The sequence below is a fragment of the Phodopus roborovskii genome, unplaced genomic scaffold (assembly GCF_943737965.1).
Source record: "Phodopus roborovskii unplaced genomic scaffold, PHOROB, whole genome shotgun sequence".
NCBI classification, from domain to species: domain Eukaryota; kingdom Metazoa; phylum Chordata; class Mammalia; order Rodentia; family Cricetidae; genus Phodopus; species Phodopus roborovskii.
Window position 1 is genome coordinate 14,082,586 of NW_026125281.1, and position 576,716 is coordinate 14,659,301.

Below are 576,716 nucleotides of genomic sequence, written 5' to 3' on the forward strand. Positions count from 1 at the left end.
CACAGCCTAGACCTTGAGTCATAGCTTCAAGAATAGGGCAAAGGCCCCAAACTCCCCCCCCCCCGCAAAAAAAAACCCTGTTGCTTTGTGCTGTCAAATGCTTTCTCCAATTTCATCCCTACCAGGAGTCATCTCTAAATTCCATTTGGCTTGCTCTCATCCTGAGACACATCCACAGTGGGTGTGACATGTTTGAAAAGAGAAGTTGATTTAAAACCATGTGTGGACACTTAGCTGGCCCTCAGCTCTGATGTGATCATCTACATGCTTTCCCCAGTTCCAGACATACACTGTCCTTCATAGCTGCCACTGACTACATGTGGCTAGTGAGCTCTAGAAAGATGTCTGGGATAAATGGAGGCATACATGCCCTAAATACACATTAGCATAACATTCACCATGAAAAAACAAAACAAAAAAGTGGAACTCAATAATCTGTACACCGAGACCAACTTTAAATAAAATGTGTATATATATATGTATGTATGTATGTATATATATATATATATATATATATATATATATAGTGATATATGATACAAAAAATATCCGCACCTTTCTTATATTTGACACATGGCATTTCTTTAAAACCGCACTGTTTCAGATGCAAAGCAGTGTGTTTCATAGTCTGCCCCTGTTCCACCAGTGTTAGGGGCAGAGGAGTGATTACTATAGCAAATGAAGGTCACCCACTCCAACCCAACCCTTCGGAAACACACCCAAGGGGATGACACCTCAGATTAAGTATTTTTTTTTCTTTTTGTATTAATATTTTTTACTTAAATTTGAAACAAGCTTGTTTTACATATCAAACCCAGTTCCCTCTCCCTCTATTGCTCCCCTGTTCCCTCCACCAACCCCCACCCCATCCCTTTCCTGCTCAGGGAGCAGACTTCCATGGTGAATCTTCAAAATCTGTCATATCATTTGGAGCAGGACTTAGGCCCTCCCCCGTGTGTCTAGGCTGAGAGAGTATCTATCCCTCTATGTGGAATGGGCTCCCAAAGTCCATTCGTATTCTAGAGATAAGTACTGATCCATTACCTGAGGCCCCATAAATTACATAGACCTCCTAATCTACATCCACATTCAGGGAATCTGGGTCAGTCCTATGCTGGTTTCCCAGCTGTCAGACTAGAGTCCATGAGCTCCTGCTTGCTCTGGTCAGCAGTTTCTGTGGGTTTCTCCAGCCTGGTCTTGACCCCTTTGCTCATCACTCCTTCCTCTCTGCAAGTAGATTCCAAGTAGATTCTGTGTTCATCTGTGGGTGTCTGCTTCTGCTTCTGTCAGATACTAAATGAAGGCTCTAGGATGGCATATAAGGAAGTCATCAATCTTGGTATCCAGGGAAGGCATTTAAGGTAGCATTTCCATTATTACTTAGATTGTTAGCTGGGGTCATCCTTGTAGATCTCTGGACATTTCCCTAGTGCCAGATTTCTCTTTAAAACAGTAATGGCTCCCTCTATTATGGTATCTCTCTTTTTTTTTTTCTTCTGTCCTCTATTCTTTCCATGACTCATCTTCTCACTCCCACATGCCTACCTCACCTCTTTCTCCTAACTCCCTCTCCCCTCCCAGCATGCCCTCAATTAGCTTGGGAGATCTTGTACTATCACGGTAAATAAGGAGCAGGATAAACAAATAGGCCAAATTGATGTTTATTCAGGGAGAAATAACTTACAACCTAGACAGATGAACACCAGGAAATTCAACCCGATCCTCTCCTGTCCGAGTCATGCCAGAAAGAGAGCGCCTTACTTGGCCCCCTAAGTTTCCTAAGAAACTGCCATATTGATTTTCAAAGTGGCTGTATGAGTTTGCACTCCCATCAGCAGTGAAGGAGTGTACCCCTTTCTCCACATCCTCTACAGCATAAACTGTCTTCAATGTTTTTGATTTTAGCCTTTCTGATAGGAGTAAGATGGTATCTTAGAGTTGTTTTGATTTGCATTTCCATCATTGCTATGGATGTTGAGCACATTCTTAAGTGTCTTTCATCAATTTTAGATTCCTCTATTGAGAATTCTCTATTTAGTTCTGTACCCTACTTTCTAATTGAATTACTTGGTGTTTTGGTAACTAGCTTCTTGAGTACTTTGTATATTTTAGAAATCAGCCCTCTGTCAGATGTGGGGGTGGGGAGGATCTTTCCCAATCTGTGGGCTGCCATTATGTTTTGTTGACTGTGTCCTTTGCCTTACAGAAGCTTCTCAGTTTCAGGAGGTCCATTTATTAATTGTTGATCTCAATGTCTGTGCTAATGGAGTTATGTTCAGTAAGTGATTTCCTGTACCAATTTGTTCAAGGGTCCCTCCCACTTTCTCTTCTAAGATGTTCTAGCCATGTTTTTTTGTTGTTGTTGGGAGACATTTAATGATTCCATTTAACTAGGGGATATATGACTATTTAAGTTATTTATCTGTCCTTGATTTAATTTTAGTAGGTGATATCGATCCAAAAAATGTCAATTTCCATTAAATTTTCAAATTTGGGGGTACAGGCTTTTAAAGTATTACCTGAAGATTCTCTGGATTTCCTCAATGTCTGTTTTTATGTCCCCCTTTTCATTTTTGATTTTGTTAATTTGCATATTCTATCTCTGCCTTTGGGTTAGTTTGGATAAAGGTTGATCTATCTTGTTTATTTTCTCGAAGAACTAACTCTTTGTTAAATTGATTTTTGTATTGTTTTCCTAGTTTCTACTTTATTGATTTCAGCACTCAATTTGATTATTTCCTGATGCCTACTCCTCCAGCCTGAGTTTGCTTGGTTTTGTTCTAGAGCTTTCAGATGTGCTGTGAATTCTCTAATGTAAATATTGTCATGTTTCTTCATGTGGGCACTTAGTGCTATGTACTTTCCTCTTACTACTGTTTTCAAGCGTCCCATAAGTTTGGGTATGTTGTATCTTCATTAAAATTGAATTCTAGGAAGTCCTTTCTTCCTTGACCCAGAGATGCTACAATAGTGCATTTTTCAATTTCCATGAGTTTATAAGGTTTCTGCAATTTGTGTCGTTATTGAATTCTAACTTTAAAGCATGGTAATCTGATAAGATACAGGGAGTTATTCCATTTTTTTCTTTTTTGTACCTATTGATGTTTGCTACATTGCTGAGTATGTGATAAATTTTAGAGAAAGTTCCATGTGGCACAAAGAAAAAGGTTTATACTTTTGTGTTTGGATGGAATGTTCTATAAATGCCTGTTAAACACAATTGGGTCAAAGATTCTGTTAGTTCCTTTGTTTCTTTGTTAAGTTTCTATCTGGTAGACCTGTCTAGTGTTGAGAGTGTGGTGTTGAAACCTCCCACTATAAGTGTGTGAGATTTTATGTGAGATTTCAGTAATGTTTCTTTTAAGAATGTGGGCACCTTTGTATTTGAGGTAGAGATATTCAGAACTGAGACTTCATCTTGATGGATTTCTCCTGTGATGAATAAGAAAATACCTTCATCATTTCTTTTGATTGATTTTAGTTTAAAGTACAATTCGTTAGATATTAGGATTGCTATACCTGCTTGTTTCTTGGATCCATTTGATTGGAAAATCTTTTCCCAGCCCTTAACTCTGAGGTACATCTGTCTTTGAAATTGAGGTGTGTTTCTTGTATACAGCAGAAGGATGGATTCTGTCCTCATATCCATTATCTTAGCCTGTGTTTTCTTATAGGCAAGTTAAGACCATTAATTTTGAGGGATATTAATGACCACTGATTGTTAACTCTTGTTTGTTTTGGATTTGTTGTTATTGGTGGTATTATGTGTGGATTTTCCTTCATTTTTCTTTTGGCTGTTGATAAAGTGGGATTATCTATTGCCTATGTTTTCTGAGTGTATGGGTTGGAGTTTTACTTCCAGAACTTTCTGTAAGGCTTGTTTAAATTCTGTAAGTATTGTTTAAATCTGATTTTGTCAGGGAATATCTTGGTTTCTCCATTTATAGTGATTGAAAGCTTTGTTGGATATAGTAGTCTGGGCTGGCATCTGTGGTCTCTTACTGTTGGTAGTATATCTACCTAGGACCTTCTGGCCTTCAGAGTTTTCATGTAGAAGTCAGGTAATTCTGATATGTTTTCCTTTATATATTACTGGGCCCTTTTACGTTGCTGCTCTTAATATTCTTTCTTAATTCTGTATGTTAGGTGTTTTGATTATTATGTGGTGAGGAGACTTTTTGTGGTCCACTCTATTTGGTGTTCTGTATGTTTCTTGTACTTTCATTTGCATGTCTTTCTTTAAGCTAGGAAAGTTTTCTTCTAAGATTTTGTTGAATATATTTTCTGCTACTCTGAGTTGGGTTTCTTCACTTTCTTCTATACCTATTATTCTTAGGTTTGGCTTTTTTCACTGTGTCCCATATTTCCTGGATATTTTATGGTAGGGATTTGTTGGACTTAAGATATTCTTTGGTCAATGAATCTATTTCTCCTAGTGTATCTTCAATGCCTAAGATTCTCTCTCCCATCCCTTGTATTCTGTTTGTTATACTTGAATCTGTAGTTCCTGATTATTTACACAGCTTTTCTATTTCCAGCATTTCCTCAGACTGTTTTTTTTTCTTTTTGTCTCTATTTCAGCTTTCAAACCTTACACTGTTCAAATTGTTTCTGGCAATGCTTGGTTTGTCTTCCCTTACATTTCTTTAAAGGATTTTCTCATTTTGGGTCTCTATCATCTTCATGAAGTTGTTTTTAGGATCCTTCTCTTCTTCTTCATCTGTGTTGGAATGTTCAGGACTTACTGGTGTGGAGTCCCTAGACTCTGGGGGCCTCATATTGACTTTTCTGTTATTGACTGTGTTTGTATACTGTTGTCTAGCCGTCCCTTCTTCCAGTGGGTACAGGTGGGGTCTCTCCCTCTCCTGGTGGGTACTAGTCTTAGGTTCTCTCTGGCAGGTACAAGTAGGTCCAAGACTCTGATGGCTCTCCTCTTCCAGTAGGTGGAGTTGGGAGTAGGGCACTGGCAGACTCTGGATGGGCTGGTCTGCTGGGGTGGTTTACTCCTGCATAGTCCCTAGTCTTCAGGAGGCTCTGAACAGGGCACCGGAATGCAGGCCTGAAATAGGCCCATGCTTGCCCCCTCCTGTTAGTGGAGGTGGGACTAGGACAGATGCTGCCAGATTCTGGATAGGTCAGTACATGGTGATGGGCTCCCCTGCATGCAGTCCCCAGTCCTCAGGATGCTCTGAGCAGGGCACTGGAATGCAGCTCGGATTAAGTATTTTAAGGTGGTCCTGTAAAATTGTTCTACCAACCTGTCTCTATAAACTGTCTGTGTTCTCCTTGGAAAGGCAAATAATAATAATAATAATAATAATAATAATAATAATAATAATATGTACTTCCACATTTACTGTGAGATTTATATTAAGCCATGTAGACCAAATTGCACCCCTTTTATACCAAGAGTCAATAAGGCCAATAAGGGCTCAGTGATAAAGTTATGGGCAGCCAAGCCTAAAGGCCTGAGTTCAATCAATAGAACCTTCACTGGAGAAGGAAAAATATACATCCTGCAAGTTATCCTCTGACCTTCACATGTCCCTCTGGAACATTTATGCATAGCTCCTGGCCCCCCATAGACATAGATAGATAGATGGATGGATGGATGGGTGGATGGATAGATAGATGATAGATAGGTAATACATAGGTAGAGATAGATAACACATATACAGAATAGAGATAGATGATAGATGAGAAAGTATTTAAAAATTTAAAAAAAAAAAAAGCCAAGTTCTATCACTTTATCAATTTTCCCTCAAAGCTAAAACCATGCTTTAAGTCTCATAACATTGCTCTAAACTGGGTTTCATTTGTTTAAAGTCATTGCTGGGTTAGCAGCAATGTGTTCCATGCCTTACTGCTTGAATGGAACATTGTAGTTAAAAGCATCACTGAATGGTTCTGCACTGCATTTCACTCAGTCACATTGATGTGAGTCTCACAGTTCAACTCACTCTTCATCTGAAATCAATTACCAGAATTTTAGGCAAGTCCCTGGATAAAACCGCCTCTGAAAAATGTAACCTTGCAAATTAAAAACAGCAACAAACATAATAGGACATTTGAAGGAACACAAATCTGCTTGTACATTTCAAAAAATGCAATAGCATCCAAAATCTAAATTAAGTCTCATTTCCCTGAATCTCAATGGAAATATAACGCCCATATGTCACACATCTTTCCTCTGCAATCCAGATCTGGGGCAGAATGGTGGTATTGCATTGAGCAAAATGGCACGACTCGGGACAATATGAAACATAGACACAAGGCCAAGAGGAAAATAGGATTTTACTGAGGGAAAATATGCAGTGTGGGCCAGAAACACAGAGGGTTTGGTATAGGGTCACAAGGCAATGGGAAGGTGGAGAAAGGTGGGCCGATTCCTGTTTGTCTTTCACAGATACTGTGAATGTTTGATCAGTATTTCAAAAGTTGATTAATTGCATGTGCCTACCAGATTTCAGATTTCTTCTACCTCCAGGTACTCAGAGATTTCCCAGAACCTTGCTGCTAAAGCAATCCTGTCTGATTAGATTCCATTATACACACTCTGATTATACGCTTTCAGAAGTGTGAACTAACTCTGTCTGCCAAGTTGGCTATATATGGCCCTTATTGTTTCTTGTGGCATCCATTATAATCACCGCAGTTCATTTCACTGTGTATACCCTGGATGTCATATGCACCCACTGTCTCCCCTGGAATCTGAGTGTGGTCCAGTGCCACTGTCCTCACCACACCATTTCTTCATGGACCACTGTCACTTCTTTCCTATAGTATGATACCCTCAAGACTGCAAATGCCACCATCATGTGTCTGCCTTTTATTCACAATCAGAACCTGTTCTGTAAACCCTTGAACATATAGTTAAGTATCCAGAAATGTATACACAAACATCATTTCACCGTTGTTATCCCAGGCAGCTATTACAATGATTGGAAAACAGAAATAGACAAAAATAAATTCATCCAATGAAAGAATGAAGGGTAAAGGGGAGAATTGTCTGGGTAATTTGAGTACTAGAAAATGTACCTAAAAAAAGTAAAAGAAAGGGGCCCAAGTTACAATAGATTGGTTAAAGATCATCAAATAACTAACAAATGGGTAAAAAGCCCCCTTGAATTACATTGACATAAGACAAGGAAAGTAAAAAACTAGAGAGCTAGATAGGCGATGGTTTTGAGATGAAGCAGGTCACCACTATCACTTCTTTCCAAAAAGACGAGCTGGAAGGCTCGTCAAATGAATTGATCTTTGTGGTGGTATATTGTTTATGATCTAATAAAGCTGGCCTGCAGATCAGAATGCAAAGCAGCCACAGCCATAGAGTCTGGACAGAGGTGGCACATACCTTTAATCCCAGGACTCAGGAATACAGGCAAATGGATCTCTGTGAGTGCAAGGCCACACAGGACTACATGAGAGTGAATCAGTTTAAAAGAGAAACAAAGTTAATACCTCTAATCCCAGCACAAGAGAATACAAGGAGCTCGATATGGTCTGAGATTTGGTGGGGAGCAATATAGTCTTGGGATGCAATCTATCTGAGCATGGATAGGGGTAAGAGCTCTCTGGTGGCTTAGCTGCTTTGCTTCTCTGATCTTCAGCTGCCTCTGGGTTTGTATTATTTGTACTACAGATCTTCTTATATGTATATACATTATAAACATTGAGGTAAAGGCACAAGTCTGGTGACTAAGTGAATCCCCATATTTATTGCAAAATTACTCACAAAAGCCAAATGATGGAAACAACCCAAGTGTTCGATCAGCGGTTGCTTAAGAGGGATTTGCTTAAAAACACAAATGTGCAGAGAAAGAAGAGACAGTGGTTATTCGGGCAGAGGATGGACTTTGATGGAAAGACATAGTTCAAAAGATGTAAAGTTGCAGACACGTGACACAAGCAAACCTAGGATGCTAACATGCTAACAAGAGGGTGATAGTTACCGCTATCATGTTATATGCAATACTTTCTCTAAATAGACATAGCTTCTCTGGCATCAAGAAATAAAAGACTATAACTGTAAAATGGACACAGCAATTGGTTTCCATATGCTTACATTTCTACTATCTTATTAGATCCCAATGTATGGTGCACATGTTAGGCATACACAATAAAATTTATTTAATTTTAATTGTCTAATCAGTAGACAAATGTCATGACACTTAGGAGCCTTGGAGGTGCTCACCCTGCTGGCCACAGGATTGAAGGTGGAGAACAAGGGTGATTCTTTTCAGCTGACATGTGGATAATGTGTTTAAAATCTGCATATTGTGAAAGGCAACATAAAACGATACATCATAAACCCAAACTGTTCCTGAGGATAGCTACGATTGACTGAATGTCAAAGAACACCAACTAATTTATTAAATAAATGATACATAAGTTTATTAGATATTTGGGAGTATTTAACAATTTCTTGAAGTCAGAAGAATAGATAAAATCTTAGTGTATTAGCTTGAAATCTATAAATTCCAGGAATTACATTCTGCAGGATTTAAAAATATTGATTCTTCATAAGGCACATTTTCAGCTTTGAGGTTGGTTTGCTTGCGTGCTTGCTGCAAGGTCTCACTGTGTAGTCTACTTTGGCCTAACACTCACAATCTACCTACCTTAACTTACAGGGTGCTATTCCAACTATATTAGCTTCTGCCACCATACCATGCCTGACTTATAAGTCACACTTTAATCATACCTTTATTTTTATATTATTGTTATTATTATTATTATTATTATTATTATTATTTATTGCCTCTTTGATTGCACTGGGATGTGGACCATTTTGCTTTCACAATCAGTTTGTCCTGCACTATGTCCAATAATCTAACATGAGGTGAATGAAAGCCAATGGGCACTCACATCTACAGGTTAAAATGTGGCAAAGAGGAGGCAGGAAGGTGCAGGACTTAGTGGGGGCAGGAGGATGAAGGATGTAGGAGAATGCAGAGGTTTGGGGGAGTTTACAGGTCTGTGTCTCCTCACAGCAGCCTGACTCTGGTGTAGTACCTCACATCCTGGGTGAGTTCCCCATGGGCTTCTGAGATTCATGTGGTGGCACGCTATGGAGAAAAGGCTACTTCTGTGCTTGTCCTGGCACCTTGCACGGCAGGGCATAGGTAAGAGGCAGACAGACATATGGAAATGTTCAGAAGTCATTATAATTGGGTCCTCAAATAGATGGAAAGTGTTACTAACAAGAATGCAGTACAGCCCGAAGCCACGAGTTCCAAAAGGAGAGCAGTTGGGGCTTCCAAAAGGCCCGGGAAAAGTAGCGAAACTGATTATTGAGAGCAGCTGGTTCTACAAAGTAGCTTCAGTGGAACAACTGCCCGTCCCTGAGGGCCAGCTGCCACATGGGGGGGGGGTCTCTGGGGATAAGACAAGTCTGGGGGGCAGGAAAGCACAATGGGAGATGTCAAGTAGTACTCAAGAGTGTGGCTTGAGGACACACTAGTTAATAAGAGCAGGGGTCTGTGGAGATGGCACAGAGGTTAAGCGCATTGGGTGTTCTTCCAGAGGTCCTGAGTTAATTCTCAGCACCCACATGGTGACTCACAACCATCTGTAGTGAGATCTGGTGCCCTCTTCTGGCGTGAAGTTGTACATGCAGACAGAACACTATACATAATAAATTTAAAAAAAAAAAATCTTAAAAAAAAAAAAAAAAAAAAAAAGAGTGTGGCTTGAGAAGAACCTGGAAGAACCAATAAACTGCTGTCTCATTAGAGACAGAAGCAAATCACGGCCATTGTGTTTTCATTCCAAAATGTGGGAGAATAAGAGGATTCATTCATTCCTTCGTTTGTTTGTTTCCTTCCCTTAGTCCTCTAGAGCAGCCCATGCATTTCAGCTTGATGTTGTTCAGTGACAAAATAAAGCAAGACTGAAATAAAATTAATGAGTTTTTCTTTTCTAACTTTAGCCAGGGAGGTTTTGAAAGAATTCATGAAATTCAATCCAGTGTGTGTTTGTTACAGCTCTTGGGTGATACATTCTAGAAGAGTAAATATTTTCTCAAAATCACAGATGACAAGGCAGATTTAACACAGAAAAATATTTACGAGTCACTAACAAACAGCCTTTAAAGTCGTTTTAGAGTCTGCCTCTGCCGGAATATACAGTAATTATGTACTCTCAAGCACATACAGATATTTATATTTCTACATACATGTTCCTTCTCACTAAATTGTTTCCTTTTAGTACTGTTGTAGTATACTCACTCAAAGAGAGGGAAATAAAGGAAGAAACAGAAAGACAAATCATAGTCTAGGATACAAAAAGAAGCCTACAAGCTCCTCTGACCTGCTTTAAACACATCCAAGCATCTTATGAAACTATGCATGGCAAGCAGTATTTCCCCTGATAGTCACAGTTTTGAACAGCATGTGTTTGCTCATAAATATTTAAAATAAGCCAGAAATGATGGATTAAACCTTTAATCCCGGAACGGGGGAGGCAGAGGCAGACAGATCTCTGTGAGGAGGCCAATCTGGTCTATATGGGGAGTTCCAGACCAGCCAGGTCTGCATAATGAAACCCTTTCTCAAAAATATATTTTAGTAGATAAAAAATTAAAAAATTGTATGATTCCCCTTAATGAGCTGTGGGCTAATCAAATTGTAAGGGAGAGTGTTTCCAGATGTTTCTCTGTGCAGGGTGGCTTAACCCTTTTCCTGAAGGATACTCTCATGGCTGAGAGGTCTGAAAACTACAAACAGAAAGAAAACCTTTTTGCACAGCAAGGTCGAAGTTTATTTTCTGTGCAGTCCTCACACTGGGGAATATGCGTGTGTACAAGTATCTGTAGCTTCACTTAACCATGGGGGTCACAATTGTCATAACTGGTCTCTCATATGCTCCTGAAGCTCAATAGGTATTTTAGAATATTTGCTTTTAATAAAGATCTAGTGCTGTATGGGTTCTAATTAGCATCTGAAAAGTAACCAATTTCACAGAGCCTAAAATCACACTAAAAATACTTTTTGGGTCTTCCTTTTCTTGGCAGCCTAGAATGACTACAAAATATTTGGTATGACACAACATATTGTCCCAAATAACAGTAAACATGGACATATTTCATTAACTAATAACAGACTCTAATGCATGTTATCAGCCAACTGTGGTCTTCTATTTTCTTCACATCCAATGGAAGAAATGGGATCTGGGCTTTCTCATGGCCAGCTACCAGTGCTGGTAGAAAGTTCTGGACAGTTGCAAGTAGAAAGATCATATGCAGCGGCTATTTCAAAAACAACAATGGAAAGAGGTGCTGTGTGCACCATGCACTTGTGTATGTCCACATGTGTGTGAGAGCTCATTTCTTAAGCATGCCCTGTTGAAGATTCCTGTTCTCAGGATGAAGTAAGATGAACAGAGAAGAAGAAAAGGAAGAGGTTTGTGACACATGGGCATGGCTGTCAGGTGTGACCTTTTCCTGCCACTCCCGTTTGGGGAAGGCAGGCCACCCTCTGGCCGTCTGGGTCCAGAAGAAGGCCACACTTGTACATACTTGGTGCTTCAGTTCCTGTAGTCTTATTAGTAAATTATGCAGAACCCTGGACTTAGTGTTCAAAGACCTGTCTTCCTGTCTCTCATTTGGGCACAAATAGCTACTTTCTATGGCTGGCTTTGGGGGGGGGAGGATTTGTAAAATGCAGTTCCACAATAAAGAAAGATTATCATCATCTGTTTGGTCACAAACACAAATGTTAGGGTGGCATGTTCTAAAAGGACTTGTACAATACTGAGGGACACAGAAGTGTAGCTGCATGGTCTTGAAAACACGTTGAAGAATATAGGGTTTTGAACAAAATTGACACCTAGCTCTTCACCTTGAAAGAAAGGGGAAAAAAACAGAGAGATGGGGAATCAGAAGTTGTATCATTTATGATAAGTTACAATAGGTCAAATCTTGTGGTTGACAGACATTCCCATATAAGTTACAAATATTGTCAGGCACTGGTCCATGCTATTTCATATATAACATGGTATGGCTTCTGCTGAGGAGGCCCAAATTTCAGTCATTACCATATGTGGTACCTTAATAGCTCACAGAATCATCCAGCTTTAGGTTGGAGTGTGACAGCTCTCATATAACTTGAAGCTGTGAACTTGGCAGAATTGGAAATGTGGTCACTCCTTGGAACAGGTTGTAAATGTTAATGAGTGATTTTTTTTTCTACTGGGTTTTATGTTTCAGAGTTTTTTAGACAATAACATGCTCAATATGAAATCATTTTGTCATTAAGAACACTTCAAATGACCAAAACCAAAACCAAAACCAAACCTCCCCAAATTGACTTTAGGATACAAAACATAAGGCACCATCACTGAAGAAAGAAAACTCAAAGGCCAAATTGGCTTCAGGGAAATGTGAGTTCAGCTCAGATATTGTGACCAGGTCCCAGTCCTCTTAATATCGCCAATGCATAATGAGTTCATTATCAATAAGGGTTTCTGTCAAGGGCACACTTTTCTATTTTATCATTGCTGTGTGCATTTCCATACCCATTTTCAATGGAAATAAACAAAAGTATCTTCTACACAAGGCAGAGCCAAAATTTCCAGTTTTCACCAACAAATCACCTATCACACACAGGTGGACAACTGGCAGGCAAGATCCTTGAATCCATAGTCTTTGAAAAAAGCTAAAGGAAAATGCTAATACATTCAGTCACACACACACACACACACAGAGAGAGAGAGAGAGTGAGAGAGAGTGAGAGAGAGAGAGAGAGAGAGAGAGAGAGAACAGACAGATGGGATCATGCTGTATAATTCAAGCTGTCCTGGAACTCACACTATATGATGTAGTCCATATCAGCCTCATATACTTCATCTTCCTGCCTTTGCTTCCTGGATTTCAAGCCCTCTTTGTAGTAGCTTGAATAATAATGGCCCCCATATTCTCAAATTTGAAAAATTAGTCACCAGGTATTGGCATTCTTTAAGTAGGTGTGGCCTTTTTAGAGGAAGTACCCCAATTGGGATGGGTTTTGAGGTTTCAAAAGCCCAAGTCTCCTTCTCTGTCTATAGATAAGGATGCCGTTCTCATCTACTGCTCCACCATCTACCTTCTTGACACCATGCTCCCCACCATGATGATAATGGATTAACCTCTGAAATTGCAAGCAAACTCCCAATTAAATACTTCCTTTTATAAGAATTGCTTTGGCCATGATGTCTACAGAAAATAGAACAGTGACTAAGACAGTCTCCAACAGTAAGTCTTTCACTTTCCTCCTGAAATTTAGAGATCACTATCACTGAGATACCATCGTCAGCAAGTAGGACTGCGTGTTATCAGAATTACGGAGACGAGGTGCAGGAGATGGCTTGGTAAATAAGATCAGCTACTGCGCCAGCATGAGGATCTGAGTTCAAGTTCACATAATGTGCATAAAGGAAGACACTGGCCACCCCAGTACTAGGTTTGAGGGTCAAGGGAAGAAGGTTCCTGAGGCTTGCAGACTAATAGTCTAACTCCAGGTTCAGTGAGAGGCAAGGGAATCACACAGAAAATTACAGGACATCCCAAGTCTTCCTCTGACCACATCATGACACACACATGAAAAAGATTAAAAAAAAATGAATGTATTGTCTTGAAGAAGTATGATTCAGAACCAGAAAAGAAGTCATTATGAAGTGTTTTCTAGGGAAGATGTAAATATTCCAATGATTTGTTCCCAGAAAAGGTGTTTCAGACTCATTTTTATATTTGCCATAACATCTGATCCCCAAATGTCTTCCAATTAAATCAACACTAGAAGTCAACACAATGATCAAGGCTTCATTTCTTTATTGAAACAAATTTCAGGATTTTAATCTCCCATTCCATACTATGTCTCAAGTGGTCCACATTTTGCAAACACTGGTTGGATGCATTCACTAGAAGGGAAAAAATAATTGGCTTGTGTAAACACAGTTGAGAGTTAAAATGTAAGAAATCTTCCCAAAGCATGTCATGCCAACCTCCCTGTTTGGTGAGGCAATTGCTAATTGATGGAATTTTTTCAGGTGTTATTGTAAACAATTCAATGTCTGTGAGGTGGGAAACAGTCATTAGATGTATACCTGACTTTTGTAACTGGATTATATAACACAGCCCAATTTAAATTAGAAAACACTGATGGGAGGGACATTTTGGAGATTATACACTTCTGTCTGTACATCTTGCAACCCAAACACTGCTTCAAAACAAACAGCATCACAGATCTCTACCTCATGTCAGCTCTGTTCCAGCTCTGGATTCTGTGTATCTTATTGGAACCTTCTCTTCAAAGTAGCCTCACAGCTTAGCCCATCTGCAAGGGTGGAGACTATTCCTTGGTTATTTCATCCTCCATTCTTCTTCTAGAAAGTAAGAGCCACCTCTCATGACTCTGCTTAGGTGGCCAAGTCCATGGAAAATAGTTCTTTCCTTATTACCTCAGCAATTCTTAAAAACCTTAAATGTGTACTGTAGTATGCTAATTTTGTTATGTGAGACAAAAATCCTGAAAAGGTACATGATAAACAGTATGTACTTATATTTCACTATATAGAGTTTATCTATATCTTCGTAGAAATATAAGCCTCAGTATAATTGATACATTTGACTATCAGAATCCATTAAGTCAAGGAGAACATAATAGAGAATCCCAAGTTGGCTATGTCCTCATTAGAGTATAGTAGGTCTTCATTTAAAAGTCATGCTCAGCAGGGCATGGTAGCCCTTGCGTTTAATACCAACACTGGAGAGGCAGAGGCAAGCAGTTATCCTGAGTTTGAGGCCACCCTGGTCTATAGAGTGAATTCCAGGACAGCCAGGGTCACATAAAGAATCCCTGTATCGAATCAAAAAACTTAAAAACAAAAATCATGCTCATTATTTTGAACACAGTATACAACAGTAATATTTGATAGCCACATAATTCTATACAGATCCAGCTTACAAGTTCACTATATATATATATATATATTTAATATTATATATATATTTAATATTATGCTATACACATAAAATCTCTTTTCAAATCTTTCTATGTTTGAAGAAGGTTTTCAAGAATCAAGTTATAATGTCATGTGGCACAGTTATAATTCTGTGTAATTTACCTGATTAGATTCTAAAGTAAAATTTATGAGAGAAAAATTAGTATGTTTTTGTTTCACCTAAAAATACTATTTCCCCAAGATGTAAGAAATAGGTTGGAAATAAAGAATAGCCGTTGGCTGAGTTGGGTTGGGCTTGGCATGCCTTCTATTTCATTTTCTCTCACAGTAGACCTGACTCAGCACTTTACACCTACAGGGCCAGGGATCAACTGAGTGACAATCAAGTGAGGTGTGGGAGACAGCCTCCAAGTAATGCAGATATGTACTGTCATTTCTCCATGACTCCAGCAAATAGCAATTGGAGGAGTGTCATCATCTCCTGCTACCAGATGAGTTGTCACTTCACAGTGTACAAAGCAAGAGAGGAGACCAGACCAAGGGGAGGGAACAGAGTGCTGAAGGATGTTCAGAAGACCTTGGAGCTCCTGTGAGGAATGTGATGCTTCATTGTCAAATGAAATTACACAGAGATCCTTGGTTTTGAGCTCTACTTCTCCAGAAATTATCAACAAAGTACTAAAATTCATCCACACAAGGAATGTTGATGAGCACTTGTGATGCTATTTAATCTCTGAGGGTAGAGCAGGGAAACAACAGAAAGAAAGTCTTTACATTCACATGGCTCTTGTTCTGGTGAAGATTCTAGGAAACAAAATATACAACAGGCAATGAACACAAGGGGTAAGAAGGGCCTAGGCAGAAGACTCAGTGTGACTGAGTGACAGAGGAGCATCGCGTGCCTTTAGGGGGGAAAATGAGTGTAAGGAGATGGGTTACAAAGGAATCGGGAATATTTCTGAGTGATTCCCCATCCTTCTGATGGTGCTTCTGCTCCTGCAGAGATGTCTCTGTCCATATGGAAATACACACATTTGAGTAGTTTGAAGTCCTCTAATTCTATTTTTAGTTATCCCTGAGTCAACCATAGAAATATGGTTTTATGCTCTATGCTCGATGTAATATTAATTCTGTCTAGTACTTATTTAAGTGATTAATATATAAGATATACTTTAAACTTTTGATTCTTAAACTTTATATCATTATACTAGTTTTTTTCCAAACATATTACAATCTCTAAATTAAAATTTATGCATTTAAATTTTAAGTATATATTACATTATTATGTGATCTATATAGTATATTATTTATAAGACATTGAATTTTCACACAGTATATTAATATATAATACATTACAGAATTAAGACTTAAAATATATACTTCTAATATAGATATCTTAATAGTGAATGTGAAATATTGATAATAAATATTAATTTTAATTAATATAAATTATTTTAAACAATATAGTGTATAAAGCTATCTAAAAGGCAGAAATTCAAAAGAGTGAAGTTAATAGCACTAAGTAACAGGTACTAAGAATTTGGACTTTGACTGCACTATATAACTCTTCTCTGTGGTCTGCAAGGAAGGCAGCCTGACATTTGTGACTTACCCTGAAGTCTTGAGATTGAAAACTCATAGGAAAGGTTCTCCACCTTTGGCCATGGTGGTTTTGACCCAGCAGACCCTGAAGCTTCCCACCAGGAAATTACCTGGGTCTCTGTTCCTGAACTTTCCATCATACCATGAGAGTGGGTAATCACAATCTTCATCCTCTCCAAACCCAGTGGGCACATTTGTTTCTTGCCAGACAACTGTGTACACAGATCAATTTGAAAGGTGCATGGGATGAAAGAATGATCTCATTTGTGTTAATGCAAATGACATTTTTAGTTTTTGTCATGAAATAATATCTAATTCCGCCAATATATCCACCAATATATACATGTATCACTGAAGGTACATTTTTAAAGATTTTATATATATAAGGTTAATTCATCATGTCCTAAAAATTTAAGTCACTAAAAATAATTTAATTGTGGCCTTTTTTTATTTCAGTATTTGTGGATTTCTAATGAACATTTTGAGTTTTATTTTTTTGTTTAGATTCAAATTTCTGGTGATTTTATTTATTTATTTATTTACTTATTTTAATTTTTAAAGCCATACTCTGTCTTTTGTATAACAATAAATATTGCATATTAACAACAAATTAATAGAATGACTTAATATAGTTCTATCTGGAATTAAATGGGGTAAATATTTCAGGATCCAGAATTCCTTTACTCAGGACATTTTAAAACAATCACTTTTCTTAGTGGGTCAGTACAACAAATGGATTTAGTGACTATGTCCAGTCATGTCTAATACATATTGTGGAATTTACAATAGAAAAAGGAGAGAGGAAAAAGAAAAACTTCACAACCACTGCTTTCAAGGAATAACACATGCCAAACTAGCTCTGGTCACAAGAAATATTCTTCATTGTTTATCTGTCTGTTTCTGAGATGCAATGGAGCTTTTTCATTTTTGAGTCTTAGTGTTTTAATTCTCACATTTTGACAAGTGAGTGAGAAGTAAAGAAAATAGATGGGATCCAGAAATTCCATTCATTTGTATAGAACATTAATCCTCAGCACACCTACAGGGAAGAGAATAAGAGGCCAAGGCAGAAGGATTGCTTGTATCTTCAAGGCCGGCCAGGGAAGCCTACACTAGAGTGAGTCCATGTCTCAGAAAGAGAAAAGATAAAAGAAATAAGGAAATAAAATGGAGGTGGGAATAACAAAGTAAGAATGTCAACCTGCAGTGTCTCTACAAACCCAAAATCAGCCAAACTAATGAAGTCTAACAAAATGGTCAACAGTGAGTATAAAACACATGTTTGTTGTTTGCGTTCCTTGCATGTTCCTTAGAGAAGGGATTCACCAAGCAAAGCTTCATTCTTCTTAACAATAGACTAGATTAGGAAATCATTGGTTGTTTGATTTTCTGTGGGAATTTTACCTAAAACACCATATAGCCTGTTTACATGCACTTTATAAAGTGGTTGAGAAAGTCAATTAAATATTAAATAGGTTTCTAAAAATATGTCCCACAGCCGCAAAAAGATGGTAAAAGTATTTGTTTATAAACATGTTCTAAGTGCCATCTCTAAAGTATGATTGACAGCTTCTCTGGAGATAGAGGACCCCAGGCTTGCTCATGAGTTAGCAAAGTGTTTGGAATCATGTGCAATAAATACAAATATAGTTAACTAGCTACTAGATAGGTCAGAATGCAAAAATCCAATTAGTGAATTAATATAGTATAAATTAATACTACATGATATCAAATCATACACTTGCCTGAACCATTATCAATCCCATCCATTTAGAGGCACTTGGGAACATTACCAGTATCTACACACTGTTTTCCACTTTAAGTGGTGGTGGGGCTTGCAAGGGTGGAGCCTATAAAGGAAGTAAAATGAAGTCTCATGCAATAGCATCTTAATTCAGAGCCTAAGAATTTATACTCTTGAGTTTTAAAAAGAGTCACGTGGGTAAAATGTATAATCACAAGGACAAGCCACAGTTTGTGGGCAAGCCACAGTTTGTGGGCAAGCCACACATGGTAAAAACATGTTTTCCCATAGATGCATATAAACAATTGGCAATAACAAGTTGTAATGAATAATCTAGAGTAAACACTCTCCTATCCACTACACCTAGGAAGAACAGGAAAGCATATCCCAAGAACAATTCTGTTTTTGAAGACACTTGTCTTTTTTTTTTTTTTTTCTTGGAAGTTTCCTCACAAGCACTCAGAAGTCCCCCACCCCACTCCATTCTTGGACTATGCTCTGACATGTGTTGAGAACATTTGTGTGCTAGAGCTGAAGTTAAGTAGTAGAGCTTTTACCGCTCATGAATGATACCCTAGGTTTAATACCCAGTTGAGGGTTTATAACCCATTGTGTCACAGTTGAAACAACCTAAACATATTGGTGTACACGTTCATGCTCTTTCTGATAGTGCCATGAGTTTCTCAGCACCCCTAGAAAGTAAACACATGACCACTAAGTCACAGACGCCTATGGAAGTGTAATGCCCACAGCAGAGACAGGGGAAAGAGTCACAGAGAAACTGAAATCCAAAAGCAGTGAGGGAAGTTTGGACCCACAAAACAACAGCAAGAGCATGCCCAAAGGTAGACATGAAATACTTCATAGCCAAAGGGTTACTGTCGGCACCTATCTTGTGGATAAAGAGCTAGGGATGATGGGAAGAGTGTAATTTGCAGAGTTTAGAAGCACGTGTATAGGAGTGAAAACTATACTAAAAACAGCAGGGTGAGAGTTACTGAGTTATTGAGTAAGGAATTCCTATTTTTACTGTGGCTTATTACTTGGGCAGCAATCTGACTAACACAATGTGTATGGAAGGAAAATCCTTCACTGGTACTAGGGAAAAGGCAAAAGAAACAAAACATTAATTCCTAAAAGCACGTGAAAGATAAATGATAGACAGACCAAATGATAGACTGATAGAGAGATTATAAATAGATAGAAAAATCTGTCTGCTTGTAGCCATCTATAATGCACCGGCAGCCAGATGTCAAGCATGGTTATGAACAATAGTGAAACAAAGCCTCAGGCCAAGGACATAGTAACAAAAGTGTCTAACTAGAAGGAAGTCCTGCCCTGAGAGTCTAGTGTGGGATTTTCCGACCAAGCTGGGGAAGACCTCATCACACTCACAGAGGGAAAGGGAAAACCAACAGCAATTTAGGTCTCAGAGTAGAGAGTGAAGAGAGAGGCCAACCAAAAGTGGAAATGTTACAGATTGGCGTGCATATGACTGTAAAATTAGACTTTGAGACCTGATTAGACTGTCAAATGTTTACAGTTGAAAATAGACAGCAAACTGATAACTCTTTCAAAAACTATGTATATTTATTTTCAACCATGCTTTCTTGTCCTTTGCTTGAAACCACGCCCACCCCATGTTCTCATAGCCTGCTGGAATATTCCATGTTTTGACGTCCCCACAAGTAGCTACAGGTGCATTGTTGAGACACATACAGAGCTGTACTGAGAAGCATGACACCTGCAGGACTTGGGGCACATCTGGGAGAAAAGAGGCATCGAGTACGTTATCTGGATCCTGCGAGTATCCTGCCAGTACAAAAGCAATGTAGCTATGGACAAAGAATGTCTCAACAGTTTCTCAAATGTATGCCCCTCCTTGCTGAAGAGGCTCACCATCCAGCCTACAAGAACACATGCACTAAATCCTGTCACCGAGAAGATATTGACATGGTGAGTATGCTTTGTGTTTTGCTACAGCTAGATGGGGACACTTACTCTAGAATAGACCATTATAGGGACATATTTCATATTGGACTTGCTCCATAAATTGTCACTATGCACATGTATGTGTTGAAATGAGAAGTCTTACTTAGTCTTACTTGACTCTTAAGTCTTACCTAGCACCTTCTTAATACCTATCATGTGAAAATAAAATTTAACAGAAACATTTAGAATACAAGGGTTTAAGAAATGCTTCCAAAAGTACAGTGTGTGTGTTTGTGATGGTATCCAGCAGTTTCCAAGGTAGCCAGGAAGAGAACACAGGGGAGAAAAGTTTCTCTTTTACACCATGTTTTCTCTCCATGGCTCCCAAAGCATGCTGTCAGAAGAGAAGGGAAGAGAGTAAATTCACTGCCTGGTGATATACTGCTCCTCCTCTTGCTCTCTGCTGGACCAGACTCATAATCATTGTATTCCCGGTCACTGATAGTAACTACTGTTCTGTGCTGCTCTCCAAAAAGAGCCTAGATAAGTGTCTATACCACCCCCCAAAAAAACCATAGTCAGTAGAAGATATCTGTTATGATGCTAGAGGGCCTGTTCCTGTATACCTCAGAAGAATTTTTCATATGCAAGCAGTCTATTTCCAAGGAAGCTTCTCCATCGAGAGAGAGAGTTTCTCTCTCAGTCTGTAGCCTAGTATAATACAGACTGCCTTCTGAGCAACTGGGGTGGTTAGTAGTGAGTTTTTAAGGGAGACTAAGTCATGTTTGCTACAGCTGTGAACCTATGTTACATCACACCTGCTATCATACTTAACCGGGCACTTCCTTGTCCCTTCAATTAATCTGTAAGTGCAATATGGTAGAATAGGAGATGGAGGCGTTAAACAAACGGCAAAGCAGATGACTGGAGCCATGGCAGATCAAGTGCTCAACAATAATGCATATTTCATATGAGATTTCACAAAGGGAAAATTAATTTGCATGCTTCCAATATTCCATTTTGCAATGAGACACTAATTTTTGACCCTAGAAGAAGGGGTTTCCAGAAAATGAAATTAAAACAAGACTCACTATGCCTCCTTTTTCTCCCTGTCTGATATTTTCCTCTTCTTTTCACTTTCCACTCTTCAACAAAACAAGAAAAACAATCAGTATCTGGCTTCTGGCAGCACAGCCAGAGAAATGTGAGATTGGCCCTTAGGGGAATTTTCATTCTCAAGTGGATGTAAATGTATTCATCAATTCAAAGAAATGCATAGTGTGTTATATACACAATACATTAATAAATAGCCAGGCATTAAAAAATAATGAGGTTCTCTACCAAACAACATCCTGTGGTGTGTAGGGTCATAAAAAAGATACTAAAAGAGGGAGAAAAGATTATGTGTAAAATCTGATTAAAATACAGAAACGCCATCATATATGTAAGATGTAATAAATATTTTATTAGTTAACTATAAACAAAAGAACAAATGCAGTAAAATGTAATTAAAAATGTAAAAGTGAAGGATGTGATTTATTTCATGCCGATAATATTAATATTACAAATGGTATGTAAATGGTATTGAGACTGTATTGTAGAGAGTGGAAAGCAGCCATTCATTTCTTATAATGAGATTTCATCTCTCTTTTTTTTTATTTCCATTTGTTTAAATATTTCAAATAGTGAATGAATAATGTTTCTCTTAAGCCTTCCACAGCTTAGCAAGCTCTCAGATTTCCATCAGCACCAGGAGGAGATTTGCATGCTGGCAGGCCGTTTCCAGGCAGAGCTACTAATTGTGAAAATAGAAGAAAAGTGACTGGCTGAAACCAAGGGTATTTTTAGTGATGTTGGCTGAATGACTTTGGCTTTGAGTAGTCACCACTACTGGTGAATGTGCTGGAACCCAAAATAGCCCCAAATAGTTCCCCAATTAGCAGAGGTAAAAAGAGAGACATGGGACATTAACCAACTATCATTGGCTTGTAGACTTAGAGTCTGAAAGTGCGAAGATTATGTGAGCTGACTTTTCAGCCACAGGCTTCATGAAATAAAAAAAACCAGGGAAACAATGTTCATGACCCAAGCACACAGGAGGCCTTCAATTAGATGCCTTGTCCTACAGTAGAAGTTGCCCATCCCATCTACCTGAAATCAGGGCAGGGCCTGGTGGCCAGAGCCACAGTCCCAGCCACTTCAGAGGCCAAGGCAAGAGGATCTGCAGCTCTGCTTAGCCTTCACCATGGAGAGAACAAGGCTAGCCCAGGAAACTTAGGATGACACTGTGTCACGGTAAAAGAAAAGGGGACTGGCTTTCAGCATTAGCAGAGCACTTGTAGCATCTCCCAGGACTGTCAGCAAGTCAGTAAGGAAGGAGAATTCTCTTCCACATTTTTGTAGAGTAGGTAGTATGACAAGTATCCCCAGGTCAAATTATAATTTCATATCAATAAATGCTGTTCACTTCTCACTATTTTCCACTTGAATATTAATTCCTGTTTCTCTTGAGGTATATGCCATACAAAAGGCAATAGTCATGCATTACAAAACATGGGGAAAGCTAAACTTTGGAATGAACATGAACTGGGCAGGCTATTCAACTAGGAGCCTGCAGAGAGTTCTGAGGCCAACCTCAGCCTTCCATTTTTCTGTTCTGCCTTGGGTTCCATGAAATTCCTTGTCCTCTAGAGCTTCCCTTTTACCCTACTACATCGCTGTGCAGCAGCCTGCTGCATTTTGTCAACTAAACCCATAATTCTCTGACCTGAAATGAACTGGGTTTCCTGTTTCCATCTCTCAGAAGTCACTTGTGGATGTGTCTGTCTGTCCCCTGTACTAGCTGTCTGCCACCTTCTCTATCATCACAGCCTATAAGGAACCACAGAACACAGCCAGAGCAACACCACACCAGGGAAATCTGAGAATTTCTTCTCTTGAGCAACCCAGATCATTTCTCCTGTTCTGAAGATGACCATGCCTCCTTACAACTGAAGCTCTTCAGAAACAACCAAAGAGCAAGTTCTGTTTCTCTGGTCTTTTGAGACATAAACTAGGAATATTCTTATTAATGAAGTAGAAGGACATCTATTCACATGGTTTATACCAGTGTGAGGTTACTAAAAGGCAACATGTACCAAAGCAGATGGTTCCTTTTTTTTCCTTCAAAAGAAGACTTCTACAACCCATCCACCATCTAGCCATTCTTTACAAGGAAAATAAAATAACAAAATATTTTCCAGAAACACATGTATGATTCCTGCCTCCTACATCATAAGCCCAACACTAACTAGGCGCTGGCTACAAAAAAGCTGCAAATAGCAGTTGGGTTAACAACCAATGAGTGCCTGCCATAGTCACTGGAACAGAGTGACTGTCTGTCTCACCATGCAAATATCGTCCAAATGCTCATCCTCTCAGCCAATAAACAGGCTAATGTGAGAGGCCTTCATGTGCAAGTCACCATATAGAAATAAACCAAGAACAAGCATTTCTTGAACAATTACAAGGTATAAGGTTCCTCTCCTTGACTAACTTCAAATATAAGCAGAAATATATGGCATCGAGCTTAGGAAAAGCCAGAGCTTGAGAACCTAGCAAGCAGAAGAACAGACTGTATAGTTAGGTACAGCCCTGATGCAGTATGAGATGAACATAAAATGTAATAGGAGAGTCAGAATCCAAAATGTTTATGTAAGAAGTAATGGGGAGATCATGCCTAAAGGAAAAATGATCTGGTCTAAACAGTTTTTCCAAAGTGACTATGGCCAGGTGAACATGTCAATAAAAAGTATTTGACATGTATATCAGTCAATTATTTAGAGTATATATGTATCATGATGCGTGAGATTTTTTATACATATGAACACAGCACACACAGAGTTGAAAGAGATGTATCAGCAAGTACAAACAAGGTTTCCAATGGAAAGACTGGCAGCCTCCACCTTACACAAATAATCCAAGTTAACATTAGCATTAGTGAGATTATCAGTGCCATGTGACTTCTGATAAGATGCTCAAAGAAGAGGCCAATGTCCCTTATACTCTATTCCTGCTTAAACTAGAAGCCCTGCCAGAATCAGATGGAATGATGCAGAAACAGTTCTTAATGGTCCTGTAGACCATTCTTCCTTTTTTTTCTTGGATGTTCAAGACTGTGTAACAGTCCTGGCTGTCCTGAAACCCACTCTGTAGACCAGACTGGCCTTGAACTCATAGAGATCCTTCTTCTGCCTATCCAGTGCTGGGATTAAATGTGTGCACACCCACCCCCAGCTAGAGATCATTCTGAAAAATACCAGGGCTAATATTATTGATAGTCATTGAGAGGAACTGGTGCGTATACCAATGGTAGAGTGTGTGTTTAACACACTCTGTGCACCAGGTTCAACTCAGTACAGTAAGTAAATAAACAAATAAGCATACACAGTAGCTTAGTGAAAGGTATAGATCTAGCATCAACTCCTTTCCAGATTAGACACAAAAAAGTTTCTAAATGCAATGCAGGGCTTCTGGAGTGGATTCTTGGCCAGGAAGAGGAAGCCAGTGGGAAATTTGAAACACTTGTGCACAATCTTAAACTGAGTTCCAAGTACTGTGTTCTCTCTGTCTTGGCCTGTATAAATAGCATTTAAGCATTACCCTGCCTGGTAAACAGCATTTAAGACACTGGGTATTTGTAATTATTTTTCAAATGGAGTGAATAAACACCCAAAAGTATAAAATGCTCAAGATGTGAAAACAATACCTCATGCCCTCCGGGTCTTGTCTGTTGCCTGGATCCATACTCAGAAACCTGTGACAGGCACAGAAGCAGCTAGGCAGAGATATGTCAGCCACTTTTAGGTGATAAAGATATTAGGGACACTGACTGGGTACCAGGTTGTAAAGAAATGTGTTATTTAACAGAGAAATTCCACTCCTAGAAACTTACCTATAACTCAGTATTAGATGAGTCTGAAGGTCAATAAAGCTTTCCTTGAATTAGTCTCATAAGACTGAGGAACTGAAATAAATTTTAAGATCATATAGTAACAAGGGTAGTTAATCTTATAGTAAATCCTTATACCTGAACACTTTGTAACCTCTCCAATTATGTCCCAAGCTGCTTAATAATATAGAAGAGTGCTTTAATCAGGCATTGGATCATAGTAATTGGAAATGTAACTAATAGTACATTTTATTTTATTATTTATTATTTTATTAGTAGTCCTTGCACTTACAACACAAAAATACAAGCAAACAAACAAAAACTGTGTAGCCCATTTAGAAAAGAAGAAACTGTATATCTATTTGTACTTGCAGACTATTTGAGACTGGGTGCATCCAGTTGAAATGTGCCCAATGGTTGGGTCAATCAACTCAGGACAAGTATAGGAATATACTAGCTAAATCTCTTTGAGCCTTCTGTAAAATGTTAGGAACAAACACTCTAAAAGAGGACATCAGGTGTGCCTCCATAGAAATGAAGTGAGGCGAGGGATGATGAGCACTGGGATGCCGGGCAGCATGAAGTTCATCCATCACTGAAGGGCTTGGTAAGCTTGTGTTTTCCTCCTTACTTTGTCATCCTTCCTAACCTCCCCACAGTGGTCCACAATCCAAACCTACATGCACAAATGGCATGTGCTATTCTTTGTCGTCAGAAAAGGAATTGTAAGTTGGATAGAGTTGGGTTGGAGATGGAGGTCACTTCCAGTTTGGGGGGGTCTAAAACAAAGTTACTCTGAATTTTCACTTTCAAGCATCTGCACAGACATGCTTTTTATTTCTCCAGCAAAACATCAGAGCCTAGAATAGCTAAAATGCTTGCAAATGTATTTTCTGTTTAGCCTTTTAAGAAGTACCAAACATATTAATCACTTTCTCGTTGCCATGACAAAATACTCCAACAAAACTAACTTAAGCAAAGATGGGTTTACTGTGGCTCACAGTTTGAGGATGTCCATCACGGAGGGGAGGTGTAGTGGCAGGAAAAAGAGGCAAAAGGCCAAATTGCACAGTTTGGAAGCAGCATATTCATACTCAACTCCCATTCTCCTTTTAATTTCTAAGATTATTTTGATTTAATTAAAATTATTTTAATTATTTCATTAATTATCCTTTTAACTTAAGCCCCAGACTCTAGCCCATGAAATACAGCTACTTATATTTATAATGGTTCTTCCTACATCAATTAGACAATCTAGAAACTCTCTCATAGACAAATAAAAGGAAAGAAAAAGAAGTCAAGCTGGATAGGGACTGTTAAGTAGGTAACAAGATTGCAAGAAATTAGAGGCCTGGCTTTGAGTTCTGTACCTACCCTCCCTTCCTCTGCAGAGCATTCTGGTGTTATTACATCAACAGTCAGTGTCAATGATCTGCATAGAACCCTTACAACCAAGGTGTTTGCTTTAGAAGCCTGGGAAGAAAAAAAATGAAAGCTTTGTATTGCATGATAAATAAGAATCTGGGAAATGATAGGCTGAAGGTGTTTATTCAGGGAGAAATCACTTACACCAGAAACTGATGACCACCATAGGGTCCCTTCCCAAGGATGCTTCCGGATGCTCTCTGTCTCCAACCAGGAAGCAAGAGAGTGAGTTAGGGCCCTGGACCCCAGTCCTAGTCCCCCCCAGGTCAGGCCCTCACCTGTTCCCACACCCCAATGGGCGTGGTCAGTGCAACAGGTACAGGCAGGGTGGATATCTCACTACAGCTTTGGGTCCTTTCTCAGGTAGTGTAACTCAGCAGGTGCTTCATACAACCGTGGAGAGAAGCCCTGGGCACCTAAGGAGAAAAGAATGGTATGTAGTTGACCTCCAATTTCCCACAGCTACTCAGACACACTTGTTACTGCAAAGGATCAGTCAGACATCGCATTAAGGTCTACCATAAGATAGACTCTGCTGCTGTTGAGTGGCAGTTACCTCTGAGATCAAAACTTCCATCTTGAAGGGAAGCTTCCTATGACCAAGAATAGGAAGGAGGTGAGAAAACAGGATGTTCTAAACAGAGAGGACACATTCCATACTGCAGACAAGCACTTTAAACTCGGGAAATAAACAACTCAACAGCTTCAGGAAGTCATTGAAACTAACTAACCAGATTCACTAGACCCCCCCCCCCCACTGAACATATAAAAACAGGAAGGACTCACACAGAAAGAAGCTGAGCTGCCTAGAAAAGCTTCATACAAACTGAGCTATCTGGAAATGGTACTCTCCAACCTGGGAGCTACCAGTAGGGCTCAGCAGTACAATCCACATCTCCACCCTTATGAATCACCCATGTTGGGGTGGCTTTGGTGAGTAATTTCTGCTCCTCTGTCCACACTCCTGTAAGTAATCCCAATAAAACCCACTGGTTCACCAAGTTGTGTTTGGTGGATACTTCCTCTGTTCTGTCATCAGTTTCCTATCTGGGGTGAGTAGACATTGTTTTCATGTCTCTCTAGGCATAGTGTGACGTGACAGGTGCTTATTGAAGACCATTGAGCAGGGAGTAATTTTGGGCAGAAAGAGCTCGTCGCCTTCTGAGAAGAGGGGTCTCTGACCTGGAGACTAAGCAAAAGAGGAATGTGTGCAACAGCCTTCAGAGCAAGGCCTTTTCCATGCTCAGCAGGTGAATCATACCACTGCATCACAGTGCCAACAATGCACATTTCCACTATGTGCACACCTGCCACTTTACTCTGGAACCTTGGGAAATGAATTCGGTGGGGGCACCATCTGAGTTTGCGCAGATAGGACTGTGTAGCAATGCAACACATGTAAGAGTTTCTGTTCATTAGGTTCAGTGGCAAAAGCAACAGAAAGATGAGTTTAGTGACATTTAACCTGAAGAGGGAATGTCTACTACATACAAGAAAGAGATAAAAGACAAAGATGAAATGATTAGGAATAATAGGTAAATTTGGAGTTTACAAGGAAAATGAGCTGTGTCTTTACTAATGTCAGTACATCATAGAAAGTGGCTAATAAGAAAAGAAAACCAATCACACTATGACCCACTGGAGACCAATTGCTACCTTACATATCACGTTACATGCTGTCACCAGGAACATTCTCTAGAGCAAGTAAGTGTGGTCAACACGCAGTTGACTTCAGGCATCCTGTGTATTCAGCATGCAAGGATGTGGTAGGAAAATGAGAGGGAAGTAAAAGCTGAATTACCAGCTCGTCTCCTTCCTTCTCTTTTACTATTAGTAGTAGTAGTATGCATGAAGAAAATTTGGGGAACTCACTTAACACTATTTAACTTTATGTGGGCTCCAGGAATTGAACTCACAGGGCAAGCAAATATTTTTTGCTTGATACTCAAGATCCTCTTGTCTTTGCCTCCTAAGAGCACTATGAATATACCACCATTTCTAACCTTCATTTTATCATTGAATTGGAGTTTTACATGTATGTAACATACATGCAAAATTTCAAATGAATCAAAACATTAATAGATTTAGTTGACAAAGACTTGGGAAGTGGAAGTCAGGGCTAGGTAGGAAAGACAGACTGGACCTCCCTGGCTAGTTTCCACTTCAAAAGTAATAATAAATGTGGCCAAAATTTCTGTTTTCCTGAACAAATTACAAGATGAGTATAATCTTACTTAAATAAGAATCACTGTAGTCTACTATGGAAGCAAATAATAATCTTATTTCACACAAAATTTTCACTCTTCCATAGGGAAGAACCCCTGATTCTCCTAAATTAGAATTCAAGAGCTCATATGAAGATTCTGACAGGAGTCAGCTCATTGGAAGTTTTAGGAAACAGAACTGCCTATGGCAAGAAACACAGTACTTACAAGTCAGAGCACCCATGAGGGGTTAGGACATCATACTACTCAATGTCAACTTGATATACCTTCACCATTACCTCTCAGGCAATTCCTACACTGCACACCTACCCCACTGTTCCCAATCATGTAGTACAGAGCATGGTCTGTATTTTAATCTAAGAAAAGATAAGCTTACTCAAATGCTTAGGGAAAAAAAAAACTGTTCCAAATCTCAAACCCAACCCAGTGAGGGGCCCTGGATCTGATCCACAGTGTCAAAAATAGTAATAATTGTAATTATCCCAACACTTTTATGATTCTATATGAGGACACATACACACATAAATGTACATAGGCCAACCCCACAAGCATCATGTGGTAGCTATTAGCCTTAATTGAGTACCATGGTACCTTAGGACGATTTACACAAGAAGCAATGGGACTTTCCTGACTGGCAGACCAGCATCCCAGCATCCCAGCATCATCAGCTCTTCAGATTTGTCCAGATATGCATGCAAGTGTGCTGCTTTTATCTGCCTTCCACTGATAACAGTACCCTAGAGGCCATGCCTCCTCAGGTCTTCTTCCCTTCAAGATGGATGCCAAATGCATAGGGCATTGTGGCAACCTTCACCCTCCATCATCTTAGCATCTCTCTCCCTTATCTGACAGGAAGCCCCCCTACCCCTCACTCATTGTTAAAAGAGGAAAGACTTACCAGGGAACAAGATAAAGAAACAGTTCCCTCCGTGGTTTCCTGTATTCCGAGGTTGACCACATCTTTTTCTGGTACTCAGTCCTTCTGCCTCTAGAAGACAGCAGAACAATTTTACACTTTTACCTTAAAGAGATATCACAACACCTTTCAAATCTGCAGCTATATAGAGTTTACTCCCCACCCCAGAACTGAAAGTAACAGTTATTAAAAGCAGCCTGGTTGGTTCACTCAGTTTGCTTTAGCAGCCTTGGCTCTACCCTTGTGTCCTCTTAGGGAGCTTCTAGACTTTTCTGTTCTCAGTTGGCTACAGGCTGAGATCATATGCCTGCCTCAGCACATGCCACATGTCAGAGGATATGTATCTTCTGGACTTTCAAACTTCTCTTTTGTCCAACCAGAAAGCATGCTAGGTGACATCCATAATCAGGGCCGGCCTCCAAATTGTCATGTTAAAATATTGGCAGTTGTCAATCTAGTCAATTTCTCTTCTTTGTTTGTGACAACAGAAATGGGAGCAGTGTGGCTCATAAGGAACTGTGAATACAAAACCCCTGGGGCTTTAAATTATCAGGGGCTCGTGAGCAGACAGTGAGTAATCTACTGCAGACCCTCTGAGAAGTATTGCTGCAGATTTAAGATATGCACTATATGCCCTTTGCCATATAGGTGACATTTACATATATATCTCCTAGATATATATGTGGCCCAAGTGGCTATCCAAAGGGAGATGAAAATATCTGTGCACCTTCACAAAAACAAAAGGAACATGCAATGCGAGTTATGTACAGCTATCACCCACAATTATGATGTCAGTGTGAAATTCAGTTTATTTGAGGGTTTTCAGAAAACAGAAATCCATGAAATAATTGCGCATGACAGAGGAAGTTTTGAGTGTGATGAAAATAAATTTCTAACAGTAAGAACTAACAAAGGTTAAGATGAATTTCCTAGAAGCATATATCATTCACCATTATCCACCATGTATACAAAAGCAGTCTACAGCCAGTGACCACAAGTCATGTCACACAAGTTTGATTATTGTGTATCCCATTTCCCAGACACATCAAGAATTATATTTGGAGAGGGTCACTCTCCACTACCTTGTTCAGAAAACGAATCATTTCTTTAAATTGAAAAAGGTAGGCAGGGGTTGAAAATATATCTGTTTTCTTTGCTATGAAGGACTGATAACTAATATTTCTGTCTGAAGAGAAATAGCAGGCCACTTATTTTATAGGCCATTCCAAATTCGGTAAGTTCCCAGCCGCATGTGAAAAACGCCCTGCCTTTCTCTCCTGAAGCATCTTGACTGTGGTCTTTATTACTAAGCCTTTTCTTTTGTCTTTGCTGTTTTGTTTTTCCATCATTGTTCCCTGAAATGGCATTATCAGTATAAGAAAATAATGATCCTCCAAACACAAAAACTGACCAGGCATGGTGATAAATGACAGTAGTTCTGGAACTTGGGAAGCTGCAGCCTGAAGATCATCAGTTTGAGGCCAACCTGAGCTAAGTAGGGAGACCCTGCATCTATAACAAATTAACTTATGCTACGAAACTACCCTGTGGACCACAGTCTTTGACACTGCGTTTTGAAAGTAATCTGTGAGATTGTGGAAAAACAAAGGTCAACTTGAACATTTACATCCTTAGCCAAAAAAATTAATCAACTTGTAGCAACAACAACAACAAAAAAAGATATTCTCCACCCATTCACACCAAAGGCGGGGGAGTTGGCTCAGTTAGAAAGTGCTTGCCATACAAGCATCCAGATCCCTGGAACTCATGTACAAAGTCTGGTGTGTTGTTTGTTGTTTATCTTTACTCCTTTTTACTCCTTTGCTCTTTTGGCTATTTTTACTGGGGGGGGGGGGTGCCACCCAGCTCACAAACAAATCATACATGGAGGCTTATTCTTACTTATAAATGCCTGGCCTTAGACTGTCTGGTTTCTTGATAGCTTTTCTTATCTTAGATTGTCCATACTCCCTTTTCCCACTTCTGTCTATCTGCTTTCATTCCTACCCTGTGGCTAGCTGGTGGCTTCCCCCTGGGTGGCTGCCTCCTTCCCCTGTTCTATCTTGCTCCTTCCTCTCAGGTTTTCCTCCTGTTTATTTTCTCTGCCTGCCAGCTCTGCACATTCTTTCTCCTACCTAGCTATTAGCCACTTACCTCTTTATTAAACCATCAGGGGCTTTAGGCAGGCAAAATAGCACAGCTTCACAGAGTTAAACAGATGCAGCATAGACAAAAGCAACACATCTTTCCATTGTTAAGCAAATGTTCCAGAGAATAAACAAGTGTAACACACCTTAAAATCATATTCTAAACACTTCAACACTAGACTGGAAAGACTTCAGCTGATGACTGAAGAAGGCACTTTTCATTTCCCTGTTACTGAGCAGCCCCTATCTGAGCTTAGTTGGGGAGCATGCCTGCTGGAGAAGATACAATCCCTAACCAAATCTTACATCAGGCTTCAGGGAGGTATTAACTCTGGGGATTGTTTCCCACACCTCCAGTTCAAAGAGACTTTAAACAAGAGAAAACATTCTTTAAAAGTTGTATTAGCACAGCATCCCAACTTAAGGTTCCTCAAGGAAAGCTATCTGAATGAACTAGAACAGTCCTCTTAGGATACTTTGTGTCAGTTGCTCTATGTGGCAAATATGGCATTTTGGCTTCCTTGGCTTCTCTAGCCACAGTCCCTCAAACCAAGGTATCTCAATTAGGGTGGCTTTGGTCTCCTTTGAAGCTACTTTGCAGCTCATACCCTAGCACATGAATGACAGCCAGGACACACGATTCCAAACAAGAACAGACTTACCTTCTTGTAGCTGAAGAGCCTTGTCAGTTCTTTGAAGATGTTCCAGGTGGCTGGGGCTTGGGTGCTATGTGGTGTGCTTGCATTTTTAATAATCTGGCCATTGGAGTTCTCAAGCTCTTTTGTAGAGTCCTGGGTTATCCTAATGGGAACAGAAAGCTATTGGTGAGAAAAGCCCTTCCAAAAGTCCAAAATCCCAACGGAATGCCAAAATTAGCCATGAATGTTTCCTCTCAGAGTAGTAGCCACTGCCTACCAGCATTTCCCAGTGGAGTTTCCCTGTGCCCACTCTGAAATGACTGACTAAAAGCACTGTGTGGGCTTCTAGCTTGCTGGCAGTTCTCCCTGGAAAGGTCCTCATTTGGATTGGTGCTTTCTGTGAGCCTTTGGAGACTGATAACATAGATGTAACACATCAGTTACAAATAAGTCCAGTGAGCTACACTTCCATTCAGTGCTGGGAAAGAATAACATGCCGTCCTTTCTCTAGAGGAGCCAAGATCCTAGCCAAAGTCCTAGCCAGAGAACTTTCTTCTCAGCCCGGCTTGGTGATGAAGTGCTGTAAACCCAACATCTGGGAGCTGGATCAAGACATTCAAAAGCCAGTCACAGAAGAGCAAGTTCTAGGCTATTAGGATAGGCTACAGGAGACTGGGGGGGGGGGGAGGGAAACATGAAAAGAAACACAAATTCTTCTCTTCCTGCAGCCTGAGAATTTTTATCTAAATGAGGCAGGAACCCTCTGGAGAGAACTTCTGTCTATCTGCTTTCATTCTTACTCTGTGGCTAGCTGGGTGGCTTCCCCCTGGTTGGCTGCCTCCTTCCTCTGTCCTGTCTTGCTCCTTCCTCCCTGTTTATTTTCTCTGCCTGGAATGATCGAAAGTTCAGTATGAAAAATGTGCTGTTCTCTAGTAGACCTGCACCCTTAGAATTATTTATCTTTAATCTTAAATCTTTGTCTACAGAAGTTTAGAGGTCACAGACACCCTTGATTATTCTCTAGAGCAGGAACATACAATTGTGACAAAGTTACAATAAGAGTATAAAATGTCAGACCAAGAAGTCATTATATATATTATATATATATATATATATATATATATATACACACACACACATATATATATATGATTTGAAAATCCATAAATACAAGTATTTATATATGACAATACAAAAGTATAAATATACTATATAGCATTCATTTTTTTCCTTCTCTTTTTGCAAACTTTATAGTTCTATGTCAAAGAATCCCCAAGCACGGCTAGTATCACAGAACCCTAGGGTCTCCCCTGTAGTTGGAAATATGAAATATACATGAAATATTTAGGTATACAAATTATCAACTTAGAGTACTTGGGGGAAAGATTTTTTTCTTTTATTGTTTGGCTACTTTTATTCCAGCAGATGCAGAGCAATCTTGAAATATTACTTAATTTTCTAATTACATCATTATTTTAGTAATGACATTTAAGTGTCCTGTATTGAATTCTTTTAAATTCACTTTAAAGTTGAGAGGCTTAATTTAACTCCTTGCAACTCATTTTTAAATAAAATACCCAAATAAGCTTCATTTGACAATATTTAAGCATATTAAGTTTAAGATTTTACTCTAGGCAGAATCTAAGAAAATTTTAGATCATTTTTTCATTTGTGGTCACAGGAGAAAACAATTAAATCTCTGCATGTTGTAGTTTTTAATGACCTACTTCCTACTTAACAGGTATTCAGAAGCACATCCTGTGATCTACATAATAAAGAGAGGTTCACAGTTTGATATTCTGAGGCAATGTAGGTACAAAAAAAAGTCCTGTTTAACTCCATGTGGTAGTTAATCTGCAGATCGATTTCACCAGACCTTTAGGAAAAGCCACCCACCTTTCTGTAATTGAGACAAGCGGATACCTTGGGTGGTCACTTAAATGTTGATTCTTTGCACATATTTCTCACCGTTCCTTTTGATTTTTTTTCCCCTGGTCTCAGTTCTGCTCCCCAGCAGCACCCCATGAGGTGACTTCAGCATGATTATGAAAAGAAAGGCTAAAGTGGGCATTATTTTCATTCCCATTGCAATCATCGGCCCATGAATAGATTCTTGATCTGACACTTTCTATTCTTATTGCAATCTTTGTCACAAGAATAAGTTTTTTTTTTCTTTAAAAAAAAAAAAAATGTTTCATCCATGCTGTGAATTCTGGCAGCAAGGGCTATGCCTTTGACCTTTCTAATGTCCCTCCACCTGATTGGGCAGTCATTTCTCTCTCTTCTTTTAACTGCATGGGGAACTTAGGAGAAAACTAGAATAGCCAGTCAATCAAAATGAGTCTATAAAAGGTTAAAGCAGAATAGTTTACTGTCTTTCATAGATAACACTAGCCATTGAGTTTCCCATATCCTGTTCTTGGAACAAAAAAAAAAAAAAAAAAAAAAAATAAAGTGGCAAAGAGACAGAAAAAGGCACAACATGAATCCATTCTCTTGACAACAATTGAGCAAGAATGGACACTAGTACAAATAGCCAATTTCTCTTCTAATCTGAAACATGGAACCTTGCAATGCCACGGCTATAGCTCCAGCTGCTTTCAGGGCACTGCAGCAATTCCTTTTCAATTAATAAATTAACTCAAATGCATCCCATCATGGGAAAGCACCAGCCACAGGTGAACCACAATCCACAATGAATTCATTGCCACTCATTACTACACAATGCCTCTGCATTCTCACAACAGGAAATACTCCCAGTGTACTAAATCTGCCAGTAATAAACCACTTCGGATTGTTGAATAGCTCATTTTTATAATCTCAAAAAACAAATGAGAATAAAACCTTTAACAGAATATCACTGAGGTTGAATCAGTTATTTATTTATTTTATTTTATTTTTACTAATTGGCCTAAATTGTTGGTGTCCATGTAATAAGGTAGAATGTAGCATTTTGTTGACTGGTTTCGGTGCCATGCTACTCAGCAGTGCTGATGCTGATTCTGAGAGACCATGAAGCCTGGATGGTCCACACTGACATTCTAAGATACCAAAAGGATCATCGATGCTAAATTGAATATAATAGAGTAAGCCTGTAATCCCAGCACTCAGAACAGGAGAGGAAGAGGCCATCCTGAGCTATAGAACAAGACCACGTTTTTTTTTTTTTTTTCATAAATAAATAATAAATATAGCAACTCAGCTTGATTTTAAAAAAAATATGCTTCTATTTCAAAAGTAATGCAAAGCTATACTTTTAAAAATCAAACTAAACCAAGATTTTAACCAAACGTATGTTATGAGTAAGATTTTTTTTCCACCTGCCTGGACCCACAACTGCGCCATCCACAAATAACATGCAGAGGCGCTGTATTTGAATAAAGCTGTAGGCCAGTTACTAGCTTCTTATTGACTAGCTCTGTCTTAAATATTAACCCATTCTATTAATCTAAGTATTTTCACGTCTTACCAGAGAGAGAGCCCGGCATACTGCCTTGTAGGTCCTCAGTCTTGAATCTCCTCGGTACTACTTCCTCTTTCCTCCTTGTTTCCTAGTCCCACCTATCCTGCTTTCCTATTGGCCAACCGTGCTTTATTCATTAACCAATACCAGAAACATATTTACAGAATGCAGTTTTTCTTATCTGAATCTGTCTTTACTGTAAATCTTTATCTTTTTCTGGCCACCGACTCTTTATCTGGTAAACAACAACATTGCTAAAATGAAAGCCACAGTTGTTTCAGCTGTGGTCTATCAAAGATGGCGGAGGGTAATTTTACCACCAGAACTGAAAGCTGTGCTCACTGCCTTGGTCTACGCTGCCATCCAGCAGCATGTTGCCAGCTTGGAGATGTGGTCACTGCCAATGCCAGCTCTGGTACACACCATTCAGTTGTTAGCAGAGCTCTTTAAAAGCCATGCTATTTTTTGCTGTTTATTTTTTGCTGAGTCAGGAAACCTCCCTTAAAGGAGCCGCGCAAATCTCCGCTTATCTCTTGCAAAACAGATTCCAACCGAAAAAAAAAAAAAAAAAAAAAAAAAAAATGCTGTTACCAAGAAGTCTTGCTTGTCTTTATTCTTTTGTTTCTAAAATCCTTTCTTAAGCTTTTGTTAAGTTTTAAGTGAAAGTTCTCAGCCCCTCATTTGGCGCCATTTCGTTAACTATGTTTTTCCTGCAGGTCTGGTCCCAGAGCTGCGCCACCCCCAAATAACACACAGAGATGCTGTGTTACATATAATGCTGTTGGCCAGTTACTAGTGTTTCTTATTGGCTAGCTCTGTCTTAAATATTAACCCATTTCTATTAATCTAAGTATTTCCACGTGGTCTCATCTTACCAGAGAGAGGGCCCAGACCTCTGTTTTCTCCAGTCTCTACATCTTCACTCTTCCCTACTTCTTCCTCTCTCCTCCTAGTCTCCTAGTCCCGCCTATCTTGCTTTCCTATTGGCCATGCTCTATTCATTAACCAATAAGAGAAATGTATTTACAGAATGACATCTCCCATTAAAGTTGTGTGTTTGTTTTCTCAATGAAACTCATAGAAGTTCATAGGGAGATGATTTATAATGAACATTTTTTCCCAGTCCTCTGGGATGGACTTATTAGGAGGAGATTAGGATGATTAACTACCCTAGCATTTAGTTAAAGCAAGTGATGACTGGATCTAGCCTGCAAAACTCTCTTAAACACATTAACAATATTTTGGCTAAGTATATTTATAGCAGAGCCAATACTTGGCCCCTGGTGGTCTTTTAAATAAACCACCAAACTTTCTTTTCCCTCATGGTAGAAACTCTTAACTAGGAAAAATGTGAGCCAGTGAGAAGGACATAAATATGTCATTCTGTGGTCCTTGTTTTAGGGGCCATGTAGGACTTGATTTCTATTAGGAATATAAATTTTGTTCAAGAATTTGCCTCAAATATACTATGCCATAGGCACTTCAGGGCAGAGTTAAGAATACCTTATGGAGATCATCAGTAGTAAGGTCAAAGCTCTAGGTATCACTGGACACACCAGAAACAGGAGATCTCCTCTGAAATTGACAGAGGTCAGGTCAAAGCTCAACAAATATTGTGTAATCACTGGAGGAGAGCGGTTATTTTCAAAGGCCACAATAAAATTAGTCATTTATTGTAGTTGACTGGTGTCACAGTTAATATCCTTTAGAAATTATAAGATCTATGTCCCGGGTTGTTTCAGACTATTATTTTCTTGTTCCTTTGAAGTACTCTTTCCTGTTATAGTTTGAATATTCCATGTTGACTATTTTAGTATTCTTAATATAAAGAGATTCATTACTTATAGCTTTTCTTCATTAAATTTAATAATGGACCGGCACAGAGAATTTTGCTTTTTTATTTGAAATTGTATTTTTAAAAGTAATAACAAAAATATAAAACTTCACTTTAATAAAACAAGTATGTATGGTTCATAGAAACACAAATTGAGGTTTGGTGGTTTCCTTTAAATTAAAAGGAGCAAACCCAGGCAAATAGTCACATTACTGTGACAAGAGCAGTAGGATTCTAGAAACAGAAGCCCTACTGTGTGCTGAATGAACCTCCTTAGGTATAAGATTAAGAGGTAGGTCTGCTCTTTTGATACAGCTTGATACAGAGGTGTTCATTTTGCAGGTGAAGCCTATATGTCATTTCAGGTGAAGCTACTATCAGTAGAGATTGGGTCTCCCAAAGCCAAAGTCACATTAGTGACCTGTCCCCCAACTAATAGCAGAGTGTGTGTATGCATGAGCATATGTAGACGTGCACACACACGCCAACTTCCACTTGTACTTGTTGTCGCGTCAGCTATGACTGGCTTCACAGAAAGAGCTACATCTTGGTTGGCCAGCGTCAGATATTCCTGGTGTGATATTTGGGTTGAACAATCTCATCTCAGACACCTTTGTGGTGAGACTTACATATTTGGGAATATAATCAGCTTCATGGTGGTGGGAAAATACAGAGACTGGAGAGAGATTTGAAGATTTTTTTTTTTTTTTTTTTTTTTTGCAGCATAGTTCCCAATGTGGTCTTCCATATGTTCTTTAGGTTAGGCCAATTTTTTTTCCACTTTTAAGTTAAAAAATAACCATGTTTTTGTCTCTACCTCAAATCTTAAGTAATTATCCTTTATAAAATTATATAACTTTCAAATTTTCCATGACACTGTCAGAGATCAAGTCTGCCTTTTACATGGGATACACCCTTTTAGACAAAGTACACAGAGATCTAAGCAGTCCCAGGAGGACAACAATGAGTGTATTCAGTGGTGATCATTAAAGGCTTCAGACTGATTACCTATCAACTGAGGCCCTAAGAGACAGATTCCTTGGTGACACCTACATCTGTAAGCTGTTTGCTTCCTGTTATCCCTGTATCCAATTCCTACATTACACTAAAAAGTGTTTAATGCACCGAAATGCTTGCAAAGCACTAAGAGTTTAAAATCTTCTTTTCTTTCTAAAGGTGTTCAGGGTGGCCTTTGCTACTTTACATAATTCAGTGTCTTCACAGTCTAAAGATGTGGAATGAGAAATGTTTATGTTATCAGTTTCCTAGGTCACTTCACTCAGCATGAGAAATAGTGAGTCTGGCATTTAATGAGAATATGATTGTTAAGTCTGACAGGAAGACTTCATATATACATACATACATATATATATATATATATATATATATATATCTGCATTTCTATACCAGCATAACATTATGCAACTAAGAAGCATTCTAAAGAATTATCTTCTGACATTTGTGGTAACTGAATTATGTTCACCCCATATTGGGTCTTTGGAGCCCTCGTCCCACTGACTACATTTAGAAATAGAACTCTTACAGAGTTAATTAAGATCAGATGATATTTACATGGGTCCTCCTGAATTTTTGGTGTATTGATAAAGAGTATTATGACATTGGGGGTAGGCTTGCATAGGAAGATGGCTTTTTACAAGCCATACAGAGGCCTTGGTGGAAACCAAACCCATCACCACTTTTGACTCTGAGATCTGTGAGCAAATTTGTTTTTATTAAGATACCTAGTCTTTGACCTGTCACTGGCAGTGCATGCATTTAATCCCAGAACCTAGGAAGCAGAGACAGGCAGATCTCTGTGAGTTTGAGGTCAGCCTGGTGTACAAAGTGAGTTCCAGGACAGCCAGAGCTGTATACACAGAGAAACCCTGTCTTGAAAAACAAAACAGAACAAACAAACAAAAAAAGATATCTAGTCTTAGTGCTTCCCTATAGCCATTCCCTCAAGCCAATATAGAATTCATAGTACAGAAAGAAACCAACAAAACACATCTTACTTGAGCATTGGGGATCTATTCCAAGTATACGTGTCTCTTCAATCAACACATATTAAGAACTATGTACAGTAGGAAGAGAGGAAAAATAAATGTTGCATGGGGTCTCCTCCCAACCACTGGAAACTTTGAAGGCTATGCAAAGTCAATATATATATATATATACATATATATATGTATATATATATATATATGCACACACACATATGTATGGATATATATATAATCCTTACAATAAAAATTTAAAATGTTCAGAGAAAGATGAACCCAGAAAGACAAGCTTATGTCACACAGAAAAGAACAATGTTCCCTGTACAGAGCCATTGTAAATTCTTTAGAATCTTCAGGAGTCTTATTTAACTCTATGATCAAAATCAACTACAGCCTGTTAAACAATTAGTATTTTGTTTATTCTGAGAAAAACCAACACAGTCTGTTTATTCTGATGATGTTTTCTTTATAGAATCTCAAATTCAAATTCCATATAATATTTATTTTATAAAATAGTTACTTCTTTTTTTGTTTGTTTGTTATTTTCAAGACAGGGCTTGCTCTGTAGGTTTTGGAGACTCTCCTGGATCTCTCTTTGAAGACCAGGCTGGCCTGGAACTCACTGAGATCTGCCTGCCTCTGCCTCCCAAATGCTGGGATTAAAGGCATGCACTACCACCACCCAACTAAATAGCTACTTATTTAGATAGACTTTTAATTGTTTTTATATGCTAACGCCAGTCTTATTGTCCAGGTAATACACAAACAGATAGCATGTCCCCCTTAGTTTCTCATTTCCTGGTATCTCATATACTGGGTTTGTATACTGTGTCAATGACCAGCGTTTTCTTCAGAATAATCTTGAAAAGCAAAGTGGAAACAATGAATAAAGTGATGCCAAGAGGAGCCAGGGCTGGTTATGCAGTGCCAGCAACTTGGGAGACTGAGGCAGGAAGCTAAGTTCAGTGCTTTCCCGGGCTGTCCAGTGAACTAGTTTCAGACTATTCTGAGCAATTTTCTGGGACTACCTAAATAAATAAAAGTTTAAAAAAGACAAGTGACCAGTGATCAGCTGTAGACTGAGTGCCTAGCACGCATGAGACACCCTGGGGTTGATCTACAGCACTACATACCAAGAGGAAGGATGAAGGGCTGAGATTGTCCTAGACCAACATGGACAGAGTGGCACAGGGCTGAGGAAAGCAGGCTTCTGATCTTAATCTCTTACACTCCGGGAAGACATTATCAGCACACCATCCCACCATCTCCTCTGCTTGACCAACTTTGCTCCAAAGTTCTACATTTTAGTATTTGGTTTGGCTGGTTGCTTGCTTGGCAGATTATAGTGGAGTATTGACCCACAGATGCTAACCGGAAGCACAGAATGCACTCCATGTCTTTTTCATGTTATCTGTCTGGCTTTGAATGACTTCCACTCTAAAGATGGGTTCCACCTAAGCTCCTCCAAGCCTCCTCGAACATGTGATTGCTCACTCACATCAAAGTGGAGGTTGTGCATGAGACACCAGAATAAGAAAGCTTCATTCTTGGAGAAATAAGTTTGTTGTAACTTCGGAAAGTAGTGTTGAAATGGAAAAAGGAAATAAACAGAGTACCACATTTGGTACCTAAGACTCCAGTGACCCACAGCATTGGGTACCAGGCTTACCCCATAGGACTGGATCATCCAGGCTAAAAAGGGGAAAGGCTGCTGTTATCATAAGCAGACTGAGCACTGTGGGTGGCAGCATAGCCCTTCACCAGGCAGCTACAAAAGGGCTAATGAAGCCACAGTTTGATTCCAAGTCTGCCATTGTACTTCCTTATTTGAGGTCCAGCCTTTTGGGTGGCTTTATATTCAGAACTTTCTTCTTGTTTCAGTGACTACCTCTAGCGATACTAAAATAATGATATGCTTTGAACATGCCTGAACAGAGGTACCTAAACAACACAGTTTATGAAGGGAAGAAAGGAAAAGTGTCCAAGTGTAAGAACCTATGTGTTAGGAGCCCTTGAAACCCCAGAGCCCAGAGCTGGCATTTTAAATGAAATTCCTTATGTTCAACCTTTAGTAAGCCAACAAATGAAAAGAAGAGAGATTGAAACACCAGAAAAAGATCTCATATACAAAGCATAATAGTTGATAGTATACAACAAAAGTAACAAACAAACAAACAAAAAAAACATGTAGACTGAGATAATTATGTGTATGAACAGAAGGGGGAAAAGTAACCCCAGGGGAGCAAAAGGCTAAGAATTCAAACAACTCAGCTTCTTGGGGTGATGCCTTCAATATGTTGTAAAAATGAGGTCTTTGATAACTTATGGACCGAACCAGCCTCTGCAGAAATCCTACTAGGCAAACATGTTAAAATTGTCAATATTTGGGACAGGCTTGTAACATGGGGTAGGGACTGTTAGCCAAGAAGTGAGTAGAGAGCACTCTTGTTTCTGTTAGAGCTAAGCCGTCATGATGGAGCAGAAAGACCACTCACTGGTGACTCTAAATGGAGTCTACATGCCATGGACTGCATACATTCTTGTACTTTAATCAAGATCTCTTTGCATTCTCTGCCTCTCATAGAAGGTCTTATGGGAAAATAGCAGAATGCAAGCCCAGAATATCTCATCAGCTGCTTTGTGCCAGACTGAATTTCTTCAGTTTATATTTAGAATACTTTGGTTGGCAAGAAGAACCAAGGGGGGGGGGAACAGATCCTTAAGTAGCTCTTGTATAAATTACAGTCCATCAGTGTCACGCAAATCACCAAAACTTAGAAATCCTAAGAATTTTATTTTATAAGCTATGTTTTTTTTTTTTTCAAATACAAAGTGAAAACACTGAGGAACACAGAAGAATTTTCATGGTTGTCATCTCCCTTCTCCGTATTGACAGGCTCGATTTTAGAGAGGCTCATTCCCTTCATCTTCACTAATTAAAAAACTAAAATGTGTTCATCTGTTTTCGCTGGATGGGCTTGATGACATCTCTTTTCAAAATTACTTTTCTAGACATAAAAATAAAAAGTACCTTTGTTTTCTAACTAGATGTATCACTCTCTACGACATTATTTTTCATCACGCTCTGTGAAAGGGGGATATCATAGTCGCCCTTATTTATTGGCAAATAGTCTTATATTTCATTTATGCTTTCAAGTGTTTCATTGGCAATCTGTGTCAAACTGTAAAATTTGCTGCCTCTCCCCAGAACAGCTTATGAAATCTGTCAGCTCGCTATGTAATTTACATGAACCTTAATTATGAATCGGTGTTACGTTATGAATAGAGGTGTTCAGCGCTAATGCCTTCAATACTCAGTAAACAATATAGCTCTCACAGAAAAATAAAAAACGTTATTTCTCCCCAGCTCTTACTTCTGGGTGACTACTCCTGTGGATAGACACACACAGACATTTCCCCTGATCTGATGGTCAAATTCTAAGGAAATGATGCATGAGCTATGGATGTTTTACATTGCAAATCGGCAAGGACATTTCCTACTGGAAAAATGAAAGCCTCCTGAGACCATTGCTGACTGACACTATATTTTATCTGCACCCTGAAACAACACACTTATCAAATGAAAGAGAAGAAGAAAAATTACAAGAGATTTGATCTCCTTTATGGCTTCTAATAGCAAAATACACTGTATGATTAATGAACCTGTCAGTTGTAATGGGAAGAATATGTAACAAGTAACTGTGTATTACTCGTTTGTGATTTTATCTTTTATAAATTCAACCATGTGTAGTGTGATAAGATAAACTCTAAGGTAATGTTATAAAGTAAGCTGAAAACCCAGTCTGTTCTGTTTTTGCCTCTGTGTCCATTGATAATGTGACTTTTAAGAACACATTTCCTTCAATCGATAATTACTCAATTAGCACTTATTAAGTTTAAATGTCAATAAATTTCATTACCAGGTGTTTGCAGGAGGGAAAAAAAATACCCTGGCACTCCTGGTGCATGTGATATGTCTATAAAGAAATTTATTTTTTAAATGTGTTCTTTACTGGATTTATTATCCCATATAATATTCATAGAATTCAAGCCTAGACATGCAGCCACCATTACTCAGAAATGTATGCAAGGCTTAAGTTGGGGAGCACAGGATACTGAAAACATCATTTTAATGTTAGATATATTATATGGACAGAAAAGGGAATGGACAGGGAAGGAACGGAAGGGTGCCAAGCAGGCAGAAAGCAAGCAGCAAAAGAGGGCAGAAGCAGAAAGGAAGGACAGAAGGCAGTAGCTGTGACAAGGACGATAAGCAGCAGAGCCTGTAGGGAGAGCTTGGAGAGAAGAGTCAGTGGTCGCCAAGCTGAGGTTCGGAGCAGGCAGAAAACTTACTCATGATTTGAGAGCCAGCATTTTATACTGATACAGTCTAGATTTGAGCAGACTATGCTAGCTTTCAGCCATAATTTGCAAAATGAGATCCCAAAGAAGTGTGGTTTTCACAAAGAGAGATCACCTGCCTGCAGGACTGGGGTATGGGGTAGTGGGGAGGAAGAATGGATATTCCACTTGCCAAACAACAGGACACAGAAGGGCGGGTGGGAAGGTGAATGTAGACAGGAAGGGCACTGAGCTGTTTTAGAAAGACCTCACTTACTTTCCATTGGACACATTGGCCTTCTACACAAAATTGCAGTTCATGATCTGCCCCATCCATCATGGAAAATCTATTCTGTAATTTTTCAAGAGGGTAACAACATATTGGAAAGGCATGTGGGCATACGGAAAATATCTGAGTTATGTCCTGGAGGGGCTTGTATGGTTGATGTTTTAGGCTAGGCCCTTGACCATTGCCAGATCTATGCATAGCTGGGGCTCTGTCTCTTACAGAATGTGACTCCTCTGACCTTCACTTTCATAGATGCAGGAAAGGGAATGAAATGTCTCTCTCAAGGGATCTGTAAGAAAGGAAACTATTACATCTGGCAGAGAATTTCCAGTGCCTCCATTCTGAGTGTTGAAATAAGCATGTTTAAGTTCAGCTCAACTTTTAATTTAACCACCTATGAAATGGAGAGATATAGATGTATATCTATGTTAAAATGTATGATTTATTCCTATATGGTTTGATACATCCCAACCTATAATTTGATATGTATAAATTATACACTATTAAATAGATTGTCCCACAATCATGAGGGGAAAATAGATTGTTGTTTTTGTTGGCTAGTTGGTTGGTTGGTTTTTGTCAAGTACTTTTGGAAAGAGTCACTCAGTGGTAGAACAAGGGAAAACTGCTAGGTATGAGATACAAGTGTTTGAGTGTGGGCAGGCTTGCATGGGGTAAGAGCTACAAGGTTGAAAGAGGTATATTTGTTTGTTTTGAGGTTTTATTGTTATTTTGGTTTGTTTGTGACAGCGTCTACTGTCATCCATATTGCAATCTTTATCCTCCTACCTCCTGCTCTGAGAGCAGGGATTACAGGAATACACAGTCATTCCTTCTTGGTTCATTTGGTGATGGAAATCAACCCCAGGGCTCTATGCATGCCACCTGAGGACACTGACAAATAACCTGACTCTTAGGACTAGAAATATTTTAAAGGCCATGATCAGTTTGAATAGCAATGATTTCAATAGTGAAAACCTATAGGAAATGAAGAGTACCTAACTGGAAAGACATAAAACCCAGACTTCATGAAAGAACCTTCTAGCCCAGAATGTGAAAGTTCTTGTCAGTCTTAGCACTGCAGATCATTATCTTCACTGTGGTCATAATTTCAAGAAGTTGCTCAAAACACACTATACCATTTAGAAAACAAAGAAAGAAAGAAAAAAAAAAAAAACATGATCCATTGAATTCTCTATATTTTTAGGTATGAGTGCCTATATCTACCATTGATCTTATACATCAACTCACTATGATATCCAAAAAGTAAAAATTTTTCTCTACTAAAATAAAGTGATATGCACAAACAATGATAACAAAACTGTAATTTAACATAGAGATTACAAGGAACAGACGACCAGCAAGCCAAAGAATACACATGGCAAATATTTATGTATTTGTGTATAGAGATAATTGTTCTGTACTGAGATTCATTATTTCTTCCTGTATGGCACCCCCTGATCCTTGGGAGTTTGTACTTAGACATGCTGAGAGCCTAACTTGCGCTAGCCTAAAATCTTCCCCCACAAAGTAACTGTGCTTGGAGTTTTAGTTGCTGCCTAATGAGTAACACATGGGATGCATATGGTGTCTTCTTACCATCTACTACCAAAGCAAAAATCAATCCACAGTTAGACACAGACTCCCCTTCTATTAAACCCCAAGTGTTTTCAATTTGAGGTTGAACTTCCCTTTAGGACAATGATAGAGTCAAGTTTCTTTGGGTATATTTCCTACACCAACCCCATCCCCATTTTCATACCCCATGGCCAAAGAGCCCATTTTATGGTTTCATTTACCCTCATTCATTTTGGATATAAATGAAGGAAATGAGTGTCTTAAATATCCATTAGTGGAAAATAGTTTTCCCTTAGTTATAAAAATATATAACTTGACTAAAACAGTTACATTCAATAAAACTAACAGTAAAATTTACTCTCCCATGATTTCTAAGCACTATAGTTTTTGTTTTTTAGCAATTAGCCATCTTTTAAGAATTTTTTAACCCCTGGATTTTCTTCAGTTTTAAGATTAAAGATAGTAATAGTAGATTTGCAATTAGGTAAGTCAATTTCTCAGTCACTCAAGAAATTGTGTGTGTGTGTGTGTGTGTGTGTGTGTGTGTATGTACTTGTGTGTGTATGTCTATTTATTAAAACTTTCTTCTCAATAATGTTGATTAACTATTGTATATCAACTATAAACTTGATTTTTTTTGTCTGTTTATAATTAGAATCTTTGGATGCTATTCAAATTTGGTTCAAAAATGAATCACAGGAAATCAGAATTCTAATATTAGTCACTAGGAAGTTCTTTTTGCATCTGAGAAAAGTATACCCCATGGTATAAACCACTCAAACAATTGACTCTATGTTTCTCTAAATTGACTGAATTGTCAAAATAAAATAACACAAATAAGTAGGAGTTTTTTCTCACCCACTTCCAAGATCTTCACAGAATACAATGGCAATGACTCATTCATTTACTGCTTGGAGTGGCACACTCAGACAATGGAATAGCACATTATTTAAGTTTTTTTTTTTTTTTAAGCAATACAGACAATCTCTTGTTTTCTACCAAAATCCTAGAGACAGACATGCCCACATGACGGCTTGTGATTTCGTACCCTTTCAGCTTAGTGCATATAGTCCTCATTGAAGAAAAATCATAATTTGGGGGCTCATATCTGTCTGTTTTATGCTACTATGATAAAGAATCAAAGACTTGCTAGGTAATTTTAATAAACTGGCATATATATGGTGATATCCTGTTTATGATTTATTAAAGCTACTGGAAAGCAAAATAACAAAACAGCCATCAAGCCAGGTATACACCTTTAATCTCAGGACTCAGGATTTAAGAGGTAGACAGATCTCTGAGTCCAAGACCACCCCGGGAGTGCATCAAAGCTCATGCCTTGCATCCAGGATTTGAGAAGTATAAAAGATAGAGGAATCCAGTCTGAAAATTAGTTGTCTCTAGTCACAATGAGTAGAGCATAGCAGTCTGGGATTGCAATCTGTGATTTGGTGGAGTCAAGATCACCATTTCAGCTGGGTAGAAGTAAGAGCTTGTGGCTTGGATGCTTTGCTTCTCTGATCTTCAGCTTGAAGCTTGAACACAACTATCTGTCTCTGAGTATTTTATTTATTGTGCTACATAGGAGGCTATAATGTACAAGAAAGAGCATGGCATGGTGTGTGTGAGGGCCTTTCCATTGTAGTAACCCATGGTGGACAGCAGCGACTGCTAGAGGGGGCATGTGAAGAAGAGATTGAACTTGTCTATGCGATAAACTTTCAATAACCTATAGGGCTACAATGATGACACTAATCCATCCATGAGGGCAAAGGAATCATCACAGAATTGCCTTTCTTGGAGCCTACCTTCCAGTGTAGGCATTCATTTTCATTTGAGGAAAACATTCAAACCAGAGTAAAACTAAGTCTCCTCTTACACTGTTAATGCTACCAACTGTCGCTAGACTTTTCCAATATTAACTCGCTTTTGAACTGCACCAGAGAATCTAAGAATTATCCGAGACTTTTTTTTCTCTTTGAATTTCCTCCTCTTCTGAAGTATGAGTTACAAGTTTCATTTTATATTTTAAAGAAGACATCAAGAATTCTATAATTGCTTACAGGTATATACAGAACTATTCTTGCCTTAACATCTTCTATCATGTGTATTCTACAAAGCCATTTCCTTCATGGACCTCTCACATGCAAGCACTGTACCACTGAGCTGCTTCTCCAGCCCTCTTTTAATTGATTAATTTTCAGATGTTACCTGGTTGTAGGCATTTAATGAGTATTAAATAAATGAGTGTGAGTAGATGAATTAGGAAGCCACACCAAATCCCACAGAAGATCAGCTGTGATGATGTTTTAAGCTCTATAGCAGAAGACCTAGAGTACCATAAATGCCTACCATTTAATCAATACCTCTGTCACCTTAGACAGGAGCTGCTGTCTGTTCTGTTTGTCATGGGGGACTTGGCATGCATCACTTCATTCAAGGAAAACGTATCATTAAGTTCCCTCACATCCGGAGTTCTGCTACAAACCCTGTATATAGCTTCTTCTATAGGAACAGCATAATCAAAACAAGGCATCAGGAAAACAGTAGATCTCAACAAATGCTGCTGACTAAGAAACCACACTGGATAAATGTCCAGAATATGTGGGTTTAATTCCCAGCACCTATATATTGTCTCAAAACTATCTATAATTATACTTTCAGGGATTCAAATTCCTCTTCCAGCCTCTGAGATAAGGACATGTATACAGACAAAATGTGAAGGCAAAATACCAATACATACCAATACATAAAAGTAAAGAAATGAGAAGGGTAGATCTAAGACTTTCATAGCTGGAAATTAGGTCATAAAAAAGTAAAAAAAGAAACAATTGCCCAAACAAAGCTACTATCATCCACTTTCAGAACCTTCTTGCAAGAGTCATATTGCTTTATTTTTCTCTAGTAATGTTTCTCATTTTTCCCTTATACTTTTGAGACTGCAGTTGATGGTATGTGTGCATGCATGTGTGCGTGTGTGTGTGTGTGTGTGTGTGTGTGTGAGTGAGTGTGTGTGTGTGTAAGAAGGCAGGAAGAATATGATCTACCCTAGTATGCAATCCAACTTCCCCATCTTTATCTAAGGTTAAGACTATATAGAGTACTTCAAAATGCCTATTAAGTACCAGAGCCAGTCATCCATCCACAAAAAAAGGAGGCAGGGAGAAAACTGGTAAGGAAAAGGAAACATGCTAGAACTAACTTGAGCATAGAATTCTCAGCTGCAAGGGTAGAAACTGGGCAAAATTTCAAAGCATCTCTATTTGATTAAGAAAGCACTGGATGTCCTTCCCAAGAAAATCTAGACATGAGGTTAGTGAGCATCATTTGGAAACAACAATATTTTTACCACTTTCCTAAGATTATTTTTGTGTTTTTCAAGTAGATACTTCCAACTTTAATCTTAAATTTGGTCATCTTATTTGTGTTATTTAGTGATTATTTGCTCAGGCTTGGGGGTCTCTAAAATGTATTTCCAAAGGACACTTTAATGTTTTCAGGTCCAGGATTATGTTCCACTTGTAAAACATAGCTTTTATGCAATTGTTTTCTTCTATATTTCACCTATGATTTCTCCTTTTTCTATTAACTAAATTTTCCCACTTTTTTTCTGAAGTGAGAAGTACGCATAAGAGGAATTCTTTATTTGGTGTGTTACTTCACAATATAGGATTTAAGAAACAAAAGTCTATATGGTGTATTTTAAATCAATTATTTTTAATAAACCAAAAAAGTGACAGATTAACCCAGAAATGCTTGCACTGTAGCCTTAGTATGCTATAATGCAGGCACAAGTAACACTTGTGTGTGTTGGCAATTGTTTTATGTAATTACTTCTGTTGTGTGAATGTGCCCCAGAACATCCATCTAATTAAGATTTTGACAACTCATTGCTTTGGTTGTTGAGATTCTATTGAACAAAGTCAAGTGGTTAATTTTTAGACTAAGTTCTAACTTGAATAAAATACCCCCCAAAAAACCACTTGCATTTAAACCAAGAGTCTAGTTTCCCAAACAACTCTAGTTTCTATTTACAAGAAAGAAAATAAGACATTTAGCAGGGAGAAAGGCATTATTACTATTTAGACTGGTACATAATTGATACATAAATGGAGTATTAAGTAAGCAAAGGCTGAGGACCACTAGACAGGTCTTTCTTTCCAAAAGATCTGTCCCTGGGACTACAATATTGGAAGTCAAATCACACCAAATCAAATATTTCTAATATTTCAGAGTGCTTTTGAGTCTTTAGCACTTATGTTAAATCTTTGCATTGTTGGAAAGGGTGGTCCCTAATGGTCTCAGCATCTGCTCCATATGGAAATCAGTAACATATAGCAAAGTGAGGTCCTTAGAAAGGGGATTCACAGAAGTATTGGGCTGGGACATCACTAGGAGGGGCAGAATCCCAAACCCAAATGTGGACACTGCCAACTACTAAACACAGCTCTTTTGGGTCAGATGACATATAAACATGCTTCTGAAAGGGATCCTATGGTACTGCAGATAGAGGAAACAGATACCAGCATCTCATCATTTAATACACACAGCACTTTGGTTTCAGAATTTTTATATGCACCAGAAGATAATAGTAATACAAATTTGTGTTCACAAAGATAATGTCAAATAAATAAATGCCAATCAACTTACTGCTCTTATTTGTTTTTTTCTCTATAGAGAATCCATATAAAAAATAAATGTGGAGAACGAATTGGAGATATGTATGCTGAATTAGAAATTGGACATGTTGAACTAAATGAGGTAAATGGATGGCAGCTGGCATCTCACTAATGGAGTGAGAATCTTTAGATAGTAGAGAAGCTAGAATTACCCATATCATGATAGATTAAAATTGAAGAAGTCAGTAAACAATTGTATTGGCCTAATATAGGTAACAAATGGTCATATATGGATATATTTACAAGTATATGTATACATACTTTCACATATTCACATGTTTATCCTTGCCTGTCAGCTGAGAACTAGGGAACAATGGTCCTCCAAAGTCAAGGAGAACACCAAGAATCAGGACCAAGAATACCATTCCTGAATAAACAAACTCCTTGGAGAAATTGCTTTTTCTAGACCTAGAACAGAAAATAGATGAAGTGAGCCTGGAGTATTTTGTAGTACCAGCAAGTGGGACAATTGAAAATAAGCAAATAAATAAACGAGATATCTTGAGATCAAGCATGACTTTTGTACCTCCACAACCTCAAAGTTTAATAAATAACCACAATAATCCTGAAGAGCATTGGAATGAATTCCAGTGCATCTGTCTGTACTATTTCCTGGAGTTCCTGTGGTATAATTCTAGAAGTACAGTATAGCTGGAAAAAACATAGGAATTTAAATAATAAAGGCAGGGAGTTGAAAGCAGCAAACATGTTAACCAATACAGCTAAAATAATCTTATTTTTCACAAATTTGTCAGAGATATTCCAAGGACCACCATTTCAAGGTGCCATTAGAAATTCACATAATGCAGTATAAAGTCTAAATGTTAGATATGTTATTCTCATATCTCAGGTTATTTACAGACACTCAAATAAGATTTTATGGATTCCTTTGTTGTTATGCTTCTTAATCCAAAATTAAATATGTGATCACATTGAAGTCACTTAATTACTTTGCTTCTACTCAACATACCTCTGGTCCCTAACCTTACAAGTGGTTTAGTAATGAACTTCCCCAAAATGGAATTCTATTGACTTTAATTAGTGTTGCATGCTTAATTTCATTGCAACTAAATACTATACAACATTAAAAGGACTACAGTATAAAAATATGCAAAGGCACTGTTTTGCTTTGCAGGCACTACCACACATGATGAGCCGCACAGAAATCCATAATATTAGTGTTACTGGCCCAATTTAACCCATAGCAGATGCATATGGTATACAGCTGGGTATTTTGGGGGCACAGTTTATTTCCCAGTAATTCCTTTTATATTTCATTTGTTTGTTCTTTTATGTGGGAGGGCAACACCTGGGTACATGTGTGAAGAGAGGACAAACTGGATGAGTCTGTTCTCCCCACCATGTAGGTTCTGATAATTGAATCCAGATTCCCCAGGATTAACAGCTAATCTGCCGAACTACCCTGCCATCCCCATGTTTCACTTTTATACTGGACAAAGCAGGGAAATACTTGTTTTCAGAGCAGATGGTATCAGCATCACATAGAGATGCTATTTGCTGTCACTAGCTTCTTTAAGAAGCTTTGTAGAACCCTAGATGTTTACATTTTGCTCTCTGCAGTGGGGATGGCGCTCAGTAGGAAAGCCGTCCTCAGCATGTTCCCAGGCATGTGTGCAATCACGATTTCTTAAGTATTTTTTTCTGAAGTCCCATTCTCCAAGAGAGGCTGTCAAAGGTCAATTTCCTAGACGTGAGACAGCAGAAGTATCTAGCTTTAATAATACCTATCTACAACAGAAGAGAAAGGTTGGCATCATGGCCTTAGCAGAGACACTAAATGCTGAAAAATAGACCTTTTCTCCTTAGAGTTGACTTCCTCAGATTGTATTTGTTCTGGTGTGTCTGGATTTAATTTAACATTATACTGCAACAGTGTATTTGGAAGAAGTCAGTAGAAAGTACCATCTTATCTTGGTATTTCTTCATTCTTTATTTGTTATGTGTCTTTTCTGCTTGGTACTCATTGAAGTCTAGGACTACATCATCATTTTTATCAGAAATTTTCTCAATACTAATGGTAAGTTCTGTACATTGATGATTTATTCTTTATTCTTTAATAGAGGTTCTTGCCATGTTGCCCAGGTTGAACTTAGATGAAACAATCCTCCTGCCTCAGAATCCCAACACTGTGCCTAGCTATTTAATTTTTATTGAATATTTCCCTCAAGTTGTCATGATGACCTAGTCTCAAACTCTAGCTACCAAACTTGTGCAGCCTGTAGGCCAGTATTGCTTCTAGAGAGCACCCGCTTGGTGCTCAGAGGGGTGTGTAAGTGCAGGGAAAATCTCTTTAATTTCCAGGCTGTCTGTGTGTGGTGTTGGAGCCCTCAACTTCACAGATACAGGGAACAGAAGCATTCTGAAGTGAAGTAGCAATAAGCACCATTAGACCTGAAAAGTGGAGAATGTAGCCTGTGATCACAGCCATTCATCTTATTTGATCAGTTTCTCACATTACTCATATACTATTTTCATAGTTCTATTATGATGTTATCGTCAAATTCTCACTTTACTATCATGATATACCATTACTGCTGTGATTTGCTATTTTCATAGTTCTATCATAGTATTATCATTAAATTCTCACTTTACTCGTGTGATATACTATTTTCATAGTTCTGTCATAGTATTATCAATGTTATAGGACACAGAGCATAGAGAGATACCAGATAATTCTGCTTGAATTGTAATCCTAGCCCTGCCAGTAGCCTCCCTCTGCCTCAGTTTGCCCACCATTCATATTAGAACAATGTATTCATAGAATTGAATAAAGATTATTCCAGGTAAAACAGTTGAACAAGAAAGAAAAACATTTTAAACTGTCCCTGACATAAAATAATAATTACACTATGTTACATAATGTCTGCATTGCAGAAAACTATTAATGAGTAGTTACAGATGTGGAAATTGCACGTCAGTAGAAGGAAGGTGAGACAGACTGGGGTATGCATATTTTTACCTGGGATTCTGGGCAAATGCTAAATACTGTTGGAAGCATGTTAAATAGTGATAAGACTATGTATGCTGATAGTATTTTCATATTAGTAATATTTCTCTTGATGTCTGATTTCCTATAAATAAGCAAAATATTGGGAGATGGAGCAATATGACTCTCTGGTCAACAGCTGCTGGAATTTTCCCTGGTGGTCTTCTCAGTCACACATTCAGCAATACCATACTGTGTCGGCACCAGATGTTGTGACCATTTCACGAATGCCTTGATGAAGCTACATGACAATTGCAGCTGCTTGCTGCAGCACTGAACCCATGTGCTTCTAATAATGTACACTGAATATTCCCTCAAACATTTTTTATTCAAGCCCTACCAATGGGGCTTTACAACCTAGGCCATGCAGTGATTGGTGTAAAAAACAGTACTTTGTAATGAGATCTGCTGTGATTGGTGCAAGTATCCCTTTGCTGGATAATCCGGTTGCTCTTTTCCTTTGTGATCCTGCTGGGAGGATTCCTTCTGTGCTGTCTCCCCAGTATGGCAATATTGGACTAAAAACAGACTTCCCTCGAGTAGCCGTATCTTCTCAGTTTTGATGTCTATTATTAGGGCTGAGCTGATATTACAAAGAAGAGGTAACGGTGGTGGCCGAGGAACAGTCACAGACACTAAAGCAACTGGCAGTTAGGCTACAGCAGAGGTGGGGCCAGATAGTGTAGAGCTTTGATCACTGCAGAAGGGCTGAGACGCAGGAGCTGAAAGCAGCTTTATCTTGCAGGAGAGTGATACCAACACAGAAGAGATCGCAGCCACAGTGGTAGGAGCCAACCACTGCAGTAGTAGAAATAGTGGCTATAACGTGGGCAAATAGACTAAGGACCTTAGATGGAGTATAATTCTAACTGTGTCAAGGGTTGGAGTCATAATTTCCCAGGCCTTGACACAAGCTGGAATAGCCATTATTGTAGTATTAAAAAATCTTTTCCACCTTCACCCGTATTCCGTACCTAGGGCATGACCTGTTACAGATGCTCCCAGCTGCCTACTGCTGCTCACTGCCACAAGGCTGGAGGGTACAAAGACTAGCAAAGACCAGCAGTCTCTACACCACCCATCTGTCCAGTAGAGCAACTGGACCTGCTGATTGCTAAAAGAGAGTTTTGGTAAAGCCCACAGTTAACACTCAAATGTTGTGCTGATAGTTCTCCATCTATTGTGACAGAAAACAAAGTCAGCAACAATAGGAATCTACACAGCTCCATTATTTTCTTCTCTTAGCGTTTTCCTATCGGCGTGTACTCTGAGTTGCCAAAACAATTTTGAGCAAAAAAGACAAAATTGAAGGCATCACATCTCCAGATATTGAAAAATATTATTTAAGATATTATAATCAAAGCAGCTGGTGTGAGCATGAAAAATGTCATGCTGCTAAATATAGCACAAAAGAAAGCCCAGAAGAAATGTAAAGCCTTTCAAAAATTGTTATAATAGAGAATCAAAGTGGTTTAAAAAGTAACTACAAAAACATGACAACAGCAATTATTCGACATGCCAAACTATTTTGTTCTTTCCCCATTCTCTTTACATGTGTTAATTTTCAGCTGTGAATAAAGGACCACATACCTCCTGATGACTTTCTTGCTGACCTCTTAAATAATTATTGCTTTCATGAAGTGTAGGTTAAAATGAGTGGGCAGAGTAAATCCGCCATGTACATGACCTGAGTGAGAAGAATCAGTATTTTCTTTAAAATTTAAATCTTCATGTTAACTTCCTCACTAATTACTCAGCACCACTTTCCTCCTGGGTAATGAAAGCTTTCCTGTTGTGGATGAGAAATAGCTGCATATGAGTTACTTATCTTCTGCTTAGTATGTAATGGAGCCTCTAATCTAGGCCACCCAATAGTAATAGAAAAGTCACTCAAGGGAAAAAGGCTTTTCAAATACTATTCAGGTATGTGTTCAGAAGCTAAGTACTAGAAAAATCAAAGTAGTTCTTTCACACAATGTAATCTAGATACTGGAAAACACACAGAAAGTTTTAATCCATTAGTAAAAATCCCAGTGGCATTTAGGTTAATCAACTTACAGGAAAAGGAAGGTCAGAAATGGAGTTGGGAAAACACAGACGCTCAGTATTAAAAAAAAAAATAAAATAAAATAAAAAAAAAACAAGAAGAAAAATTCAAATTCAAGGAGTGAGAGAAAGCAGAAAAGAAAAAAATTTCTCTTGATGCTTTTCTCTTAATACTTGACATAGAATAAAAATAAACCTAAAACTGAAAGTCTTGACCAGAAAAAAAAAAAAAGCGACAAAAAATAATATCTAAATGAATAGATCTAATGGAAAAGTTTTATCTAAATCAATGAGTTAAGCTAGGTTTATTAGTTCTTAGTTCTTGAATGAAAACAAATAAACACCATTAATTTAATTAAAAAGTTCTTATTGTAAAGAACATGAGGATTTTACTCTGCTTGGGTTCCAATTTTGGTATTTTTTTTTCAAGGCAATAAATTAGCAGTTTGAGCAAAAGTCATTTTGCTATTTGATAAAAACATTATTTTACAGATAATCCAAAACAATTAAAATGTATAGAAAGACTTCTGACTTGCCTAAGTATGCATTCCTAAATAGATCAGTTTGTTAGCACCCTGAGAACTTTACCCCACAACACCTTCCTCATTAATCAGTGTGCCACAGTGTTAGCCCAGGAAGAAATTACACACCTGATTGTTGGCCATGCAAATTTGAAACAATAAAAAAATCAAATATGAAAAAATTTGTAGTTTACTTACTTTGATGGGCCTTCTTGGTGGCCCATCTTTACAAGAAAAACGTTGTATTTGTGTACATCTTTAGAAAGAGTCATACCAGTAAATATATGGAGCATCTGGATCTCTTCTGTAAGAGAAGTGAGTGATGAAATCAAGTTTGTTTATCATACAGTAATTTTATAACCAAGGTAGTAGAATCTATGGTCCTCATGTTATCTTAAACATATGTCAAGTGATACCAGGTTGTCAATCCTGGTACCATTAATGTTTATTTATTTGCTATGAAATGGGATGGTTTATACTGGAGAATGTCTCTTCATGCACACAGAATTCCCATTGAAGTGAAGAGCCCTTCTGTTTACCATGGAAGGTTATCACCATTCTGCTTATCATAATGGAGTCAATGGGAGCTCTGTGCATTCAGAAGAAGGCAGCCAGAAAAATCAAGCCCTAAATATTAGAAACCTGGAGAAAAGCCAAAGAAGAAATGCATGAAAATGGAATTACTGTCTTTCCTTTACAGCTGGTCTCTTCAAATAGAATGGGAGACTTCCAGAAGATGCATTGAAAAAAAAAAAAATGATACCACTGGGTAAGAGGAGGATGGGAGGTGCACAGCTGTCAGTCTGCTTCTAGAGCCAGGGTCCAATTTTATCAACCTTTTATGAAATTAGTTAATGTATGGAAAAATAAAGTGAGCTAAAGTTATCATGGAACTATAGACATGCATCTTGTGAAGAAAAGGGTAAGTTCAGTAATTCAAAAGGAAATGGGCTAGAGAGATGATCGTAGCCACATTGCATCACGAGGTTCCTCCAACCCACCCACACCCACCACAAACACTCGTTTTGTGAAGGGCAAGATTGTCTCAAGGTCTTATCTGAACTAACTGCATTATCAAGGCATAGAGAATACAATCAGATCTCTCCCCTTCGTAATGTAGATGTTGTCTTTTTAAAGCAAGCTTGATTATATTCTGAATAGGTCAGTCTGTGTGCCTGACATTTCTCCTCAGTTTCCTGTGACCTTTTAATAAGAATGACTTGGTCTTGCACTGCAGAAAATGGAACTGTCCCTTTTCAGTCAGTGACTATGAAGAGCACATTTTGAACATATCTCATTTTCTGTAGCAATTTATTACACACGCAAAAACAAAGTCAATGGAATTCTTCTTTGAAAAAACATGGGTCTTATTTGGCTTTAATTTTATCTTATTCTTCTTCTCACACACCTACATTTTGTAAATATTTAACTGAATGTGCAGTCACATTTGCTCAGGAAAAGTAACAAATTAATATAGTATCTGAAAGCAAATCTGACTTTTATAATGTATGCTTAAACAGATGTCATCATTGAATAGGATTGTAGAGAATTATTAACATGGACCTCCTGTGGTTAAAGGAGTACAATTATCAACAGCAATCCAGTTTCTGAAATGCAGAAATATGCCTCTCTATTAGGTTTCAGTGACAGAGCATTCAACTATGCAGATCACTAGTGCTCAGATAAACATGCTAGCCTCAGGCCTCTGTGAATGGTTTAAAGGCTAGCCTACAGATCTGGAATACTTAACAATAGGTGCCCATCAAAGCCACTCTAGAGAAATACTTCCTTGGGTGAATCCACTTGTACTAGAAGAGTATGATACAGATGTTATGCCAATAATAAACCTTGGTTCCTAATGTACAAAGCACCCATGACTAATTAAACATAGGAATGCCACTCACCTAGAGTGTCCTTAGCAGAGAATAGTTGGCTTAAAGTCATCTCTGAGACACTGAAACATAGAGTTAACTGTGGATATATATGGAAAACTTAGGTTAGTAAGACTATGTGTCAGGCTCTTAATTGACGAAGCACCCTTCATGAATGTCCCTGTTCCTGTGGATATGAGAGGAGAGGTTAGCCAGCAAGGAGAAGAGACTACTGAGAATATGATGGGTGTAAGGAGTATGTTTTTTTCCACCCGCTGCTGGTCTTGTCCGACCGCCGCCAGCCCCCAATAATGCACAGAGACTCTGTATTTGATATAACGCTGTTGGCCAGGTACTAGTTTCTTATCAGCTAGCTCTGTCTTAAGTATTAACCCATTTCTGCTGATCTATGTATTTTCACATGGTCTTCTCTTACCGGGGAGCCAGCAGGCATTCTGCTTTCTCCAGACACTCCATGCTGACTCCCCTTACTACTTCCTCTTTTCTTCTTCTCTCCTAGCCCCTCCTATCTTCCTTTCCTGGCCAACAGTATTTTATTCATTAACCAGTATGAGAAACATATTTACAGAATGACATCTCCCATCAGGTGTGTGTGTGTGTGTGTGTGTGTGTGTGTGTGTGTGTGTGTGTGTGTGTGTACACAAGTGACTGCATGTGATTTCAGCCAAACATGCTATTTGTGCACCTGTATATGCCAAAGGACAACCTTGGGTATTGGTCTTGCTATTCATCCTGTTTGAATCTCTGCTGATTTTGTGCTGTGTATGCCATGCTAACTGGCCCCAAGCATCTCTACATAGTCCTGTCTGCCCTTCCCCTCTCCAATATGAGTCCTAGGATAATATACTCATGCTGGATAGCAAGCCTTTACATGGGTACTGAACATTCAAACTCAAGTCCACATGTTTGCACAGCAAGTATCTTTAACCAGGACACCATCTCTTCAACCCTGCATTTTTAAAATTCCTTTAAAAAAAACTCTCAAGAAAATAAGACAAAAGTCCAAACCAGTTTTGTAGGTCATAGATTTGCATGACTTTAATTACCAAGGAGACAGTAGAAGCAGAAAACAGTTCCTCTCCAAGACTCAACTTGGAAAGTTGAGGGCAGAGAAGATGGAGGTGTCCTATGGGGAGGGGGGGCAACTATTTTGAAAACAGAAAAAATAACCCACTACCAGAGAGCTTTGAACACATGAGAAAAAAAATCATCCAGTTTTTACTTAAAAGGCCATTTCCCCCTGCCCCATGAAGAAAAATTGTCAGGAATTGTGCCCAGAGCCTGCTGAGAAGGAATCAAGAGACCAAAACAGGCAAGACAGCATCAGGGTTGTGAGATGAAAGACAGGAGAGAGCTATCTGTTGCCAGGTTCTGTCAACTCTGTCAGTGTACTGAGCTAAACCACATAATCTATCTGGTGGCTCTACTGCTCTTCTGTTGGCTAAATACTGCTAAGAACTCAGTTGGGGATTCATGATTCACCTTTTCTAATACCTCTGCTCAAGTCTCCATTATTTGTACAGGTACAAATGTCTACATAGATATACTTACTGGATATTCATGTCAAACAGTTTAGGGCAGGTTGATGCCCTCCAGTCCCTCGTGCCTGCCCCCTTTCTTCTGGAAAGGGGAATCAACTTGATTAGACAGGCCTGGACAGAGGGCAAGCAGAAATCAAAGTTCCACTGACTGTAGGATGTGACTCCTACATTTTGTGCCATGCCTAGAGGACTCTGTGAGCTCTGCCAAGGTTGCCCCTCCTACAAAAGTGAACTCAAACCTCAACTTCTCCATGAAGCCTTTCCAGGAGGAACAGAGCCCTAACCTGTACTGATGGAACAACTGACAATAGATATACACCTGGCTTTTGGAATCCAATGAGCTCCGTTGCCATTCTCCATCCCAGTTCTCAGCCACATACATTCACTTATCCCAGGATGACACTGGTGCTCAGGTGCTGCTTACAAATGGCCTGTCCAGTGTGATACTCAGCAGTCATCCTTATGAACACACACTCTCCAAGTACGATCCGTTGCAATAAATTCAAATAGAGAGCCACTGCAGAGTATTTCCCCTGCTTGCCCCTTAAAGGCTTAGGAAATCCCCGCTGCTTCTTTAGGTTAAGCTGGCAAGATTCGTAGTTTCTTGTACAGAACACCATTCCCCTTAAAGGCTTTTACTAAGTGAACAAAAGCAGTTAGGTGTGGCCAGCTGTCTCCATGGGCATCTTGAGCTCTAACTTTCTCCTCTGGAAAAGAAGAGAGCAGATTAACACATTAAAGAACACAACCTTGTTAGAGGGCATTTGGCTGCTTCCACAGTTCCTTGATGACAAGGTTTGTGTTTCTAACAGGAACTAGCTCCCGAGAGCACTGGGAGAATGGCAGTAAGAGAACCAAATATTGCCAGCAGTGGGCTGATGTACCTCGGGCTGCTTATGGGAGAAAACATCCATTATTAGATGTGGCATATCTGTGGCAACTCCAAGACAGATTAGTCCCTCATGAAAAAAAATAATAATAAAATAACATAAAAGAATAAAAGAGCAACTTGAGATTGGGAATGGAGGAAGAAAAGCAAGGAGGCCTTCCTTAGGAAGAACCAAAAGGCAGGGATGAGTTGAAGAAGCCTCGTGCTCTGCACTCAACAGAGTCTAAAGGAGGACAATGGATCACTAACCAGAAGAAACCAAGAAGAGAGATCACACACCCACATGAGGATGTCTCTGGTGCCTGGGCATTGTTAGACTGTTAGTGGGCTGCACATCACAATGGCAAGATGTGCTCATGCCAGATTCTGTGTCTTGGAGTGGGAATCTGCTGAACCCTTATCTCATGCATGTTGGCTCAACTTCCTGGCCTCTTTACTAGATGTAATTTTCTTGTATGCTATTTTCTTCAGCTATGAAATAGGACCAATGTGTAGGTGTTAAAGGTATAAAGGAAAGGCTGCCGACAGGGCTTGGTGGATAAGAGTGTGTGCTGCTCTTCCAGGAGGCTTTAATTTAGTTCCTACTGCCCTACTTTCTTTCCTCCATCCCCAACTCCAAGTTACCTTTTTGTGCAAGGAATTAATTGGATGTGGAATGGAATGCCCATAGGTCACATATTAGACAGTTTACAGCTGCCTGTAACTCCATCTCTGAGGTATCTGATGTCAGTTCTGGCCTCTACATGTACCTGCATGCACACATGACCACACACACACACACACACACACACACACACACGAAAATAAAAGTGTAAAAAATCTGATTTTCTTAAATAATTACTAACTTATGCAAATGCATCATGAAAAAAAAACTTAGATAATAGTTTCCAAGTTGATCCTCAAATTTATGCTTAATCATCCTTTTCCATCTCAGAGTCACTTCTCTCATTCATGCCTGATATTATTATTACTGTTGTTGTTTTTATCATTTGTAGTGCTGGAGAACAGAATCCAGTGTCTTGTGGGTACTACATAAGCAGTTTGCAACAGAGGTACACCCCAGCCTCATGCAAATTTAAATCAAATATCAGCCTCCTTCAATTATATCTTGATCAAGACATACATTTTTCTGCTGTAACTTATTTTCCTAAAAACAGAACAATATCTGTCACATAATTCTTCAGAGTTAATGATACTTTCTGATGCAATTAAAGAAGATAAAGTCTGACTAAACAGCATGTGGATGAGTATTGACTTAATTACAAAATGTTTTATACATTTTGTCTACACAAAGTGTGTGGTTTCAACAAGAAATCTCCCCCACAGAATGCTTAGTGCCAAGCTTGCTACCTTGAGATGTTCTGAAAGTCTTGCTGCAGGATGAAGGTCAGTACAGGAAAGTGTCTGAAGTTACATAGAGTAGCTGGACCTCTCCTAGCTCTGTCTACTACATTATCCTGCCTCCATGATGCTGTGCTCAAGTACAAGGAGCCGGGTATCCATGACCCATCCCTCTGGAATGGTCAGCCAAGAGAAATCCTTTCTTCCCTTATGGAGTTAATGCCAAGCACTTGGTCACAACATTGCAAAAGTAATGGGCATAAGAATCTTTTCCCTACAGATCCCTCCAGTTCACTTTTGGTATTCCCTTGTATACTTATTGCATCAGGAAGAAAAGGAATTTTAGGTTGAGGATATGTTTTTTTTTGTTTGTTTGTTTTGTTTTTTGATTTCATCAAGTTAGATGTGAGGGAAATTCAGCCAATTTGTGCAATGAAGGGATGCAGAGCCTGATGGGCAGTCATCAGAATTGTACCGTTTCCCAAAACACTCGAAAGAATCAGCTGTGCTTACAGTCTGTAATTCTCACGGTGAAATGTTTTTGGCCCAGATAACACAGAATTTGCTACACAAAGGCAAATCAAAACACATCTACTCATGTGAAAGCCACTAAGAGAAGCAAATTGTGTGGAGGTGTTTTGTTCGTATATCTAACTCTAGGCAGCCTAAACTGAAAAGAATCTCATTATCTCAGACTACCATATGTGTATGCACATATAAGTAGAAAGAGAAGGAAAACAAACTCAAAATATGGCCTCAGCTAGAAGGACTGTTAGAGTGAGTCTCTGGTCTATAATTGGAATATTACATACCTACTATAATGCTTATGGCATGCCTATGTAAGACTTGCACGTCACTAGAAGAGCACGCAACTCATGTTTTATGCTCATAGTTTATATTTAATAAAATATAAACAAAGAATACTGTAATATGCCTGAACTCCCTGCACTGGCTGGGGTAGTGTGAACCTGTCTTAGAAAGATTTTCAAAGTGCAGTTGCCAAAGTTCTTGTACAGATTAAATACTTCTTGTTATTCTATTGGGTAACTATAGACACACGAGGTAACAATGAATAACAGTAATATAGAATGTAGGTTTTAAAGTTTGTAAGTATTTTGTATGTTTTGTCAAAAAGAAATATAGAGGCAAGTGGTTAAAAGGATAGCTGGTTTCCCTTTGCCTGATATTTACAGACATGTAAACATTATTGCATGGTATTAAAAAATTACACTTTATATTTATCAATCTTAAAAATGGAAAAGAAGCTAGAAATCAGTGTTGCTACTGTGTTAACAAGTTAACATTTGAACATAAAACCTTGCAATGTGATGGGCTTCCCATAGAATAGCTGCAAATAGATTTACTTACTACAAAGAGTGGCCTAGGAATGGAACAGAGCATACAATTATATGATTCAGAGTTTATTTCACTTGAGGCAGAATTCCTGTTCCATCATACTACAGCACCACTCAAAGACAACCCAAAACAGGCAAATATTAATGCCTGGTGCATGTGAGAGCTACGCAAATGCTCCCTTGTCATAATGTATTGGCTATGAGCCAGTCTTCCTGCTGAACCTTTCTGTATATTGATAAAGACAAAGACATTTAAGCACACAAAAAATTCACTTCATAACCAGAATTAATACCAGATGATATGATCTGTGCAACGTTACTTAATGACAAATAAGAAAACCAATGCTCAGAAAGACTTTACCGATTTGTACATAGATACATCAATTGTTCAGTTTAAACACAGGATTCACAATGTTTGAAATATGTTGTTGCACCTAATACATTATAACACCTGTTATTCCACCTAAATCATGTTATTCCATCTGTTAGATCTACACCCAAGATATAGAACAATTTAATATCACGAAAACTTTGAAAAAACATAATTGTGATTAACAAAAACCATACAGAATATAGTAGAATATTAATATTGAACAGGGAATATCCTATGTATAAGTCTCATATATATATATATATACATATGTATATGTATATATATGTGTGTGTATACATATACATATATATTATATACATACATATCATGTCATATATATATATATAAAACTATTAATGAGTTTTTCTAATCATAAAAACTAAATAAATTAAAGTAAAACAACTAGAAAAAGAGACATGCAATTTGTAGTAAATATCTGAGTTGTGTGTAAATAAAATAACAATATTTAACTTTGGCCAAGAATTAAAACACTGGAAAAGCACTTTTCTTCCTCATCTTATTGTTTTATGTAGCTAGACATTTTTTTCTGCATACACGGTTTTGTGGCTTTCACATCATAGAAAATGTTTCACATCATAGAAAAGGGCTCTTTGCCCTTACTAACAAACCTACTACACTGCAGATGAGTGACAGACTTTCTTGTAAATAGTTACAGACATTTTCCACAGAAATTAAGCAGAAACTTGCCATGATAAGAGGGGTGTTTCAGACATTATATAAAGCTTCATTCATTGGGATTTTCTCATGATAACAAAAATAGATAAAAATCTATTTAACATTAATGAACTTGAATTTGCCACTGTTCTCCTCTGCCTCTCTGTTACTGTGATATAACACAAATGAAAAGTAACCTGGTAAAGAAGTGTTTATTTCACCTTACAGCTTGTAGTCATCATGAAGGGAAGTCAGGGCAGGAATTCGAGACAGGAATCTGGAGATAGGAACTGAAGCAAAGACCATGTATGGGTTCAGCTTACTGGTTGCTTCCCTTGACTTGCTCAACCTTCTTTCTTGTACTACTCAGGACCACCTGCCCAGGGATAGCACAATCCGCAGAGGCCTGAGCCTTGCCACACCAATCATCAATCTATAAAATGCCCACATAGACATGCTCACAGGGCAATCTGACAGAGAGCATTCCTCAGATGAGGTCCCCTCTTCTTGAATAACTGTATTGTGGCAAATTGATAAATCTAACCAACACACCCCAAAATGGAACAACAGATAGAAGTGAATTCCTACTGGCAACAAGAAATAAAATGGAACAAATCATGTGAAGTAGTGTGTTGAAGACAGAAAACTCTGGTGGCAGATTCAGTGAGCCAGGAGGGATGGGAAAGGTGAGGAGAGCCAAATGATTACAAGCAGTACTTGTTTTCTGTCAACAGCACAGGGATAAAGGAACCAGATGACATGCAACAGCATCTACAAGTGGCAAAGACAGAGCCCATGCGGGGGAGCATATCATCATTTGAGTTTACAGCAGAAAGCTCAGGAAAGGGGAGACATCCCCAGAGAAAAGCGCAGGTCTCCTAATCTCCTGTCCAGTCATTTCCTCTTGGGTCCTGATCAGCCCATACATGTGATGACACACCTGAAACTTGGGTAACATATGCCTGGATGTAGTAGAGGGAAACATCATGCAGAAACACCAAACTAACACAGGGAATAGCACCTGTTTTTACTAACCATACCACATCATGCATAAGTCATGGACTGTGGGTAAAGTAAACAGGAAGTAATGAAAACGAATACTGTAATAGAAAATATTCTTCCTTAGTTTAAGTCCTGAACTGTACCTTCCTAGTGCTAAAGGCAAGGCCTGCAGGGTCTGCATACTTCGGTGTGCCATTCAGTGATGATTTAGTCAATGAACCAACAGGGATATAAATATTGGCCCATAAGATTGCACTGCCTGATGATGCATTACTTTTAGTTTATGCCCATAGGGCATCCACACAGTAAACATCTAATGATACACTTTAGGGAAAGGATCCCATGGTTAAGGACTAAGAAGCTATATCCAACAAGTATAACGTTGGCTGAAAACTAATCATAGAATGCTTATAAAAAGTCCAAATTTTTCAGTGCCCCAAAATGTAAAATACACAGTGTCCAATATCCCAATGAAAAATTGACACATGTGCACACAGAAAAAAAATGTAACCTGTAATAAAGAGAAAAAAATAATTGCAAACAGTCCAACATGGCATAAGTGTTAGAATTGGAAAATGAGTATACTAAATAATATAACTGAATTGTATATGGGCAGAACAACGGGCAGATATGGAAAAGAATGAATTTAAAAAATGAATTGAACAAGTATAAATTACATGAACCAAAGATTATATTTGAAAGTATTAAAGTCATACAAAGTACTTTCCTAAACCTTACCCACAAAGGAATTAAACTAAAAGAAACTGGCAGAAAAAAAAATTTCAAAAAAAAAAAAAAATCTCAAAGTTATTTGAGTTAACGTTTATAAATAGCCCATGCATCAAAGAAAAACAGACAAGCAAACAAAGGTGAAAAACAAAATATCATAAGCTGGACAAAAATGAAAGCATGCTGTCTGTAAATCTGTGAAATACTGTTACTGAAGACTTACGTTTAAATACAAAGGTAACTGAAACTGATTATTTCAATGTGCACCTTAAGAAATGAAGGGGGATGGAGAATACCAGAGCCAGCAAGAAAGGGAAAGGGGTGAAGATGAAAATAATGCAGTAAAGAGAATTTAAATTACTAAAAAGTGTCAAAAAATGCTACACCTGTGTTTGGAGAGCCCCAATCAGCAGTTTCTGTGATTGGTGTCTATAGAGAGGCATGGACACTCAGGACATCTTCTTGATGACTAGCTCACAACTTAGATGAAGTGGACCACCCTGACAGGAGTGGGTCCACACTATAATACTGGAGAAATTACCTTTCTTCTCAGAAACCAATGTACACAGAAGATGCAAATGGACTACACAGTGGATTCTACTAAAATGTTAAAGAAGAGGTAATGCCAAATTTACACAAATCATTCCATCGTCAGTCCCTGTCCCTTCGGTGAAGGTAGTTTTACAAAAAGAAATGCCTAAGCGAAGAATACAGGCCATCATCCTTCTGAAGCATTATGTAACTTTTTATAACGGTTTTTAGCACAATGACTCCAAAAGTACATAGGAAATGATATCTGATAATGAGTGTATGAGTGTGATCGAGCTCAGAAGTACAGGGCTTCCTCATGTCTTCAGTGAGATGTCTTGTGAAAGGCCATTTATTCTTATTGTCAGTAATCATCTTTAGAATTCATCACCAGTATCTGATACACTCTTTTTCAAAAACAGAAATAAAACTGCTCTTTGTACATTGTTCTTTTATCCTGAAACCTTGCTAACACCACTGGTTATTTTAGAAGTTTGGTGGTGGTGGTGGTGGTGGTGGTGGTGTGTGTGTGTGTGCGTGCGCGCACACACACACACATTCTGGTGGCAGTTGTTTGTTTTATGCAAACCTTCATGTCATCACACAGACAACAGGGCTTCTTCTTTTCCAATCTGGATGCTCCTCATCTTTCTGTCTTGCCTTGCGGTAACCTCACCCCATAATTAGTATAATATCATTTCTAATATAAGGAAAATCATTTACTCTTCAGCTGCTAAATACCCTGCTAGTTTAGTGCATTGTCAATCTTATTTATAAGGTTGAGAACTGTTTCTCTATTCCTACTGTGCCAAGAATTTTTATAAGGATGTGGGGATCTTCTCAAATGCTTTTTCTATATCAATTGTTACTACTTTCAATAGACACACAAAAAAACCCATTTACTAGCACATAAAAAAAATAAACATCAAGTCTACAAAAGATATGCAAGACCTGTATAGTCAAAGCATTACTGGTGAAATAATGGAGACAGATATAAATGGAGAACTCCCTATTTTGCTGGAATAGAATTTCTCCGAGCATTTGGGCATGGTGGTGGTTAACAGGAACAACAGAACCTGGGGGTTAAGAAGATAATCATAAATTCAAGGCTTTCTTCATCTGCATCATGAGTCCTTGTCTCAAAAACCAGAAAGCTGGGCTATATATAGCTTGGTGGTAGACCACTTACATAATAAACACAAAGCTGTGGGTTCCATTTCCAGTACCACAAAAGAAGAACATGAAACAACAACAACAACAATAACAACAAAAAAAAATCCCTGTAGCTCAATTATAAGAAAACTGAGTGGTAATAAAAAGAAGCAAACAAACAAACAAACAAACAAACTGAAAAGCTCTGGCTTCCACCCAAGAGGAACAGCTGGAAAGCAAACACCAAGAGGAAGAAATATGCTGTGTTTAAGGAAAAAGGAGATGACCATTTCAGGTGGAGTACCAAAACCAAAAGAAATAATTGGAATGAAATTAGAAATTAGTTAAGAGCGCTGGCAGAGGAGGCTGGGGAGGACAGCCTAGAGCCCATTGGAGCTAAACAAGTAAGTGTTGCAATACATTTTGTTTGGTTTCTAGATCACAGCTAAGCAGTAGAGAAACATGAGACTTTCATAACACCAATGAAATAACACAGAGAAAGGAGGCAGTGCAAACTAGACTTGTAGAAGAGGAAGTCTAGAGAAATGGCTGGATTCAGAACACACAGTAAGTAAGGCTGGTGTGATTTGCTGGAGGACTGGTTGTACTGAGAAGTGTGAGGAAAATGGGAGAGACAGGGCGGCAGTTTGCCCTCGAGGTCCCAGAGAGATGGATGGCTGTTTGCTCAAATCAGATTTGGGGAAGAGTGGAATGGAGGGGAAGCTAACCTTGGAATCGCTGAAGGTAATAATCCTAAAATAAAATCCAGCTGGAAACCAGATACTGGCATTCAGGAAGGCAGCAGACCGGTTAGAGTTAACAATTTGACGTTCGCAGCCCTGAAAAAGATGAGTTGACAAAGTAAATGAGTGAGTCCTGGACTGTCTTGGTGACCAGTTGTGGGAAAAGCAAACAAGTATTGAAAGATATGAAGGGGGCAGCCACATAGGTGGAGAAGTTGAGGGTGGCAGTGTCCGGGGAGCTAGAGAATGCAGGAAGATTTTTTAAGGGTAAGTCAATAGATTTAGAACCTGTGTGTTTACCTCTGACTCGGACCCCAACAGGCCTGATGTGGCTGGCCCAATGAGGGAACGAGACACAGGATTTTCACAGAGAAGTCCTTCTATGGGCTGTTTTGTTATTGCTGCTGTTATTGTTGTTGTTTGTTTATTTTTTTTGGCAAGGAAGAACAAAGAAATGGGTCAATAACTGAAGAGGGCTATCAGTTAAGGAAGAATTATAAATCAAAGTTTGCTTTTGGATGTTGGAATTACAAGAGAGTAGGGGCTGTCTACCAGCTTTCTTTATTTTTCCCTTGTTTGTATTTTCCAAATTCCTAAAATGATTATATTTATTTTTACTTTCAAAAACAACATAGTAGTTCAAAGTAGTTCATAGTAGTTCAAAACCAGTGTGAACAAATTCTCCCTTTTAATCATCAGTATTCCCAGTATATGTGGATAGTATCTGTTAGGGAGATGATTATACAAAAACATGAGCCATCTATTTTCATCATTAATGCTTAATTTTGCAGTGCTGGAGATTCTAAGCTACAACATCAAGAGACTAGCACTAAAGTTGCCACAGTGTGGGTGGAAATCCGGGTATCTGGCTCAGCCATCCTATGCCCCAGGCAGAGGAGGTGCGGCTGCCACCCATGAAGCAACTTCAAAATCTGGAAGCCTTTCAGTTCAGTGGCCATCTGTTGCAATGATTCAGGGCACTTACCATTATGTTTGAATGTAAAATGACTTCAATACCTAGTAATTTTAATTTTGTTCTATGTATTAGGAATCCATGGCCTTGCATTCTTTACTTTTCTGATTAATTCTGTAGTTTTTATTACCCACACTAATCCAAGGAATTAGGTCCAGGTAGGTATCAACAAACTATGAAGGGAAGGGAATCCTTCAGCAACTTGTAGCTTTCCCTGAATCTAGGCAGTTGTACACACTGTGTTGTCATATTTTGTAGAGAAACAAAGGAAAGTTTTAAAGCCATTTTAAAATTTGGTTTACTGCTCTTTAAACATATAAGATTTGGTTCTTGTGTCTTCTAAAATTGTAAAATATGTGTTTGATGTTTATCTTCTTTCCTAGAACACAAATCCTAAAACAGTGTCTTTTGTCTTTTGATACTAGAGGTCCAGAAAGTTCCAGATGTAGGCTGGAAAGTGCTATGCAGGGTTTGAGACTTGAAATTTTTAGCTCGCCTCTCAACATTTTTTTTTATTTAAAAACTTTATTTTTCATTTTACACAGCAACCCAGTTCCCTCTCCCTCTCCTTCTCTCACCACCCCCTCAGGATCCCCCTTTCCACCCTTCATCCAATCTTCAGATAGGGTAAGGCCTTCCTTGGAGAGTCAACAAATTCTGGCATACCAAGATGAGGCAGGACCAAATCTCTCCGCCTTGTATCAAGGCTAAGAAAAGTATCCCTCCATAGGGATTGACTCCAAAAAACTAGTTCATGAACCCAGGATGAGTCCTGGTCCCTTGGCCAGCCCCCCCCCCAAACCAATCAAGCCACATTATTGTCACCAAAATTCAGAGGGTCTTGTTCAGTACCATGCAGGTCCCTCAGGTGTCAGTCCAGAGTCCATGAGCTCCCTCTAGCTCAGGTCAGCAGTCTCTGTAGTTTTCCCCATCATGATCTTGACTCCCACCCCCTGTTCAAGAAACAACCTAGATGCTCCTCAATTGAAGAATAGATAAAGAAAATGTGGCACATTTATTTACATAATGGAGTACTACTCAGTTGTTAAAAAACAATGACATCTTGAAATTTGCTTCAAATGAATGGAACTAGAAAAAAAATTAAAAAAAAAACATCATGAGTGAGGTAACCCAGAGTCTGAAAGACAAACATGGTAAGTATTCACTGGTAAGTGGATATTAAACATAACGCAAAGGATAACCAGCCTACAATCCACAACTCCAGAGAAGCCACTTAAGATTTCCTGGGTAACCTGGGGCGGGGGATAGAAGGGAAGAAATGGAGGATGGGAACATGAGGAATCAAGACAACCAAGTCAGGGGAGTGACGGGACAGCAAGAATGAAAGAGAATTCTTGATAGAGGGAGCCACCATGAGGTTATGGAGAAGCCTGGTACTAGAGAAATTCTGAGAAATCCACAAGGATGACATCAGCTAAAACTCCTAGCAATAGTGGAGAGGGTATCTGAATGGACCTTCCCCTTTAATCAGATTAGAGACTACCCTAATTGTTATCATAGAACCTACATCCAGTAACTGATGGAAGCAGATGCAGTGACCCACAGCTAAGCACTAACTGAGCTCCTGGAGTTCAGTTGAAAAGAGGGGAGGACGGATACCCTCTCAAGTTCTGTACAAGATGAAGGAATGAAAGCTTAAGATTACTACCCAATGATCCATGAATTTAACCAGCATGGTTAGAATACCACCATAAAACCTTAGAGAAACAGAGTTTGAAGAGGTTTTTGGATAGACCAACAAATGGGGATTTCTAGAACATAGTGCACTCCCTCCTCCTCAAGCTCATCCTGCATGTATCTTCAATTGTGTCCCTTAATCAGTGGGTGGCAACTTCAATCACTTTTTACCGTATTCTTTGAGTTAAGGTATCTCACTAAACCTAGGGCTCATTATTTATTCAACTAGACCATATGGTCAATGCCCTACAAGGTTCTGCCTGTCTTGTTAACAATTATCCTCCAACACTTTCCACTAGTACAGGGATTATGGGTCTATGGGTGTGGGCTTTGACAAAGATACTAAGGAACCTGCCCTCAGGTCCTCATGCTTATGTAGCCAATACTCTACCATATTCTACCAACTGAGCCATCCCTTCTTCCCTAAGCATTTTATAATAATGTCAAGTCTATAAAGAAAATGCCTGTTGATAGACTTACATATGCATATACAAGTGCCTCTAAGGAATGCTGATATTAATCTAGGTATCTTGAATGAAGTCAATGTCAAAGAGGAAAAAAGTAAAAAAAAAAAAAAAAAAAAAAAAAAAAAAAAAAGGAAATGTGTTTGTTGTTGACATGACGGAGACTGCACCTGATACATGGCCAGTTTGCAAGGGCTGCAGGTCCATTCCAAGTGTAAGCCAGTTTGAGTTTCATTTTGTTGATGGAACTGAAACAATCCATGGCCAAAAACATGTCCCAGTGGCAGGTAATTCTAACAGCTGTGACCAAACATCCTGCATCTAAGTTTTAGAGGTGAGACTGAGGTGATAGTTACCTATTTGCTATTTAGACTAAATTGACAAAAAATTTCAGTTTGACCATGATCCAGAAAATTCAGAACATTTTGGAATGGGTTCCTGGGACTTCAACAGAAATACACTATTTGACCCCAAACAATTAAGTCAATAAAGGAAGTGATTTGTAAAAGCATGTCGGAAGGCTCACCTCTTCTATGAGACTTGTTTCTCTTCTCAGAAAGTAGCATCCCTTTTATATCTCCTTTCTTTGAATTCAGACTAACTGTGAACTGTTTTGACAAAGGGCATGATGGTGTGATGCTACTGCTACTCTGAGATCAGATCTTTAGACTTAATTGCCTCTTGATTATTTTCTTTGAGATAGTTAGGTAAGAAAAGTCCTTCCAACTTGGTGTGGTGCTACATATTAGGACAGTTAGGATGAGTTCCATGTCAGCCTGGGCAACAAGTGAGACCTTTATTTAAAAAAAAAAAACTGAAGAAATGGGTAGTGTATTGGGTGATTTTTGTGTGTCAACTTGACACAAGTTAGAATCATCAGAGGAAAAAGCCCCAGTTGAGGAAATATCTCCTTGAGACCCAGCTGTAAGGCATTTTTCATTTTGTGATCAGTGTGGGAGGTCCTAGCCCATGGTGGGTGGTCCTGGGTCCTATCAGAAGGTGGGCTGAGCAAGCCAGGTGAAACAAGCTGGTAAACATCTCCCCACCATGGCCTCTGCATCAGCTTCAGCCTCCAGGGTCCTGCCCTGTTTGAGTCACTGTCCTGACTTCCTTCAGTGTCGAACAAATGAAGTGTAAGCCAAATAAACCCTTTCCATCATGTTTCATTGCAGCTATTGAAACCCCAAGACAGGTAGGAACAGGGGAGGAGAAAAGAAAGAGGGGGGAAGAAGAGCAGAAGCATTCTAACCAGCTGGGGGTTGAGAGGCTTTGTGGGGGCAATCAGGAAGCCTAGCCAAGGTCAGTACCCACTGTTCAAGCTGTACATTAAGTCATTTCACCCCTTTCTGCCCATCCAGTCTTACAGCTGTATGCTGCCATACACATGGCTCAAGGGAAGCCAGTAAATGACCCATCCGAGAACCCTAGAGGCTCCTAATGATTGAGGAAGTGCTGTTGTTTCAGTCTACAGAATTCTGGTCTGACTTGATTCATAGCTAATTATGACTGTTGCAAAGAAGTCTAAAGAAAATATATTGGGGAGAACTTAAAGAATTCTGCAGGATGTCATGGAACTTGCCATAAACTGAGAAGTGCTCTGTACTTAGCAGGGAATGAAGGTTATCAGGCTCGAAGCAGGAAAGATTCCACCAGAAAGCCTCAGGAAGAGGTAGAACATGAAAACAGACAGAATCTTGTATTATCCACTCAAGGGCCACGCAACACATTTTTAAAATAGGCTAGAATATGAGAAATTATGAGTGGCATGACAGTTACATCTATTTCAGGGATTCCCTCTTCCTTTTGTCACATGTCTGAGGTGCAGAGCACAGACTCACATGTGCTTGCGTACACGTGGGGAAAGCAGGACACTAATCACAGACTCCAACTTATCTGCCACCACATGGTTACTCACTCACGCTACTTGGTAACAAGTGCACTTGCAATACACTTTCCCAGTAAAACTTCAACAAACTCCATAACACAATATTGTCAACTCTAACACTGCATTTACTCTTGGATTCAATTGTGCTCTGTATTTTCAGCTCTTCACACTTTATATGTACCGCCATTTTCACATATGCCACCTCCCCTGGTTACCATGGTTTCCTGCCCTAATTGTCTGTAGTTAACTCTCTTTTTCCCATTTCCTATGCTAATCGGATATCATTTTTATGTACTCATTTTTGTCTTTGTAGCCAAAGATTCTATAGAGGTAACTAAAAGATCCTTCCCTAAGCCAAGGTCACTGGCTTTCTTCCATTCTTGAAGAATGTCTCCATTTGAGTCTTACCAGGAAATCCTTTATGTAATGTGAGTTGATTTTTTGTGAATGACATCTGATAAAAGAGCAATATTGTTCTTTTGCATAGGGATATTGTATCCTCAGAACTATTTATTCAAAAAACGCCCTTAAGGCTCGAAAGATGACTGGGTAGTTAAGAGCACTTGCTACTCTGACAGAGGACCCAGCACTCACATAGCATTTCACAACCATCTGTAACTCTAGTTTCAGTGAATCATACTCCCTTTTCTAATCTTCATGAGTACTGGGCACATACATGGTGTACATTCATATGATGCACACATGCAGGGGAACAATCATATGCATAAAGTAAAATACATTTTAAATTAATGTAAAAAACAGGCTTTCCTTGTTATGCCTTCATAGAGTCACTTTTGAAAATAAGTGAGCCATATATGTTCAGGTTTATTGTTATGCTTTTTAATATGTTCTATTGGTCTAAACCCCTGGTTTTAGTTTCCTTTTATTGAAAATGGATTATTTGCCACATAATATACCCTGATTACAGGATAATATACCCTTCCTGCTACTCCTCTCAGTTCCTCCCCGCCTTCCCTCCCATCCTGACACACTCTCTTTTGTCTCTCATTAGAAAACAAACAGGCTTCTAAGGAAGAATGGTAACATAGAATATAATAAGATCAAGTAAAATTTAACACATTAGAATAGGACACAGCAAACAATCAGAAACAAAAGAGCCCTAAAGAAGCCACAGGAAATGGAGACTGTTCGAACACTCAAGAGTCCCATAAAAACACTAAACTGGAAGCCATACTATGAACACACAGAGGACCTGGTGCAGGCTCAAGCAGTCCCTGCACATGCTGCCTCAGTCTCCATGAGTTTATTCCAGTCCTGTTCATTTAGAGGGCTTTGCTTTCCTGGTGTCCTCCATCCCCTCTTGTTCTTTTATTTGTTTCCATTCTTTTTTAACTTCATTCTACATTGCAACCACAGTTCTCCCTCCCACCTCTCCTCCTGCCCCTTACCTCCTCCTATACCCCTTCACCTCCCTCCCAGCCCACCCCCAATTTCCTCCTTCTCAAGCTTAAGGGCGCATGGCATCCCAACATGGGGAGTGGGCTCTAACAAGCTCGCTCATGCACCTGGATTATATCACAGTCCTACTACCAGGGGCCTCCTAGCTAGTTCAAGTTTCACAACTGTCTCCCACATATGTAGGGCCTAGTTGAGTCCCATGGAGTCTCCACAGGTGTAGGTCTAGAGTTCATGAGTTTCCACAAGCTTGGTTTAGCTGTCCCTGTAGATTTCCCCATCATTATCTTGAACCCCCTTGGTTATATATTCTCTCCTCCCTCTTTTCAACCAGATTCCCAAAGCTCAGCCTAGGTCTTGGTTGTGAATCTCTGCATCTGGTTCCAATAATTACTTGATGAGGGCCCTACAATGATAGATGAATCAATCTAAATATGGGGGTAGGCCAGTTCAGGCATCCTCTTTGCTATTGCTACAAGTCTTAGCTGGGTCCTCCTTTGGATTCTTGGGAGTTCCCCTAGCATCAGTTTTCTTCCTAAGCCCATACTGGCTCTCTCTTTTAATATATCTCTTTCATGGCTCCTCCACTGCGTCCCTCTCCACATTGGCCATTTCATCCCCTCCTTTTCTTATCTTCCCTTCTCTCCTCCTTGCAAAGCACTATGTAATTCCCAAGAGCCCTGAGCATGGATTAAATAGTGTAAGTAGAAATGTAGATAAGTCAGAACATGTTTTCTGTAGCTAAATTAAATGAAGCTCTGAAGCAGAAGGGAACACCTGCGTTGGTGTTGGGGCAGACGATGAGGAGGTTTCTATTGGCTTACGGGAGCTGGACTTTCATGAGAAGAGTCATTGCAAAAGATGACCCCCATAATGAGTAAGACTTTCCGTTTTCCATCTACAACCTGTAGTCAGAATGGCCCATTTGTTAGTGTCTGTTTTTTAAACACTGTGGTGAAACATGTTATATTAATTGCTGAAGTTCAGCAGTGAGCAAGAGTGTGAGTAGTTCTCAGAGATATTTGAACCTAAAACCATAAACCCAAAGAAGGGCCAATCCTTCAAGATATTTTTTCATAGAGTCATAGCAACAAATGCATGGAATTTTATTTTCTATGAAATGAGAAGCCACCATCTAATTTTAAGCAAGGAAATGGAAGGACCTTGTTTCTATTGTTGGAGAACTCTTTTGATTTCTGGGGGTGGGGGAAGAAGGAAATGTTGGCAGTCTCAGTAGAAACAGACTAGATGGGGGAGCTGTGGAAGTCAGTTTCTTATCAGTGTGGCAAAATGCCTAAGACAATCAACTTATAAGAAGCAAAAGTTTCTTCTGGTCCAAGGCTTCAGAGTTCTCAGCAAAGGTTTGTGTGGTGTCATTGTTCTTGTACCCAGATGACCTAGTTTCCTTCCACTAAACCCCATCTCCTAAAGGTTCCATCACCTCCCAAGAGGGTACATGCCTGGTAATATGGCCTTTAGCACAAGGGACTTTGAGAAACACTACAGATATAAACCAGAACAGAGATGATTTCAGGACTCTGTAGCATGAGAAATGTAAGGAAACTCAGCAGACCTTAGGAATCAAGGACAAGGCGTGTGGCCGTCAGCCACTTGATCAACCTGTGTCTTTCTTTCCTTGTTTTTAAGGCAGCAATAATGACAGTGTTCATTTTGTAGATTGTCTGGGAGGACACTGACATGTCATAGTGCTTGAGACATGTTTAGTTTTGTAGTGTCTTGGGCCTCAGGTGGGGCTCTACCCATGAAGATAAATCTACATAGCTGCAGGGAGAGAGTCATTAGGCATTCTTGCATTCTTATTAGCCTACTGTATTTGCTTAATGACACTTTTATAGCTTGTTAAGGTTCTTTTTGGATGAGAGAGGAGTCATGGAACAGCCATATTGATAAGCCATTTGAACTGAATTTAAAACTGCATAGGTAACTCAAAAGGAACCCTGTCCAGCACTTTCTGAAAGGGTTTCACAGGCCCTTTGGTGGGGAATGTTTACAACTGGAGGAGTCATCTCATTACAAACCCATTTGACAGTGCCTTTCTTAATTAGATATTTTTGTTAAATATAGCATTCTTTTAAATATGACAGAAATATTAAAAGGAAATAAATGTCACTATGTCTGCTTGCAGATCTTCTAAGCATTTTCAATTGAATTACTCCTTTATGTCCAGTATTTTGCACATCATAGTAACCACAGTGAAGTGAGATGTTGGGCATCTCTGTTCTCCAGTCTGCTGTCCATCATGCTGCCATGGGAGTTGTTGAACTGTTTTTTGTTAAACTCCACTCTTCAGCAAGGGCTCACAGCTGTCTTCTCTTTAACTTCCTCCAATAGTCTGAAATAACCATTTCTTATGTAAATGAGTGCAGCTCTTTGTCTTCTATCACCCTTTCCTCTAGACTCCCATCTCTTTTCTGTATCTAAAATTACACATAAAAAATGTTAACATATAGATATTCATTTTTAAAGAGATAATTAAATTGCCAGTATGTAAACAGAGAGAGAGAGAGAGAGAGAGAGAGAGAGAGAGAGAGAGAGAGAGAGAGATCAATCTTTTGTATCTCTGGTCTATTGGGAGTAGATGAGAACAAATCTAACTAAAATCTAGGGTTAGCTTCCAAGGCAGAGATGACATATAATGAAACCATATCATCCATCATGTGGTGACAACCTCAGTTACTGCCTAAGTCCACATTAAATCTGACGCTCTCTGGCTGATCATGCTGACACGTGACTACCACTGTCAGCCAACAAGAGATGGTTCTTGTGTTGGGTGACAAGCAGTAAGACAGCCAGAACTGAAGTGCATCCTGCTCTTGGCTCAAGGTATTAGAGAACCAAGCAGAAGTCAGAACAGGGAACCATCTTCTGTGCTCTGAAATAGTGACAGAGGGAGGGAGACTGGACTCCAGGACAGGGGATCATCCTCTGTGCCCTGGTACAGTGATGAGGTGGAGTAGTATGGGTACTAAAAGATATTCTGAAATGGTCTTCTTTGTTGAGAATTATGTTAATTACTGAAATAGTCATCTCTGAATGTGAATTGGACCTGGATATTCATGTAGTCAGTTACTGACAGGTTTGCTGGGCACTCTGTGGAAGGTTCAATCCAAATGCTTTAAAGAGTCTATGTGTGTTCAAAAGGTGAGGGGATAGCTGCTTCACAGTAGCTTTGAGTTAACTAAAGGACTAAGCAGGCATATGGAATGCCAAGTTCTTTGTGCCCAACAAGAGATCGATTTCTTGCAATGATCTACTATTCCTTGTAGAGATCTACTACTATTCTAGTGTTTCAAGATCTAAACTCTCATGGGTAAATTGTTCATACCTGAGGAATCTAACCTGTGCCTTCCTATCTGTCACCAGTGTACAATGCTTTAAAAATAGCCTAGGATATAGGCAGTGATAACAAAGGCTGGCTCATCTTCTGTCTGCCATGCTTGTTAGGCTATTAATATCTAAGAACCTATGAGTTCATAATGTTTGGAATATTTCTGTTGATAGTATATAAATTCACAAGGGTAAGAAAACGTGTGAATTGTATATCTTTCTTCAAAATGTAGAAAGAAAGGTGGAAAAGGCAGGCGCAGTGGTGTCAAACTGCATCCCCTTTGTGTTCTGCTTCCTGAGACTAAGTCTTGCCTTAGGACCACACCAGTGGTGAACACAAAGCTGAAGGATGGCAAACGATAGTTCAGCATCATGGTGCATCATTATTATCCCAGAACTTTGGAGTTGGAGGAAAGAGGATCTCAAACAAGAAAAATAAAATAATGAAGGAAAAAAGAACAAAAGGGGAGTTAAAGAAAAGAAAGAAACAGAAAAGAAACATGACCATGGAAGAGAAGGTTTGTGTGGAGGGAGGCATAGAGAATGTGTCCATCAGGACCCACCACCACAAGATGATGCAGTTTTCATGGAGAGTTAAATCAAATAGGCAGCATTCATATGAAATATAGCCACATTTGAATGAATTAGGAAAACAGAAAAGAAACAAAAATAAGTCATAATTCTAGCCCTTACAGCAAGTAGAATAAGTAGACCATAGATGTTTCATTCTTAATAAATTATTGAAGTATTCCCACTTTTATTTGTCTGTATTTGTCATAAGTTGCTTTCATCCAATTTACTGAAAACTGTTAGCTGTCCTATCGTTTGACCAACAATGGTAAAACCACTAACATGATATTTTCTCCTTTTTCATTTATTTGGTCACAGAAATTTATGACTTGGCCTAAAAGTTGGCTCAGAGGGTAAAGACATCTGTCTCCAAACTTGATGACTTGAGATGCATGTACACATGTGTACACCCACTCACTCACAGATACACACACACATACACACACACACACACAATCAATCATCAAGCTCAAACAAATTCATTGTTACATTTATCACAGGTATGACTTTTTTAAAAATTTGTGAATTTGCATCTAGTGCATTACATAAGCAAGGTGGCCTCATTCTGTTTTTGTTGTTTCCCCTAGAATTACTCTCAGCCCGGTTTTTGTTTTCATGGAAGGAGCTATCCACACTGTGAAATGCCTAAGGAATTATTCAATCAATAAATACAAATATTCATCATTAATGAAAATGTTTTCCTCATAAGTTGCATATTGCCTGAAATACCCCTTTGATGTTATTTTATAATGGTTGTCATATGGTACATGGTGATTTTAGTCAAACATTTTCTAAGAAAGAAAATTTGTGCTAACACATCATCTCAGTCTGTCTACTCTATGGGTTACTACTTAGCATGTCTTAAGAATTCAAACCAGGCCAGGCAGTGGTGGCACACACCTTTAATCCCAGCAGGCAGAGGCACACAGATCTCTCAGTTTGAGGTGAGTCTGATCTACAGAGTGTGTTCTAGGACAGCCAGAACTACACTGAGAAACTCTGTCTTTATACACAGACAAAAACAAACAAACAAACAAACAAACAAACAAGAATTGAAACCAAGGGTAGATGAGTTTTTCTGGAAATCTAAATGGAAAGCTGGAGAAGCTCAAGATTCTCTGTGTACAGCAAGCACATAGTCAGCACACATCCTGACCTCTGTGAACCTATCATGTTTAGGTTATTGGGAGAGAGTGATGGAAACAGGGAGAATGGAAATAATTAGGATGGTGCTAATAGATGCTGTATTGAAAGAATATCAACTCTTTTATTCCTTCTAAGACATTTAATGAAAAACACCTATGAGTAACTCCAGAACCTAGGCTCCTCCTGATCTGTTAAGTGTTCAACTGAAACTTCCATCTAAATCAATTGTCTAATAATGATACTGGCTTCCTCATTGGCAGAACAAATATCCTTCCCACCAAAATCCTATATTCATTAATGTACAACTTGTATTGATACAATAATATACACTAATGTACCCTGTAGGAAGAACAAAACTCGATGCTATCTATCTCCGGGAGAAAGATGCCATTCCATTGATTGTGCCTGGAAAGAATCAAGTGCTCTATGATCTAAATGGCTTTGAGCTTATAGAGTCATTTACAGGAAGCTAATGCTGTGTACTCAGTTGGAGATGAGAGCTAATCCTGTAACACTAGAGTGTTTTTTAAGATATCAGGAGGTTGACTCATTTTAAGATAAACCACAAGTCAAAGTAGCCCATGTAGCAAATGTTTCTTAAAAGGAAAGGTATTCCCAGCATCACATTAGAGTTGCTGCTGATGAGGCCAATTTAGAAAAAAAAAAAAAAACTGAAAAGGCAGGTAGTTCTTTCCAGTTCTTCAGCTGACTTTCCCGAGTTTCAAATCCGGACCAAGTACTCAGAGAAAAGGAAGCCAGCAGCTGAAGGTCATGGAGTCAGGGGCTCGAGTGCTTCTGCCAACTGCTCTCCTCTTCTCCTCAGCCCCCTTTCATCGTCTTCTTTGTGATTGCTGATCAAAACCTGCAGCTGGCAGAGATCACAGAGGACCACCTGCCACTGTGTATGAGGAACCTGATTTCTGGTGTGTTCTCTTCTGCATCTAAAGTCATTCTGATTAGAAACAAAGAAAAGCAGGAAGCAAGAAGCAAGAGAGAAAGGATGCTTTTAGCAAATAAAGATATCAAAAACAGCCAAGCCCTGACCAAATGGGAAAAGGCAAAGGCATTTATATTTGTACTTGTATTTATATATGAATGAAGTTTCAATTTTTTCAGTCATGGAACTAAGAAAAGGGAGGAGTGATAATTAAAAAACACTGTCAAATTATGTGTCAACTCTTCAAGTCAATCGAGTTTGAAATCTGCCATTTTCTTGAGAGCCTAGCTTTATACCACAAAATATTTTGTAACTGGTTTCCTTTTAACAATTAAAAAAATTCCTTATAATGGAGACATAGTGCCAACCAGGTCCCCTGTTACTATGGGCCTCTGGATCATATTTTTAAAGACCAGTTCCTGTTACACACACTCTTGGCCAGCCCTCCATTAGATTCTGGATCTGCTACCACTATAAGTCTCCAGTTTAAGTCCTTGACCCCTAATTCTGGCATTTTCTCTCTATGCATCCACTTGTATATTCAGACACAACAATATCTCTTTAAGGACAAGTGCCTAACATTTCCAAGATCACCCATAATCCTTACCACAGATCTTGGCATGAGAATAGTTATTGTAATGAAATAAATGCCATGATTTTCATGGACAATGCTAATTCAGCTATATATACATTAAGGAAATGGATAGTGAGGTAAAGCCACTCAATTATGCTTAAGTACTGGAATATAACATTCATCCTACCCATTTATTCAACTGGAACCCAGAAAGCGGAGGTACCTAATCTTTCTCACATCACAACATAAGTAGAAACTATTTTTAGGTGGCACACTGGGAAGCATGGGCTTCTGGTGGCTGGAGAAAACTGTCTTGGCCTGATGGAAATGTATTTCTTAGCATACCTATGGCCCATTCAGGGAAAGGAAACAAATCATGTGAATTTTAAGCAAGGCACATGACTATAATCTCATCACTTAGGAGGCTAAAGTAGTAGGATTGTGAGTTTGAAGCCAGCTTGGCTATATAGGTGACCCTACCTTTCTTTAGAAAACAAAACCAATTACAAACAACAAAGCTATGGTGACTTTGGAATTATTTCTCCTGCAAGGATCTATATGCTGTTCTCCTATGACTTGCATAAAAAAGTGAGTATAAGATCAAATAGGCTTGACCTTTGTCATTGAAAAGTAGAATGTGAATGCATACATAGTTATACACTAAGGCCAGGAAGGTGCACTGGCCAGTTAAGTGAAGATGTATTGTAATCAGAGAAGGGTTACAAGCCTTATCCAGCCTTGGTATGAGGATTTATGCCTAGTCTTATTGTAATTTGTTATGCCATGTTTGGTGAATATCCCTGGGAGTCATGTTCTTTTCTTAAGAGAAACAGAAGAGGGGTGGATCTGGGGAAGAGGGGAGGAGTTCAGAGGAGAATAGGGAGGGGAAACCATGGCTGGGATGTAATATAGGAGACAAGAATAAATAAACACACACGTAAATAAATAAATAGACCTACAGACAGATAGCATACAGTCTGAGAGCTATTGAGAAAGCTCAGCAGTCTGCACTGGGTGATGCGCAAGACCATGGCAATAATGTCCTGGCTCTGGAATAACTGGCTTTTGGGGCAGAGGAATCCATTCATAAGGACACTGCAGAAGACAGAAACATGGCCATGAGGCAAGACAGAATGTGTACAAGACTGGCAGGGCATAGTTGAGCTAGGCATTAAAGGAAAAAGTTGAATTTTAACCAGCAGAAATCCAGGGTGTGAGCAAAATCTTTGATCTACAGAAAGGCAGCAATCAAGAAAAAAGATGTGTTGTCATAGTTAGATAAAGCCCAAGAGATATGGGAGAATACTGACAGCAAATAGAGAGGCAAGCCAGTCTCATCCCTAGCATGAAGAGAGTAGAGCCCAAGGCACACCTTTGGGCTGATGGGAAGGACATGTGCACAAATGCTTATCAAAGCGGTGAAGAAGAGACATAGGGGAAGTTAGAGCCAGGGTTCCAGGGTCAGCCAGCAGATCTACAGGTTGCCCACTGTGTTTGACTTTTGGGTAAATAGTAGTTGCTAGTAGGAATCTGCCTCTTAAACATTTAGGTAATTTTAATACTTAGGAAAATCACTGTTCACCTGAAATTCCAGTCTCACTGGGTACCTTGTCTGGCACCAACAACTCAGTGAAAGAAATGAGACTCAGAGGCGATGGGAAAGAAAGCCTTGGCCCTTAGGCAACTTCTCAGTGACCCTGTGGCTGCTGAATGAGTTGTACTGCTCATAGGAGTGTGGACCCCTGGTCTCAAACCTGGGTAATCATCATCCTTATGGTCAACACAAACTCCCTCTATTTGAAGGTCTTCTCTGTGGCTTACTAAGATCTTAGGATCTCTTGCACTAAGCTTTTTTTCAAATACAAGAAATAAAGAAGCAAGTGAGATCAATCATGGAGCAAAAGGACAACATGCACAGCAGATGACCCAGGAGCCCAAGAAGCATAGGGAAGCAGAGTCAAGCTAGTAACTTGAAAAGAAACAAGATAATCACAGCATTTACTATAGATATTGAGAACAGCAGTTCTCAGCAAATGAGCATGGGCTATTGAGAGCTTGGCTCATCAAAATAACCTTATCAACTCTTGAATAACAAGAGCAGCAGTGAAGATCAGAATATGGGAATTCTTTGAAAATAAATAAATTACCAGTGTGCAGAAATAACGGGTAGTCCAAGGGATAAAACTCAGTGAATCAGGACTAGAGAAGGCTATGCTGAACTTAGGACTATAATGGGATGATGCTATGGCCATTGGTGCATATGACAGGGGCTGCTCAGCTCATGGCAGAGACGAAGCAAAGTGAGAGAGGAGCAGTGAGATGCTGCAACAAGGAAAAGCCCTCCAGGATGTGCCCTCCTTTATCTGCTTCCTCTAGTGAGACTGCCTCCTCAAGTTCTCAGAACCTCCCAAAAGACCAGCATCAGCTGGATACCACAACATTAGTGTATGGGTCATTTCAGAAGAGCACCCATGGAAATGACAATGAACATGGAAATTCAGAACCAAGGTTAGACATGCAGCAGACACAAAGAATAGTTTCTTATCATTCTGTCAGGTAAGATGTGCCCACTGGTACAACAGTGACATAGTTGTGGTCATCATCCTCTTTCTGATTAGATCTGAGCCCCATTCTACAGGAGGAAATACATACCTGCTACTGTAAATTTAGCCAAGCACTTATGGCTGGACTGGTCACAGGCTCTAGGAGAGAATTTCCTCCCAGTGTTTTGCTAAATGGGCATGTAACTCAAATGCCTTCTTCCGATGTCATCTCATGTCCATAGATAGTGCTGCCTCAGTCCTGATCCGAGTAGTTTCTTTTTTTGTAGAAGGTGACAAATAATTCAGAGACTGATAACTGCAAATTTCTGAGAATAAGTGGCTAAACATGACATCTATAACAACCCCTTCCAAGGGTCAGGGAACACCGTGGAAGAGGGTAGGGGAAAACTATAAGAGACCTGAAATTAGGGTGTGTGGGATGAGAAGTACTGTATTCTGGATATGACATTACCACTGTAATCATGAACACACAGTAGCAGTAACTACTACTGAGTGACAAAAAGACATTGACATGGGGGAGAGACTGGTTAGGAAGAAAGTACTCAATTGGAGGGAAAGGAGATTAACTGGGGTAATAGGGGTTGATTATAATCAAAGTAACGTGTATGAATGTATTAAACTACCGAAATCATCTTTTTTTTAATAAGGATGATTTCTCTAGAAGTAAATAAAATATAATTGTTAGTAAAGAAATAGATTCTTATTTGTAGAGTCACATTATGTCAGAGATGAATACATCAAAGGAAAGGCTAGTACTGATTGGGCTATGTAGATAGTTCCAGAAATGCTGAGGTAGGGGCTAGATTTATGAAAGGGTCATCAGGACACATGATTAATTTGAATAGAAGACCTGAAGTCATTGAAATTTTGATATTTTTTAAAGTGGGAAGTAAATCATAGATTCTAATGAATAAATAATTAGATTCTCACCTTTTGTGTAAGAATATTCCCCAAATGTCTCTGAAGGTTATGACAGTTAGCTCAGTCTGCATAATAGAAAAACAAAGTTAACCTTCTATTTACATCTTCCTTCTTCTCTTATGATGCAAATAAGTTTGTTTCCTATTGAAGAAAAGCAGCATTTTCTTTCCAATGATAAAGAGTCCTAGGTTATGGCAATCTGTGAAATACATTAAGTGAAATGAGATTTTTTTTTTTAGTTTTTTTTTCTCGCCTTTCATGAAAAAGTCCAATAGCTTCACATTATATGTGAACATTTTCTCACAACTTTCCTATTTAGAAGCTATTATAAAATAGTCAAATGGGAAGTAAATGTTCTCTGTATTTCAAAAACCACTTACAGAACAGCCCAAATATTCAGATAACAAATTCAAGAAAGTGTAAGATGAAATTCCAGGGATGGGCAAGACCAAAGTATTACTAATGAGCAGTCTCATGGAGATTTATGCCACGGCATTTAATCCCTCTTGAAATGTGCTTTGCAAGTCCACCTGACCATGGAAGTCATTATCTAGAGAACAAGTTAGTTCTCTTATCTCTTGTCATTATGACAGTAGAGGCCTTAAGATGCCTGATAGACTAATTAAAGAATGTAAGTTCTGTGGAGTGAAAGGCTTAGAATATTTCTGAGGAAACAGTTCTGATAAAAATCCAGTCTAAGGTGGAAGGAATACAACATTCACAGAAATGTTGATGGTGATAGTGCCCAAACCTGATGCATAGTGTAGAGTTAGTTTAGTTGTTCCATGCCAAGGTCAAGTTGCATGATAGAATTTTACTAAGAAGAATTTATTGTACCATAATTGCAATTTATGTTCCAACATCTGTTATTTGACTTGTATAACCATTAGATATAATATACATATATACATATACATATATATACAATATAATACAATATGACTTATGAAAAAAACACATGCTGGAATTATATTTGATAACATGGATACACACACACACACGTATATATACATACATATATACACACATATATAAATATATTAAGTAATTTAAAGAGATTCAAAACTGAATAATAAAACTGATGAGGTATACATATAAGCATATATGATGGTAAAGAAATTGGAAGCACCAAATGTAAAAACATTATATCTTCAATTTATAGCATTAGAGATAATTTTATTACATATTTCATTGTTTTCTAAGGGCTATGTAGTTAATACCTATTAATTATCCTTAACAACCAAGGCAATGTGGGAAAAATATTACATCTGAGCTTTTAAAGCTATACTTGTGGGTCTAGAAAGAATAAGGCCAGGTCAATCCCCCAATGCCCCATAACATAAACAAGCAAAAATCCATATTTGTGAAGCCCAAGTCAGTGGCTCAAAGAAAAGGAGGAGAAAATACTGCAAGAGCTAGAGGAACAGGAAATTTGCTATGAGATTGTCTTGTAGGAATGGAAGAAGCTATGCCCATGAAATCTCACCAACATGACTGCTTAAAATAAGCTAAAAAGGACAGCAATAGACATGCTGAAGTAGACAGGAGGAGGGATCAGGAGGCCTCAGCCCTACACAATAAAATAACTATGGGGACTAAGGAATTCTCAGAGCAAGAGACAGTCTTTCCCAGGGAAAGGCACACCAGTTATTCACTACAAAATGTGCAGTTCTGGACACATACAAACAAGTGACATTAGACAGACTGAGCAAATGGTACTTTGTATTTAGGAATGTGTGTGTGTGTGTGTGTGTGTGTGTGTGTGTGTGTGTGTGTGTGTGTGTGTGTGAACAATTAATGAAAAAAGAGAGGCCACAAATTTGAAAGAGAGCAAGGAGCAGGTAGATGGGTTGATTTTAAGGGAAGAAAGGGAAAGTGATGGAATTATATTACAATCTCAAAACAAATAAAAGAAATGTATACATTTTTTAATATTCACCAGATCATAGCCAGGAGGAGTTCATAACTAAAACAACTTACTGAAAGAGCAAAGTGATTGCCCAGGGTATACACATTTCTAATACCCACTCTTCGATTACGCATCCACTCATCCTAGCAAAACCCCCATTAAAATTGAATACAAATACCCAAGGAATGAATAATACAGTAAACATAAGACAAATAGATATACATCACACCCATAATAGGAATAATGTGTCCTGGAAAGATACTATAATTTAGTCAAAGAGCAGAATGCTTTTGCATCACACACAACCAGTTTTGAGTTCCAGCACCAGCCACACTAAAGATATCTGAGATGTCATTGACTTGAAACATATTTAGGGTAGGTCGAAGATTTTGTGTTGGACTCTTAAGGCAATAGCATGAAATAAACATTGGAAACTTGTTCTACTGTAGGTGTTTAAAAATCACGTTCTCCCCCCATACCATTCCAGTTTCCAAACATTACTGAAAGTACACAGATCCTCAAGGAGGCTCAAAATGAAAAATAGAGTTGACACACACACACTTTAATGATCATTCCTCCAAAATCAAACACAATAAGGTGAAGTTCTTAGCATTTCATAAAATATAAATTCACAGGCATATTCCTCACCATAGCAATTATGTCAGATCATGTTGGGAAATATTTAGAAATCTATACAGGTGGAAAACTTCACATGGGCTCACATGAGATAAACATGGAATATGTACTTTCAAAATATATTTCCATGATTGCTTAACCACATGCTCAGACAACGAAACCATATTTAAATTCAGTGGGACCCAAAACAAACAGGACAGAGGGAGGAGAGGAAAATAAGGAGGAGAGGAAAGAGGCCAAGGGCTTCCCTTTGTTGGGGGTGAGATGACATATGACAAAAATGCATTCTTTATCATTTGATATTCACATTGTATGATAAAGTCCAATAACAAAAGTCAAATCAAAAGTAATAAAGAATTGACTTTTTATATACAACATACTAATTTTATCTTTTTTCAGGAAGATACATTTCTATAAAAATTTTAAAATTTAAAAGATTACATAAGTTTTTAAAAATCCACACAGGACAGTGTATCATTGGAGACATTTTAATATGCTTACTAAGAATCAATACCAAACAGTGAGAGGTTTACTCTTTCATTATTTTAAATATCAGAGACTCATATCATATCCATGTCATATACTTTACTTCAAACCACTGGAAAAAATTAAGAGGCTTTCTTACTTATTCAATGAACAAAATATGACATGTATCTGAAACATAAGGATGTCAGAGTGATATCTATCTATGTAACTTTTCGAATTATCAATATAACAAAAATCAAGATACAAAACATTCAGGTTTTTACATTTTTCTTATTTACTGTTCTATTTTTAAGTGGTGGGGATTAAACCCCAGGACTTTTAAGTGTGAGCACTCTACAGCTAAGTGATACTCCAGTCTGTTCCAATCTTAAACACTAAGAAGAAGCACATTAAAATCTGTTAGTTTTAATGAATAATTGTTTGAAAATAAGTATTTCTGTAAGCTGGTGTTGGCAAGTGACACATGGGGAAATTTAAAATGTATATATTTTGAATCTTTATTCTTTTCTTAATATTGAATAGTTTCATTTTAACATGTTTTATTCTTTTAACTAATTTTTAAATCATTTCTGGTTTGTAATATATAAAATAATAAAAAGTTAGAAGTCACATAATTGCCCAGTAATAGGAGACTGACTAAAAAATAGAATAGTAGAATATAATAGAACATGAGTAAATATTTATAAAATCATCACATGGTAGTGGATATCTTTAAGCCTAGCTCTTGTTAGGCAGAGATGGAATAATCTCTGATATTGAGGTCAGCATGTTAAGCAAAGTGAGTTTCAGGACACTCAGGACTCTGCAGAGAAATCATGTCTTGAAAAAACAAAACAAAGGAGCTAAACATATGTATGCATACATACATATAACTATATTTGCATATATATACATATAACTATATATGTGTATACACATATGGAACTATATATGCTCATATACATATATAACTAGTTGTGTATAAACATATATAATTACATATACAAAGATATAGACATATAATCAGTAATAATTAGCAAGGTTAAATTACCCATTGCTTAAGAAGTTATTCATATGAAACTCCATAGTATAAGCATGTTATTTACTTACGCTTTGTAAAAAATTTTGACTCTTCATGTGTGCTGACAGAAAGAAGTCTGGAAAAATGTGCAATCAGAAGACCAATGATGGCATTGTGATGGGTTATATAGCACAGTCCCAGGACAGCCAGGGCTACACAAAGCAATTCTATCTGGGGAAATAAATAAATAAATAAATAAATAAATAAATAAATAGATAGATAGATAGAAACATTGATATGAAAAATTTTAAAAATTATATTTTGCTAAACTTTAAGATTTTATTCAAATTTTAATGAATTCTGTTCAATAAATGTTTTCATTAGTTCAGCAGCACCTTCCATTTGATCTCACACTTGCTCATCACTTAATGTGAACCAGTGCCATTTAAAAATGTGTGTGTGTGTGTATATTATATGTATACATGAATATATGTATATATCTAGGTATATATGTAGATATGATATATATGTGTGTGTGTATATTAAATGGCGTTAATTGGCACTAGTGAGACATCTTGCTTAAAATAAGACTGATGGGAATATTCATTCTAAGACAAATAATAGTTATGATTGTTGATACTCCATCAATCTTTTCTGTAGATTTACATTTGACAACTAGACTTATGACCTAAAATCAATACGTGTTATAGATAAAGTCTAATGGTCATTAACACCCCCCATGTATGTGTGGTCTGCATTGTATGTTCATGGATGAGTGATGGTGAGCACATACAAGCACAATGGAAATCACAAGAAAACACCAGCTGTCCTGCCATGTCATTCTCCACCTTACTCTTTAGTTTCAGGGTCTCTCCCTGACCCTAGAGCTGAGCTGAATTCGAACGTGGGTCCACCTGTATAGACTACAAGCACTCTTACTGACTGAACGATCTCCCCAGTCTAACTTTTTCTCATGTTTGTCTACAGAGAAGCTTTTATCTTATGGTAAGAAACATCTGTTTACTGGATATCAGATTCTAAATTCTCTCTCTCTCTCTCTCTCTCTCTCTCTCTCTGTGTGTGTGTGTGTGTGTGTGTGTGTGTGTGTGTGTGTGCTGGTGGTGGTGCATGCATGTATGCTCTGTGATTTGGATGTCTTCTGGCTCTTATAATCTCTATCATGCAGTCTTTTTTTGCAATTCTTTGCCTATGTTTATTTTTCTCTGTAATCCTTAATGTTTATCATTTGTGTGCAATCCCTTGGTACAATGCCCATGGTATTAGAAACTTGGGGATGTCTTGCTCTTACTTAATTTTCTCCTTAAATTCTCATTTTTTCCTGAAATTCTAATAGCAAATAAGTTAGATCACTTATATTGTTCATAGTTGATTATCTTTAATTTTCTTGCATTTAGGTTTTTCTCTTTTGCTTTGTTTTACTTTACAGAGTTTCTACACTGATGTCTTTGTGGTCATTTGCTTTGTTTCTAGTGTCTGCTATGTTATAAATCACATGTAGAAAAGTTCCCATTTCTGGTCCTAATTTTTAATTCCTCTCTGGTGTGGTGGTAGCTGTCTATAATACCTGCACTCTGGAGGATATGGCTTGATGAGCCCAAGCTAAGAAGCAGCCTGTCCAGGCATCAGTGATCTGTTTTAAATGAGAATCTACCATCACTCATGTCTTCACATTCACTTTTTGAATTCTTTGTCAATTAGCTGGATTTCAGTACACTCTCTTTAAGACATCTGCAATCCCATCATCTCTTCCTACCCAGAGCCTGTTCTTCTAGGCTAGTCTCTTTCTCATTTGTGGATTAAGTTCCTTTTCCTCATCATGGCTAATACATTTCAAATCAGATGCTCATATAGTATTACATATTACATACTTCAGTTCTGTTTTTTTATTTGTTTGTTTGTTTTAAGAGTGAAGGTGTTCTGGTATGTATTATTACTTGCAGCAAATCTTGTTCTACATAAGGCCCCTTCATCTTTGTTAGGGTAGGTCTAGAGTAGCCTTTGCCCTGAACATTGTTCAGAAAAAAGATGCTCAATGACAGCTGATGTGGAGCCCATTTTTCTGCTTTTTTCCATTTCTGGTTTCCTGAAATGTCTTTGCATGGCTTCATGAGTGTTCAACTCGGATTTCCAGGTTTAAGAAATCCAGTAGGCTCACGAATCATTTTCCCAATTTATTTTCTATATAGCACCACTGCTTTGGTACAACCCTTACCCTTCTCAGTCTTTCCAGACTCTAATCTCTGTTCCACTTGGCATTCTGCCATTGCATCATAAATGGGGATATGCCTTTGAGAAAAGCCAGAGAAATTCTAGAGTGTTTTCTACTGATTTTCCTCTTCTCTAATATGAGAGCTCTGCCTAGCCTGTCCTTTACTACAGATGGTATTGCCTGTCTTCTCAATGGTCACTCAACTCACAGTGTCAAGGAAAGTCTGTCTCATATCACTCTACTCTTAGAATGTAGGAATCTTTTAGAAGATTCAGAGAAATGATTCATTACAACTGAAGAAAATTTAACTAATTCTAATTATTCAATCTGTCTAGTAAGTTTTAAATATAATCAATATAAAATATATTTAAAATTACTTAATACCATTATACAACAATAAATCTACACTTAAATATTATTTATGTGAAATTTATAATCCCCAAGGAAATAGAAGCAGTCATTAAAATTCAACCAAAACAAAATGCCAAGAGTTAATGCCAATACTCCTGAAATTATTCCACAAAATAATAACAGAAGGAACATTGCAAAATTCATTTTGTAGGACCAGTCACCCTGATACCCAAACTGCACAAAGATTCAACAATAATTGTCTGTCTCTAAGAGAATTCCTCAAATATTTTCCTTACATTTATTTCATGAATTTTCCTTGTCAATTCATTTACTCTAAGAAGTTAAAATAATCAATGTAACAACATCAAAGGGAAGCTACAAATAATTTTTCTAAGATTATTAAGGAAATGATGTTAAGTACCAGCATAAACATCTTATTTTCAGTGTCCCTTATTCATGTGATAGTACTAAAAGTTTATTCCTTTGTAATTCTCATAGGAATTGTCACAGATTTTGAGTATCATGGAGGAGTATGGTCTTAGTTTTTTTCCATCAGGTATAGAAGTTCTGGTTTGAGTAGTATTCTAGTAATAATATATCATTTAAATAAAAATGTAGTTCATGATGAGGCTTGACCATCTGTGATATTGAAAGTTAGGAACTGTGATTATGTTTTAATGACCTGCCTGCCTTTTTGAATCAACAGAAGGTAAAAATTCATTAAATGGTGAAAACCAATTTGATACTTTAGAAACTCTACCTAATTCATATATAACCACCCACCGTAACAATTTCAATTACAAAAATTAACTCAAACATATGGATGCTGCAGTGATGTCATCAAAAGAGAAGAGCATTTGTTTGCCTATGCTGGGTGCAGAAATTGAAGATGAAGTGTGTGTGGAAGGCTGGGAAGAGATAAACTGGCTGTTGCTCCTTCCACCAAAGGCTGAATAACAAGAAAAGAAGATCATGTATGTAGATAGCCATGACCACTGTGCAGAAATGATCACCCAAATAAAGAAACTAAATCTGAAATAGGGTATCTTTTCAGAACAGCGATGTCAGAAAACATGGAGAGACTGCAATCTCTAGAATGGGTCAACAGTGAAGGCAGACAATTATTGCTAATTATCTGAGGCATGCTCTCCATTGGGTAAGTTCCTTTTTAAAGTTTCCAAGAACAGCAGCTTGTCACTCCAGGATACAAGTGCACTCCTTGTAGGAGAGTGCCTATGCCCTTTTCTATTTTCTGCCCAGAGCTGGACATGCAGGAGAGCTTCAAACACTTGTTCAACTCATTTTCTCAGCCTGCTGTTCTTTTCATTAAAGTTATTTGCTCCTGCATTTTGATCTCCTAGAGAGCCTTGTCTTTCTCATCCTTTCCCTATGGGAGAAAATGATCAAGAGAACTTGAATAGGTTTTATGACTCACCCCTTAAGAGAAAAGCTTAGTGAAAAGTTGGGGACTTTGTGCTCTGGCAGAAATGTGTTTGTTTCTGTTCATCTTTCATCACCTGCATATGGGAGCAGTAATGGAAGTGACTTGATTGCCTGCCCTGACCACAGGGAAGCGGGACTCATTCAACTGTTGTGGTTGCTCAGAACAGAAGCCAGCCCTTTATAATCCAGCCTCTGAATGACCCTTAAGGCAAGGACAGAGCTGACTACATTTTCTGACAAGATTAAAAATGAAATCTATTATCGGTAAGAGCAGTCTATCTATACTACATAGACTTGATGTCTCATCAAATAGTTAATAGTTGGGATTTACTGCTGATAGAATTAAGACCTGTTTTTCTTCCAGTGCTATTTATTGCAATAATAATAGCAATATGGGATATGAAAGTGGGAATTATTTTAAAGTTCTCCCTTCATTTAGAATAAACAGTTTGACACCTCAAATTTAAATATCGAGTATTTTAAAAAAAAAAACACTTCATCTTAAATCCTTCATTAGATGGCTCTGGAAACATCCTTTAAATGTATGTTTCTTCTGTATTGCTGTTGCTACAATTGACAATGTAAACACAATGCTGCCAATGTATGTGTTTCATCCACCTCAGTATGGAGAGTTTCAATTCATTTATGTATCCAATAATTGTCTTCTGATCATCTATCTCTATGGGGCAACCACTCTTCAAGGTATTAGGATTAGGATTTTGAGCAATGCAGGTTAGAGTCACCTCATACCACTTGCATGAGTAAGCAAACAATAATATTGTGGATACCACATAATATTCTAAATGTTATGGAAAGGGGAATGATAATAATATTATTATTGACTATGTGACCCACTCTCAATTAGATGCCACAAAAAAAAAAAAAAAACTCATGATAATGACCTGAGTCAGGCATAGGTTAGTCACAAAGAGGTTTCATGGGAAAGTGCCTGCAAGGATGCTCTACCATGGGAGTAGACTCAGGTGAGTCCAGGAATAGAAAGAAATCTTGTTCACAAAGGATGCAAGAGAGTGTGAATCTAGATCCTAAAGACCCTGGGATCTTCAACATGCTTGCATGTTGTGTGTGCTGCTGAGTTGACCTATGCCTGTCATGCACCAGCTTGCTTTCCAGAATGAAAGATGGCCACAGGAAGGAACAGAGAGTTCTGAGATGGGTGGAACAGTCAGCCCCACCCTCACTTTTAAGCATGGAGAGAAGAATTAGAAGGTAAAATGATCACCAGTGGCCAATAAGTTGGTTAGTCATACTTATGAAATGAAGCTTCTTGTAAAGATGCAAAATGACTGCACAATAGAACAGGACCTGTTGTCTGTTGACCAAACTCTTCTCCTTTCTCCCTCTGAGGTCTCTCCAGCCTCTGCTGTGCCATATTCTACTCTCACCTTATTCTGTGACATCAGTCTGTTCACATGAGAAGGGATCTATATGCTATCTATCTCTCTATGATTTATTTCACTTGGCATAATGACCCCTAGTTTCATTTATATTGTTGCAATGAAAGAATTCCATCTGTTTTAATGGCTTAATGGTATTTTACCCATCAGTTGGTTGACATCCAAGTGTTTCTTTGTCGTGTTTTTGCTGTTGTAAGACAGGTTCTTGTTATGTAGCTCAAGATGACTCAGACTCACGTGACTCCTCTCTTCTGCTACTCTTCGCTGGATTAGAGATTTATGCCTCCCAACTCAGGCTCTATTTCTTGACTATTGTATATAATCCTGAAGTGAAAATGGGAACTGTCTTTGGCTATAGATCTATTAATAAGAATGCTAGACTCTATGAAACTCTTACTTTTGTTTGTTTAGGTGAGCTCTACTGTTGTCCATGATGGCTGTAAGAATTTACACTCCTAAACATTTGCAAAGGTAAGTTTTTTTTCTATATTCTTTATCTTTCATCTTTCTAATAACAGCCATTCAAAGAGAATAATTATATCTCATGAGGTTTTGGTTTTCACTTCCCTGATGTTCAGTGTTGGAGAGAATTTTCACGTATATCCAAGGACTACTTTTATTTCTTCTTTGTAAGATCTGTCACATTCGCTTTTCATTCTGGTTACTTGGCACTTTTTTTCCTTTGGCTGTTAAAACGTTTGAACTCTGTTGTAGACAGCAAACTAGCTTCCTTGTTAGATATATGGTATGCACATATTTTCACTGACTTTGTAATTTGTCTCTTCGTTCTGTTGATTGTTTCCTGGGCTATGCAGAAGTTTTTTAGCTTTGGCAATTGGTCTTTTTCTTCTTCTTTTCTCTTTTGTTTACTGTATTGCTAGGGTTTTATACAAAATATTGTTGCCCATTCCAATATCCTGAAGACTTTTTCATGTTTTTAGTAGTTTCATACTTTAATGTGTTATATTTAAATTTTTAACTTGATGTGTTCATGAGCGTTTATGTGTGTATAGATGTACAAGTATGTAGGAGGTTGTGCATATGTGTGCATACATGTGGAGGTCAAAGGTTGAACTCAGATCATCCTTCCTTAGGAGCAGAACCCCTCTAGAATGAGAAGAGTCTCTCTAGTACTCTATACTAGTAAATAGATAGGCCAGATAGCTGGCAAGCCCCAGAGATATTTCTGCCTCCACTTCCTCAGCATCAGGATTACAGGAGCCATCACATGCACTCTTTTACATAGAGATGGTGATCAGACTCAGATCTTTGTGTTTCTCTGTCAGCTTTGATGACTGGACTGTTTCCTCTGACCACCTAGAACTTTTATTGATTTCGTATCTGTGTGCATTGCACACATGTGAGTCCCAGAAACAGAACTTATTTAATCTAGCTTGAAGGTAAGGGCCCATACTTGGTAAGCCATCTGCCCAGCTAGTCAATACATTTTGTGGTGGGATTTTTATGTGCTGTGTGAGAGAGATCTCATGTCAGCTCCTTAATGCAGACATCTAGTTGTCCTGGCAGCATATGTTGGGGACAGTGCTCTTCTGTGTAAACCTACCATCAGTGGCTTGACTGCAGGGCAGTGATTTATAGAAGTCACTCTTTAACCTGGCATCTCCACTCTGTTACATTGGTTCATGTATGTGTTCTTACAGGAATACCATGCTTTTTTGACTACTATAGCTTTGTAGTACCATAATAAGTAGTAAAATATTTCTTATTTTGCTGTTTCTGTTAAATATTTGTTTTATTAATTATATATACTAAATGTTAATAGAAATAAATATTACATATTTATTCTATTTAAAATTTTATATGAATTTTAGGATTATTCACTAATTTAAAGTGACAAGTATCTAAACAAGTGATAGGAAGCTTCTCCTTGCCAACATTCTCTCTGTTCCTTATGCTGTGGTACAGGATGAGTGTGATAGAGTTCAGAGAACAACCATCCCTTAGGTAACTTCTATGTTATTTGGGCCTTTTTCAGGCAGATCTCTGTCATATGAGGAGAAAAGGCTGACAAGCTATTAACTGACCTAAGAAAAAATATTATAGATCATTGCCACACGGTCTTTCTAATTTTAATCTTGGCTGAAATAGTTGGTAGATATTTTGGAAGTGGTGCAAAAAATAAAGTGCTCTAGATTGGAACCCAGCATTCAAGTCCCAGCTCTAAAAGGAGATATTGTTGAAATTTTCAAACAGATGAGTACCAGACTGGTCTGGCTTTATTATTGCAATTAGAGCTATTGTTACAAGGGAAATAAGCAATTACATAAATGACTTAGCCACTTTTTCTGCATTGCTATTCAATGATTTGTTTAGAAATAGCAAAAACAATAACAACAGTGTGATTTGTACATGTGAGTGATTATTAACATCTGCTGGGTTGATAGTAGGGTCTATAAGAGCTCTTAAAAGCAGCAAACATGATGGAAGTCAAACATAGCATATATTTCACATTGTATAGGAAGAACTGAACAGTGGGAAGGGCAGGGCTTGAGTGAGAACAGGAAGCTGGTACTGTGTTACAGCTCAGAGAAAGCTAACAAGTTGTTTCCCCATGAGTTTCTGTTCCAGTTACAGGAAGGGCTGTTTGCAGAAATAAATAAGGGTTATAAAAATGTCTGAGATATTTTGTAAATAAAAGTACTTGATTATCTCTCAGACAAGCAACTAGATGAAAACAAGTATTTTTGAGATGGCTACATAGAGATATAGTGAGACCAGAGGTACTAGACAATGGTGAGCCCATTGAATGCACACCCATAAAACACCACAGTCTGTTCTGGTACATAAAAAGGCACCTGAGGTCTAGTGTGGTGGCACACACCTTTAATCACAGTATTAGAGATGCAAAGGTAGCTGGAGATGTCTGCTTAGTTTAGAAGCAGAGGTATTAGTTCTCAGGATAACCTTGTCTACAGAGTGAGTTCCAGTCCAACCAGGGCTATATAATGAGACCCTTTCAAAAGAAGAAGGCTGAAGACAAGAAGGAGGAAGAAGAAGAGTAAGAAAGGTAGAGAGGAAGGAAGAAAGGAAAGAAGGGAGGTAGATAGATGACACCTGATGACAAGATTAAGAGTTTTCAGAATATGAAGTCAGTAGAAATTCCCAACAGTTTATAGTAGGGGTGGGGGGGAATCTAAAGGCATAATGAAATTAACGAGAACAAGTCTTGGAGCCAGGGACCATACCTGTAAGTTCAAGCTACTTGAGATATCTGTAAAATAAAATATGCAATGTGAAATACATCAAAGAGGTGATGACAGAAATGTTTCTGAACTGACGAAAGGTGCCAATTCTTGTGGAGGCCTCTGGACGACTCAGGGGACCTGTGCAAAGAATACCATTTGTCTTATTATCCCGAAAGTGCCAAGAAATGAAGGTGACTGTGAGAAAAGGCAGAGATAGGCAACCTATAGAGTCGAAGGAAAACAGTTAGTACTTTAAAGAAGGATTAAGACTTGGAAATGAGTTTTCCATAGGAACACAGAAGAAGGATGCTGTAAGGCATGACTATTGGGTCTAATAAGCAAAGAACAACACAGGGTTAATAATCCATCAGGGTGGAGAGATGGGTCAGTAGTTAAGAGGACCAGGGTTCAGTTCCCGGTACCCACCTCGAGTACCTCAAAACTTCCTGTAACTCCAAATCTGCAGGATCTAATACCTTTCTCCAAGGGCATTCCCACTCATATATACATATCCTCCACAAATAAATAATTTAAAATAAAATCATTTTAAAATAACTGGTTACCTAGAATTTTATAAACAACAAAAATATTCACCATAAGTAGAGGTGAAATAACAATAGTTTTCAAAAAATAATTGAAAAAAATATTAAGGAAATTAAGAATATTAAGAAAATTAAAAAAATACATTTTATGCTAATATAAAAGCATAATTTAATGTAGAATTTCTAGCAATAAAAATGAGGACTCTATAGTGCTGTGTTAATCAATGTAAAAATTATGATACTCTAAATATGTATGTGCTCAATGAAGGATAAAAATTTGATACATGCAAAGAGAATGGATACATTCATAACCTGAATGACAGTCTTTGCCACACACTCTAAGTAGCTGACAAAGCAGGATGAAAGAATATATCAATGAGCAGAACTTAATTAGCAAATGTAAGTTAGTTGATATACAGAAAACATGTCTTTCACCACTTGTAAAATACATAGTTTTCATGTATGTGCAGAACATTTACCAAAATTAGCCATATGCTTCTTCCTGCAGAAGCTTACAATTTCCTAAGGATTGCTTTCCCTCAGATCAGGCTCTGCCAGAGTTGAGTTAAAGCAAGACATTAATGAGGGAAAATAGCTAAAATAATCACCAACTGTTCACAACTAAGCAGCTAATTCCCACACAACACACTACTCAAAAAAGTGCAAGAAAGTAATTTTAACCAAATGATAATCAAGAGATTACACATTAACTCTTGTGGTATAGGAGTTTACTTCAGCTGTTGTTATTCATATGCCTCTATGGGAGAACATGTTTTTGCCACATGTGGCTTGGCCTTGTGACTGTGCATATTACTCATGTGACTCTTCTTACCTCTCGGGGTATAAATTGTCTGGTGCTCTGAATAAAGTTGGCTACTGCATGAGACTTGAATCTGCCTCAGTTTTAGGCCCTGGCTCTCCCAGGTTCACACTGCAAACTTGAGCAGTAAACAATCAATATTCTCTTTTTCCTTTACATTTACATATTATCAAGGCCCTGAATTAAATTTTTTAATTTTTAAATTCTTGTTTATTATACAAGTTAAAGTGTATGCATTTGTAATTTCATAAATAACACATCTTTCGGGTTAGGGCATCATATGTCTCACTGCAGGAAACTTTATGAAGATTTCTCCTCTTTGCACACACAATGGGTGAGTATACAAGGAAAACTCTGCATTGTACCATTGGATTTATCTGAAGTACAGCTACTAAAACTCAGCTGCGCCATGTTTGACTTGGTAAATGTTTTTCTCATGCAGAATAATTTACATTGATGCTATCTGAATCCATCCAGGAATATATCCATATCTATCCTAAGCCCTGCATAAAACTACCTTCATCCTAAGATCACAACCACCTAACACTGATTTCTGGGATTTTGATACTTCTCTACAAATTAAGATGCAAGGAAAAACAATGATGGTGTGTTTTCAAAAACAAGAGCTGGCTAATGAAAGAAAACAGGACCAGTCCAAAGGTAGCTAAAAAGGAGTCAAGCAATCAAAACATTGGAGTCACTTCTTCTCTGAGGAATGTACCATAACTGGAAAACTTGGTCTCTGTATGGCAACCTCAATAGGAAAAACCGGGGGCAGGGGGGAAGGACCAGAGGATTTCACAGAGCACTTCACAGGAAGAAAACTTACAATGCACAAGACACTTATACTTCATGACTGACCCAAAGTAAAGGCCCACCATCACACAACCACATAAGGTGTTGGCAATGGAGAAGGGTGGAGAAGAAAGATAAAAAAATCTGAGATGGTGCTTATAGAATTATAGCCCCGTTTCCAGTACCTGGATGATCATGGCCAACTCTAATCACCAACTGCTAACTGTCCCAGTATAATCAAAGACTCAGAAATGGTCTTCTGAATGAGGACATTTCATTCTTGTCTCCGTGGAACACTTTCCTTCAAAGATGTTTCAGGGATGACAATAAACAGTAATCTGTCACCAAAAAGAAAAAAAAAAGTGCTAAGAAACAAGGCCCAGAAAACCAAGCTGGTGCCTGGGTGATGATGGATGCAATGCATATTATTTAATTATACTAGATGAAGTTGTATGAAAACAGATAAATTTAATGTCTCCCAGATCCTGAATATAGTGAAAAGTGACATGTTTAAAAAAAAAGGGAAAAGTTCTAGTAAAAAATACTACAATGAGGGTGGTTATTTTACATGAAACTGAAGAGAGAATTTAAAAATTAGAATATATTTGCTAAAAGAAAAACAAAACAAACAAACAAAAGCAAAAAACCCAGCAGCAATACAATGGGGGCATGGAAAGAAGGTAGACTAAAAGCAAGCCTTGCATTCTATTTTTTACTTATTATTGAGCTAGAGCCAGAGAGCCTCTCACATCCTACACGTGGCTCTTCCTCTTACCGCTATTTTGTATTCATATGGCATATTTCTTGTTATTAATGAGCCCAAACTGGTATATTACTAGCAATTAAAGCCAATATGTGTGGGTTTTTTATTTCACTTTCCCCCAACCTCTCCTTTTTATTTCCAGGATCTCATACACCATGCCCCATTCCATTTAGCTGTCATATCTTTAAAGGTTTCTGTTGAACATGACAATTTCTGTGGCTTTTCTTTTCTTTCTTTCTTTCTTTTTATTTTTGGAGGGTGGGACCCTGAGGATTGATGATTCAAGACAGGGTTTCGCTGTGTAGCCCTGACCATCCCGGAACTAACCCTGTAGACCAGGGTGGCCTTGAATTCGGAGATCCACCTGTTTCTGCCTCCCAAATGCTGGGAATGAAGGTATACATCATCACACCCAGCTTTTTTTATTTTTAATGAATGATCATTTTGTGGAGTTCGGGTAGTGCATTTTTGTGCATTATTTTTTGAGTGAAATTTACAGGAATATGTGAATGGATGACTACTTATCCCAGATAAGTCACTGATGACACACAAAATACAGCATTCCCCACAAATGTAGCTTAGTGGATCAGTGAGTTTATGGGGTTAATATAGAAGCATAAATCTCTCAAAGATGGCTACATCACTGAAAAGCCTATCCTAGCCAGGTAATTACCCAAGAAAGCTACATCTGTGAGTTCCCTGAATGACTCGTTGGCAAATTAGAAGATTAGATAATCTCTTCTCCACAGCAAGTGCTGTTGTTTATATGACCTCAGAGAGAGACTTGTGAATCCTGTAAGTTTTAGGAGTTCCCTCAGACTTGTAATGCCTTACTTTTGAACCCTGTAAATTTTGTTTATTTTCTGAGTCTGCCTTCAGTAAGTCCCTCCAGGATGGAATGTTTCAATTCAGAGCAATGTTATGCACAGCTTCCTGTTAAGATATCTACAATTAGCTCATGGTTTTGTATACATTATGATTTTGAAGAGGAATATCACAGAGGTGAAAGGCCAGTTATTACATGACACATGTGTCAGGTGTATCCACTAACACAAAACAACATTGGCGATCCCTTCAACCTTCAGCAAGTGCTTGTCAGGATTTTACAATATAAAACTCTTTTATTCCAGGTGCTCTGGTTTGTGAGAAATAAGTCACTGTGGAAATCCCATGTTCCCCATCCTGAGGGTGGAGATCTATAAATTTCAGGGAGTACCTCCTCCACATGGGGTAGTTAGCTCTTCTCCCTCTACTTATCTACTCTATGAATTATTCTTTTAAATAAAGTTTGATTTGTTGAGGATTTGGTATTTGTACAATACATTTTGATTGTACCCATTCAATTCTCACACTAATATATTATGCATGTTCTGAAATACATACATCCCAGGGCTACTTTACTCCTCCAATTATTTCAGGGTTAGCAGTTGAGGGTTTTCTGTTGATTAATGTTGTTGTTTTGACACTTTCCTATTAACAGACATATATATGGCTGTGTATGTTTGCCTTAATTATTTTAATTATTTCTTGCTTTCTGACACATGATACTCTGAGCTTATATTTTTCCTGTCATAGCCCTAGAATACTTTATTTTCTACAAGGATTCCTTTATTAGAAAGATATATATATAAGAATCCAAATTCTGGGCACTAGATGTTCCTGGTATTAATGTGATGTTGTTGTGTCCAAGGTCTCAAATAACAGAGTAATGGAATATATGATATGCTAACATGTGTATGGTATCCACAAACACCATCTGAACACATATTACCCTAAACATGACTTCAAATGTCTCCAACACTAATTCCCTGGCAGTTGAATATATCTTTCCCATTCCCATTCCTTATCTGTAATTTTCTCTCTAATACTGAGAAAACTTGCTTCAATCTACTCACCTAATTGTTTATGTCAAGTACATAGAAAACCTTGGCATCAAAAATCTATCATTCCTAAAGAGCAATAAAGCCAATACATGTAGTACAAGTATGTGCATTGCTTGTACTTATGAATGGATATTTATTGACTTGGCTTATACCACAGGGGCTAGGTATCTATACAGTGGAAAGAGAGAGCCCAATAAAAGTTCAGTCCAAGAAGCTGGAAACCTTGTAAGAACATTGTGGATCACAATGGTACAGAATCAGTTGAGAGCTAAAACTCAAATAATGAGTTGTTTATTTTGAAAGAATGAAGAATCCAGAGTCTGGGGTGATGAGAAGAGCAATTGACACACACACAAGCAGAGCCTGAAGCCACAGGATGGCATCCCCCTTCCCTCTTCTCTCTGAGTCTTGCAGCCCTAGCCTACCTGACAGAGGTGTCTGCATTTGGGGAGACTTACACCCTCAGTTACTCTTCTTAACCTCAGATTCCAAAGGGCAAATTGTTGAGTTTTATTTGATATACATATTGTATCAAACTGTACCTTCGATTTTTGGTGATTTATCTATAAATATTTTGTCCAATTTAATTATGTTGTTAGCATTCTTGTTGATTTTAAAAGTTCTTTTAATACACAACATGCAAGTCTTTTACCACATATTTTATAAGTGGTTTCCCCAGCTTATAGGTTATCTCTAAACCATAATAACTACATTCTCAACTGAACATTTTAATTTAATAAGAATTAGTGAGTCAATTCCACATATCTAGCTACCACTAATCCTTGATCCAGGAGTCACTTAAAGTTTTTCCTTTCCCTAGATGTATTGTAGTTTTACACTTTACATTTAGTTGGCTTTTATGACAAGGATGAGATCTGCTTGTAGATTTATTGTTTTCATAGGTTACCTTGTAATTGTTCCAGTGCCACTGGAGAAGATGTGAAACATTTAACATTGCTGATTCATTCAAAAATATAACTAAATTCCTAAAAATAGATGACAGAACAGTACAGTAGGAATGTAAGAAAACATTAAAGCAATCATTTTAGAGGTGTAGTATGAGAAGTTCAAAATATTGACAGAAAGAACTAATTCAGAAATTATTTCCATACACTAACCCTGACAGAAAGGATGACAAAACTAATGGGTATTTGTTTTGCTGCTGTTGGGGGTGGTGATAGCAGAGTGTGTGCATGCCTGTGTGGGGGGGGGGTACTGAGAATTATGTGTAGCTGTGTGTAGTGTGTGCAAACAGTTGTGTATATACATGTCTGTCCGTGTGTGTGTGTGTATGTGTGTGTGTGTGTGTGTGTGTGTGTGTGTGTGTAGGAGAGAGAGAGAGAGAGAAAGAGAGAGAGAGAGAGAGAGAATAGTCTCGGTGAATTTTGCCTAAGGTCACAAGGATTAGTAAATTTGTTCATTATATATTCAGATTATACATTCCAGCAATTTCAATTTTGGAAACACCAGACTTTTAAGACCTTAATTCATTTTTTAGGGGAGGAAGGGTTTATTTTAGCTTACCATTCCAGGTTCCAGCCCATCATGGTGGAGAAGTCACAGTGGCAGGGGTTTGAGACAGCTGTGTTGTTGGTGGTTTTTTACTCTTTCTTTTGAGGACCACCATGCAGCTCCCAGGTCAACCCCACACGGAGGCTTATTCTTAATTATAAATGCCTGGCCATAGCTTGGCTTTTTTTTTTTTTTTTTTTTTTTTTTTGCCAGCTTTTTTTTTTTTTTTTTTTTTTTTTATCTTAAATTATCCAGTCTATCCTTTGCCTCCATGCTTTTTTCCTTTTCTGACTTCTGTGTATCTTAACTTGACTTTTACTTGGTAGCTTGCTGTGTAGCATGGTGGCTGGTCCCTGGCATCTTCTTCTTCTTGTTCTCTCTTGCTCCTTGTTCTATTTCCAGGTTTCTCCTCCTATTTATTCTCTCTGCCTGACAGCCCCGCCTATCCTTTCTCCTGCCTCACTATTGGCCATTCAATTTTTTATTAGACAATAAGGTGTTTTAGACAAGCAAAGTAATAGAGCTTTATAGGGTTAAACAACTGCAAAATAAAAGAATACAACACATCTTTGTATCATTAAAACAGATGTTCCAGAGCCTAAATGTAACACACCTTAAAATATTATTTTGGTCATATCACTTCACACAAGAGCAGAGAGAAATGGGCAAGCATATGCATGCCACTACTCAACTCCATTGCTATACAGTTCAAAACCAACCCCAGGAAATGGTGCTGCCCATTTCTGGCTTCGTCTCACCCCATAAACCTTCCCACAAACAACCTGATGTAGACAATCCCTCACTGAGTCCCTACTTTCAGAAGAGTCCAGATTGTGCCAAGTTAGCAAATACAGTTAAGCATTAATATGCCACCCCTTATCAACTTGATGCACAAACAGACCACTTTAAGATAATCTTCCAGCCTTGTGTTTATTTCATAATGTAAAGTGCAATCTAACTTTAAAAGTCACGAAATATTAAATAATTCCAACACTCTAAAGTTTCAAATTTGATTAACTGTGAGTTTCTATAAAATTAAAACCAAGTTACATACTTCAAACATATAAAGACACAGAATAAACATTTATTTGAAGTAGTGATTATGAAATGCAGGGACTCATGTTCAAGTAACCCTCAGCAGTATTCCCACTTCACACCGTTAACCTCTTAGGAAATGTTGCTTCCTGGAAAAGCAGAAGATAACATTATTCAGAAAGGAACTTACTGAATATAGGGTGTGGATGTAGTTGTTACTTACTATAAGTTCTTTTAACTATGTGATGAGAAAATTTCAAATAGTGCTCATTTGGTGTTTTCTATATGCAATTTTATGGTAGGTGTGTGACATATAAATTTAAATCCCTTGTGCCCATTTTCTCGGTGTGAACACATGCAGTCTACATCCTAACCCCTCCATGGATCTTAAGCTTCCCAGAGTCTGTGACATAGAGCAATTAGGCCTATAATAAAAGCAAATGCCTGCAGTACAGATCAGACCCCAAATGTAGACAGTGTTGACTGCGCCCCACCTCTTAGAAGCTAGTTATGCCCTATGGAAACCATCCCTCTGTGCTCATGGACAAACCGGAGCAGGAATCTTGAGCAAAATAATGGTTTCCAGAATCCTAGTTAACCTCCATCCAACAGCAGTCTGAACTATTAAGTGGAATATTCCATAAATAAACAACTCAATCATTTAAAATAAATAACTTTCAGTAAAGCATATTATTGCATTGTTCTAATTTATTGTTGCTTTGTGGTTAATCTCATAGAGTGCCTAGATTTATATATTAAAGTCTGTCACAGTATGTTAATATAAGATAGCATCATATATAATTTGGTGACATCTCAGGCATCTGAAGAAAATTGTGGACTGGAAGAAAATCATCTGGGAATGGTCAGGGGTAATGAACAGCAAAAATGTGAGGAACCAGGTTTGATTTCAGGAGGTTTGTTTTGTTTTGTTTTCCTCTATTTAGGAAAATATTTGTACCACAATGCTGTTCCATGTATAGGAAAATCAGAAGTATTAAAAACAAACCTCATTTCCACCCAGGCAATTGCTTTTCTAAATTACATGAATTATTATTTAAAACGAACTTAATCTTTTATCATCCATTTGAGATATTACCATTCATTTGAGAAGGCAGGAGTTATCACATATCTAAAGTGACATTTTTATCTTCAATAAATTCTAATTCAGTTCATACATTAACTGGAGAAACACAATTTTAGAGTGGTTAATCAAAATGCTTTATGGATTCCTCATTCCATACTACTACTAGAGTGATACTGTAACAAAAATAGTAATTAAAGGATTCTAATGGCATGATGAGGCTGCTCTCTCTATTCCATTTAAAGAAAAGTCTGTGAAAAGCAACAACCTTGTTTGGTAATTCATGGTCCCCAAAGGGACCATCAATTTCAATGTTTTAATTATTGTCCTAATTTCTTCTCTATTTAAGGATTTCTCTACAGGGATTTTTGGACAGTTTGATTTCAAATAGCTCAGAAACTAATAAGTCTTATAACTCACAAGTATACTTTTATGGTCAATCCTGTGAAAATCAGTTTTTTTTTTCTAACATCCAGTCAGTTTTACAATGACTGATATTGTGTGAGTGATTCCTCCAGCCTTACAACTTCCTGCACTGGAATAAAGGAGAGAACACACATTTCAACAACCATACTACCATCCTACATGGTACTTTCTGTATGAAACAAAATCATGTTTTATATATTCATATAATTCTTTTTTTTTTTGGACTGAAAATTAAAGTCATTTATAAAGAGCAACAGGCACACCATAGAAAGAAAATGATTAGTCAGCAGAAGTGAGTTTCCTGTTCCCTATTCACAGGAGGTTTCCACAGGATGAGACTGTGTTTATGTACTTTTTTTTTTGCATTTTTTATTTAATTTATTATTTTACATGTTGATCCCAGTTCCCTCTCCTTCCCTCCCTCCCTCCCTCCCTCACTTTTACCCTCTCTGCCCTCTCACATGCACCCTGACCACCCTCCCCTCCCATCCCCCCACCCCAATTCCACATGTAGGGCAATGACATCCAGGTGGGGTCATGTAGATCTGACAGGTCATGTGAAGTAGGGACTAGGACTTCTCTCTGTAGGTTAAGGCAGTTATCCCTCCATGGGGGATGTGTTCGCAAGGTCCTTTTGTGCACCAGGATCCACTGTCTGAGGTCCCTTAGACTGCTCAGTCCTTCTGGCTGAGACCCATATTCAGGTGGGCTTGAATCAGTCCCATGCTGGATTCTCAGCCATCAGTCTGGGGGCCCGTTATCTCCTCCTTGTTCAGGTCAGCTGTCTCTATGTGTTTCTGCAACCTGGTCTTGTCCTCTCCCTCTGCATCTGGGTTCTAGTTCGACTAAGTGTTTATGTATGGGTGTTTGCTCCTGTTTCCAACAGGTATTAGATGAGGGCTCCATAGATAAGTTAGTTGTTGATCTCGCTATCCGGGAAGGGCATTTATGGTAGCCTTTCCACAGAAGCTCAAATTTTTAGTTGGCGGCAGTCTTGTAGGTCTCTAGACTTATCTTTGGGTTCAATTTTCTCTTCAAACCAATATTGGCTCCCTCTTTTATGTTCTCTCTCTCTCTCTCTCTCAATCTCTCTCTCTCTTCTGTCTTTTATTCCTACCCTGATTCAATCTTCCTAGTCGCACATGTTTTCCTCTCCTCCCCTCTCTTTCTCCTACTTCTCTCTCCATTCACTGCCCCCCCCACTTCCCCTGTGCTCTGGGGGACTTGTCCCTTCCTGCTTCTGTGAGGGACTTTATATGAATCTCTTAGAATACACCTTGTATCCTAGTTCCTCTGGTGGTGTGAATTATAATTCTTCTATGTAACATTGATGCATAAGATTTATTTCCACTAATTCTTGTTAAATTCTTTCCACTAATATTGTTAAACCAAGATTTATAAACTTCTGAAGAGCGTTGACTTTGAAGTTAATGAACTTTCATTATGGTGTATTAATATTATTTTTGTTTGGTTTTTCAAGATAGGGTTTCTCTGTATTGCTGTGGAGCCTATCCTGGAACTAGCTCAGTAGACAAGGTTGGCCTCGAACTCACAGAGATCCACCTGCCTCTGCTTCCCACCCGAGTGGTGGGATTAAAGACATGTACCACCAACGCCCAGCTTGGCACATATTTTGTAAACTAATTTTTTGCCTAAATTTTCGATATCTTTAACTCACTGATCATATGGTCATTAAGAGGGAGTTGTCTAAGGATGATGCCCCTCATATCAAATTGTAAAAATTAATTAAATAGCTTTATTTACCAATGTGTGCCTACATGACTCAGCATTCTTACAGTCTCTCTGCACTGCCTAGAAGGCTGTCTTACTATTTCTGCTTTCTTTTGGAAACATTTTACTTAGTGAGTGGGACCACTCTTTAACGTGTTCTCCTAACAAAACAAAGATGAGGACCAGTCATTCTCTTCCCTTCCACAAAACAAATTCTTTAAGTAATCATTCAACCATCTGCAGTTAATCAAAATAAATCATTGAAGGAACTTGTTAAGGAAATTCATTCTTTCAAGTTAAAATTTTGGACAAAAACAAAGTAAGGAATGTACTGACAATTTTCCAAAAACCAGGTCAATGATATACTTTCCTTTTTAACTCTGAATATCATTTCACTATTAACATCATTTATAACTACAAATTAAACTTGAAAAAGGATATGTATAGTCATACCTTAAGGCAATTTGTCCTAGCATTTTCAAAGAGGACTTCAGGTTGCAGTGATGAAATATTTGTATTTAAAACATGTTTTGAATGTCCCTATCCAGAGGCATAAGCTTGATTTTGACAAATAATAACTCTTAAGTGAAGTAATTTCAGTGTCCATGTCTAGCATTTTTCTTCAGTTTATTAATGCTATTAGGACATCTGGGCTCAGTCATCTTTTAAACTTTAAATATAGGTTTAGTTTCTCTAAACCTGTTGCTTAAATCACTCACTTGAAGTGTTTTTAACAAGGAAAAAATCAGTGTAGAGTAAGAGAAGCTAAAAATCTATACATAGGTAAGAGAAACTTGACTGCATTTTGAGTAAATCTAGAGACATCCAGATATGTTAATTATAGGAGAAAATTGCAACGTGACAGGTCAGGAATGTTGGTTAGGGAAAGGAAGGAAGAATATTGAAAGCAAAGTGGTGTTTGCATTGCTTTTCATCTTTGTTTTATAACATTTCATAAAGCTCGGTTAGACTAAAATGTGAGGTTCTCACACAAACAATGCTATGCCTCAACTGCTTCACTCAAACCATTAGTTCTAAATAGCATCTGACATTTACCAATATGGAGTTATAATGAAGCCATCTACCTATTCCTTCTGAGTTGGACCACAGTCACCATGACAACGCTCTGCCATTGATCCCTTCCATCATGCTGTGATTTTGGCAGAGACTAGAAAGAAACTCAAGTTCATTAAACCTTTTTCATGCTTAAAATAGATTTCATTTGCACTTTTTAGAATAAGCAACCTCTCCCTCAGTCCACGACAGTACAATCATAAATGTTTCTCTCGTTGTATAAATTAAGAAAGTTAAAAAAATTAAATTCACATTTTTAATATTACGAAAAATCATGGTGAAATGTTAACTTACTTAACTCTAAGTCTGCATCTGATTTTCAGTGATGGCATGCAAGCTAAACAAATTTTTAAACCTCAATTACTTCTGTGCACAGTGAAAATAGAATTCTAGCCAATGACAAAATTTGAAATTAGAGAATGATAAAAAGCAAGAAATGCTGTGTTTGATTAGTTGCCGACTTGGGCATTCCTGAGAGAACACATTTGAGGAGTTACTATAATGAGCGAGTCTGCCTACTCTTCCAAAGGCATCAGCTTGCCTAATTAGGTTTTTGGACAATTTGCCATGAATAAGTTACAGGAAAAGTTTCTCAGTTTTATGAGCAATATATTTTCCTAATCATTACATTTCACTTAATTTGGCTTTTTCTCAAATCCCTCATTTATTTTGGATCATTTATAACTCTTTTGTTGATGATAGGACCATCCTTACATCCAAATAAATTGCCCATTGACTGCCACAAACAAACTCCTTCATATGGTTCTAGCTCCACGTGGATTTTCCTTTGTGGCTTCCTAGTACCCAGTAAACTTTAATTATGTTGGTCATTTTAATGACCCAAACCCAAAGAACCTGTGTTTTCATTAATGGCTGAAAAAAATTAATCAAAACTGTAGCAGAAAATGAGTGAAAGTTGTGCAATTTAACCTTACACCTTATTTAACTCAGTTTACAACATTCTTACAGCTTAATTTTACACTCTATAGCTTCAATATGTTTCCCAAATGGCCAAGAAGTTGCAAGCATATGGTGAGCTATAAACCCAAATTTGTCACTTTATTTTGACATTAAAGGTGTAAAATGTAAGCTTTGATGGAAATGAGCACTTGTGTATTCATGCTGAGTAGCCTTGGTAGACATTTGTTTTTCAGAGCCCAAGTTCTGATACTAAAACAGTTCCTCCTGGTCTACCTGAGGAAATGTTGAGTTTTGCTTTGTGCGTAATGAAAGGCAGTCTAGGGTCTGTTTTCATAGACTATATTTTATGTTTTATATGGTGTTCTTACAGTGTCTGCTGGTCCTATTTCTAAATAATAGTTCAAGCCTTTGCCGAGTGGTTTAATTTCTCACCCCTAGATGGACAGAAATCTGTCCCTGGAGAACCTCATCAGGAGCCACAAGCCTTTCTCAGCTGTCACGGCCCACAGCACTCTGGGTGCAGGGAAGGCATGGACTGCACCTCAAGTCAGCCATGAAGAGTGCATCCCAAAGGCTCTGTGGGCCTGGCTCCCCAGCAGCTTGTGAGGAAACCAAGAAGCTGCACAGATTATAACCATTGATGAGTGCTTCCAACCTGACTGCTGGCCCTCAGCAAAGCAGAGAGGCAGCTTTCCAAGCAGAGGCCCAGTCTGTGGCCATTGTATCATGTTCCATTTTGTTCTTTTTCTGTGCTGTGCAAGATAGGGGAAACATAAGCAAATTAAATAACTCCCTCTGTTCCCCTTCCTGACCGCTTCTCTTCCGCCTCCATCTCTCATATGCTTTCACTGAGTTAGGTTTCTTACAAGAAATGTAAGTAGATAATGCAATGACTCACGGAGAAAACTGCAAAATGGGGTTGCTTATTTGAAACCTAAAACCCCGTGATCTCCAGGTCTCTCCTGAAGGCCCTTTTCATGCATGCCTTCATTGTCTTCTCCAGGTTGTTGATTGATACAAGGCAACGGTGTGCGCCAATCCCCCCCACCCCCCAAACCCCCCACCCTGTGCAGGCCTTTGCTTCACCCACTTCTTGTGCAAGCCCTTTCTTCATTCTCCTGTCACATTAATACTTGCCCTGAAATCCTATCACTTTGCTGGAGGATTGATGTAAGTCTCCAGCAATTAACATAATTACAAGCCTGATTATCTTCTAATTGCATTATGAGTATTTGGTTATTCACTACACAAATTAGAGAAAATTAAAGAGGAGCAAGATCCTGGGGTGTGGGTGTTGAGCTTTCTAACACAGTTAAGAGAATTTGAATGCAAAGTCTTAACCCAGGTGAGGACTGTTCTCAATTCTATGGGCTAACCATTGGTACATTTGGGAGAACGCTTTCCTTTTCCATGCATTATCCTTGTTAATGACACAAAGTTCCCTCTGAATTATTTATAAATTCTATGCAAAATGCCAATGAGCATAAGATAAGCTGTAGCATGTCCACACTGGTCTATGTTGGTTCTTGTACGAATTTGTGATCAGAAAACATGAATAAATAAATAAATAATGGGAAATTACTAAGCAAATAATAAGTAGAAAATACTCCAAGTCACACAGGGGACTTGTAAATGAGAACATCAATAATATATAAAAGTAATTCTAACAAGAACTCCAGGATGGAATTCACTAGTATAAAGAAAGAAACGAGATGTTTGGGTCACAAATCTTTAATCGCACAGCTGTGCTGTGATATCAGACTAGGATCAAATTTCTCTCTAAATAGAGGGCAGAGCCAGCCACACTGGACAGGTTGTGGGACAAATGACTCTGCTCTTCCTTCACTGTTCCAAGGTGCTGCACACTCTCACTTGAATCTTCTGCTGTAGCTATCAGACTCAAAACCTTCAGAAAATGGTTGCATCAGTAAGTTTGGATCACACAGAAATGTCAATTATTGATCATCCAGATTAAGACTGATAAGAGACCCTAAAGACCCTGAAGATCTGAAAACACAAACCAAATCGAAGCAAAACTCCCAATGGCATGCTAGAATACGCCAAGCAAAGCAATAGGAGATGCACACGCAAACGCAAACATTTTTCTCAGCTATTCTTTTGACATTTGAAGTCAGTTGACATATAAAAGGGAAACTTTACTAGATAATTAGCTAGAACAAAATGAAAAATTTTCATATAGAAGGAAGAACATAAAAATAGCCAAAAGATGTACTCCCAAGTTGAAGAGAACTCTCTGAGCCCTGTGGAGAGCTTGCTGAACCTTTGGCTTGCTGCCAACATGTAAAAGTGCATGGTGCCATCAGAGCTTGGTAAACGCTAGATTTTATTCATTTAATAAAAACAGTGGTTGAGTTCCAGACAACAAAAAAGTATCAGCTTTTACACAACCTAGAATCTACTGGGGGTGCAAACTTAACCTGCTGTGACATCACGAACAGGTTATCTCAGATCACAGAGAAAAGAAACTAGAGTTAGATTTCTGCATCAAGGATGCTTTTTCCTAGTCCTGAAAACACAGGGGGCCAGAACAAAAGAATTGGTTAAAGTCAGGGTTTCTGGAGCTGCCTGGGCAGCCCAGACCTCCACCAATTATGAAGCATAAATGTTTTTTCCTGGTGAAGAAACAACTGGATTGTAGGATTTTGGAAGGAGTTCATAGACAAAGGAACCGGAAGAGTTATGTGGGGGAGGATATTTAGTAAAAGATGATAGTTTAGGTTGGCTGCAGAGGAGGCAGAGAGACAGAGACATGCAAAAGCTATGGAGCAAGCGGCATCCACTGAAGAGAAGGCGAGACTCTGAGATATGAAGCAATAGAGTGTGACATGGAAAACCCTGGTCTGCTGGAGTCTAATGCAAAGAAAAAGGAAGCTGGAAACTCAGAGCTAAGCTTCTCATTCGTTTAATCTCATGAAGCCTTCAGAGAAACCCAAGCAGAAAAGGTGGGGAAGTCCTTGAAAAACAAATTGGTTTGAGTCACACCAATCTTAATTAGTGATTATTTTTAAAAAGTTATGAATGGCGGAGTTGCAGGCCCTGAAGCAAAGAGAAGCCTAAGGGGATGCAGGACCCACAGAGAGAAAAGAAAGCAGAGTTAACGAGATGCCGAATTGGACATGGGAGCATGAAAAAGAGAATGGATAGCCACAGATTAGAGTGAATGGGCTTCTAAGGGTAGATTGGGAAAGGAGGAACAGCGAGGAGCAAGTGAGGTCTCAGTTCAGCTGAGTAGGTGAGAGAGACACACGGTTTACCTGAACTCAGGTTGTCCATGGAGACAGAAACTCTGGAGAATTTCAAAGATGCTTACTACAGAGAACTGTCAAAGCACAGGGTTAACCTGAAATCTGCTGTTTGCTAAGTTCAGTAACACAAGAAGAACAAGGGAAGTGATATGAATTCCTCTTTAAATGTTAGTGAAAACAAGGCCAAGAAAATGGCCCAGGGGGTAAAGATGGTTGATGTCAACCCAGCTGACCTGAGTTTGATTCACAGGACTCAGGAGAGAGAACTATCTAATGCTAGCTGTCCTCTGGCTTCCATTCACATGCATAACATACACACACATGCACATATGTATACACACAGCACATACACACATACAAATGCTCACACATATGCACATGAATGTCCACATACAACACAAGTACACATGCACACACAAATACACATGCTCACAAACACGTGCGTGCGCACACGTGTACACATACACACACACACACACAAGCATGCTTGCACACTCACCACATCCACACATTATAAAATAGAAAAATGTGACCAAACTTAACAGAAAAAACATGCTTAAAAACCCATGAAGAGCAGCTTCGGGGAGGTGGCAGAGCGCTCTTTTGACAGGAGAGCTGACATTTTGACTTGTGTCGCAATGGCTTGACTCCATCCCCTTATTGCCTCTGTCAATAGTTTAAGTCCTACAAACAGGAAACATGTGAGGCAAGATAACAGAATAGAACAAGGACGACGTACACAAGCTAGTAATTCACACCCAAGGGGAAGTAATAATAATTAAAATGGAATCTAACAGCGAAGATATAAGTTAAACCAATAATAACTTATTCATAGCAGAAATTTTAAGAAAGCAACAATATGCTTCTGCGGTTTTGCCCACATTAAAATGCATGTTTTACATCCCATTTTAAGAAAGAATACAGATGTTCACATTGAAGAAACAAATTCTAACTATAAAATGAAAATTATAAAATATAAATTATATCTCTCCTAAATACCCAGAAATATCAGTGGGCAGCATCTTCTATAATGTGATCCACAGCTAAACACGGAGCAGAACTCCTGGAATCCAGTTGCAGAGAGGGAGGAGTAATGAGCAAAGCTGCCAAGAACGGGCTGCAGAAACCAACAGAGACAGCTGACCTGAACAAGTGGGAGCTCATGGACCCCAGTCAGACAGTGGGGAAACCAGCATAGGACCGACCCAGATCCCCTGAATGTGGGTGTCAGTTAGGAGGCCTGAACAGTCTGTGGGACCTCTGACATTGGAACCAGTATTTATCCCTAGTACATGAATGGATATTGTGCGTCCATTCCCCATGGAGGGATACTCCCTCATCCTAGATACACAGGGGAGGGCCTAGGCCCTCCTCCAAATGATATGGCAGACTTTGATGATTCCCCATGGGAGGCCTCACCCTCCCTGGGGAGTGGATGGGGGGTCAGTGTGGGGAAGAGAGGATGGGAGGGAGAGAGAACTAAGATTGATATGTAAAATAACATTGTTTCATAATTAAATAAAAATATATAATAAAATGTGATCTTGTAATTTCAATATTAATCTATAAAATCATTCATAACTTTATGTCTGAGTAACATCTGAAATAGAGTAAAGGAAAGTCAAATGAAGCCTTGGAGACTGGAGAGAAGGCCCCACACTGAGGATTGTGCTGCGCTGGGAGATGGCCTGTAACTCCAGCTCCAGGGGATCCGAAACTCTCTTCTAGACTTCATGGGTGCCCGCATTCTCATGTGCTCATACACACCCACCCCGGTCCATACACATGTACATACATAATTCTAAAAATAAACCTTCAGAGAAAGGAATACTTTTATCCAGTATTTAAGATTGTAATTCATATGGTTGACTGCATGCATTGTTGAGTTTCAGCTTCCGTCTAGTCTATCTGGGCCTAACTTTCAGAGTTGTCTTTTGAAGCAAGAAGATTCGTTCAGTAGAGGTGTTTCTACCCTACAGCTTGCCAAATTTGACCGTTCTGGGTTTTTGCCTAGACTTCCTGACTACACCCTGCAGAATTGAAAAAGAGTGTAGATGTGCTGTGAAATGAGTCAACCCAGGCCCACCCAGGCCCAAAAGAGAAACAGCAGCTCAGCCTCATGTGGGGACAAACTCCTTCAGACGTCAATACCAGCTGTAGCATGAGGCCAGCTCCCAGTCCCTCACTGACCTTTTCTGAAACATAACTGGCATGAGATGAAGTGTTTCCAGGAAGGAACAGATACCTAAGGCAGTATACTTATGAAAAGAAAAGCATTTGTTGTTTTTCTCAGTTTGGCACATTTCAATCCACGTTGTTTTGGATCCCTGACAAGGCAGCCCGAGTTGGGGACAGCATTCTGGACTCATGGCCAGAACACATGGTCCCATCGAAACACTCATCAATGTCCTTACTCAGTGCCATCTCTTAAGGATCCCTCCACCTCTCAGTTGGGCCCACCAGGGCCTGAGACTTTCACCCTAGAGCCTTTGGGGAAGATCCAGATCTACACTAAGAAGGAAGCCACACCTCCTCTTGAGGCAGAGGTTCTAAAGGATCACATTGATGAGGGCCAAGGACAGTAGAATTCAGCAGTGAACGTTTCCAAGGACTTCAACTCGATATGGTCATTTTATCAAGCATGTCCACAACATCACTTTTTCTGCTCCTAAAATAAAACAAGATACACCACCCAGGGCTTCAAGGTCCACTCACATGTTCTCATTGTTACTTGTTAAGAGCTTAATTTTCACCACTTTCTCCAAAATTAATTGATATCATCTTTTACTTTGACTACTAACTTTAGTAACCTGTTCTAAGTCTATAAATAATTTCTCTGAAAATCCCTCCTGTCCTGCTTTACTCGTTAGTTGTGAATAATCTAAATGATTCGTTTTAATCTTAGAATTCCAGGAGTGGAGAGAAAGTTCAATGGGTAGGTAACAGCACTTGCTGCACTGGGGTGAGCGAGCCTGAGTTCCTGTCAGCTGTAGTGGGTGGGCGATCTCATATTCCTGGAAGCTCAGTGCTGTGGGGAAGGGAAAGAGAAGATTCTCTAGGGCTGCCCATCAGCTTAGCTCCAGTTTCACTGAGATCCTGCCACAAAGGCATAAGGCAGATAGAGAGGGTTCGCTGATGCTCTCCTCTGCCTTCACATAAGCACACACACATGCATAGCACACACATACATGCACACTCATTCAAAACTGAATGAAGCTAACTTTAAGGAGACATTGGTTGATAGGCTTTTATATTCAATTTTGTCTTTATTGTTGTACAAAATATGAAGTTAGTTACGAAAAATGTCATGAATTTGGAGTCTTTAGTCTGTCCCTGTTCTCAGAGTTATGGGGAAGAAATTAAATGTTCGTGTGTGTGTGTGTGTGTGTGTGTGTGTGTGTGTGTGAGAGAGAGAGAGAGAGAGAGAGAGAGAGAGAGAGAGAGAGAGAGAGAAAGAGAGAGAGAGATGCACAGATAGTGTGGCAAGCTGCCTAATGGAATGAAGCAATTAACAAGTTAGAGTTTTTAAGGCTCTGCATGTGTTAGAAATCTTAGTGCGGAATTTGGAGATTCTGAACAGTAAGACATTGTTTATGAAACAGACCAACTGTGTAATTAGTACCTCAAGAAGACCCTTGCTTACCTATACCACTTATTATAAAATGAAACCTATAATTTCTGGGAAAATAAAAGTCACATATTTTTCCATTGTAAGTAAAATGAGTATGTTCCGATACTAAGGATGTCAAGCAAAAGTACTTTGCTCATTAATTTTCCAGGGGAAGTGGTTTTATTTTATAATGCTTACAGGAAGGTATATCATAAGGTTACATGTGGCCTACCTAACTTTCTGTGTGTGGTACTGGGAATTGAACCCAGATTGCTCTCTCCCAGTAAAAATCTGATGATTTTTAATATTGTCTGTTGGTCCATAGTATAAGCATTAAAGTAGAAAAGCTCTTTAACAATTAAAAATAAATAGCAGTGATCAATACTTGCCTAGAAAGCTATTAACTAGGGACCACAGGTCCCACAGTCTAGAAATGCTGTATGAACAAAACTGATCATACCCAGACTCACTTGTGTGCCCTCTGTTGGCTTGGTAATGTCTCCTGTTGCTGTGATTTAAAACAAAATCTGTGACAAAAGAAACTCAAGGGGAAAGGGCTGCTTATAGACCATAGTCATGGGGAGAGTCTACCATAGTGGGGAAGTCAATGACACAAGAACTTGAAGCACCTGGACACCTTGTATATAACTCAGGAAACAGAGTAAGAAACACATAGGAGCTCCCAGCTTGCCTTCCCATTTTAACAGTGTGAGAACCCCTGCCCAGACAGTGGTTCTGCCCACAGTTACGTGGGTCTTTCCAAATCAATTACCCTAAAATAATCCCTCACTTACCTCCTCAGAAGTGAACTTTATTCCACAAAACCAGTAACAGCTATTCCCAGGAGCTTGTCTAGATGATTCTAGATTCTGGTCACAGTAACAATCACTATCCACCATTACACCTGTGTCCCACCAACAGGACTCTGCTCATGTCTTGTTTTATTTTTTTCTTTTTCCGTTTTTTAGGTGTGTGTGTGTGTCCATCTATTAAGAACACAGCAAGATAATCAACAGAATGTGTCAAAATTTGGATTAGGGTTTTTGTGTTTCAGTCTTTCATACGTTATTTATGGATAGGTCCTAAATAGAAATATTAAAATTAGATGAGCAGAGAAGCAGAGTCAGAGATGACTTTTCCTCAGATGGTAAAAAATAAAAAATTGCATATATATATATATATAGTACTATATATATATATACTATATATATATAGTATAATCTTATAAAAACACATATTATCACACACATCTCACTCCATCCTCCTGCCATGTTGAAAAATACATCTGGGGGGGCATTATTGGTCAAAAATATGATAAAATTACTAATATTTTTAAATATAGAAATGGTGACTATAGTTGGGTGAGATGATTTAATCTCAGCCCTTGAGAGGAAGAGGCAGGTGGATCTCTGTGAGATTGAGGCCAGCCTGTTCTACACAGACATTCCAAGTTTGCCAGGGCTACACAGATCCATCCTGTGTCAACAGCAATAGAAATGGAATTGAAGCCAGCAGCAGGAAACAAACACAGGAATGTTTACTCCATTCCATTCTTCCAGCAAATATCAAATACCAACCATGTGCCAATTCCACTGCTAACTTAAAAACATCTCTTGTTTAATAATACAAAACCCTGCCTTCCAAAGGGGCACCCTAGTACTCAAAGGCAGCAATGAGGCAGGTGATGGATGTCACACTTACTAATTACTAAGCTGTTTTTAATACAGGGGACCAGGAAGAAAGTCGCATACCAAGTAGGCTTATCCTGTCCCACACAAATTCTAATTCCACCGTGTATCAATGAACCCTTCGTTAGAAGTCTTTATGATAATCCAGTAGGAGCTTTAAGTCTTCTGTCATGCTAGTGGATCTAAGTTCAGTAACTCCAAGTCGCAAAGTGGAGGATGCCTTGAAGAACATGAAATAGGCGGGTAGAAAGAAAATACATAGTAGTTCACATGTAGGCCACTCTGTGACTTCACTGTCTATTTCCGGGAAAAATCTGTACCGAATACTTATGTTAAAAAAAGTTTCCGTGACAGTTGAGCCAAGGAAACTCTGGTGTCGTGTAGAAAGCTGCAGTTCTACCTGCAGCAAAAATGACCAAGAAGTTCTCACCTCATGCTAACACACCATCACATCATGATTTTATTGAATCATAGATTCAATAAAAAAGAGTTACTTAACTGGGATTCACATGTAAAACAAGCTTGTTTCAATTTAAATAATATTTAGAGAAAAGATTTATTTGGTTTCAGTTTCACCTAGCCAAAAAAAAAAGTTACTTTTACTGCTTTCTAAAGGCATGTGTGTAGTGGCATCTCCCCTTGCCAGTGAATCTGTGGGTGTGGTTTTGGGTGGGTGTGGTACCGAAAGGTGGAGAAGTGTGAAATGGGATCTGTCTCTCTGTCTCTGTCTCTCTCTGTCTCTCTCTCTTTTGTGTCGAGGGTCCTATTGGGAGGGAGAGACTGCATCTTCTGGAGCAGGAATGTTGTGGCAGTTCTTTAGTGTTATCTATGTGAGTTGTTCCCCAATAAAACACCCATTTATCCTTTATTCAGGGTCTAGTGAACTCATTGCTACCCTGCATTCACTTGTGTAAGTGCAACTGGCTTTTTTCCCTACGAGTGTGTAAAGGACACAATGAATTCTAGATCGATTTGACTCCACTGCCTTGGTTCAAACTCCAGCAACATTCACAACTGTGCTTGACCTCAGGGTTGCAACCATCAGCAAAGCACAAAGCCAGGGGCCCCCTGAAAGACCACCAGTAGCCCCCACAGACTCCTGCATCAGTGTATCTTACCCAGCTTCCCTTTCTCCTTCTTGGCCCCTCAGACTCTCTTCCTTTTTCTACTTCCTGGCCCTCCAAAATGCAGAGTTTCCACCACATTCCGCTGCAGTGTATCATTGAAGTGAGAGAGGGATAACAAAACTTGAGACTACCATTTTCATGCCCATCGAGATTGAGAGTCCAGGAGAAGAGGTATCCCTCACAAATCATAAGTAAATCTAGGAGTTTCTCTCTCATCTCATCTCATTCCTTCAGCAAGACCGCACCAAGTGCCCAAGGTGTACACACCTACTGAAACACGTGGAGCCATGCTTCACTGGTCTCTTCCAACAGCCGCCATCTGAATTCCCTGAAGTACTTGGTAAAGAGGTGGGAAGATGAGCTGCAGACTGGGAAAACAAATTTACACACTATGTACGCATCAAAGGACTAGTATCTAGAACACACAAAGAATTGTCAAAGCTCAATGGTTACAAACAGTGAAAACACAAATCAAAATGAGTCAAAACCAAACAGAGTTATTTCTCTGAGAAGTATGGAACAGTAAATTAAGGGCACAAAAATCTGTTCAGCTTCCGTCTAGGAAGAGAACAGGCATCTGAAATAGGAGTCTTTATGGTCACAGTTTATAAATATACTTCAGACAACCAAGCTGTCCACTTACAATGTTTTATTTCAATCATCTTTTCTTTCCCTCCCACAACACCTCACACATTCTTCCTACCTCTCTCCCTACCTAAAGGTATGTTCTTTCTCTTTTTCAAAATAACAACCTACAAAATGAAAATCAAAATAAACAAAAGACTAATAAGACAAAAAGTGCCAAAAATTAAACAAAAACGTTCCCACACACACACTCAAAACAGACATGGAGTTCATTTTCTGTTAGTGTGTTGTAGACTATTATTTTAAGGTGTGTGACTTTTGTTTATGCTGCATTTATTAAACTCTGTGAAGCTGTGATTCTTTGCCTGTCTAAAACACCTGATGGTCTAACAAAGAGCTGAATGGCCAATAGTGAGGCAGGAGCAAGAATAGGCGGGGCTAGAGGCAGAGATATAAATAGGAGAATGAGGGAAAACAGCAAGAGAACAAGGGGACGAAGATGTCAGGAAGAGCCACCCGGCCACTCAGGGAGTAAGAAGGAAAGCAAGATACACAGAAGTAAGAAAGGTAGAAACCCAGAGGGAAAGTGTACAAAGGTTACTTCTAGTTAAGAAACGCTGTCTACAAACAAGCCAGGCTAAGGCTGGGCACTCATAACTAAGAAAAAGCCTCTGTGTGTGATGTATTCGGGTCCTGGGTGGTAGACCCCTCAAAAGACCTGAAAGGCCAAAGAGTAAAACAATACACAACAATATCCAACTGTTCTTGGCATGGGGCCTGTCATGAAGCTTGGTGATTGATGTACCCCAACAACACTCCATTGGGTAGCAATGATTTTTCCTTTTGCTATATTACAAATATTATCTTGCTGAAAAAAAAATTTTAATTAAAATTTTAAACTCGGTTTCAGTGGGGAGTATGATGGTGCTACTGTGCCCATATGCAGATCAAAATACAACTGACTTTTAGGACCTGGCTCTTTCCTTTACCATGTGGGCCCTGGGGGTTGAGCTCAGATGACTAGCATTAGCTCCAAGTGCCTTTACCCTCTCTGAGCCATCTTGTTTTGTAACATTAAAACATTCTTTTTAAGACCTCACAATAGGTTGTAAGATCTAGTCATTTGTTCCTAAAGCATGTTAGGATACAGAATGCATATGGAGTAACTTAAGGAAGTGTATTTCTGAGTAAAACCCTTCAAGGCTAGTGTTTCTTGTCTTAGTTGAAGCCTACTTAACCTCCCTTGAGACTTGATCCTTCTGTACTACAGGTGAAAAGCAAATGCAAAGTGTTCCTTGCTTCATTACCTTATTAGAGGTTGACTCTGTGCCTAGCTGCCAAGAAAAATAATTTATTCCTCTGTAATTTTATTTATTCACCTGAAGCAAGGTAAACATAAAGTGCTACTTGTTATTTATTTAGCTTTTATAAGACAGCACAGGACCACATGTCCTATTAGGATGACACTGCCTTTCTTTAGGTAATAGTTATATAAAAATAATTATTTTTAACAAGAATTTTGACACATAAAATTTCATATAAAATTTCTAAGAAAGCTTATTTTCAAAACTTTAAAGAAAGCCTTGAATTCACAAAGATCCACCTACCCCTGCCTCCCAAGTGCTAGAATTAAAGACATTACAAGATGATACATTTAAAAAATAGTTAAAATTCATCTAAAAACTATGTAAGACCACAGAATGTTATAGAAGAAAGAGAGTGAAGAATAAACTAAATAAAAGAGATCAAACTCTGAACTCAGAGCTCAGTGGGTTAAATAAATTAACTACCATGAAAATCTAAATGGCCAAAGGACCTTGGCTCCTTTGTAAACTCCACAGGTTATATAATCCTGGGTTCCACACACACAGATTCAAACAAATGAAGGTCAAAACAGAGCATTTGTATGGAACATGTACAAACTTCTCTTTGCATCATTCCTTAAATAATGCAGTATAACAGCTATTCAAGAAGTATTCAAAGTATGTTAATAAGTCATCGAAGTAGCTTAAGTGTGTATGATTACTTTATGTAAAATGCTTGACCATTTGTGAATTTTGGAATAGTTGTAACTAACCTCCTCTGGGGATGACTATGTCTACTTACAAATGGTCAGTTCAGAGCAATGGCTATCAGCAGTTAAGGTAATTCTACAAGTTTAAAGGATGTTGGTACAACCTGAAAGCTTAGGCTGGGTAGGACAACCATGGTGCCATATCCTAAGGACAAGTTTAAAGAACAAAAGTTTTAATGGAGCGATAGCCAAGCAGTCTGGGATACAATACCAGAGACCAGGGCAGTCAGTAATCAGCAGAAACATCTCAAGAACTGCAATGAAAGGCAAGTCGAAAAGTGTGACCACAGCACAGAAATACACAGGATTACTTTCATGGTCCCACTACTACATATAGCCTCCAAATGCCAGCACAAGACACAGATGCAATTAATTCAACTTGCTTCTTATTTTATATACCAATCCCAGTTCCTTCTCCCTCCCATCCTTGCATGGTCCCCAATCCCCCCATCCCAACCCCCATCTACTCCCCTTGGAGGGTGAGGCCTCCCGTGGGGGAATCATCAAAATCTGTCACATTATTTAGGGCAGGAATGAGGCCCTTCCCCATGTATCTAGGCTGAGAGAATATCCCTCCACAGGGAATAATTCTTAACACACTGCCCAGATACAAGCCAGAGCCAAAGGAACAGGATCAGGACTCACCCTTGAAGAAAAAAAATTACAATAGGCATCAGTTAAGAAATCAATTATCCTTTCACGGCATTGCTTATGTCTGACCTTAATTATGTTTTTTACACAAGTGGAATTAATAGTTAAATAAAACAGCTTTTTTCTCAGTTAGAGGCTATAACTGAGAAAAATCATGATTATATTGTTGTATGAAAATATGATTAAGTTTAACACATGTTCATTTAATAAAATTCTTTAGTAAACTAGAAAGAAAATGTAGTTCTAGTGTGGTGAAAGCATATTGTAAGACAAACTATAGGAAACAGTGTAGTTAGTGATGAAATGTCAAAAACTTTCCTAAGACTGGGAAATAAATACAGAGTGGCCATTTCTATTTAACAAGTGGCAAAAGACTCTATTAGTGCAACAAATTAAGAAGACTTCTTAAAAACACAGTCAAAATATCAGAAGACACAGCTGTGTATGGACAAACACCTATAGACATTATTAGAATTAGAAAGGAAATTTAACAAAATTTTCATATTTAAAGTCTATTTTAAAAAAGGACATGACTTCCAAAAACAGTATTATTTGTAAGAGTATCAATCACTTAAGGAACAAAAATAAAGATGTGTGAAGTGGCCCCACTAACATGTATAAGATATTGCTAAAGGTATTAAAAATGTTTTCAAAACCTTACATAATTTTCATAGGTTACAAATCTATATTACAAATGTGACATCTCAACCCTAAATAGTAGACATCTCATAAAAATATGCATCCTGGGGAACTGTGGCAAAATGAGTGAAATTCACATGGAAACAGAGAGAGTTAAAATATCCAAAGTAATTTTGAAGAAAATGACTAAATTTTGTAGGCTGACTTAACAACATATTGAGAAGTATTGTGAACCTGTCTGTGTTAATTTACATAGGACAACACTGGCTCAGGACTATACAACAAATTGCAGGCTACAGTGGCTTCAAAACCTGCCTGGCTCATGGCAGGGTTGTTGCAGAGTAGAGCCAAATGTTGGATGGATTAGTTTTCTATAAAGACACATAAAATATAAGTGACAGATGACAAGCAAGTAGACACATGAGTAGCCAAGTACCGTGTATAGCTCTATTGAGTTATACAAATAACGTATAGATATAGTAAAGTTATACATAGCCTGTAGCCTGAGTCACACTACAACTCAAAGTTCATTCCAAACAGATTAAGACAAATACTAAAGAAATATTACAATTAATTGAGACAAAATTAAAAATACATACAAGAGTCTGAAAAATTAAAAGTAGAGAATGACCATATGACACATCAAATCTACTTCTTGATATATATTCCAAGGAATTGAGGTAGAATCTTGAAGAGAGATTTCTGGGGCTGGTGATGTAGCTCCTTGGTTAGGCACTGTTTGTAAGGGAGAAGTAACTATATCTATTTTCATTGCAACACCACAGACAATATCCAAGAAGTAAAGGGAATTTCAATATCCATGGATGAATAGGTAAGCTAAGTATGATGTGGCCTATAATACAATGGGATATTGTCTAGCCTTTAAATTGCTACAGAATGAATAAAGATTGCAAATACTTGATTGACTGCTAAGAAGTCTCAGAGTTCAGCTGGCTCATACCAACATCTAGAATATCCCTAGTCCATCTAGCACTGTAGAATCACTTTCCCTGGTTCTCCAGTTTTGTTCTATGCTCTCTCTGTCTATCCCCAGTAAACATTAGATCAATTAAGATTGTGTTCCAAAGTACGCAGCGGTTAAGAGAGCACATGAACCTTCACTCTCATGATGAAGCAATATTCTTATTTGGTCAGACATCTTGGGAAACACATAATTCTTATCCAGAAGCATTTAAAACCTCTGTTGTTCCTACTATTAAAATATTGCCCTCACAAGCCACACCATTTTCCTCAGAGCCTCTCTTCCCGCATCACTCAGCTTGTACTTTCTTGCCTTCCCACAGTATTTCATTTTAAATGCACAAGTGGACATTTGCAAGCAGGTCCTTCCTCAGAGGAAAAAAAGTAGATGTAGTATGCAGAGACAGGAAAGGCCTAAGGACTTTGCACACACTGGTTATTCTAACCATGATAACTGATAACTGCTCTATTACTAGAATCCAATGACTTTTCACCTGGGCTTAAGATCTTTTAAGACAAGGATTTTAGGATAATTTCATTCATTCGAGTGCTTCTCCATTTAATAAGTGATTGGTAAACTGAATTAATCAGATATATGGTGAGTCTAAGTTCACACCTTTAAAATACTGTGTCAGCACTGTGATAGTTTCATTGAGATATCTGATACTGAAAACATCATGCTTTGGTAAAAATATACTGTTGCAAGACAGACAAAAAGGTGCTGTTATGGAGGCTGACACTGAGTGGTCTCAAGCCCAAGTGTTGGCTACAGAGTGAGCTCCAAATTAGTTCAAGACTAGCCTAAGCAGCCTAGAAAGACCATTTTGAAAAATAAAATTAAAATAAAGGCTGGAATATAGTTCAGCAGTATAGTGTTAGTCTGGAATGTGGAAGTTCAACCCTGGGTACCATAAAATATTTTTTTAAATTTATTTAATTGAAAGTTTATCTGTGGAGAAATGTTCATCTTATGAAATGTCCTACACTATACATATTTTCTTGAGCAAACCGTTGTTATTAATTTTCTTCCATCTGAGGTACACAGAATATCACTCAACAAGACAGAGAATTTATATGTGAGGCAGGATGTTGCTTTGATCTTAGGACCCAACATAGTGCAGTCTGATGTGAACTCTATTCCAAATATGAAATCGCAAGTAGGAGTGTGCCTATTAGTTCAACACAGCTAGGGAAGGCTTCCCAGGCTTAACTGAGTATCTTGAAATGCTGGGGTGTGCAGATCTCCCAGATGAGTCTAAAGGCAGGGCATGAACTAAAGGATCATGGTGTGTTTCCACCACTGTAGTCACTTTTAGTGAGATGCTGGTGAAGACAACATTTGTCACAATATGGCATTTTAAGAATGTGTTCTCTTTGTTTCCCTTGGTCCTAGACACTTGGCTTAACATCTGTCCCATTCTGTAAAGTATGTCTTCCCTTGTGTTTTCAGTTTGGTTTCTGTAACAAATTCATGGATCACACCAATGTGGCTAAGCCATCCCACACTTTTGACTGGCTTTCTGCAGCTAACCAAGTATTGAGAAAGGGAGTTTTTATTATTATTATTCTCATGGTAAATCATCATGGGCTTGAAGCATGAAATATCGTTTTGTTTCATGGTAATCACAGTGTTTCCAGTTATGTCTCTGCTTTATAATAAAAAGATTTAGTGAAAATACTATGTTGCTTCATAATACTAGCATTCCTCTTTCAAACTAATATAAAGTTCCGTGGGATAGACAATAGTGGTTTTTGAGGTCACGCAGTGTGTCTGCACCTCTCTAAGAGGAGTTGAAGGAGGCCAACTCCTGTAAGTGACCCAGGTGTAGGCACTGAGCTTCTCTTTGCCCGAGTTGCTATGTTAACCATACATCAGAAGATAAAACAAGCACACTCTCTCTTTTATTTTTAGAACTGCTTATAAAGAAGAAGAGTAAAGAAATCAAGATGCTAACAGATTGCAGAAGGTTCTAGAATACAAAAATGTTATAGAAATATTTGAATTCAAGAAATCCAAAATATGTATTATCCCATAAATAGTCTCCAAAGCTTGGATTGGAAAGATCTGGAATCAGGGACACATGTAGAAAATTATTTGCAATTACGTACTTGATAAAGGGAAGAAACACAAAAGTCAAACAAATAAGATAATAATGCCACTTGCCCATGAGAAACACTGCCGTTCTTAGTTCCCTGAAATGCTTTGCCTATACACATTTCCACATTTCTCTTGGCATCATCGCCAAGAATACAACCTCCTGTAGAATGCCCCCATTCCTACATTGCTACCAACTATGTTTTTGTTCATTCATTAGATTTCTATATACTATATTACATATGTAGTCTAAAGAGATATGCCCATATATTAAGGAATCCTTTTCATTTTGTGCTTTGAATTGTCAATATCATGACTCAACAATAAAGATAATGAATAGGAAACCAGCCACCTTTCAAAGTGTACATTACAAATAAGTCTTGCTTTCTCAAACAGTAAAATTGCAGACAAGCTAAAAGGATTCTCTCTATTATTTAATTTTCAGAATTCATTAACTTTAATGAGATTTAGAAATGCTGAGTGACCACAGGATTGGGCCATTAATTCTTCTGAAACATGAATTGTCAAAATTAACATTTGACGAAGACATAATCAATATGGCACTGAAATCCTTGTTTTGAGCTCTTAGTTTGCTGAGGCAAAGCCTGACTTATTTTCAAAATATTATGAAGAAGAATGGGAAGGTTATCCATACGATTCACGGCTAATTAAAATTTTTAAATTGCATAATCTGAAAATTGGTCTTTGCAACAAAATCACCCACTCAACCTTGAGGATGGCATTCTGTGTGCTCAGCTGTAATGAGCTGTTCTGTGCGGGATGCAATCCTTGACATTTGTCATAATCCTCAGACCACCCAAATATAGCAATCTGCTATTTGGAAAAGACACCCTATGAACCTCTCCTTTTCTCTTCTTAAGGCCATATTTTTAAAGAGCTATCAGTCATCTGCTGAACTCCCTCATCATGCTAATAGCTTCTATAAATACCCTGACACGTCATCCTTCTCCACATTGCCTAGCTCGAAATGAGAGAAATGGTCCTCGGAGGCCGTGGCCAGGACCATGAGCTGCTCAAACGCAGGTGAACATGGCAAGCAAAGCAAATCAGGGCCCCAAGCTGAGTGATCTGTATGACTCTGCACAAATCGTGAACAGGAGAAGGCTTTTAAGATATGAGGCCATAGCAATTCTCCAGAATACTTTTAATTTTCACATCCTATTGTTTAATGATGGGCTATGTTAGATTTATCTTGAGTTTTTAAGAACTCCTTTTTGGGGAGAAATATGTCTATTTTAAAATCCTGTCTTAGCTCAGGCTGCTGCAAAAATATTCTTATAGTTTATAGGCGCTTAATTCTCAGCCTCTGCATTCTAAACACTAGAGACACTAACAAGACTGGAATGCCAGTATGGCTGGCTCTTGACTTACCATGGTTGTTTTAGTTTTGCTATTTGTTTGTTTTCAAGACTGGGCTTCTCTGTGTAGCTATGACTGTCCTGAAACTTACTCTGTAAATCCACCTTCCTCTGCCTCTGGAGTGCTGGGATTAAATGTGTGTGCCACCACCACTAGACTCACAGTTGTTATATAACTGTGTTCTCACATGTGGCCTTCTATCTCCTCCTAGTCTTATAAAGACACCAACCTCTTGGTGAAAATGACAACCCATGAAGTTGCTCAAAGCTAATTCCTTTCTAGTCCCCTTCTTCAGATACCATAACATTGGAGACCGGTGTGTGCTTCAGTGTTTGGGTATGGGTAGGGCACAAACCTTCACCTAATATGTCACCTTTGAATAAAATCAAGACTCTCTTCACCAGACATATTTCAACATGTATGCTTTTTATATTCACCATGAAAGGAAGAGCCGCAGTTACCAGTTAAAGTCTACATTCATCAGACAGAAGTGACATGACTCCTCAACTCCACATAATGATAATCTTCCAAACCATCAACAAGAAGTGGGAGGGTATGAAGCTGCATTTGGTGATGATTATTAAACGCAACCTATAATCTGTCATCCAAATTTCAGACACTGAAGGAAACTACAATTAATAATTACTATAGTCATTAATATAGGTCTAAGTACTTATTAATTTAATTATGGATAATTATTTTGAGCATAAATGGAATTGTATGCCTGATGGCCATACAAACACCATGCAGAAACTGTGGCAGTATGATTACTGAAATGTTTAACACTTGTGACAAAGCATCATTGTCCCTATTAGATGGATAAGAAAAAATAAGGCTCTGAAGAGTGCATAATTAGGTAAATCAAGGATATTATTTGAACACAACTTCTCATTTAGCCAAAAATCTGTGATTTCTTGCCATGTTGTTATTGTTATAAATAAGAAAAATTATAGTAATATTTTTCCTAAAAACTGACAAAGTAGTGAATATATATAAAATTTCTTTCTCTAAATATAATTTATTAGAAACAAACTACCTGGTCAGAGGTTAAGGAAAAGTGAATAAATCTGAAGTTTCACAAATGTTTGGAAACTGTGACAGTGTTTATTTCCAGCTGAGCATAAGCATACTGCATCCCTGTGGTAAAATTCTTCCTTCCAGAGCCAAAGCCTTAAGGCCAGAAGTACCCTAAGAAAGAGGAAAAGAAATCCAAACTTATACATTGGATACTAAGTAAGTGATATCATTTCAGTTTCTTGATTCTCAAACCCACTTATCTTGTATATGGAAGATATAAATACTGATTGACAATATTCACAATATTCATACACTCTGGAGAACCTTACATATAACCCCTCAAAGCATAGTCACTTAACTAACTGAGTTTTTTTTTTATATATTACCTGGATATCAAAAGTCAGTGTGTGTGTGTGTGTGTGTGTGTGTGTGTGTGTGTGTGTGTGTGGTTTAAAAGAAAATGTTCCAAAAGGAAGTATCACTAATGGAAGGTGGTGGTGGTCTTGTTGAAGGAAGTGTCACTGCGGAGGTGGGCTTTGAGATCCCATATATGCTCAAGCCATGCCAAGTGAGACAGTTCACTTCCTGCTGCATGTAAGATGTAGAACTCTCAGCTCCAGCACCATGTCTGCCTGAACACCTCCATGTCCTACCATGATGATGATAGACTGAAGCTCTACCTATGATCCAGTCACCACAGTTAAATGTTTTCCTTCATAAGAGTTGCCATAGTGTGTGTGTGTGTGTGTGTGTGTGTGTGTGTGTGTGTGTGCGTGCGTGCGTGCGTGCGTGCGTGTGTGTGTGTGTGTGTGATATGGACCAAAACAATGACTGGCCTGGCAAGATGTCCCTAAAGGTTTAATTGTGTCACTTTGATCTTAGGATAACCAACAACTGTCCCATTGTATTTAAGATCTGCTTGATATGGATATGGATGAGCCTCTTCATAGAACATCCAGTCCCAAGTAGTCAGCCCTGAATACATGTATTGTGAGCAAAGCTAAATGGACTCATCAAGTCAGATAGTCAGATACACACACACACACACACACACACACACATATATATATATATATAAAATTAAAGAAGCTGTCTTGAATTTGAGAGACAGAGATAGAGTTACAAGAGAGATGTTTGGTGTAAGAGAAGTGCAGATGCTGTAAATATAGTAACCATGCATGGGAGTCATTTCAAATAACCTTTAAAAATTATTTCACCATACTATCAAGCCAGTGCTTGAGTATTATGAGGAACCTAGTCAGACCAGTGAATACTAAAAGCACAGTTTCATTATTATATTTAATTTTCTGAAAAGAAATTTCTCATGGGTTTTTCACTGAATGAAATGTCTTAGTAGCTGATAGAGCATTCTATATATTCACCCATGATTTTTAATATTTTGTTACATAGTATTTATTTATGAGAGGCATGCATACCACAGAATTGGCATACATGTTAGATGGCAAATAGTGAGACTTGGTTCTCCCTTTCTACCATATGGATCTTGGAATAGAACTCAGGTTATCAGCTTAGAGGCAAGTGCCTTTATATGAGGACACATCTTACTGGCCAAATGAATGGTTTTGCTAATCATTGTGGTCATGGGAAAAAGGCCACATCTAATAAGAATCTATTCCAACAAGAGCAAAGTACTTCCCTTTCATGCTGGAAGGGGTCCAATGGGATCCATTTGCCATTAGGTTGCTCACTGTTTATCCGCATGGAATGATGTAAAATCAAGGACTCAGGGGTAACTTCTGCTGCTAGCCAGATCAGCTTTGATAAATGGAAGATGTTGTCGCTTAGCCCATGCATAACCTCCATCTCTGGACCAAAGTCACATTATTCATGAGCCCGAGGTGTAATGAAAGGTAACTCAGAGGTAGGCTGATTGATAAAGTCACGTTGCCTATTTCACTAATAAACTCTTCTTATGGTAGGCTGTTGGTCAATGAGCACTCCTGCAGAGTACACATGTCTTCATATAGGTTGGCAATTGGCAACATCTTCCCTACATGTCCTGCCCAGGCCTTGTAATCCAAATTCCTAGTTCTGAGTTAGTGAAAGGGGACCAGGTCCTTGTACATCACACATGATCATTAGTGATACAACTATGGGTATGGAAGACAACCAAAAAAGAGGAACTACTGGAGAGTCACCTTCCAGCATTCCTCCAAGAGGCCTAAGAAAGGAACTCATTATTGATAAAGAGGCCCCAACTAGTGCTTATTTGGACATCCCAGCATTAATGACATAGGTATATTCACTCTATTTCCTCTCTACTCATTGAGCATTGCAACACAAAAATTTGCCCCATAGTAAAGAAAAGGTTTTTAAGAGCAATATTAATAATAGGTCAATGTGACAGCACTACTGACATTAGCAATTTGCATTTTAATAAATGTAAATTCCAAGTACTACTTTGTCACTGAGTCCATATACAATACATACATTTCTGTTTGAGAGAGGTAGTTTCCCAAAGCAAAGCATCTTTGGTGTGCTGGTAAAGGGTTCCCATACATTGACTTGCTTTGTGCTCATTTATTTTTTAGCTTATCATCCATTATCTTAGTTACATCAAATATCAAATATCACCAATGAGATTGCTTTATGCAACTACAAATTGTTCTTCAATTTTTATGCAGTACATGTGTGGCTTATAATGTCATTTTCCATTTGAAGTTATATAACATTTAGAAGATGGCCATTATCATTTAGATAAAATCTTAGTATTAAATTGACTAGCTTGATCATGGTACCCAAAGCCCTAGTTCTACTACTTTGCTTATTGCTCTCATCTCATCTTTACAAAGGAGGAGAACTGCCCAATATAGAGTACAATGGAGCATCCGTCTGCCTGTGTCTGTTTATTTCACTTGTGGATGGGTGTTTTGTTGTGCATGTGTGTCTGTGTATTATATACATTACTGGTACCCACTGGGGCCAGAAAAGTAAGACACTCACCCCTGGAACTGAAGTTACAGATAATTATGATCTGCTAGGTATCTAACCTAGGCCTCTGGAAGAGCACCCTGTGCTTTTACTGATGAGCAGTTTCTGTAGCCCTATGCCAATTTTTTGATGTTCACTTTGCATGACTTGAGCTGCTATGGGTTGAACCCAATAGAACTAAATTAAATGTATATTAAGAAGCAATTTTGACAATTAACTAGGTTTAGAAAGTTTATTTTACAAATGGATGTCTAAGAGATTGTCCAAGAAGGAATCAATTATTGCCATAAGTCGTTACTATTTATATAATTAATCTTACACAAACCAAATGAAAAAAATTGTTGAAATGACTATATTTCCCTTATTCTAAAGTTCAGCTAGTGATGCTGTACGGACCAATAAAGAATGAACGTCCCCAGAATTTGTGGAATTACACTGGTCATTTATTTGTGCCTGTGTCCTAGCCTGCTTTCTGATGATCTAATAAAACACTGGCTACAATCAAGTCTGGAAAGAAAGGGTTTTTATAGCTTACAACTTACATCTCCCAAGTCACACTCAATCACTCAGGAAGTCTGGGCAGGAATTCAGTCAGGAGCTTGAAAGCAGGAACTCAAGCACAAATCATAAAGAAAAACTGCTCATTGTCTTTCTTTCCCTGGCTTACTCAACCTGCTGTCTTGTATGACCCAGGAAAACTCCCTCTGCTGGGGGGAGGGGTAGCCTAGCCACAGTGGGCTGGACCTCCTAAATCAATCATGAAATCAAGAAAGTGTCCTACAGACATGTTGCCTGGCCAATCTGATGGAGGCAATTCCTCAACTGAGGTTGCCTCTTCCTAGGAGACTCTAATTTGTGTCAAGCTGATAAAGCAGGCATAGTGTGTAAAACATAACTTTCTTTGGTTTTATTTTCTAAGCCAGAAAGAAAATGTGGGTATCTTAAGAGAAGAATACATCTGCTGTTAGGTGGCAGCAAAAGTCCAGGTCATTGTTCTAGATCCGGTATCTTCTGAAGTAGAGGTACATTTTCTACAGTCACTGTGTCTTTACAAACAGCAGGCTTTCTGCCAGGCACTGCATGGTGTGCCGTGAACAGTATCATTTATTTTCATTCCTGCATACTTGAGTGCATGTTTCTTGCATCCCACATTAAACCAGAAGGTAGGAAGCAGAGGTAATGAACTAAGCCGTGGCTGTCATGTGATGGACCATGCTCTGGCCTTGAAATTCAAGCTGTTAAAAACCAATGGAAGCCACTAGGCTAAAAAAAAAATGATTGTATCCATTGACGAATGAATACTGAGACCATAGAAACTATGAAGACTATAGACCAACGATGAAAAGGCTCCAACTGCCTATGCTCTCCAGCCACATAGGACAGAGCCACTCAGTAACATATGTCTAAGCAAGCATCTAGACAAACTTAGGTTTCATAATACAAAATACCACTGTACTCATTCAACATGTATGCGCCACTCTTAAACACTCTTTCTATATAAATTTCAGTCAAACTTGTTTTTGATGATCCCTCCTGGAATGCCTCACCCTCCCTGTGGAGTGGGTGGGGAATGGAATGGGAGGGGAGGGAGGAATGGGAGGATATTAGGAAGAGGGAACTGGGATCAATATGTAAAATAAGAAAAAATAATAAAAGTAAAAATGAGAGACATGATTAATGTCAACTGTGTATAATATATATATATATGTGTATATATATACATATATATATATATAATCACATCAATATAGTTATTTGCAGGCTCTTATACTGCATAATCAAAAGTCAATGAGCATTTTTCTATGCCCACAAATACCTGAGTATGTTACAGTTTTATAACTCCAAAATAAAGTTGCTTAATATTGAAACAAAACCTTTACCCCCCCACACTAAATATAACTGACATTTGTTGAGAATTTGTGGCCATCTTTTTCAGACAGCAAGCTCTTTTCTTACCCCTGCCCTTAAGCAACAACACATTATGCATTTTCAATGGTGTCACACACATTGTTAATCAGATAGCCTTTGGGATATGAAACTGAACACTGACTAGTAAAGATAAAGAAACAATTGCCACAGAAATGTGATTTCCAGGGGTAACTTGCTCTTGTGTTAGGAAAACTCATATTGTATGAATATGGGTTACTCAAGAAATTTAATTCAAATGTAGTTTAAAGAAATGGCAGGCAGGAGAGGAGCAAGAAACTCTAGTGTTGCTCCCTTTCCCTGAGTCATGAGTTCCCAGGCCCGTCTAGCTCTGCCCTGAATCTCGATTTCAGCATTAAAAGCATTCGATGTATTATTCCTCCCCTTCTCTTCATCCTTTTTGTTAAAGCTTCTATTCCTTCTCTACTTAGTATCTTTCAAACTCCAGCTGTTCTATCTGGACACTTATACCTAGCTTTATGTATATCAATCACACACCTGCAAACTCAGGCTCGGGCCCACAAAAAGCTATTGCTAAGCAATCATTTGTCAAGACATGAACTATACAAGTGTGGCCATTTATATGACACTGGAGCATGTTTTTAGTTGTGCCATAATCTCAAAAAACTTGAGACAGTCTTTGATTATAAGCTTCAAAGATCAAATGCATTTGGGACAATCTTTCTTCCTAATACATTTCATGATAAATTTAAACTCCCATGCAGTTGCTTAGTAGGGAACACTGTTCAGTTATATTTCCTTAACTTCACTGAACCCAGAGTTTGAAATTCTTATACGTATTTCTTTGAATACATCTGAAGGAATATTGGCTAAGAAGCTATAAGGATAAGCAATTTTTAGATAATAATTTACAAGCAATCAATAGCCACATTAATGAAACCATGGGGCTAATAAAGCAAATAAAAACAAATTGCAAAAATGATTTATGATGTTAATATGAATGGTGAATAGTAATGAGTGTTGAAAACAGTCTCAGGACCTGATTTGTTCATATTCTGCACTGTGGGTTCTAATTAGGCTGCAGTGCTGGCTTCTTCTTATGCCTGAGCACCAAGGGCCTTCTGTTGTTGGGAAAGTCCCTCGAATCAGGTTGGAAAACTAATGCCAGCTGTTTACATGTTTACTATTGGTCTACATATTTAGATGTTCAGTGAATCTTTCCATGATGTGTTAAATTACTTTTATTCAAATTAAAGAAATAACTGATTACTAACAATTTTAAAAGATCTCTTGTTCTGAGAAGAGATGCAAACAGTAGAAGAGAGGCAGAATGAGGGCCAGAGGGTGGGAAAGAAGAAGAATTGAGGGAGCAGAATCAACAACAAAAAAGTTTGAAAATGCCCCAATGAGGGGCTAGAGAGATAACTCAGCATTTAAGCATACCCTGCCCTTACAAAAGTTTCCAAGTTCAGTTCCCAGTGCATGCTAAGCAAATCACAACATCAACATCCTGTAACTCCAGCTCCAGGGAGAAGGAATGGCTCTGTCCTCCTTGGGCTCCTGCACACCTATGTTCACACATTCTCTCTCTCTCTCTCTCTCTCTCTCTCTCTCTCTCTCTCTCTCTCTCTCTCTCCCTCTCTCTCTCTCTCTCTGTCACTTTCTCTTTCAAACACACACACTCACACAGAGACAAACACACACACACACACACACACACACACACACACACACACACACAATTTTCAGACACCGTAATACAACATAATACTTTGTGTGCTGTTTAAAGTATAATTAAATAATTTTTAAAAGACAAATTATGCTTTCTGGTACATTTGATTGATTTTAATTATTTACTCATTAACTTAACAAATATATGTGTTAGCATGTTTGATATGCCATTACCTTGGGTGGCTTGAATGCACCCCTGAACAAAAAGACCAAGAATTCCTTCACTGTGTAACATCTATGCTAGCAGGAAGAGAAATGGTAGGTGCCCATCAATAATAAACACACTGAACGGGTTTGTTACATGATGTAGCAAGTGCAAGGACAAGGCAAAGAGAGACACATATAAGGAGTCAGATAAAGTCCTGTAGAAAAACATTAGCTAAGAAATTTAGTGTAGTACTAAGTGGGATAATCTAGCATAGGTCTCTTTGCAAGCTGACATGACTTAAAACTAGAGATAATGAAAGACATGACCTCAAAGGAACTGTTAGGTAGAAGAAAACCTGCCATTCCTCAGGAAGCAAAGAAGAAGTGGCTGGAGCAGAGGAGGCAAGAAATGAAGGCAGATATGTAACAGGAAGGGAAGACTGTTGGCCATTCAGTTTAAGGATTGTGGCCTTAAGTTTATACAATAAGTAACAACTTGAAAGATTTTTTTGGAAGAAAGTATGATTTCATCATAACTCGTGAGAAGAATGGACTACAGGGACTCAAGACACACAGTGTAAAAATTTAATTCTCCACAAAAATTAGTTCAAGCTGTATCACAGATCTAGATGTAGCCTATAAAACTGTAAGGAAAGTAACATAAGAAAAACTTTGAAACAGTGCTGATGGCAAAGGTGTAGCCCATGAAAAACAGAACTGATGTGTTGGATTTTAGTAAAATGAAAGTATTCAACTCGGCTAAAGATTTTCAAAAATAAAAGAGTTAAAACAACCAAGCCTCAGAAGTTACAGAAGGAGACAATATGTTTGTGAAAAAAATGTGTCTAAAAAAGGTTTTTAGTATTCCTTTAGAATATACAGTGAACAAGCAACCAACCAAGAAAGGGCTCAGCAAAAAAGGAAGCAAACAGTCTGTGCTAGCCATGAAGCTGACTTGACGGAAACTCACAAGAGAAGATGCACAGGGGACTAAATAACAACATGTCCTTTGTATCCTGTTATTACAATGTGACTTTTACCAAACACCTACAAGCACAGCCCAAATCTAGAGCACAGACAACACATATGTCTGAGGATGAAGATGGAAAAACTTCTCCCTCTTGCTGATAGTCATGCGAAATGCTACCTACGGCCACTAAGGATGGTGTTCTAGTCTCTTTTCCGTTGCTTTGATAAAAACACCAAGACCTAAAGCAACCAGGACAATCTTATACTTCCAAGTCCTAGTCCATCATGGAGGGAAATCAGGACAGGAATTCAAGACAGGACTGCTTGCTATTCCCACACCAAGCAACTCATTCAATCAAGAAATATATCAGGAACCAGGAGTGAATGCTGCTTCCCATATAGCTGGCAGGCTCTTGCTTAGATGGCTTCCTTATATAGCCTAGGGTAAAATTCTTAAGTAGATGCCACCTAAAATGGGCCCTTCTGTATTAATAAGCAAGACGATTTCCCCATAGACATGCCTACTGGCCACTGATCTAAACAATTCCTCCATTGAGGCTTTCATTTTAGATGACTCTAAGCTATGTCAAGTTGACAATTAAAGCTAATTAGGACAACAGCTTGATGGTTTCTTACAAAAATAAGCATTTAAAATAAAATACAGCAATTTGCATCCTAATATTATTTATTCAGAGGAGTTGGAAATGTATGTCCACAGCAAAACTTTAAATTGGTGTTTAATACCAACTGCATTTATAATTGCCCAAGCAAAGAGGCAACCAAAATGTCTTTCAATGGATGAATGGCTAGACTTTGATATTCTAAACAATGGAGTGCTATTTAGTATTGGGCAGAAGTGAGCTAGTAAGCCACACAGATACAAAAAATATATATGAAAATCACTAACGGAAAGAAACCAACATAAAAAGGCTACAATCCATATAATTCCAACTATATGATAATCTGTAAAAAGAGACTTTGAGTATTTCCAGGGTATCTGTGGTTGGGGGGTGAATGGGCAGAGCACCAAGAGTGTTAGTTGCAAAGAAAATGTTCTATGTGACACTATAATGGCAGATATATATCACTATGTGTAGACTAAATCCATAGAAGACGCAGCAGGAAGACACAACTTCAGTATAAATCATGGACTTTGGATGATGATAGATCCCTTTAGATTTTTCAGGGGTACTAACTGGATAGGAATGTTGTTAATGGAGAAGTACTCCATCCATGAGTCATGTAAGTGGGGCATATGGGAAATTTTTGTACTCAATTTTGCTATGAACCTAAAAGTACTCAAGAGTGACACCTTAATCAAGAAACAAAAAAATGTGTGAATATTAGTTTCTATGCTTGGAAACCAATCTTTTGGTAAAATTAATGAGCACAAATAGATATTAATGGCAATTTTTGAATTATTTGAGAAGGTAAGAACTACAGGAGTGTTCATTTTACTTGGATTTGGTGTATTATTTCTCTGTGTCATTAAAAATAAATAAACATAAGTTTAATGTATGTAGAGTTTACAAAAATTGTGAGAGAATAGGAAAACTTAATACTTCTCAAAATCATAGGTTATCTGTACAGAATGAAATTGCCTATAAGGATATTCATGAAGTAATAAAATCAAGCATTTGTCAGTGACAGTGTCTTAAAAGCTGATAGGAATAGTGATGGGCTATGTCATTCTGTAAATATGCTTTTCTTATTGGTTAGTGAATAAAACCCTGTTGGCTAATAGGAAAGCAAGATAGGTAGGACTAGGAGACAAGGGGGATTCTGGGAGAGGTTGTAGAAAGAAGTCAAGATCTAGGCCGTGAGAGGATAAGAGGTCCAGACTCTCTCTCTCTTTCTGGTAAGACCATGTGAAAACACTTAGATTGATACAAATGGGTTAGTATTTAAGACAGAGCTAGCCAGTAAGAAATGCTAGTAACAGGCCAACAGTTTCATAATTAATGCAGCGTCTCTGCTTGTTATTTGGGGCTGACACAGCTGTGGGACCAGGCTGGCAAGAAACTGCTTGTTGATGGGAGATGTCATTCTGTAAATATGTTTCTCATACTGGTTAATGAATAAAGCACTGTTGGCCAATAGGAAAACAAGACAGGCAGGACTAAGAGACAAGGAGGATTCAAGGAAGTAGTAGGGAGGAGTCAGCATGTAGAGACTGGAAAGTAAGATGAGACCACGTGGAAATACTTATATTAATAGAAATGAGTTAATATTTAAGACAGCTAGCAAACAAGAAACTAGTAACTGGCCTACAGCTTTATATCTAATACAGAGTCTGTGTGTGTTAATTGGGGCTGGCGTGGCGGTGGGAACAGACCAGCAGAAAAACCTTACTTGTAACAGCGCGAAACAAAATAGTATTGTTCAATATGATTCCATGAAGATCAGGAGACAGGTAATGTAATATGTGCTCAATTGTATCATCTGTTTGTCTACCATCTTTACCACAAAGTTCAAAGGTCACAGGTAGCTGGTGAGAACAGGGTGAAAGACATGAGAGATAGAGAGATTTCTTTCACTGCCCCAGTCTAGACATGCTACTTACAATTATGCTCAAACTCCATTGGCTGAAGCTATTCACATGCCTCATCTGAATGCTACACAGGTAATAAATAGTTAAAACAGCTTAATTACCTGCTTGGGGTAAAAAAAAAAAAATAACAGATTTGGTGAGTTCCTGTCATTTCCCACAAAACATACATAGTTTTATGCCTTCATATAAATTATTAGAACTAAATTTCTCACTTGGTTCACACACTAGAATACAGAGAAATCAATATTGGCTATCATTCTAATATTTAAATGTCCTGTAGCCACTGTATGGTTGGGACTCCACAGTCAATTGTGAAAATCCTACTCTCAATACATTGGTGATTCAGATACTGAAATCTGATTTTCCTGGATGGGAGAAACACTTCTCCATAGTGCTACTGTCACATGCAAGTACTGGGAAAGTTAGACATCAGAGAGAAAAGATGAGATGTTCTTTTAAAGACTGAAGAGGCATGTGGGGATGGATATTTAGATATAAGTATTAGGATGTAAGAAAATAGGGGTGAAAGCAGGTGTGGTAGAATGGAATCAGTCTTGAGATATGGGCTTCATCTGTATCACAAAAGGCTTTTTTATAAGGTTCTAAGAATTCAGTGTTTTGCCCTGCATTGGAACATAATTTCCAAACAAAGCAACAGACCAGTATAGTACAGAAGGTCTAGTTTGAAGCAATGCTAATCTTCAGATAAAACAACAAAAACCATGTCTTTATATGCAGACTGCCTCATCTCTTCCTTCTCACACAAAGACTAATCAGCAGCATTATAAGATTCAGCATTGCAAATAAAGAAATCATAGCCTGGCAGAATTTCACTTAATGAATTCTGTGCCTGGCCTCCTTTCTTGCAATCAATAAACTGACTTGGGAAGCTGGAGATCCAAGCAACTGTATCAAGGCTGTATGAGAAGAGCTGCAACAGTTGGCACACGGTAATCTTTGCTCTAAAGCACCCATCAATCTTCCGTTCCCTCTGTTCCAACAAAGCAATGATTGATGACACTTCCCTTTGTAAAAGAAACTTATCTGGAATAGAAGTGAGAGATGAGCAGCTTCCTGACAGCTCCTCACAACCCCCTTCATGACCTGAGATAAAGTCCCTTAAGCAGAAAGTGAATGGGATAGGAGAGTGCCAGTAGGTGATACCAAGGAAGCAGAGAGACACACTGGTACTGATGCAGCTAAAATCCTTGCTAGGGAAGATGTCCGTTCTGGACAAGATGGCATTGAACAGTCTGTCACTATACTTGGTGCTATGGACAACTATAGACTCTTGACATGGTTATAGGAGGCAGCAAAAGAAGAGTCGAAGCTGCAAGAAGCAGCAATGAGTTGATCCCATGGTTGCAAGAATGACCTTGCTTTCTTCCAAGAGATTTCTAGCATCAGATCTTTGGCAATTTGCTTAAATGACAATGTCAGGTACCATGTCCAAGTTCATGTTTTTGCATCTGGATATCTGTTTGTCCCAACATTAAAAAAATGCAAACAATAAAGAAGAAATAGATCATTTGGACTTCTTTCAAAGAAAACAAGAACAATGGCAACAACAAACCAGGTAACCTTTAGAAGCACCTATCAAGAGGGGGAAGATAACTTGCCAATGGAAGCAAGAATCTGCAAACCATTCATCTGTAGAGTACTTGTTTACGGGCTACATATCCAATACTTATAACCTGATAATAAACAGAAAGGCAGCCCAACACCAAAATGAGACAACAACTTGGATAAAAGTTTCTCCAAATATATGGATATGACCAATAAACACATGTAAATACACCCCAGGGTATTCATCAATTAGGGGAATGCAAATCAAACCCACAATGAAGTAGTATGTGCACTCACCATTTTAAATAAAAAAAATGATAAAACAATAATCCTAGACTAAAAAAGGAATGAAAAGACAGGCAACACGTGGTGAAAATGGGGGTAGTGGAGGTGCTGGTGGGACTGGAAATGCTGTAGTCAGTTACACACAGTGTTCATCACAGCATCGCTCTTCCACATAGCCACTCACCTGAAGATGGACACCAAAGAGAGACAGAAACACATCCATACAAAACCTGTATGTGAACACAAATGGGAGAAGTGACAGGAACAACTCAAAAATGTACTAGATGAAGAATGGGTAAACAAAACTGATATTGTCCATTGAATGAAATGTTATTTTTGTCATAAAAATGACCAAAGTACTGACAACATTCTATAGCCTAGAAAACTTCTAAAACATTTCACTAAGTGAGGGAAACCAGTCATAGAAGACCATATTTTACATGAGGCCATTTATACTGAATGTCTTCAAGGTAAGTCTATATAGGAGGTGTGGTTAAACTTATAAGAACCAGAGAGAGGAATTAAAGGTATGGGTTTTTTCTTGTGAGCAATAATTATGTTTTCAAATGTATTGTAATGATGACTACCCAACATTGAGGATTCATTCCGAATGGTATACTTTAAGTGAACTAGGCAACATGTGGCTTAAATTTCATGAAGTGTTACCAAAATAAACATGAGTAAATATATGAATATCCAATAAGATAGATTTCAGAACAAAGAAGAATCAACATAAAAACCATAATAGTTCTAAATATGCATGTTTCTAACATCAGGCCTTGGAGAGGTGGTAAGCAGAAATTCGGGAATCTGTAGTTCTACTTTGAGACTTCAAATAGCACAGAGCTGTTAATAAAACTAAGACTAAGACAGGGCCCCACAGGCACACAGAGTACCTATCTCCAGTGACATTCCTGAGCAGAAGTGTAGGGATACTCCAACAACAGCAAAATACATATCCCCCCCACCAGGAGCCCACAAGCATTCACCAAGACAGATCATGGGCTGCAGTGAACCTTAGGAAAGACAAATAATTTTGACGTCATCCAGAATGTACGTTCCAGCCACAGTTGAAAAAAATTAGAAATCAATAGCCACATTGACAACAGGAAAATACACAAACTTTTGTGACTTAAAGACACTTCCAAATACCTCACACTCAGTGTTGGAAATATGAAAACATTGTCTGCCAAAACATGGAAGATGCAGCATAAACAGCACTGAGGGGCAACTTTAGAGCAATAGCGTTTCCATTAGGAGAGAAGAAAAGTATCCGATCAATAATCCATCTTCCAGTTCAAGAACCTGGATAGCAGGAAGAGCCCCCCCCCCAATTCAATTCTGTTCAGCCATCCACAGGCCAGCCTAGATCCTCAAGGCCTGGGCTGACAGGAAGAAATCCACAGGCCTACCTAGCATCCTGTGGCAACAAGCAGGTGAGTCCCATTATAGTGAGCAAGTGTGTGTTAGGAGAATGGGAGAGAAAGAGAAGCAGAATGATCCATGTGATGCTGAAAAAGAAACAATGGAAGAAATGGCGGCAGTCAGGAGGAGGCTGATGTAGGAGGCCTCCTTGCCATCCCTACCCCAGCCATGGTGACATCCAGACCCAGGTTGCTGCCAAGGACCATGTCGGGGTCCATGGTCTCACCAAAACTCAGTTGCCATCTAGACCCACACTCTGGACCTTGGGTTGGCCCTCCTTAACATCTGACCTATCTTTTACCTGCTGGCATGTGTGAAGAGATGGGTCCTGTGGAAGGGTGTCTGCAAGGTCTCCTCCATGACTCCAGGCAGCAACAGGATAGCCTAGAGGAGTTGAGGTGAGGGTTCAGGGATGACCCTGTACCAGAATCCAGAGGCCGTGAACCAGACCAATGTCTCATTGCAATGAATATGCAGGTGGGGCTGACTGCACAAAATGGGTGCAGTGCAGGACACACTGCCTCTCCAGATGCTACTAGGATGATGAATGAAGAGGTGTTGGAAATATGGAGCAGCAAGGTAGGTTTCTTGTTTTATTTGTTTTGTTTTTAATTAATTTGGGGGTGGAGCATACTTCAGGGTGAGTAGCTCATATGGGAAGACTCTGAGGTGAGTGAATTTGGGGTGCCCGGTGTGAATTTTCCAATCAATAATGAATTATGTTTAAAATGGCAAAAAAATAAAAAATAAAAGCCTTTTTATAATTCAAAGTTTATTTACTATTACTGTTTTCGGGTAAGAGTTTTATGATGTTCACTTGTGTGACAGGACTGTCTAAATAAAATATATCTAACAAAATGACTTAAATATATCAACAAGCTGATATTCCATGGAGACTTGTGGTTAATAATAGTTTCAGGCCTTTTTAGTGTTGGTTATTGATGGAATCCTTATGCTTTTGACAGTACCAGTACATGACTCTGCAAGTTATCTGGCTTAAAAAGGCAGAACTGGAGGCTAGAAAGTTAGCTCAGTGTTGAAGAGTAGTGTGGTGTCCCCAGCACACGTGAGAAGGGCACACAACCACCTGTAAAGTCAGTTCTACATGACTTGGAGCCTTCTTCTGGCCTTATCCTGTGTGTGTGTGTGTTTGTGAGTGTGCATGCACACTGTATGTGTATGTGTGCATGCACATATACACAAAAAAATAAAAATCCTTTTCTTAAGGCAGTCTTCTTTAAAATATGCAAGTGCAATCTCACAGACCAGTGTTATGGTTTCTTTGCAGCTCAGAAACATGACTTTTCTGCTATTACCTAGAGTGGAAATCCTTTCTTGTCTCTGCTTCATTCTCTGTCCCATGTAGCATCTTCTAAGTCAATGAAGCTGAGCATTTGTAGCTAGTGTTTAAAAACATCAGCTTCTACTTTCTGTAAGTCCCTTAAATTGGTCAAAGTCATTGGCCTCCCCCAAAGCATGAGCAGGCTTGTTCATGCATTGTGAATTCTGTCAGTTTCTGTCCCTCTACCCATGAAGATGGAGGGTGACTTTTCTAAATGTGGATCAGAGTCCAAGGAACTGCTAAATGACATCATGAGTACATTTAAACACTGCCCTTACATTCTCTCTCAATCAGGCTGAAACCAGAAGAAAGTTAACTTCTATGTTGGAAGTTTTGATTAATAATTACACCAAAGCAAACTTGAATATTGATTTATTTTATTAACATATGTAAAGCAGTCTTCAAGCTGATTTTTCATTTTCAGATTTTCACTATGTCTAAAAGAAGATTCTGTTGAAAAATTCTCAACAACGAAGCTTTGTGTTCAACTGACACTGATAAGATACGACTGGGAACGAAGGAACATTTGGCTGTGTTTTATACACATATTGGCAATCTGGAATCATCTAATTAAATTTCCATTTCAAAAATAATATTAACTCTTGTATTCCCAGTGCACTCTAGTAGAGAAATAAATGAGAAATCCTTTCTATTATCCTTTATTCATTAATTTGATGTACATTTATCTGTATTTATTTGTCACAATATTATGTCAGTAGGACTGCAGGCACTGACTGAGTGTGTAGCGATGTATGAAGGAAGTAAAGTGCTGGTTTTGAGGGGCTGCTCTATATTGGAATCTGTCAACATCCAGAAACTCATATCATGTGCGAAAGCTCACACAGGTCTTAGACTCTGGTCTGCTCTGCTAGGGTCTGCTGAATGTCTGCCCAGAATTTTTTCCTGGCTGGCATGCACACGGGAGGGTAGAAGCTGCAGGGTATCTCCCTTCACCATGGCTATCTACAACCTGGTGACTGCCAGTCCTCATCTCAGCTGCCATAGCAGCTGTCCTTCAGAGCTGCCCCCAGACTTGTCAGCATGAGCCACTAGGAATGCCTGCTCTACTGCCTGCTGCTGCAGCTGGGCAAGACCATTCCTGCTGCACCAGATCTGTGCCTGACCATGGACGACAGGGCTTCAGATGATCCAGCCCCATCTATCCAAGAAGCCTTCTTGCTTCCAAAAATAGCAGTTTCTGCATTATTTTTAATATAAAATTCATTGCTTCTCATACAATATAGTTTAATCATGGTTCTCCCATGATTCTCCCATGCCTTATCCATTTCCCAAACCAAACAAATCCTCACAATTTCCGTCTCTCTGTCATTAGCAAACAAACAAGCAAAAACAACCAAACAGAATGGAACAAGACAAACAAAAATGAAAATGAGCCAAAGAAAAAGCATAAGAAACATGTAAATACAGAGATACATACATATTCCATTCACAGAAATCCCACAAAAATCACAAATCATATATATATATATATATATATATATATATATATATATATATCCTTTGCTTATATGTGATATATATATATATATACACACATATATATATACACACACACACACACACACACACACACACACATATATATATATATATATATATATATCCAACTCCAAAACTAAACTTAATTTTGTATTGACCACCCACTGGTATGCATGGGGCCTTTTCTTAAATGTGGTTTGTATATTCAGTAAGACACTACTAGAGAAAATATATTTTTCCTTTTGAGTGGTTATAAAAATTGGAGGGAGGTATCTTCTGAGTTAGGAATGGTGAGTTTTGTCTAGTTTATCTTTCATACCTAGAAGCCCCATCTGGCTTAGACATGGATAGACCCCTGCACTTGTGTTGCTGAGTTAATATGAGTCAGACCTGTTGTGTCTAGAAGGCATTATTTCCTTGGTGTCCTCAATCACTACTCACTTTTACAATCTTTCTGTGTCCTCTTCCACAGAGTTCCCTGAGGTCTGAGGGGAGGAATTCAATGGAGACATCCTGTTTAAGACTGTGTGTTCCAGGGTCTCTCAATCTCTGCACATTGTCCAGTTATGGGTCTCTGTATGTGTTTCCTTCTACTGCAGGAGGAAGTTTCTTCAAAGATAGCTGAGCAAGACACAGATCAATGAGTATAGAAGAATGTATTTAGGAGTCATGTTATTGCTATATTCCTTTAGCAGAAAACAGTGTTTGGTTTTCTCCTATGTCTATGGCCTATCTTGTCTCAGGTTCTTGGCTGAGCAATGTTGGGTATATGTTTTATATTATGGAATGAACTTTACATCTAAAAACATAGTGGTTGGCTACTCCCAGAATTTGTTCCAACATTGCCAGCATATCTTAGAGGCAAATCACCATTGTAGACCAAAGGTTTGTAGCTGAGTTGATGTTTACATTTTTCTTCTGGTTGTGTGCAGAGTAACTTTCAGTACCATGAACACTAGTTAGTGGGGGGAAATTATCTAGTTAGGTAACAACTCAATTCCTCCATGTCTATGAGTTATAAAGGTGTTGTCTTTAGCAATAAAGCCTTGCCATCAGTTTGTGGAGAGCAATCAACAGGCTAGGTTGTCTAGGGGTTTCCATGGGGTTCTTATGGCCAACAACTCAATCAGATGGAACCTATTCCTGGCACTAGAGATTTCACTGAGTGACAAGTGATGCCAGGTTTTGTGTTCTCAAATATATGGTGATCCCATTTATATTTCTTTCATATGTGTATAAATTTTAAGAAGCTTCTACTATAGTAGGCTTCCATATAATTCATCAAATGGAGCTTCATTTTAGATTTCCCTCCCCATATTCTTTCCCTTATTAGCTTCCATCGTCCCCATGAGATCTACCCCAGGAAATGTCTGAAATTATCACTGAGATGTTTTGCAGTATCTAATCACAGGTAAGACAAAATTTGATTGTGAATTAGGTATTCCAGGAATTAGATATGGTAAGTACAAATGAAATTTGTAACAATATGCTACATTAAAAGTTATATTTATATGATCTCTGCCTCAGTCCTATAAAGTAGGTAGAATATAAAGGGTAGATACACTATAAAGTGGAATAATTCACAGTTGTTCCAGGCAGAATAGAATGATTCCACATTACATTTTTCATCTGCTGTAGAGAATCATGTGAAACTAAAAACATAACTTGTTTATTTTTAGAATTTTCTATTAATTTTTTCATACTATGTTTGGCCTTATATAACTATACCATAGAAAAATAAAACTATAAGTCAGGCCTGATGATGTTTTTATAAATCCTCATAGGAGAATGAGCCAGAGAGATTGCAAGTTCAAAGCCAATCAGAATTATTTCATGAAACCCTATCCAAAGTACAGAAGGCAGAGAAAATGGGATAGAGGAAGGACATTGTTAACAGAGAGAATTATGGGAATCCCATCTCCACAGCCAGATTCATCCAGATTCATCACACACAGCTTCTTCACTTGCTTAAGCTTCCTGGCTTAGGGACAGCCAAAGTCCCAAGCCCTAGATGTCCCCCAACAATGACTGGAAAAGGGAAATGTGGTATATTTACACTATAGAATTTTATTCGGCCACTAAAATATAACATCATAAAAATTACAGGAAAATGGAAGGGAATGTTTAAAAAGTATCCAGAGCGAGGTATCACAGGCCCCAAAAGAAAGTATGATATGTACTCATTCATATGTGGATATTAGCTATGAAGTCAATACTAACCAAGCTGCAAGCCACAGACCCAAAAGAGCTAGGTAAAAAGGAGGGCCCAAAGGGAATATTTGGATCTCCCCGAAAAGGGAAAATAGATTTTCTTTGCTGTACTGGGGAAAGGTGGGGATGGGAACATGAGAGATCAGGTGGGAGTGGGGTGAGGGAGGAGAATACTGAAACAGTCACCTGGAAAGGGGGCATTGAGGGGTCAGGTAGAAACCTGATGCAACGACACTCCTAGGAATCTACAAGGATGATTGGACTCCTAGCCAGGACTCCTAGCAATAGCAGATGCATAGCCTGAACTGGTCATGTCCTGTGACCAGGCAAGACTTCCAGCGGAGGGATTGGGACACCAACCAAGCCACATTACCTTCAACCTACAGTCTGCCCTGGCTATGGGATGTGCTGGGGTAAGGATAGTGCAGAGATTGTGAGAGTAGCCAACCACTGACTGGTCCATCCTGAGACCCAAGCCACAAGAGTGACCCCACTCCATACACTGCCTGGAGAGCCAGGACCCAGAGGCTGGATGGCCCAGACACCTAGGATAAAACCAAACAGAACTGGGGAAAATGTTAATGTAATGATGTCTAATGATATTCTAGTATGTTCAGAGATTGGTGCCTAACCCAACTGTCATCAGAGAGGTTTCATCCAGCAACTGATGGGAACAGCTGCAGACCCACAGCCAAACATTAGGCTGAGCTCAGGAAATCCTGCTGAAGAGGGGAGAAATGAGTGTAGGAAGGAGCCAGAGGGGTTAAGGACAAAACAACAGACCCAGGGAATCGACTAACCTGGGCTCATAGGAGCTCACAGAGACTAAACAAACAACCAGGGAGCCTGCATGGCACTGACATAGGACCTACGCATATATATGACAGTTATGTAGCTTGGTCTTCCTATGGGACTTATAACAGTGGGAGCAGGGGCTGTCCCTGACTCATTTACAGGCTTTTGGAACCCTATTCCTTGTACTGGATCGCCTTACTCAGCCTTAATACAAGGAGGCACGCTTAGCCTTACTGCAACTTGATGTACGATATTTTGATGATATTCATGGAAGGGTTGTCCTTTTCTGAGTAGAAATGGAGGAGGAGAAGTGGATGGAGAGATGAGAAGTGGAAGTAGTGAGTGGGAGGACAGGAAGGACGGGAAACTGTGGTTAGGCTGTAAAATTAATTAATTAAGTAAGTAAGTAATGCTGCAGTCAACAATTTTTCAATAAGGTGAGAAGCCAGTACTTCACTGAATGTGGGAGTGAGAGAAAGGAGAATCCACTAACCTAAGTTGGTTTTGTAAGAGCTATGCTTTGAAATCCAAGGGCAACAGTGATTCCTGTGGGCAAAACCAAATTCCAAATTGTTACTGCAATCCCTCTTCACATATTGCTTACTGCCCTATTGAAAACGTGCAGTCTCTTGACTCACCAAGAGTCCTGCACAAGAAACAGGGATGCTTTGGTGAACCCAAAGGGGGAGGAACCCACAGTAAAGTCACTGTACCACAGGAAGCACCCTCTACAAATCCAGTGTGCAGGGGAGAAGGACAATGCTGTGCAGAAGTAAGCGGGAAAGAGCCTGTGACAAACATCTTAGACTTCACATGGCCAACAGACCAGAGACCCAGCCGGAATGAGACCAACAAGTTCCTTTTATAGAATGTATATAAGGATGACAAATTGTGTGCAGCAGAGATTTCTTCCTGGAGCAATTGGAAAATGAGTTTAGGAGCTGTTCATACCATTTGAGTAAACACAACTCAGAGCTACCTTTCCCAGTGTCTGTGCACATGACCTTGTGAAGCTCTCAGAACCCAGGAGTGGGGTTCAAGGGAACAAGATAAAATGAAGTGCTGGGAGTGAAACATGGAAGAGGTGCAATTGCCTTTGAAAAGCAAATGAAGTCAACAATGACAAGCAAACTAAATCAGTAGATATAGAAGCTATAGTCAAAGACCCACTTGAGGAAAACTGCAGGATAAACTTTGAAGATTACATGTAGTAACACAGTTTGGGACCTTCATGAGTACCCAATTAGGTCAGTACTTTTTAATTGAAAAGATTAAAAAAAAACCATGTCCATCTGGGGTGTTGGCTCAGTGCTTCCAAGCCCTTGTGGCTTTAACAAATAATTAAGTATAATTCCCAGCAAATGCACTAGGCTGTAATGACTGTCATCTTGAACTGTGATACCTATAATTCAACAGTATGGGCCATGACATCTTTATAGTTCATGGGCACCTGTCAGCACATGTGCATGCACACATCCCTGCCCATCCCTACCCCTACACACTATTTAAAATTAAAAATAAAAAACTAACACTGTTTATCTCCTTATAACAGGAGATAAGGAGTACCACCTGGCCATCGTCATTAACAAATAAGGCTTCTAGTATCAGGACTAGATTGCAGGATGCCCAGCAGCTGTTGCCATTTAACCCTGTGCCACCACCTCAGAGCCTCTTTCCATCCTCAGCACACAGGACACATGAAACTAACTGGGAAACGTCCCCACAGAGACGCACATCAGGATTGCCCTGGAACTGTTCTCTTCTTGCCCTCTTCAGCCTCCAAGAAATTATTTTCCTTTGTCAGAAACTCCATCATGCATTACAACCCTTTTGTTTGTATATTTTAGGAAATTGCTTTGTTTTTTTTTTTTAAGTTTGTGCTCTCGTTTTCTGTCTGTGTTTGCCCCCTATCTCTTTTATTTGTACACACACACGCATACACACCCATGAACATACACACACACACACACACACACACACACACACACACACGTTGAGAAATTTAAGTACTTGTCCCTTACAGCTCCCGTACTCCCCAACCAGCTGTAGAACTCTCAAGGTTGATCAAACACGGTTGTTCTCCTAACTCTCTCGTGTGCAGTGCCCATGCCTTGACCCCAGGTGTGGGTGGTGCATGATTTCCTCTTATGCTTAGCCCATCTCCTGGCTTGGGTATATAAGCCCGTTATAATAAAAGGCAGCAGCTTCCTCTTCATTTCTCATGGTGGTCTGTTAAGTGTTGCAATCCTGACACCCTCAGCCAGCTTGTTACCCTGGCCACACAGGCACAGGCACAGCACACACATACACACATACACACACCGAGTACAAAACTTACCTTGGATATTTCAGATTATCACTAAATGTTCTTCTAGTATGTGATTATTGTTGGCCTCACAACATTTAAGCATAGAAATGATGCATAATTTAGCTAACAATTCTATTGTCAAATTACTTCAAAAATATTAGTGTTTTGACAACTATTAATATTGTACAACAACCTTTAAGTCTCTAATTACTTCACATGCTGTTTTTGGTTGCAATATTATCCTAACAAATGGTGTGCAGTGAGATATTCACTTTATCCACACCTGTGTCGCAGACCACGCCCATTGTGGGGGGGCAGGGGTGGAAGTTACCTGGGGGAACTAAGGCTGAGGAGGGGGCTTGGAGAGCTCTCTTGCTTGCAGCACAGGGACAGGAGAGCATCCGGAGACATCCTTGGGACCAGGAACCTGCTGGTGTTCATCTGTCTATGTTGTAAGTTATTTCTCCCTGCATAAACATCTATTTGAGCCTATTTGTTTCTCCTGATCCTTATTAAACATCAAAAATGGTGTAAACTCTTGAACTTTCATGCATTTTCCAAATTTTTTTTAGAAAGGTGGTAGCCATTTCAAAACCATGGCATGCTGTGGTGGGTGGAAGTTGATGTACATCCGGGATTGGACCCTCATCTCCTGACAACTCAGGATGGTGAACATGAAGGCAGTATATGATATTTGACCCATTACCATGTAAGGGTGGTTGGTGGCTTTAGTCGTCCAGGTTTGGGCTCTGTTCACCATGTTGTTCACATTTGTGAATCTTTCTCTGTGTATAGCACTGTGTTAAAGAGAAGGATTAGCTCCTGAGTTCAGTATACTTTAATACCTGTGGACTAACTTTCATACAAGGGGACCATTATATAATTATTTGAGCAAATGTAGCAGCAAATGAAAGTTTCTGCTCAGAAAACACAGCACTGTACCAAATAAAAGATTTCCATTTCACCATTCTGAAGAATCACAATGAGCCTGAGTGTAATTCTGTGTTTTCTTTTGAAAAGAAAAATAACAAATTGAAATTTGATTTGAAATGGGAAATGGTTTCTAATTGTTCTTTGTGTATGTGTGTGTGTGTGTGTGTGTGTGTGTGTGTGTGTATGCTGTTAATATTGTTCTTCACTAGAGAGTGTTTGAGAACCATACAGCTCTTGTTATGTTGTGCAATAGGAAGGTATTCTACACCTTGCACGTTTCTGTTGTCTTTGGAAAAGGATGTGCTAATCATTGTTTGAAGAAATGCTGAGTGACTCTGTAATAACGGATCACAATTTACTATCACTGGCAAGCCGACGGATTTCCCTTAGTATAATTCACCACATACATAAGAATTCAGCCTTTTCCTTCAAAATAAAAATAAAAAAATAGAACAGTTTTCAATGTGCTGTACCCAGGGGACAGCCATTTATTCTTGTCTTACCATCATTGTCATACCTCTTCATAATACTTCTTCTTGTGGGAGGGCCATTCCTGTGAAAATGTGAAAATGTGGCCATCCCAATGAAACTGTCTGTGGTGATATCTATCATGCACAGACATCAGGGGTCAGAGACTGGAGCTTGCCACTAGCTAATCATAGAGGTCTGGAGGTCTATACAGACAGACAGGAAATGGGGTAGCTGGACAGAAACAGGATATAAGTAGGAAGAAAGAGGAAATTGTTCTCTCCTCTGCTGAGATGCTTAGGAGGTGAGGTGTATTGTGGCTCGCTCCTTCTCTCTGACCTTCAGCATTTAGCTCTATATCTGACTCCAGCCTTTTATTATCTGGAGCAATTAAGAACTCCTTTTACATTTGTTCTCTACTCCATATAGAGTTGTATGCTTTTCCATTTCTTTATAGCCAGGAAGAAAGGGTCAGTTGAGCACACATGCTGCAGACAAGGATAAAAACACATACACATAACTCATGTGTCTCTGTGAGCAGCACCAAAAGAAAACTTAAAATGCATATGTATATAAAATTTAATATGATACATGAGCTTACATTTTACATATCATGTTAATAGCATATTTAATATGTACTACATGTATATGCTTCTATTTCTACATACTTATATCTTTATATACATATATACCCTTAGACTTAAAACATAAGTACATGAGAAATTTAATGCAGGGGGAAAAGCAAACTACTCAAACCAGTTTTCTCTAGCTAATTGTTTTGTTTTATCATGGTAATTTTTACATTACTTTTGCCAGTATACTGACTCTATGAAGGGGTCTTTCATCTTAATAAGAAATATTTTTCCTAATCTCAACCAACACAGGACAATCTGATGGGCGATTGAAGTATTCGATACCGTTTATGAGGACTTTTAAGAAACATATTGTATTTATTGAATGAGAGAGGGAAGGGTTGAGCAGGAGTTTGCCTCAGGCGAGTGGCTCCCTGGGCCTAACTGCAGTGGAGGGTAAGAGAAGGAGGGGCATGAGGAAGACCAGGGAAGTGATCTAGAATCATCACGCGAAGAAATGCTGAGGGAAGAAGGAAGGCAGAGAGATGGGGAAGAGAAATGGGGAGAGAAGGGGGAGGGAGGAAAGAGGAGAGGAAGAGGAGGGGATGGGGAAGGGAGAGGAGGCAGGAGGAGGAAAGGGCAGAGATGGGGAGAAGAGATGGGTGGTAGGGTGGGAGAGGACGAGCAGAAGGGGGAAAGCGGAGACCGATGAGAGAAGGGAGGAGAGAGGAGGGGAGAGAAGAGGGGAGGGGAGAGAAGAGGAAAGGGGGAGAGGAGAGGAGAGGAGAGGGGAGGGGAGAGGACAGGAGAGGGGAGGGGAGAGGAGAGGGGGGAGAGGAGAGGAGAGGAGGAGAGAAGAGGAGAGGAGAGGGGGAGAGGGGAGAGGAGAGAGGGGAGAGAAGAGGAGAGCAGAGGAGAGGAGGGGAGAGGGGGGAGAGGAGAGGAGAGCAGAGGAGAGGAGGAAGGACAGGAAATGAGGGGGAAATGGGGAGGAAAAGCAGCAGAGGAGGCGCAAGAGGAGCGCAGGGGAGAGGCTGCAGTTGGTTGGGTGACTCACTAGCTTCCGGTAGGGCTGACTTGCTGGCTTGAGTACCAGTTGTCAGCGTTCTGGTTCTGTTCTTGCCTTGCCCGCCCACGGTGCCATCCTAAACTCGCCCCCTCTGACACTGCCATAGCTCAGAAAGAGAGGACGCTGTGTCCTAAGACAGTTGCATTTTTGCTTAGAACTCATGTACAATGTTTCCTTCCATTTTTCTGTTGTTCTATTAGTCCCTGTTTGCCTGTTCTAATCCAGACATGAGGAAAGGATTGTACTTCTGAGGCAAGAAACCAAAGTTGTATTGCAAGGGATTTGTATGAGAAAGTGAAGTACAATTTCGGCTATCTTAAAAATCTTGCTTAAAGTAATTATTTTGAATAAAGGTGTATGCTTTATTTTAAGTTTGTCTTAAATTCATTAGGATTTTTGCTTGTGACCTTAATAAAAAAATATTAATTGTGCTATAAATGTTTGTCTGCCCGCAGGTCTCCTGAACAAATTACTGTATAACCAGCATTCTTCCAGGTCAGTCAACAGAGAATTTCCTGCTTTTTTATAGCTCCATTGGCTTAATAACCCAATGGGCCATAATTTATTTGAATTCTTTCTTCTGTATGAAAATATACTTGACTTTTCTTCCTATTTCAATCCTGTGCTTAAAAGCTCAACTTGTGTATTCAAAACCTGTTGTTAAATATGTTTCTTTGAAGAATAACATCTATTTCAAAGGGTACACACATTTGTTTTATTTTTAACGAACATTTATAGATCGAACATTTCTAGATGTGTGATATATTTGGCACAGAAATGAATTCTAGTAATAGCCCTAGAGCCAAGTGGCCTAACACAAAAGGAGCTGACTGCAGGTTAGGTAACTGTGGCTAGCCTTGCCCCATGCAGTGACTCCACCAAGGCAACTTCTGACACCATTTTTCCATCATCTTGGGAGTGACTGTATCTCCTGAATTTAATAAACTGCCAAGAAAGGGGAAGAGGTGTGTGGAATCAAAAATACAGTAGAAGTTATTCTAAGGCCAAACATTGAAACAGCTTATTTTCTTTGACCCCTATCCTTTTAGCCCAAACTCAAGCAACCTCAATCTAAAGATAAGGCAAACTAGAAAATGTAGTTTTCTTGTGTGTTCAAGGAGAGGAGCATATAGTCATTTTCTGCTTCTGATGACTGTATGTTTTCTCAAGTAATACTTCTACTATGTTTGTTATGGTTTGAAAGATCCAGAATAACTCTAAAATGATCAAATTATAATTCCAGAGCTTTCAAGCTTATATAAACCCTAAAGGTCACTACAAGTAAGTTTTACCTATTTGTTTTGTTCATAAAAGACACATTAATTCATTGCTTATTTGGTTATTAATCTGTAGCCATTATCAATCACTTTTCTGAACTGAAGTAGATTTTTCAAAATGTCATATACAGACTTTCAAACCTAGAGCTCAGAATGGCACAAGTATCAACGCATAATTTTGATGAATGAGGTTCTTGGGTGTGTCATCATCCAAGGTAACATAAAGATATATTAGAATATGGTCTCACCCAAACAGAAGACCTTGTGAGAATCAATTTCAAGACAGAAAGGTTTCAGGGGAACCACACCAGCAGCAGCAGCACTACTGAATGGACTAAGTCCAGAATTGCAAAGGATAATGACAACTCACCAAGCCAGGGGCACTTTGTTATGAAAGCCCAAGGTAGCTAAACGATAGCATGATAATGCATAAAAGATGTTTTCTGACTGTTCTTAACCCTTCATGCTCTGCATTGCACATAAATCTTTCCACTTTACACTTTTTGTGTGTGGAGCCAAGGAGTGTCTAGGAGTAATTTTCTTTTAATATTTCACCTATGTTTAAAATTATGTGGGCAGTTTCACTTACTTTTTCCCCCCCTATCTATCACATATTTTTCTCACATTGTTTGCTATCTGGAAATTTTTGATAAATTGACTGTGCCCTTTGTTTTCAAAACAGTATTTGCTCTTTTATTGTCCATTTAAAAAAATTATCTATAAATTTTGGATCAGAATACATGATTGTGTAGGCTGAAAATATTTTTTGTTGCCTCAGTTTATTTTGGAATGGCTGCTAGGATGATTGACTTTGTATATGGCTTATGTTTTTCTACTTCTGAATGGACATCTACTGGTTAGCATTAGCGGGAGATGCCTTGAAAGGCAAGTCAGAATTCTTGTCCTGCAGATCAGTCCCTGCATTAGCTGGAACAGTCCCATGTGTGGATAATAATCCATGGTGTCATGGAAGACATCATAGCAGAAAAACTCTCTTCCATCTGGGTGAGGATGTGGAGAGAAAGAGCTGTGACAAAATGAGCAGGATTTAAGGGGGACCTAGGGTAGAGTACAAGTGTGGCATGTGCAAAGCCCTGGTTTCAATCACACAAACCACAAACAAACCCCTTGTGGTGTTTTGAATAGGAATGATCCCCATAGACTTTTGTTTGAATGTTTGGCCCATAGGAAGTGGCACTTTTAAGAAGTATGGCCTTGTTGGAGGAAGCGTATCACTGTGGAAGTGGGCTTTGAGGTTTCATATGATGAAACTACACCCAGTGTGGTGCAGTCTCCTCCTGCTGCCTGCAGATCCAGATGTAGAACTCTCAGTTCCTTCTCCAGTTCCATGTCCACCTGCATGTAGCCATGCTTCCCACCATATTGAAAATGGACTAAACCTCTGAAGCTGTAAGCCAGTCCCAATTAAATGCTTTCCTTTCTAAGAGTTGTGAGGGTCGGGTCATGTCTCTTCACAGCTACAGACTTTCTAATTAAGACACACCTAAATCTTTTTTTTTTCTTTATTTTCCTTTTAATGAAACTTTTCTCATACACCATACCATGATTACAGTTTCCTTTCCATCTACTCTTCCCAATTCCTTCCCATCTCCCTTCCATTCCAGACCCATAACCTTTCTGTCTCCCATTAAAAAAGAACAGGCTTCTAAGAGATAACAATCAAATATATAATATATAATAAGATCAAACAAACAAACAACAACAACAACTGAGGCTGAACAAGACAACCCAAGAGAAAGAAAAGAGCCAATAGGGCGGGAACAAGAATCAAAAATCTACTCATTCACACACTCAGCTGTCCCATAAAAATACTAAGCTTAAAGCTATAATCTACACACAGAGGACCTGATATAGAATTTGACATTCCATTCAGAGCTATGTAAGACAAGGACATAATGTCTGATTTCAGGTCTCTGCATCTGTTCCTTTCTGCGGCAGGATGAAGCTTCTCTGATGATGACTGGATAAGGCACTGATCTGTAAGTAGAGCAGAATATCATTAGGAGTTATTTTATTGATCCTTATTATTTTTAAGACCAATAACATTTGGTTTTACTCCGGGTCTCTTGTGGTATCTAGTCTCTGGTTCTCCATCAGCCAAGCAGTATGGGGTATGGGTTCCGTCTTGTGAAGTGGGCTCTAAGTCAAATCGGATATTGGCTGGGCACTCTCATAGTTTCCGTGTCACCATTACCATGGCATTTATCTTGCAGGCAGGACAAATTCTAGGTCAAAGGATTTGTGGCTGGGTTGTAGCCTGAAGAGTACCTTGCCACACCAAAGACTCTAGAACATAGAGGTGAAGGCTCCATGTAGGTACCAGCTTGACTGCTCCATGTTTAATGAGTTGTGTGGAATGTATTGTGCTTAGCAACACAGCATTGCTATCAGTTTGCAGAGAGAAACACACAGTCATAGTAGCATCCTGGTTTATTGGGAGATTTCCATGAAACTCCCATTGGCCAACAACTCGAATTGAATGCAACTCAGTTCTGGTATTGGAAGCCTCATTTGAGGCCAAGTAAAACCAGTTGAGACATTGTATCCACCATTATTATGAGACCTCATAGGAGAACCTTTATGTATTTTAGGAAGTTTCTACTGCACTAGGTTTTAATATCATCACTTAAATGCCCCTTGGCTCCAGCTCTATTTTCCCCTCCCAGAGAGATCCATGTGTCCTCCCTAGTTCCTTCTTCTATTTCTAACCTCTCTGAGTCTATGGATTGTTGATTAATTATCATTTATTTAATGGCTGATAACATATAAGTGAATACAAACCATATTTATCATTCTGTGTCTAGATTACCTCACTCACAGTGATTTTTTTCTAGGTCCATCCATTTTCCTACAAATTTCATGATGCCATTTTGAATCTTTATCCATTCTTCTGTTGAGGGACATCTAGGTTGTTTCTAGTTTCTGGCAATTATAAATAGAGCAGCAATGAACATGGCCGAGCAAGTGTCCTTGTCATAGGATGAAGAGTCCTTTGGGTATATAACCAAGAGTGGTATAGCTGGATCTTAAGATAGATCGATTCCCATCTTCCTGAAGAACCACCACACTGATTTCCATAGTAACTGTACAAGTTTGCACTTCCACCAGCAATAGATGAGGGCTTCTCTTATTCCATATCCTTGCCAGAATGAGCTGTCACTTGCTTTAATGATCTTAGCCATTTTGACAATTGAAAGATGATATTTCAAAGTAGTTTTGATTTGCATTTCCCAGATGGCTAAGGATGTTGAACATTTCTTTAAGTGTTTCTCAACCATTCAAGATTCTTCTATTGAGAATTCTGTTTAGATATGTTACCCATTTTTAAACTGGATTATTTGGGATTTTTATATCTAGTCTCTTGAATTCTTATTATATTTTAAATATTAGTTCTCTATAGAATGTGGAGTTGGTAAAAAGAATCTTTGCCCATTCTGTAGCTGCTGCTTTGTCCAATTAATGTTTTCCTTTGCCTTCCACAAACTTTCCCATTTTAGTGCCTGTGTTATAGGAGTTTTGTTCAGGACATTGTCTTCTGTGTTCCAGGAGATCCCACACCTCCTCTTCTATCAGGTTCGTTGTATCTGGTTTTATGTTGAGGTCTTTCAACCATTTGAAATTGAGCTTTGTATAGGGTGGGAAAGTTGTATCCACTTGCATTCTTCTACATGCTGATGTCTGATGTCCACTTTGACCAGCACCATTTATTGAAGATGCTGTCTTTTTTTTTTAGTATGAATTTCTGACTTCTTTATTAAAAATCAGGTGTTCAAAGGTGTGTAGGTTTATGTCTTATCTTCAATTAGATTCCAATGATCAACATGACTGCTTTTATGCCAATAACATGCTGTTATTATTACTATTGTGCTTTAGCACGACTTGAAATTGGAAATGGTGAGCCCTCCAGCAGTTCTTTTATTGTTCAGGATTGTTTTCTCTATCCTTGGCTTTTTGCTTTGTTTTTCGTATGAAGTTGAGAACTGTCCTTTCAAGGTCTGTGAATAATTGTGTTGGAATTTTGATAAAGATTTCATTGAATATATGGCTTGCTTTTGGTAGGATGGCCATTTTAGTCTTTTAATTGTACTGATCCATTAGCATGGAAGGTCTTTCCATTTTCTAATGTCTTCTTCAATTCCTCCTTTCTTCAAAGACTTGAATAAACCCTTAAATCTTTAGACCTGTTTATTAGACCTTTCATTGCAAAGGTACTAGGCAACAGTTTCAGGACCACTGCTTTAGTCATTTGACTGGTACTGATTAGTGTACACAACACTAAACAGGAAAAAGCTTGAAAAAAAACTTGATCTACTTTCCAATCTTTAGAGAATTAAAAAAAAAAAAAAGTAGGGGTTGCAAGGCCCAGCTCTAGCATCTGGGTTAGGTTTTATCCTCACACAGTCACCCTAAGCCTGATCAGATAGGCCAGGAACCTTGAGCTCATGATCCCATTGGACTTCCTGGGCAAGAGGTTGCAAGCAAAAGTATTCAGCACTGAGATACAAGTCTATGCATGCTAATGAACCAAGAGGAATTGGCTTTTAGAGGGACCAAGGAGAGGAACTTCCCTCTGAGAAGAGGCACCTCAGCTTTCTGGTGCTGAATATATCTCCCATCCTTATTTTCTATGAAATAGGAGTATGTAGCTCTGGGGCTAATTCTAAAACCACTTCATAGGATGAAGAACAACATCAGGTTTATACATGAGATGCTAAGACCAAACTCTGCAATCCTTGCTCAGTCTAGCTCCATAAACTTGCTCTAAACCAACAGCACCCTGCTCTTTCAGGAGAGTTAACAGGGTGAGGATGATTATTCCCAATTAAGCAAATACCTTGAACCTAATTTCCTTTCTAGCAATCAGATCATAAAGGGTAAACTTGCCTACTAAAGTAGCCTTGGTGTACTGAGTCTGAGACCCTAATCCAAGCAGAGCAGGAAGGACACCACATTTTCTCCAAACATGGATGAACCTCTGCATCACAGTGGCAATAGTGTACATATTTTACTTTCCTGTAGCAGCCTCTCTCTCTCTCTTTTTTTTTTTTTTCTGATGACATAGCAATACAAATATGCTAACCTGATTTGTAGTCTTCTGGTCCTACTAGGGCTTTGAATTCTCAAATTCTCTTAAAAATAAAATTGCATGCCAATTTGCAAAGTGAGACACTTTTTCAGTATCAGGCTTTGTGGCTGAAAGGGATTCTTTATTGAGCAGAGGAGATATGGACATCTGGACAAAGACCATGGAGAGGTAAAAATAAAAGCAAGTAGAAATAAAAAAACAGCAAAAAGACAATGCTGATGGGAAATTATGACAGGTTCACCCCATTCCTTGTCCTCCCCACCGGCCACACAGGAAAAATAGGTTCAGATGTACCCCAAACGCAGAAGGAGTAGCCAATGCTGCCCTTTCTTCAGTTCTTTCTCATGAGATTGCCTTGAGGGAGGAACAGGGGAAGAAACAACCGTTTTAGGATCAAAGCCATCTTATAGCAATGAAAGCTAGGTTCGTTCCTGTTTGTGATCAAACCTCTTTTCAAGGATTGGGCTATGCTCTACCTGTAACCTTAACTACAAATGGTTCTGTATTGCCTGTTCCAGGAAGTGGCAACCATGTCTTCATTTAATAAGTTGTTTATAACCATCTGGCAGCCCTACCTTTGTTTCAAAATGTTATACGACCATGTATGACTACTTTGTTACGGCTACATGTGTTATAGTCACCTTGTTATGCCCACTCTGAAACCATGGATTTGTTTCAGAAGGTTGTTAGGAATAACTTGTTATGGTTATAACTCTGCTTCTGTAACTTTGCCTACTTGCCCACCAAAACCCCCAACCCCTGAGCTATAAAGCCTTGTCTTCTTTACATCCAATTCTCACCATTCAAATCCCATGTTAGGGGGAGACAGCCTATACATACAAATAAAATCTTGATTTAATTACTGTTTGCTTTAATTACTTTGGTCATGATGATTTGGGTTGGTAGGTTTTTTTCCTCCCCTCCTTGGGATTAACATAGGAAATGTTAAGTTTTAGACCATAACACTGAATTTTCAAGGTCCAACACTGAGAGCGAGTTGGTTCACAGCCACCTATCTGTTGATCCCAAGGACCCCAGAAGCACTTGAGCTCTAAGCCAACTTAAGACAAAGCCTTGCACCCGTGACTCCACTCTCAGAATATTTACCAGCCATGCCAGAGAAGGAACTAATATACAGAAGTTACAAAGAATTGCAGATATTAGATACCAAGGAAATAAAACTGCCAGTTGATAAATGAGCAAAAAAAAAAAAAAAAAAAAAAAAATGAACAGGCATATTTTAATAAAAGAAACACAAATGGCCAATAACCATAGGATAAAACTACTGTGAGATACACTGGTTTTCATTAATGTTTCTATTGCTATGAAGAGACACTTTGACCATGACAACACTTATAATGGAAAATATTTAATTGGGGCTGGATTGTATTTCAGACGTTTTAGTCCATTTTCATCATGGTGGGAAGCTACAGACAGATATGATACTGGAGAGCTATCTGAAAGCAGCAAGAAGAATGAGCCACTAGCTTGAGCTTTTGAAACCTCAAAGCTACCCCCCCACACACACACCCATGACACACTTCCTACAAGGTGGCCACATCTACTCCAACAAGAACACATCTCGTAATAGTGCCCCTCCATATGAACCTATGGGACCATTTTCATTAAAACTACCACTTTCTACTACCTGGCCTCCATAGGCTTATACCTATATCATATTGAAAAAAAAAAAAAAACCTGCTCAATCCAACTTCAAAAGTCCCTATAGTCTATCACAGTAGCCAAACTGTTTAAAAGTTCAAAGTCTCTTCTGAGACTCATGAACTCACTTACTGTAATCCGCATAAAACTAAATGAAAAAGCAGATCACATAATTCCAACATATAATGGCACAGAATATACATTGCCTTTCCAAAATGGAGGGAAGGGAGCAGAATACTGAAATACTGGACCAAAGCAATACCAAAAAACCCATTTGGCAAGCTCCAAACTCTGCATCTCCTTGTCTGATGTCAAAACACTCTTCAGGTTTCCAACTCATTTCAGCATTGTTGACCGCAACACACTTCTTCCTCTTGGGCTGATTCCACTCCACATGAGCAGCTCTCCTTAGCAGGCATCTCATGGCTCTGACATCTCTAACATCTCGGGGTCTGCAAGGCAATCCAAGCTTCAACTTCACAGCTTCACACAATGGCCTCTCTAGGACTTTATGCAGGGACACCCTTGACACACGCCTGGACTCAGTGGCTTCCTTTAATCTTAGAGGCAGGCATATATATCCTTTCTTGTATCCTTGACTCTAAGCTCAGAACCAAGTGGTCAAAGCTGCCAAGTTCTGCCACTTGATGAGAATGGAACATGATTCCTTCCTTCAAATGCATTTTCACAAGCTTCCTGTTTTCAATGGTTTCCTTCACTGCCTAAGCATGGCTGTTCTAGCACTTGCTCTGTAGAACAGGCTGGCCTTAAACTCTGAAATCTGCCTGCCTCAGCCTCCTGAGAACTGGGATTAAAGGTATACCATCACACCTACTCTAAGCTTTCACAAATTGGAAGCTTAGCTGGGCAGGGTCTTGCTCTGAGTTCACCATTCCCTTTATTCCACTTATCAGCAGGTTTTTCCTTAATCGGTTTACACTTCCTGGTGATCCTTTCCTCCGCAAAGTGTGCATTTTGTATTTTTCCTTTCTCACTTTGCTCCTTTTCATTATAGATCTGCAAAAGACTGGCCGCTATTAGCCACACAACACAGCCAATGCTAAGTTGTTTGGAAATGTCCTCTGCCAAAAGTATTAATCCATAACTCTTAAATTTGCCTCAGGAAGATTTTTTTTAGACAAGGGCAGAAGAAAGCAGTCACATTCTTTACCAAAGTATCACAATAATGATCTCTAGGCCATATACTAATATTTTCTTCAGAAACTGCTTGATCAAATCAAATCAGTTCAAACCACCCTTAGTACCTCTATCTTACATGCTTCTACTAGTTAGTATGACCCATTAAGGTGCACTTAACGTATTGTTCTGTTTGTTTTCCTAACACAAAGTGCCCAAGTTCACATTCCTCCAAAAAAAACCCCAAAAAACAAAAACAACAACAACAACAAAACATGATCAAGATTACCACACCAATAACCCAATTGCTGGCACCAGCTATTGTCTTATTGCTAAGAAAAGACACTATGACCATAAAATCTCTTATAAAGGAAAGCATTTAGTTGGAGCTGGCTTAAAATGCAGAGATTTAGTCCATTATCATCATGGAAGGAGTCATAACAGAGCACAGGCAGTCATGGTATGGAAGAGGTTGCGGAGAGTTCTATATCTCAATCTGCAAAAAGAAAGAAGATAGAGTGAGCCATTAGGCCTAGCTTAATTTTTGAAAGCTCAAATCCTGCACCATGCCATACTTCCTCCAACAAGGCTGCACATACTCCAAGAACACACCCATTAATAGTGCCACTCTTTATGAGCCTATGGGTCCATTTTCATTCAAACCACCACACCACCTCACCCCAGTCAGAATGGCTATTATCAAGAGATCTAACAACAAATGTTGGAAATTATATGACTAGATAGGCACTCCTATTCACTGATGATGAGGGGTATAAATTAACATAATTGCATAGTCATTGTGGAAATCAGTTTGGAAATTTCTCAGAAAATAGAACTACATCTGACACAGCTAATTTATTCTGGGCACACAGAGATCTGTGTACCCAGATCTGTACCCCCAAGTTTATTGCTGCTTTATTTGCTATAAAAAAAGTTGAAATCAATCTATTTGTCCAATAGCAGAGAAAAATTGAAAATGAAAAGTATATATGAACACTATTCAGCTCTAGAGAAAAATGTAATCACAAAATTTTCAGGAAAAATGGCAGGACTTAGAATGTATAATATTAAATGAAGTCAAACAATGTCAGAAAGAAAAACTTCTGCATGCTTTCCCTCATATGCAGACCCTAACCAATAATATACATGTATATGTTTAACAAATGTACATAAGGGTTCAGGTTCAGTATGATATGTAGAATAGAGAACAAAAAAGTGTAAGAATTGGAGAATGAGGAGGGACTGAACACATGAAAGAGGATATAAAGCTAATTGTTTTTCTAGTTCTAACTCTGTTATGGAGGGTTTCTTTGTTTTGTGGTGGACAAGTGCATAAAAATATAATCAATAGTGAAAGTGAGAAATCCAATATGAAGCCACACACCTCTAGAATGGTTATTTTAACTATAAATCATTGAGATGTCCAGGATCTGGGTCTGGTTAGTTGCAGCCTGTAAAGGGTTATATTTATGAGTTTTTAATTATAATGTTTATTTTAAAAAGTAATTGAAATAGATAAGAGATAATAGAGTCTTAATAAATAAATTAATGTCACAAAACGAAAACATTTGGCAAACAGCTGGGGTTATAGTTCAGTGGTAAAATGCTAATCTAACAGATCCCAGGTTTGGTACTCAGCATCTTAAAATTCATACCTGCATACAAACATACACACACACACACACACACACACACACACACACACATATTGTATATATGTACCACATGTGTACATTAACCTGCAAAGATAAAAGGAGACATCAGATCCCCTGTAGTTACAGACTGTTGTGAGTCATCGTGTGCCTGGGAAATGAATCCACGTCCTTTGCAAAACAAAGAGTAATCTTAACTGCTGAACCATCTTTCAGCAGACACACACACGCTCACACACACACACACACACACAATTTTCACACAATCAGGGATATGTTAAGCTTTATTAGGGCAATCTTTGTATTTTTGCAACTACAGCCAATTTATATGACTGCACTAACAACTTTGCAATATATCTCGTCTGTTGCCAAGGCAACAACGTCCAGAGGTTCAAAGTGTAGTGAACTGTATGTGCCTGTATTCAAATTCTGTCTCTCCTGCTTACTATTGTTATGAGCTTGTTATAATTATTTTGTCAATACACAGCAAAAAGAAAGTGTTTTGACATTAACTTAGTTCAATTAAATGAATAATTATTAAAGACTTTCTGTATTTAAGAAACTGTGCCAGACATTACAAGAGCCTCAGAGATTTAACCGGACACCATGATACCTACTCCAAGGTTTTTCATCGAGCTAAAAGGGAGATAGGATAAGCACATGGAAGATGTTCCATTAAAGAGTCACCAAATATGCCCGGGAATGAGTGGACAAACAATTTAGGTTTCCTTGGACAGCCCAAGGAGACAATAGCACTGTGACAACAGCAGAGGGGAAGAGGCTGGTAATAGGGTGTACACAGCAAAGCAGGCAGACTGCCACAGACCAACAGTCTAGAAAAGCTCAGAGCAGTGAACAGAATGGGAGCCACTTGCTTTCTGAGCACAGCAGTTGATCAGAGTCGGAATTCCCAAGGAAAGGATGTTCAACTGAACTCCAAACATGGACAGCGTTCCTTTCCTCTGATATGTATCAAGCACCTCTGGAAACTTAGAAAGTGATTAAATACCATCTTGAGCTCTAGATGTGGAGATACTAAATCCATAGGCAGTAATTTTATGAGATTTCCTATTTGAAAATAGCAAGCTCAAACTTTGAATGGAAATTTATAAATTAATTTACAATTTTTAAGAATGCATTTGAACTTTATCACATTTGCCAAGCAGCAGCCTCTGTGAAAGGCCTCTTTGCAGGAATTGAAATAATTAAGTTGGAGATTCAGTGTACCTTTTCAATCATTCTATTAAAAAAAAAAAAAAAGGAAAGCTCATTCTGGTTTCTCTGAGGAAGAGATAAACCACAGTGAAGGAAGTGGCTGAGTCTTTTTACAGCATTGCATTCACCATAAAATATATGACACAGTCCCCAAAGAACACTATTTGCCTTTCTCAAAACTAGCTCTTTGTAGTTACTTTTATTCCAGATTTGGGTGGGACAGATGTGATGGAGATACAATCTTGAATGAAGAAGAGTTTATAAACAACTCATTGCAACACTATCAAGGGGAAATTCACTGCAAATGTGGAGGAGCAGCTGACAGGGCTGTTCTGAAGTTCTGTCTGATTTGGGTTTCAACGCAGTTTGAGTTGTCATGTAAATACAACGAGGGCATTCTTCCTAGACAGTGCAGCCAGTAGCTGCAATGTCTCTTGAGCATCCAGGCATTTGCAGGCCAAAAAAAAAAAAAAAAAATTGGCCTGTGTGCTTGGGATGAGGGTGAGTGCTGAGTGCTTAACTAAGGCAGTCTATGTGTTCCAAGGGTCTTTTAGACAGTCTGTTCAGTTTACACTAATGAGGAGACAGATGTTAATGCAGGCAAAGAGATACAATGAATGCTGGACCATAGCAATGGTTCAGATGAAAACTGATGGATTATGACGACTGTAATTAATGTCGTAGCTCGATGCCAAGTACCTACTATTGAATGAGATGTACATTCTAGGTGCATCTATGTATTGTATCTATCTTTGCAATTCATCTATGCATTATATTTATCAAATTATGTGTGCATAAACGAATGCTGAGTTTAGGACCTGCAGAAATACAACCAGATACAGTTGTAGGTAGTTGGAAGAGTGATCCCTGGAACCCAGAAAATAGAAAAGGGGCATGCATTTGGAAAGAATTGCAAAATAAACTGTACGTGGAACTTTGGGAAAGATGGCCATCAAAGGAAGAGTGTAGAAGATCATTAGAAAACTTGGAGACTCGCACTGTATCTGGCATACAGTGAACACCAGTGGGAGAATTGCTAAATGGATGGTGAACAGTATGAGGGATTAGACAAAGCCTACTCTCCTCTCCTGGAAATTATCCTCTGGAACTCCGTTGAGTTCCATGTGCTGTGTCTTAATGGGCAAATGACTTCCCCATCTCCTGGTTGTTTTCACTTGCGTGTCCCTCACTACGTATTTAGTAAGGGAAGTAAAGCTATGTCCCTTGGTTAGTAGGCTTGCTGTCTCATGGGGAATCACTTCCAAAGCTCTGGGAAGGTCGGATAATGGAATGAATAACGAGAGATTGAGAATTCCGGAAACAAGCAGCTGTAGATTCAGTAGAATGATTTTGATGGGAAATAATTTAAGAGCAATTCCAGATTGCTGAACATGTGAGGAAAAACTATGGCATTATTTCAAGAGGCATAGTAGCAATACGGTAAGAATGTATAGAGTGATACAAGGGAGCAACAATAACAAAAGCTTTTGTTGAGGAAGGGGAAGTTCTTCCAGTCAAGAGCTCAGTACAACAGGAAGCTTCATTCTAGCCCCAGTGTGCTGTTTGTCCTGGAAAACAGACATCCAAAGTGACCTGGAAACTAGTGTCCTGATGCTATGAGCTACACAGATGTCTACATAAAACGGTGCCAAGGCTGCCTGAGTGCACATCAGCTCTTCTTGGAATAAGAAAGGTGAGGACGAAAGCATAGGGAATAGTTTAGAGCCTGAGATTCCACTTGGCTTGGACTATACACATGTTCTTCTCTGAGCAATGCTTCTAAAAGCCTGTTAGCAACCTAGGACCCCCTACCTGCATAGAGCAGTACTATTCTTGTTTTATTTTTTTTTAATTTTCTTATTTTACATATTGACCTCAATTCCCTCTCTTTTTCTCCCTCCCTCTGTCTTACCCTTGTCTTACCCCCCACCCAACCCCCCCCCACTCCACAGGTAGGGTGATGCTTTCCAGGAGGGGGTCATCAAAATCTGTCAAGTCATTTGGAGTAGGGACTAGGTCTTCTCTCCTACCTCTAGGTTAAGGGAGTATCCCTCCATGGGGAATGTGTTTCCAAAGTCCTTTTGTGCACCAGGGATACATCCTGGTCCCACTGTCAAAGGTTCTTGAGACTGCCCAGGCCTTCTAACTGAGACCCATGTTCAGGGGGTCTGAGTCGGTCCATTGCTGGTTTCCCAGCTATCATTCAGGTTGCCCTTTAGCTCCTCCTTACTCAGGTCAGCTGTCTCTGTGGGTTTCTGTAGGGTGGTCTCGTCCTCCCTCTCTGCATCTTGATCCTAGTTTGGCTCAGTGTTTAGCGTGGGTGTCTGCCTCTGCTTCCATCAGCTACTAGATGAGGGTTCTATGATGTTGGATAAGTAAGTCATAAATCTCATTATCATAGAAGAGCATTTATGGTAGCTTTTCCACTGTTGCTCAAATTGTTAGTTGGGGTCAGCCTTGTAGGTCTCTGAACATTTCTATAGAGTCAGTTTTCTCTTCAAAACTATAGTGGCTCCCTCTTGTTTGCTATCTCTCTCTCTCTCTTTTTTTCTCTCTCATCTATTCCTCCCCCAACTCAATCTGCCTAGTCCCACGTGCTTTCCTCTCCTCCCCTTTTCTTTCTCCTAGCTCCCTCTCCACTCACTGCCCCCCACTCTCAATATGCTCAAGAGATCTTGTTCATTTCCCCTACTGTGAGGGACCTTGAATGAATCTCTTAGGGTCCTCCTTGTATCCTACTTTCTCTGTTGGTGTGAATTATAGGCTGGTGATCCTTTGCTCTATGTCTAAAATCCATATATGAGTAAGTACATACCATGATCCTCTTTTTTGTGACTGAGTTACCTCATTCAGGATGATTTCTTAAAATTCCATTCATTTTCCTGCAAATTTCAAGATTTCATTGTCTCCCCCCCTCCCCCCGCAGAGTAGTATTCCATGGTGTAGATGTGCCACATCTTCTTTATCCATTCTTCAATTCAGGGGCATCTAGGTTGCTTCCAGATTCTTGCTATTACAAATAATGTTGCTACAAACATAATTGAGCAGATGTCTTTGTTGCATGGATGTGAATCCTTTGGGTATATGCCTAAGAGTGGGATTGCCGGGTCCTGTGGTAGATTAATTCCCATTTTCATGAGGAACCACCATACTGATCTCCAAAATGGCTGTACGAGTTTGCACTCCCACCAGCAGTGGAGGAGTGTTCCCTTTTCTCCACATCCTCTCCAGCATAAGTTGTCATTGGTGTTTCTAATTTTAGCCATTAAGAGTTGTTTTGATTTGCATTTCCCTGATAGCTAAGGATGTTGAGCACTTTAAGTGTCTTTCAGCCATTTTGGATTCCTCTATTGAGAATTCTTGCTTAAGTTCTGTACCCCACTTTTTAATAATGTTATTTGGTGTTTTGGTGACTAGTTTCTTGAAGTCTTTGTATATTTTGGAGATCAGCCCTCTGTCAGATGTAGGGTATTTGAGATATATACACAGGCTAATATCACTTGATTTTTATTATTGTACCTTTAGAAAAGCATTAAACATCAGATAATTTAAGGCTTGCAATTATATCTGAGCTATTATAAGTGTTTTTATTTTCATAATTAAAGTAGATAAAAGATTATTCCCAGCAAAAGAGCTAGAATTGTGTTTGAAATTTCATTTACTCTATAGGTTATATGGGATAAAATGACATTTTAATTATTTTGAGGTTCCCCAGGCTGTATACAGAAGATGTTCTTTTCATTTTCTTGATCTTTTCTTCATTTCTATTAGTGTATATATCCCAAATACTTTATGGAACTCATATCTAAGTATTTCTCCTTTTTATATTATAGGCATTTTTCAGATACAGTTGTTATTAGTGTATACAAATGTACTTACCTTTGCAATATTCTATGTTAATTATAGACTTTCCTGGATACAGATATGTATTTCACAAAAGTAAGATGATAGAGGCTAGAGAGATGCCTCAGTGGTTGAAAGCATGTACTGTTCTTGCAGAGTACCCAAGTTCTACCTCCAACTCATCCCAGGCTTCTCACAACTGCCTGAAAGTCCAGTTCCAGGAATATGAGACGTCTGGCCTCTATATTCACCTGAACTGGCATGCATGTGCCTCATGATGGGTGCTATTTGTAGGCAGAAGTTTCTGTCCTGCCAGAAGCTCCCAAATAATCACTCAAAAACTTAATATTAATTTGTAAATGCTCAGTCTATCAGTTAAACTTATTACTAACTAGCTCTTACAACTTAAGAGCTATTTATGTACTGCCACATGGCTCCTGGCTTTACCTGTCTCCCAATACATCTTGCTCCTCCCCCTGTGTCAACTCGATTGACTCCGCCCCTCTTTATCACCGCATTCTCAGTTTGGCTGTCCTGCACGTACTTCCTACCTGGCTACCCGCCAGTCTTTTCTTTATTAACGAGAGTAATTCATATTCACAGTGCACAGAAGGATTATTCCAGAGCATACACCCACACAGAGACACAACCACATATACATAATTAAAAAAGAATAAAAATAAATGTTTACAAAATAACATTGACTACAACACCAGTTGACATGTCAATAATGATGGGGAAATCTCACAAGGCCCCACCTTAGATGAAAAGCTAGAGGTAGCTAATCACTCTGGAAATGGGGGAATCAGGCTTTTTTGGAGACAAGCTGAAATCCAAGAAATCAGTCCTAAACAAATGCATTTACAAGCACAAGAAGCGCTTTAAAGGAGCCCAGCTGTGTTCAGATGCTCTGTCCACTCAGTTTTATGAAAGACAGCATCTTTCAGGAGGAGAATGTAGGATACACAGGGTTACTTACAAACCTTCATGGGTTGCCAAAGTTTGCAAGCGATTCTGTGTAGAGCCCTGACTCCAAGATCGAAGGCAGCTGTGAGGCAGGAAGTTGTGGCCTGCACCTGTAGTGCCAACTCTGATAGAGTATCACGTGAAGACACACGGACAACACAGAGAGACTCTGTTCTCCAAACAAAACAAAAACAAAAGGCATGCTGGAACATTCTTTTCCTGTGTGCTGAGTCCTGGCAGTTCTCTGTGCCCCAGAGCTGCATCCTATTGTCCACAGAGGAAGTTCTTGGAGGTGTTGTCCCTTATTACTGCTAATCAAACCCTTGACGATCAGGGTTCTAAAGCATTACATTGTCTCTCCACCTAGGCTTCTCTAAATAGACCCTTTAATCTTTCTTAAAGATCTCATTTTCCAGTCCTTTAATCTTCTGGAAGAAAAAAATCAGCTCCCACCCCTCTTCATCTCCTCCTGGATGTGGGTATTGATGCTCCCACATTCTGTGGCTTCTGCTTTTTTACCCAGGTATGCTTTCTCTCTTTAAATGAAACTATTGCAGTTGACACATACCTTTATGAAAACCAACAATAACAAAGCATAGCTATGAAAACATTCCAAAGTATGATGTGCAATGCACCGATAAACCAAAAGTATATTTCCCTTGTATCCCCTAGTTCCATCAGGGGCCTCATTTCATGGGAAAATGTGATTCTTGATTATCCGTTTTCAGCAAAATAACATTTACTCAGCAGGAATATTAACTCAGGTAAGCAAAATGACTCTTGCTTTCATCTCCGAAATTCCACACCTACTCACCTTTCAATTGACTTTTAACAGAATTTTAGTTTGCATTTAAAAAAAAATCTCCTTAATTGCATTGGAAAAACACTTCACTGCCATGCTCTGGGCCCATACTATGTTGCAGCTGCTCCTATTTAAGGGATAATTGTAGTCTCACTCTTCTACAAGGAACTAATTCTGATTTTGAAAGGATTTGTCCTCATGGTTATTCTGATGAGATAGAACAGGATCATAGCAGTGTAAAAGAGCTGAATAGTCCTATTACCGTCATTATGCCTCAAATGTTGTATATGGTTGAAGATCAAAGTACTGTGCCACACTCAATGGTGAGATGTACATGCATGGCACACTTCCCATATTATGTAAGAAATACTACATTTTATGAGTCATTTAGTGCCATGTGAGGTATCTGTGCACCCAGTGGCATTTCCTTCAAACTTTTCTCAACATTCTGAAATCCTTTATTTTCTGGTTGAAAGACTTACACTCTAGTCATTTCTCACTCGTTTCCCCAGGAAATAAACTTCAGTGCTTTCTGTTCCTCCACTGTAAGATATTACTTATTGCACATCATTCTAGTTTACATTTAAATTACTTTAGGAAAAAAAATGTTAAAAACCCTGGACAGCAGTGAGTTCTAACCAATAAATTGAGAAAATGTAAAAGTTTCCATCAAAACCGTTAATGATGTTTTTGAAATCTTTAAAATGTGGAGGACTGAGTGTTGGGTCAGATTCTAATGAATGAAACAAACACTAAGTTTCTCCCACAATGCAAGTCTGTGCACACTCATCAACATTGTTTACAGTACAAGGGGCAGTATGAGGGGCCAGATCCAGGGCTTTTAAAGTGCCTGGGGCTACTGAGAAGATGCTGAAACATCCAGCCCCAGTCTCTTGTCCCAATAGCCAGAAGACGTCAGTAAGGAACTGAGTCCTGATTTAGTTATGCAATCCAGCTCAGTGGAAGTTGGGTTTTAATGCCTAGCTTTACACAGTCATTCCCTCTACGTGGTGGTTTATTCTGATAGTCTATCTACAGAGGACTTCTACCTTTGAAAAGAAACTACAAACTCCAAGAGAAAAGGCTCAACAGAAAACACTATTTTCTATTGAATGGTTTTTATAAAGCATTCATAAATCACAGATAGGATTTGCTGTCTAGGAGATATTTTCTCCAAAGTTGTACCTTCTTTGTATGTGATTTGGAGAAATTCCTGTAAGATTTAGGGCTTGCACACATAATAGAAAGGATCATTAAACATGAAACATGATCATTGCAAACATCTGCAAATTTGAAGACAACAATTTACGAAACTATAATTAAAATTAACATGGGTAACATGAGGCAGCAAAATCAAATGTTGGCTGTGTTTTGATTAGGCTTTCTAATAAAATTTATAAAATTATATAATTAAATGAGATTGTGAAACTAAACATAAAAATATTCAGATCTCATCTAAGACATAATAGGTGTTCTTACAAGTCTAGAGTATTGGTCTTAAGACACTGATATGAGCAAGGAGAGGCCTTGCTCATGGACACACATTTCCTCTGCGTCTGTTAAGTTCCTAGTCACAGTGGATGAACTGTAACCTAAAGAATGCACTGTAGTTCATGAATGTTCACTTGGAGAGACTGGGGAGTGGTGAAGTTCCATCTCCAAATGGGCTGGGCAAATGCAGGTGTCCTACAGTGGTGATGCTCAGTTAGTTAGATGTGCTGAGGACCAGCACAAAGGACAGCCTTGCACATCCCATAACACCCTGACTCTGCCTCTCTCCTTGTCTTTCCACTCTCCCTACTTTTCCGTTTTCCTGTCTCCTGTGTTCTGTTGCCATCTCAGCTTCCTCAACACTTCCTAAGTCCCATCCTCTCCTGGTTTCCTTTCTAGTTCCATAGTCTGTGCACATGCTTACTCTGACGTTTATACATACATGTGACTATTGTAAGCTAGGGTCTACATGACAGAAAATATGTGATTTTTGTCTTTTTGAGTTACTCACTATAATACTTTATAGTTCCATCTATTTTTCCTGAAAATTTCTTGATTTCATTTTCCCTTTACAGCTGCATAAAATGCACATGTGTATAAAGACATTTTCATTGTCTATTCACCTCTTGATGGGTGTCTAAGTAAGACAAATAAGTTTTCATTTGCTTGCTTTAAGTGGTGTTTTCTGTTGTTGTTGTTTTGTTTTGCTTTGCTTTGCTTTTTTCCTCCTCAAAGCCATATACAGCTTTGTATGGCTCTCTGTCTTTGCTTAGCTCTATACAAATAAATGACTGGAGAAATGAATGAGAAACTTAACATACTATGAAGAGAACTATTTCACTTTTCAAGTAATATTTACTTCAAGGTGTAGCTATTCAAATTTCCTTCCAGTGGAATGGAATATTACCATTCAGACCTTGGGTAGGATGTTATGAAGTTGCAGGTATTCTTAATTATTGTATTGAGATGACCATACTCTGCTGTTGAAGTATCTAGTGATTAAAGCTCTTTCCTCCCAATAGCTGCAATTCCTTACAGTGAAAAGCTCAAGCAACCCACTTAGACTCCATACACTTCCGGTGAAAGAAATCAGGTTGCTGATTGTTTGCAGTGGTGAGACACAGGTCCCTTGCATTGGGGGGTCTCCATAAAAGCAGTGGAAAGAAGTAGGTATGACACATCCATTATGTCTATGCTACTAGGACAGGTCAGTTTTTCTGGTGTTCACAGAACCAAACAGAAGTTGACTATGAATCCTAAGTTTATAAACCTCAAACTTTATATGATGCCATTTGTTGATAATAAATACCTGTTGTGTTGATGACAAAAAGTTAAGCTTAGATATGTTCCCTTGAAACCTAAGATCCTTTTTTATTACCCTGGAAGGACACACACAGATTTTAAAATCTACATATAATTTTTAAAGTTAATGTTATGAACCACAAAACTTCATGTAAATATTATTACAAAGACCTTTACTTCACAAGAAAGGCCACACTCTCTAGCTCTTATTTTGTGTCTCCAAGGTTTAAATGTAGAGTTAAACCCTTCCTGTCTTCTTTTTTCTCACTTCAGCTTCCACCACATTTGTCTGGGGGTAAGAAGCTGTGTTCTTACTACCTGGAAAAGGGAAGACAGTGGCTTAAGAGAAAGGGGCTGCCCAGGGTGGAAAGCAATGTCTGAGGACAGGTTCTCAAAGGTGTCTGCCTAGAGCAGAGGCTGGAGGATGCTAAGTCATCACCCTTAGTAGTTTTCCCAGGTCTTTGACTGGTGGTTATAATTATGGGGAGGGGAGGGGAGAGTTGTGGGGAGAAAGCAGTAGAGAGCTGGCTACTCACCATGTTCTAAAAGAGTATGGGAACAACAAGTCGGTTTCCATATATTCTTTAGCTCCAGAAACTTGTGGGAATGAGCTTTTGGCTTCTTTGCAGGGTATTAGGCACCTAAGGTGTGTGTGTCAGCAAGGAACTTACTCTAGAAAGGTAAACATTGCCCACTCCTACTTTGACTTCCTTCTGAGGACTTTCTCCAGGCAGGCAGTATAGGATGTCTGCTGGACAGTGACAAAGTACCCTAAAACTCTCCCAGATGCAGGGGACACGATATTGCAAGTTTGGGGGGTTAACGGAGTAAATTAAAATGTTGATTATATTCTTATGCCACTGACAGAGAGAAATGGAAAGGGGACTTCAGGTCCTGGAGGGTGGCGTGGGGATGGGGCCTCTGGGAGAACTATTGGGAGTCCAGCCATGAAAGAATTTCAAGAGGCAACTAATAAACCCAGAGTGTGCCTTGTAGCCCTTGGTGTGTTGATAACTGTTTCCTTGTTTACCCCTCCAAGCACCCCTGGGGTCTTTTTGTGAGTACCCAAGGCAGCAAACCCTCCTGCAGAGTACTAAGGCTTGGTGCAGAGCCCACTGAGCACCAACCCCAGGAACACTGGTCCTTGCCCTGAGATCAACTAGGGTCCTTTGGACGGCTGCCCACTCACATCGCGCAGAGGTCGTGCTCCAGGCGGAACCCGGAGCATCACCACGCAGCCCATTCCCCTCCACCTCCCGCGGGGAGTAGAGGATGTCAGTGCAGCTACTCGGGGCGGGAGTAAGTGGTGGAGGGGCTCAGAGAAAGGGGTGGAGCGGGGGGGGGGGGTCGGGGGGAGGGGCTGAGGGTTGCTGGGCGGGGTGCGCCACAGCGCCCCCTTGCTGCGCGCTCCCTGCGGTGCCCTAGTCCGCCGGTGCTCCGACTCTCCAGCCCCTTTGTGTGATTTTATCCACCTCCACTGCACCCATCCGGAGGTGCTGACTGGGCCACCGCGGACGCTGCCCCGGGGTCCCGCCACTACTGCTCGGGCAGCGCTCCCCTCCTCCGCACCCTGCGCTCCTCCCTCCCCGGGTCCCTGGCCCCCAGCAGCAGCCTTTGGGCCGTGTCCCGCCGCTGTCGGCACCCCGCCCGCCCCGGGGCGGCTAGTCCCCCCCCCACACCCCGGTCCCAATCTTCTCCTGGGTCCCCTCACTCCCTCATCCCAGGCCTCTACCGTGGAGAAAAACTAAAAGCAGAATAAGAGAGAGTCTCCAATAAAACGCCCAGTGCCTCCAGCCCGAGCGCGAGTGCCGGGCGGCGAGGGGCGCGGGAGGCGGGGATGGGGTGGCGGGCGGGGGGGACAATGAGCGCGTGAAGTTACCTGCCCGGCAGCGGCGGGGCCGAGAGCGCTGGGGCCCAGCGGACCAGGCAGGCTGCGCGCTCGGCGTGGATGGGTGCGCGCCGCGGCTTCGGGGGGGAGAGTTGAGCGCTTTTCCACCCTCTATTTTTTTTTTTCTTTTTCTTTTTCTTTTTTTTTTTTTTTTTTTTTTTTTTTCCTCCTCTTCTTAAACAAACCACAAACGGATGTGAGGGAAGGAAGGTGTTTCTTTTACTCCTGAGCCTAGACGCCTCTCTCTGTTCCGTCTAAGCTTGTTTTCTGCTGAGCACTTTTTTTTTTTTTTTTCAAAAAGGAAAAGAAAAGGAGTTGCTTGATGTGAGAGTGAAATGGACGTAAGATTTTATCCACCTCCAGCCCAGCCCGCTGCTGCTCCCGCCGCTCCCTGTCTGGGACCTTCTCCCTGCCTGGACCCCTACTATTGCAACAAGGTGAACGCTCTGCTTTTGTCTGCACCGATTCTGGCGGCTCGATCCCGGGAGGGGGGCGGCGGTGGCCGGGCCGCGCTGGGGCCGGCAGGGCGGACTGGGCCGGCTCCCGGAGGCCCGTCCCGGGCGCGCTCGGTCGCAACCCGCGGCGGCGCTGCGTGCGCTCGGGTAGTAAATATTGTGGAACAGCTCCGGGGGTTTGCCAAACAACGCGATTGTGCGGAAAGTGACACGATTTGCTCGGATTCTTTCCTTCCTGCTGTTCGCCACTAAGGATCCTTGCTTAGGTTTTCCGGGAGACATTTCAAAAAGAGCGAGCGATCGAGAGAGAACACACGGAATACTTTGGGGGTGTGTCTGGGGTCCGGGAACTGAGGCAGAGTAGGAGAATTCAGTTTATTATCTAGTTCCTTCTTTTCCTTCCCTTTCTTGGGCAGCGGGAGCTCATGGCATCGCTTCCTTGCTCCCGATCACTTGCCAGAGGAGCAGCCTGGAGTCGGGGTACCGGGACCCCTGAGGCTCAGGCGTTCCCTCACCGTGAAAATTATTCTATAACTCTTTTGTTTTCTGTTCCGGCAGCAGAGTCGGAGTTCCGACGCTGACCCTTGTGGCCCAGGGAGCAGTGGGCTAGTCGGATTATGATTTAGGGGAACAGCTCCCGTTTGCGGTGCGCGGAAATAACAAGTTTACTGAAAGCCAAGGTAGCGCGCTTTGCGTTCAAGTGTAGAGCTCTGATTCTGGTCCCCAGGCTGAAGCTGGGCTACACCATAGTTAGCTGATCACCAGTGCAAGGGCCACTCGGGACAGGAAAAAACCGTGGTGACCCAGAATGAGGACACTGGCCGAAGCTGCTCCGGAGCTCGGCTTGGCCCAAGGATAGGGTAGTTAGGGGTTTCTAAGGAGGTCATTACTCTCCTGGCTTCATGCATGCAAAGACCCAAGAGGTACAAGAAAGAATTAGCTCCCAGGAGCAGCCACAGGCCACAGCTGTCCTTGCCTGGGTCTTGTTGGAGGCATAAGTAGTCCTGGCTGACAGAGGTTTGTGGGTAGAGATCTCTGAAAAAAAACGTGGTGGGCCTTTTGGACTCTCGGTTCTTCCTTGATGTTACCCACCCCCGCCTCCCCCCAAGAGTCTCCTAGTCCCTTCAGGCACATCTCATTGACCTGTAGGTGAATTCCACTGGAAAAGTCTTGGTACTCCCAACATTTATTTCCTGAGGAGTCATCATTTTAACTTGTTATGTAGAGATGTTTAATGGGCAACACCCTCTCCCCCCCCCCCCCCGGCCCTGGGCTCCCTAACATGAGACACACTAGTAGTTCTCAGCACTCAGTTTTGATCATCACACACACACACACACACAGCGGGGAGGGGGGCGCTGTGAGGCATTACCCCCTGGAGGAGCAACTGGGGTACCTTGTTCACTTAGTAAAAGGGTTGTGTATGAAGGAGATTAGGAGTGAGGGAAGCGGGTGGGATGGAAAGATTCAAACACACAGAGAGTTCTTGAGCCAGAGACAAGTTGGAAGGTTGGAAGGGACTTCAGGAGACACAGAGGAGTATGTGTGATGAAGTTTTACTGTTTGCTGGTAAACAGAGTTCTTACAGTCTCAAATCGATGCTGACTTTAAAGCCCAGGGTTTTGTGCTTGTGGCTCTTTATTTTGCTTTATAACAAGAATACTGTTGCTTTTTTCTTTAAAGTTGCAGGTCTGTCTTGGAGATTAAAGACCTGTTTTGTAGTTGCTACCAGAATCAAAAACTCAGCACCATTTTTGGCAATAAAACTATACAAGCCTTATTACATTTACCAGTGAGTTTAGGCTCCAAAAAGAAGGTAATGACTTGAATACACATTTCACTCGTCATTCTTGTGAAAGTAGGGTCAGATTTAATTTAAAAGTTAAATGCTTTGGAAAATCAGGAATTACTTCAATATATTAAATCATTTCCCAATTAAGTGCCTTAAATAATTTTAGAGGGTTGTGCTGTGAGTTGAATAAATTAATTTTGAAAGTCTTCACCATTTCTTTACCAGCTCATTGAAGTTCCTTTTAAGTCACCCTGTGTGTAAGAAGCAACTGTTCTTTTTAAATGCAAATTAGCCATCCTTTCTATAGACTAGCTGCAAGTCTTCTATTTAACTTACACAGGGAATAATGGATTTTTAAAAATGCAAAGTCATAAGACTTGCTTCTTCCAGGAGAAAAAGACCTCATGGAAATGTTTCTCCAGGGACTCTTCTCCTGCCCAACCCTGTGTCACAGTCTATCAAATATATTTGTCACTGATCCCTGATTGCATTAAATGTACTGAGAAGGTTTGAAGGTCCCACAAAGCCCAGACACTTGTTTCCTACTCCATCGTGATTTGCATTGGTATAAAATTCCTGCCTCAACCCACTGTTTGAGTTGCTTGGGACTGAGTCAATTAGTGCTCATCTTGCAGTGATGTGCAGAGAGGTGGGAGAAGGGGAGAAGTTTGCAAAGGCTCTGTGTATGTTTAGCAAACCCCAACTTGGATCAGACTTCCTATAGAGACAAGATTACAGAATCTTCCAGTTCTCCTTCTGAGATGTAATGAATTGCAGCTTATTAGAAATAACAGTTACTTTGTTAAGTTTTTTTGTATTTAACAGGTTGATAAGATCATAAATTACTAATTATCTTTATTTTAAACCTGTCAACACTGTAGTGTTTAAAGTTGTTGAGCTAAGTCCCAGAGGAACCATAACTTTCTGTGCTTTGGTATCTCACAGCTGTTAATATAGTTTTCCAGTGGCATTTTTTTCTCAATGTCAGAAGAGACCCTAATTGAGAAAATGAATATCCTCTCGCTGAGCTTTTCTGAATTGAAATGTGGCTGTTTTACTTTGCCGACACTTCCCAGCCCCGCTGCTCTGTACCTTGCCAAAGCACTATTTAGATTTTCCAGTTAATAAACTCCGTAGGAGGCACATTTGGAAGCAGTTTAACCCAATGCTCTTTTGTGAGCATGGTGCATGATGAACATATCACAGTGCAATCTGGCCTTCATGTCCACACAGCCTATTGGGGGAACAAGGCAAATGATGTTGGTTACAGCAAGTGAGAGAGGTATCCCTTCCCTTATATAAACCGCAGAACGGTGGCGTGGTGCACACTCTATGTAGGTCAGCTTTTGAAAGAGCAATGAAGCTCAAGACTGGCCAGAAGCATGTAAGCTGAAGGAAACAGCCTCACTTCTTACAGCTGAAAGCATAGTTCTATTGTAGACACTGAAAGATGGGTACCGGGGCAGAGTTTCATCTAATTAGACTATTTTAAGTAACAGTGTATCCTTTAATTGAACTGAATGTTACCAAAAGAAATTAGATTAAATGAGCTCCCAATTGGAGTTCAGTAGCAAAATATAGTGCTATTTTTTGTTCTAGTTGAAGATGTCAAATCATCAGTTTGAACATATACCTACAGAGTAATAACAGCTTTCAGTTTCTTAGTGCAGTGTCATTTCTAAAGACTGTTTTCACTGATTTTATGCTAAAATGGGACAAAGGCATTGGTACTTTTTTCATTTTTGCAATGATGTGATACATTCAGTTATTGCTTAGTATCTGCCCACACATAAGGAGTATTAATACAATTATGTTATGGCTTGGCTAATGATAGGGATACTGACTTTGGCCAGCAGTGGGAGGGGAATCATAGGTCTACTGCTCACCGAAGCTGCTTTTATGGGCTCATTTCTGAGTCTTCCATTGGTGGATTTCAAAACTGGGAGCCCTACACAAGAACTCAGGCTTAGTACTAGTTACATATAAAGTAAAGAATGGTTGTCATTCAGAATTCTGTGCTTTTGATTGCAATGAGAATGAGGAGTGAATATTCTTTCCATGCAGATACAAGGGAGGGGTCATTTGTGGACAGATGTTACACCTGTGATAACTTTTAAGCAAAAACAATATTAATCATAGTGTCTTTGAAGTCTCTTTGGATTTATTTTCCTTCTTATATTGTATTATGCATTAACTTTAATGTGGCAGACAGCACCATGCCTAAAATACAGTACTTGCAAGCACACTGAAATGAAGCCATTATTCCTATCTTGATGGATAAATGTAAGAAAGCTGGAAGAAAGGGAAACAGGAGTAAAGAGGGAAGAAAAAGGGAAGAAGAGCATGGTTGTAGGCAGTTTAGAGCATCATAAATCATTGGCCTTGTCCATAACAACTACAACTTCTATCAATATGTATTTATACATAGTGATACTCTACACCATTTGTATAATCAAAGCTTCCTTGGGAGTTGTAGGCTGGAACCTTCTACAAGGTGATGAGTGTATAGACAAGAGAGAGCATAAACCAAGAAATCATATAGTTTGGGACATTAAATCTGATACCATCTTGACATTTGGGATATTTTAGTGACACCAATCCTAGTTTTGAAATGTGCCCAAAATTGTACTTATGATGTCTGCAGAGATGGTATTTTTAACATAGCATATGTGACTTAATGCTCTGAAATTTTATTGTGTATTTTAACAGTCACTGGATGATAATACTAAGGAGATTTGATAGTTTGCTTAGGTATAAAATCTAAAGTAATAGTTAATATCTACTTGAATATGTAGCGTAGAGTTGAAATTATTTTTGTGCTGTGCTTGCGAAGAGATTAAGAACAAGACAGCAGTAAAAATAAAATTGAAACCATAGGAAAGATGGAAATTGATGCCAGTTTGGTGTATGGGTTATTTGTAGTCTTTTCACACTATTTATACACTTGATGGGCTCAGGTCAGGAAGGATAGCCAGGACACTGGAGGAAAGGGATATGTGCTTTGGTTTCTGGGCATTTCATTACCCTCCCCTCTCCATTGCTTCATCCCTTGAACAACCTTGGCCTTGAACAACAACTGTGCTGCCCGCTGTCATCTGAGCACCCAAGAGTTGTGCTCCCCTCTCTCAGCCCTCCTCCTTTTCAGGCCTTTGAGTGATGGCCTTGGCTGCCTTGTTGTCCCCCTTCCTGTTAATATCATCATTACCATAATCATGCCAACCTATCTGATCGTCCTGAAGGACACCAGTTGTATTCTATGGCTAATTAGAACTTAGGCACTTATTTTTTAAAATCCCAAGGCCCAGCCCCAGTCCCTACTCATCCCAACACTGTAGTCATACTCTAATAGGCCATAGTCATACTCTAATAGGCCATAGTCATACTCTAATAGGCTGAGAAACCCAGACATGGTCTGTGGAGGAAAAGTAGCTGTGACTGGTTTTTCTAGGCCATCCTCTTCCTCCTACTACCCAATAAGCTTAGAGTGTCCATGCTCCTTGAAGCTCTTCCTCAGCAAAAACTCCAGAACAGTATAAATATGAGGCTGTGGCCAGGCAGTGATGGTGCTTGCTTTAAGTCCAGCACTGGGAGGCAGAGACAGGTGGTCTCCGAGTTGGAGGCCAGCCTGGTCTACACAACAAGTTCCAGGACAGCCAGGACTACACAGAGGAACACTGTCTTGAAAAGCAAAACAACAACAGAACAAAACAAAAGCTGAGACTGTGGCCCTCTGTTGTCACGTGCAGCAGGTTAAGTACGTTATTTTTCCAGAGAGATACTGCTTATCATTCCCATGAATTCCTATAAGAACACCCACGAAAAACTAAAACGTGAAGAGTTAGCCTTGCAGAGTTTATTGAACTAATCACATCACATTTGGATCATGTGATTACTCTGAATTTTAACTGTCTTAAGTTTTTCCAGGAACTCATAAGTAGGAGTTGTGTTTTCCATGTCTCAATAATCATGGATTGGTTAAGCCCTTTTGCTTAAAACAAAACTCACACAATCCAATCCTAAGTCTAAACTTGTAAGAAAGTAAGACTGCAGTCCACCGTAGCCATAGATACCGGTAGCCCCAACCATCCCAACCATAGTTCTTACCTCCAAGAAGCTTCCATTTGAAGTGTCTAGACATGGTACCTGTTTATTTTGTTTATTTAAACTGAATATTTAATCTTTACCAGTGTTAAGGGTGCCATGTTTTCCCTTGCATTTGCCTTCACTTTGAGTTGTTGACATCTTTTCAGTTCTCTGAGTGTGTGCTTTTTCTGAATTAGTATCCCGTGTCTGCTTTGCAAGATAGTGATTTGCTTTAGTGGAACCTGGAATGTCAAAATGATGCAGCTTACATCTGCTCTAATGAATCTGAGAGTTTTTGTTTTAATCCCTCTATGCCAAGCTTTATTCTGAAGAGCAGTTTCTCGTTAAAAACAGTTGAGTTATAGACTGCTTCGAATTGTGGTTTATAATGGAAGTGCCAACAGCCTGTTAATTATAGCAGTACTTCCTTCTATCATGCTTGTCGGTATGTAGTCCACATTAACCTTCATGAACTATTCTTGGTCTACCATGTATTGGGAGAACGTGTGTGTGTGTGTGTGTGTGTGTGTGTGTGTGTGTGTGTGTGTGCAGAATAGGCAGGAACAGAGTCCTCTCAGATAGCAGAATAGGCAAGAGTGAGGTCCACCCAGGTAGAAGCTTTTGTTCTTTCATGATGGAAGGACAGGATTTCCCCAGCCCTCCTCAGCTTGATCTCCTAAGAGTTTGCTTTGCTTGATGAAAAAGTTTGAAGATAACTTTTGAAGTCACTCTTCAGTTTCCATTTTACTCAGCAAAACTCATCACTGGTGTGTATTTGTGGTGCCAAATGGCACAACACCGGTGACATTATGAGCTAGTTTTTCTTGTCCATTTTTTTTTTTTAAGCTGAAGAGTTTTAAGTGGTTCTGCTTTAGCGAAGCAGTTAAACTGTGGCCTTTTCTAAAATCTATGTTCAAAGGAGTTTTAATGAAACAAAGGCATGGTTGGCTGGTACAACTTTTGTCGGTGGCCAGGAAAACACTTTTTGAGAAACCACATATATTTACAAGTTACATGTCTCTGACCCAAAGTAATGGTGAAATAAGCACCTAACTCAAATGTCCTTTGACTGAGGCCATGGATGCCACTGTCAGCATTCTCCTCTACAGAGAAATTGTGAGTGCATGGTATTTATGTAATAAATGTGTTTGGGTTTGTGAATGTGTTTCTGTGCTTGTTGTGGTCTTCAATATATTTCTGGTCATAACGCATGGGAGACTTTATCCTCACTGGCAGACTCCATCAATCAATGTGTACAAGAACAGCAATTAAGGAAATCATCACAGCTACTAGGAATCCCCAGTGGTCATGCTCTTTTAGGAAACGTAGCCATATTTCAGGGGAAAAGATACTTTTAAATGCCAGGGCTTTAATTGGACATATGTATTACCTAGTAGACTAGGGAACTAGGTCTTTCTGAGGAGAACTCCAGGCCTTTCTCAAGAAAAGGCTTCTTTTTGTTGATAGCTTGGGTGAGACCTCATAACTCTGTTTTGTTTACCTGTAGGTAAAATAAACTCAACCCCAAGAGGGTGGGGCTCCCTCCTGCTCTGCTTGTCATTGTCTGGGCACCCTATCTTTGTTCTGAGGCTAGATCAAAATTCCAATACTAAAACCTTGTGTCTCATTCTTCCATGTGTCCAGGAAAGAAAACAACTCACACTGGAATCCACAGAGCCTCGTGACAATTCAAAGCCAATATAAATGGATTACTTTGTGCCCCTTTGGTAAAGGAGATTCAGTGGTTCGTAGTAGCAAGACACTATGTTCTCCTGGGAGAACTGTTCTTAAAAGTTTCAGCCTAGTGAATCTTTTGATGTTAGTGAAAGAGATGAAATCTTTGGGAGGGCATGGCAAAAGAGAAAATGAGGAAGATGAGGTCTACAAAGGTGCGGTTTATGATCCCTTTCCTCAAATATTGGAAAGCTTTTCTCGGACACTTTTCTTTTTCTTCTCTGCAATCAGAGGCCTTGTACCTAAAGGGATAGGTGCTAGATATGGGGACAGGCGCCTGCTCTGTGGTGTCAGGAGGTAGGAGAAAGGTTTTAGAACAACTCATGAGGAAAGTTCCTGACTTCAGGCCCCTCTGCCCTTTCCTTTGATATACAAGTCAGATATTTACAATTTCATATAAATAATGAATTAGCAAATGGGTCAGTTGGGCCTTCAGAAACTGCAGTTGTATCAGAAGACTGTGTATTGCCTGATTTCCCTAAGTCTTTAACTCAATAAATGGTTGATATAGAGAATAGCGGGGAAGTTTAGCAGGCATTGGTATTTTGTCAGCATGGTAAATACCAGTTCTTTTGGAAGTCAGTACTCCTTAGTCTAAAATGCCAGTAACAATTGTATGAAGAGAAATGTTAATAATAAAGAGGCAAGATAACCTTTCGACAAAAGTATATTTTATCATTTGGCAGATGCAGTCATGAACATTAATCATAGAAACCTGGAGATAGTAAAAGCTTAATATCAAAGCTAATGATTTATTTTATGTTAATGACTTTCTGCTCCGGCATAAAAGACTGCTCATAATGGACTCTCAGAGCTATGTTCAGTTACTAAGGCTAATGGCATAATCTTTCCTCTCCCAAAATTAAGCTTTTGAAATAAATTATGCTGTTATTTTTCAAGGTAACTCTAAAAAATTTACTGCAAAACCAATCTTTTAAGAACTGCTTAAAGTAATAAAAGACTGTGTGTGGGGGGGTGGGGAGGGAATCCCAGCTTAGCTTTTCCAGTTTGTGAACAGTCTTCCTTAACTGGAGAAAAGAAAGTTATCATACATGCTAATAATATCATCGATCCTGTGGTACTAGATAATTTTTGAAGTCAGACTTTTGTAGTATACTCTGCCTTTTGGGGAGAGCATGTAATACCACAATTTGGAACATGTTTTTCTCCTCCATTACCAACCAATAATGAGCCAAGTGTTACTAAGACACTGGAATATTTCACTGAGACATTTTGAAAATCGTGTTTACAATTAGTTATAACCAACATTATATTTCAATAAGAGATAATTTGCCTGTTAAAGTTCACATAATGTGGTAATCATGTCTGGTGGTTAATAAAGGCCTCCTACTCACTCCCCTGATGGCTATAAAAGGCTATTATATTCGTGGTAGCAGTTCAGGTACAGCTGCTGCGTGTTAATAATGCATCATTGTCCCGCTAATCAACACAGCAAAGGTCAGCACCCCTAAGCACCTAAACCACCTAGACTCTTTCCAAAATATTTATTAAGACCTTCACAGTGTATCTGCTCATTTTTCCATAGCCTCTAGTCAGTTAATTCCACTCCAAGCTACTTGTGTGATAAAGCTGGGTAACTCAAGCTGGGTCATAGAAGAGATTAATATATGTTCATGCTAATCTTCTCCCATAAACATGTTTCCATCTCCACATTTGCTTACTGAATTAGTGTCCAATGGTAACAGCTATGAGCCCCTTTGTATTTAAGAATGTACACACCAAAGTGAGAAAGAGTCAAACTTCACATGCCATTTAAAAAGACATTTCAGAGTAAAACAGCTTCTGTGTAACCAGAATTGGTTCAAGTATTCAGAGTAAATTAGGCAAGGGGAGGAGAGAAATTAGTTAATGTTAGTCTATAGACCTGAAGAAGTAGTGAAATAATGTTTTCTTAATTGTTGTTTTAGAATAGAGTAAAAGCTTCCTAAGCCACATTTTCTATTTTCTGCATATAAGGGTTATGTGCACATGGGATTTTCATTTTGCTGGAAAATTGTGCAAATCAGTAAGCCAGCATTTATCTGCATTAAAATTAGTCATGGTGGTAGTCTAATTGTCTCCCTTTCCTCTGTTCATGTAAGGTAACTCTTGTTTTTGTGTGAGAGAAGACAAAGTGTTAAGTGAATAAGACCTCAGCTTCTCATAATGTATTATTGCTTTCTGGCTTTTGTTATTCATTTTGATAACCTTGAGTGTGAGTGAGTATGTATATGACAGGGGGACTTAAATATTTTCAGAGGAGAAATACAAAACCAAACCGTGTTCCCATCATCAAGCAGGCTAGTGGGAGGAGCTTTCATGAGGGAAACCTAATGTACAATGGTGCATTTGTCATGCTTTTAATATATAATGCCTAAAATCAAATATGTACAGGCACAGTTGTGATCTATGAAGTCCCTGGCTCAATGCCATTGTTTGTAGTCTCTACGGTTGTCATACATTGTTCTTTACACATCATACCCTTACAGCAGAATCTGACACAATTTCTAGCTTTCAGCCTGCACCATTTTCCTTGCACAGTATACATGAGTTTGACAGGGTGTGTTGAGGACAACCCTGGCAAGCAATTGATATTTTGAAGTGGCAGGCGTTTCAGCAGCTGCCTGCTTGTGAAAAGGGAATGATAAGATATACTGTATTGTTAGTTTCAGGGAAAGCATTAAGGTTTAAGCTCTGTAAAAATGTACACATTATTCGTCAGTGGTAGAGCAAGTCTTTTATGTTTGTAGAGCTTAGCTGCCTGGCTCATGTGAACTACAATGACATTGGTCAGTAAATGAATAGGAGTACTTTGAATTTGAACTGCTGCCAATTTTGCACCAACAAAAGGAACTGACAAAAGAAAGATTTTATGTGAAATGCAAAGCACACGCAATGTTTGTGGGGGTGGGAAAAAGAAAGCGAGAGAAAAGAAAACCCACACTAAAAATACTCTCTAACACATACTTGCAAGGAGGCCAAATAGTTAAGACACATCTATTTTTCACGGCTCATCAGCTCAAACCTAAGCTGTTTAAAAAACCTGTTGTATACACATAGGCTTTCAGAATACGATCATATGCAATGGAGAGTGTTTTTCTAAACACCTCACTGAGCCCTGGAGGCCTGTTGGCAGAGTATCAGAGTCACCCACTGCTGGAGCCCCCAGTCCTCTGTCTCTTCCTGGTAGTGGGAAATGGTACTTTAATCAGTTATGGCGCTTTCGGTGTGTAACGTTCATTAGCAAGGCAATCTGTCATGACTGTTAATGGTCAGGATGCAGGCGTTCTCTCACTTGCAGAGTCTGGGAAGTAACAAGACAAATATTTCAACATCGGATAGTATTAACTTGTTTCAAATTTGTAATCCAAGGTTAGTTGCTCATAAAAGACACAGCAGCAGACTAATAAGCACCCTGCATTCAATTTCCCTGCACCACGTTATGAATTTAGGGGTTTGAAGCACACTAATGCACTATTAGAAAGGGCACAGTCTTTGGTTCAGTGTTCAACAAAAGCCAACTTGTGAGTCGAGTTCCTTCGGTTCATCTGGAAAGAATTTATGTGTATAACATTTTCTGTAGAGCTCCATACATTGAGGGTTTTGATGGGTAGATATTTCTCACCTGCTACATGGTCTTCTCATGATTACAAAAGTCACTTCCCTATTGGTTGGTAAACGGATGGTCACTTTTCATGTGGATGTAGAGTCCCCATCTAGTTTGAAAATTTTAAAATTCAACTGCAAACCCTTGAGAATGGAGTAGAAATAGGAAAATGTTTCCTTAGCAGTCTGCTCTGTAAAGTCATTGCTCATAGTTCTAAGCAGGGGAAAGAGGTTTTAAAGATTCTCTTAGTTGCAAAAACTAGAATTTTTTTAAGCATAGTTTCTATTTTCTATATATGACATCAAATAGCTTTCCAGATGCAATCTTGTTGACATTTTCATTTTTAATGAAGAGTCTGGCTTTCAGAGCCTAATGATTTCTTAGAACAGAACCTGTTCTTGCTAGCAAGCAAAGCTGCTACTGTTTTAGTTCCTGTGGAACAGTCCACTGGTACGCTTCGCTGAACGTTGTCAGAGGGCTTCCGTCATGATTGACAAGCGGCAGGAATGTGAATGGAGATTTTAATTGCGTATCATGTGTGCATATCAGAGTGAGTGAATTCAGAACTGTGCTTAGCTCCATATCTCTGCAGGTCAGCTGTGCCAAAAAAGTGCTCTTTTATGTGCAATTTCTAAAAGAGAAAGGTGTGTGTGTGTGTGTGTGTGTGTGTGTGTGTGTGTGTGTGTGTGTGTTGAAATCATGCTTTATTCATTTCTGAAGTGAAAACACTTGGGTTCGCTTAGTTTCAGAGTTTGAAAGTAGAACAAAAATCTATTTAGAGATTTCTTTCTTTTACTTATACTTGGATGATGTAAATTCTTCATGGCTACAAGTTGGGGAAAATCTGCCAGAACATATTTTTCTTATGGCACTTGCTGTGCAAAGAGTTTCTCTCACCCTGCTCTCACTTGTCCTCCCTAACAGTACTTTGAAAAGAAAGAAAAACCCTAAGCCAAGTGGGGAAAATGTACGGAGGTCAATTATATGCTTATAACTTGCAGGTTTTTAGGACACAGTTTGTAGGGAATGAAGGTGGAGACAAGACAATGCATTTCTGAGATATAGAAGATTCATTCTGGCAAGGCGGTAGTGTTGCACACATTTAATCCCAGCACTCAGGAGGCAGAGGCAGGCAGATCTCTGTGAGTTAGTGGTTAGCCTGGTCTACAGAGCAAGTTCCAGGCTACACGAAGAAATCCTGTCTCAAACAAATGAAAGAAGATTCATACTGTATTTGAATGTATTTAGAAAGCACAAAAAAATCTTATTGTAATATGACATTAATAAACATTCAGTCTTAATTTAGAAAAAAATGTCATCCTTTTTGATGACATAAAGCTAGGGATATTTCTGATACCAACTCTATGTCGAAATGCAGTGGCAGACATATTCTATTTTGTTGAACTGTCTACAATGATGATATGTGATCTTAAAATGGGGTAAAAGTTTCTTTGTGTAACTTTAGCTACAATAATCACAAGTGAATCAAGGACTTAGTGATGTCGAAATATAAGAGAATTCATTCTTAATTTCTTGAGACAAGGTCTCACTATGTAGATCAAGCTGGCCTTGAACTCGCAGAGATCTGCCTGCCTCTGCCTCCCATGTACTGGGACACTTAAGGGGTGCACAGTCTGCACTTTTCACTTGATAGGATGTTGAAGTTTGGTACTTGGATAGTAGATTCAACACAAAGCTGCTTTTCCGTATGTCAGGGTCCCGTGTTTAGTATAAGGGCCGTGATAAGGAGTGGGGAGCTCAAAGGGTGGCGACCTCTAAGCCTGAGGATGCCTCAAGGGAATTTAACTTTGTTCTGGGCCCTGAAATGTTATGTCTACAGTTTTAGAGCATATAAAATGGCCACTGATAATTCAGCCTTCCTATGCTCCATTGTGTTGTAGATGATCCACGTTTTGTGCGGGGTGACACTTTTCTAATGTTCTGAAAGACCAATTCATACATGTCCCTGAGGACTTAGGCTAGGGTGTATATGAACTTCAGGGAGTAGCGACCATAGCAATAAAATGATTAAGGCCATTCCCATGTTGGCTGCTATATTTATACCCTGGTACCATTTCCATTATAAGCTCTAATGTTCAGGTTTGTCTGGCTCAGGCCCCATGCAGATGCTTGTACATATGTGAAATACGATATTTCAGTGTGAGTACACTTTTTATTTGGAGCCCACTTGTTCAATAGCTTTGGTCTTGGTAAAAAGCCATCCTTCTCTTGAATGAGCAAGGGGGAAGAAGAACGGCTGAGGCATGAGTAGGATCTGTCTCCAGCCCGATCTTAGCAGAACACAGATAACCATGACCAATTGCAGTGTAACTGCTGTGACATAGAACCTGAAGTCATACTGTGAGGGCCAGAAAAAGAGGCAAGACATTGAAGCTGGTAGACCTTCTATGACTTCTAGGAGGATCAGAACTTCAGCTGGCCTTAAAATTTGGGTGGCAAAGAAGAGGAGAGGTACTTCTGACTTCTTTGAACCATGTTTTAGACTTCCATTTTTCCAAATGACACAAGGAAACGTAAAAAAGAGAAAGAATGGAGATTGGGGATTCTGCTCATTGGTTGAGTTCAGAGACTGGGGGGTGGGTGTGGGGAGTGGATGCCACTCAATAGTTGGCTCGAGGTCAATCAAGTCTTTGCAGCCAAACAAAGCTAATCAAACCAACCAAACAACAACTCTGAAGAAACCAAGCAGAACAAGTTTTAGGGAATTAAGAACACATGGTGTCATAGCTAGGGAACAGAGGAAAACCTACCTCTTTTCTTTGCAACTACGTTCTACATCACTATTAATATTTAGCTTTTGCTCTGTCCTGGTGAGAAGAAAATGGAACTACACAGATAGTGACAAAACTCTGACCTTCTGAGAGATGCATTGGTGTTAATTATCCATGCATCAAAAGTTTTTCCCCAATAAAAATCTGTAGCAGGTCTAGCCAAAGCATGGAAAACATTGAAAATGAAGAAAGACATGGAGGTATGAGACCCTGAGTTGTGGAATGTAGGACATATGATGTGGTGGGCTAAACTACTAGAATGAGGTTATGGATTGAGACTTCTGGAGGGAGAACTGGGTCTAGCTAAAGAGAGGAGCTCCCTGGAATGAGATGCACTCACAGAAGTGGAACAGTCAGGGGCATATGGACCTATACAGAATGAGAGAGGGAAATTTGGGATGGAAATCAACTGCTTGCTGTCAGTGGACTCATGCTATGCCCTGTTTATCATGTACTTACCAAGAACAAAAGTGCACACCTGTATTCTCACCTTTGGGGATGTAAAGGCAAGACGATAATGTGTCCAAGGCCAACATGGGATGTAAAAAACAAAAGGACTCAATTCTTACTTCTTGAGAGTGGTCACATGCTAGATAATTGTGCCATGATCGAAGCTTTGATGACTTTTATAGCTATAGATGACTAATTTTAGAAGTTTTCTACTTTAGTTAAAAGGTAGAGTTATTTAATGTACTCTGCAGCACTGTCTTCTATGTGAGAGTGGTTTTGATTAAAAGTCCAGATGTTAGTGACAATAAGTGTGTCTGATATAGTGTTCATAGCATATCAAATGAGCAGGTTAATTATAATATCTCCTAATTATGATGTAATATTTACTGATGTTTCTTAGTTGCACATACTTGAAAGTTCTTGCTCAGTGATAACTATCAGTTCTTAATGTAAGTAAAAGTAGGCAACATATTAAATTGTTCAGAACTCTCAGTCAACATTTTTTTTTTTATCTCAGAATTTTCTGGTATCTACTTGGCATTCTTGAATTTTTTCACCTGTAGTAGCTTAATAGATGGGAGGGCATTTACATGTTAATGGAGTGGAGTGGGAAAAGACCAAGAAGAGCCTTCACCATTCATCTAGCTAACTTTGCATCTTCTGAGAAATGTGTGGGGTTGGGCCAGTGCTTGCATGTTGTTAGGTGGGAGAGCACTGGCCAAGAACTCCTGAGATCCCAGCACTGAAGAAAAAGTGGGTACCATGTTATACTCTGCAATACTTCCATGTCTAGGTGAAGTAAATTTATACTCAATGTCACTTAGAGTTCAGTTAACTACTCTAATCTAGGAAGCTGGCCCATTCATCAGCTAGTGTTTTGCTTTGAGAATGAGAAGCATAGGATGACATCTCTCTCTCTCTTTTTTATTTGTAGTTGTTATTAAAACAATTAGATTGAAGGAACTGTGTGACTTCTGTTAGGTTTTCTCTCCCAAGAAAAATGGAGGCTTTTACTCATCCTAGCTTTACTATCAAGAATACTATGATTTGAAGACAGGCAATTATGGAAAGGGAGGAAGTCAGATAGCTCAGTTGTAGTTAGGAGAATAAAATGCTGTTGTCAGAGAATGAATTTATGATGGTTGGTGATAGCTGAAGATCTTCAAGTATGCTCTTAAATTGTTAGGTACCAGCATAGGATCTAACATGCTAAGAATTTGGAAAGCTCAAAGGAGAGGAATGTGAAAAATTGAAGAGTAATAATGATGGTTTGGAGACAATGCTAGGTCACACTTCATCCTGATGGCAGAGATTTTGGCAACACACACACACACACACACACACACACACACGCCACAAACCAGGCTTCTTTTCACCTCTTGCTGATGTAATTTGTAACATGACTGTCATTACTTTCATGAGTCCTTTAAGTTACTGTTTAAATGTCTTTCCCTAGACTCTCTTCTACCTATTCTCTCCCTATTCTCTCTTCATCATAAGGATACACTTAGATAGACAGACCTTGCAGTACTGGGAAGACAGGTGCTCTTGCTTGATGGATGGCCCGGGTAGATTCCAGGGGTGTGCATGGAGGATTTCCCAAGTACTAATATTGCTATGTCTGGAATTTACCATGAAGTCAAAGTCCTCCCCTTTGGTCTTTTAAGCCCCTTTACCTCAATAGGCTCTGATCTATTTTTTGTATGAATTTCCATATATGACTAATGGAAATTCTCTCCTATGACATGAATGTTTTGTCCCCAACAATCATTTTAGATTTTCGCCTATGCCCAAATCAGAATAACTGTTTCATACTTAAAATATTTCAAACTTTTGTCTAAAATGATAAGCTTGAAGAATATACATTGAATATAGCTACTGGTTATGGAATCCATTCCTGAGTGCCCATTGAAATGGAACAAAACTGGATGACAGTGAGAAATAGATTCCATTTACCTGATTCTGGGATGTATTTGTGGCTTTGGGAGCTTGTCTTATAGGGTGGGGTGAATGCTGGTGAATGGGATGATATTTGTAGACATGACCAAGCTTCACCTAGTGATGGGGTGTGTTCTGAAAGTCATGTAGTCAGGAGATTTCATCTTTAATCATTTTGGTGTATAGTTAACATGGTTCCATCACTCAGTGATCATATCTTATGGGACGGTTATGTGGTGTGACCTGTCATTGACAGAACATGGCTATGTGTACATGTTTATTTATTCAGTAAATACCGTCTGATAAATTGTTATATGCTAAGAACTGTGCTGAAATGGCGAGGAAACTACTATACCCTTGTAGAAGTGATATGCTTAGATACTATAGACGATTCCACTGAAAGAACAAAGTGATCCAAAAATTGAACAGACAATTTTAATTTTAATTTCCCCCATGAGTGCTATGACCACTGAATGGGACATATCCCCATGTTCATCCATGCATTTCCTTTCTTGGCTCTGTTCGTTCCTGTGGTCTAGATTGGAGGACAGGGGGTGGAAACAGCAGTCCCAGGCTTTTCTAAAGACCTGCCTGCAAAGCACAGATGGGATACCGTGTCTTGGTAACATAAGCCAATAGTGATTGCTTATGAAGTAGCCAAGGGAATAAATTTTTAAAAATTGAAATTCTAGTCACACAAATATTTAAGTCTTTTGAAATTTGAACTAGGTATCATTCAAACATAAACAACAGGGTTTCTACTCAGTTTTTCCTTTGATGTTTCCATGGGCTGAAATCAGTTGCTAAACATTATCCAATGAAATTTTTTATATTGGAAGCCATTCACAAGTTCAAGATGTTTATAAAATGGTAACATAATCACCATTCATTTGTTCAGGTTCATCATAATAGATTTCAAAAAGTGCACACCACTGCCCCATTTAAAATTATTATTTCTGATGAAGTGTCTGAATTATGTGAGACGGGCATTGCAGGCTTATAAAATAATTCTGTGGATCTCATGTTTTCTTACCATCTCATTCCTTACCCTAATATGGTATGGAAGCAGACTGCAATTACACTTTCACAATTACTTTATTATACGGCTGAAATCTACTCCCGAAGCTCTTATTACCTTTTCCAAATACCATTTGCACAGACCTGCTGATGGCTGTCAGCAGTGCTTCCTAGGGACAATCAGCCATTCTTAGTGGGTTGTGTTTAAATTCAGAGCACCACAAATAAAAAGCACCCTTCTCTCTTTACTGATGAATTTTTAATGCTCAAGCATTTATAATAATTCAAAGGACTTCATTACAACAGCATGCAAAATCAGGCCCTTGTGTTTTAGGATGTTGGATCTTTATTTGTGATCTTTGTCAAAGAGGAAAAAAGGAAAACAACATAATATTAACACTGCACCTTTGTGTCTGTAGCAACCTGAGAATTACGACGTCACTAAGTTTGAGCACTTTCCCCCGAAACAGAGGTTGTTTTAAGACTTCCTACTTCACATAATTTGCTCAAAACCTCCTCCATTCCTCATAATTGCATTCTACCCAGGTCTTTAAATGGAAGCTGAAATACCATAGATTCTATTATGGAATGTACTAACATTTAATTACAAAAATGAAAACCTTTCTTTCATACTACAAAGAGATGGGTTTGCATGTGTTTTGGTTTGTTTGTTTTTGTTTTGTTTTGTATTTGTTCCCAGGTCTTCTGAAATTTTCCTAAAGGAGGTTTGGCTTACTTCAGAGCCATGTCATAGAGTCTTTTCATCTCTTCAATGATGTTTTCCCTTCACTCTTTTATTTCACTGCCAAACTCTATTTATATTAAAGTGCCTGTACATGAGAGCATCCTCCCATAAAATCATGGCACATAAAATATAAATAGAGGGAAATTACTACAATGTAGTCACCTTATATGAGTTTTCACTGTCTAATAGCAATGTTGCATTCTTTGAAAAACGAGAAAACTGGGCCAAATGCAAATATTCAAGTTGTGAATATTCTTGTAAGTCTAGAATGTTAAGTGTCCAAAATATGCGATTAATTATGGTCCTCAAGTTTTTCCAGACTGTTAATTATATGAATATCCTTTTAAAAAATCATAATTATGAGTTTATTTGTTCTCATGCTATTTGCTATCTTCCTGGCATCCTGGCATGATCCGTATCGTTCTGACCAATGTCGACAATATGACAGATCACCAAATTGTCACATTTGTATCTCCATGTGATAGAATTGGCAGTGGAATCATAGGGCCTGAGAACCAATGGTAGAACTTAAAAAAAAAAAAAAAGGTCAGGCTACTTAATTCTCATCTTCCTTTTCTCAAAAACATCAAGCGTGACCACCTCAGGATTGTTTAATAAAAAGCATGAGGGAATCTACTGCTTCATTAAAAGACTCCACAGTGCCCAGAGGTTCTGACATTAAAAAGCACCAAATTTAAACACCTAGCCTTGTCATTTAATCCATATTATAAGGAGAAGCTCCATTGCTTCTGTTGTTTTGGTATAATGAACAATAAGCAAAGCAAATTTTTATGGCATAGTGCTTTCTTAGCACGTGCTGACAGTGATCTCCACTGTTCCATCTAGCATTGCTAACAAACCAAACTGTCTGAGACTGGAATGTACCCAAACTAGGTGTGGCCAGAAGCAACTTGAGTTTATCGGTGGGAAATGGGAAGGCATTTCCTTAATGGATCATTGTAGTAAGAGGACAAGTTATGAGTTGGAAGTTGGAAAAGGAATTCCGGGACCAGAAAGCCAGAATGCTATGAGAGGGCACTTAATTTGAGGTCCAAAGAGTTGGGAAGGACCCAGGGATTTTACGAGACGTGAGAACAAGCTGAGAACAGATTGCTGCTTCCTTGGTAGAAGTACAGACACCATTACCACCATTGCCAGGGCTTTTATATTGTTGTCACAAATCCCAGCATTGCTGACTCTGCACATCAAGTGGAGGACATTGAGACTTTCAAACGCAACCTGCCTTCTGTCAACTCACTCTTCCTTTCACAGACAACAACATCAGGACTGGAAGAGGCAGAGTTCTTGACTTCAACAAGTTCTTGATTTGGAAAATAATTATGTTGGAAAACTTTAAAAAGTGCCGAGAGAAGAACATCTAAGAAAAAAAAGATCTTGTCCTACATGTTCAGTCAGTTCTTCAGCATTTTGGTTCACATCTAAGTGAATATCCTAGGAATTCCGATATGTTCTTGAAAAGAGTCATTATTTTAGCCACTTTATTGTGATAAAATGGAAAAGGAATCTTGCATAGTTTCTTGGGGCTTTCTCCACACTGTCCAAGTTGGTGACCCATTTCCTCAGGCTCTCATGGAGCTACATTTTTGAATGTTTCAACTCAGCTACCCTTTCTCACTCTAGCTCATTGTGACTCCTACACTTTTTTTTTTTTAACCTTAGTAGCATCAAGATCCCATCTCCTTCCCCTGATCAAGTAGTGCTAATTTTTAATTTAGCTGGTAAAGCAAAGACAAACTATTTATTTTGATCAAAATTAAAAAACACCCTCATGAAGGATGATCAATGCTTTGGCAGTCTGGTTCATCAGCAACCCATTTAGAGGAAACTTTTATGTGTAAGACACAGGAAATATAGTATTGCTAGATATTCACAACCCATCATGTTTATTATACATTCTGCAACTTTGAAAATAGTTGACTTTCAATCTCCCAATAAAGCATTGGAGATATCTTTACCATCCTTTCTAAACTATTTGGTTAAAATGCTGGGATTTATTATATCATCATAAGCATCCTAATAAATGGATGTTGTCTTTTGATTAAAATGATACACTAATTTTCTAGCAAACCTGGTACAATCCGTGACGTATGTAACAAAAGATGGTAAGCCTAAGGGGAATGGTGCATCACAGGGACTCCAGAGCCAGTTTGTGAAGGACATTCTGTTTGGGTACATGGGAGGAAAAAGAGAGAGAATAGTGGCTTCATGAGGCTTTGGCTGTGCTTCTCAGCAGCTACCTTGAGGTATTCTAAGGTCTGCAAGTTGATAAAATAGCTTGCCTATTGTACACCTTCACACCTCTAGCGACCTTTCATTTTCTCCAAGATTGCCGGAAACGATCTTTTAACCATTGTCGGTAAAGCAGGACTCACATCAGCTTTGTTGTGGATTTCTGGGTTGAGTTTCAGGCTCTAATCTAAATTATAGAGTCATAATTGATGTATGCCACAAGGCTTTAAGAACCCTTCTAAGACACTACAGTACAATCTGTTGCTAAAGGGAAAGGTGAACTGCCTTTCACCTTGGAGATGTGATAGACCCTGGCTCTACATGTCACTTTTAGCTTTGATTTGAGGTTAGTCAAAAGTAAACTGCCACATTACAAAGCTGAAATTGATGGGCAGCTCTTAATGTGTCAGAAATGGAGTCTGTGCTGTTCAAATTGCCGCTGATACTATTGGGAATGCTTGTGGGTGTTTAAAAATTAAACTAATTGTAGCCGTTTTTAAAGCATTTAGTCTGTTTTACCAGGTGATAATAAAAGTGTGAGAGATACATCACTATTTGCCTTGCACTATTTTAGTAATTTGATAATGAACAATTATCCTTTAATTGGCATCAGCCCCTTATATTTTCCAGTACATTGGTGCAAGTATTTGAAACACCATGACTAAAAGCAAGTTGGGAGAGAAAATGTTTATTTGGTTTACGCTGCTTCCACATCAGTTTATCATCAAAGGCAGAACAGGAGTTCAAACTGGGCAGGAACCTGGGGGCAAGAGCTGATACAGAGACCATGGACGGGGGCTGCTTACTGCCTTGCCCCCATGGCTTGCTCAGCCTGTGTATTTTATAGAATACAGGACCACTAGCCCAGGGTGGTACCACCCATAATGAACTGACTCCTCCCACATCAACCACTAATTAAGAATGTGCTCTACAGACTTGCTTACAAAGTAATCTTATGAAAACATTTTCTCAATTAAGAATCCCTCCTTTCTGAGGACTCTAGCTTGTGTCAAGTTGGCATAAAACTAGTCAGCTCAGTAATCTTGGGAGAATTGAATGCCTGTGCAATTAACATTGACAATATTTTTTTATGAAAGCTACTTAAGTGAATGAATGTTAGAAATCTTAGATTGTTTTTGTTATGTTCTGGAAGGTGGAGCTATATTGATCTAAATTTATTTACTTATTTATACTTGGAAAGCCACCAACACCAACACACAACATTTTAAGAAAGTATTTTCCTCGCGCGCGCGCGCACGTGCGTGCGTGCGTGCGTGCGTGCGTGCGTGCGTGCGTGCGTGTGTGTGTGTGTGTGTGTGTGTGTACTTTCAGGGTCAAATTATTACCTCTGTCTTTAATTCAATACAAAATAATACAACTACAGAAGGTGACTACTCAACATAGTACCTTCCCTCAGTGGACAAAGGAAACTTATATAATGATGCAATGATAGTTTAAATTAGTGGTAGGAGTGTCGAAAATGCAAATTGTAGTAAAATTTGAATAACAGTAGTCAGCATTCTACCTCATCTATGTATAATCCTGCAATGCCTCTAACTGTAGCTTTTGTTGCCTCTTGTAAATACTATGGCATCTGTAAGACAAATGACTGGTAAGAAATCCTTTCTGCAGAAACCAAAATGGAAAATGACTAGAATGTGTGTTTCCTCTAGGAAGCTGTCTGTGGAAATGTAAAGCTCCTTGGTGCTTAGATAACTTTAAGGAACTGGGTTCATTCTTCAGAAATGTCAAGGCTGGAAACTGAACCCCACCTCTAAAGTTCTTCTGTACAACTCAGGCCAACCATTGGCTTGCATTTCTTAAATTCCTTAAGACTAGGGACATAGTCCAGAGGTAGAGTGCTTGCCTAACAAGCCTCAAGACCCTGAGTTTGATCTCCAGCAGAGCAAATAAATAAACAGATAAATAAAATAGATATATAAAATAAATAAATAGAAAGCTTTTCTAAATTAAATACTAGTAATCATCATAATAATATAACAAAAGTCATAATGAAACCAGCTATGTAAAAGTTTCTAATCCAATAATTAAGAAATACTTAATATACTACTATAATAGCATACTATTATAACGTTAATGTGTAATATAGAATATTAGTAATATATTACTGTAGACAATTATCTCAATTCTTATAAGAGTATACTTTTATAATCTTATACTATAAACTAATTAGAAAATTATGATTTTGTAGTGCTTGTAATACTACACTGATAATATTTAACATTTTTAGAAGCATCCAAAGTTGTAACATTTTTACTTTTGTCTTTAATTCTACCTAGAGAAATGTCACCTATTATAAATTTAGTGCATATTGTCCTTTTTTTTACTATTTTAAAAATAAATATTTGTTATTATATATTCTTAATACCCACTTAGTATTACAAAGTATGTAAAACATGCAGTTTTAACCAAATTAGATCTTAATAGATTATGTTCTTTAGCATTTTAATTTTTGGTAAATAATAATTGAAAATCTTTTTTGTTTGCTGGATTACAGTTATACTACCATTACTTTTTAAATATTTTGATGTATTTATCTTGTTTAGCATGACAAGTCAATAGATACATCAAATGGCGTGATATTATCGATAGGAAACATTGTTATTGGTGCTTACTAACATGGAGATGAAACCCATTGATCCCTACTGGATTATTTTTAAAGGTTGGTATTACAGTTGTTCATGGTAGTACATACTTCTAATCTCACCATTTGAATAGAGGTGCTGAGGCAGAAGGATTCACATGTGCTGCTTACTTAACACAAGGCTTGCCAGCGCCTCATAGCAAGACTCTATCTCAAGTATAACCCTGAATTCTTAGTGGGGAGTCAGGGCTCATAGCCACATACTCCACCTACCAAGTAACTCCAGGATTTAGTTGTGACCATATATATGGAAGCAAGGTCTTGTATGAAAATCAATCGTGTTCTGGTGGGAAACCAAGCACAGCAGAAACCTCTTGTTAGGAGAACAAAAAGACTTCAGTCAAATTCTCTAAACAGATTCCTCCATAATGAAAATTTAAGTAATTGAATATTTATTTATTTGTTCTCATTTAAGAAGAATGTGTATTGAAGAATCAGTGTTCACCAGCATTGGACAAAGGCTTTCCTGGAAACTGAAATAGTTCAAATAAAAGTAATGAACTACTGCCTGATGTAGCTTCCCACTCCTAGGTGCATGCCTAAGGCAGCCCACACCATCACACAGCAGGGCACCTGCTCTCCCATGTTTACACCCTGCCATGATGAGTGCAGAAACAGCCACATTCCCGTAGGGCAGAGCAGATAGACATCTCAGCCATGTACAGGAAGAGCCACACTCTGTTAGGGCAGAGACACATAGACAGGTCATTGCTGTGCGTCATGGAGAAAGCAGGGCACCAGGTACTACGTGAAAGAGGCTCCTAACCAGCCTGGACTTTGGAGAGCACTTTCCATGGCAGAGAAGGGATAACACATGCATGTACTCAGTAGCTTTCATCGACTAGTCACAAATTAGAGTCACCTGGGAAGTAGGAGCCTGAACGGAGGAACTGTCTTTTCAGAGCAGCCCGTGAACATTTCCATGGGGGAATTTTTGTCCAGCCCATTGTGGGCAGTGCTGCCATCCTGAGGACTTAGGTGGATCTCAGCTATATATGAAAAGCAGCTGGGGAAGCCAGAGGGACTGGGGCCCTAAGCCCACATTCCTCCATGGCCTCTGCATCAGTTCCTGCCTCGGCTTTCTTTAATGATGGACTGTGGCATGAAGTATTAGCTAAATAATCTTTCCTTTCCCCCAGGTTCCTTTTGGTCAGAGTGTTTTATCATAGCGACAGAAAGGAAACTAGGACAACACTGAAGAATCTGAAATATTAGCCAGGTCAAGTCATAGACTTTAAATACCATGAATGTTTGTGGAATTTGCATGTTAGTTTGGCTAAATACAGAAAAGTAGGGCTAGGCGGAGTGAGGGCTTTTCTTCCTGAGTTGTTTTGAAGATGGGCATTTTTTTATGCCAATAAGAGACCATTTTAAAGTGTTAGTGAAGATGTGGGGTGTCAGATAATATACTGGGGGAGTGCTCTGATGTCCAGTGAGGGAAGAAGGAATATCAGTTAGGAATGTGACTGTTGATTTACCAACTTCATTGTACCTGTACCTGCATCTATATGTAGAAACCAAAACCATGTAGAGGCTTCGAGGAAACATGTCATCAACAGTGACTATTATAATAAGATAAAGATGTAGAAATGGCCACAGACTCTCTTAGCCTTCACTGTCAGCTTGGTGAAGCTAATAATCAAATGATGAGTTTTGAAGTTAGACTGAGGAGGACGAAGGAGTGAGAAGCAGAGACCGTGGAGAGCAGCAACTTGGACACCCTTCTAGATGCTTGTTTGAGGAGGTAAGGAAAAGAATGGAGTGGTTCTTAGATGAATTAGGACCTGGCATGCTGGTTTAGTGGTGGATAGGAAAGATCTGAAGGTCAGTGAGAGGACAAAACCTCTAGAAAGGAGTGGAGGAAAGCTCCTGGAGCCAAATGTGGGGAGACAAAGTCAGGACTCTGCAGCTGGAATGGGACCACCATCAGGGAATCAAACAACACTGAAGGTTTGCAAATGGAGGGAGCCAAGGGAATACAAAGGTGGAAGGTCACGTTGGCTTGAGGAGCCCCCTCAAGTCCATGTCTCTCAAAATTGTTGGAATCACTGGCTGAAAATTTTACCATAGGGTTGGCTAGCTGCTTTGAAGAGAGAGAAAACTGCCAACCAGGGACAGAATCAAGGTTCTGTGAGTGGTACTAAGGACCCATAGAGCCAAGGGGTTCTGAGTAGCTGGATTTCTTCCTGGAGAATTTCTTGACCTAAGGGAAAAGTATCTAATCTCTACATTGCATTCCTCTAGAGATATTTCTGTTAAAACCAGGTACTGACAGGCAAGTGGCACCCTCTGGTTTTCCTTTTCCGTGTGAGTGTGTGTGTGTGTGTGTGTGTGTGTGTGTGTGTGTGTGTGTGTGTGTAATCGGTGTGTGCATGAGCTGCAGGGCATGTGTGAAGATCTAAAGACAACTTGGCTAAATCATTTCTTTTTGTCCCATGTGGTTGTTAGGACTGACAGCAAGGGCCTTTACCTCTTGGGCCACCTTCTAAATTTAATTAGAAATGAAGGAAAGATAGATAACATACATAAATACATTAGATGTTGTCTGGTTTTAACTTCCATTGAGAATTGAGGAAATGAGTTCTAAGAAAGGTCCCTATATTTGAGCAAAACTTAGAGTCAAAGGATTTTACTTAGTGTGGGGGCAGTACAAGCCTGTGGTTGCAGCACTTGGGAGAAAGAAGCAGGAAGATGAAAATTTTGAGTCAGGGTTGCAAGAAGAAATACCTGCTTGAATTTAAAAGAAAAAATAACCTAGGACCACTGTTATACAGCTAATAAGTTTAAAAGTTATCAGCCTTAGGACTTTCTAGAGCTTGCTGAGAATGTGAGCACCTTGTGTTTAATAAGAACTGCTAATGAGATTGTATAGCAAATAAATGGAGTTTTGACTGAATTCAGTAAGCATCACTCAGGCTCTTGGAATCTTATGACATACTAGATTTACTAGGTGCGGGAAGGTCTTGCTGTCTATCCCTGGATGACCTGCTACTTGCTATGTAGCCTAGACTGGGCTTGAACTCATGACAATCTTCGTGCCTTAGCTTCCTGAGTGCTGGATGACAGGAATGTCCCACCACATCCAACAACATGCTAGCTCTAAGACACCTACAAGAATTCCATCAGGAATGTCGGTCCTTGAATGTTGTGTGATTCAACAGAGCAGGTTTAGGAAAAGTAATCTAGGTCATACTTACACTGACAGTATATGTTGATGGCTGACATGTTGATGGTTGGAACTCTGCTATGATGGACTGCTGTTAGAGAATGCTGATAAGGACTGGTTTAAGTTCTCAGAATGGAGTACAGTGTTAGTCCACAAAACTTCTGGTGCAGTGGTTTAGATGAAGTGGCCAGCAAATGGTGACTGAAATCCTCTAGCTGTCTCAGAATCTGAGAGGTAATTCCAATCTGACATCACTGTTAAATAAAATAAGGACTACACAAGGGACTTGCAGGAATTCTAACTGTGCCAGACAGTTACAGAGAGCATCGAGGTCAGTATGATGATCCTGCATCTAACTAAAGTCTCCTAAAGTGAGACATATACATCAGGAAGTGGCCAGAAGAGAATGGATGGAGCCATATGCCTAGGACATTCTCTGTTCTCTGCTTCTCTCTCGTGTACTCATATGCTTATCTGATAAACCCGTACACTATGCACTGAATTTGTAAGTTGGGCATACTTGTCAGATGCAGCTCTTTGGGCAGATTTTTTTTTTTACAAAGTTGAGTTCAAAGAACAAAGATTTAGCAGTTCCTTGAGCTTTTATTTATCACAGGGCTATTACACTTTTCTAGTTCTGTAGTTATTTTATCTTAAATAAACTTGGATGCCAGAAGCTGTTTCCCAAACCACTTAGGGTATAAGTACTGCATTTAATGGTTACTGTTAAACCAGCACTGGTTTTAGTTAATAAAATGTCATTAGTGTATTCTGTCACTTGTGGCCATGTCACTGCAAGGCTGCAGGAATAAGATCAGTTTGTTTGGATTTGCCAGCAGTGAGGCATTGTCTGAGAGTGCTTCAGCCTCCTTCCCACCACAGCCACCTCATTTGCCCAATATGGGCATGATCCTTTGTTCACGTTAATTGAAAATGACATCCTTATTCATCATATGCAATTTTTTTATCATTAAATTCTGCCCAACTAAGAGGAATGGCTGAGTAATACCCAGGGTTGGTTAATCTATTGTTATCTGCCTTCTGTTTATTCTATTGACAGGAACCAATACAGGAGCAATGGTGTCCCAACGTTGCCTTTGATTTGGTATCCACAGTGTCATGCTAGGGCAATGATATTGATGATCTGAGCACAGAATTTTTTGGTTTAACTGCTTCAGAAATTATCTAATTTGACATGGCAGTTCAGAGGCTTAGGCCTGATCATAGTCCCATTGTTGAAAATAGAATTTTTTTGTGACAAAATCTCCCTCGCATTTCTGTTTGTCATCATAGGGGTATACAATAGTGCAATTGATTAAGAGAGTGAGCCACAATGAGCTTGGGAGAGGGATAAAAGTGCCTTTAAAAATAAGTCTGTCTCTAGAATACTGATGACTGGCAGAATTCAGGTAGAGCCACTACAGGCTTTCTGCTTAATGTCTTATTCTTTTTTGTGTGACCTTCTGAAATGTGGTAAAAACACACATTAAAATAATTTATATTACATGTCAAGAATGTGTTTTTTATATGTAATAAAGGTTTCCATCCCTTTGATTAAATTTATGTTTACATTTGACACATTCTTGAGATACATAAATTCGCGTGACAGTCAAAGTCCATGCGCTCCCCAGTACCCAGGGCCAGGCTGAGCTGAATTTGGACACATGACATAAATAAAAGTGGTTTTATGTTTCACCTTCATCTGGTAGGTGAGCGCTCCACCTTTTCTTGTGAAACATAATCGGTTGTGACATGGCAAAATTAGATCCTGGCTATTTATTATCTTCTGAAATCAAACCCCATAACTGAGGAAGCATGTGGTAGGTCTGCAGGGGCAGGTTGCATGCTGAGAGAGAGGGAGGGCCCTTCAGGCATCTAAGCTCAAGGTGATTTTCCCCAACATCCCCGGCATTTTAATTAATTACCCTGAAAGATTGAGTAAATTATTATTTGAATACTTTATGGCATCCCATGTTAGCATCTCAAGGACAAAGTGCTGTACTTTGCTCAACAGTGCTTCCTCTGTCAGAATATATCTGGGAAATTTATGTACTTTGCAGTAGAGTAAAGGAGGACCAGAGCTGGGGTCCTGGGAATTATCAGTAGGCACCAGTGTCACACGTGCTGGTCTGGCCCACGGTTTAAAGAATATTTATCGGAGTCTTATCTTGAGTGAGAAATGAACAAAATCAAGGGGAAAATTGATTAGCCTCGTTTTCTCTGAACACGTGAAGCTGTTTAGTCTTCTTTTATGATGTCTCTTCTTTTGATGGTTCACTTTTAAACCTGGACAGAAGAACAGAATACACAAAGGCCTTTAAGTCAAAACAAAGTGCAATTCATTTAAACAGTCACTTCCTGTGTTAAAGGTGTCCAGCTTAGTTATCACCACCCTTAAAAATACATTTTCAAAGCATTCTTCCATGTGCAGAACATGCTACATGCTGGGTATGAGGATGCCTGTTTCAATGTAAACATGTCCAATGAGTCCTGGGCTATTTAGTTGATCTCTGTAATTACAAGCAGGATTCTTACTGCAGGAATAATCTTCCCTTCCCTGTCGGGGCACTCAACCTTTTACTAACTTCATCCTCATGTCAGTAGATTAGATTAAATCCCCTTTTACTGCTTCATATTAATATTTTCAGTGGCACACTAATCCAAGAAATAAATGTGTCAGTTTCTATGGCTACACTGTAATGGGCATGGCCATCAGATAGTGCCTTAAGGCCACATAAAAGACTTAATGTACAGATTGAATAGAAGCACATTATTTATTACGAGGCTATCAGGCTGAGAAATTTAGCAATCTCATTTTTTTAGATTTGCCCATTTGACCTGGGCCAATTTGCCTGACTGATAATATTGAATATTTAGTATCACAATGTTTTTGCAGTTTTAAGGATAGCGTTTCAGGCTAATTTGATTCAGAGAAGTTTGATGGATTGAGTACTTTTATGTTCCTGAAACCTTTAGCGATAACTTCTTTCTGAGTCTTAGTTAAAAGTTAAGTGAGGCCAAACAATGGGTTTTCTAATACAGATTTTGCCAAGCTCAGGATGGGGGGATCTGTTTTACAAAGCTGTGAAAAAGAAATAGCAGATTAGCAATGTGGCCTGATTCTGCCAAATGGGTATTGTCCTTTGGGCAGAGGAAGAGAATGGGGAAGAGGAGGGATGGGGAGGCAGTGCCCCTCATGGCATCATATCTCTCAAGAAACAAACACGGCTTTAAACTCTATGGTTTCAGTAGGATGGTTGGATCCAAGTCTATAAGAGAAAATCTTGAGGAAGAAAGAATGTGAAGAACGGCCTTTCCTTTTCCTTAGCCTGAGCCTCATCTCCCCAACCCCATTTCTTCCTTTAATAATAAGGAAAACAAGGGGACATCTAATTAAATTGACAAGAACAACTTTCAGCACAAAACCTGCTGATACCCTTTGGTGTGTTTGCATTAGAGGCAAAATGAAATTAAGAAAATATCTCAAATTGGTAATTTGAATTCTTACACCTAACTCCAAATCAACCAAATATGTTGGATGAGCTTTAGTGTTTTCTTAAGAGTGAATGCAGAGAACTGGATATTGAACCTAGTCATTAACAGCTGAATGTTATAGTGTTGAGATATGACTCATTATTGCAAATCACATAGAAAAAAAATGCTTTCCTTAAGGTGTGATAATAAACCATTTCTTAGGTCAAAAGCTTTTTGACCATTTCTAAGCATGGTGTCTATGAGACATGGACATTTTTTTCAGTCATTCACCTGGGGTCCCTTATGTAGTTTTGCTGTTGTTGTTGTTGTTGTTTTGTTTTGTTTTTTTGTTTTTATTTCTTTACTTGGTTTGTTGCCTTTCTATTTGGCACGAACTTACAAATGTGTATTTTTATTGATATACTTAAACCATGTATCATTTAGAAATAGTATTTTAGTCTGAGATTCGGGAAGGAATGTTTAAAACTTACAAATATTTTACAGTATTTTAGAAATCTGTTGAAAGACAAACTTATTTTCTAATGTTGCATCCCCTGCAAAACCTACTAACAACAATGTAAACTGGTCCATTGCTCAGAGCTGACATTTCTAGAAATTTGTTAGTAAAACTGCAGTGAGAAGGCAGGCAAGACTCAGCAAACACTTCGTGTCCCTACGCGATCCCTCCAAGTCTGCTGACTCCTTCAAAGCTTATGTTCTAGAAAAGTCCACTTCTACTAAGCCAGAATAACTGTCATGACAATATCTCATTAGCACTGAGGCGAAGGAGAAGTAAGGGACATTGATAGAGTCCAACTTAAAGTTGAAAATTGACAGGACACTGTGCAGGAAAATCAGTTGAAATAACTCATTCATGTGAACCAATACAGTCTGCTTTTATTTTTTCAGAATAGTACTTATTCTGCAGTTAAGAAGTGACTCATACAGACTTTGTGGCTATTTTTACCATGGTGTGAACATTAGCATCTGCCTATTTTTATAAGACATAAAAGTAAAAGACATAAGTAAAGAATGTTTGATCTTTATCTCTACAGCGTTTTGTTTCTAATTTGATAATTAAAAAATAAACACAGTGTAAAGTGTTCTTCCATGATTCAAACATAAACCCTTCAATATAGGTTCCCAATAAAAATATAGCATTTTAAAACTTTTTTAAACTTAAGAACAAACACCCAAAGGCCTATTTTAAAGCAGATGCATTTACAAACAGAATGAATGGAAGAAGTATTTTAGCAAGAATAGTCTGTGGTGTTTCCGTGTGGAAACTTACTTAAGCCATTGGTAAAGAAACAAAATGTTCCCACCATAAAAAATTAATAACCCAAGCATCATAAGCATTGCGTATATTGTGGTATTTAAAACTTTCTAGTATGGTAATATGATTATAAAATAACATCCATCTTGTAACAAGTGTCTGCCACTCTAACAGTGTTCAAGCTTGAAGGAAGAATGTGTGAAAGGGATTCTGTTCTGCTACTGTTATTCGTGAATTAGAAAGAAAAATGAAAATATGCTTTTGAAAAAAAAGTCAAGTGAAAGGAAATTTCAACAGCATTCTATCCCTTTGGTTTCTAAAGGAGTGAGTTATTGTTTCTGTCTCCTGTGGTCATTAATAATGACAGACGCACATGGTGCAGAGTTCACCTACATTATTGTCAGCAACAGGACTGGGAGAGAATATTTATTACAGAAGGAGGCGGGACAGAGACATGATGTTGAAACAGAAGACAAGAGCACAGTTCAATTGTTGTTGTTTTCCCCTCCGGAAATAAAACACAATCATTCTCCAAGCTTTCCTAATAACATGGATTTCCAAGCCCTCATATTGCCAATATATTTCATCTCCATAAATGTTCCTTGTAGTGTTGATTTAAAAACTGAAATGTCAGGGCACTTGTTCTGATTTTATTTTCCTAGTAAACCTGTCTAATAACCAAATATATTTGAATAACTCTTAAAATATCATTTGAATTGTTGATAGAAAAGAGACCCATTTGATTATTACCATCCCCTCGTCCTCGCTGTGTACAGAATCAAGGAGTATTTCAAACAGGGAGCTAGCATTTAGATAAGGATTTGAAATTTTCCTTAAGCCAATATTGCAATAAAGCGTGCTCTCCATGATGAAGAATTAGAAAGTTTACTGATGCTGCATCTCCGGAAACTCCCCCACTCTCCTCCCTTTTTGGTCTCCTGCCCTACCCCCTCTCTAATTTTAGCCCATTAAGACAACTAGACTGGGAATTCCTTTCCCTGGTTAGGCTGGTGATTGTCCGTCAAGGTACAAAGGCAAGTCTGTCCTTCTGTGGACTCAGCTTCCGCTGCCCCCAGCCCCATTCCAGCTCCATCTGTGGCAACAGATGCTCATAAATAGCCTCTTCAGTGGGAATACCTGACTCCCTGAATTCACTAAAATAAAAAGAAGGGAAGCAGTGAAGGGGCTAAGGGGGTGGAATGGACACTGGGTTCCTCTCTAATTACAGAAGAAAGGGAAGAAAGGGATGAGTCTTGTGGCTCTCATTCATTCATGGAGGAATCATGATTTCACCAGTGTGGAGATACACAGTAAAGATATATTAAAAGAAAAAGTAAGCAGTTTACTGATTAAAAAAAAAAATGGAACAAATTCACATTGTGCCTGAATAAGAGTTTGTAAAAGAAGTATATTCTGGGGTGTGCATGGCGAGTGGTATGGACAGTGACTTCTTTTCAGTCAAGAAAATCCCATGCCATGTCCATTTCCCTCAACATTTAGCATTGCGCACATCTTCAAGGAACTTAATAGACGCACATTTAAAGTGTGTGCAGAGGACGGAGATGTAAGGGCATATGAGCATCTGTTAATAGAACTGTGTCCACAGATACTTGTTAGGACAGTTATAGCTGTACTATCATACTGTTGGCCAAACTCTACCTCTTTACATCCCAAGTTGATTTCACAGTGCAAAAGAAAAGCATCCCCATCATGGCCTCAAAGCCAAAGCTTACGCAAAGTTTACTCCTCAGCCAGACTGACCACTGAAGAATGATCATTGACTCCCCAAGTCTTCCTAGAAGAAGAGTTTTAGTTACTCACTAATTTGGAGGGGAAAAGGAAAAATAGAATGTAAGTGTTTTCTGCAATAAAACTGAACAAGTTAACTTTTTAAATGTTAAGATATACAACTGAACTAATGTCCAAAGATCAGGAGTTAATTGACTTGCAGAGCAGCATCAAAACAGAGCAGGACAGGATTAAAACCACGGTGAAGTGTACAAAAATGATGCTCCCATTACCAAAAGGCACTTTCAGGATGGATTGATTACATTACTGCTTTAGTTGACAGGAACCCGAACCGATATTCAGACCAGAGAACCAAATGAAACAGACTTCTGAATATCGTGGCTCAAGGCAAAACACTTTTATCTTTCGTCGTCTTTCTAAATATTTGGTGGTCTAATTTAAGTTGTAGGAAAACAAAAGCACATGTACGCTTTAGGATAAGTATGGTATGCATGAAGGTACGGTATTGGAATAGCTGTGAAAGGTCTGCCACATAGTATTTTTCAAATAACTCTCCTTGTCAGTTACCCACAGCTTTTAAAAAAACAGGATGGGGTATCTGTTACTCCTTTGCCTTGATTTAGTCTTTTGCCTTTGAACATGGCGCCTTATAGTCACAGTGATTAGAGCTTTCACAAGTGGCATGCATGATCAATACCTTCAGAAGCATCTCATTCTGCTTTCTTAGATGTCAGGTAAGGATACCTTTTTAAAAGCTACTTTTCATAGATAATGAATGATGCTCCAAGCATGCCATCAAAATATGAGATTTGAAGTTGTCGTCAGTGCATGGAGCCCTCGCCTTTCACACTGTGACAGAACCCCTTAGTGCATGAAGCATGATCCTGAATTAACTTGAAGGCCTCCTTTCCATACAGGTTTAAATTGTTCTCATTAAGATCCCTCAATGAATACTATCAGACACAGCTATCGACTGTTGTGTGACAGTTACAGTTTCTGAAAGCCCACTGTTGAGGCTGTTGTGGCTGGATTATCTGAAGAGTGGTGACTGGCACTCACTTCTGTAGTCCTGCAAGGCTATTCACTGGCAAGCCATATGCTTGCGATATGTATTTGCACTAGCACCATGATCAGAGAGGTCCAGATGACTGTTGTGTCCCGGACTTGGGGCATCATACAAGTAGACTTAAACTTAACGAATGTTGGTGACATTGTTAATATTTTTCAGAACTTAAATCTGTTGGCACGATAATAGTTTTTGCTTATTTTCATTATTTTTAATCATTTCTTTGTTTGTTTGTAAAGTTGATTCATCTTCTCTGTGCTTTTGTGCATGCCTTCCAAACTCAAGCAAGCCTGCACAGTAAATGACTAATCTGTATTTACTATGTTTAACATTTGTCTTACCATGATTAAGAAATGAAGTGCATTCCATATATAGTGGTTTTTCAATTGCCTCTATTCTTTATAGTCCAATAAATACACTTCCCTTCTTTTAATAGCACATTTTCTACACCATAGCCTTCAGCAAACAAACATGAATCAATGAGTATCGAACTTCATTCAGTATTAACCATGTAAATAAAATGTCAGTTTTTTCAAGTACAGAGTGTGGAAAAGGCCTTACTCTTTTACCAAGTCTTTCTGGAACCTTTAGTTGTCACTAGATAGTAACAGCACAGGATCTCAAATTCCCCAGGGCCCAAGAATTAGAGCAAAGAAATTTCTTGATGAAAATCAGCTGAAGAAACCCTCTGACCTGATGTATGCCCACAAGAACATGACAAAATCTAGTACCGTTCATTCACACTTATAATGGCAGTACTTGAGGACCTGAGGCAGAAGGCTTGTTGTGGGTTTGAGGAAATGACACAAATTCTTTGTCATGTTTTCAGACCTGAGATACTAAAGCTAGGGAAGATGGTATCATGGTCTACGCAGATTTTCGTATCTTCACATTTATGTGGTGTGTACTTTTTGCAGCTCTGTAAGCAAGACAGTGAGCACTAAATCCTGGAGCTATTTACTGATGAGCAGCATAATATGTGTGTATCTTTCTTCCATGGCATATCCAGTGCTGGGGATGGAACTCATGCTCTACAAGTGAGTTGAAGCCTGAAGAGTCATCCTTTCTGTTGCTGTTTTTTTTTTTTTTTTTTTTTTTTTTTTTTTTGAGACTGTTTCTCTGTGTAACATCAATGGCTGTCTTGGAACTCTCTTTCTAGAACAAACTGGCCTCGAACTCACTGCCTCTGCCTTCCAGTGCCGTGATCAAAAGTGTGTACCACCACTACCTGGTAATTAAGTATCATCTTCTACAGGCCTTAATTCTTAGCTGGATCCCTTCCTGCCTTTTTTGATTGAAATTTTTGATCTACTAGAGTCCATCAGTGGCAAACCTCTATTGTATGCTTAGACATGAAAAAGAAACTCAGAGAGGCAATGTATGAACTGGCATCTGTCTAGTAACCTGATGCTTACTTGGAGGCTGGGTATAAAAGGAAGAATCTAAAAGCTCAGGGGGAAACTCTGGTTGCTAAATAAAATGAAAAGTTCAGTTGTTCTTTTACTTATTTATTCTCATTTTTAATCACATACAAAATTATTTGAGTATTGCATAGTATAAACCTCCATATGAAGGTGTTACATGAAAATTAAAAAGGGAAATGGAAGTTACAGAACAATTGGAATTTTCAATTGCTAAGTTGTCCAGGTTGGCCTTCTTAGTTCCTCACCACTGGACCCCAGCATGACAGAGTAAATGATTTGACTGAATTGATTAGTAGATCTACATCACTATCCAACTGATGCTTGGATGACAAGCCTCTGCATATTCAGCCACAGCCCACCCCCTAGATGCTTCATAGGTGACTGTTCATATGTACGTTCACTCTTGTTTCCCTACTTTAACATTTGCATGAATGTTTGGCTCTCTCCTATCAAGGGATTTTAGTCTTTGTCTCTAATCTTAATCCCTTGCTTTCCTATATATTCTAAACAGCTTTTTAATACCGTTCTTTCTTACAACTGCGGCATCTTTTCAATTAAAAGCATAGCTAAAGCCAGCTGCTATTGGAACTTGATAACTAAGCAATTAATTGAGAGCAGAGCATCCTCTCTCTGAGGAGGAAAGACATCTGACTGCAGTGTTTCACAGGAAGCTTAGCAAACTGTCCTGTTTGTAATACCTAAGCAGCTGACTTGTGTTTCAATGCACATGAACCTGAGGGAGTGTTTCCTCTCAAGAATGAACAGAGTATCAGCATTGAGACTAAAGTGGTTTGTTCCACTCTTCCCAGGGGATTAGACATTAAACTTACCTTACCTTTACCAGCCATCATCATGTCTGTGGACTTTCTTTCCCCATAATCATAGAAAAGAACAATGGTGTGTGTGTGTGTGTGTGTGTGTGTGTGTGTGTGTGTGTGTGTGCACATACATACAATACATCCATATATACACACATTTGTGTGCATCTAACAAACTGAAATTGGTAGGTAGTTGACAATGATTCCCACCTGTGGCTGTATCCCTGCCTGAGAGATTGGGAACGGCTTTCTATGTTGAAAAACATTCTAGCTTTACCCGCAATCAACTTTCACTTTAAAGTTTGAAAACATTTGCCTAATATACAGTTCTCTGACAATATTGACCACCTCTCCCAGTCTCTTCAAGATTAACTGCATATTTTTATCACTTTTCAAAATGTACTGCTCCCCTCACCTCATCATTTCCCAAGAAGGGCCCCAAACATGCTTCATGAAAAATAAAGTTCCTTTGTGAACAGCCCTGGCCTTATAGACACAACATCTCATCCTATCTGTCCACACCAGTGTTCGTCTTTTCCTAATGCTCTCCCATCTTAGGAAAAGGTGTCCTTCTGTGCTCGCCAGTCATTTGAAAAGAGGGAGCCTTGAGAAGATGACTCCACCAGGTTGCATGTAAGCAAGGCTGTGGAACTTGCTCTCTTCTGTTTCTATTTTCTTTTTCCAATTGCCTTCAAGTGTTGGCAATGTCGGGTGCTCATGGGACTATGCCTTCATTTGGTTGTCATTCTCAGAGGTCAGCAGTGATCTCCATGTCACCAAATGCACTGATACTGCCTTTGGAATCCTTCCCTGATGGGATTTAGGAATTTACCCACTGAGCCATGAAGTATGGGTGTGGCTTATATCTTTCTAGATTTTACTTCCTGGTTTTCTTAACTTTGGAGGACCTATTAGCTCAGTGACCCAATCCCATTTCACTCAAACCATTTCACTCAAAGTCAGGATCTATTCTGGATCTCCCTGAAGTGGACATATGCATAACTTGTAAACTGTGTGGTTCTTAACCATTGTTAGACAGTGTCAGCTTTTCCCATGGCTCACTTTAGGGTTACTTTTCTATAAGTGTGTTGCTTTCCATGTTGATGGATCCCAAACAAGTGGCTTTAGCTACAGTGTATATAACTAATGCCTCTAATATTCTTCCTACAATCTCATTTCTAAAGCTCCAAGTTCAAGAGGTATCTGCAATTGAATGTCTTGTATCTTAAAACCAAGGTTCAACTATAACACCTATCCTCAGCCCAGCTGATTTCTTCATGGTAATCTCTAATGTTGAGAATTATATTCATTTACATTAACTCAAGCTAGGCTCAAGGAGAGATTATAGTCACTCAACATTTAGTACTTCCTTAAGCCAATGGATTAGCAGGATATGATGCCAGAGACATGCAGTCCTAGTACTCAGAGGCTGAGACAGGAGGATCAAAGAGTTCAAAGCCGCCTTCAGCTCCATGGTGAGTTTGAGGCAACCCAGTCTCAAATTAATGAAAAAACAAAAAAAGTAAAACCAACCAACACACTTAGTAGATAATTAATGCCTCCATGTTCGTGAACAATTTTCCATCTTGCTTGACACTCATGATTGCTTTTTTAGTTATTTATTTTTATACCAACCCCAGTTCCCTCTCCCTCCCTTTCTCCCGTTTGTCCATCTCCCTCCTTCCCACCCTTCATCCACTCCTCAAGGGCATAAGGCCTGCCCTGGAGAGTCAAGAAAATCTGGCATACCTAGTTGAGGCAGGACCAAGACTCTGCCCACCATATCAGTGCTGAACAAGGTATCTCACCATAGGCAATGGGCTCCAAGAAGCTAGTTCATACAACTGGGATAGGTTATGGTGCCACTGCCAGCCCCTCCCCCAATAGATCAAGCCACATAACTGTCACCCACATTCAGAGGGCCTAGTTTGGTTTCATGCAGGTTCCATAGCTATTAGTCCATAGTCGGTGAGCTCCCACTAGCTCGAGTCTGCTGTATCTGTGGTTTTCGCCATAATTGTCTTAAGCCCCTTTATTCATATGATCCCTCCTCCCTCTCTTCTACTGAAGTCCAGAAGCTCATCCCAGGGCTTGGCTGTGGATCTCTGCAGCTATTTCCATCAGTTATTGGATAAAGGCTCTATAATGACACTTAATATGGTCACTGATCTGATTATAGGGGAAGACTGTTCAGGCACCCCCTCCACTATTGCTCAGAGTCTTAAATGGGGTCATCCTTGTGAATTATTGAGAATTTCTCTAGTGCCATGTTTCTCCCTAACCCCATAATGGCTCCCTCCATCAAGATATCTCTTTCATTGCTTTCACTCTCCATCCCTCCCCCCAACTCAGTATTCTTGATCCTTCATGTTCCCATCTGCCCTTCTATCCCTCTACCCTGGCTTACCCAGGAGATCCTAAATATTTTCCCTTCCTGGGGTTCTCCATGTGTGTCCCTCAAAGGGTTCCCCCTTTTGTTATCTAGCCTCTCTGAGGTTGTGGATTGCAGCCTGGTTATCCTTTGTTTTATATCTAATATTCACAAAAAGCATGTTTGTCTTTCTGAGTCTGGGTTACTTCACTCAGGATGGTTTTTAATAGTTCTATCCATTTGCCTGCAGATTTCAAGATGTCACTGCATTGCCCACCCCACCCCTATCCCTGCTGAGTAGTACTCCATTGTGTTAATGTACCACATTTTCTTTATCCATTCTAAGGTTGATGGATCTCTGCTAGGTTATTTTCAGGTTCTGGCTATTACAAATAATGCTGCTATGAACATAGTTGAACAAATGTCCATGTGATATGATTGTGCATTCTTTGGATATATGCTCAAGATTGGTGTTGCTGGGTCTTAAGGTAAATAGATTCCTAATTTTCTGAGAAACTGCCATACTGATTTCCAAAGCAACCATACAAGTTTGCACTTCCTCTAGCAATAGAGGAGTCTTCCCCTTACTCCACATCCTCTCCAGCATAAGCTGTCATCCAGCATTGCAGTCTACCCTGTTGTTTTTTACTAGGTCCTACAAATATACAGTCCTCTTGCTGTTGGCTCCATTCCCAGGTGGGCAGGCTCCCCTGGCCTGACCTCAGTTTCTCAAGGGCTCCTATAGCAGGAAGAATGCCTTGGAACCTTCATGTGTGAACTCACCCTCTAAATCTACACACACAACCCTCTTTGACTCAGATGTCTTTTCCATGCTCCACCTATATTATTCTCCTGAACACTTCCACATCCCTCCTTCCAAGAAGTTCATCCACCATGCCTTACAGACTCTACAGTGGCTTCATACACCTCCACTGGCTTCACAGACACCGTGTGAATCTCTTCATGGCAGGCAGTAGTGTAGTGTTGTGGCTGTAAGTCCATGTTTCACAGTCAATTTGGCTGGGCATGTGACTAAGTGCCAATATTTATATGATGGTAGAAAATTGTTGCACTTGCCCACACCTCTGAGCCTTCCTCTTTGAAAGGGAGATCTTTCCAAGATAGGGTTGTGTAAAGATTAAATGGACCAAAGCTGCAGCTGTCCAGTATGAAGTAGGTCTTACTAAAATTTTTCTTCCTATTCTTTGGCACTTCTTTTCCTGATCATCATCAGCAGCAGCATCCTTTCCTTTTCTACTCTTTTGCATTTATCCTTCTCATCCCCCTTTATTTCCTTGTTCCTCCTTTCCCTTTTTATCTCCATCCCTTCTTTTATAAAAGAGTCTCTTTCTTGAGAAAACTGTAAGAGTCTGGAGCCACCAATACTTTACTATGTTAGTTCTCAGTTCTGTGTAGACAGGTCTTTGTTGTTTGGCATGAGGGAATGAATTTGAACAAAGTATAATAACAGATGTGTGAAAATGATGCAAGTAAACCCATTACCTTGACTGTTAATTCAAAACGAAAGAGAAGCAAAACATTTAAGAAAAATTTGTGTTGCAGTTAGCATGATTCCTTGTAATGCTTATGAAAACAAAGATATTACAAGGGTATGGAGGTAGAGTTCCACAGTGAGTTTGCCTGAAATATATGCTTGATCTCTAGCACTCTATAAATAAACAATTAAATTAATTAAAGAAGAATTAAAGGTGTGTATGAATGCTAAATGTGAAAGAATGAAACATTTTATAATTTCATGATAAATAATGACACCTGTTTATTATTTATTAGTCAAAAGCCTTTAGAATCATGAATATGCTCCAATATTATGTAATATTCACAAGTGATTGATTAAATCCCATGATTAGATTACTTATTTTTCTATGTCATAATTACTGTAACCACACATTTTCTTACCAGAACTGATGTTTTATAATCTTGGAAAGTAAGGAAACATTATGACATTTTGATCAGAGAAAGAGGTATAAAAAATATAGAGGTGCAATTAATAGGAAATAAGGAATCTTTAAATAAATTCTTTTGTCCTGGTTCTAATCAGGAGAGAGCCTAGACTGTGGTGTGATGGCCTGTCTCAGCCATTTACCTGAACAGCTTTTGCCAGCTCACCTTTCTGAAACTGTTTGTGTCAAGTTTCCAGGACATTAAACAGGAGGGAATGGATTTAGAAACAGTCATGTACCATGCTTTTTATTATAGTGGTTTTTAAATTTTAATTTGTTTGTTCTGCTATGGAGGGGTCAAATTCAAGGCTTTGGCACAAAGTCATGGTAGGCAAGTGTTATCCCTGAGCCACACCCCAACCAATTGCTGGGTTTAAATTAGCTTATTATTAGGGTCTATCTTTGTTTTGTTTGTTTCATTTTTTTAATACAGATAGATGTAGTTCTAGAAAAATTTGTTTTTCTGTGTTTTCAGTTTATTTCAAAGTTAAAAGAGATAACATTACTTCTCCTCTGCCACCTCACATTTCTGGATTTGTAGTAGGATTAAAAGTCACAGGAGCTGCCTAGAAGACCTTGTATATTTTGGTGTGTACTCAATGTTTTCCAAAGCTCCTTTCTTCACCCCAATGTCTATTAATAACCCCAAGCACATTAGTGTTCTCTGGAATATGCTTCAGATAATATTGATATGTTCACTGCTTTGGGTTGGATCCTATGAAATGTTGAGCATTATTGTTTATTAAGGTTGGGTTTTGTTGCATTTAATCATAATAAGCATTTGTTCATAATGAGGTCGACCCTCCAGCTTGTAAGCTGAAAGTAACTGACAGTGAACAAGGAAATTAATTTGCAAATTAGACACTGAGGGAGAAGTTTTGTTTGCTTTTTTTCTTAGCAGTAGTTAAGTCCCTCTGAGTCTAAAGGGCCTTCATACCGTATTCAATTGAACATTACCCAGTGCAGCAAAAGCAAGAGGTTGGTACCAAAAGAATCTTGGGGAGTCATTTTGTGCAAAGAATCTGGGAAATATATTGAAAGTACTGTAAGACATACAAATAGTATAGATGAGAAAGCCCCTCTATACAAAGTAAAGCATCTCTTTGTGTTAGTCACGGTTGCAAATATTCAGCATTAGGATTCCACATATAATTGTTATTTGATTACTCGTGTGTGTGTGTGTGTGTGTGTGTGTGTGTGTGTGTGTGCGTGCGCGCGTTGTAACTAGTTAAGATTTCAAGAACATTTAATCTGTTATTAATCTGCTCTAAACAAGCAACTGTTGTTTGATGGTTTCACTCATTTGTGCTTGAATGTGACCTAATAATGGAGGAGGAAGCTAATGAAAGCTCAGCACTGTTCCTTTTGTACAGCTTGTCTAGGCTGCACCATGACGTATTTGTTCATTAAGTCCTCAGGCTGCACATGTATAAAACTATTGTAAGTCATTTCTGAATGATGAAAACTTTTTTTGGCACCAGTAGGTCATATGATGCTTTGCACTCTCCACAAGACTGCCATTCAGCCATATCCAAGAAGGAAGGGGTGTGTCTGTTTTCCTTGTGGTTTGGTATACTTTGCCTCTTCATTTAAATGTCCATCCTCTTTTCCTGTGTACCTTTCCTAATGGCTTCACCATTGGACTGGTTGCACAATCCTTTGTCTACCTGGAAGAATTCGGCATTCTCCAGTGGGTTTATTTTACTTGTGGAAAATTTTATAAATTCCCATTCAAGCTATCATTGGTAAATATTGGCTGCATTGTTCAGTCACTGGCTTCATCAATGGGTGAGACGTACCCTGATTTATCGGGTAGTCTTTGCCCTGGGAAAATGAATTTTGGCTCACATGTGAGCTTTCAGAAAGAGGCAGCGCGGGAAGAAGTAGAACAGGCCTGAAATGGACTTTCAGCTCTACCACAGTTCACATAGATGGTGCAGGGATTTTGTCGTTTTTCTTCTGGTGTCTGTGAGCTATGGCTGTTTCCACACTGCCAGAGTTGGGCAGTGGAAACTGCTCAGTTCCAGGAGAGGCTCTAACTAGCTAAATGACTAAGAACAAGGCATCTCACATTTCTGCATCTCAGTCTCCTAATTTGGAAAAGGAAGAGGTCAGGTCAAGTTGCTTTAATCTCACTGAAGATAATATCCTAGGACTAATATACCAGTAATAAAAATACAAGATATGAACTTGTTCTGTCACTTCCTGTAGAAAAGCACTAATAACAAAACTTGGTGCCTATTTGTATTAACTTTACTTAGCAACAGAGGATCATAATAGCCTCTGAATCACTGAAAACCGCTGAACTAATGTGCAATTGTAACCCAAATCAGTCACATTTATTCTTAACCATTATCTTACCCCTTTGCCCATTTTAAGCTACTGTGATTACTTTTTGCTAGCACTTTGGGGGGGAAATGACTTCTCGCATGTTTTTAATTATGAAAATGTTATTTTAGTAAATGTAATTTAATTGAAATGAGAATTTGTGCCAACTATTTTAAATAAACACTGTATTCTTCTGCTCATGTGAAAGGAGCTGCTATTTGCTGCCTCATTCCCTCACTAATACTGGCCTGTTTAGCTTCAACCTGAGCGTGCGCAAGTTATTCTTAACCAAAGCAGTTCCCTTTTCATGTAAGTAGGTTAAATGTGAATTGGACAGCCTCAGGGTGCTTTTTTGTTCACGTTTTATAAAGCCCCTCAAGTGGGCCCCTTTTTAAAAAAAACCCAGAATCATATGTTTGGAAGATTGATCTAAATTAACATCATAATGGCCCTTTCATTTTAAAAAAAAATTATACAGACTATTTAAAATACATTAAATTGACATTGGTTGAAATAAAACAGAATAGGAGAAATAGTGTTTCTTGTTTTATTTCACTTTGGAGATGAAAGAACTGAAATCAGAAAAGAAAATGTAGACTCTGCAGAGGTACAACTTCTGCCTCTGAAATAAGGGAGGGAATGTCTCTGTACAGAAGGTACAAATTAGTGTCATTTATTTTCTTGTGACTTTACGTGGTTTAGGATCACGTGAGCTGCTCAGTAGTCTTGTATGTTTTGACTTCTGAGAGACTTGTTTATTTGAGTTGAAAGAAGTGTTAACAGATTTCTAGAATTTTGTTTTAAATTATCAACTACTCAGCGATACTGGCATAGATGAAATACCTTAATATGTTTTTATACTTGCAAGTTTACAAAACTTTTGTAGACAATTAAGATGATATAAACATTTTCATTTGTTGTAGGGGGGAACTGAGCCATTAAATATAGGTGAAATTGCTTAAATTGGTTCTTTGAAATAAGCAGGAAAACTGGAAGACTGCAAATTATGCATTTGCCATAATTCAGGACTATACAATAACCCAGGTCCCCAAAGGTCTCCCAAGAATGACAGAGAAGCCATGATTTCCAGACAAGTGCATTATATATGCTAATAGCTTTGCAGCAAGAAAGGTTTCTATCCTTGTAAGAGAGGAAACATTCATTTTTAGCATCTCATACCATAGGGAACATAATAATTACAACAGCAGTGATATCTGGCTCCTTTTTTCCCCTGCCCTCACCTCCCCCATCCAAGCTCCCCAATGACCCCAATGGAATTAGTCAAAGGCATTGAAACCTCTATCATTTCCAGAGGCTTTTCCTCTCTAGTACAGTCAGCACAGTGTTGGCCCTCCAGGAATGGTGGTGCTGGCATGCATCTTCATTGCAGAAAGAATTAAGGATGGTTTGCTTCACTTAAATATGTCTGACATCTCCATGTGTGTGCCTTTTAGTTATGATGTTTAGAAATGCAAAATTGGAATGCTTTTCCGGAGTCAAAGTGGTCTAATGCCACACTGTTGGTAAATGATGTCACCTTAATCACATAATCTATTCTTTGTCAATAACATTTGGCCAGCAGTTGATGTTTTACGGTGGGATTAACTTGTAAATTTTGCTGCTATATGCGAATCACACAAATAATCAGTCCTTAGCAGTTAATTTGTTGGGTTTTAAATTTGTTATTTACCTTCATGCGGTCAGCTAATGAGCAAATCCTCTATTGTCTTAGTGCTTTATTGTTTGTCTAACTTGAAATTCTTACAGAATGCTTAGTTCATAGGTGGTTTAATGGGGGATGAGCTGGCTTCCAGTAGCTAGAGACCTGCAATTAATCTCAGCTAAAAATGTGCATCTTAATACCAAAAATGCCTTTCTCCAGAATTTGTGAAGCTTATTGTACTCAAACCAGTAGATATAAAAATAGGGTCTATAGTTCTAACTCTCCCACCTTTACCTTGAAGGCTGTACATAGTTTTGATTCATTTTAAAGGTTCTGCAACAAATTGATTAGGAAAGTTAACATGTGTTACCAGGAAAAAAAATTGACATAAAACTTGCTAGATCAGGTTGTTTTCCTTTATTCTATAACTTATATCTCTCTTTCAAATTGATCTTGTAATTGTTGGGGAAACATGAATATCTGATGTGGCTTTGACTTCCCTAGTCAAGAATGATAGACTAAGTGATTTGATTGTTTTAACCACTTAGCAATGATTAAACTACACCAATTCTTGATTTTTTTAAATGGAGATGGCCTGTCCACAATGACCCTCTAAACTCTGGATAGAACTACTAATAGTTACCTCCAAGAAAGCTTGAAGCAGAAGCCATCTCCTTTACTCTCATGCAGCCTCTGAAGTCAATCCACTTTGATTTATTAACCCCTAAATATGAAAGTATTTTGCTTCTTCTTCTTCTTTTTTTTTTCTTTCTTTTTGGACAGAGTTCCTGCTATCTAACCTTGACTGTCCCAGAATTCACTATGTAAACCAGGTGAACTTAAACTCACAACAGTCTACCTTCCTCTGCCACCAAAATGTTGGCATTAAAGATGCGCCTGCCCAGCCTTCCAAGTACTGGGATTAAAGGCTTGCACCACCAATGCCCAGCTCTTAACTTTAATTCTTAAGGAAGAATTTCTTGGTCTTATCTGAAATCTCCCAGTTTTCTCAAAACATTTGGTGAGAACATTTGCATCCATGGAAAATCAGAAAAGATCTATAGTGGAGTGAGCTGAAATAGACTGGGATGTGTGTGACTGAGCCAGAAGCAGGAAGAGGTGAATGAAACGCAATGTGACAGAGGCCAAAGGGTTACATTGAAACCATTGCTCCCACTTTCTCCTTGACTTAGATTTAAGTTTGGATTCTGTTCAAGGAAGATCCATTGGAAGCAGGACAGTTTTTTTGTTTTTTTTTTTGTTGTTGTTGTTGTTGTTGTTGTTTTGTTTTTTGTTTTTGTTTTTTCTGGGCTTGGAAGTATACTGGAGAATCCAAGGACAGTTTTTTTTTTTTTCTGGGCTTGGAAGTATACTGGAGAATCCAAAACGTTTTTACCCTAAGCTGTCCTACTAGACTGTTTAGGGAAATTATTCATCCAAGCAAGATTTTAAATTAATAAAACTGAAAGCAAATAATAAACCAAAATGTAAAAGAAACCTTAAATAAGAAAATAAAACCAGAGTCTGTGCAACATAAAAATAGATGAGCCCTTAGTTAATTGGGTGTTTAGCTGGGTTTCTTGAATCCCCATGCAAGGCACAGGTAGAAGATGGCCAGATGAGGGCCTTTTTCTCTCTAGTTCTATGCTTATCTTCCTTAGTGATGTTCAGAGGGCGCTAATCCCAGACCTTCTGAGTTCTTGTGGTCTAGGTTTGTATGACAACATATACAGTGTGAGATGGCTGGAAGCAAAGGCATGAGTTTCGTTCAAAGAGCTATTGTCCTCCTCCAGTCATTTGGCCTCGAACTATGAAAGTGAAGAAGAACACAGGCCAGGTGTGGTTTCACTAGTGGTGAAGGACTCTGAGGTAGGGGAAGGGAGGGGATTTTTGCCATAAACATTTTTAAATTTTTATTTAAATATTGGGGTAGAGGAAATTTCAGAAAGGGAGACCATCAAAGACAGGAAATGCCAGGTGATTACTAAACCATTACTGAACTTAATCTTTTAGAGATACAGCGTGGGTCTCTGTTCAGTCAGGCTAAATGAGCTGGCTGTGGGCACTGCTGTTCGTGAGGGCCGTTCATTAATTGCCTCCACCACAGCAAGCATTACCAATTGCTTTGATTGTATTTATCACCAGTGATCCTCACTGATTATTTAGAAGCAGAGGCACTCACACTCGCTATTGATAAGACCTCGAACCAGTCATTTCATAGCAAGTTTTTATGCACAGAGAGACACATTCACACTCCAACACAGATTTGGCTTGCAATTTTGAAAAGAAAAAAGCGTCTGTTTTCGTCTCCTATTTTTGCATTGTTGACAATTTATCGTTCTTACTGTATAATCTCTTGGCGATTTCCTGTAATCTTTGCTGACTCATTTCTCAGTAAATCCGAAATGATGCAGCTGTATGGGAGATTTTAAATAGATTCACAGAAGAGAACATGCAGCATAAAAAATCCTATCACGGTTTTCAATTAGATGCTTTTTCTCTTAACAGAAGAGATGATCTGTAGCTATTTGAATGAGTCTGAATATTTATATTTCTCATCATTAGTAACATAAAATAAGAGGAATGATAAGCAAGATACAATTGGCATCTCACTATTAATCCAGGGCCATGAGACTTAGTCTCCTTACTAATAACTAGGGATAGTGGAATTTTCTAAATGATGATGTTGCCAAGGAGATTGATGACATAGCATGCCAATTGCTTCAAACATGCTACTGGTCCTCAAAGATATTTTCTTTTTATATTGTCATCATCACACAAAGTGCTAATACCAAGAACAATAGAAGACTTGGAAGCTGGAGAGAGAGGAGCAGGAAAAAATTAGGACAAATAAGTGTGTGGAGCCTGGTCTGAGAACTCCATAGACAGAGACACAATTTTGCTTAGACCTTAGAATGAAACACTGCATTGCCGGTTATTATAAAAACAGTGATCATGCCACCTGAGAGAAACTTTTCAAGGCAATATGTCAAGAAAGTGGGCAGGAGCTACATGGATTTAGAGTTCTGTCAAAGTATAAATGTATGTTTACATTCACTGGCTTATGGGAAAGAAACAGAATTGTGGTGGACCAAGGGTAATCATAAAGAGTCAGACACGTGGACCCAGAACTCACTTGCTGCAAATACTAAATGATACTCCTTCTTAAAAGGTGTGATGTGGCAATGGGTGGAGACAAGAATTCAGGGTTCCCAACACTGATGTAAGCTTCTCTACTCACTTCTGGCCTCTGAGTGAAACAATGCCTCCAAGCAGCAGTAAATGCTCACCCTCCCATACTGCATGTAAGGGAAATCAAGAGGGAACAGCTTCACTAACTCTCTGCCAAGGTCAACTTTTCTGTTTTCCTAAGAGTAATGTGTTTTGCTTGACAAATAATGGAATCCTTCTGCAGTGAAATATGGGCAGGCTGATATGGAATTCTTTCTTGAATAATGATACAAACCCATGTTATCTTATTTGACAGTAGCTCTGTGTATGGACATTTAACAAACAATGTTAGCATTGATGTTGGAGGAGAGCGTGCGTTACTAGTTGTTTTCTTCATTTTCCATTCAGCATCTTTACTAAATATGTGGCCTTTCTCCATAATCTAATTTTAAAACAGGAAAAGGTTTCTTCTTTTCCCTTCAACTGAATGTTTGCTTCCCAACCCCGAGGCAGGGAGCACAAATGCTTTTTAGTTGAGCATTAAAGAGCTCTTCTTGCTTTGGCTTCTAGAAAGGAATTGTGTTTTATCATTGAAATACTGCAATGGGAAGCTATGATGTTTTCTGATACTTTGTTGTTGTTTGGGGAAATAATTTCTGTGTTGTTTTTGTTTCTGTGTGTGGGATCTAACTGGGGGCCTTACCTAGCTAGGCAGGTGCTATCACCAAGCGACATCCTCCACAAGGAAAGCAATTACTTCCACAGACACCTGGTCCCTACTTGTATTTTTATGGGTACCAGGTATTGGTTTCAAACACTGCTGGCCCTTCTGTAAAACTAATGTCAGAGGTGTCCTGTGACATACATACCAAGATGGATCCATGTCCTTCCTACTGCTGAAGAAGGCTTGGTTGCTTTGCTTTCTCATTCTCTAGAAAGTCCCAAGAAGTTGCTTAGACCTTGACCATCCAGGTGTGCTTGACCAGCAAGACTAAAGGACCGCACTAGTATCTCAGAGATACTCTGAGCTCTGTTAAAATTCTTTGGCAAGGGTTGGGCCAACAGTACAGCTGCTGAAGTGTTTGTCTTACAAGTATGAGGACCTGAGTTCAGTCCTAGGATCCAGGTAAGGAAAATGGATGCTGTAGTGTTCATCGCAATCTCAGTACTTTGGTGGCAGAGAAAAACAAATCCCTGGGGGTTTATAGGCAGCTATTATAGACTCATTGATGAGATCCAGACCAATAGGAGACCCTGTCTCTGTCTTGGAAAACAAGGAGAACAATGACCTGTGGCTTCCATACACATATGCACACACGCACCACACCTCACCCCGAACGCAAGAAAAACTTGCACTCTTTTAATGGACACCAAAGTAAAAAGGCTGGGCATTGTGGTGCAGAGCTATAATTACAGGCAGTTAGAAGGCAGGGTGGGGGAATCCTCGGTCCACAGAGTGGGTTCAAGGCCAGCCTGGAAAATGTAGTAAAACTCCCATCTGAAGGCAAAAGTTAAAAGGAAGGCTGGGGTTGCATGCTTGCCTGATTTTTGTTAATTGCAAACAGATAGACAAATATTTTCTGGTATAGGATGCTCTAGTCAGATGATAGCCACCCTAATAGCCACCCGGGCCAATTATAGTGGAGAGAATGGGGCCTCCTTATGGAAGAATTTCATAAAAAAAAATAAATAAAATTGAGTGGATTTTGGCTTGGGATTTCCAACAGAATTTCCAACAGTTTCTGAAGTAGACTTAAAGACACTTCTGCCATTTTGTGATACAGACAATGTAATTCCATTCTCAGCAGTGGAAATTATAAAATCAAAGTACTGATTTGTTCCCAAACCCATGGCCGATGCTTCACATCTCACAGTACCAAAAATTCAGAATGGGTTTGCTTTTATTTTTCCTGTGTGTGCTAGGGTTTTCTGTTTTTGTCAGTGTGTGCACATGTGCACTTGGGTATGCAGGAGTGTGCGTGAGTGTGGAAGCCAGAGGTCAATGCAAAGTTTCTTCCTTTCTCACTTTCTCACCCGCCTCTAATTTTTTTTTTTTTTTTTTTTTTTTTTGTTTTTGTTTTTGAGTGAACTTGGAGCTGAGCAGTTTGACCTGGCTGGCTAGTCACTGAGCTTCAGAAATTTACCTGCCTCTGCCCTCCCAGGTATGGGGTTATAGACATGAAACATTCAGTTCTCATGGCATGCTGGGGATCAGAACTCAGCAGACTTGTAACTGACTGAGCCATCTCCTCAGCTGGAGATTTAATTCTTAAAAAAAAAATACTTATTTTAAAGTAAGTGTGTGTGTGTGTGTGTGTGTGTGTGTGTGTGTGTGTGTGTGTGTGTGTGTTTATACAAAAGAAAGGAAAGGGTATTAGATCCTCTAGAGCTGGAATTACAGAAAATTGTGAGCCTTCCACTGTGGGTGCTAGAAACCAAACTCAGGTCCTCTCCATGCCCAGCATGAGCCTTTAATGACTGAGCCATCTCTCCAGCCTCCCGAGATTTAGCTCAGTGTAAAAGCAGTTCGGCACTCTCATCTCACTAGAAGGCAGGATTGTTTTCATCATTAATCAGCAGAACTTTGTGTACATTAATGGGTTGTTCTAAAGTAAATACGGGACTTCTTATCAGTAAATGTTTAACTTCTGTGCCTGGTTTATACCTTCATGTATTCGTGTTCACTCAAAGTGTCATTGGTAAAATTGTGCCATGTCTGAAAAGGAAATGGATACCTAAAGGTGATTTCTTCCCTAAGTTTGGCTCTCGGAAAACCACTGTAGATGGGCCTCCAGGAGATAGCTTCCCTGGTTTCCAAATGCCAGCGCCACGTTGAGCAGTTCTGGAACATTCTGTTCCTCTTAGCGGACCCACTGTGGGGTGAACGTCACTGACAGGAGATGATGTGCTCAGCTGCTCAGGCATGTGTTTCTGACGTGAAAAAAAAAAATGGGATCTGAGAACTCAAACATTATTTCCTGTGTAAAAATTAAGGTTTATTTTCTAGAAGCCCAGGGATGAAATGTTTCCTGGCATGTGTCATTCGTTCTCTGAAACACAGGCACACCATACACAAACCTGCATGCAGAGAAAGACTATAGCCTAGTCTTTCCATCCCCTAGAGTACTTTAGTGCGCATTCTAGGATATCTGTGGGCCTTTCCAATGACAGATCCCTTCTTCTGCCTTTGACTCACAGAAGGCGAAGTGTTGGGAGCATAGAGTGTGAAAGCTGTATCCATCAGGGTGACCCACAATACTGAAAAGAATCGTCAGCTCTGGTAATCATTCTTACCAAAAGGGACAGTGTTCACGTAAATGGTATAGCATTTCTGCCGGCTTCCAGTTCCATGATTTAAGCCTTGTACAGATCTTGGAGAAATAGCTGATTATTCAAGGAGTACATCACATTGCTTGCAGAAAATATGGAAACTGAAACCTTAAAAAAAAAAAGTAATTCTACCATCCAACCTACATTTGATTTCAGCATTTATATTTGTAATATTTCAGCATATGTCATTCATATACATATGTTATGCATGTGAGTACTGCATAGAGAAGTAAAGAGACAGGTGATAAAGACAGAGAGATTGAGGAGAGGAAAAGGTTGAGAAGTTATTGATTTTTATTGGATATAGGTTCTAGAGTTCCACAATTTTCTTCTTGACAATCTGTTCGATACGTAAACTTGCCTGTATGTTGTGGGCATTGAATGAAACACTGGGCATTAATACTTAATTCTGGTATGCCATCTACAACTTTTCATGTCCCTTCACACATTACTTCTTCTCCTTCTTACAGCCCACATGTACATTGTGTGCTATGAAGTATCTCCCCTTGTGTACGAGCTCACTGTAAGGCCAGATGCTAGGTGTCTGTATGGGCTTAAATTTACAAGAGAGCTGATTAGAAATATCAAGTTTTATGTGGTGGTTTTCATCTTATGCTTAATACTTCCTCTGAATTTTAAAAAAATATGAATTTATTGGTTAATATCTTCACTTATAAGTCGTAATACATTTTCCCTCTTATCCTTATGGGGTACCATTCAGACCCTATCCTTAGCCAAGGTTAGGTCTCTCCTTCAGATCGCTCAAGATTCTGCAGACAGGTGCAGACCTTCACAGCTCTCCTGAGATGGGCAGCTGGACTAGAGAGGTTTAATCTGCTGCCCAATAGGCAGCTGGCTCTCACCTTTTCCTAATTGCTCTTCACTGAGAATGCACAGTGGGCATGCATGTTTGTCTCCTTGTTCAGATACTTTTGAGAACCAGTAGAATGTGGCTTTCCTATTGATGCAGCAGGGTTGGGATTTCTGCACTGATGTGTAGGTCCTTCATACAATGTATGCTATATGCCAGGATATGTTTTCTTGGCTCTCCACAAAATACACGTTAGTTCTAAGTCAGGAAATAACGGAATTATCAGAGTTCACAAAGTGCATTTTTCTTGTCAGAGACACAAGCTGACAGTCACAGTTCTCGGACCCTGAAAAGCCAGCATAGAGAAACTTTAGTCTCAGACATTTTTCTCAGTATTCTCTTTATTGCTTCTGTGTAATTGTGTCAAGGTGGTTTTGGGGTGTTTAGTTCCTCCAAACTGCTATGTGATGTCTGGCAGGCAGGCAGGCAGGCAGGCTGCTGATGGGTTCAGGTTGCAACTCTGCAGTTACTTTAAGCTTCTTGAGGATTCTAAAGGCTGACCTGGATGTTTCTACTGGGGGGTTAGGAAGACACTGCCCCTGTACCCCTGGATGCTGCTTGCTTTAGGCTGGTTAGAGTTGCAGACTGATGATTAGAAAGCCCTTACGAAGCCACTGAGTGCTATTGTAAATGGAGACCCAGTATATGGCTTGGAGAAAGAAACCCAGCCCTGTAGCTGTGTGTTGTGCTTACAAAGGCTTTCCACACTGAGAAACTGAAGCACTTTCCACTGAAGTGACTTTAGAATATCTGACCCTTCAATGGATTTTATTTTGACTATGGTGTGAAGTAGGACTACTATATCCCACCCTACTCCCCACGCTGCTCTGGCCCCCGATGGCACCTTTATCCAGAGTCGAATTGCCCATTCGGAGGCAATTCTACTTTCTTTGGCCATGGGCTCAAAAACTCACTCACCCATCTTAGCTGAGCCGACATCCTCACCTTTTAGTCAGGATTGCCACCATGCTCATTAGCTGGAACTACATATTTGCAAGATGCCTACAGGCCCAGCAGTAGAGACAGTGAGCATTTGGGAAGCCTTGGCTCCTCCTTGTAAGCGCAGGCATGAGAAAGTGTTGCTTTTGCCGGACACACAGTAAAAAGCCTTCCTCAGGTCCTGGCAAGCTGGTAGGGAATCCAAGGGTGGGTTCCTGTTTGTGTATAAGAACTTGTCCCCTGGGGCCTGTTGGCAATGATCAGATCAGCCCTCTCTTTTCCATAGCATAGCCGGCCTGTTGTCCACTTCAGGTGCAGGATGGACTGCACAGTAAGATGGGCAACTGGGCACATCAGCTCTGAGACGAGAGGCTGGGGAAGTGCGAGCTGAAAAGGAAGGCAGCCAAATAAGTCTCCTCCCAGTTCCTTCCCAACCTCTTTCCTTCCTCTCTCTTTTCTTTCTATTTATTTTTTTCACTCTCTGTTTCTGCCTTTTTCTTTCTTTTTCTGTCTTGAGGTGTGGTGGCTAGCAGTACATGGCAGAGACCACTTCTGTAATTTATGAGAGAATGTACATTTAGAGGAATGTATTTGGTTTGTGGTGAGGAAACTTCCTTTTTCAAAGTTATAATGGGCTAGCCTTTAAGAGATTCTCAGAATTACCTTTTTTATTGTTCTTGGAAGTGCTGCTAAATATATTTCTGAAACCATGTATTTGTCTCAGTGAGAGTTTTAATACCAAACCCTAAACTTTTCTTCCCTTTTAATTATTGAACTCTGACAATTTTAATTTACATGAAACAAATCACAGTAGCAGCTTGCAGCACACTCTAAGTGAGATGCTCAAAGCAAAAGAAAGCAGGTCTGTCATGTCGAAAACTGGAAGAGGCTTTGAACTTGACCTGCAAGTAAAAAATGTTTTCATCCTGTCAGAGGAAGGAGGATGAGCCAAGATCAGGGTGAGCCCTGTATGCTAATGAACCCTGTCCTCATGACTATTCATGAATTGTTTATAGTAGACTTAATTATAGCATAAATTATTTACTGGCATTATAATATAATCATTTGGTTAATAATTAAGTATTTTTCTATTGTGTGTTGGTGGCGTTAACATGTGGTAGTTTATTACATGATTGAGCCATGTGTCTCTACACACTGAGCCATGAACACTGAGTGGAGATTTTCAAGTTGGCTCAAGGAGTGAAGCACTGTCCACCATTGTTTGAGCCCCCAACATGGTAAAATTAGTCCTCGGCTTCAAATGCAGATTCGGAAAGTGGTGCTTAATATGATTCTTCCCAGTCTTCTCTCCAAAAACACAAATTATACAGGCTCATTTTAAACCGTAGAGTCGTTTCAGTTTCTGTAGAGCATGCTTGGTTGGGGATCCTAAAATTCTAAGAAAAGTGTTATTAAAAAACATCATTAGGGAATCCTTTTATCTTTCCTTTCTATTGAATACATTGGAGCACTTGACTATCTCAAAGCTCAGGTCCAAAGCCTGAAGCACTGAGCACATGTTCTCACTACCATTTATACATTGCTCCACATTTTCCAGATTCCATCAGGAAGGCAGTGAGTCCTGGGCAGTAACTCTTCCCAGAACGCTGTTTGAAATCCATGACACTTACAGAAAAAACTGATATAAAAATGTCAGTATGGAACAGACAGCGCAGTAAAGACGGCGTTTCTGGATATCAGACAACTGAATTATTGGTCTTATAAAAGGAATGAAACAACAGTCAAGATGATGTTTTATGGGTTTTTTTTCTAGTTGAAGCGAAACCAATATATTTTTGAGACAAACCTACTGCAATTCTAGAGACAGTGCTATGCATGTGTGCATGTACTTGTGTGTGTATGTGTGTGTGCGTGTGTGCATGTGTGCATGCGTGCGTGTGTGTGCGCGTGTGTGCATGTGTGCGTGCATGTGTGTGCATGTGCGTGTGTGTGCGCGCGTGTGCATGTGTGTGTATGTGTGTGTGTGCATGCGTGCGGCGTGCATGTGTGTGTGTGTGTGTCTACGAGAGAGAAAGAAAGATAGAGACAGAGGCAGAGAGATGAGGCAGAGATATACACACAGAGACAGAGGGGAGAGACAGAGGACAGAGCAGGCTGGGCAAATGGAGTGTATTTTGTGTTAATCTATTTGCCAGGGATTGGAGATCGTTACAGTACAATGGGAGATAATAGTTTTTCATTAGAACCATTAAGAGATTGAAAGGGAGAGGGAAATCCTGAATTTTTTGAGCCAAAATATTTTGGTGTTTTGATTGTAATACCAAATAGCTTAGAAAATGTGAGAGGACATATTTGTACATTAAGTAAAGTAATAGTGAACAAACTTTTAATCACTTACCTAAACAGTGGTTGGTTTGATAGTATAAATAGTTCTTCTTTGTCTAATAATTGTTGACAGGCATCCTTTGGAAGTCATACTCATCATTAGTTTTAATACCATATGGATTTCAAAGAAATATTTTAGACATAAGCCCTGAGTCATTTAGAACTACATTTATCGTTATTTGGGCTTTGATTTTGCTCTCATAAAAAGTACAGAAATGGAGAGCACATTCAAAAATCATCATATTTTTCTTTGATGCTGAGAGTGGCCCTCAAGAGCTCATGCCTGGCAAGCAGTACTCTACCACTAAACCAGACCTCCAGCTCCCTGCATTCTTAGTTAAAAATTTCTATATGCCAGGCCTGTTTCTCAGAACTTTGCAGATATTAATACACTTCATCTCATGTTGCCTTAGTGAAGTGTAACCTAGATTGGTTCAGCCCTATAATGCCCAGGCTTGTCCAATCAAAAGACAAGGAGAGTAGTAGAGATGGTGGCTGGCCTGCCTTGCCTAGCACCTCCCACTTAGTAACTGCAGAAGTAGTTGTACTGAGGCAGATTACATTGCCTCTTTTAACAACGTGGGAATGCTATTAAAAGAAGATGATTGCCAGGGGGATCCCTTACAGCCTGTCAGCAAATGGTAAAATGGCAATTTTTGTTGAAGAATAGACAACTAAAATCAATGTCTGAATAGATTCTGAAAATTAAATCTCCAAAATTATTGATAATATGCTGCATCAGGTGTAGGCAGTCTAAAATTGAACAGGGAAGGTGTGAGTTAAATTAATGTAGCTTGTCTCCACTTCATATACTTAATTTGGATTATAATGATCTAGCTCAGAACCTGGTTGCTGCATGCATACCTGTCAAATATAACAGCACTACAAAGTGACTTCAGCAAATTACAAGTCAACATAGGAGAAGCCTTCTTGGCATAATTGTCCCATTCACTTGTAAGCAAACATTTATACATATAAAATAATGTTCTAATGATCCTAGGTGATATTCTTGTTACACAGTTAAAATGTAATATCCTCTTACTTCTGGAAGAGATGTTAAAGAGTCTAAAAGAATAAAACAAAAGTACTGCTGGAAAAGAAATGGGTTTAGGGCTTTTCAGACTTTCTCCTTGGATTTATTTATTTATTTATTTATTTATTTATTTATTTATTTATTCATTCATTCATTCATTGACTTGTGCTGATCAAAATCTCCAGTTCAGTTATAATAAAGGCAAACTTAAGTCCATGTAATGTGTTGATGAAAGTCCCACAACTGCATTGCCCCAAAATATGCATACAAACACTGAATTAATTTTAAAAAGAAGAAAAAAAACTCTTGGCTGAAGACTAGGGCTTCTTACTGGCTAGCTCTTTCTTAATTATTAACCCATTTCTATTAATCTAAGTATTGCCACATGGTGTTATTTTACTGAAGAAGGGTCCGGACCTGTTACTCCTTTGGTGGCCTACATGGCAACTTTCTGGCTGGCCCCCTCTGCCTATATTTACCAGAATTCTCCTCACCTCCTGATCTTGCCTATCTTCCTGCCTCATTGGCCAAACATATATGTAGAAGGACATTCCCCATCAGTGTTGAGACTTAAGTTAGTTAGTTAGTTAGTTAGTTAGTTAGTTAGTTAGTTAGTTAGTTAATTATTTTTTTCAAGGCAGGGTTCTCTGTAGCTTTGAAGCCTGTCCTAGAATTCACTCTGTAGATCAAGCTGACCTTGAATTCACCTGGCTCTGCCTCCCAAGTGCTACGATTAAAGACATGCACCACTATCACCCTGCAGAGACTTTACTTCTTCATCTACCAGTGGCACCATTTTCTTGTTTCTATGAGAAATCTGAAGACTTGACTTCATTCAACAAGTACTTTTGAAGCATCAGCTTGAATATTTAGGAATTTGGCCAAAGTTTTTAAAACTAAAACAAACAAACAAACCATGCTCTTTATTTGTTTGATAAGACTTGGGTTAGGGAACAAAGCAATGTTTACAAGTTTAGATGGTACAAATTTAACCTAACATGCAAATTGTTATTTTTATTTTTACTGTTGTCTGCTCTATTTGCATCTAGAACATGATTCATTCTCTGTAACTATCAGGAATTAACATAGTCCCAAATTTTTACATATTTCTTTAGACTCATTCATTTTTTTTAACAGACATTTCTTGTCCTCACCTACATTTCATACATTAAATAAATGAAATTTTATCATTATTGGATAGTGGAAATTTTTTTCTGTTACAAAGAGAACCAAATACATTTCTTTGTTTTTAGTTTAATATATGAGTAATTGATTTGAGAAGGTCTGTTTTCTAACTGTAGTTGCCATCTCTACACTGATGTTGAATGCTTGGGATGTAGTAACTATAGCCTTCCTCTGTTGCAGATATACCACCATCCTGATTCAGCAGCTACACAGATGCCATGAACCATGTGGGTGTGTGCTCAGCTTGTTTTCATGAGGTCCGCTTATAGAATATTCCCCTCTACAATAGGCTTCCATAAGCATTTGGCGATGAATAATTGATGTTTGAAGCAGGGAATGCTCTGGTGTTTTCATGTAAAGATTTGTGTGTCGTAGCACTGGATAGCTGCAGAAGGCAACCAAAGACTTTTTCTTAGGGTATTTCACATCCCAAACTCATTTCAACTCTTATTTGGCTCGTAATAGAGTTCATGTGTGGGCTTTTCCTGTTTCTGTGGATGCTGTAGATTTGATAATGCAGTTTTGATAAGCTAGTTTTGACATTATGGTACATAAAAATATCAACTAAACAACATGCAATTTTTAGTTTATTTTATTGACATGAGGACTTTAAAAGAAGTGGACCAAAAACATAAAAGTCCGGTTGCACTGGGTATCACCTGGGGGCTCCCACATTTTGGCAAATATTGTCCTACTGAACCCTATTCCTAGTCAGCTGTATTTAACACTGAAATGGTGGTGCCTGTGTGTGTTTCCTTACAGTATTTCATCTTCCATATTTGCGTTTCTGGCAACATTTTCACAATAGGGAGAAAATAAATACTTTGTATGTGTTTCAATAAGTCCAGCTCCCCTATACATTTCCTGGTTCCGCTATGTTCTCATGGATCAGTATGCTTAAGGTATCACAAACCTTCCAGTAGTACAAAAACAACAACGTAGTGTCAAAAAACCGAAACCCCAAAGTCTTCTATATTTAGTACAAGGCTAAATACCATAATAACATAGGCGACGCAAATCAAACTCACTTGAAATGCATCCAAGGATGGATACCAGGCTTCTGAAATCATCGATGTATTTTATCGTTTCCATTTGTGACTGTATAATACAAGAACATATACTTCTCTGATTTTAATTTTCAAAGCCTGCTTAGTATAGAAACCCCCAGCACTCCGGTCCTCTCTCCTTTGACTACCTTCCAAAGCAGAGACAACTTTCTAAATACTCGTATTTCAAACAGATTCACTCTCTTTGGGGACTATAAAGCACCCTGTGGTCCCAAGTAGAAGCTTCACGCAGGAGTTCAAGAAGGCACCCACAGCCAACAGTGATGTTCTTCTACCTGAGGGTTTGAAATCTATTGTTTGAAATTCTATTGAAATCTTTTTTCTAACAAGGGGTTTAAAATAATTTATAGATTTGAAAAATGGAGAGCTAGGGAGGCCCACCACACTGAGTGTTCAGCAGGGTGAATAATTGCCTAGCTATTGGCTCCCTTTAGGGATCTCATTCAGTCAAGGGACTCGTTTTCTAAATCTAGTTTCTAATAGTTACCACTTTGATGTATCCAGGATATGATCACTGAATTTCATCGTTATCATAAAGGAGAACATGATGTTGGATTTTCACATTGTTTCAGCTTAGTATATTGATAAAGATATATATTTTCTGTGGCTTGTTTTTGAAGAACTGTGTTACACTTTGGTCATTGTTTCTCATCGAGAAGGAAAGTCTATTGATCACCTACTTAATTGCCATTGATTCTCTGGATAACCACATAATTGCCAAGTGAAGTATGAGTCACATTTGTTAGTGATTGAGTAATTAATTAACTGTTCTTATAACTTCAAAGTCCATACTGTTTTTCTTTTTTAATTTACACTATAGGTTTAAATACAGGAGAAATTCTCAGTATGGTACACTCTTACATAACTCACTGTTTCTTCCCTTAAAAAGCCCCATTACCTGATCAAATAGTAATTGCTTGATACATTAATTTGCTTATACAGTCATTGAAAATGAATTCCCAACTCAGAATCTAAACCATCTTAGGATTGCTTATGATGTCCTTGGGTAAATTGAGAAATAATAAAAAAAATTAATTTCTTTGCAATCATTGTATTTCATATGTTAATGCCTCTGCTGATACAGAGGTTTACTTAAACATGAAAGTGAGGATTTTACTTAAATTTCTAAATAATGTCTCTGGGAAACAAATCAGAAAGTAGGGGTTTATCTTTTTCCCATGCGGCTCCGTTCGTGTTGTGTAAGAAAAAAAGAATCTTTCCACAAAATGCCTTCCTTTGCTCTGTGAGGAGGCATATGGACTTAACTCACATCAGACCAGAAGCTTCCCTGTGTGGCTTGCAGTTCTGTGTTTTTCTTAGTGTTTCTGTGTCTTCGTGGATGGTGGAACTGAGTGTACAGGATTGGGAAGTGCCCAAGGAGCCAATCAGGCAGCTCACTAGCCCAGCACCTTCCCAGTTACTATTGCAGAATGGTCAAGAGCAGGACTAGCCAGCTACCGGTTGAGCCCGGCTAATATGTAAAGACAATTTTTACACCAGGCACTGCAGTCTCTCCAAGTCTTAGCCTCTGTGAGGGCACTTTGTGTCTCAGGGGAGTTGAACACCCACCACAGGGGCACATCCTGCCACCATCTTGCTTTACCCCTTAAAATGTTTTCATTGAGCTGAAAGAGAGAGTTTGTAATGTGGGATGCTTTGAGGATTTTAATTTTTAAATCTGAGGTGTTGAATAGTTATACCTGACGTCATTAAGATCACATTCATCTTTATCTTGTGGGAAGAGACAATTAAGTCTTTCTTCTTTAGCAAAATAGCAATTATTCTCTTTAAGGAAAACTCCAGAAAATATTCTGAAGTTACATTACTGTATACACAATTAATGGCTGTTAATATCCTTCTGAGTATCATTGCAAATTAGGGATGGAATTTTAAAAGCCCTGTGAACCTAATCAAAAGTGCTTATATTGTAGCTTGCTGTTAAACGGAATACTCTTTTTTTTTCTTTTTATTTATAATGCAAAGTGAGAAATTTGAATCAATCTCTGCAGTTGCTTTTTCTGATGATTTGAATAGCATTATTTAGAGTCTCACTCAGTAATGTTTTGAGTAAAGTGGTTTAGGCGGTATCTCGTAGGCCCCTTCCAACTTTCCAACTTTAAAATTCTCTGTCTACCTCTAATTTTACTGGAAATACAATTCTGAGTCTAGTCTGGGGTTAGCTGTGAGGTGTTCAATGAAAACTGACCTGGCAGTTACTACTTTCTTTCCTGCAAGTACCTTCCAGGCCAGCCCATGCCCCAGTGCAGGGCATCACACCTATGAGCAGACATGGCCTGTGTCATCCTCTGTGTGCTTTGGAAAGGATGCTACTGAATATGGACAGAGGTCCAGTTTGCTGAGATCGCAAGCTCAGAATGTCCTTTTCCAACAAGCAGATGGTTTGGTTCCCCTTCTCGACTGTTTCTTAATTGTAAATTATGACCTTCCAGCAATTCTGAGCTTCATCAGCATTGTGTTATTATTTACTTCTCTGGCGTTGCAACTTACCCAGGAAAACCCCCCCAGGACTCACAGTGCTTCTCTAGATTGTGCGTTGGCAGAATTTGGTTATCTTGAGATTAAATAATAAATAACACAAGAAAATTAAACTAAATATTTAATTTACAAACATTTCGCTAATGTTATTACTGATTTTTGAATTAGTTTTTTTTTTCAATGTGGTATATTTAAGTAGAAAATGGTCTGGCATGTAGTAGGCTATCAATAAATATGATATTGTAGTGACAGTACTTCATGAATGATTAAGTGAGATTGTATAACAACAATGAGGGGAAGAAATTGTCAGCTAACATGAAGACAGGACAAAATCAAGATTGCCAGGAAAGCCCAATTAACCCTGGAATGCACTGGGTGGCTGTTGACCCCACTGCTGGAGACATGTTTTAGTTCTAACTTCCTGGTACAACCTTTGTGCACAAAGACAAATGAAGCCCTTTAAATATTTTGGTCCCATTCCAGGATAACATAAGGTACTCAGCCAGAAAAATGGGTGTTTTTGCGTCCTGTAAGGTAAACTTCTCTTAAATCATTACTTACTCTAGACATGACCACTTGCTTTCTCCGGGCAGGAAAGTAAGAGGGAACAGAGCACAGGACCCCAGGATTATGAGAATTTAGTAGAATGTTTTTGAATACTTACTGTGTTTAGGTTTTGTGTGGGCTGGGAATTGCCTTGAGAGTGGTTCATAGTGATCTTGTGACATTCTGTACCTAAAGACCATGCACCCAGTCCGTGCCACTGTCAAGGCAGGCTGAGTGTTGGAAGCAGAATTGTGGCTATTAAACATCAAGCATGGTTCCTTTGCATTCCACCAGCAAACTCATTTTTGCACCAATTACAAAGCTTGCCTGTAAAGTACTCAAAACATAAAACCTCGGGTTCCAAGACATTTTTGAAAACACTTTCATTACCATATTATATAAACATACAAAATAACATATGTGTCCTAGGGAGTTGAAAGTATTTTAAAGAAATATAACATACTAGATTCTAAATACAACTCATTGAAGTAATTAAGAAAACACATATCTGATGGGTAGTTGAAGAAGGAGAAATTAAAAAAGGCAAATCATAGAAAAGTAGGTAAAAACAAAGAAGCTAGAAAAAGAATGGAATTATGGATGAGAAAATTGAGGTGATGGTTTACACCCAACGACAAGAAAATAGTGAGTCTCATGCACTTTATTACCGGAATACAATTCAGTTCAAAAGTGAATGCACACCATGTCTTCTCAGAAGACGGATATGTGCAGGGCTAAAAGATCCTAAGGCCTAAATTAAAAAAATATATTGGAAAGCAAAACTATGGCTAGCCAGTTCTTCATGCAACTAGTTCGAGGCTCGTGTGAGTGTGAGTGTGTGTGTGTGTGTGTGTGTGTGTGTGTGTGTGTGGTGTTGGTAAGCAGTTGGTGTATGTTTTAAAGAAACATGATGACAGGCACCCTTATCTCCCAGCTCTACCTGGGTTTTTATGGTTGTGCAGAAGAGAACAATCTGCATTTTGAGAGAGTCCTGATATGGAATTTTAGGATTCTATATTACGGCTCAATAAAAAAGGTGTTTAGATTTACTTTTATCATCTGTTCTAGGTGAAAGAAGACTGTATATATCCAGGGAAATTATTTTAAAGTATAAAATGTTCTTTTAAAGGAAACTAGCTGAAATGCTTTGAATATCAAATGTGATCAATCTCCACTTATCTATTTTGCACCTGTCCCAGAGGCACTCAGACTTAGTCTATGCCAGTCTGGACAGAGAGTCAACATTCCTTGGTCAGCATCAGCCTGGACAGGAAGGAAACAGTGTCCTCGAAGAAGATTGCACGTGTAGGGTCACCTCTTACCTCTGCCCCATGTGGCATTTGTTTTAGCCACTCATACTTTCAGATCTGTGGATTAGTCATAGGTTTGGCAGCACTGCTCCTTCACACAGAGTTAGTCACTGTCACTGTCATCCACCAACACCCACACCCCCACGTGTCTAATGCCATAAAAAGGAAAATGACCTCCCCCCTCCCTCTGAAGATACAGCAATACCAGCGTAACCTTTCTACATGACAGCCACGCAGTTTTATCGTGGAATGAATGTTAACCTCTCAACATACTTCTGTGGTTTGTAAGTCCTTGGCCACCTCCAGCACAGGGAACTAGCTGTGAACTGAGAGGATCTGCTGGGCCCCCAAAGAAAAAAGGGAACAGAAAAAAGGAAGAGTCTATCTGGTGGTTGCAAGACTTATGGTTTAGGGCATCCCTTGGGGTTCAGTACCATGAACAGACAGGAAGTATCCAATCACAAGTCTCCGGCACTCTCTACTGTATTCGGTATCAGAATTTAAGTGAATTCAAGCCTGAATGCCAGCATCCATCAGTTTCACGTGATTGACCAAGACTCCATTCTTAATTACATGGTCCTTTCATGACCCAATGTCATAAGCAAATGAGAAGGAAGGAACAAGGGCTGTCCTCCTTGGTTAGAGAAGCAATGAGATTGTTCATGTGATAGTGGGAAGGAAGTGGGAAGTGATCAGTCCACACTATGGCCTACACCATTTCAGAGATTCTGGACTCCAAACAGTACAGCACAAGAGCCATAAAAGTATTGTCTTATTTGAAGCCACTGAGAATAGCTCTTCTGCAATTTTCTACAGAGAATGGATTTTTGAGCCAGAATGTATTAAAATATTAGCTTTGTTATTTAGTTTACAATATTTTGTGAGGTTGGTCTACTGTCCAATAAATTACCCATTCTATTAACTAGGTTTAGTTTTGAATGTTTTTTGTTTTGTTTTGTTTTTGCCTACAGCGCAACAATAGGAAAATATTCAAAGAAAAAAAACAGAGGAATAAGGTTTTTGTTTTTGTTTTAAGAAGCTATGGATTTTACCCTTATGAAATATTTCTGTATTATCATACATCTAATTACCGTTGGGGGGAGAGGGGCCTTTAAATTTAATACACCCTTAAAAAGTTTCACACACTTGAGAAAGTAATTCTGAAACAGGATTTGTTAGACAATTGAAGTCATCAAAATTGTCTCAAGAAACCTTTATTTTGAAAAGGCATGTCTATGGTTAAATTCTAGTATGTTTGTTTGGAAATGGCCATATTACTACAGAGTCATCCCCCATCCATGATTTAAGTCAAGTATTGGCTCTACTATCACTGTGTGTGTGTGTGTGTGTGTGTGTGTGTGTGTGTGTGTGTTTTGTAGATAACACACATCATTAAGCACATAGGCTTACTATAGGCCTCTGTCATAAAGAACAGGCATGTTCTGATGAAGTTGCTGAGCACCTATGTGTGGAACTTCTGATCATCCATGCCATTTCATCAGAGTGCAAATGCAAGTAGTAATTATAGAAAAGTCACTCAGTTTCAATCGCTCTTCCCTTTTCATATTATGGGTTACTAAAGCCAGTTGGCCAGGATATAACCAAGAAGGTTCACCTTAAAATATTGAAATTTCTTCTGACTCTAGGAATTCTTTGATTGAGTCACCTCTGAAAAGGTGGTATTACTCTATATTAGTGTCTCTGGGATGAGATAGCAAATGGCTTGTTTTGACTAACACCCTATACTTGCGAGCAACACTTTGAGCTCCTTGGTATTTTATATCATTGTCAGGAGTGACTGGAGAATAAGACAGTAGCAGTTGACACCCAAGTTTTTTGACTTTACCTAGTGCAAAAAGCCTACAGGTTTTTGAAAGCCTGGTGCCTACTGCTCACCTGGGTTTTCTGCCATCACAGAGGAGCAGGGGGAGTGGACTTTGAAAGGCCAAGGAAATGATAGGTTCCCCCAAGTTTCCTCGGAGAAGTGGCTTTCTTCTCAGGCCTATGGGTTCCAGAGACAAGGCGTTCTCGTTTGTTATCTCTCCCGAAAGACCTTGAGGTTTTGTCAAAGTAGGCTTTGTTTGCTTCACGCCTGTGGCAGGGAGCAGCTGAGTTTCTTAGCTGTCAGTAGTGTGTGGGGCATGAGTGTGAAGTTGATCCCTGTGTGAGCAGATTATGGTCTTGTTGACAGTTGTACACCCAAATGGATTGTTTATTTAACCAATGGTTACTGCCTTAGCACTGAATATTAGCACTCAAATTAGTGTTTGTTGAGCTTGACAAAACACTATCATTGGCAGGGTTGGAGGTTACTGCTCTGCCTCTGGGAGGTCTGGACTGAGGAGGCTCTGAGATGGCAGGCACCCCTGGGTTCTCCGAGAGGGAAGGAAATCAACACTTTCCAGAGACCAGTTTCCCCCCTTCACCTTGCTGAGTGCTTATAAACACTATATTCCCTTTGTGAGAAGAAGCACGTGAGAGGGTTCTAAAATGAACTGCCTCAGAAGCCTCTGAATGGGGTTTCTTGTTTAACACAGCTAGCAAAGCTGGGCTTTGGTGAAGCTTACATCCAGCCTCAACCCTGTTTTATAAGCCTACATTCCACAGCACTACTTAGCTCAAGATTCATGATGGAGAAAGAGGCCTGTAGTCGGTCCTGTCTGCAGAAGATGCATGAAGGCCTGAGCCTGTCTCCGGGCCCAGTGCTCAGGAGAAAAGTCACACTCCAGACACAGAAGCACATTCTTCTTATTAATTATTTTTCAAATAACTGTTGGAATTCTCTGTGAATCTCTAAAAAGATGAACTATCGAAACTGCTCACTTTTGTGAGCTGAGTGTTTTCTTTGTTTCTTTTTCATTTTTATTCCCACATTACTGGGGTGAAACCATGCCAGCAAACAGAATAAAATGCTAATTACAAAGCCCGACTCAATAAACAATGGTTGTCTCTTCTTTGAGAACACAATCTTTTAAAAATTTATATTTAAATTAATTTTTTTCTATGTGAGATCAAGTAGAAACACGTACAGGCTTTGTAAATTTTACTAAATGTTTTTTATGAAGAGAAAGAAACCGGACAGCGGCAGAGGGCAGGGAAATGTGTCATAGTCGAGGAACAGGGAAGTTGGAAACAAGATCCTAAGACCTTTATTTCTCTAGCCTAGGCATCTGCTTCATCAAGCAGGGAACATCGGCACTAATGGGTAATAAGGGCCCCCATGCCAGGGAAGGGACAAGTATGTGATGATCACTCTTTCCCCTCCATGAACGGTCTCTGAGATTCATTAGGAGACAATTCAGAAAACATTTGATAATCATTCCTTTCAGTCATAACAGGCACAGGAACAATACAATTACTGCAAATTCATACCCAGTCATTTGATTCGGGCTGGCTGAGTTTGACATGGTTTGCTTACTCAGGCTTGCTTACACATTTTAGATAAGTCCTCTAATGAATGGCTGATGCGACTTGACATTATGTAGGGTTACAAATCACTGCAGCCTTTAAGTGAGTTCTGGATATTTGGAGAATACTGTTTTAATTCTGAAACTGGGAAGGGAGGGCAGAGGTCTTTTAGCCCACCTGTCGTTTGATCAAGAGAGAAAACGTTGCTAAGACTCCAGGCTGCTCACGAGTGGGCTAAGGATTCTGGACAAGGATCTCTGGCAACAGTAGAGCCCTGTCTGTCGTTTATGGATGCTGTTTTACCAGTCACTTCAGATGTAGCTTTCCAGTGAACTCAACCAAAGAGAAATACATAAAAATAAAAAGAACCGGTCAGCATGGCCCATGAAAGGAGAAGCTAGTGGTGTCGAAGAGTGAAAGGAAGCTGGTAGCCCAAGAACCAGCATCCTGTCTCCAGGGTCCCTGCTAATCTGAGAGCTTGGGAGATAAGAAAATACTGACCCCTTTGGAGGAACCGTTTCTTCAGTTTCTGACAGGCCAAGGCCAATGCTGCCCAAACCAAGCTTCCTCCCTTATTTTACATTCAAATACAATGTCACTAGTACTGTGATAATCTTAACTTTCAATGACACTGTGGCTTCTGCTGTATCCAAGTGAGCAAAACTAAGTCCTGTAATCTGTCTGAAAGGGCTACTCTTGTTTTAGAATGATACTTTTGCCTCCATGTCTCAGATGGGCTGTGAGGAAGACATTGATAACTCAGCTTGTATGTAGGAGAGGAGATAACCAAAGCAAAGAACACATGTCCTTGTTAAATATGTTTTTGTTTAATTTTTATTACATTACATTTATTTGTGTGTGTGCACTTATGAGTGTGGATCTTCGAATATGTAGAGGTCAGAAGATAATACGGGTGAGTCAGTGAGAGTGATTATGATTAATCAAAATAAAAACTGGTAAAAAGGCAAAATGATTAATCAAATCTTAATGATTCAACAAAACAACATAAATTCTAATTCTGTTCTTTAATGTCTATCCTATTAGTTTTACCCAGACACTTCTTCCATTCTCCTGAAAGTTTAGGAACTCTTACCTTGCATACAGACTATGACAACTCATCAAAGGGGATTAAAATCTTCAGCAAAATGATGCACTCCACATGATGTGTTATGGCAGAGTTCAGTTATGAAGGTCAAACCTGCAGCCTTCCCGCCCTGAGTGACACTGTTGGTCCCTGGAGCTTTAATGTCTTAAAGACTTCAATGGAAACACTGCCTGAGTTCACAGTTATAATTACAGATATGCTTAAAACAAATGTACATATACATAATTCAAATTTACCTGTTAATCCTGTCAGAATTTGTTTTGTTTGTTTGCTAAGGGTAGGGACTCAACCTAAGGCCTCAACATTTTCCTGGCAAATACTTTATCCTCTGTAGCCAACTATAGGTACTTCCTGCCAAGCATTCCAGTAGCTCTCTGATGCTATTTAAAAATCATCCTTTTGTTTGTGGTAGTTCGAACTCAGGGCTTTTTTCTGGGCTTCACCCCCATCACAAATAATGATTGCTTTAGGCCTCTTTTTGTGGTGACAGTGGATGAAGGCTCGGGAAGGACACCCAGGGTACAAGGTCTTATCTTTTTGAGCCTGGCTTTCCAAGGACTATCCATCTCTCCCTCCAAAGGGTCCACGTACTGGTAAAGATAGTAAGATAGCTTGGCAGAAATGAAGCAATCTCTTTATTCTCCTCATTTGGCATTTTAAAAGTCATGTTTGATTAACTTTATCTTTGGTTTTAGTCACTGTACATGTTACTGCAGTTCAGTGGGATTTTGCAGCATGTTCTGATGAAAGCCAGCTTCCTGGTAAGTGGAGCCCTGGGCTTGTACCTCTCCTTGATGGCCAGTAGTCAATATTCACCTGCAGGGCATTGTTTCTTTAGTCTTCTACGGGATACAGAACTTCAGTTGCATTTCTCTGTGGTGAAGCAAGTGGCTCAACACCGGGTCTTATCACCACAAATAACAGCCAGTTCCTTCAGTGGTGAACACTGAAGGGTAGGCATATATATTTATATACACACCAGAACAAGGAAGCACAAATTCCAAATTATACTATTATTAAAACCAGTGACAAATAAGACAGTTTTATACTAAAAATACAGATATGTGCCACTTGAAAAAGTAGAATGCACTTTAGTTTTATTGGTCAGTATAATGTTTTCATTGACAATTTAGCAAAGAACTTAATTACTGGTCCAGAGGTGGCTGCTAGGTAGAGGTTTGGACACAGAGTATTTTCAGGACTTCCAAAAATTGTAATCTCCAAGAAGAGGGTCTTGAGATGATTAAAAATGGAAACAATTTTTTTTGCAGAACTCGAAATGAGATGCAGTAGAGAAACAGAGGCCCTAAGCCCAATGAACAAGTTGCTAGCCAGTACCCCCATGAGAAGACTAGTTCGCTGGGCTTCTCTCCATGTTTGTAGTGTAAGTACCAGGCCATTACTGGCAGTTTATGCTTTCCCAGAAGGCTCAGCCATTTCTGGACTTCATACTCTCAGAATGCCCCTCTTTGGAACATGCTGCACTGTAACCCTTTCACTAAATGGCTCATTTACACTTAAAATTTAACTCAGAGAACACCCCCTTATAGGAACTGCCCCAGTACTCACTTTGTCCAAATCTGATCTGTGTTCTGTTTCCCTGGCTTCCAAAGCATTCTGATTATGACTGATATGGGTAAACATAAAGTCAGCGCTGCAAACAAGGGCAGCTTGGCCCCTTGCCAGATGTGGCCAAGGCAAGTTGCATGACTGAGTTTTTACCTCCCTGAGCTAATTGTTCCTCTCTGAAGTATGCATAATGGCAGGCCACTGTAATAGTCAGGTTTCCATTATCACAACAAAGCCATGAGAAAGCTGGCTGGATGAGCAAAGGTTATTCTGGCTCTCACTGTCCATTATCACTTGGCTCTATCCCTTTACGGCTGGGTCAAGGCAGTACATCACAGTTGAGTGTGTGATAGAACAAAACCAGAGCCTTCGTGTGCAGGTAATAAAATAGCAAGAGGAAGGGACTGGGGTCTCACCTCACCTTCTTAGAGCCCAACAATGACCTTTGGAATTCCCACTTGGCCTCACCTCTTCAAAGTCCCCGCACTTCCCCATTGCAGTAAGTGTGGACCAAGCGTCTGATAAGGCCTTTGGGAGACATCTAAGAACCAAACCATAGAACAGCCTAAGGGTGATGTTACAGTGCCAGAGAGAATCCCAACAAGCAACAGGAACCATGCCTGATGGCTGGATGGCTACACAAGGCATTATTCCCATGGGTCAACGGTCCTCACGATCCTGTGTGAACAGCCATCCTTTCTTCACTATTGTTCCGAGTACTAGACATACTGCAATCATGGCTGATGACAGAAGAAAGATTTCAGGTCCTGTCAGTTTATATTCTCCAACAACAGGACCCTGAAAACTCTGCAGGCCACATTTTTCACTCAGCATTTTATTGAGGAAATGAATTAAGTGAAAGAAAAGCTAGGGAATGTCTGTAGGCTCCAAGGCATTATGTACCAGCCACGGAGTTCATGGCTCTTGTTTATTTGCTTAGGCAAATAAAACTATAGGAATAGACATAACCCAGAAAATACTGTTTTACTGAAGTCACCATAATTCACATTAAGTGACTGATTCCAGCTGAAAACACGTTTATGTTGCTTAGCAATAGAAATCTATCATTTTATAAGATGGAGTGTATGGGCTCATACTTTTAAGGATAGAACTAATATTTTAGTTTCTACTATAGACAGAACAACAGGAAGTGTGCTATGAGAGCCACATGTACAGAACATTCTATAATATATATTTAATTTAGCAAACACATGAGTATAATGAACATTCAGATATATGAGTTAAGGACACCAGGGACAATGTCCGTACAAGTTGACAGTTGAGAAATTATAGGTGTGTGTATGTGTGTGTGTGTTGTACATGCATTTACATGTGTTGTCATGCATGTAGGATGTAGGTACATGTATGTGGATATGTGTGAAGGCCAAATGTTGATATTGGATCACTCTTTTCTTTATTGAGACAGTGCCTTTTTCTAAACCCAGAGATCACCAATTCCAGCTAGCTTAGTTACCCATCTTGTCCAGGGAATCCCAGTTTCAGCCTTCTAAATGCTAGGGTTATAGGCAGCCACTCCCCTTGCCTGGCTTTTATATTGGTGTTGGGAATTTGAACTTATATAACTTATATCTTTATGCTTCTAGGCAAACATTTTATCTATTGTGCCATCTCCTGAGCCCCAGCATGTGCTTTTGCAGTACAGTAGTCTCCCATTATCTACAAGAGATATGTTTCCATAAATGCTGGAAACCGTGGACAGCACTGAGGACACACACACAATTATTTTCTCTGTACCCCGATATGAACTTATGTCTTAGTCACAGTAAGATATTTATAATAACAAATAGAAATAGTGCAAGCATATTAATATGTTGTAATAAAGAATCTTGGAAGCTTGTGAGCTGTTTACTTCTAGAATTTTTTAAAATATGGATGACTTTTGGTAACTAAATCTATAGAGAGTGACATTGTGGGGTGTATATTCTTTAGTGCATTGGAATCTTACATAGACTCATTAGTTGGCAAATATTTAAACTCTTGGTGGTAGATAGACTAACAGCCAATGGGCTGTATTGGCATGGCAGGCCTATCACTTATGCCTGCTGTATTTCTTGTTGGGGATTTGGAAGGATTAGATCCTTTCTATGATCTTTGCCACACTGAAAGTACTTCACTGATCATCAGCTTTGTGCCCAAACTTGCTCGCCTACAAAAGGGGGATTATAATTGTTCTCACCATGGAGGATATTTGGGTTTGGCACATGGATGAAATCAGCCCATACTCCAGCCCTCTGAGAAGTGTCCAATGTATGAAAGCTATGTATATGTGTATTGACTTTCTATTGTCTTTGCTTCTTGCTTTCAATTTCCTTGTTATGTTCTAACAGTCATTTGGAGACTGAGATGAGAGTGATGATGGATGCTGGTTATAAAGTCATCCATACATTCGCTTACATTGAAGGAACAGAGAGCTGCATGTCTCTCTTCCTTATGTCTCATGCCAAACACCAGGCTTGCACGCTTAGATGATGGGTCAGACTGAGCCAGGGAGTTTTCGTTCCCAGGGGGTGGGATATTGGAGAAAGTAGTTGGTTGCATGCATAATGCAATTTAACATTCTGCATTGCTCTGGGTTTGAATGAGATGGAAGAGGAGGAATAAGGACAGGAAGGGGGCAGGCATCAGCTGCTCACTACAGTGGATGAGAGTGGACCCATAGCCTCACCTTGTCTTGAGTCAGTTTGCATTTTGGCAGCAATTGGTATTAGTAATTATAGAAGAGATTACTTTAAAATAGGACTGGCCTAGATTTCAATCTTATCTAGTAACAGTTAACTTATTAATGATCTCTTTGGCCTGTTGGCAGCCATTCTGTCTTTAAACTCTGAGGAGATATCATCTCTCTGGCTGTGTGGGATGAGTAATTGAATGGGAGAGCTTGAAGAAGTCATGGGCATTGCAAGAAGTCAGCCCCTGTCACTCAGACAAGAGTAGCAGTTGTAGCACACCTATAAACACACAGACACACACACACACACACAACACACACACACACATATATATATACACATGATCCTTTACACATGATCTTTGCAAGAGTCAAAATCTTGATTGCTTTCAAATTTTTGTACATTTTCTTTCCTTTTGTTTCTCTAGAAAGTCTAACTTCTTTCCTATGAGAGGGCAAGAGATGTTAACAGGTGACTAAAGAAATCTCTGCTGGGGTGAGCTAGGGATCCTAGATTCTAAATTCTTCCTATAAGCTGCTCCTTGTTCAAACACCCTCTGCTACTTAGGAATCTTTGTAAGACCTTTGGCAACTCTCCTAACCATTCAAGGCTGTATTTGATGCACCTCCTTTTCTTCTCAGATATTGCTGGCCTAGCCTTGAACACGGATTGCCTACCTCACTGTAGAAGCTTCCCAACTTGACTTGAATTCCCTCTTCCTCCTCTTATATGTTCTTTATGCTTGGGAGAGCAGATGGAATTGCAGGATGGCTTTCAGGCCTCAGCTTCTTTACACTTGTGTCCAGGAATCAGCCCGTTTTCTTGAACTCAAGTCTGTGAACGTTGTAGCCCTCAGCTCTCTCTCCAATCTCCCTTTATGTCTCTCTGGCTGATTTATGCATTCATTTTTAACATAACTACATCCATCTTCTGGTTTCATCCAACTGCAGTCTCCCTGCCATAGCGCAACTACCCTTGAGGCTGGCTCCTTGACTTAACATCTTGGACAATGTCACTTCCTCAGAGAGACCTTCCTTGGCTCTCCGTTTCTGAGCCTTCCCTATTTAAAGCCCATCCTTACCCCAACTTTGGACTCCTTTTGAATCTGTGTGATTGGAAGGTTGCCCACAAATCTCATCGATTTGAATCAACAGTTGCTTCCCAATGGGATTGAAGGTCCTTGAGATAGGAGGCGAAGAGAGGAGGCTCTCTCTTTTGGGTTCACTAGTCCACGAGTTCATAGACAGTGCCCATAACAGGGCATGCACTGGAGTGTGGGATGAATGAAAATAAGGATCTTACTGAAACACATAATGGCTGTGGTGTTTGGTCTAGGTGAGTCATGCGCACTGCAGTGCATACACTGGGATGATAACCATTTGGAACTTGGTATAAAAGTTTCAGACTCAAAGACCTAGAACATTCAGTTTCTGTTTCTGTTTACTACTAAGACTGAAGAAATATTGTAACATTATTCATGGGTTTTATTTTCTGTAATGCCTCCACCGAGGCCCCTCACTCCAATCTAGCCAGTGACTGAGGGGGCAGTGCTTTTTTCCTTTTCTCCCATATCCATTAGCTCTCCTGACCTTCTTTTATTCTTTACTGGGAGGTGTTTTGCACTGTAGGGTGGCCAATAAGTAGAGTACTCCTAGTCCATCTTGTATATTGTGGATACATATTACACACTCAACTCATCCTTTTGTTGCAGAGTTTCTGATCTAAGGTATTTCTGTTTGGAGAGCAAAAAAAAAATTATGAAGAAAGATGAGGATTCACATGTTGAACACATGCAGGCATTGCCCGCCTTCCCATGTTCACAGAGGAAATCTTTGTGGCCTGTGTCAACATTGTAAAGGAGCAATCTGTTATTGACCCTCTTTTATTGCCGTTAGAGCACACTGAGTGCTTTGATAATGACTTGGGCAGCCAATGGCCTCACGAACCTGAACGTTACCAAGGAACTCCCAAACAACAGTGCAAAGCCTAAAACAGTGACCTTCAACCTGCCTGGAAGCAGATGGAACACTCTGGCAACAACTGGCCATGTGTAAACGTTCACCTGTTTACCTTGTGACGAGAAAAGTGAAGGACAGTGTGTGCTGTCTTTCCACTTCACAGAATGCCGGTGGCTTTTGTTCAGAAAAGTTCTCCAACTATTAAAGGGCACGCTGTGGAATATTAGAATCATTAGCCATGTACGGCTTGCAAGCACATAGCGCCTTTGCTTTAGCAAGAACTGTACAGCCGGCTTTTAAAAAGTAACATTAACCAACATTACTTATTTCTGTGATTGTCAACATTTAATTAAATAGGGCCCCTACATTTTAAGATGTCACTGTTTTGTATATGTGCAATAAAAGGTTCAAATTAAAATACTGTACAATTAGTTTGCCTAGAAAAATGACTTTTGCGGACCTCTCCAATAGACAGTTTAGAGAAATAAGCATTTTGTGTTTAAATTGTGCTCCTTAGTATTTTAAACAGATGGCAATGGCTTGCCTCTTGATTATAACTTTGAGGCATGCTTTACTAAATGGAATCAGCGGGGTTCATTAAGGTCCCATTTGATGTATCAGTATTATAAAAATACCATGTTAATTATCCTCAAACGTTGCAAGTTACCTCCATTTTCCTGCAATCAGAAGATGAGAGAAACCCTGTGAAGCAAATTAGTCCTAATTGAAAGAGGACTGATTAATATTTAAATAAGGCATTGTGTGAGGGATTCTGCCATGAGAAAAATAGGCTGAACATCTGAATTAATTGCATAGCAGGTTAAATTAAATTTCATATAATGGGTTGGAAGATGAGTTGGCACGGTGCTTTAGCAGTGTGCACAATGGCTGAAATACCAGTCTTTTCTCTCACTCTTGGCTGGATTCCATCGAGGTCCTTGTAGCCATTACCTCTTTGTTGTCTCCCTTTCAGTGCAAACAAAGGTACTAACAGAAAATTGCTACCACATTTTAAAAAATGTTAATCCTTTTTGGGAGACAGCACCTGTCTACATTTTCTCCATTTCTCTCTACCTTGGCTGTAAAATTGGGAAACATTAGTATCTTTTTCCTTGCCAGCTTTAATGAGGATTGATGTCATAAAATGCTAATGGTTGGAATATAGTTAGAACGTGCTATTAGTCAGTTATCACTGTCTGACATTTTCCCTGCTCGGGAGCATGCATGTGGAGCCTGTTTAAAGTGATTGGGTTACTTAAGGGTCCCTGTTAGGGATATTTAATCCAACATAAATTACTTATGCACTTTGTTAGTGTTCAAAGGAAGAGTGTCACGTTGTACATGCTGGCAGTTTTCCAGTCAAGAGCTGTTAATTACTGTACAGCAAGTGAATACATTTTGCAGCAATAGAAGTCATGGAGATGAGGGGGAGGGCGGAGACTGGATCTATATTCCATCCAACCAAAAATGAACAGATGAGAGTTTGGGGGAAATGGGCTGAAGTCATTCTTGTCCTCGGGAATTGGAGTGCTATTTGTTTTCATTTTGAAAATAAAAACAAATGACAGTACACTTCCCTCCAGGGGAAAGTACTCTAGTTAGAATATAGTCCTGGTCCCTCACGAGCAATTATCTATTTTATGCTGATGAAAACAAAGTAAAAATCTTAAAGCCTCAATTCACAATTTTACAACTTTGTGGATCTGCAGGCTTTCTAAGCTGCTGGCTGATCAAGAAGAAATTGAAAGCAACGATAAAAACTATCTGTCAAAGCTACTTTAGGGTTAGTATAATATTTCTAAAGTTAACTACTTCTAAACTTTCATAGAGCAGAAACTACTGTTTTCTTGGCTTGGTTTGGGAAGATGGAGTGGGCTTTGCTGAGAGGCACATTATGAACCCTGCTGTTGTTGTGGAAAGGTTTTAAAAGTCCTCTTTGCTTTGGACTGTTGCAGCCAAATGAAGGCACTGATCTGATCACTTTTCTAGATTGATTTGTACCTTTGACATCATTTCAAAAAGTGCCCATGTATACATATTAAATGCATTTCATGTACAATAAGTATACATGCAAATGCATGAATATATTAAATCTCTCCAATATTATTCATTTGCTAAAATAGCCTGAATTGTGTATGATAAATATTTTGTTTCAAATAATCTATTTTTGTGGATCCAAGAAGAAACAAAATAGATTTTCTAAGTCTTTGTTGAAAAAAAACTGAATTACGGAATTAAGCAAAAATCATCCTCATTGTAGCCATCAGTTTTAAATTAAGAGTTGTATACTTAGAAAGATATTTAAAAGTATTTTATGGAGAAATTACAAAGTAGGCCTAATTTATTTAAAAATAACAGAAACAAAAATATTTTGATTCTCACTATGAAAAGAAATTTGTTATTATGGGGCAGTCACTGATGTTAGTAAAATCTACTAACAAATACAAATCCATATGGTTAGTTCTAATGGGAAGTATATTATCTATTTATGAAGTCATGCTTCAAAAGATTTCAAAGATGTCTTACTTTGAACACAGAGTTGTAAGACCTGATGTTGGGAGATGATGCTTAATAATTCACATGGGATTGCCGTGAAATATGAAGCTGTCCTCCATCTATCTGACTGCAGCCCGTGAAAGAACAGGGGCTTCTATTACCCCATTCAGATGCATAGAAGTCTACATTCATCCCCTGATGAGGATCGTATGTGTGTGGTTCACCCCTCATAAGGCTGACATGAGATCCCCAGAAATAACCTTTTGTGCATTTCTGGACAAGGTACTAATTTCATGAGTGTATTGTGAGTGATGAGATGATTTTAGTGACGTCCATAGGAGTCAGATGGAGCAAAGGTAGTAATTCCTTCATAATTGGCTTAGTGGTGAGAGAGAACATGAAAAGATAAATCTATGCAACCGATCAAGAGTGTTTTAGAAAGGCGTGCTTAGACTCAACACAGCTGATGCTGCCAAACAGAAAGGCTGGTTTTAAACATTCCCGTATTTTAAAGCATCTCTTAAGTCATTGGAAAATTAAAAAGTGAAAAACTTGTCCATGTTTCATAAAGATGCAGGTCATGTATGCGACACGAAACAAAGACAGTGGGTTGCAAAAATGTATACAGATCACAAAGATGGCAGTTTTTGGTTGGAGTGTGATCGAAGGATTGATTTCATGGTGTGTAATTCTCAGGTCTCTTGGAGACCTCCCTCCTGGAGATGTGTATGTAGACATGGCATTTGGAGCCCCTCTCCCATGTGAAGTAGTGTTTTACTAACATAGTATCCAGGGTTCTAGGACTAGATGCCTGCTGCACCTCTGCAGTGCCAGTCATAAAGCAGAAGTGTCTCACTGGAAGATCACACTACGTCTGCTCCTGAGCAGGTTTGCTTTCTTGGTGAGATTGCATATAAAAACTGCAAAACATACGCTAGTCCCAGAATTTTCTAATCACAAAAGCATCCTGCATCCTTGCTCCTCCTCTTCCAGGCTGGCTCCCAAGCACACCCCCCATACCTCTGCTTGAAGTACAAGAGTATTTGTTTATTTTTCTGTCTGTTAGTTGTTGTTTTCATAGGAAATCTGTAGCTACATTTAATTTTCCGATGCTCACATGGAAATTTTGCATCTAAATATTTGATCCTCTTAAAGAAACAGAAGCAGAAGCCAACTTTTTTCACTTTGGACTTGAGTAAAGCATTCTTTCTTTTTTGTAACTTGAAACTTTGAGAAGTGAAATGATACCATCACTCAGTCTTAGGCCTGGTAGATATCTGAATGTCACTCAAACGGTAAGTGCTGTTAATCGTGTTTCTCACCATGTAAGGGTTATAGGCTTGCAGCACTGACAGGAACAGTGAATTCTAGATCTTGTAAGCTTCCTTATCCAAACCCCAATTGCTAAAGAAAAATAGCTCACTTATCAGATTGAAAGCCATGCTTGCAGAATCTCTAGAATGCCAGTGTGAAGTGTGCACATGTAGTTCAGGAAGGCTTCAGGAAGTGAGGCTTCTGCGCCCGTTGCTTGCTAAGTTCCACATTTCACTGATGTTCCCACATCATTTTCTCACTAGTCCCTGACTTGCTGATCTCTGAGTCTCCTCTCTAACATTGGTCAGCTCTGAACCAGGAGATAAGTCACCCATGACAGAGTCACAGTCTGTCCTCGTTAGGCATGATGGCATGTTCTTGCAGTCCTTGAGCCTTCAGAAGCCAAGGCATAAGGGTTGCTTGAGCTTGGAAATATGAGACCAACCTGGGAGACCCCACCTAAAGAAAATTCAGAGAGGGAAATGAGTCATGGTCTGAGCATCACAACACAGTGTGTTTAAGGACAGTATGAATTATCTTTTTTTCTTTGTGGTGTGTATGTGTGTCTGTATGTGTGTGGGGGGGTGTCTATGCATGTATGTGTCTGTGTGAGTATCTATATGTGTGTGTCTGTGTGTGTAATGTGTCTGTATGAGTGTTTATGTGTGTGTGTCTATGTGTGTCTCTCTGCGTGTGTGTGTATGTGTCTGTGTGAGTGTCTATGTGTGTGTCTCTGTGTGTCTATGTGTCTGTGTGTGTGTGTGCGTATGTGTGTGTATATGTGTCTCTGTGTCTCTGTGTGTGTCTGTCTGTGTGTGTATGTGTCTGTATGAGTGTCTATGTGTGTGTCTCTGTGAGTCTGTGTATGTCTATGTGTGTACGTGTGTGTGTGTGTGTGTGTGTGTGTGTGATGTCAAGGTATGTGTGTGGAGGTCAAAGGACAGCTTGCAGGAGTTAGTTCCCATGTGGACTGCAGCCAGGGATTGAACTCAGGTGTTCAGATTTGGCATCAGGCAACTATATCACCTCCCACCCCAGTATGGATTTACAATGACATGGGTGATATGGAGGAATGTGTAGCTCGTTGGATGAATATATAAACAAACTGTGTAAGAGCAAAGTTGTTGGGAGAGCGCAATGGGTGAAGCTGGTGTATGGAGTCTTTATCTTTACGTTTTTCACTCTTGAAATTTACCTTGATGGAGTTGTAGTGACTTCAGTCACTGTGGTGTGGATGAAGGGTGAAGAGGGCACAGTGAGTGAACCTCCCTCCCTGCAGAAGGACCTGTTTTTGGGAACTTGGCCTGAAGGAGTGGACCCTCAGTCCCCATGGAGGGGAACAGGGACTCTGGGAAGGATGCTATGAAGCAGGCAGAGAGACCAAGTCAAAATGGACTGGAGAGTCTCTGTCCGGAGCAATCAGGTTAGTATGCTTAAAACTGTGCAGTTACAGGGTTACCATGGCCACAGATTGGGTCAGAATGGAGGGTGACAGTGTGTTTAGGAGGGTCTTATGGGTTGCCCGGCTAGGAATGTGACTTTGCAACGTTGTGAGGAGAGGCTGGAGTCAGGCCCAGTTGTTTTCACTCTATGGGCTTCACTAAAATTTTCTGAATTATTACTAAGAATTGTCATATTGCTCACTTTTTTATGGCAACGAATATTTGTTTAAAAACACTGAGGAGGTCAGTGTCAATGGTAGAATCCTTTTGTGGTGCATGAAGCCTGGATTTGAACCCAAGAAGTGGCAAGATGGGGAGGGAGCATAGAAAGAAGATAAAGTACGGCCATGTTTTTGTGCCATTTCGGAAGCTAGAGGACTCTGGTAAGCTTGGTGGCATACTTTCTTAAGCCTAGAAGGGATTCCAGTAGCTACTTTCAGTTTCCACTGAGAGCGCTATTTAAGACACTCCAGAATGTACTGAATAGTACCACTTTGCCACATTGAACCAGCTTTGGAATTTTTATGTACTTAGATTTTTTTCCTTTTAAAACAAAGTACATCATTGGACACACTGCTCCATATTGTATGGAACACTAACACTTCTGTATCTCTAGATTCCAAGCTTATTCCCCCCCCCCCCACCTTTTAAGGGATCAATTCACAGAAATTAGTTTTTGGAAAGTGGCATCTGAAATGGAGAGAGCCCAGGTGCCTGACACTGTGTTTTACAGTCAGGCCATGTCAGTGAGGTTTCTTACACTACTACATTTAGATACAGCAGAATATAGAACCCTGCTGGCCACTACTGTTGGGCCTTTCATTAGTACACCGCAGAAATGTGACAGCCTGCCAAATTCACGGGCTCCTGAAAACCTGCTTTCAAATACTCACCTCTAAGAACTGCAGCGCGGGAGGTGTGGGGGCCTTTACTACACTGTTAGGTGCTCAGCAGCCCTGGAGACTACCATCTTATGTCAGGGCAGACTAACAGATGCTTCAACCAAAAGTGATGGAGATTTACCCCCACCCAATCATAAACTTTCTCAAGTGGCCATTATGTAATACATTTAGAAATGCAAAAAAAAAAAAAAAAAAAAAAAAAAAATGCATCTTTTTAGCATAGTTCAGGTACTTGGGAATTCCTGTTCTGTCTGACCTCCCTGTTTAAGTCAGTTTTCCAGAATGGTCTCCCAGTGTCAATGGGCACAAGCCACATGCTCTGCAGACTCTGTGTTCACAACTGGGAACACACTGACGAATAGTCATGTGTCCTGCCCTAAGCAGGTTATCACTGGCTGTGGTGGGGTAAGAGTAGGCAGGAGAAAAGCCTCAAAGCAAAGATGGTTTCATGTGAGACATGTTTTCTCCAGCAGGTGGCTCCTTTCTCAGGCATAGTCTGTGCTGGGGATTGAACCTAGAACCTTTTGTGTTAGACTAGTGCCCTCTTCCTGAGCCACACTCACTGTAAAACTAAACCCCTTCCTTCCTTATACCTAACTTGAATTTTCCTCTCAGCTTGTATTATGTCTTAACTGAGAAGCATGTAGAATTCATAGACTTCCTTTGTTGGGTTTTGTCTCTGTGACCAACAAAACTTTATTGGGGGTACAGAATCTATTTATTTGGCGCAACAGTGCTACACAGTATAATTAATATAGTTATTCCCATCTAACAGATGGAAATACCGAGCTCCACAGAAGAAAAAAACAGTCTACTTCAAAGCTATCACATTAGATTAGCAGTTAGCAATAAACTCCAAGATTAGAAAATAAGTCTTCTCCTGTGCTTGCTTTTTTGAAACAGAGTCTCGATATATAATGCACATTGACCTTGAGCTCAAAATGTAATGCAAGCTGACCTTGCACTCAACATCTTTCTGGCTCAGCCTCCTGGATGTTAGGATGCCAGGGTCCTGTCCTTGTAAACCGAATCTCAATGTTGACATTGTAACAATTAGACATTCTTGACTATGAAAAAACAATAATGTCCTTAGAAATCAGAAAGAGCTGTGGCCTGAGACTCCTAGGACATGCTTTCTTGTTAAAGCAACAGTGGTACTTTTAGCAAGTACCCTCCACTTCCCCATGTGGGTTATTGTAGTGCTAAGATTAGGGGGTTGATCAAACAAGACAGAATTATATGTATTACATGATTATCAAATATTGAAAACCAGAGTCAGAGAGGGCCTTTAAAAATGGTTTGTAATGAAAATTATCTAGTCAAACATGCCTCCAGTTCCTGAGAGTATGGAAGATCCGTATGTGACACCGTGTTAGGTTTATGTGCCAGCCACGGGCACAGGTAGGACCCTAACTACTGAGGCATGTTCATGAGTTACCCTCAGCAATGTACATGATACAGTGAACACATACTACCTCAGTTAGCTACAGGCTCAAAATTTCATGGGCATCTGCCTTCTCAGAAGATGGGCATGGCTAAGCAGGTTTGCTGAACGTTAGAGAGAACATCAGACTATGAGGCGTGGGTGTTTAGCTCAAAGGTACGACACTGTCTCATCTGCGGGAGACCCCAACTTCCATCTCCGGTGCAAGAAAAACGATGTACAGTAGAGGTCTCACTCATCACTGAGATTTTCATGAGGTAACATCACAGTGGGTGAGAAGATTCTCAGGTCGACTTGGTAGCTTGTGTGTGGCTGCCTCCACACTGGTGTGTGCTTTTTTTAGACATTTCGTGTATGTCTTCCTCCTCTGACTGGGTAGTCAAGGTTTCAGTTGCAAGCTTTACAAGCAGGGCTTTGTAGATATGGTCTGTTCAGGATCTTTCTCTTCCATACATAACCATGGTGCTCTACTTTGTTTCAATTTCATGAGTCATTGTGGATCACAAGCTTTAAATCCCATTTTCATGATCTCTTCCCATGTAGACATCATGTATGACCCTTCTCTTCGGGTGAGTTTACAGCACAGTTTCAGTATTTCATGGAACATAAAATTATTTAAAGGTCATTCTACCACCATGCCCAAATCCACATGAATGGAATGATGTGAAGTGGAGGAGAAAGCAACAATTGTGGGTTCAGGATGGATGTTGAATCTTGGCTTTATTGTTATTGGCTAGTGGAACCTAGCAAGATACAACCTCCCTTTTTTTCCTATTGAGGTCTAGAAAGGACCTTGAAGAATTATATGCAAATGGAGTGTTTAAACTCTAGAATAGTATACCTCAAGCCTTCTATATGGATCCTGTCTGTACTAATGACATAATGAGGATCAGTGTATTTAAAGACCAGGATGAAACTGATGGACCTCATGAACTTGATCACATTCAGTTTGGCTCTGTTTGTTTTCTACTTAGAGTTTCTAAATCATAGCTAAAATATTCAGCCTAATTTAAAGGCTCTTGATTGATATAATGATGGCTTCTCCATTGAAGCCTGGGTACAACTTAAAATTTCCTAATTAAAAATGTGGACACTTCCGAAGCTGGTAAGTGATCCTTCCATGAGGAATATGCATGTCTATAATAGGAGATAATCTGCTACATAAAGGATTTTAAAACCCTCTACTACAGATTGGCTGGATGATGGTGTGGGTGATATTTAACCTTTATCTTTCTTGATGGATCCACAAGGTAATATTGTGTCATTTTTTACATCATTAAATTTAATGGAAACTTTTAAGAAAAAGTTAATAAAAAGATAATATTAACACAGCTGTGATGGTTGGAATTTTGATCATATTTTTGGCGTTCTGCATATATCTGAAGGGAAATTTAAACAGTATATACCAGCCCATGTTAATTATTCAGAGGTGTGTGCACACAGTTACTTTGTTTTGGAGAGCTGGTTTGGAACATGGACATGTTTCTAATTGTATTCTCCATGGTCAACTCCCCTCCCTCCCAGGATGACCTGCTCAGTTAAGAAAAACTGTCAGATAGTTTTTTCTTCATTTGTAGAAAACCTGTTGCCTAGCAAAATTTAACAAGTGACCTTTTTTTCTGACAACAGATGGCAGTGTTTTCAGGGACAATAGCCATGTGTTTATTAGCTACCAAAGAATCTCTTTACTAAATTTCTCTCTCCACCCACACCCTCCCCACAGTCACAAGTACTTTACCTCCCACAATAAGCAGCTCATATACTTGGGGGAAGCAGAGTGGATTTCATAAAATATTTTTCTTAATAGATAAATATGGTCAGAATGAAGTATCCCTTTGTTAGGGAGTCTTAAATACATTTTGATGTAATATTTGTTCAAAACTTTACAATTTGACTCTTTTTTAGTAAAAAGAGGCGTTTCCTTTTTAAACAATTATAACCTTAATCCTGTTTTGCATTTTTAAAGTAAAGTGTTAATGAGTTCAATGTGTGTGTATAGTGGGGACCTGGGTTGTAGCATTGGTAAAACAAAGGTCTCTTTAGCTGTCACTGGCGGATGTCTTTTCCTACAAGCACTTGGCACCGAGGGCTTTGAAGGGAGCTGTATCTTAACTCCTCCATTCTATTCATTTAGTACAATGTAGCTGTGGCCATGGAAAACACTAACTTCCAGCTGGTATATAAAATAGAATTAAGTATTGAACCCACAGAGAGGATAAAAAGAGGCATCCTCAGTGGGAAGGTATCCTGAGGTGTAGGGACAAACAGACATGCCAATGACAGATACTTCAGTATCTCAAATGCAAGGAGAATGGGTTTGTTCCCGATCCTGAAGGCCCTTGTGTTACTTCACGGGCCAACAGTTTTCACATTACAAACAAAAGACATGTGTTCTTTTTAGAAATAAAACTTGAAAAGCTGGAAAGGGGGCTCAGCTGTTAAGGGTATTTGCCATTCATGCTCAGGACTTGAGTTCAGCTGCTAACACTGGAGTCAGGTAGCTTTAGTGTAACTGCAGTTCCAGGAGTATTACTCGCGTCTGGCCTCTGTAGTCATGCATGCTCATACACAGACGCACACTCACACACATAATTAAAAATGAAATTAAAGTGTAGGGCAAAATCTTTAGTGGAAGACTTGCTTTATACTGTTCTGAAACTACATCACTAGTTGCTTTTGAAAGCTAGTCCTGAAACCACCTGTAAAACTCTTGACCTAAACTAAATTGAGCATCAGTTACCCCCAAATGCTTCAGGACTAGAAATATTTTAGACAGCCGAATGTTTGTAGATCTTGCAGTATTTACATATTGGGACCCAAGTTGAAACATGACATTCTCTAATATTTTGTGTATTAATTTTATTACATAGATAGTTAGATTTTAACAGCATTTTTCATAAATTTATTGTGAAACAAGGTTTTCCTATACAAAATTTCTATTTGGCTCATATTGGAGCTCAAGACATTTCAGATTTTAGAGTATTTTGTGTTTGGATTTTGAGATTAGGAAAACAGCCTATTCAAATTTTTGAGCTGGGGTGAACATTACCATTGCAGAAATTACTCGTGATGCACATTTGCTTATTATTTTCACAAACAGCACCTACTGTGCACTCTTCAGTTATTTTATGTTTATCTACTTCACACTTGAGGGTTCATTACAGAGATACAGTCAAGTTTTATGAGAATAAAAGCTTTTGGATGAAAGCTTTTTAAATCTCCTAAATGTTAAGTACCCAAACTACAAGATATAGTAAATAAACTTACTGTTGAGTGAGGTAGTAATGCACAATGAAGAGAAAGCCATATTCCCATTGCGTTTGATATAGCCATTCCTCCATACCGTGTGCCTGTCCTAAGTGATTGTGTATCTGTAGGAAAAGGCACCTATGAAATGGTCATTTATTTCTGTTATACAGTTGAAACAAAACATAGGATTTCTTTTTTGGCTGGGCAGTCTTTCATTGTCTTGTAGTTTCAATAGTAGTTTGTGTCTGCTGTTGAAGGCGGAGTGGCTGTCCTATTTCTGTCTGTTTCCATTACAGTTCTCATTCTGGGCCACATTCTCTTTCTCTTTGTCCCTAGTGGGAACGTTAAAGGTTCGTAATTATTTTGATAAGATCAAGGCTGTGGACTTTTTGCTGTTGCTCCACTTACTTATTTGCTACTAACCCAGCTGTAGTGCTGGATACTAGCAAATTTCTTAACCAGGCATGTTGCATATGCAGAACTCTGAAGATTATTGTGGCTGTTAGTCTACAGTCTGTTGTCAGCTTTCTAACAGATCATGTAAATACCTCCCCATGTGAAGAAGTGTAATGTTCAAGTCCTTAATACTAAGAGAAGCAAATGAGTGCTCACTATTAAAATAAGCAAGGAATGTCAACCCTGATGAGACAATTAGTTGGGATTCAGCTAAGAAAAAAATTTGAAGTGTGATCATCCAGCTATATATTAAGGGACCAAAACAACTTAGTGATAGTGGTTTCGTGTGCTGTAAGGTTTGACAATATTAACAGATTTTGCAGGGGTCTTTGGAACTGTTTTAGTAAGTTAAATTAGCTAATTCAATCAACTCCAGGCAAACAAAACTTGATGACCCATTTCTTTCAAGAACAAAACAAAACAAAATAACTATTATGTAAAAAGTAATAAAATCACATATTAATTCCCAGTCCTGAGTGGTTATAGGATTATTGGCTATAATTCAGTGCCCATTAACAAGAAGGATATTAGTTATATGCACATTGTTCATATAAAACAATACTTTTGTATTCATAGTGTCAGAACTCAGCAGAGTGAGTATAGCCATAGTTAGCATTCGCTCTCCCTACAGTTCAGGAACCTGAGGGAGGGGAGAAGGCAAAGTCCAATATGTGTATCTGGAACTCCTGAGAAATGTTCATGTCCATGTACCTTGTCTTAACCTCTCAGACCCCAACCCAGTAATCCTGTTCAAACACAATTTATCCCACAGTGGAGCCCACCTGGAGAACTGCTATTCTAGAATCTTCATCCTAAAGTGAAGCATGGGGATCCTCCCTATTACTGAAACCAAGGGCTAGGGTCTAGTGTAGGGACAAAAATTGGGATCCTTCCAAAGCCTGCCCTGACTCCCCCTTCCTCCACAGACACTTCAGATTCTCCTCGCCTGGGCCTTTGTCTATGAGGCCTTCTCTGTCCATTTCTCTGCAGAACTGGCATTCCATGATCTGACCAAAAAAAAAAAAAAATAGCCATCCAGATTCCATAAGCATTGCACATTGTATGTTAGTGGATGTAACAACTTAACTTCCCTGCTTCCCTGGACCATGTGGCTTTCTGCGTTCACCTAGCCTTGGCTTGCAGGGGATCTTAGAGAACAAATGAAAAAAAAAAAAAATGGGTCACTTGAAAACTTTTCACAAGTGAAGCTTTTGAGCCACTAGGGAGTGCAAAACAGCAGAGTGTATTTACCCTTTACCTGTGGTTGTTGGCACACTCGAGAACACACACTCTCTCTTTCTCTTTTTGACTGGAACACATCAAGGAGAGCAGTTGAGAGAGACGGAAACCAACTGTTTTTCCATTCACCTTATTATTGAGCTGTGGTTCCACAGCTTCCGTTTTTCTTATCAGAAGATCTTAAGCGAAGCTTCAGTTATTCAGAGAGAAAGAGTTAACATCTAATTGTGTAGGAAAATAGCTTTGAACACCTGTTCCGAATTTGTAATGTAATATTCAGAATAATATGACCTGGTAAATTACAGTTTAAAACCAGTGTTAGAAGCATGTCTTATTATGTTGTCTGTCATGCATCTAATGCCATTGTTCTTGTTTATTTCTTTCACTTAACTTTTACAGGGTGTGTTTCAGTCATCTGAGAGATCTGGCCCTTAACAGGTGTTTAATAACAGCATGCTTCAATGAAAATTACCTCAAAGGCACCCTTAGCAAAAGAAAGCCAGTCATTAAATACTGGTTTAAGAATAATCTTGAAGCTTTACAGTTAGGGAAGCTCACTTGCTATGTTACTCTCCCCTGGGGGATGGTGTGGTGCCTGGGCTAGTGTGGTAGTGTTGGGAGAGACGTGGAAAAAGATGAAGATGCCAAAATTTCTCGGTGCTGGGTACCATCTAGAGTGAGAGAGAGAGATAGAGACAGACAGACAGAAACAAAGACAGAGATGCACAGAAGACAGAGAGAGTCATGGAGATACAAAGAGGGAAAGAGAGGAGGAGAAGGGAGGGGGAGGGGTGGAGGGAGAGAGAGGGATCAAAGCACAGGGTACATGGACTTGGCCTTTCCGACTTCATTTCTTTCTAAACAACATAGTAGTATGAGTTTCTCAGCATGCCAGTATGATAAGCAACATATGTGTGTTGCAGCTACTGCACAAGGCACTGACTTGTAGTGGAAAGGTACTGGTCCACAGAAGCCTGGTGGAGCCATCTCGCCTCCCAGAGGTGAAAAGTAGACCCTTTCAGGGAAGACGCCTGCTGTCCTCGTGGAAGTGTCTGCGGCTGTGAACAGTGAAGAAGCAATATAGACATCCTTAGCCAGTGTTTATTAGCCTTCATGATAGAGGAGGTGATAGGAAGGATTTGGATTAGGAGAGGCTCTGCTATGCTCACACTCTACTAAGCTGTGAAAGTTGTATGGAGAAGTCTTTTATTGAAAAGCCAGCACCTTAGGCAGGTAAAGCAAATAGAAAGGAATCACAGTAAAAGAAATAATTTATTCATATATACACAGCTTATTTTGTTGCACAAGCTTAAATTGCCTTTTCCTCAGCAGCTAGTTTGGATCCAATTGAATACAATAAATGTCTTGTGACAGTCCCTGCTTTTTTGCTTTGTGATTTCGAGAAAATGCAGAAAGATTACTGATGCATTCCTAGTCCAGAAATATGGTCCCTATTGATTGCACTGACATGATAAATAGCAGTTTTACATGTTAATATTTATTCAGAGATGCTATTGCATCTATTATGAGCACAAGTGCTTATAGAACCATTTATTGACATCCATTTTTAGTTGAGCCTAAGTTATCATTAGTGGTCTTTCTGTAAATAGGCATTTGACACTTGAATATATTTATAAAATGCACATGCTAATTGTATTTGCCTGGATTCACTAGTCATGTTTTTAAATGGGAAAAATTAAATTGATATTTTTAAGAAATGGATCATTTCAGCTTGGGAGAGAAGTTATGTAAATGAAGACATTTCACAAGTTCCATGGTTTATTTTGCCCTGGATAGTGAAAACCAAATAAAACAAAATCCAACCCTGTCATTATTGTTTTTAACTAGCAGTAATTGAATAATGCTTACTTTTAAATTGTGTTGTGTGCCAGCACCCAAAATAATTCTCTACATGCAGTAGGCATGTATAAATTAATTATAAAAAGCAATGTAATTTAAAGAAGAAAAGTCCAATTCAGTGACTAAATTCTACTAAAAATCAAAGAAATAAGTCTTGTAAATATGGATGCCTTTAAACTAATTTGTTATTGGGTCATCAATATTAAACAGTCTGAAAATGGTTTTTCAGAGATTAACATTTAAGAGAATAAAACTGAAAGTTGGGGATGGGACAAGATCAGTAGCACCCAAGTAAATTTCGTATTGTCTTTAACACCAGTGCACCAACAGAAATACCTCAGACAGCTGACCAAGAGTGTTCAGCTTCATCAAGACAAACAGGCATGTTTTGGTCTTTCCTTGAGACATGTGATCACTCTATGTGTTCCATCAAAAGAGCTGATTTTTAAAATTGTCTTCCTAGCTTTCAAATCTTTTGCAATCATGTTTATACTGTTTGTTTTTATTCCAGGGTTAGTCAGTTATTTATTTCATTAGTATCGAGTGAAACAAGCCAACAGATAAAGAACTGTGTTTTTTATCTATGTCTTTTATAATCATTTCTTTTTTAAATAATAAATTTACATTTTATAATCATAATCATGAAATTGCAAATGAAATCAGTTCTAGGAAGATTAATTTAGTCGTGCTCACAGCTGTGAAGATTGTGGAAATAAATATCATTTTGCAATAATGTATTCTTGACAAAGGGCATAACAAAAGAATGATTTCTATTCAGAGATAGTGGGGTATTTATTTTGCATGTTGGGGGAGGGGCATTCAGAGCCAGCTTTTCAACCCTGACCTAGTTTTGTAGCTGCTTATTATTCAGCTATATGTTTGAGAGATCCCTGTAATTTAATTTGGCATCCACTTCTGCATGTCTGCACCTAGCAGTAGGGGCTCATGATATTAGCAATGTCCCATGCTGAATTGTATTTATTTTTAAAACATCCGAACTCTCTCGGAACTCAGAAAGAAGGTGTTAATGTTACGAGGGAACTGCCTGATTGCAGCCAGGCTGTCCTGTCCCAGGCATTGCCATAATTAGTAACCACTGTTGACATTTAGATCCAAATTGAATTTCCTTCTAATTAAACCCAGAGGGGGTTGATCCTCTCAGATGTACAGGTTAATAAAATTAGTCAGAAACTGTTAAACAGTAAGCTGAATTCTCCAAGAGAGCTGTCCCAATGTATTGTTAAGAATTCTGTAATTAATATTAAAGGCATTCATTAAACTTAAATTGTCTTTTTTGCCTTGAGTTGCATATGGTTTTGGAGCAGCTATTTCTTTAATTAGGCTTGTTTCCTTTGATAACTGCAGTATTACTAATTTCGCTCCATGTTTGTAAATTTTGCATTATAAACACATAAAAACAATTCCTTCATGCTGTTCCTCTGTACATAATCACCCCACCATGATTGGAGATTTACTTAATGAATAATAATAAATACTAGACATAAATACAGTAGTGGAATAAGTTGAGGGTCTTCCATATGACATTTAACTGCTCTCTATTGATCACTGTCTTTGCTGCCAAGACACTAATGCTTTGGAGCAGGCTGTCACCATTTTTCACACTGGATATTACTATGTGGTCCTCACAAGTTTGGGTGTGGACTGTAGCTAGAATGGGGGTGGCTTCATCTGCAGAGGGAAGCCCCCCACCCCCACTTCAGCTGCTCTGTTAGTTCATTGTGTCAGGACAGGCATTCTTCTTTTCCCTTCGAGAGGGAGTGGTCAAGCAGATAGAACACGTACAATGTACAGTGTACATTCATCAATCAAAGTACATCCATCAGGAGAGACTACAATGTATATCCATCAGTCAGGAGAGAAAGGATGACTTTGGTCTTTTCACCAGGCAGCATCCCACTTTTAACTTGCTTTGGATGAGGAGGGACTTTGGGGAAGACTCAGCATGGACTCCTGTTGTCTTTGCATTTATTTGTGACCCCATTTATTAATGTATTATGTACTGTACATGGGAAGAGGATATTGTCAAGCTCTCGATCCTACAGGGCCTTGTTTTAATATGCTAATATTACCTTTAAATGTCTATTCTTTTGAGTTGTGTTTTACAAGTTACCAGGTTGAGATTCAACTATCATTATGTGTTTTGTATCTGTAGGCAATTACTCTACTATGATAACACCTTCAGAGGACAGAACTAGTCCCCTGTAGTATTTGTTAGGGGGGCTCTGATGTCCCATTCCTTGGTAGAGAGGTATGATTGTGCAAAATGTTCCCTAATTTCTACTCTCAAAGAAGGAAGAGGACAACTTCCTTTTCCTGCTTAAACCACTTAACTAAATTGAATTAAATAAAAATGTTTTGAGTTACAATTAAATTCAGATGGAGAAAATTGGAGGCAGACTAGGCCCACACATGAGTTGCTTAGCCAGTCATTAATGTTAAAAGCCTACAGTGTTTTAAACTGCAGAATTATTTTGTTTTGTTTTGAAATAGACTGGATGTATAGCCCAGGCTGGCCTGGAACTCATGATCTATCCTCCTCAGCCTCCCAAGTATAGGGATTGCATTCATAATGGCAGCATGCCAGGCTAAAATAATTTACTTCACACCTTTATGAATGGAGGGCATTATGTAACTGATAGAAGCCCTGTGTAAGAAAATCCCAAACAGCAAGTTCTTTCACGGTTCCCTTAGACTCAGGCTGGGTGGGGATGGCGCTCCAGAGTCCAGGGTGTGAAGAACAATAAAGAGCAGCCAGTCCCTCCAGTGGCCTGATGGAAATGCTAGAACTGAGGCAATGGTGGTCTGCTGATCGCTGTGTGGAAGAACATGAGACAAAGAGAAAACAGCCTGAACCCCTAGCACAGGAGAATTAGGGCTGTGAGTCTGCTGAGAGGAACCCTGGTGGATGCATGAGCCACGGGCCTGTGTGATTTGTCACCTGTGTTTCCTGAGCAGCTTATTTTGGGGTGCTTTTAACCTCTGAGACACATGTGGGTGGGGAAAGAATCCGGTGCCTGGGAACTGGAAGCTTCTGCCAGCCAGTTGCAAAGCCAGAGCCAGTCATTTCTCCCCACTTTGTTTCCTTTTCAAGGAAGGCGAGAGACAGTGAACTCTTCTGTCTTCCTCCGCCCCTTTTTATCAAAGGGAAAGTATGGTGTTTGCACGAAGACAATTCTTTCAAAATGTGCTATGCTCATGATCAATATTAATGAAAGATATCGTTATAGGATGAATATTAACTAACTTCCCAGCTAGGGTACCACACACTGTCAGTCCAAGATGCCATTCCCAGAGAGAAACCAATATCCTGATTCTGGCACGAAGACTGAGTGTTGTCCTATGAGGTCTGGTGGCTTTTGTCATCTGCCAGCCACAGCTAAGACAATGAAACAGGTCAAGTTGTCCTTGAGCATAGGTGGGTGCACAGTGTCCACTGCCCAGTTTAAGATACCCAGTGCCTTAGGCTCACGGGGCCCTGTTCTTCACATACCCCCAACATTCACAGGGTGTGCTAAGACCTTCGAGATGAAGCATCTGCATCCTGGGTGTGCCTCCCCCTTCCCCAAGCATCTTCTTTGGCTTGTTTTCTACACAAGAATCCCAGTTCCTGCAGTGTGTACTCCAAGTATCAGATGGCCGCCTGGCTCAGTGCACTGTGGCATTGTTCTTTATGTTGGATTCTAGGTCATTTGCGTATGTTCAGTGTGGCCCCTTTAGAGAGACAAACGGTTAGCCGCTTCTGTTTTGAGAGGAGAAAGGGAGTAGGTGACAGGAAGGCAGAGAGAACGCAATGACTCTTAGTGGCCTTGTGTGACTCCAGCATAAAGTCAGCTCCCGCCATGATGGACTTGGGAGGTTTTCTTGAAGCTCCGGCTTGTTTCTAACCTAGTTCCTCTGCGCATCCTGTTTACCTTCATCAAGTACAGAGCATATTGTCGTAAGGCATGGCATCAAGTCACATCTTGGGTAGTGACTGACAAACAGCAGGTGGTATGTGTGGCTTCTCTAGCACAGGAGCAGGGAGAGAAACTGAAAACATTTTGGAAAAGACAGCACTCAGCAACTTGAGGAGAGCTCTGTCTTGTCATCTCACCGGCGAGTGAAGCCAGAACGGTGCTAAGACCTTATTACTGTCATTCCCGTTGGACAAGTTAGGAAACCAAAAGGAAGGAGAGGTTGAAAGTCCTAACCTCGCAGCCCTAAGTGAAACATAACTTGAAGGATGTACTAAGCATCGGTAGGCATCACACTATCACACTTCAGGTTACCACAAAGAGCTCACTGAGGTTGGCCAATCCAGCTGTCCGTAGAAGTTCTGGTTTCTTTTCTTCTTATTTCAATAATTTTATGTGCATTGGTGTTGTGTCTGCATCCATGTCTGCATGAGGATGTTGGATCCCCTGGAACTGTAGTTACAGACAGTTGTGAGGTGCTGTGTGGGTGCTGGGAATTGAACCCCAGGTTCTCTGGGAGAGCATTAAGTGCTCTTAACCACTGAGGCAGCACTTCAGCCTGAGCTCTGCTTTTGTTCAGAATCAAACCTCCCCTTCCTATGGCTTTCCCTCCATGTCATTACACCTGGGCTGAGGTCCTTGTGAGATCTAACTGAGCTGCTGGCAGGCTGTTCTGGGGATCACAGCTGCTTTTTGGGGTGAATTCTGCACAGAAAATTTTCCCACTGTGCTTAGAAGATGGAATGAAATAAATAGGACCCCCTTCACCTAAAAGAAAGAGTTTTTGTTGGATTGAAATCATATTGATGGCTGACTAGTCCTAGGTCTCTTTATTACCTTGGCCTTTGTTACACTGTCCAGAGTCTGCCTGCATCTTTATGTACTTTAGATAAATCATGTGTGATTGTCAAGCCCAATGTGGTTCATGAGCCAAGTGAAAAGGGATCTAAAAATATAGCACATCTGAAATTAACTTGACTGTTTTCTCTGAGTTTTTCCAGAATCAAAGCAAACTTCTTTCTCCAGTGTCCTGGCTTTGTCTCAATTCCCAAAGCAAGGATGACAAATATTCTTTCTTGCTGTCTGGGGTATTCAGATGGTGAGGCCACTATGCAAATGGGTACATGTACCAGCGACCTGAACCATATCAGAGAGGCTAATGGAGTTGACATGTACCATGATCCTTTGTCAAAAACCCTGCCAGTCTTTTCAATTAGCTCCCATTTGTTTTTAATAGGAGTTGTGATGATAGGAGGGATATACATGTGTTCTCGTGGTGCAGAAACTGCAGATAATAGCACTTGACTCATTACAGAGCATTGTCAAACACATTATTAGAGCTGATCCTCTTGATAATGGTATGTGGTACATGTTATTATCCCAGTGTCTTTGAAGAGGGCTGTGAGGACTGCAACTCAGAGAGGTTAAATGGATTTCATGATCTCCTGCAATGAACAGGTGATGTGGCTGGGATCACAGCCCACAGAATCCACTAGAACAATGATGGCACTGTGGAAAATTTCATTTTTCAATTTGAATGGCCTCCTTACTATTTAAAATTGCTTGTAATGTTTTCATATTCTCTTGCCAGTGACTGTCCAACCTAAAATACTTCATCCTTGTCATCTGGTTTTTAAATTCTTTTTGTTACAGCCTTGTTATTAGAGGAATAATAATAATAACTGCCATCATAACTGCAACACTTATGACTGCTTAAGCATTAGAAATTTACTGTGCATTTTATTTGTGCTGTCTTCTTTAATATTTGCAATAATCTTTTGATTGAGTGGACCTTGCACATTCATTTTATTTTCAAAAATCATTGAGCTTCCAGATTTTCAGTATCTGAGCCAAGATTTTCCACTGATGTGATCTGATAAATCACCTACTGGCTGCTACTCATCAGATTTGTTCTAGCTGTGTTTAGACAGAAACGGAAGATCATTTTCAAATGTAGAGATAGTTCTAATGGAAACTCTATAACCCTCCAGTATTCTAAATCAACACCCTGTAAAGTTAAGGGAGCCAGCCCACTCTCCTTCCTCATGTATTCTAAAACTGGGTGACAGATAACTTAGAGCTGGTCCCATTTTCAACCACCTTATTCTGCTTGATTATGTATGTTTGCTACCTTGCTTGGCTGGCTATCTGGCTACCAGTGAAACTTCAGGTTAACACTAGGAACTAGTGATTTCTCCAGCAGTGATTGTTACAGGAGGTGTAAGTGGGGCCTCTGTATAGACAGTTCTGTCTTACAGCAATCTGAGAAGGAACCTATCACATGGCATCTGTCTTCCATAGGTCCGAGCCCCTGGTAGTGCACAAAACCGGCCAGCTACACAACAGCTCCTCCCCAGATGATATGGAACTGCTGTCTTCCTGCCTTTTTATAATGTAGACATGGTACCCGCATGCATGTTCGCGTGCATGTTCACGAGTGTCTGTATGCATGTGTGTGTGTGTGCGCGTGGATGAGTGTGTGTGTGTGTGTTTGTGTATACCATAGCGTTGGTGTAGATGTCAGTCCTCACCTTCCTGTCTGGTTCAGACAAAGTCTGCTCTTTGTGGTTGAAAACACTGAACTACGTGGCCTCTGAGCATCTAGGGATTTGCCTTTGTCTACCTCCCATTCTGCCACAGAAACCATGTGTTTGAAGACATGAATTACCATGGTGAGCTTTACAAAGGACCTGGGGATTCAAGTTCAGGTCCTCAAGTTTGTACAAGAAGTGCTTTGCCCACTGAGCTGTCCCCCCAGCCCACATGTTTCCTCTTTGTTGCTGGAAAACTGCATCAAATGCAATCTCCGCTGCTTCCCACTTCTCCCTGACCCATCGCTAACCTCGTCACACAGTAACTCAAGCCTCTACAGTTTCTTCAAGATGCTTCATTGGCCTCGGAATATGGACAGCTGAGACAACTTGTGCATTTTGATGTAGCTTAGCCCCTTTTACCCAAACGAAGGCCCAGGCAGTTCATCCAGTGCTGTACGGGTTAGCCCAAGGAGACAGAAAACAACTGCTCATTAAAGCTATTTTCACGCGCTGAAAGAAGCATCTGGTAAGAGTGTTGGGACATGATGGTGTGTAATCTCAGTGCTCAGAGGCAGGTGAGTGGGAAGTGAGTTCCAGCCCAGATTGAGATGTAATGGCAAGATCCTGTCTGTAAAAGCTAAAAGCAGTGGTCAAGAACAATTCTTGCTCTTCCAGAGAACTAAGTTTAGTTCTCTGTATCCATGTCTGGTGGCTCACTTATCTGTGATTATACCTCCAGGGGATCCGATGCCTTCTACCTCCACCTGTACCTGCATTCATGTGGCTAAAACTCATGCAAACACACGCATACATATGAATAAAAACAAAATTAAATCTTGAAAAGAAAACAAAAACATAGATATGAATTTTTAAAATTTCGGTTCATAACATAAACCAATGGTGTTTAATTTTAAATTCAGAAGACATATAATAACTAAAAGGATATGTCATGGGAAATTTGGAAGCAGGCAGAATTTATTTAAAGAAAGGAAATAGCTCATTTATTAGCTAATATCAGACCAAATTCATAGTGAGACTTTCTTAGAGTCCCTGGTTTACACTTGCCAGGTCAGAGTCTTTTAACTTTAGTAAATGCTATTAGCTCCATGAGCTTCCTAAACAACTACGCATACAGCCTTACACAAAAAGCTTCCAAGTTTAAACCTTTGTGTTTTAAGTGCCTTTCTCCCTTCCCCTCTCCCTAATGTGGACGTATTTTCAGTAGGTTAAAAGAATTTTTTAAGGAACTTACTTCACTGAATGAACTGTGACAAATGAGAATATAATACACAAAAGTCTGCATGGTGTATTACTTATTTTTGTACTGCTGTAATAAAACATTGTGACCAACCTCACTTAGAAAAGGAAAGGGTGATATGGGCTGACGGTTCTAGAAGGATAAGGATTCGTGGTGGAGTGCACGTGGCAGACATGGTGACCATCTTAACCACAAGCAGGAGGCAGAGAGAATGGCATGGATCCTGCCTTCAATGGCATAGTGCCTTCAATGGCAAGGTCAAGCTTCCTAAGCTCCCAAAACAGTGCCATCAACTGAGGACCAAAAATTCAAATGCCTAAAGCTATGGTGGCCATTTCTCATCCAGACCATCACAGTCACTGCAAGCAATGACGATGGCCCCGTATTTCTAGCCAAGCCGTGGCCACAGTGCCAGCATGAAGACATAGAGGGAACAGAGTTTCTTTTGTGGGCAAGAGAGAAAGCAACTCACTGTTACTAGGCACCACTGAACAGACTAGAAACTGCCAGCTATTCTTAGTGTCAGCAGCCCCAGACTTTACTTCCCAATTCCATCAACAACTGTGGACATAGTGCATTTCATGGTTGGCGTTATTTTTAGTGGTTTTATGGTTTGGGGGAAGGAGGAAGAACTCAACCCATGGCTTCCTAATACCACATTTTACCACAGAGCCACACTCAGACCCTTAACATTAGACTCCATGAAACTTCCACAACAGAGAATCTGTATCTCCAACAGTGAGGAAGCAGAGTGATCTAGTGCATTGGGTGAGCCAGCAGAAATTCTTGAATTTAAACCTTTTCTCTAAAACTTAGTTTTTGGTGTGGAGATCTATGCGTGAAAACTACCCAGTAATTCTAAATTTTGCCTCAGTTGTTACAATTAGGTTTAAATGTATACCTCCAGAATTACAGGCTAGGCTTTACCTCAGACCAAAGTTAATGACTGCTTAAAAGGAAGGTTGTAGGCATTGCTGTCTACAGCTAAATTTATATAGTGAATGTCAGCAGAGGATGAGAGGCATACTGGTCTTCTGTGAGCAATGTAAAGGACAAAAGAAATGAGACCGGTGTCCTTGACACACTTCTGACCTCTAGCAGTCTGACTACAGGTAGAGTTCTGGAACTTACGAGGACCAACACTGTGCCTGTACGCATCTAATTCGAACTCGTTCGTCTCCTGGTTCTGCCGTCTTAGCATGCCTCATGATGGTGCCCTTTCCTTCCTCCAAGGCAAAGGAATGAATCCATTACAGAACAGAGTCACAAAGAAATGTCAGGAACCTAGGAACTTCATGGAGCTGAAGCCCAACTTATTGTGAAAGTTGTTTTCCGTTACTCTTTCTCAGTGGTCACATAACATGTGTTCCTACACATATGTGTGTGTGTGCCAGGACTAGAGGCCTGGGAGTACATGTGGGAAAAGGAAGAGAGCACAAGACACAGTGGATCTAAAGCATGAATGTTTGGGACGTCCTGTTTCCTGAGGACTGAAAACGGCCCTGGCTCGAATTGCCATGCTGACTCAAACATTAGGCAGGATCTGTGCAAAATGGATCTGTGGCCATAATCATGTGATATTGATTCACTTGATCATTGTGCCTGCTTGCGACCCCCAAAAACATGGAAGGCAGCCAAGGGCTAGGCATGTTATAGAGTAACAAATGTGGACCCTAGACTCGGTGGTTTTATGCACAGAAAAAAAGCACATCACTATGAGTGAATGAATGGCCCTAGAGCCACCAGGATGGTGGTTCTCTTTCTAACTCAGCCCAGGAGACCAGCCTATGGCTTCACTGAGGTTGGTGGGAAAGACCTTATGTTTCGGTTAGGGTTCCATGACCAAGCCTACCTTCCTGAGCTAAGCTCATCAGAAGGTCTTTACTTGGATTCTGATTCATTAGATTAAAGGGGACTTTTACAAGTTGAAAGGCCAGTTGTGCTATTTATGTTGGATTGTACTAGACAGCCTCATAGCTTTGTTTCAGTGTCCAATTCTTTCAGAAAATAATTACGGAACAAATTCAACAATGTGGTCCTTGAAGTCATTATTCATCAGCATGGCATCCCAGCATAGGTACAGCATTTCAATGCCCATCTAAGAGCCAGACATTCACTTCTAGAAGGGACTGTCTTTTCAGATAAATTAAAGACCTAGTATATTTAAACAGATGCCAATTCTATTACATGCTTAATTATTTTCATTACAGAAAAAATTTTAAAACTACATATGATAATTTTCATGTTAAGGGTGCATGCAGTCATTTCTGAAAATAGTGAACTATAAGCATAATCAAATCAAAATATAGTCGTGCATTCCAGGCATAGGCTGGAGCTGGATTTCTTTGGGTGCTGGAAAAAGTGAACAGAGACTATTGTCTACTGGAAAGTCTTCTATCATGTTATATTAACAAGGTAACAGTAGAAAGTAACTCAGTATTAATGATAATAGCAACTGCTAAGTCAACTGTATTATCTACCAGGTACTGATCAGTGCATTGGGTCTCATAAAGCTGTCCTTGCAAGACAGAACATTTATCCAATTTTTGTTTTCAAATAACACCTCATCTCTCCGAAATTGTAAAAAATATCTTCTCAGATCTCTGTAGTTAGTTAACTGTGGAAGCCAAAAGACTCTTAAAGAAAAGCTGTATTCGTCCTGGCCTCTCATCCAGTCAACTAAAACATTCTTGATTGTAGATCTTTAATTTTATAGCGGATGTAAGCAGTAAAAACTGTATTTCATGAAATGTAAACGTGACATGGAGATTAGTACCATAATTTGATACTTGGAATCACAGTTAAAAGCTTGACAAACTGAGACAACCACAGATTGAGATAGTGTGTTGTGGGTAGTTCTAAAAGTCACCTCAGTGAGGGGAAAGATAAAGCCATAGAAAATCGCACTTGACTGGACTCAAACTACACCAGTTGTTCACAATTGATTGCGTGTTGTTCAACCACAAAGATAAATTAGAGCCCAGGATACTGCAACAGAAAAGTGGCTTAGATGTCATAGAGACTCAACTATTTTTATCTCTCAGTTGTAAACCATAGCTTACTGAGGCTAAAATGACATTGGACTGTTTTTCTCTATGATGATTTGTGGACTATGTAGTACATTTGTAAGAGCAGATGTCACATTTTATGTATTTGAAGGTGTCAGCTCTCTGACTTATATCTCAAGATTCTGCCCTTGAATCAATAGAATGTAGTGATTTCCATTTCTTAAAACTGATTTTTCCCACATCGTAAAAGACATGTAGTGAGTATTGGTGATTATCATGCTGCCCCTTAAACTCTTCTTCCGGTCCTTGATTTTTATATACATAGTGATGCTGATCATCACTTTGTAGAATCTGAAGTGAATGAAAAAGCTTCCAATGAGCTGACCACGTTTGCATTTAAACCCATTAAAAAATATTTGCCTCTCATCCTAGACCTGGCTGTCCAAAGTCTGAGATGGATTGGGCAAAAGAAAATACATCAGCGTTTCCAGAGTAAAATTTACTCTCAGAAAGTCCACATGTACGTTATTCATCCCATATTTCAAATTGATTTTCATTTTACCATTTAGGGTGCGTTACTGGCAGTCTCATCTTTTAAAAAGTCAAATTTGCATTTAAATGGAAACTGTTTCAGTCATTTAACATCTCAAAATCTAAACATTTTATTCATTCATCCTTCTTTTTTTTTCTTTCTTACCTTTCATTGTTGAAAAAAGATTTCAGCACTGTGCTTTTCCATAACTGCTGTGGATTCTCAACTCTATGGACTACTGTGCACTTCCTACTCACTCTAGAAAGCTGTCACTGGGCTCTCAGCCCGTGCACCAGGTCCAGATGAGAACAGTGTGATCTAGGATGGAGAACTTCACAGCTGACAAGTCCTGGGAGCTCAATGTTTCCTTCAATCCAATCCGAAAAAGAAAATTCAATTCTTATTCAGTTATAAATAAATCAGCAAATGGGAAAAGGACGTTGAAAGCTGTGGCATATAATTTGTTAGTTTCAAAGATGCTGAAATAATACAGCTGCGGGATTTTGCTACCCAGTAACAGTGTAATTACTTTGGAGTTTGTTCTGACTGTTGTTGATTTAGAACAAATCAGAAGTATTTCATTTTGGAGGAAGATGAACCCAAGGATCAATTTTTTAATTAAGGCTTCCAGTTAAAATATGCAAACACATTTAAACATCCATACAACATAAGCTTCAGTAGAATAAGCAACATCTTCCTCACTTGCGTTGTTAATATGAATATGTCCGTTTTCATTCCTATGGGACACTACTTCCAACCGTCAAACGCTGGCAAGGAAGGACACTAGCTGACTTGAACTGGGGTTTGGTTATTCTGCAACTAAATTACTTAACTTGTGACTAATTTATTCCCGCCGAAAAATGTGAATTCGTTTATCTTACTGGGTTTTGTAGCTTTTGAAATAAAAATATATAATTTTAATTACCAGATGCTATCATATACATACTAAATGACCAGGGGGTGTTTTTAAATGTTGATGTCTCATTGTATGCCTGCGTTTTAAAATAAAGTATGTTGATATTTTTAAATAGGGTGATTTTAAATTTCTTGACAGTGAAAAGCTATTTTCATGTACGAAAGAAACCTCACTTATTTATATATATGTTTCTCCTGTGAGAACTTTATCCCTTATTACTCCTAATCTCTTTCAGCTTGCTCTAGCATACCATTTTGTATCTTGCCCGGCATAGCTTTATATTGCTTCCTGAATATAATAACAGCTTCTAACAAAAAAAAAAAAAAATAAGTTCAGTTACCCAAAAGAATAGTATTCATAGTATTCTTAAAACTCATTTTCTTTTGGTCCATTAATGGTTCCATGTATTTAAATGTCTTTATTTCAACCAACAAAGTTAGGTCTATCCTTAAAGCCCACAGCTGCTTCCTGTTTGCCTCTGTGAGCTCCCAAGAAACAGTGTGAGGCACATACTCCCACGTATCTAGTCGTGATCAGCCTTTCAGTTGACGACTCATCCAAAGAAATCATTTTGGGTGGGGGGGGAGTGGCAGAGGGAACTGTGTATCAGATAGAAGTAAAGGAGACAAATATTCAATGTTACATAACTCAGTTAAGACTATTATGCATAAACCAAGTGAAGTCCTTAGTAAGCATATTGCTTGACATGAGCATAGCCTTGTCGAGGACCCCAATGCCTCTGGCCCTTGGGAATGATAAAGCTTTTGAAGCTCAGATGTGTGACAAAACCTTCTTTTGGTCCAATACCAGTGTTTATGAGCAGTTGGCCAGTGTGTGCTAAAACTATCAACCAGCAGCTACCTCTCCAGCATGGCTACAGTCTAGACTACTGCTCCACAGATATCCCCTACTGAGATTAGCTAAGCCTACCTCTCTGTCCAGCTGTAAAGCATTAGCCCTCCTCCTGAATTCATGCACAGAAAATAAAGGTGATGGGATTCTAGACAGCAGTTGGTACACAGCATCAGAATGAGCTCATCCCACCAGATTCCAGCCTTTCTGTCCATGTGTCTGTGTGTCTGGCCTTTCTTCATTCCCATATTGCTCCAGCCATGGCAATCCTGAGGCCATGCAGACAATGGCATTATTAACATATGATTAGGATAAGAAATGCCAAATAGCTGTTAGGTAACTTTGCTTGCTTCTTCGATATATTAGCATCATAGTCTGCATTGAAAAGATAACACCTTGATATTTTCCCTACCTGCCTTAGTGAGGATAAGCACTTTGAAGCTACATTGGAAATGGAAAAAGAAAAAAAAAATGAGGCTGAAGAAGAGAAACATTATCCGTGTAGATATTTAAATTTGCTGCTACCTTGAAGCTGTTGGGGAGGGGTTTTGGTTTTGGTATGTTTGCTTGTTTATTTTATGCAGAGACCACTATAATTGCAAAAGCTGGCTGCCATCTTTTTATTGTGAATCTATATTCTCTTTCTGGTCTAGACACTCCAAGTAGATGAGCACTAAAATGGGTAGGAAGATGGGCAAGCAGTGTAGATAACAAATCACCTTTCAATTTCATAACCAAAGTGCCGGCTTCGAATTTAATTTCTTGGATTGAAATCACCTTTCAATTTCATAAACAAAGTGCTGGCTTTGAGTTTAATTTCTTGGATTATTTCATATTTTCCTTAGTGATGTGAAATTTTACTCTCAGGGGGGAGATGTGTGACAAAGCCGGATTTCTTTGCTGCTTGGTCTGGAGCTCTTTCCTGTGTACATGTGATTACTGGTTACATAGAAGTCCAATATAACAGGCCCTCAGCTTTCTAGGTGGTAGCCCGGAAAGGGTTCATGAAAGTGCCGATCTGATGATGATTAACCCAATGCTACAGTGACCTGGCAAAATTATATAACAAAAGATCCTTAAGGCCAACAAAAGATTGTTACGTTGACCTGAAGCGTGTCTTTATGGAAAATTCTGGGGTGAGTTATAAATCCTCTGGACAGGAAAATGTGTGTCTTCAGCTTTGCATGGCACCCTGCTCATTTTCCCAATGAACTTTAAATAATATCCACGTAGCCTCTAGCACCTCCTTTCTATCCCACGGGGTCTTCACTGTAATTACTTTATTATTGCCAGAGTGTATAACCATAGACACAATTTTCCCTTCTTATCATTTTCCCCTTAGTATCATTCTCCCTCTCTGCCAATCAGTTTGATTTTGCTTTATTTTCTAACCCTTCAGCTTGTATGTATAAGGACTAAACATGTACACCGACTTTCTCATTCTCTCCCTACGCTTTCCCACTATTTAAACTGTGTATAGTTGATATCTGTAGAACGAATTCTTTTTCCTGTAAAGACAAAATTTGAAAAGAATACATAATTGTTATAGAAAAAGAAAAGAAACCTTTACTAGGATTCAGACTAAGAATCTATCAATTCCTATTTTACCTTCACTATATTCTCTCAAATTCTATACTTACAAAACTTCTAAGGAAATAATTTCTAAGGAGATAATTTTAAGTTGCCCTAAGTTTTTAAAATTAAGTTTACTTATTTATTTTATATCCTGGTCCCAGTTTCCCCTCCCTCCTCTCCTCCCAGTCTCTTCCCCACCCCACTATGTTCCCATCTCCCCAATCCACTCCTCCTCCATTTCTGTTCATACCTCCCATCAGTATCAACAAAACTTGGTATTTCAAATTTCAATATGGCTAAACACCTCCATGTATTAAGGCTGGGCAAGGTGACCCAGTGTGAGGAGTAGGGTACAAAAGGCCTGTAAAAGAATTGGAGACAGCCCCTGTTCCGACTGGTAGGTCTCCCACAAGTGGACCAAGCCATACAACTGTCACAAATATGCAGAGAGCCTAGGCCAGTCCAACACAGGCTCCTTGGTTTTGGTTCAGTCTCAGTGAAACCCTATGAGCCCAGGTTAGGTGATTCTGAGAGTTTTCTTGTCCTTGACCCCTCTGGATCCTACAATCCTTTTTTCCCACTCTTCTGCAAGATTCTGCAAACTCCGTCTAATGTTTGTCTGTGGATCTGCATCTGTTTCCATCAGTTGCTAGATGAAGCCTTTCTGATGACAGTTGGGCTAGGCACCAATCTGGTCACAGAAGATGGCCAATTCAGGCTATGTATCTACCATTACTAGGAGACAATTTTGAGTTTTAAAGTCAATCCAGCCTCACCTATGACTATGATATAACTTACTATATGGACATTACAAAATGATTCAGCAATGTCTAATTGCATTCAACATGTGATAACAATTTATTCTAATTTTAAAAAGTCTGGGTTTTCTCTATAAATCCTCAAAAGGCAGTTCTTTGTGCATTGAATGTGAAGACCCCCATACTGCTTCCTAAAGGAACTGTCATGGAGGGCACAGTCATTTCTGCTGATCTGCTTTTTCCACACACAGAGAGAGAGCACCTGTTACAGAAAGACCTGAATGTGTCTCGTCTCACTCAGCCTGTCTCCCATACCTTACCTCAAATGATGGAACTTCCTTTTGTTCCATCCAGACTATGTACTCAAGCAAGCCTTGCTATTCTATACCTGTGCCATCCCTTCAGAGTCTACAATTCTTTCACAATAGTCTGGACAATTCTTCTAACCCCTAGGTTTCAGCTCTCAGAACTTTTTCATTTCTTAGTTTCTTTAATTTTTCATTCTTACTAATAAATCTATAAGTGACTATGAATAATCAGTTGTGGTAACTCTACCTTCACACCAGCCATTATTACTCAACTGAACCTCCATGTGGAAATTGATGTCTATTTCAAGTCAGAGTGCTTAAAGTGTTTTTTTTTTTATTAATTTTCTTATTTAGATTTGAAAAAAGCTTGTTTTACATGTCAATCCCAGTTACTGCACCCTGCTGTCCTTCCCTGTCCCGACCAACCCCCATCTCATCCCCTTTCTGCTCCCCAGGGAGCAGACTTCCATGCAGGATCTTCAAAGTCTGTTATATCATTTGGAGCTGGGCTTAGCACCCCCCCCCATGTGTCTAGGCTGAGAGAGTATCCCTCTATGTGGAATGGGCTCCCAAAGTCCATTCATATACAAGGGATAAATACTGATCCACTACTAGAGGCCCATAGACTGCCCAGTCCTCCTAACTAGCACCACATTCAGGGTGTCTGGATCAGTCTTATGCTGGTTTCCCAGCTGTCAGACTGGGGTCCATGAACTCCCCCTTGTTCAGGTCAGTAGTTTCTGTGAGTTTCTCCAGCCTGGTCTTGACCCCTTTGCTCATCACTTAAACGCTTTTTGAGACAGGATCTCATTGTGTGTCTCTAATTGAACTGGAGCTGTCTATCAGAATAGGGTGTCATCCACTAACAGAAATCCTCTTGGCCCTGCCTCTTGAGCGCTGAGATTAAATGTGTGCACAACCAACACTCACTGGATGCTTTAAGTTTTTTCTCCTCCTTTGACCATGAGGAGTGTGTATATATACTATGTCCCAGAGATCAAAGAATTCACATTGCATGTGTCTTTAGGTTTCCTCTATCAGCTTGGATTTCAGTGAATCTGACATTCAGGTTGTTTTAAGATCAGTTATATTTTTCAGTCATGTCTGTAATCTCCAAAGCAAAAATACTTTGTTCCCTCTTGTGCTAAGGTGATCTCCCAGTGAGAAGAGAAAAGAAAGAACAAAAACCCACTGTAATAATTAGAATTTGGTCCTTACTCTCACTGGGAATTATAGCCACTCTTGGAAACTCCTGTCACCAACACAAATGTTTTCATTTTAAAGCAAACGTTTTGATTATAAACACATTGCCAAAGAAAACATTTGGTGGGTCTCAGAAGCAACAGATTGAATGGAATTAATAAGAGAATTAGTAGCTGATGCTTTTAGAGCTCTCTGGGAAGAACCCAGACATTCAGAAGATTGCCTCCTACTTGGTACCCAGGCTATCATTCTGCCAAAGATCCAGTTTAGTCTATAGACTTTCATATTCAAAATAGAAAGTCCTTTGAGTCAGTCCGGGCTAGCAGAGGCTGTTTGAGTGGTGAACCTCTACCACAGGTGTCTAATTTGAAGTAAACATGCCCTTCAGGCTGCTAGTGATTAATAACAGGATGTGTTGAAAAATCTCACCTTATTATTTCACTGAGGTGAGACTAATTCTCATTCCCATGTTCAATGAAGTATTTTTGTGTTAAATTAATTGTACATATTTACCCTTGATAATCTCATTAATATAATCAAAGCATTATATCTGGCATTATAGTCTGCTTATGTAATATTTACACCCCAGGAGGAAGTAATTTTGGAATTTATACTCTTACCAAAAATAATATGCAACCTTACAATGCACACTCTATGCAGGGAAGACAGTTCTTCAACTATCAGACTCACTTGACTTGCATCTCTGTCTGTGGTGCTGGGACTTGATGAGTCTTTAGCAGTTCTGAAGCCTGTTGTCTTAGCTCCAGAGCTTAAGCAAGGGATTTCATACATGCCACACATCTGTGTCCATGCATTAATTCCCCTTCTACTGGGCACCTGTGTGCCTCAGCCTGCCTCTGTTTAAAGATGCCAGGCAAGTATATTATTCGTCTGTCCCACTTAACATGTCATGTTTGCAGATGTCAGCTTGACAGAGTATATTTTTAAAAATAAAGATTCAAGCTGTGAATGTAGTTCTGAGGTAGAGCAGAGGACTAGTTTCCACAAGGCCCTGGGTTACATCTTTAGCACTACCAAATAGAACAAAGTTTCAGAACCACAGGTATTTGATCATCAAAATAATATTTCACAAGTGACTTCTTTGGGCCCTCCTATGAGTAATCTCTAGCCAGCCTTTGCCTTTGCTTAACCTGCTCTCCAAGCTGCATCTGTAACCACGGACACTGTCAGCCCTTCACCATGTGGCACAATTCCCACCAGACATCCTTCTGAACACCAGCAGGATGCAGCTTCACCCAGGGATCTTTGCTGGAGAGAGCTGTGTTCTTCACTGAGGATGATCAGGCCCAAGCCTTTGGAAAGGCTGGTTCTCCAGTGTCTGATGCAGGAACTCTGCCTCCTGCTGTGAAGATGCAACCCTCAGGCAGAAAGAAAGCTCTGTAGAGTCTGGAGGGACAGGGCAGGGAGGCTGAGGTAGAGGGGCAAGGAACAGTCTAAAGGTGGAAGCTGTAGGAACAGGCAGGGCAGAGAGGGTGAGCTAAAGCACAAGCAGCAGCCTCTGGCACTGGCTTCTGCTAATTCCAGGAACTATCACCGTGAAGGGCCATGATCTGCAGAAATCTGGCATGACCACTTTGGTGTTGTTTAAATACACAAAGATTGTTTTCTAAAAGAGGACAAACACGGGTGATATTTGCCTGTAAAATTTAGTTCATGCCATTATATGCTCATCTAAGTAAGACATATCTTATTTTTCCTTGGAGACAGGGTGTCCCTGTGTAGCCTTGGCTGCCCTTGAACTCCAAATTCTCTTCCCTCAGCCTCTAAAGTGCTTGGCTTAGAAGCAAAGCATCAGTCATATACGGCTCATCAGATACATTTTTAAAACTCACGAAAGTAAAAAAAAAAAAAAAAAAAAAAAAAAAAAAAAGTACTTTAAAAAGAAGTCAGATAACACTAGTGGCTCATTTATTTATTTATTTACTTACTTACTTATTTAAATTACTTGATTACCTTAGCTCGTTTTGTCAAATCTCCATTTTTCAACAAAGATTTCAAGAAAGACAAAACGGGTCTGGTTTGTAGTCTGATCATAAAGCAATCACCTGCCAATCATAAAAGAGCTCTGAGCTCTCCCTTAGCCCTGAGAGAGGGACCACTGAGGTGGCTGGGTGGGGACAGGAAGAGCCCATAGGAGGTAGAAGGAAGCGAGGACAAAGGTTACGCGATCTGTGTGCAGGATGGAATCTGGGTGACTCTGGCCTGGAAGGGTTTTGAGCTGGAGGCTGTTATGAAGTGAGACCCTGGGAGGAAGAACACTTCAAACTGGACTTCGAAATTGTGTTTGCACCCAGCCATAGCTGTTCCCGTCATTCCACAGCCTCCACCTCTGCTCACTCCTCTTGGAGTGGGAGGACTTGGGGAGGCCTTGAGTGGAAGGCAGCTAAGACACCCATAGACAATTTAAAGCAGGGAATGGGTGTTGCATGTGCAGAGCATTTTCAGGGAAGATTGTATTCCTTCGCATTCCTTACAGGAGGGGAAATAAGCTTGTCAGAGAGAGTAAAATTACAATGTTCAAACTGGACGAGGAATAGATTTCCATATTTATTGAGTAAGGGGAGAATGGCTTGGGAAGGAAGGGAATGCCAACCAGATGAAATGTGGCATCTGGGACAAGTAAATTAAAACACTCCCCAGTCCCAGGAAAAAAAACCCACTGCAAACAACTGCTTTTTACTCTATCCCATTACTGAGTGAGTCACCTCAGGTTTGAAATGGCACAGAATAATGGAAATGATATTTTACCTGTTGGTAAAGATTCGTTCAGGCAAGCGCATTCTTCACTGTTGTGCAAAATGCTAACATGTGGTGTGTGTGTGTGTGTGTGTGTGTGTGTGTGTGTGTGTGTGTGTGTGTGTGTATGTGATGGAAAAGATGACCAACACAGGAAGAGATGGGTCTGATTTCAGTCCTCCAATCCACCATGTTTTTACCACCTAAAATCAACTCATTCATTTTTCCATTTTGGACATAATCAGCTTGGTATGTGTCCATAGCTTTATTGTTTAAATCACATGCTTTGATCATCTGTGTCAAGCAAAAGGGTGTTGAAATCTTTACAAACAGAACATATGTGCTGCTTTTGTTTTGTTTTGGCTCTATTTGATATAAATAATATCACTTGTAATGACATTAAAACACAACAAAATGATTGTCACATATTATGTTCAGCCTGGCTTTTACAGGTTCCATTGTTCATCAGTTTGCTTTCTTTCTTAAACTTAAGTTTAGAAGATATTTGGTGTGTTAATCTTGGTTTTCTATTTGACAAATTGAAATAGAGATTTAATCTTTGGGAATTAAATCCCAGGCCCCTGTACTATTAGTGAAGATCTTGTTTGGCTCCAATCATTAATACTAAGAAGAAAAAAGAGAGAGATTAAGTAGGCACTTGTAAAAACAATGCCAAAAACTTGGACTTATATCTCTAATTATAATTATAGAGATGGCAATTATTTTGCTTGATCAATGAAGTGTCAGAGGATATTGGACATGATAAAAGATTTAAACAAATTTAAATAAACCTTGCTCATGGAGTTAAAGTATATAGATCTAAAAACATGTCCCCCACCATTGAAAAGCCAATAGTCTCTCAGGAGGTATGTTTTTGCATCTACTTATTGAATAGAAATAAGAGGGATAAGGTTATGTAGCATGGTACTATGCATGGGAGAAGGCAAGAAAGAGGATGATGATCATGACCTGGGAGTGGTGGGAGCCATCAACTCTTCTTTACCTCTGACCCACCTTCGGGGTATGGAGCTACCTGTGCAGGAGTAAGACCCATACAAAGAGGGGAAACGGACAGCTTCCTTCAAAGCAACCAGGTCTGGGGACCCCTCTGAGTATCAGGCAGTGCCTTAGGCGTTTTGGTGGTTATTTATGTCTACTTTAAGTTTCATGTCCTTACAGCTAAAACACAACCCATCACAACATTCCTGCCACTAATGTGCTTACAAATGAGCTAGGGAGTTAGCAGGCGAATCAGGGCAGAAACACTGACTTGTATACTGCAGAACCTTCTTCCCACAAAGGTGGAGTGTTCCAAATGGGGCTTAACAGAATTGAGTCTTTAATTAAAACAATGAAATGTGTGTGTGTGTGTGTGTGTGTGTGTGTGTGTGTGTGTGTGTGTAAGCACGTTGGTATCTGGAAAGTACAGTCTCCGAACTCTGGCTTCATGGAAACAAGTGTGTGCTCCTCTGCTGCCCATGTCCAAATGTGCAGATAGAATGGATTCTTCTGCACTCTCCCCCAACACTGTCTGTGATTCATATTCCAGAGCTGCAGTTTCCAAGAAGGATCTACACACCCCTGAAAAGATGATCATTTGGCTGTCTCCCTAGAGGGCTGACCACCAAGAAAGGCCTTTACCCAGTGTGCACGTTTGTGTTTCTGACTGTTCCAGTCTTGGTCAGGTCTCTGGAAATTTCTGATATGAGTTGGCAAGCAAACGTGGATCTAGGTTACTATAGGCTGCATTCTATTTTTGAAAACTCTTTCCATAGGTAGAACATTTTGTGAAATCTATACTTAGAGACTACTTTGCTACCATGGCAACTGATCACCCAACCAGGTCCAGAAGCCTCTTCTCTGTACTAAGAAGGAAGTGTGGTAAGATGCCTTCCCCTTAGGTCATCATAGACAATACCAGGCTTGTCAGATGCATTGTCATTATTGTCCTGAGGGTATAAGGTATATACAAGAGCACACTCAGGGTCTCAAGAGCAAAGGTTTGTGACCCTAAATTTAAAGCACTTCTCAAATTATCCTTCTGCCTTGCCCCTAACCCTGAACAGAGGATAAGATGGTACTGGCCCCACAACCCCATCTTCTCTCCCTCTGAGTGATATCCCTGTTATTGCATTCTCTCAGAAGAGACCTGGCCTCCACTTAGGCATTCTGTTTCTCTCCATGACTTCTCTGCTGTTCCTGCACCTTGCATGTGAGCAAAGCTTGCCCCCAGTCAATTTTTAGGCAGGGTTTTAAACATACTATGAGCACATGGTAGGCTCCTCTTACTGTTATTCCTGCTGGAACAATACAGCAACTGCTTCCTAGTATCCACTGAAGCCAGGGAGACTTTACAGCAATGGCTCATTTGTACCCACGGAAGCTGGGAATGCACACTTAAGATCCCAGACCTGGGATGCACAAACAGATCCTAAGTCTTCCTAACCATCCAATCTAGTTGGGTTGGCAAGCATCAGAGTTAGTGAAGGTTATCTTTTGAACATCACATACATGATTATACACACACAGGCATGAGGAAGCACAAATACACACAAAATATAAGTAGTATTTAATTCGAGATGTTTTCCCACCTGAGGAGCAAGCCTTTTATATATTAAGTAACTACAATTAGAAGTTTACGCTTATTTTTCTTGAGAAGAAATAACCACTATTCCCTAAAGAGACTATCACTGAATATTCTTAATATAAGTTCAGAATTTTATAGAGAGTAGGTAACCATGAGTCCGTTTTGGAGAAAAAATAAAGGCAGAGTTTGATACCAACTCCATCATATGATGTTTGCAGCTTAAGACATGCATGGGTTTTGTTTTGCTGCTATTGAGCTGGAGTTTGAATCTATAGTGAGTCTCAAGACATGCTGTAAGAGCCAGCTGTACCCACAAGCATATTTCTCTCTCTCTCTCTCTCTGTGTGCGTGTGTGTGTGTGTGTGTGTGTGTGTGTGTGTGTGTGTGTGTGTGTGTGTACTTCGGAAGAGAAAAAATGTACTTGGCTGTATCTGAATGGGGATATCCTGTCCACTAGAGAGACAGACGTTCCATGCCACTAGAAAAGAGAGAAAAAGGAATCAGCGCAATCCTTCCCACAGGAAATACCCAGAAAGTTCCTACTTGTAGCAACCATTTGTGTACAAAGACTGACCAAAACATCAAGAGAACCATCATATGGCTGCCTCCAGGCTGTCAGTCAATGCTAGAATTCCTGTGGGTTTAGGCATCTGTGTTGGGAGGTGGTTTGCTTTTTGTAGCCTCCAATTGCCACCCTTGGACTCGCTTTCATTACATTTCAGAAAACAACTATTTTTACATAAACTACAAAGTCGCAGCCGGCAGCACATGTAGCAGAGACAGATAGCCTGAGGTTGCTCAGGGACTTTTTCTTTAATCTTTGCCCAGAGCCAGCATGGCCTGCCAGGTACAACTGGTTTAACAGGGGAGCTGCAGCTTGAGCCCATTTCTGCCAGCCCTGCCATGCTCAGATCTGTGCCCGCTGCAGCAGCAGCTCTGCAGTGAGGGCTGCAGGGGGGATAACTCTGCAGCTCTGAAGGCCCGCAGCCTGCAAGAGCCTTAACCCTCTCTTAAGCCCCAAGATGCATTGGCTCCAGAAGCATCTGCTTGGGACATGACACAGGAGATTTTTCGGAGGAATTTATGTCTGGGAATGAAATGCCTGCAACAAAATAATGTGAGCATGCAGAACAGACCAGAGTGTCTCTTTGAAACTGTTTTCAACAGATCTTATTTGCTAATTATTGACAGGGCTGAGGGGGCTTGAAAACCATGTTTGTAGACTGAGTCCTGGGGAACATTTTTTAAAAGCCAATAGGAAAACATGGACTTTATAAATGAAAGATGCTTTTTAGCAAAATGAAGCTTTTATGGGGGTGTGGGTATGGGTATGGGGGTACGGTTCCAAAATCCCCCCAAGAAAAGATGTGGTGAGGAATAGCCCGACAGTGTGCATTTGCTGTAGGCTTTGTTTTTAGTTAGTGTACTCAGTGTCCCCCTAGGTTAAGTTCCCCTGTTGTCACCAGGATGAAACCCTTGAAACAAGTCAACTTAATGGATTTTGGCTCAGGGTCTCAGAGGTCTCAGCCACCATTTGCATGGTCCCATTACCTTTGGGCCTATAGTGGCATAGTGTTTTATGGCACGAACCATAGATAAATATCAACTCACCTCACAGTGGCTGGAAGCAGAAAGAGGAAGGGGCTGGCTCCCAACATGCTTTCAAAGATATGCTTCCCGCAACCTAACTTCCTCCACAAGGTCCATGTCTGGAAGATTCCACTACCCTCTAATGGCAGAATAAGGTAATGACAGAGTATTTGATGAAGGATTCTGGGAGGATTTTTGGACACTAACAAAACAGTCAGTGAAGGCATTGTTGGGTGTTCCTGAGAAAGTGTGACATTGCAGACAGAGATAGTCAGACTTGTCCTATTGCTTTGGGCAATGCTGGTAGGTCTGTCCTTTCTAGCTGGAAGGCCATGCTTACTTTTCTTATTGATTGGGTCCTGAGTTAGCAAACTTCCTTCAAAGTTACTAAAGAAGACAATTTGGACTTGCAACTGTGAAACATCTCTGTGGTTTGGGGATAGAACAGTGGGGTGGAGGTAATGCTCTCCATTTTATTTTTTAGCCCTTAATATATGCCATATTAAAACAAACAAGCCACTGGACAAAGGAACTATCATTGAGAAATTAAAAGGCATTGTTCTTCTAAAGGAATAGTCCGTGTGCATGTTCAGCTTTGCCATTGACCCCTCTGTGGACAGCAGAAACTGGGCAGATGTTAGGGTTAGGAGCCTTGCATCTGCTCAGTTGAAGACTAAACTACCGAATGGCTTGGAGATACTTTGGCAAGTTGTGAAAAGGGAGGAGCCATGGTCTATAGGATGCTCCTATGGGCCGTCTACAACCAGCCCAGTTGCGATTGGTTTAGCCTGTATTCTGTCTGCACGGCAGAGCAGCCGCGGTGAAGGTGACAGGGATGGGCTTCACTGTCTTTCACACACAGTCACAGACGGGGCCTCATTCGGAAAGAGATGAGTGCTTTCTTTTTTCTTTTCTTTTTTTTAATTAATTAATTTAATGTGTATCAATATCCTTAGCCATTAGGGAAATTCAAACCAAAAAACTACTTTGAGATTCCATCTTACACTGATCAGAATGGCTAAGATTAAAAAGAAAACACACACACACACACACACACACACACACACACACACACGTGATATGATAGAGAGAATGTGAAGAAAGGGGAACACTCCTCCATTGCTGGTGGGAGTGTAAACTTGTACAGCTGCTGTGGAAATCAGTAAGGAGGTTTCTCAGAAAATTGGGAATTGATCCACTTCAAGACCCAGCTATACCACTGTTGAGCATGTACCCAAAAGATGCTCCACCCTACCACAAGGATGCTGGCTCGGCTATGTTAATAGAGGCTTTCTTTGGTTCTTTCATCTCAGGGTCTAGAAAGCAACTGCAAATAATTCAAGCCAAAAAGAAAGTGCAGTGGGAGGGTCCCAGAGTAGTTCACAGATCCAGGAAATGAAACAACAATTCCTGGAAAGACCAGCAAACCCCGAGTTCACGACTGGGGAGTTAAGGCACAGAGCCTAGGTACAAATCCCACTGAGCTCTCAGCTCTTTATCTGCCTGGTATAGAACTCAGGTCTCTTCCCTTTTCTTTTCTTCCTTCATTTTACTTTCTATTGATATTGTATACGGAACCACAAGCCTTCTGGCTGGACCAGTACTTGACCACTGAGCCTACCAGCCCATCATTTCACATCTTATTTTGAGGCAGTGTTTCATGGGGTTCTGAAGCTGATCTTGAAATCATCCCATACCCAAGGCAGTTCCTGAACTTGCAGTTCTCCTGCCTCATATGCCAAGTAAGAGCAAGCCGCTGAGATTACAAGACTGTATTACTAGGCCTGGCTATAGGCCAGCTCTTTATATGTGCTCTGTCTCGGTTTCCCCATTTTGAAAAATTCAGATGAAACTAACGCCTATATTATAATGTCTTTATTAGGGTTTGAAACAGTATGGTGTATTAAGAGATGAATGTGGCATGGTTAGTTTAAACCATGGGTGCCAGTAAAAGACTCAGCCATTTCTGGAACTCTTTGCCAATGACTTTCTGTCTCTGAGGCAAATCTGATTGGGTAGGCATCTGCTTATTCGTGATTTGGAAGCAAGCTGATGCTATTGTCTTGAAGTACGGATAATATCCTTAAGGCTGACACAGCTCCTAGGGGATTCTGGTACCTTACTGGGGCTTTGGTCATGAGCCCGCTAGCCACAATGTACTTCCACCTTTCTGACTACAAATAGATGAATGGTTATAAGGCATTTCACTTGAAAACAGTTTATTTTAATAACTAACACATTGTCAAATACAGCTAATGGGAATACACTTAATGTTTTCTGTCTGCAGAAACACCAGAGCTCCTGAAGCTCTAATATTAGGAGGGCCTAATGAGATGCCAGTGCAAAAGCATATGTTCTTTTGTTAACCCTAGAGAAACAATGACTTGAGCTGACATTTAGTTCATAGTTAAGGGGAAGAAAACATTCAAGGTACGGTGTGCAAAGATGCAAAGAAAATAATACTAAATCTGGGCCACAGCCTTGCACAAAGGGGCTCTTCTCTCGGTGGCTACCCCACATCACAGCACCCACTTGGCCTCTGTGGATTCCCAGACTCTTCACCACACCACTCCATCAGCATATCTGAAGAGTTCCATTTTCTAAAGCTCCGTAATGGTTAATATTGTTGGTCCCCAGTTCTCACCGGCTCAAATTAATGCTTTGCTTCTCTTAAACAAACTGCATATTGTGTAGAGATTGGACTTGGACTTCAGGTTTTAAGTTCTGCTCCTTTTTCTTGTCTATCAGTCAAATTCTTGATACTGGAGAGAAGAACCTCAGCTCCAAGCCAGTCAGGTGCATACAAGCTGTATTCTGCTATGTTGTTTACAGAACTAAGATGTTCTGGAGGCCAGTTTCAGGAAGTGCAGGTTTCATCTTAAATGATGCTATTAGCTTAAGATGGACTGGCTGATCTCTGCATGGTTCTTGGAAAGAATTTGTTTTACTTCATGTTTAAGTAAAGAATCCAGTAATCAGGCAAAGATATTGGTGAATCTCAGGCCTGGCCCTTGGTTTGCATTCCAAATTTCTGTCTTATAAATTACTCATAGAGACCACAGAATGAGTTCTCAGTATGCAGTGTACGCAGATGAGTTGCAGGGTACTGAATCAATGATGGTCCTCACCTCCTCTTGAATATCCCTAGAGCATATCGGCAGACTGAAAATTTGGGAATCCTGGAGTAAACTCGATTTTAAAATGAGGATTATTCCCCAGCATCTTCTCAGCCTTTCCCAAATCCATTGGTGTATTGTATCCATCCTTACAAGATAATTCCTAATATGGAGAAGGCTTGGTTTTATGTGTCCCACTTCAAGAATAGTGCACCTCCATGAACAAGGTGACCAAAGTCACAACTTTGCAAGGGACCCAGCCTGATATGGCTGGAAAATCGGCGAACTTCCTGGAAAGTACAGGGTGGTATTTGTGCGAGCTCCACAGTAGCTCTACTGCCTTTCCTTAGCTCTGTGGCCCAAAGGAAACCTTGTGGGTGACAGAGTTGAAGATGCATAGCCGTGGTGGCATAAAATCTAAATCAGATCAGCAGTCGAAAACACAGGTGGCAGACCATATCCAGCTGGTGACAATAGTCTATGTGTTGCTGATTTAGATGAATTAATAGGCTGTGAATTGAACTTACTCTTTAGTCTAGGAGTATACAAAGCTCAGTATGGAGTATGTGTAGAGGAAGGGGCCATATGAACTTGTCATAGGGTGAAAGCATTTACGAGGGAAAACCACACTCACTAATGCTGACCTTCCAAAAGTCACGGCAGAGTAACAGTTCAGAGGTTGCGTCCATTTGGACAGCTGGGAACTGCAGCTCTGCTGCTGGAGCCCACGTTCAGCAGCCCAGCGTGATACACAGAGACACACAAATCCTCTAGTTTTATTGGTCAAACCTGTTTATCTCACAGGCTTTGAGCTGCTTCACTTCTGCCTTTGCAATGGTAGAATTGTTAGGGTAGTCTGGAGTTCCGATCACAGTTCATCCAACGGTGCTTACAGAGAGAACATCTGTAGTCATTTGCTTTCACCTGCCATTACTGCTTACACTGCACGATGGAATTGGATCAGCAAGGCTCTGGGTATTCCAAAGACCTGGCTCAGGTGGAATTTCTGAATTACTACCAAGGATGTGGGGAACCAAGTACTTTTTGAGTTTTCAAGGCCATCTATGTATAAGGACTCTTCAAGGAAGTAGTAGAGATTTCCATTAACATTCAGGAATGGGGAGATGCGAACTGCTTGATTTGCCTAATTTGAGAGAAGTAAATTCAACCTCATTTCCCCTGTCCTGGCTTCTGCTACTTCGCCCCTCCCTGTTCTTCTGCTCATATGAATGTAATGCTGAAGCTGGCCAGTATCCTAACAGTTAAAGGAATTTCCCAGCCAAGCATCCTGGTGTACACTGGTTATCCTAGCACTTGGCTGGTGGGAGCAGACGCAGCAGTTCAAGGCCCTGCTTGACTACAGAGTTGTCAGCTACATTGGTGTTTAAAACACGCCCGAACTGACTGAGACTCTGTCTTAAAACTCCAAAACAAATAGAACCAAAAGGGGGCAAAATTAGTGCTGGAGAAGATGGCTCAGAGGTTAAGAGCACTGGCTGCTCTTCCAGAGATCCTGAGTTCAATTCCCAGCAACCCTATGGTGGATCACAACCATCTATAATAGGGTCTGATGTCCTCTTCTGGCATAAACTTATACAGGTAGATAGAGCACTCATGCTCATGTACCTAAAATAAACAAATGTCTTTTTTTAAAGGGATGAAATTTACCAAGTGTCCCAGAGCAAGTTAATAAATATAAGTTGACCACTTTTACACCCACTTAGAGGCTGTGCTTTCAAAGATAATTGTCCCTCTGTGCCATTCCCTTTAACGGGGATTTAAAACTTACCTTGGGTTGTCCTTTCTTCCTCTATTTGTTTTTCCATCTCTTTTACTTACTTTTCCCCCTCTCCATTTTCTGCTGTGCTGGGGAATGAATACAGACATGGACAGGCTAGACCAAAGTTCTGTCATGGAATCTCTACTTGAGAGTCTCAAGCCTTCTACTGGCTGTCATCATAATTAGTTCAGCAATTAACTCTGTTCACTTTTCCACATCTGAAGAGTATCAGCTGACCCTCAAAATTGATGCTTTGGGTATTTGTATTTGTAGAAGAAATTAACTTTAAGAACACAAATTTAACTCCATTCAATATAAATGCAAAGCTCGGTGGGTGGGGTTCTGTCTGTCCTTACCCTTCCTCTGTGGTTCTGGGTGCCTGCACTGAGCTCCCTTTCCTCTGGGCTTTTCCCTCCCTAGTATTCAGGCAGGTCAGTGTGGCCTTGACTTTCTGCTACACTGTGCCCATGAGCAGGCTTCCAGCTCATTAGACTTTCACAGGAGAGAGGAACACTGCCTCACAAAGGTCATTGTCTACAATTATTTGAATGTTTCCATTTTCTGTCTGAGACCAACTTGAGAACTTGTCCACTTTCCCATGACTCTCCCAGCTCCTTACAGAAAGCAATGACTGGCACTGTATGGGCCTAGCCATCCCTCCCATTATCTACTCATGACTCTCCCGGCTCCCTGTAGAAGGCAATGACTATGGCTGTGAGCTTCTGGGAGAGCCCCCGCTCTCCTCACATTTAGCTCTTAGTTCTCCACAACAGGATAAGGCAGGAAGGACCCCTGAAGACTACAGACAAGTTTCAGGTACTCCTTTTCTCTCTTTGTCATTTAGCCCTTTTCCTGTCCTAATTCATCTTTTCTCGTAGTGCTCAGGGCTTCCAGTGAGGGTATCATTTATCGGCTAATAAGTTGTCTGACAAGATAGCCACTTTGTACCTAATTGTTTAGTTTATTTATGTATTATTGATGAGCCAGGACATGAACTCTGCTTCCCTCAGAGGCATTTTGATAAATCTCTTGATTGCCGCTAAAATGCTGAATTACCTTCAGGAACACAATGCACAGCATGGCTTTTACTCTATGTCCCTAAACGACCTTGGATATATAGTTCAATGTCTGTGATCAACAGGAAAAAAAAAATAGAACACAAAATTCAGATTGCTCTTTGAGCTGAATCTCTCTCTCTCTCTCTCTCTCTCTCTCTCTCTCTGTGTGTGTGTGTGTGTGTGTGTGTGTGTGTGTGTGTGAGTGTGTGTGTGTGTGTGTGTTTCCTCAAATCTCTTTCTGATTCCAGAGGTTCATGAAATCCACACTGCCCTGCATTATTTTGAACTGCATACATGAAGCAGCAAATTACATTCTCCTTTGCTTTTCTGTGGTCTCAATTGCAACCAATGGAGTCAAATGGCAGAAACTTAAGTTTGAGAATGTCTTTCTAAAGCTTGTTAGCTCTCAGGCCACACCTCGGTGACGTCACCAGTGCTTGGCTGAGCTCTAATCCTGGCGAGATCTTCCCCTTGTCCCAATGTTTTCTATGATTATTAGCAGAACAGTGAGTACTTGGCTGAAGTGCTGGGTCTGGCCAGACTGTTTCCCCATCAGGAAATTTACATGATGAACCTTAAGTACTATGTTTATAAAGACTGGGGAGAATTTATAAATGAGCTATTGAAGTGTGCTGAAACTGAAATACGACATTTATCATTATGAGGATTCATATTTGAGCAATAAGTAGAACCCATAAAATATGGACCAACAGCCAGTATTTGTCCCTTAAGAGATGCATTGCCTAGATGGATCATTGCAGAACCTGTTGTTCTCTCAGGAGAAGAAGTCCAAAGTTTTTGACTAGGAGAAGACCATTATGTGGACCTGATGTCTCTAATATCTGATACTCGGTTAAACCCAATTTAAAGAAACCAGCAAGGAAAGAGACTCTGGGGCCAACTGATCTCTACCATAAAGCCACACAACATGCCATTCAACTTTAAAAAATGGTTTTATAGTTTGTGCTTATGTGTGTTTGGCCTGCATGTGTGCCTGTGCACCATATGCATGAAGTGTCTTCAGAGTCCAGAAGAGGGTGTCATATCCACTGGGACTGGAGTACAGACAGTTGTGAGCTGCCACATAGATTGTGGGGTTCAAGCCTGGCTTCTCTATAAGAGCAGCAAGTGTTCTTATCCCTGAGCCATTAATAATTGGTTCATTAGACCCTTTTTTCAGCTATCAGCTCTCTTTTAAAATCATGGTAAAATGCACATAACAAAAATCTATCATCTTATTAATTGTCTAAAGATGTATTTATTTGTATGGACATTGGTGTTTTCCTGCATGTATATCTGTGTGAGGATGCCAGATCCCCTGGAACCGAACTTACAGACAGTTGTGAGCCACCATGTGGGTGTTGGGACTTGAACCCCAGTTCTCTGGAAGAGCAGCCAGTGCCCTTAACCACTGAGCTATCTCTCCAGCCCCTGCTTTATTCATTTTTAAAAGTGATGTCCAGTAATGCTCAGTACATTCACATTGTGCAACCAGAATTTAGACCTTGCTTGATTGACATTTCACTCTTTAAACAGTAAAACCATCCCCTCTTCCTCAGGCTCCTGATAACTGCCAAATATTTTTGTCCCTATAAATTTGGTTAGAAATGCCATATAAGTAGAACCACATAGCAGTTCAAGTTTTGTAACTGGCTTGCTTAACCTGGAAGAATGCTCCCAAGTTTCACTGCTGTTAGCATGTGTTAGAATTTCTTTCATTTCATGTGTGAGCAATATTTCCTTGCATTCCACATTTTGTGTATCTATCTGTCCATCAGCGAACATACGTATTGCCTCCTCTTTGGCTCTCATGCATATTGTTGGTATGACCATGGGTGCTTATATGTATATATTCTATATTATACCTGCAATTCTTTCTCTCTCTTTCATTTAGAAACATTTCTCTGTATATGGTGATAGTGTGTGTGTGTGTGTGTGTGTGTGTGTGTGTGTATGCGTGCACACGCGCGCACATGTGTGCATGCGTGTGTCCATGTACTTCTTGAAGAAGCAAAAGGAGGATGCCTACTGATTGGTTTTAGGCATCACTGGTTATGCTTTTGTTCATTTCTATTTCACTGATGGGAAAAGTCTTTAGTTTAAAATCATTCACTTGCTTTTTGTTATTGCTGAGTTGTTAGAACTCTTTTTACATCCTTCATATGAGTTCATTAATATTTCCTCTCAAATTATTGTATCCTTAAGAACAGACAAATTTATAGTGTGATGTTATCCAATTTATGATTTTTTTCCTTTATTACCTTCGAGTTTTGGATAAATCTACATAGTCATTGCCAAATCCAGTGCTGTGACATATAATTCTGTCATGATAGATTGTTTTTGAGTTGATTTTGATTTTTATGAATATTTTAAAAATACATTTATCTTAGTTGTTCAATTCTTTAGCACTCTCTTGAGTTTTTTTCTTATTACAAATTCAGTTCATCCTAGTATTGGCCATATTTAGGGAACACATATAGACGGAACCATATCACTCATTTATGGTGAAGACAGCCTTTCAAATGACAGACCAAATTGTCTTCATAGGCATTTTGTATACACAAAAGGAAATTCATGAAATCTATTGTTGTATCTGATTTTATCTAACACTTAAAAAAAAAAAAAAAAACAAAAAAAAAAAAAACAAAGATGCTTCAGTATAGGAGAAAAAAATGCAGGTGATTATTTCCCTGGAGAACCAAATCAAAAACATACCCTGGAGCAAGAAGAAAGGCACACAGAGAAATGTCAGTGAAGCAGATGTGACATTCCAATGTAGATGGCTTAATTATTTTTCTTCATCTGACATTTGATTATGTGGATTTCTACAAACTTTCAGTGACTGATTTCAGTAGCCACTGCTGATGTTTGTGGATATGGCAGTATTTTGGTTTTACTTTTTCTTAGAAGGAACTTGGCATAAAGAAAGCATGCCCACTTAACTGACATCCCATGCAGCTAAAAGATAGAAACTACACTTAACCCAGACACAGAACTCTTTGCCAGTGCCTTCAAGTGTGGCCCCTGGACCAGCAAGAGCTCCGCAGCCTGTAAACCTCCAAAGAATGGAAATTATCAGGCCCCCAATCCTGTCCTGCTGACTCAGACACAGAGGGGTGGTCTAGCCATCTGTGTTTGACTAGGCTCCCTGGGAGCTCTGCCATCTGTTCCTTTGCATAATGGCACATGCGCAGGCACCAATTTAGTGCTGAGTCCCATGGGCTGACCTACAAGCAAATAGTTAGAGTGAGACACACACATGCATGTGTAGGGAGACAGTGATGACAATGTCATAGAAATGTGGATATGTAATAATAACACCTTCTGGTTTTAGAAGAGACTTAAATATCCCTGTGGTCTGAGGACCAGGAAAGGATGCAGAAGAACGACAGCCAAATATGGGTATATTCAAATTAGTGAGCCAACATGAACAAATGCTGGTCCACGAGCAATGGTGACTTCATGGGGCATGTAGGACAACTTGGTTTGACAGTTGCACCAGCTTCACTAAGCAGGGAAGCAATGGCAAGAAACTTTGGAAACCAGAATGAGAAGAATTCATTTTTCTTCACTTGGCAGTGAGAAACCAGGCCGTACTTCTGATTGGGAAACAACGATCGAGGCTGAAATTTGAGGAAACTATTCTCGTGGTTAAGTTTGATAGATTAGAGAAGCTGGAAATGACTAGGGATTCAGATCAATAGGTGTGGATGTTTTTAGCATGTATGAGGCCCTGGGTTCAGTGCCTAGCATCGAGGTGAGGAATAGAGAGAGATGGGGATGAAGATACAAATGCAGACAGAGGAAAAAAATAGAGACAGAGAAAACAGGGATGGGGGACAGGCAGGGACATGGTTTTGCTGAAGATGGCAAATTCTAGATAATAGGTAGTAAAGAGTTAGGGACATTTGGCAGCTATCTGTTGCAAATCAGTATATATACATACATATCTATATATACATATGTATGATATACATATATATATATATATATATATGAGCTCAAAAGATATTTAAATATATTTAAGAGATTTAGGAGCAGGTGCTAGACTCAAAATACAAAGATCCAATATGTAAGGAAGAAGAAGGTTAAGATTCTATCTCATCTTTGCAAAGGAAGACAATGAAAATAGGAGTTGGCAAAGGTGTTGTTCCTCCAAAGATATCTCTGAAAGTCTTCTTAGTTAAGGGCCGGTGTCTCCTGAAAAGATTGTGTGGAAAGCCCTTGATGTGAGGGAAGCTAGGTGTAAGGACAAGGGGTGGTGGTGTAGCAGGACCAACAAGAGAGACCTCAGCAGGAAGGCTGGCTATGGGTTCTGGGTAAGAGAAAGGACAAGGAACAACTGTAAGGGGTAAAGGCACCAAAGCAAATCGTCAGGGAAGTGTGTTCTGCAGAGTCCTGAGGCAATACTGTGATGTTGGGAAGTAGAGAGATGACTGATGCAATAGTTACATGCAGGGATGAGCTGGTGATCTGTGCGTGAGAAAAAGAAGATCCCGGGGCTTTGGGGGCAGAGGATGTAAAGAAAGCTAAGCAACAACTGATTCGGCATGTCAATCGGGGAAGATAGGTAAGGGTGATGGAGGAATATTATTCTTAGAAGGAGAGAAAGGATGCATCCATGGAGCTAAAACTAGGGAGCAAGGAAAAAGACTTTGGGTTCAAACAAAATTGTGAGACTTTGAACAGAGTTGCCAGCTCGTTCAGGTAGAACTTCAGATGTCCTTAGAGGGGCCATCTAGACAAGGTTTTCAAAGATCGGAGGAAATTTGGAATAGACAAAGCGGAACATGGGGTGGCGGCTCAGTGGAAAAAGCGAACAGTGACATTTGAGCGGAGAGTGGAAAACATGACCGTGAGGAGGAATTAACCGGCCGAGCTTTTCGATTGCTTCTGCCTTGTGTCTCTGAAGCAGAGACTAAACATCAGAGTGATGTTAGGGATGGGAAGGATGCTGAGTGTGTTAGGGATGGGAAGGATGCTGAGTGATGTTATGGATGGGAAGGATGCTGAGTGATGTTAGGGATGGGAAAGATGCTGAGTGATGTTAGGGATGGGAAAGATGCTGAGTGTGTTAGGGATGGGAAAGATGCTGAGTGATGTTAGGGATGGGAAAGATGCTGAGTGATGTTATGGATGGGAAACATGCTGAGTGTGTTAGGGATGGGAAAGATGCTAGGGCAAGAAAGGAAAGAGAACAAGCCCGGAGGTCCAGGAAACAGAAGACAAATGCCAACCAAGGATGTTGAAAATGAACAAGCCATGCACAGTCAGTGACTTCGGGAGGAAGGAAAACCAGCTTTCTTTAAGACTATGGCCCCTGGTAGATTGATGATGCTCCAGTGTCCAGCCCCACACCCAGGGCTATGTGGGCAGCACAAACTGGGCCTGACTATAAAAACAAACAGAAAAGGAGGACAGGAAGTCGGGGGTGGGGTGTATCTGGGAAGAGTTAGGAGGAGGAATGGAGGGGGTGAATATGATCAGACACATTGTGTGAAATGATCAAAGAATCAAGAACACATTGTGTTGGAAATCGAAACAACAGTATCACAGAAGTTTCCTTGCGATGGCCAACTCTGACGTCTAGTTCACATGTCAGGCCAAGTGACAAAGACTAGGGAGAGGTGAGATTGAAGATAATGAAAGGGCAGATGGAAGACTCCCGTGTGGCTACGGAAGGGGAGGAGGAGGAAGGAAGGGAGTTCAATCCCAGGCAGGGACCTTTACAGCAGAGGCCCCTACCTCCACGTGTGCTTTTAGGAAGTCCACGCATGGCGCTAGTGTGGCAGCCACACAACGTGAGGCTACTTTTGAAAATGCCTGCAACAGAAATGTGACAGTCGAGAACAGAGGAGGGAAGAAGAGGTTCTTTTGTAGACAAGTAACAGCGTTAAGACATAATGCAGGATGAGCAGATGGTAACTATAGGACAGCGGAGAAGAGCAGTGGAACATTCCTCTGGGAGGAGTCAGTCTTCACCTCTCCCTGGGAACTCACACCTTGGAGGAGCAGGGGGATTGGCTATACTGAGATGGTCCTACGTACCTGGGGGAAGGGAGCGGTGTCTACTGCCTGGGTGAAACCCAGGTCCCGTGAAAATCTGGATCCCACTTCTGACACCAGATATTGAGGCTTAATAAGGGTCAGGAGAAACAAATAGGCTGAATAGATGTTTATTCAGGGAGAAATAACTTAAAACATAGACAGATGAACACCTGCAGGTTCCTGGTCCCAAGGATGCCTCTGGATGTGCTCCTGTCCCCGTGCTGCAAGCTAGAGAAACTTTCCGGGCCCCTTCCTCACACTTTGTTCCCCCAGGTAACTTCTGCCCCTGTCCCCACCCCCAGTGGGTGTGGTCTGCGCTACAGGTGTGGACAAAGTGAATATGTCACTACAGATGGGTTGGACCAAATAATTAGCTGTAAGACTTCAGAGCAAAGAGATTTAGTTATCTTTGTCGTTTTGATCTCTGTGTTCTAAGAATAGAAAAATGGGCTGGTGATAAAGTGTTGAATTAAGATGTAAACCATTGGATCGAATTTAAGCAGAAATTATCAGTCAGTGGATAGTGATAGTGAGGAAAAATGATGCCCAGGCTATTAATGGGTTGAGTTTAGTTCTCTTTCTTTTCTTTCTCTCTCTCTTTCTCTTCCCATTGCTGTTTTTTCCATACAGGGTTCCATGTGTTCTAGGTGGGCCTTAAGTTTCTGATATCCTCCCCTCTATCTCCAGAGTGCTATGATTACAGTCATGCGTCACCATGGCCAGTAGTGGGAGGTCCTGGAGACTGAACCCTGAGCTTTAAACATATTAGGCAACACACTCACCAGCTGGGTAGCATCTCCAGCTTATACCTGGTTTTTCCTTATTGTGACATAAAATAGGCACAGGCTAGTGTTGTCTCCATACTGACAGACACTGTGTAATGTTCGGGCCGGGTAGCATTTATATTTCCTCAATCAGTTTTTCTTTGTGGTAACAATCATCGGAGTTATTTCTTTAGGTTATACAGTACATTTGGTCACTCTACTGTGTAAGAGAATACCAGGACTCATTTCTGCCTTACTTTAATTTAGTTTGTTGGCCTGCCTTTTCCCCATCACTCTTGCCTTCATCTGTGATAAAGACAGTTTTGCTCTCATGTCTAAGGCCAGACTTGCAGGTGAGGTCATGCAGTGTTTGTCTTTCTAGCTCTGGCCTGCTTCAGTCACTCTGGTGTCCACCAGCTCGCAGTGTTCCCATAAATATCAAGGTTTGATCTCTTTATGGCTTCATAGTTTCCCATGTGAACCTTCTTCCCTTTATCTGTTCATCAGTTGATGGACACTTAATCCCATTTATTGGCTTCCATGACTAGTGCTACAATGAATACAAGAAAGACATCTCCCCAACATGCTGATTTCATTTTCTAAATTTAAGTGTGTATCCAGCATGTCGATTGCTGGATCATATGGTAAGCCTGTTCATTGCACCTGATCTTAAGGAACAGAAGGGGAGAAAACAGAAGGTTTAGGAGTAGTCTTGAGACATCCTAAATTGGCTACATTCTAGCCTTGTACTTAGACTTTTCGGTTGCATGTGCCAGCGCTGCAGAGATGACCTTTACCTCCTCACTAGATGTATGATCACAGGCTGTGAACCAATGCAGAGGTGAGATGCTCTGCAGGTACTCTCTGGATCCAACATTAGGAAGAACATCACAGAAGGGAGGACTGGGCAGGGAAGACATCCTAGTGCCATCTGTGGTCGTGTTTCCATCACAGATCTTACAGGCTTTATACTCCAGCAGCCCAAGGCTTTATTTACCATGAAATCCCCCTTCTCCACGCTAAGTAAACAGTTAACTCGTTTCATGTTAATTTTATGGTAATGTACCCATCATCAAAATTCAGTTTCAGAACAGTTTAATCATCTCAAGTTTTCTTCATAGCTTTGGTTAGTGTTGTTTTTCGTGTGTGTGTGTATGTGTGTGTGTGTGTGTGTGTGTGTGTGTGTGTGTGTGTAAGAGAGAGAAAGACAGAGAGACAGGGAGACAGAGAGAGACAGAGACAGAGGGACAGAGAAAGAGATGCATACACTGCAGTGCACATGTGGAGGATTCACTGTGAGTCCTGGCCTTCTACCTTGTTTAAAAGGAGGTCTCTTGTTTATCATGGCATAAGCCAGGCTACCCACCCCATGAACTCTTGGACATTCTCCTGTTTCCACACACATCTCTCCATAGGAACACTAGCATCACAGACAGGCACTATTACACCAGGCTTTATGTTGGTTATGGGGATCCAAACTCAGGTCCTCATGCCTGCGTGACAAGTGCTTTACCCACTGGGCCACCTCCCCAGACCAGCTCTGGTTAATTTCATTAATAAGTTTAGTATATGGAACATGGCTGTATTTGGGAGATTACTTCCAGGTAAGCTCCATTTAAAGCAGTGATTTATGCTGGCTCATTTGATCCTTATATCAACTCACAAATCAGCAGTATGGTTTCCTCACCATGCAAAGAGAAAGATTGACCACTGAACAAATTATAAAAGGCAGGCCAAGAGTTGCAATCCTGCTTTGAGGCTTCTGATCTCGGCTCCTGGGTTTGGCGGTGTTGCTTTCAATTCATGCCAACTACTTGAGTACAAAGAGAAAGTTCCTGTGATTATGTTTCTTCTTTCTATGCTTCACTTTACATTGTTAATACAGAGTTAGAGATGCAGCTTCACTGCTAAAATACTAAGGTATTTGCATAGTGCGTGCTGGAGATGCTGGAAATTTTAAATAATTTTCTATAGAACAGAATGAAATTAGAGTCTTGACAGTTATGTAGTTAACAAAAGGTCGGGGAGAACAAAAAGTATTATCTGGAGGTTTGAAGTATTAAGTCTGTTGTCCACATTCATCAGGTTAATAAGACAGTAGCCAGTTCTCTGCTTTGTTCGGTAACCACACAGAAGGAATTTTTTTTATATATAGTCATTTGTGAACATTTCTCACAGAATGATTATGAGGGACAATTGAAAATATTCCTGGGAATCCAGTGGAAATGTCAACAGCTCAAGAAGTGACTATTATAGGGTTGCCTCTGTGGGTCCACCCTCTACACATTAATCCATGTGAAGTCCTAGATGTAGTTATGTATTTCTAGAAAGGTATCGTGTCAAATGAACAGGTCATTAAAGGGGTGGCATGTCCTCCAGTTAATTTGTGGAAATTTCAGTGGGTGCTCGGAACCAGCAGGAGCTGTAGCATTGTATGCAGAGGGTTAGAGATCTTGTTTCTTTCTCAGCTCGTGGGCCTTCCAGAGGCAGAGCTGGAAGGGCCAACTGTGAAGAATTCACCTAGCGTAAGATGTGTAGACAAAAATACTTAAAGTGAAAATCACAGCCATACTTTTCCCCTATATGATGTGTGTTACTCTCCATGTCTCAGAACCCATAAGCTATGCAGCACCAGCTGAACCCCAGTGGAAACCGTGGGCTTAGAGTGACAAGAGCTACCCTTGGGGAAATGCTGTTAATGGGAATGTGATGGGTGTAGACACAGAGATGCATGGTCCTTGCTGTATGTAGTTCACTATTGCCATAAACAAATAATTGCTCTTTAAGTTTTTAAAGCTATTTTAAAAATAAAATATACATGAGGCATAGTGCTTAAGAACATTCAAGTACTCATAAACATTAAGTTGTGGGTGTCCTCTAAGATCACCAGGGTACTCTGCCAGCAAATCCGTGGTCATTTTAATGAAAACTCCCTAACCCTTTTTCAAAGATTGCCCCAGAAGCATAGAGAGTGCCTGAGAAGACATTAGCACAGATCAACCCCTCCCAGAATTCTTGGTGTCATCTTTTTCTTTGAGCATTCCCACCCAGTTAACCTTGTCCTTTGCTTAAACCATAGTGGCCTTGTGGTCCCATACTCACTTTTGGCTGTCCGCAAAGGGATCCTCTACTCAGCGATTTGCCCAAGGCCATCCCTCAGTAGCCATGGCTACCTACTGCTGAGGTTCCTTCTCTATCCACCAAACACATGAACAGAAGTCCACATCAATAATATCACCAACCATTTTAATCACAGCTGCAGACACAAAGGCACCGCCTAAAAATTGTAGAACATGATCCAAACGGCTCTTCTAAGAGACTCCTTCACTATAGATTCTACTTCCTTAGAAAACTAACTAGAGGAGACTCTATTTCTTTAAAATGGAATCTTCTCCCTCAGTATTTTATTACATATAAAATTTATATGTATTTTATATTCACAATATATAGTGTTTGTTTCATACATAATAAGACCATTTGGAAACTCCTGGATAGTATGAGTTTAATTTAACTGGCTTTGTTTGCTGTAAGGAATTGCCCATTTTCAATTTTTAACTGATAAACTTGTGTGCTGCCATATGATGTTTCTATATACCCAAACATTATGTCACATCTGGGTAAACACAGCTATTTCCCAAAGCAGTTATCATTATTCTATAGTGAAAATATTCAAAAGACCTTTTTGCAGCTTATTAAAAACACACAGAATGCTATCATTCTAAGTCACAAATACACAGTTGTATGTCAGAAGCTCATTTCTCCCAACTCTAGCTTCTAGTCCTTTAACGGATCTATCTCCTCCACTCCCCTGGATTCTTTGATGTTCATCATTCCATTCTCACGACCAATTTTCTTAGACTTTCCATATGAGGCACTTTTGTGTGTTATTTATCTCCAGTCCAGCCATGTTGTCACAAATGATGAGGTTTCATCCTTTTTATGACTAGATAATATTCCATAGTGTGCCACATTTTCTTTATTCAATCCTAGGTGATGGACAGTTTGCTGCAATAAGCTGCAGCACAGCTGTTTCTCCGTTATCTTTGTCCCTATACCCAGGAATAGGATTCCTGGAGGATAGACTAGTTCTATTTTTGGTATTTTGAGCAAGCTATGTATTGTTTTCTATAAGGGCTGAACTAATATCCATTCTGATAAATGATGTGTTCTTTTTTTATTACATATAAAATGAATATATTTTTCTTCATGTCTCAGCACTTATTTGTTTCATTTTGGTAGTAGCTATTCTAAGTAAAGAGAAGTCACTATGGTCTTGGTGTGCCTGTCTGCTAGGATTAGTGATATTGCATAATTTCCCACATACCTGTTGGTAAGGGTGCTCATTCAAAACAGATTATATTATGTGGGCATATTCATTTGTAAGAGCCTCTGGAAACACAGGAGTGACATTCCACTTCCATTTAGAAAATTAGTACAGCCATCTACTTAGAATACTAATGGCTTTAATGAAGATGCAGCATCTTGCAAACAAATGATTAGATTTGCACAGGAAAGAATAAATAGAAGCCTAATTAACAAATTACTAGTTTTTCTTAGAGCTTTTAGGTTTTAACCTTGACAAGTGACAGTTTTGTATATAGCTTGAAGAACTCACCTTCTTATTTTATATTTACTCAGAGTATCTGTAACTGTAATACTATTCAGCAGAATGTCTGCTTATCTTGAGTTGATAGACTATATATCTAAGATCCTCAAGGCTGTATAATTCTTTTGAGAATCATCCCCTAAAGACATGGGACAGCTGGATGCCGGGTAAGAGTCTTGTGGTTATATATACCACATTGTTAGGGCCATGTCTGTGTCACTTTTCAAAATGACATATTGTCTGGTCTAGAATCTAAGCAGCCGTCTTTGTTATTCACACAAACCATTTCACAGTTCATCCCATCTTTCCTCTAGGTGTGTCATGAAAATGACACAACCTGCAAGCTGCTCAATGTAGACCACGCTTTCACAGAGGCAACAACACTGTAGGCATGAGGCTAGACCATTCTTGGAGGTCTGTCTTATGCATTACAGAATGTAATACAACCTTCTAATTGTAAAAATACCTATCACTTAGCAATCAAAATGCCTCTAGATATCACCAAATGGTAAATGCCCTGCCAGAGCAGAGTAAAATCATCCCTTTTAAGAGCCACTTTCATGGAAGATATGAGTATATTGTATGTCTAGAATAATTTTATTTGCTTATTTACTTTTTTGTTAATTAAATGTTTTCATTTATTTTACATACTGACCTCAGTTTCCCCCACTCCCTCTCCTCCTCCCATTTCCTATCCTTTCCTCCTATCGACTGTCTTCCCCATCCACTCTTGCTCCATTGTCTCCATTCGGAAAGGGGCAGGCCTCCATGGACACAAACAAAGCATGGCCATCAAGCTGAGGCAGAACCAAATTCCACCCCACCCCCTGCATCAAGGCACAAAATTTTTAAATAAAAACAGATAACTCTTTGGATAATCAGCTAAAGAATGATATCAAAACAAAAAAAAAAAAAAGAAAATACTAATGATCCTTTAAATAATGGTACCTCTTATACCATACATTTAGTAAGCCTAGCCCTCAAAGAATATCGAATGAATGTAGTATTCAGTGGTTGCTAATGGAAAATAATATAAAGAGAAATTATGGAGAAAACAGCAGATGCTCACAAGCACTTCTTCAAAAGCATACCCAGAAACTCTTCCCCGTCAACAATCATCATTGTGAAATACACTGTTTTAAGAAAAAAAAAAAGCCTCAGTTTACAGTGCACATCAAGGTTACAAAGTGTGTGCTTTGAGAAACACATTAGCTTTTGGAAGCATTGATGCAGATGTGTGGGTTCATTGTCTGAAAATAGACTGCAGCGGGTATTATAAAATACAGGTTTTAAATAATCAGTGTGGGCCTATTTCCTGCCATGTGTCTAGAGAGTTTTGCTCTTGAATTATGTGAAATGAGGTTTAGACACAATACGATGACTTTTGGAGGAGAGGTACATTAGTTTGGAAGAAAAAGCAACATTATTCTGCGTTTTGAGAATAAAAATTCTCTTTGATTATTTAATCTGCTATAGTGTTTAGCTTCCATCTTGTTCTTACTTTAGTGTGTTTAACTTATTTGTTCAAGTTTAATGTCTCAAGTAACATGGAAGGATCTTGGAGACAAGACTCATTAGACATATTTAAAATATGTACATTCTGCCCAGAGCTATTCAGAAGGCCTTTCTAGCAAAAAAAAAAAAAAAAAAAAAAAAAAAAAAAAAATCTGGAAACCACTTATCTAACATTAATATTAATTTACTTAATGGCTATAAAAATACATTATGTCAAAATCTTTCACAGCAAATATGAACTGTGCAAGAGATATTAATAATGCATCTCTTCTTGCAGAAGTGAATAATAGAACAGAGATGGTTAGATGTGATGTCATTTCTGCTACTGTAGGAATAGAAGAGTGGTCATTGATAACTGAAATGCCTTGGGGTTCATCTAGGTCACATAATTGTTGAACTATAACAACAAATGATTACATAGTTCAATGAAATACAGTGTTTGTTAGCTTGTGGGTAATTTAATGCTTAAAACTACTAAGTTATGAAAAATAAAATGTGTAGGAAACTTATGCCATCCCATATTATACAAATACACTGAGGTGCATAATCCTGTACTTTTGTGACTTAATTTTCAATGAAAACAAATTGGCTTAATGGATAAGTCCACTTCTTGGATGAGACAGGGTGTATTTTGCTATGAGTGAGTAAAATTTTCTGTTTGTAAGACAAGAGTTACACAAGGCTTTACCCTTCCAGACTTCTGCAGTTTTGTGTGAAGGTTTCGGGCAGTGTACCTCAAGAGTTGCCCTCAAGCATAGTTAAAAATAAGTTAAATATTGGCTGATTAAAAACTTAGAAGAGAAAAATATTTTGTGCACAAATGTGCTAGTGTGAGAAACATGTTTATGTGCACACTTTTACACACACATGCACGCCTGGGGTGATCCACAAGTTGTTGTTGATCTGAGGACTTCACTATTAATTTACTTTTCTCTTCCTTTACTTTTCCTGCTATCATCTCATTTAACGTTGGGCTGAATATATATATATATACATATATATATATGTATATATATATATATGGATATGGATATGGAGATAAATTAGGTCTCCATATAATTTTCTGTCTTAAAGGTGTATTACAGACAAATTGAGGCATACAGGGTTGATTGTCTCTACCACTTTCCTCTTATTAATGTTTCCAATCACGGATGGAAACCGTTAAGTTAACTTGCCTGTGGGGAAGTCCCATGGTTTCCACAACAGAGCACAGCACATGTGGGTGTAGAACTATACAATTCATAAATAGATTTGCACATCTCATTTGAATCTGACATGGCAGAAGGAAATTATAATTTTCACTCTCCATTCCAAAGCCAATCTGATGGGAAACACCAGGTCCAGACTTCCATCTGGGCCTTTGATTTCAGACCTTTCCAAGATGACACCTTTTCACATGTCTGTCCTGTCATGCCATGCCTACACATGAGCAAGATCCTGAAATTACCCTTGCGTCACATGGGAAAGGGAAAAAAGGAAACATCCTTGGTCTGACATTCATGCCAACTTGTCATCAGCATACTGGTCTAGCTTTAGTGAAGTGTTTGCTTGCAGCTTCATGCTGAGTATGAAAACACACACCAGTTTGACCCGGAGCACGTTGGCCATAATCTGATCTCTGGCTAATGCCAGAATCAAGGAACCTGAAGTCTGGACAAGTCTTTACCACAACGCTTATAACTATTGTCTAAACTGCAAAATGGACTCCCTTTCAAACTATTGCAACTATGGACAGAGTTCACATCTGCAGTACACAAATCAGTTTCCTAAGTGATATGGGATCTGGCCACCTTTGCCCCATACCTCCAAAGGATCAGTCTATGCACAGATACTACTGGGAAATGAATGCATAGCAAATAAACATTGGAGAATCTTGGAGACCTGAGATGCCTCCAATGCTATAGTTCCTGTAACATAGGACTCAGTTTTATTTACTTATTCCCGTAATAGCAATGGGAAAGTAAAACTATGGCAGGCCTAGGCCAGAAAGTTTCTGATGTTATGGTGCTTATAGTTAACTATAAGTGTGTAGCCAGGGACAATACAGTGAGATACAGGCCATCATAAACACAGGGTGCTGTAGAAACTTACACAAGGGCAAATAAAGGGTGTTATCAGTGACAACTAGGTTTGATATTTAGTAGGAAACCTTTTCCTAGTTAGGACAATCCAGGTATATGCTCAGCTGCTAATAATTAGTAGTGTATTATGTCTCACACTCTGATCTATTCCAAGTCAGTTGATAAATTCAGTAATTTTCACATTATTAGGAAGTAAGGAGAGAAAGAATAAGAAGCTGGAGGAGAGAGGTACTCTGGGCAGTGGAGCTCTTGGGGAGGTATAGGAGCCCATCTGTTTGGAGAGGAATAAACCATGAAACAAGCAGAAGGCACAGTTACTGGAGAAAAGTGAAGAGAATGTGCACACAGAAAGATGCTAAAATATTTAACACAGTTTGTGTAGCATTCATTCTGCTTATCGGTAAAATGATATGAAAATGCCTATACGATTGTGAGTCTGTATGTGTTTGTGTGTGTGAGAGAGACAGATAGACAGAGACAGACAGAAAGAGAGAGAGACAGAGAGAGAGAGCCCTGCACATGTAAGTGTGGGCTAAATGAGAGATGATGAGTCATTATCACAGTGCATGATTTATCACTTCATTTTGATGTGTTGGCATGGCCATATTAAGTCTGACTATTAGCATCAAATGGGATTATCTTACAGTCTCAATTTCTCCACAGAAGGGGCCATTCCAAAAATAAGACAAAGGAAACCAGCTATCCCTCACCACAGAGTAAACAAGGCTTTGAGTGGAAGTACACACACTGACAGACACAGGAGTTCCAGCATATGCTGGTGTGTGTCCCTGACCAAGTGCCATGTTCTGCAAAATATTTATGACATAAGCCAAAAACTGTGAAATGCTAGCAGGGGGATGAATGAATGACTATATGGAATAGTAAGATCTTCTACAAGGAGGGGAGCACAGGGAACCTTCAGCCCTGAATTCAGAACGTGTGTAATGAGCATCCCTTGGGCAGAGGACACCTGATGTACAAAACTTCAGTACAACCCCAAAACACTGATTCTATCTCCATTAAAATATGGATAGATTATCACATTGGATCATAAGGTCATAAGACCATCCAAGGAAATGACAGAAATGTATAGAACCACCTAATATTTGAAGACTTAAAAAAAAAAAAAAACACACACAATTCTATCCCTTTCCCTGACTTTGCTATTTCTGAAGCAGAGTGTGGCCCTTATGGAATGAATGGAGATGTGCTTAAACCCAGTGACTTGGAGAATATTTCTCCTGTAGGTCTTTAAATATCATCATATATTCATTTAGAATAGGGAAACTTCATAGATAAGACCAAGGAATATTCTGGAGCAAACATTTGGCTCTGTGCTTTCTTGGAGCAGCATAGTTTTACAGCTTCAGGCTTTATAGAATTTCAGAATTATGTAGGTATTTCCTTACAAGACAAGGCCCCTGCATAGTATTAGAAACATTTGCTCCTTATTAGCTAATACTGATGGATTTTAGGTGCATATTCTGTAAAGATGCATAAGTGTATCGGGAGTATTTTGATTGCATTAAACTCAACAGAGTATCTTGGTAGTTAAGCTTTCATCCACACATTCTTTCCTTTATGACACAATGAAAAATGAAAATTGATTGTTTGGTTTTCAAGGTAGAGGATGTGTTTTCTAGAAACCTGAACTTTTTCCTTTTAAATGGAGAAATGCTATTCATGATGTAAGTATTTCTTCTACCTATATTCTACTAAGCTGGTTTCCATCTTTGCATAAGAATGTAAGAGTGAACTAATGACTCTTATCCATAATACAATAAAAAGCAGAACACACACTGGGTAAGATTATTATAGCCCTGCAGAACAGTCACTTAACCATTAGTGTCAATAGAAGTTGTTCCATCCCACCCTCTAGTGAATGCAAGTTCTCAGGTTGACCCTGGTAATGAAAGCCCTGGGCAGCCTGATTAATGGGATGGAAGGTCAGTCTGGGAGGAGGTGAAGGCAACAAATCACACAACACATGTTTCCAAGCAGCCATGGCATTAAAGAAATTGTTGGGTGTGAGGTCCATTTCCAGGAAGACCACAGGAAACACGAGGGGTCAGTTTCTCCCTTTCGTAATACCTGTACATCCTACTCTCCTACGGTATCCAGGCTTGTGGGTGCTGAGACAGGGTCAACTTCCTCTGGCTCCCACTAAGAGCCACAGTTTTTCTATACAGGTTAGTGACCTGCTTGAGGACACATAGCTGCCCTGGCTGGGAATGGGATCTTTGATTACTTTTTGACTATGGAGTTGGTGTCAGCTGTTCTTGGATGCAAAGATAACTAGATAAGGCCTGAGGGTCAGGAAGAGAGAGTTGATAGGAGATTGATCCATCTCAGAAAAGTATACAAACTCTTTATCATCTATATGAGAGTCACTGTACAATAGTGATGGAAACTACGTATTTGATGAGTTTGAAAGTGCTTCCAAAGGAAGAAGTTAAAACTGGTTTAAGCCACGGCTGCATTACTGCCATCCATGATGATCTGAGTATATGAGCATAGTACTTTTATTTGTTTGGGAGTGGTCAGGACAACAAAGCCATTGCGTGACAGCCATGCCCTGAAAATTAAGGTGTCTCCATAAGATTCACACCACTGACATGCTCAGTCTGATAATGAAAACCTCAGGTTCCAACATTATCAAATGCAATGTGTCCCCAAGTAAATGTACTAGGACAGGGATACAATCAGATCATATGTGTAGCTTCCAAGTAGAGCCAGGTTGTATACTGTAGTTGACTATTCTTTCTCCCCTACTCAATGCCACGTGATTCGGCTATGCAGTGCACCACTCCAGTTCAAGTCACAGGAGCTGGGGGTAGCAGTGGTCTGCTTTTCCAGTTCAGTTCGCTGAACTTCCAGGTGGCAACACACAAACTTCCAAAAGAGAAGCAGGGAAGATATGTGTTTTTCCCTGCCTGTGTCAAAATCTGCCTCTGCCTGTGCCGACATGTTTCCAACGTACTCACAGAGTTCAGCATGCAGTGCACAGTATGCAGGTCAACTTTGCTCATGCATGGAGAAGTGTCCCCATCCAGTGCCTCCTGAGCAAAAGAGGACACTTGATGTGGAGGGGTAGGAAAATACTGGGTCCGTGTGGCCTTTGCATATGACTACCCTCACAACTGTGCACGTTGCCTCCATTCATTTGTTTTATGCTTAGCTTTTCAGAAGTTTCGTTCTATGAGGACTTTTCTCTCTGGCTTAAGGATCGAACCTAAGGTCTTATATGTGCTATCCAAGCATTTTATAACTCACCTAAATCCCCAGCTCTGCTTGCACCCAGACAAAATGGCAAAAGGCTTGGACTTGCTGCCCAAAGTTATTTCTTTCATTACAATAAATTTAAAAAAAATGTAGCTTTTACTGCTGGACCAACCAACACAGAAATGGAAATTTTATTTTGAAAATTGTTACTCCTTCTTATGACTAACATAATGGATTTTCTAAGAAATACCATATTAATCCATCAGTATCATAAACATTTCTATTAGTAGTTTTTTTTTTCTTTTTTGTAATCAAATCAAACAGAAAATATCTATTAATGTGTGGATTTTCCCCCATAGACACAGTGTGATACCTTTACATGAGTTCTTTGGGGTTTCCTCTGTCTCTCTCTCTCTCTCTCTCTCTCTCTCTCTCTCTCTCTCTCTCTCTCTGTCCCTCTCTCTCTGCCTCTCTCTCTCTCTCTGTCCCTCTCTCTCTCTGCCTCTCTCTCTCGCTCTCTCTCTCGTGTGTGTGTGTGTGTGTGTGTGTGTGTGTGTGTCTGTGTGTGTGTCTGTGTGTGTGTGTGTCCCTTCTTCTCTCCTTTAGCCGCAGTTTTCTGGTTTTCTTCTCAAGGGTTCCGTAAGAAATGATACCACATTCTGTTCTGTTCCAGAGCCAATGCTGATATGCATTTCATGTTCTCCATCAGATGTCTCATGTGTTCCTGTTTTGAGAGCCTCACATTGCTCAGGGTTGCTCATCACTAGCTGGCTACACACAGAACTAAATATCTGTTTTCTGTTTTTAAAGAGAAGTAATGACTACCTAGTTTGAAAGGCTCTTTGGATTATGGGTTTGGTTAATATCCTCTAAAAACAATTTCCAAAAACTGTAGTAGAAGATTATAAATGGCTTTTTATGTGATTGTATCCCCTGGTGCTTTGAAATGAAAACACAATAAAGAATATAAAAGTGCTTGGTCAGAAAAGCTAATCCGAACTTGATGCCATTTACATTTAGATTTAAAGGAGTCAGTCTATTTATTCTTTCAAACTTTGTTGAAGGTTTTAAATTGAGAAAACGTGAAAATTAAAAGCCCTCATATGGTCATATACATCTTAAAAAGTTATAAAGCCTAAATTCAGTTGACTTCCAAGAATACTAACTGCACTAAACAAAAGGCATGGGCAAATTAGTTAGTTATGTTTAATGAAACTACTTTATTGCGGTAATTACTAATAATCTAATAATGGGTATCCAATATGTGATCCATGTAGAGGGAATTGCAGTCATTAGAGTGTAATAATGCCCCTGCTGTGCCTTCAGATCTGTGAATACACAAATATACACTACTGACTTACGATGGTGCAAGTTCACAGATTTTTCTTTGCTTTGTGGGAATGCAGAAGCACTATGAATTCAGTAGACACCACAATCATGCTCTTTATTTATTTAATGGTGCCAGGGATAGAAACCAGGGCTTTGTGTATGCTAAGCAAGTTCTCTGTTACTAAAACATCATTCCCAGCCTCCTAGTCCTAATTTTGAATGTTGTAGTTTTCTTGGGCTTGCAACTCTCAATTCAGTCCTCTCTGTGATGCTGGGCAGCGACAGCAATTTAGAGCTCCTAGTCTGCCATGCAATCACAGGCAGAAGCAATCAACACTGTGCAGTTCGCTGTGCCGCTAAGCTGAGGTATTTAGTAGTTAGGTGTATTCGTGTAGTTTGTACTCACTTGACAATGAATGTATCAGGAACGTCTGTAGTGGCACAGTCCAATTCCCACCTTTTATGGGTAATAGAAAATAAAGCAGTGTATCATAGTGAAAAGCTTTTCTATTCTGAATCCAGACCTTGGTTCTATTCCCAGATGGTCCTCTTGACTAACAAAGCATCTATTTCTTCCATCGTGATGTGAGACATTCAGATAAATGTCTTTAGGGAGCTTTCCAAACCCAAAATTCTGGGACTCTCTGAGCTATAAGTCTACTTCAAATGACAACTGGACTTACGCCCACAACATGGGATGCCTTTTAAGATAGTTGGAGTAGTAGGAGGCCTGCTGAGGCCCTGGCAGCATCTCCGGGACAGGGTGTGGTGAGCTATGAAAACCCAGCCTGATGGGGGAAGAGGTGGGTCGGGATACCCTTGCCCTCTCCCCTTCTCAGCCAGGGTCCAATTGCAAGCCTTCAACCACAAGGAGATGGAGGAGGCCTATTTGGACATGTACCAATTTTTGTTTTCCAACTCATACAGATGGAGCCTGCTTATATAGGGTGGGGTTCTTGGTTCCCAGCCAACCTAAGTTTATTATATTAAATACAGTCTTGAGAATCAGAATATTGAGGAATTGGAGATAGCATTTGAATGACCATCCCCTTACCATGTCTGTACTTTTTCTTCTTTTCCTCGTAAGGTTTTTTTTTTTGTAAATTAATCAGTTGTACATGTATTGTGTGCAAGCACACACACCTATTTTCATATGTGCAGGTATATATGTGTGTATGAAAATGCACATGCACATGTATGTATGTGCCTGTGGAGGCCCAAAGTCAACTTCCTGTGTCCTTCTTCAGATGCCGTCTACTTTACTGCTTAGACTAAGTCTGTCACTGGAAGTTGAAGTTTACCAGTTAGGCTACATAAGGATTTCCCTGTTTCCAACTCCACAGAAGGCATGGACTATAAGTGTGTGCCACTACACCAGGCATTTATTTGGGCATTTCAGCCTGAACTCAAGTTCTCATGCTTGTATGGAAAACACTTACTGACTGAGGTGTCACCCCAGTCCCTCTACTAATTCTAATCCACTGTGAACTTGGACAGCATCACCCTCCAACATTCGAGAGGGCTAGAAATGTAGCTCAATGGTAGGCGGTTTGAGTAATGTTTTAAGTACTAGATCCCACTCAAAGAAAAAACAAGCACAAATCCATTAAAATCTTGTCTGAAACCTGAATCCTCTCAGTCTTCTAAAGGCACTGTCATTTTCTTTGGGAAGATAATTTGTGTAATGAAACAAGTATGGTTTGAGTTCTGTTAATTAGGTAATTAACATTTTTGATGATCTAACGCTGATCCTAACTTATGGGATGTGTTTAGGTTACCCACTGTCTAGTGTACTGCATCCCTAACCATAACACCTTCCCAGCAACCCAGCCCTACCCAGGGGAGCCCATAGGCTACCATCGCTGGCCTTGACTAATGGGACCCTGGGAAACACTTCCAAGTGTGAAAGTAAAGTGAGGCACTGTGGAATGAGGGAGTGACTGCATGGGGGATGGGAAGCCACAGGAAGTAGCATGGTGGGAAAGGGACCCAGGGACTGAGGTTCTGTCCCAGCAAAACAGCCAGAACTCCCCCTAGCAAACTAGGCCCTGCTCTCTAGAAAGCAAATGCTTCTAAGAATTTCTTCACTCTTTTCCTCCCAACCCTCTACCCCACCCTCCCTGCTCAAAAAAGCAAGGTCTTTCTGGATAGGTCAGACGGGCATCAAACTAGAGATCCTGATGCTTCTGTCTCCTGAGAGCTGGGACAACAGATGTGTGTCAGTGGGCCCACCAAAAATATGGTCCTAAAGAGTTCTGGATAGAATAGTAGTAATGGAAGAATCAATATGAGATATTATCTAAATAGCTAGACAAGCAGATATATATGTTGATGATAGGTGGATAATGAGTGAGAGAGAGTGGGGAAGGAAAGGAGGAAGTGTATGTACGTTGTAAGAGGTTATAAGAAATTCACCCATATATAGTTAAGAGGCTGAGCAATTCCAAAAATCTATGATTGGCAAGCCAGAGCCTGGGGAGAGCTACTGACAGGCTCAAGACTTTAGGAAAACCAGCGTTTCTGTTGAAGGTAGGGAAACACCAGTGTCACATTTTAGCACCAAATGGGAGGAATCAGGCCTTCAGTAGATTGGATATGGCCCGTGTATTGGGAGCAGTCTGCTTTACTCAGTTTACCCATTCAAATGTTGTCATTATCCGTAAGTACTCTCAGAGACAGACCCAGAAAAGCATTTTACCAGATCCCTGGGCACCCTTAAGCCGAGTCAGTTTAACTCATACAATTAACCACCATAACCTCCACAGTCTTTTGAACATGTAATGTCATTCTGACAAGCTTAGCACTAAACACTCGGTCTTCTGGGGCATTATAAAGAGCACCCACTAAAACATGGAAATCCTGGGCAGTATCTTAAGACCATAGAAATATAGGTTAAATAGCCCTTCTCTGAAATCTTGAGATGTCAGATTTTCCCATTTTTTTCAGATTTTGGAGTGTGAGTGAGTGAGTGTGCGTGCGTGCGTGCGTGCATGCGTGCGTGTGCGTGTGTGTGTGTGTGTGTGTTTCTGTGTGTCTGTATGAAAGAGAGATGACCTAAATATAAACAAGACAGTCACATTTTATTTACCTATATATCCATAATCAGAAGGCGGCTTCCTATGCTGTTTTTAGTGTGCTTGCATTATTTTCATTGTAGAAAGATGTGTACTTGTGGCATTGTGGTAGTGCCTATAATGTCTCGAATTTAAAAGCAATTCAGCTTTGCAGCATCCAGATTAGGGATCCCCATCCTGAAGTGTCACGGTCAGCAGGAACACTATCTTTATTGTAGCTAACTCACCATCCTGACTCAGAATAGGTCCATCTGTTCTGGCAGGTGAGTGCATGTGTCAGTCAGCCCAAGCTTAACCCCAGACAGGCCTGGGAGAAGCTGTAGAGTCAGCACCTAGCCTAACCAGGCTCTCTGTCCCTTTCCAAGCTCACTTATGATATCCAGGTAGTAAGAATAATACCTAATTCTTGGTAGTCAAAACATTAAATTAGTTCATGCATAGCAGTAGATATGTGTCTAGGGAGAAGGGACATGGAATATACTTAAAAAATGACAATGTTTATAACTGTACACTTTTTTTTCCTTTTAATTGTGAAATGCTATTTCAGCCTTGGCTCAAAATCACTTAACTTTGGTACATTTTGAGGGAAAATGTTCACCCAGAACAGTAACATGAACATATTCAATCAGCCTACACTTTGGATAGACTAAAACCAAAACTTCAAAGCTTTAGCTGGCTTGAGGATGATGCCAGATTTAGAAAATGAGTTTAAGAAGATGAAATAGAAAGTAACACATTCTAGAATATGCATGGACTTCGGATCGTCTGATTCATTTCACTACTTCTGTTTCGTTTAGTTTGTCATAGAAAAAAAAAACTGTCCATATTTTAAGTGGTTCTTTGGCGTTTTAACATTGAAAACATTTGCAAACAAACCAGTGCACCCCAGCAGGCCACACTGGAGAATTCCCTGTGGAATTCTTTGTCAGAATTTGTGCTCCTGGATATGTTGGGTGATTGGTGCTTAGGGGAACTCACCTGACCGATGGAATGTCACCCTTTGAGAAGTCACTAGGGCTCAAGGCCCCTGAGGCAGTGACAAGCAGCTGAATCACACAGAGCTCTCTCCTCTACTTGTGCTAATCTCTGGATTGCACAAGCAGCCACCTCATTCAATAAAGGATCTTGTGATTGCTGAGATAGGTAGTGAACATGACATAAATTGGGCTTGTAGGGTGATGCATGGAGAAACCCTTCAGTATTTCAGCATCGCTAGGAGTGGTGGGGCTTTTTGCCACCACCGTTCACTATTGCTGACTGTAGTAGAGGCTCTGATGCATCTGTGGGGGTTGTATAAGTACCTTTCTCCGGGGCTCATAACCCAAAGGTAATGGAATAGAATGTCTCTGACTCATGGCTCTCTGTTTGCCTGTACCAGTTTGGAGGTATGTCAGAATGTCCATATTACCATTCACTTGTACTTCTACCTTTTGATTGTTTCGTTTTGAAAAGTAGATCCTCTTTCCAAGTTCCCGTGTCTGGAAAGCCTACCACTGGGCACATATCCAGACCTAGTTTTGAAGCTGATTGTATTGGCACATTTGATGACTACCTTAGGGAAAAAAATCTTTCTTAACAAAAGAGGAATTATTTCCCCATTTACCAAGTGACTCAAGATAGGGGCAGATTGAATTCAATGGTTCAAACCCAGCATCACCATGTTTACTGTGCTACTGTCAATGTAATGGCTTGTTTGGTAGTTTTGCAATGGGACTGCCCTGTGAATACTCTCCTTCTCTCTTGTTCCTAACTTGTAAATATATGGGTCAATTTGTATGCATTGGCCTGTTTATATTCATTCTATGTACTTGAAAAAATTTCAGGGAAAGGAGTTTGATCATGGTACCTGTATGTTATTATTGGTTTTCTTTGTTATTCTTAAATTCCATTCTTAGCCACAGTTATGGTGGCAAATGCTTTCTTTGGATATTACTATAAATTTAAAATGCTTTTCTAATCAAAGGGCTGTTAGAGTGAAGCCAGTTTTAGTCCATTATGAAAGTCCATACTTTTTCTTTTCTGAGAGCTAAACTCAGAATGCACGGGGCTCTGCTTCCTTGTATTTCCCATTATTTTTTTCCTTTCAGAAAGCATGCCATTCATTTAATACTTCATTACAGCCCAACTGCAGTATGTATACATGGCGTGCAAAATGAGCCATTTTGTTTTAAAACAGATTGCAGATGAAAGGAAGCCATTCATTTCTTGCTTGCTTGCTGTAATTACTAGAGCACTAATTACTCCAAATCACTGACACGCAAGGTCAGGAAAGATGACAACAGAAACATCAAAGGAAAGATGTGGCTCACTTGCTATCAAAGAGTTTTCATATTCTCAGCCGTGCTATTTTTTATGGCTACTGTTTTTCCAGTTTGGTGGTGGAAGGTGGGGGAGAAACACACACACACACACACACACACACACACACACACACACAGAGTCAAGATTGCTCAATGTTTACTATTATTTCATTCGCAGTTTGACGGTGAGAACATGTATATGAGCATGACAGAGCCGAGCCAGGACTATGTGCCAGCCAGCCAGGTGGGTTAATTAATCTTCTCTGCCTTGTTTCAAATTGTAATTAAACAAATTCAAAGAGTTGCATTGCAAATGAGTAGCACTATCAGTAACTGCTGCAATCAGGAATAATCATAATTTATAAACAAAGCATTTAAGCCTTGTTTCCAGTTAATGAGATAGAGCTGATAAAACACCAGCTTTGGCATTTGTTGAAGGATGCTACCTTGCTTCCTCTCCAGAATGGCAAGCAGCTGTTTTGCCAGCATGAGCTTTCCTAAACAGTTGTGTTACCTTTAGGAAATAAAGTCTTTACAGGTGCAAGTTATTTGTGTTTCTGACTGTGGGTGAGTTGATCATTGTAAGCTACACATGCCACCAATAGCTTCAATTATCAACTGTTTGGGGCCACTTCCAAACCTACATTATCTTCATCACTGAGGGATCATGGCTGGTGAGTTCCAGACGGCTGCTTTTAGGACATTTTGGGGGACAGGGGAGAGAGTGGCTTTTAGGTCTCTGACCACAAACGTGATTGAAATCTTTCAAGGGCACCTTTGTGTCCTTTTCCCTGGGAAAGGTTGACAAGGTATTTAATCATGAGACGCGACAACAAACGTGGAGGGAGAATGTTAATGGTTACATTTATAAAAGTAAATGCTTGGCTATTTATTTTTAGATACTTAAAACCAGGCCCTCTAATCCAGAGAGAGCAGTTAAAGCAAAATTATAACTGCCCTAGGGTGCCGGGATAACATAGAGTATCAGAACACTATAAGCAAAAATAAATAAGCGAATAAATGAGAGTAGGGAGAGTTCACGGGAGCATTTCGTGGACATGAGCCTATTTTTTCTTTAATAGTAAAAATCGCATTTGCCTGGGATTTCACGTACCAGCCACGGAACGCATAAACTCCCAGGTCGTACTTTTCAATGCCTATTTCTCTGCCAGTGTTCATTTGATCACTGAGAGAAGAGGGGGTACAAAGGGACCACGATGTACAAAAATATTTCTTTCATGGTGGTTGTCAGAAAATGCAATGTAATGCATATAATAGGAGTATTCTCTTTGAGCCAATGTCTCCTGCTTAACTAAAAACAGACAGGCACACCTCTCCAGGAGCTCAGCATTTATTTAACCATCATTATGACCACTGCCTTGTCTGGTAGACAGTATGGACACTGCGCTATATGGTCCAGCCATAAAGGTCATCATGAAGTTGTGAGACCTGGATTCTGCTGGCTTCCAGTCTATTGAGAAGATCACTGTAAGAACAACTCTGACAGGCAAGCTTTGCATGTGGAATTCTTCCTTTGCTGAATTCATTCTGCTAAGTACCCTCCAGGACCCATAGGTAGTTCTGAATAGGACTGTTTGATTAAAAAATGAAAAATGTTACTATTAATTTGCTTCTAACCATCAATCCCCAAACTGTACTGACAAGTTTAGTATTACTATTAGATTAAAGCAAGCCGGTACCATCTCTTTGGGCCTTTAGGGTTTTGAAGTGTGAAGGCTAATTGAATTTGTTTGAAACAGTAGAAACACAAACTCAATAAATGATTACTGTTATAAAGCAGCTGCTCGCTCGCAGAGAACCATTACGCCCGTCTTAAGGAGTTTGGGATAAAGGATGGCAACTTCAGAATATATGCATCTTTGCAATTCAGCTTCTTAGATTTCTAAATTCAGCTTCAGTGTGGAATATCAATCCCTTACTAAAATCAAACAACCAGCCGTGTTTTTCTTAATATTTTGGTCAGGAGTTCTTAGACTGTTTCCAATACAGTGACTGTTTATAATGGAAGAAGAAAGAGATCTAGATAGATAATTTGTGCTCTCTACAGATATGCCAGCTTTGTGAGCCAGGAGCAAGGTATTTTTTAAATAATGCAAGATGTATCAAAAGGCTTTTTTTTTTAATTAGTTGTTTTAAATATTAGACCAATGAAAGGTAATACAAATAAACTTCAACAAATTAATGGCCTTTGCTAAATTTTACACTTAACATTCTTTTTGCTTCCTGCGATATGCGGTGTTCAAGAATTCATTATGTTTTTGTTTTTTGTTGTTTTGTTTTGTTTTGTTTTGTTTTTGGAATTGTAATCAAGGTGTCCTTTAGGCTACCATAAGTGAGATCTTAGTCATCCTGTAGGAAAGAAGAGAGTTTTGTTCCCTTTCCTAGCTAACATCAAACAGCTGCATAGTTTAGTAATCCGGGACAGCTTGCCTCATCCCATCACTCCACATTGTGATTCCTGTTTAGTTTCCAGCTCCGTGCCTGCTGTGGGACTTACAGACTATGTTGCTAAGTAGCAACATATGGAACAACGTTTTTGCTGTGATGCTTCTGCAAGCATATAGCATAATCCTGAACTTGAGATGATTTTTATAGAAAGCCTATGCTGGAGCTGCTCCAGAAACGAAAGTACCCTGTAAAAATTAATGATATTCTTTTAGACAGTCTCAAGGCCCCCTCACCCTATCCACTGAGTGCATTCTCTACCTCATAAGCTGGTATATACAGACCCTTAAAAATTTTTTGCATATGGCTTGGTAATTGATAGGCAGGTTTTAAATTGAATGCACCAGGATAATAAGACTGAAAAGTATGTAATAAAATCCCATAACATTGCTACCGAACCCTGGTACCATGCTTGGAAAACTGACTATTTTCTGCTCTAACAGGTGTAACTGTTCTGGGCACTCAGGACTCGGAGTTAAACACCGTTTAACTTGTTTTCACCCTAAACATAATCATCTTACTCCATGCAGTGCAATATTTCTTTTTTGTGTGTTTCCAAACCCTGTCTGAAGGGACAATGTTGCTGGATACTCATGACCTTGCAATATTGGGCTTGTCCAATTGGAGAGTAGGTATGACGACACCATAGGAGAGCCAGATGGGAAGGCACAGACGTCCCCTAAGAGACCTCAGCCTTCTTGTCATGCTTGAGTGAGACAACAGAATTAGACTAAGATACAAAGGAGCAGACATATAGAAAGAACAAGTCAAGAGAGCCGACATGTAAACTGTTGTTAACATACTCAAGATCTTCCCAAGTGAGTAGATGATATTCTTGCCACGCACATAGATAAGGGATCCTCTGTGATGCCACTGCTTCACAGCAGTAACCATTTTTTTAAGGTCTATGTGCCCCCACATTGTGATGCATACCTTGAATAGATACAATGAAATTTATTTTAAATGTATCTAGACTGCTGTGCCAGAAAGTATGGCATGGTGGTAAGGAACTGGGCTTCCTGCCTGAGCTGGATTTCCAACAGAACCTTCTCAGGCTTCTCAAAACCACCATCCGTGGTTCTCATTGCTCATCACATTAACCTCTTCTCTCTGGATCCCAGAAGCAGTGCAGTACCTTCTGCGGCTTCTTGGATGTGTCTGAAGATGTCAGAGACCCTCAGAATTAAGTGCATCACAGGGCTGAGCATCATCTGGTTTTCTTCAGCAGTGTTCCCTCTGGCCCCTGAGATAGTCTATCCTTGGATATGTGTCATTGCTTCCCATTCTTTCTTCTTCTGCAAGAATTTCAGGAATTCTCCTTTCCACATTGCATCTCCATTCTCTGCTTCCTGCTGTCTTCTCCTAGGAGCAGCATTGTGCTACTGGTCCGCAGTTCTGCTCCTTACAGTGACAGGTCTACATGAAAAGATGGGGAGGATGGGTCGTCTTTATGCAAGAAATAGTTTCTTGCTGGGGGATTTTCAAAGGTTTTTCTGATATTGAGTAATGGAGATGTTTCGGTTTCATTAGTGAAACTTTTCTTTTTAAAAAATTACTGCATTCCTGACCTTGACCTTCAGAGCACTACACAGTTTTTGTTCTGTGTGACTGTCTGCTGCCCTCCCTACCCACCCTGCTCCCAGCATCCCTCCTTTTCCCTGTCTTCTTCCTTTGATCTGCCTTCCTCCCCAGGGAGTTATCCTTTGTTTGAATGGCATTCTTGTACTTACTCAGCCTCACACTACACCCTAAATGTTAAGTACCCAGATGTAAGGTCACACTCTACATTCTTCTCATCTTCTGATTCATTTCTCTCTGTCTGCACTGGAATTCTGCCTCTTTTCTGCTTTCCAAGTCTCAAGGTCTCAAACAAGTACTAAAAACTGTACTTTAGATGACTGCCCCTAGAGGTTCAAATGTCAATTCCATGCTATCTGCACAATGGTACTATTTGGAAGGGAAATAGGTCCAAGTGGGAGATCCTTGGGTCATAGGGGACACACCTTTAATGCAGATTGTGAGACTGCAAAACCCTTCTCTCCAATTGCCATTCCTCAGGTCCACCAACAGCCTAAAGCGACAAAAGACACTTTTCCCTTAGTAAGTCAGTTGCCTTGGATACTTCTTTATTCAGGAGGCTAACCAACATGATAAAGTATAGAAGTACTGTTCCCTTGCAGTCATAGGAAGCACAGACTCAAACTACAGTGCATTTCAAGTACAAATCTGTACCTGTGGGGAAACTCTCCCCTGTGAGGTCCAGGTTCGGTGTCTGACCCTTCTGGGGACCTGTACCTTGCCGACGACTCCAGTTTATCAGGATGCAATGCACGCCCTGCAGCTTTCAGATTCTCACATGTCAACCTGTTTTCTACAACTGAAAAAAAAAATCGCTGTGCAATCTGTGAGCACAGCTTTGGATAGCCGCCGTCATCACTCAGGCCACACTTAATCCCACATACTTTTTTGCTTAACATTTGAATCTTCCTCCTCCTTTCAATCACACTGTTATGCTCTGATCGCCATCCTTCGTGAATCCATCTCAACTGCTCACTTCCTCCACCTTCCTGCTTCTCCTCAGTGTTACTAGGAGGTGGTCCTCAAGGTCTTGGCACTGTCTCACACTTGCGTTGTGGAAGAGCAAGCTTGACGTTCGGTGGCATAAGGCCCTCAGAGTCTTGTCCTTATCATCCCTGTAAGGTTATGAATCCTTGAAGGAGTGACTTGTTGCTTTGCTTTCTTTCTGGGTCTCCTGTGCCTGCAATGATATTTGAACCATCACAGTTATTCAGTACCACTTGTTGAAAAACAAGAAAATGAAGAAGTGTATTATGTGTGTTTTTGTCACATTGATTGTCTGAGATTTCCATTCGCAAAGCTTCTCCACCTCGCCTTGTAGAAGCGTAGTACACCTTGCATGACTTGGTTGACTGTAGTATCACCACTTGTCTGGGTGATTAACTGGGACACAATTAATCTGAGGTGCCAGTGTCCCAGACTTCATTTCAAGAACAAAACTTGCAGAGTTAATGTGATAGGAAGCTGCATAATAACTGGTGCCACCATCACAGCAACCACTGCTCTTCGTAACTGACAACCCCATGGCAGCACAGCCACTTGACTTTCTAGGTTCACCTTTCTATTCTTAGAATTATGTTCTAAAGTTTGCAAACATGCTGATGACGCTTTTATAATTATGTTTTCCTAATGAGGAAACTCTGTAGATCAGAGTGTAAATGAGTTGTGGCCAAAAAAAAAAAAAAATCTATATGGAGATATTTTTAAAAGTATTTTTTAAGTTAAAAAAAAAAAGAACTTATTGTCATGGGCCATAAAAAAAAGTCCACGATTGTGACATAAATTTGAATTGAAGATTAGACGCAGTATTTTTAGATTGGCTCCTTTTGGAAATTTTTCCGGAGTAAGGTTAACTTGACTTTTTGACCAGTGGACCAATAAAATGATGAAGCCGCTTGCATCAAGTAATCTGGTTAGCCCAATAGAGTCTGGCATCTTAACAAGCAGGGACTAGTTACTCAAACCAGTCTCCAGTATAACATTTGAATCATTACTGCGCGGTCCCCGAGGTATTCATTACAGACAAAATTGCTCCTGTTGCCTCGCATACAAGCTGGATTTTCAATGGGAAATGAAAGGATGCCTGGAAAAATAGGCCACCTAATTAAGTTAAACTACTCTAGCATTTGGCTTGACATCTTCATTACTCAAAATTTAAAAGATGCCTCACTTGAACACACAAGTTACTATTGTTTATGTTGTTTTCTTCCTAAATTGGCTTCTTACATGGAAGTCTGTTTCTCTGCATTATATCTTGAAATAGCTCACATATTTCTTCTACTTTATGAAAATGTCTTAATGGTTTTATGGATACTGGATACAGACACCATCATAGTTATCTTTTGAGTTCATGTTCATTGAAGACACATCAGTCTTCCTGCATGATTTCTGGATCATTTTTTGTATCAGCAGAGTGAAACTTAAGTTTATTATTATTATTAATTATTATTATTTTATTATTATTTTTCAGACTGTTGACTCTGTTAATTACAAATGACAATCTATGTCTAAAATACACATTTCTTAAAAATGTAGATAGACCATAAAATGGAGACTGAAACCCATTTGTCCTGGAGAAGTGTTGTTTTTATTATTATTAATTGTTATTTTATTATTATTTTTCAGACTGTTGACTCTGTTAATTACAAATAACAATCTATGTATAAAATACACATTTCTTAAAAATGTAGATAGACCATAAAATGGAGACTGAAACCCATTTGTCCCGGAGAAGTGTTGTATTTCAACCCTGCCAGCAGAGCTATTTCAGGAACGTTTTAAAACATAAACACATGTGAAGCTCACCATCTCCTGATTGCCAGTTTCTACTCATTGACACTAATGAGGCTGCTGACAGGTTAAATGTTGTGTATCATATACATTTCCAAGCAGTGGGATTTGCGAATATAAGGATCATTTTTTACTCTCAGAGAATGAATGTTTGTTGCTGGGCATGCTTGAGCATTTCATTATAATTGTCTAATGTCTGTTTTTTCAGGCATTAGGGAAATGTAGCTCAGTGATAAAAATTATGAAAACATGTGAATGGAACAGCATTAGTGGAAAAAAAGAAAAAGAAACACAGAGCCTGGAAATGCCAAGCTCCATTTGGAGCTAGGTTTGCTCTGGGAGAGGAAATCTAGAGACTGCCAGCCATGCAGGCAATAGAGCAGAGCTGACCATCATCACACAGGAGGTTTGATCCAGGCTGAAATTATGCCTTGTTCATAATTATGCCTTGAATTACTTTTTCCTTTAACATATAGACGAGTGTGACCTTTTGTGATAAAAATGTGTTTATAACACACTATATTTTTGAGCACTCATAATAAACTTGTCTCCAAATAATGCCTAAAAACATAGTGGCATTTCAGTCTCAGAATAGTAGTGTGTTGAGTCATGATGCCTATGTGTACCAACTGTTTCCAAGGCAATTAAAGCTTGTTCTAAGCAATCACTAAAGCCTTAATATGTCAAGTAGGAAAGATTATGCTCATGTTTAGTATAAGAGCAATGCTATGGCCTGAGGGTTTTTTTTTTCCACTCACCTCAGGTCTCTACTTTTTGTTGTCCCCTCATCTGCCACCCCAAACACCTTTCAGAAGTGTCAAGTTTCCCTAAGTAGTTTCAGTTCCTGGGTTTGGAAACAGACCAGCTAGGCTTCCCAGAAGCTCAAAAAGGTTTCGCTTTAATTTTTATTTATGTCTGTATCTTTATGTATGCTTCATCTGACCTATATTATTTAATAGCTTATATATTTAAAATATTTAGTAGAAACCCCAATAGGTGGGCATTAGTTGTTGGATTTTTGAAATGTGTTCTCTATACTGTCCTTGCTGTCCATTGGTTCTGGTTTTTGACCCTATCAGCAGGAAAGCCAAATAAATGACTGCCAAGGCAGCACCAAATTACTCAGATGGGATAGTTCACCAGATCTTTGGGGGTTATGGGTTGAGATCAACAATGAACGCTTTTCTGGATAAAGTGGGAAGGGCATTCTTCAAGAGCTAAACCCACTGTGAGTCTGCTTATTTCATAAAGCAGAAAGGTTTTGGAGGCCCCGAGGATGAGGGCTAGCAGCTCTCCACAGCATTCACCATCTGGGAAGTGAACTCCTCCTCGTCCGACTGAAAGAGGCCTTTACTTCTGAAACCAGAAACTTTAGCTTAGCCACTTCCCCAGCTTCCGTGACAGCATAGCGGGTACATAGCTGTCTGTGTTCGGCTCTCCATGAGGAGAGTCACAAGGCTGGGCATCTGACTCAGCTGCCATGTTTCCATTCACTTGTCTTTTATTTCCTGTGCTCGGAGGAGGAGGAATTTTAGGACATTTAAGTTTACTGGAAGTTTGAGTTAGTAGGCCCTTCTTCATGTCAAGAAAAGAATTAGATTCATAAAAATGAAAGTCACTGCCAACTACTGCTTTCTGCCAGTGAAACTGAGGAAAAGCTTTGCCAGCATCTCCTTCAATCCTTACAACCAGTCAAGGAGGCTGAGACAGATTGAGTGACGTGGAAAACACCAAAAAGTAAATTTCACAAGAGCGCATCAGGCTTGGGAAGGTTAGCCAACATCTTTGTTGGATGAGGCTTCATTTTATTTTAAAAGTGTGTCTCTTGTTGCCATCTTTAGCCTCAGTCCCTCCCTGCTGCACATGTGTGGGATGTTTTGAGAAATACTAGGTTGGACCAAATAAAACCAATGACTATTTGAATTTTTTAAGCTACAAAATCAGCAAATAAATCTTTGTCCACATATGAAAGCCTTGTATTTATATAAGACGGCTGTTTGCAGCATCTAGAGTGGTTTACCATTGGTGGTGATTTCTTCCTCCTCCTCTTTACTTGATAAGTAATGTCTGCTCCACCTCAGCCATGAACTGTAGGCCAGGAGACTGTAGCCTGGAAACTCTGACAGATTTGCTTGTTTTGCACATACCTAGGGACAGAAGAAATCCATACCATTTTTTTTTAATCTAACAAGTTAACAAAATTCGTTAGATTTCAACGCATTATTTTAAACACAAAATTTTCTTAGCATTCCGTGATTCCATTTAAGCATAAACATAGAAATCTAGAATGTTCTCCTAAGGAAATAAATGGATATGATTCATCACAGTGATTCATAACAAGAAAACTGGGAGCAGTCTAAATATTCAAATCAAAACCTGATTAAACAAATTATAGAACAATTCAATAATATACAAGTAGATTTAAATAATGGTGTTCATTAGAATTGAAAATCATTCATGAAAAGGTTAAATTACACAGTGTTGAAATAAATGTATCTTACAGGCATTGGCTGCTCCTCCTGTACTAGAGCATCACCCATAGCCTGTACATTTTTCATTATCCTTATTTCACCATGACAACCTCTTCATGAGTTGACCACCATCATCTCTGCTGTATAGACTTGGGATCTGAGGACTAAAGAAACAAAGTGGTAGTTCTTGCTAAAAGGTGATCTGAGGTTTGTGCCTGGCATTTCTAACTCCTAAATCAGACCCCTGTGATAGGACGTTTTTATATTAAAAATGAAAACAAAAGGTCAAAATGAAATGTCAAGTATGCAATAAAAAGGCTACAGAAAGACACACATTTCAGGACCGTTCTCCCTTTCCAAAACTTGATTTCCTTGGGTTAGTTATAAAATCAAACAATTTGTAAAACAAGATCGCTGAGTCATAAGGAATAAAAAAAAAAAAAAAGTTGAAAAAGTATAGGTTACCTAAGACTATACATTTAACATTGAAATTGCATACTTCATTTTGTCCAGTAAACATCAAGTGTGGAGTGGTGGCCTGACACTGAAAGTCAGCTATGATCCTGACTGGGGTCCTGAAGCATCTCCTCAGCTTTGACCTGCTTCGTCCCCCACGTGGGTGTGGGAGCACATTGTTGTCAAGGAACCAGTTATTATTTTTTCTTTTGTTTTCCCTTATTTATGCCAACTACACCCCATGCTTGGCTTTTAAATGTCCTCTATCGTACTGTGAGGACACGCGAAGATGAAGGAATTCTCTTCCCCATCCCAAGATCATTAACAAATAATGGCATAAGAAGGTCACGTTACCAGTGACAGCCATGAGACAGACATGGGTCAGGGTCAGGCAACCATGTCTCATGCACATCTTGGGTAAGGGCTGGCCTCGTGCCTCCCAGAATGCTTGAAGCTCCAGCTTATGAACCCGACCTCAGCTCTTCCAGTCCAAGCTCCTGGATTCTCTGGGTATGCTCAGGTTGACCCCATTTTATGGTTTCACACAGGCTTTGCATCCTGGTTTCTCATAAGCAAGCTTTGATATTTTACCCCAGGGTAGCAGAGCCCATACTCCACTTTGTTTAATTGGTGACACTGGTCTTGCTGGTGAAGGCCTTGATTTGAGCCTCATTGGTGCTCTCTGTTCAGGCGTGGGTCCGTGTCATGTTCCTCCCTCATCACACTGAACAGAAACGTCTGGTCTGCAGGCCCTGTGATCTGTGTAATCTGCTCATAGCAACACTTAAGCATTCCAGCCCTCCGTAATTCTCCTTCCATCGCCTTCTGTGATCACCTAGTTTGACATTTCAAGCATATGGCCTTTACAGGGGGCTTGGATTTCCTTTTCTGCCTTTCAGTTCACTCATTCCTACAGACTGTTTTCTGACTTTTTTTTTTTTAGCCTAACTTGCTTTTTGCAGAATGTCTTAAGCACCACAATAGGGATTCAGCAAATGTTTCTACACTGAATGAGCTTATTTTTTTAAACAATGTTCTAAAAATCAATGAGAAAAAAATACAATGAAAGTTTATACTTTCTGCCAAAAATTTTATTTTGATAACTATTGGTAGAAATATTAGTAGATTGTGTGTTGTTAAATGAAGATGATTTATTTCTATTGTCTAGCATGTGAAGAAAGATAAAAAAATTGTTTTCAGGATCGTTGGCTTGAGTACATCAATGGCACTGTTGGGCAATTCTTGCTGAGTGTTAAGATGATTTATGTAACAGACCAAAGCTTTCCACAGTAATACATTATAGTCTCAAGCTATCAACTCTTGTTCATGCAGACATAAAAGAATCAGAAAAATATCTAACTCTGAAGGTCTTCTCAAAAGAAATTAGAAATTGAATTGATGCTGTTCAAAGCCTTTGGGGAAAATCACCACTGCAATGCAATATCTTAACTTCAGAAAGTGTATGGTGAATATTTAGAGATGTCTATGCTTTGTTTGGTTTTGTATTTTGTTGGGCTTTATTTTATTTTATTTTATTTCTGCTGAATTTCTCGGCTCACTTTGCTTTCCATTGAGTTATTTGAATCATGCAGTGATAATGCTCAATAATAGAAGATAAGACGTGTTTAAGCACTGCATTTTTCTATCCTTGACTTCCAGGAATTATGTTACAGATTAAAAATTAAGGCATCCTGTATATGTTTGATGGCAGCAGTATTTATTTATCTTTCAAATAAAGTTCTATATGAGAACCATATTTTACAGCACTATAACTATAGCCATATTTTTAGTGTTTGCATGACTGCATGAGTCCATCACATAATTTAAAGATGTGTACAAAATGCCATCTTTGAATTCTTCTGAGTTATGGGACTTGTTGTCACCAAAGATTGAGTGCTATGCATAATGATTGCAATATGTGGTAGGCAAAATATAGTGCCCCAGTGGTAGAGGATTAGATTTTGAAAAAAGAAGAAAAGACGAAACCTGGATGGAACTCTTTATTATTTGTTCCTGGTGGGCATGAATTAACTCTCTAGCTGGGCGATAAGAAAACCTGGATTCTGTGCAGTCCAAAATAAAGTCAGCGCAATCAACATTCCACTTGCAGATGCAATGCTGTGGAATGGGAATACAAGAGAAAAGGCAGGCTGTAGCGAAGGAAATGTGGGCTGCAGACAGGGAAAACAATGTAAACAGGACACTTGGGGCATGGAGTATGTAAAGCAGAGTGGCTCCAGAAGTGAGCAACTGTGCAATTAAACAGTCAGGAGATTGAGACAGTCCAGAACTTAGGCGAGAACTCTCTTTTCCTGTTGCTCTGAAATGGTGGCTGGAGAAGGCTGCCATGTGGGATGGATGTTGGCTTTAGTCTATGACTAAAAGGCATGCAAGCAGATCAATGCAAAGCTGATGATAGCATTCCCCTGGTTTTTCTCTATCATCATCTCTTTAGTTGTAGACTTAGAATTGAACCCTTTCCTTAGCAATTTGCCAAAAATTGCCCTAGAAAGACCAACTCCTACACCCTGAATCCAGGACACAACCAGGAGGCTGGCAATATATTGTTTGTGTATTTTTTGCGTGGTCAGCCTGCAACCTCAGCAGTCCCAGGCTGCATGGCTGCAGAGGTCCTTCGGGAACCAAGTTATTGGCCTCTTCTCAGTTAGTCAGTCCCAGCATTCCAGTTTTCTTTGCATGCTCTCTGCTCCCTGGTAGTTTATTCTTTGATTTAATACATGCAGTTTAGGAACTGAGGAGATGGCTCAGTTGGTGAAGTGCTTGCCACACAAGCATGAGGACTTAAGGTAAATCCTCAGTCCATGGGAATGCCTGGTGCTTTGCCTGTGCCTATATTCCTAGAGCAGGGAAGATGGATCCAGGAGAATCATGGGAAACCACTGGCTAAACAGCCAGCTCAATAGGAAAGCTCTCAGTTTAGTGAGAAACCTTGTTTCAAAAATTAAGGTAGAGGGGCTGGAGAGGTGGCTCAACACTTAAGAGCACTGGCTGCTGTCACAGAGGACCCAGGATCCATTCCTAACACCTACATGGCAACTAATAATCATCTGTAAGTCTGGTTCCAAGGTATCTGATGCCCTCTTCTGGCCTCCTCTAGCAAGGCTGTCCCATGATACACAGACATATGCGCAGGTAAAACATCAATACACATAAACTAAAAATAATAATCCTCTTTTTAAGGTGAAGGATTGAAGAAAACATACAACACACACACACACACACTCACACGCACACACACGTACACACACCCATACAAACACATGCCTACACCATAGATACATATATACTACCAGCATGGATACACACACACACACACACACACACGCGCGCACACACACACACAAGCATACATACACGACAAGAAAGACATTCAGTCTAATTCCATTAGACTAAGTGTGAAACTTGATTTTGTTTGCTTAAATATTTGTTTAAGTACATTATATATAAATGAAGCATACTTTTCTCCATTATCAGATCTTACCAATGGCAAATAGATGGAAATGCATATACAATACATTCCCCAACATACTGTCTTGAACTGTTTGCTATTAGACATGACCCCGTCTAAGGCATTTATAAATCCACTTAACGACAGCCCCCTTTTCAGGCACATTTTATAGTGGAGAACATAGATTATTGAACTATTCAATGTATACTTTAAATGCTCTTAAAATCTCTATGAATTGAGTTTTAAAATAGGCTCAAGAGGAATAGAAAAGTTGCTTCAGAAACCAAACTCCTAAGTGCTCCAAGGACCCTAGATGCAGACTTATCTTCTGGACTCCAATAGCTGCCAGTCTTTTCCAACATGCTGTGACCACTCTCGTTGGGTACTGAAGGAATCACTACCACATGCAACACACCTACTTTCCATCAGAGTACTAGGCAGCACTTTCTAAGTGAAAGGCACAAATACCACCTTCTCGGGTTTTTAAGAAAATGAGTTGCAATAGCCATGGATTCTGTTACTCACAGCTACAAACATGCTCTCTTGAGGAGGATAACATTTTAAAATTGCTGTGTTAATGTTTCACACAGTCCCCTTGCAGCTTGAGTCGTCCATCTGGCTTTCAGAATTGACTGAGCCTTGCCCCACTCCACACTCACTGGTTCTTGGGTTCTGCAGGACACAGTGAGTGAGGCCCAGCACCGCAACTGCCATGAGAGCAACTTGTGTCTAAACACATTGAAGAGCCTGCAATCAGGGGAGTTAGCATCACTGGATCATCGCAGATGTATTTACATTAATTGCAGTGCTTTAGATTAGCTTATTTGCATGCCTGTTGTCAACTTACCTTTTAATAAGTTAAATTTCATCAGTACAATGTAAAGTATAGAAATGCACTTTTCCCCCTGACCCTGAATACTTCTCTTCATAGTGATGGTCACCAGTGACTTCCACATTTGCTAGGAACAAGGAAGTCAAATGGTTTAGACTCTAGCCTCTGATATGAGACCATAGATGGTGACTAAGAAGTCAGTACCACTTTAAAACTCCATGCCTAACTTGTTCTTCATTCTGTACCAGGCTCCAGCCTAAGAAAGCCTCCTAGAGCATGGGATGAACTCTTAGGTAACCTTTATTTCAAGCTAAAATGAAAAAGTGGTACTGTTGCCTTAAAGGAATATGGAGACCTCAGAAAGGGATGACATGATCATTGTTCCTGGGAGGGTTTCCAAATGGCTGACTGCTTAAAATTAAGGCTACTCTGGGAGAAGAAAAATACACGAGAAGCAGAAAGGGACCATATGAGTGAGCAAGTACTATATCTGGTCCTGTGTCAACAGGATGGCCTTACCTTAGCTTTCTCAGGCTGGTCCTTCTGGAATGTTCTGTTGCTATGATCAGAGTCCTTACTTCTTTAAGCAGACAATCCCAGAGGATGGGGCATCAGACTTGCCATGACCTGACCTCAGGCTCCCTAGCTTCATCCCAGGTGCCAGCATGAGACATAGGGAGTTAGGTTCCAACAGCTTTGAATGCCAGAGATTATAAACTCTGCATTTTGGATCATTTGTGTAACTCTGGAATGGTAAGGAAGCCAGGCCAGATCGCAGGACACTCAGACACAGGACAGTGCCCTCCCAGGACAATGCAGACAGACCCTTCTATCCAGCCCTCCTTGGTCTGTAACACCCACCACTCTTCTCATGGGACACTTTGGCTGTTTGACAACTGTGTGTGATGACCATTGCCCTCTGTGCTGTGACCTTGCCAAGGAAGTCTTAGGAATAAAAGATAATTATTTAAGCCTGTGAAATAATTGCAATATATCACAAGCTTTCTGGTTTTAAAGACCCAGTGTAGCGTTCATTTATTCACTCATTAATACATGCATTTAGTGGTCCCTCTTTTTATTCATTCAACAAATATTTAATGATGATTCAAACAAATACTTTCATGTGGAGTGAGAATAAGTATTGAACCACACCCTGTTGTGATTCAATATTGCAAACTGGATATATTATAAACCTCACTTATTAAAAACATCACAAATAAGATCTGGAATCAGAGTATACCTGCTATGTCATAGAAGCCAGTGTTGGAGATTAATTCATTTCCACATTTAAAAAATATTAGTCTGCCATTGCACTTTTTAAAAGTTCTGGCACATTTTCACATTTAAACAATTACAATGGTACTTTTATAGGGCATCAATTACTCTCTAATAGGTTCATGGCAGATAACCACATCATGGATTCTAATGTAATGGACAGAGCTGCTAAGTAACCTTATGTTGTTAAAATTCTTGACCCACATAACTATGCATTACCAGTTAAGTTGCAGAGTCTGTGGTTTTGGCATATAATTGTACGGATTAAATAACCTTAATGTGTAATTACATGAAAATAAACCATGTAGCTAAGCTAAATTGCAGTGCAATTGTTATCACCAAGTGTAAGTCGATACCAATTAAACCTTCCTTTAAAACTCCACAAATTAAGATTTAACTACCGAAGAAACTCTAGAATGTAAAGGCACTGTACATACCCTGGGTGAAATATCCCCAACTATTTTCAGAGGGTTAATGACACTTCTGAAATTAAAACCAGCTTTTTCTTTACCTCTGTTTTAGTAATGCCTTATTGAGGAAAGTTTTAAATAGGCATCGATTAACGTCTTAAACACTGTGTACCAAAAACTCAAGTTCTACAGTGCTGACAGAGAGACAGATTGTGAATTCTTGTGCTTATGTCAAGTAAATATTTAATCTTAGAGGATAGGATTTAGGACAAGGAGAAACATGCTATTGATAGTCATAACTCTTAAACTATGAAATTTTGTGTAACAAAGGTATTTTATGACACTCAGCCTGATATAATGGTAACGATTAGCCATGGTGCTCAGGTACACTAGTCTCTCATCTGCAAAGGCCTGGGTTGGATCACAACAAAGACAGAAAGAGGAGGGCAGGAAGGGATAAAAATGGCTTCTCTCCATTTCTCTTTATCCCCCACACATGGACTCAGTCAATCACTAAGGAACTTCTGAACTCCAGTTTCCGCATCAGGAAAAGGAGGAAGGCTTGCAAAAGGCAAGATGGTGAAAAAGGCCTTTGCCATACTTTATATGAAATAGTCCTGGCTAAACACACATTCTTTTCCCTTCTTCATGGGGCCTTTTTGTATCTTATATTAAATATTTCTTCGAGGAACTGTGAGCTGGGGTCTATATGTTCAGGGTAGTCAAACTCATAATTTTGATACAGAGCACTAACATGTTTTTCAGACAAAAAAAAATTGCACTACTAATGAAACACTAAACCCCTTTTTTTAAAAGCAGAATGCTGTATATTTAAGAAATACATGTGAAGAGAATGCAAATCTTCCTTTCATGGCCTTCAGATGGTACCTACAAGTTCTTCTCCATGGCCACTGCCAGACTCCAGATGTTCCAAGTAACTCTCCATTTAATTGTGCCTTCTGATGGCACCTACACAAATATATCAGAACTTGTCCAACATTTAGCAAGTGCAAGTTGAAGATTTCTTTCTGTTAGACAAATAGACGCCATCTGGAAAAAATAACCCCGGGCATTTGGACAGGGAGGAGAAAGCTTATTGGCTGAACACCCAGTGAACACAGAACACTACTTTCTTTGGATCCTCCACTTTGCCTGCTCATTTCAAACCTTACACACTGTAGCAGGCACTGTACATTTAGACAGGAGAACCTTTGTTACCCAGGCACACAAACATTGAAGGCCACTGGAATTTGAAAGATTGACTTGTAAGAATTATCTGGGCCAAAATGTTTCTTTTTGTATTATGACACCTGTTGGGCAAAATAAGTTCTTACTGACCCTGTATATTGATGTTAATTGCTAACAGTGTTTATTCAGCTCTTTCTACCATTTTCTACTTTTGCCACATTCTCACCTTAAACAGGCTTGTGTTCATACACTCTTGCTTTTCCTCTTGTATCTCTACCTGTTTTCAAGCCACTTTATAAAAGAACAGACTCAGACTCCGATGTGCTACTGACCTTACTGATTAACTTTCATTTCGCAATTAGTATTATATAATATTAATATTGTTTGTGTTCACCATGGAAGGGACTGAATTTAAGTGGTTGCAATATTATTAGCCTTAAGGATAAATAAAATAAATGTGCACAGAATTCGTGAGAGCAATCATCACTTTTATTTTGATGGTAAAATTACCATCTAATAGCATTTTAAAACTGTACCTAACTTTTAGTGAACACACCCTTAGGCACAGGCTTAACTTACTTTTTAACTAATAACATTTTTTTTAATTATCAACAATTAGGTTTTTCAAACTGGAAAGCAACTGCCCCAGACTTCTGGAATTTTTACTACATCCCATAATCTTAGCAGTAGGGAGTCTAATGAAACATGTTTGATCAAACCATTTTATGAATTGCCTTCTTTCCCCACAATTCTCATGAAAAAGTGTATTCAGCTAGATTAACACTCCAGAAAATTTTAATGAAATCATTGAAATCTGTTTGAGTTCACCTTCCTAGGAGAGTAAAGCCACATAACAGATGCAGGTTTTAGACCAAAGGAGGATGTCTCACAGGCAGGGGATGGCTCTCTGGTGAGGGATGTCTCACAAGCATCTTGTTCTCCATATATGAGGGACAAGCACCAGGGTGGTCCCAATGTTTGAATACCTTAGGAAAATCTGTAATGCTTCTGGTAGGTACATCTATAAGGTCACTGTGCTTCTGTGATCGATAACAGTGAACAAGTGGATGCTAATTACCATCTGTGTCACTCTTATCTTTCAGTCCTACCCTGGCCCAAGTCTGGAAAGTGAAGACTTTAACATTCCACCCATCACACCTCCTTCTCTCCCTGAACACTCTCTGGTGCACCTGAACGAGGTTGAATCTGGGTACCACTCTCTGTGTCACCCTATGAACCACAATGGCTTGCTCCCGTTCCATCCACAAAACATGGACCTGCCAGAGATCACCGTGTCCAACATGCTGGGCCAGGATGGCACACTGCTCTCCAATCCCATCTCTGTGGTAAGAATGAGCTTATCTAATTGTGCTTGGCTTGAAACTCGTAGGAAATGAAGGGACAGTTCCATGCAAGGATCTTTAAATTGTGTTGGTGGCCTTCAAAAACCAGGGACAGATTTTTAGTTACATCAGTGATCTCTGTAGATTTTGCAAATTTCTAAAGTCGTTTTTTATTTTACATTTAAATCAGTGAATTACTTGTGTAATCACTCATATTTGTCAAAGTACTAAATACTGTTGATGATGCTGTTAGGAAAAATGGCTTGCCAGAATTCAGATAAAAGGTCACTATAAATAGTATTGCTTCTGGGCTTCTGTCAGGTTCCTAGCAACAAGTAAGATCCCTGCATCCTCTGAGCATTGCCTGATGTCAGCCTCAATTTTGTTATTTGCTTTCTGAAATTCTACACGTTTACTTTGGAGAGGAGCAAGGAATGGTTGTTTTGTTTCTGTTTTGGAAGTAGAATTCAGTTGATTGAAATTATCTCTATTGAGATGTCTCAGTCAGTGGAACATTGTGTTACTTTGAAGTATCTACTAATGAAAATCTAGAAAACCTAGAAAATTAGCAAGATCCCACTCAGGTCCCCCTGACAAAATCGGGGCATATGTATTTTGATAAGCACTGGCTTATCAAAAAAATGATATTCATTCTGGTTTTTATGTCATCTACAAGCATACTTTTGGTCTACACTCCAAGAAGTAGGAACATATTCATGCTCCTTGGCCTTCGTTGTTTGACCAGTTAACAGACCAACCATTGTCACTTCCTGTCACTAAACAGCACTACCACAGGTTCACAAGGAATAAACAGATAAACTTGTTTCGGGAAACATGTTCCATAACACCATTCCCCTTGATGTGTGCAGATGTCTCTGTGTTGTGGCTCCATGGGAGGTTTTCTAGTAAAGATGAGTATAAGAAGATTGGGAAGGTTGAAAGCATAGTCAAAAGAAACCCCAACGTGACATTTCTGGGAGACAAAACCTAACACCACACAGCACAGAGAACCAAATTCAGCCTTTGTCTGGGTGGCCAAGAGGGGAAAACTCATTTGTAGTATTGTCAGAACTCAGAAGCACTACCATCACCAGACTGTCTAGATTATATTCCTCCTAAACATTGAAGTTGAATACTTAAAAATGCATGCAAATATGTGAATCTGAAAAAACAGTGTGCCAACATCGTCATCTTCTAAAATTTTTTATGTATGTAGTACATGTTTTCCTGCATAAATGTCTGTGTCATGTGTGTGAAATGCCCGAGGAGGCCAGAAGAGGGCATCAGATCCCCTGTGTCTGGAGTTACAGGAGCATGTTTATTGATTGATTGATTGATTGGTTTTTATTTTATAATCTTGACATAGTCCACATATACCTGGTGGTCACTCTCTTACGCAGTATAGATCAAGTGAGTGATTGCATGAGAATTTGGAAGGACTTTACTAGGATAGCAGTGAGGACAGAGGGATTGGGGAGGGTGCTGGTACGCCGTTATCGTATCATCCTCAAGTAAATATGGATCTCAAGATGCACAGCTCCTTATAAGTCTCCATTTTAATTATTTAAAACACACACCAAGGATCTCTTTGGAAAAGACTTTGCGTCTAAGGCTGTGTCTTCATACGTCATCATACTTTCTGGCAAAAAAACAAAAAAAAAAAAAAAAAAAAAAAAAAACCTAAAACTCTTTCCTAAAAAGTCAGCTCCTGTGCATAGGTCCACAGCATCACAGAGGACCCCAGGTGCTCCACAAACTCCACGCGCCACCTAGAAAATTCATTTTAAGATCAAGTGAGCAAGCAACAGAGCTCAGGTGGTTTTCTATGCTTGGAGATATGTTTACAAGTAAGGGCAGCTTCGGATAAGCACACTAACAGCCAGAAGAAACAGGTACTGTGGGCTTCACAAGCCTGATCCTGGGTGACTCTTTTGGAGTGGCTGAAATGTGTGAGAGAGAAATGTTTTCAGAGTTAAAATCCTAGACATGGTAATGTTCATTTGGAGATCTCTCAAGAGCTCCTCCAACACTGACCCGGCTGATCAGAGTCAACATTTGCAGATTCTCAGTGAGAGATTTGCTGTGGATAGAGAAAACCCTGTGACTAGAACCACACAGGGCAGTTTAAATGTACAATCACTAGTCTCAACTGTATTTTCCAGATGCAATACATGGAACCCGATGCTATTAAAAATTTTGATCCAATCTTTGTTTTTCCAATCAGGGTTTTTCAACTCTAGAACTTCAGTATTTGAATGAATAAATGAATGAATGAGGTGAACTCATTTTAATTCTTAGTTAGAAATTATATATATTTTAGATACTGTGATGCTCACTATAAATACATTAATGTATGTATGCATATTGCTGTTTGATATAATACATAATCTTTAGTGAGAGTATATCCTAAAGTTAAATTGCTACGGGCAACAGAATTTCCAATTTTGCTATTAATGAGCATTTTCTACAAGTATCTAACATGTTAGACATAAAACATTTAGTCCATAGCTAAAATATATATCTGTATGAAGTACTAGTATCTAAGTTTTACAAATGAAAAATGGAAGCTCAGAGTACTTCAGCGATTGCTCAATGGCTCAGCCAGTAAAGATTCTAAGTACATTTTCGGGGGAAATGGGGGTAATGATAGGCCTACCCTCACAGGGTTAAAGGCATCTGACAAATTGCTAAGACCACTCACGGGCTGCCACATAGGATGCATTATGTAAGCGTTGCTTAAATAAAATGGTTTCCCCAAGCCTGTGCCTGTGTGTCTCTTTCAGGGAAGTTAAAATGTGTGAGAGTGAAAACTTTTCAAAGACTTATTTATGCTTTGGTCCTTAGTCTTATTCACATCTGTCAGAATGACAGCAATAAGCTGGCCCTTCACTAAAGAAGTCTTTCCTTGCTTGGAGTGCCCTTGTATATTATTGCAGCTAGCATGGCTGTTGTTGAGCTAGATTGCCTCAGTCTAAATCATGGGGCCACCATCTACCTGCTATGTAGCCCTAAGCCACTTAAATAAACTTTTTGTGCTCTAGCATCCTCTCCTATCACATGGCTATAGCTGAGTGTAGAAACTCCTTCATCCTCATGGATTGCATGACTGTAGTTGGGTATGGTAGACCAGACCTGCAGGCCCAGATACTTCTGAGGCTGAGAAAGGAGAATGGTATATATCCAAAAGGTTGGGGCCAGCCTGAGCAATGCAGTGACACCCCATCTTTTAAAACAGTAAGCATGAAATTAGAAGGACATAATGCAATATTGAATCCCACAATGTGGTAATCATTACAGTACATTATAACCATTAAATGGTACATGGTTCATAATAGGTTTAAGTTTGTTCTACCAGGATGCCTTTCAGTTTAAAAACTTTTTCACCAGAGTATAAAATGTATATTGTCTTCTGCAGTTTACCAAAATCCTATGCAGGGGCAGCACACACAAGGGGAAGGTTCAGCCTTCCCAAATTTCCCCCCATTTATTTACTTATTGAAAATTCTTGCCTGTGCCATTTTATGGTCCACTTATTTTATATTATTACCCAGTACTTACTCAGTGCTCCAGCAGCAACTTAGATTTTGGCACTCCAGAAAAGATTACATATTCTTAAAAGAGCTCTGTTCCAAGAACAGGCCATAAAGCAGGTAGAATTTCTGTAGTACACACCAGTGGGTGGGTGCCAATTAGTTCGTATTCTCTACATTCAAATTCGACAGTCATTCATGACCCAACATGCAAGAGTTCCAATTCCTCAAAACTCCCCTGACTTGTTTTGGTAGAGGGCAATGGATTTGTCACACTTTTTGAGACGTGGAGTCCAGTTGGAAATGGCACGGACTCAGCTCACTAGAGCCTAGAAAGGCAGCAATAAAGCAATAAGGCAGTTTTCCCACGTTTCACTCTGGTACATTTCTTATAAAAGCATCCTTAAACAAAACATCCTCTCTCCGAGGCAGAAACCCCCAACAGGCTGATTGATGGCTCTGATCCCTTCCAGGCTGCCCGTTCCGTGTCCTTCTGAGACCACACACCCCTTGTCCCGACTCTAAGATTCACTAGAGTCATCACCGCAGTTACCTGGTAAGCATAGTTTAAGTGAGGGAAAGGTTTATTTTGGCTCACAGTTTGAGGACACAGCCCATCCTGGTGAGGAAGATGTGGCTCGAGGAGCATGAATCTCCAGTCATATTATTTCCAGACAAGAAACAGAAATGGATGTGGATGCCCAAGTATGTTCTCCCTTTCATTCAGCCCAGGACCCAAGCTAGTGGATGATGCCACTCACATTTAGGGTGTGTCTTCCCACCTCAGTTAACTCACTCTAGAGATGCCATTACAGATACTCCTGGCACAGCGGTTCTCAACCTGTGGGTTGCGAACCCTTTGGAAATTCACACTGCAGATATCCGACATATCATATATTTTCACTACAGTTCGTAACAGTAACGCAATTACAGTTATGAATTTGCAACAAAATAATTTTAGGTCGGTAGTCACCACAACACAACAACTGTATTAAAGAGTCACAGCATTACAGAATTTGAGGACCACCAGCCTAGAGGTTTGTCTCCTGGGTGAATCTAGATTCTGTAGAGATTTGAAGATCATAATTGAGTATTGCAGTTACTTAGTGACTTTTCTTTCCTGTTGCCCCTTCCCTTTTCTTGTCGATCTCCTGGTGGGATCTTATGGTGTAGCCCAGGCTACCCTTGAACTTGAAGTCTTCCTTTCCAAAAGTGAGATAGCAGGTCCACACCTTATTAGCCACTTTTTCCTGCTATGGCTTTGGCCATCTCCGTGTTGTAAGGGTTCCCCCCAAAGGTCAATCCGTTATAAAGATATTGCACAGTGGCTAATGTCGCTTCACTGTTACAGAGGAAGTGATGGGAGAGACGGCTCAGTGGTTAAGAGCACAGTTGCACTTCCAGAGGACCCAGGTTTGATTCCCTGCACCCACATGGTGGAGCAAACCTGTCTACCTACACAGGATCCAGTGCCTTCTTCTGGCCTACATGACTAGTACATGCCTGTGATGCACAGACACACATGCAGGCAAAACACCGATGTACATAAAATACATAAAATTGTTTTAAAGGAAGTGATGTTACTTTGTGTAGGTAGAAGGTGTTCATGTTGTTAGAAAGAGACTAGCAAGCTAGTTTCGAAGAAAGAAAAATAAGAACATGCCCCTGGTAAATATTCATGACTTCAGAAAAGTCCTTTGCTTTCTGGGAATGAAAACCAAGTGCCCCTTTTTTTGCTCCTCACCCTGATAGCAGCCACTGCTGAGCTTAATCATGGATTGGTGGAAGGGAAAAATGCAACCTTGTACAAAGTCATCCAGGCTGCTCGGCCTGGCCCATATGTGGCGATTGCTTGTTCTTTGTGCAGTCAACAGAAGCTCTTTCATACAAAGAAAAACTGGGTGAAGTTTTCAAATGGCCTCACAGAAAGGATTCATTTAGAAGCCTGGCTTTGTGAAGTGTAGCTTCTAATGGCACATTATAGGAAATTTACAATGAAAAAAGCAACAAAGGAGATTTCGGTTCCTTTCAATGCTTCAAATTTCAAGTTCTAGAGTTTGAAATGGAAAAAAAAAAAGATGTTAAAAGGCAATAAAATTGGAGGGTTTATTTCCCAAATGCCTTCTTTTTTCCAGGCAACAAAAGCTAGCATAATGTATATACTCAGATTTATTGTCATTTGCAGCGTGCAGACATGGCATACTTTGCATTCAAAGGCCACTGTACAACTGTTTTGACAGCCGTCACTTCAGTAGGTACCATACAGGACTCATGAAACGGAGGCAAGAGTGCTCCTGTGGGCCCATGGGGAGTGCCGCACATCAAGGAGTGCAGATGCATGAGATCAGCATGCGTTTCTAATATGTTGCCATTATGCAAAGGACTACTGACATACTGAGTAATGCAGCTTTCAAGGCCAGGCAGAAAAATTTGATTACAGACAATTTGATTGCTGGGTTTTTTTTAAATAAATATTTGCAAAAATCTTCAGGTATTTTCTTTCGTGCAATGCATCCAGTGTGCAATGGTAATGGAGCTGAAGACCTTTCAGGACACAGCAAGGCTAGCAGTGTCACCCCTTGTCCATATGGAATAATGGATGCTTCCATTTAAAATGGAAGGGATGCCATAGAGGCTTATTCTTTTCTCTAAAAAATACAAGAAGGGCAATAAAAAAGAAATAATATTACCCACCATGACAGGAAGAAAGGCATACCAATAATTATTTAGAATTATGCCATAATTTGTCAAAATTATTCATTACAGTATGTCCACACACGGGGATTATTCTTTTTGAATGTCACAGAGCAGAGAACAGTCTCCTAAGACCATGAAAACTGGCTGACTTTTTTGTTCTTATATTTGACCACACTTAAGGAATGAGTGGGGTTGGGTTTTTTTTTTTTTTTCTTATTGGTTTTTGTGTTTGATAAGTTCCTAATAAGACCAAAACTAGATGTGTTTGTGTTTATATGTTAAGGCCTATGCAAGCCCTTTCTCTGTTCAAGACAGATCACTTTGAATGTGGGATTGATAAGCAGTTCTACTGGCTTCAATATGTTAATGATTCGGGCTATCTTTTAGTGTTACGATAAAATATTCCCAACTAGGGCTGCCATTAATAGTATCTGGGAAAGGAGCCAATTCAGAAACAACACTTTCCTTTGTAGACAAAGCAATCAAAGTCAAATTTCACTGTGGTACAGGCATTGCACATTTTCTTCATTCCTAGAACTCACACTAATCTACACTTCACTCGTATGTAATAGAAGTCAAAAAACTGTAAAATCAGTCACTTGATCTTCTGTGAGCAAATGGGGGACTACACACTTGAGCCTGTTCAGACTGGGCAGCTATCGACCTGAACCAGTTGAGATGTGTGGTTTCCTACCCAAGAGCCAAGATTCCACCGCTTTCCTTGGTAGCCTGTTTGTGTTTGATTAACCTTGTAACACTATGATAAATTTCAGTAAGAGATTTAGAGTCCTTCCAGGAAATGCCTATTAAAGCTAACCCAAAATCTCTTAGTGCGCTTTCTGCCTGCTCTGTGGGCTGCCCCCATCAGAATGCTTGCAGAGCAGGTGAGTTCACGGTTTGACATTTGTTAAGCCTCTCCGGTAGCTGAGTTTTGCCTAGGCTAATTTCTTGAACTTTTCCTCAGAGGTCATTGTGCTTCAACCTATACACAAGTTAGCTTCCTTTTTAATCATTATTTCCTTTTAATGTTTACAATCCTGGAGGACGCTGACAATGATGGAAGGCAGAGTTCCAGAGGTTAGAGAATGATTTCTGAAGTTTTAAAATTGTTCTTTGCCATCTCGTGGATGTCCTACAGGTCCTTTAACAGCATCACTGATTGCTGATGTTTTAAACTTTTGACTCGTCCATCACTACTAATTGCAGTTTCTTTTGCAGCCTTGGTATCTGGCCAGCAATTTTCCACCGTGTGTTTGTATAACTCATCTTGCATCCTAAAGGCAAACATCTGGGAAGGCTTCATAGGATTGCTCTTCGAGGAATTCCCTCCCACACCCTACCCACACTGGACATTCATTAGTTAAATAGCCCTTAGCCAATAAAGAGGAAAGAAAAGGAGATTACAGAATTACTGTGAACAAATGGATTTCTAAGTAGGCAACAAAAAAGGAATTGGCAGGTTTGAACCGAGTGTTCACTTCCTCCATGGATCCTTCAAGCAGTAGCAGAATGCTTTCTCAGGTGCTGTGGGTACTTGGGAAAGGTAGCAGAGAAGAAGTGAGATCACAAATAGCTAAGTTCAAGAAAGAACAGAAGCATGGGCCCAGAGTGTAGCTCAGTGATTGAACTTGCACTTAGCTGACTTAAGACCCTGGGGTTAAACCCCCCAGAAAGCCCACAGGGGTGTACATGGAGGTTCTGTGTGATTATGAAGTTCTGTTTGTAGTGCCTCCTTCTAGAATGGGGGCTCCTGACGTGTTATTTGCTCACTGTTTCTGGTCCACGAAATGTTCCTTTCTCCAGCCTTTTTAATAGCAACAGTTCAAGTCAGCAATTTGTAATCCTCTTGTGTCACAGGTTGCTTCTCTTTGTCCATATCCTTGCTGAGCAAATCTCTGGACACACACTGCCATTGGCCCCTTGTGGCATGGGCTCAGCCATATCACTAGTCAAGAAGATACCCGAAAGCTTGTCTGCAGTCTAATTTGGGGAAGGTGTTTCATCAATTGAGAGTTCCTCTTCCCAAATGACTCTAGCTTTCCCACATTGACAAATAGACAACAACTAAAACCTAGGGAGCACAAAGCACAACAGTTTCTGGCTAAGTGTGTGAATGAATCCAATGGTTCTCATGGGAAAGCTGAGCTTCTCCTAGGTGCCTACAGAGCTAGTACTGCATTAGGTGAGGTTGCGCATGAGGTCTTTTGATCAGCTCTCATTTGGCAATACAGTTTTTTAAAATGATACAAATATTACTTTTGTTTATTCCTTTGTTTCATTCTCATGAGGTCTTTTGATCAGCTCTCATTTGGCAATACAGTTTTTTTAAAATGATACAAATATTACTTTTGTTTATTCCTTTGTTTCATTCTGTAAGCCAGGCTGGCCTCAGATTCAGACCTTCCTGCCTCAGCTTATAAGCAATGAGATTATAGGCATGTGCCATCACACTCAACACAAACAGCCCAGTTTTTAAAAACGCTAATGGCATGTATCATGAGGTCTCAGTGCATTTAATTAAACCAGTTTCAGTCCTAAACATCAGTCCAGCTTTTAGTCTTAATCAATTACTGCTAGTTATTGTCACTCATACTACAATTAAATTGATACATTCATCAATTAATTACAGAAGATATTGATCCTTCTTCTTAGATAAATACTTTTATTTTCTGAGGAGAAATAGTCTTATGAAGAAATAGTATTGTGACTTCAAAAGGGACTCATTTCTGTCAGGTTCCCCAGCATCTCAGGTGAGGGACAGAGCTGGGAATGTAGAGGAGTGTGTTCCAGAGATTTGCCTGTATGGCCAATGTCAGCTGTTTCTTATTTCAGAAGGAATCTGTCTTTGACTCACCATTTGCTTGGTTTGTTCAAGTAGATATTAGCATTGTATTATAAACCCTTTCTTTTGTCATGGAGTCACGGAAGAATTACTTTAAAATGCCTTTCAGAAGAACAATGGAAAGGTCTCATTTCGGAACACCACTTCCTTCATTATTCATTGGCTATTCTTACTCAGAGCTCACGCGAGTATTTTAAGAGCAGGTTTGCTTTCCCATTACAGTTTTCATTTCTTTTTCTTTCTACTTTAATGTTTTTTTCTTTTAGTCTGAAAGTTACAAGTTCTGTGATGTGGACAAGTGTTACCTGCAGGAACATAATAATTTTTGTCTTTGGGTATTAACCATTTACATCCTACCTCTGCCTGCAGCGGTACATGCGACACTGAGCAAAGTACAAAGGGCTGCAGGGACTGAACATTTGCTTAAATCTCGGGGATATTAGATCTGACTCTGGTGGCTTTGATCCTTTAAGATGCTGCAGATATCGTAGTCATCCAGAGAATGGAATTGTTTTTCTCTACCTAATAAGGATAGAGGACATCTTGATAAACATGTAGTCATAAAATCAATAGTCGAACATCCCTGACTTTAATCATTATACAAGTTCGCTAGGAAAACAGAAGTAATAGTTAAACAGAAAACACTAAACTCCTCTTTACAATTCAGGTTCGCATTCTGGTTTTGATAAACAAGATACTTTATCAAAACAGGTTACATTTGAAAAGCATTATTCCTCAGCATTTCAGGGAGTTTTGTTTTCTGTAATAACAACCCTCATAATCTTTAATAAAAAATTATCCAACCCTGAAAACATATTATACTGTGAAAAAAATTTCATATCTTGTATTTCCATTGTCTATCTAATAACATTCTCTACTAAACCGCAGATATGACTAATGGCTTCTAAACAGAGATAGGACTTCATACACTGGAACTTGCAATTTCTGCAAATGAAACAAGGCAGCAATTCTTCCGGATGGTGGTTTCTTAAATGCTCTTGCTAAAAATGCTGTTCTCCCAAGGCTACCCACAATTAAACCAAGTAGGCCTGGAGGTGCAGGCACGAACCCCATATGCAATTCAGAAGGATGAGGCAGGAGAATTACAAATTCAAGGGCTGTCTGGGATACAGTTCCCACGTATCTAAAAGCTTAGTCACAAGTGAAAGAAGAGTGCTGGATACATAGCTCAGTGGTAAAAGTGAGCTTGTCAAGGCTTAATCCCACGTGTATTCACACACACACACACACACACACACACACCTCAATGAAACTCCCAACAACACCTGCATCAAATTCCTCCCCTCGGGGCACAGGGACCCCCCCCCCATGGAAGAGGAAGCAGAAAGAGTGTAAGGGACAGACAGGCTGGAGCACATCAAAGAAACAAGGCCTTCTAAATCAACGGGATCAACACACACACAAATTCACAGTGACAGAGACAGTGAGCACAAGGCCTGTAGGATCGGTGCCGGATGGAGCCCTAGAGCTGAAAGGAGCATTGGACACATGGCCACGTTCCTAACTCTGCATGTGATAGTATTCCAATTGATAATCCCTTGCAAAGAAAGTTTCGATTTTCCTAGGGCGTTTCACTGGGGAAACAAACTACTCTTAAGGGTCAGTTGCTTGCCCAACAGTAGACGACCAGCAGAAGGCAAACTCATTGGCATCTTGCTTCAAGATGCCACCATCATGGCTTCTTCTTTGCTCTTTGCTTTTTAATTATATCCTTTTAAAAACGTGCTTCAAGTGTTTTGTTTTGTACTTTTTTTTAACCCTACAGGTTCTTTGCATATATATTATGGCTTCTAGTTGTATGTTTTTTTAAATGTGGTTCCTGAGTGTTCTTTTGTCTTTTCTTGGTCTAGTTTCCTTTTGTTTATTTGCTTTCTCCTATCACTGTGTGTAGTTTTTCCTAATCGTATTTTATTTCATTTCATTTATTTTATTGTATTTTGTCAATATCCCTTAGAAGCCTGCTTGTTTTCTAATGAGAGACAGAAGGAGGGTGGATCGAGTTGGGAGGGGAAGGGAGATGGAAAGAGAAGAAACAGAGGTAGGGGAAAACCATAATCAAGGTATTACATGGGGGGAAAAAATCTGTTTTCAATTTAAAAAGGGACCATTACTGGGGTAGGGATTTGGGCAATAGGAGAATAGCTGGGCACACAGGATCTGATCTGAAGAATGGAAAAAATGGAGCAGGAAGATAAATTTAGAAAAAGAGTAAAATAACACTAAAGTTGTCAGAAAAAGTCATAGGGATACATACTACTAATGAGTTTTCTTAAAAAAGAAAAACTATAGAAAATAAAATGAAACACCTAATAATAGTGTTAGCATTTTGAAATATCTTTTATAATTATTATGTATATACAATATATACTGTATACAGTACAGAGAGAGAGAGAGAAAGAGAGAGAGAGAGAGAAAGAGAGAGAGAGAGAGAGAGATTGTTAACACACGAAGGAAGGATTATCAGGCTCATCCAGCCACTATGAAGTGGTCACCAATAGTCATGTTGCCTTTGGTTAAAACCTCCTGGTTTTATGCACTGTTTCCTTAGCATCTGGATGGTTTTGCTTTCCCTGAAGCCGTCTCTTTTCTGATTGCAGCAGCACATGAGGCTAGACCAGCAAATGGTAGGACTTGGTCTTCTATGATTTACTGCATCACTTCTTCCCTTCGCGGGATATATTGGGTGTCTTAACTTTGCGACAGATCTGCTACGTATTATATGTAGCATATGTCAAAATCAAGGAGATGACAATGCATTTGGGAGGCTGAGGGTCACACTCATAAAACGTGGGAAAAATGTAGGATGACAGGAGAGCAAATCCTCAAATAGAGCTGAACTGCCTGTGGCAGCAGAGTCACAAGGAGCAGTTGAATTTACTGTTAAGGAAGATGACCTACAGACATACACTGGACCCTGTCCAGCCTCTCATTACCAGTGTCTTAGCCTGGGCAGGCAATTTCACCTGCTCATGCCTCACTTCCCCCTTCAGTAGTCAGGCTTGAATGGGTATGTGTGTGAGAGGCCCTGGAAGCAGCAGACAGCAAACTTCAGGCCACTGACTTCATCACCCACCCATGTACATCCGCATCCCCATCTCTCCTTGGGGCCACTGACTTCATCACCCACCCATGTACATCCGCATCCCCATCTCTCCTTGGGGCCACTGACTTCATCACCCACCCGTGTACATCCGCATCCCCATTTCTCCTTGGGGCCACTGGCTTCATCACCCACCCGTGTACATCCGCATCCCCATCTTTCCTTGGGGCCACTGGCTTTACCACCAACCCCTATGTAAGCACATCTCCATCTCTGGTGTCCTAGGTTTTTCTTACACTTCCTCTTGTTCTTCCTGCCTCCATGTTGCATGGAACATTGTATGAACTGTTCAACTCAGTCTTTGAAGACACGCCCTGTTCCACATGCACCACAAATATTCACGTGTGTTAAAGGCTTGACTAACAGTCTGGGGAGCTCTTAGGAGGCTGTGGAGTCTTCAAGATGTGAACCTTGGTTGAAAGAGGACATGGCCCTGAAAGTGGATATCAGGATACTAGTCCTTGCTTTCTCTCACAGCCACCATGACAAGAGCTTTTTCCTATGCCTCATAGACCCCATCATAATTCTGCACCACCAAGAGACCAGGAGTCAAAATAAGCTTCTCCCCTTTAGAAGTTGATACCTCTGCTCTTTGTTATAGTGACAAGATAGACAGCTATCTGGCTAACATACCAAGTCTGGCCAGATGTGAGTCTGCACGTTCCTCATAAATCCTCCCCAGTCACACCAGGGAAACAGGATATATCCTAGGCAGGGCAGTTGGGCAAGTGCTTGTGTCCCCAACAAGTATACCATGTCAGAGCCTGGCTGCACACAGGGTAGCAGTATGGTGAGCTTGCACTGAGTCTTGAGAGAGGAGTCCTGATAAAGTTGGTGCTTTGACTGCTCAAGCTAAGCTAAACATGTCAACCCACATGCCACTCATAGTTCTGCCCTCATAGATTCTTTCTTTAAATAAACTCACATTCTCTTTACAATGCTGAAATAATGAGTGTGTAGGAAAGGGGAGTCCAATACTCCAGGGAGGCAAGAGGATGTTCATAGAGTTCTGCCTGGGGATTGGAGAAATCACATGATTTCTCTGATCCTTAATTCCTCGATCTATAAAAGAGGTAGGGGGAGGTGTGACAACAATAATATTTAGGCTATTCTGTGGCTATGGGGACTGAGAGGTAAGAACAGGACTTCTGATATTTCAGGGCTTAGGTGTCCCCTCTATACCATGTACAATGCATTAACATTGCAGCTGAGGACCACTGGCTACACACCCAGTGACTGAAATTGCCCAGTCTTCTGCAAGGAAGACAGTGCCATCTCCAAAACAAGAAAGTCTGCTCACAGGCAAGGTCTCCTGCAGCTAAGCCTCAATCTAGGAACTGGGCTTGTCCCAGCACTACACAGCTGTATTTGACCAACCTTGAGGGATTACTTCCCCTCCATTGTAGTATAAGAAATTTAATAAAGTACAAAAGGTAAATTCAAGGTAGCTTACCTAGAATTCTGCTACTTTTTCTGATACATTTCTACCAATTAGAGTTTTCTCAAACACTTGAATCATCTGTGCAACAGGGGGTTGGTAAGAAGTGAAAGAAATAATGTTCAAAGAATGACCTTCAACCAAATATTCATCATCATCCAATAATGATACATATGGTGCCTGGAATCTTAAAATCTAGTATTTTCTGAGGGCTCAGGACATCTCTAACATGACCCCCATAAGATGACCAAGCAAACATGTTGCTGGCCTTCTCCACTACAAGCCCATATGTTCCCCTGATACCTCCACGCAGAACAGAAGCTAACTTCCTATTGAGCCTATGCTTAGTTAGAAGAGGTAGTCTAGTGTATGGACTTCTCAGAGTTTATGAGATGTTCACAATAACTGAAATCAAGTTCAACTCAGACACTTGGCAGCTCATGGGAGTTTCTTGAGTAAGATCTGGTCTTCAATGGACCTACTGCATGATGATGGAATTCCATTCCAAGAACGGAATCTTTGCTGACTTAGAATAGCAAGTACTGTCAGGTATGAGGCACTGAACTGATCCGCAGGGAAAGGTGGGGGTTACATATAACACATGGCAAAAATGTGGGACCATGGGAAATCAAATTCTCAAATATTGTGGGACACACTTTAAATTATGAGTGCAATCTTTCACTACCTGCTGAATGCTGCTGGTGGCATGTGCCAGCCTACAGAAGGTAGAGACAGGAAGGATACTGTGACATTGAAGCCCTTGTGGGGTGCAGAGTGAGTCCTTGTTCCATAAACAGTAAAATTAAACTAAAGTTAAAACACAGGCTAATGCACACCAAAATGAGAGCATGATGCCAGGTTCCATTAACTATGGAGAATTTACTCCCCAAAATAACTTCAGAGATACTTCTCAGTGTAGTACAGAGATTTCCCCATGAGTTAAGTCATTTTTCACCAAGTCTGATGACCAGAGTCCAGTCCCGAAAGCCCACATGGTAGAAGGAGAGAACAGACTTCCACAAATTTCCCTCTGATCTTCACATTTATGTCATGGCATGTGCAGGCTCCCCACACCACCACCCCACACACACACACACAGTGGGAAGGAGAGAATTGGGGGAGAGAGAGAGAGAGAGAAAGTCTATACAAAAACCTATAGTGTTGCTGGAATTATCTTGTCCTGCCAGGTTCTGCTTCAGTGTTAGCCCCAAATAAACACATGGATGCTATATTAATTATAAAATTGTTGGCTGATGACTAAGGCTATCTTATTGGCTAGCTCTGTCTAGCTCTGTCTTAGTCATTAACCCATAACTACTAATCTTTGTATTTCTATATGGCCTTACCTTACCAGAGAACGCCCGGTGCGTCTATCCTCCTGCTCTCCACATGGTGACTCTTTTCAGCCTCTCTGCCTACTTTTCCCAGAATTCTCCTCATCTCCTAGCCCCACCTATCTTACTACTGCCATTGGCCAAACAATGTTTTATTCATTAACCAATAAGAGGCACATATATACAGAAGGACATCCCCCATCACTATAGTGCAGGTACAAATGTTCTGAGAGTTAACAAAAAAAAAAAAATGTCATTGAGACTCTTTGAGCCTAAAGATACAGAATCCTGAACATAACACAATGGTGCATGCTGTGGCTTGCAGTGTCCCTAAAGTCTCAATGTTGAAGGCCTGTGCACAGCTGCTGGTGCTGTTGAGAGGGATAGAAGCATTACAAGGGCGGCTCATGGGGGAAGGAAGATAGGACTTTGGGATCATGTCCTTGGAAGGAGTAAGTGGGAGCTGGTAGCTTCCCGTCTCTCTGCTGCTGCTTCCTGCCTTGGGGGGATCAAACACACTCCACTGGAGTTCTTACCGCTCTTCCCTGTGCCACCTCAAACCAAGAGGCCAGGAAGCAGAACAGTCATAGAGTGAAAACAAAACCATTAACCAAAAGTAAACCTTCCCCCCTTCAACTGATGAGCTGAGGCGTTTTTCTGGCAAACAGTCACAAATACCAACCAGTATTCCAAGTGCGTAGAAACATGAAGCTTTCTTGGGTTCAGGAACTGGAGCAAGGCATTCCTGAGTCTCCTGTTTGCAAAGTGGGTGAAATGCCTGCATGTGGTACTTCTCCCCACCCTGTTTTAATGAGGATTAAGTGAGATTACACCTGGAAATTGGTAAATGTGAAGATTTACAAAACCTGAAATTCTTATACAGATAAGGATATAAAATTACACTGAAATACTTCGTACAGTATTGGATTGTTAGGCATATTTGTTGGAAGTTTTTGGTGTTTTTAAGGTAACAATTTCAAATTTACTGAACACACGAAGGATCCAGGTTTACTGAATGCAGCATTTGGATTGAATATAATTCTCATCTGCCTTGCCATTGGAGCTTAGGTGGAGACATGGATGGGACAAGGTGACTAGAGATGCTTCTTTGAAATTTGATTGCTCCAGCAGAGAAGAGGTCCTGGGATTCACATTGTCTTACATCCTAGAAAGATTTATAAAAAAAAAAATGTAAACAGTAGAACTAGTCTAAAAAATACAAAGAAAGTAAATAGAAAGAAAATAACTAGTGCTTTCCTGAATGGTTCAGGAAAAAAAATTAAATTTCCCTGGGCAATCTATCAAAATGTTAAGAAAAATATGTTGGTAATGAGAAAATATCAAACACCCATTGGGAGACAAATGCATGTGACTAAATCATGGATCACAGAAGGGTTCCCTCAGGCTCCTTGGTGACAACTTCATGATGCATAAAATAGTGGATTCTCCCCATTATAAGTTATTAGATAAGCACCTCCATAAACACAGGGCTGTACCATACAGAGGAGAAAGGATCTTGGCCAGAGGGCTCTTGAGGAGATACCATTACAGAATAAAATGAACAAAAAGATAAAGTGATCAGGGTTATATCCACAAGAAAGCAATTAAATACTTGGACATGGGATGGGCCTGGGTATAGGTGTTTTTCCTTAATAATCATTGAGTTAAAACTTGTAACAACAGTCCTGTTGACAGTGATTAGGGTGTTCTGGTTCAAACCCACTCTATTTCTATTAAGTATAAAAATATGGAGGTGAAGCAAATTCATATTTATTGCATATCTCAGGAACCTCTCCTTATATATTCAAGAACTTCACTACCACTGGATATATAGAAATTATACTACTACCAATTATTGTAGTTGTAATTATTTTCTTTGGGTTGCCAACCAGCTTCCAAATAAAGACATAGAGACTTACTATTAATTATGAATGCTCAGCCTTAGCTCAGGCTTATCACACTACCTATTTTTACTTAATTTAAACTGTTCTGTTCATCTATGTTCCACCTCGGGGGATGGAGGAAGGAAGGTTAACCTTTGTTTCATTCTGTATACCCTACTTTCCTGCTTCCTCCATGTCTCCTCTCCTTTCTTCCTGATCCTAAATCCCTCCTCCTCCTTACTCTCCCTGAGTGGACATCCTCCTTCTTCCTCCCCATTCACTCTTGACCATTCAGCTTCTTTTTAGATGAATCAGGTACTTCAGCAACACATCTTTACACAATTAAACCAATGCAACACATCTTTATATACCTAAGCAAATAGTTCACAATATAGACAAATGTGACACATCTTTGCATAGTTAAAGAAATACTCCACAATAAATTATGAATTTTTACCTCAAACACAAAGATGTTCAAAGCAAAGAACTCATCAAGTATCTGCACCCTATCACCTATTGCAAAGAGCATGAATTTCTGAGGGAAGGTCTTATTTTTCCACATTGAGTTCCTTCTTTAGTGCTTTTAAGTATGAAAGTTTCCAAAATTGACTCCAAAACTGAATCCCAATTTTCCTTTTGGGGCTACAACTCATAACACCTAGGCAATTGGGCATGTACTGTGTTGTAATGATGTTGTCCAAGTCAGCAAAGAATGACAAAAGTGTGTACATTCTCATCAGCCTACAACTGGACAGTCATGAGAGGTAGAATTAGCCTCAGTAATGCCATAGGAAACACTGCTGACTCATGGTAGGGACACAACACTTAACATTGGAGAGGCTCCTGTGCTCCAGTGCCTAATAAACAAACTAGGTATAGACTCAGAAGTTTTGGAGTAATGGGCCTCCAAGATGGCTCAGTAACTAAGAGCAACTACTGCTGTCAATGGGAATGTAAGTTTGGTTTCCAGCATCCACATCAGATAACTTACAACTGCCTGTACCCCAGCTCCAGGGAATCTGAGAATCCTGTCTAGACTCCAAGGACACGCATAGGCACATATGCTTCAACACACACACACACACACACACACACACACACACACACACACACACACACATTAAAAATAATGTATTTTGTAAAAATTATGGAAAAGTTCAAACTGTGATGCAGAAGAATTTAAAATATGGTTTAGGTAGTCAGTAGGAATCTTAATTAACAAAGGTAGACTTTGAACAGGGTCTGCAAGGCATATTTGATTACTGACAGGAAGAAATGGAAAATCTATTTTGAAATGAGGAAGTTTTATTGAGTGATGATGTGAAACAAATCACCATCCACTCCTGGTCCTCTGTCTGGAAATCTGGGACTCATCCCTTGTTCTTCTTTGCATCTCAGTCTAACAGGCTCATGACAAGCCTTGGCCCATCGAACTCAAAACTGTGTGGAGTCTGCCCTCTTTGTTGCCTTCCTCTTGGTCCCTACCATGGTCCAAATCACCCTCTTCTTGGTTGATCATGTAATGGCACCCAAACTGGTCTGATCTTCCTTCTCATGCTCCTCCTTCAGCAAAACGTCTTCCACGTATGTCACTGTGACCTTCTTAGTGTGGATTACAATTGGTTTTCCTTTCGTGCTTCAAGAACAAAAGACAAAAATCTTCCATATGTCTGAACAGACACTCTAGGTTCTCTGAGTCCTCTAACCTCCCACCTGATTTCACACTACTGTGTCCGTAAGAGGCACAGCCATTCTGGGTTTCCATCTCCCGCCTCCCACCCGATGGCATTTGTGCTGCTCTTCCCTGTTGGGAACACCTTGGCCTAAGATTTTCACATTTAGTTCCCCTCAAATGTCACCCCTTGAAAACGTGAGTCTACAGTTCTGCTTTGCCCCTGCCCTGCTGCAAAGTCTTCCTCACATTGTCCTCTTTTATGTTGTTGGTTAACCCTGTAAAGCACGTGTGGTAAAATAGAAATGTGTACACGTCCACCACTGGAAACACTGACTCTTGAGATGATGTGGTTTATGTAAAGAATGGTATATGCCTCCCACTGCTAGATGAGAAACCCCATGACAGGTAAGAACTTGACCGTGTAACCCCCAAAGAGACCCCAGAACTAAAATGGACACTGCAGTATAAGGCTCATGGTACACATTGAAGGACACATATACTGCATGTCACTCTGAATGGATTAAAAGGGTCCTTGAAAAATGGTTACTAAAAGAAAAGGCATACTTTATACGATACCACATAAACAGGTGTAGAAGTTGTACACACACACACACACACACACACACACACTGTACATATATATTGACTTTGAAATAGCTTAAATATGAATGTTTCTGTTCTCCTTTTCTCTCTTGCCTCTTACTTTTAAACTTAAGCCCCAGGAACATAAAAGTAATAAAACACTTAGAAGTTTCCAAGAAAACCAACAAACATGATTGGAACACCATGGGGCTTGTCTCCAAGCAACTCTAATTATTCCACTGTGAACTTATTTGTGTATGGTACCTGAATTTAGGAAAAATCTTAATGAAATATGCCATACTTTCCACCTCCATTCCTTAGAAGACAACAGGTCACAGCATCTCTATCTTTGCATAGAGGGAAGTTCAGGAACCAAGCCAGGAACACACAACTCTTCTTCCCTTCCCAAGGTATCTGGCCACCATCTTGATAATAAGGAACTGGGTCTATGTAATCATAAGAAATGATGTGCTGTTGACTAGACTCACTTTTAAAGTATAAATGTTAAGATAACTCTATCTGGTAAAATGGCTTTGAAAATTGAAGCATGATCTTTAAGGCTCTAAAAGGAAGTTAAGAGGTACTCTAATTACCTGGGCTTTTTATGATAAAAATTTCAAATTGGTACATTTTGATGAGAGCTCATAGACTGGCAAATGGTTTTCATGAGTATCTGAAAAATACATAGAAAAAGTCAGAAAAATATTTGGAGTCTTCTTGCTTTTCTAACTTCGGCCCTAGGGAATTGCTCTGGAGAAACACTTCTGACTGAGTGGTGAAAAGATTCATGTTGAAGTTGTTAGCGATGTTAAATGTATGGATGGTTCAAAGCCTTTGATAAGTTCCCTGACTTCCTGGCCCAAATGCAGTCCAGTAGATGGGTTTCTAGTTCCGTCAATAGATAGCTTTCAGGTTACAATACGCTGTATTTATTGACTTGTTATCAGTAAGTTTAGAAGTTTATCATATAAATTCACAAAGAAATAAAAGTGACACTTGGGTCCTATCCTATCCTGTCCAATTTCCTCTATCAATTTTGTATTTCTCCATAGTTATTTGTGTACTTTTAGGTGGAATTATTGTTATTTCAGGTTTAATATCAATAGATCAGTAATGGATTTTCAAAAGAATGTTCATTTTAAATCAAGTAAATGAGAAATAATTTTTTTTCATTTAAAATTAAACCCAGCCAATGTGACCTGTTGAGAAGGCTGAGTCCCAGGGTACATTTTCATTTGTGATTCTGGGTGTTAAGGCTTCTCACTGAGTACCACCTAATGGTTCTATTTCCCTTCTAGGCCTCTTGTCTCTACACACAGCAGGATGTGTGCTCAGCAATGACTAGACACTTAACTTAATCAGCCAGCACCTGTGTCACCCATCCATGAGTCACAGGCGAGTCTCTACCAGGATCTGTACTATCTTATCTCAAAGGGATGACTAATCAGCTGAGAATAGCTCACACTTTTTAAACTAGGCAGTGCCTTTTAGATTTAATAAACTTATATTGAATTCTTTTTATATTCCCAAAACTATTACAGAAATTAAAAGTAGGGATTGGAATGATGGCTCACTACGTAGAGTCCTTATCACAAAAGCATGAGGATCCAAGTCTGTATCCCTAATACCCATATTAAAAAAGATGGCCAGGGTGGTCTGCATCTATCATCCCATCAGAAAGCGTGCTTTCTGGTCTTCCTTGACTAGCCAGTCCAGCTGAACCATTGACTACCAACTTAATGAAGAAACTCTGTCTCAAAACATAAAGCAGGAAATGGTTGACAAAGACATGCATCACCAAGCCCTGGCCTCCACTCGCACAGTGCACAGATCCTCAAAGTAACTCTCAGCAAGGTGTTATATAACTTGATACCTAGGCTGGAAATCCTTGATCTTGGTGCAATTGACATGTGGGGTTGAGTTATTCATTTGTGTTGAAAAATCCCATAAATGGTGGATGGAGCGGGATAGTGCCTTGTACAATCTTAGCTGCACTGCTAGCCTGAACCCATCAAACTTCCTTACATAGCTTTAAAAACAATGCACTCTGCAGACATTGTGAAGGGGCTTTGAGGCAAAAATACCTGTGAATGGAAACTACTCTTCTGTATAGAATATTTTACCCTATGTAAAATAGAGTAGTTAGAGGCTGCCTCTAAAGGGAATTTGCAGGAACACATGGAAATTCTTCTTATTTATGTTCCAGGTCTCTTGGCAACAAAAATGGGGTCAAATCATGAGGCTTTATGTCTTAGTCCCTGTTCTACTGCTGTGAAGAGACACCGTGGCTAAGACAACTCTTACAAGAGAAAACATTTAATTGGAATCTTGCTTGCAGTTTCAGAGGTTTAGTTCATTATCATCATGATGAGGAGCATGGTGGAAGGCAAGACGCTGGAGAAGTAGTTGAGAGGTATATTTTGATCCTTAAGCAGACAGACAGAGAGGTGACAGAAAGAGAAAGAAAGACTGGCATGAGCTTTTGAAACATGAAAGCCTACCGCCAGTGACACACTTCCTCCAACGAGGCCACACCTTCTAATAATCCTTTTCAACTAGTGCCATTCCCTGGTGACTGAGGTTTTAAATGTATGAGCCTATGAGAGTCATTCTTATCCAAACCACCACAGATCACTTAGAAAAATTTTCACACCACAGCCCAAGGCATCACTTCTAAGAATAATCAATATTGCCTCAAATTATACAGTAAGTGAAGGAAGGGCTAGACTCTTACATCCCAACCACTCTCTGGCTAATCTCATCGTATCTCGTTGCTTTTCCATAAAAGAGGCATCGCTGTTGACAGCACAGTACCTAGAACATGACCTTTCCCGTTTTTCATAGGTAGCCATTCTGACAATACTTATGCCAGTTTACATGGCTTAGTCAACTGCAGAGTGAAGTCAAGTGGGCCTCCTACCACTACAATTCTTTCCACTCCGCTGAACACTTTCAACTTACTGCTCTAGTTCCTATCACTCTAATATCTAGGATGTGACTTACACTTTTCTTGAAAAGTGACTAAGTGCAAACTGACTCTGAGCCAATGGTTCCTAAATTCTAAATTAAATAATCCCAGTGTGTACTTTTATTGCAAGCATCTAATAATTAAACAATAAATATTTCTTGCATTTTGAGTAGAGCTTTGTAAAATGCTCTTGTAATTTTGTGTTGGTAATAAAAATACTATATTTGTAGTAAGAATCTACATTTGTAATATGAATAAGGAAGCTATGGTGCTCTTGTGGCAGCATACACAGTCTACGCAATGTATACTGAGGATATGACACATCAACAAGCCACCTAAAGCAGCCAGCAGTTAGGAGACTCTATAATGACCTCCAGGTAAAATACTATGACAAAGAAGAGAAGAAGAGTGAATAGAATATGAGTGCTCACTAAGAGTACACTGTGCCAGCTTCCATGATCCTCTTAGAAACTCCATCTTTCAGCCTTATGCTCTGGAATGGGTATGACTTCCTATATTTGCAACAATAGCATTGTCTGGTAAGCAATGTTAGTGAAGGGACAGAGAAACTGACCAACAAACGTTTCCATTTCATTGCATCATCCGGTGATTGCGAACAAAGAATGAAATCTCACCAAGCATCAATTCTATGAATGTGGGTGAGAAGGTGAAATTAGACTAGGGCCGGTTAATTGAGAACCTTGAATGTGAAACCAAGGCATTTGAGCTTCATTTGTTAGTCAGTGGAGGCCATGGGCAGTCTATGATAAGAGAGATGTGATTAGAATTGTACAATTGACGATTGTCTTCCTGTGGACTCACATATGAATATTAGCTCTGATTCACAAGATCAAAGTGTGATTGGAGTGAGAAACTATACCTTAATTCACAACCTTGAGGACAAAAAGTTATCATTGCCACCACACTGGAATGAAAAAAAAAAAAAGGTGTGTTCAGCTAGTATAAAAATAATAGTGGTATAGAGAAAGGAAGCCAGGAATCCCTAGCTATTTGCCTTGTCCAGGAGTATTTGTTTCCCAGAAGCTGTGGCCATTTCAGCATCGCCAACATCTTGGACCCTATTCCATGAACACTTGTGAGCCCTACCCAGATTTCTGGATCAGAAACTGTAGGTGTTGGGTCATCCGGGTGCTTGACTAAACACCCTAATTTGGGGATCATTGTTCCAGAGTGTATTAAGGTGAAATAAAAGCTATTTATACTTTAGTCCCAGAAAGAATAGAACTCAACCTAGATGTAATCAAACTGCCCTTTAAAAGGAAAAGGAAAATTTACTGCCATTCTATACAAAGCAAAGAACTGTAGGCAGATGCAAAGAATTAAATCCTGTTCTATTACCTAAGCATATTTCCAATCAAACTGCAAAAACTTAATTTAAATCCATTTCAGAAATTTTAAAAAAAAATGTGGTTTTTTTCCGATACATAAATTCATTAAATTAGTAAAATAGACTAAAATATACAAGAAACAAACCCCATAAAATTCTATAGCTAGAAAAAAAATGAAAAAAGCTATTTAACTCCATTCAGTGTTGCTTTCTAGAACATAAATACTCCATTTTGATTTCAACAGAAGCCTGGAGTCAGAGCAGCACAGGATGTTGCACTTTAAAGTAATTGAGTATTATGTGTATTTTCCATATTCTGCTCGAGATGATTCTGTCATCCTATCCTAAACTCCAAAATAATCAGTTTCAGCTTCCGTGTATCATCTAATCAATGCTTAATAGCAGAATTCTCCTAGGAGGCTCATTTATAATTAAATGATTCATTTCCTTAACTTAAGCCACTATTAAAATATGGTAAATGTAGTCAGAAGATACAGATAGTATATACATATATATATATATATATATCACATATACACATTATATATGTGCATATGCATGCACATCTAATTATGGTAAGGCAAGTAGTGTAGCATTGAAACAATGTTTAAGATAGAACCAGCCATCCTGTAGTTATTTAGATCCCCATTCTACTCCATGTATTGGTATCTGATATATATATATATATACATACATGTATATATATATATATATATGTATATGCAGCTACAAACCTGTTATTAGAGTCAATAACTTCCCTTGCCCCAAACTAAGTGTTGCTCACATAAAACAGGTTCAGTCGATCTTTTTAGGGGAGCTCTTTGAAATGGTTCATCTTATATTAAACCATGAAATAAATTCCCCAAAGAATTTGGAAGATATCCAAGAAAGAGTTTAGAAAACTTGACAGTGAAAGCAAAAAGGAGACTTAGAAACACATCATAAGAAGGAACGTTTCTCTAGATCAAAAGGAAACTATGAAACGTTTAGCAAGATGCCATGTATCTATAAAACTGCTCTTAGGAGGAGTGCTATCCTTAGGACCTGTGGTCCTTCCTAAGCAGAATCATGCATTGTGCAACTGCCCATTAATCTTCTTGGCAAACAATAGCAATGGCTTCAGACTGAAATAAGGCCTAGTATAGGAGATGGAACTGGCCAAACTTGAAGAATACAAATAAGTTTTCTGAAGGGTTTAATATCTCTGTATTTAGAATTTACAAAGCTTGGCCACTAAGGAAGAAACAGTGCCTTTAAAGGGATTTGGAAATATATCTTGGAAAATCAAAAAAAAAATCTTTAACTTGCTTGAAACTTTCAGAATTGTATTTCAGAAAAATAGAAAGCCATTTCCTGGGACATTTATGTTATCACACATGTTTCAGCAAGCTGAGTCACCTGCTAGATTGAGAATATCTGTGTGACCGAACATGCCAGCTAGACATATCTCTTTACAAAGGGCACAGTAAACATCTACGAATTCTTTGTCATGTTGTTCTTGAACCTGTCCACTGTGATAATTTCCAAACTATTTGCATGGTAATTTCTAAATCTTGCTTATTTTCTCTAACTTAATAGTTGTTGAAGTTTCAATATTTACAAATTTAAAGCCTCACTTCCAAAGGATTTGGTAAGGCTGCTACTGAATGCATTTGTATCTTGTGAGTCTCGGTAATATTTGCATAGATTTTAAAAGCATCTGTCAGCAACTTCTTACATTAGACCATTAGAGTAAATACCAACACTCTAAATTCAAAGCAGAACACCCAACTTACTTTTCTCTTTACTTTCACCACGTGGCTAATACAACTTAAAGGAGAAATGCTTTAAAAAAAAAAAATTCACGGCTTCAGGAGGCTCTCTCTGCTTCAAGCTTGTGATTCAAGATGTGAGCTTTCAGCTTCCTGCTCTTTTGCCATGCCTGCTTCTTTCCTCCAAGCTTACCTGCCATTATGGATGCTAATCTTCTGAATTGTAAGCCCAAATCAACTTTATTTTTTTTAAGTAGCCTTAGTCATGGTGTTTTATCACAGTGACATAAAAGTAACTAACACATTTGTCTTCATTTATTTACTTCCCTGGCTTTGAATAATATAATGGTGTGTTAGAGGACATCATAGACGTTGGATTAAATGGTTAGACAGAAGAGTTCAGTCTTCTTCTAAAACATCATGTGCTATAGTGTCCTGCATCCAGGAGCCTGCAACAGCCGGGTCCTTTTTTGGGGGGAAGCCTGTGGATTGAAAAATGGCAGGTAGAAAATGGCATGCTAATGGAAAGACAGAGGCACAGGATAGATTCGGAGGGCATTTCAGTTAATGCTGGATCTGCCTCAAGTTTGTTTTTCAAAACCTTTTAATAACCCAGGCCAAAGGAGCAGGCAAAAGATCTTCTTTCCCCATGGTACAGAGAACACTCAAAGCATCTCTTAAGGAGCAAAACATTCGCCAGTGGCAACTTTAGGCTCTATATCCTGTTGTTCATGTAAGACATCCATTAGTTACTTCTTAGCCAAACATTCTGTTGTTTGACCTTAAAGGAGTGAAAACAAGCTTGAACTCTCTAACCTTTTGTCAAGATGAAGTGGATCTATTTCTCTGGGCCCCAACAATGTCCAACACCTTCATTACCACAAACAATATTGCTGAGACTTGGTTAAGACAATTTACTCACTTAAAAAAAAAGTCTATAGCTGCAATCCCCAGAGTGAAGCACTCATGTATATCTGGGTACAAATTCCAAGGTCCAGATTAGCTCGTCTAACATTTTGTGGACCCTCAAGTGACAGAAGGCAGGTATGTCCGATTGGCTGTGCTCAGTGTTTGGGACATGTCTGTGGTTTCTTTCTTGCTTATTTGCTTGAGACAAAGTATTATGTCACCCAGGCTGAACCTTGACCTTGTGAGGAGCCCCCTGCCTCTGCTCCGCAGATGCGGGCTGTGTAAGCATACATCACTACACACCATTCTCATGAGTTCTGTGGCAAGAGCCTTGAAGAGTGCTGCCACTGGACGCGCTGCGTGAGTTATTGGACCGTGAAAGGCAGGAGTTGATGGTGGAAAGACTGCAAATGTCTCATTTGAACCTCCTTTCCCGCCTGGCTTCCAGCGTCTCCATTCCGCTGGTGTCTGTAGATGTCTAAGCTGTGTATCTCAGTTATGTTTATGAAAAGACTTATATTTTCATTGCTACAGATTGAAGGAATTTCATGGTACCCTCCACAACAAAAGCCCATGTTGTCGGGGAATCCCAAACTGTTGGATTTATTCATAATCTCATGCCAGAAGAAAGGGGGCATAAGCAAATATTTTTGTATTTTGAAAAGGATGTTTTATTTCATAACATCTTGAAGACAAGGAAGCAAACAAGCCTAGCTAATGCCTTTTTTAAAAGAGAGAATATGCTTTTCCTAGTTAATGACAAAGATTTTAGGGAAAAAATGTTGCATTTATAAAAATGTTGATGTAGATATAATTAGATCCATTTTAGGACCAAAAGTTTTATGCAGAAACTGACAGAAGGGTACACAATAATTATAGTTTCCTGACAAGCTGAATAGAGTTTTCTTTTTTTATCTTGTGGTTTTAGAAAACCAAACTGTAAATAAATATGCAGTTTGACAGATTGTAATTGCGATCAGCAAGGCGTCTTTTCATTTAATCAGATGTTGTTATTAAAATGGGGTTACAATTAAACATTTTATAATGTGACGTAGTACTCCATTAAAGTTCTCCAGCAGACGGCAGGCAATTTACATCCGATGCCCAGCTTCCTTTTCTGTTTTCTGAAATGTTATTGGCTATGACCTTTACTGGAAGGGTCTCTGCTTTTGTTTTTCCATTTTTTCTTCCTGTTTTGACAAATGATATTGGACAGCCACTATTTTGTTTTTCATTGCACAACTAAAATACGACTTTTGCATGTTTCTTCTTGTGTTATTATGATCCTCTCTTTCGGTGGACACACAGAAGCAGACAGAAGGCTGAAGAAAGCATTTTTACTTGACAGGAAATTCATTTTCTCTGTTTAGGTAATAGTCATCTCCATCAAGTACAAATTAAATTAAATTTGTTTCAGGGAAGGATTAATAGGAAGATTTTGCAGATTGTGAATATCAGTTAATATTTTACATTCGTAGGAAAGTGCATCCTTAAACAAAGAATGAAAAGGTATGAAATTGAATTTGACAGTAATTAAAAGGAGAATGGTCTAAAGATGCTGGACAAACTTAAACTTACTGTTTCTGGGTTATGGCTTCAAGACTCCATTGGGGCTGTATCAAGGAAACCTGATCTTCCTCAGGAGCATGTGACTAAGCTCCCACAATGCTAGCATTGATGATTGGCTAATGGAAGAGACACTACAAATTATAACCTGCATACTTCTGACAAAACAGAGGACAAGTGTGAGCGCACACAGTGTACGCCCATTCACTGAGACACACCATGGCATGCAGCAAAGAGAAAGTGCGAGCAATTTCTAGAATCAGAAGGAAGTTCGGCAGAGCCAATAGCAGACTTCTCAACCAAGAGTAGACAACCCCCCCCCCCATCCCCGTACCATGCTTGTGTCACAAGGGTAAACGCCTTTGAAATGCTAGTCGTCACTCTTGCATAGCATGAGCACTGCAAGACGTTTCCATTTTCAAAACAGAGCAAGACTCATTTAAGTAGACAGTAATTATTTTTCCAACAAAGACCCTAAAAATCAGAAAATGCTCACCCAGTATACATTGTCTGTCTGACAGTGAGACCAATGGAATGCTGCTTAGAAAAGTAGTGATTTGATTAATACACCGATTGTCCCTGACAGGGATCTAGTCTAACAGGACCCGCAAGTTCTGTCCACTCCATCGCAACAAGGCTGCCACTCTATTGCCTCACTGCTCACACAGTTACTGTCTTTCCATCATCCCATCCCTTCTCACTGGGCACGGTCTGTGCAATATGAACAGGATTTGAAAGGTGAACCTTTATGTGTTTCAGATCTTAGAAGTGCCTTGTTGACCGTTTCATCAACCCCTTCCTTTGCCTACAAACCCCGATACTCGGGCATGAGATGCTTAGTCGCTGTCTTGGCTACTTTTTCATTGCTTCAAAGACATCATGAGCAAGGCTGCTTGTAGAAGAAGGAGTTTACTGGGAATTTACTGTACCAGAGGTTTCGAGTTCATGACCAGCACGGCAGGGAATGTCGCAGGAAGCAGGCGGGTACGGTGCTCGAGCAGTACCTGAGAGCTTGTTCTTATTCCTAAATAGGAGGCAGAGAGAGAACTATCTGGAAATGGAGTGAGCTTCTGAAAGCTCAAAGCCCATCCCCATTGGCACCTCTGCATCAAGGCCACACCTCCTAATCCTTCCGGAACAGTTTCACCAATTGGGGACCACACATTCAAATACATGAGCTTGTAGGGGCTATCTCAGTCAAACCATCACGTGACCTGAGTTCTTGAACAGTGCTGATGACAAGTGCTCACTCTAACCCTGTTCTGCCCTGTCCACAAAATGCTCAATGGCATCCACCCAGCGCTGGATACTTTCAGTTATTCATTCAAGAAATGCCTACGGGCCTCCCCCACTGCGATAGATGGACGTGGTGAGCTTGCAGAGACATTGAGTAGAATTCATTCTTAGTCCATGCCATGTGAGAACAGGGAACATGGACAATAGGGTCATTTACTCCACTGGGCCCCTGCTGCTGCCTGAGAGTGGAAAGTGAAAGCAGCTTTTGGCAGGTAGCTTAGTGTTTCCAGGCCAGTCTGGAATCAAGCAGCAGGGCTCATCGTTTTGGGTCAACAGAACACAGGTAACTGTTGCATTTCAGAGAATTGCCAGGGGTTGAAGCAGTGTTTCAGGCCCAGGCAGGCTTAGAAATTAGAAGGAAGTGCTGGAAAATGAGTGCTTTCTTCGTAATCTGGAAAATCTGCAAGTGATCTAACAGAAGGCTGTGTTGTGCCTCCTGCTGGGAACTATGGCTTGCATCTCAGCAGCATACTGAGCAGTAAACAAGTGTGTGCGTGCGTGCCTGCGTGTGCGTGTGCGTGCGTGCGTGCGTGCGTGCGTGCGTGTGTGTGTGTGTGTGTGTGTGTGTATTGGGAGTCCCCCACCAGTCATGATATGTATAATGCATAGCTGGGCATGAAAGACAGATATTTAACTATTACCAAAGATAGAAGGAAAGAAAGAAAGGAAGGGAGGGAGGGAGGAAGGAAGCTACACATTTAACAGAATAAAGCATTTTCTACATTTCATCACATTGTCAGTCTGCTGGTCCAGCATTTTAGTATGTTGCTTAGTAAAGCCCTCAAGTCAGTTTGCTTTCATACTTTCCTCACAGGAATGAACCAGGCAGCTTTTTCTAGCATGTGACTTGCCCAGTTTACTAAACATAGAATCATAATCATCATCATTGTATGTGTATGGGTGTTTTGCTTGCATGTCTGTCTTGGCTGGTGGAAGCTAGAAGAGGGGGGTCGGATCCCTTGTGATGGGAGTAACAGACAGCTGTGAGCCAGCATCTGGGTGTTGGAAATCAAATCTGAGTCCTCTGAAGGACCCCAGTGCTGTTAATTACTGAGCCATCTCTCCAGGTCCCCCTATAATCTTTCTTATGCTTGAGTAAGGCTTTAGAATTATCTGTGTGTCTATTTTTAATGATGCTTTTTTAAATCTTTTTCATTTATTTTACATACCGTCCTCAGTTTCCCCTCCCTCCTCTCCTATTCCTTCCCTCCACGTCCCAGCCCCCATCCACTCTTCTGTCTCCGTTCAGAAAGAGGCAGGCCTCTCATGGGAGTCAACAAAGCATGGCATATCAAGCTGAGGCAGGACCAAGCTCTTCCCCCTGCATCAGGAGTGGGCAAGGCAACCCAGCTTGGGGAGTGGGTTACCAAAAGCCCGTTCAAGAGGCAGGGACAGGTCCTGATCCCATTGTTAGAAACCCCTGTGTGGCTATTTTTATACTGCTTGGTCACCTAGACATGATAGCCAATGTAACCCAGTCCATTTTACGGGAAACATGCCGAGACAGTGGCAGCTTGTGACGAGAGTGTTGTGAGCAGACGGGAATCCAGGGTAAGAGTTCCTCACCCGAGAGCACTCATTTCTAGAACTTTGTGCGTCTCATTAATGACCTATGTGAAGTCCACTTAATGGGTCCTGGATCTGTATGAGTTCATGAGCAATTCGGTTTTCTCCCACAAAGGAAGGACACATGGCTGTCCTCTGTTTGAAATTTCTGTTTACTTTGTACCTCTGCTGTAGTGGGGCTTTCAGCAATGAAAATATTAGCCAGCATTCAAAAGATCCCTCAATAAGACTGGGAAGCCAAGATGAACATCCCTGGAGTCAGTGGGAAAGCCCATCTGATTCGACTTTCAGTGTCACCGGTTAGCAGGGCAGAGAAAAACTGGACGTGAATCTTGCATTAGAAGTGAAAAATACCTTATCTGGGTGAAGCAACAGGGGGAATTTAGATGGAATGTAATTACAGCATTGGAATTTGTCCAAAGACTTTGGAGTAACCACTCCTCCTACAAAAAGTACATTTTCCGTGGGATGCTGATGGCATGTGAGACCTGCAATTTTAACACCAAGTGCAAAGCCAGCAAGTCTACTAGACTGGTCTAACATAGTCAACTCCTTGAGCACCCATTTTGGAACCGTTTTTTAATGCTGTGTGCCCATTCTTACACAACTCAACTGTTTTGCATCCTGAACCTTCAGTCTTACTCTGCGGTGTCTTAATTCTGCGGTGTCTTATTCCTATGATCACTATTTAAGGGGACAATATGAATCCTGCTCACTCAGTTGGTGGCTTTTTGTTTTGTTTTGTTTCTCACAAAAGGTTAAGTTTCTTCCAAAGATACTTCTCAGTGGTAAACTATGACTTTTCTTTAGGACAGCTACTTTCATTTTCAGAATTCAATCTGGGCTACCAGCCAGCATTGAATAAGATGGCAGAAGATAGTGTAAAGTCATTTTAAGGCCCCGTGACAGCGACGATACTTATCCAGAGCTAGTATAACTGGCATTATTCAAAGCAAGTAGGTATGCATGAAGTTCCTCTGAATTTTCAAGTACAAAGAAATGAAGAATTGTTAGAAAAAGTCTCCAGCCTTAAGTGCAGCCGCATGCATAAGAAACAAGGGGCCACATTTCCCTGTGGAAGGGGTGGCTATAATAAATCGGCTATTGAAGAAAAATCAATTTCAATAATTCCAGTGTCTGAAGGCCAGTGGTATTTCTATCTTGCCCTCTCTTCTTTTTAAAAAAAATGATATAATCACTGAACTCATCTCTCCAGAATATGTGTAAGTGCATCTTTAAAAGGAAGCTCTCTGCAGCAAAGATGGGAGAAGAAGTGGGTACCTGGGCGGGAGGACCAGAAGCCATGCCCAGATTCCGGCTGGGAGAAGCGGCCAGATTTGAAACTGTTTCCTGAACTCACGTTTCAATTCCCAAGTAGATGTCTCCCTTTCCAATATTCGTTCACAAAGATTCTGATTCCACGGCTCTGGATGAGGAAAAAGCAAACACTGCCCTATAGCCCTCCTCTAGCTGCACTATTGAGGATCCAGATCAACATGTAGATGGTGACTGAAGTATTCATTTGCCACTCGTGCATAAAGACAGAGGGATGGTTTTCATTTTTCAGTCTAGAGATTGATGGTGGTCAATTAGCAAATGAAGAAAGAAAGACTTGAGTGTGGAATCTGTCAGACAAAGGCTGATATTTTTACAGTGCAAAGCATACACACAGCAAGTTTGGGGCAAAGTCATGGAGTGAGAGGCAAAATGCATTAAGGAAGATTGATGTAGGTCATAAACCCAGGTTTAGTTTTGAAAGAATGAGATGCACCTATGAATAAAAACATACAGATAAGAGAAATATCAGGAAAATGACTTGAACCAAAATATCATACTTTCCATCAATAAAATATATTACATTAACATATAATACATTTCCCAGTGTGTTATAGCCATCACTTGTAGCAAACACACCAGATACATGCTAGCCCTAATCTATAAAATTGAGACCCAGAATGTCTCTTGCATCCATACATCTGTTTGTGAAAATGGCCTGTGTATTCCTGGCTCAAAGGCTGTTTCCTGCCTATTGTTGTATTTTTGCATTTCAATGTGTATGTACCACATATTTATAAACCATCCTGATCAAACCCGAACCAACTTGATTACTTTTGATTTGTGCTATAAGATTTCTTTATTCTTCCTGGAAATTTCCAGACATTTTACTCTAAACCCATTCTTTCTTTCTTTAGATTTATTTACTACCTTTAGAAGTAGAAAAGTCCAATTTCAATCATGTTTGAAATAACTCATTTCAGACAAGTACGTGCCGCTCTGCTTACAAAACACATATGAGTGGAATATGCAATTACTACAACTGCGCTTCCTGCCACAGGAACATTTCAGCATTATAGCATTACAGGAATAGAATGACATGCATAATGAAAGATTTCAAGATTCACCCAAGGCATTTATTCTCTTCACCTTAATGTTCTCAGCAGTAGCAGAGTATCCATTAAAAGGTACTATGAATTATGGTTGCCTAGCAACTGGAAGGAGCTTGTAACAGCACCAAAGAATGAAATGGCTGGTTGATAAAATGAATTTTCTCTGAGCATTAGCCTGTTGAAACTGCCTTTTCTTGTGGAACATAAAGTGCATTTATTTGTCTCATGCATTTTTTATTAGAAAATTATTTGAGTTCCGGGGACTTGAATCGTCTTGCTACAGGAGATATTTGATTTTAATGTGTTGTACTAAAATAAGTAATAAAAGACATTTACTTCAAAGCAGAGTCACCAAACAATCCTGTGTGGATTTTTGAAGAAAGAAATAAAATATTTGATAAGCTATTCTACATTGGTTTCTAATTAAGAATAGTCTCTGGTAGTATTCATAATCCTCATGCTTACCAAGGTCTAAGGTTGAAATAATGGATTCTTAGTTATTTGAGCTACAGAAACATCCTGCAGTCTATGAAACACATGGGAAAATGTATTTTTTTTTTAAATCTTTCCCCTTGGTGTGTATAAAAATTCATTTCAACAAAGATCTAAATATCAGAAACTTTACTAGTCACATTTTATCTCATTTTACCTTATTTGCCTTTATTCTTTATTTATTCTTGTAGGCATCATCTGGTTTGCTGGAATATATCTATGTCTACATATAGATATATATCACTGTCAATCTTAGGCCTTTTTGTTGCAGTGATTAGATTATAACTCATGTAGTATTGCCCTGCAAGTCTCTTGTTCCAAAAAATGTTCCTACAGAACAGGAATAGATGGTATCGGTATACATCCAAAACATATGGTATGATTGCTTCTATAATTTAAAGTGGTCAGTAGAAGCTGTAAACACCCTAAAGATGGCAATGCAGTTTTAAAATTGCTTAAAGCAGAAACAGCTAGGAAAAAAGTTAATATGCACACTCATTTCCAATTTTCTTTTGGCTCCTCATTTCATCCACTTCACTGTAGTCTTCATATATACACCTGGGATGGTTCATAATGTATTTTTATCTGCACGGGCCAAACATAGCACATTTATTCATCTACTTCCGTGGGCCTGGAAATTGTATTTCTTAAATGACAACCATTACATGTCCAGTGGCTGTTTTATGTAACATCTTGCTTATGAATGTTGAGTACATGATTCATTTTATGATGACCTAACCTCTGGTTGGAAAAGGGGGTTGCATTATTCCAGTGTTTATGTCACTGATGCTGCTTTATCCATAAGGAAATGGATTATTCAAACCATGTCTAGAGCAAGTGAACTCTGAGAGAAAGGGACAAATGGGAATAATATTGATCACTGTAAATGGACAGAATTTATACAGAGTAATTCCTCATATAGATTAATAGTGAAAGGACCATCTTCTGAAATGACAATCTTGGAGTCAACTTTAGAGTCCAACTGGGTTTTCACCCATATTCATCAAAACATATCCAAGAAGGTAATGTGGTTGTAACATTGACCGGAGATCACAGGCTTCCCCACTACAGCTCCCTGGCTCCACTTGGTGAAGGGTGAAGCTATTCTTACCTCAACTAAATGAGATAGTAAGATTCCCCTTTCAGGATTAAGCAGCTGACCCAGCTTTCTCTTTAAAGTGAAGTTCTCAGATGAGAACTCTGCCGAGGCTGTTGCGTGTGAGATTCAGACATCATTCTCTGCTTAGCAGGACTCAAAACACTTAACAAAACCAGCCAGAAGTTATCATCTTTAACAATAACAACAACAAAAAAGGTCTGGTTCTTACTACCTAGATTCTGATAGGAAATGAAAATGAGGCTGCTTGCCTACATTGACAATTAGGGCTCTAAATGATGCTTTGCTGGGGCTGACTTTCTCTGGTGAAGCACAGGCTTGGATGGACTCTCATTAACCAGATAGTAGAAAATAAAGACATAAAGTTGAGAACAGAGCAGGTTAGTCCAATCCTTGAATCTCATCACCGCTTACCAAGAAGTCCATATATATGACTGCATTCAATGTTCACACTCAGCCTCTGGTAGAAGGGGTTCAAGAGCTATCACTAAAAAGGCAGGGAGTCCTGCAAAGCACACTGGGTTTGGAGTGACAGGGCAAGATTGGGGTTTCATCCAGCTGTATACGCAGCCAAACTGTTGGACCTTCTGGGCCTCTATAGCCTCCAACAGAAATGATACTGCCCCCCTTAGTTGTCAACACCAAGATCAGATGTGTGATCGTGCATGTAATAAATGCTCAATAAACACAGGTAGAACCTGAATTGAACTTGATTTGCAGCCTTGAGCCTTGGAGTAGACAGGGAGATTCTTGTGGAAAAGCAACTATGAAGTCATATATGGGGAGAAAGGTCTGTAAAACCGCTTCTGAGTGGTAGTAGATTTTCCATTCTTGTGGTTGGCATTGCCAGGGAATCACAGAACTCTCCGCTCAAGAACTGAACTGGATGGAGAGCAACTTGAACTCATGCAAAGTGTGAACACAGATGAGTGTGCCATCCACTTGTGTGCCCTAATACCGCCTGTCTCCTCACTGTTAGAAGCTGTTCTCATGGGTCCCCTGCTTGTACCAACTGAAACTTTCCATGGGTTGCTTTGCCATAATATCACAACCGTTTGGAATTCAGAACCAACAGAAGCCCCTTCCCCAAAACCAATATTTAAGTATATTTTGTTTTCATCGTGAATGAATTAGAAGTCATGTTACTAAAATTAATTGTAACCTGTAAGGGCTAACTGCATACCTTTTTCAGCATAACTAAAGATAAATGAAGACAGCTTGGAGAAATGAAAGGTGCATTTTCAAGCTGTGTACGAATAATCAAACACATGAATAAATCACACATTAATCACTACTAATATTTTGCCAAGGTGTAAATTAAAATTCCAGAGGGAACTTGACTGACTTGATTAACAATGAGTTTAATAAAGTAGAATCCCTCTTGAACATAAAACTATTACACTCCTAATAATCCTATGTAGCTATTGAGAAAGCTAAATTGAAAACTCTTTCTGATATTTGCATAGGATTATGACACGCTGCCTACATATGTTTACTGTGGGCTTTCAGACAGAAGGTTTTTCAATGGAGAAAGGTGCCTGAAACTATGTTTATACTCTTGTTTATTCTCAAATGTTTTACGATTGTTAGAGTTTAGGTCCCATTATTAGATCACATGAGATTATGGCAAATTATTTTCAATATAATATGAAATCTTTAATTTTTTCCCTATAGGAAAGTCAAGAGCTTGACAATCTTTTGATAGATTGCAAAACCACCATTAAAAGTAGAGGTAGACATGTCCTAGGTAGGCAGGCTAGCAGGATTTATCATTCATGGAAATCACATCTATGGTTCATCCATAGTTCTCACTGAGTCATGTGTGTAGGATGTGTTTTTTTTTTTTTAAAGACTTCTATTTAAATGGAATCCCACTTCTGCAGCCATCTATGAAAAAGTGGCAGAATCTAACATTTTAGTCTTGGAATGACTATAGCCTCATGAATATTCCATCACTGACAGTTGCCAGGATCTTCAAATAAGCAACAACAGAAGGTCAGAAAGAAGCAGAGACACATTACTGAGTTTTCCTTGGTGTTGCCGTTTGATTTTGAGTGATGCATGGCTCCATACAATGGGTTTCTGTCACCTCTGTGGTTGACATGCCCTTGTGATATATGGCTTATGCCCTCCAGAACGTGCTGTAGGATACACTGCCTTCACAGAGTATTGTTTTCATGACATATTCATGTGTTCTATAGTTCCACATCTGAATGCTAGAATGCTACCATGTAGCTAGAAAGGTGGTAATAAAAACAAATTGAATGTTAATTGAAAATAAAATAAATGTGTATCAAGTAAGAAATAAGTGATAATTAGTGAAAATGGTAGTCATAAGTTAGGGAAAAATATGATTTCATATTGGTGAACTTGACTCTAGACTACTCTATCTCTAAGAAGTCATTATGTAATCCAATGTTTAATTGACCTGATTTTTCACACTGTCAGTGGTGATATTAGAAGGTGGATGCAATTATTAGAAATATATTTTTATTACATCCAGAGGTAATATTCTGAGACTTCAGAGCTGTGGTCTAGGAAAAGAAATGGACTCTGACCAAAGCAAGCAACAAACAAAAACCAAACCAAAACACAACAAGCAAACAAAAAAAAAAAAAATCAGCAATAAATAAATAAATAAATAAATAAAATGAAGCCAACTCATATCCCTTTGTGCCTCTTGAGACAGAATGCATTATCTCTCACCCACGATTCAGGACTATATGCTAAACAGAGTCTCAGCCTGTCTTTGTTTATAAGGCAAGTGAGTGATAGCTGTGAGCGCCTTGCCTGTTCTGTTCAGACCATCATCTGATCCACCCTCGACAGCTGTGCTAAGCCAGTAAGCCAACGCATGGGACAGAGGAAGTACTGCAAACGCATCTCCTCTCATGGGTAAATACACATTGAAAATATAGTTGCAATAATATGGAATTCCAAAGGTCAGTTCAGAAATGTTTCTCCTATGACATACTATATGAATCATAGCTGTAGAGCTAGCTTCCCACAATTGAGGGTTACATCCCCCTCTTTACACGTTATCAACATCCTAATGTGGCCAGAGGCCCATTGCTCAAACCCCCACGTAGCCAGGCACAGCCCGAATCACAGCAGAAAGTGTCTACTCAAAGTTTTGACAAAGCCAAATGGAAGGAAATGAAATGTAGGGACTCAGCTATGTGGACATTAGAATCTTATTAACATTGGGGCTAGGGAAAAATTAGAGTGAACGAAGTATCTGACTCAGACTTTCTGGATATTCTTCAAATCCTTTGTGAAATAATTTATACACTGAAGTCGTGAATTGCAACTCAGGCTCATGCTGGGATCTCTATGGCTGCATTATGGCATTTAGTCTACACAGCATCTCTCAAAGGAAGGCATGGGAGTGCCATGTTTTGTTGACAGAGAAACTGGTGCTCAGGGAATTAAAGCAAGCATTAAAACCTAGTCCAGGCTTGATGGCCATGCTAGAAGTCGATACAAATAAAGCTGATGCTGGATGAGGCTGAGTTCAGGACAGCCTGGGTGATAGTTAGGGAGAGCCTGTCTCAAAAAAGAAAAAGTAGCTGAGATCGTGCCTCAACAGTAGATTGATGGTCTACTGTGGCTATCACCCTGTGTTCATCCCCAACCCCACAGAAAGCAGACAAACCAAAGATCTGTCTGCTTACTGGTATTCCTTTCAGAGCATTTCAACCTAATGAACATACTGTGCTAAACACAGGTAAAAGAGTCACTGTTAGAGAGCAGCCAGTGGCTGCAGCACAGGAGGAGGCGGGGTCACTGTTAGCAGCCAGTGGCTGCAGCTCAGGAGGGAGTGGACTCCCAGGATCTTCAAGTCGAGAAAAATGCAAAGTGACCCGGAGTGAACCTGTCTGAACTCCTGGGCTCCAAATCCAGCATAAACAGGGTCTGGGTGCTAAGAACCATCTCACTGAGTCACTAGTGCCCAGCACAACGGCTCACACCTCGCCAAGCTCACATCTTCTGTGCAGAGTGCTTTGATGTCAGTGTTTAATAAACACGGAATAGATAGTAAAATAGAGGGTTTCAATATCATGTGAGCTTACCTACATATAATATGCTTATGTTTATGCAGAGAGAATTCCGAGCCATATTTTTTTTTTCTGTTTTCCAAATACGAAGTATTCTTTCAAAGTAGGAAGGTCACATTCCACGCAAGTCACCAGGATTGCTAATAATGCACATGTGAGAAAAAATAGTTACCAAGCAAAGTGTTATCAGCAGTGTTCTTAAGAATAAATCATTACACCAAAAGCAACATAAAGCATAGCTCTTTTCCCTTGTTCTTGTTCCTGATACATCACGGTGTACTCTTTTTTTTTTTTTTTTTTTTTTTTTTTTTTTTTTTTTTTAGAGGAATGGAGATTCTAAGAGTGGGAAAAAAAAAAAAAACTCCCATGATATAAGACCACCTTATGGACATTAAGTGACAGTAAGTCCAGACTCCTTACTCATTCGTCTGAGAAGTGGGATAACCCAGGGTTCTCAGAAAGTGAAGAAGTATTTTATTTTCTTCTAGCCAGCCAACAATGGGCATGAAACGGTGGTGAATTCGGTTTTTGTCCAGGATCATATCTGTGCTTATGTGTGGGCCTTTATATACACATGTGCACAAGGGTTCAACTTAAGGCAAATTGAAGGGTGAGTCCTAATTCCCATACAAAATTAACTGTAGATATTTACTATAGACATGAAGTAGTCACACTGCTATATTGGCAGCTAAAACAAATCAGTGGGACAGAACAGAAGGACAATGTATTTGAACATGTGCATTTGTCCTCAAACATATGATTTGAACCAACAAATGCATCCACTCCTAGGTGTTTCTAGGAGCGGGTAGTAACATAGTTCTGCCACATCTCCATTAGAGTTCCTGATATCTTTGTGATTCTGGTGTTTAACCCCTGCAGTTGCTTCTTGCCTCTCTTGAACATCAGTGAGCTGTTTTATAGTTAAGCAAATTGGAGACGTGGAAGGTGAAGTGACTGCCCAAGGTCATGTGGGATAAGTGAAGTTAAAAAGGCTCAAAACAATGAGACCCTGATGAGCAGCATGCCACTTCTCCCAAGATCTTCTGGAAACCATATAATCCACACGTTTAGCCCAGACATTGACACACACAACATGTGTCTGAATCAGGTTTAATTGGTGTGATTTTATCTAGTTGACAATACTTCAACAAAGATTCCACAAAGGCAGGGTTCTTTAGAAGTGTGATACTTTCAAGGGAGCTCCCAAATCAAATCGCATTCTTCTTTATCTGTTTCATACCTAGCATCTGTCATGCAACTTTAAGCCAAGTGCATTTTAATGCAGTATTGGGGCATTTAAAGACTGTTTGTTGTTTTAACCGGTTAGACTGGGAGGCAGGAGGGAAGTAGTACGATTCTGTATGGAGAAGAAAAGACCCCTTGTTGATTTATTTGTCTACCCCCTTTCTCTCTCCCTGTATACCTCTCCCTTTCAATGCCACCTCCTTCAGAACTTTTCTGCTTCCTAACACTGGACCAATCATCATTCTTGCAAGCGTGCATGTCATAAAATGAAGAACACTGAGAACCAAAACACTGTTATAAGGAAGAAATGAAAATATAAAGCTAATTGTTCTTCTATGGAGTTTTCAAGTCTGATTGGTGGATGAGTACATAAAAATATACTTGATAGTGAAAATGTCAAATCCAACGAGAGGCACAGCAATTGTGTTGATGATGAATTGCTGAAATGACTGGATGATTAAAGTCCTTAGGGAAAGGTTTCGTCTCACAACAGTGACATTCTTGTCTTTTCCACACCAAGTCTGGTTTATTGCCACCCTCGTGGTATGCTCTGAATGCAATGAGAAGTAAAGACTCCATGACATCAACAGGAGTATCCTGGGTACTTAAGAAACTGCAGTTGTTCTGTGTGAACGTTTAAAAACATAGACTTTGACCTCTCCCAGATAGGATTCAAACCCCACATAATCTGTATTCCCTTCCCGCATCTGGCTTTATGTTCAAATCAGGCTTTCCAGACATTTACCTTCCCCACTCTGCAATGGAGCTGACCTTCTGTCTCACTAAGAAATCAGGGAAACTTGGGGAAACACCCTTCAGTTTCCCTTATTCCTATCCAGATATACTCATATGTCACCCATTTCCCATTTTTATATAAGAAATACGGTGGGCCAATGGGGAGTTGGAGGAATTAGGGTACGGTTTGACTCCTCCCACCACCTCTCATGGCCACAGCTGTCCTGGATGTGCTTTGTCTCCATTTCTCTCAAATCACAGAGCATGCAGGGCACAGCACTGACTCACTGTTCTGGCTGTTCCTCCCTTTAGCATGTGACAAAGAAGACATCTGTTTTTCTTTTAGGTTTTGTTGTTGTTGATGATGATGTTCCCTTGTTTCCTGTTTATTTTTCTTTGTCTAGATTAGCAGCTTTAACTATTGGGCCTTTGACTTTGGATTGACTTCCCTCTTATAATTGTACTTAGGACTCTTTCTTAAAAGGAAACTAGTAACTCCACGAAGAAGGTGATTTCCCCAACTGTTTGTCCCACCTCTCCACTTCCAAACTCTCATATGGCTCCATTCTCCTTCTGTGAATGAATGGAGATCATTTTGTCTTGCTTTGCACAGATTACTCCTTCAACTTGCTCATCCCTAAAGGGAAGATAAGCATGCTGAATGCACTGATCTCTAAGATGATTTCCTGCCAGGGCACAATTCCAAACCTCTAACTCCATCGCTAGCTTCATCTGCCCTGATAGTCCTGAAGATGAACATGTCTTCTAGCTTCCAGTTTTAAACTTCCACTAGTTTAAGTACCTCTACAAAGTATTTAAAACTTTCCTGCTCTGCTTTGTGTCTTCAGCTGCCTAAGATGACCTAACAGGGCCCAGAGAACATCCTTTTCACAGTTTTCTGCTAACATCTCAAATTTAGCATCTCCTTGCAGTATTGACTGCATCGGTTTACTGCTCTCCTAGTTATTAACTCCGGGATGCCAGTACCATCATTTCTATGCACATATCTCTGTCTCTTCAGTGTCTCTCTTCTTTATCCATCACATTTTTCACCCTCCTCATATTAACATCTCAATGCAGAGATTCCTATAACAATTCTAAAAAGGAGAAAACAATGAACTCTTGTGGGCTAAATCTGAAATGTCCTACATAAACTCATGTTTTGAACTCTGTGACCCCAACATGGGACACAAAACTGCAATGATTTGGAAAGTTTATCTGCCTGGAAGAGTCCTTGAAGGTACCCTCATTTCTCAGACCACTTCCTCCTGTCCTCTGCTTCTTTTCTGCCTTGATGTGGCCAGTGGCCCTCTGCCACCATAATACCATGTTTTAGCTAAGTAAACATGGGCATAACTCTGAAAGTGTGAGTCTGTATAAGTCCTCCAACTTTTAAGTTGCTCTGCCAGGTATTTTTCTCACAGTGACAGAAAAGGAACCATTTCTTGTGTATTGTGATTCAAAAGTATTTTCCTCCATTCCTCCACATAGTAGTTAGTATTGCCAGAACAACTCTTTTAAATTTTTTATTTTATTATGTCATTTCAAAGCTTAGGCACATCCTGCCTTTGTCTCCTAACTGCGTAGCTCTCCACTGTTCACACCCCGCCTTTGACACCTGTGTGCATCTCCATTGTTTACACTCCGCCTTCATTGTTGAGACATGCCTTCCATTCTCCACCAGATTGCAAGCGCTCTGAATGCAACAGCTATGTGGGATCCTTATGTGAAATCTTGCCAGTGAGAAATACTAACCATTCTTATACATGATCCCTCTCGTTTATTTAATGAATGGATATGTATCACTAAATATACCTTTTTAATAATAGCCAGAGACATTTATCAAAAGTATAGACATTAAATATTTTGTAAAAAAGTGCAGAATAATTGAACCCTGCTTGTCAGATTTTTCCACCAGCATAACTTTTAAAACCTATTTTTCCATGTTCACACCCATCCTTTTTGAATAATACATATCCATCTGGAAAACTGTGAGTCATATGTCATAACACATACAGCCTCTAGGGTTTGCTTAATCAGAAACCTCATTTTTATAATGTTAAAAGATCACTTTAGTCATAGCATTTGAATCTTGAACTCTTAATAACCAATAATGAACTACTTTTGTTGGTGTTAGAATACAAAGTTAGCAGTATTTCAGGGATGTTCGATCATCCACTCATTGAAATTGTTCTGGGACAAGTCTTCTGGGCATCACATTCACTTTGTGAGTCATAGATTCCATTGTGCAAACTTCTTAAGATGAGAATGTTCAAAGCTAGCTCTGGAAGAATGCTCTATCATTCACATATTTTGCATATTATAAATGTCCTGTTACTGTTAAACTCTTTTAAAATTATGTATAAATTAAATGTATATGTTTATTAATAATGGGAAATCCGGTCACATAATCCTAACCCAGAATGCATCCTCCTATTCTCCATCTCCTATGTCTACCCCTCTTCCACACAAAGAAACCAGGTCTCCTTCCTGCATGTCTGATTTTGGCTCCCATATTTAAAAAAAAATAATAAATAAGTATTATGTACTGGGAGTGGAGAGATACTCAGGGGTTACATGGGCTTGCTGTTCTTCAAGAACAGTTCTCAGCACCCATATGGGCAGCTCATAGCAGCCTGTCACTACAGTTCCAGGGGATCTGACACCCTTGCCTGACCTGTGAGGGCAACTGCACTCAAGTGCCTACACGCACACACAAACAAATCAATTCAAACTAAAATTGAAAACATAGATTATGTTCTGATTTATTTCTATTCACTTAAAATTGAATTGTGTATAAGTGTGTATGTGTGCAGGATGTGTGCACAATGTATGTGCATGTGTGTGTGGAGGGGTGGAAGATGCACACACCTGTGTTTGGGAATTTAAAAGCCAGAAGATGTCATGTGTCTTCCTCATTTAGATTTTTGTGGTTTATTTCCTACAATGGGCCACTGGCTTTTGGTCTCTGCTGGAGCAGCTAGCCAGAAGGCTCAGGAGCATCTGTCTTTGCTCCGACAGAGACAGGAGTCTGGTATTTGCCACTGCACCCAGCTGCTTCTTTTCCATGGGTTCTGGGGATTTGAACTCAGGTCCTCATGCCTGCACACCAAGCATTAATCCATAAAGCCATCTCTTCATCTTTTAACTCCTTTCTTCTTCATTTGGTCATCTTTCAAGTTTTTACTTCATCTTCTGTTTTGTTTTGTTTGTGTGGTTTTTTGTTTTGTTTTTTGTTTGTTTGGCTTTTTGTTTTTGTTTGTTTGTTTTTTCTGTTGCATGGTTTCCTATTGTGGGAATTCTTCACAATCCAAATAATTAATGTGTTATTGACATATCTTTTGTTCTCTGTTTTTTGCTGTTGTACACATGGCTGCAAGTTGTGTGTGAGAACAAATACAATGTATTGGTGGGATTTCTGGGTTTTAAAATGCCTGTTTGTTGCTATAATAGGTTAACCTGTCTTTCTGTGTGCTGTGCTGATTTACATTAAGCCTGCATGTGGGCTGTCTGCTTTCCCTCACTTCATCAAACTTTGGATTTTTGCCAATCTGATTGGTCACATCAACTTGACTATATAATTATACAAACCTGGTTCCTCTAATTAAGAACCCTTTGGGAGAAATCTGGTTAAAAGTTATCCTGGTGCTAGGGAGGAGGTAGGGATACTATTTAACCTTTTCCCTGCAGATTCCCCAGCCAACTCCTTGGCACTCCTTGGCCAGCCTTGGTTCTGAAGTTTTGCACCATCTGGTTGTCTAGTTACATTGTAACACATTTGGATGTGTTTCAGGTCTCTGTCCCACATTGTTTATTCCCATACAAACTTACCCTTGTGGGTTCCTTCAAATATTTCAGTGTTTTTAATATCTGTATGTTAGTCCTAGCCATTCTTCATTGTTCTTCTCTGATATTTCTATAAATTTGGCTACTGTACCTTCTGACCAATGACCCAACCCCCTACACCAAAACAGTACTATGTTCCACCTTGTTACAGAGCTGTGTTCCACCTTGGTACCTCGCTGTGTTCTGCCTTGGTGCCAGTACTGTGCTTTTTAAATTGACCTGTAGAAAAAGGCTTCTCTTGAAGGGCTGGAAACAGACATCAAGTTTTCAGTTTTCTTTGGTAACTTTCAATGGTGTTTTAGTAAGTTTCCTTTACAAGTATTACAGGTCATGTGAAACTTATTGCTAGCTACTTATTAATGATTATTTTTACGTTATGGTTATGAATGGCTTTTCTATATGATTGGAGGCTTCCTCAAAAATAAGAAAATGCAATGAGACAGACCAGAATGTAGAAAATTCAAAGTTCTATTTAGAGGAGGATACTTGAATACTTATATCAGTATGGACATAAAGTACATAAAATGAAATTATAAAATTTAATTTAAAAGTTAGGGAGATTAGGAAAGAAGCAAAATAAGCTTAAGAAAAATTAAGCATATTAAAAATAAAAGCAGAAAATACATGTTAGAAATAAAAATTACTGGGAATGACTTCTAGTTCTTAAAACAACATAGTGAAATAGATTAGTTTAAAGAAAAGAAAAATAAATAAATGTATAGTTAATAAACAGAGAATGGGAGAAAGTTGAGAGACCCATAAGAGGTTGCTTGGCTTAAGTTTTTGGAAATAGATTTGAATATCTGTAATGATGCAATTCATTTAAAAACTCTTCCCCCCAGGGAAAGCTAAAAGCTGATGACAAGAAATTACTAACTTGTCAAAACTGTTTTCCTACTAATGAAAATAGCATCACTCACAAGAGGCTTAAAGAGGAGCAATAACAAATATTTAAAGTTGTCAGGATTGCGTGGATGCATCAAGGGTAAGGAAACATTGCAGCATTTGTTTGTATGTTTGTCTGAAGGAAGCATAATATTATTTGAAAAATGACCACATGAAACAAAAGATATCAAATGGAAGACCAACCTACTTCAACAGAAAACCCTATGTCAAACTTGCATTTGCATGTTATTTGGGATAGGACAGGGAACTGATTGCACAGCCTCATGCAGATCTGCAGACCAAGATAGGCTCTGGCTGCACAGCTCTATCCTGGCTCTGTCTTCTCTTCTTATTGAGAGATTCAGTCTCTGTTTCTCGGGGTCACCTTGAAAACTCTATGTCCAGGCTGGAGTTGAGACTGCACTCGTCCTGTCTCACTTCTAAGTAGCTTGGTTTAGAGTACCATGCTTGGCTAAGTACAAGGTTACTAAACAGAAATTAATGGTAAGAATGTTTTTGACTGAGAAAGGTTTATTACATAGATGGGCTCAGTGTTAGAAAAAGCACTGACACATACTCACATGGTAAGTATTTAGCCATGTTAGAAAACATTAACACATTTTTCTTTAAAGTTTTTTCTTTTCAGAAAATATATTTTGATTCTGTTTTCTCTTCCTCTTACTCCTCTCCATCTCCCTCCCCACCCAACTACATATTCTTTCTCTCCAAAAAAAAAAAGGGGGGGAGGAAAATCAAAACAAACAATAAGACAAAAAAAAACCAAATGCCCAAACAAAAAATAACAACACAAAAACCCCCCAAAGGCACACACAGAAACCTGTGGAGTTCATTTTGTGTAGGCCAACTCCTTATGGGCACCAGGCTTGCCTTGGAGTGTGGGTGATATACCCCAACATTCCACTGGAGAAAAGTCTTTTTTTCCCTTTGCCAGCAGGTATGAATTGCAGACAATGTCTTGGTTAGGGATGCGACTTTGTGTCCACTTCCCATTCTATGTGCTAAGACCTTGTTTGGCTGGAACCTGTACATACCTTGTGCATGTTGCCACACACAGTCTCCATAAATGTGCATCAGTCCTGTTGTATGTGGAAGACTCTGTGTGTTTCCTGGAGTCCTCTGCCACCTTTGGCTCTATAACCTTCCTGCCCCATCCTCCACACAGATCGCTGAGCCTTGAGAGGAGGGATTTGACTAACTTACACGTGGGAATGAGTGCTACAAAGTCTCTCACTCTCTGTACATCATTCGGTTCCTCATTTCTAAACTTTCATAAAATCGGACTCACTGATTGCTTCTTTAATGTGATGGAATGCATTTATCTGAGCATAGAACCAGCCTTGTGCTTACAAGGGAGACATTAGATCATGTCATCTAGTAAAACTAACCCAGGCCAGGATGCCTCCTGCAACAACTGCCTCTAACACACAAGGCAATGGAACTTCAAGAAAGAAATCAATTAATGAGAGAAAAATTGGGAAGGAGAGGTAAAACTCATTACTTGATGGTGATCTTGTTGGGTGCCTGGAAAATCTACAAAAATGACTGTTGTAAACCTTCTACAAACAATAGGCAGTTATAATACAAATTTGGTACAAATGAATTACTGTTCATATATAATTGTTGCTCAGAAATTGTTTGATGAATACATTTCATTGTCTTGACACTTGAGTACCACTTGAACACCGTGGGTGATTACATTTAATTGCTAAGTATATAGACATTTATCTATAAGTGGAACACTAAAAATTTGACAATCATTGAACAAAAAAAAAAAAATGAAAATGAGAAACAATCCCAGTGATGAATAACAGCACAAGGATGCTAACACATGCCCCCCTTTGCCACTGGTCTCCCTGCTTTAGAAACCCTCTTCAGACAAGGGTGGAGTCTACAAGTTGGGCCTCAGCAGGGAAGAAATCTGATTCCCCTCTGATGTAAGTGTTGGGTCGGCCTTTCCAGTTCTTTCCATAACAAAAAGCAATAAATCAAGCAAATAACTTCATAAAGTAGCTGAATTGGCTGAACTTTGGAATAAAGCTTTTTTTTTGACCCCATGTCTATTATGACCTTCTTTATGTCTGGCACGTCGGTGGGACTGTGGGAGATGTCTCAGGTGGGCAGCAGCAGGCTGGAGACTGCATTCCGCTTAGTGAGCCTGGGGTGGGGGGGATGTAGACTCTTGAGGTAGTCTCAAATGACATCTCCAGCAGCTTGCTGTGCCGTAGACTGCAGCAACCATCGGTGGTAAAATACACTGGGCTGGTCATCAGGGCTAAGTGGTGACAGGTGTACAAGCATGTGAAAACACTGAACTCTCAGCAGGCAGTTATCTTCAAGGTTAACGCCTCCAGGGTAGGTGGTAGATGGAGTCAGGGTTTGATATCAAAGTGTAACCGAAGTGGCTCCAATCCCCTCTCTTAGGAAGCAGTTTAAGTGGTATATCAGGTACATCACACATACACTAAGGATGTCCTAGTCCAAGTTTATAGGATCAGTATAAGAAGTCATCACTGAGGAACACACATCAAGAATCCATCCCTGGTAATGAACCTATGAAAGGCAATGCATCCAGACATCCTTCACTTCCTGGGAGCCCTGCAAGGAGAGAAGGCTCTGGCTCACCCCTCTTTACCACAGTCCCATGCAACTTTGTCTTAAAGTAAGCTGTAGACACAATGGGCAAGGACAAGCGGCGAGCTGTCCTGAATGCAGAATTGATGTGGAGGGAATTCTCTTGCTTTTCCATCAACACAGAGAACTCTAGACACTGAAGTGTATGGCTCTCCTGTTAGAGCAGGCTCATTTGGAGAAAAGTTCAACTGCCTCCATGAGAAAGGTGGCAATGCAAGAGGCAACTCTACCCCACAGCTAACTAGCCAGAATAAGCACATCTGCATCGTGTGCAACCAGCAATGGGTAGGAGTCCATCCGACTGCTAAAAGGAAAGAACGTGCTTAGTAACTCATGTCTTTAAAATGAGGTCTTAATAGTCACAACATTACTTCTATTACTGCACTGCTTACAAATGACAGAGAATACTTTTGTTTGCTTTATGGTCTATACCTGAGTTAAGTATGCACCATTTGTTGGAATAATTAACTGTGCTTATGGTGAGAAAACCTTCCTATTTTCTACAGAAAGTTAATATTGTTTCAACTTTAGCTTATTCTTCTTTTTCTGACAGGTAAATAGTATCTTAAAAATTGATCTAATGCCGTTGGAAGCTAAGTTAAAGCTTTTATAATTAAAATATTTATTTTTCAATTAAAATATGTATGATTATATTAGAAAATTAAAAATGTGAGATTAAGATCCTACTTATAGTTAAATTATTTAATATTTTTATTTATAATCAAATAGAAATATTTTATTAAGCTGTTCATGTATTTTTAATGGTGGTCCGTGAATGCATGCCACAGAATTCATGATGCAGCTCAGGAGACATCTTGAGAGACTTAATTCTCTCCTTCCAGTGTGGGTCCAAGGTGTCCACTCAAATGGTCAGGCTTGGCAGCTCTTTTAGCATCCTACCAGCCCATTTTAGGAATGTTAGAAACATTTTCATACATGTTTATAGATAAGCATTTCAGCCCATGTTGCAATTTGAATTGCTTTATTACAATCTTAGCTCAGAGTGTTAAATGCTTTCTACTTTGCATATCATCATGCATGCAAATAACCTTACAGAATTAATTCCGACTGGAGGAAAAAATTGAAATTTAAGGAAAGGTTGCCATGCACCTTTATGGAATAAATGGAGGAAAGGGGGTTTAAAATTATTTGTTAAAATAGTAGTAGTTCAAGGCAGGACTAAGGATATGCTAAATTAAAATTTGAATTTCTTTTTTAAGCAAACAAGAGGCAGCTGCGGTTACCATAAGCTTGGCTGTGTCGTCAGTGGCCACTCCTAACTATCACAGTGAGGGAGACCATGGCAGAAGGCTTTCTTAGGGACTGCAAAGCTTTTTGGTAGCTATTATAATGTGCTTCAACAGACTTATAAATCACTGTGTGGGGACTAATGATTTATCACTGCTGTAATGAACCTCACAGGCATCAATACATCAGAATCCACTTTGAGAAGAAACTTGTCAAGTCCCATTGCAATGATGACCAGTTTACTATTGTTACTAATGACCCCCGATCAGCTCTCTGGATCTATGAATAACCTCTCTAGATGAAAGACGTCATCCATTTGGGGGGGAAAAATCAATGCATATGCAAAGTAAAAATATTCCTTCCTTTATCAGCACAAGGACTTGTTGTCAGCTTTCAAAGCCTAAAGCTTCAAAATTATTTTCAAATATACCTAATCCAAACCTATTAAGATGTGGGTGAATGCGTCCTCGCATCCTAAGAGGGTATTGTCATTCCAATGGCTTGTCTATGTTACTAAATTATGATGTTTTCTTTCTCCCTACTAGAAGCCTCAGCTGGGCCCCTGAGACTTGACTAAAGTAGAAATGACTGTGTTAGGGCTTTTCAAAAAAATGCTCACCGATGTCAGACATTTGACCTGTGAGGCTTTTAAACCTGACCTTGTTGCTTCTTTCCATTCATTAAACCACAACCTTTGTTCTCTTGTCATAAAAGATAAATGAAGAGTCACACAATCTTTATTTAAGAGAAGATTTATTGTTTACATTAATGTAGATTAAGTAGGAAGATACCAATTATGTTTCAAGTTAATCAGATGTCTTCTTAGAAGTTTCCATTTATAGTGTGGACTATTTCTCATGATTATAGTCTCTTTTAACTCAGTGGTACTTTTTCCCCCTAAAATACAATATACAATAAAAAAATGAATGATTTTCCTCAGAAATCATACATTTTGTTCTTGGTTCACTTTTCCAGATTTTTTTTTTTAGAAAAGATCTGAAATATAGCAGGTTTTTAAAAGTAACTAAAATCTGGGTTTTAAGTATAGTTTTGATTCTATAAGGCTGTCACAGTGATGAATTTCAATATAAGATTTAAGCTTGGGAGAAAAATTCTGTGAGCAGGAGAGGTAACTGGATGATGTCATTATCACAACTTGTAAACAGAGAAAGAGCTTTGAAAAGAACAAAAGCAGTGTAAACTTTTCTTAGAGCTTAAAGCTCTCCGGCGCTTTGATTATTGGCCATATAGGAACTAAAATAGTGCAGTAAATCATTTTGAATGCATCATCTTAAGCTTTTGATGAACTATATCATAGGTGTGACTAATAAAATTGATATTAAGTATACTTGATCTATAAAAAACCAAGCAGGTCTCTAAATTCAAATTCTTTACATGACTGAAAAGGGAGGCCAATGACTTCAGTGTTCACAAGTCATGGGTGACAGTGACCCGTGGGTGTGGGATAGTCATGTGATGCCCAAGCTGTTGGAACTTCAGTGGGAACTTTTAAGCTGTGGTTGTAACCCCCGAGTCTAGTACCATTCCCACCTCTGCTAATGTAACTATGGACGTTGCTGAAGAAACGCTAAGAGAGGCTGGGAGAAATGGCTCAGTGGTTAGGAGAAGACACTGCTCTCATGGAAGACTTCTATTCAGTTCCCAGCACCCATATTGGTCCACCCAAAACTACAAGTAACTCCAGCTCCAAAGGGATGTCTGTGACTTCCATGAGGAGCTGTCATGTGGACATAGCTCCACAAATACACACAATGTAAAATCTTGTTTGAATGATAATCACAAAGCAGCTTGATTCTCATTTGATCTTAGAGCCTGCCTTGTTGCAGGCCTCTCTGTTTCTTACTCCGATTGAAAATCCACATGGGGACCAGTGAGATGCTTCTGTGGGTAGAGGCCCTCGCTGTGTAATTCTGATGATCTGAGTTGATGGGGGAATCCTCTTTTCTATTCAGCCTGCTGGACACCAGATTGAGAGGTGGGGAAGGCAGAAGAGGTGACAGAAAGCTTTGTATGTGGCCCATTAGCACAGATGAAGAGAAGCCTCCAGAAGACAGACTTCGGTTAATCGGTTCAATTTTATTCCAGAGTATAAGGAATATATAGAATTGGTGAGTCTGGGGCAAACCTCAGTTTGCATTAAGTGGCATGCTCCTATCACAAGGCTTAGTATGTGGCAATAGACTCCTATAGCAGAGCTCCCAGCACAAGTCTTAGCAGGAATCTGTATCAAGATGTCTGATTCAAAGATGAATAAAAAAAATGAATCAGGCATCTTGTTTAGAGACAGATTTTAGATAAGGTCAGTCCTCCAGGCCCAGGGACATTCTCAGATAAGGGCAGGGAGAGACAGGAAGCCTTGTTGGGGAGGAAGAGAGTTTCCATATTGCTGAGCTTAGAGAGAGCTGCTAGGCTATAGCAGACTGTGACCTCTAACCAGCCAGCATTGTATTCCAATGTGAGTTTAGTCCCTGGAACCCACCTAAAAGTGTAAAGGAGAGAATTCTTTCTCAAAGTTGTGTTCTTACCTTGGTATGTGTGTCCTCCACCCACCCACCCACACATAAACATACATTGTACACACACAATCATAATAAAAATTGGTTAAAAGAAACCCTTTCACCTCAAGCTAAGGGGTTTTATTTGGAAATGGATTTTAGGGGTTTCCCTGTGCCTTAAAGAATGGGTTCCTCCAGTCTGGGTGGATATGCTAGATCTCACCCTCCAATAAAACGTGCCTGAAACAATTGAAGAATTCTGGTGCTGACAATATGGTAGCGAGTTAACTCTCCCCAGTGAAGCAATACAGGCCATGGCACTGTCTGCATGCATCTGGCCAGCTGTGCCATTAACACAGTGATGGGAGTTAACATCCTTGCATGGCAGACCATTCTGATTCCATTGTTAAAAGCTCTTCTTGGTGAATTTGATCCTGCCTTTTAAACTATAGCTTGGTTTTTTGATTTGGGTTTTTTGTTTGTTTGTTTGTTAGTTAGTTGGTTGGTTGAAATGTTCTAAGAGGGAATGCCTCAATGTAATGGCTGAGCTACCTTCAGGTTTAGACAACCATGCTGCAAAGCAGCTCTAATCCTCAAGAGCACATTTTCTTGTGGTCTCATAAGTCAGCCTCAACTCTTGTTAAATGCAAGGGAGCTAAGGTAGTTTGAAGCAAATCTGGACTACTAGGAAATGCTTCATAAATGTCACTTGACATTTATTTTCTTACTGTTCTCTGCTATGACAGCAGCTGCTTATGCAATGAAACATGAAGTCAATGTCAAGAACAGTATAGGATGTGTCAGCAAGTTTAGGAAACCAAGATTGAAGCAAGAGGCTTGTGTTAGGTCAATCTTCTCCCATGCCATGCCACCCTAATAAAATCAGGACTCTTGTACCTGGAAAAGGGATTCGATTCCCAGCTATCATGATCCATGAGATGTGTACGGTGAGATGCAGGAGTCTGTCAGTCACAGGGAGTTACACAATGAAATGAGCCTCGGTGAGGTACAGCACGGTGTCCTCCCTTACTCAGGGTATAGGGACAAATGGATCTGAAGGGTGTCCTTGGGCTAGACCGGCCGTGTGAAGTCCTTTCTCTCATGAGATAGCAGCGCTGAGATAGCAACCTCATCTTCAGCGTACTCCTTTCGCAACACAACAGTCGGAAGATCTTTGGACTTCCATCGCAAAACACTTTATTCTTGGGAACATCATAAAGTTTGTGTATCTGTTCTGAATAGTTGTAGCCTACCTCCTCCCTACACCTGCTCAGAGTATCTCCCAACACTTGACTTTTTTTTTAATCACATAAAGTGATTGACCTACACTCTGCAGTATCCTCACAATGACAGAAATGCCTGACACGACAGTTGTCAAAGCCTCCAGCATGGCTGTATTTAATCCTCGCCACCTCATAGTATAAGGGTGCTTATAATCCCAGCTTTTAGGAGCTGCGGATGATGGCTCGGGGGTTTACAGCACATATTTCTGGCAGAGGGGTCGTGTTCAGTTCCCAGCACACATGGGATGTGGAAGCACCTGCCTACACATTGCCTAGGGCTCTTACATCCACTAACTAGACCAATTTGCACCCTGCGGCGCAGCTCTGTCTGTGACCTGATCCACAGGGTTTCTGTTCTTGCTCTGAAGTTCTTTGGTTTGGAGGGGGTGTATTTTTATAATTAATTTATTCTTTTAAATTTTATTTTACATTCCAACCACAGTTCTCCTTCCCACCCGTCCTCCTGCCCCACCCCTCCTCCCTGTCCCCACCCCCCCAGCCCACTCCTCATCACATCCCATGAGGAGTCAACAGAGTCTGTCACAATAGGTTGGGGTAGGGACAAGTCCTTCTTCCAGGAATTAAGGATGAACAGGGTATCCCACCATAGGGAATGGGTTCCAACAAGCTAGCTCATGTACCATTTCTGTATCATGGTCCTACTGCCAGGGACCCCTCTGATAGTTCAAGCTTCATAACTGTCTCCCACATTCTAAGGGCCAAGTTGAGTCGCCTGGAGTCTCCACAGCTGTCAGTCTGGAGTTCATGAGTTTCCATGAGCTTGGTTCAGCCGCCTCTGTAGATTTCTCCATCATGATCTTTACCCCCCCCCCTTGCTCATATTTTCCCTCCTCTCTTTCTCTCTTTGACTGGATTCCAGGAACTCAGCCTGGTTCTTGTTTGTGTATCTCTGCATCGCGTTCCATTGATTACTGGATGAAGGCTCTATAATGATAGGGTATTCACCCATCTGATTAGGATAAGGAAAATGTGGTTCATTTACACACTGGAGTACTACTCAGCTATTAATAAAATGATGACCTCATGAAATTTGCAGACAAATAAGATAAAACTAGAAAAAAAAAAACATCCTGAGTGAGGTAACTCAGACTCTGAAAGACAAACAAGTTACATCTTCACTCATAAGTGGGTATTAGATGTAAAGCAAAGAATAACCAGACTGCAATCCACAGCTCCAGAGAAGCTAGGTAACAAAGAGGACCCTAAAAGGGACACATGGATCCCCCTGGGAAAGGAAATTAGATGAGATCTACTGCATAAACTGGGAATGGGGGAGTGGGCAGGGAGAGGAGAGGGGGATGGGAACATGAGGGAATGGGATGGTTGAGGTAGGGAGGGATGCAATGGGAGAGCAATGAAAGAGATATCTTAATAGAGAGAGCCACTATGGGGTTAGGGAGAAACCTGGTGCTAGGGTAACTCCCAACAGTCCACCTGGATGACCCCAGCTTAGACTCCTAGCAGTAGGGGAGAAGGTGCCTGAACAAGCCTATCCCTGTAGCCAGATGTCCACAGCTTTCGTGCTCCCAGAATAATTTTCCCTTCCGGACCGGCAACGGAGTAAACTGCTCAGGGTTCCTGGGAATGGAGTTCCTGGACCAGTCTTTGTGTTTAAAGTTGTAAAACAGAGCCAGATAGTCTTAAAGACACTGAAATAACAAAACAGGATAAAACACACACACACACACACACACACACACACACACACACACACAGGAATAGAGATATGGTCTGTGTGGTAAGTGGGCTTCACCGAAGAGAACATTTGCTTCTAATTCGGAAGTCTACATAATTAAATTCTGTGTCCTGGGGTTAGTCACAGAAGACCATTCAGGACAGCCTTGTTTACTTTGCAGTTTGGTCAACTACAAACCCAAGATTTACTTTTGCTCCATTTGCTTGTGTTTGTAAGAATTACTTCCCTTGACACAAGGCAGTTCCTTGATTTTTGCAGGGAATGTGACATGGTGATTTCCAAGGGACTAGTCAACTGCTGTAAAGAACTTCTTAGATGGTCGGGTTGCATGATTGAGTACTATGGGCCATGTATTTTTTTTTATTACTTATACTAAAATGTTTTTATTTGACATAATAGCAGTACTAAAACTATGTTTCTTGTCCACTTCACAAAACTAGGTAATTCCTTTTGATCTCTGCATAGAAATTAGAAAGGTGTTCTTAAGTTGTGGTAATGTCTCTTTAGAGAAAATTAATTTTTATTCTGTTGGAAGGACATCTGCTCTTTAGTTAAAATTATGGAAGGCTAGAGTGTAATTTCTAAGTTATGTGCACTAATTGGTATTTCATTTTAATCATCATAGCAAACCTGTCTAAACTAAATTACCATAGAAATACAAAAATTCTTAGCTATCATACCAGGAGTCTAATATATTTTAATGTCTCAAATATCAAAGTATCATCAGTTCTAGAGAATTCTAATTGAAAGGCTTTGCACAAGAATGTAGCTTTTAATGGAAATGAGATCTTATTCACTTTTCTTCTGCTACATTTATCCAAATACAGTTCTTATGGTGGTCTGTCAATTGCCAAAAAAAAAAAAAAAAAAAAAAAAAAAGGAAGGAGGAAAAGAAAGAAACATTTTATTTACATCTATATGAGGGTTGGAAGTTACACAAAGGCCCCGTGTCCACAAAGATAGAATTCCTATCAATGACAACGCAAGCTGACTGTGTTGAGCCAAGACTATTGGCTGCATAGGGTTGTTGTAAAACAGCTTGACTGATGCTTTCCATGCTCTCAAATGACACACTTGATACCCACATTAACCTCCTCATTCAGAATTATTTCAGAGTCAACTAAAGTGACAAAGTGAATAAACCATAGTGATCTGAAGGAAGACTGAGAAGGGCCAGAGATGAAGATTCTAAAGGGCTTTGGACAAACAAAAAAAAAAAAAAAAAGAACATTGTGTAGAATTTCAAGGGAGACTATCGCTGAGGCACGATCTCCAGGATGCTACTGAAGCAGGGTCCTGGCCTTCACCATCAGTGCTAACGTCCCCTCAAGAACCTGTGCTTTCTTTCTCTACTGGTCCATGCCCTGGATGTTGGGGTGAACTTAGGAGACATTCTAGGCTCTCTTGCTCTAAGTTTGAATTACTGTCTCTTCCCAACTTCTTACAAAGAGACACACTGTTCATCAAAGAGTGGTCATCTGAGCCATGTGAGGCAGGGCACACCTACAGCTCTAGCACTTGGGAGGCAGGATCAGGAAAATCACTGTCTCAGGCCAATCTGCACAGTAAGTTCTAAGACTGTCTTTAAAAAATGAAATAAAGAACAAGGGGAGATATGGGGAATGGATGGAGATGGAGAAAAAAGAAAAGGAGAGCGAAGAGAGATGTAAATAGAAAGGGAATAAAGAGGGAGAAAGGAAGAGAGAAGGAAGATATCAAAGGTGATGAACCAAAAGCTGCAAAGCTGGCGGCTTTGTCAGGGATGTGGCTCAGAGCTGATTTTAGACACTGAGAAAGAGGCTATGAACCCTGGTTTCTGCGAGACTTTGACACTTAGCATTGGCATTTGATTGTTGTTCTGTTGCACAGGAAGGGTGACCTAAGACAGCCCCTCTGGCATCCTCCTTACCCTGAGTAATCAGAGCATACAGTGAGAATGGGGGGAAACAAATCAATGGCTGAGTTTTCCGAGGGTTTTTATTTTTAATGTGCAGGCTTTCTCCTAATGTCCCAGAACTTCTGCAGCGATCCAGGTCTGGGCAGGGAGTAGAATGCGTTTGATAAGCCTGCATGTTTTCATACACCACGTTTCATGTTTGCTTTGGGAAACAAGCATGTATGTTTCTGCCGCTTGAAGAATCTGTTTGCATAGTGAAATCCAAGTTAAAAGAGACGGAACTGTCACCTGAAGAACTTTCTTTCAGGTCCTCGACTGAACAGGTAGGATTCAACTATGCGTGCACAGCGTGCAGTGTTGCCAGTTACTAAGAAGGCTTGACTCTCCACTTACAAGTTTAAGGAAGAAAATACATATGTAATCAACTGAGAGCCCACGGAGAATGAAGGGGGTTTGAGGAGAGGTGTGCTGATCCCTACACCCCCTCTCATAACACCAAAAATAGCATGTGCATTTCTTGATTTGTCTTTCTTGAGATAGGAGGATGGACTGTGGCAGAGTGCCCACTAAGCATGAACAGGGCCCAAAGTTCCATCCTTGGCAACAATACGTACAGATGTGTGCATGTATGCCATGTGTATACACACATTTCTTAGGGTTTTTATGGTAATTCCTAGTAATTCCATTTGGGCTGAAACTCATTATCTATCCCATGATGGTTAGAACTCATGAAAATCCTCCTGCATCAGGTGCTGGGATTATGAGCATGAGCCACCACACCCAGCCTCTCCTTTTTCAGTCTAATCGGCATATCGTAACACTTTCTAACACAGAGTTATTATGCTTATCCTTCCTTCACATGCAGTTCCGCCATGTGCCTCCTCTTCTCTTTAGCTGAACATTTCTTGTTTCACATCCTGGTTGTCCTTTTGCCCTCCCCACCCTCCCTCCATTACTAATATTACATTTTTAGTTGCTTAATGGCTATTCTGTAGCTTGTCTCTTTTCTTTATTTGCATATTTACTTGCTTATTGGTTGACTGGTTGGTTGACTGATTAATATAGCACCTCACACTACTTAAGTGGCCTGAAACTCACTATGAGCCACAGACTGACTTTTAATTCACGGAGATCCTCCTGCCTCAGTCTCCCTGATGCTGAGATTGCAGACAGGAGCCGTCATGCCTTGTTCATAAATGTCTTCTTGTTAACAGCTTTTATTGTGGTAAAGTTCAGGACTGTTCCTGGTTCCCAAAAAACATTGGTGTTTCTGATTTACCAAGACAAAATGAAGATTTTATATGTCGAGGAATTATTTTAAAAACAGACATAGGACATCCAGCTGCACCGCTGTGTAACTAGAAAAAAAAAATTTTAAAAAAGGCTGCTGCAGGCCCAGTTTATCCATGTAGAAAGCTCAGTTGTGAAATCTGGTCCCAGCCTTGGCTCCTTTTGTAAACTGGGCTCTCAGGAATTAGGGCGTAAATCACTCTGTAAATGCAGTCCTTGAGTCAAAATGCAGTCTCCATAAATATTTTAGCAGCATTTGTGATGCTTTTAATTCTACATCATTCCACTTGAGTTCTCTTCAAAGCTAAATTATTAATGTACCTCAACCTAAAAGTTCAAAATACAATATACTGAAGAGAGCACACTAGCTGGAATCCAGAGACTCCTTGGAAAGGTCTAAAAGAACACGATCCATGTGTATCTGCATCTTGAGAAAAAGTAGCACCCACTAGACAAAACTGTGTTGCTGTCCGCGAAGCAGAGTAGCTGGCATGCCATAGGTACTCCTCAGACTATAGTACAGTCAAAGCTCCAAAGCATGAGGTTTCCCTTGAACCTTTGAAGTGTCTTTCTTTGCTATTCCTTAGACATTTAGACTCTTCTGGCTACCCACTGGATGCACACAGATAGGACCCACCAGCCTCTGCCACCTCAGGAAATGCCACATGTCCACTAGGATCCTCTTCATACCACAGTTTTGAATCAGATCACATAAACAAAGGAAAACAATGAGGCCATCATCATTCGGGCAGAAATGTGAGTGCCTGTGACTGGCTCCACACATTCACTATTGTCTTCTCCACTCATTTTAAGAAAATTGTGTGAACCCAAATTACTGAACACCAAAAGGTAGCCTTCACCCAGGAGACCGGCGGGTGCCAGAGCTAATGTAGACAGCTAATGTAGAACACCTTGTATCCTGCCCTGATAGACAGAGGGTCCATCAAACCTTACTCTCATGATAAAACAATTTTTGCACAAATTCTGCCATAAAATGCATAAAGTAAGCATGTTAAGGACATTTGAAAACATTGGAGTACAAGTACTTTAAACCACTTATTCCCTTAATATATCATGTAGTATAGTTTTACTTATTACAAAATCTAGAATGATGTCTACCTTATATGCCATCCTAGAGCCTTCATCCAGTAGCTGATAGAAGCAGAATCAGAAACCCACAGCTAAACACTGAGCTGAACTCTTTGAATCCAGTTGCAGACAGGGAGGAGTGATGAGCAAAGGGGTCAAGACCAGACTGGAGAAACCCATAGAAACTGCTGACCTGAACAAGGGGAAGCTCATGGACTCCGGTCTGATAGCTAGTACCAACCCAGATTCCCTGAAGGTGGTGTTAGTTAAGAGGACTGGGCAGTCTCTGGGGCCTCTGGTAGTGAATCATTATTTGTACCCAGTGTATTAATGGACTTTGGGAGCCCATTCCACACAGAAGGCTACTCTCTCGGCCTAAACACATGGGAGATGGCCTGGGCCCTGCTCCAAATGATATGACAGACTAACCATGGAAGGCCTCACCCTCCCTGAAGAGCAGAAGGGGGATGAGACAAGGGTTTGTGGGGAGAACAGGGGAGGTCTGGAGGATTTGGGAACTGGTATTGATAAGTAAAACAAACTTGTTTCTAATTTAAATAAAAAAATTATAAAAAAAAATCTAGATTGGGGGTATGCTGCATGTACAGAACAGACTTGTATAAAATGTCACACACATATAATCAGTATACACAATGAAAAGTTTAAAAAAAAATACAGTTAAAGCATTTGCATATTTGAAATCTGCTGTAAGAGATCTGACTATCTTAAAAAGTTAAGGGAGGGAACAATACACATACAGAGAGATCCAGATCTATCCCTGTTGTGGAGATCTGTCCTGTTGGGTGGAGGTCTGTCCTGTTGTGTGGAGTGTTGTGATATATATTATTTATAATTTAATAGGGCTTGCCTGAAGATTCAGAATGCAAAGCTAATCACAAGCCACAGAGGTCAGGCAGTGATTATACATACCTTTAATCCTAGCAGTCATTATAGCTAGTCATAGAGCTAGGTGGTGGCAGCACACACCTTTAATCCCAGGACTCAGAGTACAGGCAGATGGATCTCTATTAATTCAAGGCCGCACTGAGCTACAGGAAATTGATCCAGTCTTCAAGAGAAACAGCTCACACAAAGGTGATCTCAGCACTTGGATTCCCATGCCTTTAATCCCAGCACTAGGGAGATATAAAAGGAAGAAGCACAGGGTCACATGTGGAGATTTAGTTTCCAGACAAGGAGAGCAATTGTCTCTGAGGATTCGTGGAGCCAGAATCACCCTTTCGCCCTGAGGTAGAGGTAAGAGATAGTGGCTGGCTTCTTTGCTTATCTGACCATCAGCTTGGATCCCAATGTCTGTCTCTGGGTTTTTATTTTTTTGTGTTACATATTGATACCCAACATTAAGGTATGAATTCACAAAAAAAAGCTGCTTTTAGGACACTGGCACAGGCCTAGGCTTGAACTGCAGGCCAGACTCTTGCCTGAGTCCCTCCTGGCCTGCTAGGTTTTCATTTCAAGTCTTTGAGGGAGCTGTCTGCAGTAACAGGAATCCCAGCCTTTTATATCAGACTCTGTATATTTTTACATCTTTAGAAACTTACTTTTTTTTTTGCCCTAAAAGTTTTTCATAGCATGCAATCGTGTTTTAAATTAAAGTAGATTAAAATTAAACTTGGCCTTCATTTTGCATTTTATAATATCTATTGAGATTTTTAGACATCCTTCTTTAGAAATGGAGTCCACTACAAATAGACTGTCCTCTCCGAGAAGATGTAGTAGATGCTACACGTCCTTGGCTCTGTTTTTTCTGATCTTGGCTCAGTGGTGCTTTGAGCGGGTGAATCCAGAGCCAAAACAACCTTCACATTCACAGAGTCTCAGGAAGCCAGATTTTTCTTGGGAACACATATATTCCTACCACTGTCTACCCACACGTACGAAAAACTTTTCTTGCTCCCAAACAAAATAACAATCCCCTCATTCCGAGAAGATACTCATACTTAACAGAAACAAAAAGTACCAGTAAAACCTACAAGAAACTTAATATCAGATTATTTAAAAAACACCAAAGAACAGAGGGTCAAAAGAGAAAAACATGGGTTATCCAGTTAACACAGTGTGAGCCCCTAAAGATCTGGTAGAATGGATGTGAGGGACAAATGCATGACTCCCCAACAGGAGACCTGTCAGGTAGAAGAAACACCCTACTACTTGTTTTTTGTTTGTGTGTGTGTGTTTGTTTTTCATGTATTTTATTCCTCTTTCTGTGATTAAAGATAGAATCCAGTTTTCTGCCATGCTTGGCCACCAACAGCCCTTGTCTATCATCAAGAAGAAAGTCCTTAGCATTCAGGTCCTGGATTTCTTTTGATAAGGCAGAGTCACTCAGGAAAAACCTGTTCTCCGGTCTTAGACATGGAAGAGAAATCTCCAGGATTTAAGGACCTCCTGACAACCACATAGTCTCCCTCATGTGCAAATTCAAAAGTTGTCAGATGTTCAATTAATCATCATCTGTGGATAAGTAGTCGAAGTTCAGTGCCTGCTCAATGTCAGGCAGCCAGCACCAACATCCCAAGTACAAGCCTTGTTTCATTCATGTATATGATATTAAAGCATGTGGAGAGCTTATTTCTGTGAGAATTAAAAATTTTTGGTATAAGAAACTGGAGAGATACCTCAGAGGTTAAGAATACTTGCTGTTCTTGCAAAGGACCTAGATTTGGTTCCAAGCACCCACACGGGGGCTCACAACACCTGTTGACTCCAGTCCCAGGGAATCCAATGTCCTCCTCTAGCCTCTGTGCTCTCCTGCATGCACTCGGTACATGCATTTTATGTGTATGAGTGTTGGATTGTTCATATTGTCTGTACAATATGAACAATCCAACACTCATACACATAAAATACAAGTAAATAAATGTAAAAATAATCTAATATAGTAGCCATATCAGTAAGATCAGAGTTAAAAGGGCAATTATACAGATGAGTATCCAGGTAATAGTGGCTCCTTGGTGACTTTGTAGGATGAGCAACAACCCTAAAACTTGTCTCTGAGAATGCTCCCGGTTAGATTTATTTACAATGGTACAAAAAAGTAAAGTTTCTTATTGGTTAATCTGAAATATTGCATATTTTCCTATCCTTTATAGTATAAGTTTGCTAGCAAAATATCTGTATTCAGTCTTCATAGAGCTAAAATATATAGAAGTCCTATTTGCATACAGTCTGTTTTTATCTGGTTAAACAGGATTTGAATGCATGTTTTAATCATGTCACAGACTAGAGCAGTCATAAACGTTTGGAAACTGACTTGGTCTTAGTTTCATAGTTCAACTTTTGAAGAGTAAAAGTAGGGCTCATTTCTTTTAAATGAATTCATTATTTTCACGAAAAATTTGATTTAAAAATCACTGTATATATTTACAGAGTTCCCAAACACACTAGACTTAGCTTTGCATTTTTAACCCCTCACATTAGTAGGGACATGTGTCAAGGTTTTAAACTGACATCAATGCACAGTCACCTAAAGTTCTACCTCATTTGGATAGCCTTATTGTCCCCAAAATGTCTGCTTTTGGTCCCAGGATCCCATCCAGGATTCTTCATATGTCATTAAAATCCTCCAAGCTATGATCCTTTCTCAGACTTCCCTTAATTATTAGGATTTTTTTGATTTTTTCAAGACAGGGTTTCTCTGTATTGCTGAGGAGCCTATCCTGTAACTCTCTATAGACCAGGCTGGACTCAAACTCATAGAGATCCACCTGCCTCTGCCTCCTGGGTTTTTAAAGTTATTTCTTTTCTCTTTTTGACTAGAATATAATCATGTCACTTTCTATTTCCTCCCTAAAAATCTTTCTGTATACCTCGCTTTGCTCTTTTTCAAATCCATGGCCTGTTTCATTACTAACTGTTACCTACATGACTTTTCTTGTATTAATGACCTTGACAGTTTTGAGTTCTTGAATGCATTTCCTGTTGTTCCCTGCTGGGTTTATCTGATGTTTATTCTCGTAGTTCGACTGAGATAATGTACCTGTGACCAAAAGAAAAAAAAATCATAGAGAACTGCCATTCTCATCAGGACACACCAGAGTTCACAGTATCGGATCTCTATTGGTGCCCACCTGCATCCCTGTTGATACCCACGGCTCACCTCCACAACAATACCCACTGAGTTACTTCACTGTGTGGTTGATCACTTTTCCTATGTCCCTGTTCTCTCAGGATGAAGTCAGTTTGTACAACACACTCATAGGGCATGGAGAGTCACACTCCCCTCCTTAAAGTTGAATGTCTGCATGTAATATTTGAACTATGCACCGATGGCTTGATCCTTTCTCATACCCCCACCTCATTCATATCTATTTTTTTCAACAATTTACTTTAATCATTTAGGATTTATAAGTGGGTTAAACTATAGAATATATAAGTGAGTTAAACTATAGAATATCTAAGTGAGTTAAACTATAGAATATCTAAGAAAGCACTGTTTTTTATCATTAGTTTTTAAGGTATCTATAATAAGGTCCAATAATATATACAGTAAAGATGTACCATTCTAACAAAATTATCTGATTCTCAACCGGATATGGGGATAGTCAATATAAGAATGCCAGAGATAGTGAGTGTATAAGTCATAAGGTCCTCAGCACCCATACAGAGTTGATAAGATCAGAGAGAAGAGTGGCAATGTTGGATAGGCCTACACAATGCCATTACTATTTTTATAATTGTCGTTTGCTTTGAGTAGCCTTTTCATCACCATCTTTATTTAGTTATCATTTGCGTTGAAGTACCTTTGCTCTTCCAAAGATCAGGACTGTCTTTGCAGGGATACATTTCTGTTCTCCATTAATTGTGTTTGCTTTTCACCAATCAGGTTCAGTCTTCATAATTTTACCCTTGCAAGCAAGTCTTTCTGTCTGTCAGTGTGAATCCAAATTTGTTCTTCAAGCTACAGTGTCTGTTCTAGCTTCTCAGGTTTACCCTGCCATCTCAGGGTCAGTTGCCAATATCTATAAAATTGCTCACTGGGATTTCATTGGCATTTCATTGAGTCCATGCATGAAGCTAAAAAGAACTTGACAACATTGTACTTGCCTTTTATTTAGGTAATGTTGCTTTTTTTTTTAATCAGTGGTTTGTGATTGTAAGACTTAAACATGTTTCCTTAGATTTATACCTATACCTTAGATTTATTGTATTTTTAGGAAACTTTTATAAATGGTGTTTTTCAATGTTCACTGTGCAATTTCTCGTGACTGCCTTCAAAGAAGCATCACATGCTGCATATCTGCAATGTTTGCTTCTTGTTTTCAGGTCAGCTTTGTTGATGGTGATGATTCCTAGGGATTTTCTGTTTAAAAGCGTTCCGTCTGTGACTGGGAAGGGATTTTCGCTCATTCTTTTCCATCTATGTAACCATTTTCATTCTTTATCACATTTGGCCAGACATTCAATACAGTGCTCATTCAGAGTAGTTAGGGGAGTCTTGGACTTGTTTCTTCTCTTATAGGGAGAGCAGTTTCTCATCAACAGTGTAATTTCTATCAATACTGTAGAATTTCTATCAATACTGCTTTTGTTTTTAATTAGTTTATTTTTTTTTTATTTTACGTGTTGACTCCAGTTCCCCCTCGCTCTCTCCCCCCTCCCTCTTGCCCTCTCTCCCCTCTCACATGCACCCTGACCACCCTTCCCTCCCATCCCCCCCCATTCCACATGTAGGGCAATGCCATCCAGGTGGGGTCATGTAAATCTGACAAGTCATTTGAAGTAGGGACTAGGACTTCTCTCCTGTCTCTAGGTTAAGGGAGTATCCCTCCATGGGGGATGTGTCCACAAGGTCCTTTTGTGCACCTGGAATATATCCTGGTTCCACTGTCTGAGGTCTCTTAGATTGCTCAGACCTTCTAACTAAGACCCACGTTCAGGGGGTCTGAGTCAGTCCCATGCTGGATTCCCAGCTATCAATATGAGGGCCCATTAGCTCCTCCTTGTTCAAATCAGCTGTCTCTATGTGTTTCTGCAACCTGGTCTTGTCCTCTCTCTCTACATCTGGATTCTAGTTCGACTCAGTGTTTAGTTATGGGTGTTTGCTTCCATTTCCAACTGGTATTAGAGGAGGGCTCCATGATGGTGGATAAGTTAGTCGTTGATCTCATTATCAGGGAAGGGCATTTATGGTAGCCTTTCCACTATTGCTCAAATTATTAGCTGGAGTCAGTCTTGTGGGTCTCTAGACATTTTTTTAGGTTCAGTTTTCTCTTCAAACCAATAATGGCTCCCTCTTTTATGTTCTCTCTCTCTCTTTCTCTCTCTCTCTTCTTTCTTTTATTCCTACCCTGACTCAATCTCCCAATTTGCACATGCTTTCCTCTTTCTCCCCATTCACTGCCCCCCCACTTCCCATGTGCTCCAGGGGCCTTGTCTCTTCCCCCTTCTGTGACAGGGACCTTATATGAATCTCTTAGAATACACCTTGTATCCTAGTTCCACTGGCAGTGTGAATTATAGGCTGCTTTTAATTTTTAATAACTATGTTTTCAATACAGCTGAGAAAATTCCTTCCTATTGAAGGGTTTTTTTTTTGGTTGTTGTTTTTGTTTTGTTTTGTTTGTTGTTTTGATCACAAATAAATGGTTGGCTTTGCCACATGCCTTTTCTTCAGTACAAATGTGATCATGCAATTTTGATCTCACTGGTACATTAGATTTCACAGAGAGATAATGAATGTTGATCAGTCTTACAGATTTAAAATCCTTCTTGGTTGTGTGTATAACTATTTTATGTAGTGTTAGTTAGATTAAATATGTGGATATTTTATTGTTTACTTTTATGAACATGAGAAAAACAGGCCTGCAATTTTTTCTTCTCTGTGTCCACAAAGAATGAATTATGAAGTCTTTCACTTGCTTCTAATTTGGGAGGGCATTATGAGAGGTCTGAACAATTTCTTCCATAAATGATTGCTAAAAACCGCTTGGAATGGTGATTCCTTTCTGGGAGATTGTTGGTTACTGAGTCCTTTGGTCTGATGGGTATTGGTTACTTCGTGTTTTCTGTTTCCCGGGGTGCTGTGTTTATGTTTTTGTTTGTTTGTTTGTTTTTTAATTTCAGTGAATTTTTTATGTCCTATAAAATGTAAAATTTTAAGAATGGCCACTCACATTTTCCCTTTAATTAGTCTTTTTGTGAATCAGTTGTGTGGGCCCCTCTTTGTTTCTGATATTCGTATTTTGTTTTCTCTATATATTGTTGGTTATCTTATGTAGCGCATTGGCAATCTCACCGATTTCTTAAGGAACCTCTTTTGCTTTGTTGACTCTCCCCATACTCCCATTCTAAGACCAGCTCTTCCTGCTCTGATTTTTACTGTTTCCTTCTGATTATTCTTGTAAAATTGCTCTTCTTTCTCCAGCCGCCTAAAGAAAAAGCTTTGGCAACAGATTTTATGTGTTTCTCATTTTCTGATATGTCTAATGACTTTTTCTCTAAGCATTCCCTTGGTTGTATCCAGCAAATTGAGTCCTCTTTATTTTAATCAGTTATTTCTGAAGTTATTAAAGTGTTGAGAAATTCTAAATAACTTTATAAACCTTCAGGGCAGTACTCTCAAGAACCTTTGAAATATTTTAAAGAGAATTTCTGACATCAGGCAATGTACTGTCGTGCCAGATAAAGAACGCCTTGTCTTTGTTAATAAAATAATAACTCAGTACTAAAAGGAGATAATTTCCTGTCGATACCTCCAACCAAAAAGCCATATGGCAGTACCATATTGTCAGCAGATAATTCTATACCATCTAGACTAACAAGAAATTCCTGGGTAGTGGACAGCTCCCATAGATGTTCATGAACTGTTCATAAAGGCAGACAAGAACCACACTAGTCTGCGTTCTACTACTCAAACTTCAGCTCATCCAATATTCATCCAGTAGGCACAAAATAGGTCTACCTGCTGAAAAAAGGTCATTTGGACTCTATCTTGTAGTGTGTTAGAAATGTAGACTCCAGACCTTTCTCTAAAGTTTCTGAATCATGTCAATCATATTTTAGTTGCATCCCTGAGAAGTTGGGTGCATCCTAAAGGTTACAGAGCCCTGTTGGAAATGAATATAGATTGTGTTTATGTCACAAAAATATGCCAAGGTGGGAAGAATAGATCTTTGTTGAGCTGGCCAAAGAAAATCTCTCCAACAAGGTTGCCCTTGGTTGAGACCCAAGAACAGGGACTTACTCATTTAACTCCACTCTATTAGCATCACCAACAGAAAAAACGTAACTAAGAAAGAAGGAAGGGAAGCAAGGGATATAACTTAAAAATATATTATCTCCCTGTTTCATTGTAAGAGATCAGCATGAATTTGTCTTCAACTAGAATACCCCTGGCCTATGAAAGAAGTAATGAGATGTAATGTACCATTGCAAAAAGTTCTGAGTTTGTCTTTTCTATCAGAAAATAAATAGGTTCTGGAAATTCTACTAGCTTTTATAAATGTAAATTCATATAAATGATTAGATGGCTGTAATTTTAAAAACTGCTGGGTGGGTATTCTTTCTTGCTACTTTATAATAAGTTCCAGATTTTAGTGATAAGAATGTTTCCCCTTTCCTTCAGTTGATCAATTGAGTTTTTTCTATTTATTAGAGCTGTCATTGAGTGGTCATATAATTAAGCTAGAGATATTAAATATTTTTTAGAAACAAAAAATGTAACACAAAGGAACCCTGAACATATTTCCATGTCATTAAATCATATATTACACATAAGCAAATTGTATTTTTTACAACTTGTAAGAAATGCCTTGCCTTGCCTTGCAGTAATACACTGTTAATGTTCTTTTAAAGGCCACTCAATTTAACATTGACATTTGGATTATTTTATTATAATCCAACAACAAACCTGGCAAATATATACACTATATACATTGGTCAATTTTATATATATATATATATATATACACACACACACACACACACACACACACACACACACACACACACACGAAATGGTCATGGTCATTCTGTTGATTGACATTTTTTTTACAGGAGGTAGGTTATCATTTTGGAAAAATTCACCTAAGTTGAAATCACCAGAAAGCAGGAAGATGTGTTCAAAAGTACACACAACAAAGCATTCTTTCCTGTTTGTTGTAATTAAGTTTTTGTAATAAATATTACTGCTATCTTTATTCCCATGGCTTTGAACTGATTGGGTATATCAGTCTAGCAATTATTCAGAACCTAGACTAACATTCTCTTCAATGACCAAGACTCTGACCCTGCTGGACTTAACTGCTAAGCTGGCAACTTGGTGACTGTCCCCTCTCTACAGTCCTCTGAATGGCTGAGTCCAACAGTCCTAAACAGTTGAGTATCTTATTAAGTCCTTCTGTTGGGACATGATGTGGATTGAAACTCAAATAGAACTCCTCTAAGGTGCTAACAGTTCTTTTAGGTGTTAAAACATGTCATTGCTATCATTAAAATTTAGGGAAAATAATAAAGGATGGTGCTTCTGATGACTTCATATACTTCCTTCAGCTGTCAACCAAGCCTCAACACATGAGGGAATTGGAGATCTGTTCTATTCAAACATTAACCTCATATGGCGTAAGCCTAGGAAGCATGTTTAGTCTTTTCTGTTATGGAGGAAGTGAAGCTCTTCTAAGCAAACAATACACTGACAAGAGATCTAGTTCAAACAGTCCTTTCCGTGTTCCAGAGTGGCCAAAAACTTCATAAAGAATCTAGGAGACAAATGGCACCACATAAAAGTTGGAACAATCCACTTTTCTTTTGAATTGTACCTTGATAACATTCTCTACCAAGTAATTACAGGACGACATGAGTCACAGGGAAGTTTAACTATAAAGGGTTTAAGGGCTGGAGAGATGGCTCTGTGGTTAGGAGCACTGAGTGTTTTCCCAAAGAACCTGAGTTCAATTCTCAGTGCCCACTTGGCAGCTCACAACCGTCTGTTACTCCAGACCTGGGAAGTTAGACATCTTTTTCCGGCCTCTTTGAGTACTAGACAGGCATATAGTGCACAAACATACAGTCAGGCAAAATATCCATACACATAAAAATTAATTTAAAAGAATAAAAATAAAAGGTAAATAAACAATGAAAAGATTTTTATTGAAATGGTGAGTCAGATAGTCTATAAAAGCATAATTCATGTGGTGACATTTTTAGCTAATAAAATGTGTGTTGTAAACATAATAAGGGTTGCTTTGCCCACAACTTTTCTAAGATTCAGTTATTTTTTTTAAGGCTGAGTTATTTTTGAACATTTAGTCTCTGTTTAGGAACTAGTAGATGCCCTCCTGTTAAAGTAGCATCAGCTATTACTGTATAGAGGACGTACCCAAAGACTTCAAAGATGCTACACTTGACAGTTGCACGCGCAATTCCCTACCGGACAGCTCTTTGTGTTTTTTATAAGTGGTTTCATCACACATTGAACTTTTAAAAGTGGAGCTCCTCCTTTCCTTAAAACCACATTTCATATTTTTATAGACAACATTGCTTTTCTGAAAATACAATCATCACATGCATAGGCCAAATTCTCCCTGCTCTGTCTGCATGTGTCCTCCTTCATGAAACAGTGTTTGTTCTTAATTTCAGAGGTTGTTTAGTGGGGTCTTACCATGGGGCGACTTCCCTGCTGGAGAAATGTTCTGTGCACTTCTACCACGGCCAGAGCAAAACTCTCCTCACTTCTATTGTGGCGTACTTTTTAACACAGTAGTAAACCCCTCTGATGTCCATCTTTGGTTGCCTGGGAGATCCTTGAACACAGGATGCTTCCTATCTGTCTTTACTTGGCCAGGATCCCCTTCAGTTAGCAGGCGGAGAATGTTTAGGAAACCAACTTAGAGTAGAATTTCCTACCCAAGGAATCAGTACATTAAATTTCAGTAGCCCTGAGTTCTAGTTGTACCTGACTGGCAAGGCCTTCCAGCATCTTTTGTTACAAGAACATGTGACCATGAGATCTTATAATATACTAGGTACCCAGGTCAGGTATCATGGTTATGATCAAGCTTGGAGATCAGAGAGCCTGTGGCTAATTTCATTCACTACAGGGCTGCAGAATTGCCTCTGTGTCCTTCTACGTCCCTGGTACTGTACCACTGATGCTGGGGGTAATCTCTTTGGTTGTCACAGGGCTCAATAGTGTGATACATCCCAACACTGAGTATTATGCTTGGTGTGTAATGTGTGTGTGTGTGTGTGTGTGTGTGTGTGTGTATTATCTATGAAAGACCTTAGAACCATAACTACTCAAGGCTGAGGATGTACCAACCAGGAAAGAGATAATGGATAGGAAACTGCTTGCTGGGTTCACACCATTTTAAATTTTATGTGCTAAGTGTTGTTTTCTGGGAATCAAGAAAAGATATGTTTGTTGTGTTATTAATAATCGCTCTTGGGGCCAGCACCATGGCACACACCTTTAATCTCACCCCTCCAGGAGCAGAGACAGGTGACTCTCTGTGAGTTAGAGAACAGCCTGGTCTATGTGGTGAGTTCTAGGCCAGCAAGAGCTACATAGTGAAAACTGCCTCAAGTCTACAAAGGAATGAAGGAAGAAAAGAAGGAAGGAAGGAAGGAAGGAAGGAAGGAAGGAAGGAAGGAAGGAAGGAAGGAAGGATGGATGGAAGGAAGGAAGGAAGAGGTGGAGAAAGGGAGGGAGGAAGAAAGGGAGGGAAGGAGGGAAGAAAGGAAAGGAGGGAGGGATGGAGGGAAAACTGCTACCATATTTACTCTTTTAACCTGCCATACAAGATTGATCATTATGATTTTTTAACTCTTTAGATCATAGGCCTCTAATTTCAATGTGCCTTTGGTAAAATGATAAACCTATAAATGATGGTTAATTCAAACTAACACTAGTTTAAAATTAGCCACTATTAAAACCTAATCATTAATGAAGAGAGTCTCTTTACTGGACATGGAAGAATTTTTTTAGAAGCAGATATTTGTCCAAATTAAAATTAAAGCAAGTATCTCCCCTACTCTAAATGAACATGTGAGCTTTTCTAGTCCTAATTTTATTATCTCCATTTTACAGGATAGAGTTTTAATTATGACCTTTCTATCAGGAGAAGCCTTGTGTTTAGGATTAGAAACTCACTGCTCTAACTAGTCTTGTTAAAGAATATGGTTTGATACATTCTATGCTCCAACTTTTATAAAATCCACTGAACATTTCTAATAACACTTTTCTAATTTCACGGCTCAATGCACAGTCAGTAAAGATTTAAATAATTCAGAAAGAAAGCCTATTCTCTTTTCTTTATTAGAAGTTTGAGTCAAGCAAATTCTTTGACATTTAATAGGTTTTTAACCCTTTTAATAACTTCTTATAATGAAATTTATTGGCAGTTGTTTTAAAGAAAGGGATATTACGTTAGCTTGAATAGCAGTCAGTAGTTTTTATGATTAGTTTTGAGACCTTGACTCTATATGACTCAAAATATGTAAAAGCACAAATAGGTGAGGAATGTTAATATTAACTAAATTAGGTATACCAAGAAATATAGAGACTTACATAACCATGTTCATATAATTATCTAACAGGCTATAAAATTTTGGCAGACAAATATTTGAAACATAATTGTTTTAAAGGAGCTTAAGGTCACTTACAAAGTCAGACACTTTAAAGTAACTGAATGAATTATAATTTTCCTGGACTGATTTTCCCAAGTTATTAATACCATGCTCGACAGGACTGGATTTCTAGCCTTTTCCTATCTGGGTTTCATGCTATTTTAATGTTTTGTAATATATTATTAAAAGGATTATTGGATGAGTTCCATAATAAAAGTCTAATTTAAAGCTGTACTTTTCTTCAAATTTCTAATAAGCTGGAAACATACAAAAACTGCCCAGGGAGCTCTTTTATGCAAGAAGAATGTTAATTCTGCTTCCTGGAGTGTGCTTTTGACTGGGTGCCCTGTGTTGCCAGTGATTTAAGAGCTTCCAGATGAACTTCGGTGTTCCCATTCTGAACTGATGTTAAGAGGTCAACATGCCACTCACATCTCCATTTCTGCCAGCATCCCATCGACATTCCAGTGGAAAGGATGAGAACACAAGTTAATAGGGTCTAAATATAGTGTGGAGTGTTGTGGCGGCTGGTTCAGGCTGCCATGACCATGCAGTTTCAGCTCTGGCCAGTAAGCCACCACTCAGAGAGCAGTGCCTCAGAGGATTTCCCAATTCCTCCATCATTTGCACTACTGGGCTGTTCTTTATGTTTTAGTGCCACAGTCTTCTAAAGTACCCTGAAGTGCACAGGCCATTATTCTACCCTGTCTCTGTGCACTTAAAGTTATCCCACAGGCACGGGCATTGTGGGATATGCTTGATATAAGGCCACACTTGAGAGAAAAGCCTGGCCCATACTGTAATACACACACAAAAGTCACGAGATGCACAAAAGAACAGCTTAGTAAGTAATCACAGGAGTACCGACAGCAGATCTCTTAATTCGTATTATCACAATGACACAATTTTGTACAAACTGCTGATTCACAAGTCCGTGGAAACCGAAGGTGGATCACGTGGTCCTCCAAATTCTCTAGACAAGATAGAGCAACCACCCATGAGGCATTGTGTCCTGCCACGGATTGGAATTATGGTTGGTGATATAAAGCAAACCATGGCTGCTACAATTGGCGTGTTTTCCTTATTTGTGCTAAGCAGAGGAGCCCTGGAGCCTACTGAGGCTTGGTATAGCTTGACAATATTGTCAATAGTTTAAAAATCATGTTGGGAGATGATTATTCATTAATCAAATTAGTATCCACATGAAGCATTCAGAAATGGGTTATCTCAACTCAAGCAAAAAGTACTTGACAACTTAATGGGTAAAAGGCATACTCTATAACCTCCAGGCCATGGTGGTGCTACACAAGAGACAGGGTATGGCCAGGGTTTGTGGATGACCTTATCAGACAGCTGTTACAAGCAGTTTTCTCGCCAGTCTGGTCTCACCGCTACGTCATCCTCAAATAACACCCAGAGATGCTATATTAGATATAATGCTTTTGGCCTGTTACTAGCATTTCTTATTGGCTACCTCTGCCTTAAATATAACCCATTTCTTTCTACCTAAGTATCTCCACGTGTTCTTATCTTACCAGAGAGAGGGCCCAGAACTCTGCTCTCCTGATCCAACATTTTGACTCTCTACTACATCTCCCAGAATCCTCCTTGCCTCCTAGGCCTGCCAATCTTGCCTTCCTATTTACCGACAGTGCTTTATTCATTAACCAATAAGAGAAACATATTTACAGAATGACATCTCCCATCAGGCAGCAGTTGAAAGCAGGTGGTAAACCCAGCCTTCATTGAGGCTGTGTACTTTCTCACAGTGGCATGCTAGGGCCATGGGCATAAGCTTCCCTACTTAGTCCATAAATAACCTCCATAAATGCTGAATGGATTCCTAAGTCTGTGTCAACAGCTCTCCATGAACTAAAACTCATCAAAGACAAGAGCAAAGATAAAATGTCAGCAAGAGCCATAACAAGGAAACTAGGCTCAATCTTGGGAAAACAGTCTTCTACATTAGTTGATGCTCACTGTGAGGTATTCAAGGGCAAATATCCATTTTCTTCTCTCCTAATTTTGCTATGAAACTCATCACTATCACATTTGTCTGTTGCATTGTGTTTCCCAGACCAGAAACTAAGCTGCACAGAGCAAAGGTTTCAGTGAGGTTTGCCACTTTCAGTGTGCCAGAAACCAAGACCAATGTGTACCCCATAGTAAAAATTTGAAATGTCCTCCCTTTCTAAAAGTAGAAAATGAAATGTCAAGTAAGAACTAAGATAGCTGACTGGAAACAAAGGCAGCCTGACTGGATGAGCAGTGTCTCCAATGACAGCAATCCACCTCTATCTGAAAAAGAAGACTCTCCAAATTAAAAGGGTGATGCTGTGTGCCAACTACTCTTCCCATCTCCGTGACAAATACCATCACCAGCTTTAGGAGGAAAAGCTCTCTTCGGCTCACAGTTTCAGAGTGTCACAGTAAGAAATCACGGCAGGGGTCAGTCATAGTGGCTAGGCATGCCTTGGAGACTTATTCATGTGGTGGCAGCCAGGATACAGGGAGAGCAGACAGGAACTGGAAGTATGTGTCACCATCGATGGCTCGCCCCCACTGGGCTACTTCCGAGTTAATTCCCACTTCCTAAAGGGTCTTTGGTCTTCAATATGGCTCCATGAGCTGACACTCAAGCATGCAAAACCTAAGCCTGAGAGGACATGGCATTTGCAAACCTAACTGATTGCCCTCTCACTTGGTGTGCAAGGTATCTGAACACATTTGGGAGAGTGACAAAGACTCCTCTAGCCACGAAAGAGAAATAGAAGCTAAACTCGAGAGAGAAAAGCCAGGACCCAGAGAGGACACTGAGAATTTGGGGTCTCCTCCCGACCAGTTAATTGTACCCTTCACTGTCTGCTATTTAGGTCATAGGATTTAAAAGAAGTATCAAAATATGTTCAGTTCTTCTTGTAATATTTGTCAGTGATGTTTCTCTCTTACACACAAATTCTCTTGAGTAATGAGGGTCCCTTCCATGAATGAGGTTGACCTAGGCTGAAAACGCAGGAGGGTGACATCATCAGCGTGGAGGCTCACATCATCAGCAGGGAGGCTCACATCATCAGCAGGGAGGCTCACATCATCAGCGTGGACCTGTGTTTCTCGAGTTAGTTTAGATGCCCCCCCCCAGGGCAGTGGTTCTAGAGAGTGCTGTGTGTCAATGATGTAACATCTAATGAATTGTGTTCCTCACAGCATCTACTCCTCCTAACTACAAGTATTTCACATTAGGATATTGAAAAGAAATCTGAACCCTAGTAGTTACTACTGTGTTTTGAAAGAAAAGCAAGGGTTCAAAATTCTAAACTCAAAAGCAAATTTGGTGTGGGAAATTTTACAGTTGAAATCATACTAATCTAAACTTGAAACTATAGATAAAAAATGTTTTCATTAACAATGTTCTGCTCTTCCTTCAAAATACTTTTCCCCCGTGGGCAGGAGAGATGCCTCAGTGTTTAAGAGCTCTGACTGCTCTTCCAGAACACCCAGGTTCAATTCCCAGCACCCACATGGCAGCCACAAACATCTATAGCTCTAATTCCTGGGAGTCTGGGACCTTCGTGCAAAACACCAATGCACATAAAATAAAAATAAATAAATCTTTAAAAAAAAACTCATTTTTTGTTCATCTTTAAAATTACAGTTTGTGTAGTATTTAGGTATTTTTGTCTCATTTGACAATATCAGTGTTCCATGCCAAACACATAATAGCAAAATGCTGATATTTGTATAAATTATGTATTTACAAATAATAAATGGAGCACACAAGGATATCGCATTAGTATAATTTATTTAATTTGTTTAGACAACAAATAATTAAGCTCTCTCTTGGTAACATATTTATGAAAATCATAAATAAAATTTGATTATTAAATTTAACCACACATTTGTTCTGGTATACACATTTGCATATTAATTGAATCCTTGGCAAAATATGTAATCAAATTGAGGAATTAAATAATATCAACATTTACATTCTTCTTGTAGACTCTTAGAGTGTATCTTTCCTTAGGGAAAAAAAACTAAAAATGCTTGGCTTTCCAGCCCTAATTCATCATGAAGGCTGGTGTAGACAACCCAGAGCAAGACTTGGAAGCTTTTCTTTAGATGCTATAAATGGTATGTGTTTGACAATGAACATAAAAGGGACCAGGAGCAAACACTTGTCACAGCCAAAGCCACCAGGGTCTCTTCATGGCCTTGGAGAAAGCACTCCCTGGCAAAGGGTGTCAAATGTTGACAGACAAGGGTAAGCAGGAGAGCTTTGGAGATTCTTCACATTCTCTTGGTCCTGCTGGATCAGGCACAAAACCAGGGGTGCATGCATAGACCACAGAATGCAACATCTGGTGAGCTATATTAGCAGCCAAGGCCCTGGGGCTAGCCCTGCTCCTGAGCTCTGTTCACCAACTGCTGTTCCTTTAAACAGCTGGATATGAGTACAGACATGAGGCGTCATTAGAGTTTTATGTGTGCTACTCTTTCACTATAGATTGTCTGCTAGAGGCAGAGATAATGATAGCTTTCCAGGTTCCCACATTGGATCAGGAAGGTTGCTCATGTTCAAGGAAACAACAGACCGAATTGTGAAACACACACATGTTAGGAATATGTTTTTGTCCCTGCTGGTCTGGCCCCTCTGTCATGCCAGCCCCAAATAACACACATAGATACACTGTATTAGATATAAAGCTAGTGGCCTGTTTCTACTGTTTCTTATTGGCTAGCTCTGTCTTAATGATTAACCCATTTCTATTAATCTAAGTATTTCCACGTGGTCTTATCTTATGGGAGAGAGGGGCTGGCGTTCTACCCTGCAGTCTTCCATCTTGACTCTCCTCCCTACTCATTCCTTTCTCCTCCTTGTCTCCCAGTCCCACCTATTTTGCTTTCCTATTGGCTAGTAGTGCTTTATTCATTAACCAATACGAGAAACATATTTACAGAATGGTATCTCCCATCATCTCTTTTCTGTCTAAACTAAAAAGAAGGGTTTTAACTTTAACACAGTAAAATATATCACACAAAAGTTATCAAATAAGAATCACAGTTAACAATAGTTAGTCCATAAACATTTAGCAAGACTTAAAGAAAATATTTTATCATCTATCCTATCTTTGTGAGTCTAAAGTTCTATATCTAACTTATCTTTAATCCTAACTAAGGAAAACTATAACCTAACTATCTGTATTCAACTCCATCAAAGACCACAGAAGGATAATATATAAACTCTAGAATTTACAGAGACAGGTTGCCTGGTCAGTCACCTGAAGTTCTTCTGTAATGTTCCATCTACAGCCCATAGGCCATAGTGTGTCTGGAAGACTTCTCAGCAAAGCAGGAAACTTTAAACTGTCCAACTGTATTGGCAGTTTGTCAGTCATGTTTTTCTCTGTCCTGCAGACTGTCTAGCAGACTCTTCCATGAAGCAGGAACCCTGTAGCAATGCCCATCTTGAATCAGCAGTCACTTTTCTGTGGGTCTTGTATGTCCAGTGTATATAGCATAAAGTCTAACAGTCTAGACAAGAGCAGTATCTTGCCCAAATGGCTAGCTAGACTTGCCGTATTGAAAGCAAACTCCATAACACGTTTCTTCAAGGTCCATTTTCCTTTCTGACTCAGGTGGAGTTGCCAGGAGCAGTTGTGCCTCATTGTCAAGAAAAACCCTAAACGGTTTTAAATGCCATACTCTATAGGTCTTTGAAAGATTTGAAGACTGCCTATCCATCTCAAATACATCTCTATATATCTAGAAAACCTAACTAACATTATAAGTTTTGACTATTATAGGTAAAAACATAACTAAATTTTTGACTATTATAGGTAATCATCTAAAATCTGTACTAAATTATACATTTTTATAATTTTTTATTTAATTTTATATAACAAAGTCCAATTAAATGAAAACAAACATTTATACACAATATTTGGGAATTTGGGCGTTGTTCTTTCCAAACTACTTCCTGCTGGTAAGGGGCGCTGTCTTGGGGGATTCGAAAAAGATTCAGATATCTAGCTGTAGTCTGTAGGGCTGTTTTGTCCAGCTGTTTTGAATGTAGGATCAGCTTGTACTCTGTTTCAGGCGGTCTGGCATGATTAAACCACATTAGTCTGGAAGGAATCCACATCTTTTCTAAATTATACATTTTTAAATGAGCTATATAAACACAATACCTAAACAAGAGGAGAAATATACATAACACAAAATTGACCTTAAATTTGTATCAATAAATTAAAACCCGTTCCAAAACAAAGTATGCACCTATACCATAATCCCCTTTTTACCTTAAAAGAAATGGTTGTGATCATTAACCATTTATAACCAACCCCAAATAAATGAAAGCAAACATTTACAAACAATATTTGGGAATCTGGGCATTGTTCTTTCCTAACTTCTTCCTGCTGGTAGGGGGCGCTGTCATGAGAATCCTAAGAAGACACAGAAATCCTGGCTGTAGTCTGCAAGGCTGCCTTGTCCCAACTGTTTTGAATGTCGGATCACCTGGGATGTTGTTTCAGGGAGTCTGGCTTTATCAAACCACATTAGTCTGGAAGGAATCCACAACTTTTACTTTTCTGTGGAAACAAAAGTAGAAATCCTTTTCCCCAGTAACCTGTTCTTACACTTAAATTTTGGAGTCAAAGCATTTTTAAAATATATAAGTTGAATTAATCCATCAGCATTTCTTTTAACAGTTGTTATTTTCTCAGCAGTCAAACAATTTAAAGACAACAGAATAGTGTATAGTATCCAAAGTTTCTCTGTGCTTTCTCTGTCTTTACGTGGCTTTTTTATTACTCTATTTCTTTTACTTCTATTTTTTCATTTTTTGAGACAGGGTTTCTCTGTGAAACTTTTATCTGTCCTGGAATTAACTCTGTATACCAGGTTTACTTTGAAATCACAGAGATCTGCTTGCCTCTGTCTCCCAAGTGCTGGAATTAAAGGCGTGTGCCACCACACCCAGCTACTCTCTCTCTCTCTCTCTCTCTCTCTCTCTCTCTCTCTCTCTCTCTCTCTCTCTCTTAAACCACTTTACCCTGTTTCTTTTTCTCTCCCAAGCCTACATATATTTTTAAAACACACTGTAAACCTTTAGAGGTTTTTCTTAATGTGATTCTGTCTTTACTGTAAATCTTTATCTTTTTGTATCCACGAGTTTTTATCTGGTAAACAACAACATTGCTAAAATGAAAGTCATAGCTGTGTTAGCCGCGGTCTATCCAAGATGGCGGTGGGTATTTTTCCTCCAGAACTGAGAGCTGTACTCACTGCCTTGGTCTACGCTGCCATCCAGCAGCATGTTGCAGGCTTGGAGATGTGGTCACTTCCACTGCCAGCTCTCATACACACCAATGAATTGTTAGACGTGCTTCTTAAAAGCCATGTAGTTTTTTGCCACTTATGCTGAGTCAGGAAACCTCCCTTAAAGGAGCTGCGCAAATTTCTGCTCATCTCTAGCAAAGCCGAGTCCAACTGAGAAAAATGCTGTCACCAAGAAGCCTTGGTTGTCTCTGTTCTTTTGTTTCTAAAGCCCTTTTTAAAGCTTTTGTTAAGTTTTAAGTGGAATTTCTTTGGTCCACGTTGGACGCCATTATGTTAGGAGTATGTTTTTGCCCCTGCTAGTCTGGTCCCGCTGCCACGTCAACCCCAACAGAATGACAACTCCCATCACAAGCACATACAGCTTTGAATTCCAACAGCAAGCCTCCAATGTCCTCTGTCATACTAGAGTGCAATTTTAATACCATTAGTCAGTATACATCTAACACTATTACAAGGGTTTTCTCGGGGTAGAGGTATTCCAGTCACACCAAAATAATGTCTTAGGTGGGCAACATGGGCCTGTGTTTTTATTTCCATTTTCAAAGAAAATCAAAGGATACACACTTGTTGAAATGTGTGTCAAACTTGCACCTGGTGTTTCCCACTTGAACACTATCTTCAACCTGGAATTCTTCTGGTGTTGCAGAAGGAATATGTAATGCAAGTCAGGAGGTCGATCATAGAGCAGGGCATTAGGCAGAGCGAATAGATAGCATCTACTTGGATTTCATAATCGAACTTTGGATTTCCAGTTATTTGAAAAAGGCTTTGAAGGAATGGGCATAAAATCCCTCTTCCTTACTCTAGCCTTCCTCTATTATTTTAATTGGCATTTTTTGTTCCCATAAATATGGAAAAATATCATTGTACAACAGCAGGTAGGAATATTTAAAGAAATAGGTCAGGTTTGTGAAAGAATGAAATCCAGCCCATCCTCAGATCAATTGTTTTTCCCAAATGATGAGAAAAATAGGAAGTTAGAAAGCCAATGATATATAGGGCTTTTAGTCAAGGAAAAAATAGTTTTCTAAACTTGAATTAAAGAAAGTGAGAGCTACACACCTTAGACATTACCTCTAACGCATTTGAGCACTGGGCCTTAGCAAATGAAATTCCCAAGTGATTGGCATGTGCTGTGCCATATCGACGGAGCCAGGGCCATTAGTGACATCTGTACCTGACCAAAACATCTCTTCACTCCCGCTCAGGAAAGGTGATGAATACCTACTATGTGACAAGATTTGTGCTGGATTCTTCACAGTGCTAAAAATAGATTACTTAGTCAATAACCAACTTGGGGGTATTACATTTAACAGCATACAAAAGATAGTCCCAGTGATAAAAACTAAGCAGAGATGGTCACATTAAATACCCCATGCTAGGAAGTTGTACTGTAATCAAAGACTGAAGCCCCTTCCCTTCTAACTCCCCCAGCCACCTCAGAGCACTGCCTATTGGCCCCGATGTTTTCTATAGCTCTAATCATCTTCCAATATTTAAAAGCCGGAACAAGAAGAGAACATGGAAAAAATTGTTACTATTAAGTGCGACTGTACTGAATTATTCATTCACTATGAACTTAAAATATGATTGATAATAAACAAACAAAAAAGATATCTGGCTATTTCAAATTTTGTATTTGACATTAAGGAGTAACAAGCAACCAATGCCTTTCAGGAGGAAACTGGTAATGAAAGCATTTGTTTACTTGTGTGAGTTTACTAATTATATTTCAATAACTAGAATCCATCCACTTTAATCCCCCACCCACATAAATCATTAGTAATTAACACTGGCTTCCTCCTGGGAGAATAAGGTAACACTCATATACTGCCCATAGATCAGGAATGTCAGCATGGTGCTAGGATTCAATTGTGTGTTGAGCAGGGGGTGCCTGCAGAGTCAATGATGATCTCTTTCCGATGCTCACCACCCTCCATGTGAGACAACTGTTTGCTGCTGTAGTGACAACACTGCTGTCTGCCTAACCTAGCATCCCTGGTGGCATGATGAGCCTCCAGGAAGAGGTCATCATCCTTGACGTTCTATCTCACCATCCTTACCCAAATGACCCTTTGCCATAAATCCAGAAGCTCTATGTGAAAATCCATTTAGAAACCATAATCCTCTAACACCAGGTTAAAACTACCAGATTTCTGTGCAAATGGGTTCAAATGGCCTCAAACCATACTATGCATGTGTGCGATTGAAATCAGAGATTCATGGGAAGACGAAATGGAGATAACAAGTTGCTCCATTTTGTTAAAGAGATGATTCAGTTAGTCTGACTCTGCTGGCAAATACTTTGTGATCCACAGAGCTAAGAAACACGTTCTCTAGATACCCAAATCTGAATGTGCACCCTGTGCTTTACCTGATACAGAATTGGGAGAGTGGGGTGTGCCATAGGTCAGTGTTCATTCACAAGCAGCCACTTTTCCATACCCATAATTAAAGCTATTGTAAATACTAAGGTGCAGATATGTTCAATACACTTGAGAGTAAGCCTTTTTCATGCTTCCTCTTCTTTATAAGCCCAATCTGATTTTTCATGGCACCCTATGAAAACAGAAGGATGTCTATGAAACCGTGTCTCTCCTATAACTGTACAGTGAGGATGCATCGTGAATGATAAGATTACCTGTAAAGGATTAGAACAGTACAGTTTGCAGTTTGGGGGGGGGCGGGGAATGTTGGTTCAGACTAGGGACTTGGGAAACTCAAGCTTCACCGACAAGAAGGCAAAGTGCAGCCACTCAAGGCTAGGAGTTGGGCCTGCCCAGCAGCTGGAGAGCAGCCAGCAGGATTAGGTGGCCCAATGAGAAGCCTGCCAGGAAGCAAGAACACAAGCTAGGACCGCACAGCCACATTCTGTGTTCAGCTGGATCTAAGGAGTGTTGTGAAATGACTTGTGCATGCTGATGGAAAATAGTTTTGCTGCCATACAAAAGAAACAAAAACAAAGGCCAGGATGGGTTCCTTAGCCTGCCCTCACACGTTTCTCCAGGTCATAATAACATTTCAGATGGGTAATTACTAAGCCTCTTGTCTATGTGGAATATTTTTGTTAAGCAACAGCAGATAGCATTAATTAGCTTTTTAGCTCCACGTGTATTTTTAGCTATCAGGTCCTTCACTGCACATTGTCGATCTTCTCTCTTGTTCTCTCGTCTTGAGCACTTTTTAACAATCTAATACAGAACTCAACAAGCCACACCAGTAAGCACCAGGACCTCTTCCTTAGGTTTGGAACTGCTAGAGAAATGTTCAGTGAAATCCATCATATCCCCTCTTACACAATGTGTTTGACCTCCAGATAACGTTAAGCGCTTCATCCCCCAATGCGTTTAATTTTAATCCTGCCGAGACTGAGACGAAAGTCATTGCTTGAATTACAAGAGTGAGTCTCGTTAAGGCTGAAAAGCAGTGACCCAGATAACATAATGGATTAATATGGAGACCTTGCAGTTTTAGAGCCTTGCTTTCAAATCTGCCTGTTCCTGTCAAGCCACTGCAGTAGTCAATCAATTGGTTAATACCTGCCTATACACATCCTGGCTATTCCATAAAGGATTAAAATAAACCAGGCTACCTGCAGGGAGAGAGTTTCTTGTAGACATGACATGGATACTGTTCTCCTGAAATATCAAGAATATGGTTGGTTGCCTAAGCAAGACAAGAATGATGGTCACATCACTAGACATGCCAACAAAGATGAAGGAAACCCACAAGCCCCAACCCCAGATGAAGAGCTGAAGTCGTGGTTTCTCCAGGGACAACCTCCCTGATAGGTTATTCAATCCCCACTGGTCAGCCCTAAACATGTAAAAAGCAGCACTAAATGGACTAAGCAGGTTTTATAAACATACACATTTATATTTGTTTGTATATATATATTATATATAATAAATACAGAATGGGGGATGGAAAGAGTTGGAAGAAGGAAGAGTAGAAATTATGTAAGTACAATATACTCATGTATGAAACTCTCAAAACATTTAAAATATTTAAAGTGAGAACACTCAATCTCGTATTGTCTCCTAAAACCTCCTTAAATGATTAAAATTAAAACGCAGCGTTGAATGGACAGCAATGATGCTAAAATCCCTAATGATTTTGTAATTTGGTGGCATTCTAACAAGCACCAACATGTTGACATTTTCATGACATAAATATATACAATGCTATAGTGTATATGTATAAAGTAATAAGATGTCTACTTATCAAGTCAAAAGTATAAGCACACTGAGTTGTACTTATGAAATGAGATATTGACCAAATTATCAAAGTCTGGTTTTGACTGGTTGGTTGTGGTAATGAGATTAAAATCCATGGCCTTGTCCTTTCCAGTCCAGCCCTCTACCACTGAGCTCTTATCTTTTGGTATTCTTTTGGGTAATGCATATGTTAAACTATTAAATTACAGAGGAAATTAATGTGGATACAGCTTAATAGGACATCTTTCCATCTAAAGATTAAAGAAAAAAATTAGCTGAGCATGATAGCATGTACCTCTAACCTTAGCACTCAAGGCGCTGAAGCAGGAAGGTCATAAATTCTAAGCTGGCCTGGGCTTGCATTGTAAGACCCTTTGTCAAAAAGTCAAAACTCAAAAGTGAAAATACAAGAATGTTTCAAGAAGCATGTTTCTGAAAACGTGTCTGTTTGTTCATCTATTTTAGATGCAAGATATCGGGAATGCCGAAGGAGCTCAGTATGGCTCCCACCCTCAGATGGCAGCCATGAGGCCGAGAGGCCAGCCTCCAGACATCAGACAGCAGGCAAGCATGATGCAGCATGGCCAGCTGACCACCATCAATCAGTCCCAGTTGAGTGCACAATTGGGTTTGAACATGGGAGGAAGCAACGTTCCTCACAACTCCCCTTCTCCCCCGGGGAGCAAGTCTGCAACCCCTTCACCTTCCAGCTCGGTGCATGAAGATGAGGGCGATGACACCTCCAAGGTATGATCCGTGTTTCCTGATTTCTTTGTGCTGTGAGAAACATTGGTGGGAAGCCTATACTTGGTTAATGAAACATAAGGTTACAAACTAAATGGATTTAACCACGTTTACCCGGTACACTTCTAAGTTCCTTATGTGTCCCGTCAGTGTATATTTTTATATAACACAAAGGTTATTTTGCTCTTAAAATGTATGGTATGCATAGGGAGCAAAGCTAAATAAGTTGGCTTCTGCAATCGAGCCTTCCTTATGGCCTCCCAAAAACATTTTTCTCTGTAGGACCATTTGTTTTCCTTGCAAGGATCTCATGTAGCACAGGCTAGCCTCAAACTCCCGAGGTGCTAGTAGCTGAGGAGGGCCCGGTTTCCACTTCCTGAGTTCTGGGATTGAAAGGGTGGGCCTCTTTGCCAAGTTGTGGAACGCTGGAGATCCGCCTTACACTGGGAAAGCACCATACCAAACATTGCTATAGTTGCAGTCCCATTGCACTGTAAGAAGCAAAAGTTCTGCAGTATGTGTATGCTGGAATGCAGTTAGATAACAGTCTCAGGTCACCTGACCCAATCCTTCCACACTAGTGATGGGCAGGGTAGAAGATGACTTTACAGGACAGACCTCGGTGCTAATGTTTTCTGGTTCCTATGGCTCTATGCTGTTCTTTAAATCATTTGGGTGGGAAATTGCTTTTTAGATGCCCTCGGAGGGGGAAATCAGCTGAATTTTCCTTTAAATGCCTCTAAAGTTGTTTAAGGGAATTGTTCCTTTAAAATAAAATACTTTAAAAAGAGAAAAGAAAATCACTGTGTCAAAACCCTGTATGTTTTTTTTTTTCCTAAAAACCCCTTCCCTTCCCCTTCCCTTCCCCTTCCCTTCCCCTTCCCTTCCCCTTCCCTTCCCCTTCCCTTCCCCTTCCCTTCCCCTTCCCTTCCCCTTCCCTTCCCTAATTACCAATGAAGCTTTGCCCAGATTTATCCTAGTGAGAAGGATATGTGTCTACCGACTGTGAAAAAGCGCACAGTACACAAATGCTATCTTTCTATTTGCATTCTTTTTTTTTAAAGATTTATCTTATTTTTTAACTATGTAGAGGCAGTGGGTGGACAATATGCAGGAACCTCAAGAGTCCAGAGGCTTTAGATCTCACAGGGGCTGTTGGTACAGGGATTTGTGAGCTGCCAAATGCAGATGTCAGAAACCAAACTCTGCAAGAACAGTACAGGCTCTTAACTGCTGAACCCTCCCTCAAGTCCCTCTTTTATTTCTTTAAGAAGCTTCCTAATAAATAGTCACGTGTGTCACTCTGTTTTCTTCTCACCTTCATAAGAATTTTGTTTGGGGGAAGTCAAACTGCCGACATACTGCTATAGGCAATACTATGGAATCTGATCTACGTGATTGACTGCCAGTATCCACACTAAACACTTAATAGTTCAGATGAGTTACAATTCATAGATTATCCAATTTACTGACAGCAGTGCACTTGATGCCCTAGTGTTTGGGAGTTCTTAATCTCTCAGTGACTATACAGTTGGCTGCCATAAATGACTCCACTGTGAGGACCCCTGTGATATACAAGCCAGCTAACTTGGACCTCTCACACACCAATTCAGTGTTCCCTGCCTCATACCAGGTTCAGGGCCAGCCAACAAACATCCAACTACCAAGTCCAGAATCTGCTTACACTGTACCAGGCCTTTCCCCTGCTCTGTGAGTATGTCCTCACAAGCTGCCAACGCCTGCCCACAAACTGCTGACACATGCTCTGCACCATGAATTGCCCTGGTCCTTTCTGTCCCTCGTTGACTTGGGACCCTCCCCAGGTGGCCATGTGCTCAGCTGTGAATCCTGTCCTTTGGATCTGTGAGTGTAAACGTCTCTCTTCCTGGAAACCATTTCCATGTTTTGCTGACTCCCCCAACAAAATCAAATCAAATCCCAGGTACAAATCCTAGTGCCTCTGCATACCTACCTGGTTCTGTTACCCTCTTAGTCAGGTCCGTGGTAAGTGAGGGAGCATCCACAGACAAAAAAGAAGTACTAATGGATGGCTAGTTCATAGTAAATAAACCACTGGACTCATAACAGCCTGGGCATCAGCTGGCTATTTAGATGGCAAAGACAGTTTTCCTCAGAAAATATGGATTATTCTAATGGTACCTAACTATCAGTGATTGCCTGGATCCAAGTATGAACACCAACCTTATGTGTATGGCCAGAGATTTGTGGGTTCACAATAATGATCAATTTGTACATCCGGACTGTGTCTTTATCAGAATTCCTTCCTGACAATCCAAAAAACTAATGCAAAATTTGTAGTGTTTTCTAACAATAAATTGTATGTAGGATATGTCTTAATTACTGTAACATCCTATATGCTCTTCAACTTACATGGGTGGACAGGAACCTGAAATTCTTAGAATTGCATTCTGCCATTTACTGTTAATCACTTAGGAACACAGCTTGTGATTGTCCCAAAGCATGAATTTTGTTTATTATAAACTGGTGGTAATTTTTACCAGTGAGTTTCCTATCCATTTATCCAATATCTACATCTTAAAGACATGCATAGGTCTCTAAGTGGAGGTAAGCCTGTGTGGTTCTTACCAGGGACTCTTGAGCAATTGGTGTGGGTGAGGGGGATGAAGAAATGAATTTCTCAAAAACATCCCTGTTTCAAAAAAAAAATGGCTTCTTTTCCTTTACACATCTTACAAAAATTCAACCCCAATTACAATTCTGAATGCTGTTGCTCATGTTAGATTCAGAATTCCTTTGCCATTCATTCAAGCTACTTATTCAACTTATGTGTGTTGAAATGCAAGAAAAATCTTCTGCCGAAAGTACCTAGGCATTTTTAATGACAGTTAAGAATTAGACAGTACTTTTTTCTTTATGTGTGCAGGATTTGTATGTAATGTTGTATTACAGAAACTCTAGTTAAATGTGAAATAGCATTAGGTAAAAAAAGATCATAGAAATCATTTCTAACAAGTGAACCAAACAGGAATATTGAGTTCCACCCCAGAGAAAGTGGCTTTCAAAGCCCCTCTTAGCACACCATGCTGTCTCTAAGCAATTACATATTGATTCCAGTTTATCTAATTGAACAATTAAACAGAATAACTCTGTTTTGACAGAAAAAAATATATCATAAATACACCAGCAGAATTAATTATCACCTTGCAAACGCCACCCATGGCTTTGATTGCTTGGAAGCAATGTTGACAGCTTTGAGTCACAAATGAGACCTGCAGAGAAATAAAAGCTCAGGTTTGTGGCTCTGAATCTGTAATCCTGCTCCTATAATTTAACAGACACTTCAAGACACTTAGAGGATCTAGCATTACACATGTGTGTTGGATATAGTTGTTCCTTTAATTATACACTAAAACCCACAGTAGATATTTTTCTTCCTTTACTTTCTTTTCTGTTGAAAACACCCTTATGTTTCTGTGCATCACATAAATGATGCAGCGTTAGATGATCTTCTGCTGTGACATGGAACTATTCCAGCACTTACACAAACATCTGGGTCTACCTTGCTTTCTCAGTGTGGCTCCGTAGACGTTTTGTATTACTCATTCTATCTTCTTTAAAATTCTTATTTTTCTCCTCCAATTATTTCTGATTTTAAGACTGGAAATTTGGTATTCTTTTTCTTCCTTTTTTACTAGCTCTTTGAGAGTTTTGAGTTTCCTATAACATATTTTGCTGATGCTCATTCCTCAAAGTCACCTTACATCCACTTTCTTTTCCATAGCCACCAACTTTGTGTCTTTTTATTAGTCCCTTCAAGACCAATTGTACCCCTAAAATATTCTTGGCTGCTGTGTGTCTTGCACTGGATCATGATTGATTTACCAGTTAGTAGCTACACTCTTAGCGAAAACTGATTATAACTTTCCCAGCATCTAATGAGTGCCAATAGCTCCATGTATAAGAGTGAGGTTCTGTGCCCAACTCCTCTTTTTAAACAGGGATTTGATCTGATTCAGGCTTACACAGGTTTGTACATAAAAGATGTAAATGAGTTGATGTCTTTACACTGCTATTTAGGTTACTTTTAAGTCCAAATACCCGCCTTCTGTATTATATACTTATATTGTTACTAATAGTCATCTTACTTGTAATTTTTAAAATTCTTAAGTATAATATATTTCATTAAATACCATTTATATCATTTTACATAGTTAATTTTCCTCCAATTTTATTTATATGTGTCACTTACATCTAGCATTGCTTTGTCTTAACTTTAAAGAGTTCTTTTGGCATGGGTCTTCTTGGAACGTGCCTACCTTAAAGAATATTTTTGCTGGGTATATTTCTGGATTGGCAGTAACTACCTTTCAGCATCTTGTGGCTGTTGTGTTTTTCTTTTGAGCCCTTGTTTCCATTGTTGTTTTTGAGATCTACTGCCTCTGTCTTTCTTTGAAAGTAGCCTGACGGTCCCCTCTAATTGGCTTGAATATCTCTTGCCTTTGGTGATCTTCAGTTTCAAGGTGATGTATGTGGGCTTCTTCCCATTTATCTTGAATTTAATTATCTCTGTTCTTCATCGCTTCTGGAATATTTCAACCCCTTTTTTCTTCAGATAGTGCCTCTTGCTCCGTTCTCATTTTGTAATTCTGAAAAGATTAATGCTAGACTTCTAATCTTATCCTCCACAGCTCCCACCCCCAACATGCTCTGTGCAACTTCCCTACCTGCTAGACTATGATTCTACTTAATTTATTTACATTTATATCTTAGTTGGTAATTATTTTTTTCTGTTTTATCCAATCCAAAATGAAAATGACCGTAGGAATTTGCAATTTCAAGTATATTTTAGCTTTATTTTTTCTCAAATCTAAACATTTTCTTAGTTATTTAATATTATTTTTCTCATATATTTAATTTATTTTGTTCATGTATTTGTTGCCTACCCTCTGTCGTAGTTACTTTTCAATTTCTGTGACAAAACATCATGACTAAACCAATTTATAAAGAAAGAGTTTATTGAGGCTTATGGTTTCAGAGGCTGAGAGTCCACAGCCATGGAAGTCATGGCAGGGAGCACAGCAGCAGATAGGCAAGGTACTGGAGCAGTATCTGAGAGCCTATATCCTTATCTTCAAGTAGGAGGCAGAGGGAGAGCTAACCATAAGTAGTATGGACTTTTGAAAAGTGAAAACCTGACCCCTGCTGAGATTCCTTTATTGTTTATTGAAAAATAAAAGTGAGGGATAAATGTTAGGGAATAAATCTGGGACATCCACGGAGTGACTGAAACGTGATCTCTGCTCTCTGAACTGATATTGGATTCTATTGGTAAACTCGGAGCAGTCAACACAAACAGATCTCCCCCCACATAGCCCAGCGACACACCTCCTCCAACAGGGTAACCCTAATCCTTCCCAAGAAGTTCCACCAACTCGGCACTCAGCACTCAAATAGATGAGCCAATGAGGACTATTCTCATTCAACCGCCACATGCTCCCTTGCCTAATTCTTACTTGTCAAGTCTGCAGCCTATTTCTTTTTGTTTTCATATCTTGCCTTATTTTTGTTTCTGTTTTTAGAATGTGGGTTTTCATTTATTAGAACTTCATTAAAATTATTTTAGAGATGGTTCGAAAACATATGCCTCCAGAGAGACTTTTGGTTTGCTTCTGCTGAGTCTTGTGGGTCTTTGTATCATAGAACCACACATAAATTGAAGCTTCCCAATCTCTTCCAAACACCCACCCACATAACACTACAGCCCTTGCAATGCTGGCTTCTGTTACTCTTCTTCTCAGAGCATGCATCCTTGTGGCTTGCAAGGACACCTGCAAAGAGAACTATTTTGCTCCAGCCGTTAGATGAACGAGTCTCATTCTTTTACATCATGTCTTTATCAGATCCTTGATTTAAATGTCCTGGGCTTTGTCTCCTGTGGACTGTTGAGTGAAAGCTGACTCAGCAATCTTCCTGCTGCTCTGTTTTTACTTAGGGAACTTTTGTTTGAACCATTCTTACTAAGTTGTTGGTTCATCAGTGCATGTGCCCCTCCATATCAGGTATAATCAGAAGGAGGGTTCTTGGTGAGTCTCCTTCACATACCTTGTCCACTCACTAGTGTAAGTTGCTATGATATCAAATAATCCTTCAAACTAGTTTGTTTTTTAGCAATGCTCTAGAATTAAGTACAAATTCTATACAGTCTTCTATAAATAAATAAATAAAACTAAACAGTGCTAGAACAAAATGCCACATCACTTTATCAAGAAATGGGTCATAATATTTAAAATTAGGGCTTGAAAGTCAGATATAACCCATATTAACATGTTTTATTATACAATTATTTGTCAACAATTCATGTGATATGATATGTGTAATATCGTCAAAGTTCTTAGATTAGTGCCAACCAAATTTAGTAAATGTTTTCTTCATTCATTTTTATATGTATATATTCTTCTGTTAACTTTACATTGAGAGGGACAAATAAACATCTACTCACTCCAGATAGGGTACTAACAAACCAAAGATTTCATAAAAGTCCAACTTAATCAACAAATAAGTTAACTAGTTTTATTTAAAGAAAATGAATAGATTATACTTATAAAAGCCTGGAAGACCTGCAAATAGCTATCTTACCACAAATCACATTCCCCCAAGTATGACAACCTTGATGGAGCTGTACCATTCAGCCTTCCACTTTCCTATGGTCTGTCATCGTCAAAGGTCACTTACAGACGGGGGTGGCACGGGAGGGGGGGGTTACTGCTGGAATCCCGAGTGAGGGTCTCCCGATCTTCTCCTCTTCCATATACTAAATAATGCCATTAGATACATTGCCACATCTGTACGGGTGTGTGCTCTGCTCGTGCACACTCATGCATGTGGGCACACACACACACACACACACACACATACACACACACATCAGTGAAGGCCATAACAACCCAACACCAGTGAAGATGCTAAAATTCAGCCTGTCCAATGATTGTTTCTGAAATTAACTCAAATTATGCTAAGATGTTGTATTTTTCAAAGAGCGTATGTTCTTAGACATATTCTAGATGACCAAGCACATTTGATAACTCATGGTATAAAAATAACACGAGACTTGGCCTAGCCACCTGGCATTACGTCCTCAGGCCCTTACCTCGACAGCTTATGTTATTTGTAAGGCAGAGCCCGAGTCCAGAGGAATAAGAAGTAAGCATATTGCTCTGCTCAGATAGAATTAGCTAAGATCCAGTGGATCCCAGAGACTGATATAAAAAGCTAGTAGGTATGTGTAATTATAACCAACCGTTTTCTCACTTTGGAATAGTTTTTCTGGACAGTATCCCACAGTTTATATTTCACATAAGGCTACCAAGTGTCTTTGCTAAACTCATCCAAAAAAAAATATGCAGGGTTTTATTTTTGCTTTATTTTAGAATCAAAGATCCTTAAAATGAATTTGTTTCACAAGCTGTCTCTGCCCAATGGTTGTGAGTCCTTGCAAACCTAAAGCTCTTTGTCCATGCTTTCCTATAATTGATGTGTTGAGTCATTGAACTTGCTGGTATTATTAATGATGATAATAAACCCAACTGTGAAATGAAAGAAGTGCTACAGGCTTGCTGATTTAGCAGTAACGAGAGGGGTCACTCTCCGTGCTTATCCGAATTTATTTCCGTAAGGCACTGCTTAGAAAGAAAAGAGAATGGACCTGAGCAGCAGAATGCTCACTTTTAGAAAGAGGACATCCCCAAAGTGCTGTGGTGTGCCCCGCCCCTGTGGTGAAGATTTTACAACATTTACTCCCTATGATAAGATTATAAGGGAAGTTCTGTGCTGTTGTTCAACCTGTTATGCGGATGGTGCTTGATTAAAGTCTATTTTAAACTGCAGCGATTACTGCAAGATAGTTGCATTAAAGAGCTCTCCTGACTCCATTAAAGGCTTTGGGACCATGGCAGTTTATTTTAGGTGTGTGTGTGTGTGTGTGTGTGTGTGTGTGTGTGTGTGTGTGTGTGTGTGTTGGGTGTTTTGCACACTAAGCAAGGGCTGCAACGCTAAGCACCACCCCTGGCTCTCTTTCCCTGATATTGCTGAAGTCTTGTACTTTAGGTCAGGAAGTATTCTCCAAGCAATATTCTAAGGACATGCTTCTTTTAAATTAAAAGAGTATCATTTCACTGTAATAAGTAAGTTAAAAGCACCATTATAATTAAGTAATAACACATGAAAGGTGGTAGGCTGTTAGAAGCCTAAAGATTGTAGACGTATGATAAATACATCTTTTTCTAAGTTAGAGGAAGCATGTGCAACCTAAGAAAGGTTTTGTGTAGCATTTATTTATGACTAGGATATATGTATTTTGAAAGCGTTCATTCAATAGTGCTGTAATCAAATATGAAATAACTCTGTAGGTAATTAAGGTTACATTTTGTGCTTCAGTTCAGTCATGTTTTTAGTAGCTCTCATCTTCACACAATTTTAAAATGTACTTCAAATCTTTGCTTTGTAATGATAAACCTTTGTCCAGTCTGTAGAATATAAGAGCAGAAATGTGTGTTGAGTCACAGTCACTGAAAGGTACCACATAATGGAAAGGGCTACAAAAATTCATAAGACTTCCTTCTTTCAATGTCCCTGTCTTCTTTGGAAGGTTATCTTGTGCATAATAAGGTTTCTCTTGATCTAAATGGAACACAATGGAATTGAATTTTACTCTCTAGTTACAGAACCTCAGTAAGTTGATAAATACTCTAGAATAGTGTTCAGTGCACAGTTCCATGACATCCAGTATAATAGCCACACATCGTCAATGGCTGCATAGATTTATTTAATGAACATTCTCAGTTGTACCAGCTTCATGCAGGTAATGTATAGTTATATGTGGCTACATAGAACTTGAGGACATGACAGGGAACATACCTATCATTCTAGAAAGTTCTGTGTGACAGCGATACTGTAGATTATAGAACCTAGAACTTCTTAGAAAGTTAACTTTTCATCTATAAATATATGAAGCCAAAATCCAGACAATACCCAGGGACATATTATAAATCCATTTAGCAATTTTTTCACCTCAACCACATGAATCATCCTTATGCTCATTCTAAATAGTTTGTGGTCAAAAGAGTCAGGTACTTTTCAAAATGAAATCCATTTCAGGCATGTAAGTGGTTCCAAATTGAAGCAGTGCTCCTTTCCAATGTAACTTTGCATATAGACATATGTGCTTTTCACATGAGAAACAAAGACACTGATGGGAAGTGGGCCTTACAAATTCCCAGCTCATTAAGCGGGCTCTAAAAGGGTCGCTCATTTCTGAATGTTTCTTATCCATGAAAAGTGGTGACAATACATACAAACCACACACCAGAAGACTGTGCCTTGTGTTTGTGAGGCGAATATCTTTAGCAATCACTGCCCAAGTAGTAGAATACAGAAGACGTCAAGCCATGATAGTAAATTTTCATACTATTTTATTACATCCTAAAAAGCAAAGCCATCATGTCTAAGAAATAATCCTTTCACTGAACCACATAATAAGCAATGCTCTCTAAAATGCATTTTATTTCCATGAAAGCAAAGATATTTCATGCATACCTCTTTTCCCCATCAGGTTTGTCTATAATGAAAACATGGGGCATTATTTCAAAGTAAAGTCAAGTTACATGCAGGCAATTTTATGAGTAGTTGGAAGATTATAACCCAAGATAGCTTTGATGACCTAGATTAATTATTGAAGAAAGGACAGTGAATCTTGAGGAATGAGTAGTGAATGGCTATGTTTTAGGTTAGTCCTCTCATGTACCTGTCGGTTTGCTTGCATGGTAGGTAATTCTGAGCAATAGTGACTTGAGTTTGTCTCTAAACGGAAGGCTTGCCATGCTAGTAACTGAAATATAGGTATGTTCTTGGTTCAGCTAGAGCAAAACCAAATATGATATACTGATATGAGTGACCTGGCTTTAAGGGTGGGGTAATACCCCCAGCATTACAGCTTTCTGTTTCTCTGGAATGTCAGATCTATCACCAAAGGTTCATCTGGCATGTGGGTTGTGTCTCCTGTACCTTCTGTGTATGGAGGCAGAGATCATGAAATGTTTCCTTCTATTAAACAAAATTCTGACATTACGAGAAAATGTACTCTGCCCAACTCTACAAACCAAGCCAAGAAAGTTTGGAAAACTTCCAGACAGCTAACTATAAAGGTTGGTTGCTGGATGGTTTAGGGTTTCCTAGAATATACGATGCATCCCTTCAGAATTATAGTCTGTATTACAATCCACGTCTCTGAGCCTCTTTTGTTACAGATTCTTCTCCTTATTCAATGCCTTAGTAGGGTTTCTACTGCTGTGAAGAAGACACTATGATCACAGCAATTCTTAAAAAGAAAACATTTAACTGAGGCAGCAGATTACAGTTTCAGAAGTTTAGTCCATTATCATTATGGTAGGGAGCATGATGGCATACAGGCAAACATACAGCCATACAGGCAGAAGGCAACAGAAAATAGACTCAGAAACTGGACAGTATCCTGAGCATAGGAAAGCCCAAAGCCCACGCCGACAGTGACACACTTCCTCCACCAAGGCCATGCCTATTCCAATAAAGCCACACCTTCTAATAGTGCCACTCCCTATGAGCTTATGGGGGCCAATTAAATTCATACTACCACCACATCAGTCGTCTAAAAAAATAGAATATTATTATAGAACAGAGAATTATTATAAAACCAGCTTAAAATGAGATGAGCCTGAGTTCTTGGGGTTGGAGAAAGAAAATTAATTGGGGGAAATCCTTTAATTAATAAGTCATGTTACATGATAGATTTATCTCTTGACAATTGATTATCTTCTGGAAAGATTGACAAAATTGTCAGTCATAACTATTTCAACGTGTCCAATAATTACTATTTTAATTAAATTTTAAAATGATACAGGTAATACTCTCTAGGAATAAGCATTTACTTATCTGTGCTTTGTTCCATTTCTAAATATTTCCATCATTGATTAAATACTCGCTTAAATGTCAAAATCACCTCTTTTATTTGTAACTTTATTAAGCTGTGAATGACAAATAAAATGATAAATGAGGTATGCAACATGGTTATTTGATATATATGTATATTATGAAACAATTAATGTAGCCAAGATAGTTAACACACCCACCAATTTATCTTACCTGGTGAATGATTTTTGTTTTCTTGTTATATTTTTTTCCTATTTGTTTTATTGTTAATGAGGATGTTTACAATACACTCTCAGCAAATTTTTAGTGTATACTACAGCATTGCTTACTGCAGTGACCATGATGCACACCATATCCTCAGAAGTCATCCATAGTTGAATATTGGTCTCCTTTGAGTACTCTGTCTTTAATACCATTTTTTGTTAATACGGTTTTAATTGAAGTAGAATTACATTACTTTACCGCTACCTTTCTCCCTCCAGTGACTCCCAGCTACCCTCCTTCAAAGCCTTCCCATGTCCCCTCTGCTCTCAAGTTTATAGCCTCATTTCCTCTAGTTGCTATTACATACATGCATATGTATGTATATATGCGTATACACAAATATAACACTATAATGCGAGGAGTTTCAGAGTTGACCACTTTGCATTGGACAAGTAATAAGAGGCTCATCCCTGAGGTAGGTTCATTCTTCTTTTCCCAGAAGTTGTTAGTTGCCTAAGTTCTTTGCCTAAGGGTGGGACCCTGAGAAATTTTTCTCATCTCCATTAGCATGTCCATTGAGATAGCCATTGTTATAGCCCTGTCTATGCAGTTATTTCTAGGAGAGATTGTTTTACAGCAGACTTCCTGGCATTATTCTTACAAGCTCTCTGCCCTATCTTCCTTCGTGTCCTCTGAGCCATAGATGAAGGCGCTGTAATGTAAATAAATGTGTCTGTTGGGGGGTGCATTGCCCATGATCTGCTGATCTATGCATTGCATACAGTAATGGATTTCTGTACTGATCTCCATCTGCTGTAAAGAGAAACTTCTCTGATGAGGAGTGGTAACTACACTTATCCAGGAAAGGTGGCTTGCACACCAGCTTTAACATTCTTCATTGTTTACTCATTTTTGTTATTCTTTTTAAAAATAGTGTATTATTATGAATGTATATGATGATTTATAAAATTAGACATTAAAACAAACTGTAAAACAAATAAAATCACAAAGATACATCCTGTAACACAAGGAAATTGCTAGTAATATTTCAAATGCTTTTTAAATAAAACCTGTCCATGTTTTTTTCTTTTACTGCATATTTGCTTATTATCTTAAAGTGCTTGAGCAAATCTGTGAGTAATTTCCTGTAACAGGAACCATTTGTACTTACATTCATTCATCCTTCCTGTCAAAGTATTACTTTACTTTATTTACTAGTACTATAGCAACTGTTAAATACATACTGTGTTTTTCGGGAACCATGTAAGTGCTTGTATAAGCAAAAGTAGACCTGATCTACCATGGTAACACTTCCACTTGGGCTAGGGACCCAAGCATAGCAACCATGTGCACTTTGTTGTGTAGTTAGAAGTTTGTTGCATGCTATGGATGGAAATCTAGGCAACTCAACAAACGCATCACAAAAGCCTGATGAGTTTGAGATAGCATTAAGATTTTCAGATAATCACATCAAATAATAGTTGCTTATATTCATGCCAAATCAGGGGAACCCAGACCTAGCCATCATCCAAACACAAATGGGGATAGAAACCTATGTGTTTATAAGATTCATAAATGAAGAGAGTTTACAGCACAGAACCCTGCAAAGCATGCAGAATGGCCATGTAAGGGAAGATGAGACAAAGAAAATGATTCTGAAACCAGCAAGACCAGCAAAATAAAAGAAGAACCCGGGGGCTAATGTCCCAAGACTGGGAAAGATGTGTCTGCCCAGGGAACTTTGGTACTTCATTGAAGGCATTGGTGACTTTATGAAAAGCTACAAGAATTGGAAGCAACAAGAAGTGATGATAAGACACAGTGAAAAGTGCTTTGAGGACTTGGGTATAAAAAGGACAGAAAAGGGTAGCTGATTTCTCTTTCAGTATATTTATGTGTCAGGTAGTAAAATGGAATTGAGATGTTTTAACTAAGATCAGCATCCCATGCCTAGGTGTATCAGGGCACTTCTTAAAAGGTTCTCCACAGGCAACCATACTTGATGACCTTCTCTTCTGACAGAATTATAGGGGCCAGGCAGATTCATAGACTCACCCCTCAGATTACAGACTAGTGTTACTCTACAATACCCTAATTTGATTCAGAGAATCATGTCATTGTGGGGGTCTTTCATCTCCTGGAGTAGACAATTTCAGAGTAGCCAACTTCTATTTTTTTCTAGCAGAACTTTTTTTTAATTGTTCAGAACTTTCATGCATGCGTATAATGTATAGTGATTAACGCCCCCATCCTCTCCCCTCTAATTATTCTCCTGTCACTTTCCTCACTTTCCTTCCTGTCTTAGACACTGTTCTGTTACTGTGAAGGTACACGTCATTACCAAGGCAACTCCTGTAAAGGAAAGCACTTAATTGGGGGCTGGCTTACAGTGTCAGAGGTTAGTCCATTATCCTCACAGAGGAAGCATGGTAGAATGCAGGCAGACGTGTTGCAGATGTAGCTGAGAGTTCTACATTCTGGATCTACAAACAAGAGAGAGAGAGAGACTCTGCTTAGAATGAGCTTTTGAAACCTCGAAGTCCACCTCCAGTGACATACTTCCTCCAACAAGACTACACCTCCTAACTTTATAATTATTTCAAACAGTTATACTCTCTGGTGACTAAACATTCAAATATACAGTCTTACTGGGGTCATTCTTAACAAACCAACACAACTTCCAACTTTATGTGCCCTTTTGAAACACACTAAATCCAAGAAGTACTACCTGTAATGTACAAGGGTGTAAGATGATGGAGTAGAGCATGGATAGCCACTCAAGTACCAAATCCTTATAGAAAATCAGCTGTTCCCCTTCCAGCAACCATCAACTGTCAATAGCTTAATTATTATTCTCAGGTCTCTATCTTTATCAAATGAAAACAAAGCCAAAAAATTCACTAAGCCTTTTCCCTGTTTCTTATTGGTTCTTGAGCAAATATTTTAAACTGACTTCACATTTTCAAAATCCAAGATGATGTTTTTGTGTTTCTTTGATGAGTTATTTTATTAAAGTTTCATCACTCATATTCAAATATGCTTTTAAATTTTTAAAATATATAATTATGAACATTACAGTAATTATAAAAACTAGATCTGAAACTAACTTAAGGTAGAAAGATAAGAGTTCAGGAAACTTACTTTAAGAAAGATAACACAGCTGATGGTTAACTAAAAGAATGTTTGAACTTAGGTCTTCTGATATGTCCATAGGATTCTTCACATGGGAGGTTATCTAACTCACATTCCTCACCATGCATGTTATGTAAATAAGTCATATACTATCCACAGGTAGGAAAAATACTGAGTAGCCATAGAAGATAAGGGTCAGAACAACTGTGAGATCATGCTGGGAGATCATGTAAACAAGATTTAGATCAGTCAGACAGGCACTTATGAAGAGGGGTCTTCACAGAAAACAACATTAAATAATCCTATCAAGTCATGTGACTTTAGAGGTAGAAAGAAATCCCCATCAAAATCCTCACTGAATGACATTTTCTTTACTTAGCAGTAAATATGTTATTCACACATAGGTGCCTTAAGTACAACCAGTGTATCTTTTCTGATTGTGTCAGAATAACAATTTAAATAATCTCAGAACAGTGGAGAAAAACTAAATGTATTTTTAAGCAGATTAAAATGCTGATCTAAATTGTTCTAGAGATTTCTGGAATCTAGATTCTTGGGGATAAAGTCGTCAATAAGTTAGCCATTCAGTATTTGTTTCTAGTTGAATTTGAAAAAGGATACAACTTATCTCATTCATTTAAGCTTTTGTTGCCATCATGTGGCTCATAAAAGCCAAATAGGACAGTGTAGACTATAGAATTTTGCCATCCGTTTGCAGAATTTTGCAGAAGTTCTACTGGAGAGTAGTGACCCAGGTTCTAAAGCTGTCCACTCTCTAAACAATAAGCATTGACTTTGTTAGACATGCTGACATAATGTTTAAAGTCATTGAGGAAGCTAAGTCTGACCTCCACAGAAGAAAGCAAGCCCAATAAGATCACTGCAAGAAAAGGTTTCTGCTGTCACAACTACAGTGAAAGACAAAGGATGAAGGGAGACAAGGAGTAGCATTTAACAGTAGTGAAGTGCTTGCTGACAATTGTGAAGACCTGTGTTCAAATCCCCAGAACTCATGTAAAGACATTATATATTACCATATGTTTGTAACCCCAGCACTTCTACAGAAATGGTGGGGGGCAGGCTTAGGCTATGCCACGGAAACTCCAGCTAGGCATGGCATACACAGCAAAAATTACAAAAGGAAGCAAAAATGTTAGAGGTAGGTAAAGTGAACCAGGAAAAGGATGAATATAGAAATCATGTGACATGTAGATATTTTCCTTTTGTTTGTACTTTTTTTGTTGTGTTGTGGTCCTAGGGATCAAATCCAAGACATTGAGCATTCTGGACAAGCATTCTACCATTAACCTAACAGAACAGGAGGATTCATGTGTAACGCCACACCAGCAATTCCCTCTATTCTTACAGAGATATCTCTGGGTGGGGGTTGTGTGGGAAACATTGTGTGTGTGTGTGTGTGTGTGTGTGTGTGTGTGTGTGTGTGTGTCAAGGAAGAGTAACAATATGATTCAGCCACAGGTTTCTCTGTTCCTCTGTAACTCGGTCTTGATTTTTATTTTAGATCAATGGTGGAGAGAAGCGGCCTGCCTCTGATATGGGGAAAAAACCAAAAACTCCCAAAAAGAAGAAGAAGAAGGACCCCAATGAACCCCAGAAGCCTGTGTCGGCCTATGCTCTGTTCTTTCGTGATACTCAGGCTGCCATCAAAGGCCAAAATCCAAACGCTACCTTTGGTGAAGTCTCTAAGATTGTGGCTTCCATGTGGGATGGCCTTGGAGAAGAGCAGAAACAGGTAAGAAGGGTTTGAAATGGATGGGATTGGTATGTAAGATGAGATTGTTTTCAATTTAAATGAAAAAAAAGTATTTTAAAAAATAAAAAATAAACAACATGGATGGAATAAGCTTGATCACAGACAGTATTATGGGCTTCAAAAAAGAGCTTCAGTGGGCATCAAGGAAAGTTGTCAGAGAGTGTGACTTTGACTTAGAAAGTGTCCCCTCCTGAACCAGACTCTAACAGAGGCCTCCATCTGGACTCTCTTTATACTCTTCCATAAGTAGCAAGTTAGTTCCCTTGTTTCAAAGTTTTATCCAGTGTAGCTACTTTGGGAAGGACTTCCTCATACCTCAGCCAAGATTACATCACTTCTTCATGTTGCCAGTGTGAGCATAGACTAAAAGTTCCTCTGAAAATCACGCACACCTCTCTCCAGAACTCATTATTTACCGGTGTCATCACACTCTTTTTGTTCTTTGCAAAATGAACCTCGTTTAAGAGCTTCTATCCTTACCCTCTCCTAAAGACCGCCAGGATATATTATCCAACCCATGTTTCCAAGCTGGGTAAACTTCCATTTCTTTACCCAAGGTGGGTGACTTCCCTTTCTTTTCTTATGGATGGACATGGTGTGAATGAGAGCCATGCTTAGGGAAGGCGTGTGACACATGCCAGCAGGGCCAGGAGTCGCCCGGGAGATCGTGAAGAGGTTGCGGAGTGAAGTTTCAGAAAATCGATGGAACTCACCCATGTAAAGAAGCAATAGCAATCCTGTTCCTAAACTAGAGGCTAGATGGCCATTGTTGCAATGTAGAATTATTGCCACAAACATTAAATAAGCATGATAACAAATAATCAATGTGACAACATAACCATAGCTATCACGAAATAAAAATTTCTGCATTCATCATGTGTCAGGGTCACATTTGACCCTTGATAGAAGTATTTTTGGCTTTTCACCATGTCCAGGGAAGTACACTTAAAAACAGAGGTGAAGTGCTTGCTGTGCAAGTATGAAGGACTGAGTTAAAAACGCATAAATAGCAGAACTCATATGCAGCCAGATGTGATGTCACTCATATACAGACAGATGTGACTTCACTCATATATAGCTAGATGTATTGTCACTCATATATAGCCAGATGTGATGTCACTCATATGCAGCCAGATGTGACATCACTCATATGCAGCCAGATGTGATCTTAGCATTTCTACTGCAAGATAGAAGCAAAGATAGGGAAGTCCCTGGAAGCTCATGAACCAGCTAACCTGGCATTCACTGAAGAGACGAACAAGGAGACCCTGACACAAACAACATGGAAGACAATGGCCTGGACCTGAGATTGTCTTGTAACTGCCACACATGCACCTTGACATGCACAGGACCATATTCATACAGATCCTCTATCTATCTATCTATCTATCTCTATCGATCTGTCACACACACACATACACACATGGTAGAAAGTGGATTAGAACTTTTTTTAAAAGAAGACAAATGTGTGTGCCTTAGAGGAATCATATATATAGGATTTATACTGTTGAAAGACATTTAGATTATCTCCTTTATACAACTCAGTACTCACAAGTCTATAATGACTTGTCAAAAATCTATGAAATAGAGTCAGGAAAATTAAGTTTACTCATTTAGTTGACAAATATTTTTGAGCATATATTTGCCAAGCACTGTCCAGACCCAGTAGATTTGGCAATAAGCAAGACAAATAGGTCTCCACTATGCTACTAATCTCTCCATGCTTTCATAGCCAGGAGATATCTACTATGAGGAGAGCTTGCCATTGAACATACAGTTCTCTTCTTGACAAACTCTTAGCAGCAGTGATGGCTGCAATGACTAAACCAGATGTCAAAAAACAGACATCCTCCCATCCCCCACACCTCTACTGTAAGTCAGTTATCTTTCATGACCTGAAATTTCTACACATTTTCTTATATCTTCAAGATGGTCAGACAGAGGGAATGTCAACAAGACTTCCCTACAGAGTCCAGATTTAATGGTGGTTAACAAACTGTGAGAAATCTGTGCATTCAACGAATGTAGTCATGTGACTGTTAATAGAGCAGGTAATGTTGCATTGCATAATTCTAGTTGAAATCTAATTGTTATTTCAGGATTTTTGGAAGCAGTTTCTAGCTGGTTCCTAACTCAAATCAATTATCTTCCATCTTTCCAGGCCTTAGATGAGTTTTCTCATTGAGGGTGCAACTCTAAAGGTATCTTCCCTCCAATTAGTAGGGAATTGCTGAATGATGGTTAAAGTTCACATGGATGAGAGAGCCCAGCCCTTGTCCCTATTCTCTGAACAATGTCACATCCATGCGTACCTATTGTGCTGCCCTCCCATCCCTTTGTGTACTCTTGGAAATGTCCTGAGCATCAACCCCTGTCCCCTTCCATGCTAAGATTAAATTTGCTGGAGGATGTTCCAGAAAGTGTTTTCTTCAAGGACTCTACACCTAACTCGTGTCCATCAGAAGGTATACATGGTTCCCTTTTGTTCTGCTTTGCCTTCTACTCTTTCAAAAACACCCCTCTCTCTGGCTAACATTTAGTTTCCTTTCCTTACTGCCTTTGTGGTCCAGTTACCTTAAGATTTCCATACATTCAAACCCAGGGTTTTCAATAGAGTTATAAAGACTTCACAGCCCAGGAGCTGTCTTTTGCATTTCCAACATAAAAATAACTACCTGTACTGTTATTGCTGATGGAGAAAAAAAAATAATGTTCATACAATCAAAACCAGTTAATTCCAAAAGACAGCAAGTATAAAGAGACAAAATTCATACACTGATTCTATTACAGTGATGACTTGTATTTTTAATATAACAAAAGAAGAATATTAAAATATCTTTCAACATTTGCCTAGCCATATATGATTAATTGGGTGTGTGTAGAGAGATTACATATATGTGCATGAAAGAGATTATATATACATATGGATACAAAGTGAGAGAGAGAGAGAGAGAGTAGACTACTGTTACCGACTGCCATCTTAAAAGGGGACATTACTCCTATTTCCCTACTTTATGTTTCAGAGTAGATGTGATTACAGTTACAATGTAATAGTCAAGACTGTTTAATAGAACACTATAATGTCAAGACATTTTCCCTTTTCTCTTTATGGAGGTAGTTGAGGTGTTGGGAGGAAAATGCATTTGATAAATAAAGGATAGAATTATATAATATTTGGACAATAGAATTCATATATGCAGAATCAAAATCTACTCGATAAAACAGATTTATGCCAAGATTGTCTAAGACAATACTTCTACCTTATGTTTCTTGAAAGGTATGTTTTAAAATGTGAGTACTTGTTTGAGAGTTACCCAAATAAGATGTGAGGAGCAATTTAGGTCACCCCAAGATGATTTGTGGTGTGCCTAATGTTCCCTGTTGATGTAGCAAGAACCCATCTAGAGATACTCTTGCTTAATAAAGACACAGACTGCACATTACTCTCAAATGGAGGCCCATCCCTTCACTCAGAGCACTTGGCATCCTATGGTCCAGCCACCATTCTGCTGCACCATTTCAGACAATCACTATTTACAGGAGATGCCAATGAGGCAAGCATGCCTGCCTAAAAGGCATGTTTGAATCCAAAAAATGTCAAAATTATCCCAAGATATTTTATGTGCTTATCACCCATCCATTACCTTTCTGTTGGCTCATTGTGCCGACACACTATATAATAGCTGCTCTGGGGTTTTGAAGGAACACTCCTAAATTAGTTTAGACAAGCCCACAGGATGGCTTTGCTTTGTGTAGGCAGTGTGGGTAGGAGGTGGAGATTTCAAGTTCTATAGCTGCTTGAAAACCCTGTTGTCATAATAGCCCACACTGGGAGCTGCTACAAATATAAACACAAACGGGGGAAATGGACAGAGTTATCAATGACTTATTGGCGACCCAGAAACTAACAATATTTAAGGGAAAACATGATTAGTGATATTACAATTGAATAGTTTTCTGCCGGCCAGTAGGAACATGCCTAATGGAGCACTGTGTTTCCATAGCATGTCTGCTCAGTGTGGAGTCCAGGCAGAGTGGAAAGTCAGCACGGAGGGCGGGTCTTCAGTTCTTAGACTCCACAGTGAGTGAGAAACTGCATGTACTTTGATTCCACAAATGCACTTTGAAAGAGGAGAAATCAAAAGGAAGCTAAAATAAATGGTAACAATTCTCAAGGAACACAAAACCTCCCTCAGGAATCTTCCCCTGCAAAGACACCAAACACTCCACATATCAGAGATGGCTCTATTTGAATACTTGGGAAGAAAATGCTGAATCTGGAATGCAGAGAAAATTGTGCTTGGGATTCCAATGGGGGTTTTAAATGCTAATGACTCGTAAGACAATGAAGAACCCCTTTCAGAAACATACCAAGTTGTTTAAAAGACACCAGATGGAGGAAGGGCATAAAACACAAGTATTGCTGTGATGCCAGGTTTTGCTACTTATCTTCCCCTGACTGGAACCTGCAGAGGAAGAAAAGTAAGTTAACAATACCATCTTCCTGCATCGTGGCTCCTCAGAATTTCAGCATCCTTCGGCTGAAATTTTTCATAATGTGCTATCTAAATTTCTCATTGCTCTGTGACTTTGGAATGTTCTGATTCTGATCACCAAGGTACAGGACCTAAGCTCATGATGGCAATATAAGACAATTCAAAGTCTATAACATAAAAGGGCTGGTCAGCTTTGAACAGAACAGGTTGGCCCAGAGAGCTGTAAATGGTTCTTGAGTCCCTTTTAGTCATGGAAAGTCACCTTAAATGAGAACCAGATGTAAATTACTAAATGAACCTTAAGTTCCTAATTGGAGACACAGTCGGGCTGTACGACATTTAGCAAATTACAAACAAAATGTTCCTGTTTACACTACGTTAAATGTCTTTAAAGCTGCAGCCAAGAGCTAAATAAACATGCTGTTGTGCTAAAAAAGGAGTGGAAAGCCGACTCGGATTTGGTGTATTCAGGAAAAACCGCAGTCCATGGTGCCTGGAGAGTGTATTTTTGTAAATGCTAGTCCTGTCGTGGAAGAAGAGAGTGGATTTACCTCAAGATGCACAGCCTAATGAGCAGATATCACTTGCAGGGATGGCGTTTGAATACTGTAGCATATGCCTTCTTTCGGGATGCATAATTCATATCCAAGGATATTAGCCCCAGCAGTTCGGCTCAATAACGGCACCTCATTATTTTATCTCTCAGTATTTATTCCTGTGTTTGACGCCTCATGAAATTACTGTTAATGTGTTTATATAAGGGCAGATCTGACACAAGGGGGAAGAATGTGATTTCCTCCTTCTTCCTGCTGCTGTGTCTTCTTCTCTGGTAGAAGGGGCAAGTGTAAATAGTTAATTTGCTTCAATTAGGAGCCTGTCCTGCTAAATTAGAAGCAGCAGGGATATGAAGATCCAGAATTATACTTAGGAAGCAGCTGACAAATCCTCGGAGCCTGCGGAATCAAATCATTTACTCCTCATTGCTGCTCAGATACTCACTCCATAAATGCTGCTGTGGTTTTGGCCCCTAATCTTAGGACAAAATTTGGATTTTGTGTCAACCACACTTAAGGGGAATGAAAGCCCTGCCACACCATAACACTGGCACAAGTGTGAGATTGTCTTTGCTACTTAATTATAAACATGTCATGCTTCCCACTTTCTAAAAGATGAAGCATAAAGTGTAGGTAAAGCAATTGTTCTTTGGAAGCCTCAGCTCCACACAAAAGCATCCAGGGCAGCACCTAATAGACACACATGTATACACACACACACACACACACACACACACACACACACACAAAATCATACACAAACACAGACACACACATACAAATACACACACAAACACAGTCACACATACATTCATAGAGGAAGAGGACTTGAATTTGACAGGGAGATGTCAGGAAGGACATAGGAGGGGTTGGAGAGGATATGGAGGATAGATAAGATGAAAGAAAATACATTGTACTCATATGATAATCTCAGAAAGAAATAATAAAAAATAAAAATTATAACATTCAAAACATAATATTCAAATAACATATAAAGGAAATTTTAATTAGCAAAATAAGGCTGTAGCATGTAAGCAAAATTTATATACGTAGAAATTTGCAAGTGAGCAATTAGAATATAACTTGAAGTGTTAAGCATATTTTACTTCTAAAACCAAATATATATATATATACATATACATATACATATACATATACATATACATAGTGCTACATTAATGAGAGTGTCTCACGCACTGTGGCCAATAACATGAGTAATACATGTGTGTGAATATTTATATACCATACACAGTGGGTGCTAATAATTCATTTGAAGTTTCCATAGCTTTGGTGAGGAGATAATTCCAATATGATATTCATTCCATTCAAGTCTGTTAAAACTTTCATTTGTACATATATTTGGTAAAGGTTACATATTTATCAACCTCTCTGTTTCCACTGATGTGTGTTCTGATTTAGAGGAATCAATTTAATAATTTACCTTACCATCCATGCTAACGTGAAACCCCATTTCAGGGATTTTTATTCACTAAATACTGTCGTGGGATGCATAACACTACTTCTGTAGATATGGGCTGTGTGGACAACAGTGGTCTTGTGTAATGTTACAGCCTAATGCCATTGCAGCTATCTTGTTTTATGTAAGTGCACCCTGTTGAGACAATGTGGTAACAGGATTACCTGCCAACACATTTCTCAGGATTCTGCTCTATCGTTTAGTGATGTCTGTGTTTCCTGAGCACCTATTATGTACCAAGTACTGTCCTGGGTGCTAGGCTTCTGCCATGAAAAATTGTAATTTCAGAGGGCATCTGAGGGTATTTTCCCAGTGAGTAAACACAAAGGATTGACATCTGATTACTTTGACTCACTCCTGAGTCTGTTGTATTTCACTGTTTATTGTATCTATGTTTTCTGTTTTTGTCAAATAGGGATAATAATACCAAGGCAATTCTTGTTGGAGGAACTAAAGATGTTGTATAAAAAAAAAAAAAAAAGTGCCTGGTGACAACTACAAAGGAATCATGTAACCAAAGCATAATGTAAATGCTATTTTGTTTCTGTACCCTTCATGCTTCACAATACATTAGGCACATAGGATCCAGTCTATTTTGGTTAAGAGTAATTGAACAACATGATATTCAGCTAGTCATCTTCATTTAATAAATAAGCAGGTATGTTGCATAGCCATCTCTAAAGCCAAGCTGCTGGTTTCTGGTCCCCACCAGCCAAGAACAGGTGGTACCAACAGACCAAGATCCTTCCGGTGTATCAGATGGTCTTCAAAAGGAATTAAGAGCAAGACTTTTGTCACATCCTATAATGTTTTCGATTCTCTGAACACTACCTTATGAAGTCCTTCCAGGTAGGGTATCCTTAAGGAAATGTAAGCCAGATAGACAAGACAGATAGGTGACCATATTTAAGGACCAAACTATGTATAAAATACTAACACATTTTCTCCGATTGACCTAAACAGTGGCGCCCCTGAAAGGGAAAGTCTACATAAAGTTTCTGAAGATGTGTCTCTGGAATTGTGATGAAGTAATTCTTCTTCATACATAATTCTGTTGCTAAGCATTTTCTATAAATAACAAATGGTAGTAGGGGAGAGAGGGGAGACATTTGCACTTACCCAAAAAGGAAAATACCTTGTCAATTTTTAAATGGGGTTTGAATAAAATTCAAAGTAAGAAGGATTCTGCTCCTTTTCTTTTTATGCCTTTAAAAACTGTTGAAGTAAACTGACTAGAGGTTACAAGCGTGAGCCAGAAAGAAGAAGGAAGAGGGAATTAGCTGGTATTTATAAGGTTTTGCTTTTCTCCATTAGCTGGGTGGATTGTTTGTGAAGGACTTTTTTCTGTTTAAGTGTGTTGTATTCACTGACATTGGACTGCTGATTTTAATTAGGGATTATCAGCCTGTAAAAACACATGGACTCAGTGGTTTCATAGCATTGGGTGGATGACAGGATCATATGAACAGGGTCTGGGTTCTCCAGAACTGCTGTCTGATGTCTATCTATGTATGTTTCGGGTTAGCTGTTATATGTGTTTTAGTTTAACCAACGAGATGCATTCCTTAGATAGGAAATGGTGGCTTTCTTGGAATAACAAACCCCAGCATATAACTATGTCAAGGCAGGATGAATTCAAAAGTGTTTGGATGAATTGGGGAAATGATAAATGATGTATTATGATTTTTAAATCCACTTCTGGCCAATTTCGGACTTTATTTCAAACAGCTGTGGCCCATTTGGAAGCCATTTTGTAGCTCAGCAGAACACTAATATTTACTGTATGAATCACATACCTTTAAAATATTTGTCTTTCCTGAGAGAAACTATGTCTTCCCCAAACTTAACTTTGACATAAATGAGATCCATCCTCACAGGTCTCGAGGTCAGGCCGGTGTACTGGATCACTGGAGTGACTGCTCACTGTCGAATGCTATCCCACAACCCCTGTAGTTTCTGCTAATGAAGGGCTTTCTCTTTCCCTAACTTGAAGTTCTGAAACATCTTTTAGGGACTTTTTTAGCAGCTATCTTTAAATTTCTGTCCTAGAGTAAGAGTTTCCCCTACTTTCTTTACATGTGGAATTCTCCCGTGTAAGTATCATTCTCTGGGGTTGGAAGTCTTTGGACATTTCCATTAATGTAGCATTCGAACAGCACCCTAGGCCAGCTTTAGAGAGAAGCATCAGAGAGGCACGCACAGCATGTAGTATTGGAGCCATTAGGCAGTTCTCAAAGGTGGATGCTCTAATTACCACTGGGTAGGCAACCTCAGACTTCCACTCTGATCTGGGCTACCATCCTTTAAACACAATTACAGAAATATACCTCCTGAAATGAGCCACCTTTGAGTTCTCCCCCTGCACATCTGCAGCTATTTGGGAGCATGTGGACCCATCAGTCCACATAATGTGAAGTGATGAGTTTACACATCCCTAAAGTGGTGTTTAGGCACTTACACAATGATCCCAGCATAGCCGATCATCAATAGCCAATGGGGAGCCATTTGTGAAACAGGGATCTCTGAATGCTTGTCAGGTATCCCCTAACAGCATTGATCCTGGGTGGAACCGGGCCGTGTGTTCAGTCTGAAGTATGGGAGTTATGTGCTTCTCTGTCCAAGAGTTGTTAATCAACACATTGCAGGAATGTTAACACTTTGTGTGGTGTTAGCTGCCAGCAGCCCCACAAAGGGTAAACCTCATGACTACACTGTTGTGGTTCCAAATAAAAGCCAAGTCAAAGAAAGAGGAAATGCTAGAATCATGCCATCTTACCTTTTGCTGCTCAGGAAATAACATTTGGGGAAGGCTACATATATTATAATCTCTCTAAAAGCTAAATTAGTGCACAGTATAGCATATTAATTCACATTGTGATGTAATTATTTAGGACACTTAGAAGTGTTAAAGATTTGTTTACTAAATATTTTCTTCAAATTTTTCTAAAATGTCTATATGTATGGGAGGAAATACCTCTCAAAGCCACGGAGTGTGTCTGAGTGTGTGTGTGTGTGTGTGTGTGTGTGTGTGTGTGTGTGTGTGTCTGTCTGTCTGTCTGTCTGTCTGTTAGTGTCTGTGTGCATGTTTGTGTGTATGTCTGTGTATGTGTCTGTGTGTATCTCTGTGTGTGTCTGTGAATGTGTATGTCTGTGTGTGTGTATATATATCTGTGTGTTTGTGTGTGTCAGTGTGTATGTATGTCTGTGTGTATATGTCTGTGTGTGTATGTGTGTGTCTGGTGCTATATGTGTGTGTATCTGTGTGTCTATGTGTATATGTATATTTGTTCATTTATGTGTTTGTGTGTCTGTGTGTGTATATGTGTGTCTTTGTGTCTGTGTGGGTTTGTGTGTGTGTCTGTATGCATTTGTGTGTATGTCTGTGTGTCTGTATGTGTATGTCTGTGAGTGTATCTGTGTGTGTATATGTATGTGTGTGTGAGAGAGATGCATGCATGCACATGTAGACATGCATGCCCCTATGCATGCATTCAGAGATCAGAGAGGGACTCTGGTCTATTTCCTTATTGCTCTTTGCCTTATTGCCTTGAGACAAGGTATCGTTTTGAACAGAAGCATGCCATTTCTGCTAGGACAGCTGACCAGCAAGTTCTACTCTCAGGATCTCCCTATGCCTTCCCATGATGCTGGGGTTACAAGCATGGACAGCCATGCTGAGAGATTTATATGGGTCCTGGCACTTAAAACAAGCCCTCATACTTGTAAGCAAGCACTCTTCCCACTGAGCAATCCTTCCAGTCCCACAGAACCACTTTAAGGTAGTAAGAAGAAACTGTGCTTAATGTCATTATTTACAAATTATGTCATGGAGAAATGAATGTAAGGAAAAACTAGTAGGAGGGGGAAAGGACTAAATCAGTAAAGATCAGAAGTGCCTTCTTTCTAATTGTGCCTGGGCCGAGTAGGGTCATAATGTTCAAATACTTTAGTGTCATTTGTATTCACGTGAGAATTTCCACAGAAGAGTCTGGGTTTGAATTCTGCAATAATCCTGTGAATCTTTGACACTCCTGAGCTTCAATCAAAAGGATATATCAACTTTCGTATCATGAACACTAAGAAAACTTCTAAACAGCATAGCTCACTTTCTTTGGTTTCTCAATTAGTAAAGATGGTAGGATGATCAAATGGTAACATTGCACTAATGTGTCTTTACTTCAATCAGTTTTTACTCTATGAAATTGTAGATGTGAAATTCAAAGCTGTTAGGCCTCCTAAAGGGGCGTAATCACATTCATTTCATAGGCCCTTCTAGGATTCAGCTGCAAGGGTAGTCATTTGCTGGACTTCAAATAATTCATGAGTAAATAATATTTCTCACATCTCAATTTCAGAGTGGGGATATAGCAAACCTGTCTCTAGAACTTAAAGATTTCCCTCTACTGCTGGCTGCTTAGCCTTAGACAAGTCTTTATTTAACTGCCCAAACAGATTCTACACAGCTTCTCAATAATAATCTGAGTCTGATTAACAGTCACAGCAGGGGGAATACATTTCCATTTCCACAGTAAATGTTGAAGAGCGTTTTGTTCATTTGGGTTGATGTCAAAAGATCTCAGAACTTAGGAACCTTGAAAACAGCCTCAGGGAAGAAGGTGAGCCCCTCTGTACCCCCAAAGCAACACAGTGACTTGTGAAACACAGGAACTGGTCACTGCTCAGGTCTCCATTGTTTTTACTTTGGTTTCCAAGCCTCTGTGGGTGTCTGTCCATTGTAGACAACTTTTACAAGGTCATCCATGTTTCTGTTGGAAAATACATGACACGCAGGTAATGTGGCATGGCGGGTTGTGTCCCTATCCACTCACAATCCTATTCCAATGCCACTGTACCCTTGCCCACTGCCACTGACTCCCAAATCCTTGGTGATAGAACTTGAAGGCTCTTAAAATTGTGATAACCCACAACTGCCAATACCTGTTTGTTGATTTCCATACTGAATACGCATGCATCATCCTTGAATCTCATTTCGGTTTTGTGTTTGGTTGGCATGGAGCACAAATGTTAAAATATTACGATGCCGCTGAATTACTGCCTGCTGTATAAATATGAATTCTTCTCAGGAAGCCTTCATCAATGCTGCCATTTATTCCCATGCTCTCCGATCATTTCAAAACCATTCTGAAAAAGAAAATGCAAAACTTTACAATTGTGGATTCTCTTCTTACAGAGTCCATTTTTCTTCTCTTTTCAAATGTGTTTCAGGAAAAACGCACACTCTTTGGGAGCTATCTATTATTATAAAATTATCCATATGTATGTACAATTACCATTCTGTATTGTCCATTCTCGAAACAAAGGCAGATACATGGTCTAATTTAAGACTTTCTGTCGCTGTCACAGGTTTATAAGAAGAAAACTGAGGCTGCAAAGAAGGAGTATCTGAAGCAACTAGCAGCATACAGAGCCAGCCTGGTATCCAAGGTAACATGCAATTGTGTGACACTGTGACAGACCATGGCCACCTCCATTCAGACTCTAATAATCATTTAAAGGCATAAATGATCGTGTTAGCACTTCTACACCATTCTCTTTGTTAAGGAAAAAAAAAAGTACATCCTAAACAAACCTGTGTGTTGTGGAAATATGTTTATCCCTGGAAGACCAGAGCTGTTTCTGGCCTTTGATAGACACCGTCTACCTGTAGATTGTTCGTTTTGCAGTTAAACACGGCAAATCCTTAATCAGGAGCTGACCCTGCTCCAACCTGTACCTTCCTTCCACTGTGTGAGACTCTCCTGAGGAGATGCCACCCACTTCAATTTCTGGTCTCATTATATTGGAACCAGGATACAAAGTCCCATCACTCTGTTTTTAAATGAGTATGCCAAAAAATACTGTGTGTTTCAGTATATCTTATATGTCAGTCCTTGCTGATTACACATACCAGAGAGCTGACTCTGCTTGGTTTCATGTTACTGAAAATGCGTTTTCCTTCGTAGAGTTTTCAGGAAGGTGCCTGTAGACAAGCAACAGGGCTCTATCTAGGACTCACAGCAGCTTGTCAAATTCAGATTGCTAGTATTTTCTTCACCGTGGCCATAGGCTCTGGACTTCAGTGCATTTGTCCACTGAATATGCTTTCTTTTTCATTCGCAAATCTCCATTTCTGTTCTAACTTCCTTTTAAAGCATACATACATTGGGTTTTTAGTCAATGAAAACACACGATGCTGGGAGGAGAACAGAAAGTACAGATGCAGAGACGTCAGTCAGGACAGTAGTGCCCTGCTTCAGCCTTTACTTCACATCAAAGAAATAGCGTTGCAGGAAAACTTCCCGTTCGTGTTTTAAAACTAAAGTTTTCTTTCTTACTGTGCCATCCCAGCTCACCACTTTCTAATCTGTCTAACTCCTTTTAAGCTTGTTTGTGTATTCGACTGAACTCAAATTTCACTATGCATGCAGAATTCAGAGAATGCTTGGAAATTTTTAAGGAAGCCCCTTTCACACGTAGGCTCCGTCTTACCATTAGCCACACTAATGTTAGCAAATTCATATGCCTCAAATGTAAGAGAATTTAACTGGAGTGACTTTCCACGAGAGAAAATCAACCTGGGACATGTCAGTCCTGATACAAGGCCCTGTGGCTAATGTCACGCAGATTGCCAGAGTGGTGCCGCAGGACTGAGTAAGCCTTCACTTCCAAAGCATGCCTCACCAGAGTTGCTGTTAGCTGCAGCTTTGCTCCATGTTCAGTCTCCAGGCTGTAGCCCTGAGAACATGGCAATTTGTATAAATGCTGCAAATTGCCATTTCTGCATTTAAGAAACCTAGCACACTTTTTACCCTTACTCCGTCATTTTCCTTCTCTTCAGCAGTAGGAATTCTTCTGGAACTGTTGAGTATCTATTCATGTATGGTTCTCTGTGATGTGTACACAAATTGAAAGAAAGTTCCAATTGATCCTCATGGGTCAGAGAGAGGGCGCCGAAATGCTGTGTGTGAGCAAGTATTTTCTACATAGCCCTCTCCACAACTACAGGAACTTCACAACCTACATCCCAGAGCACGTGGCACCATGTATAAAACTCTAGTGCTTTTCCGGTTTAATTATGGTGAGGCAAAGAAGGGCCACTCGAATGGAAACATCTGTTTCCCCATGTTATAATCTTGTACTGTATTATACATTTAAAGCAACAAACAAGTAATTATAATTCCAAGAATCCACTGTGTTTCAGCCAGGCTCCATCCTTTTTTTTTTTTTTTTTTTTTATTGTTCACGAATTCATGGATATGTTGGCAGATCTTCCTGAGCATGTGTAGGTAGCCCTATAGCAGGCAGGAGACACCAAGCAACTTAGACTATTCCTATAAAAGACATGTTTTAGACCTGGAAGGCCACCCCAAGGCCATCTACCAAAAGCCTGGCTAGACTGATTTCAGAGGCCCCTTGGAAAATGTACCATTGGAGTTGAGGGTCCATAGAGGACTAGACCTTGCAAAGTCAAAATGCTCAAAGGGAAGGGAGGACAGCAGCTCAGGAGAGGCCAGTGTGACTGGACCTGAGTGACTAGAGGGAATGTGCACAGATGCCATAAAGGAGTGGAGATTTATTCTCCATGCAAACGGAGGTGACTGAATGAGCATTGGTAGGGAACTGAGGTTTAAAAACTCCCTTAATCATGGAATAGGCTTAATTAGCATCATTCCACTGGAGAGGAAAGCAGCCAGCAGGTAGCCAGTATTATAGCAACATTGCTTCTGTTTGGTGCTTATCTTTCTCAGGGCTGTCTTACTCAGGGACATAAACACACCACTCTCCTGCACCTTTCAAGTCCCCACCATCCTAAAGTTACAGCATTCTCCCTCTCTCTCTCCCCCCCCCGCCTCCCTCCCTCCCTCTCTCCCTCTCTTTGAAATACTGTTAGCCTCACATCTGTTTTCCTGGGTCCTTGTCAACCTCTTCGTTTCTTGTCTCCGGAAGTCCACACATAGCCAGTTTATTTTCTATTCATTGTATCCATCCCTCTTGCATTCTGAGCAGATAGGTTTATCTCACGTGTGGCCATAACTAAGTCTGCTACTGCATATTCTTTCCATTCCAAGCCACACTGTGTTCTAGCCCAGGCCTGCAGGACGCTGCTCCATGTCAGGCTCACTGGAAGATGCTGAAGGACAAGCGCAGATAGGCAGATCCCTGTGGAATGTCTCTTGACACTCAGAAGACCTGAAGCAAATCTCTAAAATTAGCTGCTTCTAACAGAACATAATCAAAAATAGAAATATCAGTGTGCCTGAGTTATGGCCATGGCACTTCTTAGTCTTCGGTTTTGTGTAGACATGGAATGTGTCCATATGCCCCAGACTTGAGTGAAATTGAAATATATCCAAAAGAAAAAAATCCCAAGGATAATAAGTGACTATTCTCACCTCTGTCTTTCAAAATGGCAGCCCTAGTGCATCCTTGGAACATTCCCCCCAGTAATAGCATAAGTAGAAAAGGCCCTTTGCTGCTGATTGGCTGGCTCCTCCTGCGCCTTTCCTCATGTTAGACAATTTTTTTCCACAGAATCCTGTTGAAATCATAACCACCTAGCATAGGCTCTATAGGGTTGAGTCTCACTCCCACAAGCAGAAATCAAATGTCTTGCCTACCTTAGGGACAGGATGGTATTGACATTGAGGACGTTAGGATTCAAGAGCTTCTAGGCTTACCTATTAGAACCTATACTTCTTCCATAATGTTATGCCAGCTCGTATCTGTTACTAGGAGTGAGGCTGCCTTGGCTCAAAGGAGTTTGGCATCTGGATGGCTGTCCCCTCTCAACACCCTGCCACCGCTGTCAGAGTGTGACCAGAGGCCCCGAGGAATGCAGACCTCCACAATGCTGGAAGCCCCACCCAGCATCACAGTGCTCCAAGTGGGCGGTGTTTTACCTAGGCACACAGGGCGGTGAGAGAGCCTAATGCCCGCCCCTTCCTACTGCCCAAGGATGCCAGAATTTCTGGGGCTTCACCTTGAGTCCTGTGTGGAAGCAGTGCTGGGAAAGCCCCACAATTACTGATGTTAAGCACTATGGTGTAAAAGAAGTTAAAATGGGGAAATACTAGCAGGCCTGAGGTTAAAAATAGTAATGGAGAAAAGAGGATTGACATTTACTATACTCCCTGCACAAGTGCTTGAGGATGATGGAGCCCCCACAGGACACTGGGCAGAGTGCTGCCCACATTGCATTTGCTTTGACTGCAGAAAGAGTGAGGGAGCATTTTACAGGGGAGGTACCAGGTCGGTTATCAAGTCCCAAAGTGTTAGATATAACGATCTCTTAAAACCAAAAGCGAAGGTCCTGACGAAGCAGCTAGAGGGGAGGCTCTGAGGTACCTTCATCTGTGTTTCTATGTCATTAAAAGGAACCATTCTAGAGGACTTCATAGAGGGCACCAATGTTCATCTGGCAAGACTGTGTAGGGGAACAGGAAAATCAGCAGCCACTGATAGCAAAGGAACCTGAATTCCAATTCCAACTTTGCTACTTTCTATCTGCTTGTCTTCGGGGGAAGCTATTCGGACATTCTAAGGTTTAGCTCACTCCAGTATTGAGCAGGGAAGATCACAAGACCTTTCAAATAAATAAGGAAATCTATGTAAGTTAATGTTACAGTTGAAGACATTACACTAAGTGAGGAGAGTTGGTGATGTAAGGACCAAGTCCTGGATGACTCCATAAGAAGTACCTAAAATGGTCATGCTCATTCATAGGCTTAAAAAGCAAAAAAGGTGGTTGCTAGTTGCTGGGGTTGAAAGAGGAATTGCTAGCCCATCAGCATAACATTCCAGCTACCAAGATGAATTAGCTATGTCTGTAATGGGTGGTAACTTTTTATCCACTTAAGAAACATGTGAAAAGGGTAGGTGTTATGTTAAGTGCTCTTACTACAATAAAACAATTTTTTTAATTTAAAAATCAGCTGCCCAGTTTAGGATGTTGATCAAAGGAAATTCTTAGTAAATACAAATAATTCATAATGCTTAGGAGTAGCAAAAGAATTGTGTGTGGCTGAAAAGTTAGCTGGATCATAGTTTCAATCTGGTTGCAAAATTGCCTCTTTATGTGCTACTCTAAAGGTTCCAAGCACACCTTTTATTAATTGTAATTTTATTATTTAAATTTATTTTTAAATGTTTGATTAAGTGTTTTCTCTGTAGCGCCACCCCATCACAAAGATGAAATGTTATAAACTTAAGACAAAAATCCATTTATATATGTAGGATTCTTGAATCCTTTGAAGAAGACTATGAAGAGAGTGAACTCTCTAGTTTAGGCAGTTTTGTTCACTACGGAAAGTCATATTGAATTGGGATATTAAATACAGCTTAAGGAAATATAGTTTTTCCATAGACTAAGAAATTCCTAGACGTGAGTCTAAATCACTATGTTGAAAGCAATGGAAATGGTTTCATTTCACCACATAGACCAGAATTTATATTCCCCAAATGAGTGTAGCATTCAAAGAAGTCACCTTGGGAGGTCAGAAACTCATTTTTTTTATTGCTCCCGGTGTTCGAGAGATTTTGTTTGAAACTCCTGGGTAGAGCTGTAGTCAAGAAAAGTTTATGAAGCACTCTAGATAATCAATCTTGTTACATTATTTTCACACCTCATTCTTTTCTAGAAACATCACCAAGATCGAACCCACAGTTTTGGCTTCAACTCACTTTTAGCAAGCTAGTTCCAAAATTTTAGTTCACAATCAAAAGACAAAAGAGCTGTGTGAGGATATGTAAAATAGTGTCCCCAGACTCTGAAGAGAATTCCAGCAGAGAAGTTCCCAAATATCACCTGTGACAGCAGCAGTCCCAGATGAGAAGGCAGCTCAGATGCCAGCTCAGGAGAAAGCATTTGGTAGCCTGTGCACTGATAAGGAAAAGTCACTTCATTGCTTGAGGTCACCCATCACACACTCTTTTTAGTAAAAGCAGTGTTAAGGATACTATCGATGTAATGAAACACCATGACCAAAAGCAACTCGGAGAGGAAAGGTTTTATTTGGTTTGCATATCCAGAGTTGTGGAGGCAGGAGCTGAAGCAGAGGTCAGAGAAGAATGCTGCTAACTGGCTTGCTCACCTGACTTGCTCAGTCTGCTTTCTCTTAGAACCAGGGACCACCAGCCCAGGATGGCACCACCCATAATGGGCTGCACCCTCTCACATCTATCATTAATTAAGAAAATACTCTAATGTTTGCCTAGAGCCCTATCTTATAGAGACATTTTCTCAACTTATTCTCCTTCTTCTCCAATTATTCTAGCTTGTGTTGAGGTGGCATAAAACGAGGTAGCACAGGTACAAGTCAGTGTGTGTGTGTGTGTGTGTGAGAGAGAGAGAGAGAGAGAGAGAGAGAGAGAGAGAGAGAGAGAGAGAGAGAGATTTGTGTTGTACATGTATGCCTGCAATGTGCATGTTTGTATGCGGGAGTGGGTGCATGCCACGGTAAGCCATGTGATTGGGACACTGCCAGTGTGAGTCCCCCCACCCACCTTGTTGGAAACCAGTTGTCTTGTTCACTACTGGGTATGCTGGGCTCTCCAGGCCTGTGAGCTTCTGGAATTCTCTTGTCTCTGCTCACCTCACTGTAGCCATATTGAGATTACAGATGCTTAGCACTCCTGCATCCAGGTGTGCTGGAGGGTGTCAAAGCTTACAAAAGACAGTGAAAATGCTTCTTTTAAAAAACATACAGGATGGGGTGGTATTTAAGTAAATTAATTAAGTTCTGTGATGCTACCATCAATAATAGAGAAACTCAAGGCCTGGTTTCAATTAAAGGAGAGTAAATTAGAAACAAAGAAATGTTTTCTTTTTGGAGAAGAGACAAACCCACAGGATTCATGCTGTGGAGAGCTATTGAGGCAAATAGTGAGAGTGAATTTGCAAATGGGATGGATCATTTTATGACTGTTAACATAAAATTTGAAGCTCTGAGCCAAGATAGTGATTTAAGGATAATAAAATCTCATGCTTCGGGGTATAAGTTAATCACCTGCAAGGGCCAGGAAGGATTTGCTTCCTAGAAGTAACAATGTACAATAGAGAAGGTGCATAAATTTTGTTTAATTTTAGTGCATCAAGTATTGGTCAGTACTGAAAACAAGAATCAAATTAGATGGACTATTAATTTGATTTGGTCCAGCAACTCTTAAATTATTGCTTCCACTGAGTTTTATGTCTTGTGTTTATACTTTGCTATTTTAAATAACAATTATTTTTGCAATCTTTCATTTTTATACCACACATCATTCCAGAATGGAGGCATTTACACACTCTGTAGCATCACCTTCATTATAAAAGTGAATGAGAATGCAGTTTCCTTAGATGGTCATCAACTTGCTTAATAAGAACTCTTCTTAAGTCATTTCATGTCACACCCTCTGCACAATCAAAGGAAGCCTTCATGTTAAGGCCCAAAAGGCCTCTGTTGCTACTAGCTTTCTTTTTCATAAAGAAGATGTCAACCACATCCTGTGGTTCAAATGCAAAGAAGACAGAGAGCATAGTTAGGAACCAACAGTAGATAACAGGTCAAACACAATGTGTGGTAGCGTCCTTACCTCTAGCATGCAAGAGGTCTTGTGTCCAATCCCCAGGGCACGCGCGCACGCGCACACACACACACACACACACACACACACACACACACAATTAAAGAGCACATCTCTTCTCTAAAAATATCAAATCCGTAAAACCATGCTTCTCAGATCATCAACATGAGACAGTGCCAAATGGGAAAAAAGTAGAAACAAAATTAAGTTATTTAACACATACGAGAGAGTAATTCTGATTTCTAATTGGCAGGTATGGATACCTTATATGTAGTGCAACTGATTTTCAGAATTGTTGCATTGCTTTTGCATTTTGATTGGAAGAACAGTGAAGGAATACTAAATATGTGATTTGATCATATTTCCATTTAGTAAGATTATGAATTCATGACTGTTTGCTACTTAAAATGAATGTATTCTACCTATCTCCAAAATTAGTTAATGCATGGCAGTTGTACTGTCTATTTAATAATTGGTCAAAAGTGGAGCTGAAAGCTGGCTTTTCCCACATTTAAACAACTAACCTTTGCAAAAAAGACACAAATTCTTCATATCTGGGTGGGACATTGCAAGCATCCCTGTCAAGACCCATGGCTGCCCAAACATCATCTGAACAAGAAAGATTCCCAACAGACATGCTAATGTGGAAGGGGGAAACTTGCAAGCATAAATCGGAGACAATGCACTATAGGCACCTAAGGAATCCTGGGAGCAGGAGAAACAGTCTTCCCCGGGAAACAGCACACCTGTACCCAATTGTCAGCCCTGAAAACACATGTACAAGAAACATTATATGGACTGGATGTGAAAGAGAGCAAGGAGGACTTGGAGGGAGGAAAGGGAAAGGGGAATGTTATATCATAATCTCAAAAAAAATTAAATATTAGTTTTAAAAATGAAGGTGCTGAAGGGTAGTGTATCTGAACAAAGGACAGCATGAAGAGCTGATGTTCCACCTCTTTGAGGCAGAAAATAGTTCATGCTGAAAATACAAACGTAAAGACATGGGAAATGACATACATTGGTGTTTTCAAGCCTTGAGGTCCTTCTGTAGTCTTTGGGAAGCAGGAGGATAGGTCTAGGTAACAGATCCAGCAAGGATCTGAGAAGGGCACTGCCCAAGAGCATCCATTCATGCATTCATTCATGAGCTCTTGGAGCTGCTCTAAGCTGCACAAGTCATAGAGAAACAGCGAGAAGACCGCTTTCTTCATCTATGCCATCTTAGTAACAAAGACAATCTAGTAAGAGAACTCATACTTGAGTGTCTGCAGTGGATACTGAAATGCAACAGCAGGTTGCTTAGTATGTGAAATTCAACTGTTTACAAAGTAAGGAGAAAAACAACAACAGCAACATGTAGCTTCTTAATGTTCTTCCTCTGTGCCAAAAATTGCATTTCAAGTGTTCTCCAAATTGTTGGTTTTTAGAAATCTACTTAGTTAAGAAAACAATAGCCCTGGTGAGTAAATATTCATTGTATTCCAAAATATCTTTAGGATGCAAGCTGGTCTGTATATTCTTTATTGTGAAGAAGATAAGTGACAAAAATAGCTAATAGAGAAACTTTTGCACTTAATTATCCATAAGTAAAAGAACCCTCCCATACCATAAAAGCTCTTCCATAGAGAGGGACCTCCAGTAAGTTCTACATCAATTCCTATAACTCTTATGTTCCAAGCATGTGTTGTCTTCAGCAACGGAGTCTTATCTTCAGGTTCTGGAGTTGACAGAGGGCATTCTTTAAGGGATCTCTTGGACTTCTCTGACCAACACTCAAATAAAGGGTTTCTATGCCTGGTCCTGCGACTTCTGTTAGATAGTCTATGGCTCAGAGGGGGAGCATTTCCATAAGGCATAACGTCCTTTAAATCACACACAAACACATACCCACACACTGTATGTATGTATGTATGTGTGTGTGTGTATGTATTTTAAGTAATCTTATAAAATAATATTCCTCTACATTTTAAGTATATTTAGTGTATTTTCTCTCCTTTCTCCCACTCTCTGTTGATTACTGCCCCCATACTTCTTCCTTTCCTTTCATAACACCATCTTTAGAGTTCCTTTCAGCCCTGATTCTCATGGCTTCCTTACCCTCTGTGGTCACATTCATCATATACCCAAGCATAAGGTTCGGAGCTGGAAACTACAGATAGAGGACATGCATGCAGTGTTTATCTTTATAAGCATAGGTTACTCCATTTTATGAAATATTTTCCAATTCTATCCATTTTCCCTGAAAAATGTCATGATTTCATTTTCTTTTATAGCAGAATCGTATTTCGTAGTGCACATGTCACCTTTGTAGTATCCATTCGTCGGTTGAAGAACACTTAAGTTGCTTGCATTTCACAGGTATTGTGAAAAGAATGAGAATGACCATAGCTGAGTGAGAATGTGTGAACTAGGATGTCAAGTCCTTTGGGCATGTGCTAAAGACTGGTAGAGCTGGGTCATTTGGTGGATATACTTTTAGGTTTTGAAGAATTCTCCACATTAATCTATGCAATGCCTGCACCAGTTTGCAATCCTGCCAACAGTGAATGGGGGGGGGGGCGTTCTTTTCCCCGTATCCTCACCAGCATTTGTCATCATCCGATATCTTCGCCTTAGCCATTCTGACTGGGATAAAATGAAATCTCAAAGTAGTTTTTAATTTCCATTTCCCGGATTGTTAAGGAGGCTGAACACATTTTAAAGATATTTCTGCCATTTTTTATTCCTTTATTTTTTGAGAACTCTGTTCAGATACATACCTACAAACTATAACCAGCCTGACAAGATATCCCTAGTGCTGCAATAATGGCATCTATATATTGGAGGTAACCAGCAACTAATTGGAGTTCAGGGTTGATCAATATAGAGCACTTCATTCCTGATACTACAAATATAGCCAACTATTTGTATCTACAAAGGTCACAGACCCTAGAAGAGAATCTATGACTGCCATTTTCCTAAACCAGTATAGTTCCAAACTGTATTTTAAGTAGTTACACCCGCAGCTTGCACCCCTTATTAAAGAAACCATTTTTTGAAGCAGGCAGAGGCAATCATAGTGATCCACAACAGGAAAAATGCAGACAATGTCACTGTGGAGAGCCCAGCCCTGATCTGCATCTACAACACAACCCCTATACACAGGACTCAAGAAACTTCACTGAAGAGGGGGTAGAAATATTTTTAGAAAAGAGGACCAGGACATCTGTTCTGAGAGAGTGCCCTTTAGACACAACACAGATGCTGACACCATAAAAGCTCAACAGCGTGGCTGCCTAAAAAGACCTGTACAATTATATTAGTTAATTTGCCAATGTAGATGGGGGAAATTTCACAAGGCTAGATGGAAAGCTGTAGGCATTCAGTGGATTCTTTTATTTATTTATTTATTTATTTATTTATCATATCGATCCCAGTTCCCTGCCCCTTCCTCCCTCTTTCCTCCCTCCCCCATCACATGCACCCCGACCACCCTCCCCTCCCATCTCCCTACCACCACCACCCCACATGTAGGGCAATGCCATCCAGGAGGTCATCTAAATCTGTCAAGTCATTTGAAGTAGGGACTAGGACTTCTCTCCTGTCTCTAGGTTAAGGGACTATCCCTCCATGGGGGATGTGTCCGCAAAGGTCCTTTTGTACACCAGGAATACATCCTGGTTCCACTGTCTGAGGTCCCTCAGACGATTCAGGCCTTCCAGCTGAGACCCATGTTCAGGGGGTCTGAGTCAGTCCAGTGGATTCTAAGAGAACCGAGAAAAGAAGAATCCCAATCCTCTAGGGCAAGGCCACCTGAAAGGCTATCCAATCCCTAGTGGCCAACCCTAAACACGTGTACATACGAGCAACCTGAAAAGGGCTCAGTAGGTTTGTGCATGTGTGTATATGTGTATCTATATTGTGTATATATATGAGTATAATGAATATGTAACTTTCTAAATTCTCTATTTTAAAAATTCAGTTAAACTTTGACCTTTGTTTTGCATTTGTTTTATTTAAGAATTTAAAGAGCAGAAGCCACACAATCTAATTTGAAGTTTCTTTAATTGAAAATGCCCCTAGGAACTACATTTCATAAATACTTTCTGTCTGTGGTCCCTTTTACAAATTCTTGCTGAACACTTTTTAGTATTTTGAGGTTATTATAGAATATAGGAGATACAAACTTATATTCCACTTCTACTAATAAAAATGCTCTTGGGGGTGTGGGATGCTTAAGGCCCCTTGATAAGCCTTTTTATAAGCTCTGTGTAGAAAATGTAACCTACCTGAGTCCCAGATTTTCATGTCTTGGTGTGTGTGTGTGTGTGTGTGTGTGTGTGTGTGTGTGTGTGTGGTTCACTGGCCTGTGATTATGAAGCTGTCTGACTGTCTGACTTGAGCTCCTCTAGGTAACATTTTCTGCATTTTGACCTGTTGTAGATCTCCATAAGAGCCTTTCCTTTATCCCATCAAGACATTTTCACACATCCATTGACATTGGCACGTTAATTAATGTTGTATTTGAGCAGATCTCATTTATGCAGCCACACTGTTGAGCTTCTGTGGTTTCAACATCTGTGTTGTATTTAGAAGGCACTATCTTGAATATGGCATCCTGGTCCTCTTCTCTAACAATCTTTCCATCAACTCCTCAGTGAAAGTGAAGTTTCCTGAGCCTGCAAATAGAGATTGTGTAGATGTAGATCAGAGCTGAGCACTCCACAACAATGTTCTCTGCAGCGTGCCCTGCCTGTTGTGGGTCACTGTGATACTCTATTTCCTTATTTCATCCTGACATTTTCACACACAGGCACATTCGGCGTATTTTCGAAGGGGTCATATGTATCCCTCTTGTAAGACCATGCATATAGGGTTGAGAATCACAAACCACAGTAGACAAAGGCAGGGAATCCAGCACACACGAACATCATACTTGCTAAAGTCATTTACTTCTCCTGCATTGCTGAGAGTACCTGCACCAAGGTGGTTCAGAATGGCCTACGGTAATGAAGCTAGCTTAAGTTGATTTCCATCCATAGTACAGTCTGTGGAGAGAGTGTAGCATTGCCCAATCAGAAGGGAAATAAAGGCCCTCATGGACACATGGTCCCTGCATTGCTGAACGAGGATTCATCCCTGGTTATTGGTGATGGGGAGAGAGAGCTCAAGCACAGAGCTGATTTGTGAACCACAGAGGCATCACATCAAGGTCATGGAGTAAAAATGTATGTGAATCCCTAAGACGGGTTTGGCAAAGGCGGCTTTCTTCTCCAGAAGCACGATTGATCCTTTCCCCTCCTGTTGGATTCACATCCTGCACTTGTTCCGTCAATCTCTCAGAAAATGAAGAGCTAGGTTCTTCCCCAGGAGGTATTACCACAGGGTTAATCTTTGATTCCATTCGGCTTCCACTGAAATGTCTGGTTTTTAAGTCAATTAAAAGGCTATTAGGTGTAGAAAAATTAGGACAAGATTATATTAATTTATGATGACATCTAAAATATCAAAGAGAGATTATTTTTACCTACTTCATTATTAGGAACAATTTATCACCAAATCTTTAAAGAAAAAAAAATCAAGATAAGTTCTGTGGTTCCTTTGAAGGCATATTAGTATGATTTTCCATGACTTTTGGAAGGTATTTTAGACCTCTTCCATAGCCACTGCTATCAACTAGCCTTGTTTTCTTTGTGGAAATATCTAGGACTAAGGCTGTCTGAGAACACAAAGAGAAGAAACTAAGCATGTGATCAGTGGGAGAGCTGAATTGAATTACTTTGAAAGTGAGATAACTAAAGGTGATAATAGTGTCCTCCTGCATCTTTTTATCTTTCTTTGGATGACCAAAATAGTCAGCCAGAGCAGAGCACTTAGGCAAAGGCAAAAGAATGAAATGTCATTACAGTTTGCTTTAGATTCCATAAAGTAGGTAGAAACTCAGTGTTGTATAAGCTCTGTTAAAAATAACGATGGAAGGGTCCTTAGATGAGAGACACAAGAATAATCATGGGTGATGATTCTCATGAGGGTCCATGTGAAAGTTCACAAGCATCCTGGGAATGGTGTTCAGAGACCTGTTTCCTAATGCTGCTCTCCTTTGTTCCCTTGCAGAGCTACAGTGATCCTGTTGATGTTAAGACATCTCAGCCACCCCAACTGGTCAACTCAAAGCCGTCAGTGTTCCATGGGCCCAGCCAGGCCCACTCAGCCCTGTACCTAAGTTCTCACTATCACCAACAACCAGGGATGAATCCTCACCTCACCGCCATGCACCCAAGCCTCCCCAGAAACATAGCACCCAAGCCGAATAACCAAATGCCAGTGACTGTCTCCATAGCCAACATGGCTGTGTCCCCACCACCGCCCCTCCAGATCAGCCCACCTCTCCACCAGCATCTCAGCATGCAGCAGCATCAACCACTTGCCATGCAGCAGCCCCTTGGGAGCCAGCTCCCCATACAGGTCCAGCCTGCCTTACACTCGCCTACCATGCAGCAAGTAAGTTTCTACACTTAGGTACCGTGCACCTCTGGAGGGCTGGGGTGGGCTGTCTATCAAGTAAAGGAGAAAGGGGTGGTTATTCTATTGAAATGGAGAGAGAAGAACGGGCCTTTGACAGACTTACATCTGCAAAATATAATTTGCACATGGTGCATTGTCAGAATCATCATCCCAGGCCTGGAGAGCTGCTTTTTGAGTCACTGGTTTCTTTCCCAAGATATATCAACTTGGTATTCCCTTGCCGGTGGCCCCTTTGTTTCTGGTTTCTGTTTCTTTAGTGAGAACATGTGCTAAGATGCCGTGTGTATCATGGATCTTGTTGAAACAGAGTCAGTCTGTAATTTCTCTTTAACATCATTAGGAAATGAGGCTTTCTTGACTGGGATGACCCTTCTTCGGGGCAATAATTGGTATACAATGAAATCAGATTCAATACCAAATTTAGTAGAGCTCTAAAAACACTAAGAACCAAACAGTTACTGGAGCTTCCTTTGGAAATGTATACAAGGAGGCTGGGGTGAGAGCAGTGGTTTGCCAGCATGTGACAGGCCCTGGGTTTAATCCCTAACATTGCAAAGGCATGGGGGAGGGGATCTATGTGCAGAAATCTGGGTAATCTTGCTTTTTTTTGAAATCAAATTTCCTTTTCAGATTCTTTCAGATTTTGATGCTCTTTCATAGTTTGAGAATTAGGTGCATCTTTAAACTCAGTGGAGCATAAAATATTCATTCAAAGCCCCTAAAAGCTCCCTTTAGAAAATAGGAAATGCAAGGGTTAAAAACTACCAATCCCAATCGCAGCTAATTTAACCAACACCTTTACCATATTATCACCCTCTCCTAGAGTCATCTGTAAGCACATAAGCACAGCCTCCTGCAAAATCCATACCTTGCTGTTTGTACATAGAATGTGTGCTTCCCCTAGGAAGAGTAGGGAAAGGGGACACAGAAGGATGAGCCATGTCTAGGAAGTCTAAAATTTATTTTATTATGATTAGTATAGACAGGGTTTCTGAAAGCTGACTGCAGCTAAGCTGTTACTTAGCACTTAAGTTCTCAGAAAAGTCCAAGTGCTGGTGCTAGCCCTGTTTTCATTCTGTGGACAGAGATACTGGGGCATGTCAGGTAAGAGCACTGAACTCATGAGATGAGAGCTGGGATTCGAACCCAGGTCTAGTCAGAACTCAGAAGCATTGCTCTGGATGCTCAGTGACTGCCTCTCGGTCTCACACTTTCTAACAGAGTATTAACAGATTTGTATCAGAAAGCCTGTGTCTTCTGGGACCTTAGAGGGCCTTTAAATATTAGTTACTTGTAAAGTTAATTTTTTTATGAAACGTAAAGGAATTCATCATCTCACTATATTTCTTGGTTCCTAAACTGAATATATTAGTAGCTAACTTTCTTACCTATACACCACAACCTATTGCTGAAGCTGAATCACTGAAAGGAAAGACCTTGGTGTACCAGTTTCCAACCTCCACTCATGTCTCCAACTGCATTTATGACCAAGGGATGTGCATGGGGTAGAATTCTCACCCTGCGCATCAGACATTATCCACAGGGAAATGAGCACTACTGATGCCTTTATACTTTAGTGAGTCAATGGTATTTGATTGAGGAAGAAGAAGCAGTTGGGGGCTGTCACCATCGCTTGGGCGGGTTGACTCTGGCTTGCAGGTGCCCTGGGCTCCAGGTACATGTGCTGATCACTATGCTATAGTTCATCCACTTCTTCCCAAGGGAAAGAGAGAGTGCAAAGACACGGTTCTGTCCCCAGGCCGAGGGACAGACCTATCCAGAAAGGAGGACCTTTCCTACTTTGTCCACTCAAGAATGTCTCCTTCTTTTCCTTCTTATTTGACACCTTGGCCAGGGTAAGGGTCAGCAGGAATAGTTTCCTGCTATTTGAGAATTATAAGAATATAATTCTCTTGAGGTTTATAAAACCTCAAGAGACTTCTCTCATCATCAGAATCTAAATATTGAGGTGGGGATAACTCACATTGCTTTGAACAAGGGATTTATCAGCCTATAAGTCAGCTTTGTTAGTGTATCTCAAAAAGTGTCTGGTATTAGAGCGCATAATAAAAGATAATGGAGATAATGGCAGGAAATCACAATGAAGAAAACACAGCCACAAAAATGGCATTCACTAAAATAGTTGGCTATGTTAGTAAAATAACTATGGAACGGTAAACCTCTAGGTAATTAAATGTCCAGTATGCTATACTATTTGGAGAGATTGTAGATTTGGCTGTAAAGTCGTAATTCTTTGGAAGTTTAAAAGCCCCCTCAGGGATTGCAGAGACCAAAGATGCAAAGACCAGCAACATTTAAACACGGGGCTGAGGTTGGGGTGGGTAGGAAGGGTGTGAGGGCATTCCACCAAAGACCAGTAACCAGAAAAGTAGGTTCTAAGAGATGAAAAGGATGTGGATGTATCTGTGTCAGGCAGATTAGAGGGACTGGAAGCTCTTGTCAGCTGACCATCCTAAAGACAAGATGGGAGAGTTGGCACCAACAGCTGGGATGCAGTGCACTCTCAACCATTTGTTGGGTCCATTATTCACGTCGTGAATGAGATTTTAGCCTGTAGATCAAGTGGACCTGCCTGATTCATCGCCCGATCCACCTTCTTCTGCAGCTGTTAGCTTCCTGGTGTGTTATCCACATTCCTACCTAAGTACCAAAAGGGAAAAAAGACAGAAATGAAAGCTACTGCACTTTTTAAAGATGGTGTCACATTTCAGTATGACTGTAGATATTTTATTATCCCTTTGAAAATGAATGCTTTCAACAACAACAAAAATGATTGTTAGTGTACCAAGAATGATAGTTCCATTATTTCCTTAAGAATATCTTCTACACTGAACCCATGGATCCACTTTGTTTTGTTTGTTTGTTTCAGTTTTCTTTCTGTCTCTCGGTGCACGTTTATTGGGGAATGAGGTCAAGAGAAAAAAAAATCATTAATATCTGTCACTTTCCTTTATAACCTTAAGAGAAAAATCTTTGTAAGGTATCACAGACAGATTTTCAATTTCCCTGTGTAATAAACAGCTGCTTTAGGATTTGGGTGTAATTTGAAGTTTTAAAAAAAATCACATTGAGATTGATGAATAAATCAGTCATAAAGACAAAACATTGATGCCTGTTGAAAATACCTCTCCAGACAGGCAGGAAATGAAATTAGTTTGCAGTAAAGTGTGGCTGTGAGGATCACTGCCTGGTGGTGCTACAGGCTTTTTCAGACTTGCTATGTAGCAAAACAAAACTGTGAGGGCTACAGGAATCTAATTAAAGAGCAAATGTCCCTTCTGACATCAAATTAATCTTTATCATGTTTCCTATTTTTATTCCAATCTGGCACCAGAAAATGAAATTTAAAATTCCAGGCATGCTAAAAAACAGTTGGTGATTTTTCTCCTGAGCATTAAAATGCAGAATATTCAGTCTCGTTTAATTAGACTGCTAAGCAAACATTTTTCAAAAAATTTATGTCGTCATTGTTGTTCCCTGTTTACATCCATAATAGAAGTGTACTTAGCTCAAGGGTTGACCTCAGCATCTCTTTATATAGTGTTCTGAGGAATATTTCCATTTCTGCCTTGAAAGTAACATAATGTTGAATACTGTTACTTTAGTCTATACCTGTATTTTTCTTGGTCTCTAGTTGTTTGGGCAGAAGTGATGTATTTAAATTTAGATTTTGAAGGTAGCATAATTTCCATCTTGGAACTTTGTAGATAACACACGGTTTTGTATTAAGCTAGTAATTTAAAAAATGTTTTTCTTATATTCTGACTCAACCTGTGGAACTATTTCCATTGTGTGTGTTACTTTTCCATGAGTCTGTAATCTTCAACTAACTTAGGATATTTCCAATTGCTTTTTGTTTTGATCTTTGTTTGCTTTTAGGTTACATTTCGTCAATTGGGTGGAAAATCCATGGAGAAGGTTACAGTTAACAAGGCAAATATGCCTTGATAGTCATATGTTCATTTTTGCCTTTCTTACAGTAGCTTCGAACGGTCTTTATTTCTCGAAAAACAGAATTTATTGAGCCACTGTTGAAGACTAGGCCCAGTAAGCATTGCAAACACTCATCACAGGGTCCTGGCAGGCACCCTGGAGATGGGCTCAGTGGTGAAGGAAGCCAATACAGGGCCTCTCAGGACTTCCCCCTGCCTTCTATCTGGCATCACAGGGGACACCTGGGAAAGAAACTGAGAAGGTGGGAATCAGGACAGGACCAGAGGAGTGAGGGTATTTCATTGAGGCCAGTAAGACTCCTTCAGTGTTGGAAACCCAGGAAGACCTAGAGTAAAGTGAAACTGCCTTCCCCCAGGAGCTTTCAGCTTTCAGCTGGAGCTAAGGGGCCTCTGTTCAGCAATGCCTCCTACAATGCAGTTGTTAAATCTATTGCTTTAAGTCTGGCTTGGAACAACCACCATTATGGCTAAACTCTGGGCTTGTTGGTGACTTCTTTCCCAACACTCTGAATTCTGCCTCTCTCCATGGTTTCATGGCAGTGGACATGGCCATGGGTCTACAGCCCTTATCATTGGAATGGCACATCAATGGACCCCTTAAAGCCAACCAGGGGTTAAGGAAACTTGACCTGAGATGTGGTCTTTGCATCACCATGTGAGGGACCACCATGCATGAGTAAAAATCTGAGGAAATACATTTAGTTAAAAGTCCACCCTCTCACCCCTCCTCTGAGTGTGAGGAAAGCCATCATCTGTATTTCACCTCCAAAGCTGCTTGCAAGTAATCAGAGCATGGTTCATTCATAATCTTGATTTCTTGGATGCTCAAATTCATGGCTAGAATTTGCTACAGAGAAAGCCATGAGATTAATGAAGCTGCTTTCTGTGGTCACTTCCAGCAAAGCCTGCTTATGCTGCTCTTGAATTCACCAGATGAGCTAAAAATAAATTGTGCCTAATGCTTTTTGTTTACCAGATATAGCTATATACTTCAGATTCTGTCCTTGAATTTTTAATAGCTTTATTGGGATTAAAAGTCAACACTTCACCATACTAATGTATTAAAAAAAGAAAAAAGAAAACCTTCCTGAAATTGTTTGGCAGCTAAGAGACTTTTCAATTAAAAGTGTTTGCTGTCTTTACATGTTTTATTCCCTGTGTCTTCCTATGACAAGTTGTTTTCCATCTCTTTCCTGTATTTGTCCAATAACTGATTTTTTAAAAAAGAAAGCTTTGGTTGAAATTTTTAGCTGATAGAGGAATACAAGTGAAGAATACCACGAAGCAGATGGCCCCATTGTGACTGAATGAAGAATTAAGAACAATATGTGAATAGGTGTAGTCTACTAACAGTCAGCCACCTGCTGCCTGAATCCTTCAGGAAGGCTCCCTAGCTTGTTCTGGGGATTAACTATTAACGTATCTTTAGGTTGATAGAAAACATCAACTGGGGGGGGGGGCTTAAGGTCTCTGTCCCTTTGCCTGGATTGAGTTGGCTTTTCTATATTTTAAATTGTTGCCAACACAACTTATCTGCCCCAGGGTGTAATGAAAGGATTTTGACACGTAGTTAAACCAAGGGAAGGTAAGAAGAATGAGGCGGTAGGTGCTTCTTTGCTATTTAAGTCGGGATGGGGGGGGGGGTGCTACGGGTTCCTGCAGCAGCAAGGTGGTCTACTATGTCCCTGCTTTCTTCTTTTAAAAGGTACTGCGTTTCTCAAGTGTGGATTTGCTTTCCCCACAGGGATTTACTCTTCAACCCGACTATCAGACGATTATCAACCCTACATCTACAGCAGCACAAGTTGTCACCCAAGCGATGGAGTACGTGCGTTCTGGGTGCAGAAATCCTCCCCCTCAGCCGGTGGACTGGAATGACTACTGCAGTAGTGGGTAAGCAGCCGGCTACTGCCACCTGGTGGTGGAGGGTCTCATAGCATGCGCCTCAGCATGGACAAGGGTTCCATGTCCAGGAAAGTAAAGTCCAAAAAAAAAAAAAAAACCTGTGGAGCCATCTTCTAGCCTTTGCAATGCCTTCACGTTTCTCTATGCTATGGACTTAGGTCAACTACCTGTGCTCTTTCTCCCAAGCTAGAACACATAATACGACCCTCACCACTCCCTCCCCCAATCCCACCCTCTGTGGTTCTCATTTTCTCTCAACTGTTTTCTCTCCACACAGGGGCATGCAGAGGGACAAAGCACTGTACCTCACCTGAAGATCTCAACACCTCCCCTTTCCACTGAGAAATTCAGGGAAGTCTTTTCATCATGGATTGCTTTGTGCACTCAAGGCAGGTCTTCATTTTATTAGAAAATACAAGTTGCTAAGCACTTAGGACCATGTGAGCTTGTGGGTCACCCACTCTGGAAGAAATAGTCATGCTTCGTTCTTATTTTTTTAATCTTTTATGGACATTGTTCCTCTTCCCTGAAGGAGGTACGGACCATTCTGATTTCTGTTGGTTTTGCTGTGAAGTGCTGCGCTCTAGTAACTGCCTTAGCAACGGTAGATGTCTGGGGTAATAATGGTCCTGGGTTTTCCATTGGTTTTCATAATGGGTGTTTATATAAAACTACTAAAGACTTTTTCAATGGCTTGATGTAGCAGTCATAGCAAGTTTGTAAATAGCATCTATGTTACACTCTCCTAGAGTATAAAATGTGAATGTTTTTGTAGCTAAATTGTAATTTGAAACTGGCTCGCCCCAGTTTGTTTATTTCACAGAGGGTTAAATTGGCAAACATTCATATTTTTACTTCCTTTTTAAAAACGACTGACTAATAGTTCTATATTTTCAAAATACTTGAAAAATATTCCCAAATGATTTTAATTTAAAAACGAATTGGCTTTGTCTTCTTGATCAGACAAAAAAAAAAAAAAAAAAAAAAAAAGAACCTAGTGTGGAGGGAAGCGCAAACACATTTATTTTGTATTGCAGAAAAATTCATTTTTTGTATCACTTTTGTGTAATGGTTAGTAAATGTCATCTACCGGAGTCCTTTTATGTATAAAGCTGCCAAATGTCCACCTGGTATCTTAGCTGCAGGACCGGTGGGAAAGCGTTAAGCGATCATCTTTATGGCTCTCTACTATTGTTCTCTCATACCATGTCTGTATTTAATCTTTTTTTATGGAACTTGTTGCGCCTATTTATGAAATAATAAATATAGGTGTTTGTAAGTAAATTTGTTAGTATTTGAAAGAGGTTTCATTGATGTCTTAATTTTTGCTGGAAAAAAAAAATCCATGCTTGGTGTGAATACTTATTAGTTTTTCAGTGACATGAATAAAACCAAATGTGCTTTTCATTTAGTAGCAAATTAGAGTAACGAATCCATATTTTTGCATACCTTTTGTTGACACAAATGAAAACCAATTCTGCTTAGCAACCTTCTTTCCATGCACAATACAACAGGAAAATACCCCAGAGTTCTCACACACTCCCAGCCTAAACAAACACCAGTGGACCCTCATCCTAGAATGATTTGTTTCTCACTTCTCAATTCCAAACACGTGCTCCCCATTAAAACCCAGGTTCAAATTGAGTCACCAAAACTTCCTCAAGCTGCGTGCTTCTCATAGCATCCAGAGAATATGTAAGAATTGACCAAGGGCTTAGGAAGAGATTTAAAAAAAGAAAAAAGGCATATGGTCTACAATCAACCTAGAAATGAAAGGTGAGTAACCAGATAGCCAAAGAAACAAGGAAAACAACCAAAATTGGAAGCAGTTGCTAGAAGCTGAGGGTACTGCTGTCTCCCACCCATCTACCTCCCTTCTTCCCTTTCCAAACACCCTGGGCTCCTTCTTGAGATTTGTTAAGAGGGGTTTGCATAGCTTTTACAACAAAAGGGAGGGGTGGACAAGCGTTTCCATTCCACCGGGATTGTATCACATAAATTAATCTGGTTGGAAATTGAGGAATAGCTGTTTCATGGAATGTATAAAATAACTTCAGCAATTTCAATACCAATAGATTATGTAATCCAGTCAGAATTAAAAAGACAAAAGGCTTGCTTGCTTTGGAATGATTTTCAGGCATTGTACAACATTGAATCACTCAGCATGTAATATCTAATAAATAATGCAGATCCAATGTTATTATTAAAATGTCTGGGGCTGAGAGCTCGAATTTTCCTGTCTTGATATTGTGTAAGAACTCATGTGATTAAGTTCACAGTTTATTGTTTGGCTGTTTAGTATTTTAGAAATATACCACACTACTAATTAACTAATGTCTTTTATTTATTATATTATGAAACAGTATAGCTTTCTCCCTCACTGAGCATAAATTGAGAAAGGAATCCTACCATCTAAGTCAAGAGGTTTGTCCAGGAGATTGTCTCCAGCTTTCCCAGAAGGCACCTGATCAGGAAAAAAAGGAACAAATTTACCAAACAAGAAAATACATTATCAATAAAACTCTTGCAGCACATGGCTGTATTCTACATGGAGATTTCTCAGATTCTGAAGGACATACCCAGTCAGATGAGAGACTCCAGGAAGGAAGTCACTGAGCACAATAGACATTAGCAGCTGCAGTGGCTTCGAGGGTTTCTTTCCCAAAGCTGCTTGAGTGTTTCTCCCCAACCAAAGAAATCCTGTCTTTAGTTCTGCCATCTTCAGATACAGACAACTTAGACTCAGCCCACTGGCTACCCAGAGGAACAGTGACTCCTGAGTAGAGAGCAAAGTCATTCTAAAATTCAACAGTTGTACTGAACATAATGTATGTTCACTTTGCATATCCAAAATCAGAATTCTAACTAAGCAGACAAAGAAAACAGTATTCCCGTGAGGAAGACTGGGTTCTTTCTCTACAACAATGAAAGGGGGTTGATCTAAAACCGAGTTTCATCTGAAAGAGAGTGAATTGACAATGGGAAATGAGTCAAATAGTGTCTTGCAGGGGATCCAGATAAGGAACATAGCTAAAGATGAAGTTCTTCTAGGATAACTGTAATCTGTTTTCTAAGCAAGAAACACTTCTAGATGGACCATAAGCTATACCCAGAACACCAGGATTAACAAAAGCAATGTGTACTGTCCTGGCTCAGATTCACTGTGAAGAAATTTTTTAAACTTAAGAATGCAAAACTTAGAATTAGTGTCACCATCTGTCTCCTTCCAATTGAAAGAATTGTCCCACTCAATGAAGTCATTAACTTGTCCCATGTGACATGGACAGTTTTTCACCCTTTTAAAATGCTTGAGAAGCCATTTCATATGGTACACAAGAAGATGGATGAAGGAACTAGAGATAACTATGCTTCCAGATGTAGCTTTATATATAATTTCTAAGCCAGTCTGAAGTACATTACAAAGCACTAAGTGAAAAACACTCAAAACATAACTGATAGAATGTTTGTACATTACTCCACTTAGAATCCATTTTAGAAAGTATGACCTATGAAAGAATACAGTAAACTGACTGATCCTAGTAGATCACAAGATCCTTGTTGGGGGAACTTATATGTAGAATTAATAACAAATAAGTTGTCTGCTAAAACATGAGAACTTGTTACACTTAGTTGTTCTCATAATAGTTGGTAAAACTTGACCTGCTGTATTATTCTCCCATTAATTCTCACTTGAAATTGGGGATGGGTACACAGCAAACTCCCTAACTGTTGCTCATGATTGGACCCCGAAATAGTGGCAAAGCAAAAGCCTAGAATGAAGGCAGTTCTGCCTCTGAGAATGCAAATCACTCATAGTCAAATGATCTCTCTCTCTCTCTCCTTAAAGCTGGGTGGTTTTCATATCTCCAACTGGGGTTCAGTATCATACAGTATTGCATGGTAAATGCAGTGTAAATGCAAAGCAAGAAAACACCACAAGTTAACTGCAACATAAATTGCATGATACTTCTTTTCTTTTTAAATACAGAGACAAATTAAATATTCCCTTAAAGGGAAGCACTATGAAGGGGAAAGAATGGAAATATTTCACCAAGAAATCCAAGACTATGAAAGATTTTAGAAGTGGGAGAGAGTGGCATGCACCTTTAATCCAGCAGGCTGAGGCAGGAGCTCAAAGTCAGCTGGGTCTATGCAGCACATTCCAGGCCAGCCAGGACTACAGAATAGAGCTTCTTGAGAGGAGAGAGAGAGAGAGAGAGAGAGAGAGAGAGAGAGAGAGAGAGAGAGAGAGAGAGAGAGAGGGAGGGAGAGGGAGAGAGGGAGAGAGAAGAGGAAGGAGGAATAAAGGGATGGAGAGATGAAGGGAGGGAGGGAGGGATGGAGGGAAGGAGAGAGGGAGGAAGCGAAGGAAATTTCTTTTGTAGTCATAACTCGGTAAAAGATATAATATACACCCTGAGCACATCAAGAAAATTCAAGAAAGGAAAAGGTGCTAGACTTGTAGGAGTGCTGAGAACAAGAGAGAAAGCTCAGGAAACAAATGTATGGATGCTAAATTCAAACGCTGGTTAAAGAACAGGATACGTAAAGAAAGGATTCATTTTCTGGAGCCTACCTAAATGACCCAAGGGAAAGAAGAAAATACTAGTTTAAAGACAGTCAAAGGCAATTGTCATGCCTTTGTCTGGCACCATTTCTCTGTGGCAAAACCTTCCCCAACAAATACATCTCCGGGTATTTGGGGAAGGGGACTGGGAAGGAGGCTGGGACCCCAAGAGAAGGAAAACCTTCAGGGCGATGGTGTCTAGTGTACACACAGCATTGGCTGTTTAGGCAAACATCTGTATCCAGATTCAGAGAATATACAAAGTGAAGTTGAAGTTCTGGTCCCCTGGTACACACCCAAGAACAATGATGGGTTGTTTTTCAGCCTCGTCAGTGCCTGGGCTAATCATGGAAGCCCACCTGTATGATTGCTAACAAAGACTCCAAAAAGTGAAATTTCACTCACACTGACATGAGGCCAGAGACGGAAGGAACGGATGACCAGTGAGAAAGTGAGAAAGCAGCTCTACAGGGAAAGTAAAAATACCATTCTAAACAGTCTGTGAACAAAACTACAGTATCTTTAAAGTCTGCCGTGTCCCTATTCCACAATTGTGTGTTTACAATAAGCCCAAACATAATTGCTGTGATGGGCTGTCAGGGAAAAGATTAATTTGGCAAAGATTGGTATTGACTTGCTGTTTATTAAGGCTTTTAAACAGCTGTATCTGGCAGCATTTCTGTAAGTGGCTGTCATCACTGAAAAGCAGCCTCACACCCCAGTGCTTGCCAGCTGTTACTCAACAATCTTCCACCACTCGGAACGTCTTTCTCCAGGCCAAACGGCAAGAACAACCATTGCCCAATGAGCCTTTCCCTCCTCCTGTCACTTTTTTTTTCCCTTTGGTGGGGATGGGGAGCCGCTCAGAGCTGAAATGTCAGCTCAGGCCTGATGGTTTAGCTGATAAAGGCGGCCGGAAACCAGTAGGAGGTTTGGGTGCTAGGTGAACACCACTCCCCCATAGAGTGCTGTGCTGTGAGTCACTTCACACAGACAAGAAAACCACAGCCTGTAACTGCTGTTGGCAAAGGATTTTTAAAGGTGTAGAGCCATGAGAATTCCAAAAGTCGCCATCTTATTTCCCGCAGCTTGGAGTATCTGGCATCCCTTGAAAGAGACCATTTTCAAGTGAAGTGGGGATATATTTGGGTGGTATCTATCAGTCTAAAGCACAGGCAATGGGGGCTGCCCTCTGCGGTTCCCAAGAAGGACACGCCCCTTGGCAAAACACATCCCTTGCTCTGGTTCAGTGGAAAACTACAGGATGAGACCACTTCACCTTTGTCTATAAAAGAAAAGGCAGAAGGAGAATCGTACTGGGCCAACACCCAAGGACTTTCTTTCTCTTGACATGCTTGGAACACCAGTCTGCAAAGGCCCAGCACAGTGGTAGAGGCCACATCAGCCTTCCCAGTAAGGCTGGGGTGAGGCTTTGCCTCAGCCTTTCTATGTTTTATTGGGCTTTGATGAGTTATCAGAGCATGCTCAAAAGGACATGGTGATCCCTAATATTCCTCTGCTGGCATTTCTTAATGCACTATGGCACAGGGAGAAACTGAACTAAGAGCTGACCTTTCTAAAAGGACTTTAAAACAGATGTTAAAACTTCACTGAATCCCATGTAATGTATTTTGAAGCCAGCTATTGGTGCAGGCAGATCCTTGATGTTTAAATGAAGATGAAATCCAGACAGAACCTAAAGTATAGACAAACGAGCCATACTGCTCAGCTCCCAAGCATGGGCTTCGCTGCCTACCCAGACTTTTCCTCACACCATGGTGAGAGTAGATGAGAGAAATAGAGTAACAATACAAAAGGCACCAGGTACATCGGCCAGAGTGAGTCTGATTCTGCAGCCACATGCAAAAGTTATTTAATAACCCAGCTATGGATGGGCAGTGGGGAGTTAGTTCCTAACAAAACTCTGTGCATACTTGTGGCTACTTCCTAAGGCAAGAGCCATCACCAGGGGCCTGCAACCCACTGGGGAATCTGGCCAAAGAATGGGCTGGGCAGATATGTACCCACTTACTTGGTCCAAGGCTCCTTTGGACCTCACACCAAAGCAACAATTGATCAACTCAATTATCTTCTGGCTTTCAGTACAAGCCATTGCCCCTATTGCTGGTTTACCAGAAGGCTAACATTCTTGGCATAATGTGCAAGTAGAAATTGCCCCAGGTTGGCTGTAGACTGCACTTTCATCCTGTTCCATTTATCTGACAGTATTAGGCAATTTCTTCAGCCTAAGGGAAAGCCTCAGAATTCACTCCCACACACTGTAGAAACTTCTATGCTGATTTTAAAAAAATGTGTTTGTTTTAGCTTTTTAGTTTTTGTTTTTTGTTTTTTAAAGCAAAGTAGCACTCAGAAACCCAAATCTGAGCATGAACTTTATACAAAGAGAAGAACGGTGTCTCTAAAATCAACTTCAACTCCAGATTAACATTCAAACCTGTGGGCTTACATAGCTGTCATAGTTATTTAGTGGAGTTTCAAGAGCATGTATGTGAGAGATGGTGTGAGAATGTCTGTGTGAGATTTATGTGAGTGTATGAGTGTGGAAGATTTTGCATGAGAGAGTGTGTGTGTGTGTATCACTATGTGTGTGTGTGTGTGAGCATGCATATGTGCTTATGTGAGCATGTGTGTGAGAGAGAGACAGTGGAGGCCAGAGGGCAACCTCAGGTACCCTTCCTCGTGTACTGTCCACTTCATGGTTTATAGACAAATCTTCCGCTTGCCTAGAACTCGCCAAGCAGAGCAGGCTGCCCAGCTAGCTGGCCAGTGAGCACAGCCATCTCTTTTTTCTCACACCCTCTGCTGGGACTACAAATGCGTGCCACCATACAGAGAGTGCGTTCTTTGTTTTCATTTTTACTTGGGTTCTGAGAGCCAAAATTCAGATCCTCTTGCTTGCAAGGTAAGTGCTGCATGGGCTCTACCACCCTACTGAGTGGGGCCGTTTCCTTCATGGCATGGTTTTAGGAAGAAACGGGAGTTCTTTCCGCTCTACCTCCCTGACACCTTTTAAAGATTCCTTGATTGGTTGTTTCCCATTCTGGTTTCTGGGTGTCCACTTTCCCCCTCTCTCCTCTCCCGGCCTTTCATTTCCTGTGGCTCTGTTTTCCTTGCAGGAGACAGACTCTGCAACTTTCCATACCACAAGTCAGTTTCCCTCCAGGACTCTGGTTTTGTATTCTGAGAACATGCACCTTCGGGGCACCCACAGTTGGAGGAGCCAGACTGCCTGCAACCTGCTCCCTCTAGTCCCCAGCTTCCCTTTGCTGATCACTTTGTTAATTCCCAGATAAATGGAGAACAAGCAGTTTTCTCTCCTCTCCCTTCCCTACAAAGCAGTGCAATCCAACTCTCCAAGGACGGTTCTCTAGGACTTCCCATTTCACACCACAGATGGTTTACATAAAAACTATTAGTTTCATTTATTCAAACAGCTTTATTGCACCAAAATGAGCCTATTTTTAGCATTTTGCCTAAAGGGTAGTTTTCCCTCTCACTCTCTCTCTCTTTCTCTCTCTCTCTCTCTCTCTCTCTCTCTCTCTCTCTCTCTCTCTCTCTCTCTCTCGATGTAAAGAAATTCAGTTGTCTCTGGCTTTAATCATCACTCCTGCTGCCCAGCAAGCTCTTGGACTACAGTGGAGCTGATGAGTTCTCTAAGGAGGATTTACTCTTCAAAATACCTTAGAATTGCTGGACAGGTTTGATTTATGCATGTTTGTGTGAGACTTTGCATTTCCTCATGATGTTAGTTTTGATCATTTCAGTTTCAGTGGAGCCCTACACAGGCTCTGTCAAACATGCATGGCTGTTTTACTCACTTTATTTTGATGTCACCACTTGAAGAATATTTCCATTTGGACACTGTACCATCCTGGAGAGAGGACAGAAAACTGCAGAGAAAGTATGTGGGAAGAGAGAGAGCCCAGATAAGCAATTCAAATCTTTACCTCTTTGGGGTGTTGTGGAGAGCTGTAAATGGCTTGCTTTCTGTGACATTGGGCTCAGTTCTTGTATTAACACAAGAAGAAAAAAGATCTGCTATGTTATTTAAATTATAAAATATTACATTGAACTATACAGTGGTGGACTCTAGTCAACTACACAGTAAGAACTATAGGATATCATGAAAGCCTGACTAATTTCTCAAAACATAGAGCAAGGGTGATCCAACTTGACTACCAACTCACGGGCCCTCTTCCCCCTCCCTTTGGTGGAATTTCTGACTTTGTTGTCCTAAGAGGCATTTATATTCACTTGTGCACTCAGTGCTAAGGAAAATGAAATACACTACTGATCATTTTCCCATCAGTTATCAGTAGCCCATACAATTTCCATTTTCTCAGACATGCTGGGGAAGTGTGAGGGAGAGACACTTTCTTTTTCTTTTTCTTTTTTTTGGGGGGGGGTGTGAAGCTGATTCTTCATTTAATTTTTTTTTTAGTTTTACATACCAAGCTCAGTTCCTTCCCCCATGTCCTTCCCAACTCCCTCCCTTCCAGGACCCTATCCACTCCTCAGAAGGGTAAGGTCCCTCCTTGGGGAAGTCAACAAAGTCTGGCATACCAAGTTGAGGCAGGACCAAGACCTCCTCCCTGTATCAAGGCTGAGAAAGGTACCCCACAATAAGGAATGAGCTCCAAAAAGCCAGTTCGTGTACCCCAGATAAGTCCTGGTCCTTCGGTAATCCCCCAACAGATCAAGCCACATAACTGTCACCCACATTCAAAGGGCCTCATTCAGTTCCATGCAGGATCTGCAGCTGGCAGTCCATAGTCCAAGAGCTCCCACTACCTTGAGTCAGTTGTCTCTGTGGTTTTGACCTACATGATCTCGATCCCCCAACCCTTGATCCATGATCCTTGCTCCTATGATCCCAGTTCCATCACTACTACTGAACTCCAGGAGCTCAAGCCAGTGCTTGACTGTGGGTCACTGAATCTGCTCCCATCAGTTACTGATGATGACAATTAGTAGGGTAGTCACCAATCTATTACAGGGGAGGGTCAATTCAGACACCCTCTGCACTATTGCTAGGAGTCTTATCTGGGCCATCCTTGTGGATTCTTGGGAATTTCCCTAGCACCAGGTTTCTCCCTAACTCCATAGTGGCTCTCTCTATCAAGATATCTCTTTCATTGCTCTCCATTTCCTCCTTCCCCCAACTTGGCCATCTCGAACCCTCATGTTCCCACCCTTCTTCCCCTCCCTTCTACACGCCTCCGTAGTTTACCCATGAGATATTAGCTATTTCCTCTTCCTGGGACCCTCCATGTATGCCTTGCATCTCTGGGCTCCTCCTTGGACCTAGCTCCACATGTCACTTCCGCCCCTGGCTCCACCCCCCAATGGGCGTGATCAGTGCCACAGAAGGAGCCAAAGTGAATATCCCACTACAAGTGAGTACTACCATGTTTGTCTTTTAGGTCTTGATTACCTCACTCAGGATAGTTTTTCTAGTTCTACCCTTTTGCCTGCGAATTTCAAGATATCACTGGTTTTTTTTTTACTGCTGAGTGGTACTCCATTGTGTAAATATACCACATTTTCTCTATCCATTCTTCTGTTGAGGGGCATCTAGGTTGTTAACAGGTTGGTGCTATGAACATAGTTGAATAAATGTACTTCTGGTATGATTGTGCATCCTTTGAGTATATTCCCAAGAGTGATATTGCTGGGCCTTGGGGTAGACTGATTCCCAATTTTCTGAGAAACCGCTACACGGATTTCTACAGTAGCTGTACAAGTTTGCACTCCTGCCAGCAGTTTTCCTCTCATTCCACATCCTTTCCAGCATGAGCTGTCATCAGTATTTTTGATCTTAGCCATTCTGACAGGTGTAAGATGGCATCTCAGAGTCATTTTGATTTGCATTTCCCTGATGGCTAAGGATGTTGAAAAGTTCTTAAATGACTTGTTACGACCAGGTTTCCCACCTGCCTGCCTGGTCCCACTCCTGCACTAGCCCCAAAATAACACAGATAAATGCTGTATTAGATATAAAGCTGTTGGCCTGTTATTAGCATTACTTATTGGCTAGTTCTGTCTTAAATATTAACCCATTTCTATTAATCTAAATATTTCCACATGGTCTTATCTTACCGGAGAAAGGGCCCAGAGTTCTATCCTGTTGGCCCTACATCTTGAAACTCCTCCCTTCTACTTCCTGAATCCTCCTTGTCCTTGTCCCCTAGTCCCACCTATCTTGCTTTCCTACTGGCCAAGAGTGCTTTATTCATTAACCAATAAGAGAAACATATTTACATAATGACATACTCATCATCTCTTCTTTTCTGCCTAAATAAAAAAAGGGTTTTAACTTTAACATAGTAAAATATATAACAAAACAGTTATGAAACAAGAACCACAGTTAACAATATTTAATTCATTAGCATTTAGCAAGAATTAAAGAAAATATTCCATCATCTATCCTATCTTTCTGAGTCTGAAGTCTAATATGTAACTTATCTTTAATCCTAACTAAGGAAAATTATAACCATAACTATCTGTCTTCAACTCCTTCAAAGACCACAGAAGGATAATATATAAACTCTAGAAATGACAGAGACAACTTGCTACCTGGTCAGGCACCTGACATTCTTCTGTAATGTTCCATCTCAGCCCACAGGCCATAGTGTGTCTGGCAGACTCCTCAGCAAAGCAGGAAACTTTAAACTGTTCACCTTACTGGCAGTTTGTTAGTCATTATTCTCCATGTCCTGTAGACTGTCTGGCAGACTCTTCCATGAAACATTCCTGTAGCAATGTCCATTTTGTATCAGCAGTCACTTTTCTGTGGGCCCTCCATGTCCAGTTTATACAGCATAAAGTCAAACAGTCCAGATAACAGTAGTATCTTGCCCAAATGGCTAGTCTTGTCATATTGAAAGCAAACTCCATAATGAGTTTTTTTTTTTATGTCCATCTTCCTTTCTGACACAGGTGGTGTTGCCAGGAACAGTTATGTCTCACTGTCAAAAACAAAACCCTAAACCATTTTAAATGCCATATTCTGTAGGTCATCTTAAATACATCTCTATATATTTAGAAATCCTAATTAACTTAACTGTAAGTTTTGACTATCATAGGTAACTATCTAAAATCTGTACTAAATTATACATTACATTTCTAAATGAGCTATATAAACACAATTCCTAAACAAGAGGAGAAATATACATATCACAAAACTGACCTTAAGTTTGTATCAGTAAATCAAAGTCCATTCCAAAACAAAGTAATTATTTCTATACCATAATTCCCTTTTTACCTTTAAATAGAGATTGGTTGTGATCATTAACCATTTATAACCAAGCCTATTTAAATGAAAACAAACATTTATAAACAATATTTGGGAATTTGGGCATTGTTCTTTCCAAACTGCTTCCTGCTGGTAGGGGGCACTGTTATGGGAATCCTAAGAAGATGCAGAAATCCTGGCTGTAAGGGTCTGTAGGGCTGGCTTGTCCCAGCTGTTTTGAATGTTGGATCACCTGGAATACCATTTCAGGGGGTCTTGCATGATCCTCCTTTAGTCCCCTACTGCTCTTAACAATATGGAAACCCTCCTACATGGTTCCTGTCTTACTTGTTCTAAATAGTCAGTAATGGTTCAATTGGCCACAAATGGGCAACAGTACTGTATGTCTCATGAAGATCTGTCTAAAACCAACGCAGGACCTTTCTTTCAGTAAAGGTGCATTCCTGTCCCAAACTCTGAAACTTGAATGATGGCTCTAGGGCATCCCTTGTCTCTGAACCAGGATTCTCATGTTCATGTCTCACAGAGATAAGATGCTATGTAAGTGTTGAATTGTGGTCAGCTTTAAATTTTCCTGAAGAACTGTCTGTCCATTCTTACTAGGACTGGTGTGTCATCTCTGCATTGTCTTCTGGCCCTGGACCCTTACTACGACATATGTGGCCCATTTCTGCTTACAGACCACTTTTAATGCTAGTAGTAGTAGTAGTATTACTTTTGAGCCAGGGTCTCTCCATATCCATAGCTGTCCTACAACTCTCTCTCATAGAGATCCACCTGCTTCTGCCTCCTGAGTGCTGGTATTGAAAGTATGTGCCTCTACCACCTAGCTTTTTGATATCTTCTTGATACAAGGAGTCATTATTCAAACTCCCATGGCTCTTCCCTTGTTTAAGGAGGCCAGTATATACAACCACACAAAACCTCACAACAATCCATGTTGCTTGCATCTGTTCTTCAACTGTATATCCAAAATTTCTAGAATTTGATGATGGAACTGCTTGCTTGAAGGTGAGGATTTAATTAGTTCACTAGACCAAAGATAAATGATAAATGGGTGTTTATTGGGGAACAATTACAAAGAACCACAGGAGCGTTTCCCTGCCTTTCCTACCAAATCAGCTGATCCACCAGAAAGACTGAGAGAAGGAAAGCCACATTTTCCTCTTTCTGCTTCCCTCTTCCTGAAGCCACGCCCACAGAGGGTGTGGCCACTGTCACATGCCAAACCGCTGCAATTCCCCTTTTAGACTAAAGAAGAAGGTTTTAAGCATGATGCAAAAACTGTATACAATGATAACAAATGTCAAGTATATTCCAGGGAAAGGAAAGGTAAACATACACAAATTAAAACCTACTATCATCAAAAGCAACGTTGAGCAATAGATACATACTACATGTCCAGTATCAGGGTAAAGGCATGACAGAGATTACGTTGATAGCAGTCCTGATCTGGAAAGTCTAAATCTAGCCTGTTATAAGATAAGATAGGATAGTACTATGACTGTCTAGTCTTCAACCTCATCAAAGACCTGAGAAGGAAAATAGGAAAATGGATCCCACCACAGGCTCACTAGCCAGCCAATTTAGCTTAAGCAGTACACTGCATGCTCAATGAGAAACTGTCTCAAAAAATAAGATGGAGAGCAATATAGAAAGACGTGTGATGTCAGTCTCTGACCTCTATACTCATATACACTTGGGCAAGTGTACCTGCACATACACATGCAAATGCTATACACATGCACATACATACACAATGTGTATTAAAAATGCATGATTTAATGTTAAGTTTCTGTAAAATAGAAGGTGGGTACCTTTATCTTCATTTTAATATTGTGTGTTGTTGTTTACATATTTTATTTCAATTGAATTTACTTTTTTGTTTTTAAGTTAAAATACCAGATAACCAAGGACATTTAAGTCCAAGAACATTACAGTCATCAGAGTTTCCATTTTCAGGTAAACTACTATCTCCCAGTCCTTACCCTATCCCCACTTTCCCATAAAAAATTATGTGTATAATTTTTAAGATGGACGAAACAATTAAGATCTCCTGAACTGCAAATACATTCTATTACTGTGGTTTGTGATAGAGATTTTCAAAATCATTAAGTAAGCATCTAACGATAGCTTTGATAATCAAGGGTTCCATTTTTTCCCTCTTGTTCCTTCTGTATTAATATGAGATTTACCTTTGGATATTGTGACTTAACTGGAGAAAAAATGATGGGAAAATTTCCAGGTTACTATTTTTATATCTGAACAAAAACTGTGTTCTAACCCCACCAAAACTTGTTAAGTATGTCATGACATCCTGACTGGTAGAATGGCTTATCCCAGAAATAAGGCAGGAGGATGCTATAGATTAACCAAAGAAGTTGTTGGGGACACTGGGGAGGTGGTTCAGAGGCTAACAGACTGGTTGTGTTCAATTCTGTCTATAATTCACAACTGCCTAAAACGCTAGTCCCAGGGACACATCCATGCAGGCAAAACACCCATAATTATATATATATATATATACATGTATATATATATATGTATGTATATGTATATATTTCTTGAAACTGGCAGTTGACTTGCCTTCAAGCCAAGCATTTTGGAATAGATAATTAAAAGCTTTAATATCATAACTGATAACAGAAAATATAAAAGCAAACCTTGGTCATCATTGCTAACATTTTAATGTATCTTGACTTTAAGTGAGACCTCTAATAAAGGCAATCTTGAGAGAGTTCTAAGTCATTGGGGTGTGACACTGGAAAACATTAAACAATTCTGGGACCATGTCAGTTTGCAACTATCGCTGTTCTGACTTCTTGCCTGGCATTGTGGTTGCTTCCTGTCCCACAGACCCTGTGTCCCTACCATGGGACATAAGGCCTTTACAAGATCTGGTGCCATTCTCCCAATCTCCACAAAAAATAAGCCCTTTTTGTTTTATAGCAATACCAGCCTTGGGTTATTTTGATATAATAATTAATAGCTAGTGCTCTATCGCACATAACTATAGACCCATTTGTTCCGTTTCTGAGTCCTTTCAAGGTTGGGGCTAGAGAGCAAAGTAAGTAGAGAATGGAATGAAATCTATGACCCAATAAAAAGGAAGATTCCTTGGTTACCTTCTCATCTTAAGATGTCTGTTTGTGGTGATGTGCTTGCATTTTATACTGTTTTGTTTTGAAACAGAGACTCACAGTTCCCAGGCTGGCCTAGAACATGAAAGGTATTCCAAAATGACCTTGAACTTTCGATTCTCCTTCCCAAGCACTAGGCTTACATCTACACCACTACCCACAGTTTGTGTAGAGCTGGGCATTGAACCCAGAGTTTTCAACATGTTTGGCAAACACTCTACCAACTGATCAACAAAAGTGTCTCCTTTCAACATGGTCTCTCACACTGAATTTATCCCACAGTCCCATGGGTATACAAAAAAAGAACACGAAATTCTGCCTCTGAAGACAGAAATCCCAAAAACTGAGGTGGAGTATGAGCTTCCCTCGTTATCTTCACTTCATCCAGCCCTGGAAGATGAGACATCTCCCCATGACCCTTCCAAAGGGGTGCTATGTTCAACCTGAAACTTCAGGATCTTCTAACTATAATTCAGGAAAAGAATAGCAACAGCCCATTGATCCTTAGTTTGTTTGTAATTTTGATTTGCTTTTTCCAAGGCTTTTATTCTTCACCGAGACATCTTTTTAACTGACAATTCTAGCCCCTGCTGCACTACAAGAAAATGTTACTTGAAGACTGCGCTCTGTCCTCGGTGCTGAACCACAGCTAGGCTGTGCAGGCTGCCTGCGCTGCTGGGGGCCAGGGACTCCCAGGCTCTGCCTTTGCTTTAGATTTGTGTGTTAGTTTTTCCCAGGGAACACTGTCATTTTCTAATTCATCTCTGTGTTTTAATGAAAAATCAAAGCTCAAAAGAGACTTGCTGTTCTACCACAAATTATAAATTCGAGTTTTTCCCAACCTTACTTCTCTTTCTCCTCCCCTTTTCTCTCCAGCTTTCCCTCCTCCTGCTCCCTTTCTCATTTTCCTCCTCTTTCTCCTCCTCCTTTATCAGGCCACTCTCTAAATACCAGTGCTTATACCCACAGCCAAAGGGTACTTTCAGACTTAATCAGAGAAGCCTCCCTTTGCATTGAACAGAGGTAAACATGGAGACCTGTGGCTGGGAATTAAGGACAGTTGTGGGCTCAACCCCAGACATGACATTTATACCACTCCCTTAAGGCACAGCAAACACAGTGGAAGAGACAGCAGAAATACTTTACGGGCTGTGAGATAGGGTGAAGGGTTGCAAAATGTCTTCATCTAAGCATGACATTGCCATGGCAATCAAAAGCTCATAGCAGCTGTGCCTACTGGCACTTGGGCCAACACAAGGAGGAGCATCTTAATGGTCAGTTATGGATGGACAAAAGGCTCACAGGTACCTACATGTTACCTATGATCTATTGGTAACTGTGGTGCTTTGAAAGAAAATGGCCCACAAAGAGATGGCACTATTGGGAGGTATGGCCTTGTTGGAGCAGATATGGCCTTGTTAGAGGAACTGTGTCACTGTGGGGGCAGGCTTTGAGGTCTTGTGTATGCTCAGCCACACCTACTGAGACAGACCACTTCCAGATGCCTGTGAGTCAAGATGTAAGAACTCTCACCTCCTTTTCTAGCACTATGTCTGCCTGTACTTTGCCATGCCTTTCTCCTTGATGATAATGGACTGAAGCTCTGAACTGCATGCAGAGGGAAGCTTCTGTCCCACCCAGTACTGCAATTTTTTAGTCCCAAATAAACATACAGAGGCTTACATAAATTATAAACTGTTTGGCTGATAGCCCAGTCTTAATTATTGACCCATTTATATTAACCTGTGTATCTCCATGTGGTCTTGGCTTACCAGTGTTGCCTAGGCCTCTTGCTTCCTCAGCTGCTACATGGAATCTCTCTCGAGTGACTCCTCCATGCCTTCTTCTTCTCCTCAGAATTCTTCTAGTCTGGTAGCCCTGTCTATATTTCCTACCTGGCTACATTCTTCCTGTCCACTGGCCAAAACAGCCTTATTCATCAACCAATAAGAGAAACATATATTCACAGCATACAGAAGGACATACCCCCATCAACCATAACTAAGTATTTTCCTTTATAAGAGTTGTTGTGGTCATGGTGTCTCTTCAAAGCTATAGAAATCCTAACTAAGACAGCAACTAACAGATTCTAGGAGAGGCACTGTATTCACAGGCTTGATGTAACCAACCAATTAATGTTCTAAATTCTAGGTCCTGTGGGGCTGTGGGGCACATACACACACACACACACACACACACACACACACACACACACACACACAGAGCAAATATGGGAATGGTATCTATAAGGAATAGGGAAGCAGGCAGAAATAGAAGGGAAATAAAGCAAGGTAGAAGAAATTGCCCAGAATGTGTTATTTACATATATGTAATTGTCAAAGAAAAAAAATGTATTAAAAAAGGCCTGAGCTCGAATGCAGATTGTATAAAATAAGGGCCCTTTGTGAAAAAGAAGAGGGCACTATCAACACACTAACAAAACAGAAGTAAGACCATCCTGAAAACCCAGATATATGCACTCCCTATCTCAGAGCCACTCAGTCCATTCATAACTACCTGTAACTCATAGAACTTCTATTTCTTCATCGTAAAATCAGAAACACTCCAACACGTCAGAGATTGATAGCAAGCCCATGAAGACAAGTGAGCACAATACAAGAGAGGCAAGGTCTTACATACATAAAAATAGGGCCCTCAATAGCAGGAACTCACCCGCCATACAGCAACTTTCTGCCTCCAATTTTGCCACACAGAGCACAGTGATGCCCTAGAACTTGGTGGTTCTATGTATCAAGACCTCTGAGCAAAGACTCCTCTAAAAGGACTGTGTTTTTCTGACCTAAGAACTCATTCACTTTCCAAACCCCAGGATGGTCATGAACTGCTGAGGGAAGAGCTTTCTCAATCATCCTGTCACTCCAGACATTCAGGTAACCTGGGCTGTGCACTCTGTCCTAATCACCTCCATCCAGCAGATGATTCTTATCTCATACACTTAAAAACTAATTTAAGAGCACCTGGTAATGGTTGATTTTGATAGTTAAAATCTAAACAAAGTCTAGAACCACCTGGGAAGGGAGTCACCATGAAGGATTATTTAAATTAGATTGTCCTTTGGGTATGTCTGTGAGGGATCATCTTGATCATGTCCCTTAAGATGGAAAGACCTGCCCACTATGAGTGGCACCATTCCTAGAAAGGACATTCTGGCTTGCATAAGAATGGAGCTAAGCACTGGTAGTATGCATTAACTCAATGTATCTAGTCTTCAGTATGGATAGATGTGATGTCACCAGTTGCTTCAAATTCTTGCTACCTTTGATTCCCTTCACTGGTAGATTGTGACATAGAATTGTGAGGCAAATAGATCATTTCTTTATGTTGTTTTTGTCCTCATACCTTGTCTGGGCAATGGGAAAGGAAACTAAGAAATGCCTCTTCTCTCCAGCCTTTTGTATGCCTCTGAACATCCTTAAAGACCCATAAATTCTGAGATTTTCGGAAGCATATGCCCAGATAGACATAGATCATAGTTATGTATGCCATATATAAATACACACATACACACATACAATTCACATAAGAGAATTCTAACTCCTAAATCATCCAGACAACTAGTTCAGTAGATATATCTCAGTCAGTTTTCATCACTATATGGAACTATCTGAGATAGTTAACTTATTAGAAGGGCTCATATTTCATTTGTCAAAGCCTCTGAGAAAGCAGAATGTGGGCAGGAGTGTATGGCAGAGCAAAGACACTTCTTAATATAGGAAGTTAGGAGAACTGCTTCCGGGGTTGCACAAGCCCTTTTGAAGACATACCCATAAAACATCAATACCTCCCAAGAAATCCCATAGACCAAATGTTCCATACCTTCCAATAGCACGACCCCTATGCATACCAAACTCAAAACACTGCTCCTTGGTGGCCACACACATCCATCCTAGTCCCGGGGCTTCTCCACTTTCAACTGGAAGTGACCATATGAGTCATCCTGTGTTCCTTTCCTCCCTCCTTCACCTTCCTTGGGAATGATGCCCAGCACATTTTCTAATCATATTCTTACAAACATGTGTCCATCCTAGATCTGCTTCCTGGGAAATCCAACTTAAGACAACTTGCTATTTCTCTATTTGGTTTCTTGAAGAAAAGAGCAAGTAATAATAACAAAGTATATGTTAAACACTCCCAAATATGAGCAAAGCAGGTCTCTCTCTAGAGTGGAGCTGATGCCTCCTCCAGCCATGATGACTCAGAAAAGAATACCACGTTAGCATTAGGGAACTGGGCTTTGTCTTGCCAGAGAAAACACAGTCATTGGGCTGTTATTTTAATAAGTACTTTTCTTTAAAATGTCCTCTATATAGCCATATTTTCCAAACATCTCACAAGGCATTTATTACGGGGGAGGGGGGGCATTTGTTTGCTATCATCCACTTGCTCATTTGAAGAAACTACTGAATTGTCAGTGGCTCCAAGAAGTGAAGATCCTCTATGGAGGTGTGGAAGGAGGAAAAAAAAAAAACAAGATTTAGGGAGATATCTCAGTTGGTCAGTTGGTACAAGGACCCAAGTTCCACCTCTAGAATCTACTATAAAATAAATCAATTATATAAATAAATAATAAGGCCTAGGGCTGTGGTGAAGAATAGGTGGATCTCTGAATGGAAGGAAAGAGGAGGAAGAAAGACAGGGAAGGAGGAAGGGAATGAATCCCATTGGTCCTGGTGATTCAACCATCACAGGGCTATTCTGTTGTTCTTGGGCCTCGATTCCAATGTGTCTGTCTTCTGAAGACTTTGTTCCTAGCTCAGTTCTTTGATTGAGTATGCAAGGAAGGGAAACCCCTCTCATACTTGACCTTTCTTCTTTCTGTATAGAGCTCTCTACAGACTTGCTAGAGGAAAACTTTCCAGCTTCTAGTTATACAAATGTTTCTCAGTTTGATGAGAATTCTCTGAATCAGGTCAGTGTGAAAGAAAGTCCTCTGGACAACTCAGAAAAATGCCCTTCAAAAGGAAGCTCCTATCATCTACAAAGACTGCACACTCAAGGGCAGAAAGACACTATAGAGTAATAGATACGGATACCAAGTTCCCTTTTGAAAATTCTAGATGCACATAAATCCTTCCTTTTAAATTGTGAACCACAGTACAGTAGTGATGAAATTGAAACTGGGTGAATTAAATTCACAGAACAAGAAATTATTTAGATTTGCTGTATAGGATCCTGGTCTACCTTGAAGACCTGAAGAAATATGAACAAGAGCTAAAGAATAGAGAAATAAGTATGTGTTCATAAAACCCTGTGTCTGCAAATGTAAAGCCCTCCCTTGCTCCTATTTTATATTTAATTCTGGTATTTGTTTAGTGGCAAGAAAGCAAACTAAAGGAGGGCCAAAGCACGTGGATCTCAGGCCCTTGATGTGATCTACAGATACATATTTTCTTAGAAATGACATGTAGCATAAACCTGAAATTGTGGAAATGGAAAGGACAACATGCTTACTTGCAGTAAACCTTTCCCTCTGTGCCTGGCCTTTCCTAACTGTGTAAACATACTGCTTCCTAAATGCCTTCACTCTGCAAATGTATAGCCTGAGTGCCAGACTGCCAGAAAGGTTGTGAAAGGCACGAGATGCCTTTTGAGAAACAGATTCAACAAAATATCCCAGCTGATTAGTGTCCTAAATCAAGGTAAGGGTTGTATAAGCAAGGAAGGCCAGGAAATAGCATTTTATGATCAGAAGTCAGGCAGATTCATGGGTGCATGACAGCTACTGGAGACTTTGTTTGGGGTCCACCCACCATGCCAAACCATAGGAACGAGGAAGAAGAATATTCTCTGCAAATGGTCAATGCAACAGAAGTCAATAAAGCACTCAGGTCTGTCACTCAATACAAGACATTCACTAGAGCCCTAACCCTTCAGATATGTGCTTCCTATCATCTTCTAATAGTAAAACTTCCTGGGATGAGGGCTGTAGCTTAGCTGGTAGTGGCTAGCATGCACAAAGCCACCATATAAACAAACTGAAGTCTCATTAAATACAGAAAGGCCTATGACATCTATGACATCTCCTATCATGCTGATTTCCAAAATATACGAAGAACTCAAGAAGCTAGTCACCAGAACACCAAATAATTCAATTAAAAAGTGGGGTACTGATGGGAGATGTCATTCTGTAAATATGTTTCTCATACTGGTTAATGAATCAAGCACTGTTGGCCAATAGGAAAGCAAGATAGGCGGGGTTAGGATTCGAGGAAGTAGTAAGAAGTAGTCAACATGGAGAGATTGGAAAGAGCAGAGCCACCTGCCCCCTCTCTCTGGTAAGATGAGACCAGGTGGAAATACTTAGATTAATAAAAATGGGTTAATACTTAAGACAGAGCTAGCCAATACGAAACCAGTAACTGGCCAACAGAATTATAACAAATATCAAATACAGAGTCTCGATGTGTTATTTGGGGGCTGGCGCAGTAGTGTGGCCAGGCTGGCGCTGGGACCGGGAGCAGGCGTTGGAACCTTACTATAACAGGGTACAGAACTAAATAGAGAATTGTCAATAGAGGAATCTAAAATGGCTGAAAGACACTTAAGAAAGTGCTCAACATCCTTAGCCATCAGAGAAATACAAATCAAAACAATTCTGAGAGACTATCTTACACCTGTCACAATGGCTAAAATCAAAAACACCTGCTGGAGAGGATATAGAGAAAGGGCAACTCTCCTCCACTGCTGGTGGGAGCACAAACTTGTTCAGCCACTTTGGAGATCAGTATGACAGTCCCTCAGGAAAATGGGAATCAGTCTACCACAAGATCCAGCAATTCCACTCTTAGACATATACTCAAAAGATGCACATTCATACAACTAGGACATCTGTTCAACTATGTTCATAGCAGCATTATTTGTAATAGTCAGAACCTGGAAGTGACCTCAGTGCCCATCAACTGAAGAATGGATGGAGAAAACGTGGAACATTTACACAATGGAGTACTACTCAACAGGAATATATATATATATATATATATATATATATATATAATCTTGAAATTGGAAGGCAAATGGATGGAACTAGAAGAAATAATCCTGAGTGAGGTAACCCTGTCACAAAATGACAAACATGGTATGTACTCACTCAAATAAGGATATTAGACATAGAGTAAAGGATTCCCAGCCTACAATCCACACTGCCAGAGAAGTTAGAAAACAAGGAGGACACTAAGAGAGACATATATGGTCCTGTGGAGAAGGGGAAAGGACAAAATATCCTGAACAAATTGGGAGTATGTGGGGAGGGGAGAGGGAGTTAGGAGAAAGAGAGGGGTAGAGGAGGAGGGGAGAGGAGGCTATGAGAGAACAGGAAGATTGAGTCAGGGGGAAAATACAGGAGAGCCAGAAAAGTGATACCATAATAGAGGGAGCCATTATAGGTTTAAAGAGAAATCTGACACTAAGGAAATGTCCAGAGATCCACAAGGATTACCCCAACTAATAATCTAAGCAATAGTGGAGAGGCTACCTTAAATACCCTTGCCCTATAATTAGATTGATGACTACCTTAGATGATAGCCTACAGCCTTAATCCAGTAGCTGAAGGAAGCAGAAGCAGACACCCACAGCTATTCACTGAGCCAAACTCCTGGAATCCAGTTGCAGAGAGGGAGGAATGATGAGCAAGGGAATCAAAACCAGACTGGAGAAAACCACAGAAACTGCTGACCTGAACAAGGTCACCCCCAGTGATAGCTGGGAAACCACCATAGGACCAACCCACACCCCCTGAACATGGATGTCAGTTAGGAGGCTTGGGGAGTCTTTGGATTCCCTGGTACTGGATCAGTATTTGTCCCTAGTGTACAAATGAACTTTGGGAGCCCATTCCACATAGGGGGATACTCAGCCTAGATACATGGGGGAGGGCCTAGGCCCTGTTCCAAGGGATGTATTAGACTTTGAAGTCCCCCCATGGAAGGCCTCACCCTCTCTGGGGAGCAGAAAGGGGATTCCATAGGGAATAAGTAGGGGACAGGGGAGGAGGGGAGGCAGAGAGAACTGGAATTGTCATGTAAAATAAGATTGTTACTCAGTTATATTAAAATATATATAGAGAAAGAAGGAAAAAATAAAAATAAATAAATAAAAATAGATAAACACAAAGCAAAATTTTAAACATCCCCCAAGCAATTTTTCACAGATCTTGAAGGGAGAATTTTAATTTTTAAGTGGAATCTCCAGGGAGGCATCCATAGGCATCTGTCTTCAGTTGCCCCTGGATCTTCCCTGAGATGGAAAGCTCTACTCACTTCTCTTCAGAGCACAGCTTTATTTTTGTGACTGTGGATCTCATTCAACTCTGTATAGCAATCATATAGGAAACTGCTTGCCCCAGTATGTGTGGCATTTATTCAAAGTCACATTTTGAAGTTAATATGGATGGAATTCTTGTCTTTCATTTCTGATGTATGTCCTCAGACTTCCGAGATCAGGGTAGGAAAGAATGCTCCACAGTGGAACACAAGGCATAGAGCCTGAAAGAATGTGATACTCGATTGACCATGCCACCAGCCCTTAGTTAGAATAGTGATGGCCTACAGAGCTCTAAATGCTATTAATTTACAGTATTCCTTTAACGTCTCTTAAACATTTTTATTTTACTTTAAAATTTCTGGATGCCAGGGATACATTCTCCTGGAAAGTATCTAAGTGCACTTTAATGGCGTTTATGCTTTTAACCTTGCCAACTCTGTGGTTTGTATTTCATACAACTGTTTTTAGGTTGGTTCTGAACAGACATTTTTTTTTCTGGTTTTAGATACATCAGTCACTTCCTATTCATGTTTTTACAGATCACTATTTCAGTTGCTCATAGTCAACTGTGATCTGAAGAGATTAATGGAAATTTCCAGAACAAATGATTTCTAAAGCTTAGATTGCACAATCCTCTGTAGGAGGATAAAATTTCCCACCATCTTTGTTGTGTCATTGGTCTTCTCTACATGGAAAAAGAAGGGACACTGCACTCATTAATTTTATGACAATGTATTTCTATAATTTTTTATTTTGTTAGTAGGCATTTATTACTGTGCAAAATTTATAAATTAAATTTTATTACCTGGAGTATAAACATGGGCCACTAATATCTGTTGTTTGTAGCAATCACCAGGTATCTTAGGATATGTTTCCTGTGGATAAATGGAGACTAATCTTGGTATTCTGAGGTTCAATTAAGCAGTCTGTGGTCTGGAGTTGCTGAAGATCATCCTTATTACTCTAGTGGCATTAAAGACACATAACGAAGAGAACAAAGTCCTCTTCACTGGAGTTAACTTCTCTTTGGAGAGTATATAGTATGGAAGCACTAAGGGCTAAGGTCAGCCACAAAGAAGCAGATGGCACCAGCTTCAGAGGCAAGTGTCCATTACAATTCTAAAGGACCTCATGCTTAGAAGATCATATAATTGGGGATATGTGGCCTATAATTGTCTTAAAATTCATTATTTTTTAATACAAGCTTTCTAAGTGGAGCCCAATGGGAATGCAGAATCTCAGCATTTTTCTCTCTTCTATAGCCTCCATTGAACCTCATCCATAATCTCTCAGGCACCTTCTTTGCCTCCCTTGTCTCTATATGTCATCATGTAGAACTATTGATAGAAATGTCATGTGACTTTTCCTAAGAAGATATGAACAAGCATTTATAAACCCTACCCAGAGTGCCACTGAGATACCAATCAAGTCCACTCAAATCTAGATTGAACAAGGAAGTTTATTAATATTGCCTAAAGGAGTGAACACAGATGAAGGTTACTTTAAATAGCATGGTGACACACAGGCAGCTGAGTCTCTCTCTCTCTCTCTCTCTCTCTCTCTCTCTCACACACACACACACACACACACAGGTAGTGAGATATATATCCTGCCCACACCTGTTGCACTGACCACACCCATTGGGACATGGGGACAGGTACAGGCATGACCTGGGAGACTAGGTCTGAGGTCCCGGACCCCAGCTCACTCTCTTACTTCCTGATTGGAAACAGAGACATCCTTGGAACGGGAGTCTGTGGTGGTCAACTGTTTCTGGTGTAAGTAATTTCTCCCCAAACAAACATTCATCAGCCAATATTGTGCCCTGGAATCTTATTTTCCATGAATTACACACATGAACACACACACACACACACACACACACACACACACACACACACACACACACACACACAACCATACCAGCAAGGGTGGTGAGTCATAAAATCTGTATCCCTGTAGAAAAGAACTCGTTAATGTCTTGCTTATTGCTTATAGAAACTTAGGCAGGGACCCTGTGAATTTTCTAAGTTTCAGGAGCTTTCTGAGGCTTCTAGATCTCATACTTCTTAAATCCTAATGGACCTCTGTCTAGGAGAGACTATTTCAACTCAGGAAATAGCCACACTACAAGGGCTACTGCACTAAGCAGAACTGTGTTGCCCTGTAACTGGCTTTTCTAGTCCATTTAGTTATTTCTCATCACTGAAAAAAATTACTGGAAAGAAAGGACTGAGAGAAGAAGGTTTTATTCTGGCTCATATTTTGAGAGGTTTCAGCCCATGATGGTAAAAAATGTTTGAAGAGTTTCACAGCAGCTCACAGCTATGGCTGTTGGAAGCATGAAGCTGCTTGCCCACACCTCAGCAGTCAAGAAGCAGAAGATGAGCCCAAGCTGAGGGCTGGTAATAATAAGACTTGCCCCCCACCCACACGTTTTCTTCAGTGAGGCCCCTTAATACCCCAGAGGACCAATTTTTAAACCACATACACCTATGGAGAGCATTCCAAATGCAGACTGACCATAATGTCCAGACACAAATCTGAATCCACCTGCTTCCTCTCTAGCCATTGTCTTCATAATGTTTTTTATATCTATATATGCATTTTCCCTTTTTAAATGTTTTATTCATATATCCACACATCATTTTTGTTTTTAAGATAATAGTTGCAAAGAACAGAGAACCACTACCCTAGACCATGGGCTTCAAATTTTCTACAAATTTACTTCAGACAACAGTCCAGTCATCTCCTGGCTGTGTGACCTTAGGAAAGGCATTGCTCTTAAATTTTTTGTTGTGAGCCTAGGCTTTAATGACTGTTCTGATTTCAGCCTTGTCTTATGCTTTAGCATTCATTTGTGTCAACACTACTTTCAGAGTTCACTCTAGATAAACTCATAATCACATCAGGCATTTCCTTCAGCAGCTTATCTTCCTGCCAAACATACTTTTAAGCCAGAAATTTCCCACATTTCAACTATGACTCATCTTGAAATTTTGTGAACCCAGCACAGCACTCCATGATGCTTATTCAAATCACTCTGAACTTGCTAAAGGGTGAACCATGGTGTCTAGTTTGGCAATTCATAGAATGGTTCAAAGTCTGAAGAAAAAGTTAAAGTGGATATGCCTAATGAACTATAAAATACCAAATATAAATTCTTAAATCTTGATGACAGAGATTGCCTAGAAGAAAATAGAATTGAGTAACACACCAGGGTACATAGGTAACATGGAAAGTGAACTGTGCCATGATACAAATTGTAATTGAATGTTCTTCTCTATTCTGCTGGTCCCCCTGGACTGGTTTCTCTCCCACCCAGGGGTCCCTGCAACTGTTTATGAAATAATCACTCAGAAGCTAATATTAAATATAATTGTTTGGCCAATGGCTCAGGCTTATTACTGGCTATCTCTCTCTTATAAAGTAACCCATATTTAATAATCTATATATCACCATGTGGCTGTGGCTTACCGGTAATATTCTGGAATCTTACTCTTTCAGTGACTATGTGGCATCTCGCTGACTCTGCCTTCTGTTTGAATTTCTTGCCCAGCTATATTCTGCTTGTCCATTGGCCAAATCAGCTTTATTTATCAACCAATAAAAGCAACACATATTCACAGCATAAAGAAGGACATCCCATGTCAAAAAAAGTTATCATCTTTCTTACTAGTCACATTAGCTTGGGACAGCTAAATGCTTTATCATATATAGTGGCTCACATATAGCAAGCTGATTTCTTGACCATACAATACTGTCCCATGATAGGTGAGCAAGGATGAAGTGGGGAGGGGGAAAAGGAACCTTTGCACATTGCCACAAAGAGACACAGAAGCACAAAGTGCTCAGGGTGCTGTACATGACAAGTACTATGAGCCAGACTGGGACATGATGCACACGATATCTGTTCACATGTATTTCATGGGTTAAACATCAGTTTTGTCAATATAACAGAGGCTAAGAAATGCCATCCTGCCATATGCCCAGGGACAAGAAGGTGTAGTCTGGTAAACAGCCAGCCTGTCTCCAATTATAAATCTTGCTACTACAAAAAAAAACTGTACATTATCTGGCCTATTTTGTGTGGCACAAATAAAATATATCCAAAGGGTGAATAGAGCTCAGAATCATCCATTTGGAAGCTTTTTTCTGTATAAATGCTAAGTGTCAGTCTTTGGATTATTGAAATCCAAACTCATTTAACATGTTACATTATTGATTCAGAACACAGTACTTCTTGTTATCTTTGTACCATTTCCTCAATAAGTAAAGCATAAAACCAGCATGCACATGAAGATACAGTTGGCCTTTGGAAAGTGGTTCCAGGACCCCTCACAGATACCAAACTCTGGCGATACTCAACTGTTTTACATAAAATAGCATGACATTTGCATATAACCTATGCACATCCTCCTTTGTACTATACATCATCTCTAGCTTAACCATAATACACAATGCAGTGGAAATGCTACAGAAATAGCTATTTGTATTGTTTGCCTAGTAAGGGAAACGAAAAATGGGATACAAGTGTTCTATACTAAGCCTTCATTTTGTAAATCATGTTGGTCTTCGGTTTGTTGACTCAGTGTATGCAGAAACTGCAGAAATGGGGGTCAACTGAACCTGCACCTTTTTCCCTGCCGGCCCTCTACGCCTTTCAATAGTAGTCATGTCTCACTTTCCCTCCTTTTTGCCTCATGATGCCTTTCTTGACACAACCTATCGTCACCTTTGACTCCTTTCCAACTGCTGGAAGACAGCGGAATAGAATCAGAAGAGGCAGAGTCGATGGTCAAGCTGGTCCTGTATAGTGGTCTATAGGATCCTCGTTTTCATCTGTGTCTTTCTGTCCAGCTGTAAAGCAGTGCTCACAATCTCTGAATCTATCATATTTGGAAAATACTAACAAAAAGGGCTATTTTGCAATGAAAGGAATTGTTAATGTAAATTTTGGGTTTCAATCACTTGAAGCCATCTTCTTCCTTTCTACTCTTTAGTAAATGAACAGGCACCTTTGCCAGAGGTCTTCGTCATCTTTAAAGCTGAAGAGCATTGCTGAGGAGAGAAATGCTTTTCTGTGTATTCCACAGAAGCAACTTATTGAGTGGTATACATTACTAGAGATGTGGGGCTCACTTTGCTCAAGAAGTCATACTATAAATTAGCTTAACCACTATGCAACGAGTATGAAAGTTCCTCCAAAGAGTTAAGTAGACCTACTGTGTTATCCAGTTATACCAAGCATTGGTCTGTAACTAAAGGAATAAAAATCTGCACCCAAGAGAGACCTACACAGCCATCTTTATTGTAGCACTATTCATAATATAGAATCAGCTCAGACATTCCTCAACAGATGAATAGATGTACTTAGTAAGCATACACAGTAAAATTTGATCCAGCCACAGAGAAGAATGAAATCACATCATTAGCAGGAAAATAGGTGAAACTGAAGATAATCATATAAAGTATAAGAGCCAAATTCAGTAAAATAAGTATTCATGGTTTCTCTTATGTGCAGAATGTGGATGGAGGTTAAAAATGTAGATTTTAACTGGTAGAGAGGCAGAGAGGGTAGAGGAGAAGGCATATATAGTCAGTGTGATATGTGCATGTACTAAATTATCTCAATGAAAATCATTATTTTGTATGATCAATGCATGTTAATTCTTAAATAAGGAGCCCCATACCAGCAGGCATGTCTAACCTATGGCATGTTGATCACATAAGATAGTTATAAATATTACCCAACACAAAATTATAAACTTATTTTAAAAATTATGAGATATTACAAGCACTTTCCTGCTATCCTGGTCCCACAGCCATGTCAGCCCCAAAATAACACACAGAGACTATTAGTTATAAAGCTGTTGGTCAATAGCTAGAGCTGCTTATTGGCTAGCTCTGTCTTAAATATTAACCCATTTCCATCAATCTGAGTGTTTCCATGTGGTCTTATCTTATGAGAGAGAGGGTCCAGGACATCTTCTCTTCTGTCCTAATCTTGACTCCTCTCTTCTACATCTCACAGAATTCTCCTTGTCTCCTCACCCCCCCATCTTGCTTTCCTAATGGCCAACAGGGCTTTATTCATTAACCAATAAGAGAAACATATACAGAATATCATCTCCCATCAATGAGATTTATTAGTATGATTTATTATTTATTGGATTGCTTGTTTGTTTTGTTGAGTTCTTAAGCATGAACCTGACAGATGGCAATGACAAATGACAATATCAAAATATTGGAATTCATAGTGTACAACATAGAAGCATTAAAACAGCCCATGATGCTATGAGTATATCTACTAATTTTCCTAGGATAAATGAAAAAATAACCTTGACAAATATAAAAATATATGTAGTATAGTCCCAGCAATACTCTCTTTAATAGCTCATTCTAACTGGTGAATGTCTTAGTCTGTTAGAGTGACTACAACAAAATGCCATAAGTTCTGGTTAGGGAACACTTAGAACCAACAGAAATACACTGCTCACCATTCTGGAGGCTGAAAATCTGAGAACAAGACACCAGCAGATCCACGGCTGGTAAGGTCCCTTTTTCTATTTAACGGATACACTTTCTCATGGGTCTACAACATGGAAGGAGCTGAGAATCCTCTTGGACCAATGCTACAAGAGCACCAATCCCATTTACAAATGTTCTGCCCTCGTGATTTAACTGTTTCCTAACCCTGGCACAATGGTGATGGTTAACAACACACAAACCTAGGAGACACAGACACTGATAGCATACCAGTAAAAGAAATGAGAGGAATAAACATCTAGCCATATACTGAATCCTTTGAGAATATTTCCTTAGTACAAGTAGTTTACCTTAAAGAAATAATAACATTAGCAGGAAAGGTTAATTTAGTTCACTTGTTTGATGCCCTGGTACATAATAGGAAGTTTTGGAAATGCTTGACTATTCTAGAAGCCACTAGCAAAATGAACTGTAGTGAACGTGTATAAAGAATCACCTTAATCATTTCAAAGTGAAGCAAATTTATATGGTCTGGAACTTAAAGACATAAGCCATTTATAGCAAATTATGAAAAGAGAGATTAATTAAGTATAATGTAATGCTAATTAGGGAAACTATGATGATTATAACGGCAAATGGCATTAAAATATCCAAAAGGACACTTACAGAATTGTGTAGCAGAGTAACTAGAAGGGATTCTCAGAATTGTCAGAGTTATCATTTCACCATCATCATTACACTCTTCTGCATCGTTATCATCATCATTTGGGCAATCGCACCATGCATCAGACACTTAACTAGGCAATTTACAAATCAGACCTCATTACACCCTTATGACAACCCCGTGTTAGATGTCATTATGCAGACCTCAAAAACTGAAAAGCAAAGTACAGAGATGGAAGGTGTCCAGAGCTTCCACTAATGGGCTGTTGAGCAGAACTCCAGCTATTGTCCTGACCCAGAAGTTCTTACTCCTTCCAGCACAGCTTCACAACACAAGGGACATGGCTCAGTCTCGGTAGAGCAAGTCTGTACCCTAAGGGGGTCATACAGTGAGACATCTGAAGAACAATTCTTTAAGAATAATGACAATAATTACTAACATGTGTTGCTTACTATGGATGAAGACTTCTAAAGAATCTATGCCAAGCAGTTTATTCCCAACAAATTTAAACAGTATATTGGTGCATGGGGGTGGGGGTTAGTTTCCTGGTGTAACACAATCCCTGGTACACAGAGAAGCATAATTACATCACATCTTGACTCACATACATGTCATTCCTTCTAGGAAGATGAGTACTAGAGACAGATTACAAGTATTAGCTTAAGGACCTAGGGGAGGATCTGGCCTGCCCTTGGGCATACAGAGAGCTTAGAGGTTACTTAGGCTGTTAGCCATCTCTGGTCATGGTTGGAGGAGCTTGATATAGCGTGGCTCACAGATAACACAGATCACCAGGCTGTCAATCACTTCCAATTCCCAGCTTTCTGGGGGAAAAAAATCCAGCTATATGTCTTTCTCTTTGAAAGAAAAATCTGGTCCTTAACATTTGTGGTCCTTAACATTTGGAGATCTGTGGGTGCAAGGACCTTCCTGCTGTGCTCCAACAAGTGGGTTGCAGGAATCAAACATGGGTCACCAGGAAATAGCCAGAAAAATCCCTCTATCTACTGTCTGGCTTCTTTCTCTTTCTCAGTACTACACATCTTCTCTAAAGTTAACAAATCTCTCTTATTCTTTTTTTCCAGCACCTGAGACTGAACCCTGGGCCTCATACACTCTAAGCAGGAAATCTTCCCATTAGCTACTTCCTAAAACAAACTCTGAACCTTTGGTATGCATATGTATGTGTGTGTGGTGTGCATGTAATGTAATGTAATCCTCTTATTTGCTACCTTATTCCCTTGGGATGGGTTTCTTAAGCCCTGAACTCAGCAATTCAGATAGACTAACTGCCTACCTCACCTGAAGGGTCTGCCTATCTCCATCCTCTTCCCCAGTACAGGGATTTTTCCTTGGGTTCTGGGGATTATAACTTAGGTCCTCATGCTTGCACTACAAGTGCTATTACCCTCTGAGCTCCAAGATGGTAAATCTTAAGCATACAGCCTGATGGATTCTTAAATGCAGTCAGACTCATTAACTGCTGCCCAGATCAAGGATTGGATGGTCACTGCACTCATCCCACCCCCTTCCCAAGCTGTACTCCTCTAAAGCAGCTGTTAATCCCTAATTTGTGCATCAGCTTCATCTGTTGATAGTCTTCAAAAGTGGGATCATGCTACAGAATCCCCTTGAGGTGTCTTTGAAAGCCATCCATGCTGCTACACAAAACATTGGCTTCTTCTTTTTCATTTCTATATACAATTCCATTGTGTGAATATACTACAATTTAGCCATCCCACACTGAAGATTTTGAATAATCCATCCTAGAACTATTATACATATAGCCAGTATAAACATCTTCAGATGTGTTATTTGCTTTATCAGCAGATATCTTTATATAATGCTGTTTCGTCTGGGGGTTGGTAATTATCATCATCATCATCATCATCATTAGTAGTAGTAGTAATAGTAATAGTAGTAGTAGTATTTTGTATTTTTGGAATCTTTAGCTCTTTAGATATATTCACCCAACCAATTCTGTAAAGAATACTTTTCAATTTTTACCAACATTTTTTTTTCCATTTCCCTGCTCTCCAATTGCTTAACATCATATTTTTAACCTGGTATAATCAGAAGGACACGGGCTCTATTACAGTCCCATCTTTGGCTCACATTGCCTGCATTGCACTGCCCTAAGTTGGTTATTGATAGAGCTGGCCTTCATTCTCAAGAATGCCCCTGTGCAGATGCCAAGGTTGATGGTCACATGAGTTTGTACACTCCAGGCAATGTAGCAATTGGAATTTAGAAGGAGAGGCTTTCTTACATAAAGAGTAAGTGTAAGGATTCAGGCATTATGCTGGCCTGCCCGTGTCACCTGGCAGAATGCACTCAGGCAGTACACTGGTCAGTCCAAGTGCAAAGGACCCCTTTAAAAGAAAGACCCCTGCCTGTTTATGTTTCTCTGCTCTCTTCTCCTTTTCCTGCCCTCTCTTTCCTGCTGTCTCCCTGGGACAGAGAGGAGTTTTCCTGCCTCCCTCTTCTCTCCAGTCTCTGTCTCTGTCTCTGTCTCTGTCTCTCTCTCTCTCTCTCTCTCTCTCTCTCTCTCTGTGTGTGTGTGTGTGTGTGTGTGTGTGTGTGTGTGTGTGTGTCTTCATCTCTTTTCTTTTTCCTTCCCCCGTTCTAATAAAACTTCTCACTTAAGCTATGTCTGTCTGGTGTGTTTGTCCCTCTGCCCAGGTCACCCTCACCTGCCATGGAATCCACCAAGGTCCCCCTCAGCTTATTGCTAACAATCAGAATCATGTCTGAGGAGAGGCTCGGCGTGTGCGCTCAGTAAAGTACCCTTTAACAGTGAACACTGAATTCTTTTAAGTATTTTCTCTATGAACCATCTGAAGGATCTTAGTTCATTCCCAGAAGTTCCAAACATGCCCAGAATAAGTGAGCTGACTTTTCTCAGCTCAAGCTGATCTCTCATGGAGAACAGACTGAACTCACTGATTATTTTTTTTTTAATAAAGTTGCCCAGGATTTAAAGCAAATTGATGATGAGATAAGTCCTGACACAAAACCATTTCCCTCAACTTCAGCATGTTCATTTATTCAGCAAGTATTCCCTAAGTTACAAATAAATAGACTGGGCAGCATCCTCAGCCCTGAGAAGCTGAGTAGCCACATAGGCTGCATGTTGATGGTTAATAAAAATAACATAGATAAGAATTTTTTTTCTAAAATAGAAACTAGGAAAGACATGCAATAAAGCCCCAAAGATGTAGTCATTGCTTAAGGTTTACAACAAAGAAAACACATACAGCATTCGGGTGTATTCATGAACAAATAGTCCAATGTTCTTCATAATTAATGTCATTGACCCTCCAGCCAACTGAACATAAGCGACCATTGTGTACCCCAGATCCTTACAATGTTGTTCAGAGTCCTGCTCTCATTTACCCTGGAGCCTCGAATTGTACATTGCCCATTGGTGAACTTGACAGATATGTCATTCAATTGTATTCATTTTACCTTTCAAGCTAAGAGTAGATCAAATCAATATTTCATGTATGAATGCTTAAAGCCAAAGCATTTTTATTTAAGTTTCCACATTGCTGTACTTCACAGAGCTGTCAACAGAACACTGGTGCTTTCTGTTAATGACTCTTCCCTGCTGGGAGCATTTATTTCTATTTTATGGTAATCCATGGGTTTGTTTCTACTCATAAGCAAGGGAACCTCAGTTGAGCCATTACCTGAGGTCTGCCAAAAGGTTTGTCTTAGGATGCCTGCTCTCTTTAGCCCATGGAGGTCTATGACAGGGCCAAGGCTGTAATTAGTGTGTCCCAAGACAATGATTCTCAAATCATACATTTGTCACATAAAAATGATGTGTTGCTTGAAGGAGGGAAGAGATGCCTCCATATAAGTGGCTTAATAACAAAAAATCAAGATACCTCTCCTAGCAGTCTACATGGACTGCATGAACCAAGTTAACTCTCGCAGTAGTCCACATGAACTACATGAATAAAGATCCCTCTCCTAGTGGTCTACATGAATTTATATGACCATTACCACTTACACAATCCAGTTTCCTAGGCAGGACCCATGAGAATGTAACACAGTAACTCTTCCTAAAACTTCCCCTCCCTTAGCCCATATCCCCAAGTGGAACACTAGAGAAAAAAGTGCAAAACCTGACTGTTTAGAGTGGCCCAAAACAATCATGCATGCTAAATGTTCCCTAGTCACAGAGTGTGCCTCAGGCTCCCCAGTCCAGCCCCCAAGTGCTCTAAACCTACAGAGAAGTTTTTCTCACTCAAGTTTTCCTTTAGCTGATTGCTGTTGGCTACTCCATCCTGCATTGTGCTGAAGTGGGTTTCAGACCACATGTGTTCTCTCTGGGTCCTATGATCTACAAGTACTATTTGCCAGAGAGTGGGCAAGATATGTATTTGCCATGCTTGTGCCATGCAGTGCAAGTTCAAGGTCAAGGATAATATCTGGAATGATGGTCTTCTTAGTAAATGAAGTGACATTGTCAAGACAGAGCATTTGATAGTTTGCTGTTTTCCCCTTCAGCAGCATCCTCCAGCAAGTGTTCAATGACTTCTACTTTACTGGGTATTTTCTTCCTTAAGGAAGATTTTCATGGGCAGGGAGATGTCTCAGTTAGTAAACTAATAGCCACATAAATACCTAGGACTTGAGTATAGATCCCTACATCCATGAAAACGCCTGGCATGACAAAAGATAAGGGTGACCCCAGTGTAGAAATGGGCAACTCCCTGGGGTTTGATGTTTGGAATTATACTTCCAATCCCCAAAATATTTTTAATGGAAAAACAACCTTAAAATTTGATTTAAGTCTTTTATCATTTTCTAATTAAAAATCTGTCAGTCCAAAATAATATAACTCTATGATCCAGAACATTTAATTAAGCCACCAATTTATACAGTGTAAACACAAATCAAGCAAGTGATAGCCTGGGCTGGCTGGACACATCCTGAGCAGCAGGCTGGATGGTTGTGAGGTCCCTCTGCTTTGCAGACAGATACTAATTCCCTCCACTTCCTTCCACAGCTGTCCTGTGGTAACTCTGGGCAGGTTGCTAAGTTCCTCTAAACAGTCTTTCTTTGTTATAAAGTGGGTCTTTATAAGTCCTTCTTTTCAGCTTTTGTTGAGGGACTTACCATTATCCTGATGAGCAGCTGCTGTCCCCTGTGCATTCCTTAAATATTAGCAGCATTGACACAGAATGAAGAAACCTTATCTCTTACCTTGTGGACTAGTCAGAATTCTCTGGAGGAAGGCAATTCATAGAATGAATACATATGTAAATGGGACTTATGAGAATGGCTAACAGGCTGTAGTGAAGCTAGTCCACCAATGGCAGCCTACAAATGGAAGATCCAAGAATCCAGCAGTCGTTCAGTCCATGAGGCTGAATGTCTCAGCTGGTCTCCGGGATGCACCTGGATCCTGAAAAAGTAGGGTCTAACTCCAGTGAAGGAATGAACTTGCTAGCAAGAGCAAGCAGGCAAAGAGAGACGACGAGACGGAGTGAGAGGGCGAAGGAGCTTCCTTCTTCCTGTCTTTTATTTAGGCTGCCAGCAAAAGGTGTGGGCCAGATTAAAGGAGCATCTTCCCACCTCAGAGATGCAGATTAGAAGTGGATCCTCCCACTTCATTAAAAACAAAGGAACAACAACAAACCGCCACACATGTCGTCCCCTCCTCCCCCCCCCCCCCCGGTCATCTGGATTTCAGTTGAGTCCAGATGTAGTCAACTTGACAACCGACAATAGCCATCTAGCCTCATTTGGAAGTCAATTTGCTTTTATAAAGTATTCCACAGTTCTACATCACTCTTCACTTGGGCTCACAAAGAATTAATTTCTGACCATGTGGAGAAGGTCTCAAATACATTAGTGGTTAAGCATGTTCCGTGTGTGAAAATAAGTCTATTTTTCAGATAGTTAAAGTGAAAATGAGGTGGTAATTAAATTTACTGTAAGTTCTTTAATCCTTTTGTGTATAAACAGAGCTTTAAAATCATGAACTCTTTTTGTTTTACATTTGCAGGTTAATCAGTATTAAATTAACTTTCACATCCACGGATAGAGAGTTTGGAAAGGTTCCTGCTGTGTCTGGAATTTCCCATAAAATTCCAAGATTCCTGGGGCATTTAACAGGTACCCAGTGACATCAGAGAGGGCTTCCTCTTCCAGGGGCATTCCACAGGTACCCAGCAAGGTCAGGAAGTAGGGAGTCAGCAAAACATTATGGCTATGCTCACAGCTAACTAACTTCTGAGTTACACAGTAGCTTCCTCTTTGGCATTTTGAAGCCTTTTAGCGTCTTACTTTCCCTGTTCATTACTGTGATTGACAGCAGTTAGTTAACCTAACTAGTGTCTTTTTGAGGCTCCTGAGTCACTGTCTATAGTCACAATGTAGGAATAGCCTCTGTGGGAGCATATCAATGTCCTACTGTAACTGTCTTAAATAAGTAAGTGTGTTTAGGTTACAAGCACTGTGACTTGCACAAAGCACAAGTTTCTGGCATGATTTTGATTCTTTTTTAAACACAATCTCATCACATGATCCCAACTGAGCTAGAGCTTGATGCATAGATCATGTTGAACTTGACATTAGAGAGATCTGCCTGCCACTGCCTTCCCAGTGCTGGGCCTGAAGTGTGGGCTGCCAGTCCTCCTGGCATTGGGGGGGGGGTCTCTCTGTGTTTGTCTCTCTCTCTCTCTCTCTCTCTGTCTCTCTCTTCTCTCTCTCACTCCCCTCTTTCCCTCTTTCTCTCTCTTTCTCTGTCTCTGTCTCTCTCTGTGTAAGTCTCTCTCCCTCACTCCCCTTTTTCCTGCTTTCTCTCTCTCTCTCTCTCTTCTCTCAGGGTGTGTGTGTGTGTGTGTGTGTGTGTGTGTGTGTGTGTGTGTGTTTGTGTTGGGCACCGAACTCAACGCCTCACACAGGACATGAAAGCACTCTACCTGGTACTAAGCTATAATCCCAGGTTTTTTTTAAATTTATTTATTTTTATTTAATTTTATATAACAAAGTCCAATTAAATGAAAACAAACATTTATACACAATATTTGGGAATTTGGGCGTCGTTCTTTCCAAACTACTTCCTGCTGGTAAGGGGCGCTGTCTAGGGGGATTCGAAGAAGATTCAGATATCCTAGCTGTAGTCTGCAGGGCTGTTTTGTCCAGCTGTTTGGAATGTAGGATCAGCTTGTACTCTGTTTCAGGCGGTCTGGCGTGATCAAACCACATTAGTCTGGAAGGAATCCACATCTTTTCATTTTCTGTGGAAACAAAAATAGAAATACTTTTCCCCAGTAACTTGTTCTTCAACTTAAATTTTGGAGTCAAAGCATTTTTTTTTTTAATTTATTATTTTACATGTCGATCCCAGTTCCCCCTCCCTCCCTCCCTCCCTCCCCTCCAGCCCTCCCTCCTTCCCTCCCTTTTGCCCTCTCTGCCCTCTCCCATGCACTCTAAACCCCCTCCCCTCCCAACCCCCCACCACAATACCATATGTAGGGGAATGCCATCCAGGTGGGGTCATGTAGATCTGACAAGTCCTATGAAGTAGGGACTAGGGCTTCTCTCCTATCTCTAGAATAAGGCAGTTATCCCTCCATGGGGGATATGTTTGCAAAGTCCTTTTGTGCATCAGGGATACATCCTGTCGTGGCCTGCTTTTTTTATTTCAAAACCCACTTGTTTCTTATGTACCAATGTTGTGTCATATAACCAGAGTAAGCTTGAAATCTTCAAGTGCAAATGCCTTTGTCATCTCACTGAGTAACTCAGAATCTGGCTCATTTCTATCTAAAAGTTAAGGAAACTGGTTTCATTGGGCTTAGTATCATCTGGATGTTACACATTTGGGTCCAAACTCAAAAGCTGAACTAGAGTTTGGGCATAATTTTAAAGTTTAATGTTTTGTTATTTTTTTATTCTTTTTCAATTTTTCATACAATATATTTTGATCATATTCTTTCACTCTCTACAGCTGCTCCCAGACCCTCCCCACCTGCCTACCCATTCAGCTTCATTCTCTCTCTCTCAACAACAGCAAAAATGAAAACTCACTGCTGCCAGGGAAGTAGATGCCTAGAAACCAGCATGAAAATACAACCAATAACAGCATGAAAATACAGTCAATAACAGCTAGCACACTATGACCCACTCCAGCAACCCGACCACAGCAGGCCCCAAATACTTCCACATAGCTTAAGCACAAGAAAAAGACCTTAAGTCAGCCTCTGTGTATATGACAAAGACCCTTGAGGAGAAAATGAATACCTTAAAGAAATCTAGGAGAATACAAACAAACAGTGGAAGGAAATAAATAAAACTGTTCAAGATCAGAAAATGGAAACAGAAGCAATAAAGGAAACCCAAACTGGGGTAATTCTGGAAATGAAGAAACAGGAATTTGAATAGGTACTACAAAAGCAAGCTTCACCAACAATATATAAGAGATGAAGAGATAATTTCAGGCATTGAAGACACAATAGAAAAAACAAAACAGAAACCTCAGTCAAAGAAAATGCTACCTCTAAAAAAATGACTGACACAAAATAGCCAGGAAATCTGGGAAACTGTGAAAATAAATGCCAAACCTAAGATCAATAGGAATAGAAGAATCCCAGCTCAAAGGCACAGAAATATTTTCAGCAAAAGGAGAGAAGAAATTTCTCCTAAAGGATATAACTATCAAAGTTGTGGTAGTTTAAATAGGAATGCTGCCCCCCCCATAGACTCTTGGGTTTGAATGATTAGCCCAGGCCTGGCACTGTTAGGAGGTGTGGCCTTGTAGGAAGAAGTATGTCACTGTAGAGGTGGGTCATGAGGTCTTAGCCACTCAAGCTAGGCCTAGTATGACAGTCTCTACTGCTGCCTGCAGATCAAGATGTAGAACTCTCAGCTCCTTCTCCAGCACCCTGTCTGCCTACATGCCTCTGTGCTTCTTGCCATGATGACAATGAACTAAACCTCTGAAACTGTGAGCCATCCCCAACTAAATGCTGTGGCCAGGCAACTGTGGTACATGCCTTTAATCCCAGCACTTGGGAGGTAGAAGCTTGCAGATCTCTGTGAATCAAATTCAGCTTTGTCTACAGAGTGAGTGCCAGGACAGGTTCAAAGCTACACAGAGAAAACCTGTCTTGACCAGGCTGGAGAAACACACAGGAATAGCTGACCTGAACAAAGTGGGAGCTCGTGGACCCCAGTCTGATAGCTGGGAAACCAGCATAGGACCGACCCAGATGCCCTGAATGTGATGTTAGTTGGGAGGACTGGGCAGTCTATGGGGCTTCTGGTAATGGATCAGTATTTATTCCTAGTATACAAGTGGACTTTGGGAGCCTATTCCACATAGAGGTATATTCTCTCAGCGTAGACACATGGGGGAGGGCCTAGGCCTTGCTCTAAATGTTGTACAGACTTTGAAGATCCCCCATGAAGGCTTCGCCCTCTCTGGGAAGCAGAAAAGGGGATAAGATAGATAATAGACAATTTTCTCTGAATATGCCAACTGCAAATGGACTAGACATTGTGAATGTAATTCTTACCTGATAATTGTTCTTATTATTTATAGTTTTATTATCTTCGAGTTAAAACCCTTTCCTTTTTATTTAGACAAAAAGAGGGAAATGCTGTGGAAAGTTCCTTTACATTGTGTGAAGATACATCACTCTGGTTTATTGAATAAAGAGCTGCATGGCCATTATCTAGGCAGGAAGAGGTTAGATGGGACTTCTGGGTACAGAGATGACTGATATAGGAAGAAAGGTAGAGTCATCAGCCAAACACAGAGGAAGCAGTATGGGCAGTACAGAGTAAAGGTAATTGAGCCACATAAAAGAAAGTAGATTTAAAAATATGGGTTAATATACATAGAGACAACTGACCTGAACAAGGAGAAGCTAATGCCCCCCACAGGCTGATAGCTGGGAATCCAGCATGGGACTGACTCAGGTCCCCCTGAATATGGGTCTCAGCTAGAAGGACTGAGCAGTCTAAGGGACCTCAGACAGTGGAACCAGGATGTATCCCTGGTGCACAAAAGAACCTTGCGGGCACATCCCCCATGGAGGGATACTGCCTTAACCTAGAGACAGGAGAGAAGTCCTAGTCCCTACTTCAAATGACTTGACAGATTTACATGACCCCACCTGGATGGCATTGCCCTACATGTGGAATGGGAGTAGGGGGATGGGAGGGGAGGGTGGTCAGGGTGCATGTGAGGGGGGAGAGAGGGTAAGAGGGAGGGAGGGAGAGAGGAAGGGAGGATAGGAGGGGGGAGGGGGAACTGGGATCGACATGTAAAATAAAAAAAAATAATAAAATATAAAGAAAATATGGGTTAATTTAAGTTATAAGAACTAGTTAGAAACAAGCTTAAGGCTGAGCCTTCATAATTAATAATATGTCTCTGTGTCGTTATTTGTGAGATGGCAGTCCAAAGGAAAGTCTGACCACAGATCTCTGAATTCCAGGCCAGCCTGGTCTATGAATCAAGTCCTACAATTACCAAGTTTAGGCAATGAAGGAAATCATCAAAAACAGAAAGCTGGTGCAGATGTGATTGAATGACAGAGAACTTAGCAGCTTTGGCAAGGTGGTTCTGGTTTTAGAGTTAAGGATAGAAGAAAGGGGTTATAGAATATCCTTTTGTGACTAAGGACAGCCTCTGGAGCTAGGCACGTGTCAGGGGTGTCCCTGAATGGAGGTGTAGAAAGGCCATGTGTGAAGCTGTGAAGTTGAAGCCTGGATTGCCAGGGATATCTGCTAAGGAGTGCTGACAAAGGGGAGTGGAAACAGCCCAATATATAGAAATGTGTTGCAATCAACAAAGCTGGAAGGAGTTGAAAATACAAATAGCATTTTGATAACAGACATGGAGATGCAGAGTTTGGAGTTTTCCCGGCTGGTTTTTTTTTTTTTTTTTTTTTTTTTGGTCTTACTTTGGTCTAGTGCTTACTGACTATACTCCCTTTCCTCCATTTTGGAATGGAAATGTACATCCTGTGCTATTATATGTTGGAAGTATATGATCTGTTTTTATTATTTTGATTTCATAGGGGATTACAGTTAAGAGACTGCATGAGTCTCAGAAGTGACTTTGAACCTTGGATTTTCAAACCAGTTCGAAACTGTCATAGAATGTGCACTTCTAAAGTTGAACTAAATGCATTTCTGCATTACAGTATGGCTATAAGCTTATGGGGGGGCCAAGGAGTAGAATGTGGTGGTTTGAATAGGTACTAGTTAGTTTTGTTTGTCAACTTGAGACAAACTTAGAGTCAACAGAGAGGGAGGAGCCTCAGTTGAGAAAATGCCCCAATGAGATTCAGCTGTAACGCATTTTCTCAATTAGTGATCAGTGGAGGAGGGCCCGGGGCCAAGGTGAGTGGTGCCATTCCTAGGGATTATAAACCCTGGGTTGTATAAGAAAGCAAGCTAAGCAAGCCAGTAAGCAGCACCACTCCATGGCCTCTGCATTTTCTCCTGCCTCCAGGTTCTTGCCCCGTTTGACTTTCTGTCCTGACTTCCTTCAATGATGGAACTTCCTTCAATGGTGGAAATGTAAAGCAAATAAACCTTTTCCTCCCCAACTTATGTTTTGGTCACAGTGTTTCATTGCAGTAATAGAAATTCTAACTACAACATCCCACATAGACTCATGTGTTTGAATACTTGGCCATAGGGAGTGGCAATATTCAGAAGGGTGGCCTTGTTAGAGGAAGTGTGGCCTTATTGGAGGAAATGCGTCAGTATGAAAGATGGATGTATGACCTCAAGCTAGGCCTAGTATGGCAGTCTCCTTCTGCTGCCCACACATTAAGATGTAAAACTCTCAGCTCCTTCTCCAGCACTATATTTGCCTACATATCACTATGCTTCTTGCCATGATGACAAATGGACTGAACCTCTGAAATCTAAGTCAGCCCCAATTAAATGTTTGCCTTTATAAGAATTGTTGTGTTTATGGTATCTCTTCACAGCAATATAAACTCTAAGACAAAAGTAAAAGAATCATGCAGAACACTAAATAGATTGGATTAGAACAGAAAGTCCCTCTGGCATATAAAAAAAAAATCAAAACACTGAATGTACAGAAAAAAGAAAAAATACTAAAATCCACAAAGAAAAAAGTCCCAGTAACATTTGTTCAGCTATTATGTTTATACGGCCCTTTAAAAAATGTAATGTATAATTACAGATTAGAGATAGCCACCTATAATAGTCAAAACTTATAGTTATGTTAGATTTTCTACATATACGAGACATATTTTAAATGGATAGGTATTCTTCAAAATGTTTCAAAGACCTACAGAATATGGCATTAAAATGATTCATTAGGCTTTTTCATGACAATGAAACCCAACTGCTCCTAGAAACACCAATTATGTCACAGAGGGAGATGGGTATCAAAGAAATTCATTATGGAGTTTGCTTTCAATGTGACAAAGCTGGCCATTGGGCAAAGAACAGCTCTTGCCTCAACTGCTGACAGTAAGCACTCTGTCCAAATTGGACAAGCAAGTTACAAAGAAAAGCGACTGCTGAACTTCCTAAGAGACATGATGGTCCTTCAGGATTCCTGCTTTACAGAAGAAAACAACTGGCAAAACTTTGCCCATACAAGACAGACCATGTCTTCAAATTTCCTACTTCATTAAAAAGTCTTCCAGACACTATTGCTTATAGGCTAAAGAGGGATGCCCCAACAATACAAAGGAAGTCTGGGTGATTGTCCAGACAGTGAGATGTCTCTGTCAATTCTAGAGTTTATATATTTCCCTTCTGGGCTCTTTGATGGAGTTGAAGACAGACAGCTATGGTTATGGTTTTCCTTAGTTATGATAAAAGATGTTACATATAAAATTTTAACTCACAAAGATATGATAAAATATGTTCTTTAAATTTTCCCAAATGTTAGTGGACTAAATATTATTAACTACAGTTCTTGCTTGACAACTGTTTTGTTATATATAATTTTACTATAATAAAGTTAAGACCTTTCTTTTTATTTAGACAGAGAAGAAGAAATGATAGGGGAATGTCCTTCTGTGGGCTGTGAATGCATGTTTCTTTTATTGGTTAATGAATAAAGCTGTTTTGGCCAATGGACAGGCAGGATTCAGCCAGTTAGGAAATCCAAACAGGGATAGAAAAAGGCTGAGTGAAAGAGTCATCATGCAGCTGCTGAGGAAGCAAGAGACCTGGGCATTCTCTAGTAATCCTACACTATATGAAGATACATAGATTAATAGAAATGGGTTGGTAGTTAAGAGAAAGCTAGCCAACAAGAAACATGAGGCATAGGCCAAGTCAGAAACTTTCATCTACAGGATAACAGAATGGATTTCAAAACAGGATCCATCTTTCTCCTGCATCCAAGAAAAACTTTAGCATCAAGGATAGGTATCACCTCAGAGTAAAGAGTTAGAAAAAGATACGCCAAGCAAATGGACCAAAGAAGCAAGCTTGTGTACCCACTTAACACCAGATGAAATAGACTTCAAATCAAAACCAACCAGAAAAGATAGGAAAGAACACTACATACTCATCAAAGGAAAAATCTACCAAGAGGACATTGCAATTCTTAACATCTATGCACCAGACACAAAAGCATGTAAGTTTGTAAAAGAAACACTACTTCAGCTTAAATCATACATTGACCCTCACATACTGAGAGTGTGAGACTTCAATACTTCACTCCCACCAATGGACAGGTCATCCAGACAAAAACTGAACTGATAAATGCAGGAGCTAACAAACATTATGAACCAAATGGACCTAAGAGATATCTACAGAACATTTCACCAAAACAAGAAAGAACATACCTTTTCTCGGCATCTCATGGAATTTTCCCCAAATTGACCACATACTCAGACAGCAAGTCTCAACAGATACAAAAAAAAAAAAAAAATCAAAATAACCGCCTGCATCCTATCTGGATTAAAGCTGGGTATCAACAACAGAAACAACAGAAAGCTTACAAACTCACAGAGACTAAACAAATCTCTATGTAATGAAAAATAAGAAATTAAAAACTTTCTAGAACTGAGTGAAAATGAACACATAACATACTCACACTTAGGCGACACAATGAAAGTGATTCTAAGAGGCAAGTTTATAGCATTAACACACCAAAGAATTAGGCAGTAAAAAAATAATCAAACTCAGGGCTGAAATCAATAACATAGTAACAAATAAAACAATACAAATAAATAATGAATGAAACAAAGAGTTGACAAACCATTATTTAAGTAAACTGAAACAGAGAGTACCCAAAGTAACAAAATCAGAAATGAAAAGGAGGACATAACAACACATACTGAAGAAATCCAGAGAATTAGAAGGAGATATTTTAAAATCCTGTAGTCTACCAAATTAGAACATCTAAAAGATATGAATAATTTTCTCAATATGTATCATTTACTAAAGTTAAGTCATGATTTGATTTAAAAAATTAAACAGATCTAAACCCCCATAAAATATAAGCAGCCACTAAAATTCTCATAACCCAAACAAATAAACAAATAAATAAATGCCAAGGGCCAGATGGTTTTAATATAGAAATTTACCAGACTTTTGAAACAGTGTTACTGCCAGTACTCCTCAAATTATTCCACAAAATAAACACAGGACAATTTTTTAATTCATTCTATGAGGTTTACCCTAACACTCAAACCACATAAAGAACTGAATAAGAAAGAGAATTAGCCACCAGTTTTCCTGATAAATGTAAAATTTATCAATATGAGATGTAAAAAATACTCAACAAAATACTTGCAAATCAAATCAAAGAGATTATCCACTATTGTCAAGTAGGCTTCATCCCAGAGAGGCAAGGATGGTTCAATAAATGAAAATCAATAAACAAAATCCATTATATAAATAAATTGAAACACAAAAACCACATTAACATCTCATTAGATGAAAAAAAAAAAAAAAAGGACTTTGACAAAATCCAAAACCCCTTCATGATAAGAGTCCTCAAGAGATTAGGGATACAAGGAACATACCTAAACAAAGTAAGAGCAATTTACAGCAAACCTTTAGCCAATATCAACTTAAATGTAGAGAAACTCAAAAGAATTCTATTAAAATCAGGATCGAGGCAAAGTTTCCACTCTCTCCATACTTATACAATATAATATTTGAAATGTGAGTTATATCAGTAAAACAAGTAAAGCAGATCAACGGGATACAAATTATAAAAAATATCAAAGTATTTGCATTTGCAGATATATGGTAGTATAAATAAATGGCTTTTAAATTTCTATCAGGAAACTCCTACAGCTGATAAATACTTTCAGCAAAGTAGCTGGATACAAAATTAACTAACAAAAATAAGTAGCCTTCCTATATACAAATGACCAACAGACTGAGAAAGAAATCGGGGTAAGCATAACTTTCACAGCTGCCTCAAATAATATAAAGTATCTTGAGATAACATTAACCAGACAAATGAAATACTCATATGATTAAAAACTTTTTATTTGAAGAAAGAAATTGAAGAAGATATCGGAATATGGAAATATGTCCATTTTACCAAAAGGAATCTACAGATTCAATTCTACTCATCAAAATTCCAACATGATTCTTCACAGATCTTGAAAACACACTTTTTGGTTTCATAAGGGGGGTGGGAAAGAATAGTTAAAACAACTGAACAATAAAAGAATTGCAGAAGGTATTACTATTCCCAGTCTCAGGTTATACTATAAAACTATAGTAATAAAAAAAAGCATGATATTGGCATAAAAATAGATGTATCGATTAGTAGAGTTGAAGGACCAAGACAAATTCATACATCTATGGACACCTGGTTTTTGATAAAGAAGTCAGAAATACTCACTGAACTAAAAGAAGGTATTTTAAACAAATGATGCTGGTCAAACTTCATGAGAGCAAGTAGAATGCAGATAGATCTATACTTGTCACCCCACACAAAACTCAAGTTCAAGAAAATAAAAAACCTCAGTATAAAACCATATACTCTGAGCCTGATAGAAAACAAAGTGGGGAGTAACTTTGAACTCATTGGCACAAGAGACTTTCTGAAGAGAACTTCATTCATGCAGGCACTGTGATCAACAATTTATAAATGAAACTGAAGCCTCTGTAAGGCAATAGACAGCAGCATTCTGACAAAGCTGCAGCCTACAGAATAGGAAAAGATTGTACCACTCTACACCACTAGAGGACTAGCATCCACAATATATAAAGAACTTAAGAAATTAGACAGCAAGAAATGAAATAATCCATTTACAAAATGGAGTAGATATATACACAGAGATTCTCTATAGAGGAAATTCAAATGGCTGAGCAACACTTCTGGTTATTCTGTAGAAGGTGAAATGGAAAATTTTAAGAGTTGAGGAAGATGAACATTGCCAAGGGAACAAGACCTTCTAGACACATCCTGACTGTGAGTTCACAGAGACTGTGGCAGCATGCACAGGGCCTTTACAGGTCTAAGCCAGATGGGGTACCAGTGCGGAGAGGGGAAGTGGCCACAAGCCCCCATCCCTAACCTATAATTATTTTCCTTCCAAAGAGTCTCACTGGGTACACAAACCACACATAAGGGTAGTCTCCATTACCAGCAGTAGAAGACCAACACAAAAACAATCTCAGGATATTTTTGGAGGTTTGGGGGGAGGGATTGTTGGGTTTTGTTGTTGCTGTTTATTTGTTTAGGGTTTTTGAACTCATAATATTTTGTCAAGATTGAAAAAAAATAATCTATAGATCTTTTTCATGTGTATTATGATTTCCCTGTGTTGTGATTTTGTGGGATGTCTTTGTATGTGAATGTATATTTCTATGTTTTTATGTGTTTATTTTGCTTTTCTTTAGCATTAGCTTTTTCTGCTTGTTTGTTTGTTTGTTTTGTTCTATTTGGGTTGTTTGTTTTTATTTTACCTTACTTTTTCTTTAGATGCATGTTTGTTTTCTAATGAGAGCAAAAGGGGGATGGGCATAGACTTGGGTGGCTAGAGAGGTGGGGAGGATCTGGGAGGCATTATTTTCATATAATCAGAATATATTATATGAAAAATCTATCTTCCATTTTAAAAATACAAAAAGCAAAACCAAATTTTTCTCACTCTCAGCACATTGTCAAGTTAGGAGTCTATGTCCATCCTCATCTGTGAGAATAATCTTCTCATATGAGGGTTGAGAGCGCCACTGATCTGTGATCGGAATGGCATTAGGAGTCACTTTATAACTACGTTCCTTTAGCAGAATAATAGTAGTAAGTTTTCCCCCCTAGGACCCTATCTACGCTCAGGTTCTGGGTCACTTTAGCAGTGTCAAGCATGGGTTCCAATTCCTGGAGTCAGCTTGTCCAAGTAAGAAGGTATTGTGAGATATTTGTACACTGTGTGAAAATGTATTGCTATGATTAGTTTAATAGAGAGCAGAATAGCCAATTGTTCAGCAGGAGAAAAGCTAATGTGGCAGATTTAAAATATATGGGTTAATTAAGTTATAAGAGCTAGTTGGGGAAAACCCTAAGCTAAGACCAAGCTTTCATAATTAAAAAGAAATCTATGGGTCATGATTGCAGTCTGTCAGTCCAACAATAGCCTGACAAGAAATTTTACTACCAAAAAATGGTAGGATACACCCAAAACATTTGCATCACTATTGCAACAGTGTATGGTTTCAGGCAATCACTGTTATAGATTGCAAAGCTTGTAGCTGGGTGATATTGATGATTTCTTTTCTCCTCTGGTAAGATTCAAAGTACCTTTCAGAGCCATGAATGCTAGTCAGTAGGGGCGAAGCTGCTAGTTGGGCACCAGTTCAGTTTCTCCTTGTTTACTGACATAAGGAAGTTGCAACATGAGCAATATGACCACACAATCAGATTGGGGAGAGCAATGTCCGTGGGGTCTATGGGGATCTTTTTTTGCCAATGGCTCAGCAAGATATAACCCATTCCTGTCCCTGAAGGCTTTGCTTAGCAGCATAAGATATCTAATTGGAACATTGTCTCCTCCATTGTATGGTAACTCCATTTAAATTCCTTTTGTATATTTAAGGAAGTTTCTGCAGTAGTAGGTTCACATAATGCTTTTCAAACGGTCTCTAGTGCTAGTCGTCCTCTCCACAACCCCTACTTTACTGTGCCCTCCCATTCCCCTTCCCATTGAATCCTCGTATTCTATTTTCCCCTCCTTCTCTTATCCCTATTTCCTCTTCCTTGGGGCATCCTTTCCCTCTACCTGGTGCCTTACTAGCTACATAATGTCTGTGATTATTTGGATCAAAGAACACAAATTTAAAGCGTAAACACTGACATTCACATTTATGAGGAGACATGAAATATTTCTTGGTTTGTATCTCTGTTAACCTCACTTCGGGTAATTGTGTCTAGTTCCATCAATTTACCTGCAAATTTCATAATTTTATTTTTCTTTGCAGCTGAATAATATCCCATTGTGTAAATGCCCCGCATGTTCATCACTCAACTATCAATTGATGAGCATCTAGGGAATTTCCATTTTCTGGCTATGTGAACACTGCCACACTGGGTTGTTTTTAAAAACAATATTGCTATGAATAGGAAGATATTACTATCTGCTTTCAAGTCTCTTAGATCTGCACCTGTAAGTACAATTATAGAGCTTATGGTAGCTTTATGTTTAATTTTTGAGGACTCTACCTACATACTGCTTCCCAGGGTGGTTACACCATTTTACAATCTCTCTGTCAGTGCGTATGGATTCTACTCTCTCCACATTCATGATAATCCCTGTTAGCAATATTTTGTGGAAGCCATCCTAAAGGATATGAAGTGCTATCCCATCTCTCTTTTTCTCTATGGTAGATAATGCAAGTGACAATAGTAATGGGTAGTGGTGACAGCAGAAACCGGAATGCATTCTGCACATGGTTACTGGGAAGGCCACTCGGGGTCCCTAGCCTATGAAGAAACTGTCAGATGATACCCTTGAAAGTAGGTAGTAGGTGAAGCTTTCACGTGTTATCAACAGTTTCAAGGTCAAAAACCCTTTAGACAATGGTTTGAAGGGAAGTATGATGGGGTTTTAGAAAATAGGCTCTAGAATCTTTAATGTCTGTATTCTAGACGTCTCCTCCGAATACCCTTTAAAAATTGTTATTGTTCATCCTTGTAAAAAGAAATACATTAAAACCTAAGATTAAAATATGCAACTCATTTTGGAAGAGTAGTAAAACTTGAATAAGCCATAAAAAAGACTAAAAACTAAAAATGTTTAATTAGTGTGTGGAGATAATAGCCTGTGAACAAACAAGGAAATGTCCTTTTCTAACTCTTTCTCATTAGGGAAAGTCAGAGGCAAAACTTCAAATTATCAGAGAAAATTCAGCTTGTAGGTGTTTAGTGGAATGTTGAAAGGATTGTAATAGGAGTATCTTGCTTTTCTTTTAGATCAATGACTTAAATAACAGCTTGCCAAAAACAGCACTGCACGATAGCAACAAAAACAAATGGAATCAGACAGGGCAATTAGCCACAAATTTCTTCTGATAAGTTCACCTAGTGCACAGGTGTCAGAAAATGTGGATTCACGATTGGCCTTCCTGGAGCTAACTAGCAGTATCTGCACTAAACATCAAATCATCTGTTAGCATCCAGTGTTTTCCAGTGTGTCTGGGTACCATCCAGAGAAGAGCTTTCTGAAAGTGCTTAGAAAACGTCAATAGTAGATAATACAGTTACAATCTCCTTGTGCCACCCAAGAACACTGATTGAGATGAACCATTTTGCAGGATAATTTCAGTGACGGTATACTTATCTAACAAGGAGTTAGGTGGATGAAATGAGACCAACAGAAAATGAGCCAGTAGCATGTTACTAAGGCCGTCTAGGCTGTAGCTGTGACAAGCTCCTGGAGTCTGGCCCAGCTTTTAGGAGAGCAGCAACTCCAGAGTGATCTATTGCCACTCATGTATCTACAGTGAAGAATTACACATGACTTCTAACAACTTACCAATATTTTTTTCATGTGTTTCTAGTAATTTTCTCAGTACAAATGATCTCTAACTTTAAGTTATTTGAGGAAAAAATACTACCACTAAGCTTTCAACCATTCATACTTATTCAGGTGTTTGGAAAGTTCCTACAATTGTCAACACTCTTAAAATGACAAAGTAATCTAGATGTATTCTAGAAGCAGGGCTGGGTTTGTTATTCTCAACACTACCTAAGGCAAAGCCAAATGCTGTAAGTTCTTGCACATTCAGAGTTCCCTGTATTCTTAAATAATGTTTGTATGTGTAGATTTTCTGTTTTGTATAATATTAGGGCTGAAATAGAGATAGAGTACAATGGTGAAAGGAACACAATTCATTTCCACTAGCATCTGCTACTTTCCTTATATTTAAAAAACAGACTTGGTAAGAGGTACTGGGTTAACTTTTTTTTCATTTGGTTTTGTATGATTAAATTGGTGTCAAGTGGGAAAAAAGAAATATAAGCTCCAAATTTGTGGTCAGTTAAGGTCCTTGTGTGAAACATGATGTACAAAAGAAGCATAAACTATTTAGCTCTGATATTTTTATGATGCCAACTTATTCCAATTTGCTCTAAAAAAGTAATGAGTAAGTTTCTCCCAAAGAGAAAGAAAGTAAACAAACAAAAACAGGCTTTAAAACTGGACTCAGCACATTTGTTTAAGGATACCAAAAAGGACAGCCTAGACTTGTCATACAAAATCCTAGCTAATAAACTCCACTGTTAGCTCTCAGAAGAACCTTAACACACACCTTTGATCTCTGGATTCCCTAGCCTGGGTCCTTAAATAAGGACAGAACCAGGTATCCCATCTTCATAGACCAGATCTTTTTTGTGTTTTTTGTTTGTTTGTTTGTTGTTGTTGTTGTTTGAGACAGGGTTTCTCTGTATTGCTTTGGAGCTTGTCCTGGAACTAGCTCTGTAGACCAGGCTGGCCTCAAACTCACAGACATCCACCTGCCTCTGCCTCCCAAGTACTGGGATTAAAGGCGGCTCCACCAATGCCCAGCTTGAGACCAGATCACTTTTTTTTTTTTTTTTTTTTTTACAAAAGTTGACCACATGCCTAAGAGACACTTTTAATGATGACACCTCATATACTATTGTTAATAAAAATAACATTGGAGGTGGAGAGATAAAGAGCATTTGTTGTTCTCGAAGAGGACCCATGTTGGGTTTGTAGCAGCCATGTGGTGACTCAAGCAGCTTAACTACAGTCCCAAGGATCCTGACACCTCTCCTGACCACCTTCAGGTGCCAGGCACAAAACATAGTATACATAAAACATGGCAAAACACTCATACACAGAAAATAATAAAATAAATGACAATTTCTTTGTGTTTCTACTCTGTAGCAAGTATTATACCTTTGCATGTGGACGGTTACTTAGTTCTAAATCTGTCCTACATTTTTATTTACTTTGTATGCATGTGTGTTCATATGTTTGAACACACATATATGTCAAAGTACATATGTGGAGGTCAAATGATAACTATGGCAGTCAGTTCTTTTGTTCCTGGGAAACTGAACTCACATTGCCAGGCTTTGCAGGAAGTCCTTTACCCACTATGTCATCTTACTGGCCCACTTATTCTGCAACAATTATGTGTGAGACAGGCACGTTTACCATTTCCACTCTACAAGACTATAATGTCAAGAAAGAGTGAGTAACTGGGGGTAGATCATAGTGTCCAAACACTCAAAATGCTCTTTAGAAAAATGTGGATACTTCTGAAAAACAGCAAATCCACACAGTCTTACTGCACACAGACATTCCTTTTAGGAAGAATTTCTGGGAAAAGTGGTGTTGGTCTAGCTGGTCTTGACTTCTGAAGTCCTAATGACTGACCCAGTTTACCTTTTTTGTCACCAATCCCCACTTTATGAAATCTTAGATGTCCTGAACACTTGATCTAATATATGAAAATACAATTGTTTGACACTTAATGGTGAGGTTGTGTTCTGAGAAATATGCCATTAGTAACCTCCTGTGAACAGCACAGAAGGCATTTATCCAAGCATACATGACAAAGGTCTGTCACTGGTCAAGATCTCTTGATGCAATCATGAGTTTGTGGCATCAGCTGTCACCTAGTACTGCCTTAGATTAAACTTTTCTATGAGTAGGAATATACTCTAACAAAACAGTCAATAAAAATAGTATGATAAAATTATTAACCAGCAACTTAGTCATTTATTACCCAGTGTTATTTATGTAATTGTAAGTTCCTGCTTTTATTAACGGCTGCACTGTGGCTCTTTAGCATCATCACCGCAAACAAGTGAGTAGTAATGTTACTGCACTGAGATATTTTCATAGGCTGAAGCATCATGTGCTAAAGGTACATGGCTGTACCTTTATCCATGTGAACCACAAGACAAGCATCATGCACTAATACATGGATGTACCTTTATCTATGTGAATCACATGACAAGCGTCAGGCACTAATACATGGCTGTACCTTTAGCCATGTGAACCGAGATAAGTCTAGGAGCTCTGGATTCTGCAGAGTGTTGTAGTTGCCAGAAATCCCTGCATGTAGCCTTGCACATGGTCATAGAAAAAATGTCCAGGCGTCCAGCCAGCTGCATCTTTCCGTTCACAGCCATCTTTAATGCCTTAGGTACCAACCACCTTTAAGAGAATTGGAGAGTCTTTCCCATGGTCACATATGACTGCAGGCTTCGCCTGAAAACAAACTTTGCATCCATCAAGTGAAAAGTCTGGTAGATGAGATGAAGCTCTGACCTAAACAAAAACATGACCTGGATGCTCTTCTGACTCCTAAGCTGCTAAGTGTGATACTATAGCAAGAATCATGGAGCAATACTGAAAATCGTATTGCAGTCTGCCCGGTAGTCATGCACACACCATCTCGGGTTTCCCTTTCTGCCCTGAGATTTTCACAGCAGCAGTGGTAGGAGTACAGACTCAGAATTCGAGTTGATGTAGTGATCTTTCAGCGAACTTGTAATGGTGGCCACACCCAAGGGCCATCTATCAGTCAGATAGAAGAGGCAAGAGGGAATCTTGAGGTGTGGCTTTCCTTGGTTGGTCTTTCTGGTAGGTCAGCTGATCCAGTAGGAATGGCAGAGAAGCTCCCCCCGCAGTTCTTTGCATTTTTCTGTGTAGTTGTTCCCTAATAAATGCCCACTTAACTTGGGTCTAGTGAAATAATTACATCCTCGCCTTCAAGTTGAATCTTTAGAGGGGGTTTCATCAAACCATAAGTCCCTGCAGACCACACTAAGCCAAGTGAGGTGATTAAGAATATGGGTACTGAGCTAGAAAGATAGCTCAAGATTAAGAATAGTGGCTGCTATTGTGAGAAGGCAGGGAGAGGCCATAGAAGGACACCATGCAGCTGCCAAATGAGTAACAGGTCCTGGAATTCTCCAGTAAGCCAGGATCACATGAAAATACACAGATTAATAGTTACAGATTAATAATTAAGAGAGAGCTAGCCAGGAAGAAGCCCTAGCCATTGACCAACAGTTTTATAATTAATACAGTGTCTGAGTGTTTATTTGGTGCAAGGCAGCTGAGGAACCAGGCAGACAAAAACTTCCATCTTCAGGCTACTCTTCCAAAAGACCCAGGTTCAGTTTCCAGAACACACATGGAGGCTTACAAACATCTCTAACTTCAGTTCTAGGGGATCCATTGGCTTCTTCTGGCCTCTGAGGACAATCAGATGGAACACAGCCTGCTATGTAGACAAAACACTCAAACACATAAAATAAAACAATAACCTGTTTTTAAAAGAAAAACATGGTTAATGAATCAGAAAGCCCTGATACCTTCCTGGGCTCCATCATTACTTCCTGTTCTTTTGTATTGTTTTGTTTTGTTTTGTTTTTGTTTTTTGAGGCGGGGTTTCTCTGTGTGGCCTTGCCTGTCCTGGAACTTGCTCTGTAGACCAGGATAGCCTTGAACTCTTAGAGATCCTTCTGCCCTGTCCTCTGAATTCTGAGATCAAAGGTGTGTGTCACCATGTCCAACACTTCCTGTTATTTTGAGCCACAGAAACTTCCAAACGTCCCAGTTTTCTCCTTTTAAGATAGAAAGACAAATACTTTTTTCCACAAAATGAGGAAGCAAGTAGGTTAAGCTCACAGAGTGTGCTTTAGAAAATGTGTTACCCTTTTCTTTTTCTTTTTCTTTTGTCAGTGTACCTGTATGTGTTTGTGTTTTAATGACACTTTTGACTTCTTTTTCCCTCACTGAATCAGCAAATGTGTTGGCCTCGTCTGAATGGAGACTTTCTCTCCCTTTCACATAAGTGTTAAGTGTCTCTAATTTATGCTTAAAATAGAGGTGAGATCAAGTTTGAATGTACTTAAATAATTTATAATCCCAGGTGTAGTAATTACTTTGGTCTTTGAATAATTTCTTACATATCAAGGAAGGAAAAAAACTAGTAGTCATACTAGATAGCATCACTTTTTTTTTTTTAACAAAAACAAATATTTAAAATTCTGAGTAGTGCCATCAGTTTCCAAAACTCTGCAGAAAAGATTTGTCTTTTTAAAATCGATAAGGCCCTGAAGGTTACTTTTAGCTTTTCGGAAATAATACTTCATGAATAAAAGATGTCAGTCTGAACCCTTTTCCTCAGAGAGGACGAAACCATGCTGCCCGCACCCTCTTCCAGGACCGTGTGCCAGCAGAGAGGACGACCAGCATGCACTTCTCCTGATGGGGACTTTGCTTTTTATACCCTATTCCCATTCCACAATGTGCTCTCCACTAAGCCCTTCCCTATTGCTACCGTCTCTGCTTCTACAGTCTGCAGCTCAGCACCACATGTTAAACTTCCACAGCAATCCTCCACAGTGGGGCTTCCTGTTCCAGCACCGGTTATTATCTCCCCCATTCAAAGAGACTAGTCTGCTTTTACTTGGCAGCAATGGATTGGAAAAATGCCTACAGCCCAATACATGGCCCGCCTTCTGGTGCTTTCAGATCATCTGTTTTGTTGATGGACAGGCCTGAGCTCAGAAACCAGATGTGTTTTCCAATGAAGTTTCTATTCTTATAGAGAACAGAATGCCTGACATATGACAAAAGGCAGGAGTCTGCTTGTTTATATTAGCTGTTCAATGTGGAACAAATCAACAATATGTCTCTACTTCAAAATGCTTTGGAGCGATGAAGCTTTCTCTTCTTAAAGCCCTGGCTAACACAATTACAAGACTGCTTTCCTTCATTCTTCCTCTGGTTGGAGAAAACTTGATGGCAAAGTCACATTCTTTCAGTCTCTACAGAAATGTCTCACAAACAATGACTGGAGAGCAAACAAGTGCAGCTTCTCATTTTTGCTTTCAAATCACAAGGCTCAGGTAAAGAAAGACAGACGGAGGCTACAAATGCCTTTTTTTCTTTTCTTACTGTAGTGAGGAGTGAACCTAGACTCTCACAAAGGCTGCATGGATAATCTGCCAAAGGGTCACGCTCCTGTCTCTTTTAAAATATTATTATTATGAATCAAAGTCTTGATAAATTATTAAGATGGCCTTCAACTCACTCTGTAGCCCAGGCAGACCTTCAACTCACAATCCTCTTGCCTCTGCCTTTCAAAGAACCGGGGTTGCAGGTTTGCAACCCCGGTCAAACAAACATTTTGAAGTATGAAGGAAAGACAAGCAAGTTTGTTCATTGTGCACAATAATTAAACATTTATTTAATCTTTCCCACAAGTCAAGATGTATACCATGCTTCCATTTCTAGGTCTTTAATAGTTGTAGACACAGAATAGATTGAACAGGTAGCCTGGGGGCAGGCAGGGACAGGAGAGGGAGCAATCAGGTGGGAGGTGGAGAGAGTGGAGACAGAGAGAGCTGAGATTAGGGGTCTTTTAGGGAGTGGTGTGGAAAACTAGTGCAGTGGAAACTTCCTGGAATCTATGAGGATGGCCCTAGTGAGGACTCCCACTAATGGAGGATAGAGTATGTCCTGGCCATCTTTCATAGCCAGTCAAGGCTTCCAGTGGTGGGACAGGGTTATATTTGGTTGAGGAGGTGAAAGCAGAGTTTAAATGAGTCTACCAGACCCAAGATAAATGATAAATAGATATTTATTTAGGGAAGCACTTACACAAATAATAGGAAATAACTGCCAAGGTCTTCCTACTCCAGAAGATGCAGTCTGTGCCCTTCTGATGCTCTTACCACAACCCAACCACAACTCCTCTGCCTTATAAGGGGTCACATCTGAACCCCTGAAGCCACACCCACAGGGTGGGCCACCACCACAAGTTCGCTGACAAAGCAAGATGCCACTACATTTCCCTTTTTTGTCTAAATAAGAGGGTTTCAAGCCTGATACAAAAACTATATACAGTGATAACAAATATCAAGTATAGTCCAAGAAAAGAAAGGTAAAAACATATGCAAATTTAGACCTACACCCTTGCAAGAGCAACATTAAGCAAGAAACACATACTGAATGTCCAGTCCCAACGTAATTGCATATAACAGAGATTACTCCAGTAGCTGTCCAGCTAAGATAAAAGATAGCTGTGGCTATCTAGTCTTCAACCTCATCAAAGACCTGAGAAAGAAAAGAACATTACTAGGGTAAGCAGGAAGTGCAAGTGGAAGACTTCCTAAAGGCACAAGAAGTGATAGAATCAGCAAGCTACCTGGACAGTCACCAAAGGTCTCACAGTTACATTGGGGCAGCCAACTTTGGCTAAGGCCTAGAGTATCTGACAGACATCTCAGAAGCCGGAAACGTGACAGACTGTCCTACCCTGACTTGTCTCCTCATGTTTATCTCCCCCTAGCACAGTAAGGACACTGTACCAGCGGTCCAGGCAGGGGCACTTCTTTGCCCAAAAGGCCAGCATTGCCAAGAAGAAAACAAAATCCAAATGGGGTGTCATCGGTGCTATCATACTCTCAGGAATAGCTAGGTGCTGTAAGGAGCAATTGTGTCTCATGTCAATGGAATTCTAAATTATTAAAAATATTTAAATGCCATATTCTGTAAGTCTTCGAGGTGTTTGAAGATTAAACATCTATGCTGGGTATATCTCTAAGCACATAGAGAGCCTGAAAAATATCATTAAATATAAGGAAGCATTGGGTAACTATAATCTGTAATTCTCAGAAACATATATTGCTTACTGACTGAAGCTTCCCAAATATAATTTAAACAATCTTTGAACAGGTTTGCAGCATAAGGATAATAACCTCAAATGTGCAACTATAAACATAAATATGTAAATCTCCATATCACAAGTAAAGCTGAAATCTCTTGACCAGAGAAAGAATTGTATAATGCAATACCATAAAAATATCCTAAATTGTATCAATGTACAAAATATCTTTAGCATATGTAGAAACATGCATACATACAATGTGATAAAGATAGTTTTACATTTGTATGCAAGTTCTTATCTATGTGAAGTTCTGGCCAGAGTGTTATAAGAAGGTAGACCAGCTCAGCTAGCTAATCTGAAATTATTTAGAGCCAGTTTTAGTCCAAAACCTGATAGGGGAATATCCTTCTATATGCTGTGAATATATGTCCCAGGAGAATGCTGGGAAGAGGAAGGAAGAGAATGAGTCACCAGGAGATGCCATGTAACCACCAGGGGGATAGGACACTGGGATATTCTCTGGTAAGACTGGACTACATGGAAATACATATATTAACAGAAATTAGTTAATAATTAAGAGAGAGCTAGCCATTAAGAAACCTGAGCTATTGGCTAAACAGTTTATACTTAATATAAGCCTCTGTGTTTATATGGGACTAAATAAATGGCTATGGAACTGGACTAGACAGAAACTCTGTCTACAAATGGTGCCCAACATGAGGCACAAACTCATGACCCTGATTAAGAGTCTCATACTACTCCTGGTACTGGGTGGGACAGAAACTCTGTCCACAAATGGCACCCCCAACATGGGACAAGAATTTCCACATGAAACCTGACAAAAGCTTAAAAAGGGATTCTGAGCGTCGCGCCTACCTCGGCCAGCAAGCAGTTTATTCAGGAACATTGTACATCAGCTTCTGGCCTCCCCCAGCAAGCCCTTAAATGTGCACTCACTGCCCAATCAGCTCATGCCACCTGGCGATCCCCGATAGGCCACAGAAGGAGGAAGCACACCAGATCCATCAAGCACTTCCAAATAAGGCTTGTTTACAGCTAAACTCAGACTACCTGGCATCCAGCCAGGCACCATCGTGGGGCTGTGGCTTCCCACATCTGAGAACAAAAGAACAGAATCAAACATGGCTTCTTGGTCGCAGCATTTTCTTGGGTGAGCTCTGTTTGCTAGACACAAACAGAAAACACAAAATGTTGGCACAGGGTGTAGCTATTTAACATTCCCTGTGGCAAGACCTTCCATTGATATCTCTTGACCAGCTGAGAATTATTGTAAGTAGGTACCATAAAGGCAAATTTTTCCTTATCCCTTTCTTGTAAAGGTATAGTGAAGAAACAATCTTTAACTATAGTAGGCCATTCTTTAGGTATCAGAGAGGGCAAGGGCATTCCAAGCTGTAGAGAGCCGAATTATTTTATTGATGGCTTTCAGGTCTGTAAGCATTCTCCATTTTCCAGATTTCTTTTTAATAACAAATACAGGAGAATTCCAAAAGCTGGTAGATTCTTTAGTATGTCGAGCATTAAGCTGATCCTGAACCCGCTTTTCCAGAGCCTCTAACTTCTCAGAGGTCAGAGATTATAGGCCATTGACCCACCCAGACAGGTTCATCAGTTAGCCATTTTAAGCGTAGGGCTTTTGGTTCCTCTGTTAGTTTGGCACCTACATTCTGTTTTTGTACAGCCTGGATAGTTGGTGTCTGTTTTATGTAGTGCCTTATAATGTTTTTTTTTTTTTTGTTTTGTTTTGTTTTGTTTTGTTTTACAAACATGAGTTTATGGTTCATTTCTATTACTGGAGGAATGTTAATCTGGGTATTCCATTGCTACAACAGATCATGATTCCATAGATTTGTTGCTGTATTAGTCCCATATGGCCTCAGCCTTCATCTTTGCCTTTCTGGCCCTATACATTAAGCCAATCTTTGTTTTACCTGAGATAGGGCTCCAATCCCTAAGAATTGAGCATCTACCCCCTGAAGAGTCCAACTTGGATGCAAAGATTCTGGAGTTATAATGGTGACATCTGCCCCTGACATCTACTCCTTCAAATATAAGGTTATTTATCTGTATTCTTACTTTTGGTCTTTTGTCATTTATAGAAGTCTGCCAATATATACATTTCCTCCATGACTTTTTGCTTCCTCTATCAAAGCTTTTCTACTTCCCAGAACAGTGTGATTTTTGTTTTTGCTGGTTTGTTTGGTTGTTGTTGTTGTTTGTTTGTTTGCTTTTATAATAGGAACTGGATTTCCCAATTGTTCTGGTGAAGATTGTCCTCTACAGTGACTGGAAATTTCTGGACCACATTCAACATGGGAGCTTTTGAGAAACCCCCAAGGAATTTCCCAATGGTAAAGGGTTTCCTTGTTTGTCTTGTGTTGATCTACATACACTGGTCCAATGTCAGCCTTTGATGCATCTTCTATATCCAGAAGTTGAGGCCTTCTATTTGGGTTATTCCCAGAATAAGCATTATTTCTAGGGATGCCTTGTCTACAATTTCTTTTCAGATGTCCTATTCTACCACAATTAAAACATTTTGTATTTTGATGCCTCCTCATACCTTTGGAGATTGCTTCTCCTACCCAAGCCTCAGTGTTATAGTCAAAAAACTCAATATTGGCTGTGTGGGGGATCCATTCATCCATTAGTGCTGATCTGATCTTTAAGGGCCCAAGAAACTTTTTGCATTCTAAATTAGCATTTTCAAAAGCTAGAGATTCAATGAGTATTCGTCTAGCTTCTGAATCTGCTACCCCTATTTGTACAGCTTTAGTCAATCTTAGCAAAAAGTCACTAAAAGATTCCTTTGTGCCTTGTATAACCTTAGTATATGACTCAATTCTTTTCCCTGGTTCTTGAGTCATCCCAAACATTAAATGCTGCTGTACGGTAAAGGGAGAAGAAGTGTTCATTATAGGTAGCTTGAGTATTTGCATCAGAATAACAGCCTTCACCAAGAATTTGATCATCTGCTGTGATGTTCAAGAGCTTTGACCTCCTCTCTCCAATATGTCTTCCACTGTATCTATAGACCCAGCTCTAGGACAGCTGAAACTAATTGAAGTCAGTCATTTGGAGTTACTCCATGTCTTGTAGCCCATGCCTTTACTAACTGCCTCACATAAGTGAATGCATGCCAATAGAAACTACCACTTTTTTAATACTTTTTAAATCTTTCATATATATTGGCTCCCATTTGCATTCTGTAAACCCTTCTGGGTGTTCATTATTTGCTGGCTTTTGAGTAATAGTAACAGCATAGAATATAGCAGGTGATGATGATGGTGATGATATGACCTTTGGTAAGTCATCTCTGACTCTGAAAGGTACTGGTGACATTAAACTTTTTTATTCTCTTTTATGTGTACCTTAGCTTCTGTTGTGTCAATTTAAGAAGGTTTTCTATGGCCTGTAATCTACTCACCATTATTTCTTGGAGTGTTTAAACTTTCTGGACACTAAAAACTTCCAACAGTTTCATTAAGTCAGTCATTTTCTTGTTCTCCTCATTCACATATGAGTCTAGAGATTTAATATTCTCATTCTTAGAGATTATTTGGATGGCATATATATTGCTGTCCAAAAACAATGTTCTATCTGCAAGATTGTCATTAATCTTAGACATGGAACAAACTTTTTTTTTCTGTTAGCAGTTTTTTGTAGTTTTCTTCTTTTTATATATATTTTTATTTAAATTTGAAACAAGCTTGTTTTACATATAAATCCCAGTTCCTGCACACTCCTGTCCTCCCCTGTCCCCCGCCAACCCCCATCCCCTCCCCTTTCTGCTCCTCAAGGAAGGTGAGGCCTTCCATGGGGGATCTTCAAAGTCTGTCATATCATTTGGAGCAGGGCCCAGGCCCTCCCCCATGTGTCTAGGCTAAGGGAATATCCCTCTGTATGGAATGGGCTCCCAAAGTCCATTTGTATACTAGGGATAAATACAGATCTACTACTAGAGGTTCCATAGACTGCTCAGTCCTCCCAACTAACACCTCCTTCAGGAAATTTGGGTCAATTCTATGCTGGTTTCCAAGATATCAGACTCTAGTCCATGAATGTGAATCTTTTGGGTATATGCCTAAGAGTGGAATTACTGGATCTTGAGGTAGACTGATTCCCATTTTCCTGAGGAACTGCCATACTGTGCTGTATGAGTTTGTCATTCTGACAGGAGTAAGATAGTATCTCAGAATTGTTTTGATTTACATTTCCTTGATGACTAAGGATGTTGAGCACTTTCTTAAGTGTCTTTCAGCCATTTTAGATTCCTTAATTGAAAATTCTTTATTTAGTTCTGTACCCCTTTTTAATTGAACTACTTGGTGTTTTGGTAACTAGCTTCTTGAGTTCTTTGTATTTTTTGGAGATCATTCCTCTGTCAGATGTGGGGTTGGTAATATCTTTTCCCATTCTGTGGGCTGCCATTTTGTCTTGTTGACTGTGTCCTTTGCCTTACAGAAGCTTTTCAATTTCAGGAGGTCCCATTTATTAATTGTTTATTTCAGTGTCTGTGCAACTGGTGTTATGTTCAGGAAGTGGTCTCCTGTACCAATTTGTTCAAGGGTACCTCCCACTTTCTATTCTCAGAGGTTCAGTGTGCCTGGGTTTATGTTGAGGTCTTTGATCCATTTGGACATGAGTTTTGTGCATGGCGATAGACATGGCTCTGTCTGCAGTCTTCTACACCAGCATCCAGTTATGCCAGCACCATTTGTTGAAGAGTTAGCAGTTCATTGTTATGTTCCATTTTTTGAATTGTTTGTCAAATCATGATTTCCATTTTCAGTGATATGAATTCTCTTAACTAAGCTCTCATTAACAACCTGTAAAGTATGTGTGACTTCTGCAAGTTTCTCATTCTTAACCCTATTAGAAAACTATTTCTTCAAGTATATTATATGGATTATCAAGCTAATAGCAACTATGACTAAGAGTAAATATGTCCCAGTTAGGTCATATACCTCTTCTAAAATCTCATCCATATGAAGAAACAAAAAGTTTTTTTTTAATTTCTGTATAGTAATATTATCTGCCATTGACGTGGAGTGGATAACTTTGTGTATGAATGTATTTATTTATTTAGTTTAAATTGCAAAATACGCAGTGAAGTACCTCAAGTAAACTCCCGGAAGACTGAAGTCTGTCATTGACCTTAAGTTGCAATAACTATATTTGCCCAGCAGGTGCTGCAGGTGTTCCACTGAAGCAAATCTAGGGGCAAAGAAGCTCAAGTCGGACTTGGCTCTGATGTAATTACAGTGTGCAATCTCTAAGCAACACTCAACAAGCCCACACTGAGTGAAGTTTTGTTAGAGAGAAAGGAGAGAAGCAACCTGTGCGTGTAGCAGGTGCTGCAGAAACAGCAGAGCTGGGCGGCCCGTTGGGGCTCTGGCCATAGAGAACTGAGCCTATCGATGGCTGGAAAAGCTGCAGCAGAGGTAAGTAAACAGCAAACCTGGGGTGTGAAACTACAGTGAGTGGGAATGCAGAAGGGACTGGCCAGGCCGATGTAGTGAATGCAGGGAGGCTGGTGCAGTTGGCTCCAGGTAACGGAATGCCACAGCCAGCCAGCCACCACAGCTGGCCATCTGCACCGGCTGATTGTGGGAATCAGCACATGTGGGCGCCAATTGAAGGTGGGGTTTAGATGAGTCTAGCAGAGCCAAGATAAGTGATAAATAGGTATTTATTTGGGGAAACAGACAAATAATAGTAGTAATAACTGCCACGGCCTTCCTGCTCCAGAAGATGCAGTCTCTGCCCTTCTGATGTTCTCAGTGCAACCCAAGGGAGCGAACCAGCCCCTCCTCTTCCTTTTAAGGGATCATATTCCACACCTGAAGCTATGCCCATAGAGTGTGGACACCGCGACAAGTTCACTGGCAAAGCAAGATGCCACTACAAGAAGGTCCTATGGAGATCCCTAAACAACACAAGCTAATGCTAGGACAGAAGGCCACTCTCTGAAAACTGACACTGGGGCCCCATTGCTGAGAGCAACTCCCAAACAGCCCATTGAACATAGAGACATAGAGGCTCGGAGACTTCACCTCTACTTTCTAGACTCATTGGCATGAGAAGTTGCTCTGCAGGCTATGGAAAGAGAAACCTAGACATCAACCCAGCTACAAAACCCCGCATCTATAACCCATCCTAGCACAGAGCAATACTAGCACAGAACTTGTGGGAAAGGCCAGCCATTGTTCACTTTAACTCAAAGCCCATACCATGCCAAAATACATTCAGTAGGCCATGCCCTACGCAACCTGAATGGCCAGGAACAAGAGATTGAATGGTCCAAAAATTAGGGGTACAATCAAACACAACTAGCAAAAAAAAGAAAAAAGAAAAAGAAAGAAAGAAAGAAAAGAAAAGAAAAGAAAAGAAATGATTTCTAATGATATCCTGCTATACCCATAGTACTGCAACAGATAGGAGAGGGTGCAAAACTTGCAGCTCTAAACTGCTGGTCTCCGTTGTGTCTCTCCCCTCAGAGAACAGGGAACCCAGGAGACAGGAAGGAAAGCTTGTAGGTGTCAGAAGAGCGGGAGGACACCAGGAAAACATGGCCTGCTGCATCAACTAAGCAGGGCTCTCATGGGCTCATACATGTATTATGGCTGTTACCTTGGTGTTTCTATGGGACTCCTAACAATGGGAGCTGGCACATCTCTGACTTCTGCAGGCTCCTGAGATGCCTTTCCACCTGCCTTGTCCAGCCCTGCTGGATAGAAAGGATTTTGACTCATCTTATTATGTCTTGTTGTGTCCTGTTTGACTGTTGTCCCTTTGGAGGCCTGCTCTTTTCTGACAAGGAAATGGAAAAGGGATGAATCTGGGAGATGGGCAGTAGAGGTGATCTAGGAGGAACAGAGGGAGGGAAAACACTGGTTGGGATATGTTGTATGAGAGAAGATTCTATTTTCAACTGAAAAAAAGCTTTAAAAATAAGACACACACACACATATATAGATATCCATATCCATGACTTGAAAGAAAAGAACTATAGCATACAACAAACTATAGGATAAAGGTGAGAAAAACAAACATGATCAATTCCACCAGTAAAAAAAAAATCTTGTGTGGGGAATTTAATTGCTTTGTTTATGTCTAGTCTGTATTTAACTCTGGCTCCTTATAGTACCAAATACAATGTCCTAAAGCGTAAATGTCCTCACTACAGTAGACAGGTCTCATTGATACTGGGCTTTGTTAGAATAAAACCCCACTTTGCTAAGAAAAAAAAAATCTTGGATGCGTAAAAATTTGTCTAGTTATTCATAGGACAAAGTCTCCAGTGCCAAAATACATTCAGTAGATCCTGGCCAGTCCATGCTTTGATGAGCCCTTGCAGCTGCTGTAGGGTGGTGCCAGTGTGAAGAATCCCACTGCACACCCAGTCCTACAAATTCTGACACAGGTACAGTTATGTGCAATACAGACCATCACACTGGTTCCTGAATTTGCTGTACCATTTTCCGGTACCTTCCCTGTGTTTCTCCTACTTCTATCAAAAGTGAATGTGACACATCCTCAGGGCAGTCTTCAGGGTGTATTACAGGGGCTACTGTTATCAGGGGGGACAGACAGCTCTCTGCCTGCTGCTATCTCCAACGCCTTCCTGAAGGATTAAATATGATGGACTGTGGGAGGGTATGGTAGAGTAGGGGTGTAGAACGTGATAACTATGATTGAAGACCTTTTAAAAAAAGTCACTTGGGAGCCAAAGTACTGTAGAAGCTTCATAAAATATACGCACACATATATACAGAATGTTTAAATGGAGTTACCATATAATTGGGAGAAAATACCCCATGGGGGAGGGGGGCAGGGCAGCATCTGTCATGGTGAGTATCCTTTGGTAAATACTCAGTGTCCAATTCTTGTTCTCTAGCAAACACAGTATTGTGAGAGCCTCCCCTTGGTAAACAAAGGAGCTCTTCTGTATGTTCTCCTAACTGAGGGGGATTCCTTTCTACTTCTTTAATTCAGAGCTCCCAAATGGAAAACACTCAGCATTGCAAAAGGCCTTTCTACAACTGTTCCCGAGTTTGAAAGAGCCCCTATAACTAAGGTTAAATGGGTGAAAATACTTTTCTGGGGTTAATAAGAAAAAAACTTAATTGTATAAATTTTATAATTGAATTTGTGCATACTTTCTTCTGTGGTAATGGAGGTAATTTTTACAATCATCTTCAGAAAGAAATTGGATGTATGCAACCAAGACAAAGGCCATTTGATACAACACACATCTGTGGCTACTGAATGCCTGTTTTGAATTACATTTAAATTGCCTGAAGAACATTTGGCAAATGGAAAATTTTAACTTGGTTTAAGCTTTTCCATGGACAATTTAGGTTTTGTATTGTTATTGTTATATCTGTGCTTCTGCATTCAAATCTTTTCAACCAGCATGGAAAGAGAAAAAACATTGTGCTAAAGGCTTTTTAATGACATAGTAACTCCTCTTGACAAGTAGTGGATCTGTTCCATTATCTCATCTGCCAAAAAAGAAATATCTTCCAGGAGGATAATATGTGCTTAATCATGAAAGCCTTCAGCTTTGAAAGCTTCAAATGATAGAATCAGCAAGAGAAACAAACACTCTCTACCCAAGTCAGATGTGTTCTTTTGATTATCCTGCAGTAACATCTGTGGTAGCAATAATTTCTGGAAACCACTGTTGGTGTTCTCACAGAGCTTTACCAAGTTTGCCAGGCGTATTGTGCAAACAAAAAAAAAAAAATGTGATTTAACTAAGTCTGGCATGGCATTTTCACACCCCATGCCTTTTTCTGACTAGCTGCTAGAAGCTCTGGGTCACTTCTCTGAGTTATGACGTTAGAATACAATAATCCTATAAATGCTGTACATTCACCCTTCTACATCAGTGAGTTCTGTACATGTCTTTTAGACCAACTGTTGATTGAACTATTTGCTAAAAACACACTTGTAATGAAAATTTATTAACTCTTTCTTGGTACTGCTTCCTAGGCAATTCAGTTCATGTATTATGTGATATTTGTATCATTGTAGGTATTATAAGTCATTGAGACAACTTAAAGTTTACAGAAAGCTGTGTGTGTGTGTGTGTGTGTGTGTGTGTGTGTGTGTGTGTGTGTTGGAAACACACACTGTACCATTTCACATCAGGAACCTGAGCTCCTGATGTTCTGGTGTCCTTAGGGAACAGCCCTGCAGATAACCAAGGAGCAGGTACATTCTCTTTGCCAGTGACTTTCCTTTCTATTTCAGAGAACAGTCAGCCCAGCAATGTCGTCATTGTATAATTACAACAAATAGACTTTCCTTTGTTTTGCTTTGTCTTTTACTGATTAGATTTTTAAAAACCCATGAAGAAACTAGAAATTTTAAAAAAATAGTAAATAATACAATTAAGTCTATATGTAAAAACCTATAGCCAATATTATAATAAACTTGGAAAACCTAAAGACATTTCTTCTATAATCAGGAATGAGGGAAGTGTGTCCATACCCTCCACACTTATTTAACATGGTGATTAAAGCCATTACAAAAGGAGTAGTAAAAGAAAAAATAAAAGGAAGACAGACAGCAGTAAAATAAATAAAAAACTTTACTTGCAGTTGAGATGAACATATACTTAACCTACTCTAAATACTCCATCCAGAGTACTCTTAGGTCTCATAAACACTTTCAATACAGTAGCAGGATGCAAAATAAAAATAAAAAAAAATAGCTTTGTGTCTTAGGGTTTTTATTGCTATGAAGAGATACCATGGCCATTATAAATATTATAAAGAAAATCACTTAAGTGAGTCATTATGGCGGGAAACATGGTAGCATACAGGTAGACATGGTGCTGGAGAAGGAACTGAGAGTTCTATATCTTGATTCTCAGGCAACAGGAAGTGATCTGTCTCTCTGGGTGTGGTTTGAGCATATATGAGATCTCAAAGCCCTTCTACACAGTGACACACTTCCTTCAACAAGGCCACGCCTACTTCAGCAAAGCTATACCTCCTAATAGTGCCACCTCCTATTGCCAACCATTCAAACACATGAGTCTACTGGGGCCATACCAATTGAAACCACCACATTCTACTCCCTGGCCCCATAAATGTGTAGCATTAACATAATGCAAAATGTACTAAGTCCAACTTTAAAAGTTCCCATGGTCTATAATAGTCTCAAACCTGTTTAAAACTCCAAAGTTCAAAGTCTCTTCTGAGACTCATGCCGTCTCTTAAGTGTAATTCCCCTATAAAATAAAAATAAAAAAGATTAGATACTTCCAATATATTATGGCACAGGATATATATTGCCATTCCAAAATTGAGGAAAGAGAGCATAGTAAGGAAATACTGGACCAAAGCAAGACCAAAAACCAGCCGGGCAAACTCCAAATTCTGCATCTCCATGACTGATGTCAAAGTACTTTTCAGATCTCCAACTACTTTCAGCTTTGTTGACTGCAACACACTTCTTTATCTTGGGCTGTTTCCACTCTCTGTGAGCAGCTCTCCTTGGTAGGTATCACACAGCTATGGCATCTCCAACATCTTAGGTTCTCCAAGGCTATCCAGGCTTCAACTCCACACTCCACACAATGGCCTCTCTAGGCTTCCATTCAGAGACACCCCTGACACATGCCTACCCTTGGTGTCTTTCCTTAGTAACCAAGGGATAGTTCACAACCCCTTTCTTCTATCCTTGTCTCTAAACCCAGAACCACCTAGACAAAGTTGCCAAGTTCTGCTGTTTACTGGGACTGGAACATAGCCTTCTCGTTTAATTACTTCTTCACCAGATTTCTGTTACCATGGTGGCATTCATTGCCTAATCTTGGCTGTCCTGAAAAATAGTTCAGTAGACCAGGCTGACCTCAAATTTAGAGATCCATCTGCCTCGACCTCTAGAGTGCTGGGATTAAAGGTGTGTGCCACCATACCCAGATGGAAGCTTTTCTTTAATTCCTTTTCACAAACTGAATAGAGTCACCAATCTCTTTATTCTATTTCTTAATCCATTTATCTCCTTGAACACAGGACTTAGCTTCATTCTACTTCCTGGTGCCCCCTTCTTCCTCAAATTGTACATTTTGTATGTTTCCTTTCTCAGCTTCCTCCTTTTCATTATAAATCTTCATAAAAGTCAACACTATTACCTCCTTGGCACAGTCTATACTAAGAAGTTTTGTGATTTCCTTTGCTAATGCAATTAATCCAAAATTTTTCACTTTAGTGTCAGGCAGAGTTTTTGGACAAGGGCAAAAATCAGCCACATTCTTCACCAAAATATCATAAGAACAATCTCTAGGAAATGTACTAAAATACTTCTTTTCTGAAATCACTTGATCCAGGTGCCCACAGTTCAAATCATCCTCAGCCCCACTGTCCTCCATGCTCCTAGTAGTATGACCCATTTATTAAGCAGCTCTTAAGCATTTGTGGTAGTTTGAATTTGGCCCCCATAAGCTCATAGAAAGTGGCACTATTAGGAGGTCTGGTCTTGTTGGAGAAGACCTTTAATCCAGACCTTGTGGCTATAAGGCACACCTTTAATCTTGACTATAACTTCTGTTGGAACAATCCAGACCTTGAGGCTATAGGGCACACCTTTATCTTTATCTATATGGTCTGTTGGAAGTGTGTCACTGTGTGGGGTGGGCTTTGAGATCTTTTTCCCAACCTTCATTCGGTGTGACAGGCAGTTGACTTCCTGTTGCCTGCAAGATTTAGCACACTCAGCTCCAACACCACATCTGCCTGCATGCTGCCATGCTCCCCTCCATGACCATAACGGACGTAACATCTGGTCTGAAACTAAAAGCAAGTCTCAATTAAATGTTTTCTTTATAAGAGTTGTCATGGTCATGGTGTCCTTTCACAGCATTAAAAACCCAAAATACCAAAAACATGATCAGACCTATCAAAGCAATACCCCAGTCCCTAGTACTAACTTCTATCTTAGTTAAGGTTTCTACAACTTTGAAGAAGCAAGGCAATTCTTATAAAGGAAAACAGTTAATTGAAGCTGGCTGACTGTTTCAGAGGTTTAGTCCATTATTGTCACGGTAAGACGCATGGCAGCATGCAGCAGACATAGTGACAGAGAAGGAGCTGTGAATTCTGTATCTTGATCTGCAGCACCAGAAAGTGAATTCTCACACTGGGTGTGGCTCGAGAATATATGATACCTCAAAGACCTCCTCCACAGTGACGCACTTCCTCCAACTAGGCAACACCGCCCAATAGCGCCACTCCCTGGGCTAATCATTCAAACACATGAGTCTATGGGCCATATCTATTCAGACTACCACATGTTATATTTACCAATAGTGAACTTGTGAGACAGAAATCCAGAAAAAAAGAACTCCCATTCATGAAAGCATCAAAATAAAGCACATAGAAATAGTTTTTAAAGTGGAGGAAAGATCCCTACCATAAAACTTTAAAACACTAAATAAAGAAAATTTTTAAAGTTTAAAGATTGAAAACTTCCTCATACACATGGATCAATATAATTAACACTATGAATATAATTAACACTATGTTTTTATTGCCATACAGTGTAAGGGTCAATGAATCTAAGGAGAAAGAGTAATATTGAAGCATCACAGTATCTTGTCTCAATTATAAGGCAGAGCCATGGTAACAAAAAAGAGCATGATGCTAGCACAAAGAAAATGACACCTGAAGAGAGACAGTTTTTTTCAACAAATGTTGCTTGTAGAGCTGGGTACCCACATGTAAATAATGAAACAAGGTCACTTTCTGACCCCATACAAAATCAAATCAACACAGATAAATGACCTGAAACGATGAAACTTCTAGAAGAAACATGTAGACATAGCCAAGGGATTTCTAAAAATTATCCCAATGACTCAAGAAACAATAACAAAATTAACAAATGACATTGCATGGAATTTAAAAAGTTCTGTACATCAAAGGAGCAAACCAGAAGAGTGGAGAAGCAGCGTACAGAAGGAGAGACTTCTTCCCAGCTATACAAGGGTTAGTGTCTACAATATATAAATTACTCAAAAACTAAATACCACTACAAAACATCAACCCATAATAAAATAATCAAATGAACTGAAGAGACCGTTTTCAAAAGAAGAAAATAGAACCACCCGATAACTAAGTGGAAATGTGTCCAATATATTTAACCATCAAAGTAAATGCAAAGTAAAACTACACTGAGATTATATTTCATTCAGTTGAAATGTTTATCATTAAGAAAAGAAACAGATGAGAGAAAGGACACAGAGCTGTGCATACAGGGAAGGAACTGTGGATCCTGGAGGGACCGGGGGAGGTAAATATGATTGGAAACATCATATGAAATCCTTAACACAAAAATTTAAAAACCAGCAACAAGTGCTGGTGAAGATGGATGTAAAAGGGAACCTTATACACTGCTGGCAGGAATACAGATTAGCACAGCATTAGGAAATTAGTATGGATATGATTCAAAGAACTAAAAACAGAACTACATCGCAAGACAACTGTACTGCTCCTGAGTATTTTTCCTTTTTACTATTATTATTTTTTTTATTTTACCCATGGATCCCAGTTCCCTCTCCCTCCCATACTCCCACACCCACTCCATAGAGAGGGTGATGTCTTCCAGGAGGGGTCATCAAGTCATTAGGGGTAGGGCCTAGGCCCTCCCTCCTGTTTCTAAGCTAAGGGAGTGTCTCTCCGTGGGGAATGTGCTCCCAAAGTCCTTTCGTGCACCAGGGATACATCCTGGTTCCACTGTCAGGTCCCTTAGACTGCCCAGACGTTCTAACTGAGACCCACAGTCTGGGTCTGTCCTGTGCCGGTTTCCCAGCCATCAGTTTGGGGGCCATGAGCTCCCCCTTGTTCAGGTCAGCTGTCTCTGTTTCTCCAGCCTGGTCTTGACCCCTTTTCTCATCACTCCTCCCACTCTGCAATTGGATTCCAGGAGTTCAGCTCAGTGTTTAGCTGTGGGTCTGCTGTTTCCATCAGCTAGTAAATGAGGGCTCTAGGATGGCATATAAGGTATTAGCAATCTCATTATCAGGGAAAGGCATTTAAGGTAGCCTCTCCACTATTACTCAAGTAACATCCATTTGCCTGCGAATTTCAAGATTCCATTGTTTTTCCCCCGCTGAGTAGTACTCCATTGTGTAAATGTGCCACATCTTCTTTATCCAAAAGTTATCAGGATATATGAAGGAAAAAAACCTCAACCCACAGCCTGCCTGGGTCATGAATGCTGCCACCCTCCAGCAGGGGTCAGAACACCCAGGTCAGGTCAGCTCTGAGACAGTAACATACTAAACATTCTCCAGTTCATTGGAACTTTGTTTCTTTCTTTCCTTATTGTGACTCCACAAGTGTTTGTTGCTTTTATTTATGGATGCAATATTGTAACTCATACATATGAATTATTAATCTCTTTAACTTACACGTCTGTCATCTCATACTTGCACTTTTCGGTGAGGACATTTGAACTCTATTAGTAGTTTTGTTATGTGCAGTGCTTTATATTACCTGCTGTGATTGTTTTGCAGTATTTTAGATCTTAGATCAATTCCTGTCTAACTGAAACTTTGAATCCTCTGACCAAAAAGTCTTCCTCCACTCCTACCCCGAACCACCCCGCACCTGGGGACTGCTGTTCCACCTTCTTATTTCAGTTTGACTTTAATGGACTCCATAGATTTAGTGACATCACATGCTATTATTTATCTTCCTATGCCTGGATTATTTTATTTAGCATAAAGTTTTCCAGATTTGTTTATGTTTCCAGATTTGAAGACGATACAATTTTCTTCTTTTTAATGGCCAATTAGCATTCTGTTGTCTATAAATACCACATTTTCTTGATCCATTCATATTTTGCTTGTATATCTTCCTTTTGTGATTAATGCTGCAATGAGCATGACAAAGCAGATGATTCCCTTTGGGGGAGGAGGGTAATATATCCAGAACTATAATTAGTATATCATAATCTAAGTTTGCTATTTGAGGAAACTTTATTATGTTGCAAGTGGACCTCCTAATGTATATTCCAACAACTGTGTACACAAATTCCCTTTGCTCCACATCCCACCAACACTTGCTGTCATGAATCTTTTTAATAGTAGGCATCCTAAAAATTGTGACATGATGTCACATGGTGGATTTAATTTGTATTCCTTGATTAGAGATGCTCTGTCTTTTCATGTGCTTTTTAGCCATGTGTATGTCTTCTTCTGGAAAATGTATATTTAGATATATACTTAGTCCATGCAATATCCCCTCCCTATTAATATCCCATGTCCTCTACACATGACAAGAAAAATAACCCAAAGATTTGTATGGATTTTGAAGAAACCCCATTCAGCACATTGAATAGGCTCACTTAGGCTCACAGTTCTTGCGGGGGGGGGGGGGAGGGAGGCTGCAAACTTTTCCCATTTAATTTTTTTCCCTTACTGTTGAAACTGTTTCCCACATATTATGAAATTTACCCCTTTATCAGTTAATGACTATTTCCTCCCCATCTTCTTCTTGTCTCTTCACTCTGTTTTTTTTTTTTTTTTTTTTTTTTCTCAAATAGGAAATTTTGCCTTGTTCAGACCAATGGCCTAGAACTTGTCCTCTATTTCCTCCAGTTGTTTTTATAATTAAAGCTCTTGCATGAATAGATAAATGTGATTCACTACACTAAGGATAAAAGAAGAAAGGAAATTTGATTAAATGCAACACTCAATATACAAATTGGTAACTAAGTATAAATAAAATGTCCCTCTAAACCGTAAAACTCTCATGACAAGTCAATACCCAAAGCCAAGTCAACAGTGAGAATCTGGATGCTCTTAGACAGGGAAATGCAGAGACACCCATGCTTGCTTTCATTCAAACAAGTGGTAGAAAGCCTAGGCAGAGCAATTAGGCAGGAAAAAGATATAAATGGCATCCAAACTGGGCCAGCTAGAAGTGAAGCTGTCTTATTAGTAAAGCTAAAATCTTACATATAGAAAATCAGATTTTATCACCAAATTGTTATAAATTCAGTAAATTTGATTAAGATTAAAAAAATCAGTAAAATGGCTTTATATAATAAGAAAGTACCAAAATGGGTTAATAAAACAATCATATTTTTAATAGTAGTATCAGGAATTAAGTACTCATGAGTAATTTAACTAGAGAAGTAAATGCCATGCTACAGAGACTTAGGAAACACTGGCAATTGTTGTAGAATATTATTTTAGTTAGGCAAACATGTGTTACATTTGTTTATGCTATAGACTATGACTTTAACTGTGTAAGGGGGTGTTACTTTTGTTTATGCTGCATTTGTTTAATTATATAAAGATGTGTTGCGTCTGTTTCACCTTGCCTGCCTAAGGCACCGGATTGGTCTCATAAAGAGCTGAACATCCAATAGCTAGGAGGGAGAAGGATAGGCGAGGCTGTTGGGCAGAGAGAAGGAGGAGGATCTAGAATCAAAAGAAGGAGGAAGGAGAGAAGAAGAAGAGAGTGAGAGACAGGCTTGGGGCAAGAAGCCAGGCAGATATGGAGAAGCAGTCAAAGTCAGATAAGATTTACAGAAGTAAGGAAGGTAATATACCCCAAGGCAAAAGGTATATACAGAGGAACAGGTTAGTTTAAGTTAAAAGAGATAGTCAGAACCCTAAGGTAAGCCGAGCACTCAAAACTAATAAGTCTCTGTGTCATCATTTGGGAGTTGGTTGGTAGTTTAAAAAGAAAAGGCTTGATGCTGGGCATTGGTGGCACACACCTTTAATCCCAACACTCCGGAGGCAGAGGCAGGAGGATCTCTGTGAGTTGAGTTCAGCCTGGTCTACAGAGCTCGTTCCAGGACAGGCTCCAAAACAAAACTGAGAAACCCTGTCTCTAAAAATCAAAAAAAAAGAAAAAAAGAAAGAAAAGAAAAAAAAAAGAAAGAAAATTGAAAACGCTTGGTACTAAATACTGAGGTATCTTGGTTCACTTATTGGAAAACTTAACCTAAAACAATATGTATATTCTGTGTCACCCTTACTGATTTCCCAATGCCATCTTTCACAGAAGCAGAATAACATACTCCTCATACAAGAGCACAGAGTGTCTCACGAGGACATTATGAGTGTATCCTCATTAGCTTGCCAAGGTCCCTCATGAGCTCACCTTCAGATCCTATCTAATTTGAAATTAGGGTTTCAATATACACATTTTGAGGGGGTATAACATTCAGTCTACGGCAACTCTTGAGAAAATCAAGGACACATTTTTTTTAAGCTTTCTGCATTTTATAAGGTGACAGGCTATATTGAGCATCACATAGACCTACGATATTTTGCATTTCATAGACATTCAGTATTTCATTTGTGTACTGAATTTCACATAATTAAATCAAACCTAAAAGCAGTCAGGCAACACACAGTAAGTGACAGTCATTATATGGAAAGTACATTCTTTCTGTATCAGGTCCAAATCCAATATAAACATGTATTCTCAAACTCCAAACTACTTTGTTTCAAAGTTGTCACATAAGCCCTTCCTTTGCCTGGGATGGCTCTTCCTCCACTCATCCCCATAGATGAATATACTATGAGTATCCTCATACCCATAAGGCATGAAGCAAACTTCAATTGTGGGAAAACTTCTGTGTCAGTTAGGAACTTCTGATCACGTGGACCAAATGGCTAGAACAATAAAGCCTTGCTATCTAACACAGCAGCAGTAACAACAGAGATGAAGATGGAAGATTCCAGATGAGTCATAATTCATCAACATTATGAGGTCAGTATGACCAATAGCTTCTCCTCCCTGACCTTCCATCCTTAAGATGTTAGGAATTATCCTTGGGCCTGACCTTTGAGGACCACAAGGAGGACACAACAGCCATGCCTTGCAGAGTACTTTAGAATCTCCTTTCTCAACCTTACATCCTGGACTCATAGCATATGAGCCACAATAATGGAAGTGTAGTAACTGATCAGACTCCTAAGATTTCATATGGAAGAAGAGTGGCTCACCCTTATATGGTGATAAATTGTTTATGATCTAATAAATCCACTGGAGATAAGAATGTAAAGCCCGCCACACTCGTCAGGCAGGGGTTTCACATACCTTTAATCCCCAGACTCAGGAGACAGAGGCAGATGGACCCAGGACTACCATAAGAGTGAATCAGTCTAAAAGAGAAACATAGTCCATGCCTATAATCCCAGTACTAGAAAGGGTATGTAAGAAGGAGCTCATGGTCTCATTGTGGATTCAGTATTCAGTTTGAGGCCAATTAATCTCCAGACACAGTGAGGACAGGACCTTGGTAGAGGTAAGAAAACTCTGGTGGCTTGGCTGCTTTGCTTCTCTGATCTTCAGCTTGCACCCCAATATCTGTCTCTGGATTTTTACTATTAGTGCTACAGTAAGTCATGTCATTTGAGCAAAAAGAAGACAAAGATGGACATCAGTTACACCCTCTCAATATGAGCTGCTCATGCCCTGAGATGTGGGCAGTGTCACACCTCAGTTACCATGGCAACTTATAATCAACTTAGTTCTTTTTATCATGCTGCCAACTTACCTGCATTCCTGACTTTCTCAAAGGCTCTCTCAAACATGATTCTTTGTTATTTGTCTCTTTTTACTAGGCAAGGCTCAGTGCTTGCCATATTGCATATAACCAGCAAACGTCTCCATGTCTTTATAAATATAAACATAAGTGCAGTAACACGACTAAATAGGTAAAATTGAATTAAGTTCAGAAACATGTAAACAGTCACACTAAATTTGTGTTCGAATATGGTATGTGACAGAAAGGTATACAAATGTTCCATTATCATCTAATTGGTATATTTTAGGTTTGGTACCAAAAAGAAAACAGAGAAAGAATTTACCATTCACCTGAAATACCAAAAAAAAAAAAAAAAAAAAAAAAAAAAAAAAAAAGAACAAGAAAATAGAATACACATGAGTCCAGCAACAAAGAACAATTATCTATGAGAAACTTGAAACAAATGGCATCAGCCCATTATTGCTTTATCTGAGGGACTTGATTGAGTGACAAATAGGAGGAAAGGTGAGAGGGAAGCCAAGGGACCCAGAGGATTTTCTGTTCATGAGATGAGGTTGAAAGTCCAAAAGATCAAAAGACAACCAGTGTCTATGGAGTCCTAGAAAAGAGAGATCTGAGGGCATTCAGCAGACTACAGATCCAGAGGTGCAAATAAAGGGAGTGGCTTGCAAAGCAATAGAAATAACCATGTCCAGTGCTTACACCAGGGCCAGGAATAGCACTTATTCCTACCAGTCCAACTGGAAGGCATCTGTGTGGACATTATGGAAATTATCACTGACTGGGCACAGCATGAGTTTCTCCAATAAATGTTAAAATCAAGACCTCAGAGCATCTGTGTTTCTAATTAACTTCACTGTGAAAAAGAGTTCAAGAATATTTATAGGAATAGAACAATAACAGTCACTAACAATATAGTACTTTCAGTACCATGAATCTAATAGAAAATGATCAGGGATACAAAGGTATCGAAACATATGACTCATAATACTGAGAGAAGTTCATCAGTCCACTCCAGAGTTAGTAGACAAGATATTAGCCAATCATTACCACTGCATTCTGGAGGCTCAGAATGTTAAATTGAGACAGCTTTTGAAAAGTCAAAAATCTAACTTTTAGGGATAAAAGAAAACTGATTTTTTAAAAAAGGCCTGAGGTGAAATGATTTGGGATGTGATTAACAGCATATCATGCATTTATACACAAGTGGATTTTTGGAAATTTGAAAGCAGTGATGAAATTACCCAAAGTGAACCACAGAAAGGGGTTGTTTTTAAAACTGTAAAGATCACCTATGAGCTTCAAGACAGCCTTATGGAACAGAGAAAAGTAAGAAAAAAATCTAAAAAGCAATGATGACCACCCCCCTCCACACAGCCTACCCCTGTCATCTAGGGACTTGGCTTCTTGGTGCTGACCTGTGGTTCCCCCTAGTTCTTGCATGTAGCCCATTTCAGCCTTTCTATCCATCCCATCTCCAGGCTTTTGTGACCCTCTACCAGGGACACACAGCCACCATACTTGGTAACAAAAGAACAAAGGCAGGTACCTACAGGAAGAGTGCCTCAAACATTATAACTTCAGGTACCCAGACCCCAGCTCAAAAACAAAAATATGAACAACCAAGACAAAATGCCTCCTCCAGAAGCCAGAAACTCTACTGTGTTAGGCCTTAAGAAAAGTAATGTAGTTGATACATAAGACAAGGACTTTAAAATAGCAATTGTGAGTATGCTTAAATACCTTAAAGAAAATATGAATAAATGTCTCAATGACAACTGTGACAACACAAACTAACAGTGGAATGAGAACAATGCACTACAAAGTAGTGAAAGTAGAGTTTAATCAAAAATAGAATTACTAAAGAAAATCCACATTGAAAGAAAACTAAAAATAAAAACTCGGGATGCCAAACAAAAACCTCAAAGGTAAGATTTGCACACAGGATAAAACACATGGAAGAGAGAATTTTAAATCTTATGAGGAAAAAATAACTCAGTCATTAAAAATGTTGAATCTTTTTAAATCCAGGCATAAATGTACAGAAAATCTGGGACAGCATGAAAAGACCAAACTATGAATAAAAGGTAGAGGAAGGGAAAGAACTCAAGCTAAAGGCATAGAAACTATTTTTAACAAAACCATAGAAGAAAATTTTCCCAGTCTAAAGAAAGGGATACCTATCAAGGTATGAGAGACACACAGAACACCTAAATAGACCTATAAAACCATTAAAGAAACTCTGCACAACATATAATAAGCAAAACACTAAATGTACAAGATAAGGAAGGGATATTAAAAGCTGCAAAGTCAAAAGACCAAATCACATATAAAGGTAGACCCATTGGACAAAAACCTGATTTTTCAATGAAACCCAAAGAGCCTAAATTGATGTTTTACAAGCTCTGAGAGGCCACAGATACAGGCTAAACTACCATACCCAGCAAAACTATCATCAATTACCTTTGAAAAAGAAAAACATTCCACAGCAAAAACAAATTTACATGTTCTGTCTACCAATCCAGTTCTACAGAATGCACTAGAAGGAAGACTTCAATCTGAAATAGAGGCTAAGTACACCCAAGAGACAACATGGAATAAATAACCCCAGAACAGTTAGTAAAAAGAGGAGGAAAAACTATAAAATAATGGAAATCAATAAATACTGTATATTAAAAACTCTCAGTTCTCTAATGGAAAGACAAACTGACCACCTAAGGCCATATTGGTGTCTGAGAGGCACACTGCCTCTGGAGCCATGATGATCTGAGAAGCTATCACTGCCATCTGGAGCCAAGGCAACATGCAAGCCCTGACAGCTGATGAGGACTATGTCTGGGTGTGTGATCCTATTCCAGTCAGTCAGCCAGGGTGTGTGTTGATGTCTATGACCCTTGGTGCCACCAAAGGCCACATGGATGACTGGGATCTGGACCATACCCTATGGTCATGTTGGTGTCCAAGGGCCCAACCACTGCTGAGACCATGCTGATCTGAGTGGCCTGCTATGTCACTTTGGGGCTATGGTGCCATCTGGGTCAGGGCTGCTACCAAGGACCTTGTCTGGATCCTATGACAGTGAAGCTCTGTATTGATATCTGTGGCTTCTGATACCATCAAAGATCATGCCAATACCAGAGATCTGGGTTACCACCTGGGGCCATGTTGGTATCTGAGGGTTTTGCCATGATCATGTCTATATGGGTATCCTGGGCTAGCTCATGGGGATGGTATCATTCTGGCCCAGGCTGCTGCCAAGGACCATGTCTGGATCCATGACCCTACTGCAGCTAGGATCTGGGTTGATGTCCATGGCTCATGTTGCCACTATGGGCTGTACAGAAGCCCAGGGTCTGGACAGCTACTTGAGACCATGTTGGTGTCTGAGGGTTGTGCCATGGCCATAATAATTTGGGTGATATTGCTGCCACCAGGGCCATGGTAATGGCCAGGCACAAGCTGCTGCCAAGGGCCATGTCTGGGTTCATGCTCTTGGGGCAGCTGGAATCTGTGATAGGAGCCATATGTGTTAAAATCTAAGGGCTGTGCTCAGCTGGCCCCACCCCTCCTTGGCCCTGGGCTAACTGGCCCTGCCCCTCACTGGACACTGAAGCAGAAGAGATGGCCTCACTCACCATGGAAGAGCTGGCTCCTGTACAGGAAAGATGGTCCCACCCCTCACCACAGGTGTGGAAGAGCTCACCTTAATGGCACTGGCCTAGAAAAGCTGGCTCTGCCACTTGCCTGAGGGGCCAGACCCGGTGATCTGGACTGACCAGCTCAGCTACCATCTAGCAACACATTGAAGCTAGTTCTAAGAGGCAAGTTCATGGTACTAAGTTTGTAGGACATTTGTACGCTGTGATGATGTATTGCTGTGATTGGTGTACTACAATGCTGAATAGCCAATAACTAAGCAGGAGAAATAGGCAGGACTTCTGGGCATAAAGAGACTGCTGGGAAGAAGAAAGTCAGAGTCAGCCGCCAGGCTCAGAGAAAGCAGGATGGACAATACAGAGAAAAGGCAACCCAGCTATGTATAAGAATGCGTATGTATTACTTTAACTTATAAGAACTAGTTAGGAACTACACTAAAGCTGAGCTTTCATAATTAATAAGTCTCTGTGTTGCTGTTTGTGGGCTGGCGGTCCTGACAAGAAAGTACTATTATACCTCAGTGCCTTCATGAAAAAGCTGGAACTGGAGTTATTTGTCACTTAACGATGACATGTTCTGAGACATGTACCATTAGTTGTTCCTATTACAGCATGAACATCATGTACTGTCATACACTGTAATGTCTCTAATGCCACTGGGAAATGTCTTATAGGATCACCATTGTATGTGTGGTTATTCATTGGTCAAAACCATGCCTAATGCATGATTCTATGCTATTTTTAATTTTCCCCAGTCAACGTATGATGAGAAACTGTTCCAGTTTACTGGGAATGGAAGATTTGCCTTTGACACCAGAATTTGATGCTAAACTAAGACTATCCCAGGAAAACTGAGATCACAAGTCACCCTAATGCATCTCTTGGTATCGTGGTTTGTACGAGAATGGTCCCCATGGGTCCACATAAACAAACGCTTAGTCACCAGTGAGTGGAACTATTTGAGAAGGATTAGAAGTTGTTGTCTTGTTGGAGGAAGTGTCTTACTAGGGCTGGGCTTGGAGGTTTCAAAAGCCCAGGCCACCGCAGTGCCCTCTCACCTCTTACCCCCATGCCCATCCCTCGCTGCCCTCACTGAGGACAGACATGCCTGTCTTCTTCCTGCCATGATGATCATGGACTAACCCTCTAAAAATGTAATCAGTCCTTGTAGCGGTTTGAAAGAAAATGGCCACCAAAAGGAGTGGCACTATTGAGAGGTGTGGCCTTTTTGGAGGAAGTGCGTCACTGTGGAGGTGGACTTTGAGGTCTCTTTTGCTCAAGCTTCCCTCAGTGTGACTTTCAGCTCACTTCCTGTTGCCTGCAAGCTGTAGTAACCTCAGCTACTCCAGCACCATGTCTACCTGCATGTCACCATGCTCCCCACCATGATGATAATGGACTGAACCTCTGAAAATGCAAGGGAGCCACCAAAACTAAATGTTTTCTTTATAACAGTTGCCATGTTCATGGTGTCTCTTCACAGGAATGGAAGCCTTGACTAAGCTAGTCCCACAGTTAAATGATTGCTTTTATAAGAGTTGTGTTGGTCATGGTACCTTTTCAGAGCAAGAGACAGAAGTTGATACCACAGACTAGGGTGTTGCTGTGACAGGCCTGAGCTTGCTGTTAGTTGGAAAATTTTTAAAGACTTTAGGACATTGGACTAGAAAAGTGGTTGAAGGATTTCAGTGGTGTTTAATAGGCGTTCTAATAGGAGAATGAAAGACAGTAGTGCTGGTGTCAATGTGGACTGTGAGGGCCTAGCTTGAGGTTTCAAAGGGGAAAAATATTATTGGCTGGCCTAAAGACAATTCTGACAATACTTTGTCAAAGAGTGCAGCTGCTTTTTTGCCCTTGTCCTAAGAATCTGCCTGAGACTAAATGGAAGAGTTTTCAATTAATGTCATCAGCAAAGGAGATTTCAAGACAGCCTGGTAGTGACTGTGTCATGTGGTTATTAGGGATGACTCTCATAGACATCTACAGTGAAAAGGAACAAGTAATATAAGGAGAAACACAAATGTACAGTTTGAGGAGAAAACACCAGGAAATGTAATGTTGTGGCCACAAGTCCTGTGCTCAACGAGATGAAACATTTAAAGAAGAGTCTGGTGCTAAGTGGAATAAAGTGACTGGTGACCTCAGGACGAGACCTCACCCAGGCAAGTTTCCAACTTGTGAAAATGAATTGAAGGAAAACTTGATCTGCAAAAGAGACCATCAATAACAGAGAGGTGGTGGTGTGAGGCAGTAAAAGTGAAACCTGGATTCCATCAGAGACCCGAGTGTGTCGTCGGAGATGCCACTGAGAAATCTGCCAAAGAGAAGTACAAACAGGTGTATTGAAGACCAAGAGAGAGAAGTATGCCACAGTCAGCAAAGCTGAAGGGCAAGCGTCATTTAAGCCCATGAACATCAGACATAAAACTGCAGAATCTGGAGTCTTCCCTGATGGGTTTCATTCTCACTTTGCTCCACTATTTCATCGCTATATTCCTTTCCTCCCTTTTGGAATGGTAACATGTCTCTGCCATTGTATGCTGGAAGTATGCAATCTGCTTTTTGAATTTACTTTTACGGAAGTAACAGTTAAGAGAGTGCCATGAGTCTCAGAAGAGACTGTAGAATTTAAACAGGGTTGATCCTGTTATAGACTATGGGGACTTGTGAAGTTGGACCAGGAGCTTACGGGAGCCAGGGAGTAGAATGTAGTGTCTTGAAAGAGAATGGCCCCACTGTAGGCTCATATATTTGAATATTTGGTCCCCACGAGGCCGGAGATAACGGGGACCAGCACTAAGGAAGTAGCTGTGAGAAGGAGATGGGATAAGAATCCAGAGGAAGCAGCGTCCAGTAGCCTTCTCATTGCTCAGTGCTTCACTGGGCATCGTCCAGACACTGTGATTGGCATGTATATCCATCATCCAAGCACTGTGACAGGTATGTACATCCAAGTCAAGAAACCGTTGTGCAGACTAAATTCAGTCTTAAAAATATATTTTATCTTTCAATTTTGGACTGAAAATTCCAATTTCAGGTTATAGACTCAGTCAATGACTGACACTTTTCCTGTGAGATACACACACACACACACACAGGACAGAAAAAACATTTTGAGTCTCATACAGAAGAATTTTCCTCTTTAGACATAGTCAAAAGAAAGACCAATGAACACAAGGTCTCAGCAACTCTTCTCTTTCCTAGACTAACAAAATTGTTTTGGATTTTAGAGGAAGCATGTTACAAAGACAATCCTTCCTTTCATCTGCAAAGACATTTGTCTACACTAGGAGAGTATCACTACAGATGCATGAGCTCTGATTCATGCCTTTTCAATTGCATTTTGTTGAATTTTAAGAAATACACAGTGGGGATTTCCTATTATTGTATTTCATAAAATTTACATGAAATACAAATTTAGTTATACATTCTTTATGGATGAATTAAGGTTAGATTTAATACCGATTTCAGTACTCAGCGATGTCTAGGTAGTTCAAAAGACACAAGGATGAGCCTATTAAAAGGACCATGTTTTATGTGATAGTTTTTGTCTATATCTACTTATTCTTAAATTCTCATAACCACAACATATTTCTTTTTTGTTTCTTCTGGGCAGCATAAAAACTGACAGGCTACTGAATGGTTCAGCACTGTTTAAAATTTTTGATTTTTTTTTTTTTTAACTCCATGATTGAGGGAAGCGACTACACAGGGCAGAGCCTTCACAGAAGCAAGAAAGTAGACCGCGCAGGGTGGTGCTACCATGAAAGTTACAGCATGGGCACTGAGAATCACGGGCACTGCCTGTTTCATTCTCCATCGAATTTTACTTTTTTTTTTTTTTGAGACAAGATGTCTTAGTTATGGTTCTACTGCTGTGAAGAAACTCCAGGAGCATAGCAACTCTTAGAAAAACATTTAATTAGGGCTGCCTTACAATTCAGAGGTTTCGTCCATCGCTACTGTGGCAGGAAGCAGGCAGACATGGTTCTGGAGAAGTAGCTAAGAGTTCTACAACCAGATTGCCAGGATTAGGAAGAGAACGTGACAAATGGCCTGGCTTGAGCTTCTGAAATCCCAAACCCCACACCCCCAGAGATGGACATCCTCCAACAAGGTCACGCTCCAATAACGCCACTCCCTATGGGTCTATCAGGGCCATTTTCCTTCAAAGCAATACACAAGGTCTCTCTATGTAGTCCTGGAACTTGCTATGTAGGGCAGACTGGCCTCAAACTCTCAGCGATGCTCTTGCTAGGATTAAAGGCATGTGCCCCCATGTCCTGCTCAAAGTTGTCTACTTTAAGAGCTGATGATCTTGGGGAGATAGGTCAGTGATTAAAAGCACAAGCGCTCTTTAGGAGGACCAGAGTTCAGTTCCCCGCCCCCAGTGGGGAGGCTCACAACAGCCTATAAATCCTGCTGTAGGGTGTCTGGCACCTTCCTCTGGCCTCCAGAGCGACTACAGAGACCCGCGAATGCCCTCATACAGACATAGGCATATACCAAAAAAAAAAAAAAAATTAATTTTAAAGCAAAGGGCAAGATGATAGTGATTCTTTTATGGATACACATAGTAAGTTCATAAACAGAAGGAACAGGTCGAATATGTGAAATCAGGATACTCTGATGCTGCCTATTGTCAGCAAAGGGATTCTAAAGATGCCTCTGCACTCCTAAGATCCACCCCTCATCTTCCCAGCCTGGAACCTCACAGCTGAACTGTCCTAGTGAAAGGCCGCCTTCAACTGTGACAGGTAAGCAAAGACAGGCTCACCCTAGCCTTGAGAGCCTGGAGCAAGAAAATCTCGAGTTCAAGACTGGCCTGGACACATCAAGCAAAAGAACCCAAGGAGGAAAGCAGCTTCTAGGCCACCTTCACCCCAGGGGCACCAGGAGCAAAGGCCCCGCCCCTCCCCAGTCTCCTAAGAAGCTCTGGCAGCAAAATGTTCCTCCGCCCGTCTCTCACACACTATAATTCCATTTAAAAATTGTGACTTGTGCCTCTTACAGACAAAATCACATCTCCCGAGAGCTCATAACCTAGAGTTGTCAAAAAACATGAAGCAAGAAAACATGAAAACTCTGCTTGTCCTAGAGTTTAAGGACATCCTCTGTAATTTTCACACAGTTAGGAGTGAAATTTAAGAGTTTTAAGTTATTTTTCCCTACCTAATATGTCAAAAGCCCGGAAACAGAACTCACAAGACCTAGGACTATAGAAACCGAAAGCATAGCGACTCGCCCACAGAAGGCGCTGCATTCTATGTTAGCTTAGCGCCACCAAGTGGACTCTGTGGGAAATTGTTTTGGGGAGTGCTTTTTATCTTTACCTTTTTGCCTCCGCTCCCCCCACCTCCCTTCCCGCCCCCCATTTAACTGCCTAGAGGCATACACTGAAAATGGAGTAAATTCGGGGGAATCTTGACTTTTATTTCACATTCCATGTGGTAATAACAAAAGAAATTGGCTCACATTTTCTCCAAAATTTGATGAAGCAGATTGTCATTATCAACAAATTCTATTAAAAAGCCCTCCAATACTTGTGATGAAAACATGACCGTAGAAACTCAGCGGTGCCCGGGTCTGTGTTATTGTGAATACAAAGCCACTGGGTACACGGAGAACTTTATCAAATATTTCTTGAGATTATAAAATTAATATTTGTCCCCAAAAGACTGATTGAATGTCATATTCTTTTTGGAGGTAAGTAACTAGATAATTATACTGATAACACTAACACCTGCTTTATGGAACACAACATTCTCTGGACCTAAAAAGACAACGACCCCGTTCTCTTCATGCACAATGGAATGTCAATCTGAGAGTCCTAATGCAAATAAAATGTTTTAGGGTTCTGTAAGCAGGGTCCCACACCATTTATCCTCTGTGTGCGCCTTGTGAAATTCTGCACATTCTGTGCCAGCTTCCTTCTGCCAAGCCAGAGAATCTTGAGGTTCATCTACAGTGGGGGAAATACAGGCTTTGTGGGCTTGCTTTTTGCTATACAATATTCCCTTGCAGGAGTTACTATTTAATCTGTTGTATATTGATGCTTAGTTACTGCCAATGTGAATGCATTTTGAATAATGCTGCTAAGAACATCTTCAGACACATGACATTGTGCTACTTATCACAAATATTTTAAGTAGGAATAAATTAATAGGAAGCTGCCCAGGGACACATGTTTTCAATTTTTCCAGCTAATGCTAGTAGTGTATAAATTCACACTTCCTACCTGTGAGGCCATTCCCTGCCCAGCATCAGTATTTTTGGTTTTCTTCTTCATTTGCTTTTTAATGATACAACATATTAATTTTAAAATATTAATAGGAAAAATTGCTGTACATTCTCAATAAAAATATATTGGATAATAGAAGATTCCATGGGAAATATATCTAATACATTCAAGATACTTTTTATGTCATATGGTTGATTTAAAATGGCCAATATCTCAATAATAGACTGCTTTCTTTCCAGAAAAACAGACCATATGCAAACACTCTGTTAGTACTGATGTTCCATTTTTATTTTCATTTGCATTTCAGATATCAGTTGTGCGGGTCTAAATAGGAATGGCCCCCATGGGCTCAAATATTTGAATGTTTAGTCCTTAGGAAGTGGTACTACTTGAGAGACACCAGGAGGTGTGGTCTTGGAGGAAGTCTGTCACTGGAGGTAGGTTTTGGGGTTTCAGAAGCCAAAGCCAGGCCCAGTGGCTCTCTCTTTGCCTACTGGCCCTCATCTTACAATGACCATCATTCCTTCACTGCCATTAGAGCCTACTTCCTCAGGATTCCAGCTTGCACTGAAAAGCAGATGACACACCCAACCTTAAGGGCTAAGCAACTACCGGATGCTTGAAGTTTCTTTTCACAGGCAGCCATTGTTGGGTTAGCTGATCTGAGCCTGTAAGTCATTCTAATAACCCCCTTTTCTGTGTGTATATAAAGAGATTCTTTCTATAAAATGTGTTACTCTAGAGAACTCTGACCAGTACTAGTCATATGTTTGAAGACCCAATTTTTGTTTTTTGTTTGGTTTTAGTTTTGGTTTTCAGTGTAGCAAGCATTATTTATTGCAAAGCAAGCACCACCAAGAGGGAGAGCAGAAAATGGCCAAAGAGTCCGGTGCCTACACCTACACACCAGGCAGGCTTTATATATGTCTGTAACTCCCAGCATTCCTTTGAGGCCTTTGTTCTGTTCCTGGTGGTGGATCTCTTTGGAATGGATCTCTCTGACTTCCGGAAGGAGGCTCAGTGGTGTGTTGAGGAATGATGTGTGTTTATTCTCTACAAGAAGGCTTTCCCTTTTTCATGAAGTTCAAGATGCCATAGAGCCCATTTCAATTAGTTACTCCAGGCTGTCCAGAGGGTCATGCTAGCCTAAGAGAGGTCACTTTTCTTTTTTTTCTTTTTCTTTTTCTTTTTGCATTTTTTATTTCATTTTCCAATCTTTGTTTTTAAAAGAAATTACTTTCAGCCGGGCGGTATTGGTGCATGCCTTTAGTCCCAGCACTGGGGTGGAGGAGGCAGGCAGATCTCTGTGAGTTCGAGACCAGCCTGATCTACAAGATCTAGTTCCAGGACAGCCTCCAAAGCCACAGAGAACCCCTGTCTCAAAACACCAAAAGAAAAAAAAAGAAAGAAAGAAACTACTTTCAGATAGGCATCCCATAAAGATCTCAGGAGATATTTCTACAGTCTGGACATAAGTTTTGTCATCTGCAGATGCTTGCTACAGGTGTCTCCCATTCCCTGCTTTGCCTTTCTATGCGCTAGGTGTTTTGATGAATGCAACTTCCTAATTTCATTGGAGCCAAATCTGTGACTCTGCTTTAGGACTGGTGATCCATTGCTGTGAAGAGACGCCATGACCACAGCAACTTTTGTAAAGGAAAACATCCATGGGGTGGCTTACAGTTCCTGAGGTTTAGTCCGCTGTCATCATGGTGTGGCATGCAGGCAGACCTGGTGCTGAAAAGGATATAAGAGTCCCACATCTTGATCTTCAGGCAACAGAAAGTGAACTGAGACACTGAGCATGGCTTGGGCTTATATGAGACCTCAAAGTCCACTCCTACAGTGACACACTTCCTCCAAAGTCCACTCCTACAGTGACACACTTCCTCCAACAAAGTCACACCTTATAATAGTGCCGCTTCCTTTGAGCCTATGGAACCCAATTTCATTCAGATTACCACACCCATCAACATGAAGATGTCATCTAAGCTTTGTACTCATAATTACTAATTTTTTTCCTTCAGTTAAATGATAGTAACCCACCTGGAATTCATGTGACTGATGGTATGAGATCCTTTGCTCACCATCAGTTTGAAAACAAGGATCCTCTTCCCGGCCATCCTGTATCTTTGCTTTTATATAGGACCTGAAGTGTAGGAGAGATTTGCTTCCAAAATCTCTGTCTTGTTTCACTGCTCTGTGGCTATACACTGCTTTATCATGCGGTCATGAGAATGAGTCTTGATATAGTCACCTATCTTGGTTTCATGAAGGTTTCTGCTGAGCTAGCAGTGTTTCATACTTTCAAACCAAGATTATAATCAATATGTTCTATTCTCTTTAAAAATAAAAATATTTCCCTAGTGCCAGATTTCTCTTTAAACCCACAATGGCTCCCTCGATTATGGTATCTCTTTTCTTGTTCTCTGTTATTTCCCTGACTCAATCTTCCTTCTCCCTCATACCCACCTCTCCCCTTTTCTTCCCCCTAACTCCCTCTCCCCTCCCCCTATGCTCCCAACTTGCTTGGTCCTTTCCCTTTCTCAGGGGAACCATGTATGTCTCTCTTAGGGTCCTCCTTGTTTCCTAGCTTCTCTGGCTGTGTGGATTGTAGGTTGGTAATCCTTTGCTCTATGTCTAAAAACCATGTATGAGTGAGTGCAAACCATGTTTGTCTTTTTGTGACTGGGTTACCTCACTCAGGATGGTTTCTTCTAGTTCCATCCATTTGCCTGCAAATTTCAAGATTCCAATGTTCTTTTCCACTGAGTAGTACTCCACTGTGCAAATGTACCACGTTTTCTCCATCCATTCTTCAGTTGAGAGGCATTTCAGTTGCTTCCAGGAGCAAAGGGAGAAACCCTTCTGTGGGGAGAAACCCACAGAAACCGCTGACCTGAACGAGGGGAAGCTCATGGAAAGTCTGATAGCTAGGAAACCAGCATAGGACCAACCCGGATTCCCTGAATGTGTTAGTTGGGAGGACTGGGCAGTCTATGAGGCCTCTGGTAATGGATCAGTAAGCCCATTCCACATAGAGGGATACTCTCTGAGCCTAGACACATGGGAGAGGGTCTAGGACCTGTTCCAAATGATGTGACAAATTTTGAAGGCCACACCCTCCCTGGGGAGCAGAAAGGGGTTGGGATGGGGGTTCGTGGGGGGAACAGGTGAGGACAGGTGGGTTTGGGAACTGGAATTGTTTTACATAAAACAGACTTGTTTAAAATTTAAATTAAAATTATCAAAAATAAGAAAAATATTACATAGACTTGATTACACTGAAATTGTAGACCAACTTAGACAGAACACAATTACTGCCTTTACAGTAGAACATTCCCATCCCTGTCCCTGATGTATTTCTCCACTTACTTATGTTTAATGTCCCTGCTACAATTTTATGGACATCTCTGTTACAGCTCAACATATCTTTTATGTTCTCTTTAAGATTTGACTTTTTCTTTAACCTTATGATAAATGGCAATTTTTATTTTCTTACTAATTGTAGAGGATATACAGAAGTATGATTGATTCATATGCATGAATAGTCTAGCTAACTACTATGTACATTAATTCTAATAATTTCCCTAGGAATAATTAATTAGTAATTTATCTTTATTTTAAAGTATGCCATCATGTTATTTCCAGATGATGACTGATTCATGTCTTTCTGTCCATCATTTTTTTTTCTTATTTTGCCCATTGTAATGCTATAGCTTGACTCTAGAATTTTCTGCAAAAGTCCATGTGTTAAAGGCTATCGCCCCTTCTCAGCACTATTGGCAGGCATAAATTTTCAAAGGCGGTACTCAACTAGGGGCTTGTTAGGGGGAAGTACTCAACTCTTCCAGGGCTTGTCCCAGCAAGGTGGTGGAAGCCCACCTTTCCCTGGAGGTTTTGTTCTGATGTGCAGCCTCAAAGAGCTCTAGGGTGACATGTCAATTAGTCGTTGACTAGAATTTCCAAAACTGTGAGAATAAATCTTTTAATTGACGCTTTCAGGTATCCATACCGCTAACAGAAATCTGACAAACATGTAAAATAAACCAACTAGACCCTTCGATGTGAAGTCCTCTATGTGTCTCATGAACAGCAGCCAAGTTCCCTTACTTCTACATTTATTAGAGAATTTTCTAAAAGTTTTTCCATTAAAGTTGGTGCTTGCTTGGTTGAATTTTGAGACCACTGTCAGATTAAGGAAATTCTTCCTAAATGTTTCTTAGGAGTGTTTTTTAAATTAGTGTGACATGGTGAATAACATTCACTGTCTCTTTGACATCTACAATGCTGTTTATACATCTTTGGTCTTTCTTTTGCTAATATAATTTCCAAAATTATAGGCATTCTAATGTAAAACCAACTTTACATTCCAAAAAGAAACCCTATTTGTTTAGATTTTATTTTCTTAGATTACATGAAATACACATTGTGCTAACTGGACTTGTGTCAATTTGACACACAAACTAGAGTTATCTGAAAAAAAAAGAGAACTTTAATTGAGAAAAAATGCCTCTATAAGATGCAGCTGTAAGGAATTTTCTTAGTGATTGATGGGGGGTAGGGCCCAGCCTATTGTGAGTGGTTCCATCCCTGAGCACTGTAAGTCCTGAGTTCTCTAAGAAAGTAGGCTGAGCAAGCCATGGGGAGTGCCCCTCTGGGGCCTCTGCATTAGCTTCTGCCTCCAGGTTCCTGCCCTGTTCGAATTCCTGTCCTGATTTCCTTCAGTGATGGGCAGTGCTGTGGAAGGATAAGCTGAATAAACCCTTTCCTCCCCAACTTGCTTTCGGGTCATTGAGTTTTGTCACAACAGAAACCCCAACTAGAGCAAGTTGGTACCAGCATAGTGCAGTATTGATATGACCATCCTGGCCATATTTTTGGAAGGACTATGGAACTTTGGGCAAAAGTAAATAAATGGGGGGGAAAAGCCGTCGAGTGTTAAGGGTCCTGTGGGATGTTCTGTAGGAGCTTGAAAGGTAAAACCGTTGAGAGTAGAACAGAGGATGGAGGCCAGGCTTCTGAAGTTCCAGGAGAAAGTTTAAAGACTCTCATCAAGGTGTTTGCTACTTTGGTTTAAGATTCTGTGGTTCCGGTTAGCTGGGGCTAAAGAATTAGATGTGATTAACAAAACACCAAAACTACCAAAGTGAAACCTTTACTGGCATGCTTGACACTGATCTGCTGGAGCTGATAACTTAGCAGTGATTAAGAACATGCCAACTGTTGAGATGAATCTTCTAGGAAGTTATTTCTTTCCTTTTTTTTTTTTTAACTTTTTTTTCCTATAAGTGTTCTTTTTATTCAATAGACTGGATGTCATCATACATTTGTTATCTTAACTTTTTTAAGAGCAAGTTTGAAGGTCTCTTAATATAGGTGCCTCAGATAGGCTCCTTCAAAACTTTTATAAGCTATTGGATTATGTTTTCCAGTTCTCAGTAAAAAACAAAACAAAACAAAAAATCCCTAGTTTAATTTTTTCCCAGTGAATATTTAGAAGGCAATAAACAGTTTGTACATTGGTGAGATGGAGATGGAGGAAAGCAGATTCTTTGTTCAGAAGTGATCTCCACCCTGCTCGAAGACCACCTGGCTGAGGAAGAGTCCGGAAGGATTCCTGCATCTGTCGAAGTTGATTTCACTAGCAATTGCTTTATATTGACTGTATTAGTCTGTTTTGGAATGTCTACCTCTTGTGACTTTTTAACTTTTTATTGAGTCTCTGTGATTTTCACATCATGCATTCCAATCCCACTTGTCTCCTCCTCCCCTCGTTTCCACCCGTGTGACCTCCCCCCACAAGACAAAACAAAACACAACACAACAAAAGCAAACAAACAAAAATCTTAGTGTAGAAGCTGCAGTGTGGCCCAGGGAGTCACATAGTGTACCCTTTGGTCCATCATCTTTATTTGTAAGTGTTCATGGCGAAGAGTCACTGGTCTGGTTCAAGGACTCTGCTCCACTATCGATACTGGGCCCTCCTAGGGCTCCTCTTAGATACCCTGCGTTGCCCTGTGTCCTGGATATCCTGTAGTTTTGCAGGTCCGGCCCTTTCACATGCTCCATCATTTATAGATGTTGGGGTAGGCTTAACTCTTAACCTGGTTCTGGCCTGGGTAGTAGCTGGGTTGCTCAGCCTGCCAGCTTTCCCTCATTATCACCACCTGGATGAGCTCTCCAGCGCTGCCCTGGAGAGGCGTAGGGCCTGCTCTCCCGAGTGCTGTGAGGGCCAGTGACAAACAATTCTCCCACGCTCATGACCTCAGGGCCAGCTCTCCCACCCACCACAGGCAGTGAGGGGCAGGAGAAGAGGGAAGTCATGTCTCCCTCCCCCAGAGTGAGACCAGATCTGCCATGTGTGTTCTTGGGGCCAGATTACCCGTGCCCCCATAGACAGGGTCAGCTCTACCAGGTTGCCTGGTGAGGTACATGAACAATTTTCCTGAGTGCTGCAGTTAGTGAGGGGCAGGGCCAGCTGTAGCCAGAAAGGGATGGGTCAACTCTATGCAGCCCTATCCTAACTGCTTCCAATGGCAACAGGAGCCATGGACATCAACAGAGACTGTGGCTGTGGCAAGACCCTTGACCCAGATACGGCCCTTAGCAGCAGCTAAGGTGTGCAAGGGCCATGTTGCAGCCGGGTCCATGCTAACCTGAGTGACTTGCACTGCCAACTAGGACCACAGTGACAGCTGGGCCCAGTCTGACATCAAGAATCACGTTTGGGCCCACGGTCCAATTGCACCTAGGGTCTATATTGAAATTCATAGCCCACATTGTCCCCAAGAGCCATGTTAGTGTCCAAGGGCTGAGTCTCCGCTGGAGCTTCACAGATCTGTGTTCCAGAGGTGGCCAAAGCTGAACCTCAAGCTGACAGCCAAACTTGGTAGTATGAGAGTCATCCAGGTGTGCTGGTTTTGAAATCACAAACTGGCCATGGAGAGCAGCTGAGGCTTGGTACTGTGAGAGGCTAGGAGAGGCCATTGGTGGAGACCCGCCTCGGCAGCAGTCCGTGACCAAAGAGGGTCATGAAGAAAAGTTGAGACTTGGCCATGAAGAAAACTTAGCAGAGGCTTGTGATGGCTAATCTTGGTTGGCAACTTGACTACATAGGGAATGAACTCTAATCCAGAAATGGAGGACACACCTGTGATCCGGATCTTAAGGCAAGAAGACAGCATGTCTTTCGTCTGGATCTTAAGGCTAGATCACACACTCCTTCCATCCGGACCTTGAGGCTGCAAGGCTGCACCTTTAATCTGGGCTACAGCGTCTACTGGAAACCTAGAGGAGGACAATGGAGAAGGAAGGGTCCTTCTTTGATTGCTTGCCTTAGCCTTGTCAGAACACCCACTCCTTCACTGGTGTTAGAGTCCACTCTGGGATTCAGCACATACACAAGAGCAGCTGAGACACCCAGCCTCATGAGACTGAGCAACCACTGGATTCTTAGACTTTTTATTCACAGCTAGCCTGTAAGTCATTCCAATAAATTCATATGAATATATATATATATATATATATATATATATATATATATATAGAGAGAGAGAGAGAGAGAGAGAGAGAGAGAGAGAGAGAGGTCCATTCTGTAAGTTCTATGACTCCAGAGAACCCTGACTAACACTAGGCTATTGGTGAAATGCCGCCCAGTTGCAACAGAGGACCCCAGCAGCTTTGGAGATGCCAGGGCCTTAAATGCTCACAGAGGACAGCAACTGCAGTGTCGTAGAGCCAAACAGACCAGAAGACAAGCTATGTGCCCTGCAGAGGGCAGAGCAGATGAAGTGGCCCAGGCCCCTTGGAGGAATCCCAGACAACAGACAATGTGTTGTTTACATGGTTGGTGTTTGGTTTTGCTTTGGTTTGATTATGTGCCTTGGCTCTTCCTCTTGAAGTAGGAACTTATTTACTTGTGGTTTTTATGGGAGCCCACACCTGAGAGACTTGGAAATTTTAAAGGAGAGTTTATGTTTTTAGCAATATTGGATATTTTAAAGAGACTGAAATGTTAATGTGTTTGAAATTGTAAAGCCTGTGGAACTTTTAAAGTTATTTATGTTTTTAGTGTGAGATCTTGGGGACGAATAAGAAAAGAAAGATGTGGCTTAATAGTGATGTTGTTTGGATGTTAAGTTGACAAGGGGGCTAAGGTTGGCTTTCCAGAAAGTACAAATGAAATTTAACTTTAAAGAACAAACTGACAAAATGGTGTAGACTAATAATCCCAGCACTCTAGAGACTGAAGCAGGAGGCTGGCAAATTCTATGTCAGGCTGAGACAGACATCAAGACCCTGACTTGCAAGAAATAAATAAATTTGGACAGCACAGAATAAATGAGCCTGGTTCCTTTGGCATTGTGGCTCCAGCATTGTATATTAGCAATAGTTAATTTAGTAAGCTAAATCCTTTTGTCACAACAGTTATCCTGTTAGAACTTTCTTGCAGCCATTTTTCATGAAACTGTCTGACAGTAATGCAGACTATACAGGTAGCTACGTGGCCCCTTATGATATCAATAGACTTCCATGAATTCCTTGCTGCATAACAATTTTTTATTATTTTCATTCTACTGCTGCATAACAAATCACTCTCATTACATTTTTAGTTCAACCCAATCCTGGGTTTCTGTGTGAGTGTTAGTTGCCTGAGTAGCGGGTCTTATTCTAAAAGCAAACGTGCCAATACTACATTTTAAAGTACTTCCTTTTTTTCTAGTACTTGTGGGATGTGAGCCCTTGCTTTTTGCCTTTAATTGTTTTTAGTTGCTTTTTATACAGAGTGAGATGAATGGGCCAACGTTTTTATCCTTTCCATATGGAGCCCAAGTTCTCCAGCATCATTTGTTGACAGTCCTGTTCTTTCTCCAATACATATGTTGGTGCCTTCATTGAATGTCAATTGTCTGAGGTTTAGCAGATAGAATTCTAGTATCTCTGTCTTGTTCCGTGCTCTAAGCACTTATTTTCATACCAAAACTTAAGAATAAAGTAAAACTATAACCTACAAAAAGTTGGAAAACTGCTTGTTTTATATATGCATGTATATATATATATATATATATATATGTGTGTGTGTGTGTGTGTGTGTGTATCAAAGGATTTATATACAAAGTGTATGAAGTATTTTGAAACCTTAAATGCTTAACAATAAACAAAAATAATTATCCAATTAAAAGTGGGTAAATTGTGTACATAACCATTGATCAAGAGAAGAAATTCAACCAGCAAAAAATTTTAAGAAAAATGTTCGCTATCTGTCATGGTGGAATCTGATTGAAAATTGCATTAAGAAGTGCTGAGGGTATTGAATGAGGCACACCTTTAGGTTATCTGTAATAATATTTTTAGAGAGGATTAAGAGAAGAGTGTAAGACACTCCCTGAATGTGATGGCACCATCCCATGAGCTGGGATCCTAAATATTCGGTTTATTATTCAAATAAAAGAGAAAAAAATTGAACACATGTTAAGCACTAACATTCATCTTTAAGATACAATATGGCAAATCATAAGCTTCTAGCATTGTGTATTTTAGGCCATGGTAAACGATATCCCCTCAAACTATGAGCACAAATAAACTCTTCTTTAAACATTATTTTTGTCTGATGTTTTGTCACAGTGATAAAAGCAACTTATGCACAAAATTGGTAGCAAGAGTGGGGTTGCAGCTATGAGAAACCCAGCCACATGCTCCGTAGGCCATTGAAGTGGACCCTGGGATAAATATGGAAAACGCATTCACACATCCTTCTGCTCCATTACTGCTTGTGCCACCAAAAGACAAAAGAAAGCAGATGAAAAGACCCACAACCAAACATTAAGCTGATGATGGGAGATGTCATTCTGTATATGTTTCTCATACTGGTTAATAATAAAGCACTGTTGGCCAATAGGAAAGGAAGATAGGAGGGACTAGGAGACAAGGAGGAAATAGGAAGTAGTAAGGAGGAGTCAAGATGGAGAGTATGGAGAGAGCTGGACGCCAGCCACCTCCCGGTAAGAGAAGGTCATGTGAAGATACATAGATCAGCAGAAATGGGTTAATAATTAAGCCGATAAGAAACTAGTAACTGGCCAACAGTATAATATCTAATACAGAGTCTCTGTGTATTATTTGGGGCTGGCGCAGCAGCAGGACAAGACCAAGCGGCAGGCAGAAAAACCATACTCGTTACAAATGGCGCCCACGTGGCTAGTAAGAACTTCCATTTAAATTTAACAAAAGGTTAAAAAAGGGTTTTAGAAACAAAAGAACAGAGACAAGCAAGGTTTCTTGGTAACAGCATTTTTCTCGGTTGGACTCTGTTTTGCAAGAGACAAGCAGATATTTGCGCGGCTTCCTTTAAGGGAAGGTTCCTGACTCAGCATAAACGGCAAAAAACCGCACAGCTTTTAAATAACTCTGCTAACAATTTATTGGTGTGTATGAGAGATGGCAATGGCAGTGACCACATCTCCAAGCCGACAGCATGCTTTCTGGGTGGCAGCACAGACCAAGGTGGTGAGCACAGCTTTCCGTGCTGGCGGTAAAAGTACCCGCCACCATCTTTGGTAAACCGTGGCTGACACAGCTATGACTTTCATTTTAGCAATGTTGTTGTTTACCAGATAAAAGACTTGTGGCCAGACAAAGATAAAGATTTACAGCAAAGACAGATTCATATTAAGAAAAACCTCTAAAGGTTTACAGTGTGTTTTAAAATATACGTAGACATGAAAAAAAATGGTTTTAAAGAGACAAAGAGGAACTGGGTGTTGTAGCACACACCTTTAATCCCAGCACTCAGGAGACAGAGGCAAGCAGATCTCTGTGATTTGCAAAGTAAACCTGGTATGCAGAGTGAATTCCAGGACAGATAAGAGTTACACAGAGAAACCTGTCTCAAAAAATAAAAAGTAAAAGAAACAGAGTAATAATAAAGCCACATAAAGATGAAAAGCTCAGAGAGAATCTGGTTACTGTATGCTATTGTGTTGTCTCTGCATTCTTTGACTACTGAAAAAAATAACAACAATTGATAAAGGAAATGTTGCTGGATTAATTCAATTTATATATTTTAAAAATGCTTTGACTCAAAAATTTAAGTCTAAGGACAAGTTACTTGGGAAAAGGATTTCTATTTTTGTTTCCACAGAAAATAAAAAGCTGTGGATTCCTTCCAGACTAATGTGGTTTGATCAAGCCAGGCCCCCTGAAACAGAGTTCCTGATTATCCAACATTCAAAACAGCTTGAACAAGGCAGCCTTGCAGACTACAGCCATCTTCTTAGGATCCCCACGACAGCGCCCCCTATCAGCAGGAAGTAGTTTGGAAAGAACGACGCCCAAATTCCCAAATATTGTTTATAAATGTTTGTTTTCATTTAAATGGATTTGGTTATAAATGGTTAATGATCACAGCCAGTTATTTTTAAAGGTAAAAAGGGAATTATGGTGTAGATATGAATACTTTGTTTTGGAATGGATTTTCATTTATTGATACAATTTAAGGTCAATTTTGTGATATATTTCTCCTCTTGTTTAAGTATTGTTTAGAAATGTAATGTATAATTCAATACAGATTATAGATAGTATCTATGATAGTCAGATATAGTTAAGTTAGTTAAGTTTTCTAGATATACAGAGATGTATTTGAGATGAATAGGCATTCTTCAAACATTTCAAAGACCTACAGAATATGGCATTTAAAATGGTTTAGGGTTTTCGTGACAGTGAGACATAATTGCTCTTGGCAATACCACCTGCACCAGAAAGGAAGATGGACATAGAAGAAACGTGTTATGAAGTTTGCTTTCAATATAGCAAGACTAGCCTTTTGGACAAGGGTACTGCTCTTGTCTGGACTGTTTGACTTTGTGATGTATAAATTGGACATGCAGGACCCACAGAAAAGTGACTCCTGATTCACGATGGACATTGCTACAGAGATCCTGCTTCATGGAAGAGTCTGCGACACAGTATGCAGGACACAGAAAAAAGTGACTGTCAAACTGCCAATACAAAAAGACAGTTTAAAGTTTCCTGTTTTGCTGAAGAGTCAGCTAGACACACTTTGGCCTATGGGCTGAAGATGGAAGATTATAAAAGAACTTCGGGTGACCAGGCAGTGAGTTGTCTCTGTCATTTCTAGAGCTTATATTATCCTTCTGTGGTCTTTGAAGGAGTTGAAGACAGATAGTTATGGTTATAGTTTTCCTTAGTTAGGTTTACAGATAAGTTACAAATAGGACTTTGGACTCACAAATATAGGATAGATGATAGAATAGTTTCTTTTAATCTTGATAAATGTTAATGGACTAAATATTGTTAACTGTGATTCTTATTTGATAACTGTTATGTAATATATTTTGCTATGCTAAGGTTAAAACCCTTCTTTTTATTTAGACAGAAAAGAGGAGATGATGGGAGATGTCATTCTGTATATGTTTCTCATACTGGTTAATAATAAAGCACTGTTGGCCAATAGGAAAGGAAGATAGGAGGGACTAGGAGACAAGGAGGAAATAGGAAGTAGTAAGGAGGAGTCAAGATGGAGAGTCTGGAGAGAGCTGGACGCCAGCCGCCTCCCCGGTAAGAGAAGGCCATGTGAAGATACATAGAAATGGGTTAATAATTAAAGGCAGAGCTAGCCGATAAGTAACAAGTAACCGGGCCAACAGTATTGTATCAAATACAGAGTCTCTGTGTGTTATTTGGGGCTGGTGGCGTGGCGGCAGGACAAGACCAGCGGTGGCGGGCGGAAAAAACCATACTCTTACAAGCTGAGCCTGAGAAACCCCACAGAAGAGGGAGGTAAGAATTGTAGGAGCCAGAGGGATCAAAGAACATCAGGAGAACATACCCACACAATCAACTAAGCAGAACTCATAGGGGCTCACAGAGACTGGGGAGGCAATCAAGAAGCCTGTAGGGGTCTAACCTACATCCTCTGTATATAAATTACGGTTGTGTAGCTCAACATTCTTGTGGGACTCCTAACAGTGGGAGTGGAACTGTCTCTGACGCTTTTGTCTGCTCTTGGAACCCTTTTCCTCCTGCTGAGTTGTCTCTTCCAGTCCGGATACGAGGGGTTGTGTCTAGTCTTATTATAACATGTTACGCCATGTTTGGTGATGTCAGGACACCTGCTCTGTTTTTAAGGGGAAAGGAGGAAAGTGGGCCTGGGAGAGCGGGGAGATAGAGGGGAAGATTGGCCAGAGTGGAGGGAGGGAAAACTTCAGCCAGGGCGTAATGTATGAGAGAACAGTAAAGGGAAAAAAGGCTAGCCAATAAACGTGAACAAATAAAAAAATAAAAGAGGCAGAACAGAGTCCAAAAGGTTAGAGCGACAGAGAAATCACTTGAGATGAAAGTCTCTCTCTCTCTCCCTGAGTCCCACTCTCCCCATCTTCCCTCCTCTCTCCCTCCCTCTCCCTCACATTTCTCTTTCTTTAGTTCTCTCTTTCTTCCTTGCACTTGAGATCAAACCCATGGCCTCTTGCGTGCCTGTACCTTATCATAGAGCTACAGTATCCGAGTCCCAGAATCGTGCTACCTACTCTCAGAATTGTAGGAATATTACTTTAACTATGTAAAGACGTGTCGCATTTGTTTATGCTTCATTTGTTTAATGATGTAAAGATGTGTTGCTTTGCCTGCCTAAGGCACCTGATTGCTGTAATAAAAAGCTGAATGGCCAATAGTTATGCAGTAGAGGGATGGGGGATGCTAGCAGGCAGAAAGAATAAGTAGGAAGAGGAAGTTAGGCTGAAGAGGAGGAGAGGATGAGAGAATGAGGAAGACAGGGAGGGGATGGGATACTTGGGGCTAGACAGGCAGGCAGCCACCAGCATGCCAGATGTGGAGAAGGACAAACGGAATGAAAGGTTAAAAAGTCCTAAGGCAAAATGGAGGTGAAGAGAAACAGATTAAGTTATCAGACCTAGTGGGACAAACATAATATAAGGGCCAGCCATTCATAATTAATAATAAGACTCTGTGTCATGATGGGAGCTGGTTGATTGCCCAAAAGAAAGCCCACTACACAGGCTAACAAAATATCATTTCTGCTATTGTTTTTAGACTGATAAACCAACTGTAATTTAATGTTGGGAGAACAACCAGGGCTATGAACCCAAAGTTTACTGGGGCTATTGTGGTGAGCAGAATTGGTCCCCTCCAAGATAACAGATCCTAATTTCTTAAACCTTCAAATATTTCTATATTTAACTGAAGGCACATTTTGGCAGAGATGTTCCTAACCGCCATCACAGATGTTACTATACCAACATTACAGAAGCATACTTCAGACACAGAGTATAAGGTGAAATGACTAAGGAGAACAAAGCACTTGAAGACAGAACTGTGAACCCATAGACTCTAGCAAGCAGCAGAATCAGGACGTGACAACACCCAGGCACTCCCCTTGAACATCCAAACCGGTGTCAGCTGTCAGCTCCCTGGCTTTGCATAGTAATTCTTCTTTCATTCAGAGTTCTAGCCTCCAGAACCATGAGTAGTGAATGAATTTCAGGTGTTTAAGTCATTGGGCTTGTGGTATTTTGTATAGCAGCTGCTGGCAACTAAAATGAGCATCCTTGAGGCTGGTTATATCCCTCCTAAGAGACACTTGAAGCAGCTACTGTGCAATTTCATTTTAATCTCCAGAGTCATGATCTGACTATGTCATTAGTCCAAAACTATAGCTTGCATATGTTTTTTCAGATATTAGAGGTAAAAACTGCTTGTCAAACATGAAATGAATACTCCAGATGCCAAGCAATAAATATAACCAGCTAGCTGAATATATTTAATTTGGCCTAGCACTCACTAATATAGAGAAAAGCTCATGAGTGACAGGACACAATCCAATTTGCTTCCCTTAATAGTGGTGAGTCATAGGCCGTGGTTGCTTGATATATACCAAGTAGCTGGCTAGGAATAAATCCAAGATGAGCAGTGTTCTGATCATCTGGGATCCAGGTAGCATCATCTGTGCTCATTTTCTCTAAAGCTAGCTGTAGTTTTTTTTTTTTTTTTTTTCATCTGAGGCACTTTTGTATACTTGGATTTTTTTCTGTGACACTTGTCTAGAGCAGAGCTGTAACAACTTCCATGGGGAACCCTCCCCTGCAGGAGCAGAGTTGTTGTTACATTTGCACGGGGAAACTTGCCCTGGAGCAGAGCTATGAGCTGCTATGCTTATAGTGACTTTGTGCCTGGATACCTTTCCATCTGAGCTGCCATGCTTACACCCATTCTCACCATTCCCCTGCCCCACCAACCCCACCCCACCCCACCCCACCCCTGCTTCCCTGTTCCAGTCTACCTATAAAATCTATTCTTTTTAAAAAGTCAGCTCTGGCTGCCATAACAAAACGCTGCAGACCAGTAAACTAAACTTTAAACACAAAGATTAATTTCCCTTTCTGTATTCAGCACTCTAAGAGTAAGAAGACATATATCTCATTATCAATAAATATATATACCTATTTATTGAAAAGAAAACAAAGTCACATAAACATCTGTCCCAACATCCTTTTGATCTTTCTTCCACGGTTAACTGTTTCATGTCGTGGGATTTGTTCTTTTAATTTAAAACCCATGAACTTTATCTCAGTTTCTTTTCCATACAGCTCTTCCCTGACAGCTTGTAGTGGATCAGAAGACAAAATCTGCTGTCCTGTGCCCAGAGCTATCAATCCCAAGAGTCTACTTTCTCACACGCATGCTGATGATAATAATATTACAGTGTCCATCCCATCCACTCTCTTGTTTTGAATCCAATGAGAAAATACAAATGAAATCGTTTGTAACCTCTAAATAGCCTACAGATAGCTTTTTTTTTTCCTTATTACAAAAATGCTGGCATTTCCTGAAGTAATTTTAAATTTCCCTTTCCTTTTGGAAAGATAGAACAGTAATTTGGAAAACAGAACAGTAATTAATGACTGTGCTTTATCTTTCACCTAAGTATGAATCACTTAATCTGTTTTATTAGTCACACTTCCTTTCTGAAAAATCAATTCTCCTCTAGAAGGCAGAGGATTTTGTCTTCTCACCAGTACAAACAGGTTCTGGGGTCTGTGATGGGAATGCCACAGTTTTAGATATAGTCTTCCTACAGGCATTTAAATTTTCAATGTTGTGAGTTTGAACAAAGAAACATTCATATATATATAGTTTGTTTTTCTTTGCCATTTTATGTTAACTTATCACATATCCAGTATATTTATATTATCCTTATTATGTTTTATTTCATGTCAACATTATCATGGACTCAAATAATAAAGTAAAATAGAGTGGATGCTGATTAATGTCTACAATTCATTTCTCACAATTCTGGGACTGGGGGTGGGGTTTAAGATTAAAGTGCCAAGAGACTGAGATAAGGAGCAGTTGGTGACTTCTTCCTAGGCTCTTACCTGGTAAGGAGGGCTGAGAGGTCTCTCTGGCCTGCCTATGAGAGCACTATTTCATCAGGGCTCTGTTCTCAGAACCTAAATACCTCCCAACATTGTCACTATGGGAGTGAGGGGTTAAGCAAGTGAATCTGGAGAAACCATAAAGATCCAGCCTACAACAAAGTATTTAAATTCTTTACAATTTGAATGAATTAACAAAAAGAAAGACATGGCACAGACACCAAAAATGCATGCTTCAAAATGGTTAAGATGATGAATTTTATGGTATGGGCTTTTCTATCACTAGCTAAATGATAGGTGGATGGATGAATGGATGGATGGATGGATGAATGGATGGACGGACAGATGGTAGATGATGAATAGGTAGATGAATGGTTAGATAGATGGATAGATAGGCAGACAGACAGACAGACAGACACAGATAGTAGACCACTTTCAACATCCATACATAAAGGCTTAGAGATATAAGTGATACTCTCCAAGTCACTTAGTTTTTCCAACATTTTGTAACTAAGTACTACACCATCTAGAAAGGAACTAATGATCAGTCACAATGTCCCTATTGTCAAGAGTGACTTAATATGAGCAAACCACAACAACGAACCAAAATCTTTCATCCACTTCACTAAGGATTAAAATTAGCCAATTGTATCCACATAACAAACGTGAAGTTTGTCTTCTAGGCTCTCCCTAGCAGAGGCATGGGGTCTCTTCTCTAACAGTCAATGTATGAGTAAGATCTTCGTTGTAAAGCCCAACACTGTTCTGCTTCATTGTGTTGCAGACACTGTTTTGATTTGCTCTGATGACCAGGTCACAGCTGCCACAGGGCATGAAAGTTAGGAAGATGCCGCAGATGGATGTGTCATCATAGCGTTTCACCACCAGAGGGAGCTCCGAACCGCACGGCAGGGACAGATTAGCCTGCTGGCAGAGCAACAAGGGATATACCGCCTTCAGCTGGAGCGTTTAAACCACATTAAAACTTAATAAAGAATTACAGAGTGGCTAAGGGAATTCTAACGCAAAAAAAGAAAAAGAAAAAAAATGTCCCAAAGACAAAACACAACACTAATGCCTAAGGCCTTCTGTTGAGGCTGTGTTTGTTGCTGTCGTTGTTGTTTTTTAAGAGAAAAAAAAATACACAAGAAATATTGATTTAATTAGTGAGGCTAAACAACCCACGAGACTTTAAATAGAAAGAATTTACACGGTGATTCTCAACCCTTCCGTTTGCCAAAATTCCCCTTTCAGCATCATACTCCTCCTTGCGTGAGCCCCAGGCTCCCTTTTGATCGACCTCTGATGCCTCAAGCTCTTAAGATTTACATTCCACACTAAGAACTTTAATTCTCTCCTAAGAATCTCAAAGCGTATGATTAATGCTTCATCTCTACTCGAGTGGGCAATGTCTATTACCAGCAAGATTTGGCTTCAAATGGCATAATCCTTTAATATACATCATGACCTAACAGGAAGGCAAAGCACTGAGGATTGAAACGATACTGATTTCCAATTATAGGCAGGAGGCCAGGTGTGTGAAGCACAATATATAGCCAACAGAATATTGTACTGGGGACTCTGCCAGCACCGTGGCCACCTGTGAGAGGATGATACAAGTAACAAAACAGCCAAGAACATAAAAATAAATAGTAAACTCTGCCCTTGGGCTGTTCCCACCACCATAACAAAGGTACTGCAAGCTCAGTGATTGAAACAACAGAAACTTATTTCACAGCATCTGAGACCAAGCCCTCAGCAGGGTAATTTCTTCTCAGAGCTGACCTGCAAGTGTACATAAATGGCTGTCTTCTTTCTACATCGTCACACCGCCTTTTGTCTTACATGTGTTCTTACCACTCCATCTTAGAAGCACACAGGTTATGGCAGCTTAGAGCATAACTAAACGACCCTAGTTTACTAATTGATTCCCAAGAGACCCATCTTCGAATACAGTCACATTTTGTGATGCTGTGAGTCAAATGAGAGTTTTCAGGGGACACAATGCAGCCCCTTACACACTATTCTTTCCAGCAGTACTCTGCAGTGTTGAGGTGTCTAGGAGGCCGGTGGGAGGCCCTGAGATGTGGGGCTGGGTGAGCATCGCAATGCCAGGTTGCTCACTGAATAAGGAGAATGTCATAGAAGGAAAAAAAAATAAGAGCAAGCAGCTAAAAACATAATAATAATAAAACCAAAAGCAAGAGACATTCTCTGATAATGAAGGGGATTAAAAATAAAATTAAATAAATGTAAGAAGGTAAATAAAAGTGAGTTACTTGTCATAAAACAACCAGGTAAAAAGTCAAATACTGTTGAATGTAGAGCAGGGGAAATGAGACCCAGGGGAAACGGGAAAAGAAAAAAGAAACCGTGGCAAAGCAGAACTATTGCCCAATAATGAAGAATGAAAAACAAGTCAGATGAATGTATGAAGAGAAACAACAACAATAACAACCGATTTAAATATAGTGAAGTAAAAATAGTGCTGAAAGAGATGAAAGGGGAAGAAGATGAGGGTTTGTTTCTGAGTCCTTGGAAGCTGAAAGCCGCTGGTTATATGTCCAGAGCTGGAAGAGGGCGAGTTGAACGTGTGGAGCTTTCCTCCCCATTGTTTATGATGTTACTGAGTTCGCGTTGAACAAGTGATATCTGCCAGAGTTGGCTTCATCTTGGTAGCTTTCCTTCTTTGTGTATTGGGGACTTAATAGCGACATCTTCTGGCCACGCTTATCTTTGCAGTCTGTGGGCGGGGCTGGTTCTGTCATTCTTCCCAGACTTGCCCAGATCATGCTCCTGGGATGGCTTCTCCGCAGATCAGAGGGTAAGAGCGGAGCTGTCATTATTCACTTCCTAATCTGAGCCACCTACCTACACCTCTTACCTTCTCTGCCCATGCTCGTCCCCTCCACACCGGCTCCTGTTGTCCACACTGAGGCTCTCTGCCCCAAGCATGTTCCCTGATCTCAGTTCCCTGGAATAGTTAGCTTGTAGCAAGTGTCCCTCTCAAGCTTGTGTTCCTCACGGCCCTGAGTCATGGAGTATAGTAGTAATCTATCCTACAGGAATATTAATGGCTCCGCGTAGACTATTCGTAGACTATTTGCCGGCAGCTGGAGCTGAGTCCTGTGGAGGTTGTCCAGAAGGTAGGAATACACAGCTTCCAGACAGCCTAACCTTCAGGACATGGCCTCTGCCTTGTTCCCAGGGGCCTGCCGGTCTGTATCCTTCTCTGGTTGTTGATCCCCTCACTTCAGGTGTGGGTTCTTGGTCTTTTCCCCTTTTCCATTGTTGAATACAGCACATTCTTACAGTCACCAGCACACACAGAGGCAGCCTGGACTCCACCATCTGCTCAGAAAATAACACATGTTAGCATTATAACATTCACTCTTTTAAAAGCTCTTTTCTGTTTTTTTCTTTCTTTCTTTTTTTTTTTTTTTTAAATTTTGGCAAGTTACTCTTTGAACTACATCCTATGGGAATACTCAATGCAAAAGATGATGCAAAATTCAGGCCTTGATAATCGTACAGGCCCTGTGGAATCCCATGTGGACACTGCCCATTTAAAGACTTATTTTGCGTTGAAACTGTGTTATACCTTGAGAGACCATTCAAATGACATATTTGATACATACTATAGTGTAAACTAACTAGTATGCGTTTGATCTTTATTACACTTTCTTGTTCTCCTTTCTAAATGATACACCCACACACACATTTAGTTACCAATATACATGTATAGATTATAGGCCAGGATCTCCATTTCAAGGAGAACATGCAGGTTTTTTCTAAGATTGGGTGACCTCACCCATACATTCTAAGTCCATTCGTTTTCTTACAAATTTTGTGATTTCAAACCAGCACAGGGCTGAACCAAGCCCTCTGAATGTGGGAGTCAGTTAGGACGCCTGGGCAGTCTATGGGACCTCTGACAGTGGAACCAGCATTTATCCTTCGTGCACAAATGGGCTTTGGGAGCCCATTCCCCATGAGGGATACTCTCTCAGCCTAGATACACAGGGGAGGGCCTAGACTCTGCCCCAAATGATGTGACAGATATTGATGAACCCCATCACCCTCCCTGGGGAATGAATGGAAAATGGGAAGGGCCTGTTGGTGGAGGTCATAGGAGGGTGGGAGGGAGAGGGAACTGTGATTGATATGTAAAATAAGATGGTTTCCAAATAAAATAATAATAATAAAAGATGGAACAAAAAAGTAACTAATTTACAGATATCTCAGGTTGGTTTCTTTATATTAAACTCTTCAATTTAACTGCATCTTCTAAAATTTCCCCATCCATATAAATCATATATTCACAGGCTGTGACAGTTCAGACATGCATCTGAGGAGTTAATTGAGTAATTGCTTTTACAATTACTGGCAGGAACCAGAGATAGCTTCACAATACTGGAAAGCAATTCAAAAAGCCATATACTACATTTGATCATCTTCACTGGGACTTATTCATGAGCGGTTGCTAATTAGACTTATATGTCTGCTTCTGTCCTAAAGATGAATTAGACCTTTGTTCTAATTACTAGACCCTTGATGTATCCAAAGATAGGTAGTATATCATTTACCTTCATTTTTTTTAACCTACTATTGGTTAATTGCTTTAAAATAAATGAATATATTGAATATCTTCATTACTAAATATTTCTAGTTTAATTTCCAACTGAAGTGCCCAAACATTAGGTATTGTCTCTCATCCACACAGCGAAAGAAAGGCTGCCTCAGGACAGCTCTTTAAGTTGATCTCAAAACCTATGGAAAAATGAGGGGTGGAAGTAGGTGGGAGTGTATGCTTCCCCTCATCTATTTAGATGTGGGCAAACATGTCACGAAAGTTTCCACGTTAGCCATTTTAAGTATGTCAATTTAAATGCATCCCGTAATTCGATACAATCACTGCCATCATCCATCTCTACAAGCCCACTCATCTAGCAAATTGAAAACGCCATGCCCACTAAGCAGTTACATTTCATTCCTCCTTCCTCTGGCCTTTGTAGTTTCCAACCCAATTTCTGAGGTTCTTTTGATTACCCTCTGTAGTGTATGTAAATAGAATCATACACAGTCTTCCTGTGTCTGACTCCTTTCACTTTGTGTAATGCCCATTATACTTTGAAATGTGATGGGATTCCGTGTGATGGATTACAATGCATGAATTATAATCCTATGACTCTAGTAAAATTAACACCTTGCAAGAAACATGAGGAAAAGTCATGATATTATCTTTGCAAATTATTTCTGAATATGACATGAAGAGCAAA

General features: G+C 39.7%; 1 protein-coding gene across 1 annotated transcript; it reads left to right on the top strand.

Annotated features, from left to right (window-relative positions):
* The first annotated feature begins 176,541 nt into the window (after nt 1-176,541).
* On the top strand, nt 176,542-469,050 carry Tox (thymocyte selection associated high mobility group box). The gene is made up of 8 exons (XM_051196284.1): nt 176,542-176,844; nt 319,581-319,646; nt 337,441-337,683; nt 421,252-421,533; nt 437,330-437,560; nt 449,473-449,553; nt 462,769-463,155; nt 468,898-469,050. The coding sequence occupies exons 1-8, from the start codon at nt 176,743-176,745 to the stop codon at nt 469,048-469,050; spliced, it is 1,545 nt and encodes a 514-aa protein (XP_051052241.1). The 5' UTR covers nt 176,542-176,742.
* Nucleotides 469,051-576,716: the final 107,666 nt, after the last annotated feature.

What these genes read in the sequence shown, in the direction of transcription:
- Tox (XM_051196284.1), top strand. Translation starts at nt 176,743, where the DNA reads ATGGACGTAAGATTTTATCCACCTCCAGCCCAGCCCGCTGCTGCTCCC. An exon ending in GAGCCAGCCTGGTATCCAAG is followed by an intron (nt 449,554 to 462,768) that starts GTAACATGCAAT and finishes GTTCCCTTGCAG; the next exon opens with AGCTACAGTGATCCTGTTGA. An exon ending in ACTCGCCTACCATGCAGCAA is followed by an intron (nt 463,156 to 468,897) that starts GTAAGTTTCTAC and finishes CTTTCCCCACAG; the next exon opens with GGATTTACTCTTCAACCCGA.